General features: G+C 38.2%; 1 protein-coding gene across 1 annotated transcript; it reads left to right on the top strand.

Annotated features, from left to right (window-relative positions):
• Window positions 1-35,122: 35,122 nt before the first annotated feature.
• Window positions 35,123-487,387, top strand: LOC150078290 (myoferlin-like). The gene is made up of 52 exons (XM_090384525.1): window positions 35,123-35,242; window positions 36,326-36,417; window positions 47,830-47,924; window positions 56,086-56,141; window positions 56,527-56,618; window positions 58,951-59,053; window positions 69,074-69,116; window positions 88,655-88,773; window positions 90,146-90,340; window positions 90,596-90,646; window positions 99,387-99,536; window positions 107,902-107,945; window positions 108,158-108,240; window positions 112,638-112,738; window positions 114,745-114,813; window positions 129,890-129,933; window positions 132,509-132,585; window positions 133,220-133,434; window positions 142,659-142,758; window positions 143,233-143,435; window positions 144,223-144,341; window positions 144,432-144,627; window positions 147,802-147,954; window positions 149,694-149,834; window positions 153,039-153,125; window positions 159,527-159,606; window positions 159,697-159,811; window positions 166,221-166,323; window positions 170,124-170,269; window positions 183,132-183,320; window positions 200,461-200,521; window positions 215,478-215,555; window positions 220,618-220,799; window positions 247,142-247,291; window positions 251,445-251,543; window positions 265,267-265,428; window positions 290,329-290,494; window positions 312,885-312,943; window positions 323,519-323,620; window positions 336,477-336,602; window positions 342,408-342,563; window positions 351,479-351,570; window positions 369,113-369,283; window positions 383,242-383,387; window positions 401,312-401,448; window positions 401,533-401,621; window positions 403,915-404,061; window positions 407,905-408,095; window positions 422,667-422,893; window positions 445,843-445,952; window positions 468,060-468,207; window positions 486,881-487,387. Exons 1-52 carry the CDS (start codon window positions 35,123-35,125, stop codon window positions 486,911-486,913), a joined length of 6,213 nt encoding a protein of 2,070 aa, XP_090240651.1. The 3' UTR covers window positions 486,914-487,387.
• The last annotated feature ends 200 nt before the right edge of the window (window positions 487,388-487,587 follow it).

A 487,587-nucleotide genomic window follows, 5' to 3' on the forward strand; every position in this document is an offset into this window, starting at 1 on the left:
CCACAGTCTAAGTCGGATAACAAAAAGAAATAAGTGCAACTTGTTTACGAGGGGTGTGTTTTAAAAAAAGATTTGTATTCATACACAAGTAGCTGTGATAGAACGTTGAAACAAACGCTATATATTACACTTTTTAACATGGTCACCAAACGAAATGACATTTTTGCCACCTCTCAATACACTTCCACAGGCCAGTTTTGTAGAAGACCCCTGACTGCCCTTCTAACCACGACTCGGTAGGAGAAATCACATCAGCAGCAGCAGTATTTTCCACGAAGAAAGGATTTCGGGGCAGGAGAGAGGAAGAAATCAGAGGGTGCAAGGTCCGGAGAATAGGCAGGATACGGCAATATTTCAAACTCAGATTCTTGGGCACACCTCACTGCAACATGCGAGGAATGCGCAGGGACATTATCGTGGAGCTGGCGCACACCTTTTGATAGCTTTGCCCGTCCTCTTTTTTTTTTATAATATTTTATAATAACACGTAGCTTTTGAGGAGGTTGGAATAATACTTCTCTGTCACAGTACAGCCCTTTTGAAGGTAATCTGTTAGTATTACGCCATGCTGATTCCCCCCCCCCCCCAAAAAAAATGCGACGTCATCTTGCCAGCACTTGGTTGCACCTTTCCCTTTTTGGTGAGTGTACAGTGTGTTTAGTATCAAACCGCATCAGGGGTTTTCCCCCATCTCCACGTACTGTAGATTGTGGGTGTGAAACAGAACACTGTCAATGCCAGAGGTTTAAGTGTATGGATTTTGTACATGTGTCGTGTACCGTTGTTCCTCTGGTCATTTAACCGCTGGTCCCTCAATGGGACCCAACGTTGTCCACACTCTGCCCCATGAAGGCAGACCAGGTACACCAGTATTATAATTATTTACTCTGGCAGGTCCTGCCACCTAATTTCTTGAGATTTCAGTGGCTAGGACCTAAAAAAAAAAAAAAAAAAAAAAAAACGTTATAGATGGGGTCAGCCAAAAGGAGTACTATTTATGCGAATTGATGTAAATTTTTGGGTGTAGGACTCAAGCAATTTAGAGATGATTTGGACACTAGTAGTTGTAAGTTAGAGAGAGGGGCCAGACTGAAGGTGGGGGAAAGACAGATATAAGGGGTCCATAGAGAAGACCCTCAAATCAGTGGAGCAGGCCCATGTCCCACTAGGGGGGAAGGAGACCAGGAGTCCCACCCGAGGAGGCTTTTTTTGTTAGTTGACGCATCGGCTTCTGTGGTCATAATGCACCTCCCAAAGTTTTTGCACAACTCTGATCCAAGCCAGAGGCGGGATTCGAACCCGCTACATTTGGTTTGTCAGGCAAGTACTTTACCCACTCGGCTAGCCCGGTTGGCACCCGGGGAATGGAGGAAAAGGACCACGCAAGGGAGAATGACTAGGAAGTCCTAATGGCAGCATCTGAGCTGTGCTGGTGGTTGTGCCACTCGTGGAACGAACCAAGGAAGGAGTTGTATGGCACTATTCCCGTGGAGGTTTACGGTTGAGGTAAAATTCGTTGCCTGGCAAAAAGGTCTTGGGAAAACTTAGAAAACGTGCGGTAGTGTTGCTCGTGTTCCAGAAGATGGTTTTCTTGATCCTGCGGAAGGTAATGAATCTGTGTAATGAGAATGCGTCGGAGATCTTCGTAAAGCGGGTAGTTGTACATAAGGTAGTCTCAGGTTTCCTGGTATCCACAGCACAGAGGGTTGTTTGTTATATGGAAGGAAGTCGGTTTTGCACGAATGGAACCGTGCCCTGTGAGAAGGAAGGTGGTTTGTGGGCCCGGGGAGAACCATGTCGAGCATTTGGCATAAACTGTTTGGACTTCTGGAAGAAATTTTCGGGTTATGGCCCCCTTTGTAGATTCCGTCCACCTAGTCTACTAGACCTGTGTTAAATGGGTGATAAGTCTCTTCTGCAGTCCTGTTGTTGTTGAATGGATCAGAAGTGAAGTCTAATATTGTCTGATTTTCCTTTGGAGAGTTGATAAAGTAGACCTGTGCGGACAATTTCTAGGTCTAAATGTAGTACACTGGCCACTAGGGCAGTGTAGTTTGTGATCTTCTTACGTAGGAAAGATAGGTTTTTGTCGATGACTACTCCAAGATATTTCATTTGGGCTTGCAGTTTTATGAAAAATAAATAAATTTTCTGTTTATACGCTGGCACGACAACCAAGTCAGTAGAGTTTACAATAAATCGTCAATACAAATATTTATCGTATTTAGTAGTCACGGGCTTGAACCCCAGTCCACTCAAGGAACGCGTGCTATGCACTCCCGCTCCTAACCACTGGGCTACGTCAGGCCTGTTGATGGTAGTGCCATGGATCTCTATCTGTGGCGCACTTGTTTGTGCAAGCGTGTCCCTCAGTAAGACAGAGCAGGTCTCAGCAGGTAAGATGTTCAGTTGGTTATGAGTAGCCTATTCTTGTAGCACTGTCAGCGCACGATTTGCATAAGTCTCTAAGAGAGCCCTGGAGTCTGACTCCAGCATTAAGATCAGGTCATCCGCGTACGCTTGTGATTGGACTTCTCCAACCAAGGTTGGAGAAGTGGATGGTGGATGGTGATTCTGCATGCTTATATTGTTTTGGCATTTGTTTGGTTTCGGGATCATAGTGATGAATTCAAGTTTCATCCATGGTGAGTAGACATACAAACAAAAAAAAAAAAAAATTCTTGCTTTTCTTGGCACTTCGACAACATTTATGTGGTATACACTGGGCTCTTTCCTTCTGGTAAAGGGTCAGAAGGCTGGGAACTCATCTAGCAGACACTTTACTCATATGCAATCGTTGATGGATGGTGTTTTCCACAGACCCTACATTAATTTTAAGCTCTGAAGCTAGGTCTTTGACGCTAATAGCGATCTTCCAGGATTAATGCCGACCGGGCTAGCCGAGTGGGTAAAGTACCTGCCCGGCAACCCAAAGGTCGCGGGTTCGATTCTCGCCTCGGGCTTGGATCAAAGTACTGCAAAAACCTTGGGAGGTGCAATATGGCCACAGAAGCCGATGCGCCAACAACTACCAAATCAAAAAAAAAAAAAAAAAAAAAAATCCAGGATTAATGCTTCAATTTTTGCAACGCTCTTCTGCGTCCGGGGATTTCTTCATCATGCACTGAGGTTCTTCCACATTTGAATTGTTTATACCAATGTGCAACAACACTTTAACTTAGGCAATCTTCTCCATAAACAGCAACCATATCTTCGTGGATTGTTCTGGGTGTTTTCCCTTGCAGAAAAAGGAACCGAATCACCGATCAGCATTCCACTTTATCCGTTGTGATACTTCACTTCATTCAGCGCTGCAAAGGGGGACAAATAAAAACCTATCACATCGAAACCAAAATGTGTGTGGTTGCTATAGAGATTCACCGTATCAAACAAAAAAAAAATTATAAATAAAATAATAATTAAGAAAAATCATCTTTCTATCATTATTACTTCTTAGTGAATGCAAATACTTTCTGAACCCACCTCGTATATTTTGTAATGTTCCCTTATAAAGTTAATTTTAATATTCTTATCATTTTAATTTGCGTTTTTGTGAGTCATTAAAACTGAAAAGGATTGGTCTCTACATTCAACAAAAACTTGAGCTCACCAATAAACATGGAAAAAAAAAAAAAATGTAATAGTGTCAGCTTTAAAATAAGTCACTTGGTGATGGAACAACAGATGCTGCTCTCGCTGATAAGATAATGCTTTAGAATTTCAGTCGTACCAGTGGAAAGCAGGTAAATCAAGAGAAAAAGCGAAATTCATTATTTTCTTTGTTTCAAAAAATATGTTCGTATTTAAATTTCATGTCAGACTTACGTTTTTGACATATTTACGAGTTTTTCTTTCATTCTGCGATTACCAGAGTAAAATGAAATGATTGGGCATTTATTACCCAATCATTCCCGGTTCTCACCGGCAATAATTGGGTAATAAATGCCCAATTTTGCAAAATTAGTTTTGCAAAATTAGAGAATGCCAGCTTTTTCTAGATTGTTGTTTGGTTTTTAGGAGCATTAGCAGCTAAGGCCATATTTCTCCGAGAATAATCTTTCCACATCCTCCGTATTTGGTGGTCACAGGCTCGAACCCCGGTCTAATCAAGAAGCGTGTGCTACGCACTGCCGCTCCTGCCCACCTGGCTACGGAGGCGCCCTTTTTCTAGAACCCTGACTATGAAATTGCTGTATGTGAAAGGTTATATTTTTGTTGCGTACATAAATTTTATTTCATCCTGTTTATTGTTCAAGTCAGCGATAACTTGTGTTCATTCTCCTTTAGTATAGTCGCCAATTCTATAGTAGAAAAGGAACGTATTGGCCCGCCTCCTGATCTGGTGCACTAATTCATCTCAAAAGATGTTAATTATTTTTTTTTTTTAATATGAACTTCAAACATCAGAGGCATCAAAACCTATAAGTACTGTGCATGGGTTGAAAGAGATTGGGAGTTAGGGGCTGCCGGGAATTTTCCTCTGGTGACTAAACGTGGGTTTCAGCACTTCGTCTCCAATAAGCAAAGTGGTGGTTTTGCACGAGTTGATGAGCACCTAGTGTTAGAATTAGTACATAATAGTATTATTAGTGCTATTTTATGTTAATATTATATGGCAATAGTTAGTAGTACCATGCATGAGTTGAGGGAGAAGGTGCGGGCGATGCCGGAAACTTTTCTCCAGATACTAAACATGGGTTTCGGCACTTTAAGTCTCCAATAAGCAAAGTGGTGGTGGTGTTGCGCCGGTTGATGGGTCAGCTGCCACCTCGAATATGATGTGGATCTGGGATGGAGCATATCATATTGGAACATGGAAGGTCCATTTCCAGAGAAATATTAGGGTGAAAGCACCACAGAACTGTTCAAGATGGTGACGTATGATTCGGCAATGATGAAGTCTGGTACTACAGCCAACGGTCTGGGTGCGAACCACGAGACGCAGCTCCCGTTACCTCCGAACTTCCTTATAGGTATAATACACCGCGGTAGCCGACATTCCCAAGCATTACCCAGTCCTCAACGGTCTGATCTGAAGGCCGCATACCGACTCTTCAGTGGTCAGAGAACGATGGTATTAATATTATAATACTAAATGATGCAAGAAAGCGGACTTTTTTTCTGCATCAGCAAAAATAAATTCTTATCACTCATACCTTATCCGTCGCCAGAAAGTGCCTATTCAATTTCGCTTGAAACTTTATCAAAATTTCCGATTCAACCACTACGGCAGGCAATGCATTCTAATAATTTACATGTTACCCGAAAGTAAACTTCATGAAATTCAGGCTTCTGCTACTCATAAAAATTTTATATTTGTACACCATGGTTCTCCTTTCTACCAGTGAAAATATACTCTTCTCGTTCATGTTACTGAATCCATTTAGGGCCTTATGTACTTCTAATAAGTCTTCTCCATAAGACGTCCAGCTGCATGGCTTTGGAATCCGAACCTTGTCCGGTCTCCCTTTGGACATCAATTTGCTCCACTCACCAATCTGTTGCTCTTCTTTGAACTCTTTCATCACTGAAAACAGCGTATGGTGTTTAAGCTTATGAAACACCTTAACCGCAAAATAAATATGGCAAGTTAATTAATGCTGTTAATAGGGTTATAGGTAAGGTGCTATTCTTCTCCTGTAAACTTAACCATCCTGCATCAAAACAAAAATAAATAAAATGAACATTAATAAAGGTATAATCACATTTTCACTCTCCATAATGAATTGCATGGTGTTTGTTGGTGGAGCAGCTCTGCTATAAAAACATATATGCCGTAAATCTTCCTACTTGATCATTAACGCACTTTTCAAGGACTAGCCTTCCTTAACCACAGGATTGAGTAGGAAGCCGAAAATAGAGATTAAGAGTCAAAAGAGATTAGGAGAATGGTCTGAAGACGGAAAGAAGACTCACAGTGGAGACACTGGAAGCCATTTGGCAGGAATCTTGGAATTAAAAGGTAACTCACCAAAATATTCCTTCCTAATGTGACGAGTCATGGCCTTAAAGCCTCTTCCCTGGTTTTCTCCTGGGCTACAAGTAACATTTTATGTTAAAGGGGCAAGGTCCGTTTAATAACAAGTTGACAACTCTTGGAACACAACCAAACCCTTTCTGCATTTGTTGTGACTCTGAAAATTGGGACCACGTTATGTAAACATGCCCTCAATATGAAGAATGTCTGTCGCACCAGACTCAAGTCTAAAATACAGCAAACCTATGAAACCAAGAATATCTCCTCATGCAAAAAGAACATCTCTATACTGCGCTTAATGAGTTTGTGCAATTAGTTTTCCAACATAGATGCTCAATTCAGAGGCAGTCTTCCTAATTTGGCATCCATAGAACTGGATACACAAATGCTGAACTGAAAATTCCCCAAGTCAGAGTAGATGCCATCTCCTTTATCTGCTGCACTCAACTGCAGCAGAAATTGCTCAAATGGACTTCTGGATTAATAGCTACAAGAAACTACAAATCACGAACCTCAGGGTTGAATTAGTTGGTCTGCAGTAGATTGTAAAAGGTGCACATGTAAACTGTCTGGTGGGTTAGGTGCTGCTGACACTTGTCTCCTAAGTGCGGGATGCCATTCTAGCACTCCACTTTGCGAGAGAGAGAGAGAGAGAGAGAGATCGATCGATCCTCAGGAGAACTTATTTCCCCGTCCCCCATACTTTCTTCCGACTTTTGCTGCACCTCCCCCTTAAACTATCTCATTTTTTGAAGTGAAACTTCTATACGCGCGCTCCAGGCAGTTTTTACATGGGAGTAACTGGCGTTTGTGGATTAACGAAAATGCGACTGTTGCCAATAAGTAAACGCATTACAGGCACCTTGGATGGTTAACTATGGTACTAGGCTAAATGCCCAGGTTCTCTTGCTATCACCAAAGTAGCGTTAGGTGACGACCTGGCAATATATTTTTTTTTTTGCCTGACTTTTTTAAAGCCTTCCTTTCTTTTTTTTTTCTTTTATTAACCTGCGTAAAATATTCTTCCGATTTTCACGTATCATTTAATTTTGTTAATTGGTAAGGTAATAAAGTGAAAATCTGTGCTTTAATCTTTACTTTTATAGCCTGTGGATAATATTCCTCCTATTTTCGCTTATTAGAATCGCCGTTAATAGAACTAAAATTTGAAGTCGTAAACGTGATCACAATGACCGGCGCTTACTACACATCGTATAGTGAACGGTATTTTGTTATGGAGCGTCCATCGTAAAGTGATTTGATCGTACGGCGAACCAATCCTAAAGTGTACTTAGGGTCAAACAGTACCAGGGGAGGGGGGACCCTACCCCTCCATCTCTGCATAGTTTACATTGTGTGGTGATACAGTTCGCTGTAAAGGCCAGAGATTTAAGTGTGTGGATCTTGAAGTGTTCTTCATTTAGCCGCCGTCAGACCTCCGGTGAGGCCCGACGACTTTTGGGTAAAAAGAGTACAAAGAGATTAGGAGAATGGTCTGAAGATGGAAAGAAGACGCATAGTGGAGACACTGGAAGCCATTTGGCAGGAATCTTGGAATTAAAAGGTCGCCCGTGGAGGCAGACCAGTTACACCAGTATTTTTAAATACGTACTCTGGCAGGTCCTGCCACCCAATATCCTGAGATTTCAGTGGCTAGGACCTAAAAAAAAAAAAAAAAAATTCGCGCCCGTTTGCGTGTTTGACACATACCTATTGTATTTTCCCGTTTTGGTGGGGGTGCATTGGAGATTTAGAGGCCGAGGAGTGGGCAAAATAATTTAGACAAGTTGATTTTGGTGTAGGTAGTGCGCTGGCGTGCAGATAGAGAGAGGGGGTGGAGACTGAAGGCTGGGAGGGATAGTTAGGAAGGACTGGGGTCAATAGAGTAGACGACCCCAGCACGTGTCAGTGGGGTATGCCCATGGCGAGGAGACAGTCCCCTGTCTCCTCGCCACCCCACGCCCACCAGGGAAGGGTGTAGTGTGCCAGGAAAGAGAACCAGTACAGATCGCCAAAAGGCTTAGCAGCAGTGTGTCTGCTGTTTGGTCAAATCCTTGGGTCGAATTTTGTCAATTCCATGGTTGTCAGTTCCAGGTGTTTGATCCAGTCCCTATTGTCACAGAGCAACAGCAGTGTGGCTGCTTCTTGGTCAAATCCGTAAAGCGGGAGAGGGTACACTAGTGAGCGTTGTAAACAGTATAGCGCACGTATACGTGCAATGCTTCCGTGGATTGACAAAAATCGCGAAGAAAAAGCGACACGAAATGATTCATCCCCCACCACTGTACCACTCCGTAACAGGCACTAGCGACGCATGACCCAATCAGTACCCCTACTGATTGTGTCATGATATTTATTTCGTCATTCTCCATCGTATTTAATAAAAAAATTATAATTCAACATGTCGAAGACTAATATTGAGTGTTGTAAGGCGTATAGAGCACGTATACGTGCAATGTGACCACCGAAACCATCTCCATTGAGTACAAAGGAGAGATCTATTTCGATGGCGGAAGAAATTACAGCGTGCGATGGAATTGAACAAAGAAGCCGGAGAAGGTCCATCCACATCTTCAGAGTCTTGCATCTCCCCAGAAATGTTAGAAGTGAATTTGGAAGGAGTCATGGAAGCTGATACTGCAAATGAAAACGAAGAAGATTCCTCGAAGCCCAGTCGTAAACGGAAAGCGAAGAAGCCAAAACCGACTGCCAGAAGTACTCCATCAAATCGTTCAACACGTAGCGGGCGTAATACACAGCCAGAACTGCAACAGGATTTTAAGAAACACCGAAGCATCCACGCATTCCTGGATAATGATTTCGGTTCCGTCTGTTCCGTGCGTGATCGGCTTTGGTTCAAGAACGATGTGAAGATTATGGCAGCTCGAGACCTTCTTCAAACAGCATTTCCAAATGAGGATGTAAGTGAATTTTTTGCCTGTAACAGCTGTCGTGGCTCTCTCAATCACTGTTCTTGAGAGAGCCACGACAGCTCTCTCAAGAACAGTGATTCCGGTTCTATCGAAGTCAAATGGTTTTAAATATCATCCGATGCCACAGCACTTGCCGAATTATATTTGGTAACGGAATGTCTCATATCTCTGAGGCTCCCATTCATGCAGTTAGTTGAGTGCTGCAGTCATAAGGTCAATACGGAAAGCTATTTTTTTATTTTTTTTTTTTTCTTGGTCTCCGTCAGGAAGCTCAGTCGACCCTATCGGAGACTAGCCAGAGAACGATGGACTGCCTAGATCACCTGGTGATGGCGGGCAACGTGAAGTTCCACTATGGGCCTTGCAGCCAAGTAGCCAGAACAAACACACACACACACTCTCTCTCTCTCTCTGTCTCTCTGCATTTAGAGAGTTCTGCTGACTTCACAAGAATACTGATGGCGCAGTTGTGGGAAACCACCGGTGCCGCATGACCTTAAACATTATGCCTCTGACGGAGTGGTCGAATCCGTGAATGACGGGACGAATCTAATAAACTGGCCACTAGTGTTATTAGGTTCTTTCATGTCTTTGAAGCTTACCTTGTGCAGCCTTCGAGTGTACAGTACACGCATTTTAGAGTTTATTATTTTTGTTTTATTATGACATTTCAAACAAAGAAACTGACTCCTTAGGCTTAGATCATACTGTGCGGGTTCCCAGCATATTCTAGGATCTTTTAATTGTGCACTGTCTTTACAAATGCGTGATCACGGCCTATTTGCATGTTGCGCGAATTAAATCTCAGGTAATTTACGGGGGGGGGGGAGTAACCCTAATCCCCTCATCTAAGAGCTAGCCTCCGACTGAGGATGCTTTTTAATAATTGCTCCCGTCTCCGACGAGATTTGAACCCAGACTTTTCCAAACAAGTGGAGAAACCCACTATATAGTTATGGCGGACCACACAGTACGAGTAAAGTGTGAATACGTGTTGTTGGGTGTGAACTTATAAAGAGTTGTTCCCCTGTTGTCTCGGAGATCTTTTTCAGATAAGGAATTGCATGCTGGGAGGGGGTAAGATACAAACCTTTAGGAAGGCGAGCAGGATTTAAAATCTACGTGAAGAATTGGTGACTCTGTTTAGAAAATTTTAAATGTGAAGAAACGAATGTAACGCTAAGTGGACCTCAGTCAGCTTTGTTCTGTGTAAGCGGAAATCAGTGATGGAGTTAAAAAAAAAAAAAAAAAAAAACAGAGCAGGTCCTTCGTATTCTCTTCAATCAAATAAAATGCTACGGAACCGGTTTCGTGACTCTACTGCATATCTAGTTATAATGAAGGGTTGTACAACTGCAACAAATATAGACAAAAGAAAAATGGGTAGTGGGAAGGAATTGACCTCGTACTCCTTCCATATAATGCCTAAACACGTACATTAGGTGGACTTTACCAAGGGAGCTGTCATTTTCGCATTCTTGCTCTATAGCCTGTAGTTTTGACTGAGAGTAACATATTAAATATACTGTTAGGAAAGGAGTCACAAAAAAAAAAACAAAACTATACATGTAAAATATTCACTTAAGAGAAAGAAAAAGCCTCTGTAGATGAGTGGTCAAACGCCGAGGGTTTTTTAATTGAACAAATAAAGTAATTATAAATCACAGTTAAAGATCAGGGTCAACTCATAAATTCACAGTTCATATCTGGATAAAAGAGGTCAGATTATTTCAAATATCTCACAAAAAACAAAAGCAAAGAACTTTTTGAACTTTTTTTTTTTTTTTTTTTTTTTTCTTATCTAAAGTAATCCAAAACAACAAAAACAAAACTAACCGTACATAATTGCCTTCATATAACGTAACCTAGCTATTTACGTAAAGGTAAAATGAAGTAAGAACACCTTTTATTGCTAGATAAAGGCAAGTTAGATTAAAAAAAAAAAAAAAAAAAAAAAAAAATGCAGGCTAGCTGTTTTGAAAACACCAACACTTCTGGAGTAACAAAATATATGGATGTTTTGTTAACCCTGAAATGAAAATCATTGTAGATGCCATCGCACCTGTAATACCTAATAATAATCGACCACCACAAATCAAGATTGGAAACACTACAATCTGTATGGACACACAACAGAAATACTTAGGTCTACAACTGGACTCAAATCTGTCCTTCAAACCTCATCCAAAGTATTTGCACAGAAAATCAAAAAATACTCTGCAATGATTTCAAGAATTACCAGAAAGGACTGGGGACTTAAGAACCCTCAGATTCTTCTATAAAACTATTTTTCTACCTGTCATCACCTATGCTGCCCGTGTGTGTGTGTGGTTCAGCAAAGCTAACACAGTTGTCAATCAACGAAAACTGGAAACCATTCACAGAATAATCCACTTCCCGTGCGTGCTGCATGGTCAGCGCTCAGGCCCTGGGGGAGCTCTCCCCCTGGAGTTGCGCGTTGCGGCCTTTTATTTAACCTTGCCAGAGGGGTATCTACTACCTTCCGGGGTTATACCAGCAATCCAGAAAACAGCTACATGGGGAAAAACGACGTCTCACCATCTATTTACATAATCTCTGGCAGTCCTGTTGGCATGACACCAACAAAGGCGCCATAACAAAGAAATTCCTACCCGAACTTCGAAAAATTCACCCACACCTGCCACCACGGTTCTCTCCAGGTCTTCTGACTTCTTACCGGCCACGGGGCCATTAGAGCGAAGCTAATTACAATGGGATTAACGGAAAACGCTTCCTGTTCCTATGGTCTCCCGGAAACATGGCAGCATCTGATGTATCGTTGTTCCATCTACAAGGACCTAATTCAACCCCAAAGACCAGGAGCATTTTCTCCTGGAATCTCAAGAAATATATATAACGCTTTCTCCTCTTTTGTCCAGGAGCTTTTTGGAAGAAGAACCCTTCTTTCACCATAAGCACAGAGACTAGAACACCAGTCAAAAGTAACCAGACCTCACCAATTATGGAAAACTCTAAGATAAACCTACGACAACCACCAAGTCGGGACTCTGGTCCCTTGCCAGTCCTTATTTAATTCCATCATGGAACATAACCAACGGACACACACACATGAATGGGGCACCAACACAGTCCCGGACGACTGTCTCAGACTCCAGAACAAAGACGGCTCTGAAGATGTCCTGTATACGTCCTTTCAAGCGACCATACTCCGGACCTGACCCACTTAATGACACTGGGGTGGCTGTGCACCCCAGCTACATCTGGTAGCTTCTTCGACCACGCTGAATTGCCTGGAGCAGTGCTGCTGCTCTGTTGCTCGGTGGGCAATCTGACTTCTGCACTCCTTGGGCGGAACCTTTTTTCTCCCTGGGGAAAGTTTCTCCAACCCTCCCTCTTTTTTTAAAATTTTTTTTGTGGGCCATAGACATGTCCCACTGCCAAACCGGGGTCATCTTCCCTGTCGACTTCTAACCTCCCAGCCTTCTGCCACCCCTCACATTTTCTCCTTACACAGCGTCCGTCCCACATGTCAAGATTCAATAAACATCGAAATTTATGCCCGACCTATTTAGAAAACTTATCTTTCAGCGATTGTCCCCTTATAGCCCCTCTAAACATCCTCCCGACTAAGTATCCTCCCTGGCGTCTATTCTAATTTCATAGTTTTCCATTTATTTAGGTCCTAACCACTGAAATCCCAGGAAAGTAGGTGGCAGGACCTGTCAGAGTATTTTAGAAACAATGGTACACCCGGTCAGCCTCCCCGAGGCAAGGTGTGGTAACGTCGGGTCCCACTAGGGGGCCCCGCGGCTAATTGACCGGATGAACAAAGGGTACCTCACACTACATAGCATAACTCACACACCTCAAAATCTCTGGCCCGGGAAATCTCAGGCGCCATTAGAGAACAACATACCTTACATTCTTACGAATTTGGTGCTGTCAGCGACGAACATGCTGAGCGCTTCTATCAAGACATCGCAGCGATGGAACAAAGATACAAATGGAATGCCGCCATGTTAGCCAATCATTGTTGGATGCTAAAAAGGACGCTCCCGAAGCCGAATACAAGCGAAAGGAGAAAAAGGTCCCGTGCTTGATACATGTATGTTCTAGCTACATATTACTGCCATATAAAAAAAAAAAAAAAAATACCAGTTCATAAACATAAAAAACCTACTTTTTTCGAAAACGCGAGTCGATCTGCCATTTTAAGCACTATTTCCGTGTTTAGCACCCCAAAATCTATAAATTAAACTTTCATGCCTGTAACAAAATATGATCCAAAATTTGTTGTTCAGTGTAATTTACGTTGGCTAACACAACCCTTACTTTCCTTATTGGTAATCTCTCACACACAAATCATCAATGTCTATCAGATTAATTACTATTTTCATCTTGCATCAGTAATAGTTACTATACCCACAAGCATCTTTTTTACTACCCTGTTCTGATACAGGGTAGGGTTCTTTTCTCTCAAGGTTTCTCAACAATTTTTTTTTTTTCACACTAACTCATTACTTAGAATCTTATGTTATATTATCAGCTGTTAACACATTGTGTAGAATAATTATACTGGTTACCACATTCTTTTCCTACTATGCCTATGATTAATTCTATTATTGATGCCCTTATATTTTTTTTTCTTCTTTACTCCTTTAGTATCCTTACATTATTTTATGTTCTTTAAATTAATCTATATGCCAAGTTACTAATATTACAAAGAAGATTCCTTTGAAAAACTATCAAACAATTTTCCACAGAGATTAGATTATAAGTCTAAGTTTGGGTTTCAATAAAACTGGAACACCCATTCCGAAATGGGCCGCTACTCCTAATTCTTTTCCACTCTTCCTATTAGGTTCCTACAGCTCTGGTTTTTCCTCCGTGGCAGACAGGCTTCTCACACCCGATTCAAATCTTTCGATCTATCTCTTCTGGGACTCTTGGAATGGGCACTCCTTCCACGTAGATTTCTCGACTCGTATATCTGCGTATCTGGCTCATTCTCGACGGAACCGGATTTAGACGCATGTATGGAGATCCTTCCTACACGATTAACTTCAAAAATGCAGCATGAGATTTCGTTGCTAGACACTACGATCAACCGACTGATGGCCAACTCCACTTTTATTTTAAATTTTAGAACACTTCTCCACTCGTCCGCACTTCCCCCCCCCAAAAAAAAACCACCCCTCCACCACTTTTTTCCCTTCCTTTTTCCACATCTTTCCCCCCCCCCAATCCCTTTTTTTTTCTCTCTGAAGTTTAACTACTCCCACCGGGCTTTCAACAAATTCAAATACTATGCTTAATTTCTCACTCTTTCCTATTTGTTAAAAAACTTAACACAACTCTCTCCCTCGTGCCACAAACCAACCATCCCTTTCTTGTAAAATACCTTGGTTTTCTGTTTATTTCACACCCCAACAATACAACTCTTTCATCTATGCTGAGTGCCTCGAAAGTAGCTATTTTCTTGTTTACACTTTCTTGCTAAATGTCGCCAACTTATTTAAAATCGCCACACTGCCGCGGTCTTCTTTTTACGCGAACTCCAGACTGTCCTGTCAACCTCCTGTTTTCGTCAAGATGCAGCTTAGATCAAAACGCTTCTTAATTACCCATATCTTACGGTCCCATTGTCTTCTGCTTTAGCAACGCTTTCTCGCTTGTTTGCAAATTGCCACTCCTTCCCTAGTACGGGCCACTTTTTTGTTTATTCTCAGTTAACCTTTTTTTTGTATTACTGTACTTGTTATTCTTGTCTCCATTTAACTGCTGTTTAATACACACATAACTTCCCTATTCCTAATAGAGCATTTTAAATTTTAATAATAAATCACTATTTTTCATTTTTCCATTCGGTGAATTTATTTCCGATACAGAAATATTTCCATTTTATTTGTAAGAGGATACTCTTACAACTTCTCATGGAATGATTTTCTTTATACAGAGTTATAACAGCACTTCTTATTTCTTGCCATGTTTATTATGAAACAAAACTTATACCAAACTATTTCGGAGTGACGGGTGTTCGATTTTATAAATTATAGCTCTTACTCCTGAATTTATATTATTGCAAAACACTCTAGAATCCTCTACAATCGTCTATAATATTAAAAAAAAAAAACTCCCACTTTCTGATATATTCTAGAATCGGCTACAATATTGTGGGGGTCGGGATGATTTTTAACGATGTAACAATCTATCTCTATCTTTTATTTTATTATATATATTATCCCCTTTTTTATATGTATATCCCCTTAGTCCAATCCTCCCACTTTAGCATCTGACTTGTTTGTTCTCAGAAGATTACCTGACTCGTAGGGGACCTTAATTATTTTAAGTATTTCTCCACAGGATTGGCTGAGTTTCGGAATGACAGACTCCAACACATGAATGTAAAATAAAACAATGTTTATTAACATATCATACAGAAACTAATAATAGTGACTTGTTATTTCATTAACCTTTATATGTGTAATTATCTTGTTCAAACTCAAATGTTCACCATCAGATATCCTATCCTAATACACATTATTATTTATTATGCTATGGTGTCTCTTCATGTTCTTTACAGGGACTTCGATAGGTCGTGGTATTCACTTTACATAGATTCTTCCAACTCTTCTTCTGAACAGTCTGTATAACAAACCAACAACTACCAGCCAATGAACTGGCTCACAAAACCCTTCAGAGTTCGTGTCTCAATTTGTACGAAAATTTCATTTATTCAATTAGACACCCTTACTGCAATCAGGTTAACAGGAAATATTAATCAATTCAATTTAACATTACCCTTCAGGACCGTTAATCCTCTATACCTTTATACATATCACTTTTAATTAGCCCCTACTCAAATCAGAAATACTCTCCACAAATCGACTCATTATAAATCACAATTCCAACCTTTAACTTCATATATAATATAAAAAAACTTTCCCAACCTTAAACCATTCTCAATTATCTATTATACCCTCTCCTTCCAGCTAGCATTTTTATGAGGAGCTTCACTTCAATTTATAGGCTACGTCCGTCTTAAATACATTACACTTTTATACATATATTCATTGCTTAAATCTCCCTCCTTAACTATATATACTTATTTCTCCTAAAGTCCTCTCCTTAATAAATTAAGTACACCTATTTCGGTAAACTCTATAGCACTTACATGTTTGGCCTGGAACTTTCCTCTCTGCTCGGCTTCCTTTCATATAGGTCATTCAGGTACTGGAATGCGGGGGCGCTCTTTTGGGGATCTCGGTGATTTATGGTGTCTCCCTAACGGATACTGCGTGGCTGGAATCAATCAGGGTCGTATATTCTTTACCGGTCAGCATTTCATCTTTCGTGGATAGAGTTGTCTAGTAGGTCAATGGTTCGACCACTCATTAGACTGGCTTTGCCTATATAATTTTCAGGATGTGATTCTTCCTTGCTACGGCTTCCATGCTTACAGGTGAACATTCCTACGGGCTGTCGGGATATGCAGAATTTCTATCATTGCTTCCATCTACCTCAGGGCTGCAGCTATCACCCAAATTAGACTACTGCTCTGCTTTGTATCGTTCTCCAACTCATTCAAATCATTCTCCAGACCGCTTCGAGAACTTCTTCCGACTCCTCCGAAAACTTCTTCCGAATGCCCCGAAACTTCTTCCGAATGCCACGAAAGCTTCTCCCTGAATGCCACGAAAACTTCTTCCTAATCTCCCTCTCAAAATTCCCTCCACTTTCTTCCTGGCCAATAGGAGATCTGCGCATCCCTTTTCCTGTGCTCTCATTTGTCTCCTCTCATCTTCCGTGGGCGGGTCTTCTTCCCAACTTCCGTGGCCTAGAATATACGAGAACCATCTAGAACGAGAGGCGGAAGTTCAGGTTAACTGAGAAACGTCACAGCTCTTCCCGTGACCTCACGCGCGCACACCTGGTGACGTCGCCCACCTCTACTAGCGTTCCACCGTGAAATTTCTAAGAGAGCCAACTTAAGTGCTCTTGGCCCTTACTATGGTGCATCTGCCTCTGTCTTAATGGGGATTTGTCACGGTTATTTACTTTTACTGACTCGTCAAAGAATTTCCATACAAACAAACTACAACTAAACAGGGAGTGACTGGAAGGTATTTTTTTGAATTCCAGAGCTTCTTAACCCATGTTGTTTTTATCAGAAAACCACTATTCGTATTACAGTTAAATTCTCATAATATTTAACAATTTTTATTAATTAATGTAAGGACGGGTCCTTACATAGCATTCCTCTTCCCCTAAAAAAATTTATATTCCATATGTAAATTTTTTTCTTTCTTTCTTTCCTCAGACGGATATGCCTTTATCCCAGATCCACTTAATTGACAGCCAATCTCCTCTAATTGCCTTTCTATACTTTCTAATTACACTCATATACCAGACATTACTTAAACTTATATTAAGCTTCATTAACTACTCCCATCCCATATTTTCGTCGAATACTGCTCCTAGATACATTTGCTGCATCCTGTTTATTTCCTTCAGTTTGTGTGCCTTCTCCTCACTGTAAACTTCAGTTCTGTAATTTCCCAATCCTTCGATTCCTTTAATTTCTGTTGCTCTATTTAATTTGCGATCCTTCTCATCACAGCCATTCTCTCCCCCTTCATGTGTTTTCTCTCCCGAATGTAAACCGGCCCTTTCTCTCGTTTCCAAAACTCCCACGTGTAACACCCTCCCCTTCTCTTGGCACTTACCCTCATTATTCCTATTTGTTTTGGTGTTCTTATTTAATTCCCATTTGTTTTGTGTAACCAGAACTTTATTATCTGTGCTTGCCTTACACCCTTCTAATTCTTTCCCACTAGCTTCCTTTGGAGTTTCCCCTTTCTCTGGCTCATACTGGGCTCTGCCGCCTGCCTTTCGCCTCCTGTCTACCTTTGGACTCGCCTGGGTATTACTGCCGAAGGTAATGCGGCCATTTCTCACATCTATCTTGGCTCTTAATTTCCTTAGGAGGTCCGTGCCTAGTATTGCGTCGTGTCGACGACTGTTTATTCTGTTTGCCACAAAATATGAATGGGCCACCAAGTTTTCACACCCCTGTATTCTTACCTTGTCTCTGACAATATAATCGGTGTGAATTCCTTCAGCACCTACCCCCTCCACAAGAAAATCGCGGCAACATCTTATATCTCCCTTACTCGGCCTTTTGCAGTATTTAATGAGGTAGTCCCACATTAAAATAGACCTCGAGGCTCCTGTGTCCACCAGAAACTTACCTGGTACCCCTCCTAAGCTGCCTCTCACATATAATAGGTCGTTTCTACTGCCATTAGCACTTACCGCACCTAAAGATATGGCCTTTCCTTTGGCGGTGTTTAAGTGTAATGATGGCCTCCCGCAGCGGGCATGTCTAAAAGATCCATGTCTCTTGACTACGGCATTGTTAATGCGCTCTCGTTCATTCCGATACCCCCCTTGTTTTGCGCAATGCCTTTCCTCCCTGTGCTTGTCCATGTTTCTGGGGTTTTTTACGTGTGGGTACCTGTCTCGTTCCCAATACTCTTCTCTTTCCCAGCTTTCTTTAGCACCCTGTTTCACTTTGCAGTAGCGGGTCCAATGGTCTGAGTCCTGGCACTTATAACACCATTTACGACCGCTATCCTTGTCTCCCCCCTCGTATGTTCGTGAAACTGTACCCAATCTTTGTTTCACTTCCGTTTGTTGCTGATTTTCTCTAGCATCATTGCTTAAAGAGAGCCTTTCCATCATCCACTCCATCTTTCTTTCGATGCTATTTAAATGTTTAGCTAACCCTTCGATTTCGCTTCTCCCAAAATTTTCGCAGTCCTCGCCGTGTTTCCTACCCTTTCTTGGCATTTTTTTATTTTATATCTATTAATCTCTAGCTATCAACTTTAACTAATTAATATGTCTGCCGATTAATCTTTCTACAATTCTTTAACTATATTAGATAATCTAATTCAATTTACCATTAACATTTACCTGCTTGATCAATAATCAATTAGTAAAATTTCAACACCCAATAAGTCTCACTAATTAATTCAATTGTAAATAAATAATAATTTCCAGTTCAACGCTAAAACAGTACTTGTCTCTAAAATCCACCATTATTTACTTGTTCAATCTAAATTCATTCAACAATAATCAACTCAGTAAAACATATATAATTCTAACTTACGCTTTCTGGCTCGCCAGCTGAATTTTTTCTATCAGTTTCAGCAACTGGATTGCATGTATATATACATGTAAATATATTTTCCTGTCGTTCAGAACTCAGCCTTCCGTTGTGCAGAATTATCCTGGCTTTCGCTCGCCAATTGTGGGGGTGGGGTAACGTTTATTACTTATGGGGTTTTTTTTTTGTATCTTTTCCTTTTGTATTAATGTATATCCCCGTAGTCCAATCCTCCCACTTTAGCATCTGACTTGTTTGTTCTCAGAAGATTACCTGACTCGTAGGGGACCTTAATTATTTTAAGTATTTCTCCACAGGATTGGCTGAGTTTCGGAATGACAGACTCCAACACATGAATGTAAAATAAAACAATGTTTATTAACATATCATACAGAAACTAATAATAGTGACTTGTTATTTCATTAACCTTTATATGTGTAATTATCTTGTTCAAACTCAAATGTTCACCATCAGATATCCTATCCTAATACACATTATTATTTATTATGCTATGGTGTCTCTTCATGTTCTTTACAGGGACTTCGATAGGTCGTGGTATTCACTTTACATAGATTCTTCCAACTCTTCTTCTGAACAGTCTGTATAACAAACCAACAACTACCAGCCAATGAACTGGCTCACAAAACCCTTCAGAGTTCGTGTCTCAATTTGTACGAAAATTTCATTTATTCAATTAGACACCCTTACTGCAATCAGGTTAACAGGAAATATTAATCAATTCAATTTAACATTACCCTTCAGGACCGTTAATCCTCTATACCTTTATACATATCACTTTTAATTAGCCCCTACTCAAATCAGAAATACTCTCCACAAATCGACTCATTATAAATCACAATTCCAACCTTTAACTTCATATATAATATAAAAAAACTTTCCCAACCTTAAACCATTCTCAATTATCTATTATACCCTCTCCTTCCAGCTAGCATTTTTATGAGGAGCTTCACTTCAATTTATAGGCTACGTCCGTCTTAAATACATTACACTTTTATACATATATTCATTGCTTAAATCTCCCTCCTTAACTATATATACTTATTTCTCCTAAAGTCCTCTCCTTAATAAATTAAGTACACCTATTTCGGTAAACTCTATAGCACTTACATGTTTGGCCTGGAACTTTCCTCTCTGCTCGGCTTCCTTTCATATAGGTCATTCAGGTACTGGAATGCGGGGGCGCTCTTTTGGGGATCTCGGTGATTTATGGTGTCTCCCTAACGGATACTGCGTGGCTGGAATCAATCAGGGTCGTATATTCTTTACCGGTCAGCATTTCATCTTTCGTGGATAGAGTTGTCTAGTAGGTCAATGGTTCGACCACTCATTAGACTGGCTTTGCCTATATAATTTTCAGGATGTGATTCTTCCTTGCTACGGCTTCCATGCTTACAGGTGAACATTCCTACGGGCTGTCGGGATATGCAGAATTTCTATCATTGCTTCCATCTACCTCAGGGCTGCAGCTATCACCCAAATTAGACTACTGCTCTGCTTTGTATCGTTCTCCAACTCATTCAAATCATTCTCCAGACCGCTTCGAGAACTTCTTCCGACTCCTCCGAAAACTTCTTCCGAATGCCCCGAAACTTCTTCCGAATGCCACGAAAGCTTCTCCCTGAATGCCACGAAAACTTCTTCCTAATCTCCCTCTCAAAATTCCCTCCACTTTCTTCCTGGCCAATAGGAGATCTGCGCATCCCTTTTCCTGTGCTCTCATTTGTCTCCTCTCATCTTCCGTGGGCGGGTCTTCTTCCCAACTTCCGTGGCCTAGAATATACGAGAACCATCTAGAACGAGAGGCGGAAGTTCAGGTTAACTGAGAAACGTCACAGCTCTTCCCGTGACCTCACGCGCGCACACCTGGTGACGTCGCCCACCTCTACTAGCGTTCCACCGTGAAATTTCTAAGAGAGCCAACTTAAGTGCTCTTGGCCCTTACTATGGTGCATCTGCCTCTGTCTTAATGGGGATTTGTCACGGTTATTTACTTTTACTGACTCGTCAAAGAATTTCCATACAAACAAACTACAACTAAACAGGGAGTGACTGGAAGGTATTTTTTTGAATTCCAGAGCTTCTTAACCCATGTTGTTTTTATCAGAAAACCACTATTCGTATTACAGTTAAATTCTCATAATATTTAACAATTTTTATTAATTAATGTAAGGACGGGTCCTTACAATATTCTATCACATTCAAGATTCTTCTACACCTTACTGGAATATTCTAGAAATTTCTTAAATATTATTTAAGTTTTTTTTTTTATTTTTATACATAATAGAAAATATTTTAATAAAAATTGGTAATCCAGTTGGTCCTATTTTTTAATAAAAACTTAAATTAAGAAAAATGAAACGTGATTCCAAACTTTTAGGCGGGAGTGTGTTAGGCAGTCATCACGAACGAATGCGTGTGCAGTGATGAAAGTTCTTTCCATTCTAAATGGCCTTTGTTTATCACAACAATGTGCAGTTGACGCTCTATTCAGTGCAATGAAACCTCTGTTGCAGACGATCAGGTCAATTCGCATTGAATACAGGACACTTTTTTTTTTTTTTTCTTCTTGTGTTTGTTTACACGATTCAGCAAGTGTCCGGCGATAATACTTGTGTGTACATTGAGAAGCTAAGCGTATCTCCCGATGAAATTTTCGCAGAGTCCAAGAATCGCTTTTTTTTTAGATTAAGTGTACTCATTGATACTTAAATGAAATTAGAAAAAAATCCATTGCAAGGCAGTGACGCAGGTGCAAAAGCACTAGCAGGAAAAAACGATATAATTTTGATCTCTATTAAGCTTTCGACAATTTCCCTCCTTGTCGGATAACTTTCAATAAATAAATAAATTTTAATGAATTATTTCTTTAGGGTTTATATTTAAAATAAATGGTTTTTTTATGATATAATTAAGAAACCTGGTGCTGTCTGAACGCAAATTGTAAAAATTTAGATAGTTCCATAAAACAACACTTCTATGTTTTTCACTCGACCAACTGTGGACGCTGTTATCTCTCCAGTGATGGTGACAGCCCATGTCTTTCTTTCGCCTTTAGAAAAGACTACATTTGTCGACGTAGTTAATCTGAAGTAACTAATATCGTTTTTAATCGGATAACATCACCCATTCGGCAAATCCATTATCCACCAACAAGGCATTGCTGTGACCGGTCACAACAGTGCCCAGTCACCGTCACTAGAGGATTAACAGCGCTTTCAGGCGGTCGACTGAAAAACATAACGCGGAGAAGGGTTTTTAAGTAACTATTTCGATTTTTTAGGGTTTATATAAATTGGAATTTTTACTTACTTCGTGATATACACAGCTAACTATATGCTATCATATTTAAACATTTTGGCAAAAAGAGATGGGTAGGGATCGTTATATTAAGTAATACACCATTTGTTCATTATATAATTTGGATTAACTGAAATAAAGTATGTTTTGTTATAATTCAATGAAGTTTTAAAGACCTTCGTCAGGGTGACTGATAAAGGGATCTAATATCGGATCTAAGTTTAAGATGCTAATTGCCTCTACCAACCGGGTAGATAGCAGATCCCTAGGTGAATATATTAGAACTATGGAATAGCTTTAAGCAATAGTCACAGAAGCCATGAATGCATATTATCATAGGCTGCAGTGGTCAAGCACGGAATAATACAGAAAAAAGTGCGATAGAGACAGTGATTCAAGCCTAAGTGATTACTAAATACGGTGTCGTTCTTATATTCTCTCTGTTGTAAACTCCTCTGACCTTATTGTAGTCGTCGCGGAGTATAAACAGTAAATGTATAATTATTATTTTTTTTTCATTTAAAAATATACCACAAGGAGATGCCCAAATAAATAATACAGAGCTGGCCAGTCCAGAAAATGATGGCATTCGAAAGTTACAGAAAGAAAAAAAGTACCGAAGCCTGTTACAGCTACATGTATATTTGTACTAGTACTAGAGAAAAGGTTAGGCTGGCGAAGGCCAGCATTATCAGAAATCAGTGTCTAAGAGAGCAAAGAACGGGGAGCAGGAGTTTTTCATAATGTAAACACAAAGAAGAAAACAAATCAGATTGGACAACTGCGTAATGGATGTAGATAAGTCTTAGATAACCATGCTGATGAATTGAACAGGTATTTAGCATCATTTACAGGCGAAAGACCCTTCATAATGAGGACAGGCTCTGCGAGTGAAGCTTAGTAGTATGAAATATACGATATTGAAATTACAGATGATTATTTATTAAAGCTTTTGGAGTTGATGGCATATACTGCACTCTGTAATTTTGAAGGAGGCGGTAAAAGAGTGCATTGAACCATTAAGGTTAATTATAAGGGATCACTGGACTCAGGAGAGATTCCTCTGGATTGGAGAAGTGAAATGTATCACCAATACATAAAGGAGGTTCTAACAGTGAAACAGACAACTACAGACCGGACTTAACTCTGACTTCAGTGTTGGAGAAAATCATGGCGGCAATGATAAAGAGTGCAGTAGTGACATTAACAAATTTTTTTGAAATGGAATTCCAAACCATAATCATTCATTCTACTGTAATTGTTTCTAATTTTCTTCAATGACATGGACGAAGGGATAAACTGCATGATATCAAAATTTGCAGATGAGACGAAGATTGAGAAAGCGGTTACTGATCAGAATGACTGCGATAGGTTTTATTTAGGGAAAATCATGTTGAACAAATCTGATTAGCTACTTTGACAGTTACTCACAAGTATATAGGAAATAATTTCGACATTGCTCATTTGGATTTTAGCGAATCATTTCGCTCAGTCCATGAGAGGTTACTCTTTAAGTTGGTTCTCAGTGGCTGTGGGGAATTAATGTTTACAGTCTTTGATCTAATGTTAGAAGTATGGTTCCTCAAGAATCTGTTCTGGGACCATTGTTTTTTCTAATTTTCTTAAATTACATAGACTGGGAGAGTGGTTACTAATCAACGCAAAGAGCGCTCTTTCAGAATGATTTCGAAGTTTTAAAGATGGTCAGAAAAGTGACAGCTATGTTTTAATGCAGCAAAATGCAACGTCTTACACTTTGGGAATAGAAACCTCAAAGTAACTTACACACTTGGCGGAGTTTGAATTTCGAAATGTCCACTACCCTTCCCCCCCATCCACCCACCCGCCGTACCCATACGAATCAACCACAGAATACAGTAATAACTGATACGAATTTTTTTTTTTTTTTTTTTTTGAGTTTGGAAGAAAATAACAAAGATCCTCTGACTGTATCCAAACAAACTTCCCCGTGCCACCACCGACAATTATACTTTTCGTTGTCCTAGTGACGTAAGTGTCCTTGGCATAATAATCGAAAAGTGGCTATAACGTAAGCATTGCCTTTGTTACCCCATTTGAAATGCGTCATAAAAATGAGTCATTCTAACTTTAAAAAATCTCGAGTTATCTCTCAAGTATCTGACAGTATTAGCAGATATTGTAATGCTTAATCCTAGTAAATTAGGAGACCGTTTACAGTAGAAATTTTCACAAAACTTATGTACATACTGTGAATGTTTCATACGATACATTGCTTGAATACCAAATTTCTTCTTCGGCAACTTTCCTTTTTCTATCCGCAAATTATACTTGTATAGGAATTTCGGATATGGGTCATTGACTTTTTTTTTTTTTTTTTTCCCGTACTCTAAATGGATATAAAATGAAATTTATTCAAGCAGAAACTCTCCGATGACTTTCATGACTGAGGATGCAGTTAAAATGCTCGGAACCGAGATAAGTGTCACTCGTGTAGATTAACAGTTAAGCTTCTTAGTACAGAGTTAAAAAAAAAAAAAAAAAAATCGGGGTTCTATTTTTATAAACACGATTATTTAAGTAATAACCATGATATAAAGATATTGTATATAATCATTTAATAGGCCTGTACAGTTTTTTTCTGCTATTAAATTTGCTATCATTGAAACAGGTTTGCTGCACTGCAACCCATATCAGGAATTACTGGTTGAAGAAAAGAAATATCCACATAGCTCGAATTAGGCTTACACTGCTAAGTATTCGATTCGGAATTATTGCTTTGGTGGAAATTCTTATCCTCATTTTCTTCGGTTCTGAGTTAGCCTTCCCAAACCTGTTAGGGGTTCTTACACATAGCCGAGCGTGCAACAAAGCGAGCTAACAAAAAATATTTCAGGGTGCCTTCACATTGCCGAGCGAACAACAAGTTGCGAATTCTCGGAACCTGAGCTGTCTGCGAATTCTGAAAAATTTTGGGGATAGAATTTTAGAACAATAAATGGTATTCACCTATTAAAGAATAAGTTTTTTTTTAAGCGTATTCGCAATAAAAAAAATTTTGTTCTCTGCTTTTTTCATGCAACGACCGACTTCTAATTTTAAATGTGGCTTAAAAAAAAAAAAATCTAGTCTATCCAAATTTCTTTAAAATTGTAATAATAAAATATGCAAACTTATTCTAAGAAATAAATTTATGAATCCTGGACTGACAGAAAAAGCATTCAGAGAAAAGGATCCAAAACTCTCATTAGGGGTTATCTCCGCTCCACTTGCTTTCCAATACTGTACACTAATCTCTAAATGGATTAAATTAATCCTTGATTATTCTAGACACTCGTTTGTTAGGACGAAACAAGAAATTCATATTGTATTAATAATGAAATATAGGATATTTTGCTATTAAATACTACTACTATAAATAAAAATAAAATACTATTTTTTATATATATATATACACACACACACACACACACACAGGGTGTCTCAAAAAAATATTGGTATAAACGTTTGGGGGAGGTAGGTAACATCTAAAAGGAATGTGAATCGCATAGGAATATTATGAACCCATAACCGGAAACGTCACAATAAGTCGGTAGACGGCGCTGTTCATCAGGGCGCTGTGGAGTCCCTCAGGGCTCAGTGTTGGGTCCATTATTGTTTTCTGTATTTATAAATGATATTGATGATGGTATATCGGGCTTAATGTCCAAGTTTACAGACGATACAAAGGTTGGCAGGGTTGTCAAGGACACTACTGACACTATGCTGCTGCAACAGGATCTGGAAAGGTTGAGCAGATGGGCTGAGAGGTGGCAAATGAAGTTTAACATTGATAAATGTAAAGTACTACACATGGGAAACAGCAACCCCAGAGCAACGTATCAACTCTGTGGTACTACACTGACAGTGGTAGAGAATGAAAGGGACTTGGGGGTGGTTGTGCAGGCAGATATGAAGTTCTCTGAGCAGTGCAGACGGGCTGCAAGAGTAGCTCATGGAGTATTGTCAATGATATACAGGAATTTTTCCAGCAGGGATAAGGAGGTGATTATTCCATTGTATAAGGCGATGGTCAGGCCACACCTAGAGTACTGTATACAGGTCTGGAGACCTCATTTCAAGAAGGATGTAGAGCTACTGGAACGAGTACAGAGAAGGGCAACAAGGTTAGTGAATGGAACAAAGGGGTGCTCTTACGAAGAAAGGCTTAAGTTCTGCAAATTACAGTGTCTGGAGACTAGGCACCAGCGAGGTGATCTGATAGAGGTGTATAAAGCCTTGAATGGTTTAAGCATGCTCAATGCTGATGGGATTCTTCCTCTAGCTCAGAAAAATCACCTGAGAGGGCATAAATTCAAATTGAGGAAAGACAGATGTAGGATAGACGTGCGGAAATTTGCCTTTAGCCAGCGGGTGGTTGGTTGGTGGAACAGACTTCCATCCCTTGTGGTGGAGGTTGATAGCCTAAATAAGTTTAAGGCTCAGCTGGACAGGTATTTTGAACGAACAGAGGGGTGAAGTGGAAGTGGGTTTTTTTTTTTTTTTGGCTGATGCTGCATAAGCTTGCTTTCTTGCATCAAATGCCTCTACTAATGCTAATGCTAATCAGTTCGCGAGAGGAAAAATTTCTGGTTTACTCATTCAAGCAGTAGTCGCCGCACGAAAAGTATGCATCGATATACGAACTGTGAGCTGGCAGACATGCACCTAGTACATGGATTAGCAGAGGGCCATGGACGAGCCGCTCAACGAATTTATGGAGAACGCTTCCCAGACAGACATATACCGGACCACCGTTTGTTTGCACGTGTGCATCAAAATTTCTGCGATTATGGATCATTTAGAGGTAACAGGAGTAGTACGGGCAGACCATGTTCGACGCGAACTCCCGTCATGGAAGAAAGTGTGTTGAATGCTGTCCAGAATAATCCTACTACCAGCACACGTACCGTTGCCTCTGCTTTAGTGTCTCGTTGCAGTGTACGTCTTGCACGACGATTCCTTACACCCCTTTCATCCCCAAAAGGTTCAGTTACTACTCCCCCAAGATCATCCTGCACATGTGGCTTTTGCGCAGTGGTTTCTCCAAGAAAGTGTTCAAGACTTGAATTTTCCAGCCTATGTTTTGTTCACGGATGAGGCTTATTTCACTCGGGAAGGCTTATTCAATCAGCACAATGCTTATGTGTGGGCTCACGACAACCCACGCCATGTGCGCCGCCATGCGGCACAACGTCGCTTCTCAATAAATGTGTGGGCAGGTATGGTCGGTGACTGTTTAGTCGGCCCATATCTGTTACCATCCCGCATGAACTCCGCTAAATATCGGATCTTTCTTGAACAAGTTCTACCAGGGTTACTTGACGATGTTCCAGCAAATGTGAGACGCAACATTTGGTTTCAACATGACGGGGCGCCTACCCATTATTGAAGGTGTGTTCGTGTGACCATTTGAACAGGCGTTTTGGGCGTCAACGGATTGGCCGTGGTGGACCCGTTGCCTGGCCCCCACGCTCACCTGATTTATCGAGCCTTGATTTCTTTCTGTGGGGGGGGGACCCTCAAATCTATCGTCTATGAATCGCCTGTGGAGGCGAAAATGGATCTCGTTGAGAGACTCATCTGCGCTGCTGCTACTGTCAAAGAAACTCCAGGTGTGTTCGACCGTGTCCGCCAATCCATGCTGCGTCCAGGTGGGAAGAAGCAGCAGTGCGTGTAGCACACGCTTCTTGATTAGACCGGGGTTCGAGCCAGTCACCACCAAATACGGAGGATGCGGAAAGGTCAGGGAATGACCACCGCATATCCCGGAGCAATATGGCCTTAGTTGCTAATGCTCCTAAAAACCAAATAACAGCAACAACATGCTGCGTCGGTGTCACGCATGCATCGCATCTCATGGTGGAACTTTCGAGCATCTGTAACATCATGAAATGCATCTTTCTCGTACTTGATTGTTAATATTATGTCAAATAAATGTTTGCCACTAATTACTGTCTTGTCTCATTTCTGCTTCTTGTGCCTCTGCTACTACTTTCCCGTGACGTTTCCGGTTATGGGTTCCTATGCGATTCACATTCCTTTAGATGTTATCTACCTCCCCTAAACCTCCCATAAATATTTTTGAGACACCCTGTATGTGTATGTATGTATATACACACACACACACACACACACACACACACACACACACACACAAAGAGAGACTGAATCGGATCTAACAGGCAGAAAACTGAATAGGGGTGCCATTATTTAAAAAAAAAAAAAAAAAAAAAGTATCGCTGGTTTATGGCTTGCACTTTTTTGCTGCAACTGCTTCTTTTTTACTAGTGTGTTGTGTAATATCTGAACCACCACAACGTTCAATAGAAAATTCAGCTCTACAAACAATACATAAAACTTTACCGTTAACACTGACTTTCAGTTAGGAAAGGGAATTCTTGTTTCAACGTGTCCGTGAAACCACGCTTTCGCTTGGGCGTCTCACGACCTATTGTCAATAAACTGAATTCATAATTAATTACTAGATCCTTCAAATAATGTTAGTTTACATCACCAACACATCAGTACGGTACTTTGAAAAACACACAAAAAAGAAAAAAAGTACTAGAAATCATCGACTCTCGTGTGCAGAAGAAAAGAAAAATGGGAAGCGTTTAAAAAAATAACGGAACATTTGGTGTCCCGTTTATATTTTCTCCGAACAACGGGATCAGTGGAGGGAAAAGGCGACAATCCCGTTAAAAACGGGACGTCTGTTCACCCTAATTTCAGATAAACTTACTCTCATGTCGTCTTCAACACACATCCCTTTTATTGGATTTAATGTTTGTTAACATCAAGAATCCCAACTCACAACAATAAACAGTGGAGAACTGCAATATAATTCAAGGCACTATTTGAAATTTCAGGATACTAATCATTGATTGAAATTCAGAAAGCATCTAGGGGGACTTCAGTATGTTTCATTTTAATACTTCGATTACATGAAATTGGTGCTTCTTGTTCAGTCACTGTGAATCCTAAATCGGATGAGACGGATATAACAGGGCTTCGTACCCAGTCATATTTAGCAGCGGAAAGTAATTTTCAATATTGTTTTCCAATGCTTCTAAGTTATCAGTTACGAGAGCAGCGATGTCCTTTTTATTGGTTTCAGTTATTACTGGAATATCAAGATTTCCCCTTCTTGCTTTGTTCAGCCAAATCAACAGTATTTTTCTTAAATGCCAGTAGCTTCTGTAGGAGTAAGGATGCTATCACTGGGTTCTCATACTGGCATTCAAGCTGTTCAAATGTTGGTCAGACAACTTGTGTAGTCGAGACCCGCTGGTTATCTGTCCAACATGTCTAATAAAGTTTCGAGACTTTAGGATTTCCATAATGTGGTTTTTTTTTTGTTTTTTTTTAAACGAGCTGTTCAAAAGGGATGAATATTTCCGCTAGATAAGCTAGCCTCGAACACCAAAGCTCATTTAGGTATTCGTAAAATTGTTCTTTTCTTCTAGTTGAAGATAATTTTCATTTTGTCTTTTAGCGAAACAATACTTTACCCCTTGACAGCCATCGTATTTCTGTATGCAAAATTAAACCATGCTTAGCATCCGCAACACTACAAAGCTGATTAAAGACGGGTCTGAGTGGTCTTGGTTTAATGTAATTGACCATTAATACAACTTTGATTTAACAGTGATTTCAACACATTGCCTAGTATGCTTCAATCAAAGGCCTCTGTGCAGAAGGCAATGAGTAAACATCTCATTCGGATTTTCTTCCACAAATGAAATAAAAGCGCTGATGGACCCCATCACTGATGCATTACCATATTTTCCAGTACACGTATACTCGAACATGCGGCGTAAATAATTCTGTACTGGTACACTAATCACTCGGCTACGCTCGCGCTTTTAAGTAATGCTAATTAACTAAGTTATCATTATTTACAACAGTGGTTTTCAACCTTTTTTTTAATAACGGCACCCCTACTCAATTTTCTGCCTGTGAGATCCGATTCTCTGTGTGTGTGTATGTATGTATGTATGTATGTATGTATATGTGTGTATATATATATGTATATAAGATAAAATAAAAATATATAAAAATAAAATAAAAAATATATATAATATATATATTTTTATATTTTATTTATATATATATACAGTATATAATAATTTTATTCTTTATATAGAGGTACTAAGTAAGCATCATTTATAGATCACCACAAAATTAAAAAGATACGGTACAATGGATATCGTACACATTTTTATAATGAAATAAACATAAATTAAAAAATAAGTTTAAGTAACTTAAATACAAATTACGGGCACCCCGGTTGAAAACCACTGATTTACAATTAATTACTTTCGCATCCCATAACTTCATTATTCTTCATACAAATTTCATAACTATGCATGTTACTCTTTAATCTTTTCATTTTAAGTTAATGTTAAATCCTATGAAAATCTCTATAACTGACAGAAACATTTAAGCTGATAATGATAAAGAAAAATTAAAACACATTAAGAGAGCCATTAATGGGCAATCCAAAAAACCGTAAACTCTAAAAAAAAAAAAAAAAAAAAAAAAAACAAATTTCATCTTATTCCTAGACATATAAGCAGCTTTCGACACACTCAGCACAACAGAGGTGGGTAGTTAATTTTGAAGTATTATTTCAGAATTGAAGTAACCTTCTTGCTATTCTCAATCAACTTCTCGTCAACAGGCAAATTTTCATTAAATATAACCATAGATTGGAGAAGACCGCCACGACCTCTGTCGGCATCCCATAAGGGGAGTTCTTTCATCATGGTTTTTTTGCCACCGCATTAGAGCCCTTCCTTGCGAAGCACTCGAACTTCATTTCATACGCTGATGATCTTAAGATGCTGGTCACATCCGATGATCCAGCAAAAGTTGAGGCAGTTGTCTATGAAAATCAAATAGTATTGTTTGAACTTCAAGATTATTTAGGACGTTTAGAGCTTAAGCTGAATCCTCAGAAAGCAGCTCAGTGACCCTCACAAAAAGGTCTATGAATGAAATTATGATCACGATCAACGGAATCGCCATTAAAAATGTTCACTCTCACACGGATTTGGGATTGAAGTGGGATGACCGGCTTGCTTTTAAAGACCACATCAAGATGGCCAGCCTAAAAACGCTTGCGGATTTCTGGGCAATCCGGCAGGAGTTGGTCGGTCTTAAGCCTCGACGGTTCCTCTTGGAATACGTCCCGAAGAAATTTCACACCCATACCGTTCTATGCATCGGTTCTCTGGTCAGGGGCCTCCTCTATTCAACTAAAGAGATTTCTTTGGGTTGAATGTTGGCTCCTGAGATGGTTAAACAGGGAGATGGGCTACCTTTTTACTATCTCTCTAGGAGCATGCTTTATGCAAACCTTGGCATGAAACCATCAAAGAGGAATCTGCACAACTTCTATGCCGCCAAATGAATTCGCCTGACATCTGGGAAGTTTCTACAAACCCTCAGATCTCAGAAAAACTTGCAATACCTTAGATCACTGTTTCCAGTTAATGTTCGGAAGGTACAACTCCCTCGGAATTTGATACCTCATCTTTCTGCACCTCGAAGCGCTATAGATAGGACGCCTTGAAAGGACGCTATAAACATGAACAATACATGCACGTTATGTTAATTTATAAACTAGTACACAAAAGTTGAATTAAAAAAACCCCGTAAGATATCAGAGAAAAACATGACTGGATGGCATCTTGTTAAATCTTTTGTGGAGGAATATTATCATAAGCAGAGGGGCAGCTGTACTGTTCTACCATCCCTAGTCTCACGATTAAATTTATGTAGGGGAGTACTGGCTTCTGAAGTGGACCAATGCTAAACTTCATCACAATCACGGGATCACAACCACTGAACTGGAAGCAGCCCTGTCAATCAGAAGAATATCCTCCCTTATTTTTGAAAGGAAGACTATATTCACTACTAACATGCGTCTAGAATCGATCTCCCAACCCACCGTACGGGAGTCGTGCTCCTGGAGGATCCTACAACTTCCTCTCAGATCCACTCCGATGCTCGTTAGCCATAGTAACAAGCTCGCCCTGGTGGACAGATTACTTCCCAATTAACTGCTTGACTCCCTCAGTAGCGAGTCAAGCAGTTAATTGGGCGACATGCACAAAATGGTGAAAGATAAGAAATACAGACAGTGCATTCTCCTGGCCATCACTGAGACCTCTTTGCCATAAAGTTACTGCTGTCTATGTTCATCTTTTATTTATTTTTAAATTTTTTATAGCCTCTGTCAGGAACCTCAGGCAACCCTGACAGAGGCAGCCAGAGTATAATGAGCAGCCTTGCTCACCTCCCAGTGGTTGTGGCGGGCAACGTAAGGTCCCAGTATGGGGCCCGCGGCCAAGCAGCCAGACACAACAACAGAACAAAGCACAATACTACATTAACCAGACATTACACTTTTTTCTGGCTGTGCATTAGTTCTGCATTTCATCACAGAGTACATATGGCACAGATGTGGGAAACCACCGGTGGCGCCTAAATCTAAATACTATGCCACTATGCTGACTGTTTATTTACTTATTTGTATCTAATTTTTCTGATTTCTATTAATTTATTGTTAAATTTAATTTTATTTGATCATATTTTGAATGATTTTGACATTCAGTACGTGACACTCGAGGTTCGCGCTCAGTTGTGGCCCGCCTCTTAGCGGCGTAGAAGGGTATCAGGACGCACCACCCTGGTGCTTGTTGCTTCCTGATAACCAAGCGGCCAGAAACAACTAAACAATATAACATACACGGCACAAACATAACATTACACACATTTCTGGCCTTTCTGCAGAGTTTTTGTAACATCACAGTGTAACACGGCGGAGTTAAACTAGCGTTTGGGAGCCGCCTTACATAAGATACTATACATGCTGTCTATCTATGTTCGATTGTGACAGTTTTATTATTGAATAAGGAGTGATGAAATAACATACACGTATAAGTTATAAATCCAGTTTAATGTAAAAATACAATATATATATATATATATATATATATATATATATATATATATATATATATATATATATATACTAACAGGCAATAGCTTTCGAGACTGGCGTGTCTCTTCATCAACTGAAATTCAAATACAAAATACAGCGGATAAGTGCAATGAGCTGAGTGAGGCACGTTAATTATGTGCCATTGTTGTTGCACGGACGTGCGCTGCTTTACTCCACTGATCATCTAGCATTAAAACGGTTGTCTCTAGGATGGGGTGTAGACGTATGCTTTTGTGGCGGAGTATTGCCTTTGGATTGTTTAATATGTTAAGTGACTCTAGCCATAGGCGGTGGCGAAAGTGTCGTGAGTGGTCTACTACTTCAAAGTCACGTTTGGGATCAAGATCGTGGTTGGTGGCCCAAAAATGTTCCGCGACTGTGGACTGGTCAGTTTCGGCAAGCCGGATTGCTCTGTCATGTTCCGTAAGGCGATCTTGGAGACGCCTTGATGTTTCTCCTATGTAGCAACTGTCACAGTCTCTACAGGTAATGCTACATTGCTGCGTAAGACAACTGTCACACCTGTCTTACGCAGCAATTACTCCAGCAATGCAGGAGTTACGCAGAACGGGGGTGATGAACTTGTAACGGATTCTCAGATAATAGGGGGGAGAGAAGAGTATGGAAATTGATGGGTCTAGAAATGTTAAGCCCAGGGTTAATAGTGCAGTAATATTGAGGGCTGATAATGATGCTAAGTTTAGCACTAGTCAAGAGGGTAAGGATGCAGTGGTTTCTTCTCTAAAAAGATTTCAGAGATATAAAAGTACGAAATTTGAGAATGATTAGAAATAAGGGTATCCTCCTTGAGACAGAAAAAGTTGAAGATCTCAACAGGATAGTCAGTTCTGAGGGGCTGTCAGGACAGGGAATTTAATCTGATAGAGTTATATTAGCCAATCCAACAATTTTAGTATTTTATGTGCCGAAAGATATAACCAAGGAAGAAATACTGGAAGATCTATATTGCAAAAATTTCAGGGATTTTGGTTTTACAGAGAAAGAAGTAGAAGGTGTGACTTTCAGATTTAGCACAGGATCTAAACAGCGGGTGACTGGGTGATTAGGCTGGTCCTGAAGACGTTTAACAGTACCTTGCAGAATGAAAGAATATTTATTGGGTATAATTCCCATAAGTTTCGAAAGTTTGTAATAGTTACTAAATGTTTTAATTGATTCTGATACGGATATTCCTCAATCGATAGTGGCTCTACAATTGTAGAGCCACTATCGATAGAGCCACTATCGAGCCAATATCGATAGTGGCTCTACAATTGTAGAGCCACTATCGATTGAGGAATATCCGTATCAGAATCAATTAAAACATTTAGTAACTATTACAAACTTTCGAAACTTATGGGAATTATACCCAATAAATATTCTTTCATTCTGCAAGGTACTGTTAAACGTCTTCAGGCACAGTGGCTACAAATCTATTATTTGTAGCCACTGTGCTCAGCCTGGTCATATTTATAATGATTGTCAAAATAAAGATTCGCCTCCTAAATGTATAAATTGTAAAAGGAGAGGCAGAAACTGTGAATATTCTGTGAGGAATTCGCAGTGTCCAGAATATATAAGAGCATTAGATTTTGCCAGTACGCGTGTTTCTAATGAATAATAGTGGTATAAATTCTAGAGGTTGCGATGTTAACAATGTAGAATTGATTAAATTTATGCAATTAAATGGTCAAAGATGCCGAAGGGTTATGGATGAGGCCAAAGTTGTAATGATTGATTATGAGTTAGATGTATTATGTTTGCAAGAACCATATGTTGGTGTTTTTGCAGAAACCTATAAAGTGACTGGTTTTCCAGTAATATCCAAGGTAATCCATACAGTGACTGTGAAACCGAAAACAGCTATTGTTTTTTTTTTTTTTTTTTCAATAAAAATTTAAATGTAACTATAGCTACTACTTCGGCCGTTAACTGTAATAACTTTTATATCCAGTTTTCGTTCAGAATGTGCTACCTGTGTACATATTGTCACTTCCGTGATATATGTAGTGTCTGTACTGTTCTCCTGCAATTAGTATTGATGTTAGTAATCAATATTTAGAAAGATTTATGGAATTTGTGGCTGGTGGTAATGTAATCATAACATTAGATGCAAATGCTAAGTCTAGAATGTAGCATAGCAGTTTTGGAGACCGCGGAGGGGCACAGTTGGAGGATTTTATTTTGTTATAATTTGAATATTTTAAATTTGCCTAATAAGCCGTATATATTTGACAATTTATATGGCAGTTATAATGTTGATATCACTTTAGTTAGTCAGTCTTTAGATAGAATTTCTTATTGGGATGTTAAGGATAACTTTACTAATAGTGATCACAGATCCATTTTGTTTTATTTGAGTTTATACAAAGGTCAGTTAAATAAACCTGTGTTACAAGATCACACTAGGTTAAACTTTAAATCAATTTATTGGAGAAAGTTTTGTCTTGTTTGCATAATAGAATATATTTAAATAATGTCCAATCTTTGAATTATGTTTCAGCTACAGAATGTGTTTTATGTCCAGTCTATGTTACTAAATGCTTTGCTTTCGCAGTTAAGCATAAGAGAAACATTTCACATAAAGTACCTTGATGGTCAGCTGAATTAACTGTATTAAGGCATGAGGTGTTTGACCTAAGGAGGAAGTATCACAGACTGAGAAGTTGGGGTGCTTTTGAGGCTGAGGTGTATAAGGATTTGTATAAAATTAAAAGGAGGTTGTATCAAAGTAATCTTATAATCATAAGATTAAGGCATGGCAAGATTTGGTTTTTAATGTATGTTGGGAATACTGATCCCTGGGGATTTCTGTTTACGCTAACCAGGGATAAACTAAATTTAAGTAATGCAATAAGTATAGTTACTTCTGATAATGGTATAACTGATAAATTATTTTTGATTAATGTGAGGATTCTGAGTATCAGAGGAAGGTTAGGGAAGAGAATCTTGGGTACATTGGTAATAATGATGATGTTGAATTGTTTAATATTACTGAACTTAGGTCAGTTTGCTCTAAATTGAATATTAACAAAACTCCAGGAATTGATAAGCTTGACAATAGTTGTATTATTAAAATTGTAGATAACTTTCCTGATCTTATATTAAATATGTTTAATAAATGTTTTTTATTTCTGTGATTGTACCTGGGTTCTGGAAAATGGCTTTACTAAAATTAATAAGGAAACCAGGAAAACCAGTTACTGATCCAAGAGGCTATCGGCCTATCTTATTTTTAGAAAATCTTGGTAAAGTATTGGAAAGATTGATATTAATCAGATTGGAGGCTTTATTTTTGGCCACTAATTTAGATTTTCCACATAAATTTGTTTTAAAGATTTGTTTTAAATCTGAGAGCACTGTAGTGCTCTCATAGTGCCCTCTCAGAGAGCACTACAGTGCCCAGATTTATTATACAGAATAATTAGAGATTATTTAAATGGGAGGAGAATTATTGTTAGGGCACCACATTCTAAATTTGAACGAGATATTAACAGGGGTGGTTGCCCACAGGGATTAGTGTTAGGACCAGTCTTCTGGAATCTGGTACTTAATATGATGTGTCTGCATGATGATACAATTAATTGTCATAAAATCGCGTATGCGGATGATTTGGTGTTGCGCGTGCAGGGAAAATCAAGGAGAGACATCGAGGGTAAAATTAAGATGGTTGTGGATAGTTTGGCCAGTTGGGTTACAGATAATAAACTTAGTATATCTTCTACTAAGACGGTTATGATGTTGACTAAAGGGAAACTTGATTACAATAGGCCTCCTGGTGTACTTATTAATAATAAGCAGTTATCTTTGGTCTCTAAGGTCAAGCACCTTGGTATAATTATAGATACGTCATTCGTGGCACACCTTGAATATCTGAATGGCAAGGTTAAAAAATTTACTGCCTCTATTGCAAGGATTACTAGACAGGACTGGGGACTCGGTAAAAGGGTCCTTGGATTATATTATAACGTTATATTCTTACCTATAGTATTATTTGCTGCTTCTGTCTGGTTTAAGAGAATTAATGTAATCAAATTTAGGAATAAGATTAACTCAATTCAGCGATTCATGTTGCTAACAATATTAAGAGTATGTAAAACCGTATCCACGCATGCAATGTAGGTAATTGCTGGCACCCTTCCGATAGATTTATATATAGCGTTTAGGGCATTCGGCTATTTTTGAAGAAAGGGAATTGAGATATCATTTTTGGGTATTACGTATGACATTTTGGTAGATAGGAAAAGAATACATGGTTAAAGTTAAATGAAATATGGCAGAACCGTTGGAGCACAAGTAATACTGAATATGTTGCCAGGTTATTTATTCCAAATAAGTTTTAATACGGGTAGGAAGACTAAGTGGTTTTACCCAATTATGGAAGTGCCTTATTTGCTAACGGGGAATGGCTCATTAAAATCTGAGCTATGTGATCTAGGTCTGGAAACAGATCCCTTGTGCTCCTGTAGGTTCAACGAGACTTGGATCATGTTTTGTATGACTGCCCAATTTATAAAGAATTTAGAAATAAATTAAGAGCTAGCTTGCCTACACTGAAAAGGGGAACTGAAACAGAATGGTTGATTGATGAAAAACATTTTAGGCTATTACAGGAATTCTGTAGGAGCGTAAGTTTTAAAAGGAAGCAGCTATCTATTTTGATTAGTGTAGATTAGGTTTTTAGTATGACTGTACTTTTTTTTTTTTTTTTTTTTTTTTTTTTTTTCCTGCCGTCAGTTAATATTACTGATGCGGGATTGCGCTTTGCGACTATTCTTTCTTTTGGCGGGCTTGTAAAGGGGAAATTTTACGTTTTGCTTTGTTTGCTGCATCAGTAGAATTTACTGAAGCGGAATTGTTCCCTGAGGGCTGGTTAAAGAACATTTGGGGGGGGGGGGGGTTGCAAGCTCCTGGGTTTGGGCAGCCTAGAGGCGAGAGACGCTGGCACCCATCAGACTTGCACTACTGCTGGTGGGTGCCGGATTTTTGTATTATTTACACAGACAGCATAGTAGCCCCACGTGCCGGAGACTGATACCGAGATGCGATTGCCCTGGTGGTGTCTGCTCCCTGGTGAATACGTGGTCTTAGTACTTTTTTGTCCCATTTGGATACTCTAATATAGGTGGAGATGGACATCAGTCTGGGTACCACCAGAGACAGTTATACTGAAAACTGCTGTCTGTTCATTTACATGTCGGCAGTTTTTCCTATTTATATTATGTTTTTGTTGTCATTTGTTTATTTTTTTGTTACGTATTTGTCCCACTGTATATTTTTCTATTGATTGTAATATGTTACTTTAAGTGCCTTACTTGTAATTGTTAATGGCATTCCGTGAAGGGTATGTATGGTTTTCTCCATAATAAAGATTTTATTTATTTATTTATTTAAATTAGAGGCGGACTTTTGCAGCCTACCTGATTTGCATGTTTCGGAGCTCCAAATCGTATTTTGATGTAATATTCAGATTTTGGTTTTCGGTTTTATGACGATACTCAACCGAGTATGCTACCAGTATTCCACTAATGCTGACTAGAAAGATTTTTCAAAGTTAGCACTGACCGTTCAGTAACCGTTAACCGATATAACCCTTCTGTTCAATATAATATGAATTCGGTAGGTGCACACGGAGAACTTCTCTAGTTTTATGACTAAAAAGAGCACGCACTATTTAAAGATATAGGAAAAACAGGACATTAATGCACGCAAGCCAAATGAAAAATAAGGTGGTGTTTTTTTTTTTTTTTTTTTTTTTTTTGTTTACACCCATTATAACAAAATGATATAGAGGACAGTCCGTATGAACTTATGTCCTCTAAAATTTTATTTCAGTACAGTAACATAAAAGTGAATCGCATCATATGCTCCTCTCTCCATTCTATAGTCTTAAGCAATCACAAGTAACAGCTTGGGGAAAAAAAAATATTTGGGATGGCTATGAATATTTTTTATCATATGATAGCTTATAGTAGAAGGAATAAAAAATCGCTCAAAGTTTTTTTTTTTTTTTTTTTTTCAACAAAAAAACTGTGCTACTATAAACTGTAATAAAATAGAATGTAGTAGCAGTGGCATTTGATGCAAGAAAGCAAGTGTATGAGCTTATACAGCATCAGCCAAAGAAAAAAAAAAAAATCACACCATTCCCGCCAAATGCCTGTCCAGTTCCTCCTTAAATTTATTCAACCTATCAACTTCCACAACGACAGATGGAAGTTTGTTCCAGCAATTAACCGCCCGCTGGCTAAAGGCAAATTTCCGCACATCTAATCTACATCTGTCTTTTCTTAATTTGAATTTATGCCCCCTTAGGTTCGTAATCTGAACAAGTGGAAGGATCCCATCAGAATTCAGCGTGCTCAACCCATTCAAGGCCTTATATACCTCAATCAGATCACCGCACAGGTTCTAGTCTCCAGCCACTGCAATTTGCAGAACTTAAGCCTCTCTTGGTAAGAGGATCCCTTCATTCCCCTCACCAATCTTGTTGCCCTTCTCTGTACACGCTCAAGTAAATCTACATCCTTCCTAAAATGAGGCCTCCAGACCTGTACGCAGTACTCAAGGCGTGGCCTCACCATTGCCTTATACAGAGGGATAATCACCTCCTTTTCCCTGCTAGCAAAATTCCTATATATCATTGACAAAACCCCATGACCTGCCCTGGCAGCCTGTCTGCATTGCTCAGAAAACTTCATATCTGACTGCACAATTACTCCCAGGTCTTTTTCATTTTCTACCACCTTAAGTGTAGTACCACACAGTTGGTACGTTTCTCTGGGGTTACTTCTACCCACATGTAGTACTTTGCATTTGTCAAGGTTAAACTTCAGTTGCCACTACTTAGCCCATCTGCCCAAATTATCTAGATCCTGTTGCAGTAGCACACTGCCATTACTGTCATTAACAACCCTGCCATCCTTTGTATCATCTGCAAACTTCGACATTTAGCCTGGTGCGTTTCTCTGGGGTTACTTCTACCCACATGTAGTACTTTGCATTTGTCAAGGTTAAACTTCAGTTGCCACTACTTAGCCCATCTGCCCAAATTATTTAGATCCTGTTGCAGTAGCACACTGCCATTACTGTCATTAACAACCCTGCCAACCTTTGTATCATCTGCAAACTTCGACATTAAGCCTGATATACCTTCATCAATATCATTGATAAATATACAAAACAACAGTGGACCTAACACCGAACCCTGTGGGACTCCACTAATAACATTAGTCCAAGAAGAGCAGCATCCATTGATTACCACCCTCTGTCCTCTCCCACTTAACCATCCTTTTATCCATTGTAGCAACTTACCCTTAATACCATTCTGCTCCAATTTGACAATAGTCTTCCATGCGTAACAGTGTCAAAAGCTTTCCTGAAATCCAAATATATGATATCAAAATTATTTTTTGCATCCAGTTCCTTTGTAACCACATCATAATATCCTATCAAATTTGTCAGACAAGACTTTCCCTTAACAAACCCATGCTATCTGAGCAGGATCATCAACAGTCGAACCATCGATGTCAAGTGGACCAATCAGATTCATCCCCTTCCTTTTAGAGTTTATATAAGTAAAGAAATCCTTGCTGTTTTTCTTAGCATTTACCATGTTAAATGGTAAAACTGACATTTATTTAAAAATGCTCACCGAAGACATCGAATACATTTTTATTCTACTGTGTCACCAACCTGTTCATGCTTCATTGACAGAGATAAATTTCCATTTATATACATCTTTGTATATCTGAGGCCACAGGAGTTAAATAATTGTAACTGACTCATTGCAGCAGGTATGCAATCGCAAAAGTTTTAACAATAGGTTGTTACATTATTTGTGTAGGCATACAGGCTCAATAACGCAATGTACTTATATTCTTATCCTCATACGTTCCTCGGAGCAGAATGAACCCTTGAAGACTCTGTTCGCTGTAGCTATATGCTAAAACACTATGTCAGTATTTGAAAAAATCGCATTCTTGATTTATCTGAGTTAAACCTATCCATTCAGAGCTCTGAATGGATGCTAGGCCGTTGTGGATCGCCTTATGCAGGTACTGTCTTGAAGAGGGTTCAATTTCGTCAAATTTTCCATTTGAGCTCTACTTCAATTTTCCTTTAAGTTTTCCAAAGCTCAGTAAATTAATACATTTTCTGTTCATACTCGGGGACGACCACGTGCACACACACAGATTCAGCAGTCACGTAGGAGGGCAGATCTGGATCACAATAAATGGATATGTAGAAATTGCAACACTCCTTACCGAATATACATTTAATCTCACTCATCTGTTTTCGTGATAGCAGCTGATCCCATATAGCGCTAATGACAACTCGCTCAACGGACTGAATGCGAAGCGCTGGAGCATCGAACATAAAGCCAATACAGAGCCTAATAAGCTCATTAAAATCCGTATGATATTACCCCGTCGCTGATGAAAGTGCCAGGTAGGCAGTATGGTACTTTCATTACAAGATTTTTCTCCTTGGGGCTTCCACGTGTTTGAAGAATAAAGCGAAAGCTCAAGGCTTAATCGCATGAGGAAACTCAATGTTTCTCTTTACAAGTGCATAACCGGCGTTATGTCCTTCAGAGAATACTTCGTGTAAAAAAAAAAAAAAAAAAAAAAAAAACACATCCGCTTCATCTAACCGGAAATTAATTAAATTTCGCAACATCGATTTATTCTTGGTCTATACCTCCTTAACTAAACGCAAAGGGAGGAAATTTCGACTCTGTACACTTCTAATTGCAGTGGTATATGTCAAAATACATAATCAAAACAAACGAACACATAATGCAAATTGAACAACCACAAGCTGCAAATTTTCTCTTGGCGTGCACAGAGGAACTCTATCAAATCGTGCAACTTTTAATGCCGACCGGGCTAGCCGGGTGGGTAAAGTGCCTGCCTGGCAACCCAAAGGTCGCGGGTTCGAATCCCGCCTCGGGCTTGGATCAAAGTACTGCAAAAACCTTGGACGGTGCATTATGGCCACAGAAGCCGATGCGCCAACAACTACAAAAAAAAAAGCAACTTTTAATAAACCTCGTAATTATGTCAAAGTATGCATGACTGATGGCGACATGGTTTGATGATCAATTTTAAATATTTTAATTTCTATGTTATTCTTCCCACGTAATCAAAAACTCATTTGGCTCAATGCTTTGTGTAAATTTCTGTCTACTTATCACCATAAGTGTGCCGCAGACAACAGCTAAATGTCTCATCCATTTAATTTTAGAGGAAAAGGGTGATAAAACATCCTTAGCCACTCATACATTTGATTTAAATGTCTACAACAAATTTCGTAATTATGGCTATGCTGTAAACTTTCCGACATATATTGAGACATCAAATTAAAAAAAAAAAAAAAATTAAAATCTGGTTAGATAAAAACACTAACTAAGGGCTCCCATGGGCCATCACGATATCACTTAACCCTCGCCCCACGAGACACATTTTGTACAAGTTTTTGGTATGTGGAGACTGGAAGCTTTCTTCATTTCTATTTTGAAATTAATGCTCTGTTTGAAATATCACGTATTTTCCTGGCTTTCAACTGCTGCACCAAAAAATTCGGCACCTTCGTAGCCAGGTGTGCAGGAGCAGCAGCGCGTAGCACACGCTTCTTGATTAGACCGGGATTCGAGCCCATGACCACCAAATACGGAAGATGCGGAAAGGTCAGGGAATGACCACCGCACATCCCCGGAGCAATATGGCCTTAGTTGCTAATGCTCTTAAAAAAAAAAAAAAAAATTCCAAAGATATTCAGTTGGATTTAGTTCTGAGCCGGAAAGTAACGTTTATCATATTATTCTCCTCAAATCATACTGACTGTCCTTTCGGAGCATGAACGTTGCACGATGGAATAAATATGGCCATTCTCCGAACAAGTGCGACAATGCAGGTAATGCACTGTGGTACTGCATTGTCACAGCACCCAATCGCAGTCGTGGTTTCATCGATGAAATTCAGCGGCGTCATCAAACAATTAATTTAAAACCAGGTAAAATAAGCCATCCTACACTTCTATGGTGGTGAACACAGTAAGTAAAATCGTTCTTTGGGCATACTTGAACATCAACTGTGAAAGGTTTCATCAATCCACATCGCATTCTGTCACTGCTGTAAAGTTCAATACTTCCCTTTCTGGACCAGAATAGACTATGTGCATCGTATGGTCTTCCATCTTAGAATAACATCACACCGTGGATTTTGGAAGGTTTAGACAATTCGCAGTTTTGTATTCAGAGAAATATTTACTGATGTGGCATCTGACAATCCCATCTTAAAAATGTAAGATACCTATCTTAAAAAATTTTTATTAATTTTTCTGTCAGAATTTAAATTTTGTTTGTGAATGAATTCTATAAAACTGTTTGGGCGAAGAGAGAGCATATCAAAAGACACTAGGCGGATTTTTGTTTGATGTTGGGGGCACAGTACATCTTTGGTAATGGAAACTACGCCATCCTAGGAAAGTCACCAATCACTAACTTGGTAGTCAGCACAGAATGCATCCTCTCAGCATTCGAACAAAGAGCTGAGCTGGCAACCATATATCTCGACGTAAGTGCAGCCTTTGATGCGGTGTCTATCCCGGCCTTTCTCCTTCTACTTAAGGAGAAATTTCATATTCGAGGTGATATGCTGTGCTTTCTCGAATCTTTGCTGCTCTGTCACAGAACACTTATTCTCCATCGGGAACAACACACCCTATCCTGTGACATTACTGTTGGAGTACCGCATGGGGGTGTCCTATCTGGTGTCCTGTTCACGGGTATCATCGTGCCCATTATTGCCTTGAACGGTCTCTTATGCTATGCCGATGACCTCAAACTGCTGAAGCAAGTTAACCCTGGTGAAAACTCCCTTCAGCTCAGCAATAGGATCAATTCCCAACTTAAGGATCTTGAATTGTACCTGATAAGCTCCAATTTAAAAATCAACCCACAGAAGTCTGCTCAGGTTATATTCCCCCTTAAATCAGTGCCAACGCTACTCAACGTGTCACTCGGCGGGATACCAATACCAAACGTACCCTCGCACACAGACCTTGGCGTTCAATCTGATCAAAAGATGTCCTTTGTTAACCAGATCGACAAAATCAGTACCAAATTTTCTCGTCTACGGTGGATCTCAATGCAGCAGCTGCTACACTTCTGACATACCTTCATTGGTTAAAAGTTCATCACCTCCACGATCTACCCAGTCATTCTCTATGGTGCAGAAATATGGGCCTCAGCCGCACCTACAAACCTAAAGCGGGTGAATACCGCTGAATACTGGTTATTGAAATGGCCCAATAACAAGCTTCGTCTGCCTCCCACTGCCACAACCACCATGATGGCACAAGCACTCGAAATCCCGAGGGTGAAGTTCCTGATTGTGAAAAAGAGGCTGGCCTTCACAGCCAAACTCATCACAGGCCAGATATTATCTCCCAATATTTGTAACGCTTGATCTTGGGGAATTCCACAGCCAAGCCTAAGATCATCACCTGTACTTGTGGCTCACTACAAGAGGACTGTACTCACTGAGAGGTTTCTCCCCAAGCAGATGCTCACCGCCCTGAACTGTGTGGACGCCATATTTGACAGGCTAATAAGTAACAAGGACAGACACAACTTTTATCAAAGCCCTTGAAACCTGACCTACTAAAAGAGGATCATGATGCTCCCATCCCCATGTTAAAATCTGTCACCACTGGAGCCCTGCTGAATCATAGCCAAGTTGTATTCTGTTTTTCTGTATTTGTATGATTTATTTTGTATCCTTTTTGTATGCTGTATTTTGTAACTTGTTTTGTATTTGTATGCCGTATTTTATTCTGTTTTTCTCAAACTGCTACCTGTGAACCCATGGCGCTCATCGCAGTGATGGGATATTGTGCTGTAACTCTGTACTTCAGAATAAAGATTTATTTATTTGGCCCAGAAGAAAATCTAAATAATAGAAGGGTAACTGTGGGAGACAAGGCAGCTTACCCGAAATTGAACGGATGTTGTACTCGGGTAATGGCCAGAGTAAGAGTGAAGGTAGTAATTAAAGCAACTGACACCGTAAGGGGCTTTAGAGATGTAGTGCGTTCATTGCTTGTAGAGAGTGGAAGATTGGTAAATAATGGACGCCGAAAGACATCTCCGCAACCAAATGCTAGAACTCCAAAGAAGAAAGGTCCAGAACTCTAGTACAGACCAGGAATAGAACTTTTTGAAGTGAGGAACAGAGGTAGACCTCAAAGAGCGCTTTTAAAAATTTCAGCGGAGGTTACTTCTGTAAAGCGTAACGAAAGAGGACAAAGATCTTTAGCAGAAGTTGTTCTAAAAGCCTTTCAACAACTAAGTGTTCACTGCTACTGCTATGGATAAAGGAGCCCGACCAACCAGAATGTTTCCAGGACTATTATTTGGTTTTTAAGAGCATTAGCAACTAAGGCCATATTGCTCCGGGGATATGCGGTTGTCATTTCATGACCTTTCCGTATTTGGTGGTCATGGGCTTGAACCCCGGTCTAATCAAGAAGCGTGTGCTACGCACTGCTGCTCCTGCCCACCTGGATACGGAGGCGGCGGTTTCCAGGGCAAAGAAGAGAGAACAGAGCGAATTGGAATAAAGATGCTGGAAGAGAAAAAGAGGACGAATTGGTCGAGAAAAAGGAGGAATAGTTGGAACAAAAAGAAGAAATGCGAGGAGAGGGGGGGGGACATGAAGAGATTTTTTTTTTAGTGTGGTTGGAAGAAAGTCCTGGTTCAAGTCCGGAGGGTCAGAGGTGAAGATGTGGAAAGGGTGAAGAGATAAATGTTATGTAAAGTGCGGTAGTTTTGGAAAAGGAGTGTGGGGTGAAATTAGTTAGCAGGAACTGTAGAAAGTCTTGGAAGATCAAGAAATGCGTAGAGGAGCGTGGGACGACGAGGAGCATCAATGATCATCCAAATGTGCAAGAAGCAAAAGCTACACTTAGCGTCGAGCCTCTTTGTGATTGTAGCGTTATGAGGATGAAAGCCCAGCAAGTGCTATGCAGAGACATAGGATGGCCGTTTGAAGGAGACAAGGAGGCAGGAACGCTATCTAGTGGGAAGAAGAAAAGAAAAAAAGTCCTCTAGAATATTGGTCTGTTAAACTGATGGCAATAAAGGGGACTGATAGGTTGAGCTGTATGCGTTATTAGAGAGAGAGATTGAGATTGATTTGTGATGTAAAAGCATATGTGGAGTAAGAAATCAGATGTATTGTCTTTAAAAGGGAAAGTAGGAACTCCGATTGGAGCCATCATTTGTTTATAAACCGCTGAGAGACGTGTGTGTGTGTGTGTGCTAAGAGAGGTTATATGCCCAATTTGATGTTCATGTGTACCGAGAGAGAGAATAATGTAATTATGTGTATTTGGGTTGTGAAGCACTTTTGATTGGTAAAAAGGGGATAACAATATACCCTTAGTCATATGTATGTGGATAAAGGGATAGAAAAATATATAAGATAATTATATTTGTATGGAAAAGTAGAGAATATATGAGAGGTTTATAATGCGTTACTGTGGACGAGCAAGAATTGACTGATTGATTGTATATGCTAGTTAATTTAGTACAGTATTTTGTATTGCTCATATATTTTAGATAGTTATTGTTATGGGATGGAAGGAAATATGAGATAATTATAATTATGTAGAGTAGAAGAAAGAAGTGAGTGAATTGTATATTTATGATTAATTTAGTGCTTGTATTTTTCATATGATTCTAACAGTGCAATAAACTTTGTTGATAATGAAAATGTTTGATCATTCAAGAGATGTACACACAGCCCTATAGAAAACCACTGCAGCTTATCCTGGAAAGGGAAAAATAAAAATCCTCATTGCCCAGAATCTTCTGAGAAAGGATATTATTGCAGTCAGATAGTTTGTGGGCCTTGGAGAAGGAGAGGATTCCAGTTGTTTGAAGTGAAACTTAATAACAACTACCACAGGTTCCAAGGTAAATTAGGGGTATTAGAAAGATATATATAGTTAAATAAATAAGATAAAGAAAGACCTAGTTCCCACAAAATGTCTCAACTGTAATCCATGCTGGCTTATTCTGCTGTATATGAAGACCCACGATTATATATTGGTATGTCTGAGCCAATAATATTACTCAGGAGACTCCTGGCACAGTATACAATATTTGGAGGAGTTTCCGAATATATATTGGGTTATAGTGATACTTCCTAGTGTGTAGGCCATTCAGAGAACGCCCAAAGCGAAACAAACTTATTTCATTTTTAGTGAAATACAGCTCACTATAGGAATGCAAATAAAGGATTTTTAATGAATACTTAGCCCTTAGTTTTCTCAGATTCATTTATAAAATATTCAATGATGCATTTAAAAGTTTTGAACGCCTGTAAAAATTTCAAATTTCTTTCAGGATGGCAATCGAAGTAAGCGTACAGAAAGCAGTTAACCTTGTTAATCTGGAAAAAATTGGAAAGAGCGATCCGTATGTTGAACTTGTGCTTCAAGGTAAGCATTCTTCTATAATTGTAAGCATCTACTGAACCATTTTCTAACTGAAATATTGAAAGAAAGGAATTCTTTTCAGTGCTTAATCCTTGAAGAAAGATATTTCACCATGGCCGGATTTGCTGAGATGCAATGGAGCGGTTGATCGACAGTCCCTAGAATAACGCAGTTACTTTTTTTTTTTTATGAAAACCCGAAAGGTATCAAAACCTATAGTACCGTGCATGGGTTGAAGGAGAAGTATGGGGGGAGGGGGATGCCGTAAACTTTGCTCTAGAGACTAAACATGGGTTTCACCACTTCAAGCCTCCAATAAGCAAAGTGGTGGTATTTCACCGGTTGATGAAAGTCATCTACCACCTGAAGGTAGATGACTTTCATTGGTCCAGAGTTCTCGTGACCTTATTTTTACCGCTTCGAAAGATAGGTGCAAAGACAACTCGGTGCATGATATTTCTGTATGTGAAAGATAATTGGTGGCTACGACGATTCAGAGAATTCTGTGTATAACAAAGCAAGACCGAAAATGCATACTTTTAACATGCCGTGCTGTAAATGCCTAATTTAGAGATCACAGTGCGATTAATATTTTGGCAGAGCGCACTACCGCCATGTTTTCAGGCACGTTAGCATATATGCGTAGAGCGCCTGTTTTCATCATATCCGTCCTTCGGCCGCATGTAATAACTCGACTCCTAGTTGAAGGATTTTCATAAAATTTTATATTTGGCTTTTTTTTACAAAAATTTGTGAAGCCTTCCTAAATTCCATTAAAATTGGACAAATACAAATCTGCCTCCCCCCCCCCCCCACACACACACAAACCCAATTATGCACCCGGACTCTCCACAGATATCATTGTACAGTAATGGAATCGCAGAATTGATCGATTGAGCCTATTATATTCATAATATAATAAATATTATGAATTGGCGCTGTGGCCGTGTTCTGTATCAGTTTACGTTTGCCTTTTGTGAATTATTAATTATAGTTTTAATTATTTTACAGCCGATTTTGCACTGTAACAGTTGTTTCTATGGGAACCGTTTCTTTCAGCCTTTGTGGCAAATGCTTTACTGATCGTCAGATAAATGTTTTTACCTTGATTATACCGGATTTATATTCGTTAGGCTTAGTTGCCCTTCCACACCACTTATATGCCTGGACTGTACTGTTATTTGTAGTTATTAGAAATTGTCAAATCACTTAAAATAAATTTTTCTGTTTATACTCCGGGACAACCAAATGGTCAGAGGAGTTTACAAGATAGACAGAATACAAGAAACAGCACCGTATTCAGCAGTCACGGGCTTGAACCCCGGTCACTCAAGGACCGTGTACTTATGCACCCGCGCGCCTGACCACTAGGCTACGGCGGCCTTCGTGTGAGTTATTATAAAGTTCAAATAATATCGTTTGGGCTGCATCGTATCTTTCATTATTAATTGAACATTTCCTTGTATATCGTTATTCTACATAAATGGAGCCGCAGATTTGTATTATCTGTGACGCTATGTGCGATGAATTCTTATGTTGTAGCATCTGTTCACGCTTCAACTGCTTTAGCTGCATTCCCTCCAATCGCAAGCTAACCAGAAAAGCCCGCAACCGTTGGAAGTGTGGGGATTGCCTCCCCATCTCTAAATCTTCCACCTACTCTTCCAGTTTTCGTTCATCTAATACTGATATTACTTCTAATGATAGTTCTAAAAGATGTTTAGTCAGTCGCAGTGATGATCTGAAGCTTGTATTTAACGAACTTAATTCTGTCAGAGAACGTTGTGAGGCTATAAATGCTGCACCCAGCAAACAATTTCTAAGCTTTCAAGATCAACTAACAAAAACGTCATCTGAAATGTTATCCTTGCAGCGTAGTAATTCTTTGTTATCTAGCCTTCTCGAACGGCAAATTGCTGTAACAAGTAAACTCTTGGGATCAATGAATAGTCTACGACAAAAAGTAGAAAACTTATTCCAAATTCACAGTAAGGATTCTACGCATGATGCTTCGACTTACCCTCAACATATTTCCAGTTCTACTGTAACTAAAGACTGTACATCTGTCATATCATCTCGTGTTTGTGTCTGCTGTTCTGACATTGTTTTTACGGCAGTCCAGTGCACACCCTGTAAAAACTATATATGTCAGCGTTGTCTCAACTTTCTGCCTGATGATGTTTGTACAAACCAGAATTCTGGATCTCACATTTGCCTTAAATGCTACTTTATTTCTCCATCTACTGTTGGCCCTCAGAGTGTCTCCCATTCAGCACCAATCTCTGATCAATTGTCACCTCATCTTCAATCTGTAGCAAGTTCTAATGGGCCTCCTGTCTCTACAATCTCATCTGTCTCACCTCAGCTTAACAGAATTGAGTATCTCTGCAAAATTCTTCTTTCCAGGGCACCCAGTAATGAATCAGCAACCAATCCTGAAATTATGCAAGCTTCGGTCTCATCCACTTCCTGCACAAACTGTCACCCTTCAGATTTTTCTATGCTACAGTCTAACACTGTGCCCACTGGGAAATCCCAATGTAGTAGTGTTCCAAGCTTGTTCTTCACATCCTTCAACTGTGGGACTACTGAAGTTCCTAAGCCTCACCCAATAAATACTATCAAGCAAGCTTCCATTGCTGACGCTTCTGATTGTGAAATTGTTAAAGAGTTCATCCAGAATGATCGCATAGAATCTATCCCAGTTCCTCCTGTCTTACATCCTAAGCAGGTTTCCTTCAGTGATTCTCATCAAATAGCTGTAATCTATAAGTCCTGCCAATTCATTATCGTTGAATTTGGATGGTAAAGCTACTTCCAATCAAATTGCTCACCTGTCTTTGGATGCTGCCCAAGTTACCTAGTCCCCTGTCTGACAATGTTAAGTTCTCCACTACGCCTTCAAATATATTTCTCGATTCTCCTTGCTCTTCTGAAGTACTCATGCCGAATAATGTGAATGGCTCTACAGAAGCAATTCAGCCCTTTGCTTTGACAGGTCAGTTCTTGTCCTCAGCGTCTGCGAATAGTCTTTGCCCCACCAATTATAATCAGCGTCTATCTAATAAACAGTCCACAACATCAGCTGACATATCTCGTTCTTCAGATAACGGAAGTAGAGCGCCCCTATTTGCCTTCGGAACTAATAAGAGCTCAAGATTTCAAGCTGTTCCTCGCCAGACTCGGTCTTTCGCAGTCGGCTTGTTCCTTCTACAGATACTTCAGATACTGAGGAGTTTCTCAACATTGAGTTAGGTCTTCACACCTCTGTAAGGAAGTTATCTACTCGTTATCCCGACTATGCATAGTTTCTAATCTTAAGTAATTCATCTGAGCAAGCATGTATATTAGATACTGATATTTGGCCAGTCGATGCTATTATTAAGCCGTACATGTCGTCTTCTGGCAATGCCGCCCATCTTGTCAAACCTACTCGTACTAGCTAAAAGTCATCTTCCCGATGTTTATCAAGGTCGTCATCATTATCGTTACTATTTTATGTAAATTGTAGAAGTGTTAAAATATGACTGCTTTTCGTCTCTTCCTTCTGCAATAAACTTTTGCTATAGTTGTCCTTACTGAAACCTGGTTACATCCACACTTACTTAATAGTGAAATTTCACCTCTCTCCTATTCTGTCTATCGTTTGGATCGAGACTCTAGGGGTGGTGGTGTGGCTATCTTTACCCATCACTTGCTCAAAGTGCTTCAGTTCACTAAACCTTCTTCCATTGAAGGTATCTCTTTATTAGTTAATCATGCAGGAAAGCTTCTCTTGCTTATGCTTTTTTTTTTTTTTACCTTGCTCCCCCAGTTTCTTTAGCCACCATTCAACAGTTAGAGGATATTATAGATGCAGCGATCTTTTTGAAACCTCCGAAAGCAATACCACTTATTCTGGGTGATTTTAATATCCCAACTGCTTTTGACCCCAACCGTTCACAAAATTCACTGGCTAAGCAATTTTGCAGCATTTGGCTTAGTAATGCCCTAACTCAAATCTGTAACTTTCCCACCCGGAACTCCTCTTACCTTGATTTAGTTTTTACCCATGAATTAATTCTCTTCTCAATTTCTAAGGGTGATAATTTCATCCGATCAGATCACTTCCCTGTTGTTGTAGATTTCCTTTCTTTTATTTCTGAACCCTCCTTTGACATATACTTTTTTAGCTTTAGGCACACAGACTGGACTTCGTTAAATCAATTTCTGGGCAATCTTGACTGGATTCCAATCCATAATTTTGAATCGATTGATCATTATGTTGGGTATCTGTACTTAATCCTCCATTCTGCAATTTCTGAGTTCGTTCCCATCAAATTCTCTTCCGCTAATCGTAGTAACTTCTCTCACTGGATGTCGAAGAAGCTTGTATATTTAATTCGTCCCAAAAATTATCTCCATAAAAGGTATTTAAAACTCAAAACTAACTTCAGCTACTTTTCCTTTTCTTCCCTTAGACGCCATGTTAAGAGAATTACTAAATCTCAATATTTTCATTATCTTCATTCAGTTGAAGTCGAACTTACTCGGAATTTCAATTCGAGACCTTGTGGTCCTATCTCAAACGGCTATCGAGATCTCCTAGAATTCCTATGCTAATTAATGATTCAAATATCTCTATTAACTGTCCTCTTGGCATCGCTAATATGTTTGCTACGCACTTTTGGAAACTTTGTTCTTCCGGACAGCAACGTTCTATTCCTTGTTATCCGTTTGAATATAATAGTAACGACAGTTTTGATGGATTAGTTCTCACCAGTGGTGATGTCCAGTCAGCCATTTCTCGGCTTAAAGATTTCACTTCTCCTGGCCCCGATACCCTCTCTGCTCTTTTCTTCAAGAAAAGTAGTTCGTCTTTAGCTCTAATTCTTACAAATGTCTTCAATTACTATCTTATTCATGGCTGTTACCCTTCATCGTTCAAAGAGGCTTATATCATCCCGATTTATAAAAAACAGGGTGATAAAGCTATGCCTAATAACTACCAACCTATTACTATACTGAATACAATTGCGAAAAATTTTGAACTCTTTACTTTATAAATATCTTAGTTTTTATTTTCACCCTTTTATCAATAATCATCAGTATGCTTTTCTTCCTAGGAAATCAAGTGTTTCAAATCTTGCCTTGTTTTCTCATTTCCTACAAAAACTAACCTGGACAAAGGAAATCAAATTGATTCGCTTTTCCTTTATTTCACATGCATTTGACTCTGTCCACATCGATCTTTTGCTGTTCAAGCTGCCATCGTATGGTCTACGATCCCCTTTACCAGATTTGCTTGATTCACTGCTTGGAAACCGTAAACTATCGGTAATAATTGATGGTACTTCATCAACTCCGTTTACTCTTTCGCAAGGTGTTCCTCAAGGCTCACCATTGGGTCCGCTCTTCTTTATTTATACTAATGATTTGTCAACCTTATTTCAGTCTGTTAATGTTGAGTGACAACTCTATGCAGATGATATTGAACTTTTTACAAAGTTATTCGTTCTTCAAATGACAGATTTACTCCAGTCCTGTCTTGATTCCCTGTTACTCTGGCTCAATAAAAATAACTTTTTTCTAAACCCGTTAAAATGTAAATTATGTCGCTTTCGCTCGAATCGTGTAGTTAGACCCTCCATCCTTACTGATTATTATATTGGAAACTCTTTAATAGCAAGTACTGATTCGTTCAAGGATTTAGGTGTCCTATTTCGATCTATCTGACCTTCGTCCCTCTTCCCACGTTGATCACGTAATATCTCACACTTCTAAACTTCTTGGATTAATCAAACGTTCTTCCTTTGTTTTCAAGAGTGATAAAGTTATAATTCTTCTCTACAAGCAGCTTATACTTCCAATTTTTGATTGTGATATTATCTGGGCCCCACAACAGGAATATCTTTCTCACAGACTTGAGAGAAATTTAAATTCATTAAATTCTTATGCTATAGAAATCACATTGACTTTCACCGTCGAAATTATGGAGCTCTTTGTGGTCGCTTCAGAATCATTCCTCTTCACTCTAGACAACTCCGTGGGTCTCTTTTTGTTCACAATATCATAAACTCTGTTATCGATTCTCCATCTCTTCTTGCACAAATAACCTTTCGCTATACCCCGTTTGAATTCTCGTTATAAAATTAATTTCTCGCTTCCTGTTCCTCGCACTTCACTTACTTGGTAGTTCTTTTTTTCGTTTTCTTCAGGTAATGAATACGTACAATACTGATTTTACTCTTAATCCATCTATCTATAAGGATTTGCTCCTTACTCCGTTTTCGTAATGTAAAGTTTGTATATATTTTAATTCTAGTTCTATATTAATTACTACTGTTTTGTATTTTATGTAATTCCTAGCGTTCTCGCCTTTATTTAGGGTGTGTGTGTATATATATAAATAAATAATGACTGTCCGTCAGTGTTGTGAAATTGTTACAATATGCACGGACAGCAATGCTGAAGATAATTTCTAAATTTCTGTGTTCATTCTGTCCAAGTGGCGAAAATTACTCTTGGTTTTCAAAACCTTTTACTCACTGGGTTTTCTTAATTTCTGGTCTATATGTGATATACCAAATTTTCGTAGCCATCAATTGTCTTTCAACTCAACAAATTGTTACATATATCAAAGTTATGTGTATATAATCTCTCTCCTTTCGTATATATATTGTATTAGGCGATCTCAGTCAACTTTTGGACAAAAAAAAAAGTTCTACGTCCAGATCAGGAATGTAATTCTCAGAGAGATATCACTCGTGTCATATCTGAACGGAACAGTATCAGGAGCCTTACAATGAAGGAAAGGATTTAAATTGTACAGGGACTTGAAAAATATGAAGATGCTGCAGTTAAAGAAATTTTTTTTGACATAACCCAAGCATAATAAAGACCAAAGCAAATTGCGAAGAAGTTTAAAGTGGGAACAGCGCAAAATCTACTAAAACCTGGCAGACCTTTTATTTTAAAGACAACAGCCTATTTGGAACGTGCAAGAGAAGATATAGAAAGAAGTCAAAGAATCTCCCAAAAAACCCTGGTATCGTTGACAATGTTTTGCGGATTGATGACTCCACATTTAAACTAACTGGAACTGTTAATTGCCATAACTGTTTGTTACTCTTTTTAACAAGAATTTAAACGCTTCTGGCTTGACAGTTTAGGCTAAAATAGGTGTTCTCGGACTTTTTTTTTTTTTTTTTTTTCTTGAAGGAACGGTGACAAAGAAAGCTGAGACTACTAAAAAGACTAAATAATTCCATTATTGCCATCCGAAATCAATTTTCAGCACTGCTTTTTTATGCAGGATTGGGCACCAGATCACTCTGCAAAATTTGTCTGCGAATTCTTAGACGAAAAGGTCCCAGGTCGACGGATCGGACGGCAGGGTTTCATTGAATGGCTACAGCTCTCAGGATTTAAAAGCCTGTGTTAACAGAGAACTTGTGCTTGTGACTATCCTTAAAGGATAAAGTATGTAGTAATAAGCACAAGTCTCTGCCTGGAGCTTCAAAAGTTAAGAGAATTTGAAAACATTTCTGGGGAATTGTGCTTTTCTGTGCCAAAAAGACTACAATTTTGAAGACCAAAATGAAGACTACATTGAACAGATGTAAAATTATTTTGTCTTTTTTAACTTTATGTATTTTTTAAAGTTTATCTATTGTACTATTGTTAATTAAAATACAGTATATATTTAAAATTTTTGTTATTTACAGTCAAACATGTTTCCTTACGTACGGACCACCCTATATATGCGAACATCTTAAAGCAGAGTTGCCACCTGACTTTCCCCGTTCCTATAAACCTGGTTGGTCCCTTAAAACTGGAATTCATATATATATATTTTTTTTTTTCGTATAGATTCATCGCATTTTAACACCTATCTAAATGGCTACTTTGTGCTTAAATTACCACTAACAACTATAGACAATAAATAATGCATCGGAAAAAAACATAGTCAGACAAAAGTAAATTTTCTTCACACGAACAGGGGTAAAAATTCTTACTTATGAGTGGAAAACAATGGAGAAAATATTTAACACTTAATTAGTTAATCTAGAAGTTTTGTTAGAGAACGAAATCAACTGAGTAAAGGTGGAATGAGATATTTAAAACTTGCTTTTCTTTCTTTATAATGGATTTTATTTATTATTGCATTTTACAACTTTTACAGGAATAAAACGAAAAACTCAAGTTATAAGCGGAAACTTGAATCCAGAATGGAATGAGGTAAAGTCATTTCTTTAAGAGTAATACACGTTTGCCAGTTTTCATTGATTTTGATTTTTAAAACGAGTTTGATATAGTGGAGAGAAATTCTTTAGGCGGTTGAAGGTCACCTGTTCGCTGCCCTCTTCTCTCTCTCTTATTCCGTGTGCCATTCACCAAATCATGGTAACAACTGCTCACGTAAGTAGTGTTTCTTAGACCAATAATTTGTTGATTATAGCGTATATGTGTCGCAATAGTTGGTGATTCACCTATAGAAATTCTCTCTTCTGTAACAGCATAGACTACTGACTCACCTTCACACTAAATAAATTTTTCAATTTTAATTCCTGTGGATTTTTAGGGCATGTTCAGTTTCTATAACACAAACTATGCATAATTTCAGAAATTCGTATGGGAAATAGGCAAACAGAAACCGAGTCCTGACGACAGTTTGACGATACGAGTGAAAGACTATGAACGAATTGGAAGAAATAGGTAACTGTTCATGGATATATAATCTGCATTCTTATTTTTAATTCGAGCAGTGGTGTAGGGGCGTGATTAGCAATACATCGTATCAAGAAATCAATTTTATAAGAGAATGGGGAAGTTCTAACATAACAAATTTAAGGTTATAAAATTTAAGCAACGCATGCATATTCGTTTCATAATCAACATTTAATTTAAATTAAAATTTATCAAGAACCGTTACATTTTCAAAACTAGTATGAACCATCTTGGGGTAATATTAGCCCTAACTTTATAAATTTACTTTTGTTATCCAACTTCGTATGTAGAGTCTAGTTTTAAAATTGAGATGGGGATTATAATCTTGATTACATTGTAGTTATTGAGACACTTTACCGCTGTCTAAATCTTAACCAGAACACTGTACTGTATATAAAAGAGGGTACAGTACTAGTTTAAGAATTTACCACGCTTGCCGCCTCAGGTTCGCTCTTCCTTTAGCAGAAAGAACTTTTTTCCCATTAATTGTTTATAATGTTCATTAGTGTTTATATAAACATTTAAAGCGTTTATAAATTTTAGCAAACTATTCCCCAGCATATATAGCCAATATTTTCAAATGAAATATATAGTGAGGGAAAAAAAAAAACTATCCCTAATAAAATCTGGAAATAAACTACTATAATCATGATCTCCTTTACTAGTATTAAGCATAAAGTATAAGCTATAACAAATGAATGATCTCACTTGAGCACTAAATGATGCAGTTAGGGTTTCACCTTAAAGGTAAACTGCAGCCATTGTCAATCCATTGCAGGATGAAAGCATCCTCAACGATTCATGTTGATAGATTGACCATAATCTACCACGGTGCTCTAGTGCCGGTTGGCAGATCGAGCGCATTTAGCAGTGAGGGTCTTGAACGCCGGTCTACTCAAAGAGCGTATACTACTGCACTCCCGCTCCTGATCCTCGGCTACGGAGGCCTACCCTACTCAAATTAAATACTCATACGGTTGAAACCTTATGAGTATTTAATTCCGGCCGTTTTTATTTTTCTGTATGTGGGAAAACTTGGTTTTTATTGATTTAGAAAATATATAAATGAATATTTAATTGTTATAGTAATGATTTATAATAATTTCAGGAGAATTTCTAAATTCCGAGAGAGGCGGAAACGTTAAATGCAATCCCGTAGTGTTCCAGTAGCAAGAAAGTTACCGCTCTCAATCAGGTGACATTAGGATAAGCTTTCTTTTAAAAACCAAGATAATCTCAGCTTTGGAAGAAAGTCCTTAGTCATCTCTAAGTGCTAGAACTGTTGTGTAAACGACTGTGCAGCATAGAAGGGAAATATATTGTCTTGGAAAAAAAAAAAAAAAAAATCTCTCTAATAAAAAAAAAAACTTTTTTTTTTTTTTTTTAAATTAGAAAAAGGGTTAACTCGTCAAAGAACGTGTCATTTTTGTCTACCAGTCAAGAGGAGCCGTGTTTTCGCCCTCACAGCTTGCATAGTAGTTATAACCGTTGCCCTTTCAAAAAAAAAAATAATAAAATAAATAAATAATAATAATAAAATAAAATAACCTGGGTTCAAATCCTGTCTTGACAGGAGCGGTTTTTTTTTTTTTCACACTGGCTGAGTGAATTTGTTTTTGGTGAGGTTTGCTTCGATTTTTGATCCGCAAAATAAGCAAATCAACAAAAAAATAACGTTTACAGATAAGATATGCTGAAGCATCATAGGCACTCATTCAAACAAAGGCTAACAAAAACAGTGCATCATGAGGAAGAAGTGAGCAATTTCATCCTGATTACACGCACTTGAGTTCACCGTGGTTAGCGTTCAAATAACTGCTAAATACGACGACGTTCTTGTATTCTCTATTTTCTAAACTTTTCTAACCTTATGTGGTTGTCTCTTAGTATAAACAGAAATTTTATTGTAAGTAGTGAAGTTCTCCGTGTAACCACATAATATGCTCTTGCATGGTTATAAAGAATATGGGGATTCTGACAATAATACAAGCCCAGGTTTTAAGATAGTACTTATTTATTTATTTTTTTTTTTTTTAAATCTGAATTTAGCAATTCATCGAATAACTCGTCCAATACCATTATAATTATCGATGCTTTCAAAATTCATTACCATATTATAGTATTGAAAATTGACATTCTAGTTATGGTTATTACTGTCTAGAAATTACTTATAAAAGACAAATCGAATTATTACAGTACGCTTATTTTATACTTCTTTTACAATTTCATCTGTACCTCTTAAATGAGGAGTGTTTTCAACAGAGTTGTTTTTTTTTTTTTTTTTTTTTTTTTTTTTAAATTCTCAATTTTTCATTTTCAGGCTGATGGGGGAAACAAGTTTGCTGCTACGCAATGCTTTAGAAGCTCAAGGACCTCTGGAATATTCGTTAGATCTATTCGATCATAATCAGCGTCCAACCTCTGTAAGTGCAGCTGCTTTATTTTGTTCAAAATTACCCACATAATCATATAACAGTAAATAAATCTGCTTTAATACCTGCGACACATAACTGAGTTTTTTTTTTTTTTTTTTTTTCTTGTCAGTCAGTAGATCCCGTGTGTCAATTGAAAAGGAAATTAGGCTATTCCGTGGACTAAAAGTGTACCTAACGAAGTGGCCACTCAGTGCAATTGTTGCCTGTAGCGTAACTTAGAGATGTAGGAATAAGAAGTTGATTTTTGAATTATCGTAGTACGGCTTGTTTGCTGGCATGACCGGTGATTATTGTGATGCAAACTGGAATAAAATGCGACCAAATCATCCAGTTTCCCACGTTCAACTCTTACTACCCATTCATTCACTCAAAGGTGATCTTTGATTTACAGCGAAAAATGTTGATCTCGCATCATTAAGAGTTTCTTGCATAACTCATGACAAAAACCTCTGCCCCTAGACAGCGAGTCGATTTTGTTGTTATAAGTCTGGCAGTTTTGATGAATCGCATCCTACACTGCAGCAATACTCAGTTTTCTCCTCCATGGGAACTCTCGCTGAGATAGTTTACGGTTAGGTGGGAAAATGCAGGTTGACGTCATTTATGTCTCTCTCTCGGCCCTTTGAACAGCCTAGTAGGCATGATACATCGCCGTCTGTCACTCGTTTGGTGAAGTCTGCGTTCGATTCTTGTTGACGACTGGAGAAATTTCTATGGAGTAGAATTCGAGGCTATAGTTAGCCGACCTCAGCCTGCACAAATCGGTCTGTATGACCGATTTGTGCTATACAGACCCAAATAAACAAATCCAAATTTGTGTTATACAGACCCAAATACACTTGGGAGCCGCTAATAACAATATATACCTCTAGTACATTTAACTCCTTACTTTAAAAATTACTTATTATTTTATTTCCATATCAGTGGGCACCACTGGAACAGCCTGGTTCGGCTAGAAGGGTGTACATTATGCAAATTCCAGTTGATTACATTGATTGGAATTGCAAAAGATCAAAACAGATTGAAAATACACAACAAAATAAAAAAAAAAAAAAAAAAACGGCGAATCCAGGAAATGTTTCATGCATACAGAACTTTGTCATCTGGTAGCTTGGCTAGAATTTACATAAGGATCGCCAGAAGGTTTGTCCCCCACCTCGTTTATTGCAGACTTATGGGCAGAGGCACTCTAATTGTATTCAAAAACCTATTGTTAAATCATATTTCAGAAGCTAGCTCTACATCGGATATACCATAAGCGTTCTCTATACATGTCTTACAGTATTAGAACCACTGTACACATATAGCATGATATGGTCCTTTTATCACTTGCTTGGTATGACGAATGACCTTTGGTGATGTCTACTGTACTATCAAGCGTTAGATTCTTTTTATTTTGTTTTTTATTTCATTTTCATTTCGCGTTATTACTTTATTTTAATCCTAAATGCAACAGACGTAAGTACCTAATCCTAATTTCACAAAATACTAACCTAAACAAAATCGGTTAGACGCACACATAGCAGCAAGACAAAAAAAAAATGCACATGGTCTTTTCATATTTAGCTGCACAACGATAAGGATATCTTCAGGTTAATTCTATAATTTTAATTAATTGCATCACTATCTGTCGGACCGACGGTCCACTATTTCCTGTTTACAACCAAATTAAACCCCATTATCTCTAGCCTGCAACTAAATTAACTCCTCATTTGATATAATTCCTATACCTATTAACAGGTCTGTCAAAACTGGAATAGGGTTCATAGAAACAGATAGGTGTGGCTGATTGCTTTCACTTGTACATTAATGAGTGTTGGTCCCTGTTCAGTGCCCAGCAATGTATATAGGCAGTAATCAGTAGGCAATAAATTTAAATATTGAAAATTTAAACATTTATAGTGTTCAATATGTTAAGAATTAGTTAAATATTCCTATTACCATTCTTCACAATTAACCCCCAGTTGCACATAAGTAATTGATACATTAGAAATTCTAGTAAATGAACACAATTTATACTTTAGCTATGGCTTGTATTACAGTTTAGCTCAAATAATTTCAACTGCATAATAGATTAACTATATAAATATATAGATTTGTGTTGAATAGATTAACAAGAAAGTGGAAATAAGAAGGTAAAAAATGAAAATAAGAGATAGAAAAAATTGGGAAGCAAAGCAGTGTAATGCATGCAAAGGCAGCAAATTCTTAACCTAAGCATAGCATGAACAATAAAGCGGGAAAAAGTGAAGGAGATAGAAGATAAGATAATCATTAAAAAAATGATTATCTTGGTAGATGTCCATCTTTAGGTGGCTCCTGTCTAGTTGTATAATGATGAATGCAAGACTTCAAGTGTGTCAGAGAAAGTAGTGTAATATGTTGTTAATTAGCCTGCCTCCTAAATATCATAAAGGTGTACTTAGGGAAGTATGACAGGTGGGTTGAGTATATGTAGAGTGTGTTGTTCTGACAGACTTTCCCCCAATTAGACTACAGTGGGAGCAACCTACCAGTAGCCCCCTCCCCCGATTTGCTGACACGGCCCCTCATCTTGTCTGAGGCATGATGTTGGGATCTGCTGACACTGGCTTCAGCTGGCCTGGCTAGTGTGCGATCAGAACAGAGAAGTACTGTATGTCTATAGTGCGATCTAATCCCCAACACAAGGCGTTTGGCCCTATGACTTTACTCCCCTTCAATACCAGTTTCCCTCCCCACCTCCCATCCAAACCTTTCGCCTGATTGACCCTATCACCATAAAACTTTCCCTACTCTTAACAGTCCATCCGTGGATGATGGACTCCTTCCACAGAGGTCCCCTTTAACTTCCATTTTCCAGGTGGAAGCCTTCCTATCATCCACTTTCTTTATCTTCACCTTTTCTCCAACTCTAACTATCAACCCCGCACTCTTTTCCAATTAAAAAACTTAAGTGTTTTTTGAAGTGAGACTTCTTTAGACACGCTCCAGGCATTTTTCAGATAGGAGTAACTTGCGTTCGTGGATTAAAAAAAAAAAAAAAAAAAAATTAAATGCAACGAAAATGCGACCGTTGCCATAAGAAAATAAGTGCATTACAGGTACTCTGAATAGTCAACTATAGTACTAGACTAAATACTCCGGTTCTCGTGCGATAACAGAAGTGAAGCAGCGTCGGACACGGTTAGTAATTGGAAGGATGACTATCTGTGAATACGCGGTATTGCTGGCTTTTTGCCTTCTTTTTTTTTTTATTTTGTAACTTGTGAAAAATATTCTTCCGATTTTCACATATCATTTAATTTTGTTAATTGGTACCGTAATAAAGTGTAAATCTATAAAAGTAAAGCGAGCCTATGGATAATATTCATCCTATTTTCGTGTATTAGAATCGCCGTTAATAGAATAAAATTCAATTTGTAAACGTGATCACAATGTCCGGCGCCATACTACGTTCCTACTATTGTTTGACACATAATGGCCTTTAGCTGCCTTTGCGCCGTAAAGCCAACAGCTTACTACATATCGTATAGTACCTGAAGAAAGCGTTACCAAGGTAACAACTGCCATCAGGAGTGCCTGTGATGATTCCATTCCGCGTAGAAGACAATACAGGTACGCGGTCCCCTGGTGGAATACAAATTTGCGAGATCTGAGAATAAGAGTCCGCCTAGCCAGGAAGACATTTCAACGAGCCCGTGTACACTCTCCCCCCCCAGAGAAGTAGCTGCGGCACGGGAGGCTTACCGTGTGATAAGAAATGCATACTCCAAAGAAATACGCAGATGTAAGGAGGAGTCATGGCAAACTCTAGTTTCCACAGTGGGAAATGGCGATCCATGTGGCATTGTATTTCGGATCATTACAAACAGGCTACCCAGAGGTGAAGTTTTGGAAACCACACTCAGGCCAGATGGAACCTCGACATACTCTTGATCTGATTCTCTCAACAACATACTGGACAATATCTACCCAACTGATGACTTGGCACCGACACTAGAGCAACAAGAAATCATTGACAGAAACAGGGCATACATATCAGCTAGTGAACCGCCCTCCAAATCCCTGGAAATGAATTTGGCCCTGGCCAAAACGAAGGAAGGTAAAACCCCAGGTTTGGACTTGCTGGAAGTCGACGTAGTAAAAAAGTTCGCAGAACACTGTCCTATAACTCAAGTTTATTTAATAGATGCCTTGCTGAAGGAACATTTCCTGACTTCTGGAAAATTTTAACACTCAAGTTAATCCTAAAACACCCGAAAAAACCAACTCATGTACCGACTTTTTACAGACCAATAGCCCTGCTTTCTGTTTTGGCCAAACTCCAAGAACGTCTTTTGCTCTCCCGTCTCACCGACTACTACACAGACCAACAATTACCATCTCCGCATCAATTTGGATTTAAAACAGGCTACAGTACAGAAGACGCTATCCACAGATTAATCTCTCTAGCTACCCAGACAGAATCTAAATACTCTAGTCATAATGGTGGACTTTGCGGGGGCCTTCTATCGACTATGGCGGCCCAGCATTCTTCAAAGACTTCGGCAGGTCAAGACGTCTAGCAGTCTATACAACAGTATAAAGACCTAAATCAGCAATAGAACAGTGCAGGTTACCAACAAATACCAGACAGTCACCAGGAATATACTGCGAGGCTGTCCTCAGGGCTCTGTTCTTGGGCCATTTCTTTGGTCCATTGTCTTGGTGAGGGCTGATGACCCTCCTATGTGCGAGCAGTGCGACACCATTTTATCCGTTCAACATATTTTATGTGACTGTACCAGTTTTAGAAATGCTCGTTTTACCGCTTTTAACCATTTGACTGAACCATATACACTCAGTCAGATTTTATCCGACAATGACCATGTGTCTGCTATTTTTAGCTTCCTAAAATCAGTAAACCTTTTTACTCATATTTAAAAAATCTTATTATTTTAAGATTTATTATTGTTACTTGTTTACTGATACTTGTCTTTTACAGTTTATACCCTGACTTAGTGACATAATTCATTAGGTCACTGAAAGTTTTATTTTTTTTTTATGACAAGGTTTTGGCGCATTATAGCCTAAGTTGCTGATGCGCCAATAAAACTCAACCAACCAATCAATCAACCATTGTCTTGACCTCGCCGAGATCCATCCCTAGGATGGATCTCGGCGAGGTCAAGCCCCTGGCCTTTGCTGATGATCTCGTACTGGTTGTTCATTCTGGTACAAGAGCCACATTGGAAGTACAAGCCAACTTTGCACTGGGAAAACTTCAAGACTGGGCTGCCATGCACAAATTAACAAAGTCAATCCTTCTAAAAGAAAAGTTCCAAATCCGACGGCCACCAGTGATGAAAATTAACAACGCCCCGATCCGTCTCTTCACAGAAATCAAGTATCTGGGCCTGTATCTAGACGCCAACCTATCCTTCCACCCCCACTTAAAATACCTGTCAGCTAAAATCCGAAAATACACTGCAATGATAAGGCGGATTAGTAGAGCGGATTGGGGCCTAAAGAATAAAGCTTTATCATTAATATATAAGGCAGTATATGTCCCGGTTGTATGCTATGGAGCCTCCATTTGGTGTGAAAAGGCAATCCTGGAAAGGAACAAGTGCAAGCTTGATTTCATTCAAAGATTTATGTTACTATCGGTTACCAGGGGGTGCTGTACTGTCAGCACCCCTGCATTACAAGTCATTGCAGGATACTTATCTCTCTATCTGGAAGTTGCCAAAGAGGGGTCTCTTCCAGCGCCTGAAGAACGGAACCCCAACGCAATTGTTAAATCTGCAGTTGAACCATGCAAATGACCCTAAGAAGGAAAGAAGAAAAATTGCAGACCACCTACAAAACCTCTGGCAAGAAACATGGGACACAACGCCGAAAGGAGCAATCACCAAAAAGTTTATTCCCTCAATAAGTCGGACTTCCCCAAAGCCTCCTCCCCCCTGGTACTCGCCTGGATTGCAAGTCACCTTCCTGCTTACAGGCCATGGACCGTTCCAGCAAAAATTAACAGCCATGGGAATAGAAAATAACCCATATTGACACTGCGGTGAAGAGGAGTCCTGAGAACACCTCATGTACGAGTGTCTCACTTACGACAACGCCAGACTTCAATTCCTCACAGAGATTCAAGGAAACCCCCACAATCAGGAGTCAACTTCTCTTCAAGAAGAGGCCACATACCTAGCCTTAACATGCTACACCCAGGCTGTTTTCAATTCTAGAAGAGCAAGACTTGCGGAACTCAGGGTAGAACAGAATAACGTGCCACCCTCGACTGGGGTAGGATAATGCAAGCACCCTGGGTGCAGGATTCACACAGGAGTACCTGCTCCTGTGATTTTCAACTCCCTTCTCCATCATCTACCTTAGAGTGGAGTGCCTTCCCTATTGGTCCACTCCAACTACTGTTCCCCACATTCTGACCTCTTCTTCTTCTCTTACTTTCCCATATGCTCTCTTCAGAAAAGAAAAAAAAACCCTTTTATCTTTTTATTTTATTATAGCCTCAACTTTTTTTTCTTCTCTTTTCATTTTTTTATGGCCTCTGTCAGGAAGCTCAGGCAACCCGGACAGAGGCAGCCTGGCTCACCTCCCAGTGGTTGTGGCGGGCAACGTCGAGTCCAGTAGGGGCCCCGCGGCCAAGCAGCCAGACACAACAGAACAAAGCACAATACTACATTACCCAGACATTACACTTTTTTTTTCTGGCTGTGCAGTAAGTAGTTCTGAATTTCATCAGAGTACATATGGCGCGGCCCCTCCGTAGCCAGGTGGGAAGGAGCAGCAGTGAGTAGCATACGCTTCTTGATTAGACCGGGGTTCGAGCCCATCACCACCAAATACGGAGGATGCGGAAAGGTCAGGGAATGACCACTGCATATCTCGGAGCAATATGGCTTTAGTTGCTAATGCTCCTAAAAAACAAACTAAAAATAACATGTGGTGCAGATGTGGAAAACCACCGGTGGCGCCTGAAGTAAATACTACGCCACTATGACACTATATCATATAGCCTTGATATGTAGGGGGAAAAAAATACTATAAAATGTAAAAAAAAAAAAAAAAAAAAACTCTGCACCAGATGGATGGAATCTTATGGACCACAAGATCATCCATGCTGTTGGCTATTCCTAGCCGGCATGCTGTGGAATGCTGTCCCAGGTGGGATACAACCACCAGCACAGCTCAGCTGCTGTCATTAGGCGTTCCTACCACGCTCCCTTGCGTTGTCCTTTGCCTCCACTCCCCGGGCGGGAAGGGGAGGTTATCTCTGGTCTCCTCCCTCCTCGCCGCCCCTCGTGGGGCAGTCTGCTCCACTGATTTGAGGGTCATCTTCTCTATGGACCCCCCATATGTCTTTTCCCCGCAGCCTTGGCTCACCTCCCCCTCTAACTTAGAACTACTAGCTTTCGAATCATTGTTAAATTGCTTGAGCCCTACACCCAAAACTTAATGACATCGAATGGCATAACTAGTACTCCTTTTGGCTGACCCCTATCTATAGCGGTTTTGTTTTGTTTTGTTTTTTTAAGGTCAATTGCCACTGAAATCTCAGGAAATTAGGTGGCAGGACCTGCCAGAGTAAATAACTATAATACTCGTGTACCTAGTCTGCCTCCACGGGGCGGAGTGTGGGCAACGTTGGGTCCCATTAGGGGCCCAGGGGCAAAATGACCAGAGAACAACGGTACACGACACTACACATATACATGATCCATACACTTTTAAACCTATGGCATTGACAGTGTTCTGTTTCACACCTACAATGTATTACTACACGGAGATGGGGGGAAACTCCTGGTGCCGTTTGACACTAAACACGTTCTACACATATCGTATAGTGAACGGTAGTGTCCATCGTAAAGTGATTTGTTCGTAAAGTGGGGTTCCACTGTAGTGAGCGCTGTAAGGCGTATAGTACACGTGCAATGCGTCCGTGGATTGACAAAAATCGCCAAGAAAATGCGACAAGAAATGATTTATCCCCCCACCATTGTACCACTCCGTACCAGGCGGAGCGACGCAAATCAGTACCCCTACTAATTGCGTCATGCTATTTCATTCGTCATTCACCACCATATTTAATAAAAAAAATTTCAACGGAAAAGAATTTATAATTCAACATACCGAAGACTAATAGCGAGCGTTGTAAGGCTTAGAGCACGTATATGTGCAATACGACCATCAGCTCCACTGAGTATAGAGGAGAGATCGAAGCTATTTCGACAGCGAAAGAAATTACAGCGTGCGATGGAGTTGAACAAAGAAGCGGGAGAAGAAGCGGGATGTCCATCCACATCTTCAGAGCCTTACATCTCCCAGAAATGTTAGAAGTGAATTTGGAAGGGGTCATGGAAGTTGATACTGCAAATGAAAACGATGAGTCCTCGAAGCCCAGTCGTAAGCGAAAAAGCCAAAATCGACTCCCAGAAGTACTCCAATTCGGTCAACACATAATACACAGCTGGAACAGCAACAGGATTTTAAGAAACATCGAAGCACCCACGCACAGTTTAAACGCACATTCCTGGATAATGATTTCGGTTCAGTCTGTGATCGGCTTTAGTTCAAGAATGACGTGATGATTGTAGCAGCTCGAGATCACGCTCTTCTTCAAGCAGCATTTCCAAATGAGGATGTAAGTGAAATGTCAGCCTGTAACAGCTCGTGGCTTTCTTAAGAACAAAGTGATTCCGGCTGTGTCGAAGTCAAATGGTTTTAAATATTATCCGATGCCATAGCACTTCCGAAACTAGATTTGTTAACGGAACGTCTCATATCTCCGAGGCTCCCATTCATGCAGATTCGTCGCCTGCGGAATTCATAGGGTAAATACGGGATCTTCGGTCAAGTGATAAATGTCCGCCTAAAAAATTTCACTTAACTTCCGCTATGCGTGCTCGGCACACTTATTTTTTTTTATTTTAGGGGGTCTTCCCTAGCAAGCTCAAGTGACGTCCATTATTCGCCCCAACCAGATACTTTGCTACACTCTATGCGCTGCCTACCTCCACGTGGTGGAGCAGGCAACGGGATCCCACCGGCTAAATGGCCGGAGGAACAACAGGCCAACACAACAAAAGACTACACTAAAACTCCTATCTCAGGATTTTATAGAGCTTGTACTACGACAGAGAGCTTACTGAGCGAAGTTGAGGGGGGAGGGGGTCCCGGTGCCGTTTTGCAGTAAACATTATTATACTATACTATACTGTAACTTTAATAACCACCTCATGTCACAGACGAAATGTGAAACAACAACAATTAATAATATTCAGAAGTTTTTCCACGCTTTTATTCGTGATTCTCAAAGCGTGATCTTTTTTATTTACTCCTTTACTTGGAAAAATTTAGACTGCAATGAAGAAAGAACCCCAAGTAACGCTGCTCCGTAAGGTAATGGTATCGATTCCATTAGCATTTAGTAGAGGCACATGATGCAAGAAAGCAAGCTTGTACAGCATCAGCAAAAAAAAAAAAAAAAACCCTTCCCATTTCACTGATCCATTCATTTCAAATGTTTGTCTAGTCTGCCTTGAATTTATTTAAGCTATCAATAACAGATGGAAGTTTGTTCCAGCAATCAACTACCCGCTGGCTAAAGGCAAATTTCGCTCATCTATTCTACGACTGTCTTTCCTCAGTTTGAATCTATGCCCTCTCAGGTTTGTACTCTGAGCAAGAGGAAGAATCCCCTCAGGGTTAAGCCTGCTCAGTCATTCAAAGCCTTATACACCTCAATCAGATCGCCTCGCAGATGCCTAGTCTCCAGAAGCTGCAATTTGCAGACCTTTAGCCTTTCTTCATAGGAGCACCCCTTTTGTTCCCTTCAGCAGTCTTCATTTGTGTGCTGTGATGATAACTTTTTAAAATTTTACAGCATTACGCATAATAACGAAGACAACAAAAATGTTTAAATGGAATTGGCATTATTTTTAATAATAAAGTTTTATATTTCATAGTTATTATCTACTTTACTTTACTACAAAATTGTGGTTTTTATTTCATATATTCCACCAGGGTACGCTGTTCCTAACACTTAGCTATAGGAAAGAAGAAAAAGGTAAGTTTTATTTCATTTTTAATTTTTTTTGTCTATAATTAATACAAACTACTTTGATAAATGAGAAAGCAGCTTTGCCTATGACCTTTACTTTTGAACTATGGAGAGTATTTACCGTAGGTCATTACCGTAGCCTAGGGACCAGGCGCGCGGGTGCATAAGCACACGTGCCTTGAGTGACCGGGGTTCAAGTCCGTGACAGCTGAATACGGTGCTGTTTCTTGCAATCTGTCTATCTTGTGAACTCCTCTGACCGTTTGGTCGTCCCGGAGTATAAACAGAAAATTTATTTTATTTTCAGCACCTCTACTGTGTTGCGAAATGGTCCAATAGATTAGCTTGCGAGTCTACAGGTAAGAAGGATGCAGGTGCGGTGTCTACGTCTCCCGAAAAAAATGCACGGCTCACTTTGACCCGTGGAGCTTGAATAATTGGCTGCCCTTAGTTCAATATGCATGCAGTCACAATGCATATACAAATTTGTATAAACGCCTCTAGTGTCGAGAATAAACGGAAAATGTATTTATTATTTAAAAATTTTAATTAAAATCTTACTTTTTCATTTGACTCAAATATATAAATAAAACTGATATGAATTGGCTTAATTAGCTTTCTAGAGAAAAACAGTTTCGTTTCCTTCCTTAGATGATTAGGTATTGAACTCGCACAACTCACCTCTGGCTTTTACAGAGTACTGTATCACCGCACAGAGTAAATGGCGCAGATGTGGGAACCACTGCACCCCCCCCACCCAAACATTATGCCACCTCCCCTGGTACCTCATCTCCATGTCTTTAATGTTCTAGTGAAACCTCTCACCATATTCTTCGTTAACACTTCCTAGATTTTCTGGAAAGTAGTCGATGAGGGAGTGTAAAAAAAAAAATGTACCTTGACACTCACGTTGCAGCCCAGCTTCTTGAAGTTTGCCAACATATATTACAATACTGTATCTTTGTTCTCTAAGAAGTTCTTAGCAACAGAGCTGAAGCTAATCCGTGCCTGTTTTTCTCTTTTATTTATAGTCTCCTCAAAATCTCAGTCCCTCATCAGTTTGTAAATTTGAGATCCAACAAAAATACCTTGTTTTAGCTTCTCTTGGGTGATCAATGGAAATTTAGTAAAAAGATAGTTGAAGAAGAGACCTTCCTGAGGTAAAGCTTTCACAAACTGTTTCATCAAACCAAATTGGATGTAGAAGGAGGACAGTTTTGGGGTTTACCAGTGGTTTATGAACTATCTTCTTTGGCCAGACCTTGACATCTCAGTGCTTACTCCTTGCCCGACTGTTCCACTCACACAAAAAGAAAGGCATTTTTGTGTACCAGATTACTGTTCAAGTAACATGCCTATCACTTTAAAGTTAGCACAGATAATCCAGGCATGTTCTTCATACTTAATATTTGCGATAAAAAGCACTTTCAGCACCCTCTATTTCTAGATATCTCTCCAATATAAGTGGTAGGCATGGAATCTGCAGGTTATCTCCATGTGGGACTGGTCTACTGGCAGATGGAATATTAGGGTACACAATGCCCTTCTTACTCTTTGCATTGTATCCCTCTACATTAACTAAGCAAAAGTAAGTCATCACAGTGGTTTGTAGGCTCCTGCCATATATAGGAATTACAAATGGCATAGTCTTCTTTTTATCATTTTTCCACAATCTAAATGCCTCAACACAAGTTCTGCAAACTTTGTGATGCCCACTGTTTACCTTGGTCACTGAGTTTCACTCCAACATAAGCACAATACACACTTTTCACAAATTCTATAATGTTTTGTTTTTGCTTGAGAACTACATAACTTCCACAACTATAACAAAATAAGTTCGGATTGTTCAAACACTTGCCATGGAGACATTTTATTCACTTTTCAGCCAGGGCAGGACGAAGGTATTTTCGCACCGGAACAGAAAGATTTTCGGCGCCCTTTACTAAGGATAAAGATGTTTTTTGCCTTATTGTTCTGTTTTTGGCACTCTGGTAAGGGCCCTGCAAGCCCCCGTGCCTTAATCCGGCATAGTTTTCAACGCAACTTTGAAACGATAAACTTAAAAATAAACTGAGCTCACACTGATAAACAATGCTGTATGGAAGCTCTCAAGGTCAAGAAACAAATGACTGAAGGCAGTATTGCATACATGTGAAGATTTAGTTAAATTCCCAGCATTTACTCTTAATTTAATACATTCAGTAATACAACTCATAACATCAACAAGAGATATGTGAAAAAAAAAAAAAAAACAGTTAAGTGACAGAAAAAAAGTAATACTGTATTTCGGAAATCAGCGTAAAAAACTTAATTAAAAATAGCAATTAGTTTAAGAATATCAAACTCCCGGTTCCAGTGAGAACTTTTTTTTTTTTGTTCCGAACTTTACTTGCGTGTGTCCAGTATTTGTTTAAACCATCCAGCAATCCTATGTAATTTAAAGTAATTGACGTTGTGGGGGGGTTCTGTTTTTGTTTGACTTAATTTGAACCATACTGAGGTCTCAAACAGCCCAGAAAACGCAAATCTGACTGCAATTCCTAGAAAATTCTATATTCTAGGGTGTGTAAAGGGGGTGTTAGCAGAACGTTAAAGACACATTTATTTACAAACCTTTAACGAACATTATATACATTTACATAAAAAAAAACTATATATATGCATATCAATTTCCATATATATATATATATATATATATATATATATATATATATATATATATACACACACTGTCTTTTTCTCATCAACTATTCTCGATTTACATATTATTTGCATCAGTTGTATCTTACTTAATGAATCCTCGATGCTTTCTCAATCATTCTCTTACATTACCAATTTTTATCACTTGCCATCAGTAAAACTCATTTCAACTCTTATTACTCTTTTTGTATATTTGTTTCTAACCTTTAACACGTGAAATTTATTACAACTGGTATCCTCCTACTCAATAACATTCACTATAGATCACCCATTCTACCTTAATTACTCTCTAATTATCATCTTAGTCATCCCTCTTTACTCATGAGGTTTCTCTATTAAATAAATTTTTCTCTTTACACCTCATCTGGTATATTATCTTGTGTTGGCACCTGGCCTGATTTAATGATACAGGTTAACATATCCTTACAGTACTACCCATATAATTATAATTTCTTTACTAATTCCTTTATTATTACTTTCTTTTTATTACTCCTGTACCACCCTTTCATTATTTCATAATAATTAACATTCATAACAAATTATCCCAACCTCAGTAACGAACTTGCTTAATACAACATGGCCGCTACTTCCAATTTCCTTTGCGTTCATGCTTCCTTCGTGGCAGACAGGCTTTCCATTTCTTGGACACTCTGCTTTCTTTTCTTGGCTCACATATCTGCACAACTGGCTATTTCTCAACGGGCCGGACCCTAGATACAAGTGTAGGCTCTTACACGACAAAACTTCGGATGTACATCTTGCGATTTCGTTGCTAAGGACGCCTATTACTGCCCCTCGATGTTAAATAGCGGACCAGGCTTTCTTTCTTTCTTGCATGTTTACCTTAAACTTAACCACTGGCTTCCGATGCCGTGCAAAGCTTTCTTTCTCTCACTTTTTTTTTTCCCTTCTTCATCTTGCTACCATGAGATGTGAACTCTGACAACCAAAAATAATCTACTTCCACTTCCACCCGCAAACTCACGACCTTCTTCCCTTAGACCGCAGAGAAGTCAGAAGTCAGACACTTGCTCAATTTTTCCCCCCGAACTTTTCTTTTTCCCTCAATTTTGGAACGCCTCCCCCAAGGACCCCAACCAATCCCCATACTGTTTGTTTTCATTCCTTCCTATTTGCTAAAATAACTCGCCACAGCCATCTCCCTAGCGCACAAACCAACCATTCTCTAGAAATTCCTTATTTTTCTACACGGCAGTATGACCTTTTCATGTTTGCCGGTCACCTCCAAAACACTCAATTTGGTGTTCACACCGTCTCTGCTAAATATGGCCAACTTAACCCAAATATCAGTCACCATGACGCCGTTTTCTTTTGACATGATCACTGGACGTCTACTCATTTCCTGTTTAGTTCCTAACGGTGGCTTATATCAAAAGGACACTTCGTAATCGCATTTAAAGTCCTATTGTTCTTACCCTCAGCAACCCTTTCTCATTTGTTCTCAAATGATACCCTCTACCTAGTCCTGCTGTCCCTGTTAGCTCTCTTACATTATTCGAAATTACTTGTTTCCATTTAGCCGCTATTTAACATATACGTCTATAACTTTCCCATCCCCAAATCTAGTGTTTCTTTAAATTTAACCTTATTACATTAAAACTAAATATTCAATCTTAATACTTACTATCTTTAACTTAATACTCAGGCATTAATGCTAATTCTCATTTTCTATCGCCCTTCCTGGATTTATTTTAGCAAAACAAATATTTCTATTATATTTGTAAGATCTACTTCTTACAACGTGAATCGCTAAACTGGAAATTACGGGGAAACGGAAGATGCTGATATGTGAAACTGATAGCTGTTTGTTCTTTCAAAAGTCACCTGGCAACCCGTGCGTAATCAAACTACATGCCGTGTTTATTAAGGTTTAGGCCTAAATGGTTATCAAATGAACTAATGAGACTCGTGACAGAGAAGAAAAATGCATGGGATGCATATAAATTATCAGGCGACACAGAAGCCTATGGCAGATTTAAGCTAGTCTGTAATCAAGTCATAAAGGAGGTTAGGCAGGCGACGGCAGATTACGAGAAATCTTTGGCAAAGGATGCTAAGAAAAACAGCAAGGATTTCTTTATTTATATAAACTCTAAAAGGAAGGGAATGAATCGGATTGGTCCACTTGATATCGATGGTGCGACTGTTGATGATCCTGCTCAGATAGCAAACAAACTGAATGAGTATTTTGCATCTACATTCACACATGAGGAGTTATTAAGGTTTGAAAATGCCAGAGGGTTATCAAATTGTAGCAGGGTGCTTAATGATTTTATAATAACTGAGAGCAAAGTGGAGGAGAAATTGTTGAAGTTAAACATAAGAAAAGCACCTGGGAATGGATGGGTTCTATCCAGTTATATTAAAGGAGGCCGCAAAGCAACTAAGCAAACCCTTAGCCATAATTATGAAAGCATTTTTTTTTTTTTTTTTTTTTACCCTGTACTCAGGGAAGGTCCCCACGGACTGGAGATGTGCAACTATATCCCCAATTCACAAAGGGATATTGAAGGGTGACACGAGTAATTACAGACCAGTTAGTTTAACTTCTGTTCCGGGTAAAATAATGGAGTCACTGGTTAAAGATGAATTTCAAGATCAGCTAGACAAGACTGCAGCAATAATTCAGACACGGCATGGGTTTGTTAAGGGAAAGTCTTGGCTGACAAATTTTATAGGATATTATGATGTGGTTACACAGGAACTGGATGCAAAAAAAAAAAATATCATATACTTGGATTTTAGGAAAGCTTTTAACGCCTTGAGTACTGCGTACAGGTCTGGAGGCCTCATTTTAGGAAGGATGTAGATTTGCTTGAGCGTGTACAGAGAAGGGCAACAAGATTGGTGAGGGGAATGAAGGGATCCTCTTACCAAGAGAGGCTTAAGTTCTGCAAATTGCAATGGCTAGAGACTATGCACCTGCGCGGTGTTCTGATTGAGGTGTATAAGGCCTTGAAGCACGGTGAATTCTGAAGGGATTCTTCTACTTGTTCAGATTACGAACCTAAGGGGGCATAAATTGAAATTAAGGAAAAATAGATGTGCGGAAATTTGCCTTTAGCCAGCGGGTGGTTAATTTCTGGAACAAACTTCCATCTGTCATTGTGGAAGTTGATAGGTTAAATAAATTTAAAGAGGAACTGGATAAACAGAGGGAATGGTTGTATAGTGTGTTTAGGGTTTAACGGCACCAGGATACAGAATAGAGGCCAGAGGTTTAAAAGTGTGTGGATATTGTGGCGGTGTGTGGATATTGTGTAATGTTTTGTACCGTTGTTCATCTGGTCTTTTAGCCGTTGGGTTTCAAATGACGCCCACCGTTGCCCACACTATACCTCGTGGAGGCAGACCAGGTACACCAGTATTTTAGAAATTTACTATTTACTCTGGCAGGTCGTGCCACCTAATTTCCTGAGATTTCAGTGGCTAGGACCTTAAAAAAAAAAATGGAGGGGGGGGGGAGAAACGCTAGAAATTGTGTCAGGCCGAGATATAAGTTATACGGGTTAAGAGTTCTTTTTTTTTTTTTAATTTTAGTGTGGGGCTTGTGTAGTTTTGAGGGAATGGTTGTGTGAAATTTTTTGGCTTATGCTGCATAAGCTCATACACTTGCTTTCTTGCATCACATGCCACTACTACTACTATTACAGGCTGCCTCCGTAGCCAGGAGCAGCAGTGCGTACCACACGCTTCTTGATTAGACTGGGGTTCGAGCCCGTGACCACCAAATACGGAGGATGCGAAAAGGTCAAGGAATGACCACCGCATATCCCCAGAGCAATATAGCCTTAGTTGCTAATGCTCCTAAAAACCAAACAACAACATTATTATTACATGTAATAATACCGAACTTATCCAATAATTATATATTATTTCTAATTTCTTGTATATTATTTTGCCCTGTTTTCCGGGTAAGAACGTTATAAAAGGACTATTCAAGCAACAATTTAACCTATAAGTAAATTAGAAGCCTTTCGCTGATTTTCAATAGTAATGAGTTAAGTTTAAAAGGAAAAAAAAAGGGTGTTTTGTGGATGGGAATTGTAATCCTTGTGGCAGATTTATATTTCTCAGGGGGCGCCTCCGTAGCCAGGTAGGAAGGAGCAGCAGTGCCTAGCACACGCTTCTTGATTAGACGGGGTTCGAGCCCGTCACCACCAAATACCGAGGATGCGGAAAGGTCTGGGAATGACCACCGCATATCCCGGAGCAATATGGCCTTAGTTGCTAATGCTCCTAAAAACCAAATAACAAAAAAAAAAAAAAAAAACCCATATTTCTCAGATTACGTTGTTATGCCAAAGAGTTGCCATGGTGGTGCGCTTACAGGCGAACAGTAATGTTTCCTATAGCCATCAGCATCGATTATTACTGTTGTTCCACTGTATCGCATCGGAACGCAGTAATTATCGAATAAAAAAAATATTCAAATAAGTGCAACCCCGGATTGGCTGGAAATGCCAGAATTTTGTTTAAATTGCAAGATGATAATATCCGTGGTTGCTAGGAAAATACATAAGTTCTCGTCAGAGATGTGATATGTGTTATTTTGCGGGTTTTTTTTTTTTTTTTTTTCACAGTACGCTGTAGCAAAATAGTTGCCTTTTCGTTCGAATACTTTATCTATTTTAATTACCCTTGTAAGTAATCATACACAGATGATTTGGCAATAACACCAAATCATTTGTTACCCATTTCACCAAGAAACATCATTCTGTCTGCCTGCCTGCTCTTCTGTCTCTCCTGTTAGCATCGTTAGCGTATTACGCGATTCGACATTTAATTTTTCTGTTGTCTATGCACATTCAACCATTCTTGTTTATACAGTACATATGTCCTAACCGGACGTGTCTATCCACCCTTCAAGGTTACATGCATATTCCAACCGTACCGAAACAGCAAGAGCTAGACATTCTCATCGTGACGTCACTTATAGCAGTACAGTATTCGAACTGATTCATAAGTGCTTAATGGATGACCTAGAAATCTCAAAATGGTACGTGGGAGTGAAAGGACTTGATTCTTGAAATTAAAGGCGTGAGAAAAGAGTAACATACACCCACTTGTTTTTGACTAAAGGGGAATTTCCCGATGTTAGAAAAATGATGGCGTTTCATTAGAAATAATCAGAGTGACTGACTGTTAACCTTTTTTAACCTATTTTTTACACTCAACCATGAGTGCTAACAGATGACTAGTTTAAAAATTTTGAACCGCCTCTAATGACGTGAAGAAAAACAAAACAAAATATTAAGAGTTTAAAATATTTCCTTCATTTTTGAAATCGGTACCATTTACCAAATCTGCCCCAATTCCCCCCCCCCCCCCTTTCTTTTTTTAATTCCCCTAACGTTCAACTGGAGATACTACCGAAAAGGAAATTTGTATAAAATATTTTGCGGTTCTATCCAGCCAGTGGCATTCCAACCGTATAGTTTCGTCCGGCCTCTGTCAAGTACAGAGTTGTTAAAATTAAAGTATCCCTATGTAGAGGGCTCTGGAGCGAGTTCTAAGGTTCGTAAAAAAGAAATTTGGAAAACAGGTACAATAAAGAATGCGCTCACCATTTATTGGAAAAAAAGAATTAGTTACAAAATTTGTCACTATATGGCGCTGTGGAAATACAAATCACTTGAACTGCGCTACATTTGTTCAATGTGGCCTCCATTTTGGTCAACAATAGTTTCCATTCGAAGAACAGCATTTTCTACAGCAGAACGTAACATATCAACTGGAATAGCCAGCACATGTCGTCTAATGCTGTCCTTCAGATCTGTCAGTTTGACATCCTTTCCGATACACCTGGTTCTTCAAAAAAACCCCACAACCAGAAGTCGCATGGAGTTGAGGTCCGGTGATCGGGGTGGCCAAGATGTTTGGAAACAACGGCTGATGACCCGTTCGTCTGTAAAGTGTTGCCTTAGCAATCTTTGGACACAACGGCGGATGTGGGGTGACGCACCATCTTGCATGAATATGGTAACTTGAAGGCACCCACGTTGTTGCAGCTCTGGTATTGCGAAATTTGCCAACATTTCATAATATCGCTGTCCAGTGACGGAACAGGTGCGGGGTCCAGTCGGTGTTACCTGTTCAAAAAATATGGCCCAATTATGAATGTGGCCGTAAATCCGCACCACACTGTCACTTTCGGAGAATGCAACGGGACCTCTTGGATAACTCGAGGGTTTTCTGTTGCCCAAATGCGACAGTTGTGCGTATTCACTTTTCCATTTAAGCAGAAGTGGGCTTCATCACTCCAAAAGATGTTGCATTGCCAAGTGTTATCCACTGTCATTCGTGCCAGAAACTGAAGTGCGTATGTGAAAGGAATATCTGCATCATCATGCTTTAGCTGCTGTAGCATGTGCATCTGGTAAGGATAGTACCGCAAAACCTGACGCATTACTAGCCTTACAGTGGAATACGGCATGTCCACCACGAGAAACAGCTGGCACACTTGCGCTACCACATGGAGATTGACTTGATAAATCCACGACAGCCATAGCCACATCTTCAACACGAGAGGAGGCCACTCGTTTTCGACCTCTATCTGGTTGAACACCAAGATGTCCTGTCGCTTCAAATTTCGCAATCATTTTGCGCACAGCACAAACAGTCATAGGTCCACGAGGGCCTTATGCGCTTCTGAAGTTGGAATTCTCCGATAGCCGCAGCTGCATTGTTGCTGTTCTGATAGTACAGCTTCACTAATTGCGCCTTTTCCTGCAACGTTGTTGGCATTGCTGCTGTAATGCAGGCAAACATCTACTGTATGATTTTGAAGAGACTGCTTTGCTTTTACACAGTACAGTAGAGCTGAGTAGTGGGGCTGTGGCAATAACTTACGATTACGCAAATAACGTCAGTTATTTGCATAATCGTAACTAAGTTCGTTACGCGCCATACAGTGACAAATTTTGTAACTAATTTCTTTTTCCGAATAAATGGCGAGCGCATTCTTTATTGTACCTGTTGTTCAAATTTCTCTTCAGTACGAGTCTTAGAACTCGCTCCAGAGCCCCTACATAGAGATACTTTAATTTTGACAACCCTGTACATGCTTCCCTCTGCTGGTGGATTTAATTCCTATTTGTCCATATATATATGCACAGTGGGCAGATGAGATGCATAACTATTTATTATTAATTAATTTAATTTTTTTTGGTTCGTGCTGTATAAGCTTTGCCTTCCCTTGCATTCTATTGCCAGCACTAATACATATACACAGTAGCGCAACTAGGGTATGCGTCCAAAGGCTCCAAATTGAGTTAAAGAAAAGCCTTAGCATAACTGAATTTATAAATTCATTTTAAAAATATGATAACAACTGTTGTTTATCTAAATCGATTACTGTAAAAGCCAGAGCTTTTATGTATAAAGCTACATGTTTTTGAATTATAATATAATAATGGCGATTGCCGTTATTGAGAGATCTCAATCTGCCCCTTATTGACAGCAGCTGGAAGGGAAACTCAACACGGATAGCATCAGCAGGTTAGGGAATATTAGGGACAAGAAAATGTTAGAACTTATAATTTCCGTGATCCTGATAGTATCATAGGGTTGAGAGTAGTGGAACTGTTAGCGAGGGGAAGAGTGATGATGGAGTGCTCAGATGGATAACGAGTGCGATCTCTTGTTTTAGGTAAGAGCAAGAGTTTTAATTTCATGAAGGGGGAACCAACAAAAAACAAATTTAATTGAGATTTATCGGAACAGAATCTCATACACTAGTAGCGCGTTGGCTTAAACTGTTTTCTGGTCGATTTGCCTGATTTTTGATGAAGAAACCGGGGACATAAAAGAAAATAATAAATAAAATAACACATACTGCCCTCGAACGGGACTGACAAAACAAAAAACATCCGATAAAAGTTCTTCGCCTCATTGACTGGATTCGAACTCAGGCGTTTTCCACCGGATGTAGAAAGACAGCAATTACAGCCACTGGGTTACTTACTGGTGAGCAAGAGACTATAACAGTCTCGGTTGCTACGTGGCATCTACAACTGAAAGACAACATACGTCAGCGGTGTCGGACAAGAGTGTTTGAACGTTTTATTTTTTTTTTTTGAAGGACTCGGAAAAATGTTCAAAGGGGACCCCGTTCAACATTTTGTTGTGCCAAAACCATATTTCGGGATTCGGCACTAGCTGGGAGGGAAAACACAGACGAATGATGGACATTCCTGGCACTCAAGGATGATTCCCCCAGTGAGGTCCATTTAATAAAAATAACCAAGAACTACCACTACATACGTGTTGTTGTTTGGTTTTTTTAGGAGCATTAGCAACTAAGGCCATATTGGCAACTAAGGCATTAGCAACTAAGGCCGCCGTAGCCTAGTGGTCAGGCGCGCGGGTGCATAAATACACGTGCCTTGAGTGACCGGGGTTCAAGCCCGTGACTACTGAATACGGTGCTGTTTCTTGTATTCTGTCTATCTTGTGAACTCCTCTGACCGTTTGGTCGTCCCGGAGTATAAACAGAAAATTTATTTATTTATTATTATTGCTCCGGGAATATGCGGTGGTCATTTCCTGACCTTTCCGCATCCTTCGTATTTGGTAGTCACGGGCTCGAACCCCAGTCTAATCAAGAAACGTGTGCTATGCACTGCTGCTCCTGCCCACCTGGATACGGAGGCGCCTACATACCTTTTCTACACCTACACCTTTTCATAAAAAAAAACCAAAAAAAAAACCCTACAATACTTTGTAAATTTCAAATTGCGTAGCACGCGAACCCGAACTGATCGTGTACACTAGCATATAGCATTCACAATTGTTTTGGAGTCAGCATAGTGCTACTCTGTACCACCACACGCCACCTCTGCCAAGCCGTACATGGTCGGTCTGGCAGAGGAGCGTGCGGTTGTTTATCAGTTCGTTAAGTAGATCAGTATGCCCACCTGTCGCTGTAATTATTTCGTTAGTTTCACATTAGTTTGATAAATTAAATAATTACTGTAATTTGTCGCATGAACGCGTTGCCTTCGTGTAGTACGCATTAACATGCGTAATAATTCATAAATTATTTTTTTGCATGTATTTTTAGAGAGACTCTCAGAAAAGTTGAAAGAGAACCCAGTTCAACATTTTGTTGTGCCAGATCCCGTAACCATTTTTCGGGATACGGCACTAGCTGCAGTGGCGGATTTCCGCACAGGCGCACGAGGCGCGCGCCCGGGGACTCTTGAATCGAGGGGGTTTCAAATCTCACGTCTTAAAAAAAAAAAAAAAAGATTGTTTCATTTAAAATTTTTACACTCATCTTTATTACCGTTACTGAATAAAACTAGAATTTAATATGAGAAGTTAGTAAACTCTTATGCGAATATCCCTACATATTATATGAAATATCTATGCGAACTAAGTGAATCTGAAGTAGAATACATATTGTCATTAATGCTTAAATTAAACACCTTCAGTTTTTTCCTAGTGGAAAAAATCTCCACGAGTGAACATTGGAATTCAATGATTGGAAAAATATAGCCAGAGGCCTAAAAGAACACGAATCTTCCCGAGGCCATATCAAATCAATGTTGACTCTACAAAAAACGATTATCAATTGCTGAACGTATCGATACGCACTTGGAACAGCAAATTGATTCAGAACAGAAGTATTGGCGAGCCGTTTTACAACGAATCATTGCCACTGTGAAATTATTGGCCACAGAGAAGACACAGATTCAAATCGAAAGGGAAATTTTTTTAAATTGTATCGAGTATCTAGCGGAATTCGATAGCTTTTTGCAAATTCATTTGCAAAAATTTAGCAATCCGGGTAGTGGAAAGGTGAATTATTTATCGCACACGGTATGTGACGAATTTATAGGTTTAATGGGTAGCGAAATCAAGAAATATTTAATTTCTGAAGTTCAAGAAGCAGTTTATTACTCCATTATTGTAGGCTCTACTCCCGATATAGCTCATATACACCAATTAACTTGTATCTTGAGGTTTGTTGACAAAAATGGAAATACAAAAGAAGGATTTTTTTTTTTGTTTTCTTAAAATCGAAAATCACGATTCAGAATATTTAGAACGAATTTTTCTTGAATTTTTAAGAGATTTATCGGTAGATATAAAAAAAAAAACTGTAGGGGACAAACGTACGATAATACGGCAAATATGGCTGGCAAATACAGCGGATTGCAAGCAAGAATAAAACATCATATTAACACAGCAACCTATGTACCATGCGCTAGCCATACCTTAAATTTAATAGGAAGTTGTGCTGCACAATGCTTTATTACGTTACGTTATTTTGATTTTGTTCAAAATTTATATCTATATTACTCAGCGATGGAATATACTTATAAATAGTATGACACATATAATTGACACTAGATGGCCATCAAGAGCAGACGCAGTTTCAGCATTAAAATCTAATTATCAGAATATTAAAGAAGCCCTAATTCAAATTAGTACGTTCGACAATGAAAAACCAATGAGCAAATCGGAGGCGAAGAAATTAGCAGAATATTTTAATGAATATGAAATAGCTTTATTAACAGTTTTATGGGATAAGTTGTTGTTGTTGTTGTTATTTGGTTTTTAGGAGCATTAGCAACTAAGGCCATATTGCTCCGGGATATGCGGTGGTCATGCTATGGGATAAGTTATTACAACGAATAAATAGTACTAGCAAATCATTAACTGACATGCAGTACAATTTATTGTTAGGAACAAATCTTCTGAAATCACTTTCCGATTTTATCATGAATGTCAGGAACAAGTTTGATATTGAGAACGATGCCAATTTACTAACGGAAAACCGAAACTACAAGGAGACCATAATTAAAAGAAGAAAATTGCAGTTTGAAGAAACAACTCTAAATGAAACATTTTACTGCAAAACAAATTTTGTGATAAACGTACATAACGTTATTTGTGATGTACTAAAGGATTTTGAATTATTTTTCAATTTTAAAATGCCTGATGTCCAATTTAATGAATGTGTAGAAAGCATATCTACAAAATATCAAAATGATATTGACATTAGGTATTTTAAAGATGAAACTGTCCATTTTATTGCATTCATAAAAGGAGAAAATGTCGCCAATCCTGTTGACATGTACAAATTATTAATTGGAGGTTTGCAATCTACATTTCCGAATGTAGAAACGATTCTAAAAATATTTTTCACAATTTCTATTTGCAACGCGAGTGGTGAATGTTCATTTTCAGTTATTAAGAGTTAAAAATTACTTACGAAATTCCTTATCTCAGTTGCATTTAAGTCAATTGTCAATGATGTTTATAGAAAATAATGTTGTTCGGTTATTAGATTACGAATCTCTAATTGATAAATTTGCTAAAGCGAGAAAAGTTCCTATTTAGTTTAATTTTTATATTTATTTAAGTGCATAACAATCGGGACATTTTCAGGATAGCCAATGCTACCTTTGTGTCAATGACAAAAACATAAATTGAAAAATTAAACTTATCATTATTTCCCCCCCCCCTCCTCTAAAAATATTTAGAGGAGGCCTCAAAATTGAATTGCGCCTGGGGCCTCTCAAGTGCTAAATCCGCCACTAACTAGCTGGGAGGGAAAATACAGACGAATTATGGAATATTGCCTTGAAAAAGAGCGAATGGTCACTGGACTGTGCAATAACAACCGGCTATGAAGCACTTTTCAAGTTAATAGAGAACTGCAGATGGCAGAGCTGCAATGTTTTTCAGTCAATCACTGTTTTCGCTTGTAAAACACGCCATTCAATAATTTCGTTAATATAAGAAGCACATATTGTGATCTCCAAGCAAAACAATCGCCTAATTGACATCATGACAATTGATATTCCTCCTGCTCTGAATACAGAAGTAACATACGAAATAATAAACTGGATGATTAACGGGCTCCATCACTCTGAACATTTAGTGTGCGGGGATTTAATATGCTCCTAACCTAGCCAACCTGCAAACGAGAATTACTGATAGCTTTGCATCGTTTAATATTATTAATGACCAGCACTACCAGAGGAAATAATGAGGCCTCATGTAATCGATACTATTCCAGACATCACTTTTCAATCCGATCACGAACCAACCGAAATGGTTCTTCATCTTACTATCCCAGACCACTATGTGTAATCGCGGATCCAAACGAAATCTGTTATTTATTTGTCACTCAAGTCACTTTTTAAGTTAAAAGACGAATATTAACGGCACACCGAAATAGTGATTACAATCGAACTCGATGGAATTCTTCCTAATCTCCAGGCATACTTGAACTGGGTTACGGCACGCCGGTTGAGAACCACTGATTAGATATTTACATATGCAGCTTTGCAAAAAAAGTGGTTCTGTCTGATCGATGAACAGCATGGTAGTCTCCATTACTCTTTCAAAATTTTTAAAACGAAACAAGAACTGCGCAAGCAATGGAATAAATTTGAGTCTACTCAAGATCGGATCAAATTACTCCAGAGTTCGCGAAAATTTCAACAATCTACGGCAATGAAAGCACACCTTGAGGAAACAATAGAGGAGAGACTCATAAAATCTAGACTCGTATGTATACGAACTTGCCTGTATACATATGAGTCTGGATTTTCCCAACTCGACCCTGCGGCATGGATGGAACTCATTACAAGATTTCAGTTTGGTTCCGACATTAATGTAGATAATGACAGTTACCTTAGATGTAACACATATGCATCTACATTCACACATGAGGAGTTATTCAGGAAGGGGAATGCCAGAGGTGAAGTAAATTCTGGCAGTGAACTAGATGATTTTGTAATGACTGAGAGGAAAGTGGAGGAGAAATTGTTGAGAATAAACATAAAAAAGGCACCCGGGGTGGATGGGATCTATCCAGTTATATTAAAGGAGGCAGCAAAGGAAGTAAGCAAGCCCTTAGCCATAATTATGAGAGCCTCTCTGAACTCAGGGGAGGTACCCATAGACTGGAGATGTGCGCAAATGTAACCCCAATTCACAAAGGAGGATCAAAGGCTGACAAAAGTAATTATAGACCTGCGAATTTAACTTCTGTTCCAGGAAAATTAATGGAAGCACTGGTTAAAGAAGCACTGCAGGATCATTTAGACAAGACTTCAGTTATAGCTCGGCCACAGCATGGTTTTGTTAAGGGGAAATCTTGCCTGACCAATTTGATTGGATACTATGATGCAGTCACAAAAGAACTGGATGCAGGGAATAACTTTGATATTATATATTTGGATCTTAGAAAGGCTTTTGATGCACATGGAAGACTGCTGCACAAATTGAAGTAGTGTGGCATTGGAGGCAAATTGCTGCTATGGATAAAGGGATGGTTGAGGGGGGGGAAGAAGACAGAGCAGTAATCAATGGACACTGCTCATCGTAGACTAATGTTATTAGTGGAGTCCCTCAGGGTACAGTGTTCGATCCATTGTTGTTTTCTGTATTTATAAATGATATTGATGATGGTATATATCAAGCTTAATGTCCAGGTTTGCAGACGATACAAAGGTTAGCAGGGTTGTTAAGGACACTACTGACGCTATGCTGCTGCAACAGGATCTGGAAAGGTTAAGCAGATGGGCTGAGAGGTGGCAAATGAAGTTTAACATTGACAAATGTAAAGTACTACATTTGGGAAACAGTAACCCCAGAGCAACGTATTAACTCTGTGGTACTACACTGACAGTGGTAGAGAATGAACGGGACCTGGGGGTAATTGTGTGCAGCCAGATATGAAGTTTTCTGAGCAGTGCAGACGGGCTGCAAGAGTAGCTCATGGTGTCTTGTCAATGATATACAGGAATTTTTCTAGCAGGGATAAGGAGGTGATTATTCCCTTGTATAAGGCAATGGTCAGGCCACACCTTGAGTACTGTATACAGGTCTGGAGGCCTCCTTTCAAGAAGGATGTAGAGCTGCTGGAACGAGTACAGAGAAGGGCAACAAGATTACTGAATGTAACAAAGGGTTGCTCTTACGAAGAAAGGCTTAAGTTTTGCAAATTACAGTGTCTGGATACTAAGCACCGGCGAGGTGATCTGATAGAGGTGTATAAAGCCTTGAATGGTTTGAGTATGCTCAAGCCGATGGGATTCTTCCTCTTGCTCAGAATAATCACCTGAGTGGGTATAAATTCAAATTGAGGAAAAACAGATGTAGGACAGATGTGCGGAAATTTGCCTTTAGCCAGTGGGTAGTTGGTTGGTAGAACAGACTTCCATCCCTTGTTGTTGAAGTTGATAGATTAAATAAATTTAAGGCTCAGCTGGACAGGTATTTCGAACGAACAGAGGGGTGAAATGGGAGGTTTTTTTTTTTTTTTTTTGGCTGATGCTGCATAAGCTTGCTTTCTTGCATCATGCCTATGCTAACACAGCTACCGATGCAATCATAGATTCAATTACCAGAATTACAATTACAGGGACAGCTGGAGCTGATGGAGTACCACAATTCATTTTAAACTATTATGATTGATCAACTAGCGGTGATATTCAACTAGATCAGTGCAGGGAAATATTTTCTGCTGCAATGGAGCCATTCCATAATAAACCCATCCCGAAGGTTGCACATCCAAAAACTGTGAATCACTATAGACTATCTCCCATGAATTCTCCCTTCTCAAGCTCCTTGAGAAAGCCCTCCATCCCAGTCTGTCCCATTACGTTATGTTCCATCAATTTCCACAAATACACTACCCTATTCCACGCACAGTATCTAGTAAGGATGACAGCGTGAGTTGTCTTCTAATGACAACCCACTCTATTCTTGAAGTTTTTGAAGAGAAATCTGAGTTGGCCATCACCTACAATGCCTGGAGGCAACATAGGTGATGAAAACTTTTGATAATGTAAACGTGCCTACCAGTTTCTGCAACACTGAGGGTGATGCGCCGAGTTTTTCATATATCTCTTCCAAAATTGGTCACTGCAAATGAAAGTTAAAAACCAATCATAAAGTCCATTACTGTGGAATATTGCAGGAAGAAGTTGTCCGGACTCCTCTTCACAACTTTAATCATCCCTCTGACAAAGTGGAAAACATATTATACTACGCAGATGATCTGAAACAGCTGACCTACATTTCGCCAAGTGATGATCACAGTACAATTACCAACAAAATCAATCTTAATCTAGCACACTTTGCAAACTATCTTAAACAGTTTAATCTAAAAGTTAATTCAAATAAATCTGAACAAATGCTGTTTTCTCTCAAGCCTAGTTTTTTATTCTGTTAAGAGGTTACTGCCAAAATTTTGCAACACCGCTGTTCAATCTGCAGATCATTAAGTAATTACAATGTACATACTCCCTCCCGTCCGTTTTTTTTTTTTTGTCCCATTGTAGGGTGGGAAGACCCTCTAAAACGACACATTAAAGCAGCACACAAACAAAAGAAAAAAACGAGAGAGAGAGAAAAGACAGTTTAAAGTCCAGGTTAGGGTGTCCAAATCCAGGTTATAAATAACTGTCATCCCATTTCAAGGTCCACAGCGTCATCAATCAAGATGGTTACAACAAACCATACCAAATCAAATAACGGTGAGTAAGGAAATCCTCATTACATCAAGGACTTCAAGAATCTATATCCTAGAGTCTGCAGGAACAAGGTACTCTGCTGAGAAAATATACTTGCGATTTAATTTTTTTATTTTATTTTTTATTATTTCTTTAATTTATTTATTTGTATTTTATTTTTTTATTATTTCTTTAATTTATTTATTTGTATTTTATTTTTTATTATTTCTTTAATTAATTTATTTATTTTTATTTTTCATTATTATTATTATCTTTATTATTATTTTATTTTCTTCTGCTTCATTTTTATTAATTTCGATTCCATATCCAGCACCATGGGTGATCGTTTTTTTTTTCCCCTCTCTCTGGAATGGGCCCCCAGAGGAACCTGGCCTACCTTCTGGCAACATCAGGTGAGTCTGTCTCTCTTGAGACAGTACGTGCTTTACATGGGTAGCCAAACGGCCAGAACAGAACACACACACACATAATATACACAAACCGACGTCACACACATATCTGGCTCATTTGTAGTGATACTGTTCTTCACAGAGATACGAGGCGGAGTTCAACAAACGTTCTAGGAGCCGCCCTTTAAATATACGCATGTCCACACACACACACACACACACACACGTCCACTTCCTGGCTTGAAGCCATATTGATTCGGAGCAGGCAACCGTGTAGCACTGTAGTGGTTGTCTATTTTTGACGGAGTAAATAACAATGAGTACACTGGAAATGAACGCTAGCTCAGTAGGTCCCTGGCCCAGGCACCAGGGATAGTAACCAGGTGTTGCTAGTTCCACTGCCAAAGGCTAAATGGGCGGTTACTCAACAACATAACTCAAACACTACACTATGATATATCGACATCACTTCATTGATTGGCTTTATCAGCACGGTATCATCACATATTGCATAACGGAGTTGCATTGTTTTATCGGGGTTGCACGATAAATAAATAAAATACTTTTCCACAGCCCGTGGTCTATGCCATTCCTTTAAGTATATACAGTATTAGTCCTTCAGGTCATGCACATTCAAATTATGTATAACACAGTTTATATGTATATAAAATATACTTGTTATACACATTTTCTCTTTATATTTCCTATTTATTGTAATTTCATTTTTATATGCTTTTTAATTTTTGTGTTACTTAATTTTCTATGTAACTTTTCCTTTTCCAATTTTTAATCACATGTGTCATTTTCTGCCTTGATGTAAAACACCTGGCCGTGTCGCCGTGATGAGTATTAATTGTTTCTAGTACTTGTACCGTACTTAGCAACAATAAAGAAATTTAATTAACTGAAATGGATCGCATTATTCTTACAGAGCAAGAAGAGAGACAGAAAGGAAATTTTGAGATGCATTATCATGAAGATGAAAATCTGAATCTAGTTCGAAAGCATACTACAGAAAATGCACTGAATAACAAAAAGAGAAAATATCAGGTGAATAATTTGCTTTCCTATTGTGTTAAAACAAAATTCATATGAATATATTACTTGTTAGAATACGTATATGATTTAAAAAGAAATTTAGACTTTCTCTACAGTAGTCTGTCTTGAAATGATTTGTTAGAACAGGAGTAACCAATCAGATGGTTGAAAATCGAATCCTTGTTTTGCAAGTACATGTTGGTTACTTAAAGTTTTTCTACTAAACATTTTTCATTCATTTTCACTGTTCCAACTGTGAAATATACTAAATTTGTTTCTTCCATTAGCTGATACTAGCAGTGCTAGGGAGGGGGGGGTCAGATTTTATTCAGAATTTTGATCACTTAGACCAATTATAATTTTCTGTCATACTGCAACATTTCCTTCCCAGTCCTGTTCGTCCTTTTCACTTTCAGTTGAACGTTTTCATTTCATTAAAACAGCTGGCCTCGAAGATGTTTCCTTAACCTGCGGACAGATGATGGTCGGCAGGTTAAGTCGATGGGGCATGGTTCGGTGTACGGCGGGTGGTCAAGAACCTCTCAATTATGGGATCAGAGGAGTTTTCAAGATGCAGATTACAGGAAATTTCAGGGAATACTTGGTTTTTGTACTTGAGGCCGCATTGTCATGGAGTAGCATGACATCCTCTCTGAAAACATCTGCTTTAAATGAATATTACCATTATGACAAATACCGAAAGCAGATCTATTTGTTTGTAGCGAATTGATGCCTTTAATCTTATCAACGATATTTGGCAGCAGTAACAGTGTGTTCTGGTGGGATAAAATCCACGTGAACTTGCCCCATAAGACTGAACAGAAGATCCTCACGACCATTCTAGAATATTTTAAGCTTCTTCGTATGGGGTGGAACTGAATGCCTTCTTAATATCGATTCTGCTTTTTAATATCAGATGCGTAACTTAGTGATAAAATCGGGTTTCTATCTGGTCATAATCCTCTGAAAAAGGAGTCTTAAAAATGGCTTACAATACTCAGCTGCAAGTTTCCAAGTATCATTTCAGCTGAGTATCGTCAAGTGCGCCAAGGATACAGGCTTAACAACAGACCTTTGTCCAAATATTTGTTGCAAATCGCAATATTTTCTACCTAACTTTAACTTTTGAGATTACATTATAGACGTAGTCGCTCTTATCATGTTATGGAGTCCACTTGATTTTCTTGTCATGATCTGAGTCAATCAATGGCAATCATAAAACAATGCTGCTTGACTGACAATACGCAGGGTTAATAAACAAAAACGAACAGCAGTTCTACATTGAAGTAATTACATCACTAGGTAACTTTTCTGGTATGATAGATTATAATTCTCTCGAAATATAACAGGGCTGCATTTATACTATACCTTTTCTTTTTCAAAGGTGCGTGTGAAAGCAGTTGAAGGAAGGCACTTGGCTGGATCGAACATTAATCCCATTTGTCAACTGACTGTGTTCAAGGGTTCTAAGCAGACACACGTATCCAAGTCTACCACTAATCCTTGGTGGAACGAGATATTTTTCTTCCACGAAGAATGCACTCCAATCGACCTGTTCAATGAAACTGTGAAATTAAAGGTACCCATATGTTTACCAGATTAAACTTTGTTTCCTTCATATTTTATACCATTAATATTAAATGTCAGCTGAACAGTGTTGCTGTTGCAATTAAGTTAAATATTCTTAATCAATATTTAGGGTATATTATTTGAGTTCAAATCAATTATTTTATAAATTTCAAAATTAGGATTCAATTTTATTCTTTTCTATGCTTCATGGGAGTAGTTTCCTATAGAAAAATATTTGATTTCTAATTAACATTTTGTTTTTCAGGTTTATAATGCTCGAGCACTTCGTTCCAACACATTAATTGGATCTTTCAAGGTAAATTTCTCTTTAAGCCTTAATTTTAACCTTTACTGTATTTGTCGGTATGTTGTTATTTTCACTCGTACTCTTTTGTACATTCATCCTTCGTAAAATTTTATCCTCTATTGCAATTCAATGGCAATCATAAAACATTAACTGACAATACGCAGAGTTAATAAACAAAAACGAACAGCAGTTCTACATTGAAGTAATTACATCACTAGGTAACTTTTCTGGTATGATAGTTTAGAATTCTCTCGAAATATAACAGGGCTGCATTTATACTATGCCTTTTCTTTTTCAAAAGTGCGTGTGAAAGCAGTTGAAGGAAGGCACTTGGCTGGATCGAACATTAATCCCATGTAAAATAATTAATTATTATTTTGTCCGCTTATTTAAAGATAAATCTAGCGTCACTTCATTTCAGGGCAATATGTAAAGGAATGGCACTTAGTTCATAATCTCAGCGCTAAGTGGCGCATAAAATTAACTAAGTGTTGATAGTTTGTACATGCGCAGCTGTGTTTTGTTTAGGATGTTTCTGTGTACGAGGGTGGTTCAATAAAGAATCGCCCTCACCTACTTCCACATATCGCAGAGTGATGATATTTTGTGTGTAGCATCATACATATCTCTGTACTAAAGGTGTAAAATTTCAGCCCTGTGTCTTAATTTGTTTTTCTCTTACAGAGTTGAACGTGTGACGAAGTAGCATCATGGACTAAGTTGAAGCCAGAGCTGTAATCCGGTATCTGTTTTTGAAGGAGGGAAATCTAAAGAAATCCACGAGGAGATGACTGCTGTATATAAGAATGAAGCCCCATCCTACGGCATTGTGAAGCACTGGCATAGACAGTTTAGTTGTGGTCGAACATCCGTAGAATCTGAGCCCATTTCAGGTCGTCCACATTCAGCCATCGATGACAGCACGATCAGAAAAGTGGAGGCGTTAATCACGGAAGATCGCCGGATATCTGTGCGTGATTTTTCCCAGGAGTTGAAGATTAGTGTGGGTAGTAGTAGTGGCACTTGATGCAAGAAAGCAAGTGTAGGAGCTTATGCAGCATCAGCCAAAAAAAAAAAAAAAAAAAAAAATCACACCATACCCTCCAAATGCCTGTCCAGTTCCTCCTTAAATTTATTTAACCTATCAACTTCCACAACGACAGATGGAAGTTTGTTCCAGCAATTAACCACCCGCTGGCTAAAGGCAAATTTCCGCACATCTATTCTACATCTATCCTTTCTTAATTTGAACTTATGTCCCCGTAGGTTCGTAATCTGAACAAGTGGAAGGATCCCATCAGAATTCAGCGTGCTCAACCCATTCAAGGCCTTATAGACCTCAATCAGATCACCACGCAGGTGCCTAGTCTCCAGCCACTGCAATTTGCAGAACTTAAGCCTCTCTTGGTAAGAGGATCCCTTCATTCCCCTCACCAATCGTGTTGCTCTTCTCTGTACACGCTCAAGCAAATCTACATCCTTCCTAAAATGAGGCCTCCAGACCTGTACGCAGTACTCAAGGCGTGGCCTGACCATTGCTTTATACAGAGGGACAATCACCTCCTTTTCCCTGCTAGCAAAATTCCTATATATCATTGACAAAACCCCATGACCTGCCCTAGCAGCCTGTCTACATTGCTCAGAAAACTTCATATCTGACTGCACAATTACTCCCAGGTCTTTTTCATTTTCTACCACCTTAAGTGTAGTACCACACAGTTGGTACGTTTCTTTGGGGTTACTTCTACCCATATGCAGTACTTTGCATTTGTCAAGGTTAAACTTCAGTTGCCACTTCTTAGCCCATCTGCCCAAATTATCTAGATCCTGTTGCAGTAGCACACTGCCATTACTGTCATTAACAACCCTGCCAACCTTCGTGTCATCTGCAAACTTCGACATTAAGCCTGATATACCTTCATCAATATCATTGATAAATATACAAAACAACAGTGGACCCAACACCGAACCCTGTGGGACTCCACTAATAACATTAGTCCACGAAGAGCAGCACCCATTGATTACCACCCTCTGTCTTCTCCCACTTAACCATCCTTTTATCCATTGTAGCAACTTACCCTTAATACCATTCTGCTCCAATTTGTACAGTAGTCTTCCATGCGCAACAGTGTCAAAAGCTTTCCTGAAATCCAAGTATATGATATCAAAATTATTTTTTGCATCCAGTTCCTTTGTGACCACATCATAATAACCAATCAAATTTGTCAGACAAGACTTTCCCTTAACAAACCCATGCTGTGTCTGAATTATTGCTGCAGTCTTGTCTAGATGATCCTGCAATGCATCTTTAACCAGTGACTCCATTATTTTACCCGGAACAGAAGTTAAACTAACTGGTCTGTAATTACTCGTGTCACCCTTCGAACCTCCTTTGTGAATTGGGGATACATTTGCACATCTCCAGTCCGTGGGAACCTCCCCTGAGTCCAAGGATGCTCTCATAATTATGGCTAAGGGTTTGCTTAGTTGCTTTGCCGCCTCCTTTAATATAACTGGATAGATCCCATCCACCCCAGGTGCCTTTCTTATGTTTAACTTCAACAATTTCTCCTCCACTTTGCTCTCAGTTATTACAAAATCATTAAGCACACTGCTACAATTTGATAACCTTCCATTTTCAAACTGTAATAATTCCTCACGTGTGAATGTAGATGCAAAATACTCATTCAGTTTGTTTGCTATCTGAGCAGGATCATCAACAGTCGAACCATCGATGTCAAGTGGACCAATCATATTCATCCCTTCCTTTTAGAGTTTATATAAGTAAAGAAATCCTTGCTGTTTTTCTTAGCATCTTTTGCCAAAGTTTTCTCGTAATCCGCCTTTGCCTGTCGAACCTCCTTTGTGACCTGATTACAGACTAGCTTATATCTGCTACAGGCTTCTGCGTCGCCTGATAATTTATATGCATCCCATGCATTTTTATTCTCTGACACGAGTCTCATTAGTTCATTTGATAACCATTTAGGCCTAAACCTTGAACAATATTTCTTCATCGGTATGAAAAGTCTTCGGTATGAAAATCGTGGAAAAAGCTTCCACGATTAATTCCTTGAATGCTTCCCACTTAGAATTTACTGTTTGTAACATCGTCAGTTGATCCCACCGTACAGAATTTAAAAACTGTCTGAGACCACTGTACTCCCCTTTACGGAAGCAAAAACCCTTTCCTTTACCCCTGACGGTAGTTACCTCTTTGAGTAAATCCCACTTCAGCACACTGTGATCACTGCCACCTAGTGGTTCCTTTATCTGCAAATTCTTAATACACGAATGATCACTGCTGATAACCAGATCAAGAGTATTACTTTCTCTGGTTGCCTCTCGAACATGCTGCTGCAGAAAACAATCATCCAATAAATCCACAAAAGTCTGACTAGTGTGTGAGTGACCAACCCACAAGTTCCAGTCAATATCTGGGAAGTTAAAATCCCCCATTATAAGACATTCTGATTTACTGACCCACTCTATTTCTCTGTACAATTGTTCATTGTACTCATTCGAGTCATTAGGCCTATAACACACTCCTACTCTTATTTTTGCTTTCGCAGTGCTTATGTCACACCAAACTGACTCAACAGTGCACTGTCCATCTATATCAACTGGATGCACTTCTTTTGATTTTATGTTTTTCTTAATTAACAGCATAACACCTCCTCCCTTTCTGTCCTGTCTATCCTTTCTGTACACATTGTACTCCCCAATTCCAGTTCTGCATTCCTTATATCTTTGTGACACCACGTCTCTGCTATCCCAACAATATCCGCCTTTGATGTCTTGACCAACACTTCAAATTCATCAAATTTATTTACTATACTTCTAGCATTGGTATACATGCAAGCATACATGCTCCTATGCCTATTCCTTGTTACCCTAACACATCCCATATACCCAACTATTCCAGGATGACTGCCATCCGTCCCTGAAACCCCCAACACCCCTCGCTCCAGGTCGCTTCTTATTCTAATAGAAGTTGTGCAAGAATCACCTTCACCTCTGCCTGCGGTTACTGTTAAACTATTAGTCTTTGTATCCCCCCAAGCTAGCAGTTTTCCGACCCACCTAACACTGCCTCGATAGCATCAGCAAATATTCTTGCACCCTTTCTATTTAAGTGTATCCCATCCCTGTAGAAGCAGTCTCTCCTGTTAACAAGTACAGTCCAGGCAGAAAAAAATTCTACCCCTTGAGCCTTGCACAATCTTTCCAGGGCCGAATTGATCGACACGGCTCTCATCATATACTCCCTCCTATCGTGTCTGGGCAGAATTGCAGACACTTTCAAATGCAACCCTAATTCTCGGCTTTTTTTCAACAGTGACCTGTACTTGTTGAGTAATTCTGCCGGTCTCCTACTCTTAATATCATTAGTGCCAACGTGTACAACTATATCACCTTTTGTGCCCTTGAAAGATGATATTCGCTCTACAACGTCATCAACCTTTGCCCCTGGCAGACATACCCTGGTCCTGTTCCACCTATCCTTTTTACATAGCATGTTCCCCGTTCTGTTGAAACAGTTGTTGTTGTTTATTTGGTTTTTAGGAGCATTAGCAACTAAGGCCATATTGCTCAGGGGATATGCGGTGGTCATTCCCTGACCTTTCCGCATCCTCCGTATTTGGTAGTCCCGGGCTAATCAAGAAGCGTGTGCTACGCACTGCTGCTGCTCCTGCCCACCTGCCCACCTGGCTACGGAAGCGGCCCGTTGAAACAGTCCATCATGACCAACTCCATTTACGGAAATTGAGTGCAAGATGGATTCCCCGATTGACTGCTTTCCAATAGGCTGATCGACAACAGAAATCACAAGAATTGTTAGCCCTGTGGTCGAACATCCGTAGATGTGTAATGAGTAAGACTTTTTCTCTCGTCTAATCACTCAGGATGAAAGTTGGATACACCACTTCGACCCTGAACGTAAAAAGCAGTCCGTGGAATGGCGACATCATGGTTCCCCCCTCCCCCAAGAAGGAAAGGATCCAAGAGTCAGCAGGAAAGGTCTTGCTGACAGTGTTTTTGGGATGAGAAAGGCGTAATAATAACTGATTACTTGCCGAAAGGTAGAACAATTACAGGTATTATTATGCCCTATTATGCCAACTTACTCACAAAATCACGGGAGAAAATCAAAACATGTAGGCGTGGCATTCTGTACAAAGGTGTGAGAATGCTTCAAGACAATGCTCCAGTTCACACTTCTGAAACTGCAAAAACGCAAGCGGCCACTTGTGGATATGAAATACTGCCTCATCCAGCCTACTCACCGGTTCTTGCACCATCGGACTTCTTGTTTCCTTCCCTCAAACCATTTCTTCAGGGGACCCACTTACCTAACGACGAGACACTCGTTTCTGCAACAGAGTCATGGTTCAAAGACCAACTTCACCACTTCTACAAAAACCGTATCCGTAGCCTCATCCATCGATGGAAAAATGTGTAAATCTGCACAGTGGCTATGTAGAGAAGGATTAAAACCTATGCCAAGAATCAACAGGCTAGCACCTCTGCAGCTAGGTCAGGGCGATTCTTTATTGAACCACCCTCGTAGTTTGATTTATAAGAGCTAAATTATGCAAGGAAGCAGGCTTTTTCGTCATCTAACAAGGGGTAAAAAAAAAAAAAAAAATCTTTCCCGTCGCCGAAAAGTGTCTATCTAATTTCGCTTTGAACTTTACCAAACTATTAACCTCGACAACTGTTGCAGGCAAATTCGTTCCAATGATTTACCAATACACTGCCCGAAAGTAAGATTAATAAGATCCGGCCTTCTACTCCCCACACAACAAAGTTCTATTTTCTTCTGTCAATGAAAAAATACCGCCCCTGTCCATTTTACTGATTCCCTTCAGGGCCTTATACATCTCTATCAAGTCTCTCTTTAAGATGTCTAGTTGTCAAGCTTTGCAGTCCGCACTTTATACGGATATCGATTAGCACACTACATCAGGCTGGTTGTCATCTGAACTTATAGAAGTTCTGTATTATTTGAATTCGTGATATTTTTGTATTAGTGACATTTTGCTTACGATAAAATGATATTATCTATACATTAAAAAAAATTGTCTTCTTAGTGATATGTATCCGAGCCAATGGGAGAATAGGGCGGGGTAATTAAGTCACTGCAAATGCGCAGGTAAATAATTACTTTGTTGTCTTCCGTTGAAAGACAACTGCCTCTATAACGTTCACGGACCACGTGCTTCACAGTCTAATACTTGACCACACCTGGCATCTTTGATCTTCCATTGTAATGTCAGCTGATAAAGGAACCCGATATGGTTTCTATATTTGTAAATAGTTTAGTATTTTGTAAATATTTTATATATTTGTATAGTTGGTAAATATTTTAGCCCTGCTCTTTCGGATGCAACACTATTCCTCATGCATTATGGAACCGGAAGCAAAAGGCCTTTTCCTAAGTGACCTATGTAAATGCAGCTAAATAATTACATAGCGATATTAATTCCACCTTGAGAATGCCGAGTGGTGGGGTAGCCAATGGGAGAAGAGGGTGTGGGTCATGTGGTACAAGTTGGTGGGGCAATTACGCCACTACAAATGCACAGGTAAATAATTATATAGGTAATTTCCTGATTAGATATTGATCAGTGAGTTTCGACAGGTGTGTGTTTTATATACAAAAGATTTAACTTACTCCGTCATACCTCTACATTTTACGTAGGAGAGTGCATTATTATTATTTTTATCGACGATGACATCGTTGTCCCTATTTGTGAAAGTCCTATATATCATCGACAGGACGCCATATATATTTCAACTGCATGAAAAATTTCATGCCCGACTTAACCTTGGTCTTTTTCGAACTGGACCACTTAACTCTACTCCTCTGGATTTCTGTTCCCTAAATGTAAAACCTTACATTTAGTAGCATTAAAATAGAATTAGATGCTTTAATGCTAAAACTTAAATTTAAAGTGAAGCATTAAACTTTAGTTCCCACTTTTCAGACCATTTGTGCGAATCAATCTAAGTCATTTTGAAGTAAATTGGCCTACTTCTGATTGTTAACCCTTTAATCTCCACTAAAGCAAACCAGTCAAAAATTCTTAATTTGGTAGAAAAGTGCAGATAGTACAAATTTGAAAATAAAGAGCAATAGCATGGAGGGTAATTCACTACCAATTAAAGAAGAGTACTTAGGAATCCTGTGGGTGTAAAACTCATCATCTAATTTAGATGGCTTTGGAATTAAGAGCTATTAGTGTACAGGAGTATAGTAAGGGTACAGAAATATCTTAGTGAATAAGGTAGGTCGAAAGAAAAATTATGAGCATGAGGAAAATATAAAAGAAAAAAAGATATAAATAGTATACCGAAATGACGCCTGGAGTAATAATTGCTGGTATGCCGAAAAAAAAGAGGCCATAAAAGTTTAAAGTGAAGAAGGTACGTAAATACTCGGGCGAGCTAGGAGCGTAAAAACAAACACCATAGTTGGGGTCCTGGCTCAGAAAAGTGTCACTGGAATTGGGAAAGTTATTACCACAATCTCCAGAAACCGAATTAAACTCAGCTTCTAGAATTTCTTAGCAAGCAAAGGTATTCCTTCAAAATAGAGGGCACAACTTGTATCTGTTTTAAATTATATGAAGACATTAAAAACAAGAAAGGTGCAAGAAATAAAGGAAAGATAGCAGCATAAAATATTAAAGTTAATAGTCTGGAACAAGAAAATAGGCAAGAAACGAAAGGTTGACAGTGAGTGATGTATCGAGTAAAAAACTGTGTATAAAACTGTCCTTAAAGAAAAGGATGAATGGATTCAGTGTTTAAAATGATAAAAAAATAGTGGAAGGATTAAGAAAGAGTGAGCAGGATAGAAACTAGTAGGTGTTAGGGTCTTGCTAATTTCTGTGGTATGTGGATGGGGCATGCACCTCGCAACATCGGCCAGGTCGCTCATGCCGTGCAGAGAGTTAGCACGGCATGAGCACGTGCAAAGTACATTCATTAAAATATTCGGCTAAGGTAAAGAAATGAAAGTCTGCACGAGAAGCACGCAAAAGTTCGATGAAATTTACCGGTAAAGGTACTTTGCTGTAACGGTATTTGTATTGTTGCTCGCTCGGTAAACAGACGGTGGGTGTTATCGGTCTGGAGTAGAAGTTGAATCCCACAGAAACTGAAACCCTTCCGACGTGGAGGGGGTAACCTGACCTTTTTTCTTTAGAATAACTAATTGAATCACGAACAGTCATAAAAAATGTTCGTAACATAGTTTCACCGGTAAACTTTTTCGAAAATTGCCGTGCTTCTCGTGTGGGCTCCCTTTGCTTTTTTTTTTTTTTTTTCTTTTTTCTTAATAAACAATTTATCCACTAGTCCACCAGTGATTCTAAAGAAAAAAGTCAGGTTACCCCTCAACTTCGGGAGGGTTTCAACTCCCATGGGATTCAATTTCTACTCCAGACCGATAACACCCACCGTCTGTTTACCGAGCGAGCAAGAATACAAATGCCTTTACTGCCAAATACTTTTACCGGTAAATTTCATCAAACTTTTGTGGGCTTCTCGTGCAGGCTTTCTTTACCTTCGCCAAATAATCTTATTTTAATGCCTTAAAACGTTGGAATGAATCTGCATTAAACATAATCATCTCAACAGTTATTTAAAAAAATAATTTTTTTTTTTTTTCTTATTCTTTCCCTTAAATAGAAATGAATTTACAAATTTCATCCTAATTAATGAGATGAATTCATTGCAGGTGGATCTGGGAACTATATACGAGGAGAATAATCATGCCATCTTGAACAAATGGCTTCTTTTGACCAATGATGATGACGAATTAGTTTCTGGAATAATGGGCTATCTCAAGGTATCAATTGCTGTCCTCGCCCCAGGAGACGAATGTCCGGTAAGACTGGTTTTAATATGACGAAAAACTCAATTAGGCTTGCACTAGTGCACATTTTTATCTACTACTGTTTCATTATATGTATAACTGTCAATATTGCTTTAACAGAGCATTTTGACATTTGTGAAAGAGATATATGTGGTTTTCTTCAGTTTTTAGATTTTTCATACTATATGCATAATATACAGTGATGAAACAACCATTCAGCTACCCCGGGGGGAGGCTACGGCTGATCTGGCGTTGTTGTTAAAGTTTACTTTAAGGAGCTGTTCGGAATCTGGTGTGGGAGTTCAAAACGTATAGTTTCGCCACTGATATTATTTTTAATTTCTGTCATTGATAGTGTTCTGTTTCACACCCACAATGTATACTACGCGGAGATGGGGGGGGGGGAAACCCCTGGTGCCGTTTGACCCTAAACACACTTTACATTGATATTATGCCTGGCGTTTGATACGAAAATGAAATAAAATAAAAAAAAAAAAAAATACAGAAAAACTAGTCCACATCCTGGAGACATCAACAATTTTCTTCCTCTGGCAATTCATCATCATCATCATCATTATCATCAGCCATTTTCAATCCACTGCAGGATGAAGGCCTCTCCAGCAACTTTCCAGTTCCTTCTGTTTTGAGCACTGGCCATCCATTTCCTACTCGAAAACTCATGAATTTCATCTATCCATCTCCGCCTTTGTCTTCCAGGTTTTCTCCTAGCTCCTCTTGGGTACCATTCTGTTATTTTCTTAGTCCATCTGTCATCATGTCTTCGAGCTATGTGTCCTGCCCAAGACCATTTTAGTTCTTTAGTTTTGATAAGAATGTCCTTTACTTGAGTTTGCTGCCTAATCCATGTGTTTCTCTTCTTATCTAACAGTCTGATTCCCAATATGATTCGTTCCATTCTTCGCTGTGTAGTTCTCAGCTTCTCTTCCATTCTTTTGGTGAGTGCCCAAGTTTGACTTCCATAAGTCATGGTGGGGAGTATACATTGATTCATTATTTTACGTTTCAGACAAACTGGGATATTGCTCTTCAGTATGTGACTATATTTCCTGAATGCTATCCATCCAAAATTTATTCTTCTCTTGACTTCCAGCCATTTATCATTATTACAGCTAATAACTTGTCCCAGATAAGTATATGATTCCACCTTTTCAATTACTGATCCTTCAATCATTATTTCCCTTTCCGTGGCATACTTGTTCATCATTACTTTTGTTTTAGCCATATTCATCTTTAGTCCAAAATCTTTACTAACTGTGCATAACTGATTAAGATTTTCCTCTAATTCTTTGGGATCGTGGCTTATGACCACAATGTCATCTGCAAATCGTAAATGGTTTAGGTACTCTCCGTTCACATTGACTCCTTTCTGCGACCAGTCTAATCTTCTGAAAGCTTCCTCAAGGGCAGCAGTAAACAGCTTCGGAGATATTGTGTCTCCTTGTCGGACTCCTTTCTCGATTTTAAATTTGCTACTGTCTTTGTCTAGTCTAATAAAGGAGGTAGCACTCTCATATATTTTCTTCAAAATCATAATATATGGAGTATCTATGCCTTGTCTTTCCAGTGCCCGAAACATTGCCTTATGCTGTATGGAGTCAAATGCCTTTTCATAATCCACAAATGCCAGGCATAATGGTGTTTTATATTCATTTGCTTTCTCCATTAGCTGTGATATTACGTGAAGGTGATCCATAGTTGAGAATCCTGTCCTAAAGCCAGCTTGCTCTTTCGGTTGATTCTCATCAAGTATTCTTTCTAATCTGTTAGTAATGACCCTTGTGAACAACTTGTAGATATGGGATAACAAGCTAATTGGTCTATAATTTCCAATTTCTGATTTATCTCCTTTCTTATGCAGCAAAACTATGATTGCATTATTCCACTGCTTAGGCATCACACCTTTTCTAATGCACTTTGTGAAGAGCCTTGCCAGTTTTTGTGTTATGTCTCTTCCTCCCAATTTTAACAACTCCACAGTAACTTCATCTTCCCCAGGGGCTTTCCGATTCTTCATTTTCTTCAATGCATGTTCTACCTCCTCAGGAAGAATATCGGGTATGTCGTATGTGTTGCTACTTTGCAATCCATCTTCCCCACTGCTGGTATCATTCCTTCGCTCCTTGTATAATTCTCTATAGTAGTCTTCTGCTATTTGAATTATGCCTTCTCTGCTGTTTATAAGTACACCACCGCTATTCTTCAGTTTCAGTATCATTTGTCTTTCTGTATTACTGCTCATGGCTGCTGATTTAAATCCTTTGTTTTCCCTTAATGCTTGTTCTACTTTTCTTGTCTTAAATCTTCTTATGTCCTCTCTGAGTCTCTTTCTAATTGCTTTGCATAACTCAGTATACTCAATTTTCTCCCTGTCAGTGTTTTTCTTGCTCTTCATTTGTCGTCTTTGGTTCATCATGACAAGTGTTTCTTGACTAATTTTTTCTTCTTTGGATTTCTGTTTCCCTATAGGTTTCTTGGGCTTTATCACTTTCAGAAAGTTGTAATATTCCTCGTCGATATCTTGGTCCTGAGCAGTCTGCAGAAGCTCAAACTTGTTCTTAAGTTCCAGTACATACTGCTTTTTCTCCTCCTCTGTTATTTCAAAGACGTTTGTATTATTTACTCGAGTCAGTTTTTTCCTTTCCTTTCCTACATCTATATCAAGTGTACATCTTACCATTCTGTGATCACTTCCAACATTTACCTTATTCAGGACGGTAACATCATTCACAATATATCTTCTGTTAGTGAGGATGAAGTCTTTCATTAGTTGTTAATCCATTTGGACTCTTCCATGTCCACTTTCTGTTCACCCTTTTCTTGAAAAAAGTGTTCATTACTGACATTCCTTGAGATTCTGCAAATTCCACAAGTCTTTCACCTCTTTTATTTCTTTCACCAATTCCAAAATTTCCTATAGTTCCTCTTTCTGCGCTGTTTTGCCTTTTTCCAACCTTAGCATTGAAGTCCCCCATAATAATAGTGTAGTGGGTTTTCTGCTCATCTAGAAGACTCTCAATTTCAGTGTACATTTCTTCAACCTCTTCATCATCATGGCTCGATGTTGGTGCATAAATCATTATAATCTTTAGCTTGTACCTCTTAGAAATCTTGAGTATTAGTCTTGACACCCTTGGTGATGTACTTTTGAATTCCAAAATGTTGTTTTTAAAATCTTTATGGACCAGAAACCCAACTCCACCTTCACTCCTTTCACTGTTTCCATTGGTGTACAGCAGATTTCCACTTGATAAACTTATAAGTGATTCATTTCTTCTTCTTGTTTCAGCCAAACCGATGATATTCCAATTCACATTTTCTAATTCCTTTTCCAGCTCTAATATCCTGTCTTCACCGATGAGTGATCGTACGTTATAACAGGCCAAGTTCAATTTCCGTGCATGGCAGCCTGGTCGTACCCAGAGATTCTTAGCACCCTCTGCTTCCACTCTGATCCTCTCGCTGCCGTAAGAGGGAGAGTGAAAGCTGCTGGGGACTGAGGGCCATTTGTATTGTTGTGTTCTCATTGCTGGAGGGTTTGGTCTTTTCCTCTTCACGCTGACCAGGCGTCTTGAAGAGAACCACTCTACACGTTCGTTGCCACCTAAGTGACGTAACAGGGCTTACCATCGAGAAGGTGTGCATGAGTGGATTTTAGGGAGGCAGGCCAACCGGACTTCTCCTAAATCTTCTGTAATAGAGAGATATTGGATCCATCAGTGTTTTAGGCTGAGTGTCTGATAACACACAGGATACCTGTTCCCCTCTAAGCCCCTCTCTGGCAATTAGATAGATAATAACATTTACATTTCATTAAAGTATGGTACTAATATGGCGAAGAACACTGGTATTTTATTTTATCATATCTTCTGCCTTCTAATGTGCTAATGTTATTATTTTTTTTTATATATATATTTTTTTTTCGACTTGCATTGTTCTTTATGGCCGCCTCCGTAGCCAGGTGGGCAGGAGCAGCAGTGTGCAGCACACGCTTCTTGATTAGACCGGGGTTCGAGCCCGTGAGCCATCAAATACGGGGGATGTGGAAAGGTCAGGGAATGGCCACCGCATATCCCCGGAGCAATATAGCCTTAGTTGCTAATGCTCCTAAAAACCAAAAATAACAATAGCATTTTTCTTTACTTGTGCATCTGTTCGAATATGTTGTGTGTTTATAATTATACAGGTAAACAACGATAATTTCTGGTCAGTAATAAGCGATACACTAATACAAAATAAACCAGTTTATTACTATGAAGGCAATGAAACCAACATTTTTAAAATAAAAATATAAAATATTGTATACTGACATTCAATGAAAAAGCTCAAATGGATGAAGTGTTTCTAGTCATGAAATTAAGGAATACTAACTCTCCTATCAATCCTAGAAGAGTACTAAAAAGTAATGAAATAAAAATTCTAAACAGAATGCTAGAAGTACCTTCACTGGTACCTTGAGGTATACCCCAGGTGACCAATGTATAATAGGGAGTCTCATCCAAAATGTTATTCGCAGCAGTTCTTAAAGCATATTGCCAAAGTCCAAACACTGCTCCAGAAATACAAGCGTGTAAATATTTGCATTACCCAATTCCAGTCCTATCTCAGATCTCTCAACTTACCCTTGAATTCCACCATATCAGACCCAATTCACGATAATGAATAGAGAGTAAGAAAAACATTTCAGTCTACCCGGATGGAACATGGGTGACGAAAGTAATAACTCACTTATATACAGGTCTCATGTCGGACGAGAATCTGACCTTCACGCCACACCTTGCCCCAGCAAAATCCAAGACCCTATCAGCCGGATGTTGAAACAAGAGCTTAACCGTTATAGGCAATCCTGAGCTGGTCAAGAATTACATTAAAAATGCCTGCTTCCTACACCCCTGTACTCATCTGACTGGATTTATGACTAATTGAATACTGGCGTCTAACATGGCTATACAGGATATCAAGTAAACCCTTCCCGATCTCGAGGGCCACTATATTATTCTCTTTATTCCAAACCTTAACACACCACCTTGCCTGTTAATTCAGCTATTAATAGGCAAGATCGATACTCCTGACTTTGGCTATCTTGACCTGCTCTAAGGGACCCACTAGACTCCCGGAAGGAACATACCTTGAACTGCAATCATCTCTCACCAACTGGGATGGGTTGATTAGATATTTTCCAGATAACACAATGGATGTATTCAACAAGCTACAAGTGGATATAAAACAAAACAGAGTGAAGGTGTCAGCCACAGGAAGTAAACCTTGTAAAATACCTACAAACAACTGGTACGTTGTGTGGGGTGAGAGTATATTTTGAACACTTTTTTTTATTTTATTTGTATTATCTGTTCCATCACTATTTTTGACCATTTGCTTTTGACAGTCTAGACGTCACAGCCCTTCTCAGTCTTCTGCAATTCTTCTTCAGGATTAATGGAGACCTACTAGCTTTCCTCACCGCCTTATTGAAGAATAGAAGTGTCCACCTCACTTTGAAGAAGACCCATTTTACAAGAAAAATCAATGCAGGAGTCCCACAAGGCGGTCTCCTGCCTGGCCTTCTCTTCTCAGCTCTTCTGATTCCTTTCATGAGTCCTCGTGATGATGCTATAATATATGCCGACGATATAAAGTTCCTTACCTTAATCCCACCGTCTGCAAACCCAATGACAATTACGTCTTCCATCACAGAGAACTTGACCGCCCTTTCAACTTACTTGAAGATGTTTGGATTAAACCTTAACCCTTCAAAATCTGCAATAATGATTTACTCATTGAAACACCAACTAACAATAATTCAACCTTCAGTTTTAGGTACTCCCATCCCAGTAGTTACCTGCCATAAGGATCTCGGTATCTATTTTGATCCGAAGCTGAAATTTAATGTTCACACAAAATACCTCCGGAAGCGATTTAACACCCTACGCTGGAGAGCGAAGCAACATTTACTTCATTCCAACGATGCCGCAACCACTACCAGATATCTTCAAGCCACTGTTTATCCAGCTATATTATACGCTGCTGAGATTTGGGCATCTGCGTCGCCCTCACTTCCCAAACCGGTGTTCTCGTGTGAATACTGGACCCTGAAATGGGCCACAAATAAGCATCGCGGACTCACTCAACGGAGAACAACTCACATGGCTGAGCAGCGAAATGTACCCAGGCTTCAGAGGTTAATTGACAACAGGCGTTTAATGACCTCAGTAAAAATGTACACAGGAGTGATAAACACCCCAAACATCTGGGATTTCTGTCAGTGGCACAATCCTCCGCCATCCTTGAGGTCAGAGCCCACATCATCATCATCATCAGCCATTTTCAATCCACTGCAGGCCTCTCCAGCAACTTTCCAGTTCCTTCTGTTTTGAGCACTGGCCATCCATTTACTACCCACAAACTCATGAGCCCACACTAACCCTCAAATACAACCGGCTGAAACTGTGTAGTCGGTTCCTACCTGCCCAGGCACTCCCCAAAATTCAGGCACTGCTCCGTCTTGGAGCCGACCTACAAAAAATGGAGCCGACCGGGCTAGCCGGGTGGGTCAAGTGCCTGCCTGGCAACCCAAAGGTCGCGGATTCGATTCTCGCCTCGGGCTTGGATCAAAGTACTGCAAAAACCTTGGGAGGTGCATTATGGCCACAGAAGCCGATGCGCCAACAACTACCAAATTAAAAAAAAAAAAAAAAAAATGGCTACCGACTACAAATACCGTCACATGCTCCTCGAGTGGATTACATCCGTGGAACTGGGATAATTTCCTCCATATGACGTTCAAGTCCTCATATTTTCAGTATTATAATTTCATTTTTACATGTTTAATTTTGTGTAACTAATAACTTCCATGTAACGGTAAAAATTTTTTTGCCAATTAATCTCATTTATAATGTAAAACTTCTGGCCATGTCGCCGTGATGAGTATTGTCTCTAGTACATGTTCTGTACTTATCAGCAATAATAAAGAATTTATTTTCCTTTTATTATTATTTTATTTTATTTGTTTGTTTTCCACCTTTTATCTTTGTATTTTGTATCCTTTATACACACTTTACCTTAGTATTGAGTTCTGACTGTTGTATGTCTTGAAGATAACAGCTCCCCTCAAAGCACTAAGGCTCAGAATGCAACCTAATTGCTATGTTAATCCTCAATGTCATCAGAGAACCCAAAAGCAGAGGGTTATATCCACCAGAAGCTCGTGGGAATTAGGAAGAGAAAGTTAATCTCGCAGTATATTAAGCGATGCCTTCTTCTTATCCCCCTTTGTTTTTTGTAACTCGGAGCAGATGACTAAATTCCCGACGCATACGCATCGGGAATTTAGTCATCTGCTCCGCGCTACTAAAAAAAAAAAAAAACTTTGCTATTCTATGGAAAAGCCACAGAATAGCGAATATTGATGTGAATGAGTCGAATTGGTGGGGCTTTACACTAACCATTGCAATATCGATACTACTTGTAAATTTATATCTACAATTCTGGAGTCACATAGTAACGATAAAAATCATCATGACGCTCTCAAAAGTAACCACTGGAATGATGGATGTTCCCTCAACGTTAGACCTCATTAAGGGGCCGAAAGTAAACAGCAAAAACTCCATTAGCGCCCCCCCCCACTTACCGCTTAAGTCTCATCCCTACAAATCTTGCTACCATTAAAGGAATGTTTCCAGCAAACACATTAAATACATTAGCAACAGTTAATACCATGAAAACAGACCTCAATTTGTAGGCTAATTAGAGGAAGTATACAGGAGAAGTACAACAAAATATTGTTGCTGAAACAGGCCTGCAGCAGAATAAATCATGAGGAGATGCGGAAACAGTATGACTGGATCAGGAGTTGAAATGAAAATTTTAGGAAACAGAATTTGTTAATAAAATATCTTATTTTTAATAACGAAGTATGGGCATATTACCAATGCATGTAAACGAACTGAAATAGCGTTCTGGCGCGATCGGGTCATTCCGACCACTGGATCAGGCCCGGACCAAGGTATTTCTGCGCCTCGGACAGAAGGATTTTCCAGCGCCTCCTTACTAGGGATATATATATATATTTTTTTTTTTTTTTTTTTTTTTTTTCATCATTTATAAAATTTAGCGCCACGGGCAATGGCCTGCTAGCTCGTACTTTAATCCGGCACTGCCCTGGATTGGGTATAAAAAGTAAGAATGCAACTGTAAAAGTGGTCAGATTGTCAATATAAGCATATTGATTTGTTTTTATCAGAAAGGTCATCTTTATGTAAATAAAATTATATAAATATGAGTGTGAGAAAATGCATAAGAATGACAATTCAATGCATATGTAGATCTGTGCATCATTAAAACTTTTTTTTTTCTTACGTAGGACTTAAGTACTGATATTCAGTCTGATGAAGAGGATGTGGAGAGGTAAGAACTTTTACCATATTATGAATATCCTCACTCTTCAAAAATTGTATTGTACTTGGATATATTTTTAGTTTCAAATTACTTGTTGTGTATAGTAATTCGAAAACAAGATTTAAAGCAATGTTGATTACAATTAAACCTGTACAATTCTTAATATTGAATTGAAATTGAATTTTAAGTAAAAATATTTAACGAAAAAAATTTGCTTTTAGCAATCTCCTGGTTCCAGTAGGAGTACATCTGAAGCCAGCATCCTTCAACTTCCATATCTATCAGGGATCAGATCTTCCTCGAAGTAAGTCATTTAAATAAACGTATAATCAAATAAAATTATAACAATCTGGGGAAATTTGGATTTGTGAAAAAAATACACTATCTATATTTTCTAAATAAAATTTATTTTAGAATAAAATATCTAGATAACTATTTGCTTCATTCCATTATGTAGCTTTCATTCTTTTGTGAATGGTCTTATCTATAACAGTCTCAGATAAGTGTTAATAATTTCAGTGATTGGTAGACGCTATTGTTTTTGATTAAGAAATAGCAATACACTTAGCACTAAACCTACCAGAGCTTTCATTAAGAAACATGCCAACGAAAGCCTTCCAGTAATACAGAATCTGTTACGTCATAAATTTGTTAAATTTATTACTGAAGAATTAAACCATCCTATAAACTAAAGTGATTACTGAAACATAACTAAATGCAGTATGGCGTTTCAGATGACTAATTTTCTATCGTAACACTACGTAACAAAAATGTTTGTTTATATTTAACTGTTTTTTCTATGTATTTTGTGAACAGTATCACTTAGGTTTTGTATAGTGTCAATATTTTAGCTGCAATTGAAAGTTTTATGTTTTTGCGCAATTTATATGCATTACATAAGTGATGTACAAGAGATAGTATTCATCCATTATTACCAAGCGAAGGTGTAAGTTACCTCCAAACTCGGCGCATTATAGCCTTAGTAGCTAATGCGCCAATAAAACCAAAACAAACAAACCTCCAAACTCGTTTCGCTAAGTCTGTGGATATTATAAAGTTCTGACACAGCTGTTGGCACCAAAGTTTGCAATGATCAAGTCTATGAGTGATCAAGAAAAGTTGTATACTGTACTGTGGTAGTTGGTCAACGTTCGAGCGATGTTTTCGCGGTGGTCGCAAGTATATGCCTTTTGCAAGTATATGCCGTTCCTCTTATGCTTGGATCAACAATGAAGGTTTGCCAATTACCAATCTGCCTTCCAGAGAAAAGTCTCCAGAATTGGATGATAAATCTGCCGAACGGAATAATTGGGATTGCAACGCAAAAGTTACATTTCCTATAACTGGATAATTTAGTGAGGAACTTGAGTCTAACCAAATCCAATTCACAGCTACTACTGTAGCTTATTTAAAAATGGTAGCCACTGGATCTTAGCTGCAATACTTCCATATATTAAAAAACAAAAACACGTCAGATATGCACATATTACTTATAGGTTTACAAATTCATCTATAGAAATAAAACGCTTTTCTGTTGTAGAATCCTTGTGCTACCGCTTTGATTAGTCTTTATGAAGAAATTGGTATTAGTCATAAATCAGAAAAGTGTTGTCTTTTTATAGATGTTCAAGTAAAAGTTTGAAATTTATATTGTTTAAGAAGAAATATACGCTCAACGATTCCTGTTGCGCACTCTGTTTAATATTAAAAGTACATTTCAGAAGATCAAAGACAATAAAAATGAATGACTGTGGGGACTTAAAGCTTGTGGGTTTACATGGTGATTTTTATTAAGTTTCCTTTCCTTTTCTTCTCTGAATCTGTGACAGAAGGGCAGTGGATCAGCACTACAGGAGAAGAGAATGATCCGCCAGAATTCAGTTGCAGCCTGGCGCACACAATGTGTTAAACAATCCTTTGTTTCTTGGTTAAAGAAACAAAGTTTTGTTTGAAATCTTCTGTAATGACCAGAATATTAAGATTTAGCTATTAACTAAATCTCTATACGTTAATTTAAAGTTTCGGAAACTTTGCTGGAACCCATCCTCAGACCATATATACGCTCTTTCTTAAAGACAGAAAGAAAAAAGAATAAACCAAATTACTATTATGTTAAAATTAATATTGCATATACAAAACTTCATATTTGCATATGTAATATACTTTTAACATAGTAGTAACTTCGTTTATTTTTTTTTTTTCTTTCTGTCCTTAAAAAACAGCCTTGTATGGTCTGAGGATGGGTTCCAGCAAGGTTCCGAAAATAATAAATAAAAATAATAATAATAAATGATATACATGTATAGAGATTTAGTTAATAGCTAAATAAACTGGCCAAGGTAAAGAAAGCTTGCACGACAAGCATGCAAAAGTTCGATGAAATTTACCGGTAAAAGTACTTTGCCGTAAAGGCATTTATATTGTTGCTCGTTCGGTAAACAGACGGTGGGTGTTATCGGACTGGAGTAGAAGTTGAATCCTACGGAAGCTTGAAACACCTCCCGACGTGGAGAGAGAGGGGGGGGAAACCTGACCTTTTTTCTTTTGAATCACGAACAGAGTCATATTGGAAGTTCTGGCGTCGTAAAATATGTTCGTAACGTAGTTTCACAGGTAAACGTTTTCGAAGTTTGCCGTACTTCTCGTGTGGGCTTCCTTTGCCTTTATTTTATTATTATTTTTTCTTAATAAACAATATTTAAAATAACTAAATGCACAAGGCATAATACATTAAGAGTTTAATATCTATATAATATCGGTGTGTAGCTACACCATAGACAACTCTTAAGAAACTACAAAGTAGTTGTAGGCATCATTTGCTCTTTCTCATATTGTGCTCTGCCTTCACGACGAATTGCCATGATATTGCACTACCTCGCTATTTATCCACTAGTCCACCAGTGATTCTAAAGAAAAAAGGTCAGTTACCTCCTCCACTTTGGGAGGGTTTCAAACTCCCATGGGATTTAATTTCTCTCTTGACCAATAACACTCACCGTCTGTTTACCGAGCGAGCAACTATACAAATGCCGTTACGGCAAAGTACTTTTACCGGCAAATTTCATCGAACTTTTGCATGCTTCTCGTGCAGGCTTTTTTTTTTTACCTTCGCCAACTAACTTAATATTCACGTGGTATAAGAGTGGTCATTATAGACATCCTACATTTCAAAACTTTAACTATATTAAAGTTTTTCCTCCACCACTCCATATCAAGCTGGGACTAGCCAAATAATTTAAAGCAGTAGATCCTTAAAGTGATACATTCGAGAATATACTATTTCTTCCAAAATTATCTAACGCAAAAGTGAAGGTGGCCTATTTATTACTTCAAAAGTTAAAAGCATTTTATCTTGGAATTGGTTTCGCAACAACTCGAAGATAAAATGACTGATGCTAAGCGAAATGCCTGGTAGTCGTTTCGCCTTACAGAGAACGGCTTTCTTGGTAACGCTAAAGTGTAAAATTACAAAGTAAAGTAATTAATAAGTTATTCAACATTAACTTTCTGCTTCCCATTTTCCTTAATCATGGTCCGTTACTTGCACTCTCGCCTGGATTTTTTTTCAGGCCACATTTGGCCGATGTTAGTGAGGAGCATGGGAGATTTTCCACCAAGTCAATGGAGGAGTACACTACACCAAGAAAGGAGTTGAAACTATGATGGGCGACGAATATCCAGTTCTTATTTCGGGATGATTACAACGGACAAAGAAATATATATTTTTTTTATTAACCCGAGGAGGCTTCTATTTTTTAACTTATGATTTTTTTTAGCTTACTTCTCGTTTCTGGGGAACTACTGGCCGCTATACAAAAACTTAGGTCATATTTGGAATCAGCATATCCGAATTCATAAAGAAAAATCATGGAGTGGTGATAAAACGGACCCGTTTTGAAAACTTATAGTGTAATGCATAAAATCTGGAACATATCAATTTAACTAATGTTTTTCAATATCTTTGGGTTTTTTTCTTACCCTGGAAACCAGTTAAAGGAAATTTATTTTTAAGTTTTAAACTGGACTTTTTTTTTTTTTTTTCTGATGAAACACTATCCGTACTCTAATTTTTCCTAAAAAAAACAAAACCCGAAATAGTTCAAATTTTGCTGTTAGTAATTAAACAGCATCAATAACATTACTGATTTGGTCCATAGGTAATCGTTATCTGAAAGATACAGGCTAATGGGGGGAAAAACATACCATATAACAAATGCAGAAATTCCTGCTGCAGTTAAGGTTGAACTTAGTAGTGTGCGATTCTGCTAATATTTACGAAGTCATCTAGAAAAGTGTGGGTGGCATTCACTTCCTTGTGCTCCCGGAAGGGTCGTGCATTCGCACTGCCGAAGATGACTGTTGTTTTGTTCGTCTTTTCTTATATATATTTTTTATTTATTTTATTCTGAATGTTAGGTCGTTTAGTGCATAGCAGTAGAATCCACTTCAGTAAGTTTATCCTTAACTATAACAGGTTAGCGGGGGTTTCTTTGGTGTTTTCCTTTTTTTTTCATTAAGTCTTAGTATTAATATAGTATTATCGCGTTGATCTCTAAAGTAAAGTTGCCCACCATGAATAAAAAAGGACTGTTAAAAGAGTTCCGAAGAGGTGGTGCTTGATGCGTTATCTTTAAAAAAATTAAAACAAGATAATTTTTCTGTAAAACAACTTTTAAAATTTATTTTTTCTCTTCTGAACAGTGGATCCAGGATTGATGGAAGGTGTGAAAAAGATTTTAAACATTGAAGAAAAGAAAGAACTTTCAGATCCTTATATAGAAATTCACTTCTCTGGAAATAAGGTAACGTACTGGAAAGTGGCACGAAACTTGATTGTGGGGAGAATAACGAAAGAAACTACTTTAATATTTAAAAATTCGCTGTTTCTTTTAATCTTTTCAAATATTCAAGGGCAGTTTTGAAAGAAACGGCACCTACTACAGAGGTGGTTTTACAACGCAGATTAACATATTAATATAAAACAGCAATAATAACAATAATGAAGGTAGAGCACAAATACGCCCCTACTTTGGGTCTTCAGTGTCGATAGTGGCTAGTTTAAATAAGACATTAAATTACTCACATAGGCAAGTAATTTAATGTCTTAATTTAATCTAATTTAATTCAACACATAATCTAGGTTAACATACAAGAATTTGTATCAAAAATATGTAATTTAATTTGTCTTATTCAATCTCCGCTATCCACTGAAGACCCACAGAGAGAGATCGAATGTGCCTGTGGTCATCCTCCTCTATTATTACTATTTTTATTACTATATTAATTTGTAGTATTATAAGAAATAGTTAATATAATATTAAATTTTATCTTACAATACTTGATATAATATTAAGTATTATTTCTTACCAATTTCTGCAATATGTGTTAAATGCTTTTCCACAACTAACTTTTGTTAGTTTGTGGAAAACTAACTTTTGTATGCAACAGACAATTGCAAAATAACGACCTCAAATTTCATTTTCAAAAGTTAGTGAGGTAAAGAAAATAAGTTGTATAGTTACAAAGATATATATATATATATATATATATATATATATATATATATATAGATATATAGATATATATATAGTCTGTTTCTCAGAATAACCTCATGAATAGTCATACATTTATCCCAACTTTTAATGACATTTTCGAAATCCTGTTCCAGAATGAGACCAAGTCTTTCTTCATCTTGCAAGTTGCTTTTCCTTCCTTCCTTAACCAATCGATACCACTTCGAAATTTTTTTTTTTGTTGTTTTTTGCAGACTCCACTTCTTCGCCATACACAGCTATAATTTTTCGTCCTGTATGTCTATTAGTTTCCTGCCTTAATCTATAAGATGACTCCGCGCACTTCTGTGTAAGTATTTGCGGTTGGTCATTTCAAATACATGACTGCACAGTCACATCTGAAAGGAATTTTTCTTTTCATATTCTACATCGAAAACAATCATGCTATGTCAATAAATTTCACTGTTGGTAGGGAAGAGAACGATGCATAGTTTGCGTTGACTTTTAAGAGTAAGTAGAATGCTAAACCCTAATTAAAGTTTATCAACTTTGTTTGGTTGGTTATCATTGATTAAGTCATTACATTCTTAACCTCCTTTGTTCATGTAAAACAAACTCCAGTAACATGGTGAGAGTGGGATTATTAATCTCATCCGCTGGTCATAGGACAGACTGGTCCTATGTCCGATGATCTGGACAGATGGATGCCAGCACAGAATTTTCCTTCTGAATGGGGAATTTTTCAGGTCTTTAGTCCATAAATGCAACCTCATCCTGGGTAGTTCTACAGACCTGCATCTCATTGAGTATGTATGCGATGCTCCAGGCAGACAAATTTCGAGTCGGTAGCCACCAGCCAGAATACATGAGTATGAATTACGAACTGCTCTCTTGGAAGGATGCTTTAATACCACCAAGATTCATGAACACTCTTATTAGGCTTTTAATAAGGTCACTAAAAAATCACTATTCTAGATAATAATAATTAAAAAAATGTCCGCCACTAACGAACTTGGTCCACTCGCTGCAATAGCATATGAAAAGGGCTAGGTTCAATTCTCCACACCAAACTGAGCCAGAGTACTCGGCACAGCATGAACATGGCGACAAAGTGGTTTTTTCTTTTTTTTTTTTTAACGGAAACTGGGAATTTCAAAGGAACAAAAGCTAATAAAAAAAACACAAGCCATTTTATACACAAGTTATATTGATGCTTTAGTGGTACTTAGTTTTGTCCTCTTCTCGAACTGCTTGGTATTCCTTTATTAATAAGACATGAATTGATGTTCTTATAGGTTGTCTCAAGAATAATTTATGGGGTTGACAGCCCTGCATGGAATGAAGTTCTTTCTTTAGGTTTCCAGGTAAGTTTCCAACATTTTTCTTTCTTCCTACCATAACTTTGGTGGCATGACATACTGTATTTACTTTTTAATTAATTATTTAAAATAATATTAACTGAACATTATTCTCTTGCCAATTTTTTTAATCGTTAAGTTGCAGAAGTGTTTAATAGAGAGGGAGGAGCACAGAACAGGTCATAGAGCCAACACTGGACCTAAACAAGATCTAGTCTGTTTAGGGTAGTATCTTTTTATATGCGTAAAGCTTAAATTGTCTTCGACATGTTTCTCCGTCCACATTTAATAACTCTATCTTAGTGCATGTATTTTCATTAAATTTTATATTTGGCTCTATTATAAAGATTTGTCAAGCAATCTCAAATATCATTAAAATCGGACCAACAGAAACCCAGCATATCATCATCAGCCATTTTCAATCCACTGCAGGATGAAGGCCTCTCCAGCAACTTTCCAGTTCCTTCTGTTTTGCGCAATGGCCATCCATTTACTACCCACAAACTCATGAATTTCATCTGTCCATCTCTGTTGTTGTCTTCCAGGTTTTCTTCTAGCTCCTCTTGGGTATCATTCTGTTATTTTCTTAGTCCATCTGTCATGAGATTTTCGAGAGAACTAAAATGGTCTTGGGCAGGACACATAGCTCTTCGAGCTATGTGTCCTGCCCAAGACCATTTTAGTTCTTTAGTTTTGATAAGAATGTACTTTACTTGAGTTTGCTGCCTAATCCAGGTGTTTCTCTTCTTATCTAACAGCCTGAGTCCCAATATAATTCGTTCCATTCTTCGCTGTGTAACTCTCAGCTTCTCTTCCATTCTTTTGGTGAGCGCCCAAGTTTCGCTTCCATAAGTCATGGTGGGGTGTATACATTGGTTAATTATTTCACGTTTCAGACAAATTGGGATATTGCTCCTCAGTATGTGACTATATTTCCTGAATGCTATCGATCCAAAATTTATTCTTCTCTTGACTTCCAGCCATTTATCATTATTACAGCTAATGACTTGTCCCAGATAAGTATGACTCCACCTTTTCAATTACTGCTCCTTCAATCATTATACCCCTTTCTGTGGCATACTTTTTGATCATTACTTTTGTTTTAGCCATATTCATCTTTAGTCCAAAATTCTTACTAACTTTGCATAACTGATTAAGATTTTCCTCTAATTCTTTGGGATCGTGGCTTATGACCACAATGTCATCTGCAAATCGTAAATGGTTTAGGTACTCTCCATTCACATTGACTCCTTTCTGCGACCAGTCTAATCTTTTGAAAGCTTCCTCAAGGGCAGCAGTAAACAACTTATGCGATATTGTGTCTCCTTGTCGAACTCCTTTCTCAATTTTAAATTTACTACTGTCTTTGTCTAGTCTAATAAAGGAGGTAGCATTCTCATATTTTTTTGAATCATAATATATGGGGTATCTATGCCTTGTCTTTCCAGTGCCCGAAACATTGCCTTATGCTGTATGGAGTCAAATGCCTTTTCATAATCCACAAATGCCAGGCATAATGGTGTTTTATATTAATTTGCTTTCTCCATTAGCTGTGATATTAGGTGAAGGTGATCCATTATTGAAAATCCTGTCCTAAAGCCAGCTTTCTCTTTCGGTTGATTCTCATCAAGTATTCTTTCTAATCTGTTAGTAATGACTCTTGTGAACAACTTGTAGATGTGGGATAACAAGCTAATCGGTGTGTGTGTGTGTGTACACAGTGAAACTTCTCCTAACGGACACCTCTCGTTAACGGACATCTCTCTACAACTGACATTTTCAAATTCCCCAACTCACCTCTATTGGTTTTAACGTGTTTGCAGCTTCCGTCTAGCGGACATTCTCTGTAACGGACGCGGACAGGCAATCTGCACTGTTTCGTTTAGATTAGCATAATTTGATCTCCCCATAACGGACAGCGGGCGAGCTCACGGCCCTTTTTCTAGGAACTTTTCTTCCACGTATTGCCTCAATCGTGTGTTTATTTTCTATTTCCGATTCTCTGAATTTTATCAAGGTTTACGTCGCGGTTCTAAACCCTTTTTCAAGAATTTTAAGGCACGTGTAAAACTTCTGATGAATTCGGTGTGTGCAGGGAGAGGGGAATATGGTCGGCCTTTCGTCTTTTCAGTTTCGTTCAGTGTCGTGTGAAGTGCACAATGTCTTCTCGTAAACATTTAACTTTAAAAGATAAAGTCGAACTCATTAATGCGTATGATCGGCAAAAAAATGGTGTTCGCAATCTTGCTGCAAATTTCAAAATCGGGAAGACGCAGGTAAGCGACATCCTAAAGAAAAAAAAAATGAACTGCTCAAACAATTTTGGCAACACGGAAATGATCAGGTTCAAAAATCATTCCCGAAAACTGTTGGACTTCAAATTGACAATACTACGTACGAGTGGTTTTGTCGCGCACGTGCTAAAAAAAATTCCCATTAATGGGCCTATTATTAGCGAAAAGCTTTGGAGGTTGCGAAATCTATGGGAGTAAATGAGTTCAAAGCTTCTGTGGGATGGCTAGGCAACTTCAAAACTCGGCATAAAATTTCTTGGAAAACCGTAAGTGGTGAAGGTGGATCTATTGATACTGGGATTGTAACAGAGTGGACCATCAAATTGGAAGATTTATGTCGTGATTTTGAAACTAAGGATATTTACAACTGTGACGAAACAGGGTTGTTTTTTTAAAGCTCTTCCTGAAAAAAACAGAGTCTAAAAAACGAAAAGTGCCAGTGCGGAAAAATTTCTAAGGAACGCTTGACTGTACTATTGTGTACAAATATGCTGGGAGACTTTGAACAACCTCTTGTTATAGGAAAACCACAAAATCCTCGTTGTTTCAAGGGCATAAAGTTGAATCTTTTGAATGTTGACTGGAAGTCTAATAAAAAAGCGTGGATGACACGAGAGATCATGAGCGAATGGATAAGTCACTTTAACCGAAACATAATTCGTCAAAACAGAAAAATTATTCTTTTCATGGATAATGCTGCATCTCACCCGCACATTGAATTGTCCAACATTCAAATCGTTTTTCTGCCACCAAACACATCTCCAGAGTGTCAGCCCTTGGATCAAGGGATAATAAAAAATTTTAAACTTCACTACAGAAAACGTGTTTTAAGACATCTCATTGCAAACATGAACGATGTAACATATGCGAGTGACTTCGCAAATAAACTCAGCATCCTACATGCGATTCAATGGATTTCCTCTTCAGTAAATGCAATTAGAAAACAAACTGTCGTGAACTGTTTTGTAAAGTCTGGCTTCTCAAACGCAAAAATTGAAGTTGTGAACAGCAATGTGGAGCACCAAGAAGAACAAGAACTTCAACATCTATTGATAATGTACGATACTTCAGCTACAAGTGACCCTGGCTACAAAGATATAGACTCGAACCTCACTACAGAAGATGGTGCTCTATATATCAACGACATTATCATCGATATTTTTCAAGAAGTTCCTCATGAGGATGAAGAAATGAATGGAGGTCATTCTGTCGAAGAACATATTAACGACGAACCACCGATGAAAATAGAAGAAGCGCTCATACAAATCAATCGTTTAAAAATGTTTTTCGCCGCTGAAGAAGATACTGAAGACCTTTCGATGGTTTCTTCACTCCAAACAAATGTTGAAAACCAAAATTAACAGCCGGAAGAAGGTGCAGAAGAAAATAAGTGATTACTGTATGTATTTTTCTTAAGATAAAGTCATAATATGCAAAGCACAATTGTATGTATATTATTTACAAAAATATTGTGTAAAATCTGTATATAATTTAATTTAATTTTACATTAAAGGTTTAACGATTTTTCTTTATCTCTTGTGTATGTAATTGTATATTATTTACAACAAAAATATTGTTCAAAATCTGTATATATTTTAATTTAATTTTACATTAAACGTTTAACGATTTTTCCTCCTTTTTTTTTTTTTTTCTCCCTCAGACTTCTTGTTAGCGGACACTTCTCTCTAACGGACACATTTTCGTTCCCCATGGCTGTCCGTTAAAGGGAAGTTTCACTGTATATGTGTGTATGTATACCGTATATACACTGTAGCTGAAGCACTGGATACAAGTGGTCAAAAAGTTAAGAACAGGGCATGAAAAATCTATTAATAAATTATAGAATATTTTATTTTTATAGCTTAATGTCATAAAAATAACATGAAAAAAAAAAAAAAACTGTGTCAATGTCTTATGCAGTTTCTAGAATTTAAATGTTGGTGGATGGAAGAAGTATGAATATTCAGCAAATCGAGCATCGTTCAGTAACCAAATATTTTGGCCAAAGAGGGCCGAATTGCTAAAGAAACTTATGAAAGAATGTCTAGAGTGTTTGGAGAAGAATCTTGCAACAGTAGTACAATTGGGTGATACTTCTTCAAAAGAGGACGGAAGTGAGTTGCGGAAGATCCAAGGTATGATTTTGCTTTCCCCGCTCCCAGATTGCTGTGAGTTCAGCGACTACATGCATTCTTTGTTTGCTTTTTATATTTAAAAAAAAAAAAAAAGTACTGTAATTTGAACTTAAAAAAGATCGGCTAACTACTCAAATAAAGAGGACTTCAGAAATTAATTTAATCCAATTATCGACGGAAATTGAACCTCTCCAAACGAGTGGCAGACGGCGATGTTTCGTGCCGACTAGCTTGTCACGGAGGGCAGTGCAGGTACTTATGCCTTATGATGTTTCCGAAATTAAATCCCAAGATTAAATTGTTCCGTTGTTCCAGACATCTTGCACTTCGTCTCATCACCTTACATTTCGGCCGCAATTGCGTTTGTTCATTCAAAAATGTTTTCCGGCCGTTTTTTTTTATTCATTAAAGACTCAAATGATACTAATCTTTGAACACTCGAGCAAAGGGGGACTGGAACAAACATTCTTACAGGGGAAAAATTTGTAGCGGTCCCCATACTAGTGTTTACGGCCAAATTCACAATGGCCACCGGCGTTTTACCGGTAAGTCTTATGGCCAAGTCCGCCTCTGCACTCGAACAAGCGCAATCATAGCACTTGCTAACTCGCACTGAAAATTGTAGCACTCCAGAGAAATCAGTGGGATCCTGTCCATTCCGCATTTCCAGTTAACTTATTTGGGTACTAGTCGGGTCACATGGCTTTACAGTGCTTTACTGCATGTGATCGCTTCGGTTTTTCGATAGACCGATTGGGCCATGTTGCATATGGCCCAAAACTTCATCATCCTAATAAAATGAACAAATAGGGTATTTTTCAAATATTAATATTCGTTATTTAGCCATAAACTCTGTCAAGTGCAGTGAATGTAAATATAAAGGTCACCTGATTACGTTATTTGGATAGTCGTAATTTTTTTTTTTTTTTTTTCTTTTTTGCGTGTTCGCAAATGGATGGACAGCCAAATGCTCTGCACGCACCTTCACGATGGTGGGACTGTTAGTAATCCTGGGTATAACCCCCATGCGCAAGCATACTGTGAGTTCACACCCAAGTGTGAACCAACGTAAGCAGGGCTCGAGGTTTGGCGCCCAAACCACACAGACGAATACGGTCCCCCTTTGTATTACCAGGCAATACTAGTGGTAGAGGACTCAAATTAACCGGTGCAATACCAACACTTTGCTTATTGCAGGCTTGAGGTGGTGGAACCCATGTTTAGTCTCCACAGCTAACTTCCGGTCAACCTCCCATTTCTTCCATCAAGCAGTATGATTAATGTCTTTTGAGGTTATAATGGACGCCATAGTGAGATCCAAACTTCCTTACATATCGAGGTTACAGCTCTAAAAACGGTGTTTGCAGCCGGCCGCTAGCTAGTACACCCGGACCGAACCTATTGGTAACTCTTTAGGAGGCTTCCGGATCAGCTATAATCTTGTTACCTCTACTCTGCCAGATAGTGACTAGGAGTCTGAGTAGTGTGTATGTCTGGGACATTGTCGAGGCTACGTTATGTCAAGGATCTGGGTATATTTTACCATGTGTACGCCATATTAAAAAAACTTCATTACTTCATACAGCATTCCTCCCCTCACCTTTTCTTACTAATATACCATGAATTGTCAAACTAATAGAGCAAACGTATCTGCGAAAAGATTTAAACCTCCCAAACACTTCCTAGTTCATGCCACAAATATACGTGGTTTCAGTTCTAATCTCAAAGATGTTCATTTCCACTTACAGTCTGTCAAACCCCATGTACTTTTTCTGACAGAATCTCAGTTGCCGGTTACGTCAAACACCGCTCATTTGGTTGCCAAAACTATTCGCTGTATGATTTCTTTCGTTTCAAAGGTCGTACTTGTGCATTTGTCCGTTCCTAATATAGGAACGGACATATATTCCCTGTCACAGATTTGATAATTTGGAATCTCCTCTGGCTTAAAATCTCTCTACCTCATTGTGTCAGATTCATCTGTTGTCTCTACCGTTCTCCCAACTCCACTAATCACTTTTTTTTTTTTTTTTTTTTTTTTTTTATGAGAACCCCAAACACGAGAGGTATTATGACCTATAGTACTTAGTACCGTGCTTGGGTTGGAGGTTGAGAAGACGAAAGAAGATATTTGTTGATATTGGACTTGAACTTCTGTAGATTGTAATTTTCAGGAAATACATATGAAGGAAGGTGGTTCCAGAAAACGGCAGTTGAATGAATAAATGAGGAAGATGAAAAGTTGGTTCTGTGGGTTTGAAGTTGGACAGTAAATGGATGTTGGCTGGTGGCGGCACGTGTTCGGACTGTTTTGAAAGAGAGCGGGAATTATAGAAGCCAATTCAGAAGAACAGTGCCCATGGAAGTATCTGTAGAAGAGGCATGCAGCAGAAACAGTGCGTCTATGAGAAAGCGAGTGGAGAGACTCTGTTAGAGATGAATCATTAATTAACCTAACTGCCCTCTTCTGAATGGAATCAAGAAGCCTGAGAGAGGTTTTGGGGGCACCACCCCAGATGTGGGAACAATATTACATGGCAGGGCCGATTTGCGATTTATACAGAGTGAGCAGCTGTTTGGGAGAAAAGTAACGCCGAGAGCGAAAGAGAAAACCAAGTTTTTTAGATGCAGAGGAAGCAATATTGTTAATGTGCTTGTGCCAAGAGAGATTAGAAGTCAGGTTAATCCCCAAAAGAGATATATCATTTTGCCTAGAAATCGGAGTGTCACTAAAGATAAGCATAGGAGCAGAAGAATCCTTTTTGCGAGATATAAGACAAGATTGAGTTTTAGAAGGGTTGAAATCAACTAAGTTGTCTTTGCCCCACTGGAGAATTACCTGAAGATCGGCATTTAAGGAATTGGCAGCAGATTTTCGAGAACTTGAAGCTGATTGAGCTGGACAAGGTTTCTCAAAATGGAAAGTTGAATGCAATGTGCTATCATCGGCAAAACTATGGATAGGATTTCCAGTCAATGGAAGAAGGTCATTGATATACAAGAGGAAAAGAGTGGGGGAAAGAACTGAACCTTGGGGGACACCGGCATTAATGGAGAAGTTAGAAGACAGAGAGCCATCTACCATCACCCTCAGTGAGCGATCAGAGAGAAAACTGGATAACCAATTACTAAAAACTTTTGGCAAACCATACGATGGAAGCTTGTTTAGAAGACCTTTATGCCAAACACGATCAAAAGCCTTTGAGATGTCAAGAGCAACTACTTGTGTTTCACCGAACCTTTCCATTGAATTAGTCCATAAATGGGTAACATAAGCGAGAATATCACCAGTGGATCGACACTGACGGAATCCATACTGGCGATCGTTGATCAGACAGAAGGTTTCTAGGTAGTTTAAGAGTTGGCGGTTAATTGATTTCTCCATTACTTTAGAAAGAGTAGAAGTAATTGCAATGGGACAACAATTGGATGGGAGGGATTTGTCACCCTTTTTAGGAACTGGTTGGATATGAGCAAGTTTCCAAGCAGAAGGAAAAACACCTTTTCGAATAAGAAAGTCAAAAAAGGCGGCAAAGAATAGGAGTAAGTTCAGGAGCACAGGTTTTGAGAACAAGTGGAGAAATACCATCAGGACCTGGAGCTTTCTTAGCATCAAGATTCATCAAAATCCTTCTGATATCCTTTTGACGGAAGACCACAGGAGGCATTGAATGGAGCGTGTTAGGAATGGTGGGAGGTGTTTTACCAAGTTCATTAATACATGAGCTGGAAGAAAAATGGGATGCTAGCAGGTCAGCTTTATCCTTGGCTGAAGTGACAACAGAACCATCTGGTTTGGACAGAGGTGGGAGCAGAGATGGGCAAAAGTTGCGGCCAATAGCTTTGGCAAGAGACCAGAATGCTCGGCTACCATTAGGGCAAGAAGCAGGTTTTCTACTCTTAGCCTGTTCAAACTCTAGTTTGGACTGATTAATAACTGCTTTACAATTGTTGCGAGCTTTGGTGTAGGCAGAAAATGAAACTGAAGAATTAGAAACAAGCCAATTACGATATGCAACGTTCTTCTCTTGGACAGCCTTAGCACATTTATTGGAAAACCAAGGTTTAGATAAAGGACGAGATTTTAAAGTGGAGTGTGGGATAAAGGATTCCATTCCTGCAAGAATAATTTCACTGACACGATCTGAGCAAACGTTGACATCAGAAGTTTTGAAACAGTAATCAGACCAAGGAAAAGAAGAAAAGAAGTCTCGCAGGTCATCCATTTTGCATTCTTGTAATGCCAAACTACACGAGGTTGGGAATAGCCATGAGATAAAGGTTCCATTGGAGAAGAGACAATCACCAAGTTGTGATCTGAAGTGCCTAAAGGACCTCTCACTTCAACCTTGTACTTAGAAGGGTTGTTTGTGAGAAAAAGATCAAGCGTATTGGCTGTATGATTAGTATTGTCCAGTATTCTTGTAGGTAAATGAACAATCTGTGCTAGGTCATTAGTAATTGCAAACGCCTCAGCATCTCGACCTGCTGGGTCGGTGTGACTAGAAAACGGAAGCCAGCTGGAGTTGTGAACGTTAAAATCACCAAGGAAAATTACCTCACTGTTAGGAAAGTTGGACTGGAGAAAGTAAAGTTGCAAGGAGAGGAATTCAAAGAGCTCCAAGTGATTAGTGGTGTTGGGAGAACGGAACAGATAGAGGCAACAGATGAATTTTACACAATGAGGTAGAGAGATTTTAAGCCAGAGAAGATCAAAGAGAGGAGATTCCAAATTGCCAAGTCTCTGACAGGGAATATCAGAACGGACATAAGCACAAGTACCACCTTTTGAGGCGAAAGGAATCATACAGCAAATAATTTGGACATCTGAGATGAGCAGTAGTTGAATCAACTGATAACTGAGATTCAGTCAGAAAAAAGTACATGGGGTTTGGAAGACTGCAAGTGGAAATGGCATCGTTGAGATTAGAATTGAGACCACGTATATTTGTGAAATGAATTAGGAAGTCCTTGGGAGGTTTAGTTCTTTTCGCAGATAAGCTTGCTCTATTATTTTGACAATTCATGGTGTATTCAGTAGTAAGAAAAAGTGGGTGGGACATGCTGTATGAAGTAATGAAATTTTTGGATATGGCGTACATATGGTAAGAATATACCCAGATCCTTGACATAACGTGGCCTCGACAATGCTCCCCGCATACACACTACTCGGACTCCCTCCAGTCACTATCTGGCAGAGTAGAGGTAGCAAGATTATACACTAGCTGATCCGGAAGCTTCCTAGAGAGTTACCAATAGGTTCAGTCCGGTGTACTAACTAGCGGCCGGCCTGCGAACACCGTTTTAGAGCTGTACCCTCGAAATGTAAGGAATATTGGATCTCGCCACGACATTCATCATAACCTCAAAAATCATCAATCATACTGCATGATGGAAGAGATAGGGAAGGGTTGGCCGGAACTTAGCTCTAGAGACTAAACATGGGTTCCACCACTTCAAGCCTCCAATAAGCAAAGTGGTGGTATTTCACTGGTTGATGAGAGTCATCTACCACCTAGTACTGCCTGGTAACATAGAGGGGCGGCGTTCCTCCATGTGGTGTGGGCGCCACACCTCGACCCCTGCTTACGTTGGTTCACACCTGGGTGGTTACCCACCATGTACTTGTGCATGAAGGTTATACCCAGGATTACTAACAGTCCCACCATCGTGAAGGTGCAAGCAGAGGATTTGGCTGTCATAGACCGTCCGGACTTCGCCGAAATTGGGTCCACTTTGACTTGAGTGTCACCCGAATATCAGTTCCATCAGCGTTTTAGACTCCCAGGTAGCAAGAACAGCTTGTCTGGCATATCTGAGAGAATGTCTGTGACAACCTCAAGGACTTGGAGCTCTTTGATTTCCTCTCTTTGCAACTTTACTTTCTCCAGTCCAACTTTCCTAACAGTGAGGTAATTTTCTTTGGTGATTTTAATGTTCACAACTCCAGCTGGCTTCCATTCTCTAGTCACACAGACCAAGCTGGTCCAGATGCTGAGGCTTTTGCAATTACTAATGACCTCGCACAGATTGTTCATTTACCTACCAGAATACCGGACAATCCTAATCATACAGCCAGCACGCTTGATCTTTTTCCCACGAACAACCCTTCTAAGTAAACGGTGGAAGTGAGTGGTCCTTTAGGCTTGTTTGTTTGTTATTTGGTTTTTAGGAGCATTAGCAACTAAGGCCATATTGCTCCGAGATATGCGGTGGTCATTCCCTGACCTTTCCGCATCCTCCGTATTTGGTGGTGACGGGCTCGAACCCCAGTCTAATCAAGAAGCGTGTGCTATGCACTGCTGCTCCTGCTCACCTGGCTACGGAGGCGCTGGTCCTTTAGGCACCTCACATCACAACTTGGTGATTGTCTCTTCTTCAATGAACCCTTTATCTCATGGCTATTCCCAACCTCGTTCTTTTTTTACATTACAAGAATGCAAAATGGGATGACCTGCGAGATTTCTTTTCCCTGGTCGGATTATTGTTTCAAAACTTTTGATGTCAACATTTGCTCAGATCGTGTCAGTGAAATTATTCTTGTAGGAATGGAATCCTTTATTCCAGATTACACCTTAAAATCTCGTCCTTTATCTAAATCCTGGTTTTCCAATAAGTTAAGGCTGTTCAAGAGAAGGATGTCGCATATCGTAATTGGCTTGGTTCCAATTCTTCAGTTGCATTTTCTGCCTACGCCAAAGCTCGCAACGATTGTAAAGCAGTTATTAATCAGTCCAAACTAGATTTTGAACAGACTGAGTGTAGAAAACTTGCTTCTTGCCCTAATGGTAGCCGAGCATTCTGATCTCTTGCCAAAGCTGTTGGCCGCAACATTTGCTCATCTCTGCTTCCACCTCTGTCAAAACCAGATGGTTCTGTTGTCACTTCAATTCTCAACACGCTCCATTCAATTCCTCCTATGGTATCCCGTCAAAAGGATGTCAGAAGGTTTTTGGCGAATCTTGATGCTAAGAAAGCTCCAGGTCCCGATGGTATTTCTCCACTTGTTCTCAAAACCTGTGCTCCTGAACTTATTCCTATTTTTGCCGCCTTGTTTCACTTTCTTATTTCAAAGGTGTGTTTCCTTCTGCTTGGAAATTTGCTCATATCCAGCTAGTTCCTAAAAAGGGTGACAAATCCCTCCCATCCAATTATCGTCCCATTGCAATTAGTTCTACGCTTTCTAAAGTAATGGAGAAATCAATTAACCGCTAACTCTTAAACTACCTAAACACCTTCCGTCTGATCAACGATCGCCAGTATGGATTCCGTCAGTGTCGATCCACTGGTGATATTCTGGCTTGTGTTACGCATTTATGGACAAATTCAGTGGATAAGTTCGGTGAAACACACGGTTGCTCTTGATATCTCAAAGGCTTTTGATCGTAATTTGCATAAAGGTCTTCTATACAGGCTTCCATCTTATGGTTTTCCAACAGTGATTGGTTATCTAGTTTTGTAGATAACCAATCACAAAACCGCTCACTGATGAGGGTGATGGTAGATGGCTCTGTCTTCTAACTTCTCCACTAATGCTGGTGCCCCAAGTTTCGGTTCTTTCCCCACTGTTTTCCTCTTGTATATTAATGATCTTCTTCCACTGATCGGAAATCATATCCAAATGTTTGGCGATGATAGCACATTGCATTCCACTTTCCAGTTTGAGAAACCTTGCTCAATCAGTTTCAACTTCTCGAATATCCGCTACCAATTCCTTAAATGCCTATCTATAGGTAATTCTCCAGTGCGGCAAAGACAACTTAGCTGATTTCAATCTTTCTAAAACATTTTGCGAGATATAAGACAGGACTGAAAACTCAGTCCTGTCTTATATCTCGCAGAAAAGATTCTTCTGCTCCTATGCTTATTTTTGGTGACACTCCGATTTCTAGGCAAGATGAGATACCTCTTTTGGGGATTACCCTGACTTCCACTCATTCTTGGAACAAGAACATTACAAATTTGCTTCCTCTGCATCTAAAAAATTTGGTTTTCTCTTTCGTTCTCCGCGTTACTTTTCTTCCAAACAGCTGTTCACTCTGTACAAATCACAGATCTGCCATACTATGGAATATTGTTCCCACATCTGGGGCGGTGCCCCCAAAACCTCTCTCAGACTTCTAGATTCCATTCAGAAGAGGGCAGTTAGGTTAATTAATGACTCATCTCTAATGGTCTCCACTGTCTGTCACATAGACGTACTGCTTCTGCTGCATGCCTTTCCTACAGATACTTCCATGGGCACTGTTCTTCTGAATTGGCTTCTATAATTCCCGCTCTCTCTTTCAAAACAGTCTGAACACGTGCCGCCACCAGCCAACATCCATTTACTGTCCAACTTCAAACTCACAGGACCAACTTCTCAACTTCCTCGTTTATTTATTCAACTGCCGTTTTCTTAAATAACCTTCCTTCATAAGTATTTTCTGAAAATTAGTCTACAGAAGTTTAAGTCTAATGTCAACAAATATCTTCTTTCGTCTTGTCACCCTCCAACCCAAACACGGTACTAAATACTATAGGTTCTAATACCTCTCGTGTTGGGGGTTTTCATAAAAAAAACAAAAAAAAAAAAAACTGTAGGGTCGTTCCTTGGGAGAGATGCATCAGGTGCAACGCACCGGATGCATTATATAATATCGTCCTTTCCCCGATTATCTGGTTTTGTTATCCTTTGCCGAGTGTAACTCACCCGGCAAAGGATCAAAACTTTAGTGGAATCTTCTTGAAAACGGTGTCAAGGTGCTTCCCCCCCCCCCTTTTTTATACCAAGAGACAATCTAACATAACCTATAACTCCATGGATGGTGCTTTAGTTTATTCTAACAATGTCCAGGAATTAATGAAAGAGTTGCATCTAGAGCACGTCCACGAACAGTGGAGGCCTTTCGTTGATTCATCCAAGGTCAGTTTGAAAGCAGTTTTACTCTCCATAATGGAAATAAGTATCTAACTAAACCATTGGCCCATGCAGTTCACATGAAGAAAACGTACGAGAACCTAAAGATTCTTTCGGAAAAAAAATATACTATCAAGAATACAAATGGAATATCTGTGCCGACCTAACAGTGATAGCTTGGCTGACAGAGTTGCAAGGTGGCTACGCTAAATACTATTAGTTTTTTTATGCGAGTGAGACAACCGAGCGAAGGATTGCCACTATAGGATAAAAAAATTGCCAGACCGTTCAGAAACTACACCCAGGCCAGAATCGTAGCACATCCTCTTTTGGTGCATAAGTCAAAAATCTGTTTGTCTCCAGTGCACATCAAGCTAGGTTTGATTAAAAAAAAAAAAAAAAAAAAAAAAACAAATATATATATATATATATATATATATTTGTGAAAGTGATGGACAGAAAAGAGAAGAATTTCCTGCTTTACGCAAAAGTTTCCTCGAATCAGTGAGGCCAAGGTAAGAGGGAATTTTTTGTGTCCTCAAATCAAACTACTATTCCAAAATGAAAAACTGATTAAAAAATTTAAATTTTACAGAAATAAGAACCTTTCTACTTTTTATTTTTGTGAAGTTTCTGAAAAAAAAGTTTCTCAAGTTTCTATTTCAAAAATCAAGTTCCTGCACGAGAAGCACGCAAAAGTTCGATGAAATTTACCGGTAAAAGTACTTTGTCGTAACGGCATTTGTATAGTTGCTCGCTCGGTAAACAGACGGTGGGTGTTATCGGTCAGGAGAGAAATTGAATCCCATAGGAGTTTGAAACCTTCCCGAAGTGGAGGGGATAACCTGACCTTTTTTTCTTTGGAATCACTGGTGGACTAATGGATAAATTCTTTATTAAGAAAAAAAAAAAAGCAAAGGAAGCCCACACGAGAAGCACGGCAAGCTCCGAAAAAATTTAGCGGTGAAACTACGTTACGAACATTTTTTTTTTTTACGACGCCAGAACTTCCAATATGACTCTGTTCGTGATTCAATTAATGATTCTAAAGAAAAAAGGTCAGGTTACCCCATCCACGTGAGGAGGGTTTCAAGCTTCCGTGGGATTCAACTTCTACTCCAGATCGATAACAACCACCGTTTGATTACCGAGCGTGCAACAATACAAATGCCATTACGGCAAAGTACTTTTACCGGTAAATTTCATCGAACTTTTGCGTGCTTCTCGTGCAGGCTTTCTTTACCCTTAGCCCTTTTTATTTTTATGATTTCTCATTGCCGAATGATAATGAGAAATAACAGAATTACAGTGAACTTGTGGATGAGCTAATTTTAGCGTACAGAGAGTTGGGATGAAACATGTCGTTAAAGCTTCATTTCTTACATTCCCATTTAGCAGTGCCCATTATAAAAGGCAAAAATGACAAAATAAGTGTTTTATTATCAGATAAACATTTTTGTAAATAGAATACGGTTCCGGACTCATTTTTAATATTTAGTACTGTATGTAACATTTTCTTAAAATATATGAAACCTTTTTTAACCAGAAACTTAGTTTTAGACTTTAATCCCTTCTCCCTTAAAATTGGTGGGTGGGTGGGTGGGTGTTACAGCAATATGGTTGCCATATTTGAATTCAGCAAAGTCAAATCTACAAGAATCATTCTGGAGCTAAAAAAAATGTTTATTTTGCCGACCAGTGCATTATTTGCTTGCTGTTACATATTTTTCAAAATATCATAATTTCTCTTTCAGTTTCCTTCTGTTTCCGAACATGTGAAGTTGGTCTTGAAAGACTGGTACGTATTTGTGCTTAGTTTTTGGTACTTAATGTCAAAAAATAAAAATGAACTAAACCAGTGGTTTTCAACCGGGGTACCGCGGCACCTTAAGGTGTCGCAACAACGTTCCAGGGGCGCCACGTAATTTGAGTTTAAGTTACTTAAACTTATTATTTTTAATTTATATGTTTATTTCATTATAATAAGGTTAGTAAGATAATAAGAGGAGTTTACCTCAATATAGTACGTAGAACACTTCCGTATGATACCCTCCAGAAATAAAAACGAAAAAATCGACAACTTACCGGTACATTAGAGTAAAATACAAATAATTAAATAATCAATTTAACACAATTCAAATCAATTTAAAATAATTAAAAATCAAATTAACGCAATTAAAAGAATCTAACGAAAATATTCAAAACGATTTTCCTTCCTTGTAGATTTAATGTAATTTTGCACAAAGCCATTCAAAAAATCTCCCATAATTGTGTGTATCGATTGTTTATTACTGGAGAGACAGGAAGTGAATGAAATAGTCAATAAGAGTTTAAAAATTAATTGAGGTAAACTCCTCTTATCTTACTAATATTATTATCAACGTAGAACATATTGAGTATTACAGCTCTGATTCATACTATCTAATTATAATAAGGTGTACAGTATCTTTTAATTTTGTGGTAACCTATAATTGATGTTTACTTAGTACCTCTATATAAAGAATAAAATTATTATATACTGTATATTTGTATTATGAAATGTAATTTTTATAATTATATTATTGTAATAACTATCATATAACATATTTTTTCTGTATATATATATTTTTTATATATATTACACACTCAATTTACAGACATAAGACACACAGCACGGCAGATGAATTTAATTATTTGGGTGGCCTAAAAATAATAGTTTGGTTTTTTTTTTTTTTTTTTGCTTAGATCTACAGGTCTCAGGCGTAGATAGCAAGGTCTCTCCCCCCCCCCCAGAAACTGGGGTTTTTTCTCCAGCAAAACGGACAAAGCTACCATACAGAGAGAGAATCGGATCTAACAGGCAGAAAATTGAGAAGGGGTGCCGTCATTAAAAAAAGGGTTAAAAACCACTGAATTAAATAATAGTACGTAATTTGCTCACTGAATAAATGATTTTGCACTTTGGTCACTAACAAATTAAAAAAAAAAAAAAAAAAAAAAAAGCTGCTGAGACAGAGAGAATAACGCACGCAAATGAAAGTTTGCTCAGAAATTTAAATCAGAAATCGATTTAAATTGCGCTGTAGCGTTGGATGAAAACTGATCTGCTTCTGAGGAAAAGAGAATAGGCAAAATTCACATTCAACCTCGGCAAAAAAAAAAACCTCCATTAAAAAAAAAAATCTAAAATTAGAGTGAAAATGAATTACAAATAACTGGCAGTATTCCAAAAACAATCCAAATAATCAAGTTTGAAGGGTCGTTACGATAGTTCTGACATAGAAAAGTTTTAAGGCAACGTAAATGAGATTTTAGCAATGTATTTTTAAAATGCGTTAGCTATGGGATGCTACTTTTTACACTAATGTAAAATTTGCAATTCATTGCTGGACCTAAATAGTAAGAGATGAAACTTTGGAGTTAAACAAAAATTTAGTGGGATAATAATAAATAGCGAAATGGAATAATAAAATTAATACAGTATATGCTCCTCCTTAAATTTTATGACTGACAATGGAAATGGCTAAAGTTACTTCAATATTCTTCATTCATTTAACCTAATAATTTTCTGATGGCAAAAGTCCTTATTTATTTATCTATTCATCTTTTGATTATTTAAAAATTTAAGATCAGTTTAATTTTGATATTTTCAAACACTCATTTTAAATGATTTTTGCATATCATTATTTTAATCCTTTTCATCTTAATTTATCATTATTTATTTTAATCTGTACCATTTTATAGTAATACATTTCATAAAGTCGGTCGATGATTATATGTGCATACTATGCTCGACCCTATGGGTTGTTTGTTTACTTAGATAAAGACAGCATTAAATGCTGTAATTTAATATACTAGGAGAATTATATCGAGAAGAATTTGCGATGAGAAAAAGGTTAGTATTAGTATTACAATGGCGAAATAATACAAGTAAGCGGACTTTTTACATTTGGAAAAAATAATAATTAAAAGAGAGAGAGAGTGTGTGTGTGTGTGTGTGTGTGTGTGTGTGTGTGTGTGTGTGTGTGTGTGTGTGTGTGTGTGTAAAAACTTCTATAACTCATACCGTCTCCTATAATTCCTCTTTGAACTTTATAAACTTGTCCACCTCGATGACTGTGGCAGGCGACTATGGCGTTTCTACAACGCGTTGTATTTGTGCTTGTCCCCTCGTTCTTCTCCCTTCTACCATTTAAGGTATGAGTGATTATACATCTGTTAGGGTTATAAGCGGTGTGACGCTGGAAGTTTTCTATCCATTTACTTGTTCAGTTAGATTCAGTCAATATACTGTAATTAAAAGATTTCACTGCACGGTGTTTAATATAATTAAGTAAAAAAAAAAAAAAAAAAAAAAAAATTAACTCCTGTTTTTTTTCCCTTCTTCCATATAGGGATAGACTGACGGATGACGATACGATAGCAACAGCCTATATTGCCCTGCCTCAGATATCAGCTTCTGGCGAAAGTGGTAAGACTGCTCAACGAATTTTAATACGTATTTTCCGATACCTGAGAGCTCAATACATATTACACCAAATATCGGGATCTATTCGCATACAGATGAAAAGAAAATAATAATGAATTTTATCTTTAATGATGCAGAATAAGAAATACAATACTTTTTCCTCATTTTATACTACAAAAATATTTGTGTGAATGGCTGTTGACTAGTGCAGAAGACCTTTGTAAACAAACCCGATCAGAAGTCGTGAAACTGTGGAGAGATGTGTTACTGAGTGCATAAAGTAAAAATAAATTCTGATGCCGAAAATTGTTTTTACAGAAAACCCTCCCCACCTTTGTAAGTAATTTCCTAAGATGAATACGAGGAAATCATACGTAGGCAGTCTCCTGAATTTATTTTATACAAAAGTTCGTCGGAAAATTAGACAGATAAAATCGTTTAAATTTAAAGAATGTTAACTTCATTTATTGTCATCAAATAACATTAAGTTTCCATTCAGGACAAAATGTAATATTTTGTCCATGAATAATATTTGTAACACGGTATATACACACTACAAGAGACTAACTTTTAACAGTATAAAGTTTATTTAGAACTTCTATTTATTATTATTATAGCTCCTTTTCTTATTTTGTAGGATTCCTGCCAACGTTTGGACCGACGTGGGTTAACTTTTATGGTGCTCCTCGTGAATTTAATATATTAGGTACAGATTACGACAGTTTGAATAAGGGAAAAGGAGAGGGTTGTTGCTATAGAGGAAGAGTGCTACTTTCAATGCGAACTCACCTTGGATCCTACCCAGATAGGCAATCACATCCTGTGAACAGTGATGACAGGCTGAGAGTTCAAGTAAGTGGAATAAATATTTTACTTGTTAGTTTGTTTTGTATCTGTTCAATTTCTTCTTCCGGTTTCGTTTATTCATATGTGGAAAACAGATGGAAAAAGGAAGGGTGGGGGGGAGGACCCTGGATGACATAGAGGCAGAATATAGGAAGAGAGGATAATGCAATTGGAAGATGGAAACGGAAGAAGAAAGTACCGTTCAAGGCATGACATAAAATAAGAAACAGAAAGAAAGGGAATGAATAGAAAATGTTTTGGGCGATTGGTAGAATATCGCTAGTGGTATGGCATAAATTTCATATGAGGAAGCAGGTGGGAAAAACAGCTTGCTGAAAAAAACAAAAGAGAGAAAAGTCAATTATCACAGATAGTATAAGGAACAATTCAAGGAAGTGGAGGTGGAAAGTAAATAATCTCAGGCTCATTTATTGTAGAAGAGAAGATGGAAAGTAAAACGAAAAATTATATTGGGGGGGGGGGGGGGCTAAAAGGAAAAATAAGGATAGCAGTGGAGAGTAACAGTTCATGTAGAAAGACGCTTCATTTATTCGAAATTCGAACATGTCACGGGATTCTACTTCATCTGGCAAGAGTTAACTAAACGAATTTTTTAACGCTACAGAGAACTTTCTAGTACCTTCAGTATAATAGATGATAGTGTAACTGATTTCATTATGTGATGTTGTCTCTTACTGACTATCCCTTATTATTAGCAACTGCTGTCAATCAAACTTAACTTGACAAACCAAGTTTTTTTTTGTTATTTATTTATTTAGCTAATTTTAGGTAACTAACATTATCCTAACGTTATTCAATAACACCTCCTTTCCTAAATGCTTAATTAAAACAAACTCACTGATTATTCTATTTTAGGTAATGTTGCATGCACATCGCTACGATGCAGAGTGATATCATATGGCAGTTACGACCTATTAAATACCTTAACCTTATTAAAGTTAAATTTCTTAAAATAAGATAATTAGTTTTTAATTAATTAAATTTCTTTACTGCTAAGTACGGTACAAATACTAGGACAATAATACTCGACATGGCTCCTAGCCATGTCGCCGTGACGAGTATTTTATCATTTTATATATCATTTTCTGCCTTTTACATTTAAGGCAGAATATGATATATAAAATGATTAAAAAGTGGGAAAAGGAAAAGTTGCATAGGAAATAAGTTACAAAAAATTACAAAGCATATAAAAATGAAATTATAATAAATAGGAAAATATAGAGGAAAAAAAGAACACAGGATCACAAATCAAGAACAAGTACAAACAATGGCTGAGAAGTTGACTCAATCAAACCATTGATTGTTGTTGCTGCTCCAAAACAGATTGAAGAGGTGGATTGCTGTTATCGATGTTTAGTAATCTGGTACAGTTTAAGCCTCAAGATTTGGAAGGAGTTAATCCAGTGGAACGAATGCGACAGTATTTGTAATCGGTATTCATTTTCTGCAGGTTAATTCTAAGAAGGAGCAGTGCCTGGGCAGGTAGGAAACGATTACAAAGTTTCAGACGGTTGTATTTAAGATTAGTGTGGGGTCAGATCTCAAGGATGGTGGAGGGTTGTGCCACTGACAGAAACCACAGATGTTCGGGGCGTTTATCACTCTTGTGAAAATTTTTACCGTAGTCATTAAATGCCTGGTGTCAATTAACCTCGGGAGCCTGGGTACATTCAGCTGCTCAGCAATGCCAGTGGTTCCCAACTGAGGGGGGGGGGGGGTCGGCGATGCTTATTTGTGTCCCATTTCAAGGACCAGTATTCACATGTGAGCACCGGTTTTTGAAGTGAGGCCGAAGCAGATACCCAAATTCCAGCAGCGTGTGAAATAACTGGATAAACAGTGGTTTGAAGATATCTGATAGTGGTTTGTTGGAATGAAGCAAGTGTTGCTTTACTCTCCAGCGTAAGGTGATAAATCGCTTTAGGAGGTGCGCATAAAATCTCGGCTTAGAATCGAAATAGACCCAGAGGTCCTTATGGCTGGTAACCACTGGGATAAGAGTTCCACCAACCACCTTCGTGTCCAGGTATCATCGTAAGGGGGGGGGGCATGACGACCAGGTTTTTGAGTGGTTTTTTTGTGACCTTGGAACACTTATACGTATTCACTTATTCGCATGGTTAAGGGGACATATGCCCCCTCCTGCCACAAACTAATGGTTGAATTACTGTTGGTCGCTTTTCAGTGAATAAATCATTATTGCAGATTTAGAAGGGTTAAGGTTTAACCAAGTGGTTTTCAACCGGGGTGCCGCAACAACATTCTTGGGGTATCGTGTAATTTGGGTTAAGTTACTTAAAGTTATTATTATTTTTGGAAATATATATTTATTTCATTATAAAAAGGGCACACTATCCATTGTACCATATCTTTTTAATTTTGTGATCTTTATTTAGTACCTCTATACAAAGAATAAAATTATTATATAAGTATCTATTAAAAGGTCGAAAACCACTATGCTAGGTATTTCTTTTGGCCTAGGGGTGCCGTGAAAAAAATCACTGGGCCAGTAAGGGCGCCGTGAACCGAGAAAGTTTGGGAACCTCTGGTTTAACCCAAAAATCAAGTTGAAAGAGCGGTCAAGTTTTGTGATTGAAGGTGCAATTGCCTTTGGGTTCGCAGATGGTGGGAGTAACGTAAGCAACTTTATATCATCGGCATATATAAAGGCATCGATACGGGGCCTTATAAAAGGAATAAGAATGGCTGAGAAAAGGAAGCCGGAAAAGAACACCTTATAGAACTCCTGCAATGATTTTCCACGTAAAGTAGGACTACTTCATTGTGAAGTGGACACTTCTATTCCTCAATAAAGCGGTGAAGAAAGCTAGTAGATTTCCATTAATTCTGAAGAAGGATTGAAGAAGACTGAGAAGGATTGTCACGTCTAGGCTGTCAAAGGCAGCTTCAATATTGGCGTATACAATTGCTAATTCGAATTTAGTTTCGAAGGCCTGAAGGATTGGATGTCTGTGCCGCCACGAGGTTTGTTATGCTGGATATATTTGCGACTGCGAAATGGAACTGTTTCAGTTTCTGTGGCATGAGCTGTTTGCTTAATGATGGAAGGAGTACATTTTCTAGGAGTTTGAGGAGGGTGGAAGAAGTTGAGATTGGTCTGAAATCTTTTTGGCATGGTGTCACTTGAACTTAAGCACTGAGGAAACATAATATTATTAAAATTAGGTTATATAAATTTGGTTTTAAAAAAACCTGAAAGTTTGTCACAAAGTTTGTGGTAGATATGAGCAATGACAGTTTGACTGAACTGACAGTAGTTGTCAGTCACAATTAGTAGAAATACGGAGGGTTGATTCAGCCTTTTGATAACGATTTTGACAGTCCTTTAAAACTACGAAATTCCGTGCCCCTGCCACCGGTTGTGTTCTGTTTGTTTTCCCTGCTCATGGACTATCGCACGGCATCGCAATTTCCATTGAAGTAAAGCGCGCTGCAAAGCTGCTAATTCTATCTCGTCCCATTCCTGCTGGCAGACTTTCCACAAAACTTCAAGAGTTCTGGGGCGGCGGTTTCCGAGAGCTCTTTTCAAAAGTCCGAATGCCCAAAAATTCATGGGTGCGGCGTCAGATGATTTAACGGGTATATCTTTAAACGGGATCGAACGAATACCTGTCACCTCTTCCATTCTCCGCAAAAAAGCGCGGGTGAAACATAACGTGTGGCTGAACGCCTTGTCCTGGTGACCAGACCTTTTCAGCGTCAGAACCGTACGTGAGTATTTCACGTTCAAACAATGGCTGTAGAACTTCAATCTGGTAATACACTGAGTTGACTTTCACGTTTTAGCATTAGCATTAGCAGAGGCATATGATGCAAGAAAGCAAGCTTATTCAGCATCAGCCAAAAAAAAAAAAAAAAAAAAACCCACTCCCATTTCACCCCTCCGTTCGTTCGAAATATCTGTCCAGTTGAGCTTTAAATTTGTTTAGGCTATCAACTTCAACAACAAGTGATGGAAGTCGGTTCCACCAACCAACCACCCGCTGGCCAAAGGCAAATTTCCGCACATGTATCCGACATCCGTCCTTCCTCAATTTGAATTTATGCCCTCTGAGGTGATTATTCTGAGAAAGATGAAGAATCCCATTGGCATTGAGCATGCTCAAACCATTCAAAGCCTTATACACCTCTATCAGATCACCTCGCCGGTGCCTAGTCTCCAAACTCTGTAATTTGCAAAACTTAAGCCTTTCTTCGTAAGAGCAACCCTTTGTTCCATTTACTAATCTTGTTGCCCTTCTCTGTACCCGTTCCAGCAGCTCTACATCCTTCTTGAAATGAGGCCTCCAGACCTGTATACAGTACTCAAGATGTGGCCTTACCATTGCCTTATACAAGGGAATAATCACCTCCTTATCCCTGCTAGAAAAATTCCTGTATATCATTGACAAGACACCATGAGCTACTCTTGCAGCTCGTCTGCACTGCTCAGAGAACTTCATATCTGCCTGCACAATTACCCCCAGGTCCTTTTCATTCTCCACCACTGTCAGTGTAGTACCGCAGAGTTGATACGTTGCTCTGGGGTTACTGTTTCCCATATGCAGCACTTTACATTTGTCGACGTTAAACCTCATTTGCCACCTCTCAGCCCATCTGTTCAACCTTTCCAGATCCTGTTGCAGCAGCATAGCGTCAGTATTGTCCTTAACGACCCTGCCATCCTTTGTATCATCTGCAAACTTGGACATTAAACTTGATATCCCATCATCAATATCATTCATAAACACCGAAAACAACAACGGACCCAACACTGAACCTTGATTTTTTTTTTTTTTTTTTTTTTTTTTTTGATTTGGTAGTTGTTGGCGCATCGGCTTCTGTGGCCATATTGCACCTCCCAAGGTTTTTGCAGTACTTTGATCCAAGCCCGAGGCGGGAATCGAACACGCGACCTTTGGGTTGCCGGGCAGGTACTTTACCCACTCGGCTAGCCCGGTCGGCTCTGAACCTTGAGGAACTCCACTAATAACATTAGTCCACGTTGAGCAGTGTCCATTGATTACCACTCTCTGTCTTCTGCCACTCAACCATCCCCTTATCCATAGCAGCAATTTGCCTCCAATGCCACACTGCTCCAATTTGTGCAGCAGTCTTCCATGTGCAACAGTATCAAAAGCCTTTCTAAGATCCAAATATATAATATCAAAGTTATTCCCTGCATCCAGTTCTTTTGTGACTACATCATAGTATCCAATCAAATTGGTCAGGCAAGACCTGCCCTTAACAAAACCATGCTGCGTCTGAGCTATAACTGAATTCTTGTCTAGATGATCCTGCAGTGCTTCTTTAACCAGTGCCTCCATTAATTTACCTGGAACAGAAGTTAAACTAACAGGTCTATAATTACTTGTCAGCCTTTGATCCTCCTTTGTGAATTGGGGTTACATTTGCACATCTCCAGTCTATGGGTACCTCCCCTGAGTCCAAAGAAGCTCTCATAATTATGGCTAGGGGTTTGCATACTTCCTTTGCTGCCTCCTTTAATATAACTGGATAGATCCCATCCACCCCAGGTGCCTTTTTTATGTTTATCCTCAACAATCTCTCCTCCACTTTCCTCTCAGTTATTACAAAATCATCCAGCTCACTGCCAATGTTTACTTTACCTACATCATTCTCCTTCCTGAATAACTCCTCATGCGTGAATGTAGATGCAAAATACTCGTTTAGATTGTTAGCCACCTGAGCAGGATCCTCAACTGTTTTTAGCGACTCGACGCAAATCAAATTTGCCGTTATAACAAAAACCGTCTACAATCATAAAACCTCGGCCAAAACTTTCCTTGCACTGACGCGCCCATGTTGGAAAGGCCTTGCCACCCTGTGGATGGCATAAAATTGCCCGAATTTTGTTGCAATCGGAAAGGTATACCCACGCTTCGTCCAATGTTGCTACGAATTTCCACCTTTCAGCTGCCGGATATTTTTCGTAGAGTTTTCGAGCATTGATGCACTTCTGCAATGTGCCTTTCTTCGGTGTACATGAGCCTTGTGCTTCTTCTCCAGTTGCAAATTTTCGTTGATTATGTGACAAACGGTTGACTGGGAAGTTCCCACACGTGACGCTATAGCCCTTTGGGTTTTCACCGACAACAAGCGTCTGCACTTTTCGTACAACCTCCCTCGTTCGACATTGAGCAGGCTGCAGTTTCTTCGGTGTTTCCCGCCCACTTGCAGCAACTTCGCGGAAATTTCCTTTACCATTCAAAACATGGATACCAAACTTCGATACACTTTTCGACTTGCACCTATCATATAACTGTACCCTTCTTCGGAAAGCAGAGCCTCCGTAGCCAGGTGGGCAGGAGCAGCAGTGCGTAGCATACGCTTCTTGATAGACCGGGGTTCGAGCCCGTGACTACCAAATACGAAGGATGCGGAAAGGTCAGGGAATGACCACCGCATATCCCGGAGCAATATGGCCTTAGTTGCTAATGCTCCTAAAAACCAAATAAATAACTTTCCGTCTTCGGAAAGCGCGGTTATGTAGCTTTCCAAACCATGGGTCTAATTTCCGAGGCATGTCGACACTAAAACAACTTCTACAACCGATGCACCTGTTCATAAGGTTTGGGATGACACCTGCGCGAAAAAAAATTTACATTGCTGCCGCACGTCACGAGCAGGATTAATGTCAAAATAGTTATCAAAAGGCTGAATCAACTTCCGTAGAGAGAAGCACGTCATAAAGTAAAATAGTTGTGTTACATTGGGACTTTATCTCGGCATCAGTGTTTTGCTGGGCTGGGCTTTAATAATCAGAATTACCTAAAATGCGTTGTGCACTGCCTAAGTTCGGGGAATGGTTTGGATGTTTTTTTTTTTTTTTTTTTTGATTTGGTAGTTGTTGGCGCATCGGCTTCTGTGGCCATATTGCACCTCCCAAGGTTTTTTTTTTGCAGTACTTTGATCCAAGCCCGAGTCGGGAATCGAACCCGCGACCTTTGGGTTGCCGGGTAGGTACTTTACCCACTCGGCAGGTTTGGATGTAACTAAACCTTAATTAAAGATGTCCCAGAAAGCGCCAAAGAACTTATACGATTGTCTAGTGGTTCTAAGATATGAAGGCTATACTTTGCATGATAGCACTTAATCACTGTATTAAATTTTAATAAACTTTTCCGATTTATTCTGCCGAGCAGCTTCTGAAGTCTATAAAGGAAACAGTTCTGCATTATCACACAATATGTGCAAAACTGACAAAATAAGAGCAATTGTAAATATTCAAGCAGTTGTGAATTATGCAAAGAATAAAAAATATGAGAGATTTTATATGACCTACAATTCCTAAAGGATGTTGACAAAATACTTCGCCAATTACTTCACATAAATATTTCACATAAATCTGTGGTAGGTCAAAAATAACTCTTTTGTTTATATTCCGCGAACGGCCACATAAGGTCAGAAGAGTCCACAAGACAGAGGAACTATATGAACAACACTGTATTTAGTAATCACATGAATTTGAACCATGGTCACTCAAACGCACGTACTTCTGTACCCGCCAGCTTTACCACTCGGCTGCGAGTAAATAAAAACCACGTAAAGATCCTTGAACGTGAGATGCAGCGTTACGGCTTGAAAGTGAATAACAAATTTTATGTGAAGATTTACATGTACAAGTATGAAATTCTTTACAATTATAGTACATTTATTTAAGGAAGGTCATTTTTTTTATTTCGCAAATATACTGGATATTAATGTGATTTATAAGTGAATAAAAAAAGTTTAAGGCATAAATCACATGTTTTCGGAAAGTTTGACTTTGACTGCGGTATGCACAGTGCTTATCACTGAAGCTAAAGAACACTGATAACAATGAGATGAACAGGATCAAGATTGCGTGGGTTAATTAATCAAAACATAACGTTTTTGCTATTTTTCTAGAGGTTTATGATTCATTTATATTATATACTGCGTAGAGTAATTGCAATAAAAAGAACCTACGTACATAATAGTAATTTTAAAATTTTTATTTAAAAGATACAATACAATATTATACGTTAATATAACCGTAGTGTAAGTTAAATTCGTTTTACTGTTAGTGAAGGATAAGCATGCACAGTGCGTTAAGCATTTTCATGAAAAACAAGAAAATGCCGCCTCATCCTGCTCACGAAAAGGTCTGTGTTCAGTTGCCGCCCAAGAGCTGGGCGCCTGGATATATTTTTATCAAAAGCTGGATAAATTTGACAAAGTATATTTAATCTTGTGTTAATTGCCAAATATTAACGTTCCAGGTGTTAACATTTTACAATCTGAGAACTGGTTGAAGGTAACACGGCTCACTAACTCACATACTGTTGCCGAAACAATTTAAGACGTGCTATTGACTGATACAAAATCTCTCGCGTTAATTAACTTTTCCCAACTCGCTGAACAGTTCGTATTGCACTCTCGTTTATCTTTTTTTGGCTTTGCGTGGCTGGCCAGCTCGTTAACAGATGGTTCAGCAAAACTATACAAGTTTCATAAAACACATAACCTTATTACAGATACATTTTTCTCTCCGAACAGGGCGACAAAAGGAATATAAATTTCAAGAAGATTGAAGCAAACAAGACAAGTCAGTGGCAGAAACAAATGTGATGCACTAGAAAAATTAAGGATTTTCTGTAGGATGCAGAGTTGTAAGATGGATGTTGGAAAGAATTTGTGCACTTTTTTTTTTTTCCTTGCATGGATTGAGCAGAAGATATAATACACTTCGAAGATGGGTTAGTGTTTCCAGAATTTCAAATGGTTGGCAATTCTTACAAAAGGAACGAAAGCCTTGAATTTTTATAAGCATATCTGGTTTATGAAAGGAAAATTAAAGCTTTTCAGTGGCTGAGTGAGGCGAGAATTTAACCCCTTTTTTTTTTCTCTCGTGCACACGACTGTTCACATGTTCAAACAAACGCTAACAGACAACATAGCCGATCGTATGCTTCTCTGTTACTGCGCAGACTGTCTTAGAAAGTAATAGTTACCTATTTATACCTGAAATTGGTCCATTTCTCTATGCAAATCTATGATGAACAACAGGAAGTCCAGGAAAGAATCCTCTGGAATTCACAAGTTTAACAGAAATATTGTCGATTTCATCCTATTTAAATATCTGATTTTAGATTTCTTTTTTTTTTTTTTTTTTTTTTCCTTCCATGGCTCTGGCGCAATATTCTAATTCAGATTTACTTTTATAGCTCTACTGTCGTCGAAGGAGATTTCGATTACATGCTACATTTTTTGATGCAAGTATGGTCAGTGTTATTGATACTCCGGTGGAGTTTGAAGTTAGCATAGGTAAGGAGATAATAGCTGCTTTAATTATGGTTAACAGAAATACTAAAGCCATTAAACTGAAATGTACCTTGCAGGGTTGTACGAGCAACAACAGGGTTGTTACTCGTATGTAATATTTTTCTGAATTCCTACCATTATAAGCTATTGTTGGTCTCTCTCTCTCTCTCTCTCTCTCTCTCTCTCGTGTGTGTGTGTGTGTGTGTGTGTGTGTGTGTTTCGTCAGTTGAAGTTGCATTTTTAATTAAAGATTACAAGCTATATTACTACATGTTCAACTAACAATAATCCCTGGATGACTACAGAATAAAGCTATATTTAAAAAAAAAAAAAAAAAAATATATATATATATATATATATATATATTCCTCATAAAACTACTGTTTTAAAAATACTTTAAACTAGTTATAAATTCTGTTTCAGAATACAAACGTCCCATTTTTTTCTAGCGGTAATACTCATTTTATATTTTTGCAGGAAACTATGGAAACAAGTTTGAAGATACTCTCCTTCCTAGTCCATCTACAACGCAACCATCTAACGCAGTATTCGATGGGTGCCAGTACTATTTTTTACCATGGAAGAATAGCAAGCCATGCATAGTTGTTACATCACAATGGGAAGACATAACATTTCGCCTAGAAACAGTTAACATTTTGAACAACTTATTGGATAACCTGGTAAGTTTCATATATTCATTAACATAAAGCGAAAACAGTTAATTCACACCATTCCTATTCATCCATTTGTCTTATCAATGACAGATAACAGCTTTTATTTGTGAAGCGATGGTATTGTGCCCAGCTGCCTTATCTGGTTTGCAAGAGCCATATGTGTTTGTATTAAGAAAAGTCAGAAAATATCGTCTTTGTTAAGGTCTCGGATATAAGGTTCTACATCAGAATTCACTGAGTACGTGGTAAACGCTTCGGCAATAATCAGCCCAATTAATCTGTCAATAAATTACTTTGGCTTGTGATTTCATTAGCTGTACGTTTTTGTTTCTTTAAACATATTCGCCTTGTGAACTGTTCGCACCATCTCTCTTCAATCCTCCAAGCAAAAGAATTCTTTTACCTTTGTTTAGTTACCAGCGATATATAGGAGAATACGATATATTCCGCTTATTTTAAAAATCAGAAAAGGGTAGATCATACTCTTCACAATTTTTAGTCAATAGCCTATGGAAGAATACGATATATCCTATTCAGGTCTCTCTTATTCAGGGTTCTTTGATTTTCAACATTTCTGTCCATTGTATTGCAGGATATGTCTGAACCAGTTTAGGCATAGCTTTTCTCTTATATAATTATTAAATGACATCAAATAGGCAATTACATCAGCCACTGTGAGAAATAGGATGTGTAATCACCTTGGAACATCGGTGTGATTTAAAATAGTTTCTGTTACTTAGTGCATATTGTAATTTACTTTCAATCAATCGCTTCCTTTTCTGTCTGCTTCCAGAAATTGCACATCAGTACCTTGCATGCGCTGGTGAAAGAGGAAGAAGAACAGCAAAGTCAGACTAAAGGTGGAGTTGATTACATTGCATCAATGGCACAGACTATTTTAGAAGATGCTAGGTAAGAGTTCTTTGCTATTTCTGTTTTTCAGGAATGAAAATCACACAGGTAAGAAAGGCTAATAATGTACTTTTTCTGTATTTTTTGTAGTATCATCCTTCCTGAACCGATCAAAGGACAGCAATTAGAAAACGAATTGGACAGTCAGCTGCGAAAACTGAGGACAGAAGAATTGGAACAGATACGCATGCTGGCCGAATATATGACGAAAGACGGCTGCAACACCCGCGAAACACTACAAGACTTGGAGACTCGTGTGGGCAATCTCCATCGCTTATCAGTTGAGGTAAGTGCCCGTGACAAGAAAAATCACTGCATAAAATTGCTGAAACAACATTTTTTTGTTTCATGAAAACCCTAAACACGACAAGTATTAGACTATAGTACTTAGTACAGTGCATTAGTTGAAGGTTAAGAAGATACTTGTTCACATTAGACTAACTTCTGTAGATTGCAATTTGCAGGAAATAATTATTAAGGAAGATTGTTCCAGAAAACGGAAGCTGAATACATTTGAAGTTGGACAATAAAATGATGTCGACTGGCACGTCTTCGGACTGCTTTGGAAGAGAGAGTGGGGAATTATAGCAGCCAATTCAGAAAAAGAAAAACAGTGCGTATAGCCGTATCTATAGAAAAGGAAGGCAGCAGAAACAGAACGTCTATGAGACAGAGTGGACATTAATTATCCTAACTGCCTTCTTTGAATGGAATCTAGAAGCCCGAGACAGGTTTGGGGGGCAACATTCCATGGTAGGGCGGATTTTCACAGAGTGAATAGCTTTTTGGAAGAAAAGTAACGTCGAGAGCGAAAGAGAAAACCCCGTTTTTTAGATGCAGAGGAAGCAATATTTGTAATCTGCTTATGCCAAGAGAGATTAGAAGTCAGAGTAATCCCCAATAGAAATATATGATCTTTCCTAGAAATCAGAGTGTCATCGACGATAAGCATAGGAGCAGAAGAATTCTTTTTGCGAGATATAAGACAGGACTGAGTTTTAGAAGGATTGAAATCAACTAAGTTAACTTTGCCTCACTGGAAAATTACCTGGAGATCAACATTTAAGGAATTAGTATGGATATTCGAGAAGTTGAAGCTGTTTGTGCAGGGCAAGGTTTCTCAAACTGGAAGGTGGAATGCAATATGTTATCATCAGCAAAACTATGGATAAGATTTCCGGTCAATGGAAGAAGGTCAGTAATATACAAGAGGAAAAGAGGGAAAAAGAACAGAACCTTGGGGAATACTAGCACTAGTGGAAAAGTTACAGACAGAGCCATCACCAGCTTATTTAGAAGACCCTTATGCAAAACACGATCAAAAAACCTTTTGAAATGTCAAACTGCTTCAGTTTCACCAAACTTTTCCATTGAATTTGTCCATAGATGGGTAACTTTAACACAGGGATAATAAGGTAAATAACACAGGGATTACGTTAATCTCTTTATAGGAAGGCTTCTTTTCCAACTGTTAGTCCATCATTCTCCTTTCAAAATAAGGAGAACGAAAGAACATCACGGTATTATCAGCCATGCTGGCTTTTATTTTTGCTGGTTCTTGGGTGTGGGCGACCTGGGAGCGGGATTTTGCGGGCACCTGCCGGTTTTGCACGGCCACTGGTGGGTGTGGGATTTTCTGGTGCTATGTTAGCACTGACATAGGAGTAGACCCAGGTTCAGCTCCTTGTGCTAGGGCGAGCATCGAGTGGTATTTGCCCATGCTAGTGTCTGTCAGAGAGGCCCGGTAAATACACATTTACGCTTCAGGCCGATGTGATTAAGAGGATTTTTTTTTTCTATACATGACAATTAGTGGAGATGGACGAATAGTCTTGATGCCACTGTGAGACAGATATACATAAACAAAAGCCATGCGGGCTTGAACAACGGTATACTGAACGCGTGCACTGATGTACATCCGCGCTTGACCATTTGACTTCGTTGGCTTCGATGGATAAAAATATTTTTGCTGCGCTTAAAATGCCTGAACTAATTTTTCAGTATTTTTCTTAACTCATACGAGGAATTCTTCTGATTTTACTTTACAAGAATTAGTATTGTTTCGTATTCTGAAATCTTAACTGAAAGTGGCACAGTATTCTGTAACATTTCTGTTGTGGGTACGAGCAAACGTATGCCTGTTCAAATAATAGATTGTGAGCAATTTACGTAACTTGCATTAGTTAATTATTTTACTTTCCATTGCTTCCTTCTCCTTTAGGGACCATTATAAGAATATTTGTCTAGAGATCGCATATTAAAAGAAATCAGACCTGATAATGACATACGAACGAAATAAAATAACAAAAAGCTGCGATATTCTGTGGGCCACCAATATATTTTGCACCTTTTGGTTTTTATTATTATAGAATTATTCAAGAGAGCATATACGTGTATTCACTTTTTTTAGTATAAATGAGAAAGGTAACTCATTATGCTTATGGGAATAAGAGTTGGTTTTGACAACCTTTATGATCTGGTTTATATATAGTCTTTGCTTTCCTTAAACTAGCCTTCCTACTTAATGCACAAATTTCATGTTACGCAGGCACTCGCTACAAGCTGCCCTAGTATTGTACTATTCTAAATAAAAGGCACTGCTCCAATTTAACCAATTTGCATTAATTCATTTTACCTTCGGATCCCCGTTAGCCCGTACCTCTCCTTTAAGGATCGCAAATTTATAAATCAGACCTCATAATGATACACGAACAAAATGAATAATAAAAAGCTGTTTATTTAAATTGTACTATGTTTAATAGCTGTAGTAGTACAAGGCGCTCGCCTTAAATTTACTCAAAATAATAGAAAGAATTCTTAATTTAGAATGAATTCGGACAGATGTTAACCATGGAAACATTGTCGTTTTACTTTGACCAATGCATGCCATTCAAGTGATGGCAATCCGTAAAGATGTTCTTGAACCGCGGAATTAGGAAAAACACTGCTATAGGTATATATAAAAAAAAAAAAAAAAAAAAAACACAGCCAGAAAACGTAGCAAATATGCATGATCTTTTATTTGTAATGTCAGTAGTTATTTTCCTACCGTGCACTAAGAGTTCTATGGTTGTTTTGATCGATTTGATTAGCATCCGTTCATGAGCATTTTTATACGCTCATTAATTAAAGGGATGGTTGAGTATCATCAACCAATGCCAGACTAAGGTATTCCCGTGCCTCGGGCAGAAAGATTATTTTGGCTCCCTTTGCATATCCTAGAAATCTGCGTAAGGATTTTGTAAAAAAAAAAAAAAAATCCTTCGCTTGCTCTTCAGCTTCTGGCGCCCCGGGCGGCTTCCCCGTTAGCCCGTACCTTAATCCGGCACTGTCATCAACCATCCCTCTGAAAAAAAAAAAAATAAATAAATAAAAATTAATTACATTCACCAAATGGCAAAGTGCGTTAAATTATATGAATGTTTAATTTATTGTTTCGCTTGTCCCTTCTAACATATAGCCTCAAAACAGTATTCCGGATGTGATCATATGGATGTTGAGTGGCAAGAAACGAATAGCTTATCAGAGGATACCTGCGCACCAGTTGCTGTACCACGAAGATCCTCTCAGGTGCGGAAGACTGTGTGGGAAGATGCAGACTATAGTATTAAAGGTGGGTAGGAGAAAATGGAATTGATAATAAACCAGGGCAGGATATACATGTTATAATACCTATATGCAGTCTTGCAGAAAGGTAACTCATAATTATACTTATGTAATAGTTCTATCAGGGAATAAGAGTTGGTTTTGGCATCCTTTATGATCTGGTTTATACCTAGTCTTTGCTTTCCTCAAAGATTTTCTCAACGTGTCCAATTAACCCATCTATTCTTTTTCTTTATTTTCTTCCGTAAGGTTGTTACTTCGTTGGCCTGTAGTAGTACTTCCTCAGTTTTTTTTTTCTTGATTTTACCACACACCATCTCAAATGTCTTATTGTTTAGCATCACATCTCAAATGTCCCCAGTCTTCTCTTTACCAACTTCTACAGTCCTAGTCTCATGCATAACGTTTTATAATTTTTTCTTGTTTGTAAACATATCGTGTTAGATATTAAGAGATTTCCCCCCCCCACGAATAGCATGTTCTGCTGATAATTTCTCCTCTTCTTTTCCATCTGTTATCTTGCTTCTCAGGATTGCACTTGTTTATCTTCCCATTTTCTATCACAATATTATGCTTTGTCAGGCTTCCTGCTACATTCCGTCACCTTTTGTTTTTACTATACATGTTTACTTTTAAGTTATTTTGTTTCTAGAATTATGTTAATTTCCCCGAACTCTGTATACATTCTTCGCTATCAGGTGTGGCCAACATGCCATCGGCAAATCGAGGCAATTGGTTCTCTATTAATTGTTATGCTACCACCCATCCTTTAGGCTTCGTCATCGCCTCTTCAATGTATATGTTAAATATCACTGGAAAAAGGATACATCCTTGTCTTATAACCTTTCCTATATTTTTATTTAGTATTTTGAAGCGCAAGGTTGTGCCTCTATTTCTTTTAAACTCAAACTGGCCCACGGAGATTCTCTTCTATTTTATGTTCAATTCTTACAATGATTTTTTGTTAGAAGTTTGGACGTATGGGTTGTTAAACGAATTGCTCTGTGATCTTCACATTTATCTGTTTTGTTCTCTTTTGGAATTAAGTTTTTCTCAAAGTTATCCGGTATTATGCTAGTTTTCATAAATATTATTTATTATCTTAAATAGTTGTAATCTCGCTACTTCATCCAGGTTTCTAAGGAGCTCCAAGAAAATATTTTTCCCATCCTAGTACTTTGGCATTCTTTAGTTTGTTTAAGCTTGGTTAAATTCTGCTCTGAGGATGCTCATCCCTAACTCATCTTTTTTCACGCGTCTCTCTGGTTCTAGAGCGCATTTTGTTATCCCTCATATAATTAAAGATATTCGTTCCATCTGCGAGAAATATCACTGTCTTCCAAGAGTATGTTATCTTCTTTTTTTACTTATATTATACTTTGTCTTCCTTTCTTGGAAACTTTTCCTTGTAAGTCTGTATGCTTAGTCATGTTTTCATTGTTCTGTTTATTTTTATTTATTTACATATGGTTTCCATCCATTCTTCCTCCTTGTCCTTGGGTCTGCATGAAAGCCATAGCAAACGAGGAATGGATTAAGGTCTTCATAATAAGAAATCCTGATCTTCTAGCCCATTATACAGTTAAACAATTCGTACAAGTTAGTGCAAAGTTTAATCATAATCTTAACAGTTAGCTTCACGTGAAATTTAAAGTAAATTCTTTTCGGTTGGCCTTACTCTTCAGATTTCATAATTACTTGTATCATCGGCATAATCATAAGTTGCATTTTTAATTCCTTATGCAGAAACCTGAAGTTATTGGTGATACTCCAGCAAATAGAGTGGAAGCGCTTCTAAGGGTAAAGCTCTGGTTAGGGCTGCAGGGCAACGAAAAACACTGGCGAGCTTCACAGTCGGAAGCAGAGCTGGCAGTATTTGCTGAGACGGTTAGTATTCGTGGATATTCTACTCTAGAGGATGGTTCTTTAATTTATCTTAATTACACATAGATAAAAGTTTATAAAATTTTAGCCTTTCAAAATTCCATGTTTAATTCCCAAATGGCTTTATACCAAAAAATACAAATATTTTTTATATAAATTTTGGGTATATAAAGTGAATTGGAGATTAAACAAATTTTTAAAGGATAAAATTTTATAAGTCATACTAAGAATTTATGTAAACTTTAGTTCCACCAAAATGCAGTCCATATATATTATTTCATAATTTGATTTATAAAGAAAACTTTAAAGACAAGGAATGTTGATGAGTTCAAGGTAAATTTACTTTATAATTTATCTAATTGTATTATAACTACAAAATAATTATTAAAACCTGAAAACTGCATTTAAATACAGTACATAAGAATTTACTAATCTGATTTAATATTTGCAGTAAAATGTTTAATGTTTTTTCTTTCTTTAATGAAATATCTGAACACTTTCAATGGCAAGTTACAGAATATACGTACAATTATATATGGGCCGCTACTCATGCTTATTTGAAGTTCTGAATCGGGCTTTATTTATGATTTTAACTTATTTTTCCGAGATGTCTTAAAACAGCTTAAATTTTACGGCTATCATTTTTATGATTAGAATGGGCCAGTCATTTTCGATTTAATAAGAAGTTTTTCTGCATTGGTTGTTTAATCCATAAACATTATTTTAAAATAAAATAATGTTTATATATTAAACAACTTATTATAAATTGTTTATAGATTAAACAATTTATTTTAAAAATGTCTTGCATACAGTTTTCACGAAAAAAAAACAAATGAAATTTCCCTTTACAGTTAACTTCTCCGCCTTGGCGACGGCTACTGCAATTTATTTTAAAGAACATGAATCAGAACTTAGATGAGTAAAATAAAAATAAAAAGAGAAATAAAAAAATTCGATTATTGCTAGTGACTAAAGAAAGAAAATGTAAGGTGTTTTTTTTTTTTTTTTTTTTAATGTGCTCTAAGCACATGTATGACCTAGGACACTTCTTGCACTAGTGGTTACTCCAGTATCCTAGGTTATTTAACTAAGGCCACTGAGGTAAACACTAACTCGCAATACACAGAAGACGAATTTTCTCCCCCTCCCTTCAAAACTTGATAACGAACTTCAAAGTTTATTTCGGAACGTAGACCCTGTTCAGAGCAAAACTGTCAGTGGTTCAATGCAGAATCTATTTCATTTACCCATCAGTCATTAAATTTAACAGAATCGCTCGGTATCCAATAAATCTCGCAATTTAAGGCTCAAACCTTGCCTGGAGTGTCAATTTCTTTGTAATTTTGATTAGTAATAAATATATACAGGGTGATTCACTACCAATGCGACAAACTTGCAGGAGGTGTAGGGGGCACAAAGACGAATCACATAGCATTGCAGGGTCCGAAATGCCTTCGTCATGCGGTAGAGGACGTTTAACGGGAAGTCGCGTGAACAGCGATCCCGCTGGAATTCAGCATTTGCAAACTGGTTCCCGAGGCAGTAGGATGGACGAGTATTCAAACGTTGAACTGGCCGACATGCACCTCGCGTATGGAGCTGCGGACTGTAACGGGCGCGCCGCTCTGCGCTTGTACCAGGAACGTTTCCCGCACAGGCGTGCTCCTCATCATACGATTTTCGCACGTGTGCACAGGTTACGTGAGACTGGTTGTTTCACGAGAGGTACCATGAATCGAGAGCGAACGACGAGGACGCCAGACAATGAGGAGAATGTCCTACGTCTTGCAGAAGGCAATCCGAGTAAGAGTACTCGAGCGATAGGCCAACGATTGGGTATTTCCCAATCCACTGTATGGAGGATACTGTCAACAAACCAAATGAGTTCATACCATCTGCAACGCGTCCAATCATTGGAGCCTGCAGATTATCCACTCCTGAGGACTTTTGCTACTTGGTTTCTCCAACAGAAACGGTTCGCAAATGCTGACTTCCAGCGGGATCGCTGTTCACGCGACCTCCCGTCCAACGTCCTGAACCGCATGACGAAGACATTTCGGACCCTGCAATGCTATGTGATTCCGATTCGTCTTTGTACCCCCTACATCTCCTGCAAGTTTGTCGCACTGGTAGTGAATCACCGTGTGTGTGTGTATATAATTTTTTTTTTTTTTTTGTTTATACACCGGGATGACTACGCGGTCAGAGGAGTTCACAAGATAGAGAATACAAGAAACACCGTATTTTTAAGCGGGTTTGAACCATGGTCGCTCAAAGCAAGTGTTCACATGTACCCTAGCGCTTAACCACTCGACCCCCCCCCAAATGTAGATATTAAAATAGTTTTGATGTTTTTGTCACGAAGTGGTGGCTTGTAATACAGTACAAGGAAGTGGTAACTGCACCTTGTGGTTTGATTTTTCCAACTAAAGTTTCAAAAATCATTATCTAATAATTGTTAATATTAGTAACGTTTTTTTAAATTTAAAACTAAATTATACAGCTACTATAATTATATACTTCTGAATTTGTCTCATCTATGCCTTGGCATAGATGAGACAAAAAAAAAATTCGCTAGCAACTGAACTAATAGGAAATCTTGCAAACCAACCGAACTGAACGACTCAGACGTAAAATGCAGGATTCCTGTAGGCATATGAAAATACCATCGAATGTAACTGTATATCTACACTCAGGGAAGTAATTACGAGATGTTTGCAGATTGGCTGCATCATCCACTCGCACTCCAACAACGCGAGATCGCCAAGCCCTGCTGGCGTGCTTACTTGTGTGTAGGAATAAATAGCATTGCTTTATAGCAGAGTAGAGTAACTAAAATAATTATAATTATATACCACCTTCATTTTAAAAAAGGCGGGAAAAAAAAAACTACGGAAGTTATGCAAACCTGAGACTTTGCCACCAGTAGCCACTGCGATCAATAAGGAAGCTTATTCCAAGCAGCTTGTAATAAACTTTCTTATAAGTTGCAAGCCATAGCCCAATTTCAAGCGTAAAAAATATTAAAGCAGTATAATAAATAAAATAAACTCTTCTTTTTGTAATCCACATAAGAAATTGTTCGAAATTCTATATCCTAAATAGGGATGTGTTGCTCTTAAAATGGCTGAAGGGTTCCTTTTTAAAAAACACTAATTATAGATTGAGAAATTAAATCAAATAATATTTTGTTTTTCTTATTTACAGTATGAAAATCAGGTGAATATGCTCGGCAAATGGACGACAAGTGGACCTCTAATGACTAGATCCTCCTGGTCGGATGCAAGTGGTTGTGTAAGTAAAGCGCATAACAAAGTCTAATTAAATGATTCCAAAATGTGTTTATGCAAGCAGAATTTGAAAATTTTGCCTGGTCCTGTTCCACCTATCCTTTTTGCGCAATATATTCCCCGTTTCCCTAACAATAGTCACCACCAACAATTAGTTCCTGTGGGACCAGCGGATTCTACCTCTGAGATTGCTGCTTGATGATTAAGTGCAAGCTCTGGCGTTGATGTGGGCAGCTGAGAGTTTGTTGGGTCTCAAGCTCTCATAGAGACCCATAACATTTATTTAGCTTTAGTCTAGATTATGGGGTGGGAGGTCTTCTGAAATGTTCAAAAGAGTATCCTATGCACTGATTGTCACCAATTATTTGTTATTCAGGGAAGTGGTACTCCTAACATTTCTAATCAAATGGAAGGGGGGGGGGGGGGCTGACCATATTTTAAATGCGAACTTTTTTACTGTCAAATCCATGATTCACTTCTCGAGATCGATTCATAATGGATGTTACATAATACGATATAATATAGTGTTTTCATATGCTAGCTGTTAAAACTATTGCATAACAGCGAATTTTTGATTAAAATAAATGTAAAATATCAGGAATTTCGTACATATTTTATCTAATTCACACTTCAACCATTAAATCTTCTCAAGTTACGAGGGCGCCTCCATAGCGAGGTGGCTAGGAGTAGCAGTGCGTAGCAAGCGCTTCTTGATTAGACCGTGGTTCGAGCCCGTGACCACCAAATACGGAGGATGCGGTAAGGTGAGGGAATGACCACCGCATATCCCCGGAGCAATATGGCCTTAGTTGCTAATGCTCCTAAAAACGAAACAACAACATCATCAAGTTACGAAATAAAAATAATAATAATAATAAAAAAAAAAACACAATTTCAAACTACTGTATCAGACTTGTCCTAGGCAACGATGTAGTCAAGTATTCCACATTAACAGATACCAGGATTACAATCAACTATAGAATAGGCTATTTGAAACCAAAGTGTAACTTCGGCTAGGAAAGACAATAACTCCACTTTTCCAGATGGCATCGTTCATTCAATTTGTGAGGCTGTTGCAAAGAAATGCTTCAGTTCTACAAAAGACTGCTATTGGTAGAAAAACTTTGTATCCGTCGTGACGGCCACAACTTAAGTCTATTTGGATGCTTGAGTACACTGTCTAAAAAGGGGATTGGCCAGTGGAAAGGCAGTGTTCGTTTTTAATATTTTTCATGTGTTCGTTTTTAATATTTTTCATGTGTTTCTAATCATTAAGTTTCAAGACGAAATTCCTGATGGAGTTTTTTTCTCCCTCCCGGTCATAAATTAGTATCAATTCTGTATAATAATACAGGGTTATCTAATTTAAACAAAATTTTATGCAAATCTCTCTCTCACTCACTCTCACCCCCAGTCCTGCACTCGTGTAGTAATTTTTATTAGCGTTTCAATTTCAGACGGGGCATCATACGTTTCACCAAGAATTCGTATTCATTCTAAACATTTTTTATTTCCAAGTTTAATTTCAAATTTTTAAATTTGCTTTAACTGATGCATATAGGGTCTCGTTTTAAATTTACGATTCATACAAGGACAACATTATACTGTACAATAAATTATCGGAATTCATTAGTAGCATCTGAATATTTTGATAGTAAAGTTTAAGAACAACACAATTTATTATTCACGTTAAATATTTGCGGTAAGATGACCTGCAATTACTATAGAACAAATTTTTTTTTTTTGTTGTTTGTAGTAACTTCACGTTGTTGTCTTAACCTAGATATTAAAGATGTCGGAAGGAGTATACAGCTGTGTCTAACCTAGTTTAACAGGTGCCATTGCAAAACCAGATTTTACTAGTTCATCCTCTTCAGAAAATTTGCTTCACTGAATTTAGGCTGTCACTATCGACTCCCAAAGAAATTGGAAATCATAACAGAACTTTATATCAAAAATCTAACTCAAACACCAATGATTTTTTTTTCATGCGTATTAGGATGTGCTTCATAAAGACTAGCTAAAACAAACTTCAAAAATGAGTTTTCTTTAATCCAATTTCATCAGAATTGGATTATATTTAATCAGCTAAAAGGTTTTCTAGATGGAACACCCCTCTTGTTAGGCGCCTCTGTAGCCAGGTAGGAAGGAGCAGCAGTGCGCAGCACACGCTTCTTGATTAGACCGGGGTTCGAGCCCGTCACCACCAAATACGGAGGATGCGGAAAGGTCAGGGAATGACCACCGCATATCCCGGAGCAACATGGCCTTAGTTGCTAATGCTCCTAAAAACCAAATAACAAACAAACAAACAACAAACCCCTCTTGTTAATGTCAGTAAGACTAAAGTTACGTTTTATAAGAGTACTGCATGGTAATTTATTTACATTTTACGAGTAGCAGATATTCGATAAATGTGAAAACAGCAACAGTGATAATGTGAATGACAAATCCTTTCTTGATTTGTCATTCACGTTATCTGTATTCATGAATTAATCGACAAGACACTACTGATAAGTAGTAGTCAAGAGGCATGTGATGCAAGAAAGCAAGCGTATGAGCTTATGTAGCATCAGCCAAAAAAAAAAAAAAAACCAAACCAATTTCACATATCCATTCCCTCTAAAAGTTTGTCCAAGTCCTCCTTGAATTTATTTAAGCTATATCTATTCTACAACTGTCTTTCGGCGCCTCCGTAGCCAGGTGGGCAGAAGCAGCAGTGCGTAGCACACGTTTCTTGATTAGACCGGCGTTCGAGCCCGTGACCACCAAATACAGAAAGGTCAGAGAAGGACCACCGCATATCCCCGGAGCAATATGGCCTTAGTTGCTAATGCTCCTAAAAACCAAATAACAAACAAACAAACAACAAACCCCTCTTGTTAATGTCAGTAAGACTAAAGTTACGTTTTATAAGAGTACTGCATGGTAATTTATTTACATTTTACGAGTAGCAGATATTCGATAAATGTGAAAACAGCAACAGTGATAATGTGAATGACAAATCCTTTCTTGATTTGTCATTCACGTTATCTGTATTCATGAATTAATCGACAAGACACTACTGATAAGTAGTAGCCAAGAGGCATGTGATGCAAGAAAGCAAGCGTATGAGCTTATGTAGCATCAGCCAAAAAAAAAAAAAAAACCAAACCAATTTCACATATCCATTCCCTCTAAAAGTTTGTCCAAGTCCTCCTTGAATTTATTTAAGCTATATCTATTCTACAACTGTCTTTCGGCGCCTCCGTAGCCAGGTGGGCAGAAGCAGCAGTGCGTAGCACACGTTTCTTGATTAGACCGGCGTTCGAGCCCGTGACCACCAAATACAGAAAGGTCAGAGAAGGACCACCGCATATCCCCGGAGCAATATGGCCTTAGTTGCTAATGCTCCTAAAAAAAACCAAATAACAATAAATAACAACTGTCTTTCCTCAATTTGAATTTATGCTTCCTCAGGTTCATAAACTGAGCAAGCGAAAGAATCCCATCAGAATTCAGCGTGCTCAATCCATTCAAGGCCTTATACACCTCAATTAGATCACCTCGCAGGTCGGCGCCTCCGTAGCCAGGTGGGCAGGAGCAGCAGTGCGTAGCACACGCTTCTTGATTAGACCGAGGTTCGAGCCCGTGACCACCAAATATGGAGGATGTGGAAAGGTCAGGGAATGACCACCGCATATCCCTGGAGCAATATGGCCTTAGTTGGTAATGCTCCTAAAAACCAAACAACAACAATCTCGCAGGTGCCTAGTCTCCAGCCGCTGCAATTTGCAGAACTTAAGCCTTTCTTGGTAAGAGGACCACTTCGTTCCCCTCACCAAGTAATGTTCATAGATGGTTTGCACGTTTTAAAAGAGGAGTCACTGACATTTGTGACCGGCCAAGGAGCGCAAGACCAACGTCTGTGTGCATTGAAGAAAACATTACAATTTTGGATGAAATGATTCAAAAAGACAGATCAACTACCACATGAAATGATGCAAGCACTAGAATGTTTTCGAAGATAAGTGTATTAATCATTTTTGGCACATCAGATTATAGGAAAATGTGCTACAAATGTGTATCCGAACAAGAGAAATGAAATTCTCCAGGCAGGTGATCCACCAAGACCTGTTGGAGAAGTGCAATAGCTTTCAAGGAGATTTTTTTTTATAGGCCTGATAACAGGTGATGAGCTCTTCCAACACGACCCTTATTCTAAAGACACTACTGATATAAGTCAGTGAAGTCTGTTAGGACTTCACTGGACATGACATACCCGTCATGTCCAGTGAAGAAAGTCTCAAACTGCCAGATCATCACAAAAAGTGATGGCGATAATATTTTGGGACAAGGAAGACCCAATTTTGGTTGATATTTTTAAAGAAAGGTCAGATTGTAAATAAGGAAAGATACTGCCAAATAGTTGTTAGCTTAATAAGGCTATAAAAAAAAAACAGCCCCTAACAGGACACCAAATCACATTACACCATAATAATGCTATGCCACACTCTCCCAGTATGAATAAAAAAAATGCCGACGGGACTAGCCGGGTAGTTAAAGTGCCGGCCTGGCAACCCAAAGGTCGCGGGTTCGATTCCCGCCTCGGACTGGATATCACGATGGTGCCGAACCAACCGGTTGATTGGATATCCCGGCTATCACGATACACGAAGGAAGCAAGAAAAAACTGGTTCCTTCGTGTATTGATCACATCATACGAAATAAATAAATAAAATAAATTGTAGACCTAGGGTGGAGAGTTCCGCATATGATCCGGACTTTTTTTTTTTTTAAATTATCGCTTCCTATATCTTCCTTAATACTTGGAATGATAAGGATCTGAAAAAGACACTAACGGGCTGGATTTAATAGTAGGATCCATCATTTTATCACAATCCATATGTGAGTTTGAAAGAACGACGGAAAAAATGTATTAATAAACAAGGCGGAATAACGTATACATGCCTTCCAGTGTTTAATAAATTATGTAAATTTCAACTTTATACTTCTATGACCAAAGAGGTATTACTTATGAATCCATCCTTGTATTTACTTATGTTTCTTTGGGCGCTTTCTCCGTCAGTCTTATAGATTAAATTTTATTCAGTAAGTTTAGCATTATGCTGTCGCTTAATAATTTCGTTGTCTGTATTCCACACTATGAGGGAAGCAACTATCTAAACTGATAAGATAGCATAAAGTAATAATACATCTATAATTAAGTATTATTCATTCCTATTAGTAAAAACTGAAATTGTTTTATGCGTTTCTGAGATTTTACTGATATGAATGGCATGACTTTCTGGAAAGTGTTCCAAATTGTCCGGAAAAGTTGTCCTTTGTAGTAGTCTATTCTGTATCGATGAGAACTTGTCAATAAAGTCCACCCATTTCTGGAAGGGGGAGAGCTTAAGTCAACAGGTGGTTTGTGTAAAGATTTCTACCCTTCGCAGTTGTGGCATCAATGTACTACTTAATTGAGCTCGATCTGTTTATTAAAAAAACAAAGTAGTCAACTTTATCAGTAACTGGTCGGAAGTTTTCCATTTTTCTGAAGGACCTGTTTTTGTTTAAAATAATGATTGAGTTACCTAGCACACCACTCCCTAGTCCTTGACACTATAGTAATTTTCTTTGATGCTGCCTATGTTGCGATAAAGTTCAGTCACCGCAAAGTACGGTTTATAGTTCTGAAGCATGTTCTATACTACCGCTGCAGTGAATTTTTTTCGATGTTAACGAATATAGAAGAAACTACTATCTTTGATTCCTTTGTCTGCAGAACATTAAAATGAGTCTTGATTAGTGCGTGGGTGTATGCTAATGTAGGAAAAGAAGAAATTTCTGGCAGCGTATTAAAGGATGCACTATGTGGATGCTAATATAAGATTGGGCATGTCAATTCCTCTTGTGGGACTTTCATTCATTAAATTTCGGACAGTAAGCCCGTGGTTTGTAATAGTAAGATGTTTTTCTTTTTTAATTTAAGATTTGGAGGTAAATTAAAATCGCTGAAGATAATATGGAATGCTGTAGTGTGGAAATGATCATTATTAGGAACTTTTTAACCATAAATACTGTATCAGTATTAAAAATTGTATATTTATTATTTATACTGTAATCTTTATATTACACTATATAAAAATAATTTTTCTGTTTATATTCCGGCACGACAACCAAGTCAGTAGATTTTACAATAAATCGTCAATACAAATATTTATCGTATTTTAGTGGTAACGGGTTGAACCCCGGACAACTCAAGGAACGCGTGCTATGCACTCTCCCTCCTGACCACTCGGCTACATCAGGCCTCATGTAACACTTATATATTTTAACATATTTAATACTTGTAATGTATATCATGTTGTTTTTTTTGTTTTGTTTTTTTTTTTTTGTTTTTATCAACCGTTTTTCCCTTAGGTTAGTCTACCCCGAGACAGTTTCATAGCTCCGGAAGGATGGGCATTTGAAGGTGACTGGTTTATTCATCCAGAACCCAGGTATTCAAATTTTGCTTCTATTGGGCTTAATTAAAGCAACTATTGATTATATTAAGTTATTTAGTTTAATCAAATTTCTCTTTCATACAGTATGCATTATGACGATGACGCTGGCAGAAGAACATTCTTAGAAGATGTATTCGAGAATCAGTATCGAATTCCAGGGGGACCATGGTTACCAGCGTCTACAACATGGACTGATGTAGTAAGTTTTATTTGTAAACAAACGAATAACCGAACTCTGTTAATTTGAGCAATGTTAGACTACTGCATATTGTAATAAATATGACACTAACTGACTTGTAAAGCTAATAAAAAAAAATAAAAAAAGGAATAAAATTTTTTTTAGAAGTATAACAAAGTTTTAGACAAACGGTGTCCAATCTTTTTGCGAATGAAAGCTTTATGGAAGCATTATAAGACCATCGTTCATGATTTCCTTTAATCCGGCTTCTGCGTTTCGTATTTAACTTTGAAAAATAACATAATGAGCATTACCTCAGATTAGAAATCCTACTAGTAGGGATATAAAATATCGAGGCTGTAGTTAAAATTGCTGGAACAAGTTGCTTTCGCAGGTAGTTGAAGCTAACAGATTGAATAAATTCAAAGGTCAACTGGATAGTTACTTGTGTGAGGAGGGAAGCATATACAGTAATTTGTATTTTTTTTATCTACTTGTGTTTTTTTTTGCTAGTACAGCAAAAGCTTCCTTGCACTATATGGCGAATACTATTACTCGTATGGTGTAAAATTTCGCGGCTGTAGTTGGCGATTTCCGGTAGAGGGGGAGAGAGAGAGAGAGTGTGGTATCTTCTCGAGTTATTCCAGGTTTCCATCCCACATAACACAAATCAGCTCGTGAACACAGTTTTACAGACAAAATACACCACATGGATAGGCGCGATAAGCTCCGGTACCATTATATAATAATGATTTGAATATTTTTTGCCTCAACGACTTCACCAGTGGTCTCTTGTCAAATATGAAAAACTAGCTACACGGACACAGAAACACGATAAAGGAGCATTTAAGAAGTAGAAGAAAAAAAAAAAAAAAAAAAGTCGCCTGGTTCGGTGATTCCCGATTCCATTTGTTCGATGCTTGACGGTAAAGCAAAGGTATGGTGGAAGTGCAATGAATCAATGGATCCATTAGTGTCAGTCAACAGGCTGGTGGCACAAACGAAGCACCTCTGATATTTGTGAATCAACATCTGAATGCCCTAGCCTACTTTAACTTCGTTGCTGCCTAGGTGCATCCGTTCATGCTCATAGTTTATCCATCTAGTAACTGTTACTTCCACCAGTAAAATGCGCCATGTCACAAGACGTATTGTTCAAGAATCGTTCCGTGTGTATGAGAGTGACTTTATGATACTTAATTGGCCTGTTCAGCCTGTTAATTGCTGGAACAAACTTCAATCTTGTCGTTGTGGAAGTTGATAGGTTAAATAAATTTAAGGAGGAACTGGACAAACATTTTAGAGGGAATTGTTGTGTAAATTTTTATTTATTTTTTAAATTTATTTTATTTATTTTGCTGATGCTGCATAAGCTCATACAGTTGCTTTCTTGCATCACATGCCACTACTACTACCACCGTATCTAAACACGATTGAGCTCTCATGAGATGAGATGGAAAGAGCTGTCCGCGTTCGGATCCACCGCCTGACTGTTTCCTTAAAAAAATACGTTTGTGTAAAGTTGTCTCAAACGCGGGGCATTTTTCCACGACCTACTTTTTATTATATTTTTTTAATTTAAACTTTTGTACCCTGCTTTCTCCACTTCTTGTCCTTTTATAAAAATTAAATGTGCCTAAGCTTAAAAATAGCATAAACCTACTGAATTAGTTGTAGTCGGGTTTTAGGCACATTAGAAACTTAGGCCATATTGCACTATACATGTCTAAATTGCGTGTGTTCTGTGATCGATTTGCTGGATGGAAAATCCGAGTTTCCGGGTCAAAAACCCACCTCAGCTGAGACCGACTAACTCAGACACATTGTGAAAAAAGACCCATAATTTTTCGTGTCATTGACGGAACTCAGGTCTTCACTAAGTACGAGAAGAGGGAAAACATACTGTACTGCGGCAAAGTCTGTAACTCACTGCCGATGCATTCACCGTGTTGCCACAAAAAAAAAAAGTGAATTTGTGAATTGCGGGCTTCGCCTTATGCGAATTTTGGTAACTTAAGCTTAATTTTTATTATTTATTTTTTTTTTATGTAAACCCCAAACACGAGAGGTATTGGAACCTATAGTACTTAGTACCGTGCTTGGGTTGGAGGTTGATAAGACGAAAGAAGATATTTGTTGAAATTAGACTTGAACTTCTGTAGACTGTAATTTTCAGGAAATACGTACGAAGGAAGGTTGTTCCAGAAAACAGCAGTTGAATGAATAAACGAGGAAGATGAAAAGTTGGTTCTGTGAGTTTGAAGTTGGACAGTAAATGGATGTTGGCTGGTAGCGGCACGTGTTCGGACTGTTTTGAAAGAGAGCGGGAATTATAGAAACTAATTCAGAAGAACAGTGCCCATGGAAGTATCTGTAGAAGAGGCATGCAGCAGAAACAGTATATCTATGAGACAGCGAGTGGAGAGACTCTGTTAAAGTAAAAAAAAAAAAAAGTAAAGTGCAGCCATTATCAACCCACTGCAGGGTGGAAGCCTCCTCAACAATTCATGCTGAGGGAAATGGACTATAATCTGCCACGCTGGTCCAGTGCGGGTTGGCAGATCGACCGTATTCAGCAGTCAGGGGCTTGAACCCCGGTCTACTCAAAGAGCGTATGCTACTGCACTCCCGCTCCTGCCCACTCGGCTACGGAGGCCTGTTAGAGATGAATCATTAATTAACCTAACTACCCTCTTCTGAACGGAATCAAGAAGCCTGAGAGGTTTTGGGGGCACCATCCCAGATATGGAAACAATATTCCATGGTAGGGCGGATTGCGATTTGTACAGAGTGAACAGCTGTTTGGAAGAAAAGTAACGCCGACAGCGAAAGAGAAAGCCAAGTTTTTTTCGATACAGAGCAAGCAATATTTGTAATGTGCTTGTGCCAAGAGAGATTAGAAGTCAAGGTAATCCCCAGAAGTGGCGCCTCCGTAGCCAGGTGGGAAGGAGCAGCAGTGCGTAGCATACGCTTCTTGATTAGACCGGGGTTCGAGCCCGTCACCACCAAATACGGAGGATGCGGAAAGGTCATTCAGGGAATGACCACCGCATATCCCGGAGCAATATGGCCTTAGTTGCTAATGCTCCTAAAAACCAAATAACAACAACAACAACAATCCCCAAAAGAGATATATCATTTTGCCTAGAAATCGGAGTGTCACCAAAGATAAGCATAGGAGCAGAAGAATCCTTTTTGCGAGATATAAGACAAGACTGAGTTTTAGAAGGGTAGAAATCAACTAAGTTGTCTTTGCCCCACTGGAGAAAACGGAAGCCAGCTGGAGTTGTGAACATTAAAATCACCAAGGAAAATTACCTCACTGTTAGGAAAGTTGGACTGGAGAAAGTCAAGTTGCAAAGAGAGGAAGTCAAAGAGCTCCAAGTGATTAGTGGAATTGGGAGAACAGTAGACAACAGATGAATTTGACACAATGAGGTAGAGAGATTTTAAGCCAGAGCAGATCGAAAAGAGGAGATTCCAAATTACCAAGTCTCTAACAGGGAATATCGGAACGGACATATGCACAAGTACCACCTTTGAGGGGAAAGGAATCATAGAACGAATAATTTGGACAACTGAGATGAGCAGTAGTTGAATCAACTGATAACTGAGATTCTGTCAGAAAAAGTACATGGGGTATGGCAGACTGCAAGTGGAAATGGACATCGTAGAGATTAGAAGTGAGACCACGTATATTTGTGAAACGAATTAGGAAGTGTTTGGGAGGTTTAGATCTTTTCGCAGATAAGCTTACTCTTAGTTTGACAAGTCATGATATATTCAATTTTAAGAAAATGAAAGGAGGGGACATGCTGTATAAAGTAATGAATTTTTTGGATATGGCGTGCACATGCTAAGAATATACCCAGGTCCTTAACATAATGTGGCCTTGACAATGCCCCCAGCATACACACTACTCGCACTCCCTCCAGTCACTATCTGGCAGAGTAGAGGTAGCAAGATCTAGCAAGAGGTAGCAGGATCATTCCGGATTGGCACACTAGCTAATCCGGAAGCCTCCTAGAGAGTTACAATAGGTTCGGTCCGGTGTACTAACTAGCGGCCGGCCTGCGAACACCGTTTTAGAGCTGTACTCTAGAAATGTAAGGAAGATTGGATCTCGCCACGATGTTCATCATAACCTCAAAAGTCGTCAATCATACTGCATGATGGAAGTGATAGGGAAGGGTTGACCGGAACTTAGCTCTGGAGACTAAACATGGGTTCCACCACTTCAAGCCTCCAATAAGCAAAGTGGTGGTATTGCACCGGTTGATGAGAGTCATCTACCACCTAGTACTGCCTGGTAATACAGAGGGGCGGCTTTCCTCCATGTGGTGTGGGCGCCACACCTCGACCCCTCTTTACCTTGGTTCACACCTGGGTGGTCACCCACCATGTGTTTGTGCATGGAGGTTATACCCAAAATTACTAACAGTTCCACCATCGTGAAGGTGCAAGCAGAGGATTTGGCTATCACAGACCTCCGGACTTCGCCGAAATTGGGTCCACTTGACTTGAATATCACTCGAATATCAGTTCCATCATCGTTTTAGACTCCCAGGTAGCAAGTACAGCATGTCTGGCATATCTGAGAGAATGTCTGTGACAACCTCAAGGACTACCTGTTGTAACACTGTTGTGTACAGTTGGTTATGGAAATTGGCTAAAGGTATGGAACGGAAATAAACCAAGGTTAGCTAATATAATAATATTAGCCAACTTATAATACCGAAATTACCGAATATACCGGTAATATTCGGTAATCTAACCTTAATATAATAACACATTAGTGTTATTATATTAAGGTTAGGTTACCGAAATTTGCAAAAGGAGAAGCTCGCAATTCAGAAACTGGCCGTGTAGCCACCGTACATTTTGCTGTGGTTGAAATGTGCGGTGGCTACACGGTGAATGCATCGACAGAGAGCTACAGATTGCCGCATCGCAGTTTGTTTTTCCTCTTCTTGTATTTAGCACAGGCCTTTTCTATCCGTTGTGGAGGGGCCGGTGATTATACCAACTGTGCTACCCACGAGGGGAAACCTACTGAATGATCAACAAGATCTGGAAGAAAATAAATAGAAAAAAAATTAATGAAAAATATGTTAAATAACCCCGATTAATGGTCCTCTCAAGAACTGACAACTAATTTAGCAAAATTATATTTTTGCACCAGGCAAATAATTCTAGTTCTGTACCATTTATCATTATGTTGGAAAATAGTCTGGTTTTCTTAACAATTGAGCCCCCCCCCCCGGCACCACTAAAATTATCTCGCTGGGAACAAACCAAAGCCTTATCTTTCAGAAAAGCATCACCTAGCTGTAAGAGTAACTGTCGAGCCTGCCCAACAAATTTGTATTTCCCAAAACATCTACTCAATTTCTCAGAGATTCGCTCTTCTTACAAAACGAGTTTAACTTTAGTTCATCGCACTCTACGTCTAGCACACAAATTAAAATTATTATTTTAACGGCATAGGTGCTTGTCGCTCATATCCGTACCGCCTGTAGTGTGTATTCACGGCCGATTTGCATGTTGTGGTGGAAAAAAACTCGGAACAAATAAAGGTAAAAACTCTTACCTTTTACACTTCACTCGAAGTCGCGATTACTGGATCTCTGAAGTGCACTCCAGAAATTCCTCCAATCGTCAACATTAGTCGAATCCAGACCTCGTAGACAGTGCAATACAGTGTCATATTATGACCACCCGAGAACTGACTCGTCTCCCATGTGTAATATGTCCATCATAAATTGAGTGTGTTCTCTGGTTGATTTGTCTGTTTTGCTGGATATAACCCCGGAAAGACCTTGCTATTCACACCTGAAATCGACTAAGTCACGGTGTTTAAAAAAAAAAAAAAAAAAAAGTCATAAGTTTCTCGCGTCACCGACAGGATTCGAACTCGGGCCTTTTCCACCCGGTGTGGGGACGGCGATTATAGCTACTGCGCAGACAGACAGACAGTACGGTACAGGCATGTTCTCTCCTATGATAAGTTAGTCTTCTTCAAAACCAAGGCTAGAAGATGGATTTCAATAGAGTAATTCGAAACACGGCCAAATTTAATTTTTTACTGAAAATTTTTGTCAAATTCTATCAATTCATCCTTGCAATACCAATAAACTCGTATTTCACATGGTAAAGAGTGTTTCATTAAATACTAGCCAATTTTCGAAAACTTATCTTTTCGAAATAGCAAATTATCTTTTACTTTTATCAATAACGATGTTTCCTCCTATATATGCAATTCTATTTAAAAAAAAAATTACAATAACATTTTTCGGTGATTAAATAGAATAAATTATTATTGGTAACATTACTCAAATCTAACGTAGCAAACTTAACTATTCTGATATTTACAATTTATTTTCAATAGTTCGTCTAATATGTAGTTATTGTTATTTACTTATATTTATAGCGAGGAGATTCGTCAACACCACGAGACGAAATTGAAACTCCCCCTTGTTGGGAATGGCAAGATATATGGCAAGTAGATCTACACAGAGCAGTGGATGAAGAAGGTAAGCGATTTTTTTTTCTCTTCTCCCTGGTACTGTTGTACTTCCTCATTGCTCAGCTCAACGATGGAGCCCACGCCCTAGCTTCAGACGACGTCCTCAACAGCATAAATATCTGGTCACCCAGGAAGTAGATATTGTTGGTGACACTATCGTTAAGGATACAGGAAAAATATTGTGTAAAAAAAATAGGTGGAAACCGTGGAATAAGACTACGATATGTCTGCCAGGAGCAGAAGTTAATGTCGTTGGAAAGCAGCATTCATCGTTCAAGAGCACAAAAGGTGATATTAACAATAGGAGATCTGAGGATTTACCACGGCCGCCGTAGCCTAGTGGTCAGGCGCGCGGGTGCATAAGTACACGTGCCTTGAGTGACCGGGGTTCAACCCCGTGACTGCTGAATACGGTACTGTTTCTTGTATTCTGTGTATCTTGTAAACTCCTCTGACCGTTTGGTCGTCCCGGAGTATAAGCAGAAAATTTATTTATTTATATAGGGAAATGATGAAAAAAAGTCACGAGTTAGGATTAAATTTGAAAGTTCCTGCAATTTTACCCAGACACGATATAAAGGATTTCAGTCGTTTGACCTGCATTGCAAACTGTCCCGGTCCCGGAAAATAAAGCAAAAATTTGCATTGTTTTCCGGGAACCAATGGTACAACGGAAAATGTTTTTTTTTTTTTTTTCCGGTAGGAAATAAGCTGTGGACGTCAACAAAAGCCCAGCTTCGTAGAAACGCTGAAAGCAATACTACAAGTTAAGTGCAATTTTGCTAATTCTTGTGAAGAAATTTACGAAGAAATAGCAAATAATGAAAAATTAAGAAAAATTCACTCAGCGGAAAAATATGTTTAATTATATTATTTAATTTCTCTTCTTTTTCTTGTTAAAAGAAGTATGTATTATTGCTATTATTATTTCAAAAAAAAAAAAAAAAAAAAATATATATATATATATATATATGTAATTTATATTTTGTATGTGAATATTTTTTATATATAAAGCATTTTAAAAAATGTGTACAGTATATTGTTTCTAGGGGGTTGATATTTCCCCCTTGATATCCTCCATTGGATACTAGGGATCTAATCACTTAACACATAAGATTTGAATGATGATTACAATGTGTGCATAAAGGATAGGATGAAGATTAAGGGAATGGAATTATATTCTCTTAGTTAAGAAGCACATAAAATCTAAGGCAGGGCATTCAGGTTTGCTGGTAGGCAGGGCAATTTTAAGGCAGTTTGGTGTGACATAACACTGGGAAAATAAAAATGAAAGTAGAAGTAAATAATACGACAAATAATCGTGATTTGTATAACAAATATCTATACAGACAAATGGAGTGGGCAAGCAAATAAGAATATCTTAATAATGGGGGATTTTAACTTTTCGGATTTTGACTGGATCTTCTGAGTAGGTGACTCACACAGCAGAAGAGCTTCTCTGGATGTATTAGATTAGTATACGCAGTGAGTTTACATATCAGGTGCGTTCGATTTTTTTTTTTCCCTTAATTTAAATGAATTTATCTTTTCTGTACATAATAAAACAGGCCTACGTGCTCTGGATTCATAATGCGAAAATTTATTTTTATTTTGTTACACAGAGCATTAAAACTACGATAAATGAATTAGCTTTCGGCTGGGTGGCAGCCTTCATCAGATTAAAATACTTTGAATGGCAGTTGGAATAGAGATGCACTGCCATATGTTGGTTGGCCAAGAATCTCTATTCCAACTGCCATTCAAAGTATTTTAATCTGATGAAGGCTGCCATCCAGCCGAAAGCTAATTCATTTATCGTAGTTTTAATGCTCTGTGTAACAAAATAAAAATAAATTTTCGCATTATCTTTTCTGTGATTAAAACAGTAAACATTCCCATTTACACCTTCCATATTGGCACTCACAGCTGGGTTCTAGAACACTAAGATCCTCACCTGAAAATCACAGGAGCCTGATTTACCGCAGTGTTACTCCACCGCGAGGGACCCTAGTCTTCCCAAAGAATAGACCTATTCCTGCCAGAAGAGATGGGGAACCTGAGCGTGACTCCAGCTATCCAAATTCTTAGAAATCTAGTCAAACAACCTCAAGAACCACACACTATACTGCTCTATGCTGCACTACAAATCCCAGGATTCCAGGCGCAGAAGCGTCCTTTGCCTATGAAATTCAGTGGCGAAGTCGTGGAAAGCTGAAAAGTTATCTTGCGTTTTCACTAGGATCGCCTCACAGCCCTCCACCATAACGTGTATTAAAGGAGGCATATTAGGCTCTGTCTGGAGCCCGGATGCGTTACACCTACTTCCCCCCCAACTATTTTAAACCAGCCCTGGAGTGCAGTGGCGTAGCTACCATGTAGGCAGGCAAGGCAATTGCCTCCGGACCCTTTAGGGGCCCGGCGTCTTTGGCTGTCTCCTCTTTTTGCAATTTTCATTAATTAAGTAGGGGCCTGAAAAAGGGTTGGTACGCTACTGCTGGAGTGCTTTTACCTCTAGAAACTTCTTTTAAGCGTTACAGTCACCACAGCAAACTATTAATTTTCTAGCAGTACAATACCCATTACTGCTCATTTTACACAACATACGATGGGCTATCAAAAAGTTGGTACCCTTACCTAGAAATAATAGCCTTAGAAAGGTGAAACTTCATAGGAGCTTTAATCCTTTTCTATATACTCTCCATGTATAGTAACACATTTCTCCCATCTATGGATCAGTTGTTTAATGCCTTGATCAAAGAAGTCCCCACATTTTTGCCTGAAACACGATTCCACCTCATTGACTTCCTGAGACGAATCAAAGGAATCCACGCAATGGTTTCTTCATTTCTCGAAACAAGTCTTATAGTGTTAGGTCAGGAGAATAGGGTGGGTTCGCCCTAAAAAAGTTCTCAACATCCGCATTACACAAATCCAACAGTTGGCGAGAACAGTGCATTCGATATTGCTTCTGCAAAGGCTTCAGCAGTCTTGGAACCCATCGTGCGGAGCCCTTAGACATGTGCAGATGGTCATGTAAAATGCTGTGGGCAGACTCATAACTAATTCTCACTGTATTTGCGATGAAACGAATTGTCACACATCTGTCACTCACCACCAGAAGATCAACCTTTGCAACCGTTTTACCATCTGTGGATGTTGATGGCCTTCCTTCTCTTGGCTAGTCAAAGGCACTTTGCGACCGCACTGGAACTCCCGTTTCCACTTTTTTCGTGTCATAGAATGGACAATTCTGCCCATACACAGCTCTCATTTCTTCGTCAATTTCCTGAGCTTTCTTTACTTGCAAATGCAGGAACTTGATCACTTCTCGATACTCCACTTTGTCAACCACAGCATCCTTCCTAAGATTCCGGGCTCCACCTCTGGTGTACGATCACCTACGGGAATGAAATTTCACATGTTAGTTACTGAATATGTAGACAACTTGTATTAAAAACGGAAAATGGCATCTTCCTACTAATGTTTTATTTAGGTCAGGGTACGAACTTTTTGATACCCTCTTGTATCTGTTTCTCATAATGCATTTTATTTAACACCTTTACTGCAGAAATTCACAGTGCTTAAGGCTATTGATTTTCATATCATTATCTGCTATTCATGGTGACGGCTGCCCAAGGCATTAAAAAATTAGAGGTAACATTAACTGCAATTAAATTTATCATAGTATTTCGGTTACCATGCAATACTTTACTCTGTCTTTTGTAGCGTCTTTTATAAAAGCAATGGTTGATCAACAAAGTATAATTATCCTTTTTGATATTAGATATAATTTTTGATATAATCTAGGATGGGAGTATACAGTAGAAGCAACTCTGGGTGGATACAATCCGGTACAGAAAACTTATCACCTGTGCCGCAGGCGACGCTGGGTGCGCGAAAGAAAATACCTTATGAATGAGCTACAATCAGCTTTGGATGAACAACATTCTCAGGTATGTAAATATTGCATATCAAATTAATAACAGATGTCCAAGTTTAAATCCTTCATAGTGATCAGAGTTGTGCGAATTATGACTTGACAACTTAAACAGAATATATGCCCATCAAAAGAAGGGCTCGTACTTAATATTTTTTCTTTCTTTCAACTGAACACAAAGATACCAGACTGAATTGTTTAGCATGGATCATTCTGCAATCAAACCATACCATATGAACAGTTGCTTTGGGTGGTTTCAACATGCCATTAGTGAAGCCAGAACCGAAATGGGCAACACCCTGCAAGTTTAGACTCTAACCAACTAGAGATGCTCCATACAAGTAGTCAGCAAAATTTGGATCTAATTTTTCATAACCTTGATCAAGACAATTCTCCCCCAGGATTTTTCGTTCCATTTTGGATCACGATCCAATAATGTCTGAATTTCCGATAAGAAGGGGCCGTTTCTGAGCCGTAACCCGCATAATTTAGAATCAGTTTTTTTAACCAAATTCAAAGATAAAGTAAACACTGCATCTTCTTAAAACAACGGACTGGGACTCCACTATCATCTGATACCAGAAAACGCTGTCAACACCCTATCATTAAGTTTCAGAAACATCGTTTTAACAGCCGTCTCCAGAACCGTAAGTCTCGAATGGACCATCTGAGCTACGCCCCCAAATCTCAAATGGGCCAAGTCTTGATACTCAAAAGAATTTAAAAAAGCATTTTCATCAGGCTTCAGAAAATAGGGGGGGGGGGGTGAAAAAAAAACTCGCCAAATTGAATTTCACAAAAATTATAATACTTCAATGTATGGGCTAATAATACCTTGGCAGCCAAACCTTTACCAAATATAGACTCTCTCCGAAAAAAAATTGACGGATAACCCCCCCCCCCCCAACGTGTAATCTCTAAGGTCAGTCTGATTGAAGTAATAAACAAGTTTCCTAAAAAGAGTACAGTGCGGCCCGATGGTTCTCCATATTCCAATGGCAAGGTGTATTGTCATCCAATTCCGACAGTAATTGCAGAAAAGAAGAGAAAAATGAATGTTTCATGGAAAATGCTTGAGTGATATACAGTGGCGGACAAAAAAAAAACTACATCACTTGTGAATTTTGCAAATAATGTGTTTTTCGCTGCATTGTGGGTAACAGAAATATGTTTCGATGGGATATATAGCTCTGTGAATGAAATCCAATAAAAAGACTCCACCTGATATACCTAATTGCCATAAATATCTTCCCAAACGGTAAAATGCATAATTAATGGAAATATGAGAAATCATGCAAATGGCAATCATGACAACCAAACATACATTTTATTGATTTACGTGTACAAACTGAAATGACAAGTTAACGCAATAGTATAATGTACTGTAAATCAGCAAAATAAGTCCTCAATATTTTGTTGTTCCTCCTCGAGCTGCAAGCACAGCATTGCAACGATCTGGCATAGTTAATCAACTTCTGGATATACGGTTGCCCAACTTCATGGGTTGAGTACGCTGAATTCTGATGGGAATCTTCGACTTGATCAGATTACGAACCTAATTGGGCATAAATTCAAATTGAGCAAAGACAGCTGTAAACTAGATGTGCAGAAATTTGCCTTTAGCCAGCGGGTGGTTAATTGTTGGAACAAAATTCCATCTGTCATTGTTGGAGGTTGATAGCTTAAATAAATTCAAGGAGGAACTGGACAAACTTTTAGGAGGGAATGGTTGAGTGAATTTTTTTTTTTTTTTTTTTTGGCTGATGCTACATTAGCAAATACGCTTTCTTTCTTGCATCATGTCTCTATTACTATTATAGTACTATTACTAATATCTTATACGTTTCACTACAAATGTTACTTTTTTTTTTTTTAAGGTGATGCAGTTTTTTTTTTTTGTCCGCCACTGTAATCTTTATCATGGTTATGCCTTAATATTGCCATTTAACTGCATATAATAACTGTTCACAATGTAGTAACATCGTATTTATTACGGTGATGATATTTTTAGCCATCTTTTCAACTGGCTGCATTAGTGTAGTAAAAAGTGGTTAAATGCGCACCATTAATTTAGCTGCAGAAAACAAGTGCTCTGTATTTCAATACACTGCAGTTAAACACAGGGGCTGAAAATAGTCCATAGAACATAACAAGGATCAACAATGTACTGAAAACATTTAAGGAATACCTGGTAATATACGCAAAATTCTAAGGACAGATTTGGTTTTCTGCGGCAAAAAACTAGCACAAATGAAGTTAGTGTTCTTTATGTGCGCCACGATTGAATTACACAGCAAAAAAAAGATAGCTTTTCCGTCATACTGATTCTCTGGGGTAAGTTATTAGACTCTTGCCCCACCACCCTCTACTTCCTTATAGTATTTATGGAAACCGAGATATAGCAGATTATGTATCAAGGAGGATACACAACTTTATTTTTTAAATCTGCGTACTTTGAACTGTGGAAGGGCAGAATTTTGAAAGTAGTTTTAAATTCCTTTTGTTTGTCGATCATAGCGTTTTATTATTGAGACCAATAAACAAAATATTTTTTACTTCCCCCAGTAAAGCTAGGAATCGAAAGCTATTCGGGACAGAAAACGTTTCCTATTAGTGGATTTTCGGGGTACTGCGATCAACACGTCTTTCTGCACGTACAACTGGGTCATAATTTATCCAGGCCTTCTAGTTGCTTTGCCATGTACTGTAAAATATCGTCACAACAAAAAAAAAAAAAAAAACATCTCAGGAGTACACTAATCATTTCGTTGAAATTAATATTGCTGAAAATTATTTCAAAGAACTGTTATCTGTTTAAATAAATTCCGCTGAGCACTTCTGTATATAGAAGTGGCAAGTCAAGTTTCACCTTATTTTTTATTAAATTTCGATACCAACAATAAAGGAAACAAAATTATAGGCACTACAAAACTAAAAATATTACTTCAGAGATCGTTTTGAAGGCATACCATATCGTATAAAATTTTAATAACTCACTTTTTCATGTTTATACTCTGGAACGGCCACATGGGTGAGAAGAGTTCAAAAAATTGAGGGAATAAAGAGCATCACCGTATTTAGCGGTCAAGCGAGATTACGCTTGTACAGATGACCCTCTCATTTGATCATTTGACTACTTATTGTTACTTTGCATTTATTAATACATCAATTTTTGTTTTTAATATTTAACTTTTTTTTTCGCGGACCTCTACAAATTTGCCAACGATCGGAAATATCGGAGACAGATCCTTGATGGCCGAACTCAACCAGGCAAACTGCACAGTATGTAGGCAGCATAATAAAGTCAAAAAAGTATGTCCGTGTAATATTATAAAAAAATGTCAAAAGTATAATATCTTTATGAATATATTATAATTACTTTAACTGAAACTTGTTTATTCTGTTGTTGGCTCTGGGGGGATGAACCCGAATCTCCATCTGGGACCAGTTCCCCATAAGGCCTTTTTCGACTAGCTAATGTAAAGCCCCTGACATTGCTGCTGTAAAGGGTATATTGTATACATTCTTTTGTATGCAATAAAGATTATATATATAAAGTTGCAATGAAATTATGAAAGTCTTATTAAACAGGAATGAGAAATTAAAATTTATAAAAAATATATGTAAAATACATATATATGACTGGGTTATGGATCCGAAGACTACGGTAAACGTAGACAAAACCCGGCAATAAAAGGTAATTATTTGTGTATTTGGTAGGGGAGTTGAGCTATCAGGTATAATAACCATGGAAGAATTGGGAGAACCTGTATGCTAAAAAACAAATTACCTGAAATAAAATGCAGTTAATATAATTATTGTAATTTTTTTTTGGCATTTTGTAGCATTTTCTGTATGCATTTTTTAGCATACAGGTTCATGCGGGCACGGCCAAATTCAGGACGAATTCAAGCAAAAGAAGTACATATATGGGGTTTTTAATAGACTTTCATTTTTGGAGTGAAAAAAAAAAAAAGTTGGGTTAGTTTACGTTGTTGGTTATACTCCATAATCTGCGGTATAACCAACGTTTTATATAATTCATAAATGCACATAATAAAAAAAATAAATAAATAAAAAATAAGTTTCATCGTAAACATTTTAAAACTATTTAAACTAAACCAAATGTTATATATTTTTATTGCATTCTTATTAGTGTTCTCCTCTTGTATAATGTTTTACCACATGAATGAAAAAAAAAAAAAAAGAAATATGAAGTCTTACCTTCATAGCACAGAAAACGTGGTCTAAAACAAAAGTTCTACATTCCTCCACATGTTGCAAGAGATGAGTTTCTTGGTTTACGATTCGAATTACAACGATAAATAGAATGATTAAAAAAAACAACTACACTCTTATTCCAAAACCAAATGAATGAAAAAATAAATATGAAGTCTTACCTTCACAGCACAGAAAACATAAATCCTCTGAAAAAAAGTTCCAGGCTCCTCCGCATGTTACAAGAGATGAGTTTCTTAATTTGCGATTCAAATTTCAACAATAAATTAGAATGATTAAAAGACAACTACACTCTTATTCCAAAACCAACAAAATCACGCCACTTGATGGACAGCTTCAGTAAAGTTCCCATGCAGTTCATTAGTCGTAATGCTTAGTCTAATCAAATCACATCAGCGAGTGATTATTATTATTATTAGCCCTATGGTGCAAGGAAGCCATACTCAGATACCGTACTCTGAAATAAACTTATTGCACCATTAAATTACAAAACTTTTTTACAAAAAACTTATTCATCTATTTGCTTGTTATATATTATTATTTATTTTTTTTTATTTTAACTTTCCGCAAACGGACTTGTAAAAATAAACTCCTTAGACTCGGTTATCGTCTGTCAGGTAAACAAAATCGGCGATTCCTTACAACCACTAGTACGTACACGCACCGAAATCAGAGTGCCACTTTGAAAAGTTTTAAAAATAAAACTTTAATTCTTTAAATTCTTTAATCAATAATTAAAACTCTTCCGCTATTAAATCTTTTTTTTTTTTTTTTTTCCATACCGGAACGGCGTTCCGGAAGTTAAAAAGAAATAAAAATAAAAAATCAATCATATATTTAAATTAAAGAATTATTTTTAAAATAAAAATATAATTACTAATGCTATTGGCGCCGTGATTTTCTAAAAGTTTTCCCGGAGAAGGTCCCTCGAATCCTCTGCTCCTCTTTCCTTGGAGGACTTCTTCAGCTTTCTGGAAGCTTTATATTTTACGAAAAAAACCCTGTTGAAAGTTATTAAAAATGTTAACCCACTCATAACTAATCTATACTATGCCGGACTGAGTACAGTCTCGGATCATTATAGTAGGTCATGCGTTATATAAATATATATGCATATAATTTTATTCGTTGGTTTGAATATTAATCCATTCAAAGCCCCTGATGAGTAATTCTCATGCGAATAAATAAAAACGCATTTTTTTTTATAAGTAAATGTTCGTTAGATGGTACATAGCCAACAGAACGGCATCTAATGTGGCTGATTGGGTGATATCTTTAGTGTGCTAGAGTTATATTTTAAGTCGTTTGGACTGATAGATAAGTAAGAATAAGAACTTTATTCTTACTAACATAAGATTTATTCTTACTTACCTAACCTTATAAAATAATTTTATATAATAATAAAGGGTTCTATATAATAATAAAAGTATTGAGCATTACAGCTCTAGTTCATACCATCTAAATAATAAAGGGTACAAGGATAATTCATATCCTGAGCTGGATATCATCATTCTTCTCTTTCTTGGTGATTCCTGGCTACACACACACACACACACACACTCACTCTCTCTCTGGGTGATTCGGAATTTTTTTTTTTTTTGACTGGTGTAGCATAAGCCTCAGGCCTCCTTGCACCATATCTGGTGAATATGGGCAGTACAATAGCGTCTGTTGACAAAAATAAGTTTGAAAATGGGGTAAGTAATAATAATAGTTTTTATGTGCATGGTACAGTACATTTCTATTATGCACAATTTTTTTCTTAACATATGTCACACGTTATAGCAGGATAATTTTTGGTACACCCAGGGTCCTGAGCTGGATATCATCATTCTTCTCTTGGTGATTCCCTTCTATTTCTGACTCTCTCTCTCTCTCTCTCAGGGGTAACTCGGAAATTTTTTTTTGACTGGTGCAACAAAAGCCCCAGGCTTCCTTGCACCATATGGCTAATTATTATTATAATAATAATATGGCTAACAATAATTGTGTGTTTCTTTCTTTCTTTCTTTCTCTACTACACTAGGGATAGTGCAGACAGGCTGTTAGAACAGCTTATGGAGTTCTGTCAAGGACATACAGGAAGGCAAGGGAATACAGACATAGAAAGTTGTTTGTTTGTTATTTGGTTTTTAGGAGCATTAGCAACTAGGGCCATATTGCTCCAGGGATATGCGGTGTTATGCACAATTTTTTTTCTTAACATATATCACACATTATAGCAGGATCTGCTGTAATACAGTGTCTACATAGAAATGAGATAATTTTGAAGCATTGTGTTTTTTATTTTTTTTTATTGAAGAATCAAAAAAAGAGGAATAATCACAGATAGTCAGCATGCTTTAATATGATATATGTGAACATAACATCCAGGTATATTAGGGTATGTAGTGGGATATCTGTGATAGTTCAACCACAGACATTCAACATGTGCACCATTTCTTCACGCAATGCGCAGCATATCAGGGGATACAGAAGCCACTGATAGTCTCAACTGGATCATTTTCTGACAAATCAACATTTCACATGTGGATGAATTAATAAACAGAATTGTTGCATGAGGGGAAATGGAGAATGCACATTTCACCCAAGAGGATGAAAGAGACAGTCCAAAAGTTAATGTTTGTTGTGCTCTTATGTGAACAGTATTTCCAGGCCATTCATCTTTGTGAAAAAGTCTGTGACAGGTTATACATACTTAAACATGCTTCAGCCACCACTTTGGCACCACAATTAGAGGCTGCCAAACTACCCTCTTATTCCAGCATGATGTGGCTCCTCCTCACCAATCTCATGATGCTCGCTCCTTCCTTGATGCCTGGGAGCCGGACCACTTATGGGTAGATATGGACCAATTACTTTCCACCAAGATTGTGTTACAAATGGTTCACATATTTAATATATGTGATGTTGAATCATTACATTAAGTACCCTAATATACCCAGATTTTATGTTCGCATGTATCACATGAAACTCAAGCATCCTGAATATTTTTATTTTTTTGTACTCTTCAATAAAAAGTTAAGCTTTCAAAGTTTAATTTTTATGTAGATACCCTGTATATCTCACTACAATAATAAAGATTTATTTAAAGATATACACATAAATACAGCTCTGTGTGATTTTAGCATCACTTTGAAAAGAGACTATTTGTAAATTTGTGACGATCACCATCAAATTGTAAGATCCTATCAAGCATCAGCATTGGGAGGAATCTGTGACCAGGTTCTAGACTATCTCAATAAGGCTGGTTTTACACTGAGTCGTGACTGGGACATTCTCCACTGCAGATATCCCAGAGTGCTGGAACATTACCTTTGCTGGTAGCACAGTTAATATAATCACTGTCCTCCCCACACTGGGTGGAAGAAACCAGAGTTCGAATCCTGTCAATGATGAGAGGAATTTTTGTGGGCCTTTTTTGCAACGTGACTGAGTTAGTTAGTTAGTTTGTCTTAGATGAGGGTTGCATGGTTTGCAACGCTCATCACATGAACACATGAAATTTATAAATATGATATATACAGCACAGTATGGACTAAGTTGCTGATGTACCTAAAATCCTATAACAATGTACAGGTCACTGTTGAAAAAAAGCCGTGAATTACAGTTGAATTTGAAAGTGTCTGCAATTCTGCCCAGATATGATAGGAGGGAGTATATGATGAGAGCCTTGTCGGTTAATTCGGCCCTGGAAAGATTGCAAGGCTCAAGGCGTAGAATTTTTTTCAGCCTGGACTGTACTTGTTAACAGGAGAGACTGCTTCTACAGGGATGGGATACACTTAAATAGAAAGGGTGCAAGAATATTTGCTGATGCTATCAAGGCAGTGTTAGGTGGGTCAGAAAACTGCTAGCTTGGGGGGAGACAAATACTAATAGATTAACAGTAGCCACTGGCAGAGGTGAAAGAGATTCTTGCACTGCTTCTATTGGAATGAGCAGAAGCCTGAAAAACAAGATGCAGGATATTTCGGAGACTGCTGGGAGTCATTGCGGTACAAGTAAACACATGGTTGTGTTAGGGTAGCTAAGAATAGAAACAGGTGCATGTATACTTGCATGTACACCAATTCAAGGAGTTCAGTAAATAAATTTGATGAATTTGAGGTATTGCTCAAAGCATCAAAGGCAGATATTGTTGGGATTTCAGAGACTTGTCACACAGATATAAGGAATGCAGAACTGGAATCTGGGGAGTACAACGACTACAGAAAGGGTTTTATGTTGGGTTTTATTGGCGTATTAGCGAGTAAGGCTATAATGCGCTCTACAGAAAGTATAGACAGGATAGGAGGGTTATGCTATTAGTTAAGAGACACATAAAATCCAAGGAAGTGAAGCCAGTTGACATCGCTGGACAGTGCAGTGTCGAGTCAGTTTGGTGTGACATAAGCATTGGGAGATCAAAATTGAGAGTAGGAGTGTGCTATAGGCCTAATGACTCTGATGAGTATAATAAGAAATTGTACGGGGAAATAGAGTGGGCCAGTAAATCAGAGTCTTATAATGGGGGATTTTAATTTCCCAGATATTGACTGGAATTTGGGGGCTGGTCACTCACACACTAGCAAGGCTTTTCTTCATTTATTGGATGATTGTTTACTACATCAGCATGTTTGGGAGGGCAACTAGAGGGAGTAATACTCTTGATTTGATTATCAGTAGTGATTCTTCATGCATTAAGAATCTGCAGGTAAATGAACCACTAGGTGGCAGTAATCACAGTGTGCTGAAGTGGGATTTACTCAAAAGGTAACTACCATTAGGGGTAAAGGGAAGGATTATTGCTTTCATAAAGGTGACTACAATGAACTGAGACAGTATTTAAATTCTATACAATGGGACCAACTGATGATGTTACCAACATCAAAATGGGAAGCATTCAAAGAGCTTACCTTGGAAGCTACAAGGCTTTACATACCAACTAAGAAATATTGTTCAAGGTTTAGGCCTAAATGGATATCAGATGATCTAATGAGACATATGGCAGAGAAGAAAAATGCATGGGATACATACAAATTAACACACATGACACAGAAGCCTATGATAGATACAAGTTGATCTGTAACCAAGTTACAAAGGAGGTTAGGCAGGCAAAGGCAGATTACGAGAAATCTTTGGCAAGGGATGCAAAGAAAAACAGCAAAGAGTTCTTTACTTATGTAAACTCTGGAAGGAAGGGGATGAATCAGATTGGTCCACTTTATCAATGTTTCAGGTAGCTAACAAACTAAATGAATATTTTGCATCGACATTCACACATGAGGAGTTATTCAGCGAGGGGAATGCCAGAGGTGTATTCAACTCTGGCAGTAAGCTAGAGAATCTTGTAATAACTGAGAGTAAAGTGGAGGAGAAATTGTTGAAGATAAACACAAGAAAGGCACCTGGGGTGGATGGGATCTATCCAGTTATATTAAAGGAGGCAGCAAAGGAAGTAAGCAAACCCTTAGCCACAATTATGAGAGCTGCCTTGGACTCATGGGAGGTACCCACAGACTGGAGATGTGCAAATGTAACCCCAATTGACAAAGGAGGATCAAAGGCTGACAAAAGTAATTATAGACCAGTGAGTTTAACTTCTGTTCCAGGAAAATTAATGGAGGTACTGGTTAAAGAAGCACTGCAGGATCATCTAGACAAGACTTCAGTTATAGCTTGGACACACCATGGTTTTGTTAAGGGGAAGCCTTGTCTGACCAGTTTGATTGGATACTATGATGCAGTCACAAAAGAACTGAATGCAGGGAATAACTTTGATATTATATACTTGGATCTTAGAAAGGCTTTTGATACTGTTGCACATGGAAGACTGCTGCACAAATTGGAGCAGTGTGGCATTGGAGGCAAATTGCTGCTATGGATAAAGGGGTGGTTGAGGGGGAGAAGACAGAGTGGTAATCAATGGACACTGCTCATCGTGTACTAATGTTATTAGTGGAGTCCCTCAGGGTTCAGTGTTGGGTCCATTATTGTTTTCTGTATTTATAAATGATATTGATGATGGTATATCAAGCTTAATGTCCAAGTTTGCAGACGATACGAAGGTTGGCAGGGTTGTCAAGGACGCTGCTGCAACACGATCTGGAAAGGTCGAGCAGATGGGCTGAGAGGTGGCAAATGAAGTTTAACATTGACAAATGTAAAGTACTACATATGGGAAACAGCAACCCCAGAGCAACGTATTAATGCTGTGGTACTACACTGACAGTGGTAGAGAATTAACGGGACCTGGGAGTAATTGTGTGCAGCCAGATATGAAGTTCTCTGAGCAGTGCAGATGAGCTGCAAGAGTAGCTCATGGTGTATTGTCAATGATATATAGGAATTTTTTCTAGCAGGGATAAGAAGGTGATTATTCCCTTGTATGAGGCAGTGGTCAGGCCAACCCTAGAGTACTGTATATAGGTCTGGAGGCCTCATTTCAAGAAGGATGTAGAGCTGCTGGAACGAGTACAGAGAAGGGCAACAAGATTAGTGAATGGAACAAAGGGGTGCTCTTACGAAGAAAGGCTTAAGTTTTGCAAATTACAGTGTCTGGAGACTAGGCACCAGCGAGGTGATCTGATAGAGGTGTATAAAGCCTTGAATGGTTTGAGCATGCTCAATGCTGATGGGATTCTTCCTCTTGCTGAGAATAATCACCTGAGAGGCCATAAATTCAAATTGAGGAATGAATGACAGATGAGATGTAGGATAGATGTGCGAAAATTTGCCTTTAGCCAGCAGGTAGTTGGTTGGTGGAACAGACTTCCATCCCTTGTTATTTAAGTTGATAGCCTAAATAAATTTAAGGCTCAGCTGGACAGGTATTTCGAATGAATGGAGGGGTGAAATGGGAGTGGGGGGGGGTTTGGCTGATGCTGCATAAGCTTTCTTTCTTGCATCATATGCCTCTACTAATGCTAATGTACAACAGCTAGAACATCATTACACCCAGCAGCCCAGTTGATGGTGATTGTGTGATGAATATGGTCAATTCTAGTGTGAGGAAAGAAGTAGACTGAAAAGTAGGTTTTTTTCTTCCATGTATATGCGATCTGGCCTAGAATACATGCAGTTGACACTCTGCTATAATCATGCCGCAGAGCTATCAATATATATAGTGCATCAGTTGGATGTCTTGGTACTTACCTTAAACAACCCAACAATGAAATCTCTCTCTCTCTCTCTCTCTCTCTCTCTCTCTCTCTCTCTCTCTCTCTCTCTCTCTCTCTCTCTTTCTCTCTCATTATATGGATTTGTTTCAAACAGACCACCTTAACAATGCAGTTTCTTAGAAGGATCAAAAACTGTATCCAAACTAGACTATTTATACCTACCCAGTCTCAAGTGATAAGGTTGATTATCTGCATTTGTAAGTGTGCAGGTATATTGTACCCTCTTATGCCAAAATCTGGTATTGTGACACTTTTTAGCATTAGGAGAGACAATGAGAGGGTACCTGCTGACAAAAAAAAATCATGGCTATTCTACTGATCTTGTTGGCAGTGTAACAAACACTATAAACACACATATATTATCAATTACCATTGTTAAAGTTATACTAATGTGCACTTCCTTCATTTGGCTTGAAGGAAGAAATACATTAAGAAATTTAATTTATTTAAATGAATAATTTTCTTTGTAGGCGATTTCTGTCAAGAAATAAACTATTCCAACACTTTATATACCATAATAAATACAAACATGGTGTATAATTAAATGTTGGAATAGTTCTGACTTCATTTCATTTAATGGTGCCTCCGTGGGCAGGAGCAGCAGTGTGTAGCACACGCTTCTTGATTAGACTGGGGTTCGAGCCCGTGACAACCAAATACGGAGGATGCGGAAAGATCAGGGAATGACCACCGCATATCCCTGGAGCAATATGGCCTTAGTTGCTAATGCTCCTAAAAACCAAATAACAAACAATTTCATTTAATAGAGCATAAATTAACCTTTTACGTAATTATTTTTTGTTCAATATTAATTTTTTTATTCTGTAAAATAAAGAGGTGCTTTATAATATTTTTATCCAAATATAGTTTATTTATATAATTTAAGTGTAAAGTCTAAATATAAAAAATATGTAAATATAATTAAATACTACATAAAATTTTTAAATATGAAAACTCAACTGTGACTATAGCTTCTTGGTAAATCACTAATTTACTAAGAGCTAACTAGCACCTCATTTTAGGATTGAGTTTAATATTACATAATACAAAAAACTTTATTTTAATCAAACCTAAATGAATAGACATTGTTCTGAAAGCATTAGAATTGGATCATAATACTAACCAGTAGAGATACCTTAAATTTTGGGTTACATTATTCACTTTAGGATAATGTAACTCTCCATCATAAGATAATGTAGCTATTCAAAGATGGAAATTTTATTCACAATTTCTCCCATTGCCCAAACATGCTACAGTATTTATGCATTATCAGAAGTGGGATGGATATTCTACCCTCCAGAAACTTATGTGCCACTGTTAATATTGAATTCATTATTTATTCCTGGTATGATTTAAATTTACTTAAACATATATTACTTTCTGAATACAACTCAGTAAATAATATATTTATATTATATTAAAATAAGATAATATATTTGTAATGCAACTTTTAAAAAAAATTTGTTTCCATTAAAGTGTGAAGATACTGATGGCTGGGAATATTCATCATTATTTAACCTGAAGTTTCATGCCAGAAAACGCAGAGTTGATCTTGTTCGTCGCCGTCGTTGGCATCGCAAACTTGTAGCAGAAGTCTTTGATGCCCCTCTTGTTCTCAGCATTGCTGGTGCTGTTAAACGCAAGGTGATCAAGAGTAACAGAAAAGTAATTCTTTTACCCTAGTGTTTTACAGCTCTTATATCTGTGAGTCATTACAGTACACTCAACAAAATGTGAGAAGAATTCTGTATTAGAAGCTTGCTAATATCCCTTTATAGAAAGGACATAAATTTTATTATTGAATATGAAATTAATATGTAAGGTAAGTTCAATAGCGATCTGTTAGAGGGCACTTGCCTGTGATCTCTCAGGACAGTTTATAAACAGTCACCTTTAGCATTAATTTTATTATTATTAGCCATATGGTGCAAGGAAGCCTGAGGCTTATGCTGCACCAGCCAAAAAAAAAATTTTCTGAGAGAGAGAGAGAGGGAGAGAGAGAGAGAGAGAGAGCACCAAGAAAGAAGAATGATGGTATCTAGCTCATGACCCTGGGTGTGCCAAGCCCGTACTAACCAGGTATGAGCCCCTTCCATTAATTAAATTGCATAATTTTACCAAGCATAAATTACTGTATTTCCCCATGTATAAGACGCTCCCATGTATAAGACACACCTTAATTTTTGGGCCCGAAATTTGAAAAAAAATGTATTACATAAAGTTATTGAACTCAAGTTTTATTCATCATAAAATTCATACAACTCATCACAGTCAAAATCCCATCCATTAGCTTTTTCTCATCTATGTCTGATGACGAATCACTGTCTTCATATATTGCCTTGTCCTCAGTTCCGTCTATGACAACGATCTTGATATTATCCCAGGATCTTTTCACCCAGGTACAAACTTCTCCTATAGTTGGTTTCTTCACTTTTTCTGCTGGTGTCAAATTGTCCCCAGAAGACTTCATCCATTGGTTCCATTTGTCTCTCATGTCAGCTTTGAAGGGTTTGTTAATGCTAACATCAAGTGGTTGGAGCTGGGATGTCAAGGTATGACGGCAAGTTTTGTTTTTTGCTCTGCAGCAATCTTCTTTGTATTTTTTGTTATTTGTGCCCTGAACTGATCAAGCACCAATAGGGCAGGTTTGCGTAAGAGCCCACTTGGTCTCCTGCTCCAAACTTTCTCAAACCAGATCTTCATCCCATCCTGATCCATCCAACCCTTGTCATGAACGTGGACAATCACTCCTCGAGGAATGTCTTCTTTTGGCATTGTTTTGCGTTTGAAAATCAGCATAGGAGGCAGCTTGGTTCTGTCGGCACAACAAGCTAGAACAACTGTATAATGGCTCTTTTCATGTCCACTGGTCTTCACAGTTACAGTTTTCACCCCCTTCTTATCAACAGTTCTGTTACTTGGGACATCAAATTGAAGGGCGACTTTGTCCATATTTGCAATCTGTCTCAACTCAAACTGATGTGTCTTCCGACATTGAATGTCTTGTGACATTGAATGACAAAACGATGAAATTCAAGGACCTTCTGCTCATAGCTTTCAGGCATCTTTTGGGCAAGTCTGGTGCATCGCATGTTTAGTCCATTCCGTTTCATGAACCTGAAGCGTCCTCCTTGAAATCGATAACTTCTTTTTCATCAGCAATTCTTCTTGCATCATGCTGAACCATCTTTGTGGACACAGGAATTCCAATTGCCCTTTGCTCCTCAATCCATATCTTTTATTCCCTCTCTAAATCGGGCCATTTTGCTGACTTGCCTCTAATGGCCTTCTTCTGCCGTGGCGTTTTCAGTAGGGTTTCTTATTCCCGTAGCCAGTCTCGGATTGTTTTTTCAGTTGGAGGAGGACCAAACTTACGTTCAGCAGCACGATTTCCATTCACTTTTAACTTGAATTCAGCACTGTACGAAAATCTTTTCTGAGCCATTTCTGGGCAGAACAATGAGCGCAAAGACAAGCGGGAAATGAAAGTAAAAAAAATCTACAACCACTGTATAAGATGCACCCAGTTTTTAGACCCCAAATTTTTTGAAAAAAGGTGCATCTTATACATGGGGAAATACGGTACCTTTCTCTTAAAGAAGGCTAGTTGTACTGGGACACAAATAAGTGTTCCAGGGTCACCTCCCCAATGTTGTGAGCCCCTTACAGATTACTGAAAAGAGTGTGTGTTTGTTTGTTTGTTTGTTTGTTTTACACACACACACACACACACACACACACACACACGTGTGGTAGTCCCAGATTGCCTAAATCTAGCAGTACTCTTAAAGTACTTCAGCTATTGATGAAACTGATTGCAATGACCTTTTTTAGAGGCCTAAAAAATATGGAAATTTTAATGAGAAATCCAGTCTTGTAAGATGTAGATGTTTTTCAGCATCAGCCATTATATTCTGTATAGCACAGTCTTGTTGTGCTATACAGAATATATCATTCACTATGTGTGAACATGGATTGGCACTCACATCTGGTGAGTTTGAGCTTGGCACACCCAGGATCTTGAGCTGGATGTTATCATCCTCTTTCTTGATGATTCCCTTCTACCTATCTCTCTCTCTCTCTCTCTCTCACAGGGTAACTCGGAATTTTTTTTTTTTTGGCTGGTGCAGCATAAGCCTCAGGCTTCCTTGCACCATATAGCTAATAATAATTAGAGGTTGATTCACTTTTTTTTGAGCTGGTGTACATGCTAGTTCTTGGCAGTGTGAATGTATTACAGTGTTTCTGCATACTACTGCTCAAGCCCCTGACTGCTGAATGCGGTCGATCTGCCAACCCGCACTGGACCAGCGTGGCAGATTATGGTCCATTTCCCTCAGCATGAATTGTTGAGGAGGCTTCCATCCTGCAGTGGGTTGATAATGGCTGCACTTTACCTTTTTACTGCTTAGAGAAGGAAAATTCAAGTTCCTTAAGCCTAAAAAGTATGGGATCTATCCAGTTATATTAAAGGAAGCAGCAAAGGAAGTAAGAAAACCCTTAGCCATAATTATGAGAGCTTCCTTGGACTCAGGGTATGGTACCCATAGACTGGAGATGTGCAAATGTGACCCCAATTCACAAAGGAGGATCAAAGGCTGACAAGTAATTATAGACCTGTGAGTGTAACTTCTGTTCCAGGAAAATGAATGGAGGAACTGGTTAAAGTACACTGCAGGATCATCTAGACAAGACTTCAGTTATAGCTCGGACACAGCATGGTTTTGTTAACGAAAAGTCTTGCCTGACCAACTTGATTGGATACTATGATGCAGTCACAAAAGAACTGGATGCAGGGAATAACTTTGATATTATATATCTGGATCTTAGAAAGGCTTTTGATACTGTTGCACATGGAAGACTGCTGCACAAATTGGAGCAGTGTGGCATTGGAGGCAAATTGCTGCTATGGATAAAGGGGTGGTTGAGGGGGAGAAGACGGAGAGTGGTAATCAATGGACACTGCTCATCGTGGACTAATGTTATTAGTGGAGTCCCTCAGGGTTCAGTGTTGGATCCATTATTGTTTTCTGTATTTATAAATAATATTGATGGTATATCAAGCTTAATGTCCATCAAGTTTGCAGACAATACAAAGATTGGCAGGGTTGTTAAGGACACTACTGATGCTATGCTGCTGCAACAGGATCTGGAAAGGTTGAGCAGATGGGCTGAGAGGTGGGAAATGAAGTTTAACATTGACAAATGTAAAGTACTACATATGGGGAAACAGCAACCCCAGGGTAACGTATCAACTGTGTGGTACTACACTGATAGTGGTAGAGAATGAATAGGTCCTTGGGGTAATTGTGCAGGCAGATATGAAGTTCTCTGAGCAGTGCAGATGAGCTGCAAGAGTAGCTCATGATGTCTTGTCAATGTTATACAGGAATTTTTCTAGCAGGGATAAGGAGGTGATTATTCCCTTGTATAAGGCAATGGTCAAGCCACACCTTGAGTACTGTATATAGGTCTGGAGGCCTCATTTCAAGAAGGATGTAGAGCTGCTGGAACGAGTACAGAGAAGGGCAACAAGATTAGTGAATAGAACAAAGGGTTGCTCTTACGAAGAAAGGCTTAAGTTTTGCAAATTACAGTGTCTGGAGACTAGGCACCAGCGAGGTGATCTGATTGAGATGTATAAAGCCTTGAATGGATTGAGCATGCTCAATGCTGATGGGATTGTTCCTCTTGTTTGGAATAATCATCTGAGAGGGCAAAAATTCAGATTGAGGAAAGACAGATGTAGGATAGATGTGCGGAAATTTGCCTTTAGCCAGTGGGTAGTTGGTTGGTGGAATAGACTTCCATCCCTTGTTGTGGAAGTTGATAGCCTAAATAAATTTAAGGCTCAGCTGGACAGATATTTCGTGATTTTTGAAGTGGAAGTGTTTTTTTTTTTTTGGCTGATGCTGCATAAGCTTGCTTTCTTGCATCATATGCTTCTACTAATGCTAATGCTAAAGTAGATTCCCTTTGATATTTGAAAACAATCTTTGCATTGACAGCAGATGGTTAGGCTCTAATAATATATATTTTGCCTTTATTTTTTTATCCCTCTCATTCTGCATGCTATGTTTTTGATTCTGGCTCTAAGTGAAAAACCACATTTTATCATTACCTACAAATTTATACAGGAATATTCTCCATTTGTATTGTATTGCATTTCATTACATTACATTAATGTTTTTGTTCCTCATTCAGTATTCTGTACACCTATTGAACATAACACCTTGTGATATCAAGATTCTATTCTGGTTTGAGAAATGTGTAGTTAATATACTGATATTTAAGTCCACTGCATACACCACATGACTAATGCAAATGTATGTTTTGCTGCTCTCATAGTTATGTCATTATTGGACATTGTGACCATGTGTAGTAAGCCAGGTTGCAGTATATTCTCAATTTGCTGTTGATTCTTGAACTGTCCACACGTTTCCTATAGTCATGGAAACATATGAATCAACATACTTTCCCTGCAGCCTTCGATAAATCTCAGTGGCAGATGGCCTTCTGCATGACAATACTTAGATCATGTTTGTGCAATAGCGGATTTTCATAACTATAATTTGAACTCACATGGTTAAGCAACTATTAGCCCATTCTCAAATGCATCGTACTCTAAAACTGATATCTTGATTTCTGCTGACAGATATGTGGTATGAAATGATGCATTATTCTGAAATGCTGTGTTCATAATGGGTTTCTATTGAACCTACCTTAAAGTTTTAAACATAAGTGTACACTTATATATAATACTTAATTCAAGAAAAAGTGGCAGAATGGATATAGCAACTTCTGGAATATTGTCTAGAATAAGTCTACTCTGAGCTGTTATTTCAGATATAGGATTTTGTGATATATTAAATTTTTAATAACAATACAAAATAGATTATATTTCAGAGATTAGAATAGTTGATCTGTTTAATCCTTTTAGCAGTGAGTTTGCCAAACGTGTGTGGACTCCACAAGCCAGTCTCAGAGTTTTCCACTTGAATCCACTCACTCCACAAAGTGTACAGCTTTGTGGAATGAGTTTGTTCATAGAATTTAAGTTTTGTATAAATTTATCATGTATATAAATGCTTTTAAATATTAATTTGTTCCTATTTTGACTTTATTGTTTTAAAATCATTTAAAACATTTATAAAAACAACTTTTTAATTTTTTTTATTGATGCTTTATCCTCTAAATCTGTTTATGGTAGAACCTTGTTTTTTCATCAGAGTTTGGGAGCAAGGAGTTGACAGTTATAAAGAAAAAGATGGATAATAGAAATACACATTCATTCTTTGTATTTTAGAGTACAAAGTACAATATTAGATTATACATATATTAGCATAAACATAATAAGACAAAGTATGTAATTTGTTTCTGATTCTACCTGATTTTTGAGAGCATTTCTGTAGCTTATGACAGAAGATGAATGAATATCAACATCAGAAAGTTCATCACAGTTGCCAGTTTCATTTTGTCCCTTTGTTATTGTTGTATTTTGTTATTTGTCCCTTTGTTATTGTGCTAGCCAAGCAGTCATTTACTTTCTTGGAGTTTTTAAAAGCCAAGAATATTGGAAAAAAAATTGTTTTCAATGGCTTCTTTCTCATTTGGCAACAACTTGTTCCACTACTGTTGGAGAGTTTGGACTACGACGTTTTTTCAAGCATCTTCAGTTTTATAGCTATATTGTATATATATATTTTTTTTTCCAAAAACCTTGAACATCAGCATCATTTGCACAAATGACATTCCGATTGCATGTTTTCTCAGTAATGGTACTTTAAGCTTTCTGTTGCCCCGGGATCCAATAATTGGATTAATGATGTGGTGGTCACTGGGAGAAAGTGGCAAGTTATGTTTCAGTCATGAGATTCTAAATTATTGATAGTGCCTTATTGAGTAATAACAATTTTTTTTTCTGGTAAGCCTTTGACTTTAAGATGGAATTTTACTGCAGGACAAACATAGTTGAAGTAACTGAAAAAATATTCAGACTCATCTGTACACTAAGCTTCCATCCATTGTTATGGAAGTGAATAGTTTGAGCAAATTCAAGGAAGAACTAGACAAACTATTGGCGGGGAAGGATAAGTGAAATGTGTTTTTTTTTTTTTTTGGCTCCTTCTTTATAAGGCTTGCTTTCTTGTATCATTTGTCACTATTAATATTAATACTACTATAAAATTACCTTTCTGTGCAAAATAATGCATTAGTAACACAATGTTTTCTATTGTTCTAGGTTTCTTAGGTTTTTTATTTCTACGTTTTTTTTATTGCTCTAGGTTTCTTATCTTGCTTTTTTTTATATCCTAGGATTGAGGTTATTATATTATTTCTCCCTGATGGGGCTTCCACCCTGTGAAGAGTATTAGTACCAAGTGCACAGGGTAGTTATTTGATGTTATTGCTGGTTGAGCAATGCTCTGATTGTTCTACAGGTGTTCAGGATTGAGACTTTCTGGAGTTCCTTGTATATGTGTTCTCTGGGAGATCTATTGCTGCTAGGCTGTTATGTAGGGTCTTTGGCACCATACTGGTGGTTGACATTATGATTGGGATGGTCATTACCTGTTTCTTTTGCCACATCTCTTTGAACACATTTCTCAAGGAAGTATACAGCAGTCTTAGGTCTGCTGTATACTTCCTGGCCTTTTTCCTTGTGGGTTTTCTGAAGGTTGCCAGTGTTGGACACTGCTGTGTCAATCATATAGGTAGCCTTTTCCTTGTCAACAAAGGTTACGTCTGGTCTGTTGTGTGGGATTGTCTTGTACGTGAACATGGTGCAGTCCCAGTACAGCTTGTGGGTTGGGGTCACTAGTACGGCCCGGGGTTCATACATCCAATACAGTATGCTTTCTTTGATCAACTGGTGTTTCTTCATCAGCTTCTGATATATTATCCTGGCTACCTGGTTGTGTTTACAAGTGTATTTTGTCTTGGTGATCACCTTGCATCCTGCAGTGATGTATTGGATCATTTCTGAGGTTTAGTGGCATCATCGACATGTGTCATCCGACACTCTAGGCTCCTTTGCGATGTATTTTGTTTAGTTCCTGGTGTTTATTACCTGGTCTTGGATGGTGAGCGTGAGTCCTTCAGCCTCAGGGGTCCCACTCATGAGCCATGCACTGGAAGCCATTTTATCTATGTGGTCTTGAAAGAGGTCATTATAGTGTCTACCATGGAGTGTCTTCTTTGCCCATCTTTCTAGCTTCGTTTGCTCCATTGGGGCAGGAGGGGACTCTTCACTTAGTTCGAATGGGGTATGCCGCTTGTTTATCTTCCTTAAGCTATTGCTGTCTCCAGTTGCTCGATGAGGTCTATAAGGCCCCTTTCCTCCTTCTTTCCATGGCTGATCCGGGTAGTGTTGACGACTCTCGGTCATCATTGTCCTTGTCTTTCTCATGATATCCTTCAGCTTGGTGTTAGCCCAATCTGTGATCCCAAAGGAGTGTGTTAGTACTGGAACTGCATAAATTTTTATGGCTTTAACTGTGTTCCCTCCATTCAGCTTTGCTTTGAGCAGGCTCCTTAGTCACTGATGGTATTTTTCAGTCAGGCAGGTCTTGATCTCCTTGTGCTCTAACTGCTGAGCCTGCATCATCCACAGGTATTTGTAGGTCTCTCTCCCTGTAATAGCTTCAATCTCTTCAATCTCTTTACCAGTTGGTAGTTTCGGTCTGCTAATTTCCCCTGATGCAATCCATTAGTTATGCATTTGTCTAGATCAAATACCGTCCTGATATCATTGCTGAATTCGTCAGTGATCTGGAGTAGTTGCTGGAGTTGATTCACAGTTGCCTCGTAGAGCTTAATGTCATCCATGTACATCAGGTGGGAGAGAATGTACAGGTTTTTCCTTCATTCCTTGAGGTTATATCCATACTTGCTGTTGTTGAGCATGGTGGATAGTGGGTTGAGTGTGGCAGAACCACAGTGGGCTCAGGGAATCTCCCTGAAATTCCTCTCCTGATGGGGATCAATCTGCTTAAGATATCTGGTTGCAACCTTTATGGTGGTACTCCATTGTGCCATGTCTGCTTCTAGGATGTTTGCCACTGTTGGATTGATTTTGTAGATCTTTGGTGTCTCTGTTAGCCAGCTGTGAAACATGGAGTCAAAGGCCTTGTGGTAATTGATGTAAGCAGTGTACAGGTTATTAGTTATTATTATTAGTGGCATATGATACAAGGAAGCAAACTTATAAAGCATCAGCCAAATCCCCCATGTCATGTCCCCCCCCCCAATAATTTTTCTAGTTCTTCCTTGAATTTATTCAAACTGCCCACCTCCACAACAGATGGAAGTTTATTCCAACAGTCAATCACCAAGTGGCTGAAAGAAAACCTCACAGCTATCCTGCAACCATCCTTACTCAATTTGAATTTATGCCCCCCTCATGTGTGTAGTCTGAGCAAGAGGAAGAATATGATCAGCATTGATCCTGCTTGATCCTTTTGTGACTTTTTGTCAACTATTTTTAGAGATATGAAAGTTTTTTTTTTTTTTTTTTAAAATTTCCTATGTAAACTAGCACAGCAATATGCTGGCAGCATATGTTTAGAATAATCATTTTGATTAGAATGGACCAAGATAATAATCTTGGTCCACTACAAATAATCTCTCTTTCTTACCCTCATAAGACTGTAGTTACAGTTATTGCCCATAAAAAATAATATCTTTACATAGTCTAGAGATAAGTTATGTTATTTTCTTGCATTCCTGATCCCTTATTATCATAACAATAGCGATGCCATATTGGTCACCATCTTGGATCGGTAATGAGTGAATTGCTTCAAAGCTGAAAATAATTGCCAACTAAGTCTGATACTGAATGTATAAAGAACGCAGGAATACTTGCACAAACCGCTTGTTAAGTATAATATGAAATATTTACAGAAATTGGAAAAGCCCTGGGGGATGTGGTTGTAGCTGACATCTAGTGCTGTCGTAACCACAAAAACGAAAGCTATTCGGGAAACATTTTAAGGGGGAAAATTTCCATAGATCAGATCTTGAGTCAACAAATATCATTAAAAAGAGGATGGCTCCCTCTATTAAAGGAACCACTCAGAAAAACTTTAAGACAAATATTGGAGATTTTACCAGTGTCTAAACATGTCCCACAATTTTTAAGCCTCTCCAACTCTAAATTTGAACTCTAAACACCAGTACGTGTAGCAGGTATTGTTCACAAACATATTAAAGACACAAACTGATAAAAGGAAACAACCCCGATCATCAGATTATCCGGAACTTTTGCTGATATGGATAGCAGAAATGACAAACTGAAAGAAACTCGGCCAAAAGGGCAGGAGAACACAGAGGATGCCTTCCCAGGGACCCTCCAACCGCAAAAAAAAAAAAGCTTAAAAGCATTGTAAAAAACATTGAATTTTGGATCGCAAATGATGGAGGAAAGAGGAAATTGGACTGGGTGTACAGGTGACCTTTTGTGACTTTTTGTCAACTATTTTTAGAGATATGAAAGAGATATATTTTAGAGATATTAAAAACAAAAAGCCGTTAGCAGCAAAAATAGAGCAGGGAACACGCTCCCAAACTGAGAATAAGGCCACTCAGGAAAATGTCAATGCGAACAAAGAAACAAACAAGGAAAAGCAGTAGGAGACTCCCCCCCATGGATACCTCCCTCCCTACCGGTGGGAGGGAGGGATCCATGGGGGGAATCAATCTTTAAAGAACCGAATAACAGGATAACCACCTTTGTGAGGTTGCAAATCATCAATCTTTAACAAGATGGAGACTATCCTTTTCAAGACCTATGTTGAGAATGAAACAGTCACTGCAAGGCTGCAGGTCTATAATGATTGTGGGGCAAATAAAATGCAACAACGTGCTCCCACATATGCCGAAACACTGAGGAGTAACCAAATTCAAGGAAAATAAACTGTGAGCAGGCCCAAAAAAAAAGGAAGCAACCTCTCTTGAAGACACCCAACTTGGCTGTGCTTAGACCTGTGGCCACAGATGGCACCCAGGAAAAGAGAACCAGTGAAGAAATAAAGACAACCATGATGAAGGAACTAAAGGAAGACCACAAAGCTACTAAGATAAAGTCCATCCAGAAAACGAGGAATGTAGATGTAGGACTTGTTATTGAAATGGAGGGAAACGAAGGCATACAGACGATAATGGATAACCCAAAAATTGCCACCTTGGATTTGACTGCAAAATTGCCAAAAAAGAGGACCTGCTATCATTGTCATTGAGAAGGACTTAACCCCAGAACAGTTAGCCATAGAGATCATAAGCAAAAATCTGAAAGACACTCCTCAGCAACTACAGGAATAGTGAACCCTGGTGCAGCCCAGGTATTTCACCAGATCTAGGGCAGGACCAAACAGAAACTGGATCCTAGAGCTGGCTCTGACTGTCTGGCAACTAAAGAATCAAGAGAGAATATACATTGAATGGGGATCACACTGATTCCGGGAGCATGTTGCAATCCCGAAATGCTTCCAGTATTTACAACACTAGAATCCCGAAATGCTTCCGGTGTTGTAAATACAGCCACACAACCCATACGTGCACACAAAAGGAATCAACCTGCGGTCACTGGTCTGGCAGGGGACATAAATATAAAACATGTCCAAACAAGGAGCAAAATCCAATCTGTACAAACTGTAAGGCAGGGAAAATGGACCACTCTCATTCTATCAGAGACCCAAATGATCCAATTTATCTTAAAGTAAAAGATTGGATCTTGTTGTTATTTGGTTTTTAGGAGCATTAGCAATTGAGGCCATATTGCTCCAGGGGTATGCGGTTGTCATTCCCTGACCTTTCTGCATCCTCCATATTTGGTGGTCACGGGCTCGAACCCCGGTTTAATCAAGAAGCGTGTGCTACGCACTGCTGCTCCTGGCTACAGGGGTGCCATTGGATCTTGTTTTGATCTTGTATCAGTCAAGAACTGACTATGGAGAGACGCCCTAAAGAGTACAACAGATCCAAAATTGCAATAATACAGCATAACATGCAGAGAGCTAGAGCAGTGGCCCAGTAACTTAGGGTCATAGTGGACAAGGAAGCAGCTGACATCCTACTATTACAGGAACCATATACCCATTCAAAACGAGTGTGCAGATATCCGGCAGCATACAAAATAGTCCATAACAAGAGTGGCACCCCATGGGCTGCGGTTGTGGTCTGCAATCCCAATTATACTGTGACTAAAGTAACACAGCTTTGTGCATCATGGCCGGCGTGTGCCCACATCTTAATGCTATTGGGCCAAATCTATGCTGTGGCCCTTTACAGCAGGCCGGGCAAGGACATCGCACCTATCACCAGGTACTTGCAGGCCTTGACCGACATGCTCCCTGATCAAAGAATCATAATTGGGGCAGATGTAAACTGCCTTTCCCCAGCCTGGCACAGTCTGACCCCAGACAGGAGAGGTACGAGAAATGGACAGATTTTAGAGGACTTTCTTTTGAACTCCCGGTTCACTATCCTGAACAGACCACATCAGATGCCTACATTTGGTAATACCCCGTGGGAGGCGGCTATTGATGTCACATTGTCCACGGGAAACCTTACGGGGTACGTTGAAGATTGGATCGTCAGAGACTCGTGGATGACTTCCGACCACAGGGTGATCGCCAGCCAAATCAGAAGATCATTAAACAGGCTCCTGATATCTAAACAAACACTAAATCACTTCGCCATCTACCAGGCGAACTGGGAAAGGTTCAGAGAGGTCTTAATGCCCACTGCAGCCCAACACCTGGAAACAACAAACCAGAACGGGGACCCAGACGAGAATCAAAAGAGGGTAGCGGAAATAATACTTGTGGCGGGTGAAGCATCAATGAAGAGGAGAAATCCCAAACCGGGAGCAGTCCCTTGGTGGACTCGCGAGATCCAGCAACTCGGGCAACGGGCAAGGCGCACATTGCCCTTTGATTTTCCGGGGCGTCGACACCATTTGGTGGCCAAGTATCCTGGTAAGACTAAGGTGGGCCAACCTTCCCTGCAACTTGTATCTTACTATCAATTCTTACCTTACCGACAGGAGTATTAGTGTCGTGGCACCCTATGGTAGGGTAAACTGCCATGTCTGCAGAGGTTGCCCCCAGGGTTCTGTCCTGGGGCCACTCCTGTGGAACATTGTCTTGGATGAGTTCCTGTCCATGGATCTTGGTGACATCCAAACCCAAGCTTTCGCTGACAACTTGATCTTGAAAATTGCTGCCGACAGTAGAACACAATTGGAGGTAAAAGCAAACCATGCCATCAAGATACTACAGACTGGACCCTCTTACACTGCCTAAAAATCTCACCGCCTAAGACATCCTCAATCTTACTGAAGGGCTCCCTTGACCTGTGCAGGCCACCTCAAATAAAGGTGAACAACACCACAATTAAATTCCAAAGCCAGCTTAAGTACCTGGTTGTGATATTTGATTGTAATCTTTCCTTCAAGCAGCATCTCACATCTAAGGACCAAGATAAGGAAATATTCTGCACTGTTAGCCTGTGTGGTCCGTCGAGCTGGGGACTCAAACGTTGCGTACTCCCCTTATATTATAAAACAACATTCCTACCAGCTATAACATATGCCTCTGCGGTTTGGTATTGCAAGGCACCAACTGCTGTAAATAGACGCATAATCGACTCAATCCATAGAACTATCCTGTTGATCATTACCAGAGCCTGCAGCACCACTAGCACTGTTGCCTACAGGTTTTGGCCTGAGCTTCCCCTTGACCTGGACATCATATGCAATGGAATAACCTATTACATAACCAAAGGAATGCCTTGCACCCATAACAAGTTATGGGTGCAAGGCATTCCTTTTTGCATAACAGCACAACCCACAAGGCTGAAAAGAACAGGCTGCAGAAATAACTAAAACAAGCATGGCAAAACCGCTGGACAAACACAACAAGAGAGAATATCACCAAAAAGTTCATCCCGAACGTACACAGAGTATGTCCCATTCTCCCAACCTGGCTGCAACCCGGCCTTTACATGACCTACCTCGTTACGGGTCATGGGGCTTTCAATGCAAAGCTCACAGCATTGGGAATAGTGGAGGACCCGTGCTGTACTTGCGGAGAACAAGAAAGCTGGGTGCGCATTAGCATTAGTAGAGGCATATGATACAAGAAAGCAAGCTTATGCAGCATCAGCCAAAGGAAAAAAAAACAAAAAACCACTCCCATTTCATCCCTCCGTTCGTTTGCAATGCCTGCCCAGCTGAGCCTTAAATTTATTTAGGCTATCAACTTCCACAACAAGGGATGGAAGTCTGTTCCACCAACCAACCAGCTATCCAGGTGCATGTATACTTGCATGTACATGCAAGTATACATGCACCTGTTCCTATTCTTAGCTACCCTAACACAACCCATGTGTTTACTTTTACTGCAATGACTCCCAGCAGTCTCTGAAATACCCTGCATCTTGTTTTCCAGGCTGCTGCTGCTCATTCCAATAGAAGCAGTGCAAGAATCACTTTCACCTCTGCCGGTGGCTACTGTTAATCTATTAGTCCTTGTATTCCCCAAAGCTAGCAGTTTTCTGACCCACCTAACACTGCCTCGATAGCATCAGCAAATATTCTTGCACCCTCTCTTTTTAAGTGTATCCCATCCTTGTAGAAGCAGTCTCTCCTGTTAACAAGTACAGACCAGGCTGAAAAAAATTCTACCCCTTGAGCCTTGCACAATCTTTCCAGGGCCGAATTGATCGACAAGGCTCTCATCATATACTCCCTATCGTGTCCGGGCAGAATTGCAGACACTTTCAAATTCAACCCTAATTCACGGCTTTTTTTCAGTTTGAGTATGCCCACATTGTTTGAGTGTGCCCAATATGAAGACCTTAGATGCAGACTAATGACTAGAGTTCACTATCTGCTGAGAGGGATCTCGAGTCACATCTGCTAGATACACAAGAAGAATACTTAGCCTTAACTGATTTTGCCCAGGGGCCAAACACTAACTACAGAAGACCTTAATGAAATGAGAAAAAAAACCTGCAATAGCAGCAAGACGACACAGAGCAGCTGACTATACAGACCTTGGACTGACTACAAAATGGACTGGAAAAAGACAAGTGACAATATGTCTAACCACAAGAGGCATAATTACTGCCAATGAAAGCAAAAACACCTTTAAATAGTCATGACATCACAGCAAAGGGACACTTTCCCCAAGACCTTGCAGCATAGGCCCACTACATGATAAAAGGTAGTGTAAAGACTAGTATACATCACGGAAGGGATAAATCCCCATAGTAACAGCCAGTAGACTTGATTATGACCCCAAGATAATGACCAGCAAATAGGATCCAGACTATATGCAGTCTGGAAAGATGACATCCCAGATTTAACCCTCTATTAGTGTCCCACCTGGATGAGACTCAACGGCCAGCTTTTCAGGGGCTGCAACGTGACGGAGATGATATACGGTTGCACTCTCCTGCTGGGACAGTCCATTGGCGACTCAAATCCACACTCTCTTGAGCGGATCTTTATTTCCAAACTCCTGGGGAAGGGGAGAGGCTTGCCTCTCCTTCCCTCCCCAATTTTCTCACTCTGTTGGGGCAAGGGCATGCCTCACTGCCTGCAGGGGCCATCTATTCTATCGGTCACTTACTTTCAATTTATTCCCCCCCTAGTCTTCAGCCTTCCCCCCAAACTTTTGTCTTCCACAGCATTTAGCCCTACACGTCAAAATTAAAAGAACATCAAAATTCTCGCCGAACCTATTTGGTTCTTAAAACTCACTTTTACTGCACAGCCCCACGTCTCATACTATTAATACTAACTTGTTAAGTATCACTAATTTCAACTGCGTTTTTTTTTTGGGTCTAGCCACTGAAATCCCAGGGGAGTTAGTGGCAGGACCCACCAGAGTACAAATATTGGTAACACTTGGCTGGTCTCCCCGTGGCTGGTATTGGTAATGTTGGGCCCCACTATGGGACCGGCGGCTAACAGGCCGGATGAACAATGGGCACTACATAGTACATATCCCACACACTTTTAAATCTGTGGCTTCTCTGATACATAGGACATGCGTGGAGATGGGAGAAATCCCAGGAGCCATCAGACCCTCAACATACCTAATACCTATCCTGAGTATAGTACCACACAGTCACTACATTAATCTGAGATTACTGATAAGCCAGTTCATCACTAGCAGGTTAACACTGAAATCCATATTGGCAATCATTGATCAGATGGATGGAAGGTTTGCATCTGATGACATTAGATTTGAATTTCTGTGGATCCTAATTTTAGGGAAAAAAAAAATATATATATATATAAAATGGAAGCTTGTTTTAGAAAACAGAAATACATGCATTGTATACTAATGCTAGGATTATAGTAAACATATTTGTTAAGTCATGAAATGTGACCATTATAGGGATATCAGAAACACAGTGCCACTCAGACAAGTAATTTAGAATTTGAATATGGTGGGTTCAATGTGTGGTACAGAAAGGACATGTGTATGTATTTCTGTCTAGGAAATTCTCCACGATCATGCTACAGTCTGTCACTGTCATCTCTGTTGTACTGTCTCTGCATAGCCAGTCACTTATATCATGTAGCTTATGTGTTTAGCATTGTTATGTTTTACAACTGGCCACTTAGCAACAACCAGCAAAAGATCATTTGGAAGTTTGCTGGCTTGTTCCTTTCAAGTGCTGCTAGGGTAGCTTATGGAGTTCTATCAACAACGTAAAAGAAATGCTAGCATGGACAAGAAGTTCTTATCCCATTGTATAAGACAGTGGTTAGTCAGCATCTTGAGTACTGTACACAGGTCTTGAAACTTCATTTTAGGAAGGATGTGAATCTTGTAATGGGTGCAGAGAAGAGCAACAAGAGAATTCAGGGATACAAAATGGTACTCTTACCAAGTTAGACTTCAATTCTGCAAATTGCAGTGTTTTTAAACTTTGGAACCTGCAAGGAGACCTGTTTGAATTGTTTAAGGCTTTGAATGGATCTAGTAAACTAAATTCTGATGACATCTTTTACTCTTTTCGGACAACTTTATTGAGGGTGGATTAATTGAAAAGGATGGTTACAGTATAAATGTGTGAAAGTTTGTTTGGAACAAATTTTAGCATGCACTGTGGCAGTGGGCAGTTCAAGTAAGTTTGATCGGTTAGATAAATTTGTAGAGGAGATGAAGAGATGAATGTAAAGAGAGGAAAACAGGGTAAAATACAGCCTATTAATGGGCGAATATATAATAATAAAAAAGAATGGAGAAAAAATATATGTAGGATGGAGAATGACAGCTGGATGAAAGTATTAAATAACTGGATATCCATAGCCAAATGAAGTAGAGGGAGACCAAGAAGAAGATGGAAGAGTGATCTATCCTAAACCTGACAAGCAATATGCTTAATAGGAAAAGTAGAAGATGATTTTCTGCTTGTTTCAGTTTGTCACACTGCATGAAATTTTCTTGACCTTGGCGTGCAGTTTTCCTTGAGGTGAGATTCTTTGTGAAAACATTTATTATTTTTTGCATCATGGTGATCCTGTAGGTTGTAGTGTCCAGTTAAACACACTAAATCTTATTGTTTTTCTTTGCATAATTAAATTGTTCAGAATCTTGTCTATGCTTGTTACTTATTAAAGTTTAATTTCATGTAGATTGCATCTACATCCTATTTATGCCTCTTCCACATAGGAATTCAGTTATGTGCTTCATGTTTGTTGCATATAATATATGTATGTGTGTGTGTAGTAATATGAAAATTGATTTTTGTTTACCATTCATGATGAGCACTTTTTGTTTTCTAGACTGCTGAAGATGTCCAGTTGTCCTTACTCAGTTGTCCTCGGCTAAACTGGATCTACACAGGTAAGCTTCAAAGGGTTCAGTATATATAATTTGAGAAATTTGGTGATTGAGAGTTGGTCAGTCTGAGGTGAGGGATGTATGGCATTTTCTCATGGAAACTGGTTTTTTTAAGCAGCAAACCTACCATTAAATGACAGGATCATTATATGGATACTCTATGGCCATAGTTATGCTGATGTAAATACTAAAATAGCAACAGACTTCCTAATTAAATAACTGTTGTTTATAGTTGAGAGCCAGAGGAGTTAATTTCATTGCAACTGTTTTATTGAAACTGATGTACAAGTGGAACAACTAATGGTGGGTTTGATCTTACAATGTGTGCAACAGTCTCCACCTTCATTATTACTCTAGGGCTGCTGCTGCAAGTCTTATGTTATCTTATAACTTTTGTTGTATTACGCAATGCATATGATGTGTATTATTATTATCTATACTGTATAAACCTAGTACACACACACACACACACACACATATATATATATATATATATATATATATATATATATATAGTAATGGTTTATACTATATATATATCCTTTTGACTTTTACCATTAAACCTAACAAAAATGGTAGACTACTAGAATTTTGTTACTGGTCATACAATCTTAATTTTGCATACAGTATTTAAAAATAATGATAGCCACCAGTTTATCTGGAGGAAGCCTAATAAAAACAAGAAAAGTATAATTGCTGTATCATTTATGAGGGATGGGGGAGGTTGAAAACTTTGTGGCCTGAGTATGAAAGGGTAGTGGTATAGTGTTAAAAGTTTCTGTACTTAATGTATAACACTTCAAATAGTAACCCACCAAGTTTCATGCTGTTTCAATAAACTTTTCTTTTTTTTTTTTTTTTTAATTACAGGTCCTGAAGTCAAACAAAGTTGTGTGAATGAGGAAAGAGAAAAAATCAGTCACCATGCAGTCATCCAATATTTGGGAAAAAGGGACTAATGCTAAAGGCAATTTGTTAGGATATGGTGACAACATTGGGGAGGATGCCCTTTCCTTATTCCATGGATAAGAAGTGGGCAGCAGAATTAGTCAGATTGCTAAATGAGGGAGGGAGAACTCAGAAGATGACCCATTCTGCAGAAGACCTGCAATGTCCATCACTCCAGAAGTTATTGACATTTGTGCATGATTTGGTAATGAGTTGGATAGATCCCATCCATGAAATGGGTGGATGGGATCTATCCAGTTATATTAAAGGCAGTGGCAAAGGAAGTAAGCAAACCTTTAGCCATAATTATGGGAGCTTTCTTGGACTCATGCGAGGTCCCTACAGACTGGAGATGTGCAAATGTACCTCCAATTCACGAAGGGGATCGAAGAGTGACAGGAGTAATTACAAACCTGTTAGTTTGACATTCTGTTCCAGGGAAAATAATGGAAACACTGGTCAAAGAAGCATTGCAGGATCATCTAGACAAGACTGCTGTAATAATTCAGACACAGCACAGGTTTGATAAGGGGGAAGCCTTGTCTGACCAATTTGATTGGATACTAGGATGTGGTCACAAAGGGAATTGGATGCAAAAAATAATTTTGATATCATATACTTGGATTTCAGGAAAGCTTTTGATACTGTTGCACATGGAAGGCTACTGTACAAATTGAAGCAGTGTGGCATTAAGGGCAAGCTGCTACAATCGATAAAAGGATGGTTGAGCAGGAGAAGACAGAGTTGTAATCAATGGACACTGCTCTTTGTGGACTAATATTATTAGTGATGTCCCCCAGGGTTCAGTGTTGGATCCAATGTTGATTTGTATATTTATCATTGATATTGATGAAGGTATATCGAGCTTAATGTCAAAGGTTGGTAGGGTTGTTAATAACAGTATGCTGCTGCAACAGGATCTGGAAAAGTTGGGCAGATGGGCTGAGAAGTAAGAACTGAAGTTTTAACAATGACAAATGCAAAGTATTGCATATGGGTAGCAGTAACCCCAGAGAAATGATCCAACTGGGTGGTGTTACACTCAGGATAGTGGAGAATGAAAGAGACTTGGGGGTAATTATGAAGTCAGATATGATGTTTCCTGAGCAGTGCAGACAGGTTGCCAGAATAGGTCATGGGGGGTGTTGTCAACGATATATACAGGAATTTTGCTATCAGGGAAAAGGAGGCGATTGTCCCTTTGTATAAGGCAATGGTCAGTCTGCCCCTTGAGTACTGCATGCAGGTCTGGAGGCCTCATTTTAGGAAGGATGTAGATTTGTTTGCTTTTTTTTTCTCTCTGTGTGAACCCCAAACACGAGAGGTATTAGAACCTATAGTACTTAGTACCGTGCTTGGGTTGGAGGTTGAGAAGACGAAAGAAGATATTTGTTGACATTGGACTTGAACTTCTGTAGATTGTAATTTTCAGAAATATGTATGAAGGAAGGTTGTTCCAGAAAACGGCAGTTGAATGAATAAATGAGGAAGATGAAAAGTTGGTTCTGTAGGTTTGAAGTTGAACAGTAAATGGATGTTGGCTGGTGGCGGCACGTGTTCGGACTGTTTTCAAAGAGAGAGCAGGAATTATAGAAGCCAATTCAGAAGAACAGTGCCCATGGAAGTATCTGTAGAAGAGGCATGCAGCAGGAACAGTACGTCTATGAGAATGCGAGTGGAAAGACTCTGTTAGGGATGAATCATTAATTAACCTAACTGCCCTCTTCTGAATGGAATCAAGAAGCCTGAGAGAGATTTTGGGGGCACCATCCCAGATGTGGGAACAATATTCCATGGCAGGGCGGATTTGCGATTTATACAGAGTGAGCAGCTGTTTGGAAGAAAAGTAACGCCAAGAGCGAAAGAGAAAACCAAGTTTTTTAGATGCAGAGGAAGCAATATTTGTAATGTGCTTGTGCCAAGAGAGATTAGAAGTCAGGGTAATCCCTAAAAAAGATATCATTTTGCCTAGAAATCGGAGTGTCACTAAAGATAAGCATAGGAGCAGAAGAATCCTTTTTGCGAGATATAAGACAAGACTGAGTTTTAGAAGGGTAGAAATCAACTAAGTTGTCTTTGCCCCACTGGAGAATTACCCGAAGATCGGCATTTAAGGAATTGGTAGCAGATTTTCGAGAAGTTGAAGCTGATTGAGCAGGACAAGGTTTCTCAAAATGGAAAGTGAAATGCAGTGTGCTATCATCAGCAAAACTATGGAAAGGATTACCAGTCAATGGAAGGTCATTAATATACAAGAGGAAAAGAGTGGGGGAAAGAACTGAACCTTGGGGGACACCGGCATTAGTGGAGAAGTTTAGAAGATAGAGAGCCATCACCCTCAGTGAGCGATCAGAGAGAAAACTGGATAACCAATTACTAAAAACAGTTGGCAAACCATAAGATGGAAGATTGTTTGGAAGACCTTTATGCCAAACACGATCAAAAGCCTTTGAGATGTCAAGAGCAACTACTTGTGTTTCACCGAACCTTTCCATTGAATTAGTCCATAAATGGTAACATAAGCCAGAATATCACCAGTGGATCGACACTGACAGAATTCATACTGGCGATCGTTGATCAGACGGAAGGTTTCTAGGTAGTTTAAGAGTTGGCAGTTAATTGATTTCTCCATTACTTTAGAAAGAGTAGAAGTAATTGCAATGGGACGATAATTGAATGGGAGGAATTTGTCACCCTTTTTAGGAACTTGCTGGATACGAGCAAATTTCCAAGCAGAAGGAAAAACACCTTTGGAATAAGAAAGTGAAAAAAGGTGGCAAAGAATAGGAGTAAGTTCAGTAGCACAGGTTTTGAGAACAAGTGGAGAAATACCATCAGGACCTAGAGCTTTCTTATCATCAAGATTCATCAAAATCCTTCTGATATCCTTTTGACGGAAGACCACAGGAGGCATTGAATAGAGCGTGTTGGGAATGGTGGGAGGTGTTTTACCAAGATCATTAATACATGAGCTGGAAGAAAAATTGGAGCTAGCAGGTCAGCTTTATCCTTGGCTGAAGTGACAACAGTATCTGGTTTGTGGCATCTGGTTTGGACAGAGGTGGGAGCAGAGATGGGCAAAAGTTGCGGCAAAATAGCTTTGGCAAGAGACCAGAATGCTCGGCTACCATTAGGGCAAAAAGCAAGTTTTCTACTCTTAGCCTGTTCAAACTCTAGTTTAGACTGATTAATAACTGCTTTACGATTGTTGCGAGCTTTGGTGTAGGCAGAAAATGAAACTGAAGAATATTGGTTCTTCAGTTCCACCACTTCAAGCCTCTAATAAGCAAAGTGGTGGTATTTCACCAGTTGATGAGTCATCTACCACCTAGATTGGTTATTATGATGTGGTTACAAAGGAACTGGATGCAAAAAATAATTTTGATATCATATATTTGGATTTCAGGAAAGCTTTTGAAAATGAAAAATACCTGGGAGTAATTGTGTAGTCAGATATGAAGATTTATGAGCAATGCAGAGAGGCGGCCAGGGCAGGTCATGGGTTTTTGTCAATGATATATAGGAATTTTGCTAGCAGGGAAAAAAGAGATGATTGTCCCTCTGTATAAGGCAATGCTCACACACTAGCAAGGCTTTTGTGAATTTATTGGATGATTGTTTTCTACATCAGCATGTTCAGGAGGCAACTAGAGGGAGTAATACTCTTGATCTGATTATCAGTAGTGATTCTTCATGCATTAAGAATCTGCAGATAAAGAAACCACTAGGTGGCACTGATCACAGTGTGCTAAAGTGGGACTTACTCAAAGAGGTAACTACCATTAGGGGTAAAGGGAAGGGCTTTTGCTTTCTTAAAGGCGATTATGATGCAGACATTATAATGATACCAACAGCAACTGATAATGATACCAACAGCAAATTCAAAATAGGAAGCTACTAGGCTTTACATGCCAGCTAAGAAATATTATTGAAGGTTTAGGCCTAAATGGAAGTCAGATGAACTAATGAGACGTATGGCAAAGAAGAAAAATGCATCGGATACATATAAATTAATTGGTGACATGGAAGCCTATGATAGATATTAGCTGGTCTGTAACCAAGTCACAAAGGAGTCGTATTAGGCAGGCAAAGGCAGATTATGAGAAATCCTTGGCAAAGGATGTAAAGAAAAACAGAAAAAGAGTTCTTTACCTATGTAAACTCTAGAAGGAAAAGGATGAATCAGATTGGTCCACTGAATATTGATGGTTCAACAGTTGAGGATCCTACTCAGGTGGCTAACAAACTAAACGAGTATTTGACATCTACATTCACACATGAGGAGTTATTCAGGAAGGGGAATGCAAGAGGTGAAGTAAACTCTGGCAGTGAGCTAGATGATTTTGTAATAATTAAGAGGAAAGTGGAGGAGAAATTGTTGAGGATAAACATAAAAACGTCACCTGGGGTGGATGGGATCTATCCGATTATATTAAAGGAGGCAGCAAAGGAAGTAATCAAACCCTTAGCCATAATTATGAGAGCTTCTTTGGACTCGGGGAAGGTTCCCATAGACTGGAGATGTGCAAATGTGACCCCAATTCACAAAAGAGAATCAAAGGCTGACACAAGAAATTATAGACCTATTAGTTTAACTTCTGTTCCAGGAAAATTAATGGAGGTACTGATTAAAGAAGCACTGCAGGATCATCTAGACTAGACTTCAGTTATAGCTGTTAAGGAAAAGTCTTGCCTGACCAATTTGATTGGATCTTAGAAAGGCTTTTGATACTGTTGCACATGGAAGACTGCTGGAGCACAAATTGGAGCAGTGTGGCTTTGGAAGCAAATTGCTGCTATGGATAAAGGGATGGTTGAGGGGGAGAAGACAGAGTGGTAATCAATGGCCACTGCTCATTGTGGACTAATGTTATTAGTGGAATCCCTCAGGGTTCAGTGTTGGGTCCATTATTGTTTTATGTATTTATAAATGATGTTGATGATGGTATATCAAGCTTAATGCTGAAGTTTGCAGATGATACAAAGATTGGCAGGGTTGTTAAGGACACTACTGACGCTATACTGCTGCAACAGGATCTGGAAAGGTTGAGCAGATGGGCTGAGAGGTGGCAAATGAAGTTTAACATTGACAAATGTAAAATTCTACATATGGGAAACAGTAACCCCAGAGCAACATATCAACTCTGTGGTATAAAACTGACAGTGGTAGAGAATGAAAAGGATGTGAGGGTAATTGTGCAAGCAGATATGACATTTTCTGAGCAGTGCAGATGGGCTGTAAGAGTAGCTCAATGATATACAGGAATATTTCTAGCAGGGATAAGGAGGTGATTATTTCCCTTGTATAAGGCAATGGTCAGGCCCCACCTTGAGTACTGTATACAGGTCTGGAGGCCTCATTTCCAGAAGGATGTAGAGCTGCTGGAACAAGTACAGAGAAGGGCAACAAGAGTAGTGAATAGAACAAAGGGTTGCTCTTATGAAGAAAGGCTTAAGTTTTGCAAATTACAGTGTCTGGAGACTAGGCACTGGCGAGGTGATCTGATTGAGTTGTGTAAAGCCTTGAATGGTTTGAGCATGCTCAATGCCAATGGGATTCTTCCTCTTGCTCAGAATAATCACCTGAGAGGGCATAAATTCAAATTGAGGAAAGACAGATCTATGATCGATGTGTGAAATTTGCCTTTAGCCAGTGGATAGTTGGTTGGTTGGTGGAACAGACTTCCATTCCTTGTTGTGAAAGTTGATAGCCTAAATAAATTTAAGGCTCAACTGGACAGGTATTTCGAATGAATGGAGGGGTGAAATGGGAGTTTGTTTTTTTTTGGCTTATGCTGCATAAGCTTGCTTTCTTGCATCATATGCCGCTACTAATGCTAATGCAGGAGGGATCCTAGTTTTGTTGCATTCTTTGCTAGATTCATCCTATGGAACCAGTGCCAGCCCGATAAGTAATTACTGGGAGGAATATTGCCTTGTAGATGAGGGCAAGAGTTTTCCTTTTTTAATCCCGAGTCTTTTCTAGTAAACATGCCAATATAGCTTCTCACTTTTTTGACAACATATGTCAGGTGAGGGTAAAAAGTTAATTTGGAGTCAGAGATGACTCCAAGGTACTTTAGTTCCATTGTCAGAGCTATTTTTCTTTCTGAGATAGATTTTTATATGGGGTGGTCTTCTGATATATAATTTGCCTTTCAGCAATATTGATTTAGTTTTGGTACTAGTGATTACCAGTTTATGGGTTCAAGCCCAATCCTCTGCTTGGTCTTCCAGTGCTCTTATAGTGTCGCCTTTCATAAGGAGAACAAAGTCAGCAGCAAACGCAACTTTGGGCACTTGACTATTGTCAGCCCCCAGGAACTCTACCAGTGCGAGGTTCCAAAAACAGGGTTCCACTGCTGAACCTTGAGGGCATTGATATCTTGTTTGTACTGCTATTTTCATGTTGTTTAAATCTTTTATACAGTTATATAAGTTCTGTGGGATACTAGCATGGCATATCTCCTGAGAATGCAGTCTCCATTAGATATCAAAGGCATCAGCAAAGTCAATTGAGAGGAGCCAGCATGCAGGTTTCCTTGAGTGGTCTGAGCTGCAGTCATGAGTTTGTTCATTGCATCCTCGGTTGAGCAAACAGGATTGAAGCCAAACTGTTTGGCCAACTGATTTGCATTAAGATAATGAATTTCTAGGTGGTACAGGATAAACCTTTCCAAAACCTTTCCCAGAACTGGTAACAAGCTGTTAGCCTGTATGATTTGGGGTCATATGAAGGTTTCCCTTGTTCTTTCAAATTAATTTTAGGTTTGCAACTTTCCATGCAGTAGGAATATACTTCTGCTTAGACAACTGTTGTACAAGTGAAGTAGATGTTGGGACTGATTTTTGGTTAATATTTTTACTATTTCTGGTTCAATTAGATCATGTCCAGGGCATTTCTTTTCCTTAGTTCTGCTGAATGCATTTGTTAATTCTTCTATTATAAAAGAGGGTTCTATATGTGCAGATGCATAGGCCTCGTTTTGCCTATGTTGGTTCTTCAGAGGTTGAGAGCTTGGTCATCATTTGGGAAGAGGGAGTCAAGAATATTGACTGTTCCACCCAAATATGTTTATAATTCTATCATAGTGTCAGTGGTGTGATCCACATCACTTTTGGGTAGCTTGTTGGTAACTATATGGTATGCAACAACCCAGGAGTGTGCATTACTGGTGGTGCTAATAAGAGCCCTCCATGACTAATTTTTTTTTGTCTAATTAATTGGGTATAATTATTTCTCAGGGAATGATAAATCTCCCTCTGAGCATTTATTTCTGCCTGGAGGCCAATGAGATCTAGATCTTTTAAAATGCTTTCTTGCTTCTTGCTTGGTGTACCTTCACCAGAGATGATTATTATTATTATTATTATTATTATTATTATTATTATTATTATTATTATTAGCTATATGGTGCAAGGAAGCTTGAGGCAAAAAAATTCCTGAGAGAGAGAGAGAGAGAGAGAGAGAGAGAGAGAGAGAGAGAGAGAAAGAGAGAGAAAGAGAGAGAGAGAGAGAGAGAGAGAGAAGGGAATCACCAAGAAAGAGAAGAATGATGATATCTATCTCAGGACCCTGGGTGTGCCAAGCCCATACTCACCAGATGCGAGCCCCTCCCCTGGAGTTCCTCCAGTTCAGGGCACCAGCAGGGGACTGCATTTATTCTGGACTTTTTCTTTCTGAAGGAGGCATCAGTGGCTCTTAAGATTAAGTTAGTTAATTTGGAAACCTGTTCATCAGATTTCCAAATTATTGTAGAATTTAGTGCTTCATTGTATCTGACCCAATTGGCTTTATTAATGTTGTATCTAGTAATACCATATACTGGAGGGGGGGGGTTCTGATCTAGCTGGCAAACCAGTTGGAATGTAATTGCAACATGGTCGTGGCCTCCTGCACTTTCCAGTTTATGAACACATGTGCACAGTGGCATTTGTGGCTATGTTATGTCTATCACACTTTCATGGTGTTCTACTGTACATTGCACCTCCGTAGCCAGATGGGCAGGAGTGGCAGTGCGTAGCACACACTTCTTGATTAGACCGGGGTTTGAACCAGTGACCACCAAATACTGAGGATGCGGAAAGGTCAGGGAATGACCACCACATATCCCAGAGCAATATGGCCTTAGTTGCTAATGCTCCTAAAAACCAAATAACAACAACAACAACATACTGTACATTGCAAGATTCTGTGGCTGGCTTAGGACTCTAAATAGTGAAGTAGCTATGAAGTCCTCCATATCTGTTTTGAGTGCCTACTCTACTCTGTTCTACTAGATGCAGGTCTATTAGATGAATGAATGACTGTACCATAGTGGGGACCAACTGCATCCAATAGATACCAGTATTTTACTGCCAGGTAGGACATTTAATGCTGTTTGCAAGTATTGTAAGTAAGGTACAATGTTTTTGAAAAGTTTGCAATAAAGTTGAAATAACATGAAAGCTTCCCAAGGAGGGAAGTAATTTCTGCACAGGAACATAAGTTACTGACTTTTATTACTGATAGGCTAGTATTTGATTCTCAGGGCAACCCATGAGGTGTCTGTGGTAGTCTCAATAATCATGTATGTCTGGGATATCCTTAAACCTCCAGGAGGATATAGGCTATATTTCTTGTTCTCAAAATTATAATTTTGAGTTGAGGTGCAACTGCACTAGCTCTCTAAGCATTAAGTTTTACCAACTTCAAAACTATTCACTATTATGATTATGTGGAAATTCCTTAATTAATTCTTTGCTTTAGCTGTTTAACTGCTTTAATATATATGTGGAGCATTTCGTCCCTGAGTGTATGATTAAATTGCAGCCCAGCAGTTTTTCATTTTGCACACTTCACTTCCTGTGATTTGCTGCATACTTTGTTACTCGTTTCTTCTAGCTGTGCAGTGGCCATACATTGGTTCTATTTGGGACCAGGTTGGTGAAGCAGCCCAAACTTCAGACACAAGTGGCATTTAGGCATAGAGAAGTGCTCTCTGTACCTATGGTTACACCATCCAATGCATATTCTCTGTCCTCTATTTATTAATTGCCACACTCTTGGTGAAATTTCTGCTGTCCAGTTACAGGGTTGTTCTGACCAGGATTTAGTGTTAAATTTCAGTGAGAATTCATTGTTCGTTTCACCCTTAGTCATGTATTGAAGGTTTTTTTTTTTTTTTTTTTTTTCATAAATGTCTACCATGATGTTATTTTTGGTTTTGTTCTTGTCCAAACCAAAAATGAGGATATTTGGGCCCCAAATTTTAGGTGTGTCCATTATTTGGCCCATCTCATTTTCTGTAGGGTTACTTATCTTTTATGCATCAGCTTTTGTTGCTGCTTTGACTATCCCATCCTGCCAGGTTTTTCTTATTCTTTTGATCTTTATTTTCCTGACTTCTTTTTGTTCCTGGCTTCACTGGAATTCAAATTGGACCCTTCAGTAGGCCTGATAATAATTACATTGCCATCTTTATCTAGTTTCTGTAATGTTCCTTGACATGGGTAGTAGTTTTATTTTTTAGCACTTGTGCATATGTTGGAGCTTGCTCCTTTTGGATTTCCATCTCTGTCTTCTTTGTATCTAGTTTTGTTCTTAGTATTTCGCTTTCTACATGAAGGTCACTGTATGTTCAAGTATAGTCCAGTATTCAATAATTCTCTTCCTGATTGTAGCAGTTATTCTGCCAGTCTGTTTTGTGATTAAATGTTCAAATTTTAGTCTAGTTAATACTATCTTGTCTAAGGTGAAGCCAGCTGCCTGAGAGAAAGTATTTATTTTCTCTGTTATATCTTCCAGTAATATTATTATTGGCCATATGGTGCAAGGAAGCCTGAGGCTTGTGCTGTACCAGCCAAAAAAAAAATTCGAGAGAGAGAGAGAGAGAGAGAGAGAGAGAGAGAGAGAGAGAGAGAGAGAGAGAGACACGGACGATGATATCCAGCTCAGGACCCTGAGTGTGCCAAGCCTTACAAGTCAAGAGATATCTCAAACAACATGTAATCTATACCACTTAAAGTAAACTCACATGTGGAGGATGGAAATTCCTTTGGTTTTGTTTTGAATGTGTCACTATAAATATACCACAAAAAATGAGTGAAATTTAGCTTGCTTGCACTTATTACAAGCAGTATTTAATTAAATTAACATCAACACTAAAATCAGGCTTTAGAGTGATGTGGGCATGGCAGGTAAAGCCTGCAACAAAGCAAGTAACCCTATGCTACAATGGCAGCCAAGAAGGATCATACCATTGTTGCCATGTAGAGACCTACTCTATCCAAACCTCAATAAAAGTTGAATAAAGTATAGAAAACTAATTACCTTTTTTTTTTATTACACAGTTTGGGGGTTTTATTTTAATTTTAGTTATTTTTAATATTATTATTTATATTTTTTATTATATTATATATTTTATTTTTATTTTTTTTATTTATTATTTATTATTTTTATTTTTTTTTATTTATTATTTTTTATTTTAATTATTTATTTATATTTTTATTTTAAAATTTATTTTTTATTTTAATTTTTTATTTATTTTTTTTGCTGGTATCCACTGGTATGGCACACCCACTGGTGGATGCGGAACTTTGTGCTATAGCACAGACTATCGGAACAGGCCCAGCTCCACATGCCATCATATGGGCACTAGGAATCAGCTGTCCAGGAGAGAGCTACTCCCTGGTGGCAAAGAGACCTGACATAGATAACATATACTACAGTATACACACAAACATACATTAATATTATATCAGGCCTATTATACAGAGATTCTTCCTTCACAGAGACATTAGGTGGAGATAGGCACACCTAGTTTCTGTAATGTCTCTTGACCCATTTCAAGAAACATTACAGAAACTAAATAAAGATAGCAGTGTAATTATTATCAGGGCACTATAAATGGAGAATATACATATATATACACTTACTGTACTGCATTTAGAAGCAATCCAGGATCCATAGTTTATCTTTAGGGCTTAAAAATGATATCAGTGTAGAGAAAATAATGTAGTACTGCTGTGTACAGCCAGTGTGCTAATTCCTAGACAAAAAAAGCTCCTACTTTGGATGTCGGCTGCCATATACCAGCAAACAGACAGATTTTACATACATTTATAGTCGCAATAACATCTGCAGCAAACTCTTGCAACTGGTAAGTGTGGGCTTGGCACACCCAGGATCCTGAGTTGGATATCATCATCCTTCTCTTTCTTGGTGATTCCTTTCTATTTTTGACTCTCTCTCTCTCTCTCTCTCTCTCTCAGGTAACTCGTAAGTGTGTGTGTGTGTGTGTGTGTGTGTGGTACATTATTTACCTTAAGTTGATATTTACTAATGTGTACCTTTTTTTTTTTTTTTTTATTAAATATAAACCTGTTGTTCTAAGAAATTTTTCCAGTTTTTATTTGGCTACTTATATACACTGAGTGGTTATTGAATTATGACCACCTCTATGAAAACTGAATGTGACCTGTTGACCACGTGAGGTACGAGAGTGCATAGTTAGTCCACCTATGTAGCATAGATAAGGTGTCATTGGTTCAGTAGGTAGTAAAATTCTGAGCGTGATGGGTAAAAGGGAGGACTTATGAGACTTTGATAAAGGACAGATTATGGGTGCTCGACGAGCTGGTGCCTCGATTTCCCAAACAGCTGAACTGGTGGGGGTGTTCAAGTGCTGCTGTAGTTAAAGTGTACCAGGACTGGCATCAAAATGATTAAACAACGACCCAGAGTGTGATAACTAAAATGATTAAACAACGACCCAGATGGCAAAACTGCAAAGGTCAGCGAAAGGCTGATATTAGAGGTGAGTGCCTGGTCCGACAACTCGAACAGGCGCAGCACTGTCGAAGAGTTGACTACCCAATACAACATGGGCCAACCCGGAACAATATCTGGCATGACCATGCATCGTACGCTTGCACGTATAGGCTATACCGGCAGATGACCACTACGGCATCCTCTCCTAACCAAGGTTCATTGGCGGTTCAAATCTGTACACAACCATTATTTACTCCACACCATGGATGGTGTGGAGTAAATAATGGTTGTGTACAGATTTGCTGTCAACAACATGAGGCTCTTGATCCATCATGCATGGTATCAAAAGTGCAGGCCAGTGGAGGTGGTTGTATGGTGTGAGGCATGTTTCACTGGCAGGAATTTGGACCCCTGGTGCATGTGAAACAACTTATGAGAGGTCTCAGCTATTGTCAACTGCTTGCTGACTGTGTACACCCTGCTACGTTACACTTTTTCCTGACTGGCAATGGTGTCTTCCAAGATGACAATGTGCCGAGCCATCGGGCACTTGTTGTGCAGGAATGGTTTGAGGAACAAAGTTCTGACTTCCAGCATATCGATTGTCCTCTGAACTCCACTGATATTAATCCCATAGAGCACTTGTGGGACACTATGGAAAGGCATATCAAACATCTGGATACACCAATCACCTCTATACCTGCATTGCTGACTGCATTACACACAGCTTGGTTGGTCATACCTCCTGAACGCTTCCGACATCTTGTTGAATCAATGCCTCGTTGGATAGCTGCTGTACTCAGGGAAAAAGGAGGACCTATGAAGTATTAGGTAGGTGGCCATAATTCAGTGATCACTCAGTGTGTATATCACTGTATCTCTATTTACTCAGGCTGTTTCTTCCATATTTCTTTGTCCCTTTTCACTTTACCGTCAATGCTTCTTAATTACGTAGCTTATTCTTCTGCCTTAAACCCCTATATGTAATGTCATTAGCTTAGCTCTCACTTCAGTTGTTATTTTCAGTTATTAAACTCAATTTCAATTATTTCAGTTACTATTTTCGTGTTTATTTTATTTTTTTTTCTGAAGGTTTACACTTTCATATCTCATTGATTTATTTGTCATTAGGCACAAATATGCTATATGTCTCTAGAAATTTTAGTTATTATTTCCATTTATGTCTACATGACATGTTATTTACTTTTAAAAATTTCTAGATTTTGGTAAAAATTTTATTTCCAAGTGCAGCTATTATTTAGTTTTATATTTCAGTTTATTTCATTTTTACTGCAAGCTGTTGTTTGCAAATTTGCCTCTGTATAATCTCATTGATCAAAATTTCTTTTTTAGTTATTATTAGCCTACATTGTTATATTTCTAATATCTCTATATATTCAAGTCATTGCTTCCCTATCCCTTTATACTTCTGTAGGCTACTCACTTTTAATTTATGTTTTCACTTTAACTAGTATGAGACAAAATGTTATGTCTCTACAAATTTCAGTTATTATTTCCAGTTTTAATTTTGTGTTTTCTTCATGTCAGTTGTAAAATTCACAAGCCATTTCTAATAAATCCACCTTTTAATTCTAGTAATTTCTATTTTACATCTTTCATTTATATTGGTAACCAAATTTTATTGTCAATTTCATTTGTGTATGCTTTTTACCCATTGGCTTCTAGTTTACATCAGAAATGAAGGCATGATTATTATTATTATTAGCTATATGATGCAAGGAAGCCTGAGCACCAGCCAAAAAAATTTCGAGAGAGAATCAGAAGTAGAAAGGAATCGCCAAGAAAGAGAAGAATGATGATATCCAGCTCAGGACCCTGGGTTTGCCAAGCCCATACTCACCAGATGTGAGCCCCTGGGGTTAAATGATGTTGCTATTTTGCTTGCCAGTCCAGCTGTTGGCACCTGATGTATTTTTATTATGCATATGTTTATCTTGCTTTCTTTAACTCTGTTCTTTCTGAATTATTTTTTTACTGCTCTTTTATTCCTTTTCCTCTCCCCTTATCACTTTATTGTCCCTGTTGCACATAGGTTTAGCAACTGCTGCCTTGGATTGCACTAGACTACTTCTCCAATTTTCTACTTTCTTATTTCTGTATTCACCTTGTTATTCTATTTAACATATCTACTTATTACATATATATATATATATATATATATATATATATATATATATATATATATAATAACTAGTATGATGGTGTATAGTAGATAATATATTATTTTGAATATTGCAGAAGTCCACAAATTCCAGTTAAGAGTGTACCTTTATCAAGCTAGAAACTTAACAGCAGGAGACAAAACGGGATTCTCAGGTAGGATCATTAATAATATTTTTGAAAGCATTATGACCACTCTTATCAGGCATACCATTATATGTTTTAAGCCTTGTGAAACAAGACAAACTCATCATTGAATGTAAATAGCATAAAACTTACCAATTTTGCTGTGTGGCAAGGTGCTGAGTCCTGTTGAAAAATGCAGTTTTGGCATCTGTGTGGTGATCTCTAATAACAGGTTTCGGGCACCCCTCCAGAACATCCAAAGAGTCATGGAGGGATTTTATTTGGCTAAAACTTTCCTTTCTTATCTTCTCCCCTCCTCCAGGATAAAGTAATATTTTTGTGATTATTGAAAATGGAATCATGGATTATGAAAGAAAGAGTAGCTGTTGCAGAACTGTATTTCAAACAACTGTTCCATCATTAGTACTATAAGAGTTTTTAGACTGAAATTTGACACATTTTGTTCATCTTAATTGAGCAATTTTATTGGATACCACAATTTCATTCAGGAAGGAGTCTTGGAAACAAACCAAGATTAGTTTGACCTCAGAAAAACCAAAGTCTAACTCATGTTCATCAAAGCATTGAGCAAAGTTCTGCCACTTCAGTCTAATGACAGCTAGAAATTACACATGCCCCAAAGTTTCCTACAACAACTTTTAAGAATATCCCTCTGTACCCACACAATTAAAATTGCTCAAGAAATTAAGCCAGAAGATTGAGTGAGATAACATATACTAATTCAATTTTAGATTTATGCAACAAAAATGATTCCCAACAGAAATTAATAATGCAGATTGAGACTGATTTTTGATCAAGCAAAATTTGAGTATGGAGCTCAGATTCCATACGAACTCTTCCAGAATTCTCCACATTTTATAAAATAGCCATTTGGTGCAGCACAACAGCCAGAAACATCAGCACATATTTTTTTTTGAAAACCTATAGAGGATTACAGTTACTGGGGAGTGCTATAAAAAATATAATGCATGAGATTTTCACACTGCGCTTATCTGAGATTGCATTTTCAGCAAGATGGAGCCATGATACTTGTTGAAAATCATGAAGATTTTGCAAGGATTATTCCATAGCAGTTTATTCCCATTTTCTAGTTTGGTGTAATTAATAAGCTAGCAAGGCTACCCAATTTAAATGCCCCAGCTTCCTTCCTTTGGGGCTATTTGAAAGATAAGGTTTTGGCAAAAGCTGTAGAATCTCGAACCATTAACACCATTTGCAAAGAAATTTTTCTTTGCAAATGGTGTTAATGAAAAGAAATTGCAAATGTTTGTGTACTATGTTGGCCCTTGTTATAGAAAATGTGTTCGTCAGGAAATAAAAATATTTGCAGAAAATGAAGCAATCTTAGTGACATAATTTTTCCTAGGTAATTAAAAGTGCAAGCAATATAATTTCAAGTTTAAAAACATTTTTACACAAATGTTTTTAAACTTGAAATACACCCACAGAAAATGCTTCCAAAACCTTTGGGACAGCCTTTAACATTTTCCAAAGTACAGTAAACCCCCGCTATTTGCGGGGGTTATGTTCCTGAGAAATGTCGCGAATACCGAAAACACGAATACTGAGTTATGGCTCCCATAGTAATAAAGGGGTTCTGTTCCAAAGTATGAAATGTATAAGAAAAACTAGTCTAAAATTTTGTTTATGTATGTATTATATGTACATAATATGACTATGTACATAGACAGTACATAGTGAAATGCAAGCATATGGCATCGAAATGAAAATAAGAAACACTTTAATATTAAATGTAATATTTATTAGAAATTTCAAACAAATCTTTCAGCGCCTTTGCTAACTAAAATAACTTATCCGCCAGTGCTATTACCAGTTTCGCTTAAGTGTTGATAAAGGAGTTTTGCCTTTTCACGAATAATGAGTGAACTTAACGGAATTTTATTTTGAGTTCGGTCTTCTGTCCACAGATTTAAAGCTTTTCCATTTTTTTCTAATTTAACATCACGAGTTACAGAGCAAATTTTTGAAGCAATTAGCGCGTTTTCACGGACACTATGGCAGATTTTTCTTCACGTTGAATCATTGATTTTATAATGTTTTGCCACTGAGAAGACACTTTCACCATTAGAAATTTTGTCTAATAACTCAATTTTATTTGCCAACCTTCTTTGATAATTTCACATTCCCCTTGTTATTCGTAGCCATATTTTTTGTATGGGTTAGAAAGAACTTGTCCAAATAAAGTCACTTTCTTCCATTCACACACTCGAAAAAGTCTGTTTTACACTGCAAAATGGTAGATTTATCAATTTTGTAAGCATATCAATTGATAAATTTATTCAATTTTAAAAGCATATAAATTAAAAACAAACGACAAAACCTTCCATGGCAAGTGCATAACACATACCGAACAAGGATTAGCGAGAAACATCCACGCTCGCGATTTTGTCACCCCCCCACCCACTGAGCGCTGTTTTGACCGGTAAAGATAATTTTAGCCACGCCCATGTTTTTTTATGGCGGAAAATGTTCACGGAGCTTTAAAATTCACATTTTTTTAGGTTTCATTTTATGTTAAATCAGCGACCGCGAATACAGATACCGCGAATAGCGGGGGTTTACTGTACTTAGTGTTAATAGTGAAAAATGATGCAAAAAACAGCAGCCAAAAAAAAAAAAAAAAGCCAACACTTCCCATATCACTTGTGCATCCCTCCTAACAGTTTGTTTAATTCTTTCTTGAATTTATTCAAATTACCCAACTCTATAACCAATTGGGAGTTTGTTCCAACAATCAACCATCTGGATGCTGAAAGCAAATATATCTACCCTGCAACTATCCTTCCTCAGTTTGAAATTATGCTCTCTCATGTGTAGTTCAAGTAATAGGAAGAATTCCATCAACATCTTATTTATATATTGTTTTCATTCGATCCTGAAGAGTACATATACAGCTTTCAAAGTCATTTCAAGTACACTTAAAATAACACTTCAAAGTATGTTACAAATCTTCCAGTGCATACTGCCATTGCTCATCTATGTTTCAAAGTAATTGAAGCACAGATAAGAGATGGCAGAAAATGTTATAATATATGGCAGTGCAAAAATAATAGATTTCAAAATTGGAGGAATATGCCTGTTAGCCATTGTCTGATTTTTGACTTGCAAAATCTGAAATTTTCTGTAATTCATATTTGAAAATTAATGAAATTGAATCAAATGTTATATAAATAGATGTAGAAGATAGTATTACATCAAAAACTGAAATTTTATAAAAAATTATGTATATTTTTACAGTTTTGTGTGATTATTTCTGTGATTGTTTTAAGTATTTTGCAGTTAAAAAAAAAAAAAAAAAAAATCTGATTTGATTTTTGACAATCAAAATTTCATGCTAATGTTAGGCAATTAAGCCAAAATAAGAATACATTAATATTTTAAAATGTTTATGCATAAAGTTTTCATTTTAACTGATTTTCAAAATTTTCAGAAGAAACTTGCTACTCGGAGCCTACCCTAGCAAAACAAATTTCCCCTCAGGGCCCATATGTTTTCATGAAACTCATTCCAGAGAAGAAAAAAAAAGTCCATATATTCTGAACTCCACTCTTCACATTAGCTCATGATGAGAAGTGGCTATCCCTTTATCAGTATCTGTTTTGCAATATCAGTTCTGTAAATTTCAATGTGAAAATCTACTAGAAGCTATTATGAAAGAATTGATATGAAGTGACACTTGACTGAGTAACTAACAAGTTTGTGACTTACAAATTTTTAACTTTACAGTAAGAATGCTTTTTTTTTTTCCAAACTTAATGCAGCTAGTATTTAATTGAAATTATTGATAAGATACTGATTCTTATTAGTTAGCATTAGCATTAGTAGAGGCATTTGATGCAAGAAAGCAAGCTTATGCAGAATCAGCCAAAAAAAAAAAAAAATAAAATAAATAAATAATAAAAAAAAAAATAACCACTTCCACTTCACCCCTCTGTTCGTTCGAAATACCTGTCCAGCTGAGCCTTAAACTTATTTAGGTTATCAACTTCCACGACAAGGGATGGAAGTCTGTTCCACCAACCAACCAACCACCTGCTGGCTAAAGGTAAATTTCCGCACGTCTATCTTACATCTGTCTTTCCTCAATTTGAATTTATGCTCTCTCAGGTGATTATTCTGAGCAAGAGGGAGAATCCCATCAGCATTGAGCATGCTGAAACCATTCAAGGCTTTATACACCTCTATCAGATCACCTCGCTGGTGCCTAGTCTCCAGACACTGTAATTTGCAAAACTTAAGCCTTTCTTCGTAAGAGCACCCCTTTGTTCCATTCACTACTCTTGTTGCCGTTCTCTGTACTCGTTCCAGCAGCTCTACGTTCTTCTTGAAATGAGGCCTCCAGGCCTGTATACGGTACTCTAGGTGTGGTCTGACCATTGCCTTATACAAGGGAATAATCACCTCCTTATCCCTGCTAGAAAAATTCCTATATATCATTGACAATACACCATGAGCTACTCTTGCAGCCCGTCTGCACTGCTCAGAGAACTTCATATCTGCCTGCACAACCACCCCCAGGTCCTTTTCATTCTCTACCACTGTCAGTGTAGTACCACAGAGTTGATACGTTGCTCTGGGGTTGCTGTTTCCCATATGTAGTACTTTACATTTGTCAATATTAAACTTCATTTGCCACGTCTCAGTCCATCTGCTCAACCTTTCCAGATCCTGTTGCAGCAGCATAGTGTCAGTAGTGTCCTTGACAACCCTGCTAACCTTCATATCATCTGCAGACTTGGACATTAAGCTTGATATACCATCATCAATATCATTTATAAATACAGAAAACAATAATGGGCCCAATACTGAGCCCTGAGGGACTCCATTAATAACATTAGTCCACGATGAGCAGTGTCCATTGATTACCACTCTCTGTCTTCTCCCCCTTAACCACCCCTTTATCCCTAGCAGCAATTTGCCTCCAATGCCACATTGCTCCAAGTGTTTTTTGATAAGAACCAGTACAAGTACTGATGACTAGTTACTTAATTGTTTTAAGTTTTTCACTGAAAATACCTTCACATAAACAAATGTTTCAATGCTTTTCCAGATCCGTATGCATCTTTATCTTTCAAGAACCAGAGCTTGAAGACTGACTACATCTCTCAAACTCTCTGTCCCACATGGGATCAGACTTTAGTTTTTGAAGAAGTCATCTTTTATGGAAGTATACAGTCAGTAAAAGATGATCCACCACCTGTTGTAATTGAAGTGTATGATCGCGATGCCCGTGTAAGTAATGCTGTCTTAATTTGTCTTGTTTGAGTAAAGTTTGGGTAAAATAGTGTATATGTTGAAATAAAAGGTCTACTAATTTGGCCATTAGGAAAAATACAACTTTAATTGAAAGTTCAAATCATCTTACTTGTCTGTTATCAGCTAGATAATCGCCTAGGTTTAAATGGTGTTTGCAAGGGTCAAATGATTCCACTCCTCTAGAATTGGGGAAAAAAATATTTTAAATATATATAATATTATATATTATTCAATGACATTAATCAGTTCTGTTAAGTTTAAATTTACTTTACATATTATCTTTCTTCGTTTATATGCCTTGCTCCATTTCTTGAATTGGTTCAACATTTGTTTCAATTATACAGTATTTTGCTTATATATAGGTGTCACGGAAGTTGTATGAGTACAGACTTGACACCCTTTTGTAGCTAGTGAGGATGAAAAAATATAAAAATAAGTAATTTAATGAATTAATTATTTAAATATTAATTTCAGATGAATCAGAGGGGTGGTTGAAGAGTTATGGATATAAGTTGAGCCCAAAAGTAGTCCAACACTGCATTGAAGGTGTTTGTTCTAATCCATGAATACAGACTTTTGTGACACCCTGTAAATATATATACATACTGTATATATATTTTTATTGATGTGAAAACATCTTTGGCAGCACCTACTAAAGTTCAGACTGAAGTAAAACCAATTTTTCATGAAAATGTGAAACCGAAATGATGCAAATTGAGTCGCTTCCTAATGCAGTCACTAAATGTTGATTGAGTAGAGTAAGTTGTTGTTGTTGTTGTGATAGGGGTTTAATGGCGCACGAGCTGCTGGGGCTATAGTGCACCTCGTAGAGTAAGTAGCAGCAGGTATGCACATAAAATGTTACATGGTTATTTTGGGCTGAAGTAAAACTGATTGGTTACCAATCATTTTACTTTTTCCAGATCCAGCTATTTCCAGATTTAAGAGTAAAACCAATTTGCTACCAATCGGTTGGTAACGAAATCAATAACCGATTGGTAACGAAACCAAGTTAGGAAGTAAAACCAATTGGTTTTACTTTTTCCAGATTTAGGAAGTAAAACCGATTGGTAACCAATCGGTTTTACTTCAGTCCAGAATAATGATGTAAGGTTTTATGCTCACGCCTGCCACTTACTCTACCGAATCACAGTTAGTGATTGCATTATAACATGAAGTAATTTGTATCATTTCCATTTTACATTTTTGTGACAAATTGGTTTTACTTCAATCCGAAATTTAGTAGGTGATGCCAAAGAAGTTTTCACATAAAACATCTTTCATGTGTATGGGGCACACACACTTGTTATTACAATGAAATAATCCTATCTATTATGGATTGTTAGAAATGTTATTATTGATATTTGACATTAATGCTATTGTTACAGTTAACAATTATATATTATACGCACATGATATGTTACTCATTTGTATTGGATCCAGTATAATTTATTACGGATCTGATTTCATGGAGCAGATGTATGTATTATAATAGGGTTGCATTTCAGGCATTTTTAGCCTAATGGTGCTGATCAGCAATTTTAGCATTGTTAGTGGCAATGTATATTTATATTTAAAAAAACTTAATCTCCAATGCTAAATATATACTAATCTAGACACTTAAATGTGAACTACCTAGAATTAACAAAAAGAAAGAAAAATGAAAAAAAATAAAGAAAAATCCATTCATCCACATGCCTATCTTTCCACTACTCATCAGGACCTTTGAATGGATAGATAGCTAAACAAAATGAATGGCTCACGCATACCTGATTCTGTTGTCCCAATAACAGTTTTCCTAATTTTAATTAATTTCATATTTAGTATGGCCAAAAATATCAATTTTATGATCATATTTTTGAGACCGAATGTTAATTTTTACTTGTAATATAAAATTGGTATTTACAGCAAACTGGGATTGGAACCCAAAGCTCTGTGTATGCATCAGATAATTCAAAAAAATACAGACATAGTTCAATGGCAGCCTGAAAATTGAGGTGGGGAGGAAATTAGCCTGCTGGAGATCCTTGTGAGACAGTCAATTGTATGTTCTGTGTTACAGGTACTAAGAGCCCAGACAGGCAGACATACTTGTTTATAGAAGCATAGTAAATAAATTTAATGTATTTGAAATATTGGTTATGTCATCAAATGCAGATATAGGAATATCAGAAACATAGTACCGCTCTGACATAGTGCATGCAGAATTTGAATATGGTAAGTACACTGAAAGGACAGACAGGATAGGAGTGAGGGAGGAGTTATGGTCTTGGTTAAAAAGCATATAGATTCTAAAACAATACACCCAGTCAACATGGGGGCTACTCTAATGATGAGTCAATCTAGTGCAAAGTAAACATTGGAAAAACAAAAATATGAGCAGGAATATGTCATAGTCCAAATGACTGTGATGAGCATAGTGTAATGAACAACTGTATATCCAAATAGAGTGGGCCAGTAAATGAGAACATCTTATCACGGAGAAATTTTAACTTTCTGGATATTGATTGAAACTTGAGTTGTTTGCTCGCTAAGTAGCAGAACATATCTGGATTTACTGAATGAATTTTCTCTACCAGCATATCAGAAAAACAACATGGGAAAGCAGTACTTTGGATCTGATTATTAGCATTCAGCCTTCATATTGAGAATCTTCACATAAAGGGCCCACTAAGTGGTGGTAATCATAATGTATTGATTTGAGATTTATTTAGAGATATAACTAAGAAAAAAACAAATGCCAGATTCAAGTATATACATATGGATCTCAGTCAGACACTGACTATAGCTGTTGTTTTTCTATCTTATATGACCTCTTTAGTCTTTCCTCTGAACAGCATATTTAATGGCATATTGGGCTACATGCCATTAAATTGGTTATAGATGAAATTAGGGAATATCACTCTTTTCCTGCTCTAATTTACACAGACTCTCTTACTGTACTCCAGTAGCACTGCATCCTTCTGTGCCACCAGTAAGCAAAATAAAATTTGCTGCCCTAAATGTTGAATACTTATAAGCATTAACCAATCAGAAAACAATTTTTCAAAAAACATTTTGGCACCGTAATGGACTGCCACCTGTAAGCAACACTTATCTTGCCTACCCACTTGTGGCAGCAGTGCTCAATTCACTACTCTGTCACACAGAGGAACCACTGATTACCCATTATATTAAGAACAAAATCAACAAATTCCACCAAGCAAGGAAGAAAGTAGCTCTCTGCTGGATTTCCAGTCATATCAGAATACTAGGGTAAATATGCTGACAGAGCTACAAAAAATCCAACTGTAACATTAAAATCAGAGAAAAATAATGCCATATATAGGTCTTGGTACTGCTTTTCTTGATAAAAGCATTGAATTGTGGGAAAAAAACATGGAGAAATCAATCGTGCAACAAACTTCAGAGTTTGGTGAAAGACACTTGACAGACACTTGTGAAATGTCATCTTCACAAATGGAATTCCAATTCATATTTGAACAGAAAAGATGTCTTTCTTGGTTTTGGATTGGCCATACCTTTCTTAGACATCATCATCCTCTCAGTGAAAATCTGCTAACAGTGAACCTCTTGCCAGAACCTATTTACTGTCAGTTATATATTAATAAATTGTCCCTACCTAACCTCTGCTTGAGTTGAAACATTTCACTGGATTCCACATCTGGAAACATTACCAACTCTGACTCATTTACTTGGTGATGCAGCCAGTTTTTATGAATTATCTATGTATTTTAAGTGACTTGGAATATATAATTTGCTCTGACATTAATTCAGTTCTCATAGTTATTTAACAAACAGATTGAAAGATGCATCTTAGCCATTTGGCTCAGTTATTTTAAACTTGCTATATTACTGCTAATATAGAGAGTTAGGCATGCTAAAGCAGATTATTAGAAGTCTTTGACTAAGAACACAAAGAAAAGTAGCAAAGAATTCTTTGTTTTTGTTGGACACTTCCTTCAGTCAGTTGTTTCTTGACCTTGAGAGCTCCATGCAGCAGTGTTTACCAGTGTCATACTAGAGGGGACGGAAATAAATCATGTTGGTCCAGTGCATATAAATGGCAAAACTGTTGATGATACTGTAAAAGGCTGCTGACAAATTGAATATTTCTCATTCATGTTCACATGTCAAGCAGCTCTTAGAGTTGGAAATACTGAAAGTATACTAATTCTAATTGGGAGGCAAATGTTTACAAGCCTTGCTGTAGGTCATCACGAAACAAGCAAATATATGGGCTGTGTTAGGATAACTAAGAGTAAGAAGAGTTGCATTGTGGAGATATCAGAGATGTATCTCTCAGATATAAGGAATGCAGAATTTAAATATTGGGAGTACAGTGCATACAGACAAGACAGAAGGGAAAATGGAGTTAAGTGGAGTTACTTCTTAGTTAAGAAGTGCATTAAATCTAAGGCAATGCATCTAGTCAACATGGGTGGCCAGTGGAATATTGAGTCAGTTTGTTGTGACACAAAGCACTGGGAAAAACAAAAATGAAAATAGCAGTGTGTTATAGGCCTAAATTAATCATAAAAAAAAATTATTTTTTTATGAATGTATTTCTAAATATGACTGATTCTAAAGAATAAAGGTTAGGTTACCCCCTCCACTTTGGGAGAGGTTCAAGTTCCCATGGGATTCAAGTTGAGGCAACCTCACCTTTTTTCACCATTACAGTATATGTTGGGACATGTGCGATTAGGACCAGTTACCATTAGTGCGAGTTATCCTGTGTGTTATCAGACACTCGGCCTAAAACACTGATGGATCCAATATCTCTCTCTCTCTCTCTCTCTCTCTCTATTACAGAAGATTTAGGAGAAGTCTGGTTGGCCTGCCTCCCTAAAATCCACTCATGTACACACCTTCTCGATGGTAAGCCCTGTTACGTCACTTAGGTGGCAACGAACGTGTAGAGTGGTTCTCTTCAAGACGCCTGGTCAGCATGAAGAGGAAAAGACCAAATCCCTCCAGCATATATATGACAGCACGACAAAACAAATGGCCCTCAGTCCCCAGCAGCTTTCACTCTCCCTCTTACGGCAGCGAGAGGATCAGAGTGGAAGCAGAGGGTGCTAAGAATCTTTGGGTACGACCAGGCTGCCATGCACGGAAACTGAACTTGGCCTGTTATAACGTAAGATCACTCATCGGTAAAGACAGGATATTAGAGCTGGAAAAGGAATTAGAAAATGTGAATTGGAATATCATCGGCTTGGCTGAAACAAGAAGAAGAAATGAATCACTTATAAGTTTCTCAAGTGGAAATCTGCTGTACACCAATGGAAACAGTGAAAGGAGTGAAGGTGGAGTTGGGTTTCTGGTCCATAAAGATTTTAAAAACAACATTTTGGAATTCAAAAGTACATCACCAAGGGTGTCAAGACTAATACTCAAGATTTCTAAGAGGTACAAGCTAAAGATTATAATGATTTATGCACCAACATTGAGCCACGATGATGAAGAGGTTGAAGAAATGTACACCGGAATTAAGTCTTCTAGATGAGCAGAAAACCCACTACACTATTATTATGGGGGACTTCAATGCTAAGGTTGGAAAAAGACAAGAAAGGGGAACTACAGGAAATTTTGGAATTGGTGAAAGAGGTGAAAGACTTGTGGAATTTGCAGAATCTCAAGGACTGTCAATAATGAACACTTTTTTTCAAGAAAAGGGTGAACAGAAAGTGGATATGGAAGAGTCCAAATGGATTAACTACTAATGAAATCGACTTTATCCTCACTAACAGAAGATATATTGTGAATGATGTTACCGTCCTGAATAAGTTAAATGTTGGAAGTGATCACAGAATGGTAAGATGTACACTTGATATAGATGTAGGAAAGGAAAAAACTGACTCGAGTAAATTTAAATAATACAAAGAGTAAATAATACAAAGGTCTTTGAGATAACAGAAAAGGAGAAAAAGCAGTATGTATTGGAAATTAAGAACAAGTTTGAGCTTCTGCAGACTGCTCAGGACCAAATATCGACGAGGAATATTACAACTTTCTGAAAGTGATAAAGCCCAAGAAACCTATAGGGAAGAAGAAAAAAAACAAAGAAGAAAAAATTAGTCAAGAAACACTTGTCATGATGAACCAAAGATGACAAATGAAAAGCAAGAAAAACACTGACAGGGAGAAAATTGAGTTTACTGGATTGTACAAAGCCATTAGAAAGAGACTCAGAGAGGACATAAGAAGATTTAACACAAGAAAAGTAGAACAAGCATTAAGGAAAAACAAAGGATTTAAATCAGCAGCCATGAGCAGTAATACAGAAAGACAAATGATACTGAAACTGAAGAATAGCGATGGTGTAGTTATAAACAGCAGAGAAGGCATAATTCAAATAGTAGAAGACTACTATAGAGAATTATACAAGGAGCAGGGGAATGATGCCAGCACTGGGGAAGATAGGATTGCAAAGTAGCAACACATACGACATATCCGATTTTCTTCCTGATGAGGTAGAACATGCATTGAAGAAAATGAAGAATCAGAAAGCCCCGGCAGAAGATGAAGTTACTGTAGAGTTGTTAAAATTGGGAGGAAGAGACATAACACAAAAACTGGCAAGGCTTTTCACAAAGTGCATTATAAAAGGTTTGACGCCTAAGCAGTGGAATAATGCAATCATAGTTTTGCTGCATAAGAAAGGAGATAAATCAGAAATTGGAAATTATAGACCAATTAGCTTGTTATCCCACATCTACAAGTTGTTCACAAGAGTCATTACTAACAGATTAGAAAGAATACTTGATGAGGAGCAAGCTGGCTTTAGGACAGGAGTCTCAACTATGGATCACCTTCACCTAATTTCACAGCTAATGGAGAAAGCAAATGAATATAAAACACCATTATGCCTGGCATTTGTGGATTATGAAAAGGCATTTGACTCCATACAGCATAAGGCAATGTTTCGGGCACTGGAAAGACAAGGCATTGATACCCCATATATTATAATTTTGAAGAAAATATATGAGAGTGCTACCTCGTTTATTAGACTAGACAAAGACAGTAGGAAATTTAAAATTGAGAAAGGAGTTCGACAAGGAGACACAATATCTCCGAAGCTGTTTACTGCTGCCCTTGAGGAAGCTTTCAGAAAATTAGACTGGTCGCAGAAAGGAGTCAACTTGAACGGAGAGTACCTAAACCATTTACGATTTGCAGATGACATTGTGGTCATAAGCCATGATCCCAAAAAATTAGAGGAAAATCTTAATCAGTTATGCCTGGTTAGTAAGGATTTTGGACTAAAGATGAACATGGCTAAAACAAAAGTAATGATGAACAAGTATGCCCAGAAAGGGAAATAATGATTGAAGGAACAGTAATTGAAAAGGTGGAGTCATATACTTATCTGGGACAAGTTATTAGCTGTAATAATAATAAATGGCTGGAAGTCAAGAGAAGAATAAATTTTGGATGGATATCATTCAGGAAATATAGTCACATACTGAAGAGCAATATCCCAGTTTGTCTGAAACATAAAATAATAAACCAATGTATACTCCTCACCATGACTTATAGAAGTGAAACTTGGGCACTCACCAAAAGAATGGAAGAGAAGCTAAGAACTACACAGCGAAGAATGGAACGAATTATATTGGGAATCAGACTGTTAGATAAGAAGAGAAACACATGGATTAGGCAGCAAACTCAAGTAAAGGACATTCTTATCAAAACTAAAGAACTAAAATGGTCTTGGGCAGGACACATAGCTCGAAGACATGATGACAGATGGACTAAGAAAATAACAGAATGGTATCCAAGAGGAGCTAGAAGAAAACCTGGAAGAAAAAGGCAGAGATGAATAGATGAAATTGAGTTTGTAGGTAGTAAATGGATGGCCAGTGCTCAAAACAGAAGGAACTGTAAAGTTGCTGGAGAGGCCTTCATCCTGCAGTGGATTGAAAATGACTGATGATGACCATTAGTGCGGCTACAGTGATACCAAACAGATGTTATCGTGTGTTGTGTTCGCGCACCAATCAGCACGTCGTTTGCCACGCCTACCTGTTAATCATTATATCGTTCTCGACTTTGCTCCAGACTGATAACACTTACCATCTGTTTACCGAGTGAGCAGCGCTAGAGTGCTGTATCGGCAAACTAATTTTCCATGTAAGTTATCCAATGTTTCTCGTCGTTCTCGTGCAGGCTTTCTTTACCTTCACCGGTTAGGCAAGATAAGGCAGTTTCTGAGAAATCTCTAGCAATGAATGCAAGAAAAGCAGCAAAGACTTATTTACTTATTATATTAACAGTAGAAGGAAGGAGTTGAATGTTGAATCACACTGGTCCACTTGATGACAATGGTTTAACTGTAGATGATCCTGCCTGGGTAGCTGACAAACTGAATAGGTATTTTGCATCTACATTCACACATGAGGATTTCTTTATCAAAGGGAATTCCAGAAGTTCATTAGAATCTAATAGGAAGCTAAATGATTTTGTAATAGCTGAGAGGAAAGTTGAAGAGGAATTGAAGCTCAATGTAAAAAATGTACCTTCAGTGGATGGGATCTATCCAATTATATTAAGTGAGGCAGCAAAGAAGGTAAGCAAACCCTTAGCAAGAATTATGAGTATCTTTTGATTCAGGAGAGGTCTCTTTGGAAGATGTGTGCAAAGGTATCCTCAATTCACAAAGAGGGATCATAGGGTGACACAAGTAATTGCCTGTTAGCTTAACTTCTCTTCCAGGGAAAATAATGGAGTCTCTGGTTAAAAGAAGTAATGTAGGATGATGTATACAGGAATGCATTTATACTGCAGTCACAGCATGGATTTGTTAAGAGGCAATATTGTTTGGCCAATCTGATTGGATATTATAATGCATTAACAAAGGAACTGAATGCAAAAAATAATTTTGATATCATGATTTTGAAAACTTTTGATACTGTTGCACATACAAGACTGCTATACAAATTGGAGCAGTGTGGCATTAAGGGCAAGTTGCTGCTATGGATAAAGGGATGGTCGAGAGAGAGAGAAGACAGAGTGGTAATTAATGGACACTGCTCTTTGTGAACTAATGTTATTAGTTAGTCTCCCAGGGTTCAGTGCCAGGCCCATTCTTGTTTTCTTTATTTATTAATGACATAGATAAAGTTATATCAGGCTTAATGTATAAGTTTGCAGGTGATACAAAGGTTGGCAGGGTGGTTAATGACAGTAATCAAAGTAAATTAATTGCAACAAGATCTAAACAAATTAGGCTGATGAACTAAAACATGGCAATTGAACTTTTGCATTGATAAATGCAAAGTACTGCATATGGGTAGCAGTAATCCCAGATTATTCATACCAATTTTTGTACTATAGTCAGGGCAGTGCAATATGAAAAATACTTGGGGATAATGTGTGTGCGATGCAAGGAGTGTAAGGAGATAAGGCGACAACTCAGCGTTGTTATGGGCCTATATGAGAGCTTGAAGGATAGGGTGGATGCCCTCGAAGGATTACAAGTGAGGGGCCCATCAAGCTCTCAGCTGCCCACACCAATGCCAGAGCTTGCACTTGGTCATCGCGGAACACAGCGGCAACCCCCAAGGCAGAATGCGCTGGTCCCAAAGGAACTAGTAGTTGTTGGTGACTCTATTGTCAGGGAAACGGGAAACATGCTTTGTAAAAAGGATAGGTGGAATAGGACCAGGGTATGTCTGCCAGGGGCAAAAGTTGATGACGTTGTAGAGCGGATATCATCTTTTAAGGGCACAAAAGGTGATATAGTTGTACACGTTGGCACTAATGACATTAAGAGTAGGAGACCGGCGGAATTACTTGACAAGTACAGGTCACTGATGAAAAAAAGCCGTGAATTAGGGTTGAAATTGAAAGTGTCTGCAATTCTGCCCAGACACGATAGGAGGGAGTATATGATGAGAGCCCTGTCAATCAATTCGGCCCTGGAAAGATTGTGCAGGGCTCAAGGGGTAGAATTTTTTTCAGCCTGGTCTGTACTTGTTAACAGGAGAGACTGCTTCTACAGGGATGGGATACACTTAAATAGAAAGGGTGCAAGAATGTTTGCTGATGCTATCGAGGCAATGTTAGGTGGGTCGGAAAACTGCTAGATTGGGGGGATACAAGGACTAATAGATTAACAGTAGCCACTGGCAGAGGTGAAAGTGATTCTTGCACTGCTTCTATTGGAATGAGCCGCAGCCTGGAAAATAAGATGCAGGATATTTCAGAGACTGCTGGGAATCATTGGGGTACAAGTAAACACATGGGTTGTGTTAGGGTAGCTAAGAAAAAGAACAGGTGCATGTATACTTGTGTGTACACCAATGCTAGGAGTTTAGTAAATAAATTTGATGAATTTGAGGTATTGCTCAAAACATCAAAGGCAGATATTGTGGGGATTTCAGAGACGTGGTGTCACACAGATATAAGAAATGCAGAACTGGAATTTGGGGAGTACAATGTCTACAGAAAGGATAGACAGGATAGGAAGGGAGGAGGGGTTATGCTATTAGTTAAAAAACACATAAAATCCAAGGAAGTGAAGCCAGTCGACATCGCTGGACAGTGCAGTGTCGAGTCAGTTTGGTGTGACATAAGCATTGGGAGATCAAAATTGAGAGTAGGAGTGTGCTATAGGCCTAATGACTCTGATGAGTATAATAAGAAACTGTTCGGAGAAATAGAGTGGGCCAGTAAATCAGAGAGTCTTATAATGGGGGATTTTAATTTCCCAGATATTGACTGGAATTTGGGGGCTGGTCACTCACACAGTAGCAAGGCTTTTGTGGATTTATTGGATGATTGTTTTCTACATCAGCATGTTCGGGAGGCAACTAGAGGGAGTAATACTCTTGATTTGATTATCAGTAGTGATTCTTCATGCATTAAGAATCTGCAGATAAATGAACCACTTGGTGGCAGTGATCACAGTGTGCTGAAGTGGGAGTTACTCAAAGAGGTAACTACCATTAGGGGTAAAGGGAAGGGGTATTGCTTTCGTAAAGGCGACTACAATGGACTGAGACAGTATTTAAATTCTATACAGTGGGATCAACTGATGATATTGCCAACAGCAAATTCAAAATGGGAAGCATTCAAAGAACTTATCGTGGAAGCTACTAGGCTTTACATACCAACTAAGAAATATTGTTCAAGGTTTAGGCCTAAATGGTTGTCAGATGAACTAATGAGGCATATGGCAGAGAAGAAAAATGCATGGGATACATACAAATTAACACGTGACACGGACGCCTATGATAGATACAAGTTGATCTGTAACCAAGTTACAAAGGAGGTTAGGCAGGCGAAGGCAGATTACGAGAGATCCTTGGCAAGGGATGCGAAGAAAAACAGCAAAGAGTTCTTTACTTATGTAAACTCTAGAAGGAAGGGGATGAATCAGATTGGTCCACTTGAGATCGATGGGTCAACTGTTGATGACCCTGCTCGGGTAGCTAACAAACTAAATGAATATTTTGCATCGACATTCACACATGAGGAGTTATTCAGCGAGGGGAATGCCAGAGGTGTATTCAACTCTAGCAGTAAGCTAGAGAATCTTGTAATAACTGAGAGCAAAGTGGAGGAGAAATTGTTGAAGATAAACACAAGAAAGGCACCTGGGGTGGATGGGATCTATCCAGTTATATTAAAGGAGGCAGCAAAGGAGGTAAGCAAACCCTTAGCCATAATTATGAGAGCTTCCTTGGACTCAGGGGAGGTACCCATTGACTGGAGATGTGCAAATGTGACCCCAATTCACAAAGGGGGATCAAAGGCTGACACAAGTAATTATAGACCTGTGAGTTTAACTTCTGTTCCCGGAAAATTAATGGAGGCACTGGTGAAAGAAGCACTGCAGGATCATCTAGACAAGACTTCAGTTATAGCTAGGACACAGCATGGTTTTGTTAAGGGGAAGTCTTGCCTGACCAATTTGATTGGATACTATGATGCAGTCACAAAAGAACTGGATGCAGGGAATAACTTTGATATTATATACTTGGATCTTAGAAAGGCTTTTGATACTGTTGCACATGGAAGACTGCTGCACAAATTGGAGCAGTGTGGCATTGGAGGCAAGTTGCTGCTATGGATAAAGGGGTGGTTGAGGGGGAGAAGACAGAGAGTGGTAATCAATGGACACTGCTCATCGTGGACTAATGTTATTAGTGGAGTCCCTCAGGGTTCAGTATTGGGGCCTTTATTGTTTTCTGTATTTATAAATGATATTGATGATGGTATATCAGGCTTAATGTCCAAGTTTGCAGACGATACGAAGGTTGGCAGGGTTGTCAAGGACACTACTGACACTATGCTGCTGCAACAGGATTTGGAAAGGTTGAGCAGATGGGCTTCGAGGTGGCAAATGAAGTTTAACATTGACAAATGTAAAGTACTACATATGGGAAACAGCAACCCCAGAGCAACGTATCAACTCTGTGGTACTACACTGACAGTGGTAGAGAATGAAAGGGACCTGGGGGTGGTGGTGCAGGCAGATATGAAGTTCTCTGAGCAGTGCAGACGAGCTGCAAGAGTAGCTCATGGTGTATTGTCAATGATATATAGGAATTTTTCTAGCAGGGATAAGGAGGTGATTATTCCCTTGTATAAGGCAATGGTCAGGCCACACCTAGAGTACTGTATACAGGCCTGGAGGCCTCATTTCAGGAAGGATGTAGAGCTGCTGGAACGAGTACAGAGAAGGGCAACTAGATTGGTGAATGGGACAAAGGGGTTCTCTTACGAAGAAAGGCTTAAGTTTTGCAAATTACAGTGTCTGGAAACTAGGCACCAGCGGGGTGATCTGATAGAGGTGTACAAAGCCTTGAATGGTTTGAGCATGCTCAATGCTGATGGGATTCTTCCTCTAGCTCAGAAAAATCACCTGAGAGGGCATAAATTCAAATTGAGGAAAGACAGATGTAGGATAGATGTGCGGAAATTTGCCTTTAGCCAGCGGGTGGTTGGTGGGTGGAACAGACTTCCATCCCTTGTCGTGGAAGTTGATAGCCTAAATAAGTTTAAGGCTCAGCTGGACAGGTATTTCGAACGAACAGAGGGGTGAAGTGGAAGTGGTTATTTTTATTTATTTATGTTACTTTTTTTTTTTTTTTTTTTTTTTTTTTTTGGCTGATGCTGCATAAGCTTGCTTTCTTGCATCAAATGCCTCTACTAATGCTAATGCTAATAATTGTTCAGTCACATATTAAGTTCTCTAAACAATGCAGAGAAACTGCTAGGATAGCTCACACAGTTTTGTTTATGATATAACATACAGGAACGTTTCTAGCAAAGACAAGGAAGTGATTATCCCATCATACAAGGCACTGGTTAGGCTGCATCTTGAGTATGGGTCTGGAGGCCTCATTCCAAAAATGATGTATATCCATTGCAGAGAAGGGCCATGAGATTGATAAATAGAATAAAAGGGTAGCCTTACCAAAGGCAGGCTTCATTTTGCAAATTGCAGCCTCTTGAGACTAGGAACCTGCAAGGTGATCTGATCAAGGTTTTTAAAGCTTTGAATTGATTGAGCAAACTCAATTCTGATGGTATTTTTCCTCTTAGTCAGACTACAGACATGCAGAAGCATAAATTCAGATTGAGGAAGGATGGTTTCAGGATAGATGTGAGGAAGTTTTGTCTTCAGCCAACAGGTGGTTGACCATTGGAACAAACTTCCATCTGGTGTTGTGGAGGTAAGCTGTTTGAATAAATAAATTCAAGGAAAAACTAGGCAGATTATTGGAGGGATGGACAAGTGATTGGAAGAGTTTTTGGTTAATGCTTTATACACTTTCTTCTTTGCATTGTATGCCACTATTAATAATAATAATAATAACAGCAAGTACAGTAATATATATTATTATTATTATTATTATTATTATATCTGTTTTGTATTGTATTGTATTGTATTGTATTGTTATTATTAATAATAATAATAATAATTATATAATTAATAATAATATTTATTATTATTAATTAGGGGCATGGTTGGCCCAGTGGATATGATGCCAGACCACCAGTATCATGGATCTGGGTTCAAATCCCACCACAGGGGGAAAAAATTGCAGGCAGAGGGAGGAAAATCGCATGTCTCTACATCAGACCTGCCTTCAACTCTGCCTCAGCTGTCGCTTCAACCCTAAGGTTGAAGCGACAGCTGAGGCAGAGACTAGTGTCATCTAGTGTCACTCCCATAACTCCCACCCACCACTGGATGCCAAAGCTAAAACAGCTCCACCTCCATAGCTGGATGAAGATGACAACTAGAAATATTGAACGTAGTGCATAGACCATGATGCAAGATGAAGTCACTTGTGTTCAGGCCTTAGGCAGAAGGGTCAGTTTGAAAAGTCTGAGACAGTCTTCCACAGACAACAGTGGGGTGAGTGGCATTAAAGACAGACATGACAGTGTACAGGACAAAACTACACACCAAGTGATTGGAACAGTACCCGACTGTTTCAGGTCACCCAACAGTGAATAGCAGACCAGAGACGGACCATCATCAAGAACAACCTGATAGCTCCTGCAATCTTGGGAAAAATCAAGCAGGATGTGAGCGACACACTACAATGGAATAGACACAATGGAACCAGAACTGGACGAGGAACAGCAAGTACAAGAACTAAAACACGAAGGAGCCAAAATTTGAAACAGACAAGATCGCAATATCTAGAAGAAGAGTGGAAGAAAGCCCTAGCAATATTCGAGGAAATGGATCCCACAAAGACCCACATCATACCGAAGCAGAGAACCAGCAGAATCTTCTGACAAGTCACGGATCACTTCAATTGGTGAATAATACCGGATTATCTCAATAACAACAAATAACACTAGACACCATCTACACATCTATTTACTGTCGCTGTAGCAGTTATCAGGACAAACAGACCCCTCGACGTGGGCACCTGTACGTGGTGAGGGGACCTCCCAGTGATGCTGCTGGTTTTTCCAGATTAGCATCACTGGGATCTAACGCCCATACCTTGGTTCCAGGGTTACATTGTTGGAATCCGGCGTGTGCAGCCGTGCGCCACAACCCGTGGAATTTGGAAAGGGGTATCCTGGTGGTTGAGGGGCCCAGCCTTAATACATCACTTTGGCCCCTGCTTCGACAAGACTGGTGGTCGTGGACCGGCCCAACTGGGATCAGTCGGTGGGTGGTTCTTACTGCTAGGGTCAACTGCGTTCCAATAAGTCTCCCTCCCTTTGGTCCTGGGATGGGATCAAGGCTTATTGGAAATGTGGGTATGGTGCCCCTAAGCTAACTTGACGTCCCATTCGTGTACGCAGTACCTGCTAGTTCACGAGTGGGCGTCCCCTCGTAGGGCTCCATGGTGGGTGAGGTACTTAGGGCATCTGAAATTTTTATCTTACTCCTATAAGTAATTTAAATCCTTCTTCTGGGGCCCCAACAAGGCCCCTACCTAATCGAGACGATGACATTGAAAACACCTCTGCAAAAAGAGCCAGGACTCAGGATACACCACCACCATCAGTGACACTGCTTTTCCTCATTCTCCATTCCACTGGAGAGCAGTCAATTGGAAAGATGTCACCTTTCTTTATCCAGAAAGGATTAGAAGGGTTGGCAGGTTCACCAAAATCCATTAAATGACTGCGTTCTGGCGACCTTTTGGTTGAAGCTTCCAGCACAAAACAAGCTGAAAAAAATTTTGAACTCTACATCCATAGGGGGAATACCTATCACCGTAACCCCCCACAAAACTCTGAATTCTTCGTGAAGTGTTATATCAGAGTGGGACCTTCATGTTTCTGAAGAAGAGATCTGCTATGAATTAAAAGACCAAGGAGTGACAGCTGTCAAGAGAATATCGATATGGAAGGATGGGAATCTCATCCCTACCCAAGTTCTTATCCCCACGTTTAACACCCCACGGCCTCCAAGTTCCATCAAGGCAGGCTGTCTAAACTGCCCAGTGAGGATTTATATCCCAAACCCACTGCGGTGTTTTAGATGCTAAAAATATGGCCACTCACAAACATCTTGTCATGGTAACCCTGCCTGTGCTCGATGTGGTGTTAAAGACCACGAGAGCAAGGGATGTTCAGCTCCAAAACTGACCTGTTTCAACTGCCAAGGAGAGCACCCCGCCTACTCTAGAGCATTACAGCGGTGGAAGGGTGAAAAAGAAATCCAAAAACTGAAAACAGAGCTGAATATCTCCTACCCAGAGGCCAGAAAATGTATCCAACCAATAAATAGCAGGAAACCTTCATATGGCCAGAAGGTTTCTGCTAAGTGCACTATCGGGACACAAACTGAGATGACTATACCACCAAGAGAGTCATTCACTCAGATTGCACGCTATTTATTGAGTTCACAAAAGCCCACCAAAAAAACACAATCAGCTGCCACTTCTATATCCATACCTCCTAGTGCTCCACCACTACCAAAAGCAAGTGGTAAAGAAAAGCTAAAAAGTTCGGAAGAGCCACTCGCAACACCAGAAACAATGGATGTAGAGAATAAGGAGGTACCGGATGAATCAGTCTTGGAACTCTTTGTGGAGGAAGAAATGGACGTGGGACAGCATCCATTCTTCTCCAAAAAAGATAAATCCAAGACTGACAAAAGTAAGCCCTCAGCACTTCGGAAGCCGTCTGATGGGCCCACCAAGCCAAAATAATGGCTAAATTCCTACAATGGAATTGTCGTGGTTTCTGGCAAAATACTGATGACATCAAGGCCCTCCTGCAAAAGCACGAGCCAGTTTGCTTTTGCTTGCAGGAGACTTATCTAAAGGCAAATGATGATCCCACTATGCATAACATCACCATTTTTCGTAAGGATAGAATTGCGGATGGTCCTGCTCATGGAGGAGTAGCTATTCTTGTGGGCAACCAGACCCCAGTTCAGCCCTTGCTAGTTACAACCAGCATAGAGGCTGTTGCAATTCGCCTTACAGTGGGATTTTTATTAACCGTGTGCTCTATTTATTTGCCACCTGGGACTGACATCTCCCAGGAAGACCTTGATGATCTTGTAACGCAGTTGCCTCCCCCTTTTTTACTTCTCGGGGATTTTAATGGATATAACACCCTGTGGGGTAGTGCTAACATTAATGGAAGGGGACGAGTCATAGAGCATATGCTCAATGACAATGACCTTTCCCTTCTAAATACTGGAACAAACACCTTCTTCCACATGCCTACCCATACTTTTTCTGCCATTGATCTCTCTATATGCTCCTCTTCTCTACTCCCTTCACTCACCTGGGAAGTGGAGGAGAACCCATACGGAAGTGATCACTTCCCTGTGTTAACCTCGTTACACAGTGGGAGACCATGTCTTCCTTTCAGGTTACCACGGTGGAAGACTGATCAGGCTGACTGGACTGCCTTCCAACATCAGGCAAATTTTGACCTCAGTACCGTCCGTCAGGAGCCTATCAATGATGCAGTAACGTACATCACAGAAATTATCGTCCAAGCAGCTGTGAATGCTGTTTCAAAAACATCTGCCTGATTTCCATTTCCAAAACCTTGGTGGAATTCACAATGCACAGCAGCAAAAAAGGCTCAAAACAAAGCGTGGGGGATATTCCGCCGATATCCTACCACGACCAATGCCTTTAAATGCATACGTGCCAAAGCACGCTATATCTGCCGTCAGAGTCAAAAGGAATCATGGATCCGTTTTACTTCATCAATTACTCAGTCCACTAGTACTAAGTTGGTCTGGGATAAAATCCGGAAAATTAAGGGAAAATATACATCCCACCCTTCTTCAATCCTAGATTATAATGGATGCAGTATTGCAGATCCAACTGCAATAGCCAATTCTCTTGGGGAAACATTCTCTAACATCTCTGCAACATCTTCATATTCCCCAGAGTTCCTGGTCCTGAAATATAAAATCAAAAAACAGGCACTTAATTTTAAGTTTAAGAGCCTTTATCCCTACAACGGGGCATTTACTATACAGGAACTGAAAAGAGCCCTCACTCTTTCCAAAGCAAGTGCTGTTGAAATGATTAAGCATCTTTCACCAAAATCTATGGATTATCTGCTCCTTCTATATAACAGAATCTTTATTGAAGGGCAGTTTCCGGATTCTTGGCGCAAGGCAACCGTTCTTGCCTTTGCTAAGCCAGGAAAGGATCCAAAAGTCACTAGAAATTATCGTCCTATTGCTCTGACTAGCTGTCTGTGCAAAATACTGGAGAGAATGGTTAATTTTTGTTTAATCTGGTATTTAGAATCAAATGACCTTCTCTCCAACATCCAGTGCGGCTTCCGAAGGAACCGGTCCACTTCGGACCATCTTATTAGACTGGAAACATCCATCCGGGATGCTTTCTAAAACGTGAACGTTTGGTGTCTGTATTCTTTGACATGGAGAAAGCGTATGACACAACTTGGAGATTTGGCTTCTTAAAAGATTTGCATAGCCTTGGTCTTAGAGGGCAGCTCCCCATTTTTATTAAAAACTTTTTAGCCAATCGATCTTTCCAAGTTTGTGTGGGATTCTCACTCTCTCGTTCCTTCAGTCAAGAGGAGGGAGTACCACAAGGATCAGTATTGAGTGTCACGATTTTTGCCATCAAAGTTAATTCCATCACAGAACAACTTCCTCCAACTGTAAACAGTGCCCTCTATGTTGATGACTTTAGCATATTTTGTCAGTTATGCAACATGAGGGTTATTGAAAGACAACTGCAAAAAGGTATTGATCGCCTTAATTCCTGGGCACTTGCTAATGGCTTCAGGTTCTTGCCGGAAAAGACCGTTTGCGCACACTTTTGTCGCAAGCGTAATCTTCATCCTGAACCTGAATTAAGGCTTGGGCAAAATGCTATTCCAGTAGCGGTGGACACAAAATTCTTGGGACTTGTATTTGATAAAAAGCTGACCTTTCTGGATCACATCCGTCGACTCCGCACAAAGTGCACAAGAGGCCTGAATATTCTGCGCTCTCTTTCCTCTACATCTTGGGGTGCGGATCGATGCACCCTACTAAGCATCTACCATGCACTTGTACGATCCAGACTAGATTACGGGTCCCTGGTATACAATTCGGCCAGAGACAGTGTACTTCGATGGCTGGATCCTGTCCATCATCAGGCTCTCCATATCGCTACTGGAGCATTTCGAACATCTGTCCAGAGCTTATACATCAAAACAAACGAACCACCCTTATCGCTTCGACATAAGCAGTTGTCTCTAAAGTACGCTTTAAAACTGAAATCCCTGCCAGACCATCTTATGTGGCCATTTGTTTTTGAGCCACGATGGGAAAATTTGTACAACACCCCGTAAGACTGCCAATCGTCCTTTTGGTATTTGTCTCCAAGAGCTACTCAAAGAACTTAATATCAAGGTAGACAAGGTTGCCCAAACACCAAAGCAACCCCTTCCACCCTGGCATGCTCATGTCCTGGCATGTGACCTGTCCCTTAGAAATTGGGGAAAGTCGGACACTCCATCTGTCTACCTGCAGCTTTATTCAGCACACAGAGCCGAACATTCTGACTTCGCGCCAGTTTACACAGATGGTTTGAAGTCAGAATCATATGTGGAATCTGCTGCTGTCTTTACAGACACCACTACATCGGAGCAGATTCCCTCTGAATGCAGCATATTTACTGCAGAGCTGCATGCTATAGAGTTAGCCTTGGATCACATTAGTAAATGCCAATACTAACGGTTCATTTTACATTCCGACTCTCTCAGCGTGTTACAGGCTTTAATATCTGTGAGATGTAATTCTCATCCGGTTCTGTCTTGTATTCAGCAGAAGATTCACTTTCTCCATGAATGTGAATATGATATATTAACCCCGGGGGCTCACATCTGGTGAGTATGGGCTTGGCACACCCAGGGTCCTGAGCTGGATATCATCATTCTTCTCTTTCTTGGTGATTCCCTTCTACTTTTGTCTCTCTCTCTCAGGGTAATTTGGGAATTTTTTTTTTTTTTTTGGCTGATGCAGCATAAGCCTCAGGCTTCCTTGCACCATATAGCTAATACTAATAATAATAATAATAATAATAATATCCGCTTCTGCTGGATTCCCAGCCACATTGGGATTATAGGAAATGATTTGGCTGACACCGCAGCCAAATCAGCAATTCCCAATAATAATCGCTGCTTGTCAGTCCCCTATACAGACTACAGGCAAATAATACACCAGAAGATACACTCCCAGTGGCAGGATTCGTGGAATAGACAGACTGCGAATAAATTATATCGTATAAAGCCTGTAATTGAACCGTGGCAGTCTAGTCTGTGCAGGAATCGTAAGGAGGAAGTTGTTCTTGCCCGGACCCACATAGGACATAGTCATTTGACCCATTCGTTTTTGCTGAGGACTGATGACCCTCCTATGTGTGAGTCCTATGGCACAATTTCATCCATCAGACACATTTTAATTGACTGTCCAGATTTTAGCAATATCTGTTTTACCGCTTTTAATCATCTGACTGAGCCATATACACTCAGTCGGATTTTATCCAACAGTGACAATGTGTCTGCTGTTTTTAGCTATTTTAAATCAATAAAGGTTTTTACTTGTATTTTAAATTTATATGTTATTGTTATTTCTTTATTGATTTATTTTTTTATATATTTGTTATTATATATCTGGACATGGTGGCCTAACTAAGCCACTGAGAGGTTAAATTTTTATATATTACCTGGTCGTGGCGCATTATAGCCTTAGTTGCTAATGCACCAATAAAATCCAAAGCAGGACAAACAGAAGGGAAAACAGAACAATATAACCCAAAGACAAGAAACCACCAGCCTGGGAAAGAAGGTTACAGCAGATGAGATGAGTGTGGATTAGCCAACTGACCCGGTACCAACAGGGTAACAGAAGTAGGAAGCTGATCAGAAAAGTGAAGTCTGTCCTTAAGAAACATAATATCCACAACAAACATGAGATCTATAATTAGATGATTGAAGAATACCTTGATACCCTGAAGCAGAAACACCTGGCACTCTGCAGAAGACTTTGCCATTACAGGGAGAGTGTTCAGAGGAAAACAGACAACAGGATATTTGATGAAAACTAGAGATTTCTACAGGAAAATCTGACAAGAGGAAGATAATGGACCTTGCCAACTAGAAGGCATTTGTGCAGTTCTGGGGCATTGTGCAACCTGTGGAGCAGCGAAGTTAGTCATAATGGCCATGCCCCCTTGGATAGATCTTGAAAGGAAGAAAACCAAGAATGTACAAGAGATGACAGAAGGGAAGATTTGGGAGGAAGTACGAGAGTTAATCAGGAAATCCCACAACTGGTGAACCCAAAGAATAGATAACATCCTTAACTACTGGTACAATTGATTCTGCTGCACACACAGGCTAATAGCAGAGCACTTCACCCTGGTAATAATGCACCCTGTCATATTCCCCGAGTCTCTGACTCAATGGATCACCTATCTGAAGGCTAAGGACAAAGACACTACAAAGCTGACAAAGTACAGAACAATCACCTGTCTTTCACCAATGTATAAGTTCCTGACCAGCTGCATAATTGAGATGTCAGACCACTTGAAGAGCCAGAACATCACGGCCGGCCGAGTGGCAAAAAGGATGAATGCAAATGAGCAAAGGATGCAAAGAGCAATTGACCATCGATGCTGCAGTTATGGAGCAAGCCAACAAGAAGCACCGCAACTTGTACACAGCCTACATCAACTACCACAAGGCTTTCAGCTCTGCCCCCAAAGCTGTCTGATAGAGGCACTGAAGATCTACAAAGTAAACCTGACACTGATACACTTCCTAGAAGCAACTGTGACAAAATGGAGGACCACCATCAATGTCGAGAACATCACGACCAGACTGATACCCATCAGAAGAGGAATCTTCCAGAGAGATGCCCTGAGCCCACTATGGTTCTGTCTAGCACTCAACCCACTGTCCACCATGCTTGGCAACAGCAAGTACAGATATTCTCTAAAAGAAGGGAGGAAGAACCTGTAAACCCTTTCTCACCTAACGTACATGGAGGACATTGAACTATGCTGTGACTGAGAATCAACTCTAACAGCTACTCTGGGTCACCGAAGAGTTTAGCACTGACATCAGGATGTAATTTTGCCTAGACAAATGCAAAACCCATGTTAATTATATTAAGGTCATCTAGTAGGACTAAACTACCAGCTGAAAACCTGTGAAGAGATTGAAGTCATGACAAAGGAAGAGACATATATATATATATATATATAATAATAATACTACGGATAATATAAAAAATCCAACAATAATACCATCAGGGACCTAAGACAACGCAAAAAAAAAAAAAAAAAAAAAATATTATCGCTTTTTACCTACAATCCAGATGACGTCAACTGGGGCCAACCACCCAGAATGAAGGCAAAAAACGACAAGGTTCTCTGTTTCTGTGATGATCAATATATGCTAAGTAAATTAAATCTAAACCAGTATAGGCCGAAAATATTGGAAACTAAGGTAAGAAATATATATATATAGGTAAAATATAAATATAAGCATATATTAATCATCGTTGACCCGTTTTTTATATTATCCGTAGTATTATTATTATATACATTATGGGTGCACTGCATGATTGCTTGCAACTGCTTTGACTCATAAATATTACATTTACTGTCGTTTTAACTTCCTTTTTTATCAATAATTATAATTATAATTATATATATATATATATATCTGGAGATGATGCAGGCCACCAGTTATAACACAAGAAGATCAAGGCCCACCTGACTGAGAAATACCATCAGAGACTGAGAACCATGTTAAATGGAACATGGTCACAGCCATAAACACTTATGCAGTTCCAGTACTAACGTACTCCTTCAAGAACCTAGATTCAGCCAACATCAAGCTGAAGGAGATTATGAGATTGAACAGGATAATGATGACCAAGAGCCGCCAACACTACCCAAAGTCAGCCATCAAAAGACTGAAGATAGCCTGCAAAAAGGAGGGAGGGGATTGACCAGAAGCGGCCCCAGGTCTCTCAGTGTCCTGTGCGAGACTTTTTGGTACGCCCTCTGTCCTAAAATTTATAGCAAATCAGTGAATTTTCAGGGTATTTTGTGCCCCCTAAATTTTGGCACCCTGTTCAGGGGAACTGCTCGATCATGCCTGGGATTGACTTACCTCACTGAAGAGAAGGTGATTAAGAACCTGTAGGATTACTTCCAGGGAAAACAGCCAATCTATCAAACCATAAGAAAGATAGATAAATGGCATACAACACTCAATAAGCAGACCAGTCTCACACTAACAGAAGAAACAAATACAGAAAGTTGGGTGAAGAAGGCACCTCATGGCAGGCACAAAGACCTCCATCAAGACTACACAGAGAAGATGGCTTCCGACACTGGGCTCACTAAAAGAAAGTGCTTCCCTGAGTCTGAAGGATTCATGTTTGCTATCCAAGATCAGGTAATCGACACTAGGAACTTCAGAAAATACTTTGCCAAGGATCCCAGAGTAGCAGATGAGACATGTATGTCGTCAATGCCACCTGGATCCAGAAACAATGCAGCCCATCACCACAGGATGATCATCCAGACAGAGTACACTCATAGACATGGCCAGATAATACATTAGAAGCTAGTTCAAAAATACCAGCTGATCAAAGAAAGTTTACTGTATTACGAGCACGAGCCTCAGGCCATACTAGAGATCTCTACTCACATACTATACTGAGACCATGGCATGGCTTTTCACTTTAGGGGCAGTGACTGTATATGCATTTTATCCAAAGATTGTAGCAGCTCTGTGAGAAATAATCAAGGTACTGTAGCAGTTGAATTTATCTGTGTGCATGATTTACTTATGCCATCTAAATTTTGCTTATAAAAAATAAGCAATATAAGCATAAGCTACAAAAGTTGGAACAACACTTATTAGCAACATGATTGTCAAAGAGCAATCTACAGGCGCCTCCATAGCCAGGTGGGCAGGAGCAGCAGTGCGTAGCACACGCTTCGTTAGACTGGGGTTCGAGCCCATGAGCCACCAAATATGGAGGATGCGGAAAGGTCAGGGAATGATCACCGCATATCCCCGGAGCAACATGGCCTTAGTTGCTAATGCTCCTAAAAAAAAAAAAAAAAAGCAATCTACATTGGGGAATTCCTACTTTGCTTGGTAATTTGATGTTGCTTTTCTGAAAGTTGAGAATGCTGATTTTAAGCATCTTCTTTATCAGATTTAAGACAATGCCCAAGAAACAATAGAAATTCAATAATAACAATAAAAGAGGTAAGTTTTTGGACCTAATCACATGTTGTTTAGAAATGATCTTCTGCTTATTGTGTAATGTGTATGATGTGCACCTGATCTGGTCTGTGAGAAAAAATTTTCCTGACATCTTGAAAGAAACTTTTCCAAAAATTTTAAAATGGTAGTATTACTGATATTAGCCTGCATAACATCATACTTCTGGGATCTGTCTTCTTGGTCACAGGTACAACCAAATTTCTTGGTTAACTTGGAGGTATTTCAGATTGTTGGTGACAGCTATAGAGATTAGTTAGACAGCTTTTATTAATAAAGACTCTTGTATATAAACAGGAAAGGGGAATTCTACCCACTTGATCAATGGATGGTGTGTGTGTGTGTGTGTGTGTGCGCACGCACACACACGCATACTGAGCGTCTATAAAGTCCTTATACACTTTAAAACTGCAATAACTTAAGTTCTATATGAGATAAAAATAATCAGTAAAATACATTGGAAAGGTAAAAGGTAATTTATTCTAGTTTTTATATACAAAAAGAACTTTACTCTTTTGGCATTTTGTTTTTTAATTTTTTCAGAGAATCTACTCTAAAAGAGATGGCTTCAATTGAAGAGAAAGTGAACTGTGTTCTCTGAATAGAGCATAAGTCCATATCAGTGGTTGTAGGAAAATTTATAACATGTTATGCAAAGGATGCACCGCTTAGAAATTCAATTTCAAACTGGATGAAGAAGTTTAAAGAGACTAGTTCCATTAATGATAAGATGCAAACTGGAAGGCCTGGATTAAGCAGGGAAGTTGTGGCTTATGTTGAGGAAGCTCTTCAGCAAAGTCCACAAAAATCACTAATGGACAATTTCTGGAAATTGATCTTAAAGTGACAGTGCACAAAACTTTTAGAGTGAAATTGTACAAGTGACCTTACAAGATTAAAGTACATCAGATGTTGCTGGAAGAGGACTACCATGCATTATCTGTTTAGCAATTATAGTGATGAAGCAACATTTCACATTAGTGGCAAGGTTAATCACTATAATTGCCATATCTGGAGGACACAGACCACAAGAAGTCTGGGAACCAAAGGATTCCCCTAAAGTTAATGTTTAGTATGCCTCGGGGAAAACACAATTTATCCCTTATTTTTTAAAGAAATAGTGGTTAATGGTGATAGTTGGTTTGCAGTGCTACAGAATTTTTTTTTTTTATTCCTGAACTAAGACAATTAAGAATTGAAGCCAATATAGTTTTTCAGCAAGATAGAGGGCACTTTGCTACTTCACTTGGAATGTTCAACAATTTTTAAACAAAGCATTCCCAAACAGATGGATTTGCAGAGGTTGGCCAGTTGCTTGTCCAGCCCACTCACCTGATTTTTTTTTGGAATTGGACTTTTTTCTTGGGTAATGTTAAAAATGTGGTTTACTCCTCAAAATCTCACTTTTTAAATGATCTTTGTACCAGGATCACAAATGCAATTAATGCAATAACTGAAGCCCAACTGGGAAATGTATAGAATCTTTGTACCAGGATCACAAATGCAATTAATGCAATAACTGAAGCCCAACTGGGAAATGTATGGAATTGAAAATCATACACTTTGTTTTATTAATGATGGAGATTATGTTTAATTCTTAACAATTTTATGATTAAGTACCCTAAAACAAGAATAAATTACTGTTTAAATGCATTTTACAGATTGGCCTTTATCTCAAATAGAACTTAAGTTACTGCAGTTTTAAAGTGCTCAAGGAATTTATGAATTATATATATAAAACCCTTGAAGTTCCTTTAAAAATTGGATTATTTTTAAATTTCCATTATTTTTGTACAAAATCCCACCCTTTCATGAAGAAGGATGGTACTTCTTGGCAAACTGCCTGACATAAATAACTTTTTTTTTTTTTTCAATTTGTTTATTATTTTCATCCTTAGAAAATAAGAACTAATATTTTTAGTTTTATGCCTCTATCAAGAAAATGTTTTATGCCTGTCTCTCTGCAATTAATTGTTTCCATACAGATAATGTCATTATATATTTTTCTTCTCCTTAAATTTAGTTAAAAGATGCTAATTTTCTTAAATTTAAACTTTTTTTTTTTCCCACAAAAGGGTGGTGATGACTTCTTGGGTAATGTGTTCATCAGTCCTATTGTTCAGTTGAATCCAATGACTTCCGCACCTCCTAAACTCCTGTGGTATCAGCTGCATATTGGGGACACATGTGCAGGAGAACTTTTGGCATCATGTGAACTATTTTTGGTAAGTATTTTCATAATTTTCTTAAAAGAAAATGATGTAAGAGATAAAAGGGATAGCTCCAGTTTTAAATATCAAATTTAAACTAATTGCACATAATTTTAATACTGCAACAGATTTTCTGTTGCAGTAGAACCCACTGAGCTCAAAAGAGGTTAAAAAAATAAATAAATAAAACGTCACTGGCCTAAGTCCCTTTTTAGGGACTAGAACCAGCGATTATATTTTAAGTTATTTATGATGTATATTTCCTTTCTAACAACACTGTTTTTAATTTAATCCTCTTTTTCTTCCATACAACTGTTTTCTAAATATTATGTTTAATTTACTTTGGCTTTGCGCTTTGCTTGATTTTGGCACTCTCCAACTTTAATTCATAGTTTATACTGGCTGTCAGAATTACTGCTTTGTGCCTCCTGATGTTAGTCTCCTACTGTATTTTATATTTTCAACATTTATTTTTTAAATGTTTTATAAATTATTTTTTGATTTTGTGTGTATGTATATACTACTACAACTCCTAAAACACATGTGATTTATACCTTCTTGTTTTTTGTTAGTGTACTTATTTATACATTCAAAATTCCTTATTTTATGTAATTTGTTTTGATTTTTCAACTTTTATTTAACAGATGTCATTATTAGTAAAACAGTCATTTATCTATCTGGAGGCAGGAGAGTATTATTACTGGAAAAAAGTAATAATTAATCATAGCAAAAATATTAAAAACATTCCAAGAATTATGGCACACTACCATCATTTTTAGAATGTTGAGAAATAACAATATTCCAAAATTCTGAAAATTCATAAATAATGTTGAAAAGTAAAAGTCTGGAATTCATAACTAAAAGCAAATGCTTTTGAGCTGAGCTATAAATCGGAACAAAACTCAATTTCATCGAAAGTTTGTTCTACGTAAATAAACTAATCTCAATCCAAACAAAAAAGAAACAAGAAGTCATCACCACCCTTTTGTGGGAAAAAAAAAAATGTGTATTAAACTATAAAAAAAAATAAAATAATCATTGATGCTAATAGCCCAGATTTCAGCTAGTGTGCTGACAGACTCGAGCAGTTCATTTCATGTGCCTTTTACTTTTATACCACTCATATATTTACTGATTAAGAATGAATGCCTATTTGTTTGTTTGGAGATTTATTAAGTGCATTGGCATCTGCAGCCATAGTGCACCAGCCATATTTGTAATATGGCATGTTGGGTGCTGTACCATAATGCTTATGTGTTACAGTACTTAGGGTATTGTTGAATGTTTACATGCATTATATTCAGTGAAGGTGTTAATCAGATGGCCTAGCAGATACAGGCAGCTTTGACACAGTAAATCACAAAAATAGTTTACATTTTTTGCTTGTGAACATAGTAATCTTAAGTGATATTAAGTAAGCTCTCATTCTTAATAATGCACTGCACTTTCATAAACTGTGAGGTTCGATATTCTGTTTTGGAGTCAGAGCAGATGGATGATATTCTGTTGGCAAATATGATACCCCAGACTGTATATCACTTCAAATATCAATCTGTTCTCTAAGTAGTAATCCATGTGTGTAAATTGAGTTAAGTTTATCCTTTATTCTAGATCAGTGGAGAGCAACCCACTGATTTGTAAAAAATTACAAATTACTCTCTAGAGAAAACTATTTTTGTTTGTTGAAAATAAAATCATATAAGTAAAAATTCTTCCTCTGATACATGAATCAGTAGTTATCAAGGATGAACCAGCAGCACTTCAGGGCTATTGCTTTGGAGACAGTGCATCCAACTAACAGTGCTGTACCTAGACCTGTAGGCCCTGGGTGAAATATTCATTTTGGGCCCCCTCGCAAAAGAAAATTTGCAAAATTGAAAAAAAAAAAAAAAAAGAAACACCCAAAAATTATTCAAATCATAATTATTTATTTAAACTTTAACAACTAGTACATTATTTATATAAACTTAAGTTTCCACATCATTACGTTATGATATTTACTTGGTACATCTTGTTCTCTTGACATAATGGCCAATCCATTAATTCTTTCTTGGCCATCTGTTGCTCGTGAACATATTTTAATCATTTTCAGTCTTGAAAAATTCCTCTCTCCAGATGCAACCATAATTGGCAATGTTAATAATATCCGAAGAGAAATGGTGATGTTGGAATATAATTCAATTAATAAATAAATAATTAAACTAACAAATAAATGTCAATTTATTTATTAGTTTAATTAAGCAACCAATTTTTTTTTTCCTTTTAAAACATGTTGCAAAGAATGGATTTCTTGACACAACTTTCTGGCATTGATGTCGCTGTTTCCACCTTTGCCAGTGAGAATTCCTTCAAGGTGTTGACATTTCATTTCTATTGCACTTTGAAATAAATTCATGAAGTTCTCTGATTTTAGAATAAGATAAAGCCAAAGGTATTTAATTCATCTGATCAGATCTTTCTTTTAACTAATAGTTTCTGGATAGCTACATTGATCATTATATTAAATTCCGTTTCAGACCTTTTGGTTGAATCGAGAGAGAGAGAGAGAGAGAGAGAGAGAGAGAGAGAGAGAGAGAGAGAGAGAGAGAGAGAGAGAGAGAGAGAGAGAGAGAGAGAGAGAGAGAGAGAGATCATCTGAAGTTTCATAGGTAAACTAGTGCTTTTTTCTAGAAACTATCACTTCTGGTAACACTGATGGTACTTCCAACTTGGTTGCGATGTTTATAGCTTTATCCATGCACAATTTAAATCCTGATGTTCTAAATTCATTTAGATGACTAAGAGCATCTTCTATCAATATAATTGCACTACTTTGCATGGCTTTACTTTATATTTATAATATTCAAATGTTCCATACCAAACAACTACACTTTTAATAAATTTAAAAGAAGTAATTGCTGTTAACAAACCTTTTATTTCAGGTGCAATTTTGCATCTTTTCCTTTGGCCTGTTACTTTTTCATTTAATGCAGTCTTGTAACTGATATTGTTACATTCAGAGCAAAGCAAACAGTTTTAATTGTGAACTGCAGTATTGTGTGTTTTTGTTGCATTAAAACTAGGTTAAAATAATAAAAATAGGCAAATATTAATTTCTTTTAACATCAGATTATAAAATAAATAAATAAATTTACTTTAATATAAATATTGAAATTTTTTTGTATAATTAAAGTATTATATTAAGAAACAACCTTTTTTTTTATTATATTTAAAAAAATTAAAATATCATTGAATTCAGAGGTCCCCTACATTCTCAGGCCCCAGGCAGCTGCCTGTACCTAGATACAGCACTGCCAGCCAATGAGCTGAGTTGCTTTGAATTTGCAGTGAAGCAACAAAGGCATCATGATGCAGCAGCATATAGTGCCTATACAATTGCATGTATTCTATGGTAACAAACAGTTGCCTGTTTTTCAAAATGAAAACCCAGATTTTCTGTGAAGTAGAAATGTTATATAACCCACGCCCAATATCAACTAAATTGACTACACCATGAAAAAAAGGCCCCCCCCCTCCATCTCAAATGGGTTTGAACTCTGGGAATGATAGGTATACTGGGTAGAAGTTTTTTTTTTTTTTTTTTCATGAACATTTTTCTTTAAGTTTCTTTGTCTCTCACAAGTGGGTAGTTGTCAAGGGAATTTCAGCAGTTGGTCACAGTAACACTGTTATCTCAAGTTTTTGAGGTCAAGTGTTTCACTTATTTCTTGGCCCATGTCATCAGAGAAACAGGAAGTTTAGATTTTTAAAATATGTTACTGCTGCACATTTCAGAAAAAAGCATCCAATACGTTCAGCTGAAATTATCACATGCTATAATTCCTGATAAAAGCTTTATGTAATGTGCAATTTTAAAAATTGCAGTCGAGCAGGGTTTCAGCTTTTTAAAGTAGATTTCATGCAAAAAAAGGACTCGTCATTGTCCTACATGATGATTCACCCTCCTCCTCCCCCCTCCTTTCAAGAAAATTATAAAAATCACTGCTAATCATGTGGTAATCTATTGTTTTAAATTCTGAGAGGGAAGAAGGCTGAACCCAACTTGCCCAGGAAGTATATAAAACCAGTGGCAACCCTAATTTGCATTAGGGTTTTTTTTTTAAACAAAAAAAAAACCCTGTATATATATTTCCATTTCATAAATAAGAATTCTGTTTGATCGTACTAGGCTGAAGATGTGGAATTACCCTTTGTTCCACCAAAACGTGGAGATGTGTACATTGTTCCTCCAGCCATTAGGCCTCAACTCCAGCTGATGGCAATAGAGGTGAGTTTATTATCAGTTAATAACAAATAATATCTTTTTTTATATTCTCTCTCTCTTTGATTCATTGCTTTTTAAGTTGTGCATATCAGATAAATGTATTTATGTTCAGCTAAATTTAAACAGCTAATTAGGAGGCAGTACAATAACTTTTAGTTCACTTACGTTAACTTGTGTTTAACTGTATGTGATTTAAGAAAATACCTGTAGTATATTTGGACAGTTGTTTAAAATTAGCACTATCTGTTTTGTGAAAGCATATGCTAAAATGCTTCCTAGTTTTTTCTCTTACTTTCACTCTTAGCCGGTTACTGGCTTCCATTGCATGACAAAATTGCTACTTTTCCCCTCGCACTGTACTTTGGTCAATTTAATTTCTTAATCCTAGTTTGTTATGCATTTGGTTTGGTTTTTTCCAGCAGCATTTGCCACACCACTTGGAAGGCTGATTTAAGTTGTTGCCAGTCATACTTGGAAGGCTGATTTAAGTTGTTGCCAGTCATGCAAAACAAGTAAAATTTACTCCATACAGTCATTCTGACAATAAAAATATGTAATTTAATTCTTGAAACAGATTCATTCAATTATTTGTGTACAGGTATTCAGGATACGGGGGTGTTAATTTAGACATTGTGAATTCAGTTTTTATGTAGTATACACAATATGGCATAATAATTTAATATATGTAAAGTAAAATAAATCATATTTACAAATTCACATTTCTCTTAAAACAGATTGTTCTAGAAAGCCTATAGAGAAATTAAAAGCATGATGCTTTATTTCATTACAGATAAAGAAAAATCATTTTGATAAAAATCAATGTATTATTAATATAAAGATCAATAAATTCTGGTTAATTTAGAAAGTATCTTTATTTGAGACTGTAGTCACAGAACTGCGTAAGTCATTTATTTTTTTTTAGCATTAGCAGTTTAAAATGATGAAAGAAAGCAAGCTTATGCAACATCAGCCACACACACACAAAAAAAAAAAAAAAAAAGCACCTCCCATATCGCCTGCCCATCCCCTCCAATCATTTGTCTAGTTCTTCCTTGAAAAACTCAAATTCAAACTACCAACTTCCACAACAACAAATGGAAGTTTATTCCAGCAGTCAAGCACCTTGCTGCCTTGAAGGAAACCTCCACACATCTGTCCTGCGACCATTCTTCCTCAACTTGAATTTAAGCTATTCATGTGTTTTGTCTGAGGAAGAATCTCATCAGCATTGATGAGATTCTGAGGGGCCCCTCTTATTACAAATCCCCAAGCCAGGACTGGAAACTGAAGTCTAGTTCATAAACAGAATGACAGAAAAGTGTCAACACTCCTGGAGAGTAGAAATAGATCATCTCAGAAACTGCTTTCTAAAAAAAAACTAAAATCCAATCCAGACAGAAATCATTACCCATGGCATGGCAACTGTCCAACATGTGAGATTACCCAACAGTACAGAAACTACTAGAGCCCAATTATTCCTCCCCAGACAATCCTTCAACTACTAACCCCCTATTGATTGGGTAACCAACACAGAACAACAATCTCTCTACTTTCTTCTTACCTGGAGACTATCGGCCCACCTGTCATTTGGCTTAGCTACAGAGACAGGGATTTTTCTCCCCATAACCACATCCTGAACAAATTCCAGTTGGCCCAAAGGGGAGGATCAGAGGGTGACACAAGTAATTACAAACCTGTTAGTTTATCTTCTATTCCAGGAAAAATAATCGGATCACTGGTTGAAGAAGTAAGCCAGGACCATCTAGACAGGAGTGCAGTTATACTTCAGTCACAGGATTGCATTAGCATTAGTAGAGGCAAATGATACAAGAAAGCAAGCTTATGCAGCATCAGCCAAAAAAAAAAAAAAAAAAAAAAAAAACAACCCTTCCACTTCACCCCTCCATTCGTTCGAAATACCTGTCCAGCTGAGCCTTAAATTTATTCCACAACAAGGGATGGAAGTCTGTTCCACCAACCAACTACTCGCTGGCTAAAGGCAAATTTCCGCACATCTATTCTACATCTGTTTTCCTCAATTTGAATTTATGTCCTCTCAGGTGATTATTCTGAACAAGTGGAAGAATCCCTCTGCCAGGGGCAAAGGTTGATGACATTGTAGAGCGAATATCTTCTTTTAAGGGCACAAAAGGTGATATAGTTGTACACGTTGGCACTAATAATATTAAGAGTAGGAGACCGGCAGAATTACTTAACAAGTACAGGTCACTGTTGAACAAAAGCTGAGAATTAGGGTTGAATTTGAAAGTGTCTGCAATTCTGCCCAGACACGATAGGAGGGAGTATATGATGAGAGCCTTGTCGATCAATTCGGCCCTGGAAAGATTGTGCAAGGCTCAAGGGGTAGAATTTTTTTCAGCCTGGACTGTACTTGTTAACAGGAGAGATTGCTTCTACAGGGGTGGGATACACTTAAATAGAAAGGGTGCAAGAATATTTGCTGATGCTATCGAGGCAGTACAAGTTTGCGGTACAAGTAAACACATGGGTTGTGTTAGGGTAGCTAAGAATAGAAACAGGTGCAGGTATACTTGCGTGTACACCAATGCTAGGAGTTTAGTAAATAAATTTGATGAATTTGAGGTATTGCTCAAAACATCAAAGGCAGATATTGTTGGGATATCAGAGATGTGGTGTCACACAGATATAAGGGATGCAGAACTGCAATTTGGGGAGTACAACGTCTACAGAAAGGATAGACAGGATAGGAAGGGGGGAGGGGTTATGCTATTAGTTAAGAAACACATAAAAACCAAGGAAGTGAAGCCAGTCGACATCGCCGGACAGTGCAGTGTTGAGTCAGTTTGGTGTGATATAAGCATTGGGAGATCAAAATTGAGAGTAGGAGTGTGCTATAGGCCTAATGACTCTGATGAGTATAATAAAGAACTGTACAGGGAAATAGAGTGGGCCAGTAAATCAGAGAGTCTTATAATGGGAGATTTTAATTTCCCAGATATTGACTGGAATTTGGGGGCTGGTTACTCACACACTAGCAGGGCTTTTGTGGATTTATTGGATGATTGTTTTCTACATCAGCATGTTCGGGAGGCAACTAGAGGGGGTAATACTCTTGATTTGATTATCAGCAGTGATTCTTCATGCATTAAGAATCTGCAGATAAATGAACCACTAGGTGGCAGTGATCACAGTGTGCTGAAGTGGGATTTACTCAAAGAGGTAACTACCATTAGGGGTAAAGGGAAGGGTTATTGCTTCTGTAAAGGCGACTACGATGGACTGAGACAGTATTTAAATTTTATACAGTGGGACCAACTGATGATGTTACCAACAGCAAATTCAAAATGGGAAGCATTCAAAGAACTTATCTTGGAAGCTACTAGGCTTTACATACCAACTAAGAAATATTGTTCAAGGTTTAGGCCAAAATGGATGTCAGATGAACTAATGAGGCATATGGCAGAGAAGAAAAATGCATGGGATACTTACAAATTAACACATGACACAGAAGCCTATGCTAGATACAAGTTGATATGCAACCAAGTTACAAAGGAGGTTAGGCAGGCGAAGGCAGATTATGAGAAATCCTTGGCAAGGGATGCAAAGAAAAAGAGCAAAGAGTTCTTTACCTATGTAAACTCTAGAAGGAAGGGGATGAATCAGATTGGTCCACTTGATATTGATGGGTAAACTGTTAATGATCCTGCTCAGGTAGCTAACAAACTAAATGAATATTTTGCATCCACATTCACACATGAGGAGTTATTCAGCAAGGGGAATGCCAGAGGTGTATTCAACTCTAGCAGTAAGCTACAGAATCTTGAAATAACTGGGAGTAAAGTGGAGGAGAAACTGTTGAAGATAAACACAAGAAAGGCACCCAGGGTGGATGGGATCTATCCAGTTATATTAAAGGAGGCAGCAAAGGAAGTAAGCAAACCCTTAGCCATAATTATGAGAGCTTCCTTGGACTCAGGGGAGAGGTACCCATAGACTGGAAATGTGCAAATGTGACCCCAATTCACAAAGGAGGATCAAAGGCTGACACAAGTAATTATAGACCTGTGAGCTTAACTTCTGTTCCAGGAAAATTAATGGAGGCACTGGTTAAAGAAGCACTGCAGGATCATTTAGACAAGACTTCAGTTATAGCTCAGACACAGCATGGTTTTGTTAAGTGGAAGTCTTGCCTGACCAACTTGATTGGATACTATGATGCAGTCACAAAAGAACTGGATGCAGGGAATAACTTTGATATTATATACTTGGATCTTAGAAAGACTTTTGATACTGTTGCACATGGAAGACTGCTACACAAATTGGAGCAGTGTGACATTGGAGGCAAATTGCTGCTATGGATAAAGGGGTGGTTGAGGGGGAGAAGACAGAGAGTGGTAATCAATGGACACTGCTCATCGTGGACTAATGTTATTAGTGGAGTCCCTCAGGGCTCAGTGTTGGGTCCATTATTGTTTTCTGTATTTATAAATGATATTGATGATGGTATATCAAGCTTAATGTCCAAGTTTGCAGGCGATACAAAGGTTGGCAGGGTTGTCAAGGACACTACTGACACTATGCTGCTGCAACAGGATCTGGAAAGGTTGAGCAGATGGGCTGAGAGGTGGCAAATGAAGTTTAACATTGACAAATGTAAAGTACTACACATGGGAAATAGCAACCCCAGACCAACGTATCAACTCTGTGGTACTACACTGACAGTGGTAGAGAATGAAAGGGACTTGGGGGTGGTTGTGCAGGCAGATATGAAGTTCTCTGAGCAGTGCAGATGGGCTGCAAGAGTAGCTCATGGAGTATTGTCAATGATATACAGGAATTTTTCCAGCAGGGATAAGGAGGTGATTATTCCATTGTATAAGGCAATGGTCAGGCCACACCTAGAGTACTGTATACAGGTCTGGAGGCCTCATTTCAAGAAGGATGTAGAGCTGCTGGAACGAGTACAGAGAAGGGCAACAAGATTAGTGAATGGAACAGAAGGGTGCTCTTACGAAGAAAGGCTTAAGTTTTGCAAATTACAGTGTCTGGAGACTAGGCACCAGCGAGGTGATCTGATAGAGGTGTATAAAGCCTTGAATGGTTTAAGCATGCTCAATGCTGATGGGATTCTTCCTCTAGCTGAGAAAAATCACCTGAGAGGGCATAAATTCAAATTGAGGAAAGACAGATGTAGGATAGACGTGCGGAAATTTGCCTTTAGCCAGTGGGTGGTTGGTTGGTGGAACAGACTTCCATCCCTTGTGGTGGAGGTTGATAGCCTAAATAAGTTTAAGGCTCAGCTGGACAGGTATTTTGAACGAACAGAGGGGTGAAGTGGAAGTGGGGTTTTTTTTTTTTTTTTTTTTTGACTGATGCTGCATAAGCTTGCTTTCTTGCATCAAATGCCTCTGCTAATGCTAATCCCATCAGCATTGAGCATACTCAAACCATTCAAGGCTTTATACACCTCTATCAGATCACCTCGCCGGTGCCTAGTCTCCAGACACTGTAATTTGCAAAACTTAAGCCTTTCTTCATAAGAGCAACCCTTTGTTTAATTCACTAATCTTGTTGCCCTTCTCTGTACTCGTTCCAGCGGCTCTACCTCCTTCTTGAAATGAGGCCTCCAGACCTGTATACAGTACTCAAGGTGTGGCCTGACCATCGCCTTATACAAGGGAATAACCACCTCCTTATCCCTGCTAGAAAAATTCCTGTATATCATTGGCAAGACACCATGAGCTACTCTTGTAGCTCATCTGCATTGCTCAGAGAACTTCATGTCTCTCTGCACAATTACCCCCAGGTCCTTTTCATTCTCTACCACTATCAGTGTAGTACCACAGAGTTGATACGTTGCTCTGGGGTTGCTGTTTCCCATATGTAATACTTTGACAAATGTAATGTTAAACTTCATTTGCCACCTCTCAGCCCATCTGCTCGACCTTTCCAGATCCTGTTGCAGCAGCATAGCGTCAGTAGTGTCCTTAACAACCCTGCCAACCTTTGTATCGTCTGCAAACTTGGACATTAAGCTTGATATACCATCATCAATATTATTTATGAATACAGAAAACAATAATGGACCCAACACTGAACCCTGAGGGACTCCACTAATAACATTAGTCCAAGATGAGCAGTGTCCATTGATTACCACTCTGTCTTCTCCACCTTAGCCACCCCCTTTATCCATAGCAGCAATTTGCCTCCAATGCCACAGACTGCTGCTTAATTTGTGCAGCAGTCTTCCATGTGCAACAGTATCAAAAGCCTTTCTAAGATCCAAGTATATAATATCAAAGTTATTCTCTGCATCCAGTTCTTTTGTGACTGCATCATAGTATCCAATCAAATTGGTCAGGCAAGACTTCCCCTTAACAAAACCATGCTGTGTCCAAGCTATAACTGAAGTCTTGTCTAGATGATCCTGCAGTGCTTCTTTAACCAGTGCCTCCATTAATTTTCCTGGAACAGAAGTTAAACTCACAGGTCTATAATTACTTGTGTCAGCCTTTGATCCTCCTTTGTTTTGATTTGTTGATGGGAAATCTTTACTGCCCAGTTTGGTTGGATACTATGATGCAGTCACAAAGGAACTGGATGCAAAAAAATAATTTTGAATCTTATACTTGGATTTTTGGAAAGCTTTTGACAGACTACCGTATAAATTGAAACAGTGTGTCATTAGGGGCAAGTTACTGCTATGTATAAAGAGATGGTTGAGTGTGAGAAGACAGAGTGGTTATCAGTGGATGCTGCTCTTCATGGACTAATGTTATTAGTTGAGTCTTCCAGGGTTTAGTGCTGGATCCATTGTTTATTTCTATTTATTAGCGATATTGATGGTCTACCAAGCTTAATGTTTAAGTTTGCAGATGATACAAAAGTTGGCAGGGTGATTAATGACAGTATGCTGCTGGAACAAGATATAGAAAAATTAGGCAGATGAACTGAGAAATAGCAATTGAAATTTAACATAGCAATAATCCCAGAGTAATGTGCCAAATGTGTGGTACTACACTCAGGGTAGTGGAAAATTGAAAACACCTGGGAGTAATTGTGAAGTCAGAAAAGAAGCTCTCTGAGCAGTGCAGACATGCTAGTACAGCTCATGGGATTTTGTAATGATATATATAGAAATTTTGCTAGCAGGGATATGGAGGTGGTTATTCCATTCTATAAGGCCACATATTCTGTACTGCATACAGGTCTGTAGGCCTCATTTTAGGAAGTATCTAGAGTTCCTAGAATGGGTACAGAGAGAAGGGCAATGAGATTGGCGATGGGAACAATGGGGTGCTCTTACCAAGAAAGGCTTCAGTTCTTCAAATTGCATCATTTGCCACTACGAAGAGTAATATTAATACTAAGGTTGTTGAAGGGTTTTACGTATATCAGCAACTTAGATAGTATACGTTGCAATGTATGTATTATATCTGTGCGAGTGTGTTTGTGGGCTGAAAAATTCAGACTCACAGGGGAAACCCAACTACCTTAGCCTGAGATTGGTTAACTACAACCATCATTGAAAGAAGCCTTTAGAAATTTCTTCAGTCTGAAGAACTCAAACCCAGACCTCTCCAAATGAGTGACAAGTAGCAGAACAACTATACTATCACATTAATTATCACAACTGTACTCACGAGAATGACCATTTATAATAAAAATAATAAAAATTATAGGTAATAAATTTAAAAAAATTGCATTTATTACTTTATAGTGTGCCTTAATTCAGAATACAAACATTGTGCAAACAAACTGCAAATCATATTTAAAGAAGTATCATTTAGAACTTTATTTATTGAGTGTTTAAAATTCATTGACTAAGTAAGGTCTCTCCTTGGATTTGATGGCGCTTCCCCCTCTAAAAAAGGCTTTGCACCGTTATCTTCTTGGGGTCTCCCACAAGCCAAGATTACCATTGAGTATAACCATATCCTAACTAATCCACTAGGAAGGACCTCTTTGACTTGCCTTATGTAATGCAACATAAGCTTATTGGTCTGGGTCCCACTAAAATGAGACCCAGACCAATAGCTATCTGGAGAAGAAGTTAAGATTTATTCATGAATTATGACCTGTTATATTCCTCTAAGGAGTGGCAGTCCAAGGGATTATTTGGTGGTAATGTCTGCTGACACTATCACAATTCTGGTTCCATATTCATTGCCATTCATAATGTTACATGTCATAATGACTTCCTTGTACAATAATAAAATGCAAGTCATATTTAAAAAATATTGTTCAGAACTGTATTTTCTGGATTTTTAATGTTTAAAATCACTGACTAAGTCTCTCCTTGGATTTAATGGCTCTTTCCTTTCCTTCCCTTCCCCCCCCCCAAAGCTCTGCAGTTAGGGTTGCTTGGGGTCATACACAAGCTAAGATTGTATACTCAGGCTATGAGTTAGTTGTTGTCAGACTCTTCTTTATGCTAGTGGTAGTGAATTGTTTTGTGCAGTCTTTTTTGTGAATCTTTCATAATGTCTTGTTTTTTTTTTTTTCACATATTGGAAATTAATCTCTCAGATAATGGTTGCACTCTCCTCCCCACAAAACTCAGCCTATTTTGATGAAAAACCATTACTTCGTGGGTAATGGCAAACTAACAGTTGGCAAACTAAATTGGCAAACTAACAGTTTTAATACAGACTATTTAAAGACACGGTAAATTGATGTCTCATAGCTTTAGTATGAAACCATTATGAAATTCCAAGTTGATATGCAATATAATGTTTGACAGATCTTCCCAAATTTTTTCATGCATGAACCTGAAAATTGAACTTGCTGTTCATAATTCCACTTAAAAAAAAAAAAAAAAAAAAATCAAATTTCAATAGACACTTCAATTGAAGTTTAAAAATTTCATTTTCCACATTCCTTCCAGTAATATTCCCAAACTCTCCTTCAGTATATTCGAACTACCCACCTCCACAAAATTAGAGTTGAGGAAGTTTATCCTGATGATTGATCACTCTTTAGTGATTAATCGTTTTCAATTTAAATTTGTTCCTTTTGAGTCTCATATGAGAAAGGAAAAGATGCCATCAGCATTTAGTTTTCTTAACCCTTTTAAAGTTTTATACACTTCAATTAGGTCACCACACAAACACCTAGTTTCCAGAGACTGAAAATTACAGAACTCCAGTCTGTGTGATAAGAATATCCCTTTTATGTCCTCAGCTCATCTTGTTACTCTTCTCTGCATCCTTTCCAAAGTAACAGATCTGTGTCCTTTTAAGAAGGACACAGATCTGTTATGCTCAGAGAATTTCATGTTGGGCTGTATGGTTACCCCTAGATCTTTTTAATTCTCCACTAACTTGAGTTTGATACCACCCAGATGGCGGCATCAAACTCAATCCCAGAATAACTATATATGTTATTCTGGGATTTCTGCTACCCAAATGCAGTACCTTGCATATATCACTATTAAGACTGCTATATTCCAGTCCATCTACTGACTTTATTTAGATCCTCTTGGAGTAGCATATCCTGATTCCTGCCATTAACCAATATGTCCAACTTTGTATCATCAGCAAACTAATACATCAGACTGGAAATACCTAGATCAGTATCATTAATAAATATTAAAAACTGGAAGGGACCCAACACTATGGAATTCCACCCATTACATTGAAGAGGAGTGGTCATATATAACACCACACTGTCTCCTATCACTTAACCATCCCTTTATCCATAACAGCTCCTAGTGTCACATTTCTCCATTATACAATTCTACATGTGGTACAATATCAAAGGCTTTACTGAAATCTAAGTATATGATGTCAAAATTATTCTTTCCATCCAGTTCCTTGATAACAACCTCGTAATAGCTAATCAGATTGGTGAGGCATGATTTAATAAATCCATGCTTTGATTGCCTTATGGTTTACTTCTATCAAGACGACCTTGTATTACCTTTTTAACCATTGATTCCATTTTTCTCTGGCACAGAGGTCAAACTTACAGGTGTGTAGTCGCCCACTTCACCATTTGAACCATCCTTGAGGAGAAGTACCAGTCTTTAGGTACTTCTCCTGAATCTAAGGTGCTCTCATTATGATGGCTAAAAGTTTAAATACCTATTTTGCAGCTTTTTTGATATAATTGAACAGATTCCATCAGCCCCAGCAATTTCTCTTCCACTTTACAGTAAGTAAACCATTGTCTTCCACTTTACAGTAAGTAAAGGGAAGACAGTGGTTACGGTAAGTAAAGTGGAAGAAAAATCTGTTTCTTTATATTAACCAGTAGACTTCTGCTAACCCAGTATCTTAAAACTTCACGTGTGGCTGTAGATACAAAATATTTATTCAGTTTATCAGGAATCCATACACTATCATTAAAAGTTATACTTTTGCATCAAATTGACCAATGTGATTCATTCCTTTCCTTCTAACAGTTTCCTTGCTAATTTTCATTGCACTGTTGCTAAAATTTCTTATAATTTTCCTTCATCTGTCTATCTCCATAAGTAACTAGATTATGTACCAGTTTGTATTTAGTGTGTGACTCTGTATGCCTGACAATTTATAATCATCCCATACATTTTTCTTCTCTGCCACTAAGCTCATCAGTTATTGTGATTTAGAATTTTGTCTAAATTGTGAACAGTATCTTTCAGTTTGTGTAAAATGCTTAGTGGCCTTTTGCTTACTTCTTTGAACACTTTCTATTTAGAATTTACATTTTGCAACATCAGTTGGTCTTGCTAAAAAGTTTAAAAAAAGTTTTGAGCTTGCTATAATCACCTTTGCAAAGAAAACAGAAACCTTCCCTTTACCCTTGGCAGCAGTTATTTCTTTGAATAAATCCCATATCAGTACACTTGTGTTCTCGATACATCATGAATCACTGCTGAAAACTTGATTAGGAATATTACTTTCTCTTGTTGCTCCTCTAACATATTGGTGTAGAAAGAAATCATTTAGTAAATTGAGAAATGCTTTACTACTGAGTGAACTGCCAGTCCACGAGCCTTCCAAATGTTAACTGGAAAGTTAATCTCCATGATAAGACATTCTAATTGCTTGCCTACTCTATTAGTCAGTATTGTTCATTATATGTATCACAGTCATTTGTCCTTAAAAGAAAAAGTGCAGCCATTATCAACCCACTGCAGGATGGAAGCCTCCTCAACAATTCATGGTGAGGGAAATGGACAAATGACTGCCACGCTGGTCCAGTGCGGGTTGGCAGATCGACCGTATTCAGCAGTCAGGGGATTGAACCCCGGATTGAACTCCAACTCTCACTTTTGTTTTCTCAATGTTTGTCATATCACACTGACTCAGTATATTACACTGGCAACTTGTGTCTACTGGTTTTACTGTTTTAGAGTGCTCCTCAACTTGTAGGAAGGCTTCTCAACTAGCAGCATTCCCCATATCATGCCTATCCTTTTTTGTACACTTGCAATGAAATTGTGAGGGCAAGTCTAAGGGCATAACATCAAGACTACCCTTTCCCAAATTCCTTGTAATACATTGTAGCAAAAGGTATGAATTCTCAATGGCATGACTAGAAAGTTCCTTTTATTCGATCCTGATACCAAATCAGAAATTCCTTCTTTTTAAATAAAGGCTGGTTATCATATATTCTGGCATATAAGTTGACTTCTCTTTTTTTGCCTTGAAACTCTGCTGTTAATCATATTTGCTGTATAAGTCAACCCGTACCCTCCCCTTTTTTTTTTTTTTTTAAAAGTCATCTTTCTTATTTCACATAGTGGTGTAAAATAAGAGTTATGTGTACTTTTTAATTCATTTATTTCTGCTCTTTCTTTATGTTTACATTGTGACATTTTATTACACTATAGTAAACTCTAAAAGAAAGTGATAAGTGCATATAGTACTGCCTTATGTAGAAATTCATAAAACCAAAATCTTCAGGCATTGGTGATAGTATCATTTTCTCTCTCTCATTGATGCTATTCTTTGGTTATGTAACTGAGCCATTCCTCATTGCCTGTTTAGTAAAATTGATTTCTCTATATACATTGACACAATGTGAAGTGTTTGCTATAAGAACAGTCTTAAATTCCGCCTGAAAACATAACTGCCAATAAATTCTGCAAACTGTTTTTTTGTCCAGTAAGGATGAACAAATAGTTGAGTTGTAAGAGTGAGTACATTTGTGCAAAAATATATATGAATTAACTATAAATATATTGGTATTCATGTCTTTCTAACCCTATGCACATACCTTTTTTTTTTTTAATTCATCTTGAGGATTTTATACTTGGCATATAAGTCAACCTTAAAATTTCAGTACTTGAAAGGTCAACTTATACTGGAATATACAATAAGTATTAAATAATTATTGTGATTTTCTCCTCCAATTTGATTGCACACAAACATAAAAACTTCATGATTGATGAGCAGTTGTCTATTCTCTTGAGAGAGAAAGCAAAAATATCAGAGATCAATTTACTGATATTTGTGAACTGAAATAGGATTATAGCCAGTTGTGAAGGATTAGGATTACAGTTGTGAAGCTGTTTTCCTCTGTCATATTGAAATTATGACCATTTTTCCTAAAATGGTGAACATAGTTTAGCCTTTAAGAGGTCTTGTGACCCATGCCCTGTTTCTCTGAGTTGTTTTCATTTTATGACTGCTCTTTCTCTGATTGAGTTTAGCCCACTTCCTTTCTCCTTATTTCTCCTTGCACTTCTCAAGAATCATCTAAACTGAGGGCAAGCAAAATATTGATCATGGTCCCCATTGAATCATGGAATTATTTCAGGTGGACCATCAAGGCATCAAATTATAGAAATGGGTGAACAGTAGAAATGTTAAGCCGACCAGGCTAGCCGGGTGGGTAAAGTGCTTGCCTGGCAACCCAAAGGTCGCGGGTTCGAATCCCGCCTTGGGCTTGGATCAGAGTACAAAATGCAAAAACCTTGGGAGGTGCAATATGGCCACAGAAGCCGATGCGCCAACAACTAACAAAAAAAAAAAAAGTAGAAATGTAAGTTATGCATTATCACCATGCATAAACCTTAATAAAATAGTTCACATTAATAAAGTTGAATCTGTTGACAGCAATTCTGACAAGTCTCTCCACCCTTTGTCTCACAGGTGTTCAATTTATGCTGCTTGACTTTTTTTTATAGATATTCCACAGGCACTATTCTTCTCAAATGGCATCTGCAATTTTCCACTCTTCCAAACTAGTTAGAACTTGTGCTGCATAACCTTCTTTTCCTCTTGCTCATTTATCCCTTTTACTTCTGTTTTCTGGATCAACCTTCCCTCACAAGTATTTACCAAAAATTGCCATATTCAGGTCTAATGTAAAGTATTTTCTGTCTTGTCAGCTTTCAGCCCATGTACATTACTAAGTACTTTAGGTTCTAATACCTTTCGTGTTTGGCATTTTCATAAAAAAAAGAAAGTGAAAAATATAGTAGACTGTGAACTTCTGACAAAAATGGAAATAGTTCTTCCTTGACAAAAAAAACTCTCCATTTCTGATCTAAGCATGACATCTGACAACGTCAAAAATATTTCAAAAATTTCACCTCTGAGGTCAAACACTAACAATTTGAAATAGAGGACAAACTTCAAAACACTTTATAGGGTTTAAAACTATTAGACAAATCTGTTCAGTCGATTATATATTTGGAATTTTAGTTATACATAATCATGATTTTTATCTGTTTAACTCATTATGAAGTTCTTGATCACTGTCTTAAATTAGTATCCCGATTAAAGAGATTGTTTAACGTTTTATTTAGGTTCTCTGCTGGGGAGTCAGGAACATGAAGACTTTCGAACTGAGCCCCATCACTTCTCCTTGCATTGAATTTGAGTGTGGTGGAGAGGTAGTCCATTCAAAGGCCATCAAGAATACAAAGTTAAATCCTAATTTTCAGGAACCCTTGCTCTATATGGAGATGGTAAATTTCAGTTATTAAAAAAGAACACGTTTTTTTTTCTCTGATAAACTTGATATTAGTGTAGAAAATGTTAAGTATTTTTAAATTTGAATATGTCTGAGTTAAATAATACAAATGATTTAAAAAAAAATGAAATGGTATATACTAGTTGTATTCTAAACAACTTCTTTAGTATGTGGATATAGTTTTTATAAGTTATGACTGCTCTTTCTCTGATTGAGTTTAGCCCACTTCCTTTCTCCTTATTTCCCCTGAACTTCTCAAGGATTATCTAAACTGAAGGCAAGCAAAATATTGATCTTGGTCCCCATTGAATCATGGAATTATTTCAGGTGGACCATCAAGACATCAAATTATAGAAAAGTTTGTAATTCTTTGCATTTCATAAGGCACTGGTTGAATGGTTACAAGTTATTTGGTTATTTCAAAAATGAATAACTTTTGAAGGAATTTTTTATTTGTTAATGATTGTCATTAACACCCTGTGAACTTTCAGTATCATTGATAAATATAGAAAACAGTGGCCCAACACCAAACCCTGGGAGACTCCACTAATAACATTAGTGGAGTCTCCCAGAATCCTGGAACTGTCCATTGATTACCACTGTCTTCTCCCACCCAACCTTCCCTTTATCCATAGCAGCAATTTTCCCTTAATGCCACACTGCTCCAATTTGTACAGAAGTCTTTTATTTGTAACCATCTCAAGAGCTTTCCTACAATCTAAGTATATAATATCAAAATTAATTTTTGCATCTAGTTCCTTTGTGACCACGTCACAGTATCTAATCAAATTGGTCAGCCAACATTTCCCCTTAACAAACCCATGCTGTGTCTGAAGTATAATTTTAACCTTTTCTAGATGGTCCTGCATTATTTCTTTAACTAGTGACTCATTATTTTCCCTGGAACAGAGTTAAACTAAAAGGTCTGTAATTACTTAGTCACCCTTTGATTCCCCCTTTGTGAATTGGGGATACATTCCCACATCTCCAGTCCATGGGGACCTCCCCTGAATCCACAAATGTTCTCATAATAATGGGTAAGGGTTTGGTAATTGTCTCTTCCACATTCCCCTTAGTTATTGCAGAATCATTTTGCTCCCTGTTAGAGTGTGAAAACATCTGGCATCCACTTACCTAAAAATGCCTCGTGTGAACGTAGAGATGCATAAAACTCATTCAGTTTGTCAGCAACCTGAACTGGATAATGAATAGTCAAACCATTGATATCAAGTGGAACCAATTTTGTTCATCCCTGCCCTGTACTTGGTAAGTAAGTGTGCTTGGGTTTGTGTTTGGAGGATTCCTGGAGAATACCTATTACATGATTGCGTTAATAAATATCTTAAAATCCTTGTTAACACTTTTCTAATATGCAAAGATCTTATTACAAATGAGGAAACAAGAAAACATCTTGTTAACAAATATCCAGTCAAAGTTAGGTAAAGTGAATTTAGATGATGTGGGTGTGTAAAAAGGATGGGAGAAGGGAGATTAGCTAAACAGATATTTAATGCAAAAATGAATTGTAATATGTCCACAGGCAGAATTTTTCCAGTTTTTGATTATTTATTCTACATCTTAAATTTTCCTTGTTTCTCCCCACTTTCATAAATCTTTGTGTATCTAATTTTCATGGCAAATTAGTCTAATGATGTGAGTCATAATTTTCTTATATGTGGAAAAGTTGAGTAGATGGGCCGCTGAAGTTTAACATTCACAAATGCAAAGTACTGCATATGGGTAGCAATAACTCCAGAGTAAAGTATCAACTGGATGGTATTACACTCAGGGTTGTGGAGAATGAAAAGGACCTGGGGGTAATTGAGCAGTGAAAAAAGGCTGGAAGAGTAGCTTATGGTGTCTTCTCAATGATATACAGGAATTTTTCTAGCAGGGATAAGGGGGTGATATATAAGGCAATGGTCAGGTCACACCTTGAGTACCGTTTACAGTTCTGGAGGCTTAATTTTAGGAAAGATGTAGAGCTGCTGGAACGAGTACAGAGAAGGGCAACGATATTGGTGAGTGGAACAAAGGGTTGGTGTTACCAAGAAAGGCTTAAGTTCTGCAAATTGCATCTTCTGGAGACTAGGCACCTGTGAGGTGATCTAATTGAGGTATATAAGGTCTTGAATGGATTGAGCAATCTCAGTGCTAAGAGGATTCTTCCTCTTGCTCAGGCTTTTTTTCTTTTCTTTTTTTAATTTTGCTTGGAATATATCAAATTTGGCCTTTTACTACTGAAATGCCACTTTCTGTATTTTTAATGAAAAATTTAACGTTATGTTGTTTTTGCATGTTAATTTAAAAAAAAAAATGTTTTATTGTTGTTTTTTTTTCTCAAAACAAAAGTTATAAATATGAATCTTAGGCACCTCCATTTTCAAGTTTATAAATCCATGAAATTGCAAAATTACTCATACATATTTCATCTTATTTGTTTACAGTTTTGGGTGCAGTTTTGGGGATGCACGGTTAACAGAAAAACATAGATAATCCAAACTTTATATTTTATTGTGTTTTACAAATATAACAATCTTATTCTGACTATAGTAGCTCTTACTGTATATTCGTTCACGTTATTTAATCAGATAATCTGTGCTTGTTTTGAAAATCTCTGAGATGATTCCTAATGTCAGTATGAATTCCTCATAGCTATGATGCCATAGATGTGAGGATCAGTGTCAACACAGGGAAGTGCTGTGCTGCAATCGATGCACTTGTTAATTTCTTCTTTGCTTTCTTCCTTTTGTGTTTGATTCACAGCACAGGTAACAATATCTGCATCACTCATATGTTGAAATTCTAGTTCACGCAAATCACTTCATAACCACTCATTGAGGTTTTCTTTGTTGACATTTTGAAAACCCTCTACACTTGTCATTAAATCCATTCTCAGACACATGTCTTTTTTTGTTAGAACCTTTCTGCATTTGGAAAAATTTACTTCCAGGATCTAGCAAGTTTTATATTGGACCATGCCTGAGTCACACTATATATAGCAGGGGTGACCAACAAGTTGATCATGATCTACCAGTCAATCACAGCTTTAATTTCGGTTGATCATGATGAATTTTAAATATATATATAAAAAATAGATTAGTAAAAATTTAAATGTTATTATTATGTCTAGTGAAAATTCACGAAGTTACGTTGTGGAGAGCATAGTGTCTGTGTCAAATTCTTATTTAGATTACTTGACTTGATATTAATAACTGGACAGTACTTATACGTTAATTTAATACCCTTTGATTTAAAATGAATACTATGAAAAAGAGTAAAACACATAATTTTCATCAATAGTGAGAACTACTTTTTATACTGAGAATAATGAGAATATTTTTTTGTAATGATAAAAGAAAAATGTTGTTGTTTGATTTGCAATGCTTCCATGGCTATACCCAAAAAATGAAATTTAGAAAGGCACTTCAACACACTCCATGGTAAATACCAATCAGATTTTCTGCTAATAGACCTTAAAAAAAATAAATTAAAAGAAATTAAATCTAGATTATTTGCACAACAAAATTTCTTCATGACACCCAATGTACAATCTAAAACAGTAACTGTAGCATCATTTGAAGTAGTCATCTTGCAAAAAATGCAAACTATTTTCTGATGGTCAATTCATCAAAGAGGCATTTTTAGAAAGAACAGATTCTCTTTAAATACTCAGTGTTATGGACATACATCTCTGTTGCTCATTTTTATTCATATGGTTTTTGATGATTCTGCCACTAGAGAAGAACTGATAGGTATGGTTTCGTTAAAAGAATGAACTAGAAGTTTTGATATACTTAACGCATTAAAAAATTTTATTGAAAAAATTAAACTACCACTATTTAAGCTCATCTCAATAACAATAGATGGAGCTAAAGTAATGATGGGGCATCTTAACAGATTCATTGCATTGTGCGTGCCAAAAGGATGATGAATTCCCAGATTTTTTGAGTTACCACTGTATCATTCACCAACATGTGTTAGCCAGCAAAAGATTAAATACTAAAAGTGTTATGGACATAGCTTTCAAAATCATGAATTCCATCAGAGGACAATCTCTTCAAAGGAGACTTTTCAAAATGCAACTCGATGAAAATGAACCAGATCTGATATTACACACAGATGTGAGGTGGCTGAGTCGGAGTAAGTTTTTACAGAGATTTCGATATTTGTTGAAAGAAATTAAAAATTTTTGTTGATCAAAGGGGAGATGATTAGCAGCAGCTACAAGATATGGAGTGGTTGTGTGATCTGGCTTTTTTGGCAGATTTTACCAGTAAATTAAGTGATCTGAATTTGGAATTACAAGGAAAAAATAAAAATTTGGGTGATATGATTAGTAGTATTTCTCTATATAAATATAAATTTTTCGCAATGGCTAAGGATCTCAAAGAAAAAAAAATTCGATCATTTTGCAAAATCATTTGCAAAAATATCCTATTTTTGAATTAAATAGTGAGAAATTTGAATTTGAATTAAATAGTTTTATGAACCAAATATATTGTGTATATATTTATAGTGTAATTTCATAAATCAGTAAACTCAGTAAATTAAAGAAAGAATCATTGACAGATGATCCACACCCAGTTAAGCAAGAGTACAATGCATTTAAATAAAAAAAAAATAATAAAAAAAATGTGTGATTAAAAAGTTTGGGGACTGACATATTCCTGTGACACTTGAGGCAAGCAGACTGAATTTCAGTAAAGTCAGGTCATTCTGCAACAACCAGATCCTCTGCTTGCACCTTCACAATAGTGGGACTATAGTAACCTCACATGCAAGTCTTGAAATATGGCACCTAGTATACTGTGGTGGCCACCTAGGTGTGAAGCAAAGTAAATAGGGGTTCAGAAGTGGTTTCTATGCCAAGAATATTATAACTCTCATAAACTGGTACAATACCACCACCAGTTTGCTTGCTAGAGGCTTGAAGTAGTGAAACCCATGTTTAGCCTCCAGAGCAAAGGTATGGCACCCCCATCTCTTCCATCATGTACTACGATTGATGTTTTTTGAGGTTATGATGGGCATAATGGGAAGATCTAGTCTTCCATATATTTTGGATGTACAGCTCTAAAATGGTGTTCACAGGCTGGCTGCTAGATGGTCCACTGGACCGAACCTACTGATAACCCTCTAGGAGGCATCCAGATCAGATAGTGTATAATTTTGCTGCCTTTACTCTGCTAGATAGTAACTGGAGGGAGTCCAAGTACTGTGTATACATGGGGGGGTGCACATTGTTGAGGCCACGTTATGTCAAAAATCTGGATATGTTCTTGGGAAGTAATATTCTTGCCACATGTTTGCCATTTACAAAAAAAAAAAAAAAAAACATTCATTACTTCATATTAGCATTAGTAGAGGCATATGATGCAAGAAAGTAAGCTTATATAGCATCAGCCAAAAAAAAAAAAAAAAAAAAATCTTCCCATTTCACCCATCCATTCACTCCAAATGTTTGTCTAGTTCTGCCATGAACTTATTTAAGTTGTTGACCTCCACTACAACAGATGGAAGTTTGTTCTAACTGTCAACCACCCACTGGTTAAAGGCAAATTTCTACACATCTATTCTACAATTGTCTTTCCTCAATTTGAATTTGTCCCCTCAGGTGAGTAATCTGACCAAGATGAAGAATGCCATCAGCATTGGGCTATCTCAAACCATTTAAGGGCTTATATGCCTCAGTTAGATCACCTCGAAGGTGCCTAGTGTCCAGATGCTGCAATTTGCAAAATTTAATCCTTTATTTGTAACAGCAACCCTATGTTCCACTTACCAATCTCCTTGCCCTTCTCTGTACTTGTTCCAGCAGCTCTACATCCTTCCTAAAATGAGAGGCCTCTAGACCTCTTTCATTCTCCACTACCCTGAGTGTAACACCACATAGTTGGTACATTTCTCTGGGGTTACCGCTATCAAAAACCCCAGATATGCAGTACTTTACACTTGTCAATGTTAAACTTCAGTTGCCTCCTCTCAGCTCATCTGCTCAACTTTTCTAGATCCTGTTGCAGTAGCATACTATCATTACTGTCATTAACAACCCTGCAAACTTTGACATTAAGCCAGATATACCTTCATTAATATCATTGATAAATACAGAAAACAGTGAGCCCAACACCAAACTCTGGGGAACTCCACTAATAACATTAGTCCACGAAGAGCAGTGTCCATTATTACCACTCTTTCTTCTTCCACTCAACCATCCTTTTATCCATTGTAGCAAATTGCCCTTAATGCCATACTTCTCGAATTTGTCCAGTTGTCTTCCATGTGCAATAGTATCAAAAGCTTTACTGAAATCCAAGTATATGATATCAAAATTATTTTTTGCATCCAGTTCCTTTGACCACATCATAGTATCCAATCAAATTTGTCAGACAAGACTTCCCCTTAACAAACCCATGCTGTATCTGAACTATAACTGTTGACTTGTCTAGATGACTGCACTGCTTCTTTAACTAGTGATTCCATTATTTTCCCTCAAACAGAAGTAAAACTACCAGGTCTGTAATTACTCGTGTAACCTTTGATCCCCCTTTGTGAATTAGGGACACATTTGTACATCTCTGTTAATCATTGTTAATCCTGTTAATCCATGGGAACCACCCCTGAGTCCAAGAAAGCTTTCATAATTATGGCTAAGGATTTGCTCGCTTTCTTTGCTGTAATATAACTGGATAGATCTCATCCACTCCAGGCCTTTCTTATGTTCAATTTCAACAATATCTCCTCCACTTTCTTCTCAGTTATTACAAAATAATTTAGCTCCCTGCCGGAGTTTGATAAGCTTCTGGCATCCACTTCCCTACATACCTCCTCATATGTAAATGTGGTGTCTCCATAGCCAGGTGGGCAGGAGCAGCAGTACGTAGCACATGCTTCTTGATTAGACTGGGTTTGAGCCCGTGACCACCGAATGTGGAAAGGTCAGGGAATGACCTTTCTCCACATAGCAATATGGCCTTAGTTGCTAATGCTCCTAAAAACCAAATAACAACAACAACATGTGTAAATGTAGATGCAAAATACTCATTCAGTTTTTCAGCTACCTCAGCAGGTTCATCAACAATCGAACCGCCAATATCAAGTGGATCAATCTGGTTCATCCCCTTCCTTCTAGAGTTTACGTAAGTAAAGAAGTCTTTACTGTGTTTCTTTGCATCCGTTTCCAAATATTTCTCATAATCTGCCTTCACTTGCCTAACCTGCTTTGTGACTTGATTAAAAATAGTTTATTATATCATATCATAGTATGATATGATATAATAAACTTATTATATTATATCATAGTATTCTGTGTCACCTGATAATTTATATACATCCCATGCATTTTTCTTCTCTGTCAAGAGTCTCATTAGGTCATCTGCCATCCATTTAGGCCTAAATCTTGAACAGTATTTCTTACTAGAACAGTATTCATGTCCTCCCCAAAATTTTCTTATAATTGAATAAGTTTTTCAATTATAAGAAATACTTGCTCTTTCATTTCACAAATATAGGTGGTCTCAGTTGCAATCTCAATGGTGTCTATTTCCATTTAAAGTCTGCCAAACCCAACATACTCTTTCTGACAGTTATTCATTGTCCTTAGTTGTCCTAATTATTTGCTGTATGATCCTTTTGCTTCGTAGGTGGTACTTGTGCATACATTCACTGTAATATTCCTTGTCAGAGACTTAGTAATTCAGAATCTACTCTTTTTGATCTTCTCTCTCACTTAAAATCTCTCTACTCCATTCTATCAAAGTCATCTCTTGCCTCTATCATTCTCCAAACCCCACTAACCATCTGGAACTGTTTGACTTTCTTTCTTTCTTTCTTTCTTTGAAACTCTACTTTCTTCAGTTGAACTTTTCTAACAGTGAGTTAGTTTCCCTTGGCGATTTTAATGTTTGCAACTCCAGCTAACTTCCATTTTCTACTCACGCGAACCCAGCTGGTCATGATGCTCAGGATTTTGCAATTACTTAAAATGCACTGCTTGCTTGATGTTTGTGGACAATCGGGTATGGGACATGATATTGCCACGGGAATGTCTTTGTGTGTACGCGATGTAAGGAAATCAGGCAACAACTCAGCATTGTTATAGGCCTATATGAGAGCTTGAAGGACAGGATGGGATGCCTTCGAAGGATCTAAATTGAGGAGCCATCAAGCTCTCAGCTGCCCACATCAACGCCAGAGCTTGCACTTGGTCATCACGCAACAGTGGCAACCCCCAAAGCAGAATGTGCTGGTCCCACAGGAACTAGTTGTTGATGACTCTATTGTCAGGGAAACAGGGAATATGCTATGTAAAAAGGATAGGTAGAACAGGACCAGGGTAAGTTTACCAGGGGCAAAGGTTGATGACGCTGTAGAGCAAATATCATCTTTTAAGGGCACAAAAGGTGATATAGTTGTACACATTGGCACTAATGATATTAAGAGTAGGAGACTGGCAGAATTACTTAACAAGTTAGGTCACTGTTGAAAAAAAAAGCCGTGAATTAGGTTTGAAGTTGGAAGTGTCTGCAATTCTGCCCAAACCGGATAGGAGGGAGTATATGATGAGAGCCTTGTCGATCAATTCGGCCCTGGAAAGATTGTGCAAGGCTCAAGGGGTAGAATTTTTTTCAGCCTGCTCTGTACTTGTTAACAGGAGAGACTGCTTCTACAGGGATGGGATACACTTAAATAGAAAGGGTGCAAGAATATTTGCTGATGATATCGAGGCAGTGTTGGGGGGTCGGAAAACTGCTAGCTTGGGGGGGCATACAAGGATTAATAGATTGCCAGTAGCCACTGGCAGAGGTGAAAGTGATTCTTGCACTGCTTCTATTAGAATGAGCAGCAGCCTGGAAAACAAGATGCAGAGTATTTCAGAGACTGCTGGGATTCATTGCTGTACAAGTAAACACATGGGTTGTATTAGGGTAGCTAAGAATAGGAACAGGTGCATGTATACTTGCGTGTACACCAATGCTAGGAGTTTGGTAAATAAATTTGATGAATTTGAGGTATTGCTCAAAACATCAAAGGCAGATATTGTTGGGATATCAGAGACGTGGTGTCACACAGATATAAGGAATGCAGAACTGGAATTTCGGGAATACAATGTGTACAGAAAGGATAGATAGGATAGGAAGGGAGGAGGGCTTATGCTGTTAGTTAAGAAACACATAAAATCCAAGGAAGCGAAGCCAGTCGACATCGCTGGACAGTGTAGTGTCGAATAAGTTTTGTGTGACAAAAGCATGGGGAGATCAAAATTGAGAGTAGGAGTGTGCTATAGGCCTAATGACTGATGAATATAATAAGAAACTATACAGGGAAATAGTGGGCCACTAAATCAGAGAGTCTTATAATGGGGGATTTTAATTTCCCAGATATTGACTGGAATTTGTGTGTTGGTCACTCGCACACTAGGAAGGCTTTTGTGGATTTATTGGATGATTGTTTTCTACATCACATGTTCGGGAGGCAACTAGAGGGAGTAATACTCTTGATCTGATTATCATTACTGATTCTTCATGCATTAAGAATCTGCAGATAAAGGAACCACTAGGTGGCAGTGATCACAGTGTGCTGAAGTGGGATTTACTCAAAGAGGTAACTACCATCAGGAGTTAAGAGATGGGTTTTTGCTTTCTTAAAGGAGACTACAATGGTCTGAGACAGTATTTAAATTCTATACAGTGGGAGCAACTGATGATGTTACCAATAGCATATTCAAAATGGGAAGCATTCAAAGAACTTATCTTGGAAGCTACTAGGCTTTACAAACCAACTAAGAAATATTGTTCAAGGTTTAGGCCTAAATGGATGTCAGATGAACTAATTAGACATATGGCAGAGAAGAAAAATGCATGGGATACATATAAATTAATGGGTGACATGGAAGCCTATGATAGATATAAGCTTGTTGTTGGTGTTGTTGTTATTTGGTTTTTAGCATTAGCAACTAAGGCCATATTGCTCCGGGGATATGCTGTGGTCATTCCCTGACCGCATCCTCCGAATTTGGTAGCTCACAGGATCGAACCCCGGTTTAATCAAGAAGCGTGTGCTACGCACTGCTGCTCCTTCCCACCTGGCTACGGAGGCGCCCAGATATAAGCTGGTCTGTAACCAAGTTACAAAGGAGATTAGGCAGGCAAAGGCAGATTATGAGAAATCCTTGGCAAAGGATGCAAAGAAAAACAGAAAAGAGTTCTTTACCTATGTAAACTCTAGAAGGAAAGGGATGAATCAGATTGGTCCACTGGATATTGATGGTTCAACAGTTGAGGATCCAGTTCAGGTGGCTAACAAACTAAACAAGTATTTGGCATCTACATTCACACACGAGGAGTTATTCAGGAAGGGGAATACCAGAGGTGAAGTAAACTCTGCCAGTGAGCTAGATGATTTTGTAATAACTGAGAGCGAAGTGGAGGAGAAATTGTTGAGGATAAACATAAAAAAGGATCTATCCAGTTATATTAAATTAGGCAGCAAAGGAAGTAAGCAAACCCTTAGCCATAATTATGAGAGCTTCTTTGGAATCAGGGGAGGTACCCATAGACTGGAGATGTGCAAATGTGACCCCAATTCACAAAGGAGGATCAAAGGGCCACACCAGTAATTATAGACCTGTTAGTTTAACTTCTGTTCCTGGAAAATTAATGGAGGCACTGGTTAAAGAAACACTGCAGGATCATCTAGACAAGACTTCAGTTATAGCTCAGACACAGCATGGTTTTGTTAAGGGGAAGTCTTGCCTGACCAATTTGATTGGATACTATGATGCAGTCACAAAAGAACTGGATGCAGGGAATAACTTTAATATTATATATTTGGATCTTAGAAAGGCTTTTGATACTGTTGCACATGGAAGACTGCTGCAGAAATTAAGCAGAAGTCTGTGGCATTGGAGACAAATTGCTGCTATGAATAAAGGGATGGTTGAGGGGGGAGAAGATAGTGGTAATCAACGGACACTGCTCATAGTGGACTAATGTTATTAGTGGAGTCCCTCAGGGTCCAGTGTTGGGTCCATTATTGTTTTCTGACTTTATAAATGATACTGATGGTGATATATCAAGCTTAATGTCCAAGTTTGCAGTATTACAAAGGTTGACAGGGTTGTTAAGGACACTACTGATGCTATGCTACTGCTGCAACAGGATCTGGAAAGGCTGAGAGGTGGAAAATGAAGTTTAACATTGACAAATGTAAAGTACTACATATGGGAAGCAGCAACCCCGGAGTAACGTATCAACTCTGTGGTAATACACTGACAGTAGTAGAGAATGAAAAGGACCTGGGGGTAATTGTGCAGGCAGATATGAAGTTCTCTGAGTGCAGATGGGTTGCAAGAGTAGCTCATGGTGTCTTGTCAATGATATACAGGAATTTTTCTAGCAAGGATAAGGAGGTGATTATTCCCTTGTATAAGGCAATTGTGAGGCCACACCTTGAGTACTGTATACAGGTCTGGAGGCCTCATTTTAAGAAAGATGTAGAGCTGCTGGAACGAGTACAGAGAAGGGCAACAAGATTAATGAATGGAACAAAGGGTTGCTCTTACGAAGAAAGGCGTAAGTTTTGCAAATTATAGTGTCTGGAGACTAGGCACCGGCGAGGTGATCTGATAGAGGTGTATAAAGCCTTAAATGATTTGAGCATGCTCAATGCTGATGGGATTCTTCTCTCTTGCTCTGAATAATCATTTGAGAGGGCATAAATTCAAATTGAGGAAAGACAGATGTAGGATAGATGTGCGGAAATTTGCCTTTAGCCAGCAGGTAGTTGGTTGGTGGAACAGACTTCCATCGCTTGTTGTGGAAGTTGATAGCCTAAATAAATTTAAGGCTTAGCTGGACAGGTATTTTGAACGAACGGAGGGGTGAAATGGGAATGGGTTTTTTTTTTTTTTTTTGGCTGATGCTGCATAAGCTTGCTTTCTTGCATCAAATACTTCTGCTAATGCTAATTACTATTGACTTTATAAAGATTGTTTATTTATCTACCAAAATAACCAGATAGTCCTAACCACACAGCTAGCACTCTCGATCGTTTTCTCATGAACAACCTTTCCAAGTGTACATTTGAGTGATTCTCTAGGCACTCCAGTCACTAATTGGTGATCTCTTCTCCAATGGGGGCTTTCTCTGGTGTTCATTTTCAGCCTTATGTTTTTTAGCATTACAAGAATACAGAATTTCTGTTCTTTGATCTTTTCTTTGGTTGGATTATTGTTTAAATCTTTTGATATTAGTGTTTGCTCAAATTGTGTCAATGAAATTATTCTTGTAGAAATGAAATACTTTATTCAACCTTAAAATCACATACTTTATCCAAAACTTGGTCCATGAAGTTGTTACAGACATTCTTTCAGATATGCCAGACAAACTAAACTTGCTACCTGATATTCAGGTACACTCAAGTTAAGTGGACCCAATTTTGTTGAAATCCAGATGGTCAAATGTGACAGCCAAATCCTCTGCTTGCACCCTCACGATGGTGGGACTGTTAATAATTCTGGGTTCACACTGTGGGTGACCACCCATGTGTGAACCAAAGTAAGCAGGGGTCAAGGTGTGGCTCCCACACCACAAGGAGGAATGCTGCCCCTCTGTTACCAGGCAATACTAGGTGGTAGATGTTTCTCATCAACTGGTGGAATACCACCACTTTGCTTATTGGAGGCTTGAAGTGGTGGAATCCATGTTTAGCCTCCAGAGCTAAGTTCCAGTCAACCCTTCCAAATCTCTTCCATCATGCAGTATGACTGATGACTTTTGAGGTTATGATGCACATTATGGCGAGATCCAGTCTTCCTTACATTTCGAGGGTACAGCTCTAAAATGGTGTTCGCAGGCCGGCTGCTAGATAGTACACCAGACTGAACCTATTAGTAACTCTTTAGAGAGCTTCTGGATCAGCTAGTGTATATTCTTGCTACCTCTACTCTGCAGATAGTGACTGGAGGAAGTCCGAGTAGTGTGTATCCGGGTGGCATTGTCTAGGCCACGTTATGTCAAGGAACTGGGTATATTCTTACCATGTGTATGCCATATCCATGTCCCCCATCCCCTACTTTTTCTTACTATTGAATACACTATGAATTGCCTAATTAATACAGTAAGCTCATCTGTGAAAAGGTCTAAACCTCCCAAACACTTCCTAGTTCATTTCACAAATATTATACGTGGTCTCAATTTCCAATCTCAATGATGTCCATTTCCACTTGCAGTCTGCCAAACCCCATATACTTTTTCTGACAGAATCTCAGTTATCGGTTGATTCAACTACTGCTCATCTCAGTTGCCCAAATTATTCGCTGTATGATTCCTTTTGCCTCAAAGGTGGTACTTGCACATATGTCCATTCCGATATTCCCTGTCAGAGACTTGGTAATTTGGAATCTCCTCTTTTCAATATATTTTTTTTTTATTTATTTATTATTTATTTTTTTTTTTGGTAGTAGTTGTTGGTGCATCTGCTTCTGTGACCATTATGCACCTCCCAAGGTTTTTGCAGTACTTTGATTCAAGCCTGAGGCGGGATTCGAACTCGCAACCTTTTGGGTTTCTAGGTAGGCACTTCACCCACCCGGCTAGCCCGGTCGGCTTTCAATCTTCTCTGGCTTAAAATTTCTCTACTGAATTCTGCAAAATTCATCTGGTGTCTCTACTGTTCCTCCAACTCCACTAATCACTTGGAACTCTTTGACTTCCTGTCTTTGCAACTTGACTTTCTCCAGTCCAATTTCCTATCAGTGAGGAAATTTTCCTTGGTGATTTTAATGTTCATAACTCTAGTTGGCTTCCATTTTCTAGTCACACCGACCCAGCTGGTCGAGATGCTGAGGCTTTTCCAATTTCCAGTGAACTTGCACAGATTGTTCATTTACCTACAAGAATACCTGACAATCCCAACTATACAGCCAACACGCTAGATCTTTTTCTCACAAACAACCCTTCTAAGTACATGGTTGAAGTGAGAGGTCCTTTAGGCACTTCAGATTACAACTTAGTGATTATCTCTTCTCCAGCGGAGCCTTTATCTCTTGGCTATTCCCAACCTTGTATTGTTTGGCATTACAAGAATGCAAAATGAGATGACCTGAGAGATTTCTTTTCTTTTTCTTGGTGGATTACTGTTTCAAAACTTCTGATGTCAACGTTTGCTCAGATCGTGTTAGTGAAATTATTCTTTTAGGAATGGAATCATTTATTCCACACTCCACTTTAAAATCTCGTCCTTTGTCTAAACCTTGGTTTTCCAATAAATGTTTGATTGTTATTTGGTTTTTAGGAGCATTAGCAACTAAGGCCATATTGCCCCGGGATATGCAGTGGTCATTCCCTGACCTTTCCGCATCCTCCGTATTTGGTGGTGACGGGCTCGAACCCTGGTCTAATCAAGAAGCGTGTGCTACGCACTGCTGCTCCTTCCCACCTGGCTACGGAGGCACCCCAATAAATGTGCTAAGGCTGTTCAAGAGAACAACGTTGCATATCGTAATTGGCTTGTTTCCAATTCTTCAGTTTCATTTTCTGCCTACACCAAAGCTCGCAACAATTGTAAAGTGGTCGTTAATCATTCCAAACTAGATTTTGAACAGGCTAAGAGTAGAAAACTTGCTTCTTGCCCTAATGGTAGCTGAGCATTCTGGTCTCTTGCCAAAGATTTTGCCCATCTCTGCTCACACCTCTGTGAAAACCAGATGGTTCTGTTGTTACTTCAGCCAAGGAAAAAGCTGATCTGCTAGCATCCCATTTTTCTTCGAACTCATGTGAATTCGAACTCATTTTGATGGTAGACCACAGGAGGCATTTGAACGAATGCCTCCTGTGGTCTTCCATCAAAAGGATGTCAGAAGGATTTTGACAAATCTTGATGCTAAGAAAGCTCCAGGTCCTGATGGTAATTCTCCACTTGTTCTCAAAACCTGTGCTCCTGAACTTACTCCTGTTCTTTGTTGCCTTTTTTCACTTTCTTATTCCAAAGGTGTTTTTCCTTCTGCTTGGAAATTTGCTCATATCCAGCCAGTTCCTAAAAAAGCTGACAAATCCCTCCCATCCAATTATCATCCCATTATAATTACTTCTACTCTTTCTAAAGTAGTGAAGAAATCAATTAACTGCCAACTCTTAAACTACCTTAGAAACCTTCTGTCTGATCAACAATCGCTAGTATGGATTCCATCAGTGTCGATCCACTGGTGATATTCTGGCTTTTGTTACCCATTTATGGACAAATTCAATGAAAAAGTTCGGTGAAACACAATCAGTTGCTCTTGACATCTCAAACGCTTTCAGTCGTGTTTGGCATAAAGGTCTTCTAAATAAGCTTCCATCTTATGATTTTCCAACTGTTTTTTGTAATTGGTTATTCAATTTTCTCTCTGATTGCTCACTAAGGGTGATGGTAGGTGGCTCTGTCTTCTAACTTCTCCACTAATGCCGGTGTCACCCAATGTTCATTTCTTTCCCCCACTCTTTTCCTCTTGACTGGAAATCCTATCCATATTTTTGCCGATGATAGCACATTGCATTCTACTCTCCATTTTGAGAAACCTTGCCCTGCTCAATCAGCTTCAACTTCTCAAATATCGGCTACCAATTCCTTAAATGCCAATCTCCAGGTAATTCTCCAGTGGGACAAAAACAACTGCATTGATTTCAATCCTTCTAAAACTCAGTCTTGTCTTACATCTCACAAAAAGGATTCTTCTGCTCCTATGCCAATTTTTGGTGACACTCCGATTTATAGGCAAATTGATATATCTGTTTTGGGATTACCCTGAAGTCTAATCTCTCTTGGCAAGCACATTACAAATATTGCTTCCTCTGCATCTAAAAAACTTGGCTTTCTCTTTTGCTCTCAGTGTTACTTTTCTTCCGAACGGCTGTTTACTCTGTACAAATTTGTACAGAGTAAACTTGTAAACAAATTTGCCCTACCATGGAATATTGTTCCCACAACTGGGGCAGTGCCCCCAAAACCTCTCTCAGGCTTCTAGATTCCATTCAGAAGAGGGCAGTTAGGTTAATTAATGACCCATCTCTAACAGTCTCTCCACTCGTTGTCTTATAGATGTACTCTTTCTGTGTCCAGTGTCTTGAATATCTATTACCAATTCCTTAAATGCCGACCTCCAGGTAATTCTCCAGAGGGACAAAGATAACTTAATTTCATCGTTTCTAAAACTCAATGTTATATCTTGCAGAAATGATTCATCTGCTATTTTGCTTATCTTCAGTGATACTCAGCTCTCTAGACAAGATCAAATGGCTCTATTAGGTTTTATCCTGACTTCTAATCTGTCTCTTGGCAAAAGCATATCACAAATATTGCCTCCTCTTCATCTGCTCTTGATGTTACTTTTCTTCCAAACAGCTATTCACTCTGTACAAACTCTATTCACTGAAATCAATCTTACTATGGAATATTGTTCCCACATCTGGGGCAGTACCCCCATAACCTCTCTCAGGCTTTAGACTCCATTCAAAAGAGGGTAGTTAGATTCTTTCTCTTACAAAGTTTCTCTGCTCTCTGTCTAATAGATGTTCTGTTTCTACTGCATGCCTTTTCTATAGACACTTCATGGGTACTCTTCTGAATTGCCTTCTATAATTCTCCCCCTCTTCCAAATCAATCCAAACACATTCCAGAACCAATCAGTAACCTTTTAGTATCTAACTTCAAAGTCATAGAACAAACTTTTCTTCTTCCTTGTTTTTTTCCTTCAACAACCATTTTTGGAACAGTTTGTTCCTTCAACTTCCGTTTGTCATTTTCTGAAAATTACAATCTACAGAAATTCAAGTCTAATGTCATAAAATATCTTCTTTCATTTTTTCAGTCCATGCATGGCACTAAATACTGTAGGCTCTCATACTTTTCAGGTTTGGGGTTTTCATAGTCAAAAAATAAATAACTCTTGACTCACCTGTTTATCTGCAGTTGGCCTGAATTAGCACATGTTGAATAAAAGATGTTTTATGTGTTTTGTCACATTGTATATGTATATACAGGCAAACCCCATATAACATGGTTCATCTACAGCATTGTTTCACTCTAACACGATTGATGAATTGTGGCAATGCTAGCACAACACAGAACTTATATAACACTGTTTTGCTCTAACATGGTTAGAGAATTGCAGCAAACCTTGCATAACATGGTGCTTTTTTTGCAGGGGAAAGCCTGCTATTATGCTGGATGTAATTTTTCAACATTTCCATTCTTGTTTGTTATTTTGGTTTTTAGGAGCATTAGCAACTAAGGCCATATTGCTCCGGGATATGCGTTGGTCATTCCCTGACCTTTCCACATCCTCCATATTTGGTGGTGACGGGCTTGAACCCTGGTCTAATCAAGAAGCTTGTGCTACGCACTGCTGCTCCTTCCCATTCTTTTTTGTGAATCGCCATATTTCATTTTTTTGTTAAATCCCCGTGTGCTATGGAGCTTATGCTTTCTTTGAGACCATAAAAAATTGACTTTGAAACATGCAGTTCATTTTAAGGTTTTTGTAAGGTTATTTTGGTTTTTATTTGATCATTTTTAAATTTTTCCAGGTATGTATTATTAAACTTTGTTCTTAAAAGCCATATTTGAATAATTTCTTTGTTGTGAATTAAATTCCAGCCCTAAATTATGCCTAAGGAAAGTAAAAAGCACCCCTCAAATGAAACTTTATCTCTAGAATCAAAGATACAAATTTTGGATCGTCTTAAAAAAGGATAAAAGTATCATACATTGCAAACAGTTTAAATTTAAATGAAGCAACAATCCGGACCATAAAAAAAAATGAACAGAAAATTAGAACTGCTGTTGCTGCAGGCGCCTCCGTAGCCAGGTGGGAAGGAGTAGCAGTGCGTAGCACATGCTTCTTGATTAGACCGGGGTTCGAGCCCGTCACCACCAAATACGGAGGATGCGGAAAGGTCGGCGAATGACCACCACATATCCCGGAGCAACATGGCCTTAGTTGCTAATGCTCCTAAAAACCAAATAACAAACAGTTGTTGCTGCAGGATCTTTCATTTCTGCAAATATGACAGTTTGTCTCAGAGCTCCAGTAATTGAGAAAATGGAAAAACGCTCAGTATTTTGATTGACGAAAAAAATGGATCTGATTGCAGTAAAAAATGGATCACATTAGACAGCAGTGCAATTAAACAAAAGCACTAAAAGTTTATAACCATTTAAAAGAAAATGGAGAATCTTCTGTTAACCCAGAGTTGGTTGCCAGTAAAGGTTGGTTTGAGTGATTTAAAATCTGTGTCTCATTATGTAACATAAGAATTCAAGGGTGCATTGGCTGATGATGAAGCTGCCATGGAAGTATGCAGAGGAATTTCAGAAAATTACTGAAGAGCACTGATACACACCACATCAAGTTTTCAATGCTGATAAGACAGGTATTTGGTGGAAAAAAATTCCCAACAGAACATTTATTTCAAAAGCAGAGAAAACTGCATCAGGTTTTAAGGCATCAAAAGATCATGAAATGTTACTTATGTGCAGTAATGCATCAGGAGATTACATGATGAAACCTATGGTGCCTCTGTAGCCAGGTGGGAAGGAGCAGCAGTGCGTAGCACACGCTTCTTGATTAGACTGGGGTTCGAGCCTGTCACCACCAAATACGGAGGATGCAGAAAGGTCTGGGAATGACCACCGCATATTCCCGGAGCAATATGGCCTTAGTTGCTAATGCTCCTAGAAACCAAATAAAACAAACAATAAAACCTATACTGATTTATAGATCCTCACATTCTCACTGAATGAAAGGTGTAAATAAAAACGCTTCACCGATACATCGGAAAGCAAATAAAAAACTTGGGTAACTGCAGATTTATTTGAAGAATGGTTTCTAAATTGTTTTGTGCCAGTTGTGCAAAACTATTTAAAACAGAAAAATCTAGATTTCAAAGTTTTATTACTATTGAATAATGTGCCAGACCATCCAAAAGATTCAAGTCATCCAGGCTTTGAAGTAATGTTACTACCACTTAATATATCTTCTTTAATTCAGTCATTAGATCAAGGTATTATGTCTACCTTTAAAACTCATTACATCAGAAAATCATTACAATGGATTTTGGAAAATATTGATTCCGAATTTATTAAAGTGATAGAAGCATGGAAATATTTTTCAATTGTGGACTGTATTGGAATCAAAGCTTTATCACTCAAAGAAGTAAAACTGTCATCATTAAATGCATGTTGGAAAAATATATGGCCAATGTCAGTTTATTCAGGAATAATATGGTCAAACTGGCAACAAACAGAATCAGTGTGAACTTGCTAAGGTTGGAGGGGATGGTTTTGATGATATGACTACTGAGTTAAAGAATTTCTGGTAGAAGAAGAGGCTGGCAAAGCGCATTTGATGGAAATGGCATCAGAGGTAAACCAAATCAATTCGGAGGATGATAGTGCAAATGAAAATTCTGAAGTTCAAAATTTTTCACTAAATGTGTATCGGAAGGCATAAACTTAGCTGAGCAATTAGAATCTTATTTTTTGAATGCAGATTCTTCAACTGAAAGGAGCACAGAGTTCAAAAGGGAATTCAGAAATGCTTAGCTCCTTACCATGAAATTTACAAAGATCTATCAAGCAAAAGCAAACAAACCCAGATTACTGATTTTTTAAAGAGAGATCTAGATAGAGGAAATTAGCATTAGTAGAGGCATAGATGCAAGAAAGCAAGCTTATGCAGCATCAGCCAAAAAAAAAAAAAAAAAAAAAAACCCACTCCCATCTCACCCCTCCGTTTGTTCGAAATACCTGACCAGCTGAGCCTTAAATTTATTTAGGCTATCAACTTCCACAACAAGGGATGGAAGTCTGTTCCGCCAACCAACTACCCACTGGCCAAAGGCAAATTTCTGCACATCTATCCAACATCTGTCTTTCCTCAATTTGAATTTATACCCTCTCAGGTGATTATTCTCAGCAAGAGGAAGAATCCCATCGGCATTGAGCATAATCAAACCATTCAAGGCTTTATCAGATCTCTATCAGATCACCTTGCTGGTGCCTAGTCTCCAGACACTGTAATTTGCAAAACTTAAGCCTTTCTTTGTAAGAGCAACCCTTTGTTCCATTCACTAATCTTGTTGCCCTTCTCTGTACTCGTTCCAGCAGCTCTACATCCTTCTTGAAATGAGGCCTCAAGACCTGTATACAATACTCAAGGTGTGTCCTGACCATTGCCTTATACAAGGGAATAATCACCTCCTTATCCCTGCTAGAAAAATTCCTGTATATCATTGACAAGACACCATAAGCTACTCTTGCAGCCCATCTGCACTGCTCAGAAAACTTCATATCTGCCTGCACAATTACTCCCAGGTCCTTTTCATTCTCTACCACTGTCAGTGTAGTACCACAGTGTTGATACACTGCTCCGGGGTTACTGTTTCCCATTTGTAGTACTTTATATTTGTCAATGTTAAACTTCATTTGCCACCTTGAAGCCCATCTGCTCAACCTTTCCAGATCCTGTTTCAGCAGCATAGTATCAGTATAGTATCAGAGTCCTTAACAACCCTGCCAATCTTTGTATCATCTCCAAACTTCGACATTAAGCTAGATATACCCATCATCAGTATCATTTATAAATACAGAAAACAACAATGGACCCAACACTGAACCCTGAGGGACTCCAATAATAACATTAGTCCACGATGAGCAGTGTCCATTAATTACCACTCTGTCTTCTCCCCCTCAACCATCCCTTTATTCATAGCAGCAATTTGCCTCCAATGCCACACTGCCCCAATTTATGCAGCAGTCTTCCATGTGCAACAGTATCAAAAGCCTTTCTAAGATCCAATTGTATAATATCAAAGTTATTCCCTGCATCCAGTTCTTTTGTGACTGCATCATAGTATCCAATCAAATTGGTCAGGCAAGGCTTTCCCTTAACAAAACCATGCTGTGTCCGAGCTATAACTGAAGTCTTGTCTAGATGATCCTGCAGTGCTTCTTTAACCAGTGCCTCCATTAATTTTCCTGCAACAGAAGTTAAACTCACAGGTCTATAATCACTTGTGTCAGTCTTTGATCCTCCTTTGTGAATTGGAGTCACATTTGCACATCTCCAGTCTATGGGTACCTCCCTTGAGTCCAAAGAATCTCTCATAATTATGGCTAAGGGTTTTCTTACTTCCTTTGCTGCCCCCTTTAAAATAACTGGATAGATCCCATCCACCCCGGGTGTCTTTATGTTTATCCTCAACAATTTCTCCTCCACTTTCCTCTCAGTTATTACAAAATCATCTAGCTCACTGGCAGAGTTTACTTCACCTTTGGCATTCCCCTTCCTGAATAACTCCTCCTGTGTGAAATTAGATGCAAAATACTCGTTTAGTTTGTTAGCCACCTGAGCAGGATCCTCATCTATTGAACCATCAGTATCCTGACGACCAATCTGATTCATCCCTTTCCTTCTAGAGTTTACATAAGTAAAGAACTCTTTTCTGTTTTTCTTTGCATCCTTTGCCAAGGATTTCTCATAATCTGACTTTGCCTGCTTAATCTCCTTTGTGACTTGGTTACAGACGAGCTTATATCTATCATAAGTGTTCCACAGAGTTTTTCCGTCATATTATGCGCTTGCCTATCAATGTACTCGTGAATCACTCGCTTCAGCAAGACCACACAACATCATGTGAATCCAGAAACCGTGGGTTTTAAATGATCTATCTAGCAGTTTAAATTAAGACAAAATCCTGCGCCCTCAAGTCTCACTCAACATGTCACAGTGATCAAACTTGCAGCAACAGAACTGCGTTGTGTGTCAAAGGTTTTTTGTGTATTGGCCTTTGAGCCCCGCATTTAATGGTTCTCCTACAAGTTTGTTCAGTGAATTGCATGTAATTAGAAAGAATGGTCATGGAATAAAATATTAACAAACAAACAAGGTTTATTTAACATATATGTATACAAATGAGTACAATATAATTGGTACATAAGTTAGATTAATTGGTATGTAATTGTTAGATAAACTAACTGGATACAAGCAGTATCTTGCTTTAGCAATATTATAATTTTGTAATGTTCTTCATGGGCTTTTACATTAACTCTCTAGCAAGAACAAAATAATTTGTGTTCATCATAACGTAACACTGTTCAAATACTATAACAGAGAATTATATTAACATAATAGTGTAATTAGTATTTGGACAACTAAATTAATAAGTCGCATTATCTATTAAAACTAAGTACTAAGAAAATGATACAACAAATGTCTGGGTGTATATATATATATATATATATATATATATATATATATATATATATATATATATATACACACACACATACATGTGAGGAAAGATCTCTTATAAATGCATTAAAATGTATGCAGATGGTAGGTTCGGCTTTTGGGTGATTTAACACAGTTTGTTATTAAACAATAAGGGTTGACTTACCCAAAAATATTCTGCACCGCCTCGGTGGGGGGGAAATCTGTATCAGACATCAATATGGTTCTTTTCTCATCTTTTCCTAGTAATTATTATTTTACTTCTTCACACAATGACAAAAATCGGCCAAAACTCTCACTGCTCTTCTCTTCCTGTCATGTTTCACTCATGAACTTCCTCTCGTTCTTTCCCCTATCCAATATATGTATACCTCCACATCCCCTCTCTGAGCTCCCTAAGATTTGTTTTGTTCTCACGAGTCAACTATGGGGGGGGGGATTAAATGGATATTGTACCATTCACGGAGTGTCGAAGCTAATATGTTTATAAAGGTCTCGTTACACAAGACGTGCTGTCTTGTCCTGCTAATTTCTACTCGTATATCAATCTACTCTGTTCTTAGGACCTTGCGTGATCGACACTCTTGTCCGCTCACAGGAGAACAGGTGACATCACTGTGGTGTCCTATTACGGCGACCGCACCCCTGGGGTGATTGAAAACGAAAGTAAAAGTTTGTAAGCTCCATGAAATGACGTTATCGCTATATCCTTTAGTTGTACAGGTCACTGAAAAAGTATTCGGCACTATGAGACGAAATTACTTCTTGAAAGCAAGAAAAAGAGCTAAAAAAATGAAAATATTTGCCTTTTTACATAAGCTTCCATGTCACCCATTAATTTATATGTATCCCATGCATTTTTATTCTCTGCCATATGTCTCATTAGTTCATCTGACATCCATTTAGGCCTAAACCTTGAACAATATTTCTTAGTTGGTTTGTAAAGCCTAGTAGCTTCCAAGATAAGTTCTTTGAATGCTTCCAATTTTGATTTTGCTGTTGGCAGCATCATCAGTTGGTCCCACTGTATAGTATTGAAATACTGTCTCAGACCATCGTAATCGACTTTACGAAAGCAAAAACCCTTCCCTTTACCCCTGATGGTAGTTACCTCTTTGAGTAAATCCCACTTCAGCACACTGATCACTGCCACCTAGTGGTTCCTTTATCTGCAGATTCTTAATGCATGAAGAATCACTACTGATAATCAGATCAAGTGTATTACTCCTAGTTGCCTCCCAAACATGCTGATGTAGAAAACAATAAATGCACAAAAGCCTTGCTAGTGTGTGAGTGACCAACCCACAAATTCCAGTCAATATCTGGGAAATTAAAATCCCCCATTTTAAGACTCTCTGATTGACTGGCCCACTCTATTTTCCTGTACAGTTTCTTATTATACTCATCAGAGTCATTAGGCCTGTAACACACTCCTACTCTCAATTTTGATCTCCCAATGCTTATGTCACACCAAACTGATTCGACACTGCACTGTCCAGCGATGTCGACAGGCTTCACTTCCTTGTTTTTTATGTGTTTCTTAACTAATAGCATAACCCCTCCTCCCTTTCTATCCTGTTTCTCCTTTCTGTACACATTGTACTCACCAAATTCCAGTTCTACATTCCTTCTATCTGTGTGACACCATGTCTCTGATATCCCAACAATACCTGCCTTTGATGTTTTGAGCAATACCTCAAATTCATCAAATTTATTTACCAGACTCCTAGCATTGGTGTACACATCAGTATACATGCACCTGTTCGTATTCTTAGCTACCCTAATACATCCCATGTGTTTACTTGTACCGCAATGACTCCCAGCAGTCTCTGAAATACCCTGCATCTTGTTTTCCAGGCTGCTCCTCATTCCAATAGAAGCAGTGCAAGAATCACTTTCACCTCTGCCAGTGGCTACTATTTATCTCTTAGTCCTTGTATTCCCCCCAAACTAGCAGTTTTCTGACCCACCTAACACTGCCTCTATAGCATCAGCAAATACTCTTGCACCCTTTCTATTTAAGTGTATCCCATCCCTGTAGAAGCAGTCTCTCCTGTTAACAAGTACAGACTAGGCTGAAAAAAATTCTACCCCTTGAGCCTTGCACAATCTTTCCAGGGCCGAATTGATCGACAAGGCTCTCATCATATACTGCCTCCTATCGTCTCAGGGCAGAATTGCAGACACTTTCAAATTCAACCCTAATTCACGGCTTTTTTTCAACAGTGACTTGTACTTGTTAAGTAATTTAGAGAAATCTTGTAAAGAAATCTAGATGCTGCAGAAGAAAGTTCAGAAGGTGAAGATTTTCTGTAACAGAGAAAATGTTCTTGTTTCATTGTGCTTAGCAGTGATGAAGAGGAATAAAATTAAATGAACGTACATTATATATGTATCACAGTTTGTAAGGCATTTGTTCAGTTTTCACTATTTTTAATAAAAATTAAGGTTCCGATAGTTTTAAAAAAATGGTGTATTTTTGTTAGCTTTTGGAATGTAACCCCCCTTTTTGTACTGGTTCTTAGTCCCTTAACACAGCTTTGCACTACACGAGATTTTATAGGAACTAACTACTGTTTTATATGAGAGTTACCTGTATATATTGGTTTTTTTTCCCCCTAGTTGCTACCTATCCAAGAAGAATATATGCCTGCAATGCACATCAAAGTTAGAGACCACCGACAGTTTGGCAGAAGACCGGTAATAGGGACACATGTAATTAAAACGCTTCATTCTTATCGATGTGAGCCTCTTTCACCAGGGATCACAGAAGAATCTCCTTGTCCAGGTATTGTTAATTATTTATATTTTTGAAATATTTTATTTTTCAGTGTTTGTCACTGTTTTGAAACCTCAAATGTGTTTTAAATTTTTACAATTGGAGTAAGACGTGCACACGATGTTTTGTATTAATTAATTTACTTGAAGTACAGTAGGGCACTGCTTCTTGGCCTTTTGCTAATACAGTTCATCTCCATGTTGTCTCCCATTATATTCATGTTCATTATGTTTGGCACTTGTTCCACTTTTTCAGAATGACACCGTTCAGCAACAGTGTTTGAGAAGGGCATCTGGCACCATATTATTGTCTGTTATCCAGTCTTTTTACAGCATATGATAGTGTAAACATGTTATTAGGCATTTATATGCATTTGCATTTGAAAAAGGGCTATTTTCCACTTTTCGGCGATTTTTGCTTTTCATTGGGGGTCTGGAACCTAACACGTTCTATGATTGGGGCCCTACTGCATAATGTTTCAAAATCAGATAATGTTGATTTCATGCGTATAGTGTAAAACTTCATTAATGTGAAAGGATCCAAAATTATGCCTTTTTACATTAATGAATTTCAGAATTCTGAATATTAAAAATTATTAGCATTGAACAGTGCAGCTCTTTATTTACAGTGTGCTGTTGAGGCAATCAAGTTCTTGGACTGGTGCTGTTTTAGTTGTGTCAATTAGTTTGAAAATTAACAGAAGTGGTATGTTGTAGTTCTAACTACCTATAACAGATTGTGATAGTACAGAGATTGTTACTTGAAGCCAGTCAGCCTACTCCAGGGGCTCACATCTGGTGAGTATGGGCTTGGCAAATCCAGGTTCCTGAGCTGGATATCATCATTCTTCGCTTTCTTGGTGATTCCCTTCTACTTCTGTCTCTCTCTCTTTCTGCCTTTCTCTCTCTCTCTCTCAGGGTAACGCGGATTTTTTTTTTTCTTTTGGCTGGTGCGACATAAGCCTCAGGCTTCCTTGCACCATATGGCTAATAATAATAATAATACTGGACAATCAATTTTGTTAGTAGAATTAATGTGTCATGTCACAGTTTTGCAATGAAGCAACAAATAAATATGAAATTTTGATTTAAACTAGGAAAATCTGCAACAGAAATGTATGAACTGTTAAAAACTGCTGATTATGATGAAATATTATTGTATCAGTGTGCTTGAATGGTATAAGCAGTTCAAATATGGATGTGAGAATGTTTGCGATTATCCAAGAAGTGGGCATCCATCAACCTCTTGAAATAAAGATAAGAGTTGAAAAAGTTTGGGACACTGTGGCAAGAGATTGTCATTTGACCCTCAGAATGATGGCTGATGAATTGGATATGAATAAGGAGACAATTCGTCAAATTCTATCACCTAGTCCCAAAATGTTTTTTTTTTTTTTTTTTTTATGTAAACCCCAAACACGAGAAGTATCAGAACCTATAGTATTGTTGACACTGGACTTGAACTTCTGTAGACTGTAATTTTCAGGAAATACGTACGAAGGAAGGTTGTTCCAGAAAAAAGCAGTTGAATGAATAAATGAGGAAGATGAAAAGTTGGTTCTGTGAGTTTGAAGTTGGACAGTAGATGGATATTGGCTGGTGGCTGCACGTGTTTTGACTGTTTTGAAAGAGAGAGCGAGAATTATAGAAGCCAATTCAGAAGAACAGTGCCCATTGAAGTATCTGTAGAAGAGGCATGCAGCAGAAACAGTACGTCTATGAGACAGCGAGTGGAGAGATTCTGTTAGAGATGAATCATTAATTAACCTAACTGCCCTCTTTTCAATGAAATCAAGAAGCCTGAAAGAAGTTTTGGGGACACCACCCCAAATGTGGAAACAATATTCCATGGTAGGGCGGATTTGGGATTTATACAGAATGAGCAGCTGTTTGGAAGAAAAGTAACGCCGAGAGCGAAAGAGAAAACAAAGTTTTTTAGATGCAGAGCAAGCAATATTTGTAGTGTGCTTGTGCCAAGAAAGATTAGAGTCAGAGTAATCCCCAAAAGAGATATATTATTTTGCCTAGAAATCAGAGTGTGTCACCAAAGATAAGCATAGGAGCAGAAGAATCATTTTTGCCAGATATAAGACAAGACTGAGTTTTAGAAGGGTTGAAATCAACTAAGTTGTCTTTGCCTCACTGGAGAATTACCTGAAGATTGGCATTTATGAAATTGGTAGCAGATACTCGAGAAGTTGAAGCTGATTGAGCAGGGCAAGGTTTCTCAAAATAGAAAGTAGAATGCAATGTGCTGCCATCGGCAAAACTATGGATAAGATTTTGAGTCAATGGAAGAAGGTCATTAATATACAAGAGGAAAAGAGTGTGGGAAAGAACTGAACCTTGGGGGACAACGGCATTTGTGGAAAAGTTAGAAGACAGAGAACCATCTACCATCACCCTCAGTGAGCGATTAGAGAGAAAACTGGATAATCAATTACAAAAAAACAGTTGGCAAACCAAAAGATGGAAGCTTGTTTAGAAGACCTTTATGCCAAACACGATCGAAAGCCTTTGAGATGTCAAGAGCAACTACTTGTGTTTCACCGAACCTTTCCATTGAATTTGTCCATAAATGGGTAACATAAGCCAGAATATCACCAGTGGATTGACACTGATGGAATCCATACTGGCGATCATTGATCAGACGGAAGGTTTCTAGGTAGTTTAAGAGTTGGCTGTTAATTGATTTCTCCATTACTTTAGAAATAGTAGAAGTAATTGCAATGGGACGATAATTGGATGGGAGGGATTTGTCACCCTTTTTAGGAACTGGCTGGATGTGAGCAAATTTCCAAACAGAAGGAAAAACAACTTTGGAATAAGAAAGTGAAAAAAGATGGCAAAGAATAGGAGTAAGTTCAGGAGCACAGTTTTTGAGAACAAGTGGAGAAATACCATCAGGACCTGGAGCTTTCTTAGCATCAAGATTCATCAAAATCCTTCTGACATCCTTTTGACGGAAGACCACAGGAGGCATTGAATGGAGCATGTTGGGAATGGTGGGAGGTGTTTTACCAAGATCATTAATACATGGGTTGGGAAAAAAATGGGATGCTAGCAGGTCAGCTTTATTCTTAGCTGAAGTGACAACAGAACCATCTGGTTTGGACAGATGTGGGAGCAGAGATTGGTAAAAGTTGCAGCCAATAGCTTTGGCAAGAGACCAGAATGCTCGGCTACCATTAGGGCAAGAAGCAGGTTTTCTACTCTTAGCCTGTTCAAACTCTAGTTTAGACTGATTAATAATTGCTTTACAATTGTTGCGAGCTTTGGTGTAGGCAGAAAATGAAACTGAATAATTAGAAACAAGCCAATTACGATATGCAGCGTTCTTCTCTTGAACAGCCTTAGCACATTTATTGGAAAACTAAGGTTTAAATAAAAGACGATATTTTAAAGTGGAGTGTGGGATAAAGGATTCCATTCCTGCAAGAATAATTTCACTGACACGATCTGAGCAAACGTTGACATCAGTTTTGAAGCAGTAATCCTACCAAGGAAAAGAAGAAAAGAAGTCTCACAGGTCATCCCATTTTGCATCTTGTAATGCCAAACTACACGAGGTTGGGAATAGCCATGAGATAAAGGTTCCATTGGAGAAGAAACAATCACCAAGTTGTGATCTGAAGTGCCTAAAGGACATCTCACTTCAACCATGTACTTAGAAGGGTTGTTTGTGAGAAAAAGATCTACCATATTGGCTGTATGATTAGGATTGTTCGGTATTCTTGTATGTAAATGAACAATCTGTGTAAGGTCATTAGTAATTGCAAAAGCCTCAGCATCTCGACAAGCTGGGTCTGTGTGACTAGAAAACGGAAGCCAGCTGGAGTTGTGAACATTAAAATCACCAAGGAAAATTACAATGAACTTTAAAATCACCAAGGAAAATTACCTCTCTGTTAGGAAAGTTGGATTGGAGAAAGTCAAGTTGCAAAGAGAGGAAGTCAAAGAGCTCCAAGTGATTAGTGGAATTGGGAGAACGGTAGAGACAACAGATGAATTTGACCCAATGATGTAGAGAGATTTTAAGCTAGAGAAGATCAAAGAGAGGAGATTCCGAATTGCCAAGTCTCTGACAGGGAATATCAGAACGGACATATGCACAAGTACCACCTTTGAGGCAAAAGGAATCATACAGCGAATAATTTGGGCATCTGAGATGAGCAGTAGTTGAATCAACCGATAACTGAGATTCTGTCAAAAAAAGTGCATGGGGTTTGGCAGACTGCAAGTGGAAATGGACATCGTTGAGATTAGAATTGAGACCACGTATATTTGTGAAATGAATTAGGAAGTGCTTGGGAGGTTTAGATCTTTTTCAGATAAACTTGCTCTATTAGTTTGACAATTCATGGTGTATTCAATAGTAAGAAAAAAAGTGGGTGGGACATGCTGTATGAAGTAATGAAATTTTTGGATATGGTGTACATATGGTTAGATCCTTGACATAACATGGTCTCGACAATGCTCCCCGCATACACACTACTCGGACCCCCTCCAGTCACTATCTGGCAGAGTGGAGGTAGCAAGATTATGTACTAGCTGATCCGGAAGCCTCCTAGAGAGTTAACAATAGGTTCGGTCCAGTGTACTAACTAGCGGCCGGCCTGTGAACACCGTTTTAGAGCTGTACTCTCAAAATGTAAGGAATATTGGATCTCGCCACGATGTTCATCCTAACCTCAAAAGTCATCAATCATACTGCATGATGGAAGAGATAGGGAAGTGTTGACTGCACAATTACCCCCACTTTCTCATTCTCTCTACCCTGACTATAGTACCACACAGTTGATAAGTTACTGATAGCCATGTGCAGTACCTTGCATTTGTCAATGTTAAATTTCAACTGCCATTTCTCAGCCCATGTACCCAATTTTCTTAGATATTGTTGCAGTGGCTCATCCTGATGTCATTAACCATCCTGCCAACCTTCATATTATCTGCAAACTTAGACATTAAGCCTGATTACCTTCATCAGTATCATTGATAATATTGAAAACAACAATGGGCCTAGCACTGAACCCTGGAGAACTCCTAATAACATTAGTCCACGAAGAGCAGTGCCCATTGATAACCACTCTGTCTTCTTCCACTTAACCATCCCTTTATCCATAGCAGTAACTTGCCTTTAATACCACATTCCTCCTGTTTGTACAGCAGTCGTTTTTTTGTAAAAGAATAAGAGACGTTTATCTCAATATGATCTGTGGTTCATGCAGTATTTTATGTGCAAAAATATCAAAAGCCTCCATAAAATCCAAGTATATGATGTCGAAATTATTTTTTGCAAGCAGTTCCCTGGTCACTGCATCATAGTAACCTACCTGATTGGTTAGATAAGACTGTCCATTAACAGATGCATGCTGTGATTGCAGTGTAATTGCATGTCTCTCTATGTGGTCCTGCATTACTTCTTTAACCAGTGTTTCCATTATTTTCCCTGGAACAGATATCTCATTTGCTTCAGTTGTTTGGTGGAAATTAAACATTCATTCCATTTGGGATTGGAATGGATTTTTAATTTGCACTGAGATAGCTTAAAATAATCATATACATAAACATGTATTTTTCATGTGTGTATTGTAGGGAATATACGTGTTAATCTACATTTTCAGGTTATTTCGATTAAGCTTTTGACACTCTTTCACATATAAACACTGCTCTAAAAATTGGAGCAGTTTAGCATTTGGTGCAAGTTACTGCTATGAATAAAGGGATGGTCAAGTGGCAGAAGACGGAGGGTAGTTATAAATTGGCATTGCTCTTTTTAGACCAATGTTATTAGTGGAGTCCCTTAGTGGTTGGCCAATTATTATTTACAGCCTTTCTTAATGATATTAATGAAGGCATATTATCAAGCTTCTTTTTTTTCTTTCTAAGTTTCCTGATTATACAAAGGTTGGCAGGGTGGTTAATGAGAGGAATCGAAGTTTAACATTGGTAACTGCATTGTACTGCACATGGGCAGCAGCAATCCCAGAATAACATACCAATTAGGTGACACCACACTTGAGGTGGTGGATCAAAAAAGAGACCTAAGAGTAATTGAAACAGTGTTCTTGTGCCTCATGGCTGCATATGATGCCATCTGGTATGCTGGACTATCAAAATAATTGAAATTCTCCCAAGAAATAATTCTTTTCAGAAGGGGCAGCAGATAAATTCCAGTACAGTGGTTTCCCTCAGTAGTTAGTGTTAGCCCAAGCTTTGTTCAAAATTTTCATAGACAACTGCCATCATACCATATTAAGGCTATTTTTCTATGCTAATGCCTTCTGTTTTGCATATAAAAGCAACAGATTTGATGCAACTAAAGAGGATTTGAATAATGACCTAGATACAATTTCAGGGCATTATGAACATTGGAAAGGGGAATTAAGACAGTAGTATCTTGCTTTCACCTCTATAATGCAGCAAGTTATCATCTTAAAGTTTACTTAAAGATTAGCTCAAACATGAAGAAATCCTGATATAACTTGATGTTACTTTGTGTCAAACTTTGTCCTACAAAAAACATCTAAGCTTGAAAGAAATTAAAAGTCAGCAATAAACTCCTTAATGCTTTGCAGTCCAGTGTCTCAGCAGCTGCAAAATCATAAAACAAGATGCAGGGTACTTCAGAGACTGCTGGGAATCATTGCGGTACAAGTAAACACATGAGTTGTGTTAGGGTAGTTAAGAATAGGAACAGGTGCATGTATACTTGCATGTACATCAATGCAAGGAGTTTGGTAAATAAATTTGATGAATTTGAGGTATTGCTGAAAACATTAAAGGCAGATATTGTTGGGATATCAGAGACGTGGTGTCACACAGATATAAGGAAGGCAGAACTGGAATTTGGGGAGTACAATATGTACAGAAAGGATAGGAAGGGAGGAGGGGTTATGCTATTAGTTAAGAAACACATAAAATCCAAGGAAGTGAAGCCAGTCAACATCACTGGACAGTGCAGTGTCAAGTCAGTTTGGTGTGACATAAGAATTGGGAGATCAAAATTGAGAGTAGGAGTGTGCCATAGGCCTAATGACTCTGATGAGTATAATAAGAAACTGTACAGGGAAATAGTGGCCCAGTAAATCAGAGTCTTATAATGGGAGATTTTAATTTCCCAGATATTGACTGGAATTTGTGAGTTGGTCACTCACACACTAGCAAGGCTTTTGTGGATTTATTGGATGATTGTTTTCTACATCAGCATGTTCGGGAGGCAACTAGATTACTCTTGATCTGATTATCAGTAGTGATTCTTCATGCATTAAGAATCTGCAGATAAAGGAACCACTAGATGGCAGTGATCAGTGTGTTGAAGTGAGATTTACTCAAAGAGGTAACTACCATCGGGGGTAAAGGGAAGGGTTTTTGCTTTCGTAAAGGTGACTACGATGGTCTGAGACAGTATTTAAATTCTATACAGTGGGACCAGCTGATGTTACCAAAGCAAATTCAAAATGGGAAGCATTCAAAGAATTTATCTTGGAAGCTACTAGGCTTTACATACCAACTAAGAATATTGTTCACGGTTTAGGCCTAAATGGATGTCAGATGAACTAATGAGACATACATGACAAAAAAAAAAAAATGCATCAGATACATTTAAATTAATGGGTGACGTTGGAAGCCGACGATAGATATAAGCTGGTCTGTAACCAGGTCACAAAGGAGATTAGGCAGGCAAAGGCAGATTATGAGAAATCCTTGGCAAAGGATGCGAAGAAAAACAGAAAAGAGTTCTTTACCTATATAAACTCTAGAAGGAAAGGAATGAATCAGATTGGTCCACTGGATATTGATGGTTCAACTGTTGGTGATCCTGCTCAGGTGACTAACAACTAAATGGGTAATTTGCATCTACATTCACACATGAGGAGTTATTCAGGAAGGGGAATGCCAGAGGTGAAGTAAGGTATGCAGTGAGCTAGATGATTTTGTAATAACTGAGAGGAAAGTGGAGGAGAAATTGTTGAGGATAAACATAAAAAAAGGCACCCGGGGTGGATGGGATCTATCCAGTTATATTAAAGTAGGCAGCAAAGGAAGTAAGAAAACCCTTAGCCATAATTATGAGAGCTTCTTTGGGCTCAGGGGAGGTACCCATAGACTGGAGATGTGCAAATGTAACCCCAATTCACAAAGGAGTATCAAAGGCTGACACAAGTAATTATAGAACTGTGAGTTTAACTTCTGTTCCAGGAAAATTAATGGAGGCGCTGGTTAAAGAGCACTGCAGGATCATCTAGACAAGGCTTCAGTTATAGCTAGGACACAGCATGGTTTTGTTAAGGGAAAGTCTTGCCTGGCCAATTTGATTGGATACTATGATGCAGTCACAAAACAACTGGATGCAGGGAATAACTTTGATATTATATATTTGAATCTTAAAAAGGCTTTTGATACTGTTGCACATGGAAGACTGCTGCACAAATTGGGGCAGTGTGGCATTGGAGGCAAATTGCTGCTATGCATAAAGGTATGGTTGAGGGGGAGAAGACAGAGTGGTAATCAATGTACACTGCTCATCATGGACTAATGTTATTAGTGGAATGATATTGATGATGGTATATCAAGCTTAATGTCAAAGTTTGCAGTTGATACAAAGGTTGCCGACCGGGCTAGTCAGGTGGGTGAAGTGGTTGCCTGGCAACCCACAGTTCGCGGGTTCGATTCCCGCCTCGGGCTTGGATCAAAGTACTGCAAAAACCTTGGGAGGTGCATTATGGCCACAGAAGCCTATGCGCCAACAACTACCAAAAAAAAAAAAAACAAAAGATACAAAGGTTGGCAGGGTTGTTAAGGACACTACTGACAGTATGCTGCTGCAAGAGAATGTGGAAAGGTTGAGCAGATGGGCTGTGAGGTGGCAAATGAAGCTTAATATTGACAAATGTAAACTACTACATATGGGGAAATAGTCACCCCAGAGTAACGTATCAACCCTGTGGTATACACTGACAGTGGTAGAGAATGAAAAGGACCTGGGGGTAATTGTGCAGGCAGATATGAAGTTTTCTGAGCAGTGCAGATGGGCTGCAAGAGTAGTTCATGGTGTCTTTTTAATGATATAGAGGAATGTTTCTAGCAGGGATAAGGAGGTGATTATTCCCTTGTATAAGGCAATGGTCAGGCCACACCTTGAGTACTGTATACAGGTCTGGAGGCCTCATTTCAAGAAGGAGATGTAGAGCTGCTGGAACGAGTACAGAGAAGGGCAGCAAGATTAGCGAATGGAACAAAGGGTTGCTCTTACGAAGAAAGGCTTAAGTTTTGAAAATTACAGTGTCTGGAGACTAGACACCGGCGAGGTGATCTGATAGAGGTATATAAAGCCTTGAATGGTTTGAGCATGCTCAATGCTGATGGGATTCTTCCTCTTGCTCAGAATAATCGCTTGAGTGAGAGGGCATAAATTCAAATTGAAGAAAGACAGTTGTAGGATAGATGTGCGGAAGTTTGCTTTTAGTCAGTGGGTGGTTGATAGCTGGAACAAACTTCCATCTGTCATTGTAGAAGTTGATCGCTGGAACAAACTTCCATCTGTCTTTGTAAAAGTTGATAGCTTAAATAGATTTAAGGCAGAACTAGACAAACAATTGGAACAAGTGGGTAGGTGAAATGATACATGGTTTTTTTTTTTTTTTTTTCCTTCCTCTTGGCTGATGCTATATAAGTTTACTTTCTTGTATCATGTGCCTTTACTAATGCTAATGGCAATAATAGCCTTTCTGATGGAGAAAGGCTAGAATTGCTGATTAAAAATTTAAGTGAATTAGAGGTGTTTTTTGGTTTTAACATGGTACTAAAAGAAAAAAAAAAGTAATATAAAAAATATTTGTGTGAAAAATTGACTAAATTCGAATTTTCAAGAATGTATTTATCAGAAGGATTTCTGCAGATATTTTGGATGGTGCATTTCTATCCACCAAAAAATAGAAAATAAAAAGTATTCAAGTAAAAAATATTTTTTATGATATGAATGAAAAGTTTCATTAATATTAATATTTTCATTAATTTTGCTTGAACCAGTCTAGAACAATCTGGGCAGTGTGGCATAGTGCATTGTCCTGCTTAAAGATGGCACCGCTAGAGGGGAAGACTATTGCCATGAAAGGGTGTACCTGGTCAGCAATGATGTTTAGGTAGTTGGTAGATGTCAGAGTGCCCAGCACATGGATGACTGGATCCATGGTATCCCAACAGAACATCGCCCAAAGCATGACACAGCTGCCACCGGCTTGTGTTCGTCCCACGGTGCATCCGGGTGCCATCACTTCCCTAGGTAAATGAGGCACACGTACCCGGCCATCCACATGGTGCAACAGGAAACGTGATTCATTGGACCAGACAGCCATCTTCCAATCACCAAAATTGAGTTTCGATGCTCGCGTACCCATTGTAGGTGCTGTCGCCAGTGAACCATGGTTAGCATGGGCACTCAGAGCGGCCTGAGGCTATGCAGCCCCATTTTCAGCAGAGTTCAATGTACTGCATGAAATGGAATGTCCTGTCACCAGCATTCCAATTACCGTCAAGTTGTGTAGTCGCCCTTCTGTTCCACATACCATCCGGAAGAGCCTTCGCTCACCTCGAGCATCGATGAGCCATGTTTGTGCAAAACCTCGCCAGCGGTTTGTGGGTTTCCCCTCTTCAGACCACTTTTGGTAGGTATTAACTGCGGCTGACCATGAGCAACCCCACCAGCTATGCCGTTTCAGATATATTCTGCCCCAGTTGTCTGGCCATTACAATTTGGCCTTTGTCAAACTCTTAAGTCCACTGCCTTTCCCATCTGAAGAACAAGAATAACACTGATTAATGGAGCTCAGTATCAGGTGTTTTTTATACAGTGTCCTGGCCCGCGCACGCACCGTAGTTCACCTGCAGTTGCTTTGATTTGCATAACGACTCGCTGATCATAATGTTTTGGCTCATCGGTGTATATCATATAAAGTATACTTATATTGATTAGGCTAGTTATGATTTTATATATGCAAATCATAGTCTTCTAAGGGTAAGACATTCAGATTGCTTGCATAGTGCTTTAAAAACTATGTACTTGATGAAAGGGAAGATAATATAATGGAAACAAAATATATATATATATGTAAATTGATATATGTGTTTTGATATATGTAAATATATATATGTAAATTGAGAAAGGACATTATGTGAGAACACTATTTCATAATAGACCCCCTGTGATAAGGTATGTTATAAGGTATGTTCGTGTCGGACGGCACCTGGGATTACTCCCATCTCCGCGTGTGTTTCACTGTATCGAGGATAGTACACTGTCAAGCCAGCGACTTGAAAGTGTGTGGGCCATGTCTATGCAGTGTGATATGTTGTGCCCATTGTTTATCCGGCTTATTAGCTGCCAGGCCCCTAGTGGGGCCCAACGTTGCCCATACCCTGCCACGTGGAGGCTAGCCGGGTGTATCCACTATCACAACAAATTGCTCTGGCAGGTCCTGCCACCTAGTTTCCTGGGATTTCAGTGGCTAGGACCTATTAAAAAAAAATTGCGTTTCCCATTAATGCTTAATGGGATTGCTGTTAGGAAATTGCTGGTTGGGGGTTGAACGCTAAAGAGATGTGTTAAAGGCCAATTAGGTCGGGCAAAATTTTGATGTTATTAAATTTAGACATGTGAGGCTATACCTAGCTAATAGTGTTAATTGTCTTAGAGATTTACAGGAAACCGGTAGAATTTAGACGTTGATTAGAATTTGGCGGCATTGTTAAGGGTGTGCTCAGTTGATTTAGTTAGAGAGGGAGGGAGATTGAAGACTGGGGGGGAAAACAGATAGAAGAATAGGGACGATAGAGTAGGCATCCCCAATGAGGTCAGTGGAGACGAGCCCCATCAGGCGAAGTATGGAGCAGGGAGGAGAGGAGACAGAGATCCGTGTCCTCCCTCCCCTGCCTGGGGATGGGGTTTTAAAGGGAACCAGGTAAGAGTACCCAGTTCAGATCGCCGTTGGCAGCAAAGCCACAGAATGTCTTCATCGGTGTCCTGTCCAAGGAGTGTCGAATCCGGTATGAAGATTAATCTACCCATCCCGTTCCAGGGGTGGGATATGTTAGCTGGCAGTGGGGAACCCACCAGGCAAGGGGGTGGGAGAGACACACACATTTACTTCATTCATAATCTGCATTCTCACTCTACTTGCATTTCTTTTTTTTTTTTATTTATTTATTTTTATGTTTTATTTATTTTTATTATTATTTTTTTAAAATACTTTTTTCTTATTTTATAATTTTTTTCCAAGTTTTATTATATATATATATATATATATATATATATATATATATATTTTTTTTTTTTTTTTTTTTTCACTCATTCATCTTTTTCTCACACACCAGGAGGGGATGCAATGATGTGTAGTGTAAATTTAAATGCAAATTAAAACTAAGGTTAGTGTGTACTTAACTGTAGCATTTATGGTTTGTGTTCTTTTTCTCATATGCTTACACTTTTATTCATTCTTCTAGCTCTCATCTCATTTATTCAACTCTTACTTTTTGCACTGCACTCTCTGGGCACCTCAACTTACTGTTATTCTTCAGTTGTGGTGCAAGCCTAGGCACAAGTTTTTTTTTTTTTTTTTTTTTTTTTTTTGCAGGCCAGGGGAGAATGCAGTGATAGTGTTTATGTGGTTAGTAAATGTTTGTTAGTACAATATGTATAAAGTGATGTAAGTTATTTTTAACTTTGTATTCTTTCGGCCAATTACATTTGCTCTTCCACTCATTCCCATTTACTTACTCTTTCCCTCATGCTAGGTCACTCTTTCTTTCACCAAAACTGCCATTTATTCCCTTTTACCATAATTCCTAGTTCACTCAGTTCCCAGGGTATTCATTGTCTTTCATTCTCATTCATTCATTCTAAATTGCATCCCTTTGCTACTAGCTTACTGATATTTTTCAGCTAATCTGCTCCCTGTACATCTCCCTTCCCTATGTGGTTACTTATTTGGCATGGGGCCCCAGGTTCCTACACATGGCAGGGTAATCCTGGGGAGGTTTGTCATGTCAAGTTTCTGTCAGGGTGCAGAATACTGCTATCCTGACAGTTTTTAAGTCATCGTCTGGGCGTGGTGGGAAACTTGGGCAATTTTATTATTGATTATTGTTTAATTGCTGGGGGGCTGAATTGCCATTCTTTGCATTACTCTGCGCATTTCGAATACTTTCTATGTGAAAGATGTAAAAGCTTTATAATTTTGCTCTTCTATGATGAACAGACGTTCTTCTCCCCTGGGAAGGGGACCAATCTGTGCTATTAGCTCTGTTCTGGGGATGTCATATTTTCTACATTCATATAGAATGTGTGCCCAGTCTTCACTTTCGCCACAGGTGTAGTTTGGGTCATCGGCCAGGCCTAAGGAGGTTAGTTTCGCCTTTAGGGAGCCATGACCTGTCAATATAAATGTTGTAAAAAGTCCAGGGGCATACCACTTAGTGGCTTTGGGCTAACCATTGACACCCGTGGCAGAAACCGTTTGGTAACCAGACCTCTGGTTTCCTGTTCCCACTTTGTTTGCCATAGCTCGTGGAGCTTTGTGGCTATTCTTTTTCTTTCATAATTGAAGGTGTTGGCTGTGTCAAGGGCTATCCCCAGAAATTCTGTGGGTATGCCCTTTTTAAATCTATAATATAAGCCTCTTTTGGCTACTTCCAGGTAAAGTGGGAGAGTTCTGGCCAGCAACTGTAGTGCAGGTGTGCTTACTGTGTGACATGCGCTGGTAATAGTGAGTAGTATTGTCCTTTGTATCGATTCTAATTTATTCCTATTTCTTACTATGGACGAGCAATGAACCACGCACCGGCTCCATAGGTGATAACAGGTAGGAACATTGCACAGTATATGATTGCCAGGGTCTTTCTTTTGAGTCCCCAGTCTGCTCGACTAATCCTGGCAATCACACCTGCATAATTTATCACTTTCTTCGCCAAGTAGATCAAATGGGGGTAAAAAGTTAATTTTGAATCAAAGACCACTCCAAGATATTTTAGTTCTGTTACCATTTTTATAGTGGTTGTGTTAATTTTGATTTGTGGATGTCTTCTTATGTCCAAATTGCCTTTTAGAAGTATTTGTTTGGTTTTTTTTCAGGCGATATTTTGAGCATGTGCATTTGTGCCCACTCCTGCAGCTGCAAGAGGGCGGCATTTGATCTTTGCTCTACAACCACTCGTAAGTTTCCTTTTACAAGGAAAATCATGTCATCTGCAAAAACCAGGCTTTCCACGGGGCCAGATCCAAGGCCAGAAATTTGTCCAGAACAATGTTCCAAAAGAAAGGGCCAAGGATTGAACCCTGCGGGCAGCCTTTATTCACAGGGTGTGTCAATTCCTGGAACCTGGTGCGTACTAAGACACTGTAAATCTGTAAGGTAGCTGTTTATTACCTTATAGAGGTTTTGTGGAGCATTTGCCTGGCGAAGTCTCCTAAGGACACTAGACCCCCCTGTGATGCGAAATATTTAATTAATTTATTGGTATGAAAAGGTAAATTTATACAGTTTGATCTGAACAGTTTGAATGACTAAAATAACTTGGCCATGTTTTAAATTTCTATATGTAAATTTGTTCTTAGGCCTAGATTTTGGGTTTAGAAAATTGGTATAACATGGAGACATCAGTTACAGAATTCTGTAGCTAATGTTTCTTAGTTTGGTGCAGTTATGTTCTTTCCTATAGTGTAGTGATTTTCTAAACCCAAAATCCAAGCCTGAAGACTGATACAGACATCTGAAAAAATGCAGTGAGGTTTACATCCTTTCATACCAATAAAAGTAATTAAATATTTTACATGATAAACTGTCTTTTATTAAAAAATATTACACTATTATGAAAATTAAGACATAAAGCCTTATGCCATGACATCAATGAAACATTATTATACAAGTGCAGCATTGCCTATTTATATAACAATAAGAAAACTAAGTTTGCTACTTAGAGCATTGATCTCATGTTGTGAAGGCCCTTTGCCAAGAGTATTACATTACTCTAAATAAAAAGTTCTTCTCCATTGGAGATGTATACTGCTTTATATTTAAAATATATGCCAGAATTTGGGTAAAGATTGTGGTGTTAATTTTGGGATGAAAAAGAACTCCAAATCCCAAAAGCAGCCTCTATACAGTAGACAAAAGCAACAGTTTGAAGACATTAAAGAAGAGATAGACGTGAGATGAGAAAATACAGCATGAAATGGAAGAGGGCCAAGCTCTATTAACCTTAGTTTGTCTGTAAAGCGAGAGGTCTACTACCAGTTTTTATTTTTGGGATGAAAAAACACCAAATCTCAAAAATAGGCCTCTAATAGACAGTAAGTGAACATAAAAGTTTGAGGACAGGAAAGAAGAGATAGACATGAAAAGTATCAGCATCTGATATTGTGGATATATCTCTTGATTGCATTTTACAGGTCTTCACGATGCTTACTCACTCACTGATGAAACTAAAATAAGAGTTGAAGCTATGGTAGCAGACCTGACACTTTGGAGGCAAACTGAAATTAATGGAGGTTGGCCTTTTCTATTTCATACCATGTTTTATCATCTCGTGTCTGTCTCTTCTTTCCTATCCTCAAATTTTTTGTTTACTGTCTGTTAGAGGACTTTTGAGATTTAGAGTTCTTTTCATCCAAAAATTTAAACTGTGGTCTTGATAATGGCATATACAGTCACTCTCTGACGTGTAGTAGTAGTAGTGGCATGTGATGCAAGAAAGCAAGTGTATGAGCTTATGCAGTGTCATCCAAAAAAAAAAAAAAATCACACCATTGCCTCCAAATGCCTGTCCAGTTCCCCCTTTAATTATTTAACCTATCAACTTCCACAATGACAGATGGAAGTTTGTTCCAGCAATTAACCACCCACTGGCTAAAGGCAAATTTCCACACATCTATTCTACATCTATCTTTTCTTAATTTGAATTTATGTCCCCTTAGGTTCATAATCTGAACAAGTGGAAGGATCCCATCAGAATTCAGCATGCCCAATCCATTCAAGGCCTTATACACCTCAATCAGATCACTGCGCAGGTGCCTAGTCTCCAGCCAATGCAATTTGCAGAACTAAAGCCTCTCATGGTAAGAGGATCCCTTCATTCCCTCACCAGTCTTGTTGCCCTTCTCTGTACATGCTCAAGCAAATCCACATCCTTCCTAAAACGAGGCCTCCAGACCTGTACGCAGTACTCAAGGCGTGGCCTTACCATTGCCTTATACAGAGGGACAATCACTTCCTTTTCCCTGCTAGCAAAATTCCTATATATCATTGACAAAACCCAATGACCTGACCTGCCAGCCTGTCTGCATTGCTCAGAAAACTTCATATATGACTGCACAATTACTCTCAGGTCTTTCATTTTCTACCACCTTAAGTGTAGTACCACACAGTTGGTACATTTCTCGGGGGTTACTTCTACCCATATGCAGTACTTTGCATTTGTCAAGGTTAAACTTCAGTTGCCACTTCTTAGCCCATCTGCCCAAATTATCTAGATCCTGTTGCAGTAGAAACTGCCATTACTGTCATTAACAACCCTGCCAACCTTTGCATCATCTGCAAACTTCGACACTAAATCTGATATACCTTCATCAATATCATTGATAAATATACAAAACAGTGGATCCAATACTGAACCCAGTAGGACGCCACTAATAACATTAGTCCATGAAGAGCAGCACCCATTGATTACCACCCCTGTCTTCTGCCACTCAACCATCCTTTTATCCATTGTAGCAACTTACCCTTAATACCATTCTGCTCCAATTTGTACAATAGTCTTCCATGTGCAACAGTGTCAAAAGCTTTTCTGAAATCCAAATATATCTGATATCAAAATTTATTTTTTGCATCCAGTTCCTTTGTAACCACATCATAATATCCTATCAAATTTGTCAGACAAGGCTTTCCCTTAACAAACCCATGCTGTGTCTGAATTATTGCTGCAGTCTTGTCTAGATGATCCTACAATGCATCTTTAACCAGTGACTCAATTATTTTACCCGGAACAGAAGTTAAACTAACTGGTCTGGAATTACTCTTGTCACCCTTCGATCCCCCTTTGTGAATTGGGGATATATTTGCACATCTCCAATCCGTGGCGGCCTCCCCTGAGTCCAAGGATGCTCTCATAATTATGGCTAAGGATTTGCTTAGTTGCTTTGCCGCTTCCTTTAATATAACTGGATAGATTCCATCCACCCCAGGTGCCTTTCTTATGTTTAACTTAAACAATTTCTCCTCCACTTTGCTCTCAGTTATTACAAAATCATTAAGCAGTCTGCTACAATTTGATAACCTTCTGCCATTTTCAAACCTTAATAACTCCTCATGTGTGAGTGTAGATGCAAAATACTCATTTGGGAAATTTGAATGAATGCCTTCTTTTCTCACAGTAGACTTTAAAGGTGTGGAATTTTTTTGCATGTTCTTTTATTCATCCTTTATCTTTCACTGTTGTATTCACAGTGTTGCCAGCCTTAAAACACGTGAAATGGTCTTTATTGTTTTACCACCTTCATACATTTCCACAATTTCTAATTTTTGCTCTAATGTAAGTGTACGGCACTTTTTTAGACTGACTCGGATAACATGTAAAAAAAAAACAGTTATCTGCAAGGCAGAGCAGTAGTATAAATAACTGTGTAAAAATGAGATGAAAGAAGAAATAGTTTAACAAGAAGCTCCCATTCTAGAGACATCCAAGTCATTGCACATCACATGATAAATTGTGGAGATCTGTGTAAATGGGCAATGTTAATGCCTGGCTTCCTTGGAAAATTCCCACTGGAGACAACGCTGTAGTTAACTTGAAGTCTCCAGTTACAGCTGATTTCCACACGGACATTTTTTACACAAGGTCGAATTTTTGTAGGTCGGAGAGTGCCTGTACTTTAAATATATGCACTTCATATGCAGTGTTGTCAGGCTAACCAACAGATTGAACCTTTCTTCAATTACCTTGAAGGTGCTTTAATTAAACTTTCTGGCAAAAAAGTTATCATTTTAGCTGATGCAAATGCATCTTCTACCATGTGGGATAGTCCCTCAATTGATTCCAAGGTAGTGCTTCTGGAGGAATTCGTCTTGTCAAAAGAATGCTGTTTCTGGAACTCTCCAAGCCAAATTCCAACATTCATTTCTACCTCTGGGCAATCTTTTTTAGACATTACTTTATTTAATATAGAGCATTAGGTCACCGCCTGGCAGATTAGAAAGTCCATTCTTCTTGGTCTGGCAGCAATTGCGATGTTATTTCATTTAATATTGTCTCTTCTTTATCTCCTGACAGTCATAGATTTAATCATAATTTTCCAAGATATAAAACTGCCCAAGCTAATTGGAATCTCTTTGATCAGAAGATTAAAAAAGCTTTTTGCTTGGAAAATATCCATCGTATGGGCTTGGCACACCCAGGGTCTTGAGCCGGATATCATAATTTTTCTCTTTTTTGGTAATTCCTCCTATCTCTCTCTCTCTCACACACACACACACACACACACACACACACACACACACACACACACACACACACACACACACACACACACACACACACAGGGTACTCAAATTTTTTGGCTGGTGCAGCATAAGGCTCAGGCTTCCTTGCACCATATGACTAATAATAAATAATAATAATAGTATCAGTAGTTTGGCTCTTAAGCTGCAGCTTGATGACATAATGTATACTGTCACAGTTATTTGTGATAGCATTAGTAGAGGAATACGATGCAAGTAAGCAAGCTTATGCAGCATCAGCCAAAAAAAAAAAAATCTCCTATTTCACTCCTCCATTTGTTCCAAATGCCTATCCAGCTCAGCCTTAAATTTATTTAGATTATTAGCTTCCACAACAAAAGATGGAAGCCTGTTCCACCAATCAACTACCTTCTGGCTAAAGGCAAATTTCTGCACATCTATTCTACAACTGTCTTTCCTCAGTTTGAATCTGTGCCCCCTCAGGTTCTTAATCTGAGCAAGACGAAGAATCCCATCAGCATTCAGCTTGCTCAACTCATCCAATGCTTTATACACCTCAATCAGATCACCTTGCAGGTGCCTACTTTCCAGGCATTGCAATTTGTAGAATTTAAGCCTTTCTTGGTAAGATCACCCCATTGTTCCCCTCACTAATCTTGTTGCCCTTCTTTGTACTCGTTTAGCAACTCTACACTCTTCATAAAATGAGGCCTCCAGACCTGTACACAGTACTGTGTGGCCTGACCATTGCCTTGTATAACGTGATTATCGCCTCCCTGTCCCTGCTAACAAAATTCCTATATATCATTGACAAGACTCCATGACCTGCCCTGGCAGCCCGTCTGCACTATTCATCGAACTTCATATTTGACTGCAAAGTTACCCCCAGGTCTTTTTCACTTTTTACTTCCCTGAGTGTAGTACCCCACAGTTGGTACATTTCTCTTCGGTTATTGCTACCCATATGCAGTACTTTGCATTTGTCAAAGTTAAACTTCAGTTGCCACTTCTCAGCCCATTTTCCCAACTTATCTAGATCCAGTTGGAGTAGTATACTGTCTTTACTGTCGTTAACAACCCTGCCAATCTTTGTATCATCTGCAAACCTGGACATTAAACCTGATATACCTTCATCAATATCATTGATAAATATACAAATCAACAATGGGCCTAACACCGAACCGTAGGGAACTCCACTAGTAACATTAGTCCTCAAAGAACAGCATGCATTGATTAGTACTCTGTCTTAGTCCACTCAACCACCCTTTTATTCATTGTAGTAACTTGCTGTTAATACCATACTGCTCCAATTTGTGCAGCAGTCTTCCACGTGCAACAGTATCCAAAGCTTTCTTGAAATCTACGTATATGATGTCAAAATTATTTTTTGTATCCAGTTCCTTTGTGACAACATAAATTAAATCCAATCAAAGTAGTTAGAAAAGATCTCCCTTTAACAAACCCCATGCTGTGTCTTAACTATTACTGCAGTCTTGTCTAGATGATCCTGCAATGCTTCTTTAACCAGTGATTCCATTATTTTCCTTGGAACAGAAGTTAAAATAACAGGTCTGTAGTTACTTGTGTCACTTTTTGAACCCCCCCCCCTTGTGAATTGATGATACATTTGCACACCTCCCATCCATGGGGACTTCCCCTGAGTCCAAGGAAGCTCTCATAATTATGGCTAAGGGTTTGCTTACTTCCTTTGCTGCCTCCTTTAATACAACTAGATAGATCCCATCCACCCCAGGTGCCTTCCTTATGTTTAACTTCAACAATTTCTCCTCCACTCTCTTAGTTATTACAAAATCACTTAGCTCCCTCTTAGCATTTGATAAACTTCTGGCACTCCCCTCATTGAATAAATCCTCATGTGTGAATGTAGATGCAAAATACTCGTTCAGTTTATAGGCTATGAGCATGATCATCAATAGTCAACCCATCTATGTTAAGTGATCCATCTGATTCATCCCTTTCCTTCAAGAGTTTACATAAGTAAAGAACTCTTTGCTGTTTTTCTTTGCCAAAGATTTCTCGTAATCTGCCTTCGCCTACTTAACCTCCTTTTTGGCTTGATTACAGACTAGTTTATACCTGCCTTAGGCCTCTGTGTTATCTGATACTTTATATGCATCCCATACATTTTTCTTCTCTGCCATGAGCCTCATTAATTCATCTGACATCCATTTAGGCCTAAACCTTGAACAGTATTTCTTAGTTGGAATGAAAAGCCTAGTAGTCTTCAAAATTAAGTCCCTGAAGGCTTCAAATTTAGAATTCAATGTTGGTAAAATCAGCAGTTGATCCCACTGTATAGAATTCAAAAACTATCTGAGACATCTGTAGTCACCTTTATGAGAGCAAAAGTCCTTCTCTTTAGCCTTGATGGTAGTTACATATTTAAGTAATTCCCACATCAGTACATTGTGATCACTGTCACCCAGTGTTCCTTTATCTGCAAATTCTTAATGCATGAATAATCACTGTTGATAATCAGATCAGGAGTATTACTGCCTCTGGTTGCCTCTCGAACATGTTGCTGTAGAAAAGTCATCCAATAAATCCGCAAGTCTTGCTAGTTTCGAGTGACCAGCCCCCAAATTCCAGTCAGTATCTGTGAAATTAAAATCCCCCATTATAAGACTCTCTGATTTACTGGCCCACTCTATTTTCCTGTGCAGTTTCTTATTATACTCATCAGAGTCATTAGGCCTATAACACACTCCTACTCTCAATTTTGATCTCCCAATGCTTATGTCACACCAAACTGACTTGACACTGCACTGTCCAGCAATGTCAACTGGCTGCATTTCCTTGGATTTTGTGTTTCTTAACTAATAGCATAACCCCTCCTCCCTTCCTATCCTGTCTATCCTTCCTGTACACATTGTACTCCCCAAATTCCAGTTCTGCATTCCTTATATCTGTGTGACACCACGTCTCTGATATCCCAACAATATCTGCCTTTGATATTTTGAGCAATACCTCAAATTCATCAAATTTATTTACCAAACTCCTAGCATTGGTGTACATGCACCTGTCCCTATTCTTAGCTACCCTAACACAACCCATGTGTTTCCTTGTACTGCAATGACTCCCAGCAGTCTCTGAAATCCCCTTCATCTTGTTTTTGAGCGTGCTGCTCATTCCAATAGAAGCAGTGCAAGAATCACTTTCACCTCTGCCAGCAGCTACTGTTAATCTATTAATCCATGTATCCCCCCAAGCTAGCAGTTTTCCCACCCACCTAACACTGCTTCGATAGCATCAGCAAATATTCTTGCACTTTTTCTATTTAAGTGTATCCCATCCCTGTAGAAGCAGTCTCTCCTGTGAACAAGCACAGACCACGCTGAGAAAAATTCTACCCGTTTTGCAAGGCTCAATCTCTCCAGGGTTGATTCGATCGACAAGGTTCTCATCATATACTCCCTCCTATCATGTCTGGACAGAATTGCAGACACTTTCAAATTCAACCCTAATTCACGGCTTTTTTGATACAATACATGGCTTCCAATTAAATCTAGACAAATTATTGGAGAAGAAACCCTGTCCTTTTTCTCAATGGTGTCAATGTAGGTCAAACCAGAATATAGTGTAGTACTGAGGCAAATAATGGTGAATGGCCTTCACAATATCATTGATGCACTCAATAGCAAATTGCTACATGCATAACTAATCTGTATCCTACTTGTACAGTTATTATGATTTATGTAATAACATACCCCCCCCCCCCCCAAATTCATTAAAGTGGTCTCTGTCGACCTGTTATTGTAGTATTGAATTAATATGTATAATTGCAGTGAATTAATATTTTTTTAAAGTGTACCAATCACTGTCATAATATCAGTTTCTGTTTATTCTACCATACATTTTAAAATATTTTAGCTGCTTTGGAAACTGTTCTTGATATTGATGACAATGATGAAAAGCTAGATGAAACTGAGGTGAGTAATGTGTCTGAAGATGCAGTTTAAAAGATTAATAAATATTTTAAGGGACAGCATTGAGATTGGTAATAATAATTAGTTTAATTATTTTTTGCAATTTTTTTCTTTTGTGGCACATTGAAATAGCCTAGATCTGTGTGAAATAATCTGTTTTTATAGTTATATAAATACAGCATGCAACTTGCATTTTTTAGTTGAATTTTCAAGTGCACAAAGTGCTTATTAGCTCTAGCATGCTTGTTCATCTTCCAACTAATTTTGATGAAATTCTCTATTTAGCTCTTCTAAAAGCATTTTTCAGCCTGTTCCAAATTTCATTACAATTACAGAAATAGGACAGTTCCCCTCCCCCCACATATCTCACTGTTAGCCATTGGAAGGTATGAATGAGTGAGGTATTTCTTTTTTTTTGCTGATGCTATTAAGCTTGCTTTCTTGCATCATTTGCTGCTGCTACTACTGCTACAAATAGAAGTAGGGCATATTGACACATCATGCTATTGTTGGGCAAGGAGACCCAGTACTTTTTCTCAATTGTGTCTACCACTAGCAATAATCCCTGGGGAGTGGTCAGAGTCGGTGGAACACAATAAGCCTGGTCAGCAGGGCATAGGGGCACCAATGTCTGGGGTGCCGAAATTCAAAATTTTTATTATAATAATATTTAATAAAAGTATCTTAAGGGCCACAAATACATTTCTGCCTAGAGTTGCAAAAAACCCCTAGGGCTGCATCTGGGAATTATTTACTGTATAGAGAGAAGCCTTATGCTCCCGAAACCTGATGGTTCTCTGACGTTGACGTGGGAGAACTCCACTTCAAACATGCTCAACCTTCTCTTTCCTGCTAATGATGACCCCTTAAGCCTAGAGCAGCAATCAGTTGTCTCTGGAAATGAAGAATATACCACTGAAAACTTGGAACCTCCATTCACCCTGGAAGAGCTGCACTGCACTACAACAACCTATGAGAATAAGACAACTGGAAGAGACCTTCTTGAAGTAAATGTGTAGTCAAGGAGTTTATTAACAAATTCCCACTGTACCGTCTGGCCAAATTCAACATATGCTGTGAAGCGAGACAGTTCCCAAACTTCTGGAAGGAGGCTAACCTTAAGTTAATATTGAAAAGTCCTGACAAGCTAGCTGAACATCCCAAGTCATATTGTCCCATAGTTCTTGCTTCCAGTTCTTAGTAAGCTCCTGGAAAGAAGTCTACTCTACAGACTGGGAAAGTACTATGCAGACTCAGGCTTATCCTCTCTGCAGCAGTTTGGGTTTAAACAAGGATCTAGTACTGAGGATGCAATACAATACCTGATCACCACAGAATATTTGTTTGTTACTGAAGCAACAATATTCATTAGCTATTACTGTGGACTTCACTGGAGCTTTCAACCAGCTCTGGTGGCCCAGTATTCTAAGATGACTCTGACACTCATATCCCTAGAAATCTGCATGGATGTGTCAAGTCCTGTTTTAACCAAAGAAAACTCATGATTACAGCTAGATACCAGCTGATTACCTGGCTTGTCAGTCGAGGTTGCCCTCAGGGCTCTGTCCTTGGGCCTTTCTTCTGGTCCGTTTTCTTGGACAACTTCCTTGGAATGGACCTCAGATGTGTCTCTCACCTTTGCTATGATCTAGTCCTGGTTGTGCACACAGACACTAGAGCTCAATTAGGAACCAGCACTGAAGCATTCGGCAAGCTCCAGTGCTGGGCCAACACCCACAGGCTCCTAATATCTGGAGAGAAGATTAAATCTATATTGCTAAAAGGATCCTTTCAGCTGAGATGACCACCAGCCATTAAGATTGCAAATACCCCAATCAAACTGTCATTAGAAATCTACCCAGGCCTGGTAATTCACATGAATTTTACTTTTTATCTCCACTTGGTTTACATAGCTTCAAAGATCTGAAAATACATGGCTATGATAACTAGAATAAGTCGGACAGACTGGGGGTCTCAAATGAAGGGCTTTGGCCCTCATCTACAAAGTTATCTTTTAGCCAATTGTTTACTATGGTGCAGCAGCTTGGTGCACAAAAGCCACCTTGGTGCAAAACAAGACAAAACTTGACTATCCAAGGGATTATGCTACTTACAGTCACTAGAGCCTTCCATGCTGTTAGTATCCAAGCTCTCTAGGTTTTGGCCGGCTTCATGCCTCTATACCTTTTTAGGTGGTCAAACAAGGACTCTTTTGACGACTAAGGAAAGCCAACACTACTGAGATTCTTGGAATTCAATTAGATATGGTGAATGATCTAAAGAGGGAAAGAATCTGCTTAGTGGAGAGACTGCAAGCCATTTGGCAGGAATCTTGGAATGAAACTACCATCACCAAAAAATTTCATCCTAATGTGGCATTTCCTGGCCCAAAGCCATCTCCCTGGTTTTTTCCTGTGCTACAAGTAACATTTCTGTTAACGGGGCATGGTCCGTTTAATCACAAGTTGAAACCCTTGGAATACAGCAATACCCTCTCTGCACTTCTGCTGACCCTGAAAATTAGGATCATATTATGTATATATGTCCTGAATATGAAGAATATCGGATCAGACTCATGACAAAAATACAGCAAAACCCACGAAACAAAGAGTATCTCCTTCTGCAAGAACACCTCGATTCTGCACTTACTGAGTTTGTGCAATCAGTATTCCAACATAGGTGCTCTATTCGGAGATGACTTCCCTAATTTGACATCCACAGAACTGGACAAACATGCACTGAGCTGAAAATTCCTAAAAGCCATATTACACGCTAATTCCTCTATCTACTGGATTAAACTGCAGCAGAAATTACTCAAATGGATTCTGGTCAAATAGACTAACCTCCTACAAGAAATTGCAAACCCCGAATGCTCCAAAGTAGAATCCTGAACCTCAGGTTAGGATTCGCTGGTCACCAGTAAACTGCCAAACGTGCACCTGTATATGTCTGTCTAGTGGGTCAGATGCTGCTGACACCTGTCTGTCTGGTGGATCAGATGCTGCTGACACCTGTCTCTTAGGTGTGAGATGCCATTCCGGCATTCCACTTTGCAGGGCATCCTTGCTCTGCAAGCCTTCTACTTTCCCTGGGTCTGAGTGGACCTCTCAGCCCAGGGGGATCCAACCCTTTACTCCCCCTGGGCACCTCTGTAGTCAGGTGAGCAGGAGTAGCAGTGTGTAGCACATGCTTCTTGATTAGACCTGGGTTCGAGCCCGTGACCAAATACGGAGGATGTGGAAAGCTCAGGGAATGACCATTGCTTATTCTCTGAGCAATATGACCTTGGTTGCTAATGCTCCTAAAAACCAAATAACAGCAACTGCCTCCTTACTTCCTTCCCACTTTGCTTCCCCTCAAACTATCTCCCTTACACTCACTTTTTTTTTTTAACTTGGTCTCTGTCAGGAAGCTTGAGCAACCTGAGATCGATGGACTGCCTGTCCCACCTCCCAGTGGTAGTGGTGGTGGGCAACGTAGAGTCCCACTATGGCTTGGGCTATGGACAAGAAGCCAGAAGAACAACATAACACATTATAATACACAAATCACACACACACTACACACATGCTATATCAATTATCAAGAGGGAACAGTGTAACTTGCATTGGCTTCACCACAGATCCAACCAACAACAGCAATTCAGAAAAGGAACAATTAACCAAATATCTTCAACAAACCTGCCAGTCACGATGGGCAGACTCAACTAAAGGTGAGATAACCTGGAAGTTCATCCCGGACATTATCCAAGTGTACCCCCAACAGCCAAACTGGTTCTCACCGGGGCTCTACACCACCTTTATTCTAATGGGACACGGCTCTTTTAATGCCAACCTGTTGACATTTGGCATCAGGGATTCCCCATTATGCCACTGTGGAGAAAACCAAACATGGTCACACCTAATGTACGATTGTCCCCTCTTTGAGGATATCAGATGTCATTTCATCACAAAGATACACTTTAACCCGAAGGAATGGGAGCACCTTATGTTACATGAGGAGGAGCACTACAAGGCCCTCTTGTGCTTTGCACATGAGCTGTTTACCTGTCTAAGGGCAATGCCCCAATCTCCCTAGGCCTGATGAAGAACCTGACTTCAACTACAACTCACCGGACAGGACTCTGCTCCCATGAGTGCCATTACCTTGTCAACTGAACCAGAAAGAACAGAGTACCACGATATTGGACTGGACATTTGCTTCCACGAATGTCACTATGAAACACTGACACCCTGTCAACTGAACCGACAGCGCATGTCATTTACCTCACAAACTACCCTAGGATGTGACAATCACCATAGAGACCCAAGATGACAGAACTACTGGACGGGACACAGATCCCAGGAGTGACAACACTGCATCGGCCCCAGACAACAGAACAAACAGTGGAAGTGATCTCATACCAAGAATGACCACAACCAAACTGGATGGGACCTTGATCCCATGACCAACACTAGCATTCAACCAATCTGTGAACAAGTCGTAGAGACCTTGTCCCTGGATATACCTCCTGGTGGGGCCACTGTTAGGATGCTGTCCTGAACCTACTGACCTAGCCACACTGCACACGTGCCATAATGACAACCAGTGCCGGCTCCCTTGTCTGGCCCTTTCTACCCCACCCCGGCAGGGGAAGGAGTTCTGCCATTTACAGAGTTCTGTTACCTCACAAGAGCACTGATGGCACAGTTGTGGGAAACCACTGGTGGCACCTTACCCTCAATGCTATGCCACTATATATTAACCTGACAGGGATCATCGGATGCTGTGCAGTTATGTGTACTTGAGCTCCTGGAATATAAGCATTTAATCAGTGGTTACAAAGTTAATAATAATGACTGTGATATCAGAAGATTCCTTGGGGTGAGTACTATTGACTGATACTAAATGCATGTTTATCCTGTCATCAGGTAAATAATATATATATTTATATATTTCTCTTTCATAATTTACTATGTGGCATGCTCTAAAATCTGTGAAGGCGAACAATGTCTGGTGACCAAGGTCAACACAAGCTTTGTTTAGTTACCATACCAAAGTCCTCTCTCCACATGGGAATTGAAGTCTGTTGATCGGAAATGGACAATATCCCCAGAGACCACCTGACACTTTTGAAATAAGTGCCATTAACAGCAAACACAAAAAACTGAATTTGAGATAGCTCTAAATATTTTGCTTAATCCTGCTTCTCTGACTTCTTCCGGTTGATTTTTCATTGGAAATGAGGTCACCATCATCATCAGTGCCCTTCAGTAACCTTCAAAAAGGGTTTTATCCCATTAAAAAAACTGTTTTCTATCCGTGCATCCCCCCCCCCAATTGCTCTCCATAGTGCTGCATGTGGTTCTCAGGTTCTCCTGGATGTATTTTTGTGATTTCTGTTTTCGCTTGTCTCGAAGAGCAGATCTTTTGAACCTGCATATATTTATCTGGATTGAGAACTTTCAGTTGATCTATTTTAAACAGGCTTGCCAGTTAACTAGCAATGAAGACTCAGAGGGGAGACCCCTTCTGTCCCCGTGACTAGGAACAGAACTTAGATGACTAGACAGTCTACACTCACACTTAACGACCTGGATGTCATCGTGGTTGATAACTCACTTGGTGATGGTGATTGCAAGGAAGTGAATGGAGAGTGGGGCCTGCCGTCTGCATCCAGCAAGAAAACACTTATCAAGACAAAAGGATTAACGCAGCCAGAAACCTCTGCTCCCCCCCAAGCAGAGGGAGGTAATGATGGAGATGATCTGCCTAGCTTATTAAACAAGGAAATTCCAAACCTCAGAATTATCCAGATTCTATGGCATAGAATGGAGATCTGTCTTTACAGTGATGATAGTGGAGTTACCAGTGCTACATATTTGTATGTTGCATGGCACTGGGGCTCATTGGAACAGATGCTGTATGAAATCATAATTGAGAACGAGCAGCTGAAACCAATGAAAGAGCAATTGCTACAAGCGAATATGACATTCACGATGACAATGACCAACCCGGCTTTTGAGGCCTTGAACACCATTGCCTCTACCACTCATGCCTAGGCACCTATTGATAGGACTCCTCAGACTTTGTCATATGCTGCTGCCATCAGGATGCTGAAAATTCCTGCTCCAGAATATAAGCATATGCTATTATCAAGGCAGCAGAGGGTTGTCATATATCGTGAATAGTGATGGTGTAAAAGACAGTCTTAAAAACCTTAAAACCGAAGTGGACAACATTTAAAAAGCAAAAGTGTCCGAAAAATCCGTGACAGGGATATAATCATGGAAGCAGCTTTTAAATCAGATCTGGAGCAATTACCAACACAAGGAAAAGATAAACTTGGGCCTCATCTTTGAGATCCTGAAACTTACAGGGCCAAATATCATCATCTTTGATGTTGACATCTCACTCCAGAAGGAAGACTCCTGGAAGAGGTTTTCAATAGAATTCTATTTAGACACATAGACAGGGAGAAGGCAGCTAATGAAATGAAGATTCAGTACTCAATAACTACCAGGTCACGGGACAAGCTTAACTGGATTTTCCAGGTATCTCCCAGGATTAGAAAACTTCTGCATAATCAAGAGAGGATCTTCTTGGGCTGGTCATCACACCGTTTCTGGGACTTTATACCAGTTCTGAAATGTTACAATTGCCTGGGATACAGTCATACCTCCATGAAATGTCTCAAAAAGCAATCAATCTGCACCAACTGCAAGGCTATTAATAAATCCAGCAATCACTCCATTTGGGACGGAGCATGCCTTGTAAATAAAAGAGCAGCTGAAACAATCTGTAACGATACAAATTATGGATAATAGGCCATCTAACCTGACAACATTCAGACTGACTTTGCATTGCCGAAATAAATGAACAAAAATCAATCTCTGTGGCTTCTCAGCTCCATCCGATCATGGAAGAACTCTACCTCCTTCTGCAGGAACCCTGCTACGTTTTCGGTAGAGTCTCTGGATATTCACTTACCAGAAGATACAGACAACAAACCAGCTGTGCCTTGTAGCCATCATAATCTGCAACCCAGACCTGATCGTGACCAGACTTGATTCCTTTTGCAATTGTGATCTCCAATCAGATGCTAGAGGTGAATTCACCTCTAGCTTCAGTGGTGGCATTCGTCACATTGTACTTTCAGTTTGGCACTGACATCCATCTGGATATTGCCACCCTGGAAAGGGGTCTTGACCTGCTTGAAGATTCACATGTTATCATCACAGCTGACTCCATTGCACACTCTACTAGTTGGTACAATGCCACCACTGAAGCTAGAGGTGAATTCACCTCTAGCATCTGATTGGAGATCACAATTGTCTCCAACAATGGCAAGTGCACGACTCTGCAACCACCAGTGATCACTACCTTATCACCTACATTACTGATCAAGTTATCCCTTGCCAAATCTACATGAATGATGCTTCCAGGTTCTCTAAGATCAGTTAAATGGGACATTTTTGATGAGGTCATCTGGAAAGCCACCTGCAGCCCCCCTCTGCCCTCAATAAGTATCACTTCATGAACAGTACCTAGAAAACAGATTTTGTTCAATCATTGCTCTGAAAGCCTCATAAGTATCAATGAAGGAACTTTCTAAAAGTCCAAGGTCCATCCTCTGGTGGTTGCAGGATCTTACTAACATATGGAATGATCTCAAGCACTCATGTCGAGTATACCAACGTAAATGCAGGATTGAGCCTCCTCCATTGCTGAGCAGTACAAAGAGATTCAGAGCCCTTTGCAGAGAATATTGCAATAGGATTTACCATGCCAAGCAAACTCGTGGCACACACTGATAGAGATAGCAGGAAAGAGGAACCCTTGGGGCTTGGTTTAAACTTGTTGGGAACAATTCCATCCGCAATAATGGCTCTCCTGGGATAACAAATTGGCTGGACACAGTGAACAAAATTCTGGATGATTTTATTTACCAAGATGATGCTGCCTTAAACACAGACTTCCATAATCAGGTCACTACCAACAATCAAAACTTCCAACTACTGAAGATCCTTTTACTGAAGAAGAAATGGCCATGGCCATCAGCAAGATCAAGGATGGCAAGGCTCCTGTTCTGGACCTTATCGAGGGGGGGGGGTCTGTCAAACATCTTTTGACTGTTGCTCCTGCTATTCTCACTCAGCTTTTCAAACAGCTGTCTGAAAGATGGTGCATTTCCATCACACTGGAAGCTTGCAAACCTAAGACTTCTACCAAAAGATCCCACTGGCAGGACATCAGCCTATTGTCCTATAGCACTTTTACCAATACCAGGTAAAGTGTTCGAGAGACTCCTGCTATTTTGCCTCCAACCTGCATATGAAGCTAAAGGTCTTACAGGCCGGATTTTTCCACAATTGATGCTCTGACCATGATTCTGAAACTTCCAAGAGATTCCTGGACCACCTTTGTCTTAGCAATTTTTATAGATTTTAAGAGCCTTTGACACCATTTGGATGCCGGCCATCCAACAGGGGATCAGGTCCACTAACTGCTCCCAGAATTTGTTCAACTACCTCAAGAACTACTTCTCTAACCAATCTCACTATTAAAATGAAGTTCTATTCCATCACCCGGCAACTTATGAGGGGGCTATCCCTATGACTCCGTCCTTGGTCCAGCAGTGTGGAATACAATCCAGGATGACTGACTCCTGAGGATCTATCCCAACGTCACACAAACTTCTTATGCTGATGGCCTTGTCTTCATCGTTGAATAACCTACGAGAGCTACAATAGAAACTAGGGTCAGTGCAGTACCGACTGCCTTATCTGAGTGGGCTGAGCACAACAAACTTTGTCTCTACTGAAAAGAGCAAAACCTTTCTACTGAAAGGGAAGTTGTATACAAGAATACCTCCCATCATCCATTATAAAGGGCAATCACTTAAACCAATGCTCTATCAAATATCTGGGTATTACACTGGATGACCAAGGAATGTTCTTCCCCACCTGTGTTCCATCAAAGATAAAATTAAAGCCTATATTACCATGCTGGCACACTTCACCTGCAAAGACTGGGGCCTCAAAGGTACAAAGGCCGGGTTTTACATCTTCTTTATGCCACAGTATTTATTCCTATTTTCACATATGGCACCATGGTGTGGTATAATAGGATGACAATAGTAAGAATACAATGTCTGATCCTTCAGGTCCAACAGCTTATGATGCTGCAAATGACTCATGCATGTCAGACCACTTCAACCGCTGCACTACAAGTTCTTACTGGATGCCTACCTCTAGATCTCCATGTCATATACTTTTGCCTCTCTCTCTCTCATGCAATCAGGAAGAATAAAGAGGTTGCAATAACCACCATTAAAACACATACCGACACTAACATCAAACACAAGATGGCTCCGTGAGTGGACTGAACTTATTTCCCTATGGCACACATGATGGAATAGCTCATCAACAGGTAAAATTACTAAACTCTTCATTCTGGATGTTGCCTTCCTGAACAAACAATGTTCCAACTGGTTCTGTCCTAATGTCAGTACATCCTTCCTTTTGACTGGACATGGATCATTTAAAAGAAGTCTTCTTGACTTTGATGTGGGTGACAAACCTTTCTGCATCTGTGGAGAACCAGAGGACTAGAACCACATGATGAACTCCTGTCTGATCTACCTTGACCTCTACAACCAATTTCTTCTGGCCCTCAGTGCACCAACAATCCATCCAGAGGCGAAGGTATTGGAATCGAAAGAAGCCTTCAAAGCTTCTCGACCTAAGTGAACTCTTTATATATATTAAACATCTAGGAATAATAAATACACTCTGATATATCCATCCTAAATCATTAAAATGAACATAATGACACTGACAGACACATATTGGCCACAGTTGCCCTTATGTCATGAAACTTTCATACCAACAACAACAACCTGACCATGCAATAGCAAAATGGTGCAAATCAAGGGATGACTGTACTTATATTTTAAATAACAAATTAGTGATATATTGATTGCCCAAATGAATTTTTTAATTTTTATTTTGGATCTTATAGCAGTATAAAAATTACAAGAATCTTCTATGGGTGGAACAGCCTGACTCTGTTCTTCAATCCATGATTAAACCCCACTATACTCTCTTCTCTGACAGTATACTGGATTTGTCATTTTTTTTCAGAAGGTTTGAGTTCTAGTTCCTTCAGAGGCCTGGGAATTTCTTAAATGTCTCTTTGGTCATGACTATAGTTTGATCTCTGGCAGAAGGAGTAGGTTTTGTTCCATAGGTGGTTTTTCTGCTTGCTCAACATATAAATCAGCTCATGACCATACCATATATACACAGTGTGTGATAAAGATCATATATAATACCATATGAACTCTTATACAATGACCAAAGTATTCAGTCTGCCAAGGAACTCTCATTCCTTGGCACACTGAATACTTTGTCTGCCTATCCTCATCTTAATTATATAATATAGCAACAGAATTTTACAAGAAAATCATATTTTAAAGCAAATTATGCCGAAAAATAATTTAATGCATTTAAACTCTTGTATATTTAATCTTTCATGTATTTTTTACTCATGTGTTTATGTATGATATTAACTTCTTAAATACTGTTTTGTTCTTAGGATAAAGATCAAAATTTTGACTGGTGGTCAAAATATTACGCTTCTATTGGTGATTACAAAAAGGCAGGACGTTATCTTCTTGAAGGATATGATACGCTGCAGGTAAAATACCTATATTTCAAACTGGACATATAAATACAGAACTTTGTACATTTAATTTATAATGTATTATTAATATATATATTTTTAACTACACTAAGCTTAAGACTCCCCCCCCCCCCCCCGACACACACAACTCAGTGTGTGATTCATTTGGCTTGGCAACTGTACGTCTGTAAATGCTCATATACAATATCAGCCTGTGAAATCTTACCCAAAAATAATGATATGAAAAAAAAAGAAAAAAAAAGACTGCTCTAAAATGTGGGTAGCTGAGTTGGATTCCCTCCCCCTCCACAATCATTTTTGCTAAAGTTTGATTCCTGATCTGAGATTTAAATACCGTAAAATTCCACTACAATGAGGTTCACGGGAAACATGAATCATTTCGTTGTGCCAAAATAAAATTACTTTCTAATGAATATTGCTCATTAATTTTGTTCAAATAAGTTCTGCTACACTTTTTAACAATGGCAGAAACAGTAATTTTTGCCTAAAATTTTCCTTAATCAACTTGAAAATAAATAAGTGAATGAAATGACAAAAAAGTGTTTGTTAAGAGATTATTATTTTTTTATTTAGTATTGATAAAATGATGCATGACAATAGGCTTATACAATTTCAGCCAAAAAAATAATTCAAATCATTTTTCTCATCTGTTTTACTTCCACAAACACTAAATGTAAATTTATTCATCAGTTACAATCTTTCTGAAAGCTAATTTCCATACATCTGTTTTGCACATTCTCTGAACATCTCGTTCAAAAATACAAGAATGTTAAAGCTTTATCATGGTAAGCTTCTTGCAAATATGCATCTCTATGGCATTTGAAGGATCAGTTTTAAACAAAATTCAAACAACAGTTTTAAACTGTAAAAGTCTGTAGAAATTGAGTCTGCTACATATACCTTAAATATATTACTTGATATAGCTATGGATTTAAAAAAATCAGTGCTTTAACTTTTGGAATAACTTTTACCTTAAAGATGAAGAGTACTATGTTCTGAGTTGTGTTCTAGAAATGATTTGTTTGCATTGGATTCTCAAAATTTTGGCATCAGTTCAAAATCATTTGATGCAGGCTTTTAAATTTTCAAGTTTTGAGGCAGATTCAAGAATTTTGTGGTGGGATGAGATTGGGTCCATCACTTTAAATGAAAAGACCACTAAGCAATGGAAGCATCCTTCATTTCCCAGAGAAGCTCCAGTCTGTCCTTTCAGTAAGTAAGATGATGCAGTCAATCATCTAGGGGGTTTCTAAAGGCTTGCTGTTAGTTGTTGTTTATTTAGAAAAGGGCCACATATCATCATTATAAGCACTGTTCTTCTTCACGTTATGCAAGTTGCATGACATAAAGACTATCAACTTCTACAACAACAGATGGAAATTTGTTTCAGCAATCAACCTCTTCTGGCTAAAGGCAAATTTCTGCACATCTATGCTGCAACTGTCTTTTCTCAATTTGAATTTATACCCCTTCAAGTGCATAATCTGAGCAAGAGGAAGAATCCCATCAGCATGAGCTTGCTCAAATCATTCAAAGCCTCAAACACTTCAATTAGATCATTTCACAGGGTGCCTAGTATCCAGATGCAGCAATTTGCAGAACTTAAGCCTTTTTTGGTAAGAAAGGCTTAAGTTCAGCTCTACATCCTTCCTAAAATAATGCTTCCAGACCTGTATGCAGTATTCAAGTTGTGGCCTGAGCAGTGCCTTATACAAAGGGATAATCACCTCCTTATCCCTGCTAGCAACATTCCTATATATCATTGACAAGACCCCATGATCTGCTCTGGCAACCTGTCTGCACTGCTCTGGAAACTTTCTATCTCACGGAACAATTACCCTACGGTCTCTTTCATTGTGAACTACTCTGAGTGTAATACTGCACAGTTGGTATGTTACTCTGGGGTTACTGCTACCCATATGCAGTACTCTGCATTTGTCAATGTTAAACTTCAGTTGCCACCTCTCAGCCCATCTGCCCAACTTTTCTAAATCCTGTTGCAGCTGCATACCATTGTTACTGACATTAACAACCCTGCCAATCTTTGTATTATCTGCAAACTTGGGCATTAAGCCTGTTATACTTTCATCACTATCATTGATAAATATAGAAAACAGTTGTCCCAACACCAAACCTGGGGGACTCCACTAATAACATTAGTCCACAACAAGCAGTGTCCATTGATTACCACTCTGTCTTCTCCCACTGAACCATCCTTTTATCCATAGTACTAACTTTCCCTTAATGCCATACTGCCTTAATTTGTCCAGCAGCCTTCTATGTGCAACCGTATAAAAAGCTTTCCTGAAATCCAAGTATATGATGCCAAATTTATTTTTTATATCCAGTTCCTTTGCGACCACATTGTAGTATCCAATCAGATAGGTCAGACAAGACTTCCCCTTAACAAACACATGCCGTGTCTGAACTATAACTGCAGTCTTGTCTAGATGATCCTCAATGCTTCTTTAACCAGTAACTCCATTATTTTCCCTGGAACAGAAGTTAAACAAACAGGTCTGTAATTACTCGTGCCACCCTTTGATCCCACTTTGCGAATTGAGGATATATTTACACTTCTCCAGGCAATGGGGACCTCCTCTGAATTCAGGGATGCTCTCATAATTATGGCTAAGGGTTTGCTTACCTCCTTTGCTGCCACCCTTAATATAAACTTCTATCCACCACAGAAAGGCATCTGGGGTGAATAAATCCCATCCACCCCAGATGCCTTTCTTATGTTTAACTTCAATTTCTCCTCCACTTTCCTCTCAGTTAAAGTCATTTAGCTCCCTGTTACAGTTTAATTAAACTTCTGGCCTCCACTAATCTACAGAATTCCTCAATAGTATAGTATATAATATCAGTTAATCAGTAAAATTTATTAATCTTCTTGAATTTTATTGTCAATTAGAGCTGTTGGAATGAGTACAGAGAAGGGCAACAAGATTAGTGAATGGAACAAAGGGTTGCTCTTACGAAGAAAGGCTTAAGTTTTGCAAATTACAGTGTCTGGAGACTAGGCACCTGCGAGGTGATCTGATTGAGGTGTTAAAGACTTGAATGGTTTGAGCATGCTCAGTGCGGATGGGATTCTTCCTCTTGCTCAGAATAATCGACTGAGAGTGCATAAATTCAAATTGAGGAAAGACGGTTGTAGGATAGATGTGCGGAAGTTTGCCTTTAGCCAGCAGGTGGTTGATTGCTGGAACAAACTTCCATCTGTCATTGTAGAAGTTGATAGCTTAAATAAATTCAAGGCAGAACTTGACAAACATTTGGAGCGAGTGGATGGGTGAAATAAGGGGTTTTTTTTTTTTTGGCTGATGCTATATAAGCTTGCTTTCTTGCATCATGCTAATGCTAATAAAATTGTACTTTTTAACTAAATACATATAACGACTTAGATTTTACAAACGTAACATAATTAATTAATACATAACTGATACGGAAGTTATATAAAGAAACTCGAAGATAATACTTGATACTGAAGAAATATTTATACATATAGAGTGTTGCAACTGCGTTGGGATACAAGTTTAGGGTTATAATTTTTGTACTGAAATTGAATCGAAATCATGACACAGACCAGAGCAGCAAACAAAAGGCTCAAGCTAAATGGAGTGCTGTGGATCAGGGGAGAACTGAGAGGGACAGTTGCCCTCTGAATCACAGCCTTTTAAAATGCACTGCTTGCTTGATGTTTGTGGAGCAATCAGGTACAGGACATGATATTGCCAAGGGTGATGTCTTTATGTGTGCACGATGTAAGGAGTGTGAGGAAATAAGGTGACAACTCAACATTGTTATGGGCCTATATGAGAGCTTGAAGGACAGGGTGGATGCCCTCGAAGGATCTAAATTGAGAGGGCCCATCAAGCTCTCAGCTGCCCACATCAATGCTAGAGTTTGCACTTGATCATCATGCAACACAGTGGCAACCCCCAAGGTAGAATGCGCTGGTCCCATAGGAACTGGTAGTTGTTCGTGACTCTATTGTCAGGGAAATGGGAAACATGCTATGTAAAAAGGATTGGTGGAACAGGATCAGAGTATCTCTACCAGGAGCAAAGGTTGATGACATTCTAGAGTGTATATCATCTTTTAAGGGCACAAAAGGTGATATTGTTATACACGTTGGCACTACACTAATGATATTAAGAGTAGGAGACCAGCAGAATTGCTTAACAAGTACAGGTCACTTTTGAAAAAAAGCCTTGAATTAGGGTTGAATTTGAAAGTGTCTGCAATTCTGCCCAGACACAATAGGAGGGAGTATATGATGAGAGCCTTGTTGATCAATTCGGCCCTGGAAAGATTGTGCAAAGCTCAAGGGGGAGAATTTTTTTCAGGCTGGTCTGTACTTGTGCACAGGAGAGGTTGCTTCTACAGGGATGGGGATACACTTAAATAGAAAATGTGCAAGAATATTTGCTGATGCTATTGAGGCAGTGTTAAGTGGGTCAGAAAACTGCTAGCTTGGGGGATACAAGGACTAATAGATTAACAGTAGCCACTGGCAGAGGTGAAAGTGATTCTTGCACTGCCTCTATTGGAATGAGCAGCAGCCTTGAAAACAAGATGCAGGGTATTTCAGAGATGGCTGGGAGTCATTGCGGTACAAGTAAACACATGGGTTGTGTTAGGGTAGCTAAGAATAGGATAGGAACAGATGCATGTACACCAATGCTAGGAGTTTGGTAAATAAATTTGATGAATTTGAGGTATTGCTCAAAACATCAAAGGCAGATATTGGCATATCAGAGACGTGGTGTCACACAGATATAAGGAATGCAGAACTGGAATTTGGGGACTACAATGTGTATAGGAAGGGAGGAGGGGTTATGCTATTAGTTAAGAAATACAAAGTGCAAGGAAGTGAAGCCAGTCGACATCACTGGACAGTGCAGTGTCGAGTCAGTTTGGTGTGACATAAGTATTGGGATTTTAAAATTGAGAGTAGCAGTGAGTTATAGGCCTAATGACTCTGATGAGTATAATAGGAAACTGTACAGAGAAATAGTGGGCCAGGAAATCAGTCTTATAATGGGGGATTTGTGGGTTGGTCACTCACACACTAGCAAGGCTTTTGTAGATTTATTGGATGATTGTTTTCTGCATCAGCATGTTCGGGAGGCAACTAGAGGGAGTAATACTCTTGATCTGATTATCAGTAGTTATTCTTCATGCATTAAGAATCTGCAGATAAAGGAACCACTAGTTGGCAGTGATCACAGTGTGCTGAAGTGGGATTTACTCAAAGATGTAACAATCATTAGGGGTAAAGGGAAGGGTTTTTGCTTTCGTAAAGGCGACTGTGGTGGACTGAGACAGTATTTAAATTCTATACGGTGGAACCAACTGATGATGTTACCTACAGCAAATTCAAAATGGGAAGCAGTCAAAGAATTTATCTTGGAAGCTACTAGGCTTTACATACCAACTAAGAAATATTGTTCAAGGTTTAGGCCTAAATGGATGTCAGATGAACTAAGGAGACATATGGCAGAGAAGCAAAATGCATAGGATACATATAAATTAATGGATGACATGGAAGCCTATGATATATATATATATTTATATAAGCTACTCTGTAACCAAGTCACAAAGGAGATTATGCAAGCAAAGGCAGATTATGAGAAATCCTTGGCAAAGGTTGCAAAGAAAAACAGAAAGGAGTTCTTTACCTATGTAAACTCTAGAAGGAAAGGGATGAATCAGATTGGTCCACTGGATATTGATGATTCAACTGTTGATGATCCTGCTCAGGTGGCTAACAAACTAAATTAGCATTTTGCATCTACATTCACCCATGAGGAGGTATTCAGGGAGGAGACTGCCAGAGGTGAGTTAAACTCTGGCAGTGAACTAGATGAGTTTTTAATAACTGAGAGGAAAGTGGAGGAGAAATTGTCAAGGATAAACAAAAAAGGCACCGGGATTGGATGGGATCTATCTAGTTATATTAAAGAAAGGAGGCAGCAAAAGAAGTAAGCAAATGCTTAGCCATAATTATTATTAACTATATGGTGCAAGAAAGCTTGAGGCTTATGCTGCAACAGCCTAAAAAAAAAAAAAAAAAAAAAAAAAAAAAAAAAAAAAAATTCCCTAGTTGGAGAGAGAGAGAGAGAGAGAGAGAGAGAGAGAGAGAGAAGGGAATCATCAAAAAAGAGAAGAATGATGATACCAGCTGAGGACCCTGGGTGTGCCAACCCGTGCTCACCAGATGTGAGCCCTGGGGTTTATGAGAACCTCTTTGGACTAAGGGGAGGTACCCATGGACTGGAGATGTGCAAATGTGACCCCAATTCACAAAGGAGGATCAAAGGGCAACACGAGAAATTATAGACCTGTTAATTTAACTTCTGTTCGAGGAAAATTAATGGAGGCACTAGTTAAAGAAGCACTGCAGGATCATCTAGACAAGACTTCAGTTATAGCTCGGACACAGAATGGTTTTGTTAAGGGAAAGTCTTTCCTGACCAATTTGATTGGATACTATGATGTGGTCGCAAAGGAACCAGATGCAGGGAATAACTTTGATATTATATATTTGGATCTTAGAAAGGCTTTTGATACTCTTGCACATGGAAGACTGCTGAACGAATTGGAGCAGTGTGGCTTTGGAGGCAAATTGCTGCTATGGCTAAAGGGATGGTTGAGTGGGAGAAGACAGAGAGTGTGGTAATCAATGGACACTGCTCATTGTGGACTAATGTTATTGGTGGAGTCCCTCAGGGTTCAGTGTTGGGTCTATTGTTGTTTTCTGTATTGTTAAATGATATTGATGATGGTGTATAAAGCTTAATGTCCAAGTTTTCAGATTATACAAAAGTTGGCAAGGACACTAATGACAGTACGCTGCTGCAAGAGGATCTAGAAAAGTTGAGCAGACGGGCTGAGAAGAGGCAAATGAAGTTCATTGACAAATGTAAAGTACTACACATGGGAAGCAGCAACCCCAGAGTGACATATCAACTCTGTAGTACCACAGAATTGACGTATCGACTCTGTGGTGCTACACTGACAGTGGTAGAGAACGGAAAGGACCTGGGGCTAATTGTGCAGGCAGATATGAAGTTTTCTGAGCAGTGCAGGTCTGCAAGAGTAGCTCAGTGTCTTGTCAATGATATACAGGAATGTTTCTGGCAGGGATAAGGAGGTGATTATCCCCTTGTATAAGGCAATGGTCACGCCACACCTTGAGTACTGTATACAGGTTTGGAGGCCTCAGTTTAAGAAAGTTGTAGAGCTGTTGGAACGAGTATAGAGAAGGGCAACAAAATTAGTGAACGGAACAAAGGGCTGCTCTTAGGAAGGAAGGCTTAAATTTTGTAAATAACAGTGTCTGGAGACTAGGCACCTACAAGGTGATCTGATTGAGGTGTATAAAGCCTTGAATGATTTGAGCATGCTCAGTGCTGATGGGATTCTTCCTCTTGCTCAGAATAATCACCTGAGAGGGCATAAATTCAAATTGAGGAAAGACAGATGTAGGATAGATGTGTGGACGTTTGCCTTTAGCCAGTGGGTAGTTGGTTCATGGAACAGACTTCCATCCTTTTGTGGAAGTTGATAGCCTAAATAAATTTAAGGCTGAGCTGGACAGGTATTTGGAATGAATGGAGGGGTGAAATGGGAGCTGTTTTTTTTTTTTTTTTTTTTTTTTTTTGTCTGATGCTGCATAAGCTTACTTTCTTGCATCATATTCCTATGCTAATGTGTGAATGTAGATGCAAATACCTGAGCAGGGTCATCAATAGTCGAACCATCGATATGAAGTGGATCAATCTGATTCAGCTCCTTTTAGAGTTTACATAAGTAAAGAAGCCTTTGCTGCTTTTCTTTGTATCCTTTGCCAAAGATTTCTAGTAATTTACCTTCACCTCCCCAACTTTTGTAACTTGATTACAGACTAGTTTATATCTACTGTAGGCATCTGTCACCTGATAATTTATATGCATCCCATTCATTTTTATTCCCTGCCACAAGTCTCATTAGTTCGTCTGACATCCATTTAAGCCTAAACCTCAAACAGTATTTCTGAATTGGTATGAAAAGCCTAGTAGCTTCCAATATTTATTCCTTGAATGTTTTCCATTTAGAATTTGCTGTTGGTAACATCATCATTTGGTCCCGCTGTATAGAATTTAAACTTTCTGAAATTTTATCTGCTGTATAGAATTTAAAAAGTGAGGTAAAAGCCCTTCCCTTTACTCCTGATGGTAGTTACATCTTTAAGTAAAGCCCACATCAATATGCTGTGATCAATTATGCTACAAAGCAACAACTTGCTAGGAGATACCTTAAGCTCGATAATGAAATATATATAATCGATAATTAATATAAAAAAATAAAATTAATACATACACCAATAGCATAGCAAAACTGTACATTGAAAAATTAACATAAAAATTAAATCAACAGGGAGGGGAAAAGTAAACGTAACAAGACTGAATCTGTAGCCGAAAGTTTGCTGCCTTAATGATTGTTTTATATTTATTTATATTCTTTTTTCATTTCATTCTGACTTTTAAAGTCATTATTCATATATATACAGGCATACCTCGAATAACGAATAGGATGCGTTCCACGAAATTACTTCGTTAAGCGAAACTTCGTTTTCAGAGGTAAAAATACTATGGCCAGAATAGGGATACGTTCCTACGTAAAGAAAATGAAAAGCTTTTTTTTTCGAACAAAGAAAAGTTTTATTATATAAACAGTCAACTTACATACAAAGTGAAATCATATTTTAAAATATGAGTCTAAAGTTAATTGCTTATGCTCTTTTTCTCTTTCATTTAACAATTGCCTATAAGGAGTTATTGCCTTTAACACTGATCGCTTAACAATAACACTTCTTCCTAAATCAGGATCATTTTCACTAAAAAAATTTAAAACGTTTTCAATGTCATTTAAGCATCTTTTTAAATCTTTGGTTGTTAACACTTTTTCGGCAGGAACTTCTTTAACCTCGTCTTCATTATCTTTGTCTTCGTTGCTAACAAGGTTTTCTAAATCTTCCATTGAAAAACCACCATCTTCTGCATTCAATAAATTTCTAACATCCTCTTCATCTACATTTTCGAAACCTATTGATTGAGCCATCTGGATAACTTCATTTCTAATTTCTTGGATGTTATTTTCTTCTTCTAGTACAACTTCTGGCCATATTTTGCGCCAAACTCCATTTAAGCATTTCTTAGTGACTTCTTTCCAAGAACTATCAATGTTTTCAATGGTGTAGTTTTTCCAAAAAGTTTTAACTGTCATTTCCTCTTTATTCTCTAGTTCAGTTAAACTGCTTAATGTTCGACGCAGATAATAAGCTTTAAATGATGCTATTACTCACTGATCCAATGGTTGAATCAGGGAAGTTGTGTTTGCTGGAAGAAACACAACTTTGACAGGAATGCATGTGTCCAACGTGTTAAGATCAGTAGGATGTCCTGGAGCATTGTCTAACAACAAAAGAGCTTTTTCTTCAAAGTTGTTTTTTTTTTTGACAATACCGTTTTACTTCAGGACAAAAGTGGTTAACAAACCAATCAGTAAATAACTCATTGGTAACCCACGCTTTTCTATTTGCTTTCCATATTACAGGTAAATTCATTTTTATGCTACCTTTTAACGCCCTCGGATTTTCTGAATGGTAAACTAATAACAATTTTAATTTATAATCGCCAGAGGCATTTGATCCAACGAGTAACGTTAAATGGTCTTTGGCTGCTTTGAACCCAGCAGCTGATTTTTCTTCAATAGAAATGAAGCTTTTTGTTGGTAGCCGTTTCCAGAACAAACCGCTTTCGTCAACATTGAACACCAAATTTGGAAAATTTTCACGTTCAGTTATTTCCTTTAGTTTTACTGGGAACTTGTTTGCAGCTTCTCCTGTTAATTTTACACTATGAATCCTGGCCCGTTTTTTAAATTTCTCGAACCAACCACGAGAAGCCCCAAAGGTTTCCGTAATTTCTTTAGTTTGTTTAGATTTCAGGTGATTAAACTGGAATATTTTTTTTATGTTAAATGGGGCTTGAAATTGCCGACTTCGTTATATCGAAGCTTCGTTATCAGAGGTAACGTTAATCGAGGTATGCCTGTATAGTGTTATTACTGCATTGGGATATAAGTTTAGTATTTTTAATTGTATTGAAATTGAATCAAAATCATGCCTTAGACCAGGGCAGCAAAGAAAAAGGCTCAAGGTAGTGGGAGTGCTGTGACTTGGGGGGAAAACTGCAATGGGGGGGGGTTGTTCTCTGAATCACAGCCTTTTGAAATGTAATGCTTGTTTGATGTTTTTGGAACTATCAGGAATGCGACATGATATTGCCAAAGATGGTGGCTTTGTGTGTGTGCTTGATGTAAGGAGTGTGAGGATGTTATGGACCAACTCAGCATCGTTATGAGCCTTTATGAGAGCTTGAAGAACAGGTTGGATGCTCTCAAAGGATTTAAATTGGGTGCTCATCAAGCTCTTAGCTGCCCACATTAATGCCAGAGTTTGTGCTTGATCATCAGGTAACATAGCAGCAATCCTCAAGGCAGAATGCACTGGTCTCATAGGAACTAATTGTTGTTGGTGACTCTATTATCTGGGAAATGCATTGTACAAAAAGGTTAGGGGGTGAATAGGACCAGGGTATGTCTGCTAGGGGCAAAAGTTGATATCTGCTATACATTGTATAGCAGATATCAGTTTGACTGAATTTGAATGTCTTAAAGCATTTCCTTGCCTTATTCACCTAATGCATCACTAGTAGCACTACCATTTTTACAGTTTAAAAGTCCTCTGTGATAATGTAGTGGTTTTGTCACTAGTTGGGGAGGTCAGAGTCAAATTCTGTTGCAACTGGAAGAATTCTTAATAGCTTTTTCAGTTAGGACTATGGTTAGCTGATATCAGATGAAAGGGGATAGCCCTCCCCTCTGAATTATTCAGTATTAACAGCATGTGCAACATGCAAATTGGCCTATGAACACATTTGTATAGACACCATACTCTGGTGAAATATGGTGTAAGATGCTGATATACTGTGAATCAAACAGGCAACTTAAAAACATTTAATTGGCACTTGATGTTGAATATATTCAAGTATTATGGCTGCCATCGATTACTTTTTTTTTTTTTTTTCTAGGATGACTTGGACAAAACCATCCTTGAGGATACGATTAAAGTTTCAATGAAATAGTAACAAAAATATATTGACATGGATGAAGATTATGTGGAAAAATAAAAGATATTTATCTTTCCTTCTTGCATTAGCATTAGTAGAGGCATTTGATGCAAGAAAGCAAGCTTATGCAGCATCAGCCAAAAAAAAAAAAAACAAACAACACTTCCACTTCACCCCTCCATTCGTTCGAAATACCTGTCCAGCTGAGCCTTAAACTTATTTTGGCTATCAACTTCCACGACAAGGGATGGAAGTCTGTTCCACCAACCACTCGCTGGCTAAAGGCAAATTTCCACACATCTATCCTACATCTGTCTTTCCTCAATTTGAATTTATGCCCTCTCAGGTGATTATTCTGAGCAAGAGGAAGAATCCCATCAGCATTGAGCATGCTCAAACCGTTCAAGGCTTTATACACCTCTATCAGATCACGTCACTGGTGCCTAGTCTCCAGACACTGCAATTTGCAGAACTTAAGCCTCTCATGGTAAGAGGATCCCTTCATTCCCATCACCAACCTTGTTTCCCTTCTCTGTACATTCTCAAGCAAATCTACATTTTTCCTAAAATGAGGCCTCCAGACCTGTACACAGTACTCTAGGTGTGGCCTGACCATTGCCTTATACAAGGGAATAATCACCTCCTTATCTCTGCTAGAAAAATTCCTATATATCATTGACATTACACCACGAGCTATTCTTGCTTTTAGCATCCTTGTTGATTGAAATGAAGCAAGCATTGAATAATTGATTGGTGTGAGAAACTTTATGGGAAGGGGATGATATATTTGATAAATGACTTACTCATATTGGATGTTCTTTATAACATGTACTGTAATAGGTCATGGATGGTCTGTCTGCTTCAGCTTTATGTGCTATACATCTCAATCAGACTTCACTCTTTTTTGATAGCCAGAAATCTTTTCAAATTTTAGCAGTCTTGAATGCTTCTGCCTGCATCATTTTCTGTCTTCACCTCTAATGTAAGACCTGGACTGTCATGCATAACTGTTAACATGTATCCATTACTGCAAATACAGAAACTGTATGCAGTGGAAATAAATTGTCAATAATTCTGGTATTATGCTGGAACTGCTATGTCACTAATGTAGCACCTGTCATGTCTGTTACTGATTATTTGTATTATAGTTCTGTCCATCACTACTCAGTCTGCTGCTTTGTTGGATGAACAAGGAATACATCAGGAGGGGAAATAGTCAACACCTTCATCACACATGAGACTAGTTAGCTAGTCTCAGGCATCCTGAAGGACCTAGTGAAAAGGCCTTTAAGAATAACCAAGGAGCACTGAAACAACTAATGTGATGAAGAACAATGGGAGGAACTGATTAATCTCTTCAAGTGAGGCAGAGTTTTTCCTGTCTCAAAGCTGTGTATATAAATCATTAAAAATGCTGATAAATTGTAATTTAATTAATATTTAATAAATTTGATAATTTGATGTGATTTAATATCATATAATAAATTTAAATATAATTTAATAAATTTGAACATTCAGGTAGTGTTTGTACACTCATTAATTCTGTTATTTTAATATGTACTAGTGATATTAATTTTAAAATTTCAGTTTTCCTAAAGATCTAAAAATCATTTTAATTTAGTTTAGTTTATTTTGCTTAGATGATATTAACTTGTAGTATTTCATAGATATTTCCAATGGAACTAGAGAAAGTGGAATCATATTGTGGGTTTACAGATTTTTTGGATAGTTTCCCAATAAAAAGGGGAAAGACTGCTGTTGTAGAAGAAACAGATGTTGTTGGAGAAGTCAAGGTATATGATTTGTTTTTTTCTGTTTATTCCATTTTTTTTTTCATGTTTAAGTTATTTTATTTGACAAGTATATATTTCACTGCCAATCCAGTTTGACTGAAACTGATGGAAAACTATAAAGAAATTTAAAAGATAAGAGGAATTTTGAGCATTTTCTTTTATAAAATAAGCACAGGTGCTTACTTTATAAAAGAAAATTCCCATCAGCGTAGTAATATGAATGTTTAATGGTTGTTTGCATACATCCCTAAAAATTGATATAAACAATAAACTAGGTTGCTCCAATGGAGAATGTTTAAGTATGGATAAATTAGAGAACAAACCCTTTTTCCATGGAACAACTGAACATGGAAAACAATGTACAAGAGTTTTTTTTTTTTTTTCATTTTCCGACCTGCAGCTCACTTGCTTGGGAGTCTGCATGACTGATCTGCAAGTCCAGGAAAATGAAAAACTCTTGTACACTTGTACACATTATATTTTGTGCCTGTTTAACTCATTTCTTAAGAATAAGCAGACAGGTCATCCACGATCCAATGTAGTACATGTTATAAAGAAAATGCAATACAAATAAGTCAGTTATCAAATATAATGTTTAGAATCAGAAGAATGTGCAAATATATTTTTTATTATTATTATTATTATTATTAATATCCATATGATGCAAGGAAGCCTGAGGCTTATGCTGCACCGGGGGAAAAAAAAAAAAAACAGAACCCCGGGGGCTCACATCTGGTGAGTATGGGCTTGGCACACCCAGGGTCCTGAGCTGGATATCATCATTCTTCTCTTTCTTGGTGATTCCCTTCTAATTTTGACACACACACACACTCTCACTCTCTCTCTCTCTCTCTCTCTCTCTCTCTCAGGGTTACTCGGGAACTGTTTTTTTTTTTTTTTTCCTGGTGCAGCATAAGCCTCAGGCTTCCTTGCATCATATGGATATTAATAATAATAATAATAATAATAATAAAAAATATATTTGCACATTCTTCTGATTCTAAACATTATATTTGATAACTGACTTATTTGTATTGCATTTTCTTTATAACATGTACTACATTGGATCATGGATGACCTGTCTGCTTCAGCTTATATGCTTTGCATCTTAATCAGACTTCACTCTTTTCTGATAGCCAAAAATCTGCTCTGTTCAGTGAATATTTTGCATTTTACCAAGTAACATACAGTGGAACAAATTTCTTGAAGAAACAATGATACCTGTTGATAGTTTGAAATTGTTAAAATATTTACTTGTGAATACTATCTGATAGTGGTATTCTTGTGTTTGATGTTACAGATGCACGATGGCTGCTATTTCATACGACTATAAAATTGAAACCATTGTGAATTATGAACATTAAAATTGTCAAGGTTAATTATTTCATTGTTAGGAAAGTTAGATTGGAGGAAGTTGAATCTCTAAGTGATTTTTAGAGGTAGGAGAATGATGTAGGAAACATGAATTTGACAGAATATGGATTTAAGAGACTTTCAGCTGAAGGAGATTACAGATAAAGAATTCATCCAAGCTAAAAAAGTGTATTTTTTTTTATTACTGGTCGCATATTTAAAGTATTTGTATTTCTTGTGGTTAGTTGACTGGAATGATATTTAAAAAAATTGTATACACTTAAGTTTCCTTATTATCATGTGTTCCTGTTTAAAAAGATTATTCAATTCTTATTTCACTGATGGTTTGCGATGCACAAAACCATTGATAAAATATTTTTGAAAAAATTATAAAATAAAATATTTTATTTTTGCGCCTAAGTTAGTATAGCATATAGTTCAGGGGCTTAGAGGGGAACAGGTATCCTGTGTGTTATCAGACACTCAGCCTAAAACACTGATGGATCCAATATTTCTCTATTACAGAAGATTTAGGAGAAGTCCGGTTGGCCTGCCTCCCTAAAATCCACTCATGTACACCTTCTTGATGGTAAGCCCTGTTATGTCACTTAGGTGGCAACGAATGTGTAGAGTGGTTCTCTTCAAGACGCCTGGTCAGCGTGAAGAGGAAAAGACCAAATTCCTCCAGCATATATATGACAGCACAACAAAACAAATGGCCCTCAGTCCCCAGCAGCTTTCACTCTCCCTCTTACGGCACGGCAGCGAGAGGATCAGAGTGGAAGCAGAGGGTGCTAAGAATCTCTGGGTACGACCAGGCTGCCATGCACGGAAACTGAACTTGGCCTGTTATAACGTATGATCACTCATCGGTGAAGACAGGATATTAGAGCTGTAAAAGGAATTAGAAAATGTGAATTGGAATATCATCGGTTTGTCTGAAACAAGAAGAAGAAATGAATCGCTTATAAGTTTATCAAGTGGAAATCTGCTGTACACCAATGGAAACAGTGAAAGGAGTGAAGGTGGAGTTGGGTTTCTGGTCCATAAAGATTTTAAAAACAACATTTTGGAATTCAAAAGTACATCACCTAGGGTGTCAAGACTAATACTCAAGATTTCTAAGAGGTACAAGCTAAAGATTATAATGATTTATGCACCAACATTGAGCCATAATGTTGAAGAGGTTGAAGAAATGTACACAGAAATTGAGTCTTCTAGATGAGCAGAAAACCCACTACACTATTATAATGGGGGACTTCAATGCTAAGGTTGGAAAAAGGCAAAACAGCGCAGAAAGAGGAACTGTAGGAAATTTTGGAATTGGTGAAAGAGGTGAAAGACTTGTGGAATTTGCAGAATCTCAAGGACTGTCAGTAATGAACACTTTTTTCAAGAAAATGGTGAACAGAAAGTGGACATGGAAGAGTCCAAATGGATTAACAACTAATGAAATAGACTTCATCCTCACTAACAGAAGATATATTGTGAATGATGTTACCGTCCTGAATAAGGTAAATGTTGGAAGTGATCACAAAATGGTAAGATGTACACTTGATATAGATGTAGGAAAGGAAAAAACTGACTCGAGTAAACAATACAAAGGTCTTTGAGATAACAGAGGAGGAGAAAAAGCAGTATATACTGGAACTTAAGAACAAGTTTGAGCTTCTGCAGACTGCTCAGGACCAAGATATCAACAAGGAATATTACAACTTTCTGAAAGTGATAAAGCCCAAGAAACCTATAGGGAAACAGAAATCCAAAGAAGACAAAATTAGTCAAGAAACACTTGTCATGATTAACCGAAGACGACAAATGAAGAGCAAGAAAAACACTGACAGGGAGAAAATTGAGTATACTGAGTTATGCAAAGCCATTAGAAAGAGACTCAGAGAGGACATAAGATTTAACACAAGAAAAGTAGAACAAGCATTAAGGGAAAACAAAGGATTTAAATCAGCAGCCACGAGCAGTAATACAGAAAGACAAATAATACTGAAACTGAAGAATAGCGATGGTGTACTTATAAACAGCAGAGAAGGCATAATTCAAATAGCAGAAGACTACTATAGAGAATTATACAAGGAGCGAAGGAATGATACCAGCAGTGGGGAAGATGGATTGCAAAGGAGCAACACATACGACATACCCGATATTCTTCCTGATGAGGTAGAACATGCATTGAAGAAAATGAAGAATCAGAAAGCCCCAGGGGAAGATGAAGTTACTGTAGAGTTGTTAAAATTGGGAGGAAGAGACATAACACAAAAACTAGCAAGGCTCTTCACAAATTGCATTAGAAAAGGTGCGACGCCTAAGCAGTGCAATAATGCAATCATAGTTTTGCTGCATAAGAAAGGAGATAAATCAGAAATTGGAAATTATAGACCAATTAGCTTGTTATCCCACATCTACAAGTTGTTCACAAGGGTCATTACTAACATATTAGAAAGAATACTTGATTAGAATCAACCGAAAGAGCAAGCTGGCTTTAGGAGAGGATTCTCAACTATGGATCACCTTTACGTAATATCACAGCTAATGGAGAAAGCAAATGTATATAAAACACTATTATGCCTGGCGTTTGTGGATTATGAAAAGGCATTTGACTCCATACAGCATAAGGCAGTGTTTCGGGTACTGAAAAGACAACGCATAGATACCCCACATATTATGATTATGAAGAAAATATATGAGAGTGCTACCACGTTTATTAGACTAGATAAAGACAGTAGGAAATTTAAAATCGAGAAAGGAGTTCGACAAGGAGACACAATATCTCCGAAGCTGTTTACTGCTGCCCTTGAGGAAGCTTTCAGAAGATTAGACTGGTCACAGAAAGGAGTCAATGTGAACAGAGAGAGTGCCTAAACCATTTATTACGATTTGCAGATGACATTGTGGTCATAAGCCACGATCCCAAAGAATTAGAGGAAAATCTTAATCATTACACTGTTAGTAAAGATTTTGGACTAAAGATGAATATGGCTAAAACAAAAGTAATGATGAACAAATATGCCACAGAAAGGGACATATTGATTGAAGGAGCAGTAACTGAAAAGGTGGAGTCATACTTATCTGGGACAAGTTATTATCTGTAATAATGATAAATGGCTGGAAGTCAAGAGAAGAATAAATTTTGGATGGATAGCATTCAGGAAATATAGTCACATACTGAAGAGTCATATCCCAGTTTGTCTGAAACATAAAATAATGAATCAGTGTATACTCACCACCATGACTTATGGAAGTGAAACTTGGGCACTCACCAAAAGAATGGAAGAGAAGCTGAGAACTACACAGCGAAGAATGGAACGAATTATATTGGGAATCAGACTGTTAGATAAGAAGAGAAACACATGGATTAGGCAGCAAACTCAAGTAAAGGACATTCTTATCAAAACTAAAGAACTAAAATGGTCTTGGGCAGGACACATAGCTCGTAGACATGATGACAGATTGACTAAGAAAATAACAGAATGGTACCCAAGAGGAGCTAGAAGAAAACCTGGAAGACAAAGGCAGAGATGGATAGATGAAATTCATGAGTTTTTGGGTAGTAAATGGGGATGGCCAGTGCTCAAAGCAGAAGGAACTGGAAAGTTGCTGGAGAGGCCTTCACCCTGCAGTGGATTGAAAATGGCTGATGATGATGATAGTTCAGAATATGCAATGAACATTCTACACTGGTGTTCAAAGAAAGTTCATAACTTAAGAATTTCACATTTCTAACCCTTTTTCATGATGGTATGTTACATTAATGACTAGCATCACAAATAGAAATATAAACAAAAGATATTTATTAATAGTTAAGGCAAAGCTAAGTAATATTGACCTGCGCTCTCAAAATATTCAAAAATGAGCATTTACAACCTTTATACAACAGTTTTGGTAAACACAACAATTATGGCCGAAATGTTGTTAGAAGCTCTGTTTGCTTCAGTTTATCATTAAATGGAAAACAAAATGAAAAGTTCACCAGGTGCAAACTAATATTTAGTTGAACCGCCTCTGGCCCTGATGACAGCAGCACATCGTCGAGGCATTGACAAAATCAATTTCTAAAGATAATCAAGTTTGTGGTTCCAAATATGAATTATGGCTTCCTGAAGTTCACGAACAAACTGTTTTTGCTAAAGATCTTTTTTGCTCTTGTTATTCAATACATTGTCATAATTAAGAGAAAATTTAAAATTCCCCATTTGCATCTAATTTTTAGCCTTTTATCCCAAAAAATAAATGCTTGGTGAACTTTGTATGCCAACACATCTGCTACATCATTTTTATTTAGCATGCCTACTGGACAGGTACTAGGATAAAGAAATCTGAAACTATCAAATGTCTTTGTATTATTGATGCAAACAAGATTTAAAATTTTGTATTGCTTAGAACAGTACAACAATTTTTTTTCCTAGCTTTAGCATAAATTTATATTTGATTTTCTTCTAGGGTACTTTAAGAGTGTATCCCTTGCCTTCTAATCCAGATGATCCACGACCACAGAGGGTTCTAAGAGCTCTAAAACATTGCACAAATGAAGAGGTAATAGTTAGGGTTTATATAATTCGAGCAGTTGATCTAGCCCCCAAAGACCCTAATGGAAAAGCAAGTATTAAAAATATTCCATTTCCATTCTGTACTGTAAGGAATTGTTTTATAATTTAATGAACAACTGTACAAGATTCAACTTCTATTTATTTTCTTCCTAAATTAATAACTAATATAATTAAGGTAAAACAGTCTGAAATAGTTTAGTTACATGCACGATGTTCTTTTTATCAAAATATTCTATTGACTCTTTAGCAGGCAGCATAAAGGCATATGTTTCCAGCTGAGTCATAGTCTGCAGTGCCTGATTTGCAATTTTAGTGTCAATTCTTTACGTCCTTCTAAATTGAATTCATTGATCTTTATCATACCTATCACTAGTTCTGCCAACTTGGTGTCATGAAAGTTTACACTTTTTTAATGAAGAAACAGTTCTAGATTTTTAATAGAAAAACCAAAGGAAAAATGTTTTTGAAAGGTATTGTGTGATGAGCTACACCAGAGTTAACAATGGTTTTGCAGTACAAAGGAGCTTTAAAAGGGGGGGGGGAAGGTAAAAAAGAAAGAACTAAATATGCATTCCAGTGGATTATGTTGAAGTGGTGGCCTTTAGCTCTCAGTTATTTTTTGCACTTTATAAAGAAGCTGCCAGTCCATGTGTTAGCTTCCAAATTTCAATTCTCTGTACATGATAACTTTGCTGCAATAATTACTTCATTTGTTGATTTACTTAGTTTTTCAGACCCTGTCCTGGGCTAGTGTTTATATAGATTTTAAAGTTGTTGGTGAGCTACTTGGCCAACAAATTAGCTACTTGAGCTACTTGGCCAACAAAAATGCCTTTTTTTTTTTTTTTTTTTCTGTACAAGTGGGATAGTTAAGTAAGAAGTGAACAATGGGAAAGGAAAGTGTGGCAACCAAGACAGTTGAAAAAGATGCTTGGACTAGTGTAAAAATATAGTATACCATTTTTGGGAAAAATAAAGGCCCACATTATGAGACATTTGTGAGTGACATGTTGGAGAAGGACAGAAAACTAGGGACGGCAACATGATTGTTAAAGTACACTTTTTGAAATCTTATCTGAACTATTTCCCAGAAACTTTAGTTAGTTTAAGTTGGGTGGGAAATTTTCAAAATGACCATTTATTATATATATTTTTGAATTAATGGAATTTCTGATGTAAATTTAGAAAATACTCTGAACATTTCTATGACAATTATCAATCCAGATATCGATTTGCTGATAAAAAAAAAAATATATCAAATCTCTCATTAAATATTTAAAAAATGAAATATTGCAAATTTTTGTTATTGGAATTGTTTGAATTTTGTTACTTTATAATTGTATTTTTGTAATTTTATCTTGAATTTGAATTTCGTTTTCCTTATTGATAAAATGAATTTTTATATATATATATATATATATATATATATATATATATATATAAATATTGCAATAAATAACATAAAATTGTTTATGACAATTTTTTTTTATACACCATTTTAATAATCTTGAAAATCATGGAAAGCTAAAAAGAAAAAAAAAAAAAAAAAATTGGCCCACATGTACTTCACAGACATTTTATTTTAACCACTGTTTATAAAGGTTGCCTACCCCTGGTTTAAGTGATGAGCAAGGAGAAAGATTCCATTGAGAGATGATTTAGTGTTGGGCCCATTGTTGTTTTGTATATTTATCGATGATATTGATGAAGGTATATCAGGCTTAATAGTAATAGAGGCATATGATGCAAGAAAGCTAGCCTATGAGCTTATGTAGCGTCAACCAAAAAAAATTTACACAACGATTCCCTTTAAGTGTTTGTCCAGTTCCTACTTGAATTTATTTAAGTTATCAACTTCCACAACGACAGATAGAAGTTTGTTCCAGAAATTAACCACCCACTAGCTAAAGGCAAATTTCCACAAATCTATTCTACAACTGTCTTTCCTCAATTTGATTTTATGCACAATTAGGTTCGTAATCTGAGCAAGTGCAAGAATCCCATCAGAATTCAGCATGCTCAACCCATTCAAGGCCTTATACAGCTCAATCAGATCACCTCACAGGTGCTTAGTCTCCAGCCACTGTAATTTGCAGAACTTAAGCCTCTCATGGTAAGAGGATCCCTTCATTCCCATCACCAACCTTGTTTCCCTTCTCTGTACATTCTCAAGCAAATCTACATTTTTCCTAAAATGAGGCCTCCAGACCTGTACACAGTACTCAAGGCATGGCCTCACCATTATACAAAGGGATAATCGCCTCCTTTTCCCTGATAGCAAAATTCCTATATATCATTGACAAACCCCATGACCTGCCCTGGCAACCTGTCTGCATTGCTCAGAAAACTTCATATCTGACTGCACAATTACTCCTAGGTCTTTTTCATTTTCAACCACCTTAAGTGTAGTACAGTAATACCCCGAAGTTACGCGATAGGTGGGTCCGACGAAAATCGCGTAAGTCGAATTCGCGTAAGTCGGGGTACAACTTTGCATATAAATACATATAAATTTTGCTTAATTGGGACCAAGGACTAACAAAAACACTAGTTTAGAAGAAAAATATTAATAAAATTGCAGTTCTTTATACATATTAATACAAAATATGTATTAAAAAAACAAATGACTTACGTTAAAAAGTTATTTCGATGGCTTCATAAAATCTAACAAATTCGTCTGACGACACAGCGCGTTCTTTTTTTCACGCAGAATATCTTCGTAGCAAGCTAATAATTTTTTTTATTCCTTGCTTTGTAGCTATAACGCGTTCTTCATTCCATGTGCTTTTCGCCGTTGCTTCATTTAGGCCTGTAGCACGTGCAATATCACATGGTCTTTCATTTCGCTCAAAGCGTTTCACAATTTCATATTTTTTCTCTATCGACAGAGGCGGACTGGCCATAAGCCTTACCGGGGAAACCCCGGTGGGCCAGTGTGATTTTGGCCATAAACCATAGTATGACGCCACTATAAATTTTCCCGGGTAAGAATTTTTGACCCAGTCTGCCTCTGTTTATCGATAATTGCTTTTCTTTTTCTCTCTGAATCTGCAGTGTCTTCACCAGGACGCTTCCTTTTCACACCTTTTAATTAAGTATTTTACTCATTTTTAGGGAATAAAGCGCAATTACAAAACGAGGAGGCACGCTTGATACGCATAAACAAAGCTGCGCGCATGTAGCAACTGAATAAACAACACCATAAAGGCAGAGATATGCTATTAACACCTCACATTTCTAGGGGTTACTACCATAAAACAATAAAAATCCAATTGCGTTTCTGCTAGTGAAATCTGTTATAAACTGGTAGTAAACTCGATCTAATTGCATTTGCGATTATACCCATAGCTGGAATTGTGTTGGTTTTTACGTTATTATGGTGAAATGTGTTTCCCCTTCACTGATATAAAAAACATAAAAGCAGCAAAGTTGAATTTTGTTCATCTTTCGCTCTCATTCTCCGCCGTCGCACCGTATATCGATAACATATGAAAAACGACCTTGAAGATAGTGGGCGGCAGCGTTGCCAAACGAAAAAATCAAGAACCGCGTAACTCCGAGTTCGCGTAAGTCGGGGTAGCGTAAGTCGGGGTATTACTGTACCACACAGTTGGTACATTTCTCGGGGGTTACCTCTACCCATATGCAGTACTTTGCATTTGTCAAGGTTAAACTTCAGTTGCCACTTCTTAGCCCATCTGCCCAAATTATCTAGATCCTGTTGCAGTAGAAACTGCCATTACTGTCATTAACAACCCTGCCAACCTTTGTATCATCTGCAAACTTCGACATTAAACCTGATATACCTTCATCAATATCATTGATAAATATACAAAACAACAGTGGACCCAACACCGAACCCTGTGGAACTCCACTAATAACATTAGTCCACGAAGAGCAGCACCCATTGATTACCACCCTCTGTCTTCTCTCACTCAACCACCCTTTTATCCATTGTAGCAACTTACCCTTAATACCATTCCGCTCCAATTTGTACAGTAGTCTTCAATGTGCAACAGTGTCAAAAGCTTTCCTCAAATTAAAGTATATGATATCAAAATTATTTTTTGCATCCAATTCCTTTGTTACCACATCACAGTATCCAATCAAATTTGTCAGACAAGACTTTCCCTTAACAGACCCATGCTGTGTCTGAATTATTGTTGTAGTCTTGTTTAGATGATCCTGCAATGCATCTTTAACAAGTGACTCCATTATTTTACCTGGAACAGAAGTTAAACTAACTGGTCTGTAATTACTCGTGGCACCCTTCGATCCCCCTTTGTGAATTGGGGATACATTTGCACATCTGAAGTACGTGGGGACTTCCCCTGAATCCAAGGACGCTCCCATAATTATTGCTAAGGGTTTGCTTAGTTCCTTTGCCACCTCCTTTAATATAACTGGATAGATCCCATCCACCCCGGGTGCCTTTCTTATGTTTAACTTCAACAATTTCTCCTCCACTTTGCTCTCAGTTATTACAAAATCATTAAGCACCCTATAACAATTTGATAAACTTCTGGCATTTTCCTTCCTTAATAACTCCATGTGTAAATGTAGATGCAAAATACTCATTCAGTTTGTTTGCTATCTGAGCAGGATCGTCAACAGTCGAACCATCAATATCAAGTGGACCAATCTGATTCATCCTCTTCCTTTTAGAGTTTATATAAGTAAAGAAATCCTTGCTGTTTTTCTTAGCATCCTTTGCCAAAGATTTCTCATAATCTGCCTTCTCTTACTGAATCTCCTTTGTGACTTGATTATAGACTAGCTTATATCTGCTGTAGGCAGATATAATTTATATGCATCCCATGCATTTATCTTCTCTATCACAAGTCTCATTAGTTCATTTAATAATCTTGATCATTATTTCTTAGTTGGTATGAAAAGCCTAATAGCTTCCATGATTAATTCCTTGAATGGTTCCCAATTAGAATATGCTGTTGGTAACATCATCAGTTAGTCCCACTGTACATAATTTAAAATGTGTCTGTGACCACTGTAATCATCTTTATGGAAGCAAACACCCTTTCCTTTACCCCTGATGGTAATTATATCTTTAAGTAAAATTGGAATTTTGGGAGTACAATGTGTACGTACAGTAAGGACAGACAGGGTAGGAAGGGAGGAGGGGTTATGCTGTTATTTAAGAAACAAAAAATCTAAGGAAGTGCATCCAGTTGACTTGGGTGGACAATGCAATGTTGAGTCTGTTTGGTGTGACATAAATATTGGGAAAGGGAAAATGAGAGTAGGAGTATGTTGTAGGCCTAATAACTCTGATCAGTACAATGAACAGTTGTGCAGAGAAATAGAATGGGCCAGTAAATCCGAATGTTTTGTAATGGGGGGTTTTTAACTTTCCACATATTGACTGGAACTTGTGGGTTGGTCACTCACACGCTAGCCAGACTTTTGTGGATTTATTGGAGGATTGTTTTCTACAGCAACCTGTTCGAGGGGGCAACCAGAAGGAGTAATACCCTTGATCTGATTATCAGCAGTGATTATTCATGCATTAAGAATTTGCAGATAAAGCAACCACTAGGTGACAGTGTTCACAATGTACTGATGTGGGATTTATTTAAAGATGCAACTATCATCAAGGGTAAAGGGAAGGGTTTTTGTTTTCGTAATATGGCTAAAGTGGTCTCAGACAGTTATTACATTCTGTACAGTGGGATCAACTGATGATGTTATCAATGTTGAATTCTAAATGGGAAGCCTTCAGAGAGTTAATCTTGGAGGCTACTAGGTTTTTCATACCAACTAAGAAATACTGTTAAAGGTTCAGGCCTAAATGGTTGTCAAATGAACTAATCAGACTCATGGTAGAGAAGAAAAATGAATGGGATGCATATAAATTATATTTTGTTTTGTTTGTTTTGTTATTTGGTTTTTAGGAGCATTAGCAACAAAGGCCATATTGCTGCGGGAATATGCGGTGGTCATTCCCTGAGATTTCCGCATCCTGGTGGTCACGGGCTCGAACCCCAGCCTAATCAAGAAGCATATGCTATGCACTGCTGCTCCTGCCCACCTGGCTACGGAGGCGCCATATAAATTATCAGGCGACACAGAAGCCTATAGCAGATATAAACTAGTCTGTAATCAAGTCACAAAGGAGATTAGGCAAGCGAAGGCAGATTATGAGAAATCTTTGGCAACGGATGCTAAAAAAACAGCAAGGATTTCTTTATTTATATAAACTCTAAAAGGAAGGGTATGAATCAGATTGGTCCACTTGATATTGATGGTTCGACTATTAATGATCCTGCTCAGATAGCAAACAAACTGAATGAGTCTTTTGTATCTACATTTACACATGAGGAGTTATTCAAGGAGGGGAATGGCAGAAATTTATCAAACTCTAATAAGGAGCTAAGTGATTTTGTAATAACTGAGAGCAAAGTGGAGGAGAAATTGTTGAAGTTAAACATAAAAAAGGCACCTGGGGCAGATGGAATCTACCCAATTATAATGAAGGAGGCAGCAAGGGAAGTAAGCAAACCCTTAGCCATAATGATGAGAGCATCTGTAGAGTCAGGGTAGGTCCCTGTGGACCAAGGATGTGCAATTGTATCCCCAATTCACAAAGGGGGTTCAAAGGGTGACACAAATAATTATAGACCTGTTAGTTTAACTTTTGTTCCTGGGAAAATAATGGAGTCACAAAGGAACTGAATGCAAAAAATAATTTTGATGTATGATATACTTGGATTTCAGTAAAGTTTTTGATACTGTTGCACATGGAAGACTGCTGTACAAATTGCAACGGTATGACATTAAGGACACGTTACTGTGTTGGTAAAAGGATGGTTGAGTGGGAGACAGCAGAAAGTGGTAATAAATGGACACTGCTCTAAGTGGACTAATGTTATTAGCAGAGTCCCCCTAGGTTTCGGTGCTGCGTCTATTGTTGTTTTGTGTATTTATCAAAGATATCAATAAAGGTATATCAGGCTTAATGTCTAAGTTTGCAGATGATACAAAGGTTGGCAGGGTTGTTAATGATAGTAAAGACAGTAAGCTACTGCAACAGGATCTAGAAAAGTTAGTCAGATGGGCTGAGAAGTGGTAACTGAAGTTTAACATTGACAAATGTAAAGCACTCCATATGGGTAGCAGTAATCCAAGAGCAACATACCAACTGTGTGGTACTACACTCAGGGAGGTGGAGAATGAAAAAGACCTTGGGGATAATTATGCACTCAGATATGAAGTTCTCTGAGCAGTGCAGACAAGGCTGCCCGAGCAGGTCATGGAATTTTGTCAATGATATATAGGAATTTTGCTAGCAGAGACAAGGATGTTATTATCCCTTTGTATAAGGCAGTGGTCACTCAGTACCTTGAATACTGTATACAGGTCTGGAGGCCTCATTTTGGGAAGGATATTGATTTTCTAGAACGAATACAGAGAAGGGCAACAAGGTGAGAGGAACAAAGCAATGCGCTTACGATGAAAGGCTTAAGTTCTGAAAGTTGCAGCATCTGGAGACTACGCATTTGTGAGGTGATCTGATCGAGGTGTATAAGGCCTTGAATGGTTTGAGCAAGCCCAATGCTGATGGGATACTTCTGCTTGCTCAGATTAAGAACCTGAGAGGGCATAGATTCAAATTGAGGAACGATAGATGTGCATAAGTTTGCCTTTAGCCACTGGGACAGATTTCCATCTGTTGTGGAAATTGATAGCTTAAATAAATTTAAGGCTGAACTAGACAAACATTTGGAGTGACCAGATGGGTGAAATGGGAAGGGTTTTTTTTTTTTTTTTTTTGGCTGATGCTTTATAAGCTTGCTTTCTTGTATCATATGCCTCAACTAATGCTAATTCTAAATCCCACATCAGTACACTATGATCACTGCTACTTATTGGTTCTTCCTTTATCTGCATATTCTTAATACACAAATGATCACTGCTGATAACCAGTTAGAGTATTACCCTCTCTGGTTGCTCTCAAACATGTTGCTGCAGAAAACAATCATCCAATAAATACACAAAAGTCTTGCTAGTGTGCAAGTGACCAACCCACAAGTTCCAGTCAATATCTGGAACTTGATCCTTAAGTGAACTTAAGGCTAAAGTTCACCCTTTTGCAGAAGCAGTTGCTCTAGACTTTCTTTTATGAATAATGCATGTCCTTTACATATTTCCCCTAGTGAACTTCCCTTCAGCGATGGGGAAGAGGAAATAGCCTTTATGGAATAATCAACCAGTTCCACCTCCCCAGACTCAGTCCAATAGAACATTATCGGTGTCCTAAGGAGGAAAGTTTCCAATCACAAGCCCTGCAAGAAATCGCACTGGACTTACTTTAGTCCTTACACTAGAAGGATAATTGATACTTGGAGTCAGTTTTGCACATATAATTCATGAGATAACCCATGGACTTCTACATATAAAAGAGCCTGTTTGAAATGGTGCAATCAGCATGCCAGTTATATTGGCTCATGGTGACCTTCACTGATAAGTTTAAATTTCAGCCTTCAATCAGATTCTCATTTTGTTTTCAAGCCTTGGTTGTGTTCCCCATGGCTTTTCAATCACTATTTTTGGCTTTCATGAACTCACTTGAATAGTAATTTCATAGTAAAATTTATTTAGTGTTTGTGCATGATTAAGACACATTAAAATAAGTGTCTCACTTTTTTTTTTTTTTTTTGTTATAAGCTAATGAAAGGTTCTTTTTATTTATTTTATATATATTTTTTTTTTGTTTGCTCCTTAGTTTGTTTAGGATTTTTGGGTATTACTTAAGGAAAAGATGGATCAACACCAGATTTCCTGATGTAAGTGGTTAATTTAGTTACCATAGTTTGAATTCTTCATTGATTTCTGGTCACCATGTGATACACCAAGTTGTTGCATTCACCAAAATATTTTGTACACCAAACTGGTATACAGTGTTTTAGCTTATGCTTAATTGATATTTGACTTTAGTTTTGTTTATAGGCTGATCCTTACATAGTTGTTCAGCTGGGGAGAAGAAAAGCTACCAACAAAAAGAACTATAAACCGAACACCCTTTGTCCCATATTTGGAGAGTAAGTAAATCTTCACATTTAATTGGAAAAACTGATGCATGACATGATTTAAACCTTATGAAGTACTGATAAGATTAATTTGTCTGTCAGAAACATGAACTAACCTATGGAATGCTGCAGTTTACAAACTTTTAGTAATCCTCCCTACTGATCATGATAGTTATTTTTGCAAATTTAAAAAAAAAAAAAAATTGAACAGAATGACATAACTGATCTCATAAGAGCTTTCTTCACTTTATTTTTTATTTGAGGGAAATAATTAGTGACCTTACAAGGAAAAGCTAAAAAGTAATGCCTCATGGTTTATATACCTCATGCAAGATGGCATAGAAAGTTCCAGCCAGGTTCTCCTTGTAACTAAAAGTTTTTATAGTTAGTAAGTTCATAGTAGCATTTATGTGATTTGCAGGCTGCTTTGTTTTAAATGGAAACAGCTTTGAACATGGGGTTCAAAGAAAGATAAGTGACAAGCTTTATTAGCAATAAAGCTTGTCATCAGTATTTATTCTTCTTTAAATGTGAAAGCATTCCTATTTAAATATTATCATGAATGGAGATGAATCCTAAATTTGCTATTATGATCCAGAAAACAAGAGATAGTCCAAGGAATTTTTCCATAAAATGCTTTAATAACCAAAACTATTTGAAGTACAAGCAAAAGCAGGCAAAGTGATGTTTACTGAATTTTTGTAAACAAAAGAAAAAGGGGCCACAATCAAATTCAGTACATTGAGACATTAGACAAGCTCAAAAAAAATAATAATAATAAACTAAATGAGTATGGCCTGGCAGTAGAGGATTATTGCTTCAATCTGATCATACACAACTTCACTGCAGCTGTGCAAAATTGGTAAGAATTTTTTTATCAAGATTTGAAGGTGTACTGCATCCATCCTGTAGTCAGATTTCAGCCCAAGTGACTTTTTTGTTCCAAAATCTTAAAGAACATTTCTGAGGTAATAGATGTGACTCTGAAGAATTTAAAACAGTTCTGAGAGATGGTTAGCCTCTTTGCAAAAAAGATTTTACTTGAATGCCATGCAAAAAATTGCTAAGCTCCAGTAATGCAACAGGTTCTAGAAAATTTGTGCAGATGGGCTGAGAAGTGGCAACTGAAGTTTAACATGGACAAATGCAAAGTACTGCATATGTTGTTATGTTATTGTTGTTATTTGGATTTTAGGAGCATTAGCAACTAAGGCCATATTGCTCCGGGATATGCAGTGGTCATTCCCTGACCTTCCCGCATCCCCCGTATTTGGTAGTGACGGGCTCGAACCCCGGTCTAATCAAGAAGCGTGTGCTGCGCACTGCTGCTCCTTCCCACCTGGCTACAGAGGCGCCTGTACTGCATATGGGTAGAAGTAACCCCAGAGGAACGTACCAATGAAAAAGACCTGGGAGTAATTGTTCATTCAGATATGAAGTTTTCTGAGCAATACAGACAGGCTGCAAGAGCAGGTCATGGGGTTTTGTCAATGATATACAGGAATTTTGTTAGCAGGGAAAAGGAGGTGATTATTCCTTGTATAAGGCAGTGGTCAGGCCATGCCTTAAGTACTGCATACAGATCTGGAGGCCTCATTTTAGGAAGGATGCAGATTTGCTTGAGCATGTACAGAGAAGGGCAACAAGATAGGGGAGGAAAGGGATCCTCTTACCAAGAGAGGCTTAAGTTCTGCAAATTGCAGCGACTGGAGACTAGGCAACTGCAAGGTGATCTGATTGAGGTGTATAAGGCCTTGAATGGGTTGAGCAAACTGAATTCTGATGGGATTCTTCCATTATCTCAGCTTACGAACCTAAGAGGGCATAAATTCAAATTTGGGGAGGACAGTTGTAGAATAGATGTGCAGTAATTTGCCTTTAGCCAGTGGGTGGTTAATTGCTGGAACAAACTTCTATCTGTTATTGTGGAAGTTGATAGATTAAATAATGTCAAGGAGGAACTGGACAAACACTTAAAGGGAATCATTGTGTAAATTTTTTTTTTTTTTTTTTTTTTTTTTTGGCTGATGCTACATATGCTTGCTTTCTTGCATCAAATGCCAAAATTACTATAATTTTAGATTACAAATGTAATATAATTAATTATATTTAACATAATTAATAACATAACATAATTAATTATAATCAATTAATAAATTAATAGATCATGACTCAGACCAGAGCAGCAAAGCAAAAGGCTCAAGCTAATGGAAGTGCTGTGGTTCAGAGCAGAACTGAGGGGGGGCAGTTGTCCTCTGACTCACAGCCTTATAAAATGCACTGTTTGCTTGATGTTTGCAGAGCAATCGGGTCCGGGACATGATATTGCCAAGGGGGGATGTCTTTGTGTGTGCGCGATGCAAGGAGTGTATCGATATCAGGCAACAACTCGGCGTTCTTGTGGGCCTATATGAGAGCTTGAAGGACAGGGTGAATGCCCTCGAAGAAACTAAATTGAGGGGCCCATCAAGCTCTCAGCTGCCCACATCAACGCCAGAGCTTGCACTTGGGCATCGCGTGACACAGAGACAACCCCCCAAGGCAGAATGCGCTGGTCCCGAAGGAACTAGTAGTTGTTGGTGACTCTATTGTCAAGGAAACGGGGAACATCATTTGTAAAAAAGATAGGTGGAACAGGACCAGGGTATGTCTGCCAGGGGCAAAGGTTGATGACGTTGTAGAGCGAATATCATCTTTTAAGGGCACAAGAGTTGATATAGTTGTACACGTTGGCACTAATAATATTAAGAGTAGGAGACCGGCAGAATTACTTAACAAGTACAGGTCACTGTTTAACAAAAGCCGAGAATTAAGGTTGAAATTGAAAGTGTCTGCAATTCTGCCCAGACACGATAGGAGGGAGTATATGATGAGAGCCTTGTCGATCAATTCGGCCCTAGAAAGATTGTGTAAGGCTCAAGGGGTAGAATTTTTTTCAACCTGGACTGTACTTGTTAACAGGAGAGATTGCTTCTAGAGGGATGGAATACACTTAAATAGAAAGGGTGCAAGAATATTTGCTGATGCTATCGAGGCAGTGTTAGGTGGGTCGGAAAACTGCTAGCTTGGGGGGGAGACAAAGACCAATAGATTGACAGTAGCCACTGGCAGAGGTGAAAGAGATTCTTGCACTGCTTCTATTAGAATGAGCAGAAGCCTGAAAAACAAGATGCATGGTATTTCAAAGACTACTGGGAGCCATTGCGGTACAAGTAAACACATGGGTTGTGTTAGGCTAGCTAAGAATAGAAACAGGTGCAGGTATACTTGCGTGTACACCAATGCTAGGAGTTTAGTAAATAAATTTGATGAATTTGAGGTATTGCTCAAAACATCAAAGGCAGATATTGTTGGGATATCAGAGACGTGGTGTCACACAGATATAAGGCATGCAGAACTGCAATTTGGGGAGTACAACGTCTACAGAAAGGATAGACAGGATAGGAAGGGGGGAGAGGTTATGCTATTAGTTAAGAAACACATAAAAACCAAGGAAGTGAAGCCAGTCGACATCGCTGGACAGTGCAATGTTGAGTCAGTTTGGTGTGACATAAGCATTGGGAGATCAAAATTGAGAGTAGGAGTGTGCTATAGGCCTAATGACTCTGATGAGTATAATAAGATATTGTACAGGGAAATAGAGTGGGCCAGTAAATCAGAGTCTTATAATGGGAGATTTTAATTTCCCAGATATTGACTGGAATTTGGGGGCTGGTTACTCACACACTAGCAGGGCTTTTGTGGATTTATTGGATGATTGTTTTCTACATCAGCATGTTCGGGAGGCAACTAGAGGGAGTAATACTCTTGATTTGATTATCAGCAGTGATCCTTCATGCATTAAGAATCTGCAGATAAATGAACCACTAGGTGGCAGTGATCACAGTGTGCTGAAGTGGGATTTACTCAAAGAGGTAACTACCATTAGGGGTAAAGGGAAGGGTTATTGCTTCCGTAAAGGCAACTACGATGGACTGAGACAGTATTTAAATTCTATACAGTGGGACCAACTGATGATGTTACCAACAGCAAATTGAAAATGGAAAGCATTCAAAGAACTTATCTTGGAAGCTACTAGGCTTTACATACCAACTAAGAAATATTGTTCAAGGTTTAGGCCAAAATGGATGTCAGATGAGCTAATGAGGCATATGGCAGAGATGAAAAATGCATGGGATACTTACAAATTAACACATGACCCAGAAGCCTATGATAGATACAAGTTGATATGCAACCAAGTTACAAAGGAGGTTAGGCAGGCAAAAGCAGATTACGAGAAATCCTTGGTGAGGAATGCAAAGAAAAACAGCAAAGAGTTCTTTACTTATGTAAACTCTAGAAGGAAGGGGATGAATCAGATTGCTCCACTTGATACTGATAGGTCAACTGTTGATGATCCTGCTCGGGTAGCTAACAAACTAAATGAATATTTTGCATCCTCATTCACACATGAGGAGTTATTCAGCAAGGGGAATGCCAGAGGTGAATTCAACTCTAGCAGTATGCTACAGAATCTTGAAATAACTGGGAGTAAAGTGGAGGAGAAACTGTTGAAGATAAACAAGAAAGGCACCCGGGGGTGGATGGGATCTATCCAGTTATATTAAAGGAGGCAGCAAAGGAAATAAGCAAACCCTTAGCCATAATTATGAGAGCTTCCTTGGACTCAGGAGAGGTACCCATAGACTGGAAATGTGCAAATGTGACCCCAATTCACAAAGGAGGATCAAAGGCTGACACAAGTAATTATAGACCTGTGAGCTTAACTTCTGTTCCAGGAAAATTAATGGAGGCACTGGTTAAAGAAGCACTGCAGGATCATTTAGACAAGACTTCAGTTATAGTTCAGACACAGCATGGTTTTGTTAAGGGGAAGTCTTGCATGACCAACTTGATTGGATACTATGATGCAGTCACAAAAGACCTGGATGCAGGGAATAACTTTGATATTATATACTTGGATCTTAGAAAGGCTTTTGATACTGTTGCACATAGAAGACTGCTACACAAATTGGAGCAGTGTGACATTGGAGGCAAATTGCTGCTATGGATAAAGGGGTGGTTGAGGGGGAGAAGACAGAGAGTGGTAATCAATGGAGACTGCTCATCGTGGACTAATGTTATTAGTGGAGTCCCTCAGGGCTGGGTCCATTATTGTTTTCTGTATTTATAAATGATATTGATGATGGTATATCAAGCTTAATGTCCAAGTTTGCAGACGATACAAAGGTTGGCAGGGTTGTCAAGGACACTACTGACACTATGCTGCTGCAACAGGATCTGAAAAGGTTGAGCAGATGGGCTGAGAGGTGGCAAATGAAGTTTAACATTGACAAATGTAAAGTACTACACATGGGAAACAGCAACCCCAGAGCAACGTATCAACTCTGTGGTACTACACTGACAGTGGTAGAGAATGAAAGGGACTTGGGGGGTGGTTGTGCAGTCAGATATGAAGTTCTCTGAGCAGTGCAGACGGGCTGCAAGAGTAGCTCATGGAGTATTGTCAATGATATACAGGAATTTTTCCAGCAGGGATAATGAGATGATTATTCCATTGTATAAGGTATTGGTTAGGCCACACCTAGAGTACTGTATACAGATCTGGAGGCCTCATTTCAAGATGGATGTAGAGCTGCTGGAACGAGTACAGAGAAGGGCAACAAGATTAGTGAATGGAACAAAGGGGTGCTCTTACGAAGAAAGGCTTAAGTTTTGCAAATTACAGTGTCTTGAGTCTAGGCACCAGCGAGGTGATCTGATAGAGGTGTATAAAGCCTTGAATGGTTTAAGCATGCTCAATGCTGATGGGATTCTTCCTCTAGCTCAGGAAAATCACCTGAGAGGGCATAAATTCAAATTGAGGAAAGACAGATGTAGGATAGACGTGCGGAAATTTGCCTTTGGCCAGCGGGTGGTTGGTTGGTGGAACAGACTTCCATCCCTTGTGGTGGAGGTTGATAGCCTAAATAAGTTTAAGGCTCAAGCTGGACAGGTATTTTGAACGAACAGAGGGGTGAAGTGGAAGTGGGTTTTTTTTTTTTTTTTTGTTTTTTGGCTGATGCTGCATAAGCTTGCTTTCTTGCAACAAATGCCTCTACTAATGCTAATGTGGTATTTGAATTGTCCAAGGTTTCAGCCTCAGCTACTCCATGAAAGCAACTTATTTTAGAATTTAATAATTTTCTGGTTAAAGAAAAACTTTAAACAAATCTAGCTATGATTCATCCCTCTTAGTTTGAAAAAGTTATTTGGAATAAAAGAGAATTTAAAATTAACCAATATGCAAAATTTTTAACACTTTTAACCTATGGAACTGAGAGATGGGTGAAAAATGAAGGAAATTAATCAAAAATTAGAATCTTCAAAAACAGAGGTTTAATAAATGGAAGTAACAGTTATGACCAGTGGTGACCATAATTATAGAGACATTTTAAATTTGAAGTATAATTTTTTGTATTCTCAGTAGTTTTTAAAAAAAAGAACAAAAGAAAAAAAAGAAAAACAAATTTTGTATCATTGTAGCACATTCAGAAGTAAATATTTCAAATTTTTTAAACAATGCCACGAGGTTTATGATTATGAAATATTGCATTCGCAACTATAATAGTTTTTAATGAATTATTTTTAAAAATAAACTCTTCAACATTTATGATACATTCGTATTTTAGTATTTTTAATTTCTTTAAGAATTTACAGTACTGTTGTGATTTGTGATCGCAGATATATTACAATTTTATGATGGTAACTAAGAGTTATTTTTGAAGAATTTTTCTATAAAATTGTCCCTTTTTTATTTTTGAGAAAATACCTTTATCACACCACCTAACTTCTTCCTCAGGCTGTTGGCATAACAAATGAATAAAAAAAATATATTTCACTTATTTTTTAGTAATTATTCATCTTGTGAAGTAATGTGAATAAATTCAACACACTCCAAACGTTACCACGGCATAAAACTAATGCATTTGAAATCAACTTGCTTTCTAGCTAATGTGACAAATAATAAGACTTGCATGCCTATGTTGCATCTTGTAGTTGTTTGCTTAAAATTTATGTATTAATTGTGTGTATTACGAAATAACGAAATCTCTAAGCTTAGGAGTAGAGCCATTTTATTTTTGATTGATTTTTCACCATTGTGAAAGCCCATAAAAAATATACAGCAATAGCAGTTGGGAAACTTCATTAATTTGAATTTCAAGGTACCTTAAATTATACTTTTTGATTTAAACAAATTTGAATTATACAAATTTATTTAATTCAAAAAACACCTTCCAAAAATTTTGTAAGAAATGTTAACATACTGTACATAACACTTGGTAATTATGTTTTCTTCACTGCAAGGGTAAAAATGGACAAAATTATTTTCTACTTAATATTGAAATATTAATTAGAAAATAATTAAATTACTTCTGACTCGGTAATTATACCAAGTCAAAAGTAACAAATAATTAAATCAGTAAATTAAATATAGTGTGTCTAATATGTAGTAAATTTATGCGTGGTGGCAAGGAGTAAGTGAAAAATAAAATATAGTCTGAAATTCACATATTTATTACCCAAGTTGTAAACTCAGAATGAGAATTGGTAGTCAAAGCAGCAGGCACACAGATCACATGCTTGCACTATGCTGTTGTCAGACTCCTCACATTTTTGGCAGTGTCAGGGATGTTACTGAGCCCTGGCAACTGCTGCTGATTGTGTGGAAGAAGACAAAGGAGAGGAGAACCCTTACCTGAACTTCAGCATTTTTTCGGTAAAGTATTCAATGTAGCTGCTATACCTGAGTTGCTATTGAAATGTGGGGAAGCTGACAACATCATAGTTGAAGCATCACAAATAGTTAATGACAAAGTCATATTAAATTTGTGTGGTGCTTTCACTATGCATATTTGTGTGGAAGCACAAATTTAATGGCTTCTTATTAAATTTTTATGGTATTTCCACTATGTGTTTGTCAGCCTCTCCACATTTAAGTAGCAAATCAAGTATAGCAACCACAGTGAATACTTTACAGGAAAAATGCTAAGGTTTGGTGGGGTTCTCCTCTCCTTTGTCTTCTTTCACATGATCAACAGCAGTTGTCTGGTATCAGCAATGCCAATGGCACTGCCAGAAGTTGCAGTCCACATCGAAAGAATCATCAGAAGTTTACTGAACAATCTATTACAGCCTGATGATCTGGCAACTGCATATCAGATATACAGTTGCCAGGTCATACTCTTTAATGGCATTATTAATTTGTAAATAAACCCAGCTTTAGCATCACACTTTTTGATTATGCTAGGCTCTCCACAGAATTCCATTAACTGATACTTTCATGTCTCATGGTATCCAGGACACTCCATTTATTGATTTCTTGCATAGGAAGGTTGTGTTTTATCTCTGAGCATCGCACTAAGCACTTCCGGTACAGTGTTTTGAGAGAGCTAATGATACCCACATTTAGGGATTGCTGACAGCTAGTTATGTTGGTTGGCAAGATAAGAATTTGCATGTATTCCAAATTTATTATTGCCTGATTGTGAGGAGGCACACTGATCTGTGATCAGAAGTTTCCTATTGTGACTGGCCATTTGCCCTTCCAACTATGAGCCACTCCATAAACAGCTTACCAGCCATTAAAGCATTTTTGTTTGTTCTGTAATCAGAAAGTAGATGTGTTATCCCTTTATAAAGCATCAAGGCTTTTCATATTTTTCCAATGAAAAGTGGTTTTAACTTGCAGTTGTAAACCAAACACAGCCAGTCACACTTTTTTGATTTCTTCCCATCATGACATGTTTCTTCTTTAAAGGTTGTTTTTTGGTCTGAGTGTAAACTGTTGAAGTAGCATCTTGTGCATAGTTCTGTGAACTTCTACATATCAGAAAATTACATTTCACCACTGATGGACAGCAATACCATGCCCACGGGTGCCGGCAGGATAGGTTGAAAGGTGGTGCAAAAAAAAAAAAAAAACCTACGGTAGAACTTTGATGATCTGAACTGTCAAATATCCAAACCACTGCCTCTCCCCCCCCCCAAAAATTACATTATCTACTTTTAATGCACTGGCTCTTATGCTGAAATATTACTCCTGCTGCTTGATACATTCGTTTCCAATTATTTATTTGATGATATATGCAGTATAGCATAGAAATAGTGTTAATTTGTCATTACAGGAGTTAAAAATCAAATGTTGGCTTTAACTACTGTGTGGTTCCAGGATAGTCTCCCGTGACCTTGTTGCACCATTCTGTTGTACTGTTGTGAGTGTGAGAGTAGGGGTTTCGTTTCACTCAGTCTGTTGCTAGCCACTGCAGTTTGAGGTTATTTCAGGTGTTTTGTTTCTAATCACTCTATGTTCGAGTTTGTGTGTGGTGATTTCAAAGTGAAATATTCTGTCATTTTCATTTTTAATTTTAATACTGCTGCCCCTTTGTGTTAATAATGGCATCTTCAGGCAAAAGAAACCAATAGATAACAATTATTAATAGACTGGAAAAGGGCAAAACTGGTGTATCTCTTGCTAAGGTTTTTAATATTGGTAAAGCAACCATATCTGACAAAGAGTAGAAAAAAATGAAATTTTGAAATTTCATTTTTTTTGTCTAAACTTTGAAATTACTTCAAAGTTTAGACAATGAACATGGCTCTGAAAAAAGGAAAACTATGAAAAAAGCTAGTGATGAAGAAATTAGAAGACACTGTTTATTATTGTTTCTACAAAAGAGAAGTCAAGGCAAACCTATTTCTGGGCCTCTGTTATGTGAAAAAGCATTACAATTGAATCTGAATTTAAAGCCAGTACAGGATGGCTGAAAAATTTCAAATCTTGCTGCAGTATAAGGGAGCTTGAAATTCAAGGAGAAGCTTTATCAGATAGTCTCAGAAGCAGAAGCTTTTAAAGAGTCTTTTCTGAAAATGGCGGAGGAAGAAGGTTTCCAAGGATGATGTTTACAATGCAGATGAAAATGGTCTTGATTAGAAGTCGCTCCTTCGTAAATCACTTGCAGTTATGGACAGCGTGTTACAGTTATGGCATGTGCAAATGCAAGTGGACAGCATGTTTTACTGTTGTTGGTCATTGGGAAATCCAAGATGCTTTAAAGGTGTAAAGTGCCTACCAGTATGATATAAAAGGACAGAAAAATGCTTGGATGATTTCCAACTTTTTTTGGATTGGTTTAGCCATTTTATTCCAAGTGTGAGGAGGCATTGACAAAATGAGGGTAAAGATGGTAAAGTTTTGTTTATTATCGATAATGCACCATCCCAGCCTCCTCTTGAAAAAATGAATTCAATTGACCAGAACTTCATTGTCAGGTTTTTATCGCCGAATTGGCTGCAGCCAATGGATCAAAGTGTTATAGAAAAACTAAAACAAAGATGTACAAAACATAAGTCCAGCATCACTTGCTGCTACCAGAGGGAAACGAAGAGAGCATGGTTGAGTTTTCAAAGAAGCTCAACATTAAGGATTGTTGATACATGTTAGCAGATGCCTGGAACATGTTGTTGGAAGATATCTGAAAAAGGCATGGCATAAACTTTGGGTGCTGCTGAAGAAGTCACCTTTCCACATAACTATAGGCTGATTTCACTGATCAGCTGTTTAGGCAAAGTCCTGGAAAAAATGGTTCAGGCGGCTAACATGGTTCGTGGAAACTAACAACTTGCTAAATAGCAATCAGTACGGGTTTCGAAAAAACCATTCCACATTATATGTAATGATAAAAGTGAAAGCAAACATCCAAAATGCATTCATAAGAGGACAACATCTGGTCATGATCAATCTCAATATTGAGGAAGCCTTTGATACCACCTAGCATTATGGTGTATTTCAAGATCTTCATTCTTTTGTCTTGAGAGGTCATTTACCCCACTTTATACAAAACTTCCTATGCCACAGAACATTTCAGGCTAGATACATGAACAATTTATCCAAATCATTTGAATAAGAGGAGGGTGTACTGCAGGGGTCCATTCTTAGTCCAACATTATTTGCAATAAGAATTACAAACATGACATGAGATGTACCGAATACAGTCGAATCATACATGTTTGCTGATGATGTCATTATTTCTTGTCAATCCCAAACCATGAACACCATTGAAAGACAACTTCAAATTTCCATCGCTAAAATAGAATCATGGGCATTGCAGAATGGCTGTTCCCTATCAGAAAAGAAATCTAGTGCAATTCATTTTTGTAAAAAACACAAAACTCCACCCAGATCCAGATATATTTAAAAAAAAAAACAACCTGATCCCTGTCACTAACAATTTGTCTGTTGGGGTTATATTTAGATAATTAACTCAATTTTGCTTCCCATATAGCTTGCCTTTGGACTACATGTCTTAAAAAACTGAACATCCTAAGAGCAGTCTCTGCTATGTCCTGGGGTGCTGACAGAAGCTCTCTCCTTCATCTTTATAGAGCTTTAATGAGATCATGCTTAGATTATGGATCACCTGTCTATAACTCCACTAGGAAAAGTTCTCTGTTACATCTGAATACCATACAGCATAGTGCCCTTAGGATAGCTGTGGGAGCCTTCAGAACATCTCCGGTACATAGCCTGTATATTGAGGCAAATGAACCCCCTTTGCATCTCAGGAGAAAATCCTTATTGTGTAATTATGCAGCAAAGATTAAAAGTATTCTGTCCCACCCTAGCTTGCAGTACCTGTTTGACCCTCAACATACCATACTATATCACAATAAACCTAATGAAAACTGCTCCGCAGGTCTTCGACTGCAAGAGCTTATGCTAAGTTGGGACATCAACTTTCATAGCATATTCCAAGACTTTGATGTGTCTGAACTTCCCTGGACTGAATTCTCACCTCTCTGTGACAATTTATTTTTAAGATAGGGAAAATCTTCCCTGGAAAACATCAACCTTCAGCAGCCACGTAAAGCACATTGCTTGGAAAATTCAGAGAAAGTACAAATATATACTGATGGATCCAAAACAGATGCAGCTCTAGGTGCTGCAGCAGTTTCCTCCACCTTCTCAGTAACTGTGTCACTTCCTATTGAATGCAGTATCTATACTGCAGAATTATTTGCAATAAAACTCTAGATAACATAAACAATCACCATATCAAGCAATCTTTGATATATACCGAGTCTTTAAGTACAATCACTGCCATTCAATCTGTATTTTCCGCCTCTAATTCCATTCTTAAAGAGATCCAATCCAAATTATTTTACTGTCAAACAACCAATCAGAAAGTTACATTCTGCTGGGTCCCTGGTCATGTCGGCATCCCAGGTAATGAACATGCAGGTGATGCTGCTAAACATCCCAATTCTGGATCCTCCAGTCAACTAAAAGTGCCCTACACCGACTAAAAATCCATTATTAAAACAGCATGCAGGAAACAATGGTCTCACCTTTGGAAAACTGAAATCAATAATAAACTGCTGCAGATAAAAAAAAAAGGAAAAAAAAGTAGACTGTGGACATCTAGTTCCAGGAGAAGTAGGCAACAAGAAGTGAATCTGGCAAGTGAATCAGTCATTCACATCCAACTCCAACTCACCTGTATTTGCTTATGGGAGAGAACCCTCCTCAGTGTTTCTTTTGTCAGTAGCAGCTAACAATAAAACACATTCTCATTGAATGTCCCCAACATTCAACAATCAGAAAATCAAGTTTTAGCTCCCTATCCAACTTACTGGAACCATTAACCTTGTTACATATTCTTGGCAATGAAGAAAATTTCATGGAACTGTTTTTATTTGAAACACACAAATTTGTATAATATATTGTGATCATAGTGACAAGCAAATCATGAACAGGCACTGTATGGCCCCAGAGGGCCCTTGTGCCACCCCCCCCCCAAATACAATAACAACAAAAAACTGATGAAGAAATTGTTGCATTAGTCCAGGATGAAGAATGTGCTGACTTTAACCAAGGTGATTCTGATAATGAAGAAAAAGAGGGAGTGGGCCTGCTCACACGGAGGCCTTCACTGGCTAGAAACTGCAATGGCATGGTGTGAGCAACCATCTGAATGCAGTTCTACGGGGATATTGGTATTAAAGAGGATGAGAGACCTCGCCGCAAAAAGTCTCGCAGGGTTCAAAGAAAATTTCAATATTACATATTTTAAAAAATAAATGTGATTTATAGTTGAAACTATGTAAAACTATTAGGTAAGCTCAAATTAATGTAATATATAATATACATTGTTTCTTCAAAACGTTTTGGTTATTATTTACAAACTATTTCCTAAATCAATTATTTTTTATAATACTTCATATTTCAAAATACAGTAGCAATAATCTTGCATACAATAATTTAATTGTAGGCCTAATTACACTTTGTTTCACATAAACTGGGTATTCTCATCTATGTCTGATTATCCAAATTACTTGATTAACTGAACCAATCTTTGTCCCAATTAGTTCGGATAATCGACATTCTAATGTATTACATTAGGGTCACCCAGTAAGTTATTACATATACCCATGTATATTGTGTCTATAAATTGTGTGTGTTGTCTAGTTGATTTGCCGGTTTTTCTGGACCAAAAAACTTTGCTATCTACTCCTGAGACCAACTAACTCAGCCATGGAGTGAAAAAAAAAGCCCATAAAAGTTCATGTCAATGACAGGATATGAACCCGGGCCTTTACCACTAGGTGTGGGGAGGATGGTGACAATACCACTGTGCTACATGCACAGACTGAAGGTGGTGGATGTGGGACTAAATGGTTTGTTCAACGAATTTTCGAATACATTTTTTTTTTTATCCTCGCCTTTTCCCATTATTATATGGGGTCACCGTTTTTTTTATTGTTTTGGCATGAAATTTTGTTTTTACAGCTGGATGCCCTTCCTGACGCCAACCCTCACCCTTTATGTGGGCTGGGAATATGCGGTGGTCATTCCCTGACCTGCCGCATCCTCCATCTTTGGTGGGTATGGGCTCGAACCCCGGTCTAATCAAGAAGCGTGTGCTATGCACTACTGCTCCTGCCCACCTGGCTACGGATTTTCGAATACATGCGATATGGAATTAAGATATTATTATTAATAATAATAATATCTTAATTAAGTCAAGTTTGATTGATTTACGTGTACAGCTGAGCCAATGTTTCGTGATCAGTTAGAAAATACTGTGCAGACTGTGAGCGCATTCGAGCAGAATGAAAAAGAAAAAGGCGCGACATTTCATCATTGGGAACGAAGATTTTATGAATGCAACTATATCAAACTATATTCACGGAGAAGCCGAGAAGATTGCAGTTTTTATTTAAAGATAATGACGAAAATTAATGGGGTCTAATTCTGTTTTGCAGGAGTTATTTTAATTTTGTTCTTGTTTTATAAATTATTTAAATTAATATTTTAGTTTTTTTATAGAATTTGTTTGAATGTTTCAGTAAATTAATGAGAATATTAAAAATTGTTTATTACTTAAACATTCAAAGGTGGTGCACTTTCACCACCTTGCACCATGCTGCCAGCACTCATGACCATGCCATTTGTCACATGTTATTCTGCCCACTGCTTCATCAGCCTTTATTAGTGACACTGAACCTTTTCTTTTTTTTTTTTTTTAAGTAAATTTTTATTTTCCAAAATGACTTAATTCATTACAAAAATATTGTAAATAATCACCAACATGATGACAACATAACTGAGCATGACTTCCTGCAGCATGTTGGAGGTGATTTTGGAATTGTTGCCTTTAAATTCTTTCAGAGTGCTTGAATTATTGTTTTAGGAATTTTTTATATAACAAAAGAAGTCTAATGGCAACAAATCTAGTGAGTGTGGTGGCATATTCATTTTGAAATCATGCATTTTTAGAACAAGAGGGATAACTCAGCCATACATGGGTATTCTAAGAATTTACATACCCGACATGGCTGTAATTCCTGGAGGGTTAACGGGTCAATTGCAACCCCTGGATGTGTCAATAAATAAGCCTTTCAAGGACTTATGCATGAAGAATGGAATAAATGGATGATGCTCCCACAGCATGAACTAACATCAACAGGGCACATCAAAAGACCTACCATTGTACAGGTTTGCCAGTGGGTCAAAAATGCTTGAAATGAAATTAAAATGGAGACAATAGTATGATCGTTTAAGAAGCGTGGCATAACCAATGCTCTTGACGGCATGGAAGACTACCTTTTGTATGAGGAAACAGATTCATCTGACTCAGAGATCGCTCATAACATGAACGATGGTGACATTGAATATCTTGAATATTATGATGATTTCAGTAATGGCTTTTTAGGGTTTAAGGATAAATGAAAATGTCAGACATTTCATAATCTTTAGAACAAATAAATATTTTTAAAAATTTCTTGTGTTTTATGAATTGAATAAAAACTCCATGTTGTAAGTCCATTTAATAAAAAAAATTAAAAATATAAATGTAACTCCATTTAATTTATTTTTATTACCTATCCCCTGATTACATCCTGTATCATGCCATGTCGCCATATTTGTTTACATCAGTCGGTAAAAGATCGCTTCTTAGTTTTGCCGTAAACAGTATCGAAGGATAATAGAAGGGTTATTATTTTTTCCAAAATATGTGGCCAAAACTAGGGTGCGTTTTGTATGCCCGTGCATCTTATAAGCCGGAAAATATGGTATATTATACAGTAAAACCCAGATGAGAAGTTTTCCAAGGGACTGGAGGTTTAGTACTTCTTAAAAGGGAAAACTTCTTAGGAGGGAAATGACTTAAAGGTATGAAATATTAACTATACAAATAAAAATGAAAAGATACACATACATAATTAAAGATAGTTTTTAAGTACTGTTTCAGAATTTATAAATATTTTACTCTGCCTATGGGGAAACAATTTAAATTGAGGATTTCTAATGATAGCGGGCAAAATAATATGCCAAGTTTCTGGCAGATGTGCAATTGGAGGATCCCCCTGAAACCCCTTAAGAGCCCTCCCCTTTCTGCAGTCTGTGGCATGGAAGCTCATGATAGGAAATAGATTCCTGCCCATGGAGATGCTCTACAACATCCAGGAGATGGATGTCAACTACAGGAAATTTAAAGAGGACATCCTATAGAAGACGCATCATCAGGGAACAGCTTTCACCTTCAGCTGAGTGACTGCTGTAGATTTTTCATTGCACTGTGTGTAGTATGGAAAAAAAAAAATGTTCTTTCATTTCCCATGTTAATAATTTGTTTTATGTAATTTTTCCTGTATTGGTTAATTTTTATGTTACACCCCTAGCATTGTCGCTGTTATGGGTATTGCATCAAGCATTTATATAACTAATCACTGATTGCTATAAAGATATAAATAATTTCTTAACATTCTGTTCATTAAACTCATTACCAAGTTGAAAGGATAAGCTCCTTTGGAGTTACAACTTACCTTAAAAGTCAATTACAATAAGATGGAGCAACAATCCACTAAGTAATTCAGAACAGATTAGAATTTAACTGCAAATGCTTCACTGTGCTTCACATGGTCGATGCTATCCAATTTATGAATATTTATGAAAAACAATTTCGCTATGTTACTTCCATTATATCAAATTGTTTATAGTAAAAAGGTCTAGCACTGAAAGCCTTAGACTATGGAAAATTCACTAATCTAATAAGTTAGAGCCAAGCATCATTTTAGTTTGTAGTAAATCACTGACCAAAATAGGTGAAATGGCATTGCTTCTTTATATCTCATGTTGTGAATGCCTTCACAACGAGTTGCCCTGACATTGAACTACCTCGAATAAGCAACACTTCGCCAGTGGGGAAGACTAATGTTACTTTTTCTTGACAGATACCATCACCCAGGGATCCACCACCCCTGGGGGATGGTATACAATAAGAAAAAGTAACATTAGTATCTTCCACTGGCGAAGTGTTGCTTATTCGAGGTAGGGCAATATCAACGCAACTCGTGAAGGCATTCACAATATGAGATGTAACAAAAACGATACCATTTCACCTACTTCCTTGGTTTACTACGAACTAAAATGATGCTGTGCGCTAATTTGTTCGATTACCAAAATGTTTACATTGATTTATATTTTTTTATATAAAAATAAAGAATTTCTATATTTAAAAAATGTACTAAGTGGGAAAACGTCATTATAATAATACAATGTGTATCCTTTATCATGAACTTTTTATGTCGGAAAATAATACATTAAAATATATACAGAGTTGAAATTGGGAATTAAGAAATCAAACCTAGTACAAGGGAAAACTTCTTATGTGAGAATTTCTTATCCAGGTTATATTATATTATATTATATTATATTCCTAGAGTTACCCTAACATTTTGAAAGATCAAATGATATATAAAAGAATTTTCCCTTCAATAGCAAACTTTCATTTGCTAAAGGAGTCAATATAATAGTAATAATAATTAACCCACAGATTTCATTCGCCTGCTTCAAGTAAATGTGCTTTAAATCCGAAATTGCAAAACTGTTTCCAGTTGTTTTCTCTACTAGTCTGCTTCACTATACTTTCCATTAATTTATTCCTGATATTGAATAAATATCATTGTGACAGTGATAATGTTTCAATTTTTTTTTTCTCCATCTCCATAGGATGTTTGAATTGACTGGTTCTCTTGCTATTGAGAAAGATCTTACTATCTCAGTATGGGATTATGATGCTTTGACAGGAGATGATCTCATTGGACAGACCACAATAGACTTGGAGAATCGCTTTCTGACTAGGTTCCGAGCTACATGTGGTCTACCAAAATCATACCAGATGTAATATAGTTTGGTGTTACTCCCTTCCTTAGACAGTAGTACTCACGATTTACTTAATGTTAATATAAGACTTAGTTTTGTTGCAGTTAATATTCATATATTTCAATATTGGTATTTCTTTATTTTAAAATTTTTAATTTAATCATATTCCAGTAAAATTTATTACAGGTTACTAAAATATAATAGTTCATAGTTGCCAGCTCTATTTTTTGACAGTCTTGTCTTTTTGATCCTTTTTCTTGCTCCTCTAATAACATAATCTTTCTGTCTTTTCACAAAAAAGATACTAAAACTATGGCTTTACATTAAGTTCAGAATTTTGAAATATTCTACAAATTTCTTCTTAATATCTTTCTTCGCAACTAGTTAGCAAATTTGTGCACAAAACAATGTTACACATAATACAGAGTAAAGTTTTACTCCAGATTATGTCACAACGTTAAACTGTGTGTGCATGGTTATGTATGTGTATTTCTGTTTTTATGTATGTATGGTGCAAAGCTGAATTTGATTTAACAGTATCCTTCAGTAAGATATCAAAGAAATGCAACAGAGCTTTTGACACTGTTCCATATAGAAGACTTATATACTTGGAACAAATGTGGCATTAGAGGCAAGTTACTTTTATGGATAAAGGGAAGATCGAATGAAAAAAGACAGAGTAGTTATCAATGGGCACTGCTCTTCTTGGACAACTGTTATTAGTGGATTTCCCGAGGGTTAAATGTGAGAAGATTGTTTTAGTGTAACTCAGACATAATACATACTAAATGAGGGTAGGAGTGTTATAGACCTAATGAGTATAATGAAAAATTATACAGGGAAATAGAATGGGCCAGTAAACTAGAATGGCTTATAATGGAGGATTTTTACTTTCCAGATATTGACTGGGATTTGTGGGTTGATCACTCACACACTAGCAAGACTTTTACCAATTTATTGGATAACTATTTTCTACAGCAGCATATTAAAGAAGCATAAAGAGAAAGCAATACTCTGGATGTTGACTATCAGCATCAAATCTTCATGCATTAAGAATTTGAAAAAAAAAAAACAATAGTTGACAGTGACCAGTGTACTAATGTGGGATATACTTAAAGGATGTAACTACTAACAAGGGTAAAGGGATCAGCTTTTGCTTTTGTAAAGGTGACTGTAGTGGTCTCAGATAGTTTTTAACTTCTATCCAGTGGGATCAACTGATGATGATGATACCAACAGCAAATCCTAAATGGGAAGTATTCAGGGAAATAATCATAGAAGCTATTAGACTTCATGCCAACTAAGAAATATGGCTTCACATGGCCTCTGTAAATCTCAAATTTTTAAACTTATTAGTATCTAATTAATATTAATAAAAATTAATATCTAATCTTTGGTTTTTTGAACAAATTGGAGCAGTATAGCATTAAGCACAAGTTGCTGCTAAGGATAAAGAATGAGTGAGTGGGAGAAGATATAGTGGTTATAAGTGGACAGTGCTCTTTGTGGATTAATGTTATTAGTGGATCCTTCCAGGTTTTGGTGCTGGGCACATTGTTATTTTCTGTATTTATTTATTAATAATATTGAAGATATATCAGGCTTAATGTATAAGTTTTCAAATGATACAAAGGTTGGCAGTAATGATGTTATGCTATCATAAGAAGATCTAGAAAAAGTAGGCACATGGGCTGAAAAATGGCAGTTGAAGTTTAACATGAAAAAAGCAAAATGCTGCATATAGGTAGCAGTAATCCCAATTTTAATATATCAACTGTGTGGTACTACTCAGGTTAGTAGAAAATGAAAAAGACCTGGGGTAATTGTGCAAGCATAAATGAAGTTCTCTGAGCAGTGCAGACGCATAGGACAGCTCATGGGATTTTGTCAATGATGTGCAGGAATTCTTCTAGCGGGGATAAGGAAGTGATTATCCCATAAGCAGTAGTGAGACTACATCTTGAATATTGCATACATGTGTGCAAGCCTCATTTTAGGAAGGATGTAGAGTTGCTGGAATGGGTTCAGAGAAGGGAAATGATTTGAGAGGAACAAATTGATGCTGCTATCAAGAAAGGTGTCAGTTCTGTAAATTGCAGAATTTGGAGAATAGGCACCTGTGAGGTGATCTCATTGAGGTATTTAATGCTTTAAATGGATTGAGCCAAATACAGAGATGATAGGATTTTTCCCCTCTTGTTCAGACTGCACGCTTGACAGGGCATAAATTCAAATTGAGGAAGGATTGTTGCAAAATAGATGTATGGAAGTTTGCTTTCAGCCAGTTGGTGGTTGATTGTTGGAACAAACTTCCATATTTTGTTGTGGAAGTAGATAGTTTGAATAAATTCAAGGAAGAAGTACCCAAACTATTGGAGTGTATGGACAAGTGATGTGGTAGGATTTTTTTTGGCTTGCTGTATAAACTTGCTTTCTTGCATTATTTGCCAACACTAATATTGATGAAGACATATTAGGCTTAATATCTAAGTTTACCTGTGAAGGTCGGTTATCAGTTTAGGTTACTGCAACAAGATCTAGAAATATTACACAGATGGACTTTGAAGTGGTAATTGAAGTTTAACATTAACGAATGTTTGTTGTTTGTTTGTTATTTGGTTTTTAGGAGGATTAGCAACTAAGGCCATATTGCTCCCGGAATATGCAGTGGTCATTCCCTGACCTTTCCGCATCCTCCGTATTTGGTGGTGACGGACTCGAACCCCGGTCTAATCAAGAAGCATGTGCTACGCACTGCTGCTCCTTCCCACTTGGCTACGGAGGTGCATTAATGAATGTAAGGTGCTGCTTATGGGTAGCAGTAATCCCAGAATAACATATCAATTGTGTGGTACCATGCTCACGGTAGTAGAGAATGAAAAAGAACTGGGGGGGGGGGGTAATTGTGCAGTATTACCATTAGTAGAGGCATTTGATACAAGAGAGCAAGCTTATGCAGCATCAGCCAAAAAACCACTTCCACTTCACCACTCTGTTTGTTCAAAATAGCTGTCCAGCTGAGCCTTAAACTTATTTAGGCTATCAACTTCCACGACAAGGGATAGAACTCTGTTCTACCAACCAACCACCGCTGGCTAAAGGAAAATTTCCACACGTCTATTCTACATTTCTACATTTGTCTTTCCTCAATTTGAATTTATGCCCTCTCAAATGATTATTCAGAGCAAGAGAGAAGAATCCCATCGGCATTGAGCATGCTCAAACCATTCAAGGCTTTATACACCTCTATCAGATCGCCTCGCCGGTGCCTGGTCTCCAGACACTGTAATTTGCAAAACGTAAGCCTTTCTTCGTAAGAGCAACCCTTTCTTTCATTCACTAATCTTGTTGCCCTTCTCTGTACTCGTTCCAGCAGCTCTACCATCCTTCTTGAAATGAGGCCACCAGACTTGTATACAGTACTCTAGGTGTGGCCTGACCATTGCCTTATACAAGGGAATAATCACCTCCTTATCCCTGCTAGAAAAATTCCCATATATCATTGACAATACACAATGAGTTACTCTTGCAGCCCATCTGCACTGCCCAGAGAACTTCATATCTGCCTGCACAACCACCCCCAGGTCCCTTTCATTCTCTACCACTGTCAGTGTAGTACCACAGAGTTGATACGTTGCTCTGAGGTTGCTGTTTCCCATATGTAGTACTTTACATTTGTCAATGTTAAACTTCATTTGCTCAACCTTTCCAGATCCTGTTGCAGTAGCGTAGTGTCAGTAGTTTCCTTGACAACCCTGCCAACCTTCGTATCGTCTGCAAACTTGGACATTAAGCTTGATATACCATCATCAATATCATTTATAAATACAGAAAACAATAATGGATCCAACACAGAACCCTGAGGGACTCCACTAATAACATTAGTCCACGATGAGCAGTGTCCATTGATTACCACTCTCTGTCTTCTCCCCCTCAACCACCCCTTTATCCATAACAGCAACTTGCCTCCAATGCCACACTGCTCCAATTTGTGCAGCAGTCTTCCATGTGCAACAGTATCAAAAGCCTTTTTAAGATCCAAGTATATAATATCAAAGTTATTCCCTGCATCCAGTTCTTTTGTGACTGCATCATAGTATCCAATCAAATTGGTCAGGCACGACTTCCCCTTAACAAAACCATGCTGTGTCCGAGCTATAACTGAAGTCTTGTCTAGATGATCCTGCAGTGCTTCTTTAACCAGTGCCTCCATTAATTTTCCTGAAACAGAAGTTAAACTCACAGGTCTATAATTACTTGTGTCAGCCTTTGATCCTCCTTTGTGAATTGGGGTCACATTTGCACATATCCAGTCTGTGGGTACCTTCCCTGAGTCAAAGGAAGCTCTCATAATTATGGCTAAGGGTTTGCTTACTTCCTTTGCTGCCTCCTTTAATATAACTGGATAGATCCCATCCACCCCGGGTGCCTTTCTTGTGTTTATCTTCAACAATTTCTCCTCCACTTTACTCTCAGTTATTACAAGATTTTCTAGCTTACTGCCAGAGTTGAATACACCTCTGGCATTCTTCTCGCTGAATAACTCCTCATGTGTGAATGTCGATGCAAAATATTCATTTAGTTTGTTAGCTACCTGATCAGGATCATCAACAGTTGACCCATCGATATCAAGTGGACCAATCTGATTCATCCTCTTCCTTCTAGAGTTTACATAAATAAAGAACTGTTTATCTTTGCATCCCTTGCCAAAGATTTCTCGTAATCTGCCTTCGCCTGCCTAACCTCCTTTGTAACTTGGTTACAGATCAACTTGTATCTATCATAGGCTTCTGTGTCACGTGTTAATTTGTATGTATCCCATGCATTTTTCTTCTCTGTCATATGTCTCATTAGTTCATCTGACATCCATTTAGGCCTAAACCTTGAACAATATTTCTTAGTTGGTATGTAAAGCTTAGTAGCTTCCAAGATAAGTTCTTTGAATGCTTCCCATTTTGAATTTGCTGTTGGTAACATCATCAGTTGGTCCCACTGTATAGAATTTAAATACTATCTTAGTCCATCATAGCGCCTTTACGAAAGCAATAACCCTTCCCTTTACTCCTAATGGTAGTTACCTCTTCGAGTAAATCCCACTTCAGTACACTGTGATCACTGCCACCTAGTGGTTCCTCTATCTGCAGATTCTTAATGGATGAAGAATCACTACTGATAATCACATCAAGAGTATTACTCCCTGTAGTTGCCTCTCGTACATGCTGATGTAGAAAACAATCATCCAATAAATCCACAAAAGCCTTGCTAGTTTGTGAGTGACCAGCCCCCAAATTCCAGTCAGTATCTGGGAAATTAAAATCCCCCATTATAAGACTCTCTGATTTACTGGCCCACTCTATTTTCCTGTACAGTTCCTTATTATACTCATCAGAGTCATTAGGCCTATAGCACACTCCTACTCTCAATTTTGATCTCCCAATGCTTATGTCACGCCAAACTGACTCAACACTGCACTGTCCAGCGATGTCAACTGACTTCACTTCCTTGGATTTTATGTGTTTATTAACTAATAGCATAACCCCTCCTCCTCCCTTCCTATCATGTCTATCCTTTCTGTAGACGTTGTACTCCCCAAATTCCAGTTCTGCATTCCTTATATCTGTGTGACACCACGTCTCTGAAATCCCAACAATATCTGCCTTTGATGTTTTGAGCAATACCTCAAATTTATTTACTAAACTCCTAGCATTGGTGTACATGCAAGTATACATGCACCTGTTCCTATTCTTAGCTACCCTAACACAACCCATGTGTTTACTTGTACCGCAATGACTCGCAACAGTCTCTGAAATATCCTACATCTTGTTTTCCAGGCTTCTGTTCATTCCAATAGAAGCAATGCAAGAATCACTTTCACCTCTGCCAGTGGCTACTGTTAATCTATTAGTCCTTGTATCCCCCCCCACGCCAGCTGTTTTCCGACCCACCTAACACTGCCTCGATAGCATCAGCAAATATTCTTGCACCCTTTCTATTTAAGTGTATCCCATCCCTGTAGTAGTAGTAGTAGTCTCTCCTGTTAACAAGTACAGACCAGGCTGAAAAAAATTCTACCCCTTGAGCCTTGCACAATCTTTCCAGGGCCAAATTGATCGACAATGCTCTCATCATATACTCCCTCCTATCGTGTCAGGGCAGAATTGCAGACACTTTCAAATTCAACCCTAATTCGTGGCTTTTTTTCAACAGTGACCTGTACTTGTTAAGTAATTCTGCCGGTCTCCTACTCTTGATATCATTAGTGCCAACATGTACAACTGTATCACCTTTTGTGCCCTTAAAAGATGATATCCGCAGTAAGACAAAGTTCTCTGAGCAGAGCAGAGGGTTGCTAGAAAGTTCATGGGGTTTTCTCAATGATATACAGTAATTTTTCCAGTAGGGATAAGGTAGTAATTATCTTCATGTATAAGGCAATGGTTAGGCACATCTTGAGTACTGTGTGTATAGGTCTGAATACCTCATTTTAGGAAGGATGTGGATTGGTGCATGCAGAGAAGGCCAATGAGATTAGTGAGGGGAGGGAACAAAAGGGTGCTTGCTGAGAAAGTTTTCAGTTATGCAATTTGCAGCATCTAGAGATTATGCACCCACAAGAAAATCTGATCGAGATATTTATGGCTTTGAATGTATTGAATAAGCTAAATGCTGATTGGTATCCTTCCTCTTGCTCAGACAACACACAAGGGAGCATAAATTTAAATTGAGGAAGGATGGTTGCAGGATATGTATGCAGAGAATTTAACCACATACTATTTGAAGGTAAATTATTTACAATTTCTATGCTTATTTCCAAGAGACATTTGCAAACATGCCTAGTGAAAAGAGTACAATGTATAGAAATAAATGTAAAATAATATATTATTTCAAAGTGAAGAAGATGGAATAAGTTCTAGAATGCATTCCTTCATTTCCTTTCCATTTATCTTGTTAGCATTAGTAGAGACATATGATGCAAGAAAGCAAGCTTATATAGCATCAGCCAAAAAAAAAAAAAAAAAAAAATCCATCCCATTTCACCCATCCATTCACCACAAATGTTTGTCTAGTTCTGCCTTGAATTTATTTAAGCTGCCAACTTCTGCAACAACAGATGGAACTTTTGTTCCAGCAATCAACCACCTGCCGGCTAAAGGCAAATTTCTGCACATCTATTCTACAACTATCTTTCCTCAATTCTAATTTACGTCTCTTCAGGTGACTAATCTGGCCAAGAGGAAGAATCCCATCGGCATTCAGCTTGCTCAAACCATTCAAGGTCTTATACACTTCAATCAGATCACCTTGCGGTTGCCTAGTTTCCAGACACTGTAATTTGCAGAACTTAAGCCTTTCTTTGTAAGAGCAACCCTTTGCTCTATTCACCAACCTCATTTCCCTTCTCTGTACTTGTCCCAGCAGCTCTTCATCCTTCCTAAAATGAGGCCTTCAGACCTGTATTCAGTACTCAAGATGTGGCCTGACTGTTGCCATATACAGTGGGATAATCTCCTCCTTATCCTTTCTAGCAAAATTTCTGTATATTATTGACAAAACCCCATGAGCTGTCCTGGCAGACTGTCTGCACTACTCAGAGAACTTAATATCCCACTTCACAATTACTCCCGGGTCTTTTTCATTTTCCAGTAAAAGGACTCTATTCTTAAAGATGTGTATGTGGCTGTTTTTTATCTGTAAGAATAGAGTCCTAACCCAAATTAAAAATGTTTAAACTTTTTAACCACAATCAACCCTCCAACCACACAATCCCTCCTGCTCAACTCAGAAGTATACTATGACCTAGGTCAATTCCTATCAACCACCCTAGAAAAAGGTCTTGACTGGTAAAGTTTTCTGACAATATTATGTAGTTTATATAATTTAGTTTATTTGATTTTATCTTATTCTATTTTAATTTAAACAATATTTATTTTTTATCACATATCCTTAAATATGCATTAACCTCCCCCATTATCCACTAAGCTAATACCTGCAGTAATGTTACCCGAGGGTAACATTACTGCAGGTAATTGTTACTCGAGTAAACCCTGATATCCGGACTATAAAGATAATTCTTTACACTCCTGTCTACCAAACCACCTGGCAATGGCAGTGGGAAGAAAATATAATAGAAAATATATCTCTGTGTTTAAAGTTTAAACAAATGCAAATATTTTTGTGAACAGTAGAATCCAGTGTTCAACAAAAAATAACCAAATATTTTACGACATAATTCTTAAAAGTGTACTAATAAATTGTGGGCATCATGTAAGTAGTCATTTCTTAATACGTATGTATTAATAAATTGTTTTAAAATGTTAGAAAATGTATTCATTCCCACTTCTTTCCCATCTTTTACTGCATTTCTGAACTTACAGTATTTTTCATTGTTGAAAAGGTCATATTTCTTTATAATGAAGTTTCTGTATAACAAATTTTTTCAAGGAATGATCAATTTCGTTATATAGAGGTCGGACTTTACTTGGATTTCAGAAAGGTTTTTGAGGCACCTACCTAGCCAGGTGGGCAGGAGCAGCAGTGCATAGCACACATTTCTTGATTATACCGGGGTTCGAGCCCGTGACCACCAAATACGGAGGTTGCGGAAAGGTCAGGGAATGACCACCCCATAACCCCGGAGCAATATGGTCTTAGTTGCTAATGCTCCTAAAAACCAAATAACAAACAAAGGTTTTTGATACTGTTGCTCATAAGACAACTGAATAGACTGGAGCAATGTAACATTAAGAGCAAGTTACTGCTATGGATAAAGAGGTGGTTCAATGGAAGAAGTTATCAATGGGCACTGCTCTTCTTGGACTAATGTTATCAGTGGAGTCTCCCAGGGTTCAGTGCTGGGCCCATTGTTGTTTTCAATATTTATTAATAATGATATTGATGAAGGTATATCAGGTTTAATAATCCAATTTTGGCAGGATGATTAACAGTAATCAGTGAGCTATTCAACAAGATCTAGGAAAATTGGATTGATGGGCTGAGAAATGATAGTTGAAGTTTAACATTGACAAATTCTAGGTACTGCATATGGGTAGCAGTAATCCGAAATTAACTTATCAGCTGTGTGGTGCTACATGAGTAGAAAATGAAAAACACTTGGGGGTAATCATGCAGTCAGATATGAAATTCTCTGAGCAGTGCAGATATGCTGGCAGGACAGCTCATGCAGTTTTGTCAATGATATACAGAAACTTTGCTAGCAGAGAGGCTATAGTTAGGCCACATCTTGAGTACTGTATACATGTCTTCAGGAAGGATGTTGATCTACTGGAATGAAGGGAAGAAAAGGGTGCTCTTACCTAGAAAGACTTAAGTTCTGAAAATTGCAGTTTCTGAAGACTAGACACCTGCAAGGCGATCTGATTGACATGTTTAAGGCATTGAATGGATTGAATAAGCTGAATGTGAATGGCATTCTTCCTCTTACTGAGACTACACATATGAGTAGGCATAAGTTTAAGTTGAAGGATAAGGGTGGAGAAGTTCGCCTTCAGCCAGTGGGTAGTTGATTGTTGGAACAGACGTCCATCTGTTGTTGTGGAAGTGGATGGTTTGAATAAATTTGAGGAAGACAAAGAAATAGACAAATTCTTAGAGGGTATGGACGGGTGAAATGTGTAGTGGTGTTTTTTTTTTTTTTTTTGGCTGATTCTATATAAGCTTACTTTTTTGCATCATTCACCACTAATAGTGGTGAATGATGCAAGAAAGCCATTGCACTGCAATTAATACTAATTGCAGTGCAATGGCTCAGAGTAAGACTATGGCATCAAAGCAATGCGGTCTTCCCAAAACACCCTGACTTCAATGAGACCTATATGTTAGTAGTCAGGACATTCTTTCCTTGCTGACCATTGCTTCTCCTTTCTTCAGTTCTTTGTTTATGTGCCATATTGGTTGCCTCTTCCAGCCTTCTCTACAGCATTTTCACCAGTGTTTATTATGACAATTATTATTTATGGATGTGAAAAAGATTTTAAGGGCTAAAGTCTCAACTTACAGGAAATTCACGTAATGTAATAGGTTAGTGCATTATTATTAGTCATATAGTGCAAGGAAGCCTGAGGCTTATGCTACAAAAGCCAAAAAAATTGAGTTACCCGAGAGAGAGAGAGAGAGAGAGAGAGAGAGAGAGAGAGAGAGAGAGAGAGAGAGAGAGAGAGAGAGAGTGTGTCGGAAGTAGAAGGGAATCACGAAGAAAGAGAACAATGATAATATCCAGCTCAGGACCCTGGATGTGCCAAGCCTATCATCATATTTGTACATAAGTGAATCACTGAAATGGTGATTCACTTATGTGCATTGTGAAGGTATTCACAATATGAGATACAATAAAATGATACCATTTCAGTGATTCACTTATGTACAAATGTGATGCTAATGCACTAACCTGTTACGTTACTCGTGAATGTTTGAAGCAGGCGCTACAGTGAACTGTATAAAGCCCTGCAGATTTCCATCCACCTCCAACGATGCAGATTGTGCTTGATTTAGTCTGTGCTACTATTGAACTATATTTGTGTGTCACTATAAATGTTAAATGTATATGTATTTAAAAACTGCATATTAAAATATATTTATATTCATCTCTGATGAAGTGAAACAGTCATGCAAGCCATGAACTGACATTAGTTTTGGGTAATTATTGATATTTTTCAGTTTGTTAGCACATCTACCTACTATAGGATTTGCTATATCAACATCAGTTTTATACTGCTATAATAAACAACCCACATATACACTGCTTGCAAAAATTAACAGAACAAAATGTTTTTTATGAATATTTTATTGTAAACAGTGTTGCCAAAGGCAACACCGTTTACAATAAAATAAGCATACCGGCAATAAAATAGACCTATCTGATATAATAGGCATACCGGCATGCAAATTCAGAGTATCCAATAGAAATCAATATACTACCTTATAGAGCCACACATTATGCAAATTATTCATGTCTATATAAACACAGGTTACGATCACATCACTTCATTCTCGTTTTTTTGGCTTGCTCAGTGGGATAGCCATATCTCTAGTACTCAGGATGGCAAGTCATCATTGTTTAGATGATGCTTTTGGATGATGCTTTCAAGTAGTCCAATGGTGGGCCATTGGACTACTTGAAACTGAGCAGGCAGAGGTGACACATTGGCTGAATGTGTCACACAGTGTCATCTCAGCACTATGGAAGCAGTTTCAAGAGACAAACCGGCTAAGGTAAAGAAAGCCTGCACGAGAAGCACGCAAAAGTTCAATGAAATTTACCGGTAAAAGTACTTTGTAGTAACGGCATTTGTATTGTTGCTCACTCAGTAAACAGATGGTTGGTGTTATCGGTCTGGAGTAGAAGTTGAATTCCACAGAGCTTGAAACCCCCCCAAAGTGGAGGGGGGGTAACCTGACCTTTTTTCTTTAGAATCACTAATTGAATTAACTAATTGAATCACGAACAGAGTCATATTGGAAGTTCTAACATCGTAAAAAATGTTCGTAACGTGGTCCGGTAAACTTTTTTGAAAATTGCCGTGCTTCTCATGTGGGCTTCCTTTGCCTTTTTTTTTTATCTTAATAAACAGTTTATCACCTAGTCCACCAGTGATTCTAAAGAAAAAAGGTCAGGTACCCCATCCATTTTGGGAGGGTTTCAAGCTCCCATGGGATTCTATTTCTACTTCTGACCGATAACACCCACCGTTCGTTTACTGAGCGAGCAACAATACAAATGCCTTTATGGCCAAGTACTTTTACCGGTAAATTTCATCAAACTTTTGCGTGCTTCTCACGCAGGCTTTTTTTACCTTCGCCAACAAACCATTACAAGAAGAGCTGGCCAAGGTCACCCGAGGGATACATCAACCAGAGCAGACTACTATTTGGCTCTAACAGCAAGACAGAACCTTACAGTGCCTTCTCATCAACTGTCTCTTGAGGTTGCTGCAGCCACAGGTGAAAATATTTCCAACTGGACTGTGTTAAGAAGGCTCAATTCAAGTGGACTCTACAGACGGAAGGCAGTGATTTATATCCCATTAACCCCAAACCACTGCAGAGCTCATCAAAACCGGTGCCATGAACTTGTTACTTGGAACCCTGACAAATTAGGTACAGGTCTGTTCTCTGAATCCTGTTTTAGCCTACAAACAGATTTTAGACATTATTTCATCCAGAGACAATGAGGAATGCGGTACTATCCTCTAGTCTCAGAGAAAGGAACACTTACGGTAGAGGCAGTGTTCTTGTGTAGGGTAGAATAATGATCAATGGCCATACCCCTCTTTGTGTTTTTGTTAGGGATGTGATAACTGCGCAGAGGTACCGAGAACAGATCCCTGAACCCTATGTGCAATTTTTTAGGGGTGCGGTTGGCCCAGTTTTTTTTTTTTCATGTGTGACAATCCCACTACACAGAGTTCAAGTGGTGGAGGAATATTTTGAAACTGAAGATAGCCAATGACTGCTGTGGCCAGCACAACCACCAGACTTAAATCCAATCAAATATGTGTGGGATGCTCTTGGGGGTTGCACTGCACACAGACAGCCAACTCCTCGGTCACTTGGTTAGCTGAGGTCTGCACTGGTGGAATGATGGGATTTGATGCCACAGAATCTTATAGACTCCCTTATATAGAGCATGGTTCACTGCTGTCAGGTCTGTTTAGCCATTGGAGGGGATCATATGCCATACTGATGTAATGCGATCATATTTATGAGCATCTTGTATCGACTTCTGTAATGTGACCTTTTTGGTAATTCATATCCAATTCTTATAAATGATCCTTATACCTGTCCAAAGCTTCTCGCTGTCTCTACATTTCATCATTATTCTGTAGCACACCACATACCAAATTTTGTTCCCCTCCATATTTCAAGATAAGCTGCATGAGTTACTGTTTTCTAAGTGTTGTGTTAATTTTTTTCGAGCAGTGTAGCTTAGAATGCCTTCCCCCCCACTTGTTACTACCTCTATGTGATGTCATTTAGATTACATATCACCCAGGAGTACTTAATTGACTTTCACCCTCCAGATTTGTTTTATCAGGTTCCCAATAAACACAATTATGGAAACTGACATTGCTGCGCAGTTTGAAAATTGTGTCATTCAGCTAAAATAATTTCAATGAGAAAATCTGCATGCTCACCAATTTTTTTTTTTTTTTTTATAATGACGTAGCTGACTGGTCAGCAGTGAGAGTGCAGAAGCATGCACTCTTTGAGTGGACTGGAGTTCATGCCTGTGACTGCTAAATAAGATTTGATGTTTGTATTGATAATTTATTGTCAATACAAACATCAATGCCGGAGTATAAACAAGAATAACCATTCTTCTCAGAAAGAATCTTATCATTTAGGGCTTGATATAATTTTGGAATATAAGCTTTATATATGTGAACCGAAACTGTTATAATCTCCTCATAACAGAATATTTGTAACAGTTTCAGCTCAGGTAATAGCTATCATTATTTTATTTATTTATTATTATTTTTTTTTTTTGAAGATTAATAAAGTTTAACAAAGTTTCACTAACTCGCACACCATTATCTGTATTTCTGGTAGAACATAGTATTGAAGGTTCTACAGTACTTCTAGTAATCTGAATTTCTTAATTGTTCATAAATTGCTGGTTTTAATTGTTGTACAGAGTTGATGTTTTGGCTATCCTTTGTAGATTAGAGTTGCACTACAAAGATTGTAGAAAAACTTTACTATTAAAATTATCTCATTTCTTCATCTTTTTATTTTAAAATGCAGAAAGAAAACAACACCAACAATTAGAACATTATGAATAAAATATTAATGATATTTAGTTTTAAAAGTGTAAATTATGGCACATCCTGCATTTCAGCAATTTTAAATCTAATGGCAGCAAGTATATATCTTATTTATATGTGCAATCAGATTGTTAGAAAATTCTACAAAGCTTTAGATATTTCTTATGCTGAATTCTGAATGTTGTACTTTTCTAGATGTGGTCCAAATAGATGGCGTGATAGCAAGACCCCTCGTCAGATATTATGGGATGTGTGTAGTGTCCAAAATATAGCTCCCCCACAATATGTAGACCAAACAACACTTATTGTTGGCAACCACACTTACATGCTTAGTGACTTTGGTAATGATAACTATTTTATAACTCAATATCATTATTAATATAGTAAAAAAATTCAGAGCTACAGGGCTCAATAACTTCCACAATTTTTTAATATATTAAAAAAATAACAGATTACCTCAATCTTTTTCTTGGAATGCTTCCAGTCAATTCTCTCCCAAATGTGATGAATAAAATAAGATGAAAAAAATTAATTAATCAATTCCCTCACTTTGGATGAATACTCAAATTAAACGAAATGCACAGCTGTTTCCCTTCCTAGGACGGAACCAGCTGTGCATTTCTTTTAATTTGAGTATTCATCCAAATTGCTACTTTTAATCCTTTTAATTTTAATCATGTTTTTAAATCTTTTTAATTGCGATTTTAATAGTGATTTTAATTATTTATTATCAGAAGCAGTTTTAACTATTTATTCTGAGACAATGTTTTCTCGCACTCATGGTCTTGCTGCGGTGGTTTGATATGTTTCGGAGTCGGGTTGGGGCTCTTGGCTTTTGATTCCTTTGCGCCTTGGATTTGGTCATATCTCTATGAGTGAGGGAATTCATTAATTTGTTTTTTTCATCTTATTTTACTTGTCACATTTGGAAGAGTTGGCTGGAAGCATTCCACAAAAGACTGATATGCAAGTCAGTGCATATGCATCAGTTCTGTACATAATTAAAATAATTTTGTAAAAGGGAAATCATTATACTTAAACAACATCTCATTGTGCAATCCTTCACAAGTTGACTTATCTCTTATATTTCAAATAAGTAATGCTTTCCCATAGAGAAGTCTTTTGGCACTCATTCCTAGTCATTTTCAGGTTGCTTGAGCATTCATTGGTGGGCAGGTGAAGGAGCAAGAGCTGATAACCTAATTATATGTTATTTACACAATATGATAACTGTCAAGAGGTATATACTCAGTCTTGTAGTTTAAGGCTTTAATGTCCTAGAAATATACAAGTAGTAAGCTTCGATTGCAGTTGTGTCTTCAAGACCTGGACATTATATTTGGTTTTTTTTTTTTGGTTTTTTTTTTATGAAAACCCCAAACACGAGAGGTATTAGAACCTAAAGTACTTAGTACCCAGCTTGGGTTGGAGGTTGAGAAGATGAAAGAAGACATTAGACTTTAACTTCTGTAGACTGTAATTTTCAGGGAATACGTATGAAGGAAGATTTTTCCAGAAAACGGCAGTTGAATGAATAAATGAGGAAGATGAAAAGTTCGTCCTGGGAGTTTGAAGTTGGACAGCAAAATGGATATTGGCTGGTGGCGGCACCTGTTTGGATTGTTTTGAAAGAGAGAGCAGGAATTATAGAAGCCAATTCAGAAGAACAGTGCCCATGGAAGTATCTGTAGAAAAGGCATGCAGCAGAAATAGTACGTCTACGAGACAGAAAGTGGAGAAAGACTCTGTTAGAGAGGAGTCATTAATTACCTTAACTGCCCTCTCCTGAATGGAATCTAGAAGCATGGAGAGATTTTGGGGGCACTGCCCTAGTTGTGGGCAATATTCCATGATAGGGCAGATTTGCAATTTGTACAGAGTGCACAGCTGTTTGGGAAAAAAGTAAGGTCGAGAGCGAAAGAGAAAGCCAAGTTTTTTTAGATGCAGAGGAAGCAATATTTGTAATGTGCTTGTGCCAAGAGAGATTAGAAGTCAGGGTTATCCCCAAAAGAGATATATCATTTGGCCTTGAAATCGGAGTGTTACCAAGATAAGCATGGGAGCAGACGAATCCTTTTTGCGAGATATAAGACTGAGTTTTAGAAGGATTGAAATCAACTAAGTTGACATTGCCCCACTGGAGATCAGCATTTAAGGAATTGGTAGCGGATATTCGAGAAGTTGAAGCTGATTGAGCAGGGCAAGGTTTTTCAAAATGGAAAGTGCAATATAATGTGCTATCATCGGCAAAAGTGATAGGAAGAAGGTCATTAATATACAAGAGGAAAAGAGTTTGGGAAAGAACTGAACCTAGGGGGACACCAGCATTAGTGGAGAAGTTAGAAGACAGAGAGCCATCTATCATCACTCTCAGATTACTTGTGTTTCATCACTCTCAGACTATCATCAATTACTTGTGTTTCACCAAAATTTTCCACGGAATTTGTCCATAAATGAGTAACATAAGCCAGAATATCACAAGTGGATCGACACTGACAGAATTCATACTGGCGATCGTTGATCAGACAGAAGGTTTCTAGGTAGTTTGGGTTGGTGGTTAATTGATTTCTCCATTACTTTAGAAAGAGTAGAAGTAATTGCAATGGACTGATAATTGGATGAGAGGGACTTGTCACCCTTTTTAGGATCTGTCTGGATATGAGCAAATTTCCAAGCAGAAGGAAAAACACTTTTCGAATAAGAAAGTGAAAAAAAGGTGTCAAAGAACAGGAGCAAGTTCAGAAGCACAGATTTTGAAAATAAGTGGAGAAATACCATCAGGACCTGGAGCTTTCTTAGCATCAAGATTCGTCAAAATCCTTCTGACATCCTTTTGAAGGAAGACCACAGGAGACATTGAATGGAGTGTTTTGGGAATGATGGGAGGTGTTTTACCAAGATCATTAATACATGAGTTGGAAGAAAAATGGAATGCTAGCAGGTCAACTTTATCCTTGGCTGAAGTGAAAACAAAACCATCTGGTTCTGACAGAGGTGGGAGCAGGATGGGCAAAATCTATGGCCAGTAGCTTTGGCAAGAGACCAGAATGCTCGGCTACCATTAGGGCAAGAAGCAAGTTTTCTACTCTTAACCCGTTCAAACTGTAGTTTGGACTGATTAATAACTGCTTTACAATTGTTGCGAGCTTTGGTGTAGGCAGAAAATGAAACTGAAGAATTGGAAACAAGCCAATTATGATATGCAACATTCTTCTCTTGAACAGCCTTAGCACATATTGGACAACCAAGGTTTAGATGAAGGACGAGATTTTAAAGTGGAGTGTGGGATAAAGGATTCCATTCCTACAAGAATAATTTCACTGACACGATATGAGCAAACGTTGACATCAGAAGTTTTGAAACGGTAGTCCGACCAAGGAAAATAAGAAAAGAAATCTCGCAGGTCATCCAATTTTGCATTCTTGTAATGCCAAACAATACAAGGTTGGGAATAGCCATGAAGGCTCTCTAATGGAGCCTTCTCTAAAGGCACCATTAGAGGATTGCCCGGTATTCTTGTAGGTATGTAAAATCTGTGCAAGGTCATTAGAAATTGCAAAAGCTTCAGCATCTCGACCAGCTGGGTCGGTGCGACTAGAAAATGGAAGCCGGCTGGAGTTGTGAACATTAAAATCATCTAGGAAAATTACCTCAATGTTAGGAAAGTTGGACTGGAGAAAGTCAAGTTGCAAAGAGAGGAAGGGTTCCAAGTGATTAGTGGAGTTGGGAGAATTGTAGAGACAACAGATGAATTTTTTAGCATTAGCATTAGTAGAGGCATTTGATGCAAGAAAGCAAGCTTATGCAGTATCAGCCAAAAAAAAAAAAAAAACCCACTTCCACTTCACCCCTCTGTTCGTTCAAAATACCTGTCCAGCTGAGCCTTAAACTTATTTACGCTATCAACCTCCACTATAAGGGATGGAAGTCTGTTCCACCAACCAACCACCCGCTGGCTAAAGGCAAATTTCCGCACGTCTATCCTACATCTGTCTTTCCTCAATTTGAATTTATGTCCTCTCAGGTGATTTTTCTGAGCTAGAGGAAGAATCCCATCAGCATTGAGCATGCTTAAACCATTCAAGGCTTTATACACCTCTATCAGATCACCTCACTGGTGCCTAGTCTCCAGACACTGTAATTTGCAAAACTTAAGCCTTTCTTCGTAAGAGCACCCCTTTGTTCCATTCACTAATCTTGTTGCCCTTCTCTGTACTCGTTCCAGCAGCTCTACATCCTTCTTGAAATGAGGCCTCCAGACCTGTATACAGTACTCTAGGTGTGTCCTGACCATTGCCTTATACAATGGAATAATCACCTCCTTATTCCTGCTGGAAAAATTCCTGTATATCATTGACAATACTCCATGAGCTACTCTTGCAGCTCGTCTGCACTGCTCAGAGAACTTCATATCTGCCTGCACAACCACCCCCAAGTCCCTTTCATTCTCTACCACTGTCAGTGTAGTACCACAGAGTTGATACGTTGCTCTGGGGTTGCTGTTTCCCATGTGTAGTACTTTACATTTGTCAATGTTAAACTTCATTTGCCACCTCTCAGCCCATCTGCTCAACCTTTTCAGATCCTGTTGCAGCAGCATAGTGTCAGTAGTGTCCTTGACAACCCTGCCAACCTTTGTATCATCTGCAAACTTGGACATTAAGCTTGATATACCATCATCAATATCATTTATAAATACAAAAAACAATAATGGACCCAACACTGAGCCCTAAGGGACTCCACTAATAACATTAGTCCACGATGAGCAGTGTCCATTGATTACCACCCTCTGTCTTCTCCCCCTCAACCACCCCTTTATCCATAGCAGCAATTTGCCTCCAATGTCACACTGCTCCAATTTGTGTAGCAGTCTTCCATGTGCAACAGTATCAAAAGCCTTTCTAAGATCCAAGTATATAATATCAAAGTTATTCCCTGCATCCAGTTCTTTTGTGACTGCATCATAGTATCCAATCAAGTTGGTCAGGCAAGGCTTCCCCTTAACAAAACCATGCTGTGTCTGAGCTATAACTGAAGTCTTGTCTAAATGATCCTGCAGTGCTTCTTTAACCAGTGCCTCCATTAATTTTCCTGGAACAGAAGTTAAGCTCACAGGTCTATAATTACTTGTGTCAGCCTTTGATCCTCCTTTGTGAATTGGGGTCACATTTGCACATTTCCAGTCTATAGGTACCTCCCCTGAGTCCAAGGAAGCTCTCATAATTATGGCTAAGGGTTTGCTTACTTCCTTTGCTGCCTCCTTTAATATAACTGGATAGATCCCATCCACCCCGGGTGCCTTTCTTGTGTTTATCTTCAACAGTTTCTCCTCCACTTTACTCCCAGTTATTTCAAGATTCTGTAGCTTACTGCTAGGGTTGAATACACCTCTGGCATTCCCCTTGCTGAATAACTCCTCATGTGTGAATGTCGATGCAAAATATTCATTTAGTTTGTTAGCTACCTGAGCAGGATCAACAGTTGACCCATCAATATCAAGTGGACCTATCTGATTCATCCCCTTCCTTCTAGAGTTTACATAAGTAAAGAACTCATTGCTGTTTTTCTTTGCATCCCTTGCTAAGGATTTCTCGTAATCTGCCTTCGCCTGCCTAACCTCCTTTGTAACTTGGTTGCATATCAACTTTTTCTATCATAGGCTTCTGTGTCATGTGTTAATTTGTAAGTATCCCATGCATTTTTCTTCTCTGCCATATGCCTCATTAGTTCATCTGACATCCATTTTGGCCTAAACCTTGAACAATATTTCTTAGTTGATATGTAAAGCCTAGTAGATTCCAAGATAAGTTCTTTGAATGCTTCCCATTTTGAATTTGCTGTTGGTAACATCATCAGGTGGTCCCACTGTATAGAATTTAAATACTGTCTCAGTCCATCATAGTCGCCTTTACGGAAGCAATAACCCTTCCCTTTACCCCTAATGGTAGTTACCTCTTTGAGTAAATCCCACTTCAGCACACTGTGATCACTGCTACCTAGTGGTTCATTTATCTGCAGATTCTTAATGCATGAAGAATCACTGCTGATAATCAAATCAAGAGTATTACTCAAAGTATTAATCAAATCAAGAGTATCAAATCAATTTTGATCTCCCAATGCTTATGTCACACCAAACTGACTCAATACTGCACTGTCCAGCGATGTCGACTGGCTTCACTTCCTTGGTTTTTATGTGTTTCTTAACTAATAGCATAACCCCTCCCCCCTTCCTATCCTGTCTATCCTTTCTGTAGACGTTGTACTCCCCAAATTGCAGTTCTGCATGCCTTATATCTGTGTGACACCACGTCTCTGATATCCCAACAATATCTGCCTTCGATGTTTTGAGCAATACCTCAAATTCATCAAATTTATTTACTAAACTCCTAGCATTGGTGTACATGCAAGTATACCTGCCCTAACACAACCCATGTGTTTACTTGTACCGCAATGGCTCCCAGCAGTCTCTGAAATACCATGCATCTTGTTTTTCAGGCTTCTGCTCATTCTAATAGAAGCAGTGCAAGAATCTCTTTCACCTCTGCCAGTGGCTACTGTCAATCTATTGGTCTTTGTCTCCCCCCAAGCTAGCAGTTTTCCGACCCACCTAACACTGCCTTGATAGCATCAGCAAATATTCTTGCACCCTTTCTATTTAAGTGTATTCCATCCCTCTAGAAGCAATCTCTCCTGTTAACAAGTACAGTCCAGGTTGAAAAAAAGTCTACCCCTTGAGCCTTGCACAATCTTTCCAGGGCCTAATTGATCGACAAGGCTCTCATCATATACTCCCTCCTATCGTGTCTGGGCAGAATTGCAGCCACTTTCAAATTCAACCCTAATTCTCGGCTTTTGTTCAACAGTGACCTGTACTTGTTAAGTAATTCTGCCGGTCTCCTACTCTTAATATTATTAGTGCCAACGTGTACAACTATATCACCTTTTGTGCCCTTAAAATTTGACACAATGAGGTAGAGAGATTTTAAGCCAGAGAAGATCGAAAAGAGGAGATTCCAAATTACCAATTCTCTGACAGGGAATATCAGAATGGACATATGCTCAAGTACCACCTTTGAGGCGAAAGGAATCATAAAGTGAATAATTTGGGCAACTGAGATGAGCAGTAATTGAATCAACCGATAATTGAGATTCTGTCAGAAAAAGTACATGGGGGGTTTGGCAGACTACAATGGAAATGGACATCATTGAGATTAGAATTGAGACCACGATATTTGTTAAGTGAACTACGAAGTGTTTGGGAGGTTTAGATATTTTTGCGGGTAAGCTTACTCTATTAGTTTGACAAGTCATGGTATATTCAATTTTAAGAAAAAAGTGAGGGGGGGGAACATTCTGTATGAAGTAATGAAATTTTTGGATATGGCATACAAATGGTAAGAATATACCCAGATCCTTGACATAACGTGGCCTCGACAATGCCCCCCCCCCTCATACACAGTACTCAGACTTCCTCCAGTCACTATCTGCAGAGTAGAGATAGCAATATTATAGCTGATCCGGAAGCCTCCTAAAGAGTTACCAATAGGTTCGGTCTGGTGTACTAACTATCGACCGGCCTGCGAACACCGTTTTAGAGCTATACCCTCGAAATGTAAGGAAGATTGGATGATATTCATCATAACCTCATCTGTTATACTGCATGATGGTAGAGATGGGAAAGGTTTTACTGGAACTTAGCTCTGGAGACTAAACATGGGTTCCACCACTTCAAGCCTTCAATAAGCAAAGTGGCGATTGATGAAAGGCATCTACCACCTAGTATTGCCTAGTAACACAGAGGCGGCATTCCTCCATCTGGTGTGGGCATCACACCTCAACCCCTGCTTACGTTAGTTCATACCTGGGTGGTCACGCACAGTGTGCTTGTGCATGGATGGAGGTTATACCCAGGATTATTAACAGTCCCACCATTGTGAAGGTGCTTGCAGAGGATTTGGCTGTCACAGACAGTCCGGACTTTGCCGAAATTGGGTCTGCTTGACTTGAATGTCACCCAAATATCAGTTCCATCAGCGTTTTAGACTCCCGGGTAGCCAGTACAGCTTGTCTGGAATATCTGAGAGAATGTCTGTGATATTCTCAAGGACCTGAGGTCAAATAAGCTACAAGCAGTTAATGGAATAATCCAAACGCACCATTCATTTTGATCACGAATTGAAACCTGCTTTTGTAGAGAATGGCAGATCCCTTTTGAAGATGATAGAAAATCATGATCCCCCCTTTCGCGATCTTCATGAAGAAACAAGCAGTATAATGATTCTATTATTGGAAGTCTTAAACAAGGCAGGAGGATTCAAAAGAGTCGGTTAGTTGCAGTACAGCACTGGATGAAGATTTTTTTTTTTTTCTTAAATCAAATTGCCAACATTTCCTATTGTGTATGGCCAGTGTTTCCTGTATTAACATTTCTAGGGAACAACTGATCAATGTAATTAGCAAAATGCCTTAAAAGCTAATCAGTGGGCCTGACTGTTTTTTACGATATTTTCAGTACATTTATTTTTGATCTCTTCATATTTTCAGAGAGAGTGAATTCTCCACATCGACTTGGTTCCAACAATTTGAAGGCAATATACTGTGACGGCAGTTTCAAATACCAAGAATTAAAAATCGTAAAGATTTTTTACCACTACTGCACCTTACGATTTTTGAAAAATACATTTATCTACGCACCCTAAATACAGTTTCTACCCACCTATAAATACATTTATCTACTTACCTACTCACCTCTATTCAATACCAATAAAAGATTGACAGTCATTATGCTTTTGCTGTTAAAATTCATTTAGTCCTTAATAACAAATCATTACTTGATATCATCTTTATGAAGAAGAGGCTCACAAGGAGTTTTTTTCACTGTGTTGTTTGCCATTGTACTTGCTTTTCCTCTCAAGTTATCCCAATAAGCTATCATAATCATGCAGCTGCAACTTATTTATTGCTTAAAGTTTCCACATGTATAAAGTCCAACTTATGTTGGAACTGCAAGGCTACTTAAGATCAGTTGAATGATCTTTAATAAGTTAAAAACAAAAGAATGTGAGAATGTGTTGAAAACAAAAGAATGCAGATTATTTCAGAATCTGCTCACAATGTGAGCAGATTCTGAAATAATCTGCTCACATTGTGCAGCTGGTGGTTGCTCCTATCATGAGTGCCAATTTGAGAGGAAAAAATCTGTTTATGTGAATCATCTTGTAAGGAAGTGCCCTTCTAATTTGGTGCAAAGTATATTCTGCCCTTCGTGAGCAGTGGATTATGCTAAACTGAGAACCGAAATTGGTTGCATTTTTAAAATCAATCTTTCTGATTCTCACAGTACAGATAGCTTTGAAATGTAAATTGCAGGTATGAACTAACAAATTAGGTGTTGACACAGGTATATTCATGGATAAAGGTAATAGCTTATTGTAAGTGGCTTTGGGATGTCCTGAACTGTATAGGATGATTGTGACCTGTATGAGTAAATGAATATTAATATATGCTTTCTGTACACAGGTTGAAAGTTAATAGGAATGAAGAAAGCAATCACTAATGATACTGTTATGCTGTTTCTATATAATTTTTAAATATGGCAGGGTTGGCAGATCATCTAGTACAATAAATAATAATAAAAAAAAGTTCAAATAAACATCTGAATTCCAGAAGTACAAATCCCGTAAAGATCAGGATCTCATCTGGGGTGAAAACCTCACCTTTTTTTTCCTTCAGCACCTTTGAGTGCTGAAACACAAATTAATCTTGACAGTATAAGGGAGTATCAAAGAAGAACTTACCAGTATTAATAACTTTAGAATTATCTCATATACTCAGGATTGCATTACACCAGTATCAATATTTATTGTGTGTGTGTGTGTGTGTGTGTGTGTGTGTGTGTGTTATTAAACTTTTTCTTTAAAGAGTTACATTGAAAACCCATATATATATATATATAATAGGATGCTATAAATTTTTCAGTTATGAAGTTCAATTAAAATTTGATTGTAATAGTTATCATAAAATAGTTTGCTGTAGTTATCAGAGCAACTCAATGAGTTTTTCTTATGCAGTTGGCAGCCTTGATTCCAGCAAGCATTTGTCACTACAGCATTAAAGTGGCCACAGTGCAGGAGAAAGCAACATGCATGTTGTGACTGTGGGATACAAATTTTCGATGATTTTAAAGAGACATTTTCAATGAGAATGCCAGAAAGATCCACCTTAGGAACAATCAATGAGGCAATGATTGAAACAGTTTCAAGAAATGGCAGTGTGCTGCACTAGAAAGGAGCAGGTGGGCTAGTGTATCTGCAGATAATATTTCAGAAATTCAGGAAGTATCTACCTGAAATCCTAGAAAAGCTATCAGCTAGCCAAGCATTCAGCTGCAAATATCACAAGCAGTATTGCACAAGGTGGTTCACAAGTAATCGAAACTTTATGCTTATAAAGAGTACAAATCATCCAGGAAATTAAGCCTCATGACAAACAAACCACAATGAGAGAAATTCACTGTTCACATTCTCAGTTGTATAGACAAAGATGAGCACTTTCATTAGAATGTTGTTTTAAGCGATGAAGCAGCATTCCACCTGTATGGTAAAGTTAACAGACAATTGTTGCCTATAGAGATCCGAAAATCCCCAATCAGTTTGTGAACACAAGCATAATAATCCCAAGGTAAACATGTGATATGGACTGTCTTTCATCAAGTGATTGGTTCATTTTCTTCTATGAAAACACTGAATTCCACAAATTACTCAGATATACTTGAATTGTATGCTTCACCTCAGCTATTTATTTACTCAGGGTGAATGGGATCTATCCAATTATATTAAGGAAGGTAGCAAAATAAGTAAACAAACTGACTGGAGATGTGCAAATGTGGCCCACAATTCATAAAGGGGGATCAAAGGGTGAGTGACACGAATAATTACAGCCCCATTAGCGTAACTCCTTTTCCAGGGAAGATAAAGGTGGCACTGGTTAGAGTAGTAATGCAGGACCATTAGTCAGGAATGCAATTATACTGCAGTCACAGCATGGGTTTTTTAAGGGTGATTTTGTCTGACCAATCTTATTAGATGCTATGATGAGAAAAGGTGGAACTGGATGCAAAAAATAAATTTGATATTATTTACTTAGATTTCAGGAAAGCTTATATGTTTGCCTGTAAAAGACTGCTGTACAAATTGGAGCTGTGTGGCATTAAGGGCAAGCTACTGCTATGGATAAAAGGAATGGTTGAGTGGGAGAATGCAGAGAGTGCTTATTAATGGATACTGCTCTTCATGGACTGATGTTATTGGTGAAATTTCCCATTGTTTAGTGCTGGGACCATTGTTTTTTGTATTTATTAATGATATTACATTGGGATGTAAGATTAGTGTTATATTTTGAATTGTATTTAAATTGAATTGAAATCGTGTCTCAGACCAGAGCAGCAAAGCAAAAGGGCAAGGTAGTGGGAGTGCTGTAGCTTAGGGCAGAATTGAGGGGGGGGGGGTTGTCCGCTGAATCACAACCTTTTGAAATGTACTGCTTGCTTGATGTTTGTGGATCTTTCAGGAATGGGACATGATATTGCCAAGGGGAATGTCTGTGTGTATGCTCGACATAAGGAGTGTGAGGAAATCAGGTGCCAACTCAGTGTTGTTATGGGCCTTTATGAGAGCTTGAAAAACAGGGTAGATACCCTGGAAGGATTTAAGTTGAGGGACCCATCAAGCTCTCAGCTGCCCACATTAAAGCCAGAGCTTGAACTTGAACATCAGTCACAGGAACTTGAACATCAGTCACCCACAGGAACTAGTGCATTCTGTTGTCGGTGACTCTTTCTTTTGTCAAGAAAATGGGGAATATATTGTGAAAAAAAAGGATAGGTAGAAAAGGACCAGGGTAGATCTGCCAGGAGTAAAAGTTGATGACGTTATACATGGCACAAAAGGTGATATTGCTGTACACATTGGCACTACCGTAGATAGTGCCAATGATATTAAGAGTAGGAGAATGGCAGAATTATTTAACACGTAAAAGTCAATTGTTGAAAAAAATTGTTGAGTTAGAGTTGAATTTTAAAGTGTCTATAACTGTGCCCAGACACGATAGGAGGGAGTACATGATGAGAGCCTTGTCAACAAATTCGGCCCTGAAAAGTTTCTGTAAGGCTCATGGGGTAGAATTTTTCTCAGCATGGTCTGTGCTTGCTAACAGGAGAGAGTGCTTCTACAGGGATGGGATGCACTTAAATAGAAAGGGTGAAAGAATATTCACCGATGCTATCGAGGCAGTGTTAGATGGGTCGAAAAATGTTAGCTTGGGGGATACACAGACTAATAGATTACTAGAAGCTGCTGGCAGAGATGAAAGTGATTCTTGCACTGCTTCGATTGGAATGAGCAGCAGCCTGGAAAACAAGGTGTGGGGAATTTCAGAGACAGCTGGGAGTCATTGCGGAACAAGTAAATACATAGGCTCTGTTAAGGTAACTAAAAATAAGAACAGGTGCATGTATACTTGTGTGTACACCAGTGCTAGAAGTTTGGTCAATAAACTTGATGAATTTGAAGTGTTGGTCAAAATATTAAAGGTAGATATTGTTGGGATAGCAGAGACATGGTGTCACACAGATATAACGAATGCAGAATTGAATTTGTGCAATGTGTACAAAAAGGATAGGAAGGAGGAAGGGTTATGCTATTAGTTAAGAAACAAAATATCTAAGGAAGTGCAGTCAGTTGATATGGGTGGACAGTGCAGTGGTTGAGTCAGTTTGGTGTGACATAAACACTGGCAAAGCAAAATTGAGAGTAGGAGTGTGTTATAGGCCTAATGACTTGGATTACTATAATGAACAACTGTACAGAGTAATAGATGGGCCAGTAAATCAGATTGTCTTATAATGGGGGATTGTAATTTCCCAGATATTAACAGGAACTTGTGGATTGGCCTTTTGTGTATTTGTTGGATGATTGTTTTCTTCAGCAGCATGTTCGGGAGGCAACTAGAGGGAGTAATACTCTTGATCTGATTATCAGTAGTGATTCTTCATGCATTAAGAATCTGCAGTGATCACAGTATGCTGATGTGGGATTTATTCAAAGAGTAACTACCATCAGGGGTAAAAGGAAAGGTTTTTGCTTTCATAAAGGTGACTACGGTGGTCTGAAACAGTTTTTAAATTCTATATAGTGGAACCAATTGATGATGTTACCAACAGCAAATTCTAATTAGGACGCATTCAAAGAATTAATCTTGGAAGCTACTAGGCTTTTCGTACTAAGAAATAGTGTTCAGGGTTTAGGCCTAAATGGATGTCAGATGAACTAATGAGACATTATTATTATTACTAGCCACATAGTGCAAGGAAGCCTGAGGCTTATACTGCACCAGCCAAAACTCTGAGAGAGAGTCAGAAGTAGAAAGGAATCTCCAAGAAAGAGAAGAATGATGATATCCAGCTGAGGACCCTGGGTGTGCCAAGCCCATACTCACCAGATATAAGCCCCTGGGGTAAATGAATTAACTGGTGACAGTGAAGCCTATGGTAGATATAAGCTGGTTTTTTCCAGCTTATGGTAGATATAAGCTGGTATAATATATATTTATAAATAATATTGATGATGGTATATCAAGCTTAATGTCCAAATTTGCAGATGATACAAAAGTTGGCAGGGTTGTTAAGGACACTACTGAAGCTATGCTGCTGCAACAGAATCTGGAAAGGTTGAGCAGATGGGCTGAGAGGTGGTAGTAGTAGTAGTGGCATGTGATGCAAGAAAGCATGTGTATGAGCTTATGCAGCATCAGCCAAAAAAAAAAAATCACACCATTCCTTCCAAATGCCTGTCCAGTTCCTCCTTAAATTTATTCAACCTATCAACTTCCACAACGACAGTTGGAAGTTTGTTCCAGCAATTAACCACCCGCTGGCTAAAGGCAAATTTCCGCACATCTGTTCCACATCTGTCTTTTCTTAATTTGAATTTATGCCCCCTTAGGTTCGTAATCGGAACAAGTGGAAGGATCCCATAAGAATTCAGCGTGCTCAACCCATTCAAGGCCTTATACATCTCAATCAGATCACTGTGCAGGTGCCTAGTCTCCATCCACTGCAATTTGCAGAACTTAAGCCTCTCTTGGTAAGAGGATCCCTTCATTCCCCTCGCCAATCTTGTTGCCCCTTTCTGTACACTCTCAAGTAAATCTACATCCTTCCTTAAATGAGGCTTCCAGACCTGTATGCAGTACTCAAGGTGTGGTCTGACCATTACCTTATACAGAGAGATAATCACCTCCATTTCCCTGCTAGCAAAATTCCTATATATCATTGACAAAACCCCATGACCTGCCCTGGCAGCCTGTCTGCATTGCTCAGAAAACTTCATATCTGCCTGCACAATTACTCCCAGGTCTCTTTCATTTTCTACCACCTTAAGTGTAGTACCACACAGTTGGTACGTTTCTCTGGGGTTACTTCTACCCATATGCAGTACTTTGCATTTATCAAGGTTAAACTTCAGTTGCCACTTCTTAGCCCATCTGCCCAAATTATCTAGATCCTGTTGCAGTAGCACACTGCCATTACTGTCATTAACAACCATGCCTACCTTTGTATCATCTGCAAACTTCGACAGATGATACAAAGATATACCTTCATCATTATCATTGATAAATATACAAAACAACAGTGGACCCAACATCGAACCCTGTGGGACTCCACTAATAACATTAGTCCATGAAGAGCAGCACCCATTGATTACCACCCTCTGTCTTCTTCCACTTAAACATCCTTTTATCCATTGTAGCAACTTACCCTTAATACCATTCTGCTCCAATTTATACAGAAGCCTTTCATGCGCAACAGTGTCAAAAGCTTTCCTGAAATCCAAATACAGGGATACCTCGAATAATGAATAGGATGCGTTCCACGAAATTACTTCGTTAAGCGAAACTTCGTTTTCAGAGGTAAAAATACTATGGCCAGAATAGGGATACGTTCCTACGTAAAGAAAATGAAAAGCTTTTTTTTCGACCAAAAGAAAAGTTTTATTAAATAAACAGTCAACTTACATACAAAGTGAAATCACATTTTAAAATATGAGTCTAAAGTTGATTGTTTATGCTTTTTTCCTCTTTCATTTAACAATTGCCTATACGGAGTTATTGCATTTAACACTGATCGTTTAACAATAACACTTCTTCCTAAATCAGGATCATTTTCACTAAAAAAATTCATTTAAGCACCTTTTTAAATCTTTGGTTGTTAACACTTTTTCGGCAGGAACTTCTTTAACTTCGTCGCTAACAAGGTTTTCTAAATCTTCCACTGAAAGACCATCATCTTCTGCATTCAATAAATTCCTAACATCCTCTTCATCGACATTTTCGAAACCTATTGATTGAGCCATCTGGATAACTTCATTTCTAATTTCTTGGATGTTATTTTCTTCTTCTAGTACAACTTCTGGCCATATTTTGCCTAACTCCATTTAAGCATTTCTTAGTGACTTCTTTCCAAGAACTATCAATGTTTTCAATTGCGATTTTAATGGTGTAGTTTCTCCAAAAAGTTTTAACTGTCATTTCCTCTTTATCCTCTAGTTCAGTTAAACTGCTTAATGTTCGACGCAGATAATAAGCTTTAAATGATGCTATTACTCCCTGATCCAATGGTTGAATCAGGGAAGTTGTGTTTGCTAGAAGAAACACAACTTTGACAGGAATGCATGTGTCCAACGTTTAAGATCAGTAAGATGTCCCAGAGCATTGTCTAACAACAAAAGAGCTTTTTCTTCAAAGTTGTTTTTTTTTGACAATACCGTTTTACTTCAGGACAAAAGTGGTTAACAAACCAATCAGTAAATAACTCCTTGGTAACCCACGCTTTTCTATTTGCTTTCCATATTGCAGGTAAATTCATTTTTATGTTACCTTTTAACGCCCTCGGATTTTCTGAATGGTAAACTAATAACAATTTTAATTTATAATTGCCAGAGGCATTTGATCCAAAGGGTAACGTTAAACGGTCTTTGGCTGCTTTGAACCCAGCAACTGATTTTTCTTCAATAGAAATGAAGCTTTTTGTTGGTAGCCGTTTCCAGAACAACCCGCTTTCGTCAACATTGAATATCAAATTTGGAAAATTTTCACGTTCAATTATTTCCTTTACTTTGCTGGAAACTTATTTGCAGCTTCTGCTGTTAATTTTACACTATGAATCCTGGCCCGTTTTTTAAATTTCTCAAACCAACCACGAGAAGCCCCAGAGGTTTCCGTAATTTCTTCAGTTTGTTTAGATTTCATGTGATTAAACTGGAATATTTTTTTATGTTAAATGGGGCTTGAAATTGCCGACTTCGTTATATCGAAGCTTCGTTATCAGAGGTAACGTTAACCGAGGTATGCCTGTATATGATATCAAAATTATTTTTTGCATCCAGTTCCTTTGTAACCACATCATAATATCCTATCAAATTTGTCACACAAGATTTTCCCTTAACAAACCCATGCTGTGTCTGAATTATTGCTGCAGTCTTGTCTAGATGATCCTGCAATGCATCTTTAACCAGTGACTCCATTATTTTACCCAGAACAGAAGTTAAACTAACTGGTCTGTAATAACTCGTGTCACCCTTCGATCCCCCCTTTGTGAATTGGGGATACATTTGCACATCTCCAGTCCGTGGGAACCTCACCTGAGTCCAAGGATGCTCTCATAATTATGGCTAAGGGTTTGCTTAGTTGCTTTGCCGCCTCCTTTAATATAACTGGATAGATCCCATCCACCCCAGGTGCTTTTCTTATGTTTAACTTCAACAATTTCTCCTCCACTTTGCTCTCAGTTATTACAAAATCATTAAGTATCCTGCTACAATTTGATAACCTTCTGCTATTTTCAAACCTTAATAATTCCTCATGTGTGAATGTAGATGCAAAATACTCATTCAGTTTGTTTGCTATCTGAGCAGGATCATCAACTGTCGAACCATTGATGTCAAGTGGACCAATCAGATTCATCCCCTTCCTTTTAGAGTTTATATAAGTATATAGGTGGCAAACGAAGTTTAACATTGATAAATGTAAAGTACTACATATGGGGAACAGCAACCCCAGAGCAACATATCAACTCAGTGGTACTACACTGACAGTGGTAGAGAATGAAAAGGACCTGGTGGTAATTGTGCAGGCAGATATGAAGTTCTCTGAGCAGTGCAGACGGGCTGTGGGCGCCTCCGTAGCCAGGTGGGAAGGAGCAGCGGTGCGTAGCACACGCTTCTTGATTAGACCGGGGTTCGAGCCCGTCACCACCAAATACGGAAGATGCGGAAAGGTCAGGAAATGACCACCGCATCTCCCGGAGCAATATGGCCTTAGTTGCTAATGCTCCTAAAAACCAAATAACAAACATAACAACAAGCAGACGGGCTGAAAGAGTAGCTCATGGTGTCTTATCAATGATATACAGGAATTTTTCTAGCAGCAGTAAGGAGGTAATTATCCCTTTGTATAAGGCAATGGTCAGGCCACACCTTGAGTACTGTATACAGGTCCGGAGGCCTCATTTTAGGAAGGATGTAGAGCCGCTGGAAAGAGTACAGAGAACAGTAACAAGGTTAGTAGATGGAACAAAGGGTTGCTCTTACAAAGAAAGACTTAAGTTATGCAAATTAGTCTCTGGAGACTAGGCACCTACGAGGTGATCTGATTCAGGTGTATAAGGCCTTGAATGGTTTGAGCAAGCTCAATGCTGAAGGGGTTCATTTTCTTTCCCAGATTAATTGCCTGAGGGGACATAAATTCAAATTGAGGAAAGACAGTCATAGAACAGATGTGCGGAAATTTGCCTTTAGCCAGCAGGTGGTTGTATTCCATCTGTTGTTGTAGAAGTGGACACCTCACCTTAAATTAAAAACCTTAAATAAATTCAAGGCAAAACTAGACAAACATGTAAAGAAAATGGATGGATGAAATGGAGTGTTTTTTTGGCTAATGCTGTATAAGCTTGCATCATATGCCTATACAAATGGTAAAGATAGACCAATAGTTAAGTACATGAAAAGTGAAATGTCTTGTGAACTGAGTGTTAAGACGAAAACAGACTGCACCTTCAAAACCAACATTAAAAAATACAACAAATGTTTATTTCTATTGACAAAAATTTTTCAATGTAATTAGTATTGATATATAACTAGATGGTGTCATAACAGTTATTCTTATAGCACTGCTTCAAAAGTTATAACACTGCATTTATTTTATTTTCTAGAAAAAGCCTCAAATAATCCTCATCTGGGATCCCTTGATCAAAGACTTGCTCTCCATGTATTGAATCAAATGAATATAGTTCCTGAGCACATAGAGACTCGTGCTCTGTATAATCCCTTAGCTCCAGGATTGGAACAAGTAAATATAATTTAATAAATCTTACTCATTTTCCCCATTAAAAAAAAATTATAACATATTGTCATTTTTGATTTTCTGTTGCAGGGCAAGCTTCAGATGTGGGTTGATATATTTCCCAAATCTTATGGAAGACCTGGACCTGTGGTGGATATCACACCTAGGATTCCAAAAAAGTATGACATATTCTCCAATTATTTTATATCAAAAGCAAATATAGTTTATTAATTAATGGTTTTAATATCAAATTACTATACATTTCTTAAAGTTCATTTTTGGCACTTGAGTTAAATATTGAAAATATTTAACTGGAAAAGTTTTTAAAATATTAAACAACCAGAGTTAAATATTATGATAATAGTTGATCCTACATTTGAAATTTCACAAATAGTTATGAGAAACATACTCAAGGATGAGGCTGCCATCATCTTACTCTGCAACACAGTTAAATTTGATTAAAGGGACATCAGAAATAACAACTCTGCTATAATTTCATAATTCAGTTAGTCAAGAGAAATATCCCTATAAATTGTGCTAATTTTACTTTAGTTAAGTATCATTTCAAAAGTGCATACCTCAGCTATAATGTCAAACATTTATAGTGAAATGACCAGCACTGTACATATTTGCTGTATAAATCAGCTCCCCTTTTTATAGTCATCCTTTGCATTATATATAGTGATGTATTAGTATCATCTGCATTAATATCCACTGTGTACTTTTATAATTCAATTATTTCTGCTCTTTCTTTTAAAGGTTTACATCATGATATTTTATTACACTGTATGCTAAACTCTGAAGAAAGTTATAAGCATATGCAGCTGCTTTGTGTAGGACACAAAACCAAAATCCACATAATAAGTGATGATGACATCACTCTTATTAATACTATATATGTACATTCAAATAAATAAATGTACCACGCACAATGAAAATGAAAAGGATAACTATAAAAAGGGGGTGGGAGTTGTCTTCTACAGAAAATATGTCATTTCACTAGAAAGTTTTATGTTATAGCTGAGGTATGCACTTTTGAAATAATTCTTAACCAAAGTGAAATTGGCCCAATTTATTGGGAGATTCTTCTTGACTGACTTAACATGCACTTGTAACTTATCAAATACAGCAGTGCACACAATTTGGAATTAAAAACAAAAAATCGAGCCATTTAAAAAGAATTGTAGTAAAATAAAATGTATATGTAAGCCCAAATATTCTGATGTCAGCGAGACTCCTTAAAGTGGTTGAAACAGCAAAAGATTGAAAATATACTGGTAAGAGGTCAACTGTGCTGAAAATTGATTCTAAACAATGCTTCATTACAGAAGTGCATTTATTTTAAAGAAATCAGCAATATCAAGAGTTTACTTTTTGAGAACTCAAAGTAAACTCTTAAGATTGCCAATATCCTGATTACAGTTGCTATCCACTGTGCCCGCTTTTGTATCATCAGCATACTTAGACATCATACTTGAAACACCTATATCAATGTGATAAATCAGATACCCTTTTGGTATCTGACATCATATTAGCCCATGAAGAACATTGGCCATTTACAACCACTTTTTGTCTTCTACCACTTAGCCATTCCTTCATCATCATCATTTTGCAATAGTGGTGTTCAGTTTTTTGACTGAAGATGATGACAGTTTTCCTGTACTCTCACATACCTCTTTCACTCAGCAGTGAGAGAGAAATGGTAAGCGACAGCACAGGAAAACTGTGAGCATGGTAGAATTTAGAACTGTAACAGTTTAAGTAGTCACATATAAAGTTTGTTTATATATGCAGATGTTCCCCTGGAATACTGGTCAAAATTTTCCTATGCATTACATTAATTGTGTGCTAATTTTTTAAGAAATGAAATTTCTTGCTGTTTGTGGCAGGGTTGTATACAGAAATTTAAAAAGGGAGGGGTTTGGCCCATTAAAGTGGTGTGTATCCTATTACAATTCTCTGTGAACAAAAACAGTGAATATGGACTAAAAGTAGTTGGTCTAATTATCCATAAAAATTGGATTGACAAAATGAAATTCTTTAAATAAGCCATTTATATTGATTTTTACTAAAAGCTGTGTTTATTAAAAGTTGTGTTAAAAGTTAATTAATTGAAACACATATATACAATGATAATCGATGGAAGGGTAAAAAATTTTTCTGAGTTTTAATTTTATTTTTCTAAATTAATGAAACTGGCTACACTGACTTCTGCAAAGAAGACACCTCCCTATAGCGGACACTTTCTTCTGACCCAGTGGTGTCCATCCACTCTAAAAAGGTTTCACTGTATTAAAAATGTCAAGCCCCAAATGAATGATATCTATATTCTGAATATATTTATTCCAATTAATGGCTGTTTCTTGTTCTAACCTTTTATGAAAATGAACTTTTTATAATTCAATATATGTGTCCCGGCGCAGGCCCTAATGAATTTAAGTTTTCTAAGAGAAATTTTTTCTTATTACTTAGGCACCAGCTTAGAATTATTATCTGGAATACCTATGAAGTGCCTCTGACAGAAACAAGTGTGATTGCTGGAGAACAAATGAGTGATATCTATGTGAAAGGATGGTTACGTGGAATGGACATGACACAGAAAACAGATGTCCATTATAGGTGAATATTTGAAAAAAAGGAAAATTTAAATACAAATTTTGTTTAGTTAAAAATACTTATTATTACTATGTACTAGTAACAGTAATGTTATTGCTACATATTTGTTATATAAGTTTATTTAATGATATTATTACTAAATATGTAGCATTAGTAATGGCATTTGATGCAAGAGGAAGAATCCCATCATCTTATACACCTCAAGCTTATTTGCTTCCTTGCATCGTGAAGGAACGAAGTTAGACAAAATGGAAGTTTTTTTTTTTTTTTTTTTTTTTTTTTTTGCTGACAGTATCAGCCAAAAAACAACTACCACCTCCTCTAACAGCTTGTGTAGTTCTTCCTTGAATTTATACAAACTACTCATTTCTACAATACCAGACAAAAGCTTGTTTCACCAAACAACTACTCACTGAATGAAGACAAATTTCTGCATATTAGCATTAGTAGAGGGATATGATGCAAGAAAGCAAGCTTATGCAGCATCAGCCAAAAAAAAAAAAAAAAAAAAACTCCCATTTCACCCCTCCATTCTTTCCAAATGCCTGTCCAGCTCAGCCATAAATTTATTTAAGCTATCAACTTTCACAACAAAAGATGGAAGTTTGTTCCGCCAATCAACTACTGGATGGCTAAAGACAAATTTCTGCACATCTATTCTGCAACTGGCTTTCCTCAATTTGAAGATGTGTCCCCCTCAGGTTCTTAATCTGAGCAAGAGGAAGAATCCCATCAGCATTTAGCTTGCTCAACCCATTCAAGGCCTTATACACCTCAATCAGATCACCTTGCAGGTGCCTACTCTCCAGGCTGGTTGGTTGGTTTAGATTTTATTGGCGCATTAGCAACTAAGGCTATAATGCGCCATCTCTCCAGACACTGCAATTTGCAGAACTTAAGCCTTTCTTGGTAAGAGCACCCCTTTGTTCCCCTTACCAATCGTGTTGCCCTTCTTTGTACTCATTCTAGCAACTCATCCTTCCTAAAATGAGGCCTCCAGACCTGTACACAGTACTCTAGGTGTGGCCTGACCATTGCCTTGTATAACAAGATAATCACCTCCCTGTTCCTGCTAGCAAAATTCCTATATATCATAGACAAGAAGACTCCGTGACCTACCCTGGCAGTCCCTCTGCACTACTCAGTGAACTTCATATTTGAGTGCACAATTACCCTCAGGTCTTTTTCACTTTCCACTTCCCTGAGTGTAGTACCACACAGTTGGTACATTTCTCTTCAGTTATTGCAACCTTTTGCCCAACTTATCTAGATCCAGTTGGAGTAGCATACTGTTGTTAACAACCCTGCCAACCTTTCTATCATCTACAAACTTGGACATTAAACCTGATATACCTTCATCAATATCATTGATAAATATACAAAACAACAATGGGCCCAACACCGAATCCTCGGAAACTCCACTAATAACATTTGTCCACGAAGAGCAGTGTCCATTGATTACCACTCTGTCATCTCTCACTCAACCATTCCTTTATCCATTGTAGAAACTTACCCTTAATGCCATACCTCTCCAATTTGTACAGCAATCTTCCATTTGCAACAGTATCAAAAGCTTTCCTGAAATCCAAGTATATGATATCAAAATTATTTTTAGAATTCAGTTCCTTTGTGACCACATCATAGTATCCAATCGTATTGGTCAGACAAGACCTCCCTTTAACAAATCCATGCTGTGTCTTAACTATTACTGCAACCTTGTCTAGATGATCCTGCAGTGCTTCTTTAACCAGTGATTCCATTATTTTCCCTGGAACGCAAGTTAAACAAACAGGTCTATAGTTACCTGTCACCTTTTGAACCCCCTTTGTGAATCGGTGGTACATTTGCACACCTCCAGTCCATGGGGACTACCCCCCGAGTCCAAGGAAGCTCTCATAATTATGGCTAAGGGTTTGCTTACTTTCTTTGTGGCCTCCTTTAATATAACTAGATAGATCCTGTCTACCCCAGGTGCCTTTTTTTATGTTTAATTTCAACAATTTCTTCTCCATTTTGCTCTCAGTTATTAGAAAATCACTTAGCTCCCTGTTAGAGTTTGATAAACTTCTAGCACTGCCCTCATTGTGTGAATGTAGATGCAAATCTAAATTCACACACTCCTCATGTGTGAATGTAGATGGAAAATACTCATTCAGTTTATCAGTTACCTGAGCATGATCATCAATAGTCAACCCATCTATGTTAAGTGGTCCAATCTGATTCATTCCTTTCCTTCTAGAGTTTACATAAGTAAAGAACTCTTTGCTGTTTTTCTTTGCATCCTTGGCCAACGATTTCTCGTAATCTGCCTTCGCTTGCCTAACCTCCTCCTTTGTGACTTGATTACAGACTAGTTTATATCTGCCATAGGCTTCTGTCACCAGATACTTTATATGCATCTTATACATTTTTATTCTCTGCCACAAGCCTCATTAGTTCATCTGACATCCATTTAGGCCTAAACCTTGAACAGTATTTCTTAGTTGGAATGAAAAGCCTAGTAGCATCCACATTTAAGTCCCCAAAGGCTTCCCATTTAGAATTCAATGTTGGTAACATCAGTTTATCCCACTATACAGAATTTAAAAACTGTCTGAGACCCCTGTAGTAACCTTTTACGAAAGAAAAATTAGCTATCATGCAATTATCCTTCGTCAGTTTGAATTATGCCTTCTCATTCGTATAATCTGAGCAAGAGGGAGGATGCTATGAGCATTGAGCTTACTCAATCTATTCAAAGCCTTAAACACCTCAGTGAGATCTCCTTGTAGGTGCTGCCTGGTCTACAGATGCTGTAATAGTAGTAGCCTGGTGTACAGTTTGTCCACTTCTTCCTTGAATTTATTTAAGCTATCAACTTTTACAATGACAGATGGAAGTTTGTTCGAGCAATCAACTACCCATTGGCTAAAGGCAAATTTCCACACATCTATTTGACAACTGTCGAATAGATGTACTTCAAAGCGTACGCATGTCTGTTTTAGTTCTTAGAAACCAACCCTAATACAACCCATATATCACTTCTCCCTTGAGGATCCCCAGCAGACCTTGTAATCCCTTACACCTTGCTTTTAGGCCGCTATGTGTCCCAGTGTAGTTCATGCAAAAAGCAATTTTCCCTCTGCTTATGACTGCCATGAAACTATTAGTTATATACATCCCTCACCAAAAAAAAAAAAAAAACTAGCAGTTTTCCAAGCCATCTAACACTGCCTAAATATCATTATGATATTTAGGCAGTGTTGGATGGCTTGGAAAACTGCTAAATATCATTATGATATTTAGCCAGCCAATTGCATTACATTGAAACAAGTGAAAATATTCAGCAGTAGAGCATAAGGTCATAAATCCACATTTTAAGTTTAAAAAATTATTGCCTGAGTTATTCACATCTGTAGAAGGAAAAGCTTTCACCTTACTACATCAATAACATTTCCTAACTTGTTTTGCATGTTTTTTGATTTATTTATTTTGGAGCCTTATGAAGGCAGTCAAAGATTGGTGTTTTGGGGAATTTTTGTGTAGTTGTCACTAATAGTTTTAGCAAATTGATAAACTAACTCTGGAAAAATTTATTTATTGTTGTGTGCCATAACTTATTTATTCATTATTTTGTTATTTATTTAAGATTCATTCACTAGTCACTAATATCTTTTGATATCAAGAAGTAATGACCAGATGTCATCTGTCTCCGAAAAATGCTAATAAAGCAACTAGTTTTGTTTCCTGGTGCCAAAAATTACTTTAAAAAAAAATCAATTAAGTGATTTAAAATTTATTTATTAGTAGTGAAAAATAAAGATAGATAATCAACTACTTTTTTGTCATGAAATATGAAAATTTCAGATCCATGGATGGAGAAGGAAATTTTAATTGGCGAATGATTTTTCCCTTTGAATATCTTCCTGCTGAAGGAAATATGGTTGTAAAGAAAAGAGAACACTTCTGGTCGTTAGATTCTACTGAACATATAATTCCACCAAAATTAACTTTGCAAGTCTGGGATAATGATGTTTTTTCAGCTGATGACTTCATAGGTATGTTTTTTATCTTAGGTAACATTTCATAAATAAAATTATGTAGTTATAATAATGAACATTTTTAAGTAATGGAATCTTGTGTTATATACAGTAGTGTATCCTTGAAATCCTGTATTACAGAGTAGTGTATGATAAAGTTGTCCTTTTATAGACTAACTTCCAAATTATTGGGCCCATATTTTTTTATAACTCTGAATTCTGATAGTTGCATTCAAAATACAATCTTGTCTCAAAAAGTTCCATCTTTTTTTTTAAAAAACAACAAAACTTCAGCTGAATTTATTAATAGAGTTGCAAATAAAACTCGTTTTTAAGCTTCATATAAATTTTGGATAGTTTGTTCCTGTTGCCTTGGAGGGCAAGGGAAGTTTGGGGAAATACAGGTAGTTCTCGACTTTACGAGTTAATTCGTTCCTAGTGCACGTAAAGCAGGAATTTATTTCCCATAGACATAAGGTTAAAAATAGGGGCTACATTATCAACAACGAAATTAGTTAGCTAATTAGTTTGTTTAAACAATGATTGATTTATCGAAAGAAATGAAAACGTAGCCTGTAAAATCAAGCAAATTATAATAATAGAGAAATTATTTACAACTTACAAATGTTAAAGAATGTTAAAAAATGTTAGATTCTTCATCATCATCATCATCATCGACTAAATGCACACTCGTTGATCACTCATTATTGGCTCAGCCCTCGTTGGTTTGTTGCACAAGGAGTCATCTTCTTCAGAAATGTTTCGAGGCATTTTTTTTTTCAAGATAATCTTCTCTTTTAATTATAAATTTCACAATTGCATGCATAAGTATTTTTTAACAGCACACACAAATTGCAACTAACACGATTAGTGTGGAGTAACAAGTTTACGAAGCTTTAAAAAAAAAAAAAAAAAAAAAAAAAGGCAATGAAGAGAAGATTCTGAAAGTTTATTTGTTTTTTATACGATCGAAGATTTCAGTAAAGGGCAAACACATTTCACCATAATAACGTAAAAAACCACACAATTCCAGCTATTGGTATTTTCGCAAATGCAAGAAGATCGAGTTTACAACCCGCTTATAATTGCTTGCAGTAACAGAAAAGCCCAGTAAACTGGAAAGTGAAAATTGTTTTTGTTTTATGGTAGTGACCTCCAGAAATGTGATTTAGAAAAATATCACCAAGCTGTTCACAATTGGTTCTTATAACGGAACATTGATAACGATGAAATTATAGTGCATTTTAATTATTTGAATTGGTAACTAATACAATTTACAAACCATGCTCATGACCTTTTATATGGCTTTAAGGTCACACTCGTTATCTTAAAAATGAATTTTAGAGAGATAAATAGCTTAGTTATACAGCAAAAATTTCAACTTCCGAGATCTTGAAACGAATTATCAAAAAACATTGTGTTATTGGGTTTACAATTAATTAGTTAGCTAATTAGTTTGTTTAAAATATCGTAATGTGAATTATAATATTTTAACGATACGATGGTGTCTCTGAAACTGATTAATATCGTAAAGCAGGGTACACTGTATTGTATAGCTAAGCACATGGTTGGTTTGGAGTGCGGTATTTATGAATGTTTAACATTCGTTTTTTGCAGTTAATGTTCATATTTTCAATTTTGTTGATACTTGATACTTGGGGGAAAAAACCTCGTAAACCCGGGAACTCGTAAAGCGAAAACTTGTAAAGTGAGAACTGCTGTATAAGGACTTGATTGTGCCTGTGCATCACCTTGTCATACCCAATCTTCCAATTTATTTGAAAATGGATAAGCAGTGAATGAATTTAAATTTTGCATCCCACTTGGTAAAAGTGCAATATAGTGACACAGCTTTATCACATATATTTTAGTTAGCACAGAAATTTATCTATATCCACTGCCCAAATGACTACATTGTGCAACTAATGTCCAGCTTCAGGAGCTGATTAGTAGAAAGATTGGCCCTTCCATTGATTACCACCATACCATACAGAAAAAACAAGTTAGGCAATGTACACACAGTATATTACATTTGAGGTGCATTAGAAAATAGTAACAATTCATAATTTATAGCAAAAACATCATAAATTAGTAATTCTTTTAAGTGAAAACATTTTGTTTCTGTGCATCTGCCATATTGCATGTTCATTCCTTCATTGAGCATATGGCAACTAATATCCAATGCTTCAGCTACAATATATGGCATATGGATAGCCTATGCGATAGGTATGGAGAAAAAAAGAAATAACAATGGCCAGATTTTGTTGATGTGATTTTAATGTAATTTGGAAAGGATGAACAAAAGAGCTAAATGTGAAATTTAATGAAAATCCATCCACTAAGAGTCATGCAGACAAATAGACAAGGAAATAATAATTGCCAAATTTCTATTTGTCTGATTGTAATTAAATGTGGAATGGCTCAATAAATCTTCTAAAAGAGTCAAAAGTGGGGTGAATTTTTATGAGCATGGTCCACACTTCTAGGTAGAAGAAATCTATTTTGTAGAGATGGTATTCATTTGAACAAAGGTGGTACAAGGATTTTTTCCAGTATCATCGAGAATATGTGGAGATGGGGGAGATTAAGGGTTCAGGGAAACTGCTGGTTAGGGGGAGATGGGTAATATTGATCTGTGTTTATCTGATGATATGGGTCAAATTAGTGCTTGCACTCACCTCAAGAATTCTTGTTTGTTTGCTGCAACAACTGATATTGACAAGTGTTCTGGGGGTAGCAACATTTTGCAGGAAGATAAAGATAGGTAAACAAGCCTAAATAACTTCAAATGGTATGTTAGGCTAGTAAACTATTGAAGATACTTTGTCTTAACTGTGTCTACACAGTTAAGACAAACACTCCTGACAGTTAAAACTTTGTCTTAACTGTGTCAGGAGTGTTGTCAATAAAATGACTGAATTTAAACTGCTGGTTAGGACAACTAATGCTGAATGTTTACATAATAGGCAAACAGGAACGTGGAGCTACCCTGAAATTGTGGCTGACTAATTCCATTTTGGTATTAATAATGTATTTAAGAAAGATAGGGAAGAAAGAAGGGGTGGTGGGGACATGCTTCTTATCAAAAGCAGCCTGAGAATGAAAAGAGTTTTTCTTCTTAGTCTGAAGGTCTCTGCCAGCATAGAATTTGTGACGTGAGTTAGCTGGAAGCAAAGGTATAATGAGAGTAGGAACAGATTATTCCTACAGTCTGTGGATATAGAAATTGTGAAGAGTATGACAAGCATCTCTACATGCAGATGGAATGAACAAGCAAGCATGAACATCTTATTGTGGGTGACTTCAGTCTGCACCAGATTGATTGAAACAAGTGAGAAGAAAACTCACTATGGGGAAAAAATTTTTAAACTAGATGATTATTATTTGTTCCAGCATGTTAAAGAAAATACTAAGGGTAAGAATATTCTTGACCTCATTGTTACTCACGAATCAATGACATCACAGGAATCATTGTCAGGTAGTGATCACACAATCATCAATTGGGACATGAAGAAAGATGTTGCAGCAGTTAAAGGTAAAGGCATGGGTTTTAATTTCAGAAGGTGGGACTTTGACATTTAAGGTACTATGTTGCATATATTAATTGGGCTGACTGCATAGTGAAGTCAGATACATTTGAATTATGGAATACCTTTAAAGCAAAAATCATAGAAGCCATGACCATGAATGCATACATCCTATCAAGAAAAATGTTACATGAGGAGGATGCCAAAATGGATGAATGAATGTGGAGTTGGCTGGTCAAATAGAGCAAAAAAAATAGCATGGGATAGTTAAAGTGATGAAAAGTACTGATGCCTACGACAGGTACAAGTCAATCTGTAATAATACCACACATAAAGTAAGAGAGGTCAAGGCTGCATATGAGAAAGCACTGGCTAAGAGAGTAAAGAATGAGGACGAGGAATTTTTTGTGTATGTGAATACAATGAAGAAGAAAGCAAATCAGATTGGAGCATTGTGCACTGCATGCAAGGAAGTCTTAGATAACCCAGCTGATGTTGCAGATGAATTGAATAGATACTTTTGCATCTGTCTTTACTGATGAAAGAAAACTTTCATGCTGAGAAGAAGCTGTGTGAGTGAGGCAATATGAAATTAGCAATTTTTGAAAGTACAGATGAATGTTTATTCAAAAAACTTTCTAGCATAAAGGCAAGTAAAGCTCCAAAAGTTGATGGCATATACCCAGTAATTTTGAGGAGGGCCAATAGGGAGTGTGTTGAACCATTGAGAGTAATTATGAGCACATCTTTGGACTCGCAAGAGATTCCTTTGGATTGGAGAAGTGTCGACTTATCTCCAGTGCTTAAAGATGATTCTAAGAGTGAAGTCGGTAACTAGACCAGCTAGTCTGACTTAAGTGATACAGAAAATCGTAGAGAAAATGATTAATAGTGCAATCCAGGCATGTTTAGATAAATATGGTATTCTTAAGGACACACGGCCTGGTTTTGTTGAGGGGAAAATAATGTTTAACTAACTTAGTAGGCTATTTTGACATAGTTACCCATGAGCTGGATGTAGAAATAATTTCGACTTAGTTTATATGTATTTCAGCAAAGCATTTTGCTCAGTTCCTAATGAGAGGTTACTGTATAAGCTGGAATATGTTGGGATTAGAAAAATTCTAAGATGGATTGCTGGGTGGCTGCAAGGTTGTGATTAATGAATATTTTTCAGATTGGTGTATCATCAGAAGTGGGATCTCCTAAGGATTGTTCCTTGGACCACCCTTGTTTCTGATTTTCATAAACTACATCTATGAAGGGATAGAAGGCATGATGTCAAAATTTGCAGACAACAAAGATTGGTAGAGTCATTAATGATCTGTGCCAAGCAGTGCCCCTTCAGGATGACTTGAACAGACTTCAAAAATGGTGAGAAAAGTGGCAGCTATGTTTTAATGCAGAAAAATGCAAGGTCATGCACTTGGGGAATACAACCCCAAAATAAATTATACACTCAATGAGGGTTGAATTAAAAACAGTAGAGGAAGAAAGGAATCTGGGAGTTATGATATGGGCAGATATGAAGTTTTCTGAGAAGTGTAAATAGGCAGCCAGGAAAGCTCATGGTGCCCCATCAATGATTTATCGAACATTATCCTGTAGAGATAGGAGGTCGTAATCCCAATGTATAAGGCAATTGTAAGACCACATTTGGAATACTATGTTCAAATATGGAGACCTCATCTGAAAAAAGACGTTGAGCTTCTTGAAAAGGTGGTCTATGAGGAAATTGTGGGCTACAGAGCTTGGCAACTAAGCACATCAGAGGCAACCTGATTGAAGTTTATAAGGCTCTGAAAAGAGGTTAATGAAATGAATGAAGGTGGAATATTCACTGTTATAAATTTCCCCTGTAAATTAAAATTACAAGGGAAAAAGTTTAGACAAGATTGTAGGAAGTATTCTTTTAGCTAGCGAGTCATTGATTGCTGGAATAAATTGCCTTTGCAGGTAATTGAGGCTGAATGAATAAATTCAAAGGTTACCTGGATAGTTACCTATGTGAGGAAGGAAGCAACAATTTGTATTTTCTTTTCTATTGTTTTTTTTTTTTTTTTTGTTGCCAGTGCAACAAAAGGCTGTTGCTTCCTTGCACTTTATGCTTCGGGGATATGCGGTGGTCATTCCCTGACCTTTCCGCATCCTCCATATTTGGTAGTCACGGGCTCGAACCCTGGTCTAATCAAGAAGCTTGTGCTATGCACTGCTGCTCCTGCCCACCTGGCTACAGAGGCGCCGCACTTTATGGGAAATACCATTACTCTTACAATTACCCTAAGCGTAGTACTACACAGTGGATACATTAATCTGAGATATCTGCTCCCCATATGAAGTATATTGCATTTCTCAAAATTAAACTTCTATTGCCACTTCTCTGCCCTAATTTTTCTAGTTCTTGTTGCAATAGCTTACCCTGATTACTGTGATTAACTGTCCTGGAAACGTTCTATCCTTTACAAGCTTATACTTGAATTTGTGCCTTCATCAGTGTCATTAATAAATATAGAAATCAACAGTGGGTCCAGCACTAAATTATGTAGGACTCGCTAATAATATTAGCCACAGAAGAGCAGTGCCTATTGATAACCAGTCTATCTTCTCTCATTCAACGTTCCCTTTATTCATAACAGTAACTTTCTTTTAATGTCACATTGCTCCAATTTGTATATGCAACAGTATCAAAATATTTTCTGAAATCTAAGTATGTGATGTCAAAATTCTTTTTTGCATCCAGTTCCTTTGTTACTATGTTATGGTATTCAATCAACATGGTTAGACAAGATTGCTTCTTAACAAATCCATGCTGTGGCTGTGGTATAACTGCATCCATATCTAGATGGTCCTGCATCACTTCTTTATCCAGACTCTTATTTTTCTAGGAACAGAAATCAAGCTACGAGGCCTATAATTACTCACATCACTCTATTCTTGATGTGGGCACCTGTACATAGTGAGGGGATCTCCCAGTGACACTGCTGGTCCTACAGATTAGCTTCACTGTGGTCCACAGCCTAGGTTCTAGGTTAATGGCATAGGAATCTAGTGCATTTGCCATGCAGTGCTATTCAATTTTCAGACAAACTAATAACTTTTCACACTGTACTTTTCAACTAATAACTTTTCACACACTGAACTTTTCATACTTTTCACACTTTGTACTGAGACTGTACAAAGTTTAACCCCATCCTTCAGTATCGTTTTATTATCCTATAATAGCTTCACTGTAGTTTTTTCACTCTATTATTGCCCTGCAATAAAAACTTCTGATGGTCAAATTGATTCACATGGAAAAGGCTTTGAAGAATGAAGTAGGGCAGACAAGTGCTATCTTTGAAAACCAGTGATATTATTCACCTTTGCTATGGTACATATAAGATGCAATTCAAATCTTTACTGTTTTAAACTGTACTCCATGATCCAGCGCATCATGACCAACGTAGTCCATGCGCCAACCAACCAACTGTTTTTCAGTGACACAATTGTAAGTTGCTTTCATATTTTTATTGTACAGTTTCATCCTGTCTGAAATATGTAACTATCTCTAAGATCCTTGCACTTTGAGACTTGCATGTTAATGTGTTTACCTGATGTTTATGCATATAGTGTAATAAAAATGAATATATACTATAATTTTTTTTAGTGAAGTAAAAACCATTGAAGTAAAAACGAAAACCAAAATCTTAAAAAGTTTGTATAAGTTTACAATAAATTTTACAGTAGATCAAACAAAATATGATTATACAAAATGTTACTGATAATAAAATACTGAATTAGGATAAAATAAAACAAATGTAATTTACAGTGAATATACAAATAAAATGATAATAAAATACTGAATTAAAATGCAATAAAATATACTAGGTTAAAAGCGCTAAAATAACCGAAGCTTTCAAAGGCTTCTGCCTTCTTCCTCAACAGTGTACTTCTATACTACGGTGCCTCATTAAATACCAGCAGGTTCACAGTGCATCTCACGTTAATGTGTACTTTTCCCGTACATGTTGGAACTGGAAGCAGCTCGGGAGCGTTCCAGGCGAAAACGTTCATCCCCTCCAAGGATTACCGCCTCAAAGAGGGGATGATTGCGTGTACCCCTGTCTCTGTTGTTCCCAATAGAACTAATTCGTAGGCTCTCGAGCCACTTGCGGTCCCAAAATCTATGCGCCCGATCAGTGATGACTGCTTCGTCCGGGGAGATATGATGTTGCTTCTCCAAAAAATGTTCAGCTACGGCGGATTTACCATAATCCGCATTTCTTATCGCGTTTGTGTGCTCTTCCAGACAATCTTTGAGGTGTCGTTTTGTTTCCCCCACATAACACTCCCCACAATCCCGGGCACTTGATGCTATATACGACCCCACTTATATTTTCGTGTGATATGGGGTCTTTCACCTGTGACACGACCGTGTGCAGCTTCCGACCTGGGAGCTGCACACAGCACGTCTGGTAATTCCTTAGTATACGAGCTATACGCTCGGTTAAACCCGGATAGTAGGGAGCGTATGCGGTGGCTATCGGTGGGAAAGGCTCGCGTCTGCTCTGCCCTCCACTAATGTATTTCTCTATGATCCTCTGGGGGTACCCACACTTCAAAAGATCTGGCTATCGGTGGGAAAGGCTCACGTCTGCTCTGCCCTCCACTAATGTATTTCTCTATGATCCTCTGGGGGTACTATTTTTTTTTTTTTTTTTTTATTTTTTATTTTTTTTTTTTCCCTGTCCTCTGAGGTACTACAATGCGATTTTGCCCTATCTACTAGTGCTCTTACCACACTGTTCCTGTGATGGTTGGCCTGAGCTGAGTTGTAATGTGAGTATTGGCCTTTGCACATAGGTTTTCTAAACACTTTTGTTTTCAAACACTGGCCTTCTCTACAGATCAACACATCCAGGAACGGCAAAACCCCTCCTTCTACCTCAGAGGTGAATTGTATGAACGGGGAGAAGCTGTTAAGAAAATTCAACGTCTCATCTTCACTCACCTTCTGAATAACTGTGATCACTGCCACTAGGTGGCAGTGATCACAGTGTGCTGAAGTGGGATTTACTCAAAGAGGTAACTACCATTAGGGGTAAAGGGAAGGGTTATTGCTTCCGTAAAGGCGACTACGATGGACTGAGACAGTATTTAAATTCTATACAGTGGGACCAACTGATGATGTTACCAACAGCAAATTCAAAATGGGAAGCATTCAAAGAGCTTATCTTGGAAGCTACTAGGCTTTACATACCAACTAAGAAATATTGTTCAAGGTTTAGGCCAAAATGGATGTCAGATGAACTAATGAGGCATATGGCAGAGAAGAAAAATGCATGGGATACTTACAAATTAACACATGACACAGAAGCCTATGATAGATACAAGTTGATATGCAACCAAGTTACAAAGGAGGTTAGGCAGGCGAAAGCAGATTACGAGAAATCCTTGGCAAGGGATGCAAAGAAAAAGAGCAAAGAGTTCTTTACTTATGTAAACTCTAGAAGGAAGGGGATGAATCAGATTGGTCCACTTGATATTGATGGTTCAACTGTTGATGATCGTGCTCAGGTAACTAACAAACTAAATGAATATTTTGCATCGACATTCACACATGAGGAGTTATTCAGTGAGGGGAATGCCAGAGGTGTATTCAACTCTAGCAGTAAGCTACAGAATCTTGAAATAACTAGGAGTAAAGTGGAGGAGAAACTGTTGAAGATAAACACAAGAAAGGCACCCGGGGGTGGATGGGATCTATCCAGTTATATTAAAGGAGGCAGCAAAGGAAGTAAGCAAACCCTTAGCCATAATTATGAGAGCTTCCTTGGACTCAGGGGAGGTATCCATAGACTGGAAATGTGCAAATGTGACCCCAATTCACAAAGGCTGACACAAGTAATTATAGACCTGTGAGCTTAACTTCTGTTCCAGGAAAATTAATGGAGGCACTGGTTAAAGGAGCACTGCAGGATCATTTAGACAAAACTTCAGTTATAGCTCAGACACAGCATGGTTTTGTTAAGGGGAAGTCTTGCCTGACCAATTTGATTGGATACTATGATGCAGTCACAAAAGAACTGGATGCAGGGAATAGCTTTGATATTATATACTTGGATCTTAGAAAGGCTTTTGATACTGTTGCACATGGAAGACTGCTACACAAATTGGAGCAGTGTGACATTGGAGGCAAATTGCTGCTATGGATAAAGGGGTGGTTGAGGGGAGAAGACAGAGAGTGGTAATCAATGGACACTGCTCATCGTGGACTAATGTTATTAGTGGAGTCCCTCAGGGCTCAGTGTTGGGTCCATTATTGTTTTCTGTATTTATAAATGATATTGATGATGGTATATCAAGCTTAATATCCAAGTTTGCAGACGATACAAAGGTTGGCAGGGTTGTCAAGGACACTACTGACATCATGCTGCTGCAACAGGATCTGGAAAGGTTGAGCAGATGGGCTGAGAGGTGGCAAATGAAGTTTAACATTGACAAATGTAAAGTACTACACATGGGAAACAGCAACCCCAGAGCAACGTATCAACTCTGTGGTACTACACTGACAGTGGTAGAGAATGAAAGGGACTTGGGGGTGGTTGTGCAGGCAGATATGAAGTTCTCTGAGCAGTGCAGATGGGCTGCAAGAGTAGCTCATGGAGTATTGTCAATGATATACAGGAATTTTTCCAGCAGGGATAAGGAGGTGATTATTCCCTTGTATAAGGCAATGGTCAGGCCACACCTAGAGTACTGTATACAGGTCTGGAGGCCTCATTTCAAGAAGGATGTAGAGCTGCTGGAATGAGTACAGAGAAGGGCAACAAGATTAGTGAATGGAAAAAAGGGGTGCTCTTACGAAGAAAGGCTTAAGTTTTGCAAATTACAGTGTCTGGAGACTATTCACCAGCGAGGTGATCTGATAGAGGTGTATAAAGCCTTGAATGGTTTGAGCATGCTCAATGCTGATGGGATTCTTCCTCTAGCTCAGAATAATCACTTGAGAGGGCATAAATTCAAATTGAGGAAGGACAGATGTAGGATAGACGTGCGGAAATTTGCCTTTAGCCAGCGGGTGGTTGGTTGGTGGAACAGACTTCCATCCCTTATAGTGGAGGTTGATAGCCTAAATAAGTTTAAGGCTCAGCTGGACAGGTATTTTGAATGAACAGAGGGGTGAAGTGGAAGTGGGTTTTTTTTTTTTTTGTTTTTTGGCTGATGCTGCATAAGCTTGCTTTCTTGCATCAAATGCCTCTACTAATGCTAATGCTAATTGAAAACGTATCATCAACGTATCTTTTCCACGGACGCATAGGGAGAACCATATCATTGAATAACCTTGCCTCGAGCTCCTCCATAGCTAAATTAGCTATGATTGCACTGATGGGGGAGCCCATGGCTGCACTGTTAACCTGCTTGTACATGGTGTTGCAGAACACCATAGTGGTGCTTGAAAGACATAACTCTATTCCCTTACATATATCCTCTAGGCTTAATTGTGTCCTACTATTCAAGGTGGTGTCTCTCTGTAAGGCCATGTACACACAACGTACCCCATGGTCAATTGGAATGCATGTAAACAGAGATGTCACGTCAAAGGATATCATAATTTCATTTTCTACTATGCATTGTCCTCTTATAAATCGCACAAACTCCTTGCTATCTCTGATACTATACTCAGAAAGCTCTACTAATGGTGACAGCAGTTTGGCGAGGAAACCAGATAACGCATACGTGGGGCTACCTATAAACGAAACTATAGGTCTGAGTGGTACGCCCACTTTGTGTACTTTTGGTAAGCCGTAAAATCTCAGTATCTGGCTTCCTGTTGCATGTAACGACCAATACCGCTCCTTGGAAATCTTGTTAGACTTCATCCAGTTCTGCACCATTCTATTAACTTGACGTTCTAGGTTCAACAATGGATTTCTATGAATGATCTTATAGGTTGTTTCATCATTCAACAAGTCTAATGCTTTATTTATGTATGCCTCCTTATCCAAAACAACCGTTACTCTACCTTTATCAGCCGGTAGGACCACAACACTATCTTCTTGCTTGAGACTCTTAAGTGCTAGTCTTTGTTTTGTATTAAGATTAGGGGGAGCTTTCTTAGCTTGACTTAGAATAGCTGCTGTCTTTACACGAATTTCGTTGGCCATGCACACAGGTAACCTACTTACCGCTCTCTCAACGCCCATAGCTATTTCTGCTATGGGTACTTTGGGCGGAACCATAGCAAACTTAGGTCCTAGATTTAAGACTTCTATCTGATCTTCAGTCAATTGCTTACTAGTTATATTAACGATAAAGTTGCTATTAGTATTATTATCACTATTACCCCTGGTCATGGCTTGTTCCTTAAGTCTATCGAACTTACTCATTTGTCTTTGTCTGTAAATGTCAGAAATCCATTTTGCTTTCGTCGATACCATACTAATCACTAATGACAAATGCGTCGAGGTCACCCTCTCACTTATCTTGTTTGAACACTTACTTTTGTCTCTCCTAATGTGGTACAAGTTCCTATGTAACTTCTCAATCCAAATGTTTAGGATCTTTTTCTGGTACCATTTAGAAACGTTAAACAACCGTTCATCTTCAAAAGGGGGTTTAACTTGAAAGCCTCGAGGTATGAGGTTATACGTCTTACAGCGATGGGCAAACCTCAGATGTTGTTCATGTTTAACTTCTCTAACACCATGCTTCTGGTACTCCCTGATGCACCGCACTACTGCATGGCCATAGCATCTAATAAGTTCTTCAAATAGGCCTCTGGGGTTGGGTATATTCATACTATAATTTTTTTAGTGTTTCTCACCAACCATTGAAGTAAAAACGAAAACCAAAATCTTAAAAAGTTTGTTTAAGTTTACAATAAATTTTACAGTAGATCAAACAAAATACGATTATACAAAATGTTACTGATAATAAAATACTGAATTAGAACTGAACTGAATTAGAAAAGAACTGAATTATAAAGGTAGAGTAACGGTGGTTTTGGATAAGGAGGCATACGTAAATAAAGCATTAGACTTGTTGAATGATGAAACAACCTATAATATCATTCATAGAAATCCATTGTTGAGCCTAGAACGTCAAGTTAATAGAATGGTGCAGAACTGGATGAAGTCTAACAAGATTTCCAAGGAGCGGTATTGGTCGTTACATGCAACAGTAAGCCAGATACTGAGATTTTACGGCTTACCAAAAGTACACAAAGTGGGCGTACCACTCAGACCTATAGTTTTGTTTATAGGTAGCCCCATGTATGTGCTATCTGGTTTCCTGGCCAAACTGCTGTCACCATTAGTAGGGCTTTCTGAGTATAGTATCAGAGACAGCAAGGAGTTTGTGCAATTTATAAGAGGACAATGCATAGTAGAAAATGAAATTATGATATCCTTTGACGTGACATCTCTATTTACATGCATTCCAATTGACCATGGGGTACGTTGTGTGTACATGGCCTTACAGAGAGACACCACCTTGAATAGTAGGACACAATTAAGCCTAGAGGATATATGTAAGGGAATAGAGTTATGTCTTTCAAGCACCACTATGGTGTTCTGCAACACCATGTACAAGCAGGTTAACGGTGCAGCCATGGGCTCCCCCATCAGTGCGATCATAGCTAATTTAGCTATGGAGGAGCTCGAGGCAAGGTTATTCAATGATATGGTTCTCCCTATGCGTCCGTGGAAAAGCTATGTTGATGATACGTTTTCAATTATTCGGAAAGGGAGTGAAGATGAGACGTTGAATTTTTTTAACAGCTTCTCCCCGTTCATACAATTCACCTCTGAGGTAGAAGGAGGGGTTTTGCCGTTCTTGGATGTGTTGATCTGTAGAGAAGGCCAATGTTTGAAAACAAAAGTGTTTAGAAAACCTATGTGCAAAGGCCAATACTCACATTACAACTCAGCTCAGGCCAACCATCACAGGAACAGTATGATAAGAGTACTAGTAGATAGGGCAAAATCGCATTGTAGTACCTCAGAGGACAGGAAAAAAAAAAAAAAAAAAAAGAGTATGAGCGTGTTATGGCGGATCTTTTGAAGTGTGGATACCCCCAGAGGATCATAGAGAAATACATTAGTGGAGGGCAGAGCAGATGTGAGCCTTTCACACCGATAGCCACTGCATACGTTCCCTACTATCCTGGTTTAACCGAGCGTATAGCTCGTATACTAAGGAATTACCAGACATGCTGTGTGCAGCTCCCAGGGCGGAAGCTGCACACGGTCGTGTCACAGGTGAAAGACCCCATCTCACACGAAAATATAAGTGGAGTCGTATATAGCATCAAGTGCCCGGGATTGTGGGGAGTGTTATGTGGGGGGAAACAAAACGACGCCTCAAAGATTGTCTGGAAGAGCACACAAACGCGATAAGAAATGCGGATTATGGTAAATCCGCCGTAGCTGAACATTTTTGGGAGAAGCAACATCATATCTCCCCGGACGAAGCAGTCATCACTGATCGGGCGCATAGATTTTGGGACCGCAAGTGGCTCGAGAGCCTACGAATTAGTTCTATTGGGAACAATATAAATAGACAGGGGTACACGCATTCATCCCCTCTTTGAGGCGATTAAAGCTCTTTTAATCTAGTATATTTTATTGCATTTTAATTCAGTATTTTATTATCATTTTATTTGTATATTCACTGTAAATTACATTTTTTTATTTTATCCTAATTCAGTATTTTATTATCAGTAACATTTTGTATAAGCGTATTTTGTTTGATCTACTGTAAAATTTATTGTAAACTTAAACATAAACTTTTTAAGATTTTGGTTTTCGTTTTTACTTCAATGGTTGGTGAGAAACACTAAAAATTATAGTATGAATATACCCAACCCCAGAGGCCTATTTGAAGAAAAATGAATATATTTTCTAATATCATATCATAATATATTTTCATAGTGAGAGTTTGAGAATGGTGGCTTCTTCAAACCAAATAGCTAACATGGTTTTTTATCTTTAAGTATATTCTGTTTTGACCCACTACCCTTTTTTTTACATGAGAGTTTAAAGCAGTTCTTTGCAAATTGAATGTATGTATCTTTTTAAAGGTTCACTAGAAATGGATCTTACCTGTCTGCCAAAGCCAACAAAATCTGTATCTAAATGTGGACTTCATCAGCTAGGTTTAGTAAATGAAGATTCAGAGTATACCCTCTTAAAAATTAAATCTGGTGGTAAAGACGAGGAAGATTATATCAATCTTTTCCAGAAAAAGAAAGCACGTGGGTTTTGGCCATTTATTAACCATGATCCTGAAAAAGGACATATTCTAGCAGTAAGTATCCTTTTAGACTTATGTATTTTCATCGTTAAAAAAATAAATAATGTAGGAAGAATGAGAAGAGCATAATGCTGTGTGTGTGTGTGAATTACATCCCTTATAATTCATAGTATGTAATTAAGATTTTGTAGAGGGAATTTAAATTACTCACTTCGGAGCTCATTTGAGATATAGCTCCCATCCCCTTCTCAAATGAGCTCCAAAGTATGTAATTAAATTTTATGGGAGGGATGGGAACTTTTATTTTATTTTAAAGACTAGGTTTAAAAATTACACATCTGTGCTGATCTCTCCCATTAAACTTTATCTTATTTGTCAATACAGTAACAGCAAATATTAATACTCATGCAATTTCTATTTTTCTTTTCCTTGATCACATTATTTTAAATTTCCATATCCTAGCACTCTTGCAGAACTTATCAGTGGAACTATTATTCTCTGCAAATATTTGCTTTTCAAGTTTCCACATTCTACTTTAAATTTTCATTCCATATATTCATGCCTTGTGATGTCAAAGGTGCTGTTGTTATTTGGGATAAAAACAGGATATATAACAATTGTGTTCTATGCAAATACCAAGTTTTTGGTAGATCTCAGGTACACAAGGATATCATGTAGCATAAGAAAATGTAATGTTCATTGCAATACTTAATCTAAAAAAAATCTATAAACAATTTAAATTGTTTCTTAGTATCTCGCAAAGGATCTCCAGTCCTTTTTGAGATAATAAACTAACGGCAAACTGGAATCCACATTAGGAAACTCCAGGAAATACAGAAGTTGATGCAGAAATAAGAAGTAAAGAAAAAGGTTACCAATTTTTTTTTTTCTTTTTTTAATTTAATACTTTTGAAGCCTGTACTACTCCAGCAGTAGAAACAAAGATTGGGAGCTCAATTAGTTGCTTTAGATTATACACTAAGGCCATAAAGTATCTGGTGAAGTTGTGTGTATTCTATGGTTAGTCTGTCTGTTTTGCAGGAAGAAAAACTCATCCAATTCCCACCTGAGACTTAACTAAGGAACACTATGATAAAAATAATGCGAATGCTGAGTCAGTGTAGTGTGAAATGACTAATAAAGGGAATATGATAGTAGGGGTATGCTATAGGCCAAATAACTATGAGGAGTATGAGTAAAATCTCTCTAGGAAAATTGAATAGGATAGCTAGTATGACTATCTCATTATAGGCAACCTCAACCTACCTCTTATAGGCTGGAATACATGGACCTGAAATATACTATATAGTAACAGGTTTTTGAACAAACTGAATGATTGCTACTTATTCTAGCATGCTTGAAAATGAACAGGATAGGCTTTCATCAACCGGTGAAATACCACCACTTTGCTTATTGGAGGCTTGAAGTGGCGAAACCCATGTTTAGTCTCTAGAGCAAAGTTTCCGGCAACAACCCCCCCCCCCCCATACTTCTCCTTCAACCCATGCACGGTACTAAGTACTATAGGTTTTGATACCTTTCGTGTTTGGGGTTTTCATAAAAAAAAAAAAAAAAAAAAAAAGTTCTCACTAAGAAGCCTAATTTTACCAAAAACTTGACAGTGAGAACCAATGGCAGGCAGCGACAACAATGCCATAAAACTGATTGTATATAAAGAAACCTAGTTAAAAGTAAAGGCAAGAAATTCAATTTCAAGAGCGGGGACTATAATGGAATGAGATATTTCTTGGGCTCAGTTGAATAGCGTAACTACAGTATGGTCATATACAAATATGACCATACCAATCAATTTCGCATGCTATGCGAAATGTTCAAGGGATTCATCCTTGAAGCCACAAAAAGGAATTCATAGCAGTAGTGAAATTCCACAAGTTTAAGATTTTTTTTTTTTTTTTGAGATCCCAAGCACGAGAGCTATTAGACCCTATAGTACTTAGTACTATGCATGGGTTGAAGGTTGAGAGGATAACAGAAGATACTTGCTGATATTAGACTTGAATTTCTATAGACTGTAATTTTCAGGAAATATGTATGAAGGGTGGTTGTTCCAGAAAACGGAAGTTGAAAGAATAAATGAAGAAGAGTTGGTTCTGTAAGTTTGAAGTTGGACAGTAAAAGGATGCTGACTGGTTGCAGCATGTGTTTTGACTGCTTTGGAAGAGACAGCAGGAATTATAGAAGCCAATTCAGAAGAACAGTGCCCATATGAGAGAGAGAGAGAGAGAGAGAGAGAGAGAGAGAGAGAGAGAGAGAGAGTGGCGAGACTTGGTTAAAAATGAGTCATTAATTAATCTAACTGCCCTCTTTTGAATAGAATATAGAAGCCTGAGAGAGGATTTGAGGAAACTGCCAAATAAACAAACAACAAGAAACAATGCCAAGTACAATTAAAAACCTTTTGAAATTTCAAAGGCAACTGCTTGAGTTTCGCCATACTTTTCCATTGAATTTGTCCACAGATGGATAACATAAGCCAGTATATCACCAGTGAATTGACACTGACGGAATCTATACTGAAAAGTGATGAGATGGAAGGTTTCTAGATGGTTTATTTAGGAGTTGATGTGTAATAGATGTCTTCATTATTTAGAAAGAGTAAGTGCAATGGGAGGGATTTTTCACCCTTGTTAAGAATTGGCTGGATGTGAACAAATTTCCAAGCAGAAGGGAAAACACCTGTGGAATAAGAAAGTGAAAAAAAGGTGACACAGAAGAGGAGTAAACTCAGGAGTATGGGTTTTGAGAAAAAGTGCAGAAATGCCATCGGTACTTGATGCTTTCTTTGCATCAAGCTGTTCAAAATTCTTCTGACATGCTTTTGATGGAAGACCATAGGAGACATTGAATGGAGTGTACTGGGAATGGTAGGAGGTGTTTTGAAAAGATTATCAATACACAAGTTAGCAGTGGCATATCCAGGTATCATGTAGTATGGGGGGGGGGGGCTTGGTGGCCAGGTGTTTGAATGGGTTTTTTTTTTTTTTTTTTTTGATAGACCTAGGAACACTTATACATGCACATGTTTTATTGATTGATCAATGGTTTATTGATTATTATCTTTATCTGAATATCAGGAAAGCATCTGAATAATAATATTAATCACAAAAAATGACAATAATATATCATTTCCAAACATTTGGCAATAGAACACATGGAACAAACAAGTTTATGAAATACACATGTATATAAGAAAATTATAAAAGGAAAGAATTATAGAAGTACAGCAAACCCCCGCTATTTGCGGTATCTGTTTTCGCATATTCGCGATCGCCGATTTAATATAAAATGAAACCTCAAAAAAGGTGAATTTTAAAGCGCCATGAATATTTTCCACCATTAAAAAACATGAGCGTGGCTAAAATTATCTTTCCCAGTTAAAACAGTGCTCAGTAGGTGGGGGAAGAGGGGTGACAAAATCGCGAGCGTGAATGTTTCTCGCTCATCCTTGTTCAGTATGTGTTATGCGCTTGTCATGGAAGGTTTCGTCGTTTGCTTTTAATTTTTATGCTTATAAATTGAATAAATTTATAAATTGATATGCTTACAAAAATGATAAATCTACCATTTTGCAGTGTAAAACAGACTTTTTCGAGTGTGTTAACAGAAGAAAGTGACTTTATTGTGGACAAGTTCTTTCTAACCCCTACAAAAATATGGCTACGAATAACAAGAGAAATGTGAAAATATCAAAGAAAATGATGACATTAGCAAATAAAATTGAGTTATTAGATAAAATTTCTAATGGTGAAAGTCAATGAGTCAATGGTACGCTCAATCAAAAAAATCGGAAGAAAAAATCTGCCGTAGGGTCCGTGAAAATGTGCTAATTGCTTCAAAAATTTGCTCTGTAACTCGTGATGCTAAATTATAAAAAATGGAAAAAGCTTTAAATCTTGGATTGAACCGATCCACAGATTTAAATATTCGGACTGAACTCAAAATAAAATTCCGTTAAGTTCACTGATCATTCATGAAAAGGCAAAACTCCTTTATCAACACTTTAGCAAAACTGGTGATAGAACTGACGGGATAAGTTTTTTTGCTAGCAAAGGCACTAGTTTGAAAGATTTGTTTGAAATTTCTAATAAATATAACATTTAATACTAAATTGTTTCCTATTTTCATTTCGATGACATATGCTTGCATTTCACTATGTACTATCTATGCATAGTCATATTATGAAGGTACATATAATACATACATAAACAAAATTTTAGACTAGTTTTTCTTATATATTTCATACTTTGGAACGGAACCCCTTTATTTCTATGGGAGCCATAACTCAGTATTCGCGTTTTCGGTATTTGCGACATTTCTCAGGAACGTAACCCCCACGAATAGCAGGGGTTTACTGTATATGCAGAGGCAGATTTACAGTGAAGCTTAAGCTCAAGACCCTGGTAGGGGCCCTAGCAATATGTTCTCATGGTCATATGTTTTTGTAAGATTTGAAAAAGTAAGATATTTTAACCACCACTGTATCTTTCCATTCCGACTTCCCCTCCGTCACACTGTCACATTGGAGTCATGGGTGCCGGCAGGATATTTTGCAAGGTGGTGCATGTGGGAATAAATTTTGTTCACCAAATTTTGGAAAAAAAAATACTTTATTTTAATTAAGTTAAGCTTGACTGATTTATGTGTATAGCAGAGCCAACATTTCATGATTGGCGGGAGAAAGGACTTATACAGTTTTAATTGGTCCATGGTGCAAGATGATGCACTTTGCACGACCTCGCACCATGCTGCTGGCACCCATGGTCTGAGTAACCATCAGCTTTAAAAAAAAATACAAAGAAATTTTGCAATCTTTTTCTTAAAAAGGGCCCACAAAACCTCCCCCTGCACAGCTGTAAAAAATGCCATGCTGTTTTTTGCCATTTGCATGTTCTGTATCGCCAATTTTCTTGAATGGCAATACTCTGATGCTGGAAACTAAAGATCTCTTCGGCTTTCTTGTAATTCGTTTGTACAGCTAGATCTTGATTAATGCGAGTTTAAATAATGCAATATTCAATTTAGTGCAAATTATATAACGATACCAGGTTGCATTTAATGCAAACCAAAATTCAGTTAATGTGAGGCTAGCACAGCTAGCCTCGTATTAGATGATTAGCCTAGATTAGTCTCGCATTAGACGCTGCTACATTTGTTTATCTTCACATGTGCATGTGCTACTGCCTGTCATAATATACGTTAGTTTTCGTGATTTGTTTTAATCATTTTAAGAAGTGCCCTTAAAAAAAATGGACAAAAGGAAGATTCCTTCAGATAAAAACACTAGGAGCGCAAAAAAAGAAGAGGCTCATTATTAGATTAGAGAAAAAAATTGATGATTGAATGACATGAATGTGGTCATAGCAACTCTAAAATAGGACGAGATGTTGGAATGCCTGAATCTACAGTACGGAATATTATAAAACACGCAGAGGAAATAAAAGAAAAATGTAAAGTTGCATCAGCTTTTTGTGGTTTACAAACATCTACAAGGAATAGAAGTACTACTATGATAGAAATGGAGCGTCTTTTAACTGTATGAATTGAGGATTGCAATCAAAAACGCATTCCACTTAGCAGAGCAGCCATTCAGACAAAAGCTTTAAATTTGTTTAAGAGAGTGAAAAAAAAAAAAAAAAAAAAAAAATGAAGTAGAAGAAACGTTTAGTGCGAGTGCTGGTTGGGTTGAGCAATTTAAAAATCGAGTTCAGCTGCATAATGTTAAAATTACCGGTGAGGTGGCCAGTGCAGATGAGGATGCAGCATCTAAATATCCTGATGTTATAAAAAAAATAATCGAAGATGGTGAATATCATCATCATCATCATCATCAATCCACTGCAGGATGAAGGCCTCTCCCGCAACTTTCCAGTTCCTTCTGCTTTGAGCACTGGCCATCCATTTACTACCCACAAACTCGTGAATTTCATCTATCCATCTCCACCTTTGTCTTCCAGGTTTTCTTCTAGCTCCTCTTGGGTACCATTCTGTTATTTTCTTAGTCCATCTGTCATCATGTCTACGAGCTATGTGTCCAGCCCAAGACCATTTTAGTTCTTTAGTTTTGATAAGAATGTCCTTTACGTGAGTTTGCTGCCTAATCCATGTGTTTCTCTTCTTATCTAAGAGTCTGATTCCCAATATAATTCGTTCCATTCTTCGCTGTGTAGTTCTCAGCTTCTCTTCCATTATTTTGGTGAGTGCCCAAGTTTCACTTCCATAAGTCATGGTTGGGAGTATACATTGGTTCATTATTTTACGTTTCAGACAAACTGGGATATTGCTCTTCAGTATGTGACTATATTTCCTGAATGCTATCCATCCAAAATTTATTCTTCTCTTGACTTCCAGCCATTTATCATTATTACAGTTAATAACTTGTCCCAGATAAGTATGACTCCACCTTTTCAGTTACTGCTCCTTCAATCAATATGTCCCTTTCTGTGGCATACTTGTTCATCATTACTTTTGTTTTAGCCATATTCATCTTTAGTCCAAAATCTTTACTAACTGTGTAATGATTAAGATTTCCCTCTAATTCTTTGGGATCGTGGCTTATGACCACAATGTCATCTGCAAATCGTAAATGGTTTAGGCACTCTCTCTGTTCACATTGACTCCTTTCTGTGACCAGTCTAATCTTCTGAAAGCTTCCCCAAGGGCAGCAGTAAACAGCTTCGGAGATATTGTGTCTCCTTGTCGAACTCCTTTCCCGATTTTAAATTTCCTACTGTCTTTGTCTAGTCTAATAAACGAAATAGTGTTCTCATATATTTTCTTCAAAATCATAATATATGGGATATCTATGCCTTTTCTTTCCAGTGCCCGAAACATTGCCTTATGCTGTATGGAGTCAAATGCCTTTTCATAATCCACAAACGCCAGGCATAATGGTGTTTTATATACATTTGCTTTCTCCATTAGCTGTGATATTACGTAAAGGTGATCCATAGTTGAGAATCCTCTCCTAAAGCCAGCTTGCTCTTTCAGTTGATTCTAATCAAGTATTCTTTCTAATATGTTAGTAATGACCCTTGTGAACAACTTGTAGATGTGGGATAACAAGCTAATTGGTCTATAATTTCCAATTTCTGATTTATCTCCTTTCTTATGCAGCAAAACTAAGATTGCATTATTCCACTGCTTAGGCATCACACCTTTTCTAATGCACTTTGAAGAGTCTTGCCAGTTTTTGTGTTATGTCTGTTCCTCCCAATTTTAACAACTCTACAGTAACTTCATCTTCCCCCAGGGCTTTCTGATTCTTCATTTTCATCAATGCATTTTTTTTTTTTTTTTTTTTTTGTGAACCCCAAACACGAGAGGTATTAGAACCTATAGTACTTAGTACCATGCTTAGGTTGGAGGTTGAAGATGAAAGAAGATATTTGTTGACATTGGACTTGAACTTCTGTAGATTGTAATTTTCAGGAAATACGTATGAAGGAAGGTTATTCCAGAAAACGGCAGTCGAATGAATAAATGAGGAAGATGAAAAGTTGGTTCTGTGGGTTTGAAGTTGGACAGTAAATGGATGTTGGCTGGTGGCGGCATGGGTTTGGCTGTTTTAAAAGAGAGAGCGGGAATTATAGAAGCCAGTTCGGAAGAACAGTGCCCATGGAAGTATCTGTAGAAGAGGCATCCAGCAGAAACAGTATGTCTATGAGAAAGTGAGTGGAGAGACTCTGTTAGAGTTGAATCATTAATTAACCTAACTGCCCTCTTCTGAATGGAATCAAGAAGACTGAGAGAGGTTTTGAGGGTACCACCCCAGATGTGGGAACAATATTCCATAGCAGGGCAGATTTGCGATTTATACAGAGTGAGCAGCTGTTTGGAAGAAAAGTAACGTCAAGAGCGAAAGAAAAAACCAAGTTTTTTAGATGCAGAGGAAGCAATATTTGTAATGTGCTTGAGCCAAGAGAGATTAGAAGTCAGGGTAATCCCCAAAAGAGAGAGATCATTTTGCCTAGAAATCGGAGTGTCACTAAAAATAAGCATAGGAGCAGAAGAATCCTTTTTGCGAGATATAAGACAAGACTGAGTTTTAGAAGGGTTGAAATCAACTAAGTTGTCTTTGCCCCACTGGAGAATTACCTGAAGATCGGCATTTAAGGAATTGGTAGCAGATTTTCGAGAAGTTGAGGCTGATTGAGCAGGACAAGGTTTCTCAAAATGGAAAGTTGAATGCAATGTGCTATCATCGGCAAAACTATGGATAGGATTTCCAGTCAATGGAAGAAGGTCATTGATATACAAAAGGAATATAGTGGGGGAAAGAACTGAACCTTGGGTGACACCGGCATTAGTGGAGACATTAGAAGACAGAGAGCCATCTACTATCACCCTCAGTGAGCAATCAGAGAGAAAACTGGATAACCAATTACTAAAAACAGTTGGCAAACCATAAGATGGAAGCTTGTTTAGAAGACCTTTATGCCAAACATGATCAAAAGCCTTTGAGATGTCAAGAGCAACAACTTGTGTTTCACCGAACCTTTCCATTGAATAAGTCCATAAATGGATAACATAAACCAGAATATCACCAGTGGATCGACACTGACGGAATCCATACTGGCGATCGTTGATCAGAAGGAAGGTTTCTATGTAGTTTAAGAGTTGGCGGTTAATTGATTTCTCCATTACTTTAGAAAGGGTAGAAGTAATTGCAATGGGACGATAATTGGATGGAAGGGATTTGTCACCCTTTTTAGGAACTGGCTGGATGTGAGCAAATTTCCAAGCAGAAGGAAAAACACATTTGGAATAAAAAAGTGAAAAAAGGCGGCAAAGAATAGGATTAAGTTCAGGAGCACAGGTTTTGAGAACAAGTGGAGAAATACCATCAGGACCTGGAGCTTTCTTAGCATCAAGATTCATCAAAATCCTTCTGATATCCTTTTGACGGAAGACCACAGGAGGCATTGAATGGAGCATGTTGGGAATGGTGGGAGGTGTTTTACCAAGATCATTAATACATGAGCTGGAAGAAAAATTGGATGCTAGCAGGTCAGCTTTATCCTTGGCTGAAGTGACAACAGAACCATCTGGTTTGGACAGAGGTGTGAGCAGAGATGGGCAAAAGTTGTGGCCAATAGCTTTGGCAAGAGACCAGAATGCTCGGCTACCATTAGGGCAAGAAGCAAGTTTTCTACTCTTAGCTTGTTCAAACTCTAGTTTGGACTGATTAATAACTGCTTTACAATTGTTGCGAGCTTTGGTATAGGCAGAAAATGAAACTGAAGAATTAGAAACAAGCCAATTACGATATGCAACATTCTTCTCTTGAACAGCCTTAGCACATTTATTGGAAAACCAAGGTTTAGATAAGGGACAAGATTTTAAAGTGGAGTTTGAGATAAAGGATTCCATTCCTGCAAGAATAATTTCACTGACATGATCTGAGCAAACGTTGACATCAGAAGTTTTGAAACAGTAATCCAACCAAGGAAAAGAAGAAAAGAAGTCTCGCAGGTCATCCCATTTTGCATTAGCATTAGTGGAGGCATATGATGCAAGAAAGCAAGCTTATTCAGCATCAGCCAAAAAAAAAAAAAAAACACACCACTCCCATTTCACCCCTCCGTTCGCTCGAAATACCTGTCCAGTTGAGCCTTAAATTTGTTTATGCTATCAACTACAACAACAAGTGATGGAAGTCGGTTCCACCAACCAACCACCCGCTGGCCAAAGGCAAATTTCCGCACATCTATCCGACATCCGTCCTTCCTCAATTTGAATTTATGCCCTCTGAGCTGATTATACTGAGCAAGATGAAGAATCCCATTGGCATTGAGCATGCTCAAACCATTCAAACCCTTATACACATCTATCAGATCACCTCGCCGGTGCCTAGTCTCCAGACTCTGTAATTTGCAAAACTTAAGCCTTTCTTCGTAAGAGCAACCCTTTGTTCCATTCACTAATCTTGTTGCCCTTCTCTGTACCCGTTCCAGCAGCTCTACATCCTTCTTGAAATGAGGCCTCCAGACCTGTATACAGTACTCAAGATGTGGCCTAACCATTGCCTTATACAAGGGAATAATCACCTCCTTATCCCTGCTAGAAAAATTCCTGTATATCATTGACAAGACACCATGAGCTACTCTTGCAGCTCGTCTGCACTGCTCAGAGAACTTCATATCTGCCTGCACAATTACCCCCAGGTCCTTTTCATTCTCCACCACTGTCAGTGTAGTACCGCAGAGTTGGTACGTTGCTCTGGGGTTACTGTTTCCCATATGTAGTACTTTACATTTGTCAATGTTAACCTTCATTTGCCACCTCTCAGCCCATCTGTTCAACCTTTCCAGATCCTGTTGCAGCAGCATAGCGTCAGTGGTGTCCTTAACAACCCTGCCAACCTTTGTATCATCTGCAAACTTGAACATTATACTTGATATCCCATCATCAATATGATTCATAAACACCGAAAACAACAACGGACCCAACACTGAACCCTGAGGAACTCCACTAATAACATTAGTCCACGACGAGCAGTGTCCATTGATTACCACTCTGTCTTCTGCCGCTCAACCATCCCCTTATCCATAGCAGCAATTTGCCTCCAATGCCACACTGCTCCAATTTGTGCAGCAGTCTTCCACGTGCAACAGTATCAAAAGCCTTTCTAAGATCCAAATATATAATATCAAAGTTACTCCCTGCATCCAGTTCTTCTGTGACTACATCGTAGTATCCAATCAAATTGGTCAGGCAAGACCTGCTCTTAACAAAACCGTGCGGCGTCTGAGCTATAACTGAATTTTGTCTAGATGATCCTGCAGTGCTTCTTTAACCAGTGCCTCCATTAATTTACCTGGAACAGAAGTTAAACTAACAGGTCTATAATTACTTGTGTCAGCCTTTGATCCTTCTTTGTGAATTGGGGTTACATTTGCACATCTCCAGTCTATGGGTACCTCCCCTGAGTCCAAAGAAGCTCTCATAATTATGGCTAGGGATTTGCTTACTTCCTTTGCTGCCTCCTTTAATATAACTGGATAGATCCCATCCACCCCAGGTGCCTTTTTTATGTTTATCCTCAACAATCTCTCCTCCACTTTCCTCTCAGTTATTACAAAATCATCCAGCTCACTGCCAATGTTTACTTTACCTACATCATTCTCCTTCCTGAATAACTCCTCATGCGTGAATGTAGATGCAAAATACTCATTTAGATTGTTAGCCACCTGAGCAGGATCTTGAACTGTTGAACCATCAATATCCAGTGGACCAATCTGATTCATCCCTTACCTTCTTGAGTTTAAATAGGTAAAGAACTCTTTTCTGTTTTTCTTAGCATCTTTACCAAGGATTTTTCGTAGTCTGCCTTTGCTTGCCTAATCTCCTTTGTGACTTGGTTACAGACCAACTTGTATCTATCATAGACTTCATGTCACCCATTAATTTGTATGTATCCCATGCATTTTTCTTCTCTGCCACATGTCTCATTAGTTCATCTGACAACCATTTAGGCCTAAACCTTGAATAATATTTCTTAGTTGGTATGTAAAGCCTGGTAGCCTCCAAGATTAGTTCCTTGAATGCTTCCCATTTTGAGTTTGCTGTTGGTAACATCATCTGTTGGTCCCACTGTATAGAATTTAAATCTGTCTCAGACCATCATAGTCGCCTTTACGAAAACAAAAACCCTTCCCGTTACCTCTGATGGTAGTTACCTCCTTGAGTAAATCCCACTTCAACACACTGTGATCACTGCCACCTAGTGGTTCATTTATCTGCAGATTCTTAATGCATGAAGAATCACTACTGATAATCAAATCAAGAGTATTGCTCCCTCTTGTTGCCTCACGAACATGCTGATGTAGAAAACAATCATCCAATAAATCCACAAAACCTTGCTAGTGTGCGAGTGACCAACCCACAAATTCCAGTCAATATCTGGGAAATTAAAAATCCCCCACTATAAGACTCTCTGATTTACTGGCCCACTCTATTTCCCTGTACAATATCTTATTATACTCATCAGAGTCATTAGGCCTATAGCACACTCCTACTCTCAATTTTGATTTCCCTATGCTTACGTCACACCAAACTGACTCGACACTGCTCTGTCCATCGATGTCGACTGGCTTCACTTCCTTGGTTTTTATGTGTTTCTTAACTAATAGCATAACCCCTCCTCCCTTCCTGTCCTGTCTATCCTTTCTATACACATTGTATTTCCCAAATTCCAGTTCCGCATTCCTTATATCTGTGTGACACCACGTCTCTGATATCCCAACAATATCTGCCTTTGATGTTTTGAGCAATACCTCAAATTCATCAAATTTATTTACCAAACTCCTAGCATTGGTGTACACGCAGGTATACATGCACCTGTTTCTATTCTTAGCTACCCTAACACAACCCATGTGTTTACTTGTACTGCAATGACTCCCAGCAGTCTCTGAAATATCCTGCATCTTGTTTTTCAGGCTTCTGCTCATTTCAATAGAAGCAGTGCAAGAATCACTTCCACCTCTTCCAGTGGCTACTGTTAATCTATTAGTCCTTGTATCCCCCCCCCAACTAGCAGTTTTCCGACCCACCTAACTCTGCCTCGACAGCATCAGCAAAAATTCTTGCACCCTTTCTATTTAAGTGTATCCCATCCCTGTAGAAGCAATCTCTCCTGTTAACAAGTACAGTCCAGGTTGAAAAAAATTCTACCCCTTGAGCCTTGCACAATCCCTCCAGGGCCGATTTGATCGACAAGGCTCTCATCATATACTCCCTCCTATCGTGTCTGGGCAGAATTGCAGACACTTTCAAATTCAACCCTAATTCACGGCTTTTTTTCAACAGTGACCTGTACTTGCTAAGTAATTCCGCCAGTCTCCTACTCTTAATATCATTAGTGCCAACGTGTACAACTATATCACCTTTTGTGCCCTTAAAAGATGATATCCGCTCTACAACGTCGTCAACCTTTGCCCGTGGCAGACATACCCTGGTCCTATTCCACCCAACCTTTTTACAAAGCATGTTCCCCGCTTCCCTGACAATAGAGTCACCAACAGCTACTAGTTCCTGTAGGACCAGTGCATTCTGCCTAGCGGGATGCTTCTGTGTTGCCTGATGACCAAGTGCAAGCTCTGGCGTTGATGTGGGTGGCCGAGAGCTTGATGGGCCCCTCAATTTATTTCCTTCGAGGGCATCCACCCTGTCCTTCAAGGTCTCATATAGGCCCATAACAACGCTGAGTTGTCGCCTAATTTCCTTGCACTCCTTGCATCGTGCACACACACAAAGACATCCCCCATGGCAGTATCATGTCCCGTACCCGACTGCTCCACAAACATCAAGCAAACAGTGCATTTTAAAAGACTGATTCAGAGGGCAACTGCCCCCCTCAGTTCTCCCCTGAACCACAGCACTCCCATTAGCTTGAGCCTTTTGCTTTGCTGCTCTGTTCTGAGTCATGATTCCGATTTAATTCAATAAAATTTCAAAACAAAATTAAATCCTTAAGTTATATCCCAAAACAGTTATAACGCTATATTTATTTTTTCAGTATCTAGTGTTTTCTACGAGTTCCCTTTATTTACTTCCGTATCACGTGTACCACTATAGTTATGTATTAATTATTTGTTACAATTAAGTCGTTATATATATATATGTGTATATATATATATATATATATATATAGAGTTAAAAGTACAATTTAATTGACAATAAAGTTTATCAAGATTAATAGATTTACTGATTAATTGACAATATTATATTATGCACTATACTACACTAAGCTTATGCTATCGTGTAAAAATGGCGGGAATTCACGAACGGTACTTCTACGGACTCGTAAGTATTGATTAGCTTCGAAATCTCGCTATCTCAATTTAGAATAAACTAAGGATCCTGACTAGGTCTATAATCTACTTATAGAAGATAATTTAATATAACAATTGGTTAATAAATCGACTAAATATGGTTAAAAAAAAAAAAAAAAAGACCTCTCGTTCAATTTGTAACACGTGGATTTGATACCGTTACCGATACTAAGTAATACCTACAAAATCTCTGTCTAAGTTAAACTTTAAACTAAGTATCGTAACTAGGAATATAAAGCTACTCTAGAAATAAGTTAATATGACAATTTAAGCTAATAAATCAGAAAATAAATCAGGAAAAACTTCTGTGTTCCAAGAGCGTCAAAGAGCTTCGTCCGCATAGGCTACTGATTACAAGAATGCACAGGCATTCTTGGATTGCCAAACAAAAGGACCTCTCACTTCAACCATGTACTTAGAAGGGTTGTTTGTCAGAAAAAGATCAAGCGTATTGGCTGTATGATTAGGATTGTCCGGTATTCTTGTAGGTAAATGAACAATCTGTGCTAGGTCATTAGTAATTGCAAAAGCCTCAGCATCTCGACCTGCTGGGTCGGTGTGACTAGAAAACAGAAGCCAGCTGGAGTTGTGAACATTGAAATCACCAAAGAAAATTACCTCACTGTTAGGACAGTTGGACTGGAGAAAGTCAAGTTGCAAAGAGAGGAAGTCAAAGAGCTCCAAGTGATTAGTGGAGTTGGGAGAACGGTAGAGACAACAGATGAATTTGACACAATGAGGTAGAGAGATTTTAAGCCAGAGAAGATCAAAGCGAGGAGATTCCAAATTGCTGAGTCTCTGACAGGGAATATCAGAACGGACATATGCACAAGTACCACCTTTGAGGCGAAAGGAATCATACAGCGAATAATTTGGGCATCTGAGATGAGCAGTAGTTGAATCAACTGAAAACTGAGATTCTGTCAGAAAAAGTACATGGGGTTTGGCAGACTGCAAGTGGAAATGGACATCGTTGAGATTAGAATTGAGACCACGTATATTTGTGAAATGAATTAGGAAGTCCTTGGGAGGTTTAGATCTTTTCGCAGATAAGCTTGCTCTATTAGTTTGACAATTCATGGTGTATTCAATAGTAAGAAAAAGTGGGTGGGACATGCTGTATGAAGTAATGAAATTTTTGGATATGGCGTACACGTGGTAAGAATATACCCAGATTCTTGACATAACGTGGCCTCAAATGCTCCCCCCATACACACTACTCGGACTCCCTCCAGTAACTATCTGGCAGAGTAGAGGTAGCAAGATTATACACTAGCTGATCCGGAAGCCTCCTAGAGAGTTACCAATAGGTTTGGTAACTCTCCACGACGTTCATCATAACCTCAAAAGTCATCAATCATACTGCATGATGGGTGAGCATAGATAGGGAAGTGTTGACCAGAACTTAGCTCTAGAGACTAAACATGGGTTCCACCACTTCAAGCCTCCGATAAGCAAAGTGGTGGTATTTCACCGGTTGATGAGAGTCATCTACCACCTAGTACTGCCTGGTAACATAGAGGGGCGGCATTCCTCCATGTGGTGTGGGTACCACACCTCGACCCCTGCTTACGTTGATTCACACCTGGGTGGTCACCCACCATGTACTTGTGCATGGAGGTTATACCCAGGATTACTAACAGTCCCACCATCGTGAAGGTGCAAGCAGAGGATTTAGTTGTCACAGACCATCCGAACTTCACCAAAATTGGGTCCATTTGACTTGCGTGTCACCCGAATATCAGTTCCATCAGCGTTTTAGACTCCCAGGTAGCAAGTACAGCTTGTCTGGCATATCTGAGAGAATGTCTGTGACAACTTCAAGGACCCATGTTCTACCTCATCAGGAAGAATATCAGGTATGTCATATGCATTGCTACTTTGCAATCCATCTTTCCCACTGCTGGCATCATTCCCTTGCTCCTTGTATAATTCTCTATAGTAGTCTTCTGCTATTTGAATTATGCCTTCTCTGCTGTTTATAAGTATACCATCGCTAGTGGTGGAGGTTGATAGCTTAAGTAAGTTTAAGGCTCAGCTGGACAGGTATTTTGAACGAACAGAGGGGTGAAGTGGAAGTGGGTTTTTTTTTTTTTTGGCTGATGCTGCATAAGCTTTCTTTCTTGCATCAAATGCCTCTACTAATGCTAATGCTATTCTTCAGTTTCAGTATCATTTTTCTTTCTGTATTACTGCTCAAAAGCGCGTAAGAGGTATCAATATGAGAGGAGGTGTTACTCTCAGGAATCTTTTGAGCTGCGGTTGCAGTATCAGACTAAAAGAAATGATTATAAGAATAAGATTATGTTATTAAAACGGGCTTCTTGGAGAAATTATGTGCAGGAGAGGGGCTCGGCTGATCCTTGGTCTTCTGTGTATAAGATAGTCACCGATAAAATCTATGGTGGTGAAATTATGTCCACGTTTGTGGCGACTGACAGAGTGACCTTGGGATGGGCTGACTCCGTCTCCTGTTTGATCAATTCAATTTTAGTTGAAGATTCTCCTGATAATTTGCTGCAGAGTCAGATTGTTTGGGAGAATTTAGATTATGTAACTAGTGGTTGTGAGCCTCCTTTTGTTCCCGCTGAGCTCGAGTTAGCTTTACAGCAGACCAGGGAAGGTCGTGCTCCGGGACTGGACAATATTGACACCGCTGTGGTGAGGAAAACGTGTCAGGCGAGTCCTGATGTGTACCTAGACCTTTTCAACACATGTCTTCGTGAAGGAGTATTTCCGGCAGTATGGAAGACGGCTAACTTGAGGGTTATTCTCAAGAGTCCTGAGAAGCCCGTGGATGAGCCTCGTTCATATCGCCCAATAGCTCTTTTGTCAGTTATCGGAAAGTTGTTGGAGCGGCTTGTTCTTGGTCGGCTGATGGTTCATTATGCTGGTCAGGGGCTGGTGGCCAACAATCAGTACGGTTTCAAGGCTGGCTCCTCTGCTGAGGATGCCATTTATAATTTGATTAAAGGCGTTAATGAGCTACCTGGTCGATATGTCCTGGGCTTGTTCATGGACTTTAGGGGGGCGTTTGATGCTCTGTGGTGGGGCAGTGTCCTGCGCAGGGCTAGGGCGTCCCTCTGTCCGGGAAATTTATACCGTCTTCTTGAGGACTATCTCCGAGAGAGATATGTGCTCATTTGTACTCCTTTCATGAAGTGTGAGAGAAGAGTTTATAGAGGATGCCCACAGGGTTCGGTTCTGGGGCCGACTCTCTGGAATTGGGTTCTCGATGAGTTCCTACAAATGCAATTTGTGGAAGGTACGACCAGAATAGCTTATGCTGATGATTTAGTTATCTTGGTGTGTGGTGAGTCCCGCCGGATGCTTGAGGAGCGTACAGCTGCTTCTCTAAGCCAATTGTTGAATTGGTCTGCTCAGCATAAGCTGGAGGTCTCAGCAGAGAAGGCGCTTCCGTAGCCAGGTGGGAAGGAGCAGCAGTGCGTAGCACACGCTTCTTGATTAGACCGGGGTTCGAGCCCGTCACCACCAAATACAGAGGATGCGGAAAGATCAAGGGAATGACCACCGCATATCAGAGCAATATGGCCTTAGTTGCTAATGCTCCTAAAAACCAAACAAACAAACAAACAACAATCAGCAGAGAAATCTGTAGCAGTTCTCCTGAGGGGATGCCTCAGTGGAACTCGCCATCCTTTGTGTGTCGTTCTGGTGATCTCTCGCTTAGAGTGGTTAATAAGACTAGGTACCTGGGTGTTGTCCTGGGAGAGCGACTTTCTATGGTAGCATATGCTGCCTATGTCCAATATAAGGTGAAACGATTATATGCCAAGCTCCAGCGAGTTACGCGTGTTGAATGGGGTATAAAGGGTGGTGCCCTCCACTTACTTTATGATAACATCTTTATCCCGATTTTGACTTACGCTGCTGGGGCTTGGGGAGGGTATATAGAACATTCTCATGTTCGTAGAATCTTGTCTTCGGCACAGAGGTTTGCTCTCTTAGGTATAACCAGGGCTTGCAGAACTGTGTCCACAGATGCTTTGTGCGTCCTTGCAGGGAAGATGCCTGCTGAGTTGGTTGTGGCGCAGTTTGCTCTGCGATATGCCCTTAAGCGGGGGATTACCAGGGTGATTTTTGGCGTCCGGTCGTGCCCGGTGGGGCGGTCGGCTGTTTTCCCTGGTATAACAGCGGAACGGGGACGAATCAATGATGAGTTGAGTACCATATGTAGGGAGCAACGTTCCTGGCTCCAACTTGGGTTTGCAGCTGTTGCCGTTGTTACGGGGCATGGCCTGAGGTCAAGGCTGTTTCGTTTGGGGTTGACCCTTACGGAGTTCTGTGAGTGTGGAGAGACTGAGACTGGCCTTCACATCTTGCTATATTGTCCTCTATATGAGGATTTAAGAGCGAGGTTGGACTTTGGGACACTGGCTCTCACTGAAGAGAATTTGAAGTATATTTTTGAAAATTATGAATTCTTTTGTTCTTTTTTAAGATTTGTTAAATTGGCTTATAGTCGCTGCCGGGCAATGCCTGGGTGGTAGTAGTAACCTACCTCCTCGTGGTGGGGACGGTAACTTGTGGTGAGTGATGTGATTGCCCATCCCCACCACAAGGCTGAATGGTCGATTAGTATTGTTTTGTTTGATTTGAGTAGACCATTTGGTCTTTATATATTTGGTTTTTACAACTAGATTGAGACTGATATATTAAATGAGAATTGGTTGCATATGGATGAAAATCCGGGTGGCAACCGAGATGAAAGCTCACTTAAATGTAAATGTATTACTGCTCATGGCTGCTGATTTAAATCATTTGTTTTCCTTTAATGCTTGTTCTACTTTTCTTGTGTTAAATCTTCTTATGCCCTCTCTGAGTCTCTTTCTAATGGCTTTGCATAACTCAGTATACTCAATTTTCCTTGTTAATATTTATCTTGCTCTTCATTTTTTGCCTTCAGTTCATCATATCAAGTGTTTCTTGACTAATTTTTTCTTCTTTGGATTTATTTTTTCCTATAGGTTTCTTGGGCTTTATCACTTTCAGAAAGTTGTAATATTCCTCATCGATATCTTGGTCCTGAGCAGTCTGCAGAAGCTCAAACTGGTGAATATCAACAACTGATCAACAAATATTTAATGTGGTGAATGTTAAATGGTGAATTTAATGGCTCAAATGGTGAATATACTGATCAACAAATATTTAACGTGGATGAAACCGATTTATTCTGGAAAAGGATGCCTTCCAGAACTTAATTCTAAGAAAGAAAAAACTCAACTTGGATTTAAAGTGTCTAAAGATCGCCTAACACTTTTATTGGGAGGTAATGCTCAAGGCGATTTTAACTTGAAATCAATGCTTGTTTATCGGTCTCCAAATCCTCGCACACCAAAAGGCTACAACTATAGATCACTTTCAGTTATTTGGCGATCAAATAAGAAAACATGGGTAACCCAAGCTGTGTTCACTGACTGGTTTTCAAGATATTTTTGCCCAGCTGTTGAAAAATATTGCAAGGAAAGCAACATCACATTTAAAGTTCTACTAATTTTGGATAATGCTCCAGGTCATCCAACTACACTTGGTTCATTATATGAAAATGTAAAAATAATTTTTTTGCCACCAAACACAATATCTTTGTTATTTGGTTTTTAGGAGCATTAGCAACTAAGGCCATATTGCTCCGGGAATATGCGGTGGTCATTCCCTGACCTTTCTGCATCCTCCATATTTGGTGGTGACGGGCTCGAACCCCAGTCTAATCAAGAAGCGTGTGCTACGCACTACTGCTCCTTCCCACCTGGCTACGGAGGTGCCACAATATCTTTGTTGCAACCTGTGGATCAAGGGACCACTCAACATTTAAGGCCTACTACATAAGAAAAACATTTGAAAATGCAAATGCTAAAACTACAGGAGACAATCCAATTTCCTTAACAGAGTTCTGGAAAAATTATAACATCAGACATGCAATAGAAAATATTCAGCATGCTTGGCAACAAATAACTGCAAACAACTATGTGTGGAAGCGCATTTTGCCTCATTGTGCAAATAGTAGGGGTTTCGAAGAAATAACAAATATTGGAAGAGAACTTGGATTTGATGAACTAGAAAATGACTATGGTCAGGAACTGCTCAATTCACATTTGGAAGAAATGACTGATGATGATCTCTTACTTTTAGATCAACAAAGAGCATTTGAAGAAGCCAACAATGATGCTAAAGAAAGAGATAATGTGCAAGTGAAGGAGTTTACTCAAGGAATTCAAAGATATCTTTCAAGCTATAGAAGTCATGAAGCAAAAAATTATGGATGCTGACCCTAACCTCAATCGAAGCATGCAAATTCGCCAAGATGTGGATAAAGCACACTGCATCTACCAGCATATGTAAGAAGATTTAAAGAAGGAGAAAACAGTTCAGTCTACCCTGCTAAAATATTTCAAAAGACAATAAAGATGTTTTCGTCAGTGTAAGCTTACCTTTAGGAATGATATTTAGAATTTTTTTTTTTGTTTTTATTTTGCTTTCTATAATTACAGTACTCTATGACTTTGTTAATAATAAATTTAAATTATAAGTACAGTCAATTCCGGTTATTTGGGACACATCGGGACTAGTGCATTTTGGCCCGATTAAGCGGCTGCCCCAATTATCCGAAGTTTCACGTAAATAGTTAAAAATAAAATGTACCCCCCCTTACAATTAGTTCACTATACAATCAAATCACATTACAGTGAACTCACCATAGTAAAGTACTGTTCACTATACGATGTGTAGTAAGCGCCGGTCATTGTGATCACGTTTGTGAATTGAATTTTAATTCTATTAAACAGCGATTCTAATTAGCGAAAATAGGAGGAATATTATCCACAGGCTATAAAAGTAAAGATATATTAAGCCCAAATTTACCCTTTATTACCTTACCAATTAAAAAATTAAATGATCCTTGAAATTTGGAAGAATACATGTGATAATTGGAATAATTAATACATACTGTAATATGTACATACTAACTAAACTAGTTGACATTTCTGTTCACTGACATTTGTGGGTGGGGGTTAAAATTTAAAACAGTAAAAAGATAAGTATCAATAACAAAGAACATGGCACACACACAAATTGCAAGTAACATGATACGCGCAAGTGAAAATGGAGTAACGAGTTACAAAGCTTTAAAAATAGGAATGAAGAGAAGATCTGAAAATTAATTTTTTTATATGACTGAAGATTCCATGGAAGTGTAAACACATTTTACCATAATAACCCACAGAATTCCAGCTGTCGGTATTATTGCAAATTCAATAAGATCGAGTTTACTATCCATTTATGATAGATTGCACTAACAGAAAAGTCCAATAAACAGGTGACTGCTAATTGTTTTTATTGTTTTATGGTTGTGACCTCCAGAAATCCTACCGAACCACGTGGTACGGTCACAGACAATTGTAGGGTAATCTCCAGTGCTGCGGTCTCCTGCCCCGATTAAACGGCATATTGTCCCAATTAAGTGAAGTAAACCCTGGCTATTTTCTCGATTGGGTTCTGTAATATGTACAGATTTGTCCCAAATAAACAGTTGCCCCGATTAACCGGTGGCCCAAATAACCGGAATCCGCTGTATATTCTTTTTATCCTTTACTGTAATATTTCATTAATAAACATATAAAAACTTATGTTTAAAATTTTTCATTACCTATTTCCATTGAGCTGGAACCAATTACCGTATTTTACACATAATTATAACTTCAAATAATGCGACTACTTCATGGGATTCATTAGTCGCACTAATGACAATCTAACTGTAGAGCATCATATGTGAATAAGTAACAAAGACACTGATGGGGTAAGACAGGCAAAAGCTGATTATGAGAAAGCATTAGTAAAGAGAGCTAAGAACAGAGATTAGAAGTTCTTCTTGTAAATGAATATAAGAAAGAAGACAGTAAAAACAGATGGTTCCTTAATTGGTTGTATTGGATGATCCACATTGACAATTTCGTGTCAATCTGACACGAAGTTTTCCATGCAGCATAAACAGGCAGCTAGGAAGACACGTGGTGTCCTGTCTGTGATTTATAGGACCTTTGCTAGTAGGGAGAAGGATATAATTATCACTCTTTATAAGGCAATGGTTAGACTGCATTTGAATATTGTATTGAGATCTTAAGACTGCACCTAAAAAAACATATAGCTCCTGGAGTAGGCTCAGAGAAGTTCAACCAGATTGGTGATGAGTGAAAAGAGATGCACATATGAGAATGGCTTTGAAGATGTGGATTGCAGAGTTGAACAACTAGGCATCTAAGGAAAGATCTGAATGAGGAAGGTTTGTCCTCTGTCATATGTGAAACACAATCCAGGGTACACAAATATAAAACCTCAGAGAATAACAGAAGTTTGGATCTCATGAAGTTCTCCTATGGGCAGAAGTATTGGGATAGGATATTGGATTATCACACATTAGATTCATTTGCCTCTCAAAGTGGTGGGGGCAGTGAGGCTAACTAGGTTTAAAGCAAAACTGGATGATTACCTTGTAGGAATGGGAATAATATCCTGTTTTATTTGAAGTTTTTTATTATTATTATTTTATAATATTTTTGGGTGATGCAAAAAATGTATGCTTCCTTGCATTATTCACTTTACTAATACTAATTACCTAAAAAGTCCTCTTTCATAGAGATGACACTCGAACAAAGCCTTTAGCATGTGATGTGGAAAGATGGTGAGTATAACCATTGTGGTAGCTATTATTGATGCAACAATTTGCATGCACTCCCACACTGACACGTTGCATTTCAATTTTCATTAAAATTGAAATACAACTTGTATTTCATGTTTTGTGATTAGGAGATAAGTAATGTACATTACAAAGAAGTTGAGTGAATATTATGTTGAGGTATGTACAGTGAAGTGAAAAAATTACTTTTCTATATTATTAGTTAATTAATTAGTAGTTAACATGCAGCAATAAGTTATTTATTTACTTACTTGTCACTTCTGTTAATCCTCGATCTGTTAATTCTAATTTGTTATAATTATAATTAGTTTGGAGCACTGTCCTAACTAAAATGTCTAAAATCTTTTGAATTAGGTATACAGAGCAACTGAAATTCAAGTCTAATCAAATAAAATATATTATATTATATTAGCTTTATTCTTATCTCATGTTTTTAATAGGGAAAGGTAGAAATGGAGATAGAAATTCTAACAGAAGAAGAAGCAAAGGTCAAACCTGCAGGTCAAGGTAGAGATGAACCTAATGTTAATCCCACCTTGGATTCACCTAAGTAAGTATATAGCTTACTAGGTCTGTTTACTTTTTTGTGTTATTAATTGGCACTGTACCACATAGAGAGTAGAAAACAAAGGTATTCTGCACTAAAAAAAAAAAAATAATAATAATAATACAGCAAATTACCTCAGAGCTTCTTTTCATAGCTTATCAAACACATTCAAAAATTCCACGTGTATTCTGAATCATTTGAAAACCATCCACAATCTGTTCTCAGAGAACTAGTGCTTTGCAAACCCTGGATAGCATAAATAAGAGGTCTTTCCATAAGAAGAAAACCAATGTGTTTAAATCAGAAGAGCATGTAGGCCATGCAATTGATCAATCCAATAACCAATGTGTTTATTATTAAGAAATTCTCAAACAGTGGGGATAAAATGTGCTGTGCCTCATCATGCATTTCTACATTTGATGGCACTTAAATAGTGTCTAGACAAAGATAGTAGCAACTTTAAAATTGAGAAAAGAGTTTGACAAGGAGACACAATATCTCCAAAGTTGTTTACTGCTGCCCTTGAGGAAGCTTTCAGAAGATTAGACTGGTCTCGGAAAAGAGTCAATGTGAATGGAGAGTACTTAAACCATCTAAGATTTGCAGATGACATTGTGATCATAAGATCAGTGCTAGGCCCATTGTTGTTTTGTATATTTATCAATGATATCGATGAAGGTGTATCAGGTTTAATGTCCAAGTTTTCAGATGATACAAAGGTTGGCAGGGTTGTTAATGACAGTAAAGACAGTATACTACTGCAACAGGATCTAGAAAAGTTAGGCAGATGGGCTGAGAAGTGTCAACTAAAGTTTAACATTGACGAATGCAAAGTACTGCATATGGGTAGCAGTAACCCAAGAGAAATGTGCCAACTGTGTGGTACTACATTCAGGGAGGTGGAGAATGAAAAAGACCTGGAGGTAATTGTGCAGTCAGATATTAAGTTCTCTGAGCAGTGCAGACGTGCTGCCACAGCAGGTCATGGAGTTTTATATGCAATACCTCGCTTAGCACAGCTTCAAACAGCATGGGTTTCACTATAACACTGTTTTCAATTAAGTAGAAGTCAAAAATTTACTATACATATTAAAACTCATTCAATAGCCTAGACATGTACTCTACATATATGCTGCATTGTTGTAGCCTAGGAACGCGTACATATATGCTGCAGTGCCCATTCTATTGGCTCACATGCACATGTGCCAATAGTTTCCCTCAGGCAGTCACTGGAAAAGTGCAGCAGTGTTCAGTGTTATTAATTCCATTCTGACAAGATGACATGATAGCTTTTCATTTCACAAACTATTTTTTACTCCTTTAAAAACGATCAAAAATATATTTGCATCTTGGCTAGAAATCGCTGCCAACAACATGCATTCTGTTTGGCAGCCTGTTTTTCCCTATTTGGCAAATTATTTCACTGGTTTTGAATTACGAATTCAGACAATTGCCAAAGACATTGTGAAGATTGGAAAAGATTTGGGATTTTAAACTTTGACACTGCCAATATACGTGACTGCATTGACTCACATGTAAGCAACTTAGATGATGCAACTCTCCTTGAAATTTATGAGCAAACTGCATATGAAGAAGAGAAAAACAATTCTGAAGTGGATAACACTGAAGTGGCACCAAAAAATTTAAAAGAAGAATTGGAGAAAGTTTTTCAGGGGGGTTAACAGGCCATGTCAACTGACCGGAGTCAGCGATTATGAATGGAGGTCCAAATGTTGAACATAGCATCAAGATATGACAAATTTTATAAGATGAGTTTTGATGCTACAAAAATGCTTTTTGGTGCTTCTTTTTCTCGGCGTACAAGTTTTTGACTGGACCTTAAGGTGCATTCACCAGACTTTATTATTGAAATACCTAAATAAACAAAGCTTTTTTCTCATCTCTGATGATGTTACCTTTCATTAATAAAATTTTTGCAATATTTTTTATTTCAAATCCTTTTAATTGGCTATCAACTGCAAATTGTTTATAGATTTATTATAATTTGTTTATACTGTTTTTCTGGTATACATTCAATTAAACCCCATTATAATTATACCTCAATCAGCACGGTTTCACATAACACGGAACACTTTCAGTACCAATTATCAGTGCTATGCAAGGTATTGCTGTATAGGAATTTTGCTAGCAGAGAAATTACCAAGTGGGCAGGGCAGTTGTTGATAATCAATGCGATTTTTCTGGTTTCTTTCATCATCTTTCTATCGAAATTTAAAATCCACTGTTCAGAAATTTCACCTCATCCATGATTTTTTGTTGTAGTTGTAGTCCAACTCTAATGACTTTACTCCTTGGGAACATTGGAATTTGTTTACTTTTGCCTTACCAAAAGCTTCAGTTTTGCATTACCAGCCATATTTGCACCAACCAAGACTGTAATTCTCTCCTTAGCATTTTTGCCACCTAAACATTTATCATTTTTGAAATCGGTGTCTTGTTCGGCAAACATTTTAAAAAGTAGACCTGTTTCATCAATGTTGAATATGCCTTTGGGCTCGTAGTCCTCCCTAATTTTTTTTAATGGGTACAGTCTTCTTCAATCACAACTCCACTTTCACCCGAAATAACTTTTTAGAGTAAGCCATGGTGCTTTTTAAATTTGTCCAGCCAACCAGAACTGACTTGGAATGTTTTATGCTCCAGAAAAGATGTGTGCTTCATAGCCCTTTCTTTTATTAATGGCCCTGATATTGGCATGTTTTGGTCTCAAACCCACTTAAAAACTGCTTCATCTACACTTCCAACTGGATCTCATTTCCTCAAACAGTTTGAGAATCGAAACATGGTTTTTGAGAATAGTTTACACACTACTGGCAGAGATACCAAATTCTAAAGTGATTTCTTTTTTTTTAAGGACCCGATCTACACTATTAAGCACTTCCACTTTTTCCACTACACAAGAATTTCCTCTTAGACATTGTAAGGTTACTTACACAGCAGCTAAAACAAAACTGATTTAGGGACCACTTGTACCTACTGTATAAACAGACAGGTGAAATTTGGTGAAAGTGTGGTTGACTCATTTCTGGGACACAACAGATGAATTTCATGGATAAAGGAAAATCGCCCTCTCCTAATTCTCTAATAGGGTGCTTACAGTAGAAACAGGTTGAACAGAGCCAGTGGCTGTGGACACATAGATAGCGGTGTTGACCAGTTGTATATGTTTTATAGGCACCACTAAAATGTGGAATGTCTTAGCTCTTAAAAGCCAAAGGGATTGATTCTTAATCCTTTTAGCTCTTAATTCTACAGCATCAGCTCTATTGCCTAAAGGCCAGAGGTGTGAAAAATGCGAACCCTGGTCTCTCGAAATCAGTTTGTTGTATGGAAATTTGCTTCATTATACGGAAACTGTTTTCTATGTAATGACCAAGGGTAAATCAAAAAAAAATTCGCTATATTTGCTCATTAAAGAGAGGTCTGATTGTATATAAAAACTCATTTTTATATATAAATACAGGCAATTCTTGGTTTACGAATAAGTTCTGTTCCAAGACATTTGTTATACGTTTTGTTTGTTATGTGTATCTTGCATTCCTGAGCTTTTGTGATACGTATTGCTTATGTTAGCCATTTTAAAGCATTAAAACCATGTACCAAACATTGAATGGTCTATACAATATGTTTTATTATAATGTTTGTATATATGTACTGTACATACGTATGTATTCAACTTTTACTTGTCAATATCTTCATCAGAGTTCAACATTCTACGTGGCGTGGCATGTAAACCAACAGTTTTTTTTTACTGGCTAGATTAGTTTATTAACTAAGAACAGTTCAGTATAATTATTGTATAATAATTTTCTGATAATTATTGTAATGAATACATTTTTAAAAGTTTGTTTATTTAAATGTTATAATTATGTTCACTTTACGTTTGGCATTTCGCTTTATAAAGAACTATCTATTGGCGACTCATGTCATACGACACACGACAACACAACATGCATGACTAGTTATGTGGACATAGTACGCACAGATAACATTGGCAGTTATTAGGTTCATCATCATCATCAGCCATTTTCAATCCACTGCAGGATGAAGGCCTCTCCAGCAACTTTCCAGTTCCTTCTGTTTTGAGCACTGGACATCCATTTACTACCCACAAACTCATGAATTTCATCTATCCATCTCCGCCTTTGTCTTCCAGGTTTTCTTCTAGCTCCTCTTGGATACCATTCTGTTATTTTCTTAGTCCATTTGTCATCATGTCTTCGAGCTATGTGTCCTGCCCAAGACCATTTTAGTTCTTTAGTTTTGATAAGAATGTCCTTTACTTGAGTTTGTTGCCTAATCATGTGTTTCTCTTCTTATCTAACAGTCTGATTCCCAATATGATTCGTTCCATTCTTCACTGTGTAGTTCTCAGTTTCACTTCCATAAGTCATGGTGGGGAGTATACCTTGGTTCATTATTTTACGTTTAAGACAAACTGGGATATTGCTCTTCAGTATGTGACTATATTTCCTGAATGCCATCCATCCAAAATTTATTCTTCTCTTGACTTCCAGCCATTTATCATTATTACAGCTAATAACTTGTCCCAGATAAGTATATGACTCCACCTTTTCAATTACTGCTCCTTCAATCATTATTTCCCTTTCTGTGGCATACTTCTTCATCATTACTTTTGTTTTAGCCATATTCATCTTTAGTCCAAAATCCTTACTAGCTGTGCATAACTGATTAAGATTTTCCTCTAATTCTTTGGGATCGTGGCTTATGACCACAATGTCATCTGCAAATCGTAAATGGTTTAGGTACTCTCCGTTCACATTGACTCCTTTCTGCGACCAGTCTAATCTTCTGAAAGCTTCCTCAAGGGCAGCAGTAAACAGCTTCGGAGATATTGTGTCTCCTTGTCGAACTCCTTTCTCAATTTTAAATTTCCTACTGTCTTTGTCTAGTCTAATAAAGGAGGTAGCACTCTCGTATATTTTCTTCAAAATCATAATATATGGGGTATCAATGCCTTGTCTTTCCAGTGCCCGAAACATTGCCTTATGCTGTATGGAGTCAAATGCCTTTTCATAATCCACAAATGCCAGGCATAGTGGTGTTTTATATTCATTTGCTTTCTCCATTAGCTGTGATATTACATGAAGGTGATCCATAGTTGAGAATCCTGTCCTAAAGCCAGCTTGCTCTTTCGGTTGATTCTCATCAAGTATTCTTTCTAATCTGTTAGTAATGACCCTTGTGAACAATTTGTAGATGTGGGATAACAAGCTAATTGGTCTATAATTTCCAATTTCTGATTTATCTCCTTTCTTATGCAGCAAAACTATGATTGCATTATTCCACTGCTTAGGCGTCACACCTTTTCTAATGCACTTTGTGAAGAGCCTTGCCAGTTTTTGTGTTATGTCTCTTCCTCCCAATTTTAACAACTCTACAGTAACTTCATCTTCTCCCGGGGCTTTCTGATTCTTCATTTTCTTCAATGCATGCTCTACCTCATCAGGAAGAATATTGGGTATGTCGTATGTGTTGCTACTTTGCAATCCATCTTCCCCACTGCTGGCATTATTCCCCTGCTCCTTGTATAATTCTCTATAGTAGTCTTCTGCTATTTGAATTATGCCTTCTCTGCTGTTTATAACTACACCATCGCTATTCTTCAGTTTCAGTATCATTTGTCTTTCTGTATTACTGCTCATGGCTGCTGATTTAAATCCTTTGTTTTCCCTTAATGCTTGTTCTACTTTTCTTGTGTTAAATCTTCTTATGTCCTCTCTGAGTATCTTTCTAATGGCTTTGCATAACTCAGTATACTCAATTTTCTCTCTGTCAGTGTTTTTCTTGCTTTTCATTTGTCGTCTTCGGTTCATCATGACAAGTGTTTCTTGACTAATTTTTTCTTCTTTGGATTTCTTTTTCCCTATAGGTTTCTTGGGCTTTATCACTTTCAAAAAGTTGTAATATTCCTCGTCAATATCTTGGTCCTCAGCAGTCTGCAGAAGCTCATACTTGTTCTTAAGTTCCAGTACATACTGCTTTTTCTCCTCTTCTGTTATCTCAAAGACCTTTGTATTATTTACTCGAGTCAGTTTTTTCCTTTCCTTTCCTACATCTATATCAAGTGTACATCTTACCATTCTGTGATCACTTCCAACATTTACCTTATTCAGGACGGTAACATCATTCACAATATATCTTCTGTTAGTGAGGATGAAGTCGATTTCATTAGTAGTTAATCCATTTGGACTCTTCCATGTCCACTTTCTGTTCACCCTTTTCTTGAAAAAAGTGTTCATTACTGACAGTCCTTGAGATTCTGCAAATTCCACAAGTCTTTCACCTCTTTCATTTCTTTCACCAATTCCAAAATTTCCTATAGTTCCTCTTTCTGCGCTGTTTTGTCTATTTCCAACCTTAGCATTGAAGTCTCCCATAATAATAGTGTAGTGGGTTTTCTGCTCATCTAGAAGACTCAATTTCGGTGTACATTTCTTCAACCTCTTCATCATCATGGCTCGATGTTGGTGCATAAATCATTATAATCTTTAGCTTGTATCTCTTAGAAATCTTGAATATTAGTCTTGACACTCTTGGTGATGTACTTTTGAATTCCAAAATGTTGTTTTTAAAATCTTTATGGACCAGAAACCCAACTCCACCTTCACTCCTTTCACTTTTTTCATTGGTGTACAGCAGATTTCCACTTGATAAACTTATAAGTGATTCATTTCTTCTTCTTGTTTCAGCCAAACCGATGATATTCCAATTCACATTTTCTAATTCCTTTTCTAGCTCTAATATCCTGTCTTCACCGATGAGTGTTCTTACGTTATAACAGGCCAAGTTCAGTTTCCGTGCATGGCAGCCTGGTCGTACCCAGAGATTCTTAGCACCCTCTGCTTCCACTCTGATCCTCTCGCTGCCGTAAGAGGGAGAGTGAAAGCTGCTGGGGACTGAGGGCCATTTGTTTCGTCGTGCTTTCATATTGCTGGAGGGTTTGGTCTTTTCCTCTTCACGCTCACCAGGCGTCTTGAAGAGAACCACTCTACACGTTCATTGCCACCTAAGTGACGTAACAGGGCTTACCAACGAGAAGGTGTGCATGAGTGGATTTTAGGGAGGCAGGCCAACCGGACTTCTCCTAAATCTTCTGTAATAGAGAGATATTGGATCCATCAGTGTTTTAGGCTGAGTGTCTGATAACACACAGGATACCTGTTCCCCTCTAAGTTATTAGGTTGATCCTTAGGAACTGCCCAGACAGATATATAATATATACATACAGTATAATGGACTCTTAGTACAGACATCAAACTGTTGACAGCATTTTATAGAACAGGTCTTATTGGTTGAAAGAACATGATGAAAAATAATAGTCCAACCAATCATTTTCAGTGTTTGTTAGGATAATGCAAAAATTAGGAGAGCATTTCATAATTAATTTCTTATTTAAAATCAATATTATTATTATTATTATTATTATTATTATTATTATTGACCATATGGTGCAAGGAAGCTTGAGGCTTTTACTGCACCAATAAAAAAAAGATTTCTGAGTTACCCTGAGAGAGAGAGAGAGAGAGAGAGAGAGAGAGAGAGAGAGAGAGAGAGAGAGAGAGAGAGAGTCAGAAGTAAAAGGGAATCACCAAGAAAGAGAAGAATAATGATATCCAGCTCAGGACCCTGGGTGTGCCAAGCCCATACTCACCAGATGTGAGCCCCTGGGGTTATATAATAGAGTTTATCCTTTTTTTAATTAAGCAGGAAAAAAATAATAAATATTCAAAGATTGTTCATTTGTGAAAACATTATATTGTTTATCTTATGCAGCTTTGTTCTCATGCATGATAGTCATAAGTTCAGGTGCTTGTAATTGGAGAGTGACCTCATAATTTATCATCTCTTGCACGTTTTTGATTTGTATTGCTTTGATATGCTGGTAATATTTAATTTATCTTTTATAATTAATTAAACATAAATAAAAATTAATCATGTAAAGAAATTTAAAAGCTTTTAATTTTCACAGTTTAATTATCAGTAAATTGTCCAGTTATTGGTTTTGAGAAGTTGTCATCACATAAATCTAATGCTATTGGTATTTTGACCTCATCACATGACTCAAGTTTACTATTCCAGAAGACTTTTTTTTTTTAGTATTCTATCCCCAACTTTTTGATTATGGTTTCTATATCTTGAACTATATCTCAGTGTTGGGTATAACCGGTGCCAACCAATCAGGTGGCAGACTGTTCAGCCGAGAAAGTACCAACCTTTGGATTCTGATTTTCTGTATACATTGTACCTCCTTATTCAAAATCTGCATCCCTTTTATTGGAGTGACACCACATCTCTGATTTCCCAGCAATGTCTGCATCACTTTACAATGGACTCTCCATAATAAAATACTGTTCACCATACAATATGTAGTAAGCACCATTCATTGCGATCATGTTTGTGAGTTGAATTTTATTTGTATTAAAATTAAATTACAAATAAAATAAATAAATAAAATACATAAAATCGGCTGTAAAATATAATATAATTTAAAACACAATAAATTATATGAATATATTAAAATAATAAAAACATTATACATTAGAAGTGTTAAACCCGTACTACTCTAAAACTGAAGCTTTCGGCAGCCTTTTTCTGCTGCCTTTCTCAACATAAGTAGTGCTGCATCAACAATTCATTATAAAGCACTAAGCCTTCCCAGCAGACCCAGGGCATACTTTGGCTGTTATCCCATGCCCATGGGATAACAGCAGAAGGAGCTGTAATTACAGATGAGGTAGAGGGTTTCTGGAACCTTAGGCTCTCCAACCACTTGGAGGGTTTCTCCAAGTGGTTGGAGAGTCTAAGGATTTGGTCCTTGAGTGATCATAGCCTGAATAGGAATAAGGGTTGTAGGATTAATGTAATGTTTGAGACCGTCATCCTGGATAGGGATAAGCATTTTAAAGTCATACAGCCCGGAGCCACTTCCGGTCCTTATATACAGGAAACGGAGCCTGCACAGGTACCATAGCACACCCTGGGTCTGCTGGGAAGGCTTAGTGCTTTATAATGAATTGTTGATGCAGCACTACTTATGTTGAGAAAGGCAGAAGATGCTGCCCCAAAGCTTCAGTTTTAGAGTAGTATGGGTTTAACGCTTCTAATGTATAATATTTTTATTATTTTAATATATTCATATGATTTATTGTGTTTTAAATTATATTATATTTTACAGTCGATTTTATGTATTTTATTTATTTATTTTATTTGTAATTTAATTTTATCTATGTTTAAAGTTATAATTGGTCAGAGTTGGCGGCATCAATTATGGATAGATTTCCTGACCTTTTTAGTGAATTTTCACAGCACCCCTAGACCAAAAGAAATACCTAAAGGTTCTGTTCATTAAGTAGTTAGAACCAAACAACTTAATAAGTAACATTGAAACTATGAACTACCTCAAGCCAGTAGTTTGCGTAGTGTCCAAAAGATGTCAAGTATTGCTGTTTCTCTCAAAAATTTAAAATATCCTGTGGTGCACAGTTTGGGAACCGCTGCCTTATGGATAATATTCCTCCTATTTTCTTTTATTAGACTACCACAGGGTGGTGTGGCACCCTTAGTGTCACAGTTTCTCAGTAATATTTTCACGTGGCACCTCTGCCATAGACTATAAAAGTAAAGGTATAAAGCACAAATTTACACTTTATTACCTTACCAATTAACATAATTATATGATCATATGTGAAAATCAGAAAAATATTTTCCACAAGTTAGCAAAATAAAAATAAATTTATGCTTACATACATTTACATAGCTTAATTAATATGTACATACTAGCTAGTTGACATTTCTGTTCACTGACATTTTGTTGAGGGAGGTTACAAAATTTAAAACAGTACAAAAGATAAGCAATCAATAACAAAGAACACGGCAATAACAAAGAACACGGCAAAGAACACGGCACCAAATTGCAACTAACATAATACACGCAAGTAAGATACGGAATAACAAGTTTACAAAGTTTTCATAACAAATAGGAATGAAGAGAAGATTCTGAAAATTTATTTGTTTTTTATATGGAAATTTTCATGGAAGGAGAAACACATTTCACCATAATAACATAAAAACTCACAGAATTCCAGTTATCAGTATTGTTGCAAATGCAGTAAGATTGAGTTTATTACCCGTTTATAATAGAAAAGCTCAATAAACTGGAAACTGCAAATTGTTTTTGTTTATGGTAGTGACCTCCAGAAGTGTTAAAAGCATTTAACACTTCTAGAGGTCACTTCTGGTTTGAATGCCTTTGTGATATTTTAGAAAAATATCACAAAGGCATTCAAAATTCATTCTTATAACCAAACATATGGTAACAATGAAAGTAGTGCATTTTAATGATTTGAATTGGTTTCTTGAAATTAAAGTGGCTGATTCTACTAACCAGTGATCATGTCAACTGGCACCTATTTATCTCACTTTATGATGAGCTTAAGATTGTCCCCGACTGGACGACAGTGTTTGTAAATGGTTGGCCGAGTGTTTTGCTTTTGCATTCTCTAGTTGAAGTGATTTTTTTTGTGTTGTGCTTATTTCACATAAAGTTACTGTATTGAATTAGTGTACGTACGACATTGTGCAAACTGATAAATCACCTTTTAGAGAGATAAATAGCTTAGTTATATAGTGAAAATTTCAACTTCCTAGTCTTAGAATGAATTACCAAAAAACAATGTATTATTGGGTTCACATTACGATATTTTCACAATATCACTGGAACAGTTTAATATCATAAAGCAGGGGTCTGCTGTACTCCTAGCATTGGTGTACATGAAAGTATACTTGCACATATTCTTACTCTTAGTTATCCTAACACAGCCTGTGTATTTGCTTGTTCCACGATGACTCCCAGCAGTCTTTGAAATCTCCAGCACCTTACTTTCCAGGTTGCTGCTCATTCCAATAGAAACAATGCAAGAATTGCTTTCATTTAATTGCAGCTATTGTTAATCTATTAATCTGTGTATACAGCCAAGCTAGCAGGGTTCTGACCCAGCTAATACTGCTCAATAGCATCAGCAAATATTCTTTCACCCTTTCAATTTAAATGTATCCCATCCCATCCCTGTAGAAGCAGTCTTTCCTGTTGACAAGTGCAGACCATGCTGAGAAATATTCTACCCCATGAGCTTTGCACAACCTATCCAGTGCTGAATTAATTGACAAGGCTCTCATCATATACTTCCTGCTATCATGTCTGGACAAAATTGCAGGCACTCAAATTTATTCATAACTCACTACTTTTTTTTTTTTCCAATATTGCCCTGTGCTTGTTAAGTCTTCAGATCTCCTACAACAATGTCATCTTTTGTGCACTTAAAATATGATATCTGCTTTACAATGCCATCAAATTTTTCCCCTGATAGACATATACTTGTCCTATTCCAGCTATCCATTTTGCACAATATATTTCCTGTTTCCCTGACAATAGAGATAACAACAACTAACTCCTGTGAGATAAGTGCATTGTGCCTTGGGAGGTTCCTGCTGTGCCTGATGATCAAGTACGTGCAAGCACTGGCATTGATGTGGGCAGCTGAGAGCATGATGGGACCCCCAGTTTAAATCTTTCAAGGGCATCCACCTTGTTCTTGAAACTTTCATAAAGACCCATAACATTGCTGAGTTGGCACCTAATATCCTTGCACTCCTTACATTGAACATACACAGAGACATCTCCCTTGGCACTATCATGTCCCATTTCAGATAGCTTTACAAACATTAAACAAGCAGTACATTTAATATGGCTGTGATTTAGAAAGTTTCCCCTCAGTTCTACGCTGAGCCACATTACTCCCACTACCTTGAGCCCTTTGCTTTGCTGCTCTGGTCTAAAGCATGATATTCATTCAAATTCAACATAATTAAAAAATACTTCACTAAAATAATATACCTAATGCAGTAATAAAAGTATGTACCAGTTATGCTATGAAGTTTACATTATTAATTATATTTATTTATATATATATATATATATATATATATATATATATACTAAATAGATACGTTATAGTGTAAAGTTAATATCTTTAAAGTTTGAAAATCCATATAGCCATAGTCCTGCCATATCTCCAGTATACATGAAAACCAAAATATAAATCATATTAAGTAAATTAATAAAATAATAAAATAATAAGCCCAACACAGGAAAATTATTTTGCAAGGAACTTTGTCGAGGGCTAAACCCTTACAAAATAACCAACCCATGCTAGACTGAGCCATCGGTTTCTGTTATCATCTGCCTGTATACTAACGCCAAAATAATATAATAGTGGATATGTGGAATAATTTAGTATAACATTAACGTAAGATTTGAGACAAATGTAAGTCTAGAATGCCAAAACAACAAGTGTCGTACCGTAATACATAACAACAATTTATAAATGATACAGGCTGGATGATATTTAGCCCGACCGATCGCTACCACATTATAAGCACAACTGAGTAATTATTAAAATTTTTGCTGAACACAATTTAGCATAAAATTTTGCAGAAAATAGCTAATAAAGCTAACCGAAGGAGAACGGAAAAATGTATAGTAGAGCAATAGTACCTCACTCCCCCTCGAATTACTCTAATAGTTCGCGAGGTATGAAAAATAAGGCAAGAGGAAAGCTAAAAAATTTTTTGCTTTTAGCTTTTTGCTTTTAGCTTTTTGCTTTTAGCTTTTTGCTTTTAGCTTTTTGCTTTTAGCTTTCTTTTTGCTTTTAGCTTTTTGCTTTTAGCTTTTTGCTTTTAGCTTTCCTCTTGCCTTATTTTTCATACCTCGCGAACTATTAGAGTAATTCGAGGGGGAGTGAGGTACTATTGCTCTACTATACATTTTTCCGTTCTCCTTCGGTTAGCTTTATTAGCTATTTTCTGCAAAATTTTATGCTAAATTGTGTTCAGCAAAAATTTTAATAATTACTCAGTTGTGCTTATAATGTGGTAGCGATCGGTCGGGCTAAATATCATCCAGCCTGTATCATTTATAAATTGTTGTTATGTATTACGGTACGACACTTGTTGTTTTGGCATTCTAGACTTACATTTGTCTCAAATCTTACGTTAATGTTATACTAAATTATTCCACATATCCACTATTATATTATTTTGGCGTTAGTATACAGGCAGATGATAACAGAAACCGATGGCTCAGTCTAGCATGGGTTGGTTATTTTGTAAGGGTTTAGCCCTCGACAAAGTTCCTTGCAAAATAATTTTCCTGTGTTGGGCTTATTATTTTATTATTTTATTAATTTACTTAATATGATTTATATTTTGGTTTTCATGTATACTGGAGATATGGCAGGACTATGGCTATATGGATTTTCAAACTTTAAAGATATTAACTTTACACTATAACGTATCTATTTAGTATATACATAACGTCCGATGTAATGTTCGATCGTTTGATGGCATTAATTGGGTGTTCTATATATTACACTTTAACTATAATTTTACATCTTTACAACCTAAACTCAGTAATTTTATGGATGCTTTATATATATATATATATATATATATATATATTGCAATATCGAACTTACAGTATATATATTTCCTATCTCCTATCAAGTGTAAGTTATATGTATTACTATACCGTTACATTTGCATTAAGAATATGCAGGTAAAGGAACCACTAGGTGGCAGTGATCACAGACTGCTAATGTGGGATTTACTCAAAGGTATAACTACCGTCAGGGGTAAACGGAAGGGCTTCTGCTTTTGTAAAGGTAACTACAGTGGTCTCAGATAGTTTTTAAATTCTATACAGTGGGATCAACTGATGATGTTACCAAGAGAAAATTCTAAATGGGAAGCATTCAAGAGGTAATCTTGAAAGCTACTAGGCTTTTTGTTCCAACTAAAAAATATTGTTCAAGGTTTAGGCCTAAATGGATATCAGATGAACTAATGAGACTCGTAACAGATAAGGAAAATGCATGGGATGCATATAAACTAACAAGTAATACATAATCCTATGGTAGATATAAACTGGTCTGTAATCAAGTACAAAGCAGGTTAGACAGGCAAAGACAGATTACGAGAAATCCTTGGCAAAAGATGCAAAGAGTTCTTTACTTATGTAAACTCTAGAAGGAAGGGGATGAATCAGGTTGGGCCCCTTGATATTGATGGTTCGACTGTTGATCCTGCTCAGGTAGCTGACAAACTGAGTGAGTATTTCGCATCTGCATTCACACATGAGGAGACATTCAGGGAGGGGAGTGTTGAGGTTCATCAAACTCTGGCAGGAGCTAAATGATTTTGAAATAACTGAGAGCAGAGTGGAGGAGAAGTTGTAGAAGTTAAACATAAGAAAATCACCTGGGGTGATTGGGATCTATCCAGTTATATTAAAGGAAGTGGCAAAGGAAGTAAGCAAACCTTAGCCATAATTAGGAGAGGTCACTATGGACCAGAGATGTGCAAATGTGCCACCATTCACAAAGGGGGATCAAAGGGTGATACAAGTAATTACAGACCTGTTAGTTTAACTTCTGTTCCGGGGAAATTAGTGGAGTCTCTGTTTAATGAAGTAATGCAGGACCATCTAGACAAGACTGCAGTTCAGACCCAGCACGGGTTTGTTAAGGGAAAGTCTTCTCTGACCAATTTGATTAAATACTATGATGCAGTCACAAAGGAACTGGATGCAAAAAATAATTTTGATATATACTTTTAGGAAAGATTTTGATACTATTGCACATGGAAGACTACTGTACAAATTGGAGTAGTGTGGCATTAAGGGAAAATTGCTGCTATGGATAAAGGGATGGTTGAGTGGACAAAGACAGAGTAGTAATCAATGGACACTGCTCTTCATGGCTAGTTATTAGTGGAGTACCCCAGGGTTTGGTGTTGGGCACATTGTTGTTTTCTCTATTTATTAATGATATTGATGAAGGTATGTCAGGTTTAATATCCAACTTTGCAGACGATACAAAAGTTGGCACTATGACAGTATGCTACTATAACAGGATCTAGAAAAATTGAGCAGATGGGATGAGAGGTGGCCACTGAATTTTAAAATTGACAAATGTAAAGTACTGCATATGGATAGTAGTAACCCAAAGGGACGTATCAGTTGCGTGGTACTACACTCGGGATAGTGGATGAATGAAAAAGACCTGGGAGTTTTCTGAGCAGTGCAGACAGGCTTCAAGAGTAGCTCATGGTGTCTTGTCAATGATATACAGGAATTTTTCTATTAGTTATAAGTAGGTGATTATCCCCTTATATAAGACAGTGGTCAGACCACACCTTTAGTACTGTATTCAGGTCTGGAGGCCTCATTTTAGGAAGGATGTAGAGCTGCTGGAAAGAGTACAGAGAATGACCACAAGATTGGTGATGGGACAAAGGGTTGCTCTTATGACGAAAAACTTAAACTCTGCAAATTGCAGTGTTTGGAGACTTAGACACCTGTGAGAGGATCTGATTGAAGTGCATAAGACCTTGAATAGTTTGAGCAAGCTCAATGCCAATGGGATTCTTTATCCTGTCCAGATTAATCACGTGAGGGGACATAAATTCAAATTGAGGAAAGATAGTTGTAGAATAGATGTGCAGAAATTTGCCTTTGGTCAGTGGGAGGTTGATTGCTGGAACAAACTTCCATCTGTTGTTGTGGAAGTTCACAGCTTAAATAAATTCAAGGCAGAACTAGACAAACATTTGAAATGAATGGATGGGTAAAATGATAAGGGTTTTTTGTTTTTTTTTGCTGATGCTGTATAAGTTTTCTTTCTTGTATCATATCCCTCTACTGATGCTAATATTGTAAATTATAATAGATAATGAATTTATCTAAGTAATGCCAACCTATATCACCCCTGGCTTGTAGCCGTGAAGGGTATTGTGTATGGCGTGTGCCTTTTGTATGCATAAAGAGTTCTTCTTCTAAGCTACCTATTTGCCACATTTAATATACTAGAATTCCCCTACCATGCATTCAATACTATAACAATCCTAACAGTGGTGGAAATTTTTGAATTTTCTTTTTGATGTAAAACAATGGTGACAGAAGTCACATGTGGTTTGTTAAGCTCATTAATGGGTGGTGGTGGTGCCCAAGTGTAAAGTGATTTGTAAAGCATGTTAGTTGTCTGATGGCACCAGTGGTTTCCTCCATCTCCATATTTATACTTTGTAAATGACAGAACTTTGTGGAGGCCAGAGATTTAAAAAGTGTGTGGGGAGTGGTCTGTTGTTTCTCTGACCATTTAGCCGTTGGGCCCCTATTGGGACCACCCCACACTTTTCCACGAAGAGGCAGGTTAGGTACCCAGTAGATTATCGAAGTACTCTGGCAGGCTCCACCACCTAATTTTCAAGGATTTCAGTGGCAAGACCTAAAAAAAAAAAAAAAGGGGGGGGGTGAACACTAGAATTTGGCTGAAAGAGATTTACAAGAAAGCAGTAGAATTTAGATGTTGATTAGAATTTGGCAGCTTTGTTAGGGGTGTACTTGGTCGGTTTAGTGAGGCAAGGGAGTCTGAAGACTGGGGGAAAACAGGCAAAATAGTGGGAACGATAGAGTAGGCATTCCCAAAGAGGCCAGTGGAGGCAAGCCCCACCAGACAAAGTATTGGGGGGAAGAAAACAGAGACCTGTCTCCTCACTCCCCTGCCCTGGGATGGGGTTTTAAAGGGAACCAGGTTAGAGTACCCAGTTCAGATCGGCAAATGGCATGTCAGCAGCAAAGCCGCAGTATGTGTTCATCGATGATGATTGTCATGTCCATATAGTGTCGAATCCGGTAGGAAGGTCAAACTGCCCATCCTGCTGTGGGGGTGGGATATTATTAGCTGGCAGTGGGGAACCCGCCAGGCAAAGGGGTAGGAGAGAGACATTTACTTCATTCATAATCTGCATTCTCACTCTACTTGCATTCTATTTTTATACTTTTTTCTTATATATATATATATATATATATTTTTTTTTTCCTCCCCATTTTATTTATATATATATATATATATATATATATATATATATGTAATTTTTTTTTCACTCTCATTCTTCTTTTTCTCACACACCAGGGGGATGCAATGATGTGTAATGTAAATTTAAATACGTACTAATTAAAACTATGGTTAGTGTGTACTTAACTGTAGTATTTATGGTTTGTGTTCTTTTTCTCACTTTCATTCAGTCTTCTGGCTTTCATTTCATTTATTCAACTCTTGCTTTCTGCACTGCACTCTCTGGGCACTTCAACTTACTGGTATTCTTCAGTTGTAGGCAGGCCTAGCTGCAAGTTTTTTGTAGGCCAGGGGAGAATGCAGTGATAGTGTTTGTTAGTATATATAAAGTAATGTAAGTTATTATTAACTTTGTATTCTTTCAGCCAATTATATTTGCTCTTCCACTTATTCCCATTCGCTTTCTCTTTCCCTCATGCTAGGTCACTCTTTCTTTCACCAAAACTGCCATTTATGTCCTTTTACCATAATTCCTAGTTCACTCATGCCCAGCCTATTCATTCTGTCTTTCATTGTACATTGCATCCCCTTGCTGCTTACTGATATTTTTCAGCTAATCTGCTTCCCTGGCTGCCTGTACATCTCACTCCCCTATGTGGTTACTTATTTGGTGAGGGACCCCAGGTTCCTACACATGGCAGGGTAGTCCTGGGGGGTTTTGCCATGTCAGGGCAGAGAATACTGCTATCCTGACAGTTTTTAAGTCATCACTGGGCGTGGTGGGAAATGTGGGCAATTTTAACTATTGATTATTGTTTAATTGCTGGGGATAGCTCTGCATATTACAAATACTTTCTGTGTGAAGGATGTAAAGGCTTTATAATTTTCCTCTTCTATGATGAACCGATGTTCTTCCCTGGGAAGGGGCCAATATGTACTATAGCTCTGTTCTGGGGATGTTATATATTCATATAGAATGTGTGCTCAGTCTTCACTCTTGCCACAGGTGCAGTTTGGGTCATCAGTCAGCCCTAAGGAGGTTAGTTTCACCTTTAGGGAGCCGTGACCTGTCAATAAAAAGTCCTGGGGCATACCACTTAGGTGACTTTGGGCTGACCATTGCCACCTGTGGCCAGAAACCTTTTGGTAACCAGACCTCTGGTTTCCTGCTCCTACTTTGTTTGCCCCAGTTCATGGAGCTCTGTGGCTATTCTTTTTCTTTCGGCATTGAAGCTTTTGGCTGTATCAAGGGCTATCCCCAGAAATTCTGTGTGTATGCCCTTTTTAAATCTATAATATAAGCCTCTTTTGGCTACTTCCAGGTAAAGTGGGAGAGCTCCGGCCAGCAACTGTAGTGCAGGTATGTTTACTGTGCGACATGCTCTAGTAATAGTGAATAGTATTGTCTTTTGTATTGATTCTAATTTATTCCTATTTCTTACTATGGCCGAGTGGGTGAACCACGCACCGGTTCCATAGGTGATAACAGGTAGGAACATTGCACTGTATATGATTGCCGTGGTCATTCTTTTGAGCCCCCAATCTGCTCAACTGATCCTGGCAATCACCAAATGGGGATAAAAAGTTAATTTAGAATCAAAGACCAGTCCAAGATATTTTAGCTCTGTTACCATTTTTATAGTGGTTGTGTTAATTTTGATTTGTGGATGTCTTCTTATGTCCAAATTGCTTTTTAGAAGTATTTGTTTGGTTTTTCAGGTGATATTTTGAACATATGCATTTGTGCCCACTCTTGCAGCTGCAAGAGGGCAGCATTTGATCTTTGCTCTACAACCACTCACGTGTTACCTTTTTTTTAAGAAAAATCATGTCATCTGCAAAGGCCAGGCTTTCCAAGGCCAGAAATTTTTCCAGAAGAAAGGGCCAAGGATTGAACCCTGTGGGCAGCCTTTATTCACAGGACGTATCAATTCCTGGAACCTTGTGCATACTGAGACACTCCCATCTGTAAGGTAGTTGTTTATTACCTTATAGAGGTTTTGTGGGGCATTTGCCCAATGGAGTTTTCTAAAGACACTAGGCCACCAGAGTGAGTCAAATGCCACTGCAAAGTCAATAGAGATTGCCAGCATATATTTCTCCTCTGAGTTGAGTTTTTAACTGTTGTCAAGTAGGTGGTGCATGGCATCCTCCATAGAGTTGCCCTGCTTAAAATCATACTGATTGTTGCAATGTAAACCTGCTTCCGTTGTAGTATTGAGCTAATCTACCATACAAATAGTCTTTCATATATTTTCCCTAGTGCAGGGAGTAGGGCTATTGGTCTATATGATTTGGGATTGGTAGGCGGTTTCTCAGAGGTTTTGAGAATTAATCTTACCACAGCTTTTTTGCATATTTTTGGGAATATACCTTCTGTCATACAGTTACTATATAGTGCTATTAATTTGTCTGGTGCTATTTATGCTAATTTTTTGATAATCTCAACCTCTAAGAGGTCAAAACCTGGGCATTTATTGTTTTTGGTTTTAGATAGTACTATTTCTAAGTCTTGTATAGTTCAATATTGGCATTGACTTATTCAGTGTTTTCTTTTATAATGTCTAGCTGGGTGGGGGAATGATCTCCAGTTTCAGTCTGAATAATACTGTCTAGGATGTTATTTACAGAATCTGCCCAACACAGGGTTGGGGTTCCATCTGGTTTGACAGTCTTTTCCAAGACATCTCCTCTTGGCAGCTTGTTGGTCACTATTTTGTAGACAACTCCCCAAGGATTATTTTTTCTAGTAGTTCCCACCAAGTGCCTCTAGCATTCCTTTTTCTTGTCTCTTATGAGGGCTATACTGATTCCTAAGAGTCCTATAAGAATCTCTCAGTGCATCCACCTCATTTTGTGGCCAAGATGTTCTGTCTCTTTGAAAATTTCTCCTCGTCTGGTGCACTTCTCCTGAGTATAGTCAGTTCAGGGCACCACCACCACCAGGGGACTGCCTGCTTCCTCAGTTTTTTCTATGGGATAGACAGGTTTGCTGTTTTTGTTAAAATGTTTGTCATAGTCAGTGCTTGTTTTTCTGGGCTACAGCTGTCTGATCTAGACCACTTCACTAATAGAGAAGACTATTGCTTAATTCAGTGGTGGGCCCACCGAGTTAAGCAATAGTTTTCTCTATTAGTGAAGTGTTACTTATTCGAGGTAGTGCAGTACATGGTAACTCATTGTGAAAAATGAGCACAATATGAGATACAGAGAAATTATGCCTTTTACACTACTATCATAGTTTTTTCTTTAAGAGTTGTCTATGGTGTATCTACACAGATATATAGTTAAGCAATTATAAATGATAAGTAAGAAACATTCACCAGCATAATTAGAGACAAGGCATAGATGTTATGTAACGAGCTTACAGGGGTGCAGTCTAGTCTATTCTTGCAATATACATGTTATGCAATAGTCACATGATATGATGTGGAGAGTTGGGAGGAGCAGTTACACTTTCTAAACAGCCTGTCAGAGCAATAAGTTGGTGGAGCTACACTTGTCTATCATTGCGTGTTACAAAGTTCCACAGAAGGGGTACCCACTTGTAAAGATTAACCAAGAATCACAAATATTAACTACACTTCTAATTTTAAATCGAAAGTTAAATGCATTAATAATCCTACTCCAATTCACCAGTTATACAGTAATAATACTACCATGCCACCAAGTTCACATTATATGTAGTAGGTTATACCATTACGCTTGAAGGTTATAATTATAACATATGATAAAGTTATCTAACTAACACTAACCTCCGTGATTTGAACTTTTGAGCTATATATTATCACAATTAAAATGCTAGAATTTCACCTACCACTCACTCCATAATACTGTTATAATGGCAGGAAAATTTGAATGATATAAAGGTCTACATATATCCAGTAATAACCTACAAAATTTCTAGCTAAGTTAAAAAAAATAAACTAATGAGCATCACTAGGACTATAAGCTTTTTATAGAATGTGATGTAATATGAAAGTTAGGCAAATACAAACTGTAAAATGGCAAAATTTTTCAAAAAGCTTATTCCCAGGAGCTGAAAATTCTTTGATTAGCACCTGGATACTCTCGTTCCCACCACTTGAATCAATCATGATTACATACAATCCACTTGAATTGCCTCTACTACTCTGACAATAATATAGGATGAGTAATTCTTCCTATCTGCTTCAGTCATCCCTCGTGAGTTTTTTTTTTTCCCCCTTTGGAAAAACAAAAGCAGTTGATGGATCTGTACTCTGCTTTGTCTTTAATCATACTTTATTCATACTTCCAATCCAAATCCACTACATGTAAAATTATTATACAGTAAAAAGAGAATTATTTCCTCTTCCAAAATATATTGCCAAAATTTTCACAGTTAATTTGCTGAAATACAACCTCTCCACAGTAGATAATGACCTGTATTCATGTTTAGAACCACTGTAATTATCTGAGCCATTTGTTCAGAGGATTGTGGTGGTTCTACACAGATTTAGGTGGTATATGAACTAATACAGATGGATGCTGTACCAATCTCATTTACAAATACGACAATCTAAAAGTTTTGTAGTGTTCATGAATTCATTATGTCAGCCATTTGCTTCATGTTGAATTGCAAGACCCAGAAACTCATTGAGTAATTATATCAGGTAATCTCCAACACAACTGTGAATGGTTGGTTTGGGCTCCCTTTGCATTTTATTTTACCATGCTATAACTATTTAACAGACCTTTTAGAGCTCCCTTCTGCGTCAGGGCCAGTATGCTTTGTGTCATACAGTGCACTGCCAAACGCCTTTTTCATGACTACGTAATTAATCTTCTTCATGAATAGCAGTAGACAGTATCATGACTGAACAAATTTCCAGTTGCGGTTGGAGCGTAGCATCATCTGTGCCTTGTCTAAAATAACTTCCTGTGTGTTTGCTCAATGTACCCTCATCATGTGTTAATGAATTGGTATTTAAGCAGATGAATATTTCTAAATAGAAAACCCAAATACAATTGTTTTGTCACCCACCAATGATAAAGGTGTTTATACATTTTTTTTGAAATCTCTGTAGGTGGTTAGTTATTTGTTGTCACTTTTCTGAACTGATATCAATTTTCTCTACATTGGAGGAGATTATTTCTGAAATAGAAGATAACTTTACTTTTTAATTTTTACTAGGCGTCCAGCAACTTCATTCCTTTGGATTACATCACCATGGAGATCATTCAAATTCATAATCTGGAAGAACTACAAGTGGTATATCATCACAGTGCTACTTATATTTCTTGCAATACTTCTTGTCATTCTTTTCATCTACTCGTTTCCTGTAAGTAATATTATAATATATTTAATGTTGTACGTTTGCATTTATACACATGCACTCGAAAGATATTTAATTCAAATACTGATATGTTCCTTTAGCAGCAGACCTCAAATGGCATATCCAAATTAAAAATAATTTACATGTCATTAAATACATTGTCACTGCTTCTACTCATTGTCAACTTGTGGAACTAGTCAAAATGATTAGTTCTACTTTTGCTGCTGTACATAGCATATTGCAAATATGCATATTACAAATGTAGACCTAATCATTATGATTAAGATTATTACTATATTTAATACCACTCTTACACCATGTGAAATTAATAATATAGTTTATTAAGCTATTTGCTTAAACTACTATACATTAATGTGACATTTCAGGTATCTTACCGATACCATCATCAGACCATGCTGTTGGGGAAACAAAAAATAGAAAGGGTTACATATATTAAAATATAAATATAAAGGGTTGAATATATTAAAATATAATTACCAAAATTATAATTGACATTATTACAATTACCAATATTTTGATTATAATTACCATTACAATTTTGCTAATAAACAATTCTATGTTTGAATTATTGTTACAATAGAAACCAGATATTAAATTAAGTAAATCTTGGTTAATACAAAGAGATTTAAATTTTTGCCTGCTGACAGACTCCTCTTGCCAATGCTCCCAGAAACTTGATGTGCATACAGGCAAGAGATGCTGCCAGCAGTTAATTTATAGGTGAGGGATTAATTCTAATAGCCAACAGAATTGTGCAGATTTTCTCTCCTGGATCCAGGATTATTGTGAAGTGGAAGCTAGAGGTGACCTTTGCTCTCATACTCTGAACATCAGGGTTGGTGTGCAGGCTGGTTCTGATGGGCTACTTCTCCAGACAACTGGCCTGTTTTCTTTCTTGTTTTTTTCATTTTTTCTATTTTCTTATAAAAAAGGTGAAAATATTGCAGGTTGAACTTTCATGTAATATCAGATAGGTAATATCAAGTTGTGCCTTTTGATGAAGAGCCATAGTGACGAGTGGTTTCCAACAAATTTGTGACAGTGGAAATTCCCTTCTTCCCATAATGTATATTTGAAAACTCAACTGGAAGTTTGCTGGGTGAGGACAGGAAGCAATGCTTTTCCACACAATCTTTAACAGAGAAGATGAAATAGATGGGATGGAAGTCGTTAAGAGCCAAAATTTTTTTGTTATTGTAGCCAAGACTGTGAAGAGTCTTTTTCAAACACCCAATGAAAATGAAGGTAATGGAGTTCTAAGTCTAAGAATCAAAGTATACACTATCAAGCTTAATGCAAAATTTGGAATAGTCCCAGGACTAACTGCACAAGATAAAGGTTACCAATTATCTTTATAAGACTGTTTCAAAGTTAAAGGAATTGATGAGAGATTTTTGTTAGCTATTCTGTGGCCAAGGTGGAGGACCTCAGGTCAACTGGGGAGGAATCAGCCCTACAAATAAAGTTAAGCCACTTTTTGGGGTCAACTGATTGAGAGAAGGATGGATTATTTTTTGATTTTAATGTTCTTACTTGAAAAAACCTTATTTTTCAGTTTTGGCCCTGTTATCTTACAAATTCTGCTCTAGCTATCTTATAGTTTACAAAATTGGCGACAGAGGGTTGTTTGGTTTCAACTTTAAATAGTTTTTTCTTTCTTTCTGAATTCTTCAGAAAGCTGGAAATCCAAACATAATTTTGCAATTTTCAAAGCTGTATTGTTTGAAAAACAGGAAAGCCATGTAGAATCAAAGAGACAACCAGATCAATAAGATAGGAGTCAAGAGGATGTGAAGGAAGGATTTTCAGAAGTTCAAGAGGAAAATTAATGTTAAGAAGTTTAGGTGAAAATACCTGCCTGGTTTTGATTACCTTCTTATTACAAGATGGGAAATGATTGAATTGATTGATTGAATAAACCAAAAATTTTATATTAATATTATATTAATTAATGATATATTAAACCAAAAATGATATACTGGAGAATATCTGTTCAAAAGTAATAGTAGCATAATGAGCAGTAAGTCTACTCCTTACAACTGATTATGTAGACATAATACAATGATGATTCTCATTGCCTGGAGCAATACCACAACTTTGCTTTTTATAGTCAAAATGGCAAATTCAGTTTAGTCTCCAGAATCTCCCCATCTCTTCTGTCATGCAGTATGAGTCCTGTCTTTTGAGATTATGACAAGCATCATGGTGAGAACCAATTTCTTTACATTTAGATTGTATATAGCTTTAAAACAGTTCATGAAGGCTGCATGTATTCTCTAAGGACACTTAGCGAATAGTACACCCAGATCAGTTCGCATATAATTTCGCTGCTTTTGTTCTGCAGCTCATGACTGGAAGGAGTCTGAGAAGAATAATGTATATGGGGGTGCACTGCTTACTATTGATAGGTATAATTGAGTCATAATCATTATTTCAATTATGCACTATTGGGTGATTATGAAATCAACAAGAAGAAAGCTAGGGAAAAAAAATGACAGTGGAAGGATTCAATCTGATGTTATCAAAACTGAAGATAGTGCTGTTACCACTCAGACAATAGCTCTGTTCAGTCACTATTGTTATCAATTTGTAATCAACTAATTTGCATATAATCGATTATGAAAATGCCATAATTGATTATTGTAGACTGTTATTGTACAATATTCATAATTTCTTAATTGTCTAATTTGCATAGGGATCACTTCGATTCTTTGCAATACTGCACAACATCATTCCAGTGCATGAAAATTCAGTGTACAAAATAATTTGGTGAATAACAATTCAGCAAAGGATAATTGGTGGCTATGATAATATGGCAAATTCTTTGGGAGAATTTGGTGTATGGCAAAGCAAGGAGGAAAATGCTTTTAACATGCCATACTTTAAATGGTGAATTTAGTAAAAAGTGAATATTTTAGGAAATATATATGGAACAGGGAGTTATTCCAGAGACCAAAAGTAGAGATTAATAATGGATGCTGCCTGGGTAATACACATCTTGTGACATTCATTTTGAAACCGGTGTTATAGTTTTTATTGAAAAAAGTTAGTGATAGACTAGTACCATGGATAGGTTAACAGTAGGTGAATAAGTCTGCCTAAAAAAAAATAATAAATAATCTTATCTGGATTAAAGGTTATGCAGTATGGGCGGTGCAGTAAAGGATCTAGGATCCCTTTTGCTTCAGAAGTGATGCTTGTGCAGGACTCAGAATGGGATAACACTCCATTTCATCATATGCATTAGTAATGCATCAGTACTTTGACAAATGCAAAATACTGCATATGGGTAGCCTTAACCCCTAGAGAAATGTACCAGCTTTGTGGTACTACCCTCAGGGTAGTGGAGAATGAAAAAGACTTGGAGGTAAATGTGCAGTCAGATATGAAGTTTTCTGAGCAAGTCATGGGGTATTGTCAATGATATACAGGAGTTTTGCTAGCAGGGATAAGGAGGTGATTATCCCTTTGTAGAAGGCAAAGGTCAGATCACACATTGAGTGTTGCCACAGGTCTGGAGGCCTAATTTTAGGAAGGATGTAGAGTTGCCAGAACAAGTACAGAGAAGGGCAACAAGATTGATGAGGGGAACAATGGGGTGCTCTTAACAAGAAAGGCTTAAGTTGTGCAAATTGCAGCATCTGGAGACTAGGTACCTGCGAGGGGATCTGATTGAGGTGTATAAAGCATTGAATGGTTTGAGCAGGCTCAATGCTGATGGGGTTCTTCCTCTTGCTCCGCAGGGATAAGGAGGTGATTATGAACCTAAGGGGACAAAAACTCAAATTGAGAAAATTTATTTGTAGAATAGATGTGCAGGAATTTGCCTTTAGCTAGTGGGCAGTTGATTTGCTGTAACAAACTTCCATCTGTCGTGAAAGTTGATAGCTTAAATATATTCAAGGAACACCCGGACAAACTTTTAGAGTGAATGGATGGGTGAAATGGAAAGTGTTTTTTTTTTTCCCAGCTGATGCTGCATAAGCTTGCTTTCTTGCATCATATGCCTCTGCTAATGTCATGTATCTGTCTTACTACCCTCTACACTTATTTTTTTGACAAGTATTCAGTTGTTTAAAATTGTTCCCTTTTAATTCTGGTGCCGTGATATTCCTGTCAGAGTTCCTAATCTGAAATCTACTGTGGCTTAAAATCATCTGTTTACCCCATTCTGTCAATTTTATGTATTGCTTTTCCTCAGTCCTGTGTTATATTTTGCACAAAAATGTCTGTTGCTCTTGCTAATCTTTGATAACACTGAAATTCTAATGAGATATTTTTATTGGGGATTACCATGACTTCCAATCTCTCTCTCTCTCTCTCTCTCTCTCTCTCTCTCTCTCTCTCTCTCTCTCTCTCTGCATAAGCACACCAGAAATATTACATTCTGTATATCAAAAAACAGTTTTCTGTTTTGTTTTTGCCATTTCTTTTCCAGTGGATTCAGTACAAATCTTAAATTAGTCCTGTCATGGAATATTGTTCCCACATATGTGATGGTGCTGCCAAAATGTCTCAAGCTCCTAGACTGTCTAAAATAGTTATCAGGTTATTTAATGACTCATCTCTTACAAAATCTAACTGCCTCTGCTCTCTGTTACCCAGAAATTCAGTTTCCAGTGCATCTTTTTTTTTTTTTTTTTTTTTTAATTTTCTTGGGCACTGGAATTGGTATCAATATATCTGAATTTGGTTACATCAGACCAAATGCATACTCAAACCAGTAAACTTCCATTCGCTGTTCAACTCCACACTTCCTACTTCCTGCCTTTTGGAACCACCAAAAGGCAGGAAGTATTTTCTGTCTTCTTAGCCTCCAACCCATATGCAGTACCAAAGTGCTATAGATTCTAATATCTTTTCATAAGGCCTTGAAAGGTTTGAGCAGGCTCAATGCTGATGGAATACTTCCACTTTCTAAGATTAAGAACCTGAGGGGGCATAGATTCAAATTGCAGAAAGACAGTTGTAGAATAAATGGTTTGTTTTTTTTATGAAAAATCCCAAACACAAGAGGTATTAGAACCTATAGTACTTAGTGCTGTGCTTGGGTTGGAGGTTGAGAAGATGAAAAAAGATTTGTTGACATTACACTTGAACTTCTGTAGACTGTAATTTTCAGGAAATACGTATGAAGGAAGGTTATTCCAGAAAACGGCAGTTGAATGAATAAACGAGGAAGATGAAAAATTGGACAGTAAATGGATGCCGGCTGGTGGTGGCATGTGTTTGGACTGTTTTGAGAGAGAGAGAGAGAGAGAGAGAGAGAGAGAGAGAGAGAGAATTATAGAAGCCAATTCAGAAGAACAGTGCCCATGGAAGCATCTGTAGAAAAGGCATGCAGCAGAAACAGTACATCTATGAGACAGCAAGTGGAAAGACTGTTAGCGAGGAGTCATTAATTAACCTAACTGCCGTCTTCTGAATGGAATCTAGAAGCCTGAGAGAGGTTTTGGGGGCATCGCCCCAGATGTGGGAACAGTATTCCATGGTAGAGCAGATTTGCAATTTGTACAGAGTGAAGCTGTTTGGAAGAAAAGTAACGCCAATAGCGAAAGAGAAAAACAAGTTTTTTAGATACACAGGAAGCAATATTTGTAATGTGCTTGTGCCAAGAGAGATTAGAAGTCAGGGTAATCCCCAAAAGAAATATATCATTTTGCCTAGAAATCAGAGTGTCACCAAAGATAAGCATAGGAGCAGAAGAATCCTTTTAGCGAGATATAAGACAAGACTGAGTTTTAGAAGGATTGAAATCAACTAAGTTGTCTTTGCCCCACTGGAGAATTATCTGGAGATTGACATTTAAGGAATTGGTAGCAGATATTCGAGAAGTTGAAGCTGATTGAGCAGGACAAGGTTTCTCAAAATGGAAAGTGGAATTCAATGTGCTATCATCGGCAAAACTATGGATAGGATTTCCAGTCAATGGAAGAAGGTCATTAATATATAAGAGGAAAAGAGTGGAGGAAAGAACTGAACCTTGGGGGACACCAGCATTAGTGGAGAAGTTAAGACAGAGAGCCATCTACCATCACCCTCAGTGAGTGATCAGAGAGAAAACTGGATAACCAATTACAAAAAACAGTTGGCAAACCCTGGTTTAGAAGGCCTTTATGCCAAACACGATCGAAAGATTTTGAGATGTCAAGAGCAACTGCTTGCGCAACTGAACAGACTGTTCTATCTGTTGTTGTGGAAGTTGATAGCTTAAATAAATTTAAAGCTGAACCAGACAAACATTTGGAGTGACTGGATAGGTGAAATGGGAAGGTTGGTTTTTTTTTTTTTTTTTTTTTTTTTTGGCTAATGCTATAAGCTTGCTTTCTTGCATCATATGCCTCAGCTAATGCTTGTGGTCGTCATAAATAAATGCATAATTTTTTTTTTTATGCACAATTGCAGATATAGGGGAAACCCTGGATACCGCTAGTAACCTACCAAAACCAAAACTATGCACCAGATAATTAATATAATACATGTATGTAAAGATAGTAATGGAAGAACTTCCTTTCTGTGTATTAAAAACAAAAAAACATTTAATCAACACTTGCACATACACTGAGCCAAAACATTATGACCAACGAGTCGTTATGTAAATAGAGCAACTGCAGGTGAACTAAGGTGCGTGCATGGGTCGGAACATGGTATAAAAACACCTGATTATGAGCTCCGTTAATCAGCATTACTCTTGTTCTTCAGATGGGAAAGGCAGTGGAAAAGCGAGTTCGACAAAGGCCAAATTGTAATGGCCAGATGACTGGGTCAGAGCATATCCAAGATGGCAAGGCTGTGGGGGGGGGATGATCACAGTTAGCCGTGGTTAGTACCTACCAAAAGGGGTCCGAGGAGGGAAAATCCATGAACTGCTTTATGAACCGTGTTAGACCACCATGGTTCATTGATGCTCGAGGTGAGGGAAGGCTCTCCCGAATGGTACATGGCAACAGAAGGGGGAGACTTTGGTGCAACTAGCCAGTAATTTGGAATGCTGGTGACGGGAGTAATGTGTCACAACACAGTACATCAAACCCTGCTGAAAATGAGGTTGCGTAGCTGCAGGCCGCACCGAGTGCTCATGCTAACCATGGTTCACCAGCGACAGTGCCTATAATGGGTATGCAAGCATTGAAACTGGACCTTGAATGACTGGAAGAAAGTCGTCTCATCCGATGAATCATCTTTCCTGTTGCACCTTGTGGATGGCTGGGTACGTGTGCATTGTTTACATGGGGAAGTGATGGTGCCTGAATGCACCGTGGGATGAACACAAGCTGGTGGCAGTGGTTTCACGCTTTGGACGATACCCTGGGTCCAGTCATCCATATGCCGGGCACTCTGACATCTACCACCTACCGAAACATCATTGCTGAATAGGTACACCCTTTCACGGCAACGGTCTTCCCCTCTGGCAGTGCAGTCTTTCATCAGGATAAAGCACCATGCCACACCATCCGGATTGTTCGAGACTGGTTTGCGGAACATGAGGAAGACTTCCAGGTATTGTCCTGGCCTCCAAATTCCACAGACATCAATCCCATTGAGCATCTGTGGTTTGTGTTGGAACAGCAATTTCAATCTGCAGCGTCTCAACTATGGACCTTACAGGAGTTAAAGGATCTGCTGGTTACGTGTTGCTACCAGATACCACAAGACACATTTAGAAATCTTGTAGTGTCCATGCCTCGCCGGGTACAAGCTGTTTTGGCTGCACGTGGATGACCAACATCATATTAGGTAGATGGTCATAATGTTTTGGCTCATCGGTGTACATTATTTTACTAAAAGTATTCAGACATTTCTTCCCAGGTTAGTAAATGAGATATGCAGAGACAGGCTTAAAAGTGTATAGTTAGTAGCAGTAGTAACAGAGGCATTTGATGCAAGAAAGCAAGCTTAAGTAGCATCAGCCAAAAAACATTTCACACATCCCATTCCCTCTGTTTTTGTTTTGTTTTGTTATTTGGTTTTTAGGAGCATTAGCAACTAAGGCCATATTGCTCCGGAAATATGCGGTGGTCATTCCCTTGACCTTTCTGCATCCTCCGTATTTGGTGGTGACGGGCTCGAACCCCGGTCTAATCAAGAAGCGTGTGCTACGCACTGCTGCTCCTTCCCACCTGGCTACGGAGGCGCCTCCCATTCCCTCTAAGCATTTGTCCAGTTTAGTCTTGAATTTATTTAAGCTATCAACTTCCACAACAACAACAGATGACAGTTTGTTCCAACTATCAACTACCTGCTGGCTAAAGACAAATTTCCGCACATCTATTGTACAACTGCCTTTCCTCAATTTGATTTTATGCCCCCTCGGGTTCATAATCTGACAAGAGGAAGAAACCCAATGCAATTAAGCCTGCTCAGTTCATTCAAGAGCTTATACACCTCAATCAGATCACCTCACAGGTGCATAGTCTCCAGATGCTGCAATTTGCAGAACTTAAGCTTTTCTTGGTAAAAGAACCCCTTTGTTCCCCCACACCAATCTTGTTGCCTTTTTGTGTACTAGCTGAAATAACTCCTCATACTTCCTAAAATGAGGCCTGCAGACATGTACACAGTACTAAAATGGTTTGACCAATGCCTTATACAAAGGCATAATCACTTCCCTTTCCCTGCTAGCAACATTGCTGTATATCATTGATAATACACCATGACCCGCTCTGTCAGCCTGTCTGAAAACTTCATATCTGATTGCACAATTACTTTCAGGTCTTTTTCATTTTCTACCACCCTAAGTGTAGTACCACACAGTTGGTATGTTTCTCTGGTTGTTACTTCTACCCATATGCAGTAGTTTGCATTTGTCAATATTAAACTTCAGTTGCCACTTTTCAGCCCATCTGCCCAACATTTATAGATCCTTGCTGCAGCACACTGCCATTACTGTCATTAACAACCCTGCCAACATTTGTATCATCTGTAAACTGACATTAAGCTTGACATACCTTCATCAATGTCATTGATAAATAGACAAAACAACAATGGGACCCAACACCGCACCTGGGGGGGCTCAATAATAACATTAGTCCTCAAAGAACAGCATCCATTGATTACTACTCTGTCTTTGTCCACTCAACCAGCCTTTTATCCATTGTAGTAACTTGCTGTTAATACCATACTGCTCCAGTTTGTACAGCAGTCTTCCATGTGCAACAGTATCAAAAGCTTTCTTGAAATCTATGTATTTGATATCAAAATTATTTTTTGCGTCCAGTTCCTTTGTGACAACATAAATTAAATCCAATCAAAGTGGTTAGATAAGACATCCCCTTAACAAATTATGGCAGTCTTGTCTAGATGATCCTGCAATGCTTCTTTAACCAGTGACTCTATTATTTTCCCTGGAACAGAAGTTAAACTACCAGATTTAATTACTCTTGTCACCCTTTGATTCCCCCTTTGTGAATTGGGGTTACAGATTGCACATCTCCAATCTGTGGGGACTTCCTCTGAGTCCAAGGATGTTCTCATAATTATGGCTAAGGGTTTGCTTACTTCCTTTGCTGCCTGCCTTAATATAACTGGATAGATCCCATCCACCCCAGATGCCTTATGTTTAATTTCAATTTCTCCTTCACTTTGCTCTCAGTTATTACAAAATCATTGAGCTCCCTCTTAGAGTTTAATAAGCTTCTGTCCTCCACTTCCCTACAGAATTCCTCATGTGTGAATGTAGATGCAAAATACTCGTTCAGTTTTTCAGCTATATGGAGCAGGATCATCAACAGTCAAACCATCGATAACAAGGGGACCAATCTGATTCATTCCCTTCCTTCTAGAGTTTATGCACGTAAAGAAGTCCTTGCAGTTTTTCTTAGCATCCTTTGCCAAAGCTTTCTTGTAATCTGCCTTTGCTTGATTAACCTCCTTTGTGACTTGATTACAGAGTAGATTATATCTACTGTAGGCTTCTGTGTAACCTGATAATTTATATGCATCCGATTCATTTTTCTTCTCTGACACGAGTCTCTTTAGTTCATCTGACATCCACTTAGGCCTAAACCTTGAACAGTATTTCTTAATCGGTATGAAAAGCCTAGTAGCATCCACGATTAATTCATTCAATTCTTCTCATTTAGAATTTGCTGTTGGTCCCACTCTACAGAATTTAAAAACTGAGACCACTGTAGTCAGTAGTCTGATGGTAGTTGTATCTTTAAGTAAATCCCATATCAGTACACTGTGATCACTGCCACCTAGTGGTTCCTTTATCTGTAAATTCTTAATGCACAAATAATCACTGTTGATAATCAGATCAAGAGTGTTACTCTCTCTGGTTGCCTCTCTAACATGCTGCTTTAGAAAACAATCATCCAATAAATCCACAAAAGCCTTGCTAGTGTGTGCAAGTGATCAACCCACAAGTTCCAGTGAATATCTGGGAAGTTAATATCCTCCATTATAAGACACCCTGATTTACTGGCCCACTATTTCTCTGTATAATTGTTCATTGTACTCATCAGAGCCATTAGGCCTATAACAAACTCCTACCCTCATTTTTCCTTTCCCATTGGTTATGTCATGCAAAACTGACTCAACATTGCCTTGTCCATCTATGTTAACTTGGATGCACTGCCTTAGATTTTATATTTTTCTCAAATAACAGCATAACCTCTCCTTCCCTTCCTGTTCTGTCTGTCCTTTCTCTACATGTTGCACTCTGCAAGTTTCAGTTCTGTGCTGATTATATCTGTGTGACACCACATCTCTGATATCCCAAGAATATCTGCCTTTGATGTCTTGATGAGCACTTCAAATTTATTTACTATACTCCTAGCATTGGTATACTTGCACCTGTTCTTATTTTCAGTTATCCTAACACAGCCCACATATTTATTTGTTCCATGATGACTCCCACCACTCCCTGTTTTATCTCTGATATAGGCAATATCAGAGAATTTCTTGAAATAAACACTTCAATCGTGTAAGGTTTAGAATCTGTTTATTACTAATTGGGTCTAACTATGTGTTTCACAGCTGTTTTCACCTCCACTTCTTCAGTTGCACTATCCTGCAGTTGCACCATCACAAAAAACACCAAAGTAACAAACTCAGATGAAGTGTGGAGATTTGATCAGGATGGCCTATGCAATGTCCATTTAAATGTTATATTAATATCAGATGTTTCAAACAAGGAATAGTCATAGCAAGGAGCTTAGGGAGTTTCAAAGAACCTTTATTGTTGAATGCTGTATCAGCAATTCACTGTCGCATGCAAGAACCACATTTGAATCTTGCAAAGTGTAAAAAATAAAATAAATCGGTCAACTACTGAGTGCCAGGCACTCAGGTGAAGGGTCAGTAGTTACTAATGGTTGTTGGTATAGTATCTCAGAGTTTTGTGGTAACTGAAAAAGTTTCTAGTACCCTGGCTTGTCCTAAAACTTATTAACTAACGAAAACATTGTCTATTTGAGTCTTTCCAGTTGTTGTTGACAAGGGTGGGAGAAGCGACTCCAACTTCTTCCTGAAGAAGCAATTAAAGTCTTGGGAGAAAAGTGACTGGCAGGTGAGGGTCATGCAAGAACCTTCTTACCACCACCACCTCAACACTGGCTCCCTGAGTACCTCTTTGCTGGGACAATTCCAGCTTTGAAAATTGTTAAAAAATACTTCTCGTGGCAAAATTTATAAATGACCTTTATAGACTTATTAACTATTTAGCAACCTTTTTGTCACCAAAAGGAGAGTTACTTAGTACAAAGAAGTGCACTATCGAAGTGCAATAAAAAAATTTTTTTTTAATTTTAACACACAAAGTAAATGATAGATTTCAATCGGAATAATTTTCCCTTAATAAGCATCGAATAACGCATAGCTAATGTGATTTTTAAAATTTTAGCTGCATTAGTGAATGAAATAGAGGGGGAAGGTGACAAAAATTACTCACATTTTCCTGTCTGGAGCCGCCATTTTTAATTTTAAAAATGTTTTAAAATTATAGTTTAAACCTACTTGTTGAGCTCTTTCCCACAGTGTATAATAAGCTATAGGTTTTTTACATTTTTGTCTCCCCCCTACATTTCTCAGACAAATTTTTGTCAACAGTGATCAATGTGTTGGCTCACATGATCTACAAACCCATGCAAAATTTCAAGTCAAGGGTCCTTCATTATACTATGGACCAGAGAGAGAGAGAGAGAGAGAGAGAGAGAGAGAGAGAGAGAGAGAGAGAGAGAGAGAGAGAGAGAGGAATGAGGGAAATACAAGATCATCATCCAGTAATTAAGCCTTGTGACTTGTCAGTTCCTCTGATGAGCTGTCTCCACCTTTGTCTTTTCCAGTTCTTTCAGTCTTCTCTTGCTTGCTCATCATTGGATTTCTTGAGATATGTTCACTATAGAGGGTAGTTTCCCATTGCTTTCACTGTTGTTAGTAGGTCCTCTAACTGAAGCTGCATTTGCTGCCATTGACCTGCTTAGGTTCCTCTGCCACCAAAACTCAGATTACCAGCCTACCTACTGGTAACCAGATATGTTAGCCCTATCTTCATAGCATGTTGAAGAGAAGGCCCTTCATATCCTTCCTTCTCTTGTCTGCACCTGACCTATTTTCCCACTGTGGTTGAAACCCAACCTTCCTGTAGGTTGCTCAGGTTTCAGGGGCCACCCTGTGGATGTTGAGAGTGAAATTGGGATGGAGAGGCTTGGTGAACCCATTGGTGGATTCATGTGTTCCGCTTGTACACATCCCCTTGGCCCCTAGGGCAATTCAGGTGAGCACAGTTGGTCAGATAGGTGTGGAGAAAACTGTTGAATAGGAACTGGTGATCAAGAAAGCAGTGAGAGTGAACCATGCTACATCCTTGGAAAATGTTATAGGGTTCATGTTTTTGGACCAAGATACAGTGCAAACTGATTTTATGGATGCATCATGTTACACCATCTTCAGATCATTTGGTTGAGAGACTGCTTGTGAGATGTCATTTACTGCATTGTATTATGCCTACAGTTAAGTTCAAAGCCACAAGTGCCATAGTGCAGTTTTGCTTCCCTGTCTTGCATTTGTCTGTAATGTTGAATATACACTGAGTGATCACTGAATTATGACCACCCCCATCTGTGATGGACTATGCCACATAGCTCACAGTATAAAAAGCAGAACAACTTCATATGCTAGAGCAGTGGTAATTTGCATCTGGTTGTGCAAGTCAAAATGATGAAGTAGCAGTTATGGGACATACTAAAGATATCAGAGTTTCAAAAGGGCACGATTGTGGGAGCTTGTGCATCGGGTGTTTCCTTATGGGAAGTGGCATGTCTTGTTGGTTACTCACAGCCCACTGTGGATAAAGTGTACAAAGAGCATTGCAAGGGGTCTAACTAGCTCCTGCCAGCATAACTATAAAGGATTATAGTTATGCTGGCAGGAGATTAACTATAATGGATATTTGTGGTAAGCAAAGAGTGCAGCAAGTTGTATGGGTTCAATGGCAGATCACTGTATGACTGTTGACAACACAGTACAATATGGGGAATACAAGGGCAATATCCCAAATGGCAGAGCTGCACACTCAGACATATGGAGTTCCACAACAGATGACCCAAGAGACACCCCTCTCCCCACCACCGTTCAAAGTCGATGGAGAATGCTGCGGTATTAACAATATGCTGGTTGAACACTGGAGGATTGGAAACAAGTGTGCTGGTTAGATGAGTCCAAACACACGGTACAACATGCCAATGCCTTCATAAGTGGTGCAAGCAATATGAGCCAATAGATCCATCATGCATCCAGGCAAGTGGTGGTGGTTGCTTAATGTGGGGCATGTTTTGCTGGCAAAAACTAGGATTCCTGGTGCATATGGACCATTGTTTCACTGGTGAGGTCTGCTGGCAGCTCTTAAAGACTGTTCACCTTGCCATGTTGCACTTCTTTTCCTGGACAGATACGGTATCTTCCAAGACAATAATGCACCACGTCATCAGGCCCACACTGTGCACAAGTGGTTCGAGGGACACAGCGAAGATATCACCCATCATGATTGGCCTCCAAACTTGCCTAACCTCAATCCAATTGAACACCTATGGGATGTTTTGGAATGGGAAGTGAGGTGTATGGACATGCAACTGTCATCCGACAGTGTGGAAAGCCTTGCAGGCAGCATGGCTGCAGATCCCTACAAATATCTAGCGGAGTCGATGCCTATGCAAATAGTGGCTGTTATTTGTGTGAATGGTGGCCCAGCACAGTATTAGGTAGGTGGTCATAATTCAGTGATCACTCAGTGTAAATGCCCAGTTGTAAACTGACAGCTTGGACAATATCATGGTGCCCACACTTTGGCTGTAGTTCTATGGAAATGGGTTCTCCACATTTCAGCACTATAATGCTCATCCCATACAGCAAGCAGTGTAAATATATCGCTTGAGAAAAACAAAGTTCTACAACTTGCTTGAGTCCAGTTGAACACTTTTCAGGTGAACTGGAACATTTGATCAGAGTAGAGGCAATATTCCCTCTTCTACAGATGAACTAGTGCTTCCACTGAAGGAGGAATGAACACAAATTTCTACTGGCTGCTATACGAAATCATTTAAAGTGTTCCACAATGGCTCAATGCAATCACTAGGATCAAAGTTTGCAGATGATACAAAGGTTGGCAGGGTTGTTAATAACAGTAAAGACAGTATGCTGCTGCAACAGGACCTTGAGAAGTTGGGCAGATGGGCTGAGAAGTGGCAACTGAAGTTTAACATTGACAACTGCAAAGTACTGCACGTGGGTAGAAGTAAAAGTAACCCCAGAGAAATGTACCAACTGGGTGGTGTTACACTCAGGGTAGTGGAGAATGAAAGATACTTGGGGGTAATTTGTGCAGCCCGACGTGAAGTTTTCTGAGCAGTGCAGACAGGCTGCCAGAGTAGGTCATGGGGCCTTGTCAATGATATACAGGGATAAGGAGGTGATTAGCATTAGTAGAGGTACATGATGCAAGAAAGCAAGTTTATGCAGCATCAGCCAAAAAAAAAAAAAAAAAAAAGCTAAGGCAATGGTCAGGCCACACCTTGAGTACTGTGTACAAATCTAGAAGCCATATTTTAGGAAGGATGTTGAGTTGCTAGAACAAGTATAGAGAAGGATAACAAGACTGATGAGAGGAAATGAAGGGGTGCTCTTATGAAGAAAGGCTTAAGTTCTGCAAATTGCAGTGTCTGGAGAGTAGGCACCTGCAAGGTGATCTGATTGAGGTGTATAAGATCTTGGATGAATTGAGCAGACTCAGTGCTGATGGGATTCTTCCTCTTGTTCAGATTACAAACCTGAGGGGACATAAACTGAAATTGAGGAAAGACAGTTGTTGAATAAATGTGTGGAAATTTGCCTTTAGCCAGTGGGTAATTGATTGCTGGAACAAACTTCCATCTGTCATTGCACACACACACACACACACACACACACACGGACAGGTACAGACGTAGCTTTTGAATATATGTTAAATTCTCAAATTAAGACTTCAAATTTAACAGATGATATAATATGAATAGCACCAGAGTGTATTCTGAGTGTTCTCATGAGATAGAGAAAACTGGGAAGTAGTGAGTCACAGCAGCTGCCAGCAGGCATCCCTCTCAGTATACTCACTGTCATACTGTTAGATGCTCATCTGATTTTTTTTTTTTTTTTTTTTTTTCAGAGTAACTGCTTAAATTTAAGTTTGTGGGGTACAAATGGACTCAGACAAAAAAAATTCTTTTGATTTAACAGCTATTGTTCAATAATCTAATAGTCCTCTAATAGTTTGTAAAAGCAAGGATATACTGTAGTTAAAACAGAATAAATGTTTCACTGAATTGAATTCATGATTGTATTCTTCTCTTTCTTGATGAATCCTTTCTACTTCTCTCTCTCTCTCTCTCTCTCTCGCTCGCTCTCTCTCAAGGTAAATTAGAAATATTTTTTTGGCTGGTTCAGCATAAGTCTCACACTTCCTTGCACTATATGGCTAATAATAATAATATAACAACTTTGGTGTAGTGGTCTCTCATTTATGATGAGCAACTTTGATGTTCATTTTTTTTGCAGATTGCTTGAGTTGTTTTTTTTCTTTTTTCTGTGTAGGTATATTTTTATTTCTGTGTATTATGATTGACTAGTTGATCGTGATCAACCATTCCACTTGGTGTTATGGAAGGGGGTAGTGTGAATACATTTAAAGGAGGATTGGAGAGGACAAGCCAACGTGTGTGTGTGTGTGTGTGTGTGTGTGTGTGTGTGTGTGTGTGTGTGTGTGTGTGTGTGTGTGTGTGTGTTACATTGCTTGATTGCATTAATTTGCCAGTTCAAATTGGTATTAATAATGGCCTGATTTAAAGCATTTCTATATTCATTATATTTAATTAAAGATGTACAAACTTACAAATGTAGGATTTTGAAAAAAAATCACTGTTTCCTCAGAAAAGTGTTTCTGAATCATTTTCTAATGCTGATTTCAAAAATGACTTCTGTTTCCATCGTCAGATTTATTCAAAAATCATGAAAGAAAATTTTATTTTTCACAAATTTTTATTAATTTTGGCAGAATTTGTGCACTGAAATAATAACAAAATGCTACTTTTATATTTAAGTACATGTTGCTGAAAAACGAAAAAGGGCAGTGTGGTAAAAAAAATTCCACTAAACACTTATCTCTCATTTTAAAAACTGACTTGTGATGGATCAAATTTGTTTCTTTGATTTGTTTTGCAGACTCTTCTATATTGCAGTCCCTCTTCAGCTACCAGCAATAATCAGCCATCATGTTGACATTCTACCTCCCCTGGTACCTCATTTCCATGTCATTAACGTCCTGGTTAAACCTCTCACCCTGTCCTCACTTCTTACCTAGATTTTCTGGTAAGTAGTTGATGTGGGAGTGTAAAAAATGTACCTTGACACTCACATTGCAGCCTGGCTTCTTGAAGTTTGCCAACATATTTTCAGCTATATTCTTGTAGTCTACATCCTTGTCCTTTAAGAAGTTCTCAACAACAGACCCAAAGCTAATCCATGCCTTTTTCTCATTTATTCATAGTTCCCTGAAAATCTCAGTCCCTCATTAGTTTGCGAATTTGACTTCCAACAAAAATACATTGTTTTAGCTTCTCTTGGGTGATCGATGGGAATTTAGTACAAAGGTAGTTGAAGCAGGGCCCTTCCTGATTGATCAGCAAGGGTGGAAGGAGGACACGTTTGGGGTCTATGAACTATATTCTTTGACCCAGGCAACAAACTGCTCCTCTTTGGCCAGACCTTGACATCCCAGTGCTTACTCCTTGCCTGACTGTCCCACTCACAAAAAGCAAGGCATTTTTGTGTAGCCAGGTTGCCATCCAAGTAACATACCTATCACTTTGAAGTCAGCACAGACCAACCAACCATGTTCTTCATACTTAATATTTATCAACAACTTTAATTTTTCAAATGCACAGTGAGCTACTTGAATTGACCCATATTTATTTCCATCGTGAAGCAACACACCTTTCAGATTATCTTTGATAAGTCAATAAAAAGTCTGCACTATGTAGGATTGTAACTAATTCCTAAGTAGTTCATTAAGTCATTTATATTACTGCAAAAAAAACATAGAATTGTCCTCAGAAAAGTAGGGAACTAGTTCTTGTTCTATATGTCAGTACCATGAGAAACATTCCATGTGCTAAAAGATTTTTTGACTTAAGTCTAGAATCAAGGAGTTCTGCAGATTCCTTTGGCAAATTTAAATCTCTTACTGGATCATTCAGTTCATGGTGTGAAAACAGTTAAGGGCTAGACTCAATGTCTCCAGGTGTGCAGACTTCAGTTCCATCTTCAGAAGCTTCACTTTCAGCACTCTGTTGCTATGTTCTCCAATATAAGTGGAGGGCATGGAATTGGCAGGTTATTGGCAGGAACTGGTCTGTTGGCAGATAGACTATTAGCATACATAATGCCCTTCTTACTCTTTGCATTGTATCCCTCCTCATTAACTAAGCAAAAGTAAGCCATCAGTGGTTCATAGGCTCCCACCAAATAATGGGAATTGCAAATGGTAAAACTTTCTTTTTACCATTTTTCGACAATCTCAATGCTTCAACACAGGTTCACAAACTTTATGTGAAGCCTATAGTTTATCTTGTTGACCAGGTTTCACTCCAAAATAAGCACAATACACATTTTTTACAAATTCTGCAATATCTTGTTTTTGCTGGAGGACCACATAACTTCCACAAATATAGCAAAATAAGTTTGGATTGCTCAAATACTTATGTGAAGACATTTTACTCACTTATCAGCACAAGTTTGACATATCCTCAAAAAGGAACTGAGCTCATACTGATAAACACTGCTGCATGGAGCTCTCAAGGTCAAGAAACATTTTTTTTTTTTTTTTTTTTTTTTTTTTTTTTTAAGGCAGGTTGCCAACATGTGAAGATTTGGTTTACAAATTCCCAGCATTTAACTTAACACATTCAATAATACTACTGAAGACATCAACTTAATTGATTTGTGAAAAAACAGTAGATGTTAGAAAAAAATTAATAAAATTTTTGAAATCAGCACAAAAAAACTGAGTTAAAAACAGCTATTAGTTTACAAATATCGAAACTATGCAGAGTAGTGAAATTTATTGAGAGCATGAAATTAATAAAATTTCAGTTTTCTATTTAATTATTTTGTTTATATAATTTTATAGGAGGCTGTGGTTTACAAGATGGTGAATGTGTGATAATCAAGAATCGTCCTTTGTGGATTGTCACAAATGTCTAAACAATGTGTGGAATCATTGCTGTGATAAGAGTGACTTAGTCTAGTCTGCAATGAATGCAATTTTTATATAACATTCTAGTGGCGTAGGGATGTAAGTTTGCAGATGCTTTACATGAAAAAGAACAGAGTAGCCAATGAATATTTGGATACTCTGTTTTAAGAAATGATATATTATAATGAGGAAACATTTGAAATGCTGATTATGACACTGTGTTATATAACCTTATGTGGTAAAGTTTCAGTGTGGTCATTAAAATGGATTTTATAATTGAAAATAATTCAGATTTTGGAATTTTTTCAATTTCTTAGAATTGGGACATTTACTGACTAAAAGAAGTAGCAAGCTGCTTTCTGGTGTATTAAGAATACTATAATTGCATTTTTAATATATTGTCCTTTTTTATCCCCATCCCACCCCAGCAAATGAAATAACTTTTGCCTTTCAGAAGTTGGGCAATTAATACAAAAAAAAAAAAAAAAAAAGTTTCAGAATCCGAAATAATCTGAAATGTATATAAAAGATATATTTTATAAAGTGGCAGAATATATTGGTATTCATGAAGAACTTAATTCATGAACAGATAACTGGGAAGATCTATATGTATTATATATTATGCACAAAATCACAAGTTA

This window comes from Mastigoproctus giganteus, chromosome 11 (assembly GCF_048544385.1).
Source record: "Mastigoproctus giganteus isolate SK-2022 chromosome 11, ASM4854438v1, whole genome shotgun sequence".
Lineage (NCBI taxonomy): Eukaryota > Metazoa > Arthropoda > Arachnida > Uropygi > Thelyphonidae > Mastigoproctus > Mastigoproctus giganteus.

What these genes read in the sequence shown, in the direction of transcription:
- LOC150078290 (XM_090384525.1), top strand. Translation starts at nt 35,123, where the DNA reads ATGGATGAGGCCAAAGTTGTAATGATTGATTATGAGTTAGATGTATTA. An exon ending in TTACATGCTTAGTGACTTTG is followed by an intron (nt 383,388 to 401,311) that starts GTAATGATAACT and finishes TTTATTTTCTAG; the next exon opens with AAAAAGCCTCAAATAATCCT. An exon ending in ACACCTAGGATTCCAAAAAA is followed by an intron (nt 401,622 to 403,914) that starts GTATGACATATT and finishes CTTATTACTTAG; the next exon opens with GCACCAGCTTAGAATTATTA.